This window comes from Neoarius graeffei, chromosome 9 (genome assembly GCF_027579695.1).
Source record: "Neoarius graeffei isolate fNeoGra1 chromosome 9, fNeoGra1.pri, whole genome shotgun sequence".
Taxonomy (NCBI): Eukaryota; Metazoa; Chordata; class Actinopteri; order Siluriformes; family Ariidae; genus Neoarius; species Neoarius graeffei.
The window spans coordinates 6,174,546-6,751,261 of NC_083577.1; the positions used below are offsets into that span (position 1 = coordinate 6,174,546).

Sequence of the window (576,716 nt, forward strand, 5' to 3'; positions counted from 1 at the left end):
TCTTGCTGCCTAATACCTGTATATCCCACCCCTTTCCTGACTAATTTAATCTCTCCACTCTGATTTGATTACAGTGAGAATTATAGTAGATTTGGATGTTTAATAGACAATATGTACATGTGGAGTGATAATCCATCTACTGGGGTTGCACAAGCCAGTGCATACTTTAGGCCCTGGTCACACTACAGCGCACGATGGGTTTGTGAATATTTGGCGATGAAAAATTGGTCGCATCGCCTCCAATTGTGCAATACAGGGTGACTGTTCTTCAAGCTTTGTGAGTTGTTTTTTGATGTGTCTCCACCTCGTGAGTGGCCAAAAATGTCGCAAAAGATTTCAGTGCATGCATTGAAATTTGGTGGTGATGTTTTCGTCAGCAAACTAAGCAGTGAATACTTGCAAATGGGTTTAGGAATATTTCCCAAAGCTCGGGGAACCTTTGTTGAGCCTCTTGAGACGTATTTGTCTCGAATCCATGTCCCCAATGTTCACGGGAACCATGGGCGATTGCTCTAAGACAACGAGGGAGGCTCAGCCTCCTCTAAAAATGACGAACATCGTGTAGGATGAATTGTGCTAGGCTTATGTTATAGCCGACCTTATAACATTGCTATTTCAGATCCAGAATCATAGAAATATATGTGCTCAACCCAACTACAGTGCGAAATCATTCCGTTATAACTTTCCCCAGTTCGTCTAATGTGTGCGTGAGTTTTTCCCCCTCGTGACAGTGCGATGCAGCCCAGCCTCAGTGGATTTCAATGGCATTTGGGAGCTCTGCGCTTTTCAATATCAAAATGCAAGACGGTTATTGGACAAATACTGCGAAAACGCCTGCCCACGGAGTCTCACGGACTCCCAGCCTCACAGTGGGAGGGACATGGCAAAGCTTTCCGCGAGGAGACTGGTGATTGGTGAAAGCGGCCAGATATTTTCTTTGATTGACAGCTCGTTTCAAATATAGACAGGCAGCGGTGAATTTCAGTTCAGTCCCATGCAGATTCGCAAGTGCTGTGGTGTATTGTAAGAGATCAGCTTACATTTCGATTTTATTCATTACATACGGTTTCTACCAGCTTTTTTAGTTTGTATATATTTTCATTGTAAATAAAGTGTAAATATAGTGTTGTCAAGTTTGCTATCTTAGTTCCAGAAATTTTGTTTATTTGAGTGACTGAACTTGAACTTGAGGGGGCTAGTCAGCTAGCAAGAAAGCTGCGCACGGATGCCAAGCATTGCTGATTTAATTTTGGCGAAGCCATTTGCCAGTCTTCCTTTCGAGGAAAAAATTAAAATTAAAGAGCAGGGTAGACCAACGCCTCAAATTGACTTGGTGAAAAAGGTAGGGAATAATACTCGTTCCTTTCAGCTCTCCTGGTACGAGAAAGTGAATTGGCTAACAGCAAGTGACCCACATCAACAACAGTAAATAGGCTACTTTAGTAATATGTCATGGATGGACCAAAAATCTCATCTCATCTCATTATCTCTAGCCGCTTTATCCTTGTACAGGGTCGCAGGCAAGCTGGAGCCTATCCCAGCTGACTACGGGCGAAAGGCGGGGTACACCCTAGACAAATCACCAGGTCATCACAGGGCTAACACATAGACATAGACAACCATTGACACTCACATTCACACCTACGGTCAATTTAGAGTCACCAGTTAACCTAACCTGCATGTCTTTGGACTGTGGGGGAAACCGGAGCACCCGGAGGAAACCCACACGGACATGGGGAGAACATGCAAACTCCGCACAGAAAGGCCCTCGCCGGCCATGGGGCTCGAACCCGGACCTTCTTATTGCGAGGTGACAGCGCTAACCACACCACCACCGTGCCGCCTGGACCAAAAATATAGAATCTATTTAAAATGTTTATGCTGAGTATATTATATTGGAATATATATTTTTCTGGATATGAATTAAACACAGCTACAATTTGGAAAACATTTTTAAACAAAAACACAGCCGAGAACATTTCACACTACAGACCTGGATTAAAAGTGAAGGGTTATCAAAATTGTCAATAAAACATTTCTCAGTCAAAATAAGTAAAATATAGGGAAAGTGTCATTGAATGAAATGTGTGGCACCCAGCTCTATGTTTGGCTCCCCAAGGTCAGTGCTTGTGCCTATTCCAGAACACTCTGCTGTTACTGCTGAGGTTCCTGACAAAGAGCTGCTTTCAATAATGATCAATTTTTAAACAACATGCCACAATTTTAAAATATAAAATGTTAAAATATACCCCCCCAACACCACCATCATGTATACTGGACAGTAGGCTAATGGGCCAAAAGAACCTGTTATTTCACAGTTTGTGACCCTGCCAACAATCAGCCAGATCAGAGGCAAGAGTATGGGCAAAATTTATGTGTTTTTTCTTTTTTCTTTTAAAATCTGGAAATATCGTAACCGACCAGCCTCCCCTGTTTGAAAGACTACCAGCCACCACTGATGGGAACCTAACCTTCGCCGAGACTTAAAAAGTGCATTTACATTCAAGGATCCTTCGGAGAGCGTTGTACATGCACTTGGGCCCCAGTCATTATGGGAAACACCTGATGCTGGTTTGAGCATAATCAGCACGCGCATATAAGGATGCTGTTTTCATAGAGACTTTGCAAAATATTCTGTGAAGTATTCTGTCAGTGCAGGAAGAGTGTTGATTAACAGGCGTGATCTTTACAAAAACAAAACGTGAGGCGAGTAACAAAACACAACCGAGAGCAAAGTCATAAACATGGCTCGAAACAATGTGATAGTGATAATACTTCGCAAAGCCTCTGTGTCCTCTTATGCGCATGCTGATTGCTCTCAAATCAGGCATGACAATCACATGTTCACCTGCTGTGTGAACACAACTTTTCGCTTGCCTGTACATAGCCATCAAAATGCCTCATTTTCACTGATAACCCACTGCAAAGCATTGTGAGCTGTAGTGTGACCGTAGCTTTAGTGCCAGTCCCAAGACTGGATAGATTGGAGAGGGTCGCATCAGGAAGGGCATCCGGTGTAAAACCTATGCCAAATCAAATATGCCTGATCATAAATTGGATTTCCATACTGTATCAGTAGGACAGGGTCAGATGGAAACGGATGATCCACTTTGGCGACCCCTAATGGCAGCAGCTGAAAGAAGAAGAAGATGATGATGATGATGATGTACGTTTGGTGTTCTGGGAAAAAAACCCCCCACATAATTCCACTAACTGAACGTTGCATTTTTCATTTGTTTATTAACTCTTATTAACTTTAATCACAAATTGTCCTTATAGGAACAGTTAAATATAATGAGGTCAATCAGTACAACATGGCCCTATCCTACATGTTGGTTTTGTACTGGAGCTATGATGAGTCTTTAAGATTTAACTGACAATAATGAAAGCTTTATAACAATTGATTGATCGTCATCATAGGGCATCAGAAGCCCCATGAGCAAATCGACCTGTGGTTAAGTACCAGTGTTGTGGACTCGAGTCACAAATTTGCTGACTTTCAACTCATCTTGACTTGACTCGACATAATCCCAGTAGTCTTGTGACTTGACTTTGACTTTGACATCAATGACTTCACTTGGACTCGACTTGGAAAGACTTGATACATTCTCAAAAGAGAGCAAAGAATAAATACGAAACATTTAACAGTGTGCACTGAATCAACTATTCATTTTCCCAACAAACAATTTATTTTCAGCAAATCAGCATCAATCTTTATTTCAAGGTCAATGTTTATGGAGAATAATAACAATGATTATAACAATTAATAATAACAATGATTATATTACCTTGGTAGTAAGAGCTCTGTTGTGTTCCTCTGACTGATTCTCACGTTCAATAATAATAATAATAATAATAATAATAATAATAATAATAATAATATGTATATTTTTCTACCAACCAAAACAACTTGATCATGTCACCTTTCCAGTCTAAATCCTCATTCCTCCTCATGCTCATATAAGAGAGAAGACCATGATTATCAGGTTATGGCCATGTCAGAAACCTCATCGGAAGCACCGGTGCCTTTACTTTTAACACACACAATGTAATTTATGGATTTATGAATGACCAATCAGACCATTCGCTTGTACACCACATTGAGGTTTGAAGTTTTTCAGCTGGTCAATGAAACCCGGATTTGGACATGACGCTGGCCTTGATGACTTCACCTGAGAAAATGCATCCTCAAATGACTGGCCTTCTCTCCACATCAGGTATCCGATGACCACGGAGACTGACCGAGACACACCAGTGTTACAGTGGACGAGCACTACACCTTGCTGTTAAGAGAACAGAATAGATTGGGGTTGGAGTGATATACAGTACACAGAGTGATAAGAACTAAAATGGAAAAAAATTGGAAGTTGTAAGCAGATGCTGTGACAAGCAAGCAGTTAGGAATGTTTTATATATATATATATATATATATATATATATATATATATATATATATATATATGTGTGTGTGTGTGTGTGTGTGTATACCTGACCTGACCATCACACATAATGTATACAGTGTCTTGCAAAAGTATTCATCCCCCTTGGTGTTTGTCCTGTTTTGTCGCATTACAAGCTGGAATTAAAGTGAATTTTTGGAGGGTTAGCACCATTTGATTTACACAACATGCCTACCACTTTAAAGGTGCACATTATTTTTTTTATTGTGACACAAACAATAATTAAGATGAAAAGACAGAAATCTGGAGTGTGCATGGGTATTCACCCCCCCAAAGTCAATACTCTGGAAAGCCACCTGTTAGGGTTTTGCTGGGATTCGAACCTGGTTTGTTGGTGTGATAATCCAGCAAACCCCCACTAGGCCACCAGGGGGATGACTCAAATGCAGAGGCGTGAGGCGGAAGTAGAAAAAGAATCAAAAGGTTTATTTAAACTATATACACTATATACAGGGCAAAACAAAAGACAAAAAAAAACCAAAGAGTATAATCCAAAAGAAAAGCAAAGTGCAAAAATACAAAAGCTAAGAAGATCAAAAAACACAGTACAAAGGAAACTGGAGATAAACATAACAGCACAAAGACTCCGTGACAAGAGGACTGAACTCAGGGGTATAAATACACAAACTAATTAAGGACACAGGTGAAGATAATTAGGACTAACACAAACACAAAACACAGGAACAGTGGCGGCCTCTAGAGGCCAAAATAAACACGACATGAAAAGGAAATAACAGCGGCCTCTAGAGGCCAAAACAGTCCTAGTCCTAACAGGACCCCCCCCCCTAGGAGCGTCTCCTGACGTTCCCAGGGCGATCCGGATGGGCCGAATGGAAGTCCCGACATAGTTCTTTATCAAGGACATCCCGAGCAGGAACCCAGCAGCGCTCCTCAGGACCATAGCCCTCCCAGTCCACCAGATATTGCAACCCGCCGCGGGCCCGGCGGGAGTCAAGCAGGCGATTCACAGTGAACACAGTCTGCCCCTGGAAGATGCGGGGGGGTGGGGGGTTCCTAGGGGCAGGGGCATACGTAGACGTCAGTACGGGCCGTAACAGGGAAACATGGAAAGTGGGGTTGATCCTCAGAGTCCGGGGCAACTGGAGCCGGTAGGAGACAGGGTTCACCCTGCGCACCACCTTGAAGGGGCCAATGTAGCGAGGAGCAAGCTTGCGGTTCTCCACCCGCAGTGGAAGGTCCTTAGTGGACAGCCAAACACGCTGCCCAGGGCGGAAAGCGTGTGCAGGTCTTCTATGGCGGTTGGCCTGAGTCTGGTTGGTTCTGGAGGTCTGTATGAGGGTCTTCCTGACCTTGCTCCAGGTCTTGCGACACCGTCTCACATATTGGTTGACCGAGGGCACCCCCGCGTCCTCCTCCTGGTCCGGGAACAGAGGTGGCTGGAACCCGAATTGGCACTGGAATGGCGACAGCTTGGTGGCCGATGACTGCAGGGTGTTGTGGGCGTACTCCGCCCATGGCAGCCAGGTGCTCCACGATGTCGGGTTATCCATAGCCAGGCCTCGCAGGGTGGTTTCCAGGTCCTGGTTGAGCCTCTCCGTCTGACCATTGGACTGTGGGTGAAACCCAGAGGAGAGGCTGGCAGTGGCTCCGATGACCTTGCAGAACCCGTGCCACACTCGGGAGGAGAACTGGGGCCCTCGGTCTGAGACGATGTCCTGTGGAAGACCAAAGACTCGGAAGACATGATTAAACAAAAGTTTCGCAGTTTCAAGAGCAGAGGGGAGTTTGCACAGTGGTATGAAGCGGCAGGCCTTGGAGAATCTGTCAACTAAGACCAAAATGACCGTGTTACCTTGTGACTCAGGGAGACCCGTGATAAAGTCGACTGCCACGTGGGACCAGGGACGCCGGGGAATGGTCAGAGGATGCAGGAGACCCTGGGGACGCTGTCGTGGGTTCTTGGTTCTGGTGCAAACCTCACAGGACAGGACAAATGACCTTACTTCCTTCTCCATGTTAGGCCACCAGAAGCGTCTTTTCAGGAAGTCCAGGGTCCTCCGAGCTCCCGGGTGGGCGGTGAGAGGGGAAGAGTGACCCCACTGGAGAACCTTGGCCCGGGCTTGATGTGGGACGTACAAGAGGCCTGGTGGCCCCGTCCCAGGACCGGGGTCCTGGCGTTGGGCTCGTCGGACAGCCTCCTCAATACCCCAGCGGACAGGGGCCACAATCCGGGACACAGGGATAATAGGCCCGACTTCATTCTCCCTGTTAGTGGCAGAGAACAGTCTGGACAGTGCGTCAGGTTTGGTGTTCTTGGAGCCGGGGCGGTATGAGAGGGTGAAGTCAAACCGACTGAAAAACAGGGCCCACCTAGCCTGTCGAGGGTTCAGTCTCTTGGCTTGCTGGAGGTACTCCAGGTTCTTGTGGTCAGTCCAAACCAGGAATGGATGTTGTGCTCCCTCCAGCCAGTGCCTCCACTCCTCAAGGGCCAGTTTGACCGCTAGCAGTTCTCGATCCCCCACATCGTACCGGGACTCAGCAGGACTCAGGCGGTGGGAGAAGTAAGCGCAGGGGTGCAGCTTTCCTTCCGAACGTTGAGAGAGCACCGCGCCGACACCACTGTCCGAGGCGTCCACCTCCACGATGAATGGTTGGGAGGTGTCCGGGAGAACCAGAATGGGTGCCGTGCAGAAGCGGTCCTTGAGGTCTTTGAACGCCTTTTCTGCCTGAGGAGACCAGCCATAAGATCCACCTGTCCCTTTGGTGAGGTCTGACATGGGTGCTGCCACAGAACTGAAGTTCCTGATGAACTTGCGGTAGAAGTTAGCGAATCCTAAGAACCGCTGAACCTCCTTAACGGACTTGGGAGTAGGCCAATCCCGGACGGCCAGGGTCTTGGCAGGGTCCATTTGGAGTTGGCCTGTCCGTACAATAAATCCCAGAAAGGAGACCTCGGGAACATGAAATTCGCATTTCTGGGCCTTGGCGAACAGCTTGTTCTGTAGCAGCCTCTGGAGAACCTGGCGGACATGGTGGCGGTGCTCCTGCACGGTCTTGGAAAAGATAAGGATGTCGTCGAGGTAGACAAAAACGTATAGGTTAATCATGTCCCTTAAGACGTCGTTGATTAGGGCCTGAAAAACAGCTGGTGCGTTGGTGAGTCCGAAGGGCATCACCTGGTATTCGTAGTGCCCAGATGGGGTGTTAAAGGCAGTCTTCCACTCGTCTCCCTGTCGGATACGGATGAGGTGGTATGCGTTCCGTAGGTCCAACTTAGTGAAGACGGTGGCGCCTTGGAGCAGGTCGAAAGCTGTGGACATCAGCGGAAGGGGATATCGGTTGCGCACAGTGATCTTATTCAGGCCCCTGTAATCAATACATGGTCGGAGCCCCCCATCCTTCTTGCCGACAAAGAAGAAGCCGGCTCCAGCAGGTGAAGTGGAGGGTCGAATAAACCCAGAGACCAGGGCATCTTTGAGGTATTCCTCCATGGCCTTGCGTTCTGGCTGAGAGAGTGAAAACAGTCTGCCACGAGGAGGGGTAGTCCCAGGGAGCAAGTTGATGGCACAGTCATAGGCCCGGTTCGGAGGAAGAACGGCGGCCCTGCTCTTGCTGAACACCTCCTTGAGATCCCAGTACTCTGTGGGAACTTGAGATAACTCGGTGAGATCAGGGGGCTCGGCAGGAGACACAGGAGAGCTAGAGAGCAGACAAGAGGCATGGCATGCAGGGCCCCATTCCACAACCTGGCTTGTTACCCAGTCTATGCGAGGGTTGTGGCGAGTAAGCCAAGGAAGGCCTAGAATAACTGGGAACTCAGGTGAAGGAATCAGGTGCAGGGATATTTCTTCCTTGTGACCTTGAGACTGGAGGAAGACTGGAGAAGTAACTTGAGTGACTCTTCCATCACCTAACGCTTGGCCATCGAGGGCAGACACAGACAGTGGGACTTCAAGAGGTGCAGTCGGAATATTGATGCTTTGGGCGAAGTGAATATCCATAAAGTTCCCAGCCGCCCCTGAGTCTATCAAAGCTTGACAAGAGTGGACAGACTCACCCCAGGAGATGGAGACCGGGATGTAGATTCCTTGGCCAGGGAGTCCGGGAGAGAGGGTAGGCCCCGTCACAACCCTCCCTCGGCTGGACGGGGCGGTCCTTTTCCCAAGAGTTCGGGACATGATGCTCGGAAGTGACCAGGCTTGCCACAGTAGATGCAGCACTTGTCCCTCCTTCTGCGCTCCCTCTCAGATGCGGAGAGGCGAGTACGACCCACTTGCATGGGTTCTGGACAGTCATTGAAGGAGGTAGACGGTCTCCAGGTAGAGGTAGGGAGGCTGGGGGGGCTCAAGGCTTGGTGGCGTTCTCTCATCCTGTTGTCCAGACGAATAGCATGTGAGATGAGGGTTTCGAGGTCACTTGGGCATCCAATAGAGGCCAGACCGTCCTTGATGGGGTCAGACAGACCATGGTGGAAGGCTGACACCAGGGCAGTCTCGTTCCATCCACTTACTGCTGCGAGTGTTCGGAACGAGATGGCGTAATCTGCGACGCTTCCTCCTTGCCGGATGGACATGAGCTTTCGGGCTGCGTCGGTACTGATGTCTGCCTGATCGAAGACCCGAAGCATCTCTTCAGAAAACAGCTGGAAATCAAAGCACTCAGGTCCCTGTCTTTGCCAGATAGCAGTAGCCCAGGCTCGCGCCTTACCAGCTAATAAGGTGATCACAAAGGCAATCTTGCGGCGATCCGTAGTGTAGGTGGTAGGCTGAAGCTCAAAGGTGAGTTGACACTGGGTAAGGAACTCTCGGCACTCACTGTGCTTGCCGTCATACCTCTGTGGTGCAGGAAGGCTGGGTTCGCGAGGTGAAGAAGGCAACATTGCAGGAGGCACTGGAGCAGGAGTGGGAGCTGGATCAGGAGCAGGAACTGGATCAGGAGCAGGAGATGCAGGCAGAGATGTCAGCTGTGCCAGGGTTTTCCCAATTTGCTGAAGCAGTTCCTCGTGGCGAGCGAGGGCCTCACGTTGGCTGGTGAGCGTACGTCCATGAGCGTCCATGGTCGCTCCGAAGCGTGTCAAAGCTGCCATAATTCCCTGAAGGTTGGCCGGGTAGACAGTTGAAGCAGCCTCTGCTGAGTCGGTCATGACGGAGTCTTTCTGTTAGGGTTTTGCTGGGATTCGAACCTGGTTTGTTGGTGTGATAATCCAGCAAACCCCCACTAGGCCACCAGGGGGATGACTCAAATGCAGAGGCGTGAGGCGGAAGTAGAAAAAGAATCAAAAGGTTTATTTAAACTATATACACTATATACAGGGCAAAACAAAAGACAAAAAAAAACCAAAGAGTATAATCCAAAAGAAAAGCAAAGTGCAAAAATACAAAAGCTAAGAAGATCAAAAAACACAGTACAAAGGAAACTGGAGATAAACATAACAGCACAAAGACTCCGTGACAAGAGGACTGAACTCAGGGGTATAAATACACAAACTAATTAAGGACACAGGTGAAGATAATTAGGACTAACACAAACACAAAACACAGGAACAGTGGCGGCCTCTAGAGGCCAAAATAAACACGACATGAAAAGGAAATAACAGCGGCCTCTAGAGGCCAAAACAGTCCTAGTCCTAACACCACCTTTTGCTGCAATTACAGCTGCAAGTCTCTTGGGGTATGTCTCTATTAGCTTAGCACATCTAGCCACTGGGATTTTCGCCCATTCCTCAAGGCAAAACTGCTCCAACTCCTTCAAGTTAGATGGGTTGCGTTGGTGTACAGCAATCTTCAAGTTATGCCACAGATTCTCAATTGGATTGAGGTCTGGGCTTTGACTCGGCCATTCCAAGACATTTAAATGTTTCCCTTTAAACCAGTCCAGTGTAGCTTTAGCAGTATGTTTAGGGTCATTGTCCTGCTGGAACATGAACCTTCATCCCAGTCTCAAACCTCTGGCCGACAGATTTTCCTCCAGAATTGTCCTGTATTTAGTGCCATCCATCTTTCCTTCAGTCCTGACCAGCTTTTCTGTCCCTGCAGATGAAAAACAACCCCACAGCATGATGCTGCCACCACCATGCTTCACTGTAGGAATGGTGTTCTCAGGGTGTTGGGTTTGTGCCACACATGGCATTTCCCATGATGGCCAAAAAGTTCACTCTTAGTCTCATCTGGCCAGAGAATCTTCTTCCATGTGTTTGGGGAGTCTGCCACATGCTCTTGGGCAAAATCCAAACGTGTTTTCTTAAGCAATGGCTTTTTTCTGGCCACTCTTCCATAAAGCCCCACTCTGTGGAGTGTACAGCTTAAAGTGGTCCTATGGACAGATACTCCCATCTCCACTGTGGATCTTTGCAGCTCCTTCAGTGTTATCTTTGGTGTTTTTGTTGCATCTCTGATTAATGCCCTCCTTGCCCGGTCTGTGAGTTTTGGTGGGCGGGGCCTTCTCTTGTCAGGTTTGTAGTGCCGCCATATTCTTTCCATTTTGCTATAATGGATTTAATGGAGCTCCGTGGGATATTCAAAGTTTGGGATTTTTTTTATAACCCAACCCTGATCTATACTTCTCCACAACTTTGTCTCTGACCTGTTTGGAGGCTCCTTGGTTTTCATGTTGCTTGCTTAGTAGTGTTGCAGAGTCAGAGTCCTTCCAGAACAGGGTGATTTATACAGACATTATGTGACAGATCATGTGACACTTTGATTGCACACAGGTGGATCTTAATCAAATAATTATGTGACTTATGAAGTGAATTGTTGGACCGGCTCTTATTTAGGGGTTTCATACAAAAGGGGGTGAATACTTATGCACACTCCAGATTTCTGGGGGGGGGGGGTAATCTTAATTATTGTTTGTGTCACAGTAAAACAACAATGTGCATCTTTAAAGTGGTCGGCATGTTGTGTAAATCAAATGGCGCTAAACCTCCAAAAATCCATTTTAATTCCATCTTGTAATGCGACAAAACAGGACAAACACCAAGGGGGATGAATACTTTTGCAAGACACTCTCATCTCATTATCTCTAGCCGCTTATATGTGTGTGTGTGTGTGTGTGTGTGTGTGTGTGTGTGTGTGTGTGTGTGTGTGTGTGTACCAGTGTACCATAATGATCATACTGGTACAGTAATGCTTATGTAATACAGATACACAGCTTTAGAGACAAAAGCTTTCATTTTATTTATTTTTGATGGATTATAATGAGAAATAAAATATATTAAGATTTTGTTTAGTGTGCAATATGTACATTTAGCATGTTACAAAAAAACCACACTTTTTTGCTGATTTTGTGGGTGACCTTTGTGCATTTTTGCTGGCTTCAGTCATTTTAATCACAGATTTCCCCTGTATGTTGAATTCAGATTGAAAATGAAATGTACACAATTTCCAAGCAGCAAAGACGAGTTTGGTGTCTGGAACTGGCTTTATTAAATGTTGTAGCTACAATTTCACTAACTAGTAATGAATGAAACTGGAGACAGCGGCACTGACAACAAGACAGGAGGCTGAACTGGAGGGAATGGAGCTGAAGATGCTGAGATTCTCACTGGGAGTGACAAAGTTGGACAGGATTAGAAATGAGTATATTAGAGGGACAGAGGGACATGAAAGCATTTCTATATAAAGCAGCATGTAAATCTATTACCTCAGCATTATTAGTATACATACTAGTCATTAATCCCAAAGTACACAGCAAAATCCCCAGTGTTGAATCAACACCCAGAGTGTTGATTTAACACCCTACTGTGTTTATATAGGTCCAATTGGACACAAATTAACTCTGAAAGTGTTAATTCAACACTGAGGAATTTGCTGTGTATGGAGACAAAGTGAGAGAGGCAAGATTGAGATTGAGATGGTTTAGACACATACTGTACAGAGGAGAGATCCAGGGTATACTGGGAAAAGAATGTTAGAGATGGAGTTGGCAGGTAGAAGGAACAGAGGAAGAGCAAAGATGAGATTTATGGATGTGGTGAAGGAGGACATGAGGACAGTTGGTGTGATAGAAGAAGATACGAAGGACAGGAGGAGATGGAGGGACATTATCCACTGTGGAGACCCCTAACAGGAACAGCCAGAAGAAGAAGAAGAAGTAACAAATGTTAATATACACTGTGTCACACTATGTGAGGAAACGTGTCAGCAAGTATACTTTGGGATTAATGACTAGTATGTATACTAATAATGCTGAGGTAATAGATTTACATGCTGCTTTATATAGAAATGCTTTCATTTTATAAAATGGATGCCTTCAATCAAGGTAATTGGTAGCTATTATATGTATATAGCTATGTGTATCTACGAACCCCATTTCCAGAAAAGTCTGGATTTTCCAAAATGCAATAAAAATAAAAATGTGATTTGTTAATTCACGGGAACCTTTATTTAACTGGCAAAAGTACAAAGAAATTATTTTCAATCATTTTACTGACCAACTTAATTGTATTTTGTAAATATAAATTAAGTTAGAATTTGGGGCGGCACGGTGGTGTAGTGGTTAGCGCTGTTGCCTCACAGCAAGAAGGTCCGGGTTTGAGCCCCGTGGCCAGCGAGGGCCTTTCTGTGTGGAGTTTGCATGTTCTCCCCGTGTCTGCGTGGGTTTCCTCCGGGTGCTCCAGTTTCCCCCACAGTCCAAAGACATGCAGGTTAGGTTAACTGGTGACTCTAAATTGAGCGTAGGTGTGAATGTGAGTGTGAATGGTTGTCTGTGTCTATGTGTCAGCCCTGTGATGACCTGGCGACTTGTCCAGGGTGTACCCCGCCTTTCGCCCATAGTCAGCTGGGATAGGTTCCAGCTTGCCTGCGACCCTGTAGAACAGGATAAAGCGGCTAGAGATAATGAGATGAGATGAGATGAGAAGTTAGAATTTGATGCCTGCAACACACTCAAAAAAAAGTTGGGACAGAGGCATTATTACCATTGTGTTCCATCACCTATCCTTTCATAACATTTTTTAATCGTACGGGATCTCAGGATACTAATTGTTACAGTTTTGCAATTGGAATTTTTGTCCATTCTTGCTTGATACAAAACTTCAGCTGCTTAACAGTCAGTGGTCACCGTTATCTGATTCTCCTCTTCATGACACCACGTACATTCTCAATAGGAGACAGAGCTGGACTGGCAGCAGATCAGTCAAGCACACGCACTCTGTGACTACAAAGCCACACTGTGTTGTAGCCCATGCAGACTGAGGCATGGCATTTTCCTGCTCAAATAAGCATGGACTTCCTGAGAAGAGATGCTGCCTTGATGGCAACAGATGTTTCTCTGAAATCCCAAAATATCAATGGTACCTTCACACACATGCAACCCGCCCATGCCGTGGGCACTGATGCCCCCCCCCATACCATCACAGATGCTGGCTTTTGTAACTTTCTCTGATAACAAATTGGATGGTCGTGTTCACCTTTGGCTCTGAGAACTCGATGTCTGGTTCTCCCAAAAACAAGCTGAAATGTGGACTCATCTGACCACAGCACAGGTTTCCACTGTCTTTCAGTCCATCTGAGATGAGTTCAAGCCCAGAGAAATCAGCAGCATTTCTGCATAGAATTGGTGAATGACTTCCTCCTTGTGTAATACAGTTTCAGGTTGCATTTCTTTATGCAGCAGTGGATTGTGTTAAGTGACAAAAGTTTTCCAAACTATTCCCGAGCCCATGTGGCTATATTTGTCACATTAGCATGATGGTTTCTCAGGCAGTGCCACCTGAGGGCTCGAAGGTCACGCACATTCAACAGCAGTTCCCAACCTCGCCCTTTACACACTGAGATGTCTCCGAATTCCCTGAATCTTTTCACAATATTATGTACTGTAGAGTTTGAAAGACCTATAATCTTGCATTGAGAAATGTTCTTTTTGAGTAGATGAACAATTCTCTCATGAATTTTGGTACAAAGCAGTGAGCCACGCCCCATCCTTGCTTGCAAAGACTGACCCTTTGGTGCTGCTGCTTTTAAACCCAATCATGTTACCAATTAACCTGCTTTTTGTGGAATCTTCCAAAATGGTGTTACTTGAATATCCTGTAAACTTTTCAGTCTTAATTTGCTGATGCCTATTTTTGGGGGGGGCGGGGGGAGTGTGTTGCAGGCATCAAATTCAAAATGTATTTATATTTACAAAATACAGTTAAGTTGGTCAGTAAACCTATTGAAAATCATTTCTTTGTACTTTTGTCAGTTAAATAAAAGTTCATGTGAATTAACAAATCATAGATTTTGTTTTTATTGCATTTCGGAAAATACCTCAATTTTCTGGAAATGAGGTTAGTAATTACAAACTTCTAAATAGTCAAAAATTATTAATGTGTGGCCACTGTTTAACTCCCTCTGCCAAGGAGGTTATGCCTTCAGGTTGTTTGTTTGCCTGTAAGCACTATTATGCAAAAACTACAGGCCCGATTTTCATGAAACTTGGTGGAAAAGTGTAGCATGGCTCAAGGAAGAACCATTTGGAATGCATCTGACTCACGGGGCGGCTCGAAGAATTGCGTTTCACTTTTGCTAACCTTGCGGCATTTGGCCTTGGCAGAGGTCTGAGTTCTCTGAGTGCCCTTACTGAAACACCCCTGGCATATGCACATACGCAGTACCCACTCTGCAACAGTTACAATGCCGTACTGTATTAAACACAAGGTGAGATATTCAGCTCATGGGATATAGAAACTGTAAGGCTCACAAACCAGCCTATGACTTTTATGAAGTTAAAAAAAAGATCCATTATGATATCGCTAACGTTAATTTACCAAAAAAAAAGAAAGAAAGAAAGAAAATTGTGCTCTGGCTAACAGGACATGAAAGTAAGGTCAAAAGTTCACTTTGGTTGAACCGGATCACCTGTATTGGCTTTATGTTTTTTAGCCTAAAAATAATCAGTTTGTTTTAGTAATGTATTTATTTATGTTTCAAATTATAAATTACAGTATTCACTCATTAAAAAAAGTAAAAGTTCTAAATAAACAACAAAAATTTCTTGGGGGTGCTAAAGGGTGCTATGGCTATCCTAGGGGTAGCTACAGCACCCCCAAGCCCCTCTCTGGCACCAGCCACGGATATTTTTATATGAAGTTTTACCTTCTTCTCATTTGTACATTATTGGATGAATCTAAACTTTATTTTTAATTGTCTCTTGACTTTATGTGGCATTCGCTTGCAAGTGACAGCACATTTCACCTACACAAGGCAATGTGCCAAGTACTGTAAGTCAAGCCTGTATACAGAGGATATTACACAGTGGTGTGAAGATATGAAGTTTATCTTCAAGTTGTGAATATTTTTCAACACGAGAAGATAAACTTCATATCTTCATGCCACCGTGTAATGTTCTTTATATTATATGGACACACCCACAAAAAAATACGCATATTATACATACAGGATGCTTTTTTGATGGAATAAAAACGTGTTCTATTCCTTTCTAGCAGGTTTCATTCATTTGGTTTGATAGCATTCAATATTGTTAGCATATCGCTTATCCTACATTTATTATGCCACTCTACCCAATGGAGAATGAGCATTGAATATGGTTTACGATATTGCATGGTTGTCAAGACAGCATGACATCACACATCGGAGATGTAAAACTTCTGCACTAGCGAGCGAGTGGGACAATTTGTAAACAAACATGGCCACCAGGTTTGCTTCTTTAAATACGTAAGGTTTTGAGAGAATTTTGAAAGAGAAAGACGCGTTGAACACCTGAAAAGAATGTATAATAATAATAATAATAATAATAATAATAATAATAATAATATTGGCTGGCTTTTTTTTCATTGTATTCATTGTGATATATTCCATTCAGCTGCTGGACCTTGACTTGTTCAGTATCATGCTAGCTGAATGGAATATATCTGATAGACCACTCAATACCAGCCAATATTATTTAATTATTATCCATACAGGTCACTTTTTCCATGGAATAAAAACATGTATTCTATTCCCTTCTGATGGGTTTATTGATGGCATGCAATATTGTCATCATATCGCTTATCCTCCATGTATTACGCCACTCTCCCCAATGGAGAATGAGCGTTCAATATTGTTACAATATTGCACATTGTCAAGACAACACGACATCACACATCGGTGCTCATGTGAAGATCCAATGACAAAACTTTTCTGCTGCGCATGCACAGAATTATTTCTTTGTCTGCCAGGAAAGAGAGAAGACAAGGCTTATCCAGTGCTAGGATTAAGCACTAAATAAATAAACTGAAACCTGAAACCAAAGACGTGCTGAACACCCGAAAGGCTACCAACACTTCATTAGATATTCTTCACACATTTTTACAAGAGAAAAACATACTGTGGCAGCGGGGGTGTGGCCAAGCAGCAGTCTGGGAATGGAGGGCGGGGTCGGGGAAGGTAAGTGGCTAAGTCATTGCACCTGCTGCCAATTGTGTGTGTGTGTTTGTTTGTTACAGGGATGGAGCATAAAAGGAGAGAGAGAGCAGAGAAAGGGAGCTCTCTCCCCAACCATAACGCATGTGTGAGTGAGTGAGTGAGTGAGTGAGTGAGTGAGTGAGTGAGTGAGTGAGTGAGTGAGTGAGTGAGTGAGAAAGAAAGCTGAAAAGCTAAATAAAGTGGTTTGTGTAACATCAACTCTTGCCTGCCGTGCTTCTGTGCTCCACCCACATCAGGAATTGGTACAGTGGTGCTGAAACCCGGGAGCACAGAAGGGAACCACCCCATGGAGTCCTCCCCATTCGAAGAGCTCATCCTTGCCCTCGCTACCACCCAGCAGAACCAGCATCAAGCGCTGATCACCCTCCGGAAGGAGCAGGAGCAATGCTTTGAAGCTTTGATGCTGGCCCAGCAGGAAGATCGCCAGGCATTCTGGCACCTGCTCGCGTCAGCAGGGCCGTTGGCCACCGCTGCCACCACCCTCACGAAGATGGGACCGCAGGACAATCCAGAAGCATTCCTCGCTCTCTTCGAGCAAGCAGCCGACACGTGGGGGTGGCCGCAGGAGCAGTGTGTGGCGCACCTCCTCCCGTTCCTGACCGGCGAGGCGCAGCGCAGCAGCTCCCTACTGACAGCCGACTGGTCTATGCTGACCTAAGGAAAGCCATTCTGAAGTGGCTCAGCCGCTCCCCGGAGCAACATTGCCAGCGCTTCCAAACACTGGCACTGGAGGAGGTCAGCTGGCCGTTTGCATTTGGCCAGCAACTCCGGGACACCTGCCGGCAGTGGCTGAGGGCGGAAGACCGCAACGCCGATGAGATCATCAATCTGGTGGCACTGGAGCAGTTTATCTCTTGATTTCCGGAAGGAATGGCGGAATGGGTCCAGTGTCACTGCCCGGCGTCGCTGGAAAGAGCCATCAAGCTGGTGGAGGACCATCTGGAGGTGGCTCCAATGGAAGGCAGACGAGGCGTCTCCCCTCACTTCTCTTCTCTCTCTCCCTCTCTCTCTCCTGTCTCTTGTCCCCCTCTCCACCCTGTTCCCCTGACACGGAGGCAGCAGCTGGCTCCTCCCCAGCCGGCCCGTCACACCCGTGGTGTCCTCCCATTTCCCTCTTCTGTGTCTGTGTTGTCTCCCCCCCAGGTGAGTGACACCCATAACACCAGTGCAGAGGGAAAGCCTGGGCTGGTGTGCTGGTGCAGTGGGGAATTGGAGCATCTCCAGAGTCAGAGCTCTGCAAGGGAGGTGGGTGCTGTAATCCGGATCCCCAATGTGCCAGAAACCGCCCCTGATCAGGCTGGAATGTATCGCATACCGGTGAGTATTCAAGGGGATACATATCATGCTTTGGTGGATTCCGGTTGAAATCAGACCTCAATTCACCAACGCCTGGTGCAAGGTGAGGCATTGGGGAGAGCACAAGCGGTAAAAGTGTTGTGTGTGCACGGGGATGTTCACCATTACCCTCTAGTTTCTGTCCATATTCTATTCCGGGGCCAAATGCATAGAATAAAGGCAGCGGTTAGTCCTCGTCTCACCCACTCATTGATTTTGGGTACTAATTAGCCGGGATTTAAAAAACTAATGGAATATTTAACACATAGTGGGTCCTGCCCTAGTAGGTCATGGGAAGATCCCGGTGTGGCATTGACTGGAGAAGCTGTCACAGAGCTGTCTACGTCAACACCGTGTCAGAGTGAGGAGCAGCCCGCTCCTCCTCTGTCTCTCGGGGATTCCCTTGGGGATTTCCCGTTAGAGCAGTCGCGAGATAAGACTCTGCGGCATGCGTTTGACCAAGTGAGAGTAATCGATGGTCAAACTCTTCAGCCAAGCGTGGCACTGACCTTCCCCTATTTTGGCATTATTAAAGATAGATTGTACCGAGTGAGGCGGCACGGTGGTGTAGTGGTTAGCGCTGTCGCCTCACAGCAAGAAGGTCCTGGGTTCGAGCCCCGGGTCCGGCGAGGGCCTTTCTGTGTGGAGTTTGCATGTTCTCCCCGTGTCCGCGTGGGTTTCCTCCGGGTACTCCGGTTTCCCCCACAGTCCAAAGACATGCAGGTTAGGTTAAGTGGTGACTCTAAATTGACCATAGGTGTGAATGTGAGTGTGAATGATTGTCTGTGTCTATGTGTCAGCCCTGTGATGACCTGGCGACTTGTCCAGGGTGTACCCCGCCTTTCGCCCGTAGTCAGCTGGGATAGGCTCCAGCTTGCCTGCGACCCTGTAGAAGGATAAAGCGGCTAGAGATAATGAGATGAGATGAGATGTACCGAGTGATGCAGGACACTCAAACTAAGGAACGAATAACCCAGTTGTTAATCCCAAAGAGTCATAGGAAACTCATATTCCATGTGGCTTACTTTAATCCCATGGCTGGACACTTGGGGCCCGAATAATGGCCCAGTTCTATTGGCCAAGGATTCGTGGGGATGTCTGTCAGTGGTGTGCGGCATGCCGTGAATGCCAATTAGTAAATCCCGCAGCCACTCAAAAAGCGCAGTTGTGCCCTCTTCCTCTAATAGAGACCCCATTTGAGCGAATTGGGATGGATCTCGTCGGGCCATTAGATCGGTCAGCATGGGGATATCACTTTATTTTAGTTCTAGTGGACTATGCAACGCGATATCCAGAAGCAGTGCCTCTCCGCAATATCTCAGCATGCAGTATTGTGGAAGCGCTCTTCTGCTTTATCTCCTGGGTCGGGATTCCGAAAGAAATCCTGACAGACCAAGGCATTTTGTTTATGTCATGCACACTGCGCGAGCTGTATGGGTTACTGGGGATTAAGCCTATCCGCACCAGTGTCTATCACCCACAAATGGATGGCTTAGTAGAGCGATTTAACCAAACACTCAAAAACATAATCCGGAAATTCGTAAGTGAAGATGCGCATAATTGGGATAAGTGGCTCGAGCCCCTGTTATTCGCAGTAGGAGAGGCCCCGCAAGCCTCCACGGGGTTTTCTCCCTTTGAATTATTATATGGGCATAAGCCACATGGCATTCTGGATGTGCTGTGGGAAAATTGGGAGGAGGGACCTTCACCTAGTAAAAATGAAATCCAGTACGTTCTTGACCTGCACGCAAAACTCCACACCCTCACGCACCTAACCCAGGAGAATTTGCTGCAGGCACAAGAACGTCAAAGCCAGCTGTATGACAGGGGCACGCGCCTTAGAGAGTTCACGCCAGGAGACAAAGTGTTCGTATTATTGCCCATGTCAAGTTCTAAATTAGTCGCCAAGTGGCAAGAGCCCTTCGAGGTCACACGGCGAGTCAGGGATGTTGACTATGAGGTGAAGTGAACAGATAGGGGCAGGGCACTGCAAGTCTACCACCTCAACCTTTTAAAACGCTGGAATGAGGGGGTCCCCATGGCGTTGGTATCGGTAGCCCCAGAGAAGGCGGAGCTGAGGCCGGAGGTAAAAAAGATAACATCTCGGACCACTCTGGTCCCTTGTGGAGACCACCTCTTGCTGGCCCAACTCACAGAGGTAGCCAAGGTGCAGAAGGAATTTTCCGATGTGTTCTCGTCCCTTCCTGGTCATACCCACCTCATAGAACATTACATCGAAATGCCCCAGGGGGTGGTAGTGCGTAGCCGCCCTTACCACTTGCCCAAACACAAGAAAAAGGTGGTTCGGGACGAACTCAAGGCCATGCTCGAAATGGGCATAATCGAGGAGTCCCACGGTGACTGGAGCAGCCCAGTGGTCCTGGTTCCCAAGACTGACGGGTCGGTCCGGTTCTGTGTGGACTATAGAAAGGTCAATGCTGTGTCTAAATTTGATGCATACCCAATGCCTCGCATTGATGAGTTGCTTGATAGGTTCGGCGCTGCTCGCTTTTATTCGACACTGGATCTAACAAAGGGATATTGGCAGATCCCCTTGACTCTTCTATCCTGAGAGAAAACAGCCTTTTCCACACCATTTGGTTTACACCAATTTGTCACGCTCCCTTTTGGGTTGTTTGGGGCGCTCGCTATGTTCCAGCAGCTTATGGACAGGGCCCTCCGCCCTCACGCTGCCTATGCGGCCACCTATCTAGATGACATTATAATCTATAGTCATGATTGGCCACGGCACTTGGAACACCTGAGGGCTGTTCTAAAGTCGCTGAGGCAAGCAGGCCTCACAGCTAACCTGAAAAAGTGTGCAATTGGGCGGGTGGAAGTACGGTATCTGGGGTTCCACTTGGGTCATGGGCAGGTGCGTGCCCAAATTAACAAGACTGCAGCAATTGTGGCCTGCCCAAGGCCCAAGACCAAAAAGGAGGTGAGATGGTTCTTGGGGCTGGCTGGCTATTATCGTAGGTTTCTACCTAATTATTCAGACGTCACCAGCCCGCTAACCGACCTCACTAAAAAGGGGGCTCCAGATCCGGTCCAGTGGACGGAGCAGTGCCAACAGGCCTTCTCTGAGGTAAAAGCTGCACTGTGTGGGGGGCCATTTTACACTCCCCTGACTTCTCTCTCCCCTTTATTTTGCAGTCTGATGCATCGGACAGAGGGCTGGGAGCCATTTTGTCCCAGGAGGTGGAGGGCGAGGAGTGCCCTGTGCTGTACATCAACCGAAAGCTGTCAATGCATGAAAGCAAGTACAGCACAATTGAAAAGGAGTGTCTTGTCATCAAGTGGGCGGTCCTCGCCCTCTGATACTACCTGCTGGGGCGCCCTTTCACTCTCTGTTTGGACTACTCGCCCCTCCAGTGGCTCCACCACATGAAGGATGCCAATGCGCGGATCACCCATTGGTATCTCGCTCTCCAGCCATTTAAGTTCGAGGTGATCCACAGGCCGGGGGCGCAGATGGTGGTGGCAGACTTCCTGTCCCGTCGGGGGGGAGTCAGCTTCAGGCCGGACGGCTACCCGGCCTGAGTCGGGCAGTGGGGGTATGTAGCAGCAGGGACATGACCAAGCAGCAGTCTGGAAATGGAGGGCGGGGTCGGGGAAGGTAAGTGGCTAAGTCATTCCACCTGTTGTCAATTGTGTGTGTGTGTGTGTGTGTGTGTGTGTGTGTGTGTGTGTGTGTGTGTGTGTGTTTGTTTGTTTGTTACAAGAATGGAGCATAAAAGGAGAGAGAGAGAGCAGAGAAAGGGAGCTCTCTCCCCGACCACAACGCATGTGTGAGTGAGTGAGTGAGAGAGAGAGAGAGAGAGAGAAAGAAAGAAAGAAAGAAAGAAAGAAAGAAAGAAAGCTGAAAAGCTAAATAAAGTGGTTTGTGTAACATCAACTCTCGCCTGCCGTGCTTCTGTGCTCCACCCACATCAGGAATTGTTACACATACCAACAGACATAAAAAACCTGGAAAAGAGACGCATCAGAGATGTATAACTTCTGTGCTAGCGAGTGACTGTGACAATTTGTAAACAAACATGGCTGCGAGGTTTGCTTCATTAAAAGCAGAAGATTTTTAGAGAATTTTGGCTGCCAGGTTGCTACATTGTGTGCCGTTGTCGATGTTGATTTTAAAAGTAACTCAGTAAATTACACAGGAAAAATAATAATAATATTTGGCTTGACTGCGCTAGCATTGGCCTTTGCTAAAGCTACACCGGCTGGAAGGTAACTGGACTGCCACACTAACAGCACTGAGTCACGGGTAAGCTAGCGTTGGCTGTTGAGAATGATGATATGAAGAGTGTGTATGTATGTATAATAATAATAATAATAATAATAATAATAATAATAATGGCTTTTTCATGGTATATCAGACATATTCCATTCAGCTCCTCGTCTTCAACTCGTTCAGTATCATGCTAGCTGAATGGAATATATCTGATAGACCACTCAACGCCAGACAATATTATTTAAATATGCCACTCAGATCCGTGATGTATTTCATATGAAAAATGCAAGTTTTTCAACACAAGAAGATAAACTTCATATCTTCAAGCTAACGTGTGATTTTCTTTTTATTATTTTGACACATTCACAAACAAAAAGTCCCCAAATTTATCAAAACAATTCATTGATTTCCTCATGAGTGACATATAGAGATTTATGTCCCGGTTTCGGTTCTCCATGTCCCGGATGGAGCTCGTATGAAAAATACGAGTGGTGTATTTCCAGTAAAACACTCGTGTCCATTTAATATACTAAGATACACTATGTATCTAACCTGTATGCTAAAATCAAGCCTGTATACTAATTTATTCTTAATCTACTAACATTATGTTGTTTCGCATAATTCAGGGAAATAAATTTTTGTCTGCTTTGTAACGGTTATAATTCTGCTGCACGTAATATATTTTCTAAGGTCTTCTTGGGCATTTGATATCACACTAAATTCCCTCTCTGACTTAACAAATAAAGTCATCAACTTTAAATACGGTCCAATGTGTGGATGTGGATAGATTAGATTAGATTAGATTAGATTAGATTAGATTAGATTAGATTAGATTAGATTAGATTAGATTAGATTAGATAAAACTTTATTGATCCCTTTGGGCGGGTTCCCTCAGGGAAATTAAGATTCCAGCAGCATCATTACAGATAAACAGAGAAAAGAAATAGAGAAAACTTCTAGATAAATTAAAATAAATTAAGTATTTACATATACAAATATAAAAAGAATAAGATATGGGGAAGAGAGGAAGGGGGAGGGGGGAAGGAGGGGGAAGGGGGGAGAAGGGGGGGCGGCGGTAGGAGAGATATTGCACATTATATTGCACATTGTCCGGTATTGCTTATTGTTAGGCTAGGCTACTGCTCCTTCCCATCCTCTGTCCTCCTGTTACCCCTCCTCCCCACCCCCCCCACCCCCCCCAGAGAGGAGTTGTACAGTCTGATGGCGTGAGGGACAAAGGAGTTTTTACAGTTAGGTCCATAAATATTTGGACAGAGAGAACATTTTTCTAATTTTGGTTCTGTACATTACCACAATGAATTTTGAACAAAACAATTCAGATGCAGTTGAAGTTCAGACTTTCAGCTTTAATTCAGTGGGTTGAACAAAATGATTGCATAAAAATGTGAGGAACTAAAGCATTTTTTATACACAATCCCTTCATTTCAGGGTCTCAAAAGTAATTGGACAAATTAAATAATTGTAAATAAAATGTTCATTTCTAATACTTGGTTGAAAACCCTTTGTTGGCAATGACTGCCTGAAGTCTTGAACTCATGGACATCACCAGACGCTGTGTTTCCTCCTTTTTAATGCTCTGCCAGGCCTTTACTGCAGCGGTTTCAGTTGTTGTTTGTTTGTTTGTTTGTTTGTTTGTTTGTTTGTGGGCTTTTCTGTCTGAAGTTTAGTCTTTAACAAGTGAAATGCATGCTCAATTGGGTTGAGATCAGGTGACTGACTTGGCCATTCAAGAATATTCCACTTCTTTGCTTTAATAAACTCCTGGGTTGCTTTGGCTTTATGTTTTGGGTCATTGTCCATCTGTATTATGAACAGTGTTGGGCACGTTACTTTCAAAAAGTAATTAGTTATAGTTACTAGTTACTTTTCCCAAAAAGTAACTGAGTTAGTAACGGAGTTACTTTGTCATGAAAGTAACTAATTAACAGGGAAAGTAATTATTCCGTTACATTTTGTTCCCCCTCAAAAAAAATCAAATTCAATTAGTGTAATCATAATAAAAGTGAATGTTAAATGTGTTTAATGACTGAAATGGACACTTAACAGAACCAATTAGTAATGTTATCTACACTATATTAATATTTTTGTGGGACAATGTGAGATAAGACATCTATCAAATGTAATATATTTTTGTAGTTATTAAAATTATGTTACTAATTACTGGCCACTGACGAGGACAAACGCTTTGTTCCTCGACATAATGTGCATTGCATGTAAACACTCTTGCCTTTTATTTCAAGTAATGAAAAGTCCTGGCTGTATTTCCAGTGTGAAAGCGCAGTGCTGGGCTGACCGCTCGCCATCGCTGGGTCTTCCGATTGAAAGACCACGCAGTAGTGCAGTAGGCGTGGCCTACCTACGTATGTTGTCCAAATCTACTCTGATTGGCTTACTGTGCCGTTGTCTCGTGTCTCCCCGCCCCACACGAAAGCAGAGTAAAGAAAGGCTGAACGAGCAGCATGCCAGATGAGAACAGCTTTAATAAAGTAACGCGGAGTATTTTATTGTAAGTAACGGGAACGGCGTTCTAACGATGTAAAAAGTAATTAGTTAGATTACTCGTTACTAAAAAAAGTAACGCCGTTAGTAACGCCGTTATTTCTAACGCCGTTATTCCCATCACTGATTATGAAACGCCAATCAATCAGTTTGGCTGCATTTGGCTGGATTTGAGCACACAGTATGTCTCTGAATACCTCAGAATTCATCCGGCTGCTTCTGTCCTGTGTCACATCATCAATAAACACTAGTGACCCAGTGCCACTGGCAGCCATGCATGCCCAAGCCATCACACTGCCTCCGCCGTGTTTTTCAGATGATGTGGTATGCTTTGGATCATGAGCTGTACCATGCCTTCGCCATACTTTTTTCTTGCCATCATTCTGGTAGAGGTTGATCTTGGTTTCGTCTGTCCAAAGAATGTTCTTCCAGAACTGTGCTGGCTTTTTTAGATGCTTTTTTAGCAAAGCCCAATCTAGCCTTTTTATTCTTGAGGCTTATGAGTGGCTTGCACTGTGCAGTGAACCCTCTGTATTTACTTTCATGCAGTCTTCTCTTTATGGTGGATTTGGATATTGATAGGCCTACCTCCTGGAGAGTGTTGTTCACTTGGTTGGCTGTTGTGAAGGGGTTTCTCTTCACCATGGAAATTATTCTGCGATCATCCACCACTGTTGTCTCCTGTGGGCGTCCAGGTCTTTTTGCATTGATGAGTTCACCAGTGCTTTCTTTCTTTCTCAGGATGTACCAAACTGTAGATTTTGCCACTCCTAATATTGTAGCAATTTCTCGGATGGTTTTTTTCTGTTTTCGCAGCTTAAGGATGGCTTGTTTCACCTGCATGAAGAGCTCCTTTGACTGCATGTTTTCTTCACAGCAAAATCTTCCAAATGCAAGCACCACACTTCAAATCGACTCCAGGTCTTTTATCTGCTTAATTGAGAATGACATAATGAAGGAATTGCCCACACCTGCCCATGAAATAGCCTTTGAGTCAATTGTCCAATTACTTTTGGTCCCTTTAAAAACGGGGTGGCACATGTTAAGGAGCTGAAACTCCTAAATCCTTCATCCAATTTTAATGTGGATACCCTCAAATGAAAGCTGAAAGTCTGGACTTTATGTCCATGTCTATTATATAACTATAACTTGAATATGTTTCAGTAAACAGGTAAAAAAACAATTTGTGTCAGTGTCCAAATATATATGGACCTAACTGTAAATCTGTTCATCCTGCACTTGGGAAGGAGCATTCTGTCACTGAACAGGCTCCTCTGGTTGCTGATGACGGTGTGCAGAGGGTGACTGGCATTGTCCATGATGTTCAATAGTTTGTCCATAGACCTCTTCTCTGCCACCATCACCAGAGAGTCCAGCTTCATGCCAACCACAGAGCTGGCCCGCCTGATCAGTTTGTCCAGCCTGGATGTGTCCTTCTTGGATGTGCTGCCCCCCCCCAGCACACCACTGTGTAAAAGTAGGACACTGGCAACCACAGACTGATAGAACATCCACAGGAGTTTCTTGCAGATGTTAAAGGACTGCAGCCTCCTAAGGAAGTATAGCCTGCTCTGTCCCTTCCTGTATAAGTGTTTGGTGTTGCAAGTCCAGTCCAGCTTGCTGTCCAGCCACAGCCCGAGGTACTTGTAGGAATCCACAGCCTCCACCTCGACTCCCTCGATCAGAACTGGTCGTGACCTTGGTCTGGACCTCCCAAAGTCAATGACCAGCTCCTTGGTCTTCAAGGTGTTGAGCTGCAGATGGTTCCTGTTGCACCACACAGGAACCATCTGGCTCCTGGATATGAAGAACACATAAAGCTGAGCCTCGGCGCTTATCTTTCCTGTGTCCAGGGATATCACTAACACATTATAATTTGCTTTACCATGCTTCCTGTAACAAATACCAGACTAATCATTCCTCATGGCAAAATTACAAGGTGTAAGATGAAAGAATGAAAGTTCAACAGTCTAATGGGAACACAGCTTGATTAACGTGGCTGTTTTGTGGGTTACATACTCATTTTACAGAGGATTGGAAACCTATTTCCAGTGGCCATTGTAATCACAAACCCTTTCACGAATTTTGCCTCATGTGGCAGTGTCAGGTTAAGGGTGACTGGCGCTACTCTTTGGTAAAGAGGTTGTATGGCAAACAGCGGCCCTGGCAGCGATATGATCTTTCTACAACGGTGTCAATAATGCATGGCAAAAACTCAACATGTATTATTCAGGCAGCTGTTGGTGAGGATCAGAGCACTGCACCATTGGACTGGCTGTCCAGTATCAGATAGTCTGTCCAATCAACACTCAGGAAATTACTTTAGGAAAATTAAATATCCCAATTACATGCAGGCTTTTGTTATGTGCTGAGTGTTATGTCCTCCTCAGCCATAAAGCTGACATGGATGATATGTGTGTGGAAATTAGTCAGTGAGTTAAAGCACTTACCTCTGCCTTGGCCTGGTCTATGAACTGTGCACACTCATGTAGGTGTGATATGATGTCAGTATCAGGCAGATCCAGTATGCTTAGGGTTTTATAGATGAAGAGATCCGGGAAAGCGTTTTCCACGCCATACGCCACATTCAGTATGTGAGTGACCTGGAATAAAACGCTTTATGAAAGCTTGAACATCAACACCAATGGGGATAAAGGATGTCTAAAATAATAGCCATTCATCTAAAGTGGTGACACTAAATTAATAATACTGAAAGAAATGTGTTACCTTGTGTTTCTTTAAAGTGCCAAAGTCATGAGCGGCATCCTGTGAACCTGTAAATGTTTGAATTTCAATTATAATAGTATACAGTACAAAATAAACTGAAACAGTCTTGGTTTTTTTTCTTTTAAAGTAGACTGTTATATTATTTAAAAAAAAACATCTTTGCTCTCCATTTAACTAAAAGAATTAAAACCACTGACAGGTAAAGAAGTGAATAACATTGATTATCTCATTACAGTGGCACCTCTCAAGGGGTGGGATATATGAGGTAGCAAGAGAAGAGAACAGTCAGTTCTTGAAGAAGTCAATGTGTTGGAAGCAGGAAAAATGGGCAAATGTAAGGATCTGAGCGACTTTGACAAGGGCCAAATTGTGATGGTGAGATGACTGGGTCTGAGCATCTCCAAAATGGCACATCTTGTGGGGTGTTTCCGGTATGCAGTGGTTAGTACTGAATAAAAGTGGTCCAAGGATCTGAAGGACAACCGGTGAACCGGCGACAGCGTCATTGGTGTTGAAGGCCCATTGATTCACATGGGGCACGAAGGCTAGCCCATATGGTCCAATCCCTCAGAAGAGCTACTGTAGAACAAACTGCTGGCTGGCTAAAACAGAAAGGTGTCAGCGTTAACTTTTTCAGCAGTTTGTGCTACAGGAGCTCTTCTGTGGGATTGGACCATATGGGTGAGCCTTTGTGCCCCATACAAATCAATGAGCTATTGACAACCATGACCCTGTCACCAGTTCATCCATTTTTCCTGCTTCCAACACATCAACTTCAAGAACTGACTGTTCTCTTGCTGCCTAATCCTTGACTTGCAAGTGACGTCAAAGCAAAATAGAAGAAGGAAGACAGCTGAATTTGCTGAAGCTGCATGTGGTAGCTTGCCCATGGAATTCCAAGACATTCAAGACACCACTGTTGAAGCTGAGAAATTAATACCAGGTCAGCTAATTTTAACTGAAACAAAGTAATATTATTTCAAAACTTTCATAAATTTAAGATTTCCAAACTGATCTGGGTACTCGATGGTCGGTAGAAGCGTCTTATCCTCAGAAAAATCCAACTTTTTTAAATAATATGGGTCAAAACTACACCTATCTATCTTCTCTTTGTATCAAATCTTCGCTCAAGCGTTCAAATCATGGTAATATTGAGAAAATTCAGTACTGTTTACAGACACGCTTTCAGCGGCTGCCATCCTAGTTGCTTTGTATATCCACCATCATGGCAGATGGCATGACGTAGCACATTTTGATCGCATGGTTGCAAGTCATCTACTGTATATATTCCACCCCTTGACAGGTGCCCATTGTAAATAGAGAATCAATGTAATTCACTTTATCTGTCAGTGTTTTTAATGTTATGTTAAGCAGCTGCATCACGGTCTGGTTTGGGAATTGCATCGTCTCAGATTGCAAGACCCTACAGCGGATAGTGAGGACAGCTGAGAAGATCAACGGAGTCTCTCTTCCCTCCATCAAGGACATTTACACCACACACTGCATCCAGAAAGCCAACAGCATTGTGGATGACCCCACACACCCCTCACACAATCTCTTCACCCTCCTGCCGTCTGGAAAAAGGTACCAAAACATTCAGGCCTTCACAGCCAGACTCTGTTACAGTTTCTTCCCACATGCCATCAGACTCTTCAACTCTGAGGGACCGGACTGATACACACGGACTGTTGGTCACGCCACTCCCACTGCAGTCTTTGGACAGCATACATGTCAACCTATACGGAATGTCCGTATTTTATACGGATTTGATTCAATAAACGTAGTATACGGGCGTATAAATAAAGTTATACGGATTCTTTAAAAAAAACTTCAATATTTATTTAGAGCTATAATCAATTCCCACGATGATAAACGTACTGTACACCACAGACAGCCAGTAAAGAGTCTTATGAAATCGCGCGTTATCTTGTGGTACCGAGACTTCGTTCCACTTTTGATAATGCGCACACCGCATTGCGAGAATCCCGCCAACTGGGAAGTCATATGGTGTGTTCATGTGCTATGGGAATTATGGTAAATACCAAACGCCGACATGGAAAGCACACATGAACGCCCCCTCTTGTGGTATTTTCCACTGGGCAACTCGTAGAAAATTTTGATACACGAGTTGCCGAGATGAGATGAACATGGCGGCGAGCGGTACAAGGCTAGCTTATGAACCAAGAAAGAAGTGGTTTTCACCTACGGAAAGCTGACTCTCACCTTTTAAACGAGTCATGTTATGGATATTATATTATTATAATATGTATATTATAGCCCAATACAAAATATTCTGTGGCTGTCCAAAGAACGCCAACAATGATCTAGATACTAGCTACACTCATTGTGGCTACAGCCAAATTTCCAAAAACTGTGTGGCATTCAATGTGTTAAGAAAATCTCTACTTGTCATGATCAGGAAATATTCAGCATTATTTACCTTTTGACTTTTGATAACTCATATTCCTGCTGCAGCTGATGAACAAGGCAATCTATAATTGTTTTAGCCAAATAACAGGCCTGATTCTGAATCTGGTCCACCATCTTTAATTTGTCAACAACAACAAAAGCATGTGAACACAACACACTGGTAAATACCACTTCCCAACTGGAAAATATCATCTTCCCATAGCACATGAACGCAGCAATAGACATATAAACATAGACGCCGCCTTCTGTGTAGAATCATACGTCATCCTCGCCGCCATATTGGATGGGGCAAAGTGGAGATTCTTCAGCCGTCTCTGGTATACAGTAGCCGAGAATAAAGATGCCTCATTCATGTGCTGCGTTTAACTGTACCAACAGGTTTACCGTCCAAACGAGATCACATGGGATTACCTTTCACAGGTGAGACTGGAAAAATACTTTGTATTCATTCTGAAGGTTTATTGTTATTAATATTGAATAAAAAGTAACTGGGATATATATTGCTAATTATCATTCAAATTTTAGGTAAATTATTTTAATTTGCATCTTATACGGATTTTATAAGGGAAATACGGATTTTGGAGGTTGGTTATACAGGTTTGATTGACCAAAGGTTGACATGTATGGGACAGTGAAGAACAATACACTATCACTTTTTACAATGACTATCGCACACACAGTGTTTACATCTATTTATTTCTTTTTTACATACACTACCTCATACGCACACTCAACTTTCCACACACTAGCAGGAACAGGTACTGGTTGGCACTGGACTGTCTGTTTGTGCGAGTTGTCGTTTTTACACTGTCCTTGTGGTCTGCACTTTATGTTGTTATACGTAGACTTATAGTCCTGTGATCACTATAGCACAATGGTCCTGGAGAAACGTCATTTCATTTTAATAGTGTACAGTGGTGCTTGAAAGTTCGTGAACCCTTTAGAATTTTCTATATTTCTGCATAAATATGACCTAAAACATCTTCAGATTTTCACACAAGTCCTAAAAGTAGATAAAGAGAACCCAGTTAAACAAATGAGACAAAAATATTATACTTGGTCATTTATTTATTGAGGAAAATTATCCAATATTACATATCTGTGAGTGGCAAAAGTATGTGAACCTTTGCTTTCAGTATCTGGTGTGACCCCCTTGTGCAGCAATAACTGCAACTAAACGTTTGCGGTAACTGTTGATCAGTCCTGCACACCGGCTTGGAGGAATTTTAGCCCATTCCTCTGTACAGAACAGCTTCAACTCTGGGATGTTGGTGGGTTTCCTCACATGAACTGCTCGCTTCAGGTCCTTCCACAACATTTCGATTGGATTAAGGTCAGGACTTTGACTTGGCCATTCCAAAACATCAACTTTATTCTTCTTTAACCATTCTTTGGTAGAACGACTTGTGTGCTTAGGGTCGTTGTCTTGCTGCATGACCCACCTTCTCTTGAGATTCAGTTCATGGACAGATGTCCTGACATTTTCCTTTAGAATTCGCTGGTATAATTCAGAACTCATTGCTCCATCAATGAAGGTCCTGGGTTCGAGCCCAGTGGCCGGCGAGGGCCTTTCTGTGTGGAGTTTGCATGTTCTTCCCATGTCTGTCTGGGTTTCCTCCTGGTGCTCCAGTTTAGAGCCTGTAATATTTGCCCGAGCCCGACGGGGCCCGATGTGACGCGCCGGGTTCGGGCTGGTTGCGCATATTATTTATGATTTATAGTCGGGCTCGGGTCGGGCTCGGGCTTAACCTTACTCGCGCGGGAAAATCGCCATCACGTGAGCATTTTGACCGGTACGCGATAGATTCAAAATGGACATTGCAGAAGTGAAAAGGAGATTAGCCAGTGGCGATTATGTGTTGGTTCAGCAAGCAAAAAATGCAAGGTCAGAAGTGTGGAGAAACTTTGACCATGTGCACAATGAAAATAATGATGCAGTGGGGTATGTTAAATGCAAGAAGTGCGACGCGTTGTTGAAGTATGACAGCAAGACAACCGGGAATTCGTCCCTCATCAGGCATGTTGATCGTAGCTGTAAAGGTAACATTGATCAAACACAAACCTCAATCTCTTCCTTTGTTACGGCACCAAAACCCATACCTGCGAAATTGAAAGAAACGGTGACCGAGAAGTGTGTCAGCCTCTGCTGTAAAGACATTAGACCTTTTAATGTCGTAAATGGAGAGGGATTTGCAGAGTTGGCTCAAGAGCTAATTAATGTTGGGGCTGCGTACGGGAGGGTTCCCGCAGACTCCGTTATCCCCACCCCCAAGACGATTGCGAGCCGGTGCATTGACATGGCAGAGGAGAAGAGGGATGCTTTAGTGAAGACACTTAATGATGTGCTGAACGACTCTACCGTAGCAATGACTACGGATATGTGGACAGATGATTACCGTAAAGTTAGCTACTTGACAATCACCTGCCATTTCATAACCACTGACATGGAACTGGTCAACAGAACCCTGACGACTGCGATGTTCCCGTTGGATGAGGCAAAAACGGGAGAGAACATCAGACGGGAGATACTGCGACTGCTGGTGACGAAGTTTGGCCTTAACGCCTCCGCTCTCAACAAAATTGTGTGGGTGACTGATGAGGGGGCGAATATTAAACTAGCTCTGCGGCCATATCAGAGATTGGACTGCATTGATCATGTCCTCAACACAGTACTTCTCCATGGTCTAGATATCACAGAGCTGTCAAAACCAGACGGCGCTCCAGACATAGCAGACACAATTTGTGCTGCTAAAGCATTAGTGAAGTACGTGAAACAGTCAGGCTTGGCTGCACACCTGTCCACGACGTTGCGGCAAATGGTAGACACGCGATTCAGTTCGGTGTACCTAACATTGACATCCATTCAGTCCGTTTTTCAGGAGCTCTACGAGAAGCTGGCTGAACGCGGGGAGAGCGCTCGCATTGACAACGTAGCACCTGACACATTGAGCTTTCTGATAGACTTTTTGAAGCCATTCTGTGAAGCTCAACGGGAGCTTGAGGGAGACAAATACCCGACACTTTATCGTGTGTGCCTCTGGGTCGAGAAACTTAAACGCCACTGTCAGCCCAATGCCCTCGACACCCCACAGCAAGCTGTCCTACGTAAGCGACACGGAGACTGGCTCATACGGAAAGTGTGCATACATGACATGCATAAGATCGCATTGTTCCTCTGGCCAAAATTCAATCAACTGAGAATGATGTCATCATCAGACAGAAACGCCGTGTATGCCCATGTCCGCACCCTTCTGCATTCTGCAGCTGAAGGCCCAGATGTGGAACACCCCCAGATTGAAGCCCCTCTTCCAGCGAAAAGAGCGCTTTTTGCTGAATGGGAAAATGAACCGCAAGCTGGCTGGGAAGATGACGAGGTCACGCGCTACACTGAAATGGCTGTCATGGATAACGAAGTGGAAATTCTCGACTGGTGGAAGATCAACAAAACATCATTCCCCAAACTTGCAAAGTTAGCGAGATCAGTGCTCTGCATCCCTGCCAGTAGCAGCAGCAGCGAAAGGGTTTTCAGCGCTGCTGGACGCACCATCAGTCAGCGCAGAACTGCGCTGAAGCCGTCTACTGTGGATGCAATCATCTTCCTCCACAAAAGCATGTGATCTTGGTGAGTAAATATTTTTGAAATCCAATGCTTAATTATAGTGAGCGGTCATTGTGTTGTGCAAAATGCCTGCTCGTGGGCTAATGCTATTCTTTTATTAATTTTCAGCTGCTGAACAACGTGGAGGGTTGAGGAGAGACTTCAGTTAAACAGTTTTCATTTTTCAACGAGCCGCCGCTGATTGCATCATTTTCAAATATATAAAGACATGGATAGCGTTTTTTTCTCCATATTTTCTCCATAAAAGACACGTTCTGTTTTTTTAATGGCTAGGCCTATATTTTCTTTTATGTGCGCATTTGTGTTTGTTATGCGCCCCTCTTCGATTCTGAGTAAGGTGGACATCTTAGCTATTTTGTTAAAAGTTACGATGCATTCGTTTGACCTATGAATGTTTTGAGGTAGCCTAAAAAAAGTTGACATTAAGAAAATAATAAAATAAATGAATGGATAAAAATGTGTTCTTTATTTCCGCCTGGTTTCCCTGAAAGAAACAATCGGGCTGCAACGGGTACGGGCTCTACAAAGCTGTCAATCACAACGGGCCGGGCTGGGCTCGGGTCGAGTTCTGTCGGGCCCCGGCCGGTTCGGGTCTGACTTTTCAGGCCCGTTTCATGCTATACTCCAGTTTCCCTCAAAGGCATGTAGATTAGATTAACTGGTGGCTCTAAATTGACCATAGGTGTGAGTGTGAATGGTTGTGTCTCAGCCCTGTGATGATCTGGTGACTTGTCCAGGGTGTACCCGCCTCTCACCCATCGTCAGCTGGAATAGGCTCCAGCTTGCCTGCGACCCTGTAGAACAGGATAAGCGGCTACAGATAATGGATGGATGTATTTATAAAGATAAATATATTTTAAGTGTATACTGAAAATAATATATTGAAATAGTTATATTTTAGTAGTATAGAAGAGTCTGTAGTAGCCTTTTAATATAAAACAAACAGCAAGTTTAATTTATATAGTGCGTTTCACCAACCCAAGGATGCTTTACAGAGTAATCAAAGTCAACATCCCTCCTCTACCAGGACCTGGTCTTCCCCAGCAGTCTCCCGTCCCAGTACTAACCAGATCCTGAAGGCTAGACGGCTTCAGAAAATCTGTGAAATTTAGTTCCCTCTGAAATGTGGTCATTGTGATATATGTTTATTTATGTAATATCTAAAAAAAACAGGCCATTCTGTGTCTGGGAAGTTATTTAATTTGAGGGGATTAAAGCAAATAATGTGCATGAAACTGCTCGCTTCGCGCAGTCAAGCAGACAGAGGAAGTCCGTGTGCGCATGCGCAGGTTTACCTTCTTCTTCTTCTTTTGGGTTTTACGGCAGCTGGCATCCACAGTGTTGCACTACTGCCATCTACAGGTTTACCTTTGAGCGCGCACTGACCGTTCCATCATTCTGTCGCTAAACGAACAGCTGATCACACCGAGGTGCTCGCTGAGCGCCCATATTTATTAGTTTGATCCTGCATTTCCTTTCCTTCATATATAACATAATGTCTTTTCTTCTCACTTTCTGTTACTGTAGTCGGTCTTTCACATTTCATTCGCACACTCATGTCCTCCATTTTTCTCTCCTGTTTCAAATTTGTACCCCACAATGCCTTGCGCGAATGGGGAAAGCCCACCACGTGATGCATGACGTAGTATCTTGAATTGGGTCATGGTGAAGCAGGAAAAAATACTGGAGAATTTAGGGCCACGTGGCTTTAAAGTCATTAATTGTTCTATTTTTTAAAAAAACTAATAAAATTGGAAGTCTGTGATTGAAATTCAGTATCTTTCAGTCACTAAACAAAAATAATTGAGTGTCAGGAAAATTCTTTTTCTGACCTACAATTGAAAAATCTGAAAGGCAGTCAAGCTTTAAGGCACATTGGGCGGCACCAATCTCTGTTTCTGTTACATAGTTAGGGTTACAGTGGGGGACCGGTCCTCTGGTAACTGCGAGAGTTTGACTCCCTATTCACGTTCGTATTGTGGCACCTCGCCAGATGGCAGTAGGTACCATTTTTATTATGGTCTTTGGTATGACCTGACCACAAGTAAAACTCACAATCTCCCAGTCAAGAGGCTGACATGCTAACTGCTAAACCAACTCGTGGTCTTACAGGGTAATGGCACTACCAAAAGACAAAACAGAACAACAAACAAATCAACCAAATGAGGACAAACAGATAAGAGACACAAAAAAGGACAACAAAGTCACAGTTAACATGGGCATAAAGACAGCAGACAAGCTCAAATCGTGGAAAAAGAATTTTCCAGGTGACCAGGAGAGGAGGGATAGAGGAGAGAGAAGAGAGAAGATTGAAGTTGAGTTTTGATTGTAGAGAGAGATGTATTATCACGAAAGCTCCGAGGGAGAGAATTCCACAGCTTGGGGGCTACAACCTTAAATGCCCTGGAACCCATGGTGGATCATTTCAATTTGGGGACAGACCAGAAAATGAAGATCTGAGACTGTGAATGGGTTGAAGTAGTTCCATTAGATATTGAGGAACGTAGCCATGGAGTGCTTTAAATGTAACCAGAAGAATTTTATATTGAATGTGATAAGGATCAGGGAGCCAGTGGAGAGTCTGGAGGATACAGGTGATGTGTGCCGAGCGTTTAGTGTGAGCGAGGACTCTGGCTGGAGAGATTTGAACATATTGAAGCTGAGCAATAGACTTGGCTGGAAGCCCAACAAACAAAACATTACAGTAATCTTGTTATGATGTAATAAATGCATGGATGAGTGTTTCAGCATCCTTGGTGCGGCGTGTAGGACAGAGATGTGCAATGTTGCAGAGATGAAAAAAGGCCATCTTAGACAGGGAGTTTATGTGATTTTCTAAGGACAGCACAGAATCAAAGAGACCACCGAGGTTACGTACAGTGGGGGAAGGTTTAACAACAGTGCCATCCATGACCAGATTAAAACTACTACTGGGCAGATGTCGAAGGCCTGCAGCTGATGTAAATCAGTGTGTCATCAGAATAGCAATGAAAAGTCAAACTATGACGGCGGATAATTTGGCCTAGGGGTAGCATGTAGATAATAAACAGGAAAGGATCTAAGACTGTAAGAGAACATATATACAATATATACAGAAGAATATGAAGAGCATAGACTTATGTATATAGTACAGGCAGTAAGGAGTAGTATTTTGTACTAAGTGTAGCTATACAGTATCTGGAAAATATAGACAGTATAGATTAATATTATATGGACACGAGTGTTTTACTGGGAAATACATCACTCGTATTTTTCATCTGAGCTCCACCTGGGACAAGGAGAACCAAAACCGTAATATAAATCTGTTTTGATAAATTTGGGGACTTTTTGTTTGTGAATGTGTCGATATAATAAAAAGAAAATCACATGTTGGCTTGAAGACATGAAGTTTATCGTCTCATGTTGAAAAACTTGCGTTTTTCATATGAAAAACATCACAGATCTGAGTGGCATATTTCCTGATATTTCACTCTGATGACATCACTCCCAGTGTTTTCCCACTGTGTTGTCAAAATGGCAAACCAGTTCAAAATTAAAATTCTTTTGATTAACTTGCATGTTTGTTTGTTTGTTTGTTTGTTTTGTGTGTGTGTGTGTGTGTGTGTGTGTGTGTGTGTGTGTGTGTGTGTGTGTGTGTGTGTGTCCATATAATCAGGGCCGTCGACAGGGGGGGACAACCGGGTATTTTGTCCCGGGCCCAGGCATGAGGGGGGGCCCAGAACTGGTCCCTCATGAAGATGCCATTAATCATTCTGTTTCATTTCAAAATGTGTTGATTTGGGGGAGAAAAATGTGCTATATTTGCATTCAATGAATGATTTCTGGTTCTTTTGCCTTTATTGTCTTCGAAAATAGATTCAAGAACCCACCTACCACCCCTAATGCAGAAATGGTTTGGTCTTTGATTAAGGCGCCAAATAACACGGCACTATTCCATCATAACGCTTCGACAATAAGCGTGCGAGCCCGTTTGCCAACATGCACAAGTCAGGAGCAAAGAAAAGAAAAGAGAAAAAGAGATGAAGAAGCCAAGAGCCTCAGGGGCTCACTGCATAGATATTTTAGAAAAGATTCAGATGATGCAGCTGAGCCAGGTAAGACACAGATAACTTTTTTCCAGCCCCGTAATGTAACCCCAGCACGCGCGACGCGCCATTCATAATTATAAAGTAGGGGATAGCAGGGTACACTGAGTGAACACTGAAATGCACAGGGCATTGAATTATTTCATAAACATATCGGTTTAATAACACTGTGTTGCATATATCTCAATGAAGCAAAGAATAGCACATTGGCCCGCAGTCATATCCAAATGTTTTAGGCACGCTTGCTGAGCTGCGCTGAGCTGGACTCCGGTTAGCTGAAAGCCCGTGGAACGCTGCCTCTTGTTAATTAAACCTTATTTTGTTGGAAATCATCCCGTGTAGATACGACAGCATGTGAAATTGCCAGCTAGATAGAGTTTAATGTAACGAATGGGCTATAAATGGGGTGTTTTGAGGTTAGTCTGTTGCAAAACATTAAACTTTCGCTTAGACTGGATACTCTTCAAACAATTCCCTTGCTCAAGTGAAAAATGATAGGCCTGTATGAAAAGCGCAATTAATGAAAGTAGCCTAATAAGCCCTAAATGAATAAAACAACCTCTGTTTTATTGTTGTTGCTTACACGTTAAGATTTCGAAATCTTCTCGGTCCAGTTCTATATCCAGGGAACGTTGTAATCCTTTTGGTTTATCCGTAATAAACGTGTCAGCCCCCAGGTCAGATAGGCTAATGTTACGTGGTTGGGAGGGTGTCAATTTTTTTTGTAACATTCTAAATTGAGTACGGAAAGGACGTTTATGAAAAACAAGACAAAAAAATACACTGAAAAACTCACTGTACACATCACTAGTGGTGATGCTTCTATGTTCAGATTTTGGGAAAGCCATAACTCCGTTCTCATTGAGGCCCAGTTCCATCCCGTAAACAATCATTTTGGTTTATCAACTACCTGCGCTCAAACATGTCACAGGAGAGGCTCAATGGGCTGGCTATGCTCTCTATAGAGCGCAAACTTGCAAAGAAGCTGGACTTCAATGACCTTATTGACGACTTTGCCACAGCAAAAGTCCGGCGCATTGCATTTCGCACCTGAATAGTTGCAGACTAAGGAAATGTTCAAACTGTAAATATGTTGAAATGTTGAAATAAAATGGTTGACTGTTAGAATGGGCTTGGAATACCTGTTATTTAAGGGTTGGAGTGAATGGAGACTGTGAAAAGAGGGGTTGGGTGTGGGTGGTTGCTGTGTGGCGATGTGCGTGCGTGTGTATGTGTGTGTGTGGGGGGGGGGGGGCACTCAGATTATTGGGGGGGGCCCACTCAGATTATTTTGTCCCGGGCCCAGCCAAAGCTGTCAACGGCCCTGCATATAATATAAAGAATGCTACATTGTGGCAAGAAGGTATGAAGTTTATCTTCTCATTTTGAAAAATATATCACTTGTTCACTTTGCTTACTCGTGATATATACATTCACCACTCAAAGATAAACTTCATATCTTAGTGCAACCATGTAATATCCTCTATATATAATAGCTGTAATGACTGTATATTATCATTCCTAAACACAATGACCCATAATCATACACACACACAGAGCACAGTCTTTATAGAAAGTAGTATTATGTGGCAGCAGGGGCGTGGTCAAGCATCGGTCTGTGACAGGAGGGCGGAATCAGGGAAGGTAAGTGGCAGAATCACTACACCTGTCGTTAATTAATGTGTTTGTGTGTCTTCCCAGTGACTGCGCCCTATTTAAGGAGAGAGAGCGAGAGCAGAGGGAGCTCTCTCCCAACCAGGCAACTGATGTGTGTGCGTGTGTCTGAGCGTGTGTGAGAGTGTATATGAAAGCTGAAAAGCTGAATAAAAGAGAGTTTTGTGAACTCAGTTCTGGCCTGCCGTCCTTCTGTGCTCCACCCACCTACATGAACTATCACAGTGGTGCTGAAACCCGGGAGAGCACAGAAGAAAACAGCCCCATGGAGTCCTCCCCCTTCGCCGACCTGATCTACGCCCTAACCATGGCCCAACAGAGCCAGCACCAGGCGCTGCTCGCCCTCCGAAAGGAGCAAGAACAACGGTTCGAGGCCCTGGTGCTGGCGCAACAGGAAGATCGTCAGGCGTTCCGGCACCTCCTCGCGTCGGCGGGGTCCCCATCTCCACCACCGTGGGCCCTTCCCCCCTCACCCTCACGAAGATGGGCCCGCAGGACGACCCCGAGGCCTTCCTCACGCTCTTTCACTCTGCGGTACCAGCGGGAACTGCAGAGTGGGTCCAGTGCCACCGCCTGGCGTCTCTGGATCAGGCAATCGAGCTGGCGGAGGATCGTTTGGCGGCTGTCCCGACAGCAGGACAGCAGACAACCTCTTCTCTCCTCTCTCTCTCTCTCTCTCTCTCCCCCCTCCAAATGCGCCAAATGTTTTCTATGTTGTGAAAGATCTGGACTGCAGGCTGGCCAGTTCAGTACCCAGACCCTTCTTCTACGCAGCCATGATGCTGTAATTGATGCAGTATGTGGTTTGGCATTATCATGTTGGAAAATGCAAGGTCTTCCCTGAAAGAGACGTCGTCTGGATGGGAGCATATGTTGCTCTAGAACCTGGAGATACCTTTCAGCATTGATGGTGTCTTTCCAGATGTGTAAGCTGCCCATGCCACATGCACTAATGCAACCCCATACCATTAGAGATGCAGGCTTCTGAACTGAGCGCTGATAACAACTTGGGTCGTCCTTCTCCTCTTTAGTCCGAATGACACAGCGTCCCTGATTTCCATAAAGAACTTCAAATTTTGGGCGGCACGGTGGTGTAGTGGTTAGTGCTGTCGCCTCACAGCAAGAAGGTCCTGGGTTCGAGCCCCGGGGCCGGCGAGGGCCTTTCTGTGTGGAGTTTGCATGTTCTCCCCGTGTCCGCGTGGGTTTCCTCCGGGTGCTCCGGTTTCCCCCACAGTCCAAAGACATGCAGGTTAGGTTAACTGGTGACTCTAAATTGAGCGTAGGTGTGAATGTGAGTGTGAATGGTTGTCTGTGTCTATGTGTCAGCCCTGTGATGACCTGGCGACTTGTCCAGGGTGTACCCCGCCTTTCGCCCGTAGTCAGCTGGGATAGGCTCCAGCTTGCCTGCGACCCTGTAGAAGGATAAAGCGGCTAGAGATAATGAGATGAGACTTCAAATTTTGATTCGTCTGACCACAGAACAGTTTTCCACTTTGCCACAGTCCATTTTAAATGAGCCTTGGCCCAGAGAAGACGTCTGCGCTTCTGGATCATGTTTAGATACGGCTTCTTCTTTGAACTATAGAGTTTTAGCTGGCGACGGCGGATGGCACGGTGACTTGTGTTCACAGATAATGTTCTCTGGAAATATTCCTGAGCCCATTTTGTGATTTCCAATACAGAAGCATGCCTGTATGTGATGCAGTGCCGTCTAAGGGCCTGAAGATCACGGGCACCCAGTATGGTTTTCCGGCCTTGACCCTTACGCACAGAGATTCTTCCAGATGCTCTGAATCTTTTGATGATATTATGCACTGTAGATGATGATATGTTCAAACTCTTTGCAATTTTACACTGTCGAACTCCTTTCTGATATTGCTCCACTATTTGTCGGCGCAGAATTAGGGGGATTGGTGATCCTCTTCCCATCTTTACTTCTGAGAGCCGCTGCCACTCCAAGATGCTCTTTTTATACCCAGTCATGTTAATGACCTATTGCCAATTGACCTAATGAGTTGCAATTTGGTCCTCCAGCTGTTCCTTTTTTGTACCTTTAACTTTTCCAGCCTCTTATTGCCCCTGTCCCAACTTTTTTGAGATGTGTTGCTGTCATGAAATTTCAAATGAGCCAATATTTGGCATGAAATTTCAAAATGTCTCACTTTCGACATTTGATATGTTGTCTATTGTGAATACCATATCAGTTTTTGAGATTTGTAAATTATTGCATTCCGTTTTTATTTACAATTTGTACTTTGTCCCAACTTTTTTGGAATCGGGGTTGTATATACAGTGTATACAGTGTATCATTACATAGTACTGTATATACAATTTTATAATATACTGTATACAGTATAGGAAATATCAACAATGAGGGTGTTATTATGGACTACTGAAGAAAGTATTAACATATAGAGTATCTCAAGTAGAGAGCAACATTACATATATACTATATAACAAATATAGTATATACAGCATGGTAAAATATAGGACAGTTATAATGTCTCCATATTGTTATTCCTAAACACAATAACCCATTTTCAACAACACACGCACACAGATATAATATAATGTAAACTATACACAGAGAAGAGTAGCACTGTATAGAATGTACAGTATAGAGTATTATTACATAGTATACTGTGTGCAGTACAGAGAGTATATAAGTATAAAGTGTAGCATAAAGTATTAAAGTCTAGAATAGCAAGAAAGAGCGCAATATGCGGCCAGAAGTCACATTCTATGAATATAGGAATAGAAAAGACAGGATTGGGTACCTAAAATCAACAGTCACATTGTATAGGACTGTAAATACAGAATAGATGGAAATTATGTAGCTTTAATACCCACATATTGTCATTACAATATATACAGGATTATAGCATAGATATGATATGTGATGAGTGGTATTTCATACTGCATTTCATGTACGTGCAGTATATACAGTATTTGGACTATACAATATGTAGTATTATTATATAGTATAGTATAGAGCATTAAGGTACAGATTATACACAGTACACAGAATATATATATATATATATATATATATATATATATATATATATATATATTCTGTTTATTGATTACTGTATATTACTGTATGATGCTGATTATTACTGATTATTTGTGAATTGTATTTCAGAAAACTAGACAGGCTTCTGCTTCCTCTTTTCCGCCTTGTGACTCAATTTCTTTCTTTCTTTCTTTCTTTCTTTCTTTCTTTATTCATTTTTAAATATTACATTTTAGCTCATAAATTAGTTCAGAAATTAATGAGGAGAGAAAGTTATGAAGGAGGAAAATAACCACAGCTGGACAGGAAGTGGTTAATCGAATAACTAGAAAGGGATCCTAGCTTGAATCAGCTGCCACAGAGAAAGAGAGAGAGAGAGAGAGAGAATGATCAAAACTTTTCTAGCAAATATATATATATATATATATATATATATATATATATATATATATATATATATATATATATATATGTTTGATTTAGCTTTTTTTATTTTATATACAGTCTTGTGCAAATGTCTTAGGCACGTGTAAAGAAATGCTGTCAACCAAAAATAATGAAATTAAGTGTTTCAACATTTTCCAAAAATACTATAAACAGTAATCAGTGAGCTGTAATAAATGAAACAAAGTCAATATTTGGTGTGAGACGACCCTTTGCTTTAAAAAAAAAACAAAAAAAACAATGGTAGCCTGAGATCCAGTGAGTGCAGTTTTATGTGGAAATGATCTGTAGGTTTTCCTGAGCGTCTTACAGAACCAGCCACAGTTCTTCTGGACACTTTGACTGTCATACTCACTTCTTCATTTTACACCAAAACCCAGCGGCCTTCATTATGTTTTCTTTTTTAATCTGAAAAGTGCTCTCTTATGGAATATGCTGCTCAGATACAAACTTTTTTTCTGTAATATTTAATTTTGTTCTGGAAAATGAACATTTGGTCTCTAAAATGTTTTTTGTAATGTTTTGACTCGATAATGTAGAAGTCATAAAATAAAAATCGATAACAAAGTTTGTATGAAAAAATAGGGTGTCTATCACTTTTGCACAGTACTATATACACACACACACACACACATTTCATTTACGGTACATTATCTTCAGGACTATACAGTGTGGAGTATTATTATTCAGTAGAGTACAGGGTATTAAGTTCTAAAATAGCTTTATTGTGTACAAAATATAATATGTAAAGTACTAGTAGTAGAAAAAAATGCAGTATATAATATATAATAATATACTCTAATTGTAATATATCTATGTATTGACATTTATAAAGCCCAGTGACCCATCCTCATACACACACACACACACACACACACACACACACACACACACACACACAAATACAGTATAACATATACACAGAGTAGTGTTGTATAGTATAAAGAGTACAGCGTGTCATTCTCCAGAATATGCAGTGCACCTGAGAAAAGTGAAATCAGTAACACAACACTGATGATGTTCTGTGCTATAGCCTTACCCAGTAATAGATAAGATCTAACACATCCCACTTGGAGATCCCATGTATTATCCTGAATGTATCCACATGGCGTCTCAGGTTGGACTGTGTCTTCAACAACATGGACAGTGGAGCCTTTCCATGTTTCAATAATCCGCCTCCCGCTCAGAGTTGTCACCCGAGTGCATTGCTTTCGCAGATTGGTTTTGGAGAATGATTTAATTTCTTGGGCGAGTGACTGCATCACATGTGTGGATGTGGACCTCAGCAGTGTGAAATATGACAAGCAGCAGTCGGTTAGGTAGCCTGATGTGCGGTGTGATCCCTATTAACTACTGCTCCTGTAGCTGGACTGATGGGCACCTGCTTTTCTTACCACCTGAAAGCTGAGAAGGCTCATTACCTGGATATAAATACTGTACCTGACGGACTCAAGACAATAGTGCCACCAAGAGGAGATCACCACATCAGGGGTCAGAGGTGACCAATCTGAATGAGCCTGTCTGCTCAGAAACAAACCACTGCTGATATTGTCAATTTTTTTTTTTTAAAGCCCAGATTGTCATTCAGCAGGGGAAGAAAACACTTGAATAACTGTTTTGGATAATCTTTACTTCTCTCAAGCATTATTACCACTAAATACTTGTATCTTTCTCAAGTTTTATAATTATAGAACTAAAAAAAACATACTTTATATTCATACATTTTTCATTTTGACCTTCAAAAATGAAGGGGTTTTTTACATTTTGTTTCTTTTCCTTCTGTAAAAAATGCAATATCTACTTTCAAAATTCACCATCACTTCTAAAGAAGTGTCTTAACTTTAAGTTTAGTAATTAGCTCATTAAGGTTTGGAATTTTGCTATATAAATTAGCTAACTAGTTACGTTTTGTAAATTAGCTTATTAAATTACCTAGCTCATTAAGTTGTGCAAAGTAGCTTGTTAAATTAGCTAACTCGTTCGGTTTTGTAAATTAGATTATTAATTTATCTAGCAAGTTATGTTTGTAAATTAGCTAGTTAAATTATATGTTTTGCAAAGTAGCTTGTGAAATTATCTAACTACTGTAGACTGACAGCTACAATTATCAACAGTCCATAATTATCGACACCTTTTCAGATTTACCAATAAAAAAAACAATTTTACAAAGGTGAGTTTCAGTTACAACAGTTATTATTGGTTAATTAATCAACTGGAAGACCCCTTTCGCCCTTTGACCTGAGATTTGAGGAAAACCCGGACATTATCATCGCAGGTAAGTATGGTGGAAAGATCATGGACATGTTTTTGCTGATCAAATTCACCGATATTTCATGATCTCCTCGTTGAAACCTACTTTGTTTCTGACTCTTTCATTTGACAGCCTCCATTTTGTATCTAAATGCATGTTTGAGAAGCCACGTGCGGTGTCGATAATAGTGATCACTTTCACCGGTGTCCATCATTATCGACACCCTGTGGAATTAAATGACATTAAAACTGCTATGGATCGATCTTTGTGTAACAATGTTGAAGTAGATGAAGTACTTTAAAAAATAATTGTTGTGATTTATAATTTTTTTCTGATTCATAACAGAATGGAATGTTTATAGCGTATTTCGAATCCAATTGCAATAAATAGAATTAGACGAGAATTAAATTCCTCGCATATAAAAAAATTACACACTTGAAATATTCAGATTTTTCCATTCCATTCAGAAAATATTTTTTTTACTGTTTGTTGTAAATATTTACCACATATTACAATATCAGGAGACATTTTATATTTTGGTTTGAGGAATGACATGCGACCTTTGACCTGGATTTCCATGTGGTTACAATGTCAATTGCCTGTTGATATTTATCGGTAAACTACAAAACTAGAAATTAATACAAACAACAACGAATGATTAACAAAATGTCATCTACAAAAATACTTAGAAAGCGGGTAGAAAGTGGAACAAAACAATTTTCTGACAGATTAAACATTATCAGTTCATTTGTTTACAAACATTAGAATTACTTCCTCATTTACATAAACACCGACATCCATATATTTATATAAAAGATATTTTGTCCTAAATATAAGTCTATGTAAAACAAATTTTAAATAAAAACTATGTTTTGTTAACTTAATACCACATACCCTTTTTTTTTTCAAATAAATAATCATCTGGGTGTCAATAATTGTGGAACGGTGTCAATAACTGTGGACAAAGGTGTTGATAATTGTGGAATGGTGTCACGTGATCTGATACGCTAAGTAATCGGGAATCAACTCATTTTTTTCCATTTGAAGTTTAAGTAATTATTCACGCACAATTTACGTATTGAAAGTCTTTTCTACTTTTGCAACAGCCAAAAGATCGTTAAGGTGTCGATAATTGTAGCCACCACTCTAGTTACGTCTAGTTAAATTAGATTATTAAATTAGCTAAATAGTTCTGTTTGAAAATTAGCTCATTAAATTAGCTGGCTAGTTAGGTTTTGCAAAGTACCTTGGTAAATTATCTAACTAGTAATCTTTTTGTAAGTTAGCTTATTCAATTAGCTTGCTAGTAACATTTGAAAATTAGCTTGTTAAATTAGCTAACTTTTGTATATTTGATTGTTAACTTAGCCAACTAGTTAAGTTTGAAAATTAGCTTGTTATATTAGCTAACTACTTATGTTTTTTTTTTTAAATTAGCCTATTAAATTAGCTAGATAGTCACATTTGAATATTAGCTCATTAAATTAGCTAGCTACTTAGGTTATGCAAAGTAGCTGATGAAATTATCTAACTAATTATGTTTCACAGATTAGCTTGTTACATTACCTAACTAGTTAAGTTAGCTTAAAGTTAGCTTGATAAATTATTTTCTGTGTTTGTTGCTAATGTGCCTTAGCATTGTTTCCAAAAGGATCATTACGCTTAAGGCAGCTATAGTAAGCTGCATGCTGGGTTTGTCTTCATTAGCAGAACATTTTTCTTATGACTGACTGCTTAGCTGAGGCACAATCAAATTGTGGTTAGTAAAAATATTTATTTTTTATTCTTGAATACTTGACTAGGTTTAAATGTAGATGCTCTTTTTCTTTTCTTTTTCTATTTTTTTTTACTTTCACTGAAGTATATTTTTGCCTCCATACTCCGACCTTTACCTGATAAGATTTTGACAGAATACCCATACTTTTACTGCACTATACTTTTACTGTACTTTGTCCATCCCAGGTATGTATATTGATTGTGAAGCAGAGTTTCTAGAAGAAATGGAACAGAAGTGTGTCTTTCCTTTTGGCAACAAATCTATCTGTGGAAGTGGCTTTTTTATACTGCTCTATTGAATAATAAATGAATACACAGAGGGCCTGTCAGGCCTTGATTACAAGCGGATGGAGACACAAAACAGTTCCTTTCCACCAACATAAATCCGCCGACTTATCATGAACTGGTAGGAAATGATTAAAGGAAAAGTGTGTGTGGGTGGGGGGGGGGGGGGTTTATATAGAGTGGAGAGTGGCTTTAGAGAACAGAATAAAGCATGTTATATAGCATTATATTATATAGACATGGGTGTTTTACTGGGAAATACACCACTTGTATTTATCATCCGAGCTCCATCTGGGACATGGAGAACCAAAACTGTGACATAAATCTCCATCTTTCAGTCGTGAGGAAATCGATGAATGGTTTTGATAAATTTGGGGACTTTTTGTTTGTGAATGTGTCGATATAATAAAAAGAAAATCACACGTTGGCTTGAAGATATGAAGTTTATCTTCTCGTGTTGAAAAACTCACATTTTTCATACGAAATACATCACGGATCTGAGTGACATATTTAAACTAGACCGGACAATTCCCCGGGGGAAATTGTGAGAGGATGCAGTGCGCGAAGCAATTCGGTCACGCATGTTTGCTGGCCGTGAATGTGTGACCTGCAATGATGTTTCAATGCAATGATTATGTGTGTGATTGAGACAGCAGCCGTCATGAAGAAGAGCTATTCAAGAGTATAAACAAAGTGACTACAGGCGGAAATTAGCATGTACTGCTATAACCTGGGACAGACATCTGTCCTTACCACAAGGATAATGTTTAATTTGTGCACTGTCCCTTTTAAAAATAAAATAAACTCTAAACTCTAAGAAGAGTGTTTTTAGTTTGTATGTACGAACAGAAGTGTTCCTAATAAAGTGGGCGGCTAAGCTGAAGTGTCGTGCCGACCGAGGCTGTTTTTTTTTCACAAAAAAAAGAAATTCACAAAATTCTTTCACAGTGAGCGCTAGAAGGGTCTCCTGAATAGACGGATGTAATTTTTTGTTTGTAGTGTTAAAAATGAGAGACTTTTCTGTCACTTTTATAATGGGTGTCAATGAGCTAAGACACACAAGGTATGGAGTTTTGTGCTGTTTTTTATGAAGGACCAGGCCTCGAACAATGACAAATAACTCGACAACGGAAGCAGCTATTCACAAAATTCTTTCACAGTGAGCGCTAGAAGGGTCTCCTGAATAAAATGATGTATTTTTTGTCTGTAGTGTTAAAAATGACGACACTAGAACGACTTAAAAATGAGAGACTTTTCTGTCCCATTTATAATGGGAGTCAGTGAGGCCGCTCACCTGTGCTCTCCTCAGTTTGAGGCTTCTCATTCAAAAACTGTAAATCCTATCATTTAGGTAGACACATTGTGTGAATCAGGACAAGTTTTCCTACTACTTTTGAGAAAATCATGTCTGTAGAGGGAAATTTGTGGCTGAAAACACAGTTTAAGCGAGAAAGTTTGACCTTTTTTTTCAAGCTCTCTCCACTCTGACTTAACGAGCTGCACTGGTGTGTAACGCAATAGACACCCATTCAAAAGCCGGATTTTCTCCTGGAACCCACATGGCGTTTGAGCCGGGACTGATCCGAAAGTGTAGAACCTAGCAGAAAAGTTGGATGCCAGATCCACAGAGGAGAAGTTTTCCTACGTTTTAGAGTTTGAATCACGTCTCTAGGTGAAAGCATGCCAGAGCAGTGGATGTTTGAAAAAGTGCTTTTTTTTCAATTAATTCCATAGAAATGAATGGGGTTTTTTTGGGCGATTTTTTCTCGACGTAGTCGCGAAAAAATCGTATTCTGTAGAGAAAAGTAATAGCATAGCGAGTCCGATCGAGCCGCACGATTTGATATATTGTTTGTCTGTGTGCGACGTACGGTTATTGAGTTATTTGAAATCGAAATTTGCGTAGGAGGAAGAAGAATACGGAAGAAGAAGAAGAAGAAGAAGAAGAAGAAGAAACATGGAGAAGAACAATAGTTGCAGTGCTTTGCACTCCCCTAGGGGAGCCCATAGGTTGCTGTGCTGCAGCACTGCATCCTGATAATATTGTCTGGTGTTAAGTGGTCTATCAGATATATTCCATTCAGCTAGCATGATACTGAATGAGTCAAAGACGAGTAGCTGAATGGAATATATCTGATAGACCATGAAAAAAAGCCAGACAATATTATTATTATTATTATTATTATTATTATTATTATTATTATTATTATACATACACATCTGATGGAACAATTATAGATTTTACTAAAAGTTAAGAACAGGGTGGTAACTTACAAATACTGAATGCTGATTCTGATCGAATGTAATTCAATGTTCTGTCAATCCAATGTACTGTACAAAGTCAAAGTTCTAACAATAAAAATGGTACAAGTCCAAAAAGCCTGAACAAGAACCCAACTTATATACAAGCTATATACAGGTAAACGATTCAAGTTCAGCAGAGATGGACAAAGAACCCAACTTCATTACTTAAGTCAAAGTACAGATCCCGCTGGTCAAATGTGACTCTGATACAAGTGAAAGTTGTGCAGTCAAATTTTTACTCAAGTTAAAGTACTGAAGTACTTGCTTTTAAAAATACTTAAGTATTAAAAGTAAATTTTCTATCAACGCATCGTTGTATTATTGCCACAATGCTTACAAAACCTAATGCCTCTGAAGCAACCAACTGGATTTACTGACTAGCTTGTAGAACCTGTAGAATAAACACCTTTAAACACAGATAAACACAGATGTCTACATTCTGTTTATTTGGCAAGACTATGCTAAAACAGATTTCTGAAAGGACTTCAGATAAATTAACGTTATTCATGTTAGCATAACTCCGCAGGGCTGCCAACTTTTCAAAATTCCTTGGAGTGAGATTTTTTTTTTTTTTTTTTTGGGGGGGGGGGGGGGGGGGGTCGACGGCAAAATTTTTCCGCACACCACGCAGTAAGTGGGAATTTTGTATTCAGTTTGATATTCACTTGTCCCCCTGCATTCTGGTGTTTTGTTTGTGGGTCGTCCAGCTGGAGATGGACAATGGGGGGGGGGGTTTGAGATTTTGGATTTAGTAGATGTTCCTGCATTCTGGTGGATTTTTGGAGTGGCCTGCTGTGCCATACCTACATTCTTACACACCCTGACTTGCCAGGCCTTCAGCTTGTGGCCAACAAAAGCACCAAGTTTTGGCTTAAAAGCCCCGACACTAGAAAACTACAGATGACTGCCAATGTTCCTGTAGCCCTATAGACCTGCTCTTCTGTCTGCCCTGTTTGTTGCTCTTCTGTCTGTTGTTCTGTCTGTCCTGTCTGCCTTTTCTGGCTTGGCTGGACTGTCAAAATAAAATATTCCACTTTTGTCCTGCCAGTGGTCTTACCATTCGGGACATCTTACCTTTGAAAGAATTCAAATAGTCATGTTGATTTAATAAATCTACACAGTCACAACAACATGCCTTTTCCTGGAGGACAAGTTTCTTGTATTTATTCCGAATCTTACCTGCTCTGAGTGGTAGGCAGGCCTACAGCAAAATGGTCAAGTTCTTTGATATTACAGGTGACCATGCTTTATTTACTTTAACTGAGCAATTACATACATCATAAATAATTAAAAATAAATACCCTGTAAATAAACAATAGGTATGGTGGCTAATGGCTCTTCTTGCATTTGTAATATTATCTCTTACTTGCTTTATTTTATGACATTTCTAGTATGGCTTCAAATAAAGTCATAAAGTATGATAACATACAGTAAACAAACCAAAAACGCGCCTTAATAACCGTGTGCTAAGGAGGTGCTCTCCCGTGCTACTTGTTGGGGAAGATAGAGGCTGTGGCACGGCAGTAGGCCTATAATGATTTAGCATGCCTAGTACACAGCTCTCGATATGGCATTAAATATTCTCACAACACTTATAGGCTAAAACGATTCAGAAACTTTATATAAGTTCATAATTACGCCAGTAACGCCACACATTGGCATGCATATGTACAAACCTGTCTGAGACACTCATCTTCAACTCGGATACCTTCTTCTCCCTCCTTTTCCTCTAAATTGACGGTAGGCAATTATCCAACTTCTGGCGAGTGCAGCATCATTAGATGCGCCACCTACCATAGGGGAGTGTGTACAGAAGGGAACGCCTCTCTGCCTGTTTAGCCGTGCGTAAGGCATAATTGATCAATTGCAAGTGGTTGGCGCGACGCAATAGGTAGCCTAGATCAAATAGATAAACTAGATTTTTTTCTAGCTTGAGAAATCGAAGGTATGGCGTGTGAGCGTGTGAAGACAGTCAAATGCGTGTGTCTCACGCTCATTGCGTGAGAGTTGGCAGCCCAGTGCTAACTGTGTCCAAGTTAACTAGCTATGTGTTAATGTGAGCCGTGGACAAGGCTATGGCAACTTGGCGGGCAAATCCATAGAAAGTCATTTGACTAACCAGACTGCATAGCTATTGCAACATTATCGCTAGCTCTAAAGTACAGACAACTTCATTGCAAGCTTTCTCTTGGAATAAAACGTTTACATACCTCAATATGCTTCCACAGGTTGGACGGCAAGTTTTTGTAGGCTGTGATATGGTTCGTTTTAGGCAAACAAAACAAACAATTAAAACAAAACGAATCTTTATTCCTTTCAGAAAACTGAAACATGGGTTCTAGGTATGGCCATGGGTGCATGCATTCCCCAGAAGTACTGCCTCCTTCCATTCTGCCATCAACTGATCGTGTTCAAATAATGCTGTGGAGAAATCAATGATCTTGATTTTATACAGTCTATGGACAAGACTTGACCCTAGTGATTACTGATTGTTTTTTTTGCAGGTGACACTGAGAAAGCCTATCACGTTTTAGAAAAGAAAAAACATCCACTTTCAAAGCTGCTTCATAGTAACGAGTAATGAGGACCTTGGTAGAAATGTAGTGATGTGAAAAGTACGATATTTGTCTTTCAAATGTAATGAAGTTATAAGTCATAAGTTTCCAAAAAAAATACTCAAGTAAAGTACAGATATTCAAAAAGTGTACTCAAGTACAGTACTCAAGTAAATGTACTTCGTTACTGTCCACCTCTGAAGTTCAGTTACTTTGGGTTGTAGTTAATTGTTACAGTGCAGTTGTTGAAAACAAAAGGGCTTTGCTGAATGAAGTCTACGAGTGAAGTCCTCTTGCAAAAGTCTCCGTCACTTTTCCTCACCTCCAAGTAGATCTTTGACAATATTTCTGCTATTGCTCATTACATTGAAGTTTTTGTAGCCTTTCGGGTGTTCAGCGCGTCTCTCTCTTTAAATCTACTGCTTTTAACGAAGCAAACCTGGTGGCCATGTTTGTTTACAAACTGTCAGTCACTCGCTAGCGCTGAAATTTTACATCTCTGACATGTCTCTTTTGCAGTTTTTCGATGTCTGTTGGTATGTTTTTCTTTTGTAAATATGTGTGAAGAATATCTAATGAAGTGTTGGTAGCCTTTCAGATGTTCAACGCGTCTTTAATTTCAATTTTCAGTTTATTTATTTAGTGCTTAATTTGAGCACTGAATTAACCCCGTCTTTTCTCTCTCCTGGCCGACAAAGAAATGATTGTGCGCATTTGCAGCAGAAAAGTTTTGTCATTGGATCTTCACATGAACTCTGATGTGTTATGTCGTGTTGTCTTGACAACGTGCAATATTATAACAATATTACATGCTCATTCTTCATTTGGGAGAGCGGCGTAATACATGGAGGATAAGGGATATGATAACAATATTGCATGCCATCAATAAACCCACTAGAAGGGAATAGAACATGTTTTTATTCCATGGAAAAAGTGGCCCGGATGTATAATACTTCTTGATATTTCACTCTGATGATGTCACTCCCAGTGTTTTCCCACTGACTAGACACACGTTGTCAAAATGGCAAACTAGTTCAAAATTAAAATTCTTTTGATTAACTTGTGTATTTTGTTGTGTGTGTGGATGCGTCCATATAATATAAAGAACATTACACAGTGGTGTGAAGACACAAAGTTTATCTTCTCATGTTGAAAATATTTTGTTCACGACTTGAAGATAAACATCATATCTTCATGAGTGATGCGGATGCTAAACCAGTCTGTTGTGGTAAAGAGAGAGCTGAGCCAAAAGGCAAAGCTCTCAGTTTACTGGTTCATCTATGTTCCCACTCTCACCTATGGTCGCGAGCTATGGGTAGTGACCGAAAGAATGAGATTGTGGATACAAGCGGTAAAAATTAGTTTTCTCCGCAGGGTGGCTGGGCTCTCCCTTTGACACAGGGTGAGAAGCTTGGCCATTTGGGAGAGACTCAAAGTAGAACTGCTGCTCCTCCACATTGAAAGGAGTCAGTTGCACTAAAGTTTCCATCAATGAAGAGTTTATAACATCAACGAAACTGACTTCTTGTTAAAACTGTTAATATTATAGTCATGCTGTCTGTTGTTGCCCAAATGAGGATGGGTTCCCTTTTGAGTCTGGTTCCTCTCGAGGTTTCTTCCTCATGTCGTCTGAGGGAGTTTTTCCTTGCCACCGTTGCCACAGGCTTGCTCATTGGGGATAGATTAGGGATAAAATTAGCTCATGTTTTAAGTCGTTCAAATTCTGTAAAGCTGCTTTGCGACAATGTTTATTGTTAAAAGCGCTATACAAATAAACTTGACTTGACTTGAGTTGAGGTGGTTCGGGCACCTTGTTAGGATGCCCCCTGGACGCCTCCCAAGGGAGGTTTTCTGGGCATGCCCCACTGGGAGGAGACCCCAGGGCAGAACCCAGGACATGCTGGAGAGATTACATCTCTCGGCTGGCCTGTGAATGCCTCGGTATTCCCCTGGAAGAGCTGGTGGAGGTGGCCGGGGAGGAGGGAAGTATGGGCTGCTCTGCTTAGGCTGCTACCCCCGTGACCTGGATCTGGATAAGTGGTAGAAGATGGATGGATAAAGCTTAGTAGTTTTTAAAGACAACAGGGCTAGACTGGGTCTCAGGATGAGCTGATCCTCCAGGTTTGAGTACTGGTATGGGAAAAGAAAAAGTGGCATCATGCTATCTCTAATAAAACAAATAGGAACAAGTAAAACAATTTAACTGGAAAATTAATTTTAAAAAAACCCAAGATGATAGTTATAAAAGTAATGAGAAAGTTTATTAATAAAAAAAATCTACGAAGAAAGGAATAGAAAACATTGTTAAACTTTAGAATGTCTTTCGGGGCGGCACGGTGGTGTAGTGGTTAGGGCTGTCGCCTCACAGCAAGAAGGTCCTGGGTTCGAGCCCCAGGGCCGGCAAGGGCCTTTCTGTGTGGAGTTTGCATGTTCTCCCTGTGTCCGCGTGGGTTTCCTCCGGGTGCTCCGGTTTCCCCCACAGTCCAAAGACATGCAGGTTAGGTTAACTGGTGACTCTAAATTGAGCGTAGGTGTGAATGTGAGTGTGAATGGTCGTCTGTGTCTATGTGTCAGCCCTGTGATGACCTGGCGACTTGTCCAGGGTGTACCCCGCCTTTCGCCCGTAGTCAGCTGGGATAGGCTCCAGCTTGCCTGCGACCCTGTAGAACAGGATAAAGCGGCTAGAGATAATGAGATGAGATGAGAATGTCTTTCAGTATGTCTTAAAAAACAAGCAAATACCTATTTAAAGATTTATTGAACTTATATATTGTTTCAGAGTGAAAAAGTAAAATCTCATCTCATCTCATTATCTCTAGCCGCTTTATCCTTCTACAGGGTCGCAGGCAAGCTGGAGCCTATCCCAGCTGACTACGGGCGAAAGGCGGGGTACACCCTGGACAAGTCGCCAGGTCGAAAAAGTAAAATATCTTTCAATATATCATTAAACAAATAAAAAACAAACACGAACAAAGAAACAAACAAAAACAAATATCCATTTAAATGTCTATTTAATTCATTATTCATGTGAGAATTGTAAATGGAAACCATGAGACTGTTAGGCCAATTCCCATTAGGTAGAGTTTTTAAAACATCAAATTCTGAAACAAACAAACAAACAAACAAACAAACACCCCTTTATATATTTTAAATAGATTATTCATGTCAAAATTGTTCATTGAAAACATGAGACTATTAGACCAATTCCCATTAGTTAGGTTTTTTGTCAGCATCTTAAACAAACAAACAAACAAACAAACAAACAAACAAACAAACACCCATTTATATATTTTTAATAGATTATTGATGTCAGAATTATTAATTGAAGACATGAGACTATTAGACCAGTTCCCATTAGGTAGGGTTTTTGTCAGCATTTTAAACAAACAAACAAACAAACAAACAAACAAACAAACAAACAAACAAACACCTATTTATTTATTTTTCATAGATTGTTCATGTAAAAATTGTTGATTGAAAACATGAGAGTATTAGACCAATTCCCATTAGGTAGAGTTTTTCAGCATCAAATCCTTAAACAAACAAACAAACAAACAAACAAACAAACAAACAAACAAACAAACAAACAAACAAACAAACAAACAAACACCCCTTTATAGCTTTTTAAATAGTTTATTCATATCAAAATTGTTCATTGAAAAGAGGAGACTATTAGACCAGTTCCCATTAGGTGAAGTTTTTGTCAGCATCTTAAACAAACCAACAAAAAAACAAATGAACAAACACCCATTTATATATTTTTAATAGATTATTGATGTCAGACTTATTAATTGAAACATGAGATTATTAGACCAGTTCCCATTAGGTAGAGTTTTTTTTCAACATCAAATCCCCAAACAAACAAACATGTAATTATATATTTGATATATTATTCATGTAAAGGCACGGTGGTGTAGCGGTTAACACTGTTACCTCACAGCAAGAAGGTCCTGGGTTCAAGCCAGCGAGGGCCTTTCTGTGCGGAGTTTGCATGTTCTCCCCGTGTCCGCGTGGGTTTCCTTCGGATGCTTCAGTTTCCCTCACAGTCCAAAGACATGCAGGTTAGGTTAACTGGTGGCTCTAAATTGACCGTAGGTGTGAATGTGAGTGTGAATGGTTGTGTGTCTCTGTATGTCAACCTGGGGACTTGTCCAGGGTGTACCCCGCCTCTCACCCATAGTCAGCTGGGATAAGCTCCAGCGACCCTGTAGAACAGGATAAGCGGCTACAGATGGTGGATGGATGGGCAGAGGGATGGATATTCATGTAAAAATTATTAATTGAAAACAGGAGACTATTAGACCAATTCCTACTAGGTAGAGTTTTTCAGCATCAAATCCTATAAGACAGATGGATCGAGTGTCTGTGGCTTTTGCTCAGGATGTGCTGAGGATGATAGATGTGTTGAGGATGTTAATGATGGATGTGTTGAGGATGTTAATGATGGATGTGTTGGGGATCTTAATGATAGATATATTGAGGATGTTAATGATGGATGTGTTGAGGATGTTAATGATAGATGTGTTGAGGATGGATGTGTTGAGGATGTTGAGGATGGATGTGTTGAGGATGTTGAGGATGTTGAGGATGGATGTGTTGAGGATGTTAATTATAGATGTGTTGGGGATGTTAATGATAGATGTGTTGAGGATGTTAATGATGGATGTGTTGGGGATGTTAATGATGGATGTGTTGAGGATGTTGAGGATGGATGTGTTGAGGATGTTGAGGATGTTGAGGATGGATGTGTTGAGGATGTTAATTATAGATGTGTTGAGGATGTTAATGATGGATGTGTTGAGGATGTTAATGATGGATGTGTTGAGGATGTTAATGATGGATGTGTTGAGGATGTTAATGATGGATGTGTTGGGGATGTTAATGATGGATGTGTTGAGGATGTTGAGGATGGATGTGTTGATGTTGAGGATGGATGTGTTGGGGATGTTAATGATAGATGTGTTGAGGATGTTAATGATGGATGTGTTGAGGATGTTAATGATGGATGTGTTGATGTTGAGGATGGATGTGTTGAGGATGTTAATGATGGATGTGTTGAGGATGTTAATGATGGATGTGTTGAGGATGTTAATGGATGTGTTGGGGATGTTAATGATGGATGTGTTGAGGATGTTAATGATGGATGTGTTGAGGATGTTAATTATAGATGTGTTGGGGATGTTAATGATAGATGTGTTGAGGATGATAGATGTGTTGAGGATGTTAATGATAGATGTGTTGAGGATGATAGATGTGTTGAGGATGTTAATGATAGATGTGTTGAGGATGATAGATGTGTTGAGGATGTTAATGATGGATGTGTTGAGGATGTTAATGATGGATGTGTTGAGGATGTTAATGGATGTGTTGGGGATGTTAATGATGGATGTGTTGAGGATGTTAATGATGGATGTGTTGAGGATGTTAATGATGGATGTGTTGAGGATGTTAATGATGGATGTGTTGAGGATGTTAATGATGGATGTGTTGAGGATGTTAATGGATGTGTTGGGGATGTTAATGATGGATGTGTTGAGGATGTTAATGATGGATGTGTTGAGGATGTTAATGATGGATGTGTTGAGGATGTTAATGGATGTGTTGGGGATGTTAATGATGGATGTGTTGAGGATGTTAATGATGGATGTGTTGATGTTGAGGATGGATGTGTTGGGGATGTTAATGATAGATGTGTTGGGGATGTTAATGATGGATGTGTTGAGGGTGTTAATGATGGATGTGTTGATGTTGAGGATGGATGTGTTGAGGATGTTAATGATGGATGTGTTGAGGATGTTAATGATGGATGTGTTGAGGATGTTAATGGATGTGTTGGGGATGTTAATGATAGATGTGTTGAGGATGTTAATGATAGATGTGTTGAGGATGTTAATGGATGTGTTGGGGATGTTAATGATGGATGTGTTGAGGATGTTGAGGATGGATGTGTTGAGGATGTTAATGATGGATGTGTTGAGGATGTTAATGATGGATGTGTTGAGGATGCTGAGGATGGATGTGTTGAGGATGTTGAGGATGGATGTGTTGAGGATGTTAATGATGGATGTGTTGAGGATGTTAATGATGGATGTGTTGAGGATGCTGAGGATGGATGTGTTGAGGATGTTGAGGATGGATGTGTTGAGGATGTTAATGATGGATGTGTTGAAGATGCTGCTCTCTCCCTCCTCGCAGCAGCAGCAGCGCATTCTCTTGTAGTGATTTGAGACACAGCCCTCGCTTTTCCAAATCCCAGGAATTCAAAATGGCGGATTGTTAGTGCAGTGCGCAGTGTGTAGTGAGCGCGGTGCGGTTCGGGACGCGGCCCTGCGTTGGTGTTGCAGGAAAAGAAACAGGCTGAGCTTTGATAGACGGGGCAACACCTAGTAAAAAAAAAAAAAAAAAGAGGGAGCGAGCGAGAGAGAGGACGAGCTCGACCAAGCCTTTTAGCCTGTAACATGGGCTTCATTTAAACAGTGCACCGCAGCTGGCTTCTTTATTTCTCTCTCTTTTCTGACACTACACAGGAACCGGGGGACATTTTCTCTTCGAGCGGGTTTTGGTTTGAATTAAAATAACAGAGAGAGAGAGAGAGAGAGTGAAAATGTCTCGGGGTGTGCTGCAGCCGAGCCAGCAGAAACTGGCCGAGAAACTGACCATCCTGAATGACCGCGGTGTCGGCATGCTCACCCGCATCTACAACATCAAGAAGGTAAAGAGCTGCGGCTTTCAGGAGCGCTGTGTGAACGCGCCTCGCTCTGAGAGAGAGAGAGAGAGAGAGGGGGTGAATGTACTGTAGCTAGCTCGCAAGGTTTACAGCCCTGACTGCCATCCTGCTGCTCGCTTCATCACGGCTCAGAGAGGCAGAAAACCCCACACTAATGAAAATATATAAACACAAACAAACACACTGCGTGTTTACCAATAACTTCATGTCGTCTCCGGATTCCGCACGCGCTAAACTGTCGTTAGCAGCTAACGCTAGCGAGGCTACGCTAATTGCTAGCACATGCTAATGCTACACAAACTTACCTCAGGAAAAGTACAAGTTGTTTTAATTAATAATTCATCAGAACATGAATGTTTGTTGCATTCTGTATTTATTTAACAGAATTTATGGACTAAATCACAATTTCGGACAGATTTCTGAACCGAATGTTGCTTAGCTGCGGGGGCTAAAGGGCTAAAGGGCTAATCCTGTGGAGCTGATGGAGGCGACATTAGTTTCACTGTACAAGTAAATATTTTATTCCAGTAAAATGTTGTGGTAACAAACCTGGACACTACTAATATTTATATTATAACATTGTTATAGGTATAATTTATATTATTTATAGCTGAGTAATTATCCTGCTTTTGACGGATTTTTGTTTACTTGTTTATTTAACATAATTACACATTACAGGAATAAGACCAGTGATGATTAAAATATTAAAATGGCTCCTATTTAATAAAATGAATACCTCGGGATAAATAGCGCTACTGTTATTGTCAGAATTTTAGTTTATCCATCTGTATATCTTTTGTTTTCTAAATCCGACATAATTACACAATTAAATACAAAATTTAAGGATGTATAATTGAAAATATTTTATATGAATAAGGATTATTTAGGAGAGTTGTATAATTATAATAATTTATTACGTGTATATAATAGATGTCTTAGTAATTTTCCATTTTTAATTAATATTTATTTATTAATTTTTCTATCTATTTTTTTCTTATTTAAAATACCTTTAAAAAGATTATTAAAATATATATTTTTTTAAATCTCCATTTTCCGTAAAGAGACAACAGGAATAAAATGACACGTCATTTTGCGTTTTTGTTCGTTTACTTGGTATTACTTTAGGGGTGTTCACACGGCAACTTTTACTCCGGTGTATCACCGGGGCTGCCCCGGTAGAGCGTTCACACGGTACAAAGTTATACCGGTGTAGCCCCTGAAAGCTGCTTAAACCGGTGCAAATCTAACCCTGCTCGGGAGGTGGTTTAAGAAATTTACTCCGGAGTAAATGCTAGTTTGCGGGGCAGCACCGATATAAAATGGGACGTCTGAACGCTACGGGGTAGACTCGCTACGCGTGAGGAGAGTTGATTACATACGGGCATTGCATAATTTGCACCCTGGTATTTTGCGCTTCCAAAATGGCGAATATCAACAACAACAGAACTGCGTGTCTTCCAGTGTTGCCAGATTTGGCAGTTTTAAGTGCATTTTGACGGATTTGAACATATTTTGGGCTGGAAAACGTCAGCAATATCTGGCAACACTGGTGTCTTCATCCACGTTGTTTTCCCGGCGCTTGGTGATGCCATGACAACCGGGAAAAAGAAGTACAGTTTCACGCATGCGCATATTTCATTTCCGCATTATTACTATCGGAAATGATAGTAATAAAAGGAAATATCAAAACTTTATTACTATCAAAGGAAATGATAGTAATAGTTTTTGCTACGGTCGCAGAAACTGCCGTGTGAACGCAAGTGGGGCTGCACCGGTGCTAACATGCTTCTCTCTAGTAAGCAGGGTTGTGACGTGTGAACGCTGCGCAAAATTTACACCGGTGTAAGATATATCGCAACAAAATACATCGGTGCAGCATCGATGCAAATATGTGCCGTGTGAACACCCTATTTGACATATTTACAGATTAGATGGATTAACAACATGTACGTTTTTTGCTATTTTACACGAGGTAATAGTTATTTGTATAGAGATATTTACCCTTTATTTAAGATTGTTAATTTCTCATTTTACACAACTAATAATTTGAGATAATGTTAATATTTTCAGAGCTTATTATTCTTTATTTCAGTTTATTGGTTAGTATAGGTAATCGTATGGGGCCGAGTAAAATTAAGGATTAATTTCATGAGTGAGTTCAAGGTTTTGAAAATCACGAGTGAAATTGATCCTTAATTTTACGAGGAACCGTACGATTACTTGTTTATAATATATCGGGCCAAATTCGTACTGCAGAAGCCATTCAAGTTCACGACATTTGTCATTATCTTGCACGTTTGAATCAGTTTCTAAAGCATTCCTTGTTTTCGCAAATCTCTCGCTTTTCCCTCAAGGACTTTTCGTGATTCTTGAAAAGTAACGTCTTTCAGGATTAATCCCGGATATTTCTCTTGTCTCAGATGCCGATCCAGTGCTGCCTGCATTAATTTAGTCTGGTTTGTAGTTTTCCCGTTTTCTTTCCTCACTTCTGCATAAAACTGCGATAGCACCTTGTCTAACTCGCAGCATTCATACGCCACTAGAGAGTCGTTTATTTGTTTTTCTGCGGCCCATTTCTTAAACACGGAGAGCCAAAAATTCATACTTTTTTTTGGTATTTTCACTTGCAGTTTTCAACTGGTTTATCATTTCTTCGTCAAATATAGCGAAACGCTAGCCTGGGCCCGCCCATCCTAAGCGTGACGCAACATGAGGGCCTGTTGCGAGCTTAGTCTGGCCAGGCAAGCTATCTACAGCTCTTCCAAGCTCCCGAAAAATCAGGAACCAATCAACTTTGAGCATCTCCAACGGCCCTGGGTAGAGGCGTGTTCAAGGCACTGACGTAGTAGAACTGCGACCGGAAGCCATAGATTGTTTACAGAATCTATGCCGGAAGCGCTTAATTCACGCTTCCGCATCTATTATGCATAGATGCTGTATTGAAAGCATTCAACGGGAAGTTCTAATTGAAAACGGAGCAAAGAGCAGCCCTGGGGGTATTTATTGAAAGGAAGGACGTTTTCGCCTTGCTCCCGACCGGCTTCGGTAAGAGTTTAATCTACCAGTTAGCCCCGTCGTGTCGCATACGTCAGAGGAAAGAGTGATGTGATTGGTTTAAGCTTCGTCACAGCCTTTTCTGGCTTCGACCAGTAGCAAACTGAGGCATTTCAGGGAGGCGGGTCAACCACGGGCTCTGGGAAATGGTTGGGCTTAATATCTTGGCCAGACCAATAGCTCGGAGAGCTTTGCAGTCGCGTTAGCCAGACTAGCGGAACGCGGCATTGCTGAGTCAGCAGAGTCAGCCATTTTGTTGACAAAATTTGCTAATTTTTCTAACCGTAACCAAGCAACGAACTAGCCAATAGCATTTCAGAAATACGGCCCTGTGTTAAGGAAAAAAAGCCCTCCTTGATTGACCAATCAGAATTGAGCAATTTGGCCCTGTGTATTATAAGACATAATTATGCAGTGCAGGAATGAGATGTTTTATAGGAATGATGGATACATCTATAAAAATTATTTTATTTATTACAGGAATAATCATTGTAGGATTTTTTTTTTTACAAAATTTTTTTAAAGAAAATAATAGAATTTAATTTATTGGGCCAAAAGTAGTTTTAATGTATTGACATTCTTGAAGACATTTCTCTTGTTGGAATTGGGCTTATATTCCTGAAAAAACCCTAATGATGTGTTATTAAATGTGAAAGGCAGAGCAGTGAAAGCCCCTCTGTCGAGTATCGTCTCTCCAGTGTGGTGTGAATGTGTGGGTCTGTGCTCCATCGTCTGTGTGTGTTCTGTGTTGTGTATAAATGTCAGTAGTGTTAATTGAGCTCTCATGTGCTGCCTGTGTGGTTCATATGAAGATTTTAGGCTTCACAGGTGTTTATTAGAGACGTTGTAGTTTGTTGGCACGGTTTCATGCAGTTCTATCGCCCCTAAACTCGTGAGTGATGTGCCATTCAGTGTATTTACGTTAATGCTGATTTCCTGTCGCTGTCCCGACTAACGCTCTTAGCACAGGACCGGACACAAAGCTGAAATGGGTGTGAAGGAGTGCGTGTTAGTCCAGGATTTCCTCCTTCTGCTCTTTATGACCCTCTAATGACACGAGGGGGGGGAGAGAGAGAGAGAGAGAGAGAGAGCATATGAGTGTTGAATATATGAAAGAGAGCAGTAGTTGAATGAGCGCGTGCGCGACCGAGGGAGGGAGTCGAAGGGGCGCGCGCGCGACCGAGGGAGGGAGTCGAAGGGGCGCGCGCGAGGGAGGGAGTCGAAGGGGCGCGCGCGCGAGGGAGGGAGTCGAAGGGGCGCGCGCGCGCGAGGGAGGGAGTCGAAGGGGCGCGCGCGCGCGCGAGGGAGGGAGTCGAAGGGGCGCGCGCGCGCGCGAGGGAGGGAGTCGAAGGGGCGCGCGCGCGCGAGGGAGGGAGTCGAAGGGGCGCGCGCGCGCGAGGGAGGGAGTCGAAGGGGCGCGCGCGCGCGAGGGAGGGAGTCGAAGGGGCGCGCGCGCGCGAGGGAGGGAGTCGAAGGGGCGCGCGCGCGCGAGGGAGGGAGTCGAAGGGGCGCGCGCGCGCGAGGGAGTCGAACGGGCACGTGCGTGAGGGGGGAGTCGAACGTGGGCGGGCGGGAGGGAGTTGAGTGCGTGCGTACGTGCGTGAGTGAAGGAGTTGAACGCGTGTGTGAGTGAAGGACTTGAATGCGTGAGAGAGGGAATTGAACGCGTGCGTGTGGGCGGGCGGGAGGGAGTTGAGTGCGTGCGTACGTGCGTGAGTGAAGGAGTTGAACGCGTGTGTGAGTGAAGGACTTGAATGCGTGAGAGAGGGAATTGAACGCGTGTGTGTGCGGGAGGGAGTCGAACGCGTGCGTGCGTGCGTGAGGTAGGGAGTCGAACGTGTGCGGGAGGGAGTTGAACGCGTGCGGGAGGGAGGGAGTTGAACGCGTGCGTGCGTGAGAGAGGGAGCTGCGTGAGGGAGGTAGTTGAACGCGTGCATGAGAGAGGGAGATGAATGCGTGCGTGAGAGAGGGAGGTGCGTGAGGGAGGGAGTTGAATGAGCGTGCGCACGCGAGGGAGGGAGTCGAACGGGCGCGCGCGTGCGAGGGAGGGAGTCGAACGCGCGTGCGAGGGAGGGAGTCGAACGCGCGTGCGAGGGAGGGAGTCGAACGCGCGTGCGAGGGAGGGAGTCGAACGCGCGTGCGAGGGAGGGAGTCGAACGGGCGTGCGAGGGAGGGAGTCGAACGGGCGTGCGAGGGAGGGAGTCGAACGGGCGTGCGAGGGAGGGAGTCGAACGGGCGTGCGAGGGAGGGAGTCGAACGGGCGTGCGAGGGAGGGAGTCGAACGGGCGTGCGAGGGAGGGAGTCAAACGGGCGTGCGAGGGAGGGAGTCGAACGGGGGCGCGCGCGCGTGCGAGGGAGGGAGTCGAACGGGGGCGCGCGAGTGAAGGACTTGAACGCGTTTGGGAGGGAGTCGAACGCGTGCGTGTGTGAGGGAGGGAGTCGAACGGGCGCGGGAGAGAGGGAGTCGAACGGGCACGTGCGTGGGGGGGAGTCGAACGCGGGTGGGCGGGGGGGAGTCGAACGCGTGCGTGAGTGAAGGAGTTGGACGCGTGCGTGAGTGAAGGACTTGAACGCGTGAGAGAGGGAATTAAACGCGTGCGTGTGTGCGTGAGGGAGTCGAACGCGTGCGTGCGTGAGGGAGGGAGTCGAACGTGTGCGGGAGGGAGTCGAACGCGTGCGGGAGGGAGTCGAACGCGTGAGGGAGGGAGTGCGGGAGGGAGGGAGTTGAACGCGTGCGTGCGTGCGGGAGGGAGGGAGTTGAACGCGTGCGTGCGTGAGAGAGGGACATGAACGCGTGCGTGAGAGAGGGAGCTGCGTGAGGGAGGTAGTTGAACGCGTGCGTGAGGGAGGGAGGGAGTTGAACATGCGTGCGTGAGGGAGGGAGTTGAACGTGCAAGCGCGAGGGAGGGAGTTGAACGAGCGCGCGCGAGGGAGGGAGTTGAACGAGCGCGCGCGAGGGAGGGAGTTGAACGAGCGCGCGCGAGGGAGGGAGTTGAACGAGCGCGCGCGAGGGAGGGAGTTGAACGAGCGCGCGCGAGGGAGGGAGTTGAACGAGCGCGCGCGAGGGAGGGAGTTGAACGAGCGCGCGCGAGGGAGGGAGTTGAACGAGCGCGCGCGAGGGAGGGAGTTGAACGAGCGCGCGCGAGGGAGGGAGTTGAACGAGCGCGCGCGAGGGAGGGAGTTGAACGAGCGCGCGCGCGAGGGAGGGAGTTGAACGAGCGCGCGCGCGAGGGAGGGAGTTGAACGCGAGCGCGCGCGCGAGGGAGGGAGTTGAACGCGAGCGCGCGCGAGGGAGGGAGTTGAACGCGAGCGCGCGCGAGGGAGGGAGTTGAACGCGAGCGCGAGGGAGGGAGGGAGTTGAACGCGTGTGTGCGTGAGAGAGGGAGGTGCGTGAGGGAGAGAGCGTGAGAGAGAGAGCGGGAGTTGAATACGTGTGAGAGGGAGAGAGCGGGAGTTGAATACGTGTGAGAGGGAGAGAGCGGGAGTTGAATACGTGTGAGAGGGAGAGAGCGGCAGTTGAATACGTGTGAGAGGGAGAGAGCGGCAGTTGAATACGTGTGAGAGAGGGAGCGAGCGGGAGTTGAATACGTGTGAGAGAGAGAGAGGGAGTTGAATACGTGTGAGAGAGAGAGGGCGTTGAATACGTGTGAGAGAGGGAGCGAGCGGGAGTTGAATACGTGTGAGAGGGAGCGAGCGGGAGTTGAATACGTGTGAGAGGGAGCGAGCGGGAGTTGAATACGTGTGAGAGAGAGAGAGAGCGAGCGGGAGTTGAATACGTGTGAGAGAGAGAGAGAGAGCGGGAGTTGAATACGTGAGAGAGAGAGAGAGAGAGAGAGAGAGCGGGAGTTGAATACATGTGAGAGAGAGAGAGAGAGAGAGCGGGAGTTGAATACGTGTGAGAGAGAGAGAGAGAGAGAGAGAGAGCGGGAGTTGAATACGTGTGAGAGAGAGAGCGAGCGGGAGTTGAATACGTGTGTGAGAGAGAGAGCGGGAGTTGAATACGTGTGTGTGAGAGAGAGAGCGGGAGTTGAATACGTGTGAGAGGGAGAGAGCGGGAGTTGAATACGTGTGAGAGGGAGAGAGCGGGAGTTGAATACGTGTGAGAGGGAGAGAGCGGCAGTTGAATACGTGTGAGAGAGAGAGAGAGCGAGCGGGAGTTGAATACGTGTGAGAGAGAGAGAGCGAGCGGGAGTTGAATACGTGTGAGAGAGCGCGAGCGGGAGTTGAATACGTGTGTGTGAGAGAGAGAGCGCGAGCGGGAGTTGAATACGTGTGTGTGAGAGAGAGAGAGCGGGAGTTGAATACGTGTGTGAGAGAGAGCGGGAGTTGAATACGTGTGAGAGAGAGAGAGAGCGGGAGTTGAATACGTGTGAGAGAGAGAGCGGGAGTTGAATACATGTGTGTGAGAGAGAGCGGGAGTTGAATACGTGTGTGAGAGAGAGAGAGCGGGAGTTGAATACGTGTGTGAGAGAGAGAGAGCGGGAGTTGAATACGTGTGTGAGAGAGAGAGAGCGGGAGTTGAATACGTGTGTGAGAGAGAGAGAGCGGGAGTTGAATACGTGTGTGAGAGAGAGAGAGCGGGAGTTGAATACGTGTGTGAGAGAGAGAGAGCGGGAGTTGAATACGTGTGTGAGAGAGAGAGAGCGGGAGTTGAATACGTGTGTGAGAGAGAGAGAGCGGGAGTTGAATACGTGTGAGAGAGAGAGAGCGGGAGTTGAATACGTGTGAGAGAGAGAGAGAGCGGGAGTTGAATACGTGTGAGAGAGAGAGAGAGCGGGAGTTGAATACGTGTGAGAGAGAGAGCGGGAGTTGAATACGTGTGAGAGAGAGAGCGGGAGTTGAATACATGTGTGTGAGAGAGAGCGGGAGTTGAATACGTGTGAGAGAGAGAGCGGGAGTTGAATACATGTGTGTGAGAGAGAGAGAGAGAGAGCGGGAGTTGAATACGTGTGTGTGAGAGAGAGAGCGGGAGTTGAATACGTGTGAGAGAGAGAGAGAGAGCGGGAGTTGAATACATGTGTGAGAGAGAGAGCGGGAGTTGAATACGCGTGAGAGAGAGAGAGAGCGGGAGTTGAATACATGTGTGAGAGAGAGAGAGAGCGGGAGTTGAATACATGTGTGTGAGAGAGAGAGAGAGAGCGGGAGTTGAATACGTGTGTGTGAGAGAGAGAGCGGGAGTTGAATACGTGAGAGAGAGAGAGAGCGGGAGTTGAATACGTGAGAGAGAGAGAGCGGGAGTTGAATACGTGTGAGAGAGAGAGAGAGAGCGGGAGTTGAATACATGTGTGAGAGAGAGAGAGCGGGAGTTGAATACGTGTGAGAGAGAGAGAGCGGGAGTTGAATACGTGTGTGAGAGAGAGAGAGAGAGAGAGAGCGGGAGTTGAATACTTGTGAGAGAGAGAGCGGGAGTTGAATACGTGTGTGAGAGAGAGCGGGAGTTGAATAAGTGTGAGAGAGAGAGAGAGAGCGGGAGTTGAATACGTGTGTGAGAGAGAGAGAGAGAGAGAGAGAGAGAGAGAGAGAGCGGGAGTTGAATACGTGTGTGTGAGAGAGAGAGAGCGGGAGTTGAATACGTGTGTGTGAGAGAGAGAGAGCGGGAGTTGAATACGTATGAGAGGAAGAGGGAGTTGAGTACATATGAGAGGAAGAGGGAGTTGAATACGTATATGAGAGGAAGAGCGAGTTGAATACGTATTTCTGAGAGAGCGAGTTGAATACGTATCTGAGAGGAAGAGGGAGTTGAATACGTATCTGAGAGGAAGAGGGAGTTGAATACGTATGAGAGGAAGAGCGAGTTGAATACGTATCTGAGAGGAAGAGCGAGTTGAATACGTATCTGAGAGGAAGAGCGAGTTGAATACGTATCTGAGAGGAAGAGCGAGTTGAATACGTATATGAGAGGAAGAGGGAGTTGAATACGTATATGAGAGGAAGAGGGAGTTGAATACGTATATGAGAGGAAGAGGGAGTTGAATACGTATATGAGAGGATGAGCGAGTTGAATACCTGTATGAGAGGAAGAGGGAGTTGAATACGTATATGAGAGGAAGAGCGAGTTGAATACGTATATGAGAGGAAGAGCGAGTTGAATACGTATATGAGAGGACTAGCGAGTTGAATACCTGTATGAGAGGAAGAGGGAGTTGAATACGTATATGAGAGGAAGAGCGAGTTGAATACGTATATGAGAGGAAGAGGGAGTTGAATACGTATATGAGAGGAAGAGGGAGTTGAATACGTATATGAGAGGACTAGCGAGTTGAATACCTGTATGAGAGGAAGAGGGAGTTGAATACGTATATGAGAGGAAGAGCGAGTTGAATACGTACATGAGGGGAAGAGCGAGTTGAATACGTACATGAGAGGAAAAGCGAGTTGAATACGTATATGAGAGGACTAGCGAGTTGAATACCTGTATGAGAGGAAGAGGGAGTTGAATACGTACATGAGAGGAAGAGCGAGTTGAATACGTACATGAGGGGAAGAGCGAGTTGAATACGTACATGAGAGGAAAAGCGAGTTGAATACGTATATGAGAGGACTAGCGAGTTGAATACCTGTATGAGAGGAAGAGGGAGTTGAATACGTATATGAGAGGAAGAGCGAGTTGAATACGTATATGAGAGGAAGAGCGAGTTGAATACCTGTATGAGAGGAAGAGGGAGTTGAATACGTACATGAGAGGAAGAGCGAGTTGAATACGTACATGAGAGGAAGAGGGAGTTGAATACGTATATGAGAGGAAGAGGGAGTTGAATACGTATATGAGAGGAAGAGCGAGTTGAATATGTATATGAGAGTAAGAGCGAGTTGAATACGTGTATGAGAGGAAGAGGGAGTTGAATATGTATATGAGAGGAAGAGGGAGTTGAATACGTATATGAGAGGAAGAGCGAGTTGAATACGTATATGAGAGGAAGAGGGAGTTGAATACGTATATGAGAGGAAGAGCGAGTTGAATACGTATATGAGAGGAAGAGGGAGTTGAATACGTATATGAGAGGAAGAGCGAGTTGAATACGTATATGAGAGGAAGAGGGAGTTGAATACGTATATGAGAGGAAGAGGGAGTTGAATACGTATATGATAGGAAGAGGGAGTTGAATACGTATATGAGAGGAAGAGCGAGTTGAATACGTATATGAGAGGAAGAGCGAGTTGAATACGTATATGAGAGGAAGAGGGAGTTGAATACGTATATGAGAGGAAGAGGGAGTTGAATACGTATATGATAGGAAGAGGGAGTTGAATACCTGTATGAGAGGAAGAGGGAGTTGAATACCTGTATGAGAGGAAGAGGGAGTTGAATAGGTATATGAGAGGAAAAGCGAGTTGAATACGTATATGAGAGGACTAGCGAGTTGAATACGTATATTAGAGGAAGAGGGAGTTGAATATGTATATGAGAGTAAGAGCGAGTTGAATATGTATATGAGAGTAAGAGCGAGTTGAATACGTGTATGAGAGGAAGAGGGAGTTGAATATGTATATCTGAGAGAGCGAGTTGAATACGTATATGAGAGGAAGAGGGAGTTGAATACGTATATGAGAGGAAGAGGGAGTTGAATACGTATATGAGAGGAAGAGGGAGTTGAATACGTATATGAGAGGAAGAGCGAGTTGAATACGTATATGAGAGGAAGAGCGAGTTGAATATGTATATGAGAGTAAGAGCGAGTTGAATACGTGTATGAGAGGAAGAGTTGAATATGTATATCTGAGAGAGCGAGTTGAATACGTATATGAGAGGAAGAGGGAGTTGAATACGTATATGAGAGGAAGAGGGAGTTGAATACGTATATGAGAGGAAGAGGGAGTTGAATACCTGTATGAGAGGAAGAGGGAGTTGAATAGGTATATGAGAGGAAAAGCGAGTTGAATACGTATATGAGAGGACTAGCGAGTTGAATACGTATATTAGAGGAAGAGGGAGTTGAATACGTATATGAGAGGAAGAGCGAGTTGAATACCTGTATGAGAGGAAGAGGGAGTTGAATACGTACATGAGAGGAAGAGCGAGTTGAATACGTACATGAGAGGAAGAGGGAGTTGAATACGTATATGAGAGGAAGAGCGAGTTGAATACGTATATGAGAGGAAGAGCGAGTTGAATATGTATATGAGAGTAAGAGCGAGTTGAATACGTGTATGAGAGGAAGAGGGAGTTGAATATGTATATCTGAGAGAGCGAGTTGAATACGTATATGAGAGGAAGAGGGAGTTGAATACGTATATGAGAGGAAGAGCGAGTTGAATACGTATATGAGAGGAAGAGGGAGTTGAATACGTATATGAGAGGAAGAGGGAGTTGAATACGTATATGAGAGGAAGAGCGAGTTGAATACGTATATGAGAGGAAGAGGGAGTTGAATACGTATATGAGAGGAAGAGGGAGTTGAATACGTATATGATAGGAAGAGGGAGTTGAATACGTATATGAGAGGAAGAGCGAGTTGAATACGTATATGAGAGGAAGAGCGAGTTGAATACGTATATGAGAGGAAGAGGGAGTTGAATACGTATATGAGAGGAAGAGGGAGTTGAATACGTATATGATAGGAAGAGGGAGTTGAATACCTGTATGAGAGGAAGAGGGAGTTGAATACCTGTATGAGAGGAAGAGGGAGTTGAATAGGTATATGAGAGGAAAAGCGAGTTGAATACGTATATGAGAGGACTAGCGAGTTGAATACGTATATTAGAGGAAGAGGGAGTTGAATATGTATATGAGAGTAAGAGCGAGTTGAATATGTATATGAGAGTAAGAGCGAGTTGAATACGTGTATGAGAGGAAGAGGGAGTTGAATATGTATATCTGAGAGAGCGAGTTGAATACGTATATGAGAGGAAGAGGGAGTTGAATACGTATATGAGAGGAAGAGGGAGTTGAATACGTATATGAGAGGAAGAGGGAGTTGAATACGTATATGAGAGGAAGAGCGAGTTGAATACGTATATGAGAGGAAGAGCGAGTTGAATATGTATATGAGAGTAAGAGCGAGTTGAATACGTGTATGAGAGGAAGAGTTGAATATGTATATCTGAGAGAGCGAGTTGAATACGTATATGAGAGGAAGAGGGAGTTGAATACGTATATGAGAGGAAGAGGGAGTTGAATACGTATATGAGAGGAAGAGGGAGTTGAATACCTGTATGAGAGGAAGAGGGAGTTGAATAGGTATATGAGAGGAAAAGCGAGTTGAATACGTATATGAGAGGACTAGCGAGTTGAATACGTATATTAGAGGAAGAGGGAGTTGAATACGTATATGAGAGGAAGAGCGAGTTGAATACCTGTATGAGAGGAAGAGGGAGTTGAATACGTACATGAGAGGAAGAGCGAGTTGAATACGTACATGAGAGGAAGAGGGAGTTGAATACGTATATGAGAGGAAGAGCGAGTTGAATACGTATATGAGAGGAAGAGCGAGTTGAATATGTATATGAGAGTAAGAGCGAGTTGAATACGTGTATGAGAGGAAGAGGGAGTTGAATATGTATATCTGAGAGAGCGAGTTGAATACGTATATGAGAGGAAGAGGGAGTTGAATACGTATATGAGAGGAAGAGGGAGTTGAATACGTATATGATAGGAAGAGGGAGTTGAATACCTGTATGAGAGGAAGAGGGAGTTGAATACCTGTATGAGAGGAAGAGGGAGTTGAATAGGTATATGAGAGGAAAAGCGAGTTGAATACGTATATGAGAGGACTAGCGAGTTGAATACGTATTTTAGAGGAAGAGGGAGTTGAATACGTATATGAGAGGAAGAGGGAGTTGAATACGTATATGAGAGGAAGAGGGAGTTGAATATGTATGAGAGGATGAGCGAGTTGAATACCTGTATGAGAGGAAGAGGGAGTTGAATAGGTATATGAGAGGAAAAGCGAGTTGAATACGTATATGAGAGGACTAGCGAGTTGAATACGTATATTAGAGGAAGAGGGAGTTGAATACGTATATGAGAGGAAGAGGGAGTTGAATATGTATGAGAGGACGAGCGAATTGAATACCTGTATGAGAGGAAGAGGGAGTTGAATAGGTATATGAGAGGAAAAGCGAGTTGAATACGTATATGAGAGGACTAGCGAGTTGAATACGTATATTAGAGGAAGAGGGAGTTGAATACGTATATGAGAGGAAGAGGGAGTTGAATATGTATGAGAGGACGAGCGAGTTGAATACCTGTATGAGAGGAAGAGGGAGTTGAATAGGTATATGAGAGGAAGAGGGAGTTGAATACGTATATGAGAGGAAGAGTTGAATATGTATATCTGAGAGAGCGAGTTGAATACGTATATGAGAGGAAGAGGGAGTTGAATACGTATATGAGAGGAAGAGGGAGTTGAATACCTGTATGAGAGGAAGAGGGAGTTGAATAGGTATATCTGAGAGAGCGAGTTGAATACGTATATGAGAGGAAGAGGGAGTTGAATACGTATATGAGAGGAAGAGGGAGTTGAATACGTATATGAGAGGAAGAGGGAGTTGAATACGTATATGAGAGGAAGAGCGAGTTGAATACGTATATGAGAGGAAGAGCGAGTTGAATATGTATATGAGAGTAAGAGCGAGTTGAATACGTGTATGAGAGGAAGAGTTGAATATGTATATCTGAGAGAGCGAGTTGAATACGTATATGAGAGGAAGAGGGAGTTGAATATGTATATGAGAGGAAGAGGGAGTTGAATACGTATATGAGAGGAAGAGGGAGTTGAATACCTGTATGAGAGGAAGAGGGAGTTGAATAGGTATATGAGAGGAAAAGCGAGTTGAATACGTATATGAGAGGACTAGCGAGTTGAATACGTATATTAGAGGAAGAGGGAGTTGAATACGTATATGAGAGGAAGAGCGAGTTGAATACCTGTATGAGAGGAAGAGGGAGTTGAATACGTACATGAGAGGAAGAGCGAGTTGAATACGTACATGAGAGGAAGAGGGAGTTGAATACGTATATGAGAGGAAGAGCGAGTTGAATACGTATATGAGAGGAAGAGCGAGTTGAATATGTATATGAGAGTAAGAGCGAGTTGAATACGTGTATGAGAGGAAGAGGGAGTTGAATATGTATATCTGAGAGAGCGAGTTGAATACGTATATGAGAGGAAGAGGGAGTTGAATACGTATATGAGAGGAAGAGCGAGTTGAATACGTATATGAGAGGAAGAGGGAGTTGAATACGTATATGAGAGGAAGAGGGAGTTGAATACGTATATGAGAGGAAGAGCGAGTTGAATACGTATATGAGAGGAAGAGGGAGTTGAATACGTATATGAGAGGAAGAGGGAGTTGAATACGTATATGATAGGAAGAGGGAGTTGAATACCTGTATGAGAGGAAGAGGGAGTTGAATACCTGTATGAGAGGAAGAGGGAGTTGAATAGGTATATGAGAGGAAAAGCGAGTTGAATACGTATATGAGAGGACTAGCGAGTTGAATACGTATATTAGAGGAAGAGGGAGTTGAATATGTATATGAGAGTAAGAGCGAGTTGAATATGTATATGAGAGTAAGAGCGAGTTGAATACGTGTATGAGAGGAAGAGGGAGTTGAATATGTATATCTGAGAGAGCGAGTTGAATACGTATATGAGAGGAAGAGGGAGTTGAATACGTATATGAGAGGAAGAGGGAGTTGAATACGTATATGAGAGGAAGAGGGAGTTGAATACGTATATGAGAGGAAGAGCGAGTTGAATATGTATATGAGAGTAAGAGCGAGTTGAATACGTGTATGAGAGGAAGAGTTGAATATGTATATCTGAGAGAGCGAGTTGAATACGTATATGAGAGGAAGAGGGAGTTGAATACGTATATGAGAGGAAGAGGGAGTTGAATACGTATATGAGAGGAAGAGGGAGTTGAATACCTGTATGAGAGGAAGAGGGAGTTGAATAGGTATATGAGAGGAAAAGCGAGTTGAATACGTATATGAGAGGACTAGCGAGTTGAATACGTATATTAGAGGAAGAGGGAGTTGAATACGTATATGAGAGGAAGAGCGAGTTGAATACCTGTATGAGAGGAAGAGGGAGTTGAATACGTACATGAGAGGAAGAGCGAGTTGAATACGTACATGAGAGGAAGAGGGAGTTGAATACGTATATGAGAGGAAGAGCGAGTTGAATACGTATATGAGAGGAAGAGCGAGTTGAATATGTATATGAGAGTAAGAGCGAGTTGAATACGTGTATGAGAGGAAGAGGGAGTTGAATATGTATATCTGAGAGAGCGAGTTGAATACGTATATGAGAGGAAGAGGGAGTTGAATACGTATATGAGAGGAAGAGGGAGTTGAATACGTATATGATAGGAAGAGGGAGTTGAATACCTGTATGAGAGGAAGAGGGAGTTGAATACCTGTATGAGAGGAAGAGGGAGTTGAATAGGTATATGAGAGGAAAAGCGAGTTGAATACGTATATGAGAGGACTAGCGAGTTGAATACGTATTTTAGAGGAAGAGGGAGTTGAATACGTATATGAGAGGAAGAGGGAGTTGAATACGTATATGAGAGGAAGAGGGAGTTGAATATGTATGAGAGGACGAGCGAGTTGAATACCTGTATGAGAGGAAGAGGGAGTTGAATAGGTATATGAGAGGAAAAGCGAGTTGAATACGTATATGAGAGGACTAGCGAGTTGAATACGTATATTAGAGGAAGAGGGAGTTGAATACGTATATGAGAGGAAGAGGGAGTTGAATATGTATGAGAGGACGAGCGAGTTGAATACCTGTATGAGAGGAAGAGGGAGTTGAATAGGTATATGAGAGGAAGAGGGAGTTGAATACGTATATGAGAGGAAGAGTTGAATATGTATATCTGAGAGAGCGAGTTGAATACGTATATGAGAGGAAGAGGGAGTTGAATACGTATATGAGAGGAAGAGGGAGTTGAATACCTGTATGAGAGGAAGAGGGAGTTGAATAGGTATATCTGAGAGAGCAAGTTGAATACGTATATGAGAGGAAGAGGGAGTTGAATACGTATATGAGAGGAAGAGGGAGTTGAATACGTATATGAGAGGAAGAGGGAGTTGAATACGTATATGAGAGGAAGAGCGAGTTGAATACGTATATGAGAGGAAGAGCGAGTTGAATATGTATATGAGAGTAAGAGCGAGTTGAATACGTGTATGAGAGGAAGAGTTGAATATGTATATCTGAGAGAGCGAGTTGAATACGTATATGAGAGGAAGAGGGAGTTGAATATGTATATGAGAGGAAGAGGGAGTTGAATACGTATATGAGAGGAAGAGGGAGTTGAATACCTGTATGAGAGGAAGAGGGAGTTGAATAGGTATATGAGAGGAAAAGCGAGTTGAATACGTATATGAGAGGACTAGCGAGTTGAATACGTATATTAGAGGAAGAGGGAGTTGAATACGTATATGAGAGGAAGAGCGAGTTGAATACCTGTATGAGAGGAAGAGGGAGTTGAATACGTACATGAGAGGAAGAGCGAGTTGAATACGTACATGAGAGGAAGAGGGAGTTGAATACGTATATGAGAGGAAGAGCGAGTTGAATACGTATATGAGAGGAAGAGCGAGTTGAATATGTATATGAGAGTAAGAGCGAGTTGAATACGTGTATGAGAGGAAGAGGGAGTTGAATATGTATATCTGAGAGAGCGAGTTGAATACGTATATGAGAGGAAGAGGGAGTTGAATACGTATATGAGAGGAAGAGCGAGTTGAATACGTATATGAGAGGAAGAGGGAGTTGAATACGTATATGAGAGGAAGAGGGAGTTGAATACGTATATGAGAGGAAGAGCGAGTTGAATACGTATATGAGAGGAAGAGGGAGTTGAATACGTATATGAGAGGAAGAGGGAGTTGAATACGTATATGATAGGAAGAGGGAGTTGAATACCTGTATGAGAGGAAGAGGGAGTTGAATACCTGTATGAGAGGAAGAGGGAGTTGAATAGGTATATGAGAGGAAAAGCGAGTTGAATACGTATATGAGAGGACTAGCGAGTTGAATACGTATATTAGAGGAAGAGGGAGTTGAATATGTATATGAGAGTAAGAGCGAGTTGAATATGTATATGAGAGTAAGAGCGAGTTGAATACGTGTATGAGAGGAAGAGGGAGTTGAATATGTATATCTGAGAGAGCGAGTTGAATACGTATATGAGAGGAAGAGGGAGTTGAATACGTATATGAGAGGAAGAGGGAGTTGAATACGTATATGAGAGGAAGAGGGAGTTGAATACGTATATGAGAGGAAGAGCGAGTTGAATACGTATATGAGAGGAAGAGCGAGTTGAATATGTATATGAGAGTAAGAGCGAGTTGAATACGTGTATGAGAGGAAGAGTTGAATATGTATATCTGAGAGAGCGAGTTGAATACGTATATGAGAGGAAGAGGGAGTTGAATACGTATATGAGAGGAAGAGGGAGTTGAATACGTATATGAGAGGAAGAGGGAGTTGAATACCTGTATGAGAGGAAGAGGGAGTTGAATAGGTATATGAGAGGAAAAGCGAGTTGAATACGTATATGAGAGGACTAGCGAGTTGAATACGTATATTAGAGGAAGAGGGAGTTGAATACGTATATGAGAGGAAGAGCGAGTTGAATACCTGTATGAGAGGAAGAGGGAGTTGAATACGTACATGAGAGGAAGAGCGAGTTGAATACGTACATGAGAGGAAGAGGGAGTTGAATACGTATATGAGAGGAAGAGCGAGTTGAATACGTATATGAGAGGAAGAGCGAGTTGAATATGTATATGAGAGTAAGAGCGAGTTGAATACGTGTATGAGAGGAAGAGGGAGTTGAATATGTATATCTGAGAGAGCGAGTTGAATACGTATATGAGAGGAAGAGGGAGTTGAATACGTATATGAGAGGAAGAGGGAGTTGAATACGTATATGATAGGAAGAGGGAGTTGAATACCTGTATGAGAGGAAGAGGGAGTTGAATACCTGTATGAGAGGAAGAGGGAGTTGAATAGGTATATGAGAGGAAAAGCGAGTTGAATACGTATATGAGAGGACTAGCGAGTTGAATACGTATTTTAGAGGAAGAGGGAGTTGAATACGTATATGAGAGGAAGAGGGAGTTGAATACGTATATGAGAGGAAGAGGGAGTTGAATATGTATGAGAGGATGAGCGAGTTGAATACCTGTATGAGAGGAAGAGGGAGTTGAATAGGTATATGAGAGGAAAAGCGAGTTGAATACGTATATGAGAGGACTAGCGAGTTGAATACGTATATTAGAGGAAGAGGGAGTTGAATACGTATATGAGAGGAAGAGGGAGTTGAATATGTATGAGAGGACGAGCGAGTTGAATACCTGTATGAGAGGAAGAGGGAGTTGAATAGGTATATGAGAGGAAAAGCGAGTTGAATACGTATATGAGAGGACTAGCGAGTTGAATACGTATATTAGAGGAAGAGGGAGTTGAATACGTATATGAGAGGAAGAGGGAGTTGAATATGTATGAGAGGACGAGCGAGTTGAATACCTGTATGAGAGGAAGAGGGAGTTGAATAGGTATATGAGAGGAAAAGCGAGTTGAATACGTATATGAGAGGACTAGCGAGTTGAATACGTATATTAGAGGAAGAGGGAGTTGAATACGTATATGACAGGAAGAGGGAGTTGAATATGTATGAGAGGACGAGCGAGTTGAATACCTGTATGAGAGGAAGAGGGAGTTGAATACGTATATGAGAGGAAAAGCGAGTTGAATACGTATATGAGAGGACTAGTGAGTTGAATACCTGTATGAGAGGAAGAGCGAGTTGAATACGTATGAGAGGAAGAGCGAGTTGAATACGTATATGAGAGGAAGAGGGAGTTGAATACGTACATGAGAGGAAGAGGGAGTTGAATACGTACATGAGAGGAAGAGGGAGTTGAATACGTACATGAGAGGAAGAGCGAGTTGAATACGTACATGAGAGGAAGAGCGAGTTGAATACGTATATGAGAGGAAGAGCGAGCTGAATACGTATATGAGAGGAAGAGGGAGTTGAATACGTATATGAGAGGAAGAGGGAGTTGAATACGTATACGAGAGGAAGAGGGAGTTGAATACGTATATGATAGGAAGAGGGAGTTGAATACCTGTATGAGAGGAAGAGGGAGTTGAATAGGTATATGAGAGGAAAAGCGAGTTGAATACGTATATGAGAGGACTAGCGAGTTGAATACGTATATGAGAGGAAGAGGGAGTTGAATACGTATATGAGAGGAAGAGCGAGTTGAATACGTATATGAGAGGAAGAGCGAGTTGAATACGTATATGAGAGGAAGAGGGAGTTGAATACGTATATGAGAGTATGAGAGGAAGAGCGAGCTGAATACGTATATCTGAGAGAGATGTGTGTGTATGTGTGTATATATATATATATATATATATATATATATATATGAGAGAGAGTTGAATATGTATATGAGAGGACTAGCGAGTTGAATATGTATATGAGAGGAAGAGGGAGTTGAATACGTATATGAGAGGAAGAGGGAGTTGAATACGTATATGAGAGGAAGAGGGAGTTGAATACCTGTATGAGAGGAAGAGGGAGTTGAATACGTATATGAGAGGAAAAGCGAGCTGAATACGTATATGAGAGGACTAGCGAGTTGAATACCTGTATGAGAGGAAGAGCGAGTTGAATACGTACATGAGAGGAAGAGGGAGTTGAATATGTATATGAGAGGAAGAGCGAGTTGAATACGTATATGAGAGGAAGAGCGAGTTGAATACGTGTATGAGAGGAAGAGCGAGTTGAATATGTATATGAGAGGAAGAGGGAGTTGAATATGTATATCTGAGAGAGCGAGTTGAATACGTATATGAGAGGACGAGCGAGCTGAATACGTATATGAGAGGAAGAGCGAGTTGAATACGTATATGAGAGGAAGAGCGAGTTGAATATGTATATGAGAGGAAGAGCGAGCTGAATACGTATATGAGAGGAAGAGGGAGTTGAATATGTATATGAGAGGAAGAGCGAGTTGAATATGTATATGAGAGGACGAGCGAGCTGAATACGTATATGAGAGGAAGAGCGAGTTGAATACGTATATGAGAGGAAGAGCGAGTTGAATATGTATATGAGAGGAAGAGCGAGCTGAATACGTATATGAGAGGAAGAGCGAGTTGAATATGTATATGAGAGGAAGAGCGAGTTGAATACGTATATGAGAGGAAGAGGGAGTTGAATACGTATATGAGAGGAAGAGCGAGTTGAATACGTATATGAGAGGAAGAGGGAGTTTAATACGTATATGAGAGGAAGAGGGAGTTGAATACGTATATGAGAGGAAGAGCGAGTTGAATACGTATATGAGAGGAAGAGGGAGTTTAATACGTATATGAGAGGAAGAGCGAGCTGAATACGTATATCTGAGAGAGATGTGTGCGTGTGTATAGAGAGAGAGAGAGAGAGTTGAATACGTATATGAGAGGAAGAGCGAGCTGAATACGTATATCTGAGAGAGGTGTGTGTGTATATATATATATTTGTGTGTGTGTGTGTATATATATATATTTGTGTGTGTGTGTGTATATATATGTGTGTGTGTGTATGTATATATATATATATATATATATATATATATATAGAGAGAGAGAGAGAGAGAGAGAGAGTTGAATACGTATATGGGAGGGAGGGAGACAGACAAACGGAGGGAGGGAGGGGGATGGATGGATAGAGAGGGAGGGAGACAGACAGTCAGACGGAGGGAGGGAGAGTGAGGGAGAGACTCCGAGACACAGACACATACACATGAATTAAATGTATGCCGTGAAGTCAAGAGGAAAATAACGAAGCAGATGTTTGTTGTTAAAGTATATTGAAGACTGAGGGAAGAACATTTAGTTAGGAAAGTGAAATTGTATCATGAAGTAAGGTTTGTGTGTGTGTGTGTGTGTGTGTGTGTGTGTGTGTGTGTGTGTGTGTGTGTGAGCGAGAGAACAGCCATCTCTGAGCTGCTTTCTTGGATTCAGTTCAGTTTGCTGTATAGAGGGAATTGTTGAACATCGAGCGTAGTCTTCTCTGTTAGACTTTCCCATTCACTTTAGGGGAATGTTTGCCCCCTGACGCGCGTACACACACACACACACACACACACACACACACACACACACACACACACACACACACACACACTTTCTCCCTCTCCATCCCTCTTGTCCCTATTCATCTTTTTATTCAAAAAAAAAAAATTTCTCAAATCCTGACTTAAAACCATGCAGTAATTGAAAGGACACTAACGAATGGTGAATTATTATTTTTTTCCCTCCCCCTGACTGTTTGAGGTGGAAGCGTGGACACAAGCATGCGCTCAGGTCCAATCCCGCCTGGGAGCAGACTGAAATTAATGATGACAGCTTTTTGATTTCAGTTTACTTCTAGAGTGCACATACAACAGGGAAAGTGTGCGAAATAAAGTAGAAATTAAACATTGAAGATTATAATCGTTATTAAAAAGCCTCTTCCTGAAGGGCTTCTTTAAAACATCCACGGAAACAGTCGTGGTTAAATATCACAGGAAGGTGAAGTTAGAAGACACTCACACACTTGGGAATCAGTTTATCAGTTGAATATGAAAATAAATCCTCTGGGTTATCCGTCTGCTGTCACCGCCTGCGTCGGGGAATAAAACGTTACACGTTTGAGTAAATGAGCAGTGTTGCCTTTATTTTAAAAAAGCATGTGTGTTTATTTATTTTCGTACTTCTGATTTGTTCATTCGTCAGAGCCAACCCTCAACTACTGCATGCTTTCAGCAGTTCTGTTGCTTAGCAACTGGCAGGCTGTGACATCAGTGCTGAGGGGAAAAAACTGCATTTTTTGTGACGTGTGTATGAGTGAGAGAAAGAGAGAGAAGCTGAAAAGGAATTCCCAAAAATCCCAGCCATATCAGAGTTTTTAACTTTTTATTTTTATGAGACAGGGTTCCTCGTCGTGTGTGAGAGAGAGATGTGGTGTGTCGAGTTTCACACTGATGGTCACTTTTTAAATGAGGAGCCACAAATCAAATAGCTGTCAGATAATCGAGTTATGATGAACCGGAGCTGAATTAGAGCTCTGCAACATGACTGTGATATCGGTATCACAATAAATTACATTACAGCACCTAAATAAATAAAATGTTAATGTACTGCTCTTTTTGACTGCAACAGAAATTTCAGAAATGGCGGCTCTTCTGTTTTTTTTTTTTTTGCCCTCCCATGCTCCAGTAATCTCAGGTTTGCACAGAATGGTGTGGAAAAACAACACATTTTCTGTGTTACGCTGCTGCGCCGTGATTGGGCCGGTTACACGGGCGTGTAAATGAGCAGGTGTTCCTATTAAAGTGGCCAGTGAGTGTATACGTGTGTGATCTTGTGCCTGTACTTCCCACCACGACTCTGATTCAGTGACTGGGTGCTGTGCAGGATCGTGTGGTGTTGAGCAGTTATGCCTCGGTCACAACCGGCCGTACGTGCTCCTACGGCCGGTCTACGTGCAAGAAACGCACGGAGGGCGCGCGTGTGCCGTGCTGATTTTCGAGCCGTAGACTGGCCGCAGAGGTTCTTTGTCATGTCAAACGAACTCTACGGGCGCTTACATTTTTTTCAGGTTGCAAGACAAACTTATGGCCAACGTGCGTCTTTCTCCACGAACAAAAAAACCGCAGCAATTTGGGAAACGCCAAAAATTGCACGGCCAAAAAATCGTACGTCCGGTTGTGACCTAGGCTTTAGACACTGCACCACAATATTCAGCACGTATTATACAGTAGTTTTATCCTGTTTAATTCTGTAGAAGTCATAACATTATAAATCACAGCAGCGTCTCCGCCAAGTTTACTACCTTGGTGCAGAGGTCTCAAAAGTAGCCGGCTGGCAGCGGCAAATCGCCATCTGTAGTAGGATTTGCCGCCATCTATTTTTCACTAAGTAACGGATGTTTTTGTTTGCATATATGTACAAGACTGAGTAGCATGCGATGTGAAACTAAGGTTTATTCAACTAAATAATGACCAGATACTAACACGTCCGTAGGAAATCGAGGCAGCCGTTATGCTGCTGTGTGCCGTAACTAAGATGTAATCTGATTGGCTGACAAGCTGGTGGTGATGTTGGTTTCGTGTGCCGTGATTGAACCGCGCTCCCACATGGCTAGAAATTGTGACTAAGAAGTGGAGCGGCGCGTTAGAGGCCTGGTTTTCAAAAAGGCCTTGAAGTCTGTAATTTTAGCCGCCACTATGATTACTGAGTGAAATACGTCTGTGTATGGGTCCACGTATAAATGCTGGTCGGCTCAATGTTAAATTATAAATATCGATCGCTATCCCATTATTGTATACGGCCTGTTTTGGGCGCATTGTGCAAATGGCAGCAGAGCAGTTCCTTTCAAAGAAAAGAAGGATAAAGGGGAAGATAGAAGGAACATGTAAAAACCTGAGTCAGGTTCAGTACCTGATCTCACTACAGACGTTGTTATAGACCTCTTGCAGTCACGTGACCGGAATGTAAACAGCCGCCATCTTGTCGGTAAAAAACACAGCCGAATACTGCTGCACTCGTGTACAAAATGGATCAATTTCAACCGACGGACTACACGGCTCATTTTTCTAATGAACAGATAACTAGATATATGTCTAAAATAAACGACCTACAGATTAGTGACCCTTATCGATTACCGGACGTAGTTTTCACGACCGTGTCAGTGGATATTGAACTGCCAGAGGTGGAATACCCAGATGTGTATAATTACCTCATTAACTTTCCCTCGCTGTTCAGTGGTGAAGCACTGCGTGCTTATAAATCTCTGGACAGTTATCTTTACAGAAATTCAGGATTTGTCAGCCGCCCTCAGATGTGGCATCTTGTAAACAAGAAAATAACAATCCTCATTGGACAGGTAAGTCCAGCTGTAATTCCAAATCGTCCGTGTTGTTTACCATGGATCTGGCGTTGGAGAGGTAGAGGCTTGGTAGTGGAGGTTTGAGTGGCTGTTTTCTGAGCTTTGTCAACAGACCGGCTCTGCAGCCTCGCTTTTGCTTCCGCTCCCGACGCCGCCTCCTTCGCTTTGCTTCCGATAACAATCCACGGAGACCCTGCTGGTCTCGCTATCTCGTCCGGAATGTTGTGCATGCGATGGAAATCGCTACAAACCGTCATTTTCTGCTGGAAACCAATGTCCAGTAAGTCTATACGGTTGTAGTGGATATTGAAGTCCGGTACAGACGAACAACACGCAAAAATACACACAAAAAAAACCACATAAAAAACGTGCACAGGTAGGGAGAGCTTGTAGCCGCAGCATCCCCATCATGCGCCGCCATATCCACTATTATGGTTGAATATTTTATATTATCAGTTAGATCAAGTATCAGTAGTCTATCACTATTACTGTATATATGGTATACCTGATAGCAGCAATCCATTTTGCACGCCTGTCAGGGTCCCGTGGCAGCCTACTGTCAAGTGTATGTGAGCATCATGGGTTTCCCACACTTGAAAGGGAAGGACTCGGACACAGGATTCCACTCGTCTTATGTTTAATTGATTTTCAGTGGTGTTGACGTTGTAGTAGAATTGTATATAGTAGGGTTTTCCAGAAGAAAAGGTAGAAGTAGAAGCAGAAGGCGGAAATATGGCATTTGACCGACAAGGTGGCGTCTGTTTACAATCTGGATCGGATGTGACGTCACATGCAAGTGCTCCATAGAAGCTTTAGGATTAGATCAGTACTCGGACTGTTCAGAAATTGAATGATGAATCAAAAAGAAATTTGACTACTGACTGACTATCCAGTTTAACGTCCGTCATCCACCAACGGCGGGTTGGACGCTGCATGGTGCGTTCGTAGGCTTCTTTTCCAGTAGACCCTGTCCAGTGCGTCCCTGAGCGTGAGGCACCACTCCCTCAAGTCCTGGGTGACCACCTCCTTCCATGTCTTGCGTGGGTGGCCCTTTTTCCTCGCTCCCGACATCTGCAAGGACACCACCTTCCCAATGCTCGATGTGCTTCGGTGGACATGACCGAACCACTGCAGGCGCTTATACCTGAGGTCAGCATCAAGCTCCCCCAGGCCTAGTCTCTGGCGAAGACTACTGGTGCTGGCCTCAGGTTTCACATTACACATCCACCTCTCTCGTTCCTCTCCAGGCACTTCATATCCTCTCTTCTCAGAGGCCAGTTCACACTAGCATATAGCATTGTGCTTCTGACACAGGAGCTGTAGATACGACCACGAGTACAGAAAGCAAGGCTCCGGCATGACAGGAGGGGTCGCAGTTCTCTAAACTTGCACCAAGCTGCTCTGGTTCTTGTGATTGTCGCAAGCTCACATCCCCCACCAGGGCATACAGTATCACCAAGATAACAGAAGGAGTCAACTGCATCTACGACATACTCACCAACAAGAACTTGGTTGTAGGGCCTGGCATCTATTGGGCGTGCTAGACCAAGGCGTCTGTCGCATCTGAAAGACGGGTCTGCGGAGAGTTTGCCTCGAATGCTTGTACACGTCTTGTGCACCCAATGTTGACAGCCAGTCCAAGGATTGAGTTGCAACCCACGCCTTTCCTACACATAGCACATGGGTATTGACCAGAGCATTCAGATTTAAGCCAGATATCATAACCTTGGTCTTATCCATGTTCGGTCTCAGTCCTTTGGATTCTAAACCATTCTTCCACAGCAGGACCTTTTCCTTGAGCTTATCTCGGGTATCAGCTATAATCACGAGTAGGCCTGCTACGATAACAAATTTTGTCGGACGATATGTTGTCTCAGAAATTATTGCGATAAACGATATTATTGTTGACGTCTTTTCAAGACAATTTTATGCCACTAGTAAAATAATGATCATGCAAATACATCCTTTCAAAGAACAGTAAACTTTTTAATTAGGTCAACTTATTCAATTCAACAGTGGAACGTAAAAATAAATATAAATACATAACCTAAAGAAATAAAACAACAATCAAACAAAACCGCTCACAACAAAAACAATAAATAAAATACAATCTATGTCGGCGGCACGGTGGTGTAGTGGTGGTGTAGCTGTCGCCTCACAGCAAGAAGGTCCGGGTTCAAACCCCGTGGCCGGCGAGGGCCTTTCTGTGCGGAGTTTGCATGTTCTCCCCGTGTCCGCGTGGGTTTCCTCCGGGTGCTCTGGTTTCCCCCACAGTCCAAAGACATGCAGGTTAGGTTAACTGGTGACTCTAAATTGACTGTAGGTGTGAATGTGAGTGTGGCTCCAGCTTGCCTGCGACCCTGTAGAACAGGATAAAGCGGCTACAGATAATGAGATGAGATGAGACAATCTATAGCTCTTAAAAATTGCACTTAAGTAAATATTAACTTGGCACAGGGTCGTAAAAAGACATTCTTTTCTTCACAGGCAACATTCTGCCAATCCAGTTTCTCAAAGATTAGCACCTAGATAAACAAAAAGTGCAAAGTAACAACGTATTGCCAGCTGTCATTTGGATAAAACTAACAACAATTAGAACGAGAGAACATGTAGGTAAGGGCGCAGGTTTGGTATTAACATTGGTGGGGACATAAACCCAATGCCAACCCCCAGTGGTGCCAACTTCAGGTCATCATTAGAGGATGACAATATTGTGTTCCACCAAAAGAGTCTCCATCATCTCTCCAAAGGCCAGACTTTTAACATTTGAAGTTCAGAACTGTAGTAATTCATGAATAATAATATGAAATCCATTTGATTAACTGCAAATCTTGCATGTTGTGGTGATGAACTCATTCTACCAATTTGCAAATGTGTTTTCCAAGCGAATAGCGCACTGACTGTCGGGAGGGTGTATGTTCCTTTCCCTCATAAATGGAAGTAAAACCCATCCGGAGTCTTAAACACTGCGTTCCATGAGGCTGGCAGGGGGAGTCGGCTCTCTTCTGTGGGATCTGTAACTGGTTTTAGAATGCCAGTTTAAGCTGATGTGTGATTGATTTAACGGTAAAACAGCACGAGGGCTCGAGAACTTTTTTGACATGACTTGGCAACAGAATGTATCTGAATTCTGATTGGTTGTTCTGATTAGTGGTTGTATCTGAATTCTGATTGGTGGTTGTATCTGAATTCTGATTAGTGGTTCTGATTAGTGGTTGTATCTGAATTCTGATTAGTGGTTGTATCTGAATTCTGATTGGTGGTTGTATCTGAATTCTGATTGGTGGTTGTATCTGAATTCTGATTAGTGGTTGTATCTGAATTCTGATTAGTGGTTCTGATTAGTGGTTGTATCTGAATTCTGATTGGTGGTTGTATCTGAATTCTGATTGGTGGTTGTATCTGAATTCTGATTAGTGGTTCTGATTAGTGGTTGTATCTGAATTCTGATTGGTGGTTGTATCTGAATTCTGATTGGTGGTTGTATCTGAATTCTGATTGGTGGTTGTATCTGAATTCTGATTAGTGGTTCTGATTAGTGGTTGTATCTGAATTCTGATTGGTGGTTGTATCTGAATTCTGATTGGTGGTTCTGATTAGTGGTTGTATCTGAATTCTGATTGGTGGTTGTATCTGAATTCTGATTGGTGGTTCTGATTAGTGGTTGTATCTGAATTCTGATTAGTGGTTGTATCTGAATTCTGATTGGTGGTTGTATCTGAATTCTGATTAGTGGTTGTATCTGAATTCTGATTAGTGGTTGTATCTGAATTCTGATTGGTGGTTGTATCTGAATTCTGATTAGTGGTTCTGATTAGTGGTTGTATCTGAATTCTGATTGGTGGTTGTATCTGAATTCTGATTGGTGGTTCTGATTAGTGGTTGTATCTGAATTCTGATTAGTGGTTGTATCTGAATTCTGATTGGTGGTTGTATCTGAATTCTGATTGGTGGTTGTATCTGAATTCTGATTGGTGGTTGTATCTGAATTCTGATTGGTGGTTGTATCTGAATTCTGATTGGTGGTGGTTATATTGTTGCCCTTTTGTTGTCGTCTTGAGCCCAGAGTGGGGGGAGGGGGGAGTGACAGGGTTCTACAGAGAAGTTTTTAGCCACCGCTTTCAAATGAACTGCCTCGAAAACCAATCAGTTCAGCGGATGTGTGGACTCGGTATGTGACGTTTTCAAAAGAGGCGGAGTCACCAAAAATTTCTGATCCAGAAGGCGGAGGCTGTTCGGCTTATTACGTGAAGATGTTTGATTTGATTAAAAGGTGTCTGGGCCTCGAACAATGTCCACATCACCATCAGGTTGTTGTTTGCATGTGTCATGCTAATTGACATGGTAGCCAGACTTGCTTGCTGTTTTCGCGACCACGCCCCCAGAGCAAATATTCATGAGCGAATTTTGTGTGGTTTTGCTCAGTGGAAACCTACAGTAACTATTTGTGTACTGTGCACGGAGCGTTATTATTATTTTTTTTCTTCGTCAATCAGAAGTATTGGTAGGAACATGCCCATACCGTCCATACCCAATTCTACGCCTATGGTCTGTACAACGGAGCAACGTCGTGTTGTCTTTTCCCCGTTCAGTGGATACTCTGGCTGGATAACTGTTGCATGCTGGGAGGCCGCGTGAGACGACAGAAAACAGCGCGGTGTTTTATTCAGGCAATGGGGCAAGCTAATACTCTGGCGACTTCCCTATGTAGATGTACAGCGCGTAAACGCCAAAATCGCATTTATAATCGAATAAAATGAGATAAATAGAATTTTGATGATGATAAATTTGCCTTCAGTTCTCCTTTAATGGGGTGCTGGGTGACGTCATTAAAACATTTAACGGTTAGTTTCTCTAAAACTGTTTGTTTTAGCACTTTTTTTGATGATTATTTTGCATGCACAGACTAATCGAAATATTTTTAGTCATGTTCTCTTCATATGGGCTGCAAACTAAAGCCAGTGCAGAGATGATGCAGCCAAGAGGAAACGCGCGCGTGAGATCCAGACAGTGCATGACGAGCCGTTTAAACATTTAATAGCCAAGTTTGACTATCCGGAATTACCATCACAGATATCAATAACGTCAGGCTGACTCGTCTATAGATGAAAGTCTTCCGGATATTTGACAACTCTTGAAAATCTCTGGTTTTCCGAATGGAGAATTTAATTTTTCGGATTTTTCGCGTTCCGTTTCATAGAAATTCAGCTTTGCGATCGCGCGGCTTGTTTACGTTCAGCGACAGGGCGCCGCTATTTTTGTAGTCTCGCAAGGCTTGCTGGTGCGTACGAGACTTTATATGCTTGTATACATAACTTGTGTCATGTGAACGAGATTTTATCGCGATATCGTGCTTTAGAAAACGCGGTCTTTCTTTTGTGTACCTTTATATTGAGCGAGACATTTGAAGAGCCTTCTCTATTGAAATGTGTTTACCGATTCAGCAATAATAACGTACAAACAAGTCAACAGGTCGGTGGATATCCGTAGCTTAGAAGGAAAGGTAAAGAACAAGTTCAAATGGTCATGGCTGGAGGAGAAAGATGCAAACGGTGACTTTTTATCGGACTATGTGAGGAAAGTGGACAGGCCAGGATATGCGTTATGCACGTGGTAAGTAATTTTTTCTTGTTCTTAATTTGTTGGACTTGAGATCCATGTTGAGATTTAGAAAATTGTGAACGAATTCTTATTGACTTGACGTGACTGATAATGACCGCAAATAAAAGTAGTTATCAGTGAGCGTGCGTGATATTGTAAACCGTATCGAAGTGTTAATGTTAGTAAAAATAAAAAATGAACCACACACTCAATATAAATATTATAATTTATTAGCATGCCATTTATTGGGATATAATTGGTTAGCTATAGTTGAGTCATTTATGAATTTGTATACCTCTAAATATTAACATCAGGGATGAGAATTTTCCGCGGATTTGCGGAATTCCGAGTTTTTCCCGCTGAAAATGTCATTTTTGTGAAACGTGTAAATCCGTTGAGAGAATTTCGGGGGGTAGGGGTCGGCGCGAGGCGAGGCTTGTGGTGGCACAAGCAGGCAGGACCGCCCGCCAGCATCTTTCAGCAGCGCTCATCGCAAAATTAGTTGCAGCTGTGATAACGGAAATCGTCATTGCTTTCTTCAGTATTTATGCTAACGACAACTCACGACGATTTCCGGCAACGTTTTGGCGCTAGTTTCATCTCACTTCTACAATTCACGGAGAAACAAGCTACACGTACACGGTTTTGATCACTTCTTAAGTTCTAGTTATTTTGGTTAGTTTTCAAAGTTACTTCGCCAATATGGCGAAAGTTTTGGACCGCAAAAATGAGGATCGTGCCAGGGAAATCGATAAATCGAACGGGGTAAAGAACCGTTTCCGATGGGCATGGCTCGATAGTAGCGTTACTGTGCAGACAGGGATACAAACTGTGACGACGTGCCTGACGGAACATATCCGAAAAGTGGCCGTGCCGGGAAAGGTTCTGTGTATTCTGTGCTCAGATATGATCAATTATGGAAACGGAGGAGCTAAAAACATCCAGGAGCACATCAAAACAAAAAAGCACAAAGGTACGTTTTACTGAAATTGTCAAAGATAGTCAGGAGGAATCTAATATATCGTTACGGTTACCTCCATTATCACTTACGAGATATATATATCTATCTCTGTAGGGATTTGTTATCTTAACCTCCTAGGGCTTAGCGGTCACATGCGTGGACAGCACTTTATGGAAATTCGGAACAAGAATCCACATATGTGGACATACTTTTTCTCTAAAAGTACATCTTATCAAAAGATGATGCTTAGTTTTTATTCTAATCAGGTTCTAATAAGCCCAAATAGCAAAGAGAAATAAAAAATGCATGTAAAAAAACAGCTTGGGCCTTAGGAGGTTAAAGTTTATAAACGTTTTAAACCATTGAATTTGAAAACATTCATATATATATATATATATATATATATATATATATATATATATATATATATGAGTGATTCCACGCTTATGGGTACTGAAATGGGGACATGAACTTATTCACCTAAAACCATTTCTTTTTTTACCATCAGGTCACAAAACATGTAATCTTTAATGAATGATATGTTAAAAGATAACTTTAACGACTTGTCCAGGGTGAACCCCGCCTTTCGCCCGTAGTCAGCTGGGATAGGCTCCAGCTTGCCTGCGATCCTGTAGAAGGATAAAGCGGCTAGAGATAATGAGATGAGATGAGATGTAATAAAAACATATTTATATGCCAAAGTCAAGCCTATGAGTTCCAAAATGATGTCTGTTACATTACTTCTGTTACGATTGTCCATCTCGCGTCTGTTACAAATTAATTACAATCTAGCTCTATACCATGTTAATCTTATTGAAAGAATGTGTATGTTTATTCTACTACACATGTTTATTAATTATATTTGCTAAAACATCACCTTCCTATGTTTCAAAAAGTAATTCTGCATTGTTAAAATTGAGAATATATATGTCCACAACACTTCTGTTACGTTCTGACTTTGGCATATAAATATGTTTTTATTACATCTCAGAAAATTAAAGTTATCTTTTAACATATCATTCATTAAAGATTACACGTTTTGTGACCTGATGGTAAAAAAAAGAAATGGTTTTAGGTGAATTTTTAAAAATAAGTTCATGTCCCCATTTCAGTACCCATAAGCGTGGAATCACTCATATATATAAAATGTGGGAAAGTTGGCAGACATTTCAGAGTTTTTTTTTAAATGTCCCATTCTCATCCCTGTAACATTTTAAGTGTGAGAGAATATATTATATTTTTTCCACACACACACACACACACACACACACACACACACACACACACACACACACACACACACACAGTTCAAACCAGTTAAGTTTTAGTGCAGTATTAATAGTTTGAAATGTTTAAAGTGGCATGATGATAAGAAAATATTCTTTTGATAATAGTTTGTGTTGAATAAGCTCAATTTTACAAGATAATGTGGCTGATTTATCTTTTCTGTTCTGAATGAGTTTACTGTTATATATATCTGTTTTGATATTGAATCAATTCAGTTTCATGAAAGTGTGAACTATTTAATATCAGTTGAATTATTATTTTCTAAACATGTACGCAGTATTGCACATAAGATGCGACAGCATCACTTTATAGAAGTTTTGACATCCGATAGTGAAAATTCTGAATTTAGAACAATGCACTCCTGAAAATTACTCATTAACTAGGGGAATTAAATTTGATATTTTTGACATGTTAATCATTAATGTACATGAAAGAAAAAGGCTTAAAAGTTATAACGTTCCCCCCCCCCCCCCCATCTTTAGTTTGATTTTCAAAAGTTCAGGATTTTTTTCTTTGCTCCACTTTCATCTCTACTCGTCATAATTTCATTGTGACTCGTACGTATTTTAATTGAAGATATCTATGACGTCATTCTGTCGAGTCAAAACTACAGTTACAGATATCTGTAATTTGTCTTTGACTCGTCACGACTGAATTACAGATATCAGCAGTGACATCACTCAAAACGACATTCGCCTCGTCACACATCCTAAGTAACAGTTGCAGATATCGCACATGTCATGATGTTTGGGCATGACGTTGCTCATCCGAGGCTCCCCGTTGGATATTGGCCCAGCAAAGCATTTATTTTGAACCAAATTTGAAGACTTTGCAGAGGCCACGGCAGTCGCAATCGTGGATAAGATGGTTAGAAAACGCCTTGAGGTAGAAAGAGCTCATCACGTGCACAGGCTGCAGCGTGAAAAACCCTGTCAGACACCCGAGCCTCTGCCGCCTCCGGCTGCTCTGACATGGCGGTATGGTTTTAATAACGAGCCGCTCCCGCCTCCTGCTTGCCGTCACGTCGATTCTGACATGACTACAGATATCTGCAGCGTCATTTGCCTAATCAGAACTCTAATTCAGGATGCCTCTCGAATTGTATTTTGACTAGGCAGAATAAGCATGAAAGATATCTGTAAATTGATCAAGATATCAATTACATTACAACTGTAATTCCAGTTTGAGATCTCTACAAGGTCATTCTGACTATCTGAGACTTGATTTCAGATATCTAAAAAGGACAGTGTACAACCCCGATTCCAAAAAAGTTGGGACAAAGTACAAATTGTAAATAAAAACGGAATGCAATGATGTGGAAGTTTCAAAATTCCATATTTTATTCTGAATAGAACGTAGATGACATTTCAAATGTTTAAACTGAGAAAATGTATCATTTAAAGAGAAAAATTAGGTGATTTTAAATTTCATGACAACAACACATCTCAAAAAAGTTGGGACAAGGCCATGTTTCCCACTGTGAGACATCCCCTTTTCTCTTTACAACAGTCTGTAAACGTCTGGGGACTGAGGAGACAAGTTGCTCAAGTTTAGGGATAGGAATGTTAACCCATTCTTGTCTAATGTAGGATTCTAGTTGCTCAACTGTCTTAGGTCTTTTTTGTCGTATCTTCCGTTTTATGATGCGCCAAATGTTTTCTATGGGTGAAAGATCTGGACTGCAGGCTGGCCAGTTCAGTACCCAGACCCTTCTTCTACGCAGCCATGATGCTGTAATTGATGCAGTATGTGGTTTGGCATTGTCATGTTGGAAAATGCAAGGTCTTCCCTGAAAGAGACGTCGTCTGGATGGGAGCATATGTTGCTCTAGAACCTGGATATACCTTTCAGCATTGATGGTGTCTTTCCAGATGTGTAAGCTGCCCATGCCACACGCACTAATGCAACCCCATACCATCAGAGATGCAGGCTTCTGAACTGAGCGCTGATAACAACTCGGGTCGTCCTTCTCCTCTTTAGTCCGAATGACACGGCGTCCCTGATTTCCATAAAGAACTTCAAATTTTGATTCGCCTGACCACAGAACAGTTTTCCACTTTGCCACAGTCCATTTTAAATGAGCCTTGGCCCAGAGAAGACGTCTGCGCTTCTGGATCATGTTTAGATACGGCTTCTTCTTTGAACTATAGAGTTTTAGCTGGCGACGGCGGATGGCACGGTGAATTGTGTTCACAGATAATGTTCTCTGGAAATATTCCTGAGCCCATTTTGTGATTTCCAATACAGAAGCATGCCTGTATGTGATGCAGTGCCGTCTAAGGGCCCGAAGATCACGGGCACCCAGTATGGTTTTCCGGCCTTGACCCTTACGCACAGAGATTCTTCCAGATTCTCTGAATCTTTTGATGATATTATGCACTGTAGATGATGATATGTTCAAACTCTTTGCAATTTTACACTGTCGAACTCCTTTCTGATATTGCTCCACTATTTGTCGGCGCAGAATTAGGGGGATTGGTGATCCTCTTCCCATCTTTACTTGTGAGAGCCGCTGCCACTCCAAGATGCTCTTTTTATACCCAGTCATGTTAATGACCTATTGCCAATTGACCTAATGAGTTGCAATTTGGTCCTCCAGCTGTTCCTTTTTTGTACCTTTAACTTTTCCAGCCTCTTATTGCCCCTGTCCCAACTTTTTTGAGATGTGTTGCTGTCATGAAATTTCAAATGAGCCAATATTTGGCATGAAATTTCAAAATATCTCACTTTCGACATTTGATATGTTGTCTATGTTCTATTGTGAATACAATATCAGTTTTTGAGATTTGTAAATGATTGCATTCAGTTTTTATTTACAATTTGTACTTTGTCCCAACTTTTTTGGAATTGGGGTTGTAGATATCTTGAACTTGAATTAGGACGAGTCAGAATTAAATTGTAGATATCTGGCAGATTCTACCGTAACTGGATCCATTAACCACTTGCCCACAAAATAAGAAATTTTTCTTGTCCTTTTTTCAGTGAGGTAATATTTTCAAGATTGAAAATGTGCTATTTGGTCTTCTAAAACAGCACGTCATTTAAAAATACACTGAGTAGATCAATAAAAGATTTTTAAAGAGTAAAGTTCTATTTCTTTGACATTTCTGACAGACATAACTCCCATTTTAAAAATCCCTTTCATTATCCCTGTTGCTATCATCAGTGAATTTCTGTCAGATGACCTGACGATAGACTCGGCCATTATGGATCTTTGGTAGTTATCGTGTGGAAGCAGGCTTTATCATTTTTGGGTGTCAACAGATAGAGTTGAAATAGATTAACAGCGAAAAAACTATTTCGTTCACGAGAGAAGCCCACAGTTATTTTTAAAAAATGCTGTCGTCAGTCTGTCAGTCAAATGCACCTGACGATAGCAAAATTCAAGCCCTCGCCACGCACATGTTGACTGACGCAAAGAGGAAATTCTACTGCGCGTGATTTTTGTGACAGCAGACATTTACTTCCGGGCAAGACTTGGAGTTCTGACAGCTAGATTTCATCAAATAAATAAAGGTAAGATTTTCAGTCAGCTGTCCTGACAATTGAAATTTTTGACGATAGAAACATTGAGAATATATTTGTGCATTCATATTTAAATTTTTCTGGAGGAAAACTATCGTAAGTCGAGATAAATCAGAGCCACTTGCGACCCTTTCAGCCGACAGGCCATTTCAATGTGTTATTTCCCCGCGAAAGTGACACAGTCGTTAGGGCTGTAACGATCCACCCAACTCACGATTCGATTCGTATCGCGATTTTTGACCCACGATTTTTTAAAAATGTTTTTTTAAAGTAGTAAATTTGACTTATTAACATTTACTTACTTACATTAACTATTTAATAACAAATAATTCAGACCACTGCAGAGAATGAGTAATATGTATGCAAAAATGAACAAATGTATATCCAAAGACTGTTTTATTTCTCAAAATAATACTGTTGAGCCGGAAGCTCTGTTTTTTTCGGTTCTGAAAAAGTCATTTTTCCAAATCGTGTAAATCCGTTAAGATTTTTTTTGGGGGGGGGGCGCTCTCTCACTGTCTCACTCTCATAGGGCCAATGATTTTCTGTGATCGCGGAAAACAGATGGAAATTACGGAATTTTTATGGTGAAACATTGCTCGCTTGTCAAAATGTAACTGCCGCAGAAGGCTTCCGCCCAAGCAGACATGCCTTCAGTGTTGCCAGATATTGCTAACGTTTTCCACCCCAAAATATGTTCAAAACTAGCCAAAAAGCACCTAAACCTGCCCAATCTGGCAACACTGCATGCCTTTCCGGTCAAGTGATTGTGATTGGCTTGTGGCACACCTAGCCAGCCAATGAGCTGCTTGTTTACAGATTCGCTCCCCGCGTCGCAACCAGAATGGCGACCGCTTAAAAGAAATGAATGCTCTGCCAGTGGCAAGTGTGGACGTTGCGTGACTTGCAGAAGATTGTCGCAGGTCGGCGAAAAAACGACTTACTAATAGATATAAAAAATAAAAGTAATTTTAGTAAGTTTAAAATGTAATTTAAATAAAAAGTAAAGTATTCATAAATTGAAGTTTGGAAGCGCCTCTGTTTTTGGGCTGAGGAGAAGTTTGAAAGGGTGTACCGCGATTCTGCCTTCTTGTATCGCGATACGGATCGTGGCTCTGCGTATCGCGATTTCGATTTCGATACGCATATTGTTACAGCCCTAACAGTCGTGTCTATTGTCACTGTTCTGACAATTATTGTTGATATTTCAATTTTGAAAATAAATTTTATCTTTATTTCAATATTTTATTTTATTATTTGGTTCTAGTGATGAGGTATTTAATATTATTACTAAATTTGTCAGATTAATAATGTAAGAAACAGTTTTGTTGCTATTGTCATCTAGAGCGTCTGTCGGAATATGATGGCAGACGTTAGTTTGTCTGTCAGGTTTTGATGATAGAAACCGATGTGTTTCTATTGTCATTTAGCACGTCTGTCATGTCAGGCTTTTATTAATTAGTTACCCGGACTACTGACCTAAAATTTACTGTGAATGTCCAAGACCCCAAATGCTACTAGAAAAACTTAATAGAATGATCAAAATAATCAGTTCAGCAATTTAAGGAGATGGGACTTAACTGGCCTCTGTTATGGTAGAATCTGCCATCTGACACTGGAATTAGAAATATTCACAATTCAGTTCCAGATATCTGCAACTGCACTGTCGATCTCGATCATGAGTAACGCCATACAGATGAAGGGCAGAATGAGTTTTGAATCTTACTGGTCAAAATCTAATTAAAGCTTTGATTAGGCAAAATGATGTTGCAGATATCAGTAATGAATACGCAGTCTAGCTATTAAACGTTTAAACAGCTTGCCATTTTGTGTGAGAGATGCCTGCCCATTTCTAGCCTGAGAGTTAATCGTCGTCTCTCCTGCATTGTGAGCCAGGTCCTCTCTGAATTTTCCTGACCAGGGATTAACCAGTGGTCAAAATAAAATGTTTACTTTGACGTGGATGACGGCCCCATAGGATTACATCATACAGCCATTTTGCGGTTGCTTTTCTAACTCAATACTGGACCGATTTTGATCGTTTTTATCCAGAGTAAAAATTTGGGTGGGAAAATGGACCCTGGGTTAAAAACCACCAGTTTCCCTTTAAAGCGTCTCCTGTATCCATTATCCTCGCAGTGGGAAACTCGACCATTCAGGGTGATTTTCTTATGAATTTCCCAGCTCGGGCAGCGACACTGTTGATTACTTGGTCCCTCATCGCTGCACTTATGCCCCTTTTCCACCAAAGCAGTTCCAGGGCTGGTTCGGGGCCAGTGCTTAGTTTGGAACCGGGTTTTCTGTTTCCACTGACAAAGAACTGGCTCTGGGGCCAGAAAAACCGGTTCCAGGCTAGCACCAACTCTCTGCTGGGCCAGAGGAAAGAACCGCTTACGTCAGCGGGGGGGCGGAGTTGTTAAAACCAACAACAATAACAAGACCGCGAAAGATCGCCATTTTTAAGCGATGAGAAGCAGCAGCTGTACAAACCCGAAGTCATCCATTATTATTATTGTTGTTGCTGCTGCTGCTTCTTCTTCCACGTTGTTTTTGCTTCGATATTCACACCAAGGTTTATGCAAACGTAGCGACGTAACTGACGTATACAGCGACGTAATGACGTGGCTTCCCTTAGCACCGCGAGCTATGGAAAAGCAAACTGGTTCTCAGCTGGCTCGCAAGTTGAACGAGTTGTGAACCAGCACCAGCACCGGCCCCGAACCAGCCCTGGAACTGATTTGGTGGAAAAGGGGCATTAGTGAACAGGGCCTCGGTTTATTTCTCCAGCGCTTTACAGTGAGGATAAACTCATAACATTTCAAATAAAATAGATGTGAATTTATATTTCTGACTGTTAAGTGATTATAGATGAGACTGGGTTGAGAGATGATGAATGAGTAGATGGCATCAGGATGGATCAGGCAGGTCCAGAGGGCAGAAGGAGTCAGGATAAGAGAGTGGGAGAACGAGAGAGAGAGAAAGACGCACGGATGGAAGGAGGGATGCACAGAGCACATTATTATTATTATTATTATTATTATTATTATTATTATTTTGTCCTGTAACGGTTTAAGGAGATGTACATTGTGTGCAGAGTTTTTAAAACTTAAAGCTAGACGGCCTTTCGATTTCATAAAATCGGTGAAATTTAGTTGCGTCTGAAATGTGGTGATTGTGATATCTGTTTATTTCTGTAATATCTCACTAAATATCAGGCCGTTCTGCGGCTGGGAAGTTATTTATTTAATTTGAGGAGATTAAAGCAAATAATGTGCATGAAATCGCTCGACAGAGGAAGTCCGTGTGCGCATGCGCAGGTTTACCACCTTTTGGGTTTTACGGCAGCTGGCATCCACAGTGTTGCATTACTGCCATCTACAGGTTTCCCTTTGAGCGTGCACTGACAGTTCCATCATTCTGTCGCTAAACGAACAGCTGATCACACCGAGGTGCTCGCTGAGCGCCCATATTTATTAGTTTGGTCCTGCGTTTCCTTTCCTTCGTATAGAACATAACGTCTTTTCTTCTCGCTTTCTTTCCGTTACTGTAGTCGGTCTTTCACGTTTCATTCGCACGCTCACGTCCTCCATTTTTCTCTCCTGCTTCACATTTGTATCCCACAATGCCTTGCGTGAACGGGGAAAGCCCACCACGGGATGTGATGCATGACGTAGTATCTTGTATTGGGTCATGGTGAAGCAGGAAAAAATAGCAGAGAATTGAGGGCCATGTAGAGATAAATTCATTAATTGTTCTGTTTAAAAAATAATAATAAATTGGAAGTCTGTGATTCGAATTCAGTAGCTTTCGGTTACGAAACAAAAAGAATTGGGTTTCGGAGAAAATTCTTTTCATGACCTATGCTTGAAAAATCTGAAAGTCAGTACAGCTTTAAAAGCAAATGCAAAACAGAAACTTTTTCATTCGTGGTTTGAGGTTTTTGGACCCCACTGGATATAGAGGTATAGATGGATGAGTGGATAAAGGGATGGCTGCAGAGGTGGATAGATTGCATTTATTCAATTTTATGCACATAAAGTTCGATACACAACACTACTGCAGATGCCACAGTGGCTTTAATGTAGCAGGAAGCGCAGAGACTCAGGAAGTCGACGCTTATCTCAGAAAACGGGTGAATCCTCAGAGGAGAGAGTTGAATTCACGCAGAAGGGTGCGTCCTACATACAACATTAACTTTCTGTCCGGCTTTCTGTCCAACAGCACTGACTTCACTTCAGATGTGTAACGAACGCTGGCCAGGGGTTTTCAGACGACGCATGCGTTTATTCTTTTTAACCCTTGTGGTGTTATCCAGCTGTTTCTCTGCAGGTGGTTTTACCGAGAAGATCACTTGCTCTGCTTTCTTTCTGAGCAGATTGCTTTAATGATCTTCCTGCTTCAGGTGGGGTTTACATTAGACCGTATCAGCGGATCATCAGATTAACGTTTTTAAAACGATTAGCGTGCACACAGCAACACCAATACACGATTCGCGTGCACACAGCAACGCCAATACACGGATACGCTCGGCTCCGCAGGCATCCTGCGCTCCAAATCACTCCGCCCTGAACAGCGAGTGCCCTCTGGAGGGTGCGCACTCCGGCCCTGCGCAGCTCACAGAGCGCGCGAGTGAAGTGCACAAGCTGTGATTTGGGACTGAGCCGCTGTGTGTGTGATCCCAGCGCATATCACTTACCACTTGCAAGTGGAAGGATGGCAAGCCTAAAGACAATCATAACTACACAATGGGCAGTATTTGCATCAGTATTTGCAGTATTTTCATACTTTTATACTCTTTAATGAAAGGTGATACAAGGCGGAAGTCCGCGCCGTTTTTCAGCAGTCGCGTCACATGACCAACGCCAGCGAATCAGGAAGGTGGATGTCACAGTGACGTTGTCCAATGACGACGCCAGCTATAGCTCAGCACAGCGTATCCGCGTATTCTCAATGTTTACACAGCACCGGACCAGACACGATCTAGATTGAATACGTGGACGCTGGCGGATTCCCGTTTCCCGGCTTTTCCAGGCGGTTTAATGTAAACGGACAGTGCATCCGCGAAGAAAACGAGACAGATACGGTCTAATGTAAACTTGGCCTCAGTGCCCTTTTGCCGAAGAATTAAAAAAAAAAAAAAAGTCTGGGCACGTTGGTTGGTTGATGTTTGTTTGTAATAAATTACAAAAACTACAACTCTTGAGGCAGATGACCTCTCTGTGCATGTGAGGTGTGTGTGTGTGTGAGAGTCACGAAATAAATGACATCTTTATTTATTCAACTTTTCCCTCACATTGTGTTTTTGTCTGTTTCAGTTTTTCAGTTCTTTTCATTATTTTTCTTCAGTTATTATAAATACGTTGGCTTTGGCCTCATGTTATTGATTTCTTTCCTCGCATGCCATCCTTCCTTTAACGAGATCAGATTCATTAATCCAGACACACCCTTGTTGATTCACATTATTATTATGATTTGTTTATTTTAATTATTATTATTATTTCTTTATTTATTTTTCTGAATGCGGATCCATAGATGTGCATGGTAGAGGATTTGGAAACGTTTCTGTGTTTTATTGTGTAATTCTCTCTGTTTTCTGTTACACTGCTTCCCCCCCAGCAAGGACAAGTTTGGAAGGTTTGCACAGCTTTTCCACCTTCCTCCCCCCCTCTAAAATCTCGTTCCCTCGCTCGCTACCTCCCTCGCTCGCTATCTCTCTCTCTCTCTCTCTCTCTGTCTCTCTGTTCTGTCTCCCTACCTCTTTTTTCCTGCTTTCCTGCCAGCCTCATGTCCCATGATCGATCTATCTCTCTATCTATCTCTCTCTCTCTCTCTCTCGTTCCGTATGCAACGCACACAGACACACACAGCTCTCTTGTTCCCAAACCGGACTACAGATAGACAGCTTTTTTTTTTCTTTTTTTTTTTCCTTTGGTTTGTTGTTTGCATGCCCATCATCTTCTCCATCTTTCACTCGTACGTTTTTTTTTTTGGCTGTTTTTTTTTCCTCCTCCCATCGCATCAAAATGTTCTATGCTGTGTATTCCAGGCATGTGCTGATAAACGCATCGAGCATTTCTTTACCTCTCAACCAATCAGTGAGCAAGCTGGTGGGTATGTGTGTTTTTTAAAAAAAAAGAGAAAATGGCAGTGAAATATTAGTCTTGGTTGTGACACGTCATTAAGATGTTGTGTCATTACAGGGATGTGTCATGTCAGTTCATATTCCAGCGTTGCAGCATCAAGTTATTCCACGAGATCGAGTCGTACGCCAGCTGATAGTCGGCTATAATCCGTGTACGGCGAGTTTGAGTGGAATAACTCTTTTGTTCTCTCCACGTTCACTGGATTTTGAGAAACGGAGCATTTTTATTTTTTGCAAATTCCGTAAATCAAAACTTTATACAAAACATCCGACAAAATCATTTCCGCTTAGATTGTAAACGAACTGTTGAAATGACAGGAGCAATTTGTGAAAAATGCGCTAATGATAATGCTTGAAAAACAAAAAGATGTTCTTCCCATCAAATACTTTTATTCCATATTTTGTTGCTTTTTGTGGTTTTTGTTTTCAAGTAGTTTTTATTTCGTCTTCGGTTGCTTCAGCAACACGCGCCGCCATTTTGTTTTTCTCTATTCACGGTATATGAGCTGATGTAGTAGTAATAGAGTAGCCAGTCAGAGCGCACGATTGCTCATATCCAATGAATGTGGATAGAATAACTAAGGGCCTCTGCATGCTCTTGCGACAAGGCTTTTGCAGATAGCTTTTCGCAGACAGTTGTAATTTATCGTTGAGCAGGGAGTAATAGGCGTGCGCAATGTTATTCACCACTACAACGCAAGGGGGCGCGAAGTCGCTAGGAGTAGTTGGTGGGTGTGGTTAGTGGAGTGTTTATCCTCCGGTTACTTATAATGACTAGAACTGGAGTCGTATAGATGTACGTACTTCCTCACTTCCTCGATCAACCGCTCTTCGTGCTGCTCCATCTTCGCTCGTGTTTTTAAAAATGGCGGTCATGAAAACAAACCAAACCGGGAAAGTAGGGAAGCGGAAGTGCGTGTACAGCGGATGTAGAGTGGACCAATCAGAGCCCTCTTGTCTGCGAGGCTTCTGCGGTAGTCACAATTTTTGGGAGGTGCGCGCAGATGGCGTCTGCGAAGGGGGGGGGGGGGGGGCTTCGCAGACGCCATCTGCGACGCCATCTGCGAGGACTGCGTTGTCAGCATAAATTGGCCTTAATACCCCTTTTCCACCAAATCAGTTCCAGGGCTGGTTCGGGGCCAGTGCTGGTGCTGGTTCACAACTCGTTCAACTTGCGAGCCAGCTGAGAACCAGTTTGCTTTTCCATAGCTCGCGGAGCTACGTCATTACGTCGCTGTATACGTCATTACGTCGCTGTATACGTCAGTTACGTCGCTGTATATGTCAGTTACGTCGCTGTATACGTCAGTTACGTCGCTGTATACGTCAGTTACGTCGCTACGTTTGCATAAACCTTGGCGTGAATATCGAAGCAAAAACAACATGGAAGTAGCAGCAGCAACAACAACAATAATAATAATGGATGACTTCGCGTTTGTGCAGCTGCTGCTTCTTGTCGCTTAAAAATGGCGATCTTTCACGGTCTTATTGTTGTTGGTCTTAACAACTCCGCCCCCCTCGCTGACGTAAGCGGTTCTTTCCTCTGGCCCAGCAGAGAGTTGGTGCTAGCCTGGAACCGGTTTTTCTGGCCCCAGAGCCAGTTCTTTGTCAGTGGAAACAGAAAACCCGGTTCCAAACTAAGTACTGGACCTGCTTTGGTGGAAAAGGGGCATCAGTGGCATATCCAGGTCCCAGGAGCAATTGGGTGCACTCAAAGCTGGACCTACTGGAATAATAATAATAATAATAATAATATAAAACATTAAGATGTGTTTGATTCCATTATAGTTATTCTTTCCACATTCACTGGATATGAGCAATTGTGCACTCTGATTGGCTACTCTACTACTAGGATATTAGCTCATATACTGTGAGTAGAGAAAAACAAAATGGCGGCGCGTGTTGCTGAACCAACCGAGGACGAAATAAAAACTACTCGAGCACAAAAAGCAACAAAATATGGAATAAAAGTATTTGATGGGAAGAACACATCTTTTATTTTTCAAGAATTATTATTATTATTACAAATTGCTCCGGTCGTTTCACCGGTTTGTTTCCATTCTAAGCGGAAATGATTTTCTTAGATGTTTTGTCTAAAGTTTTTATTTATTGAATTTGCAAAAAATAAAAAATGCTCCGTTTCTCAAAATCCAGTGAATGTGGAGAGAATAAAACGGTTATTCCACTCAATCTCGTCGTACACGGATTATAGCCGCTATCAGCTCGTGTGCGACTCGTTTTCGTGGGATATGCGTTAGTGTATTTCTCCTTTTAAAATTTTTTTATTTGTCGCTAATTTTAAGTTTTTAAATCTTTTAAGGCATGAGCCAAACGATACATCGTGATGCACATTTTGTATCGTAGAAATGCAATATGATGCTCGTCATATCCGACACCTCGATTCCATCGGTCGGTTTTTACAAGCGGCTCTAATTCGCTTGATTTTCTGCCTCCGAATCCACAGCAGGATCAGACAGACCCAGTAATCCGTAGCGAAAGTGTATACAATTATCATGAACTATAATATCAGCGCATGCTTGTGAATTTATTTATTCATCCAAAAACCCACATCTCAGATGCATGGCTTTATTTCTTGTTTTTCTTTCTTTGTCCGTGTGTCTGAATGGTTTTGGCTGAATCTGCATCAGTCTAACAGCCCACAGCTTCTTACTAAAGGCTCGGGCACGGCGGGCGCGCAGGGGTGGCAGGCCGAGGGCCGGGTGATGACGCGATTGCTGGACTGGGAGGGTCGTTAGTCTCAGCGCTTTGTTCAGTTGCGTGTGTGGCTCGGTGTGGACTGAGGGCGAGTAGCTGCATGTGAGCGCAGCCTGTGGCGTCCCGGCTCGGGGTCGGACCGCGTCGTCTTGCTCTGCGAGGGCTGTTCCATGCAAAGGCGTCTCGCCGGCTGGTGCATGTGCAGAGTCGTGCTGATCATGTGACCATAACGTACACACGCTGATCTGTTGCAGCGCTGCATGTCTGTAAGATGCTCATCACTTGCAGCGCAGCACCCTCCCAAACACCACCTCCTCTTTCTCTCTCTCTGAATTCTCATCTCTCCATCATTACTCTATCTATCTGTCTCTCACTATCTTTACTTCTCTCTCGCCATCTCAGGCTTTGTACCAACTCTGAACACTGTTCGGCAGAACTCTCTAATCTCTCCTTGAATGTCATCATAGCTCTCTGATCGATCGCTCTCTGAACCTCCTCTCCTGTTTGAAATCTCTAATCTGTCTCTCAACATCACGCTGTGTTGGAACCCTCTCGTCTCCATTTTAACTCTAATCTGGTTCTTAACTCCCGAATCGATTTTCTAACCACTTTTAAATATTGAACGTCGTTTAACTTTCAACTCTGTTCTTTAACGTACTGTTCTGTCGTTCAACTGTCTGATCTGACCTTTAAGTTTCTAATCGATCTCTTAAAGCTCTGATTTGCCTTCTGACTCTCTCGATCCTAATCTGTCTCTTAGATTTTTAATCTCACTTTCGTCTCACTGATCTTCCCTTTGCTCTCGAACTGGGCTCATGAGTCATTAGTCTGTCCCTTTTCTCTGTAATCTGCTGCTGACTCTACATGGTGTCCCGGTTTGGGCTCTGTTCTAACCTGTCCCGGACTCTGTATTCTGATCCATGCCTCTTTAAACAGCTAATTTAACCCCACCTCAGGTGTCTTTGCCACTCCCTCGAACCTGACTCCGACCCCATGTAATCTGTCCCCAGTTTCTCTGATGTGTCCGGTCTTCTTTAAACTTCTCCCCAACAATCTTTTGTCTGCGGCTCCCTCTGATCTGCGTCCGACTCCCTCGGGCCGACACTCTGTTCTGTGCCCGACACTTTCCAGTCTCTGTCTGTCTCCCTCTGATGTGTCCCAGACCTTCTCTAATAAATTCTACAATTCTGCAGTCTGTCCCTGACCCTTTCTCTGCAATCTCTCGACAGTCTCTGTATCACCTGTCCCCGCCTTTCTTTATAATCTGTCCCCAACTCATTGTCATCTATCCCGCACCCTTTCTCTGTAACCCGTCCCCCAATTCTCTCTGTCTAAAACCCGTCCCCCATCTCTCTCTCTCTCTCTCTCTGTCTAAAACCCGTCCCCCATCTCTCTGTCTAAAACCCGTCCCCCATCTCTCTCTGTCTAAAACCCATCCCTCGACACATGCTCTCGCGCTCTCTCGCTGTCTGTCTCTCTCTGTCTAAAATCTGTCCCCATCTCTCTCTCTCTCTCTCTCTCTGTCTAAAACCCGTCCCTGACACACACTCTCTCTCTCTCTCTCTCTCTCTCTCTCAAGCCCATCCCCATCACTCTCTCTAAAATCTGTCCCCATCTCTCTTTCTCTCTCTCTCTGTCTAAAACCCGTCCCCGACACACACGCTCTCTCTCTCTCTCTCTCTCTCTCTCTCTCTCTCTCTCTGTGTCTAAAGCCCATCCCCATCTCTCTCTCTCTCTGTCTAAAGCCCATCCCCATCTCTCTCTCTCTCTGTCTAAAGCCCATACCCATCTCTCTCTCTCTCTCTAAAGCCCATCCCCATCTCTCTCTTTCTCTGTCTAAAATCTGTCCCCATCTCTCTGTCTCTGTCTAAAACCTGTCCCCATCTCTCTGTCTCTGTCTAAAACCCGTCCCCGACACACGCTCTCTCTCTCTGTCTAAAGCCCATCCCCATCTCTCTCTCTGTCTAAAATCTGTCCCCATCTCTCTCTCTCTCTGTCTAAAACTTGTCTCCACACACACACACACACACACACACACACACACACACACACACACACTCTCTCTGTCGAAAACCCGTCCCCGACACACACTCTCTGTCTAAAACCCATCCCCATCTCTCTCTCTGTCTCTCTCTTTTTCTGTCTAAAACCCATCCCCATCTCTCTCTCTTCCTGTCTAAAACCCGTCCCCCGACTCGGTCTGTCTAAACCCCCCCCCACACACACGCTCTTTCTCTCTGTCTCTCTCTGTCTAAAACCCGTCCCCCGACTCAGTCTGTCTAAAAACCCGACACACACACACACACACACACACACACACACACACACACACACACACACACACACTCTTTCTGTCTCTCTCTGTCTAAAACCCATCCCCATCTCTCTCTTCCTGTCTAAAACCCGTCCCCTGACTCAGTCTGTCTAAAAACCTGACACACACACACACACACACACACACTCTCTTTGTCTCTCTGTGTCTAAAACCCGTCCCCATCTCTCTCTTTCTGTCTAAACCCCGTCCCCTGACTTGGTCTGTCTAAAAACCCGTCCCCCGACACACACACACTCTCTTTCTCTCTGTCTCTCTCTGTCTAAAATCCATCCCCCATCTCTCTCTCTCTCGTCTCGTCTCGTCTTCTTCCGCTTATCCAGGACCGGGTCGCGGAGGCAGCAGTCTAAGCATGGAAGCCCAAACTTCCCTTTCCCCAGACACCTTGGCCAGCTCCTCGGGAAGAACACCGAGGCGTTCCCAGGCCAGCCGAGAGACATAGTCCCTCCAGCGTGTCCTGGGTCTTCCCCGGGGCCTCCTCCCGGGGGGACATGCCTGGAACACCTCCCCAGGGAGGCGTCCAGGAGGCATCCGAAAAAGATGCCCGAGCCACCTCAGCTGGTTCCTCTCGATGTGGAGGAGCAGCGGCTCTACTCCGAGCTCCTCCCGAGTGACTGTGCTTCTCACCCTATCTCTAAGGGAGCGCCCAGCCACCCTGCGAAGGAAACTCATTTCAGCCGCTTGTATCCGCGATCTTGTTCTTTCTGTCATTACCCAAAACTCATGACCATAGGTGAGAGTCGGAACGTAGATCGACCGGTAAATTGAGAGCTTCGCCTTTTGGCTCAGCTCCCTCTTCACCACGACGGACCGGTAAAGCGACCGCATCACTGCGGAGGCTGCACCGATCCGCCTGTCGATCTCACGCTCCATCCTTCCCTCACTCGTGAACAAGATCCCGAGATACTTAAACTCCTCCACTTGAGGCAGGACTTCTCCACCAACCTGGAGAGGGCAAGCCACCCTTTTCCGGTCGAGAACCATGGCCTCGGACTTGGAGGTGCTGATTCTCATCCCAGCCGCTTCACACTCGACTGCAAACCGCCCCAGTGCATGCTGAAGGTCCTGGTTTGAAGAAGCCAACAGGACAACATCATCCGCAAAAAGCAGAGATGAAATCCTGTGGTTCCCAAACAGGATTCCTTCCGGCCCCTGGCTGCGCCTAGAAATTCTGTCCATAAAAATTATGAACAGAACCGGTGACAAAGGGCAGCCCTGACGGAGTCCAACATGCACTGGGAACAGGTCTGACTTACTGCCGGCAATGCGAACCAGACTCCTGCTCCGTTCATACAGGGACCGGACAGCCCTTAGCAAAGAGCCCCGAACCCCATACTCCCGAAGCACCCCCCACAGAATACCACGGGGGACACGGTCGAATGCCTTCTCCAGATCCACAAAGCACATGTGGACTGGTTGGGCAAACTCCCATGAACCCTCGAGCACCCTATGAAGGGTATAGAGCTGGTCCAGTGTTCCGCGACCAGGACGAAAACCGCATTGTTCCTCCTGGATCCGAGGTTCGACTATTGGTCGAATTCTCCTCTCCAGTACCCTGGAGTAAACTTTCCCTGGGAGGCTGAGAAGTGTGATTCCCCTATAATTGGAGCACACTCTCCGGTCCCCTTTCTTAAAAAGAGGGACCACCACCCCAGTCTGCCACTCCAGAGGCACTGTCCCCGACCGCCACGCGATGTTGCAGAGGCGTGTCAACCAAGACAGCCCCACAACATCCAGAGACTTGAGATACTCAGGGCGGATCTCATCCACCCCCGGTGCCTTGCCACCGAGGAGCTTGCAAACCACCTCAGTGACTTCGGCTTGGGTAATGGACGAGTCCACCTCTGAGTCATCAGCCTCAGTCTCCTCAGTGGAAGACATGACGGTGGGATTGAGGAGATCCTCAAAGTATTCCTTCCACCGCCCGACAATGTCCCCAGTCGAGGTCAACAGCTCCCCACCCGCACTGTAAACAGTGTTGGCAGAGTACTGCTTCCCCCTCCTGAGGCGCCGGACGGTTTGCCAGAATTTCTTCGAGGCCGACCGATAGTCCTTCTCCATGGCCTCCCCGAACTCCTCCCAGTTCCGAGTTTTTGCCTCCGCAACTGCCCGAGCTGCAGCACGCCTGGCCTGCCGATACCCGTCGGCTGCCTCAGGAGTCCCGGAGGTCAACATGGCCCGATAGGACTCCTTCTTCAGCTTGACGGCATCCCTTACTTCCGGTGTCCACCACCGGGTTCGGGGATTGCCGCCACGACAGGCACCGGAGACCTTGCGGCCACAGCTCCGAACAGCTGCGTCCACAGCTCCGAACAGCTGCGTCCACAATGGAGGTAGAGAACATGGTCCACTCAGACTCAATGTCCCCCGCCTCCCTCGGAAGCTGGGAAAAGCTCTCCCGGAGGTGGGAGTTAAAGACCTCCCCAACAGAGTGCTCGGCCAGACGTTCCCAGCAGACCCTCACCATACGTTTGGGCCTGCCAGGTCTGTCCAGCTTCCTCCTCCGCCAGCGGATCCAACTCACCATCAGGTGGTGATCAGTTGACAACTCAGCCCCTCTCTTCACCCGAGTGTCCAAGACATAGGGTCGGAGATCAGATGACACGACTACAAAGTCGATCATCGACCTCCGACCTAAGGTGTCCTGGTGCCACGTGCACTTATGGACACCCCTATGCTCGAACATGGTGTTCGTTATGGACAAACTGTGACTAGCACAGAAGTCCAATAACAAAACACCACTCGGGTTCAGATCGGGGAGGCCGTTCCTCCCAACCACGCCCCTCCAGGTGTCACTGTCATCGCCCACATGAGCATTGAAGTCCCCCAGTAGCACAATGGAGTCCCCAGTCTGAGCACCCCTCAGTACCTCTCCCAGGGACTCCAAGAAGGCCGGATACTCTATACTGCTATTTGGCCCGTAGGCACAAACAACAGCAAGAGCCCTCTCCCCAATCCGAAGGCGCAGAGAGGCGACCCTCTCGTTCACTGGGGTAAACTCCAACACATGGCGGCTGAGCTGGGGAGCTATAAGGAAGCCCACACCAGCCCGCCGCCGCTCACCACGGGCGACTCCAGAGAAGTGGAAAGTCCAGCCCCTCTCGAGGAGCTGGGTTCCAGAGCCCAAGCTGTGCATGGAGGTGAGCCCGACTATCTCTAGCCGGTACCTCTCAACCTCCCGCACAAGCTCAGGCTCCTTCCCCCCCAGCAAAGTGACATTCCATGTCCCAACAGCCAGCCGCTGTGTCCGGGGATCAGGTCGTCGAGGCCCCTGCCTTCGACTGCCACCCAATCCACACTGCACCAAACCCCTACTGCTACCTCTGTGGGTGGTGAACCCACAGGAGGTCGGGCCCACGTCACCTCTTCGGGCTGAGCCCGGCCGGGCCCCATGGGCAAAGGCCCGGCCACCAAGCGCTCGCATACGAGCCCCAACCCCGGGCCTGGCTCCAGGGTGGGGCCCCGGCTGCGTCCTACCGGGCGACGTCACGGTCCTGGATTTTTTCTCCATAGGGGTTTTTTGGTGAAAAAAACCCTCTCTCTCTCTCTCTAAAACCCGTCCCCCGACACACACACACTCACTCGCTTTCCCTGTCTCTCTTTCTGTTGAAAACCCATCCCCCGACTCTCTCTTTGTCTAAAACCCGTCCCTGACACACTCACTCTCTCTGTGTCTAAAACCCGTCACCCATCTCTCCCTCTCTCTCTCTCTCGCTCTCTAAAACCTGTCCCCCGTTTCTGTCTAAAACCCATCCCCCAATACGGTCTCTCTTTGTTGAAAACCCGTTCACCGAGACTCTGTCTAAAACCTGTCCCCCGACTCGGTCTCTCTCTCTCTGTCTAAAACCCGTCCCCCGTCTCTCTCTCTCTGTCTAAAACCCGTTCCCCGTCTCTCTCTCTCTGTCTAAAACCCGTTCCCCGTCTCTCTCTCTGTCTAAAACCCGTCCCCGTCTCTCTCAGTCTAAAACCCGTCCCCCATCTCTCTCTCTCTGTCTAAAACCCGTCCCCCATCTCTCTCTCTGTCTAAAACCCGTCCCCCGTCTCTCTCTCTGTCTAAAACCCGTTCCCCGTCTCTCTCTCTGTCTAAAACCCGTCCCCCTTCTCTCTCTCTGTCTAAAACCCGTCTCCCATATCTCTCTCTCTGTCTAAAACCCATCCCCCATCTCTCTCTCTGTCTAAAACCCATCCCCGTCTCTCTCTCTGTCTAAAATCCGTCCCCGTCTCTCTCTCTGTCTAAAACCCGTCCCCGTCTCTCTCTCTGTCTAAAACCTGTCCCCCATCTCTCTGTCTAAAACCCGTCCCCCATCTCTCTGTCTAAAACCCGTCCCCATCTCTCTCTGTCTAAAACCCGTCCCCCATCTCTCTCTGTCTAAAACCCGTCCCCGTCTCTCTCAGTCTAAAACCCGTCCCCCATCTCTCTCTGTCTAAAACCCGTCCCCATCGCTCTCTCTGTCTAAAACCCGTCCCCCATCTCTCTCTCTCTGTCTAAAACCCGTCCCCCGTCTCTCTCTCTCTCTCTCTGTCTAAAACCCGTTCCCCGTCTCTCTCTCTGTCTAAAACCCGTTCCCCGTCTCTCTCTCTGTCTAAAACCCGTCCCCGTCTCTCTGTCTAAAACCCGTCCCCCATCTCTCTCTCTGTCTAAAACCCGTCCCCATCTCTCTCTCTGTCTAAAACCCGTCCCCCATCTCTCTCTGTCTAAAACCCGTCCCCATCTCTCTCTGTCTAAAACCCGTCCCCATCTCTCTCTGTCTAAAACCCGTCCCCCATCTCTCTCTGTCTAAAACCCGTCCCCATCGCTCTCTCTGTCTAAAACCCGTCCCCATCGCTCTCTCTGTCTAAAACCCGTCCCCATCGCTCTCTCTGTCTAAAACCCGTCCCCATCTCTCTCTCTGTCTAAAACCCGTCCCCATCTCTCTCTCTGTCTAAAACCCGTCCCGTCTGTCTCTCTCTCTGTCTAAAACCCGTCCCCGTCTCTCTCTCTGTCTAAAACCCGTCCCCCGTCTCTCTCTGTGTAAAATCCGTCCCCCGTCTCTCTCTGTCTAAAATCCGTCCCCCGTCTCTCTCTCTGTCTAAAATCCGTCCCCCGTCTCTCTCTCTGTCTAAAATCCGTCCCCCGTCTCTCTCTCTGTCTAAAACCCGTTCCCCGTCTCTCTCTGTCTAAAACCTGTCCCCCGTCTCTCTCTGTCTAAAACCCGTCCCCGTCTCTCTCTCTGCCAAAAACCCGTCCTGTCTCTCTCTCTCTGTCTAAAACCCGTCCCCCGTCTCTCTCTGTCTAAAATCCGTCCCCCGTCTCTCTCTCTGTCTAAAATCCGTCCCCCGTCTCTCTCTCTGTCTAAAATCCGTCCCCGTCTCTCTCTCTGTCTAAAACTTGTCCCCCGTCTCTCTCTGTCTAAAACCCGTCCCCCGTCTCTCTCTGTCTAAAACCCGTCCCCCGTCTCTCTCTGTCTAAAACCCGTCCCCCGTCTCTCTCTGTCTAAAACCCGTCCCCCGTCTCTCTCTGTCTAAAGCCCGTCCCCGTCTCTCTCTCTGTCTAAAGCCCGTCCCCGTCTCTCTCTCTGTCTAAAACCCGTCCCCGTCTCTCTCAGTCTAAAACCCGTCCCCCATCTCTCTCTCTCTGTCTAAAACCCGTCCCCCATCTCTCTCTCTGTCTAAAACCCGTCCCCCATCTCTCTCTCTGTCTAAAACCCGTCCCCCGTCTCTCTCTCTGTCTAAAACCCGTCCCCCTTCTCTCTCTGTCTAAAACCCGTCCCCCTTCTCTCTCTCTGTCTAAAACCCATCCCCCATCTCTCTCTCTGTCTAAAACCCATCCCCGTCTCTCTCTCTGTCTAAAATCCGTCCCCGTCTCTCTCTCTGTCTAAAACCCGTCCCCGTCTCTCTCTCTGTCTAAAACCCGTCCCCCATCTCTCTGTCTAAAACCCGTCCCCCATCTCTCTGTCTAAAACCCGTCCCCATCTCTCTCTGTCTAAAACCCGTCCCCCATCTCTCTCTGTCTAAAACCCGTCCCCGTCTCTCTCAGTCTAAAACCCGTCCCCCATCTCTCTCTGTCTAAAACCCGTCCCCATCGCTCTCTCTGTCTAAAACCCGTCCCCCATCTCTCTCTCTCTGTCTAAAACCCGTCCCCCGTCTCTCTCTCTCTCTCTCTGTCTAAAACCCGTTCCCCGTCTCTCTCTCTGTCTAAAACCCGTTCCCCGTCTCTCTCTCTCTGTCTAAAACCCGTCCCCGTCTCTCTGTCTAAAACCCGTCCCCCATCTCTCTCTCTGTCTAAAACCCGTCCCCATCTCTCTCTCTGTCTAAAACCCGTCCCCCATCTCTCTCTGTCTAAAACCCGTCCCCATCTCTCTCTGTCTAAAACCCGTCCCCATCTCTCTCTGTCTAAAACCCGTCCCCCATCTCTCTCTGTCTAAAACCCGTCCCCATCGCTCTCTCTGTCTAAAACCCGTCCCCATCTCTCTCTCTGTCTAAAACCCATCCCCATCTCTCTCTCTGTCTAAAACCCGTCCCGTCTCTGTCTCTCTCTCTGTCTAAAACCCGTCCCCATCTCTCTCTCTGTCTAAAACCCGTCCCGTCTCTGTCTCTCTCTCTGTCTAAAACCCGTCCCGTCTCTGTCTCTCTCTCTGTCTAAAACCCGTCCCCGTATCTCTCTCGGTCTAAAACCCGTCCCCGTATCTCTCTCGGTCTAAAACCCGTCCCCGTCTCTCTCTCGGTCTAAAACCCGTCCCCGTCTCTCTCTCGGTCTAAAACCCGTCCCCGTCTCTCTCTCGGTCTAAAACCCGTCCCCGTCTCTCTCTCGGTCTAAAACCCGTCCCCCGTCTCTCTCTCTCGGTCTAAAACCCGTCCCCCGTCTCTCTTCCTCTGTCTAAAACCCGTCCCCCGTCTCTCTTCCTCTGTCTAAAACCCGTCCCCCGTCTCTCTCTCTGTCTAAAACCCGTCCCCATCTCTCTCTTTCTCTGTCTAAAACCTGTCCCCAGTCTCTCTCTCTCTCTCTCTCTCTCTCTCTGTCTAACACCCATCCCCCGTCTCTCTCTTTCTCTGTCTAAAACCCGTCCCCCGTCTCTCTCTCTCTGTCTAAAACCCGTCCCCTGTCTGTCTCTCTGTCTGAAACCTGTCCCCGTCTCTCTCTGTCTGTCTAAAACCCTTCCCCCGGCTCTCTCTGTCTAAACTCTGTCTCTCTTTGTTGAAAACCCGTCCCCCGACTCTCTGTCTAAAACCCGTCCCCCGACTCTCTGTCTAAAACCCGTCCCCCGACTCTCTGTCTAAAACCCGTCCCCCGACTCTCTGTCTAAAACCCGTCCCCCGACTCTCTGTCTAAAACCCGTCCCCCGACTCTCTGTCTAAAACCCGTCCCCCGACTCTGTCTAAAACCCGTCCCCCGACTCTCTGTCTAAAACCCGTCCCCCGACTCTCTGTCTAAAACCCGTCCCCCGACTCTCTGTCTAAAACCCGTCCCCCGACTCTCTGTCTAAAACCCGTCCCCCGACTCTCTCTCTCTCTCTCTGTCTAACACCCATCCCCCGTCTCTCTCTTTCTCTGTCTAAAACCCGTCCCCCGTCTCTCTCTCTCTCTCTGTCTAAAACCCGTCCCCTGTCTGTCTCTCTGTCTGAAACCTGTCCCCGTCTCTCTCTGTCTGTCTAAAACCCTTCCCCCGGCTCTCTCTATCTAAACTCTGTCTCTCTTTGTTGAAAACCCGTGCACCGAGACTGTCTAAAACCCGTCCCCCGACTCTCTGTCTAAAACCCGTCCCCCGACTCTCTGTCTAAAACCCGTCCCCCGACTCTGTCTAAAACCCGTCCCCCGACTCTCTGTCTAAAACCCGTCCCCCGACTCTCTGTCTAAAACCCGTCCCCCGACTCTCTGTCTAAAACCCGTCCCCCGACTCTCTGTCTAAAACCCGTCCCCCGACTCTCTGTCTAAAACCCGTCCCCCGACTCTCTGTCTAAAACCCGTCCCCCGACTCTCTGTCTAAAACCCGTCCCCCGACTCTCTGTCTAAAACCCGTCCCCCGACTCTCTGTCTAAAACCCGTCCCCCGACTCTCTGTCTAAAACCCGTCCCCCGACTCTCTGTCTAAAACCCGTCCCCCGACTCTCTGTCTAAAACCCGTCCCCCGACTCTCTGTCTAAAACCCGTCCCCCGACTCTCTGTCTAAAACCCGTCCCCCGACTCTCTGTCTAAAACCCGTCCCCCGACTCTCTGTCTAAAACCCGTCCCCCGACTCTCTGTCTAAAACCCGTCTCCCAACACACACACACTCTCGCGCGCGCGCGCGCTCTCTCTCTCTCTCTCTCTCTCTCTCTCTCTCTCTCTCTCTCTCTAAAACCTGTCCCCCGACTTGGTCTCTCTCTCTCTCTCTCTGTCTAAAACCTGTCCCCCGACTTGGTCTCTCTCTCTCTCTCTGTCTAAAACCTGTCCCCTGACTTGGTGTCTCTCTCTCTCCCTCTGTGTGTCTCTCTCTCTCTCTTAAAAACCCATCCCACGAGACTCTAATCTCCCTTTGATACCTCCGAGTGTCTGTTATTTGACTCTAATTGGTCTGTACCAGTCTCTTTCTATATCTAACTTTGCTGTCATCCACTGCTATTTCCCTCCTCTCCCTCCCTCCTTCCTCTGTTACATCACATTTTTAGCTGTGGCCAGATGCCTGCACTTGTGCCTCCTTGTCCTCTCACTTGTGTTAGCCGTTGTACTTGTTGCATATTTGCTCACTAGACCTCACTATCACACATTTCAACAGGAAGTGCATTTGAAACAGTAATGTTTTGAATATTTCTGTCTTCCCCTATATGTCTCTCTTTTTTTTTTTTCTAGGCATGTGGGGATCCCAAAGCCAAGCCCTCATACCTGATCGACAAAAACCTCGAGTCGGCCGTCAAGTTCATTGTGAGAAAGTTCCCGGCCGTGGAAACCCGCAACAATAACGTAAGTCTCTGAGCACTAACTCGGGCAAATCGGCTCGTCTGTTCATGAGCTGATGCTCACGAGTTGTGACCTTGTGTTGTGAGAATTGTTTTAACATCATGTGTTGGAAATGGCAGGTGGAGCTTCTCATACTTTGCTTGGATGTGGTGTGTTCTCCAGTCCAGTCTGTGTTTCAGGCCACGCTGAATTCCACTGATGCACTGAAAAATATTCAGCACAAAAATAAGAAAAAGATGACCGACTGCAGGCTTTCGTCTAAACTGGGGAACAGGGGCGCTGCGCCCTCTTACCGAAACGCCGATTGAACCCCAAGTCACACTTAGGCCATGCACTTATATGCTACTGCACAACATGCAGTCTTTCTCAAAACGATCTTTTCTCCGTGAAAACATCCCAGCAACACCACGTGACAATGTGTCTGATCATCAAATACGTTATAATTACTCCAAAAACATTCCAATCATAGTAGATACACCGCCAAACGGTGCAAAAACAATCCGAATTGGCGTTTTCCAGACTGAGGCGCCATGTTGTTTACTTGTCGCGGCTGCTCTCGCGAGATTTGACATGGGTTACATACAAGGTCAGCTGACTTGTAGAGCGAGATTTCTCGAGACTGAATGACCTTTCACCCACCGGCGCGGGAGCTTTTGACAAGTAGTTCGCGAGTTGTTTTTGTTAACACTTGGGCGTTTAAAGATGTCATCCCGCGGCACGAAACGGAAGAAAGCCAAAGACTGTCCGGGGCAGAAGAAGATTACTTCTTTCTTTTCAATGTTGACAGACAATTTGTTACAATTTCCCTCTCAGATAGCCTCAGAATGTCCCCTTGTAGCCTCAATTTTTCAAAGGCTTCACACGGCGGAGGGGGGGACGGACAACCGGCACCATCCCCCCCCCCCGCCATGGTGAGCGCCCTCATGCTAAATTTTTCTAGAAAAACCCCTGGACTGTACAACGTGTACTTAATTATTAACCTTAAATTCATTGCTTCAGCAGCTGCTTGTTATAGAAATAGTAAATTGGGTGGAAATCGTCATAAAGCAGGCATGTGTGATTATCACATCTAATTAGTGCGTTTTAGTGCATAGTCACAGTGTGTGGCTTCCTGCGAGCCTGAAGCTGGTTTACTCCACTGACTCGTGTTTGCAGGATGTAGAGAGGATCCAGGTCCTGGAGTCGAACCTTTTATCACTTGAGACTGGAGTCGGAAATTGCTTTTAGTTTCCTCAGAGTTATAGCAAACTAATTGAGTTCGTTCACTGAGAATATATTTAGATTTTCTAAACCGACCTGAGGGTTCAGAGCAATAGTAGGAAGTGGAGTCATTATTAAAAAAAAAAAGCAACACACACATATTAGTGAGTAAGGAGCAGTGACATGAGTGTGTAAAGACAGTGTTGTTCAGGAGAGCAGTTCAGTTCTACGAGCACTGAGACACACACTTCCTTTTGCCTCGCTCATCAGCTTCTACCCAGGACTCGACATCAACTCTTTAATCCACTCGGACAAGCAGCAAGATTTTCGCTCGTCCTGACCGTAACCTTTTTATTACCATGCGTTTTTTTTTTTTTTAAGATTATTTTGGGGTTTTTTTCACCTTTATTGGATAGGACAGTGTAGAGACAGGAAATGAGCGGGACAGAGAGACGGGGAGGGATTGGGAAATGACCTCGGGTCGGAATCGAACCCGGATCCCCGGATTTATGGTATGGCGCCTTATCCACCTGAGCCACGACAGATATTCAAATATTCAACTCGTCCCGTCGGACAGGCAGATTTGATTTGTCCAGACCAAACATTTGGTTGTCCCGGACAGTCAGGCTGCCGTTAATGTCGAGCCCTGCTCCCCTTTTTGAGACTCAAACTGATTAAAAAAAAAAAAAAAAAGGTTGTCTCAAGTCAAAAGTAATTTGTAAACTTTATTTTATTCTTTTTCTGACCATCTGTGCTTAAATGTTATTAGGTAAAATGCATGTTTGTTTTTGTTGCCACCTTTGATAGCAATTTGCTGCTGCTATTATTATGACTATGTGTTTAAAAAATAATAATAATAATGATGGTCTTTATCTGCGACGTTGAAGTCTGAATCAGCCCTGGCATCCCTGACAGGGCAGTGGAACGCACTCTGAGGAAAGCGCTATCCGCCTGCTTACACATACATGAGCTCACAGTTGCCCATGATTGGCTGTTGTCACTGTGATTGCCCCGCCCACTTAAGGGGTGTTCACACGGCAACTTTTACTCCGGTGTAGCACCGGGGCTGCCCCGGTAGAGCGTTCACACGGTACAAAGTTATACCAGTGTCGCCCCTGAAAGCTGCTTAAACCGGTGCAAATCTAACCCTGCTCGGGAGGCGGTTTAAGAAATTTACTCCGGAGTAAATGCTAGTTTGCGGGGCAGCACCGATATAAAATGGGCCGTCTGAACGCTACAGGGGTAGACTCGCTACGCGTGAGGAGAGTTGATTACATACGGGCATTGCATAATTTGCATCCTGGTATTTTGCGCTTCCAAAATGGCGAATATCAACAACAACAGAACTGCGTGTCTTCCAGTGTTGCCAGATTGGGCGGTTTTAAGTGCATTTTGGTAGCCTAGTAAACTAGACCCAACCGCCTAGCGGCCAAAAATATTTTTACCTAGCGAATGGGTCTAGCCTTGCACCATATAAACAAAAACACCCCGGGCATTAAATCGTGCCCACCAATCACAACGCAAGGTTTTTGTTTGGATTCTTTGGGCGGGCTTTTGCAGGAGTGATGACAAGGCTGCGCGACGCTGGAGAAAGCGCAGCAGGAAAGATGGCTACGGCTAGAGAACAGCGCGCGTTTGACTCCGCTTTGGAATCAGTTTTAGAAGAATTAGACTTTCGTTGAAGCATGAGCAGGAAGAGGCTCTCCGCTCATTCCTTTTCAAGAAGGACGTTTTCGCTGTTTTGCCGACCGGCTATGGCAAAAGTCTGATCTACCAGCTGGCTCCGCTCGTAGCCAAAAGGATGGGGCTAGTTTGTGCAGTACGAAGAATTAATAAACAGCTTTGAAACATTACTTTTTGATTGTTTCTTATTTTCCCGTTATTTTAAATTTAAGGGAAATTATTTCACCAAACACCACTAAATAAAAACTCTCAAAAACAGTTTAAGCAAACCCTTGAAAACCACTTGGAAAAAAATGAGTGTATGTGGTACAGACTCCAAACTTGTGGTCATTATCTCCAAACTTCTTAATATCTAGAACCTGTTTATTAATTAATACGCATTTTGAAAAATTATTTATTTCAAGGCCTCCCCCACTGCTTTCTGTCGCTCTGACTACGTCACAGTCACTGTTGCGCTGATTGGTCAGAGCGTTGGCCTATACGCACAGAGACAGTTTGAAAGACAGCGGGTTGTTCCTCCTACCCGCTTCGGAAATGTCTACAGATCGAGGCCAGACTAAATATTCACATTTAGTCTGGCTTGCCAGGCTAGCATTTTGGCGGATTTGAACATATTTTGGGCTGGAAAACGTCAGCGGTATCTGGCAACACTGGTGTCTTCATCCACGTTGTTTTCCTGGCGCTTGGTGATGCCATGACAACCGGGAAAAGGAAGTAGATTTTCACGCATGCGCATATTTCATTTCCGCATTATTACTATCGTATAGCACGGTCGCAAAAACTGCCGTGTGAACGCAAGTGGGGCTGCACCGGTGCTAACACGCTTCTCTCTAGTAAGCAGGTTTGTGACGTGTGAACGCTCCACACCCCTTTAGAGAGCTCAGCTGATTTGGCGCTCTCGGACTGCAGTATGATGAGTTCAGCTTTGGATTCTGGTCAATCCGATTCCAAATCAGCCTTGATAAACTATTAAAGAATATGAGTAGCTGTGTTAAACAAGTCCATCATGATGACAGAAGAGCGTTCTCGAAAGACGTAAATAATTTCGATGCCACGTGTAACATGTAATATGTGGCAGATCACAGAATCCAGGGACACATGTCGGCCCGGGGGCATTTTGAGTTATTGACAGATTCAGAAAGTACAGTTTCTAAGCTTTCCAGTGATGCCTTCCATGTGGAGATCTGACAATATTTGAAGAATGTGTGGCCTTTTGAAAGTGTATACTTCTTAAAACAGGAAAGGGAGAAAATCGCCCTCAAAGTTTTCCATCTCAGCTACTCTGGGTGTAGGGCGGGCACATAATGCTGCTCATTTGCATGACATTAAGGAAAGCCCTACCCCCTACGAGCTAGCACGATGCTACTTTCATGTAAACAAAGATCACCACGTCAATTTTCCTTCCATGCAAAGTATGCCCAACACAATTATGAAGTACAAAAATAAGTCCTAAAGTATACTTTAACGTTTTGTGGTTGAAAAATTACTCACACCGTAAGAAAGAAAGATAGCACGATGATGACACAACTAACACAACACTAGTTTCATGTAAAGCCTCGGTCACAACCGGCCGTACGGTATGTGCTCCTACGGCCGGTCTACATGCAAAAAACGCAAGAAACACACGGAGAGCGCGCATGAAACGCATGAGAGCGCGCGTATGATGTGCTGATTTTCGAGCCGCAGACCGGCCACAGAGGTTCTTTGTCATGTCAAACAAACTCTACGGGCGCTTACGTTTTTTTCAGGTTGCAAGACAAACTTACGGCCAACGCGCGTCTTTCTTCGTGAACAAAAAAAAAACGCAGCGATTTGGGAAACGCCAAAAATCACACGGCCAAAAAAATCGTATGTCCGGTTGTGACCTAGGCTTAACCAAACCACGACACTCTCCGTTACATGCAAAAATAACCACACAGCCTTAGATTAATAAACTCACCCCATCAGAAAGAGAAACGGCGCCTTGCACACACCAATGCCTCCGATGGAATGTAATCCTAGAACGGTCCGTGTATCATCCGATCATTCAAGTATTCCATTCAATCTGGAAAACGAGGTTGCATTTTTTTTTTTTTTGCTAGAAATGGTTATCTCCGATGTAAATACCGTGCGTCTGTTTGCTTTGCGGTGTTTCAGGTCCTCTGCGCTCTGTTTAGTAACTCATTCCATAGTGAAATCACACGCCTGTATGCAGTTAAGTAGCCATGAGCTCAACTCGGATCATACAGCTGATTCGCGAAAAAAAAAAAAAAAGACTTAAATCATCACGTGAATGGCCCATATGGTAATTTCCACACACCCCCCAGCAGGCTACAGTCCTGACAAAAACGAGACAATTTGCAACAAAAAATGTATGCTTTTCCAACAAAACAATCTATTATCTGAAATACTGATTGCATTCTTCAAGATCTCAACTTGCACATGATGGAAAAAAACAAAAATCTCAAATTTCGAAAAAAAAAATGCTTCTTTTGCGATTATCTCGGATTCGTTTCGGCCGACATGCGTCCCTGGATTCGGTGAGGCGTCACATATGACTAGTTTTTCAAATAAGGATCAAGTGGACGTCCAGGTTATAGGACACAGCCGACTGTAGCTGATCAGCGAAGCGTGTGTGTGGGGAAAGGAATGTGGGTGTAACGCACACCCACGCAATTCTGTCCGCTCACGGTCCAGCGGAAAGCGGTGTGTCCTCGTGGCGTGTGTGTGTGTGTTCGTCACCGTGAACTCCAGTCATGATTAACACGACACTAACAGTTTCATTCCACAACAATACAGCCAGATTTATTTTACTTCAACATTTATTCAGATTATAACGGACATTCATGGGCTCCTTTGTGTTTCGATGCTGTGTGTATTTACAGTGTGTTTTGTGTGTGTGTGTGTGTGTATTTTGTGTTTCTCTAATAACCAGTCATTGTTTTATTAAAGAGAGTTGTTATATTTTCCAGATGCTGCTCTTGTAGCTTATCTCTCTTCTGTCGTTTAATGTCCGAGATGTTTAACTGCTGAAACCAATGTCGAGCCGTGTCATGTTTACCTGTGTGTGTGTTTTTGAGTTTGCCTTTGTGTTGGTTTATACATGTCTCTTTCTTTTTGTGTGTGTGTGTGTGTGTGTGTGTGTGTGTGTGTGTCTTTTTGTGCATTTGTTTGCATGCTTAACACGGCTATTTTCTGGATTGTTCTTTTGGTAAGTTTGGAGCCCGTTTGCTTTGTTTAGAGCTCACATACATTTTTACGTCATAACCTTTCTGTTGTACTCACACATGTATCGAGTCTTACAACTCGACCAAAGGAACCTCAGAATCATCAGGGTTACTTATTTATTTGGACATTTATCATGGTGCCAGAGCTGGGACTTAATCTGAAACTGTTCCAAGTGATTCCCTGAGCTGGTTTTCTGACAAAAAAATAAAATAAAATATGTGCTGGTGTTCTGTCTAAATTCCTATCAGGTCACATTTGGAACTGACAAATGACGCGTTCCTTTATTAATCTGACATTATGTGAAGCGTCCACCCAAGTGCACGTTGCTACTACACTAGTGCGTCTCAAACAATTAGAATATCATCAAAGAGTTACATTTTCTCATAATTCACAAAGGTACATTTTCATATGTTCTAAATTCATTACACGTAAAGTGAAATATTTCAAGCCTTTTTTTGTTTTAATTTTTATGATTATGGCTTATAGCTCATGGATGCAAACGGCGCGCCTTTTGGCGGATGCCACCTTTTTCACGGCTGTCTGGGGGACTTGTGTGAATCGCGCAGATCTGATGAGTTTTTTTTTTGGGGGGGGGTTGGAGTGCCTGATTATAATTTCATCAAAGTAAATTCTGTATTAAAATTACTAAATATACTTATACTTCCTATGTTTCATGGACTGTAACGGCATTTGCTTATTTAGTAATTTTAATACAGAATTTACTTTGATGAAATTATAATCAGACACTCCAACGCCCCCCCCCCCCCCCCCCCCCCCCCCAAAAAAAAACAAAACAAACTCCTCAGATCTGCACGATTCACACAAGTCCCCCAGACAGCCATCAAAAAGGCGGCATCCACGGCTCATGAAAATCAGAAATCAAGTATCTCAAATTATTAGAATATTTCCAAAGAGCAATCAAAAAAGGATTTACAATGCAGTAATGTCCAGCTTCTGTAAAGTATGTTCATTTATACAGTCAATCAGCCTGTGGCACTGCTGAGGTGTTATTGAAGCCCAGGTTGCTTTGATAGCGGCCTTCAGCTCGTCTGTATTTTTGAGCCAGGTGTTTCTCATCTTCCTCTTGACAATCGCCCAAAGATTCTCTCTGGGGTTCAGGTCAGGTGAGTTGGCTGGCCAGTCAAACACAGTGATATAACAGTCAGCAAACCATTTGGTAGTAGTTTTGACACTGTGGGCAGGTGCTACATCCTGCTGGAAAAGGAAATCAGCATCTCCATAAAGCTTGTCAGCAGATGGAAGCATGAAGTGGTAGACGCTGCATTGACTTTTTGGACTTGATAAAACACCAGATGACGACATGGCACCCCAAATCATCACCGACTGCAGAAACTTCACACTGGACTTCAAACACATTGGATTCTGTGCCTCTCCACTCTTCCTCCAGACTCTAGGACCTTGATTTCTAAATGAAATGCAAAATTTACTGAAAAGAGGACTTTGGACCACTGACCAACAGTCCAGTTCTTTCTCTCCTTAGCCCAGGTAAGACGCTCCTGATGACGTCTGTGGTTCAAGAGTGGCTTCATATTAGGAATGCGACAGTTGTATCCCCTTTCCTGAAGACGTCTGTGCATGGTGGTTCTTGATTCACTGACACCGGCCTCAGTCCACTCCTTGTGAAGCTCTCCCAAGTTCTTGAATCGCCTTTTCTCAATGATCCTCCCAAGGCTGAGCTCATCCCTCTTGCTTGTGCACCTTTTCCAGCCAGCCTTTTCAGCAGTGACCACCTGTGGCTTACTCTCCTTGTGGAGGGCGTCGATGATTGATTGTCTTCTGGACAACTGTCAAAACAGCAGTCGTCTCCATGATTGTGGTTGCGTGGACCGAACTAGACCGAGAGATACACGGTATTTATACTGTTTTACTCAAACTCAAAATGGTCATTGATTTTTTTTTTGCACTGTAGGCCATAATTATCAAAATTAAAATGGAAAAATGCTTGAAACATTTTAGTTTGCGTGTAATGAGTTGAGAATGTATAACATTTTTCACTTTCTTAAATCAGTGATGGAAAAATATTGAACTTTTTCATGGTAGTCTAATTGTTTGAGATGCACTAGTAGACCCCTGAGTGAGACCCGTCACTCAGCCGTGATTCATGGTATCACTATAGTGATTTTTAAGAGCCATTTAAGAATTTTTTTTCTAAAATGTGTTGAAATTGAGAGGGTTCATAAACATATTAGTTTTTAGTGTGTCTCGGCTGAATAGCTATCATATCAGTGAAGCTGGCATGCTAAATTGGAATTTAACAGGTGTAGGAGTACGTCAAGAAAGCAGTGAGATATCTAGGTCACGGTCTTACTGAGGAGTTGCCATGTTTAACTAGCTAACTTAGTTCAGTTTACAAATGAGTCTTTGACATCAATATCATTAATGTTGTAATCGATAACAAACACATCAGGAGACCTTTATGTCACTCGTATGTACACTATATATACACTTAATGGCTAAAAGCATGTGGACACCTGACCATCACACCAAAATGTGGTTCTTCCCCAAACTGTTGCCCCAAAGTTGGATGCGCACACTGCAAAAAATGAAATCTTGTTAAGAGAGAATATCTTTAACATGGGTGAATTTGTCTAATATTTCTGACTGTGGTGGTGTTACGAGATGGAACACAGTCATGAGTATACAGAGAATGGAGGAATGGGCTCAGCACACGGCCTTGTGGGGCTCCTGTGCCGAGTACCAGAGTGGAGGAGCAGTAGGGGCCCATCCTGACTGAGTGTGGCCGGTTTGCCAAGAAGTCCTTTATCCACAGGCAGATGTTGTGCTGTATACCCAGGTCGGGCATCTTGGCGAACAGTCTGCTGGGTAAGATGGTATTAAATGCAGAGCTGTAGTCCACAAACAGTAGCCATGCATATGTTCCTTGTTGTTCCAAGTGGCATAGTACAGTGTGGAGATGGCATTGTCTGTTGACCTGTTAGTTCTGTATGCGAGTTGGTGGGGGTCCAAAGTGGGTGGCAGGGCAGCCTTGATGTGTTGCAGGACCAGTCTCTCCAGGCACTTCATGATTACGGGTGTCAGTGCCACGGGCCTGTAGTCATTGAGGGTTGTTAGAGCAGTCTGCTTTGGGACTGGCACTCTTGCGGAGGTTTTCAGGCAGGTGGGGACAGTGCGTTTTACCAGAGAAATGTTGAAGATATTTGTAAATACTTCACCTAATTCCGTGGCACAGTCTCTGAGGACCCTCCCTTGGACACCATCTGGGCCAGCTGCTTTCCGTGTTGATTTTACGGAGTGTATGCATCATATTAGCAGACTGGATGACGAGTGCCTGGCTGCAGTTGGCTGGAGCTGGGTTGATGGTCGACTCTGTTCTTTCTTCCTCAAAGCGGCCGAAGAACTTGTCGAGCTGCTCTGCCACTAAAGTGCTGGCGTTATACGTCACATTACCAGGATGTGACGTTATCTCCTGCCATGCCCGGCAGGGATCCGAGTTGCCAAAGTGGTCCTCTGCTTGTAGACTGCTTTAGCGTCTCTGATGCCCTTCTTCAGGTTCGTCTCGGCTGCGCTATACTGTTGTGCATCGCTGGACCGGAAAGCAGTGTCGCGAGCCCTCAGCTGGATTTGTTCATCCTTTGTCATCCACGGCTTATTGTTGGGAAACGTACAGGTCCGTTTCATGGTGGTGGCATTGTCTATGCAGCATTTTATATAAAATAGTACACAGGAGGTGTAGACGCCAATATTGTCCTCCTTAAACACAGTCCAGTCAGTGCAACTAAAGCAGTCCTGCAGTAGAGAATGTCTTTGGCTGCTCTACCATGTACTGGAACTAAGGGGTCCAAACCTGTTCAATGTTCCTGTGCACAAAACCCCATGGTGCGCCATGGGTGGAGTGGAAGAACTCGAGTGTCTTGCACAGAACCCTGACCTCAACCGGACTGAGCATCTTTGGGATGAACTGGAACACAGACTGCACCCCAGATCTCCTCATGTGACTTCACTTCCTGACTACTCGTGCTCTTGGGGCTGAATGAGCACACATCCCCAAAAATCTAATGGAAAGCCTTCCTAGAAGAGAAGAGTGGAGGTTATTATAACAGCAAAGGGAGACTACATCTGGAATGGGATGGTCAGGTGTCCAAATACTTTTGGTCACGTTGTGGTCATTGCAGACTGGACCACTGCTTAGCATCATTTAGCTATTGCAAGGATGTCAAGCTATAAGAGTCTTCTAGCGTTACACCATTTGAAAGTGTTTGTTTAGCGCTAAAAGACACTGAGGGGTATGCTATTGATAAGTGTGGACATTTTAGCAAATGTCAGTCCGGTCTCTAAACTAAATGCTTGATGGGTTCTTCAGATAACAAGTAGCATCAGGTCGGGCGTCTTTTTGCAAAAGAGCACGATTAGCTGTTCAAGGACATGCATCTAAGAGCTTTATACCGAGAACAGGAAGATTTCTGCTCTGTAATCTGTTGGTCTGGAACCGAGCAGCCAGCGACATCAGGATCGAGGGACATGGTCATTTTGTTGCCATGACGACAACTCGGGCAGCTGTAATTGTTTACATGGTTTAAAAATAGCTGAAGATTTTGCAGGATGAGCGGAATCAGCATCACAATCATGACTCAAACATGGAACAAATGCTGAAACTGTCGAAGCCCTTACCTGTCGTCTTGCAGACGGTTAGTATCCGAGTGACTTCGTCCTTCGAAAAGATCACAACAATTTTAACCATGTGCAAAAAGAGCGAATACATTCACCAGAACTGCTTTTTTTTTAATAAAGTGTCTTCACTACAGAAACGCGCACTCATTAAATCTTGGTTCTGCTCTCAAACCTGATGAAATGTCAGCGGTTTCGTTAAAAGGTTCTCTGGAGAACCGCACCAGCACAGCCCTCTTTCCACAACACACACTGTTCATACCGACGAGATCTGTGTGTTCCGAGGTTCCTTGGGTTTGTAACTGCATGAGTCTGTGCTTGCTGTAAGGGTTTTGTCTGTTCTCTCAAACCCACCGTTCAGTTCAGGGTCAGGGTGTGTACACACACAGCGAGCAACACGTTTCACGGTCAATAACAAGGATGGTTGGATTGTGGTGAAATATACAAACTGAAAAAAAATGGAAACTTTCCATTAAAGCTATCTTTTTGAAAAGATTTATATATTTTCTTTAATTTTATTCACTTAAAATGTTCTTAAATGTACAAACATATTAAATGTACTATTTTAAATAAACATTAATTGATTTTTTAAATAATTTAATTCTAATTTATTCAAGTGAAATATATGAAGAGTTTGGTTCCAAAATGCTATAAATCCACTGTTAAAAAACCTTGAGAATTTTTCTTTCCCAAAACTTGGACCATGAAATCCACTATTTTCTGTTTGAAACTTTACTTATCATTTTTGTAAAATAACATCTAAATTGTGTTCTTTATAATATAAGGCTGTAATAATATTTAAAATGCAACTCTAGAGTAAAATTTAACGTAAAATGCTATAAATCCATTACATCAAACTTTTTTTTTTTTTTTAAAAACGTGAAATATAAATATTTTGAGAACTTCTCGAAACAAGCAGTAAATTTGATCTACACATATGACCGTCTCTGAACTTGGACCATCTCTGATACTGGACCACGGATTTTCCCAAATTACGTTCATCTTGTCTCCGAGCCCCAGTCTATTTTACACACACAGCTCTGAGGAATGTTAATAAACCCAGTCAGAAGTTTATGTGGAAAAGGTTTTTTTTTTAATAATTTATTTTTTTTATTTATTATTCTAAACAATAAATTTAGCAGTGTGGACACCTTGTACAGCATGTACAGTTAAATTCATAGCAAAGCTCCATGCTAAAGAGAACATGGTGAAACATCCACCTGATTTTTGATGGCTTTTGGAATCGTAGGATAGGATAGCACATCATAAGTGCAAGGCGACGTAGCTCATAAACACTTGACCCTCGGACAACAAAATTTATATCTTTCTTTATATAAGAGAGCTGGGTTTTTATTCAGCACTTATTTTTAATTTGATTTTTAAAAAATAACCTGGGATTATTTACGAACACATTTTACACTCATCGGGAGCTCGGCTTTTAAGCAGCATATATATATATATGTATATGTGTGTGTGTATATATTAGGGCTGTAACGATATGCAAATCGAAATCGCGATACGCAGAGCCACGATCCGTATCGCGATACAAGAAGGCAGAATCGCGGTACACCCTTTCAAACTTCTCCTCAGCCCAAAAACAGAGGCGCTTCCAAACTTCAATTTATGAATACTTTACTTTTTATTTAAATTACATTTTAAACTTACTTAAATTACTTTTATTTTTTATATCTATTAGTAAGTCGTTTTTTCGCCGACCTGCGACAATCTTCTGCGAGTCACGCAACGTCCACACTCGCCACTGGCAGAGCATTCATTTCTTTTAAGCGGTCGCCATTCTGGTTGTGACGCGGGGAGCGAATCTGTAAACAAGCAGCTCATTGGCTGGCTAGGTGTGGACAAGCCAATCACAATCACTTGACCGGAAAGGCATGCAGTGTTGCCAGATTGAGCAGGTTTAGGTGCTTTTTGGCTGGTTTTGAACATATTTTGGGGTGGAAAACGTTAGCAATATCTGGCAACACTGAAGGCATGTCTGCTTGGGCGGAAGCCTTCTGCGGCAGTTACATTTTGACACGCGAGCAATGTTTCACCATAAAAATTCCGTAATTTCCATCTGTTTTCCACGATCACAGAAAATCATTGGCCCTATGAGAGTGAGACAGTGAGAGAGCGCGCCCCCCCCCCCCCCCCCCCCAAAAAAAAAAAATCTTAACGGATTTACACGATTTGGAAAAATGACTTTTTCAGAACCGAAAAAAACGGAGCTTCCGGCTCAACAGTATTATTTTGAGAAATAAAACAATCTTTGGATATACATTTGTTCATTTTTGCATACAGATTACTCATTCTCTGCAGTGGACTGAATTATTTGTTATTAAATAATTAATGTAAGTAAGTAAATGTTAAGTCAAATTTACTACTTTAAAAAAACATTTTAAAAAAATCGTGGGCGTATCGAATCGTGGGTCAAAAATTGCGATACGAATCGAATCGTGAGTTGGGTGTATCGTTACAGCCCTAGTATATATGTGTAAATATAAATAAATAAAAAAGTGGCAGCTCTAGATCTCAGGACTCATCAGGTGCTCAAAGTGGAAAACAACATTGGACCACATTCTCTACTGGAATAATAATATAAAACACTAAGATAAGAAATGTTCGATTCCATTAAAATCATTTATTTCAGTCAAAATCTCACTAAAAGACGGGGATTCTCAGTGTTGAGTCAGTGGGCGGGGCTATTACTGTTTATGGATTTGCATGGTGTGCTGTGATTGGTCGAGCGGAGATATTGCGTTCTGCTGAAACCAGTTGTGGTGTTTGTCGTGGTTTGGAAAGAAAGGGGATATGCAATGCAGAGAAACATGGCGAATATTATGTTTTACATAAAATTGATTTTGGAACTTCGAATATGAATCAAACGCCAAACTTTGACCCATAGTTACAATACAAGACAGAGAGACGACTTCATTCCCCCAATCCAAGATCGAATTATTTAAATATACAAGTATAGAACTGTGGAACTCGATCCCCCGAGACGTGCAGGACTCGGACTCCGTTAAAACATTCAAGAGGCGTCTACATGATGTAAACTTTTTTAAATAAAAAATTAATTAGTTCCTTATACCTACTACTACATATTTTAAGTCACCTATACCTGTCCTTACTAGTGCATATTTTAAGAGTCAGTATAGACCCCTTCGCATGTTTGGAAACAAACCGACCGTTGCCAGGATGCGCGCGCAGCCTGGACTCAGAAACAATGGCGCTGCCCATAGACCGGCATTATGAGCGGTCAGATTATGCCAAACAGTTGTCGTTACAAGATCGAGAACGCTACATAAATAAGTTAACTCTAACAAGTGGACATCGCCTACCGGATCCGCATTTAATTAAAGAGTGGACGGACGATGTTAGTAAGTTCCCTGGTATACAATGGCCAGATATATACTCGTACCTTATTGACAAGACTTCAGTGTACACCCACGAAACACTTCGTGCCTACAAGTCTTTAGACGCATATGATTATGTTATGTGCGGGCATGTACAACTTGATTAACAATGGGACATTCATATTCATTTTGTTTTAATCAAATTATGCCAGTGATGTGATGGCAATGTGGCTTTAGCTACAACAGCAAATACCAACACTAAACAGCAATTTGCAGGAGGTGATGGCATGAAAGGAATGATAGTGTAAAGAGTGCAGCTAAGAGAAATCAGAGCTGCGTAAAAAGCGAGAGGCAGAGAGCAGAAATGAAACTGAACGGGGCGGGAGCTAGGGTAGAGCAGTCAGCGTAAGTTGGCATTTAGAGTGAGGGCGCACAATTTTACCTTTCCATCCTTGCTTTAAAATTGTGATTTTCGGCATACACAAATAATGATGGCACAAAATCTGGACTGCTTGAGTCAAGCGAGACCTCTCCTACAAACAAAATTGCATGCAAAGCTAAGCTAACATGCTAACAATATTCATTACATTGTGTAACTATGACCCAGCTAATCAGACAAACGTTACCAAAGTATTTTGCTACATCAATAAACGAAGACTAGAAAGAATAAAAAAGAAAGATTTAATAAATAGCCTGATCTTACCTGTGATGAAGTGGGCGCTGCAAACCCGCGCATTTTTGATGGTGCTTTCATCCCAGTCTACACGTTTGATGGCTTGTAGCCATAGACGTCGGCGATTTTTTTTGGAATGGGTGAGATCCTGCTGGAATTCTGAACATTTTAACCCCATCACTGCTACGATTCTGACACCCGACAACACAACAACTAGGCATCGCTGAGTCTTTTTTGAGTCCAGGTTGCGCGCGCAATTTCCGCTTACGTATGAATGACGTTTACTGCGAAGGGGTCTATTGTGTGTTATAATCATTTGATATCGTATCGCATACTGTAAATAATTGTGATTGATTCATTCGAGTTTTTCATTTTATTTTGTATCGGGGCGCCCAGGAGAACAGCTGTGCTGGAGTGTGGCCCCTGTATAAAGAAAGTGTATATAAACAACTTTTGGCAGGAAGTTGATTTTTTTTTTTTTTTAAATGGCGCTTATCGTGTTTTGGAACCAAACTCTTCATGTTCTTTTAAATGATGTATAAATTGTATTACTTATTTATTATTATTATTATTATTATTATTTATTCTGATTTTTATTACATTTTATGAATTTACTGATAATTTTATAAATACTTATCATTTATGTAAAATGTCTACATTGCGTTCTTTGCTTATTTAAATCCTGTTCATTATACGATTTTAAACACTTTATCCCTTATACGTTGTACAATTTGAAATTTTGTATTTAATTCACATTTCTTTAATGATTGCTGCCTTTTTTTATTACAAATGATCATTTTATACAAGTCATTAAGTTCCCCTTTATTTTCACTTTATTGCAGCTTGTCACGCGTTTCTTTTTTTCATTATTATTTTAACTACAGATGATTTTCTGCGTTTGTGCTTGTTCTCTCCATCCTTGCTGTTTTCCTCGTCGTATACAGGGTCTTTAACACCATGGTTAAAATGCTGTGTGGCATTTTAATGGATTTGTTAAGAGTAACAGTGAGAAGGGTGAAGCTTGTGAAATACTAGTAAACATTCTACTGGTTAGTGGTAAAGTGTTTACTCGTATTTATTATGCATTGAGGAATGCATTAGTGGTTATGGCCGGAGAGGGTTATTTGGCCTTCGCTGTTTTTTTTCTTAATAAATTGGGGGTGTGTTTTAGAAATTTGCCTAATACTCAGTTTGCACAGTGATGTCCAGCACATCATTAATGCTGCTAATCTCAAATAAGCTTATCATAATTCATACTGCTATAAGGTTACTGTAAGTCTGTTACTAACTTGACTGTGAGCAGGTTTGCATTGCGCAAGATTAATAATAATAATACAGATAATGAACGGAGGTTTATGTTGAAGGGTGTTGGTATGATTAGTATGCCGTTCACTCGAAGGAACATTTTTGATGAGGAGGGAAGAAAACACTTGCGGGGTGTGCTGTTACAGGAAAATAATCAACAGTGGGGTCGTGGTGAGGTGCAGGTTGCTGTCGCTGACATGAAGTTGAGTATTTTCTTGTAACAGATCATCCGGAGTTGTTTGTTCTTTTTATTCCTCTTATACCACAGCGGTTTGACCCGAGTTTCGGTTTATTAAAGAACGTCATGCTTTTTAACTTACTATTTTTATTAACTCTGTTGCGCTGTAATATAACGTCTACAAACCAAGTTGCTTCCTAAAGCCGGTCGTTTCCTCACAAGCCCCCCCTCCCCTTTTTTTTTTTCTCTTGAATTTAATAAGGAAAAAACAATCAGCTTTTCATTTTACCAAGAAATCAGGAAGCACAAATTCTTGTCTTGAAAACTTGTGCTTGGTGGAAGATTTTTACAAACCACCGAAACTAGAGACTCCTTCCATAAATATTACATAAACCTCTCCATCCAGAAAACGTCACCATGTCAATGGTTATACACCGATCTTTCTTTATTAAATAACAGCACTTCCCCCCCGTACAGGTCCATGTAAAACAATAACGTATTAAACCATAAACCTGTCATTTGGTTTATAGTCAGAACTACAGTCCAAGCTGCTGTTTTAGAAAATTCATCACTTTCTGACCAAACCGATTCGAGAATTCACCAATGCTGTGGTATATTTTACCTTAAACTCGCGTGACGTCTCCAGCGTTAGGGTGTGTTTTGGTTCTTCTGCAATGCACACTTGCTGTAAAGTCACTAGTAATTGGAAAGAAGCTGAGCTTTAAGCTCGGAAGGCTTAAAGCGTGTTCAGACTCGATGCACGGTTCAGACAATCACACAGTTTGGCTTTTGAAAGCTCTACGCAAGATCTAATGCCCCTCGTGTTTTACGCATTGAAGGTTTACACTATGTTTGGACTTTCTTTCTACAGGGTATCAAAGTCAGGAACCAATGAGGGGGGAAATCCAAATATACTGAGCAAAATCCACAAAAAAATATAATTCAGTGCCTGAGAAAATGATTAAAATTAAGTATTTCATTGGTTCTTGACTTTCCAGACACCCTGGAGGTAGAAATACACACATATATATATATATAAAATAAAAGATACTGATCTGAAACTATTTTGTTAAAGGTAATTGATCGATACCTTCATTGATTGATAATTTTTAAAAATCAACTCTGCTTCACACTGCATTTTTTTTAAAGGGCAATTATGACTCATTTTAATTCACAGTTCACAATATTACCAGGGTTGTAACAATACATCATAACCTGATATATCACAATGTACAGTATCCGCATCCTGTTAATGATGCATCGAATGCTCTGTTTGAGGTCCCGATCTGTGCAACCTGTAGTTATTGAGACCCTGCATCATTCCCGAGATGGGAAACGTCTGCACTTGAAGTGACTGATAACTCGAGTGGTGCGTGTTGTATAGTTACCGTTCGGTTACGTTGCCTGAGAAAGAGGCCACAGAAATTGGGCGAGTTAGTCAACCGTGGCGCACTACATAATTAAAATGACCCCCCCCGGTTAGACTTTTTATTCACTTGATCAAATTATTTGAAGATAAGCATGTAACGATATATCATGCGACGATAAATCACAATAAAAATTTGACAATTTAATCATAAATGAATAGAATAAAAAATGAATCATTGTTATTATCAGGCTGCGTAATCTGTTTTTTTCCTAGCTATAATTACATTGTTCAGACAGTATAGGGTGCAATAATGTTTTTACAATAGCGGGAATGCACATGACTTCACCCTAGGTGAAAGTAACACAGCTCTAATGCTGTGAAAAGAAAGATCTAAAATGGGAAGGAGCTGTTGTGTGACTGTGAAATTTAGTTCCGTCTGAAATGTGGTGATTGTGATATCTGTTTATTTCTGTAATATCTTACAAAATATCAGGCCGTTCTGCGGCTGGGAAGTTATTTATTTAATTTGAGGGGATTAAAGCAAATAATGTGCATGAAATCGCTCGACAGAGGAAGTCCGTGTGCGCATGCGCAGGTTTACCGCCTTTTGGGTTTTATGGCAGCTGGCATCCACAGTGTTGCATTACTGCCATCTACAGGTTTCCCTTTGAGCGTGCACTGACAGTTCCATCATTCTGTCGCTAAACGAACAGCTGATCACACCGAGGTGCTCGCTGAGCGCCAATATTTATTAGTTTGGTCCTGCGTTTCCTTTCCTTCGTATATAACATAACGTCTTTTCTTCTCGCTTTCTTTCCGTTACTGTAGCCACTCTTTCACGTTTCATTCGCACACTCACGCCCTCCATTTTTCTCTCCTGTTTCAAATTTGTATCCCACAATGCCTTGCGCGAACGGGGAAAGCCCACCACGGGATGTGATGCATGACGTAGTATCTTGTATTGGGTCATGGTGAAGCAGGAAAAAATAGCAGAGAATTTAAGGCCATGTGGAGATAAATTCATTAATTGTTCTGTTAAAAAAATGAATAAATAAAAATAAAAACTAAAATAAAATTGGAAGTCTGTGATTCGAGTTTAGTAGCTTTCAGTCACTAAACAAAAATAATTGGGTGTCCAGGAAAATTCTTTTTATGACCTACGCTTGAAAAATCTGAAAGGCAGTCTAACTAACAGTTATTCCATGGAATCGAGTTGTACATGAGCTGATGGTCGACGAGGCGCGTAGCACCGGGTTGTTTATGAGCCATGTACGACGAGATTGAGTGGAATAATTGTTTTATTCTATCCACATTCACTGGATTTTGAGAAACTGAGCTTATTTATTTATTTTTGCAAATTCAGTAAATGAAAACTTTTATACAAAACATCCAACAAAATCATTTCCGCTCAGGCGGACTTCTTAAAAACCTATCGATGGCGGCACGAATTGACTTTAGTGTTGTTTTTTTGTAGAAAGTGTCGTCTTGCTGTCGAGGTATAGAACAGCTTTAGACAGTTATTTAATTCTTCCTTGGACATTTCAGTTCTGTAATTTTCAAACTTCTTTGGAGCTTTTGAACCAGTGCGTGTAAAAAAAAAAAAATCAGCAAATTTTAATGCTTAAAGATGAAGAATGTAAACAGGTGAAATGACAGGAGCAATTTGTGGAAAATGCAATAATAAAAAAAAATTATTGGAAAAAGAAAAAGATGCGTTCTTGCCATCAAATACTTTTATTCCATATTTTGTTGCTTTTGTATTGCTTGTGGTTTTGTTTTCGAGTAGTTTTTATTTCGTCCTCGGTTGGTTCAGCAACACGCGCCGCCATTTTGTTTTTCTCTACTCACGGTATATGAGCTGATATCCTAGTAGTAGAGTAGCCAATCAGAGCGCGTGATTACTCATATCCAGTGAATGTAGATAGAATCATGTTGGTTATTAAGAAAATTAAATGAATTTTTTTTTTTTAACATGAGTGTTTAAGTTGATAAAGAATGGGGAAATAAATGTTGCGTTTTATAGTCATAGAATTTTCTTCAAAAAATATCATAGGAAACTCATATCTTGAACCCAGTATCATAAATCAAATCATGAATTGGATGATAGGGATCGACCGATCTGTTTTTTTTTTTCAGGGTCGATACCGATACCGATTATTATGGAATTGGGATGCCGATAACCGATATGTGCAACCGATAAATGTAAACATTATAATTCACATGAAATTAAACATAGCACACACTGACAAAGACCTTCATATCCATGAAATGTATGTTTAATTGTAAAATTGAACATGAAATGTTGTGCAGGGAGATGCCAGCAGCATTTGTACAATAAAGTCAAACATTAGTTAGAATAAAATGAGAAATAAAATAAATATTCACCAATAAAAAAATAAATCACTCTCTACTCTATTACAGCTCACCATTTTCAGTGGAAAATAAATGAAAATACACTCTGGATTCTTTTACACTAAGAACTAAGTAAGACTTACCAACTTCAAGTAGTTTTTAAATAACAAATCAAGTGTAGGGAGCTGCCTGCAGCATTTTTTAAAAAGTAAAATCAAACATAAAGTCGGCTATCACTCCCTATTATGTAACAACTTAACAAGTAACCATCTACATTCTAATGCTTTTAATGCCCAAGCCTAATATTCCCAATTTAGGAGGATTATATTGTAGTGAAGGAAGCATTACATGTAGTTTCAGCGAGACTAGTTGGTTGTAGGCTAATTCAAGTGCTTCCTTCCGTAAGCTAAGTTTGCCTGGCTACACAGATGCAAATGGACAGTTTTAACGAGTAGTAGATGAAGAATGTAAACATATAATGATGTGCTTTTGCAACTTGTGTGTTTGTGACTTATTGCGGCAAAAGCAGCATGTCCTTACCTTGAAGTGGGATCTGCTTCTGCCCGAGTGCCCATACGGCCGCCTTGAAACAGTTCACAGCGTTTAGCTACGCGTTTCAATTGGCTATATCTCTTGTGCCAAACAAATCAGATGTTGTGGTGGGCGGGACCGTGTTCTTGAACTCAGAGAGGCGAGTGCAGGAAAGGACGTGCAGTGACGGTCGCGTTAGGAACGAAATGGCTGCAAAAAGGCATGTTATCGGCATATCGGTGGAAATTATGGCCGATACCGATAACCCTAAAAATGCAGAATATCGGCCAGGCCGATTATTGGTCAACCCCTATTGGATGATTTTTGTGACGCGCTTATTTGGAGAATTTGTACATTTTATTTATTATTTTGAGGACATGGTGAGCCTCGAGTGCATTTTGTTTGCAATATTAATTTGAAGAAGCATGAATCCTTCTCAGGGATGGAAATCCCATAATCCTGGATTTGGATCGGAGATTATTTAAAAAAAAATTGCTCAGGTGCTGTATTGTGACAGTGTTGTGAACTGTGATTTAAAAAGGTCTGCTTTAATAATAATGATGATGATGATGATGATGATCTAGTCGCGCTTGCCGAATGGAAGCAAGTCGTGTATTTGAGAGTACACACTGAGAACCCTGCTGACGAGTCGAACTGAATTACACCTGGCTGCATTAATTTATGAAAAATCTGTTTGTTTTTTTTCCCAACATTGTGTTCTTTCTTTTTCTTTATAATTACAGCAACAGCTTGCACAGCTCCAAAAAGAAAAGTCAGAAATACTAAAGAATCTCGCTTTATATTACTTCACATTTGTGGATGTGATGGAATTTAAGGTAGGACATTCAAACTCGCTTTGAATTTGTTTGTTTTTTTTTCCTTTTTTCCTCCTCTCTCTCACTCTGGGCATGCACTGACTCATCTCTCTGAAATCCGAGAACACGCACTGTGTTTACGTGTGCATTTTTTTTTTCTTCTCTTCCCTGCTGCAGGACCATGTGTGTGAACTGCTGAACACTATCGACGCTTGCCAAGTTTTCTTTGATATTGTAAGTTGGAAAAAGTATTCCAGGCCAGGTCATGTGACCCACAGGGCTGCTGTGAACGTGTGCACCAGTTACACAAGGAATCAAACGCAGCAGGATGTGCACTTACAGGAGAATAATCAGCTACCTGCTGGTGTGGCGTGGCGTGGCGTCGTCCAGCAGAAATCGGAGTTACTGTTATATCCCTGAAGTTGATTATTTTCCTGGAATTGCATGCCTTGAACGGCGTTTTATTCCTTTTCTACCACAGCAAATTGGTTTTAGTGATAGATTTTTTTTTAATTTATAAAGGAATGATGTGTACATTTCAGGGCTTTCCCCAGAAGAAATATCAGAGCGGTGCTACTGATGCAGAGCCCCGACCCAGACGGGTCCAAGGGCGTTCATTTTGAAATTAGGCATCCAGGGCCGGTTTAAGCACAATTCTACTTTAAAACTTGTCAGATATACAAGGGGCGAAATTAAAAGGGCAAAATCAGATTTGAAACGAAAACACTTCGTAGCCCGGCGCTTCATTTTCCGACGCCAGGAACAGGATCGAGGTCAAATCACGCAACGGCGCCATCTAGTGACCAGCACCTAGAACACAGTTTTATGTCTGGTTGCGAATGAAACCCTTTACTTTCACTTTTGGGTTGAGTACCAGAAGAGCCTCGACCTTTTATATTACAATATCTTCCTATTTCTACAGTTATTACTCGTTTTCAGAAGGGAATAGGAGATATTTAGGTGCAGAAAGTACTCTGCATTTTTCAATTTATGGTATTGCCCTTTTTTTTTTGGTGTGCAAGTGACGGCGGCGCTGACGTCACAGAGCGTGGTGGAGCGCCATGTCTCTGCGCTTTGGGGAAAGCCCTGCATTCTGCATTACATCCATTTATTACATTTAATGGAAATGCAAAGGAAATTAATGACTGACTTACCGGAGACTCCTTTCAGAAATGCGACATAAATGTTCCGGTGACGGTTCTTTCTTTAAGGCCCGGTCCCACTGGCTGATGGACACAAAACGTATGCAAAAAGGACACAGCGGACGAGCAAAATTTCAGGGGTGGCTCTATCCGTTTTCATCCGCTCCAGAAATGGACAAAATTGGCAAAAATTTGCGAAAACAGAACGGAAAAGAACGGACGTGGGTAGTATATAGCGGGGATGTTAAACGCATGTTCATAGGAAGCCTAGCGGATGAAAGCGGATGGAAGTGGATGACAGCTCCGAAGGGGTTACCGGTGATAACTGAGAAGCGGACGCATAGCAGAAAGAGCGGATGCATCACGTACGCCTAACGGAAACAAAGGGGATGTTGCGCGGATGTATATCGGATGCAGACCGTTCACTGCGCATGCGGGGGGTATGAATTGCGTCTGCTCCGCGGATATAAAGGGATGCAGCACGCACGCCGTCAGCATAAAGCGGAAAGACGTGCTGGCGGCTACATCGATACATCTCTACTACATCTCGTTTTTGAAGAAGGCTACACTGATACATCTCTACTACATCCTAAATATACGAGATACATCCCAGATATAAACGCTTTGTCCGTTTTGAATACTTTATACACGAGATGCATACGCTTACATCCTTTCTATTTCCGTGCTACTAACGATGAATAGACGTTTCATGTACCTTATCTTTCCTCCCTCTTTCCGTTTTCAGCTGCAGCGGATGTGAGTTGCGAGGATGCCCAGAGGATGCAGAGAGGATACAGCAGACGTTTAACGGATGATAACGGACATAGAACGTTTGTTGCTCGTATATGTTGCGGATTTGCATCGTACACGGCGGAAAGTTCATCCGTTCTAAAAGTTTTGTGCAGCTCAAAACTTTTTGCGCGGATGAAATCACAGTGGACGGATGCTCGATGGATAGAGCGTATGAAGCACGTATGCAATGAGTACACAACGGATGAGTAGCGTTTTCCAATGGATGGCAAAGATTTTTTTACGTTTTACATCCTCTTTGCATCCGTAAGTGCAGTGGGACCGGGCCTTTAGAAATGATAACTTATTAGAATAAGTGTGTGATATGCAGGTTGGCTGTATGGGTCTACATACTGAATATGGGGAAACTTATTTTTTTTTTCCCCCCCCTTGGGTTGACTTGTGTTTTCAGACTGTAAATTTTGACCTCACGAGGAACTACCTCGATCTTGTTGTGACGTACACTACACTGATGATGCTGCTGTCTCGGATCGAAGAGCGCAAAGCAATCATCGGCCTCTACAACTACGCACATGAGATGACGCATGGAGCGAGGTACGGCGAAACATGAGGTTTATTATTATTATGATGATGATGATGATGTAAAATGTACAGCTCTGGTCTAGTGAACAGAATTATGAGGTGTGTGAGAGAGAGATGCCGACCTCCAGAGAGCAGAGTTAATTGGAAAGCTGTTCTGGTATAGTCCAGTGTTTGGTTGTGCGCACAAATGTACTTTGTGCCTCTCGGATTTGAGGTATTGATTAGGGTGCATCAGTTGCCCCCTAAAAATGAAAAGTTCCTCCGATCATGATGCATTTTTGTTTTTATGTTCCTTTTGGTAAGAAAACACACTGGGTGAAATATTTTGACAAAATTCAAAAGTTTAATGGTGGCACCAGGAGCTCAAAGTTATGGAAAAAGCTGCTATTTTATGACTTTTAGGCAGCTGGGCCATAGAAGGTTCACGCTGCACGCTACACGCTACACGTTCACATGAAGAACCGGACCCTGGGCCATTAAACTTCATGCTTGGATGTTCACGTGTTGCGTCTGTTCTACTTTGACCGAGTAACCAACAATATGGACTCTTCGGATGACGACTAAAACAATGATATCAAAATCAAAACGATAGCCCAGTGCTTTTTGATGCCACACGCCCGAAGACTATAACACATACCTGTCGGTGATTTCACACGCTCATTCAAGTCCTCCCAAACTTGTGCCTTCTGGTCCCTGTCTTTATAATCCACCACACGCGGATCCCATAGCAGGGGCTTTTCTCGAACAAACTCGATCAACTTTTCTCGGTAGTCGTCCATTTTATCTCCCTAGACCCGTTCTGATTGGCTGGCGCAGCGGTGACCTTGGGGTCGTGCATGCATTGACTGGAATTTCCATCTTCACGCCTAGAAAAAAGTGTGCATGTTCATTTCTCGCTTCACGCATGAAGTGTGCAGCGTGCAACGTGAACGCCGTTCTATGGCCCAGAGCAAGTCATGCTACGTTTGTCCACTTTTCTTTACACGTGTGTAGCGTGCAGCATGCAGCGTGCAGCGTGAACCTTCTATGGCCCAGCTGCCTTATGACACAATTTCGATCACTTTTCATGAAGCATTATGGCACCTTATAGAGTATACCAAATATCTTGGACACACATGTTTAGTACATATTCTAAACATATTATCAAGCACAGTTTGAGTTTTAGCTGTTCATTGAATCATTGTTCAACTACTTTTAAACAATACAAATGTATTATGAATCACATTAATGCTTCTCAATCCCTTGCAAAGGTTCTTAACATCATCTCTGGCTCACAGGAAATCAATAAATGGAGTCCAACATTGTGATTCAAACCTTATGCGAAAACATACTGTAAAATAAGCATTTTTTGGCCAAAAATGAACCTCATGGTGCCACCATTAGACTTCTGAATATGGTCAAAAATTTTACAGGATGTCTTTATTGGTGAAAAGGAACACCCGAACAAACATGCATCAGATTTTATGAAAGTGAGGGCAGCTGATGCACCCTAATATTGATTTGACAGTGCTGGGATTTGAACTTGTTTTTCAGAGAGTCACACTTTTTCCAAAAAGAAAAAATTTCTGCCGAATGACTACATGGTCAAGTTTATTTGTATAGCGCTTTTAACAATAAACATTGTCGCAAAGCAGCTTTACAGAATTTGAACGACTTAAAACATGAGCTAATTTTATCCCTAATCTATCCCCAATGAGCAAGCCTGTGGCGACGGTGGCAAGGAAAAACTCCCTCAGACGACATGAGGAAGAAACCTCGAGAGGAACCAGACTCAAAAGGGAACCCATCCTCATTTGGGCAACAACAGACAACATGACTATAACATTAACGGTTTTAACATGAAAACAGTTTCGTTGATGTTATAAACTCTTCATTGATGGAAACTTGAGTGCAAAACTGTTCATGACAACTGCAGTCCTAAAGTTAGCAAGTCAACTGTAGTCCTCAGCCATAAAGGCATTACTGTAAGAGTCCAGAGCGTCTTCCAAGTGCGACTTTCAACTGTCCATATGGGGCCGTCCTCTACAGGAGCGATGTGATGAGACTCCAGCCAGACGTAGAGCATCAGGATGGATCAAGCAGGTCTGAGGAGCAGAAGAGGTTCAGCATCTCGATCCCAGGACCGACATGTAACTAATACCCCTTTTCCACCAAATCAGTTCCAGGGCTGGTTCGGGGCCGGTGCTGGTGCTGGTTCACAACTTGTTCAACTTGCGAGCCAGCTAAGAACCAGTTTGCTTTTCCATAGCTTGCGGTGCTAAGGGAAGCCACATCATTACGTCGTTGTATATGTCAGTTACGTCGCTGTGTTTGCATAAACCTTGGCGTGAATATCGAAGCAAAAACAACACGGAAGAAGCAGCAGCAACAATAATAATGGATGACTTCGCGTTTGTACAGCTGCTGCTTCTCGTTGCTTAAAAATGGCGATCTTTCGCGTTATTGTTGTTGGTCTTAACAACTCCGCCCCCCCGCTGACGTAAGCAGTTCTTTCCTCTGGCCCAGCAGAGAGTTGGTGCTAGCCTGGAACCGGTTTTTCTAGCCCTAGAGCCAGTTCTTTGTCAGTGGAAACAGAAAACCCGGTTCCAAACTAAGCACTGGCCCCGAACCAGCCCTGGAACTGCTTTGGTGGAAAAGGGGCATCAGAGGGACAGATTGGGGGGGGGGAGAAAACACATGTTAGGTATGCCCTAAAAATGACATAAGTATTAAGGCCGAATCCCATTTCACCCCTTGGACCAACCCCTTGGCCCTTCCCCTCCATTTTGCGCGTTCACGTGAAGGGGTAGGGGTATCCCAATCCCAGTTAACGCGGAGGGGTAGGGGAAGGGGTAGGGCTTCTGTACCCCTCCAAACGGAGATTTTCCTGGAGCTGACTCCGAACGAAGGGGTTTGAGTGATTTCCCACAATGCCATGCGGATTTCAGCGAGATTTCATGCGGATTTCAGAAAGATGGCGGTTCCCGCGGCGAAAGATTGTCATAAATGTATTTTCTCCATTATTTACGTGTTTTAAGTTGTTATCCAGAGGAAACACGCCGCTTGATTCGCTTTCGAGCTGAGAATGAGCAGCGATTTCTGAAATCCAAGCTGCTGCTAAAAAGCTTTGGGAGTGAGTATTGTTTTCGTTTGCTTGACTGCGTACGTTTTGTTCTGTTATTCTCGCTTTTATTGTTTACATGAGTGTTCTGACACCTCATTCTGTCGGATGTGGTGCACGAAGCGCCAAAGATATCCCATTCAGTGGTGTTAGTTAACAAATCACACCCTGCCAGCAGAGATTTCTGGTTCTGCCTCTGGCTCTGACTGTAGCGGCTGGTCGCAGCCAATGACGCATTTGGTCGCGTTTTGCTAACGTAAACGCTGACGGAGGTACGCGATGACGTATGCGATCGTTGAAGGGCTATCCCAATACGTAGGGGTTGAATTTCAAGGCCTATCCCTTGTAGCTCAGTTTCAAGGGGAAGGGCCAAGGGGAAGGGGGAGGGGTAGGGGGAGGGGTAGAAATTAGAATTGGGATTGGGCCTAAGTCTGAGTGGTAGGCTCGCAGAGACGAGAGTCTTGACATCAGGCATAACACACAACAATGGCATGTTAATACGGTTAAAAAATATCATGACCTGCTCTGTCTGGATGTTTGATTGGGTGATGGGAGCACACTCCTCAGCAATGATGGGATGCAGATGGGACCCTTAGGGCTGGCCAAGACAATTCAGTTACATTTCACCGGGTCTGGGACACGTGACAGAACATCTGACGGCCGATTCCCTGCAGGCTACGATAGCCAGTCGAGGTCTCCACCCTCTCCACCAAAAGTGTGATCACATGGTGTGATACTATATCTGTTCTGAAGGCATACATAATTTTTTTTTTCCCCCCTTTTCACAGCGATCGAGAATATCCTCGGCTTGGACAGATGATCGTGGACTATGAGAATCCTCTGAAGAAGATGATGGAGGAGTTTGTTCCTCATGGAAAGGTGACATTTCACACATTCAGATTCATTCAGGTTATTTTAATCTACTCCGTCCAGCCACTGTCCAATCCTCATCCAAATAGTTTTACCATTTCGGCAAGCGGCACACGTTTTAAACAAAACGTCGTCTAATAATAGCAATGACGGCGTGCCGCTGCGCTGATGAACCTCCCGTATGTTTGTCTGGGAGAACAGCATGTTTTCGTTTGGCCTTTAAAGATGTTTAAAAGTGTTTACATAAAACTAGTGTCAATTCAAGAATCAATAACATTTACAGAATATATTGTTAATTTAGTGTGGTGGTGTGTTTTTGTTTTTTTTTTTAAATTGAAGTGTTTTTTAATGTTGTGTGATGCAATGCACCAAACTCTCAGGCGCCGCCATCTTGGGGTTTTTAGTGATATTCATCACCAGTCCGTGTGTTTTGTTGTTGCTTCCAGCTCGCTCACTGTTGGTTCAGTCAGCTCGGGGAAAAAAAAACCTCATGATTCCCACTGTATGGTTGAATCTCTCTCTGTGACTCGATTTTCTAATAAAATCGCCCGAACACTTTGCTGTCTCGTGCGACAGATCGGATCACTGAGGAAAATTTTGTATCCTTCCTAAAAATCAATGATTTTCCTCTTTTTTTTTTTTGAGACGGTGTATAAATATCAGTGTTACTGTTTTGAAGAGAATTAATAAAAGTTTGGGCCTCGTATACACCGCGCATTCGAGCAGCACCGTCATTAGTCACGCTCAGTGTCGACAATTTAAAGTCAACATACCCAGTAAATTCTGGCTTTTATGTTGAAATACAGGGCGGCACGGTGGTGTAGTGGTTAGTGCTGTCGCCTCACAGCAAGAAGGTCCGGGTTCGAGCCCCGGGGCCGGCGAGGGCCTTTCTGTGTGGAGTTTGCATGTTCTCCCCGTGTCCGCGTGGGTTTCCTCCGGGTGCTCCGGTTTCCCCCACAGTCCAAAGACATGCAGGTTAGGTTAACTGGTGATTCTAAATTGAGCGTAGGTGTGAATGTGAGTGTGAATGGTTGTCTGTGTCTATGTGTCAGCCCTGTGATGACCTGGCGACTTGTCCAGGGTGTACCCCGCCTTTCGCCCGTAGTCAGCTGGGATAGGCTCCAGCTCGCCTGCGACCCTGTAGAAGGATAAAGCGGCTTGAGATAATGAGATGAGATGAGATGTTGAAATACAAAGGATACTGGTTTGTGACCGGGGCAACAGACAGAAATAGAAATTTTATAAAACACTGAATTTTCAGATATTCATAACTTTTGGTTCTTTAGACATATTTACAAAATTAAACATGTTTTCAATTCAGCGCTTCATACTCTTTAATTCGATATATTAAGCCTAGGTCACAACCGGACGTACGATTTTTTGGCCGTGCGATTTTTGGCGTTTCCCAAATTGCTGCGTTTTTTTTGTTCATGGAGAAAGACGCGCGTTGGCCGTAAGTTTGTCTTGCAACCTGAAAAAAACATAAGTGCCCGTAGAGTTTGTTTGACATGACAAAGAACGTCTGCGGCCGGTCTACGGCTCGAAAATCAGCACGTTTCATGCGCGCCATCCGTGCGTTTCTTGCGTTTTTTGCATGTAGACCGTCCGTAGGAGCACGTACGGCCGGTTGTGACCGAGGCTTTACACAACACTATGATGACTTAAAAAAAAAAAAAAAGGCCTGTTCTTGCTCCTAATGATGTTGATATTGCGGGTTTAACGATACACTACAATCACGATTCATCCTGATGTACAGTACTGACTTGACAATTTGATTCTCAGAATATTTTGAACAAAATGTGAGTCGTGTAATTTTTGTCTCAAAACAAATTTTAAAAAATGCTTAGAGATTTTAATATTGTAAACAAAATGTACTACAGGTTCACCAACTCTTAAAGGTCTCCTCGCATTGTTTTTTTCATTAACTGTGCGGTGGTCTCTAGTATGAGTGAATGCCCTGTGAGCCGGTTTTGGTGACAAGCATGCTGCGGTTCTCCTGTTTCAGGCTGTTCTAGTTTGCTGGAGGAGCGGGTGGCGGGAGAACGACAGGATTTCAGCTCTTACTCATTAATATTCATGACATGTAAATGTGTTACCTCTGATTGCAGGGATGAGAATTCCGAGTTTTTTCCGCTGAAAATGTCATTTTTGTGAAACGTGTAAATCCGTTGAGAAAATTTTTGGGGGAGGGGGTCGGCGCGAGGCGAGGCTTGTGGTGGCACAAGCAGGCAGGACCGACCGCCCGCCCGCCAGCTTCTTTCGGCAGCGCTTATCGCAAAATTAGTTGCAGCTGTGATAACGGAAATCGTCATTGCTTTCTTCAGTATTTATGCTAACGACAACTCGCGACGATTTCCGACAACGTTTTGGCGCTAGTTTCATCTCACTTCTACAATTCACGGAGAAACAAGCTATACGTACACGGTTTTGATCACTTCTTAAGTTCTAGTTATTTTGGTTAGTTTTCAAAGTTACTTTGCCAATATGGCGAAAGTTTTGGACCGCAAAAATGAGGATTGTGCCAGGGAAATCGATAAATCGAACGGGGTAAAGAACTGTTTCCGATGGGCATGGCTCTATAGTAGCATTACCGTGCAGATAGGGACACAAACTGTGATGACGTGCCTGACGGAACATATCCGAAAAGTGGCCGTGCCGGGAAAGGTTCTGTGTATTCTGTGCTCAGATATGATCAATTATGGAAACGGAGGAGCTAAAAACATCCAGGAGCACATCAAAACAAAAAAGCACAAAGGTACGTTTTACTGAAATTGTCAAAGATGGAGTCAGGAGGACTCTAATATATCGTTACGGTTACCTCCATTATCACTCATGATAATTAATTATATCTGTAGGGTTTTGTTATCTTAAAGTTTATAAAAGTTTTAAACCATCATTGAATTTGAAAACATTCATATATATATATATATATATATATATATATATATATATATATATATATATATATATATGTGTGTGTGTGTGTGTGTATATATATGTATGTGGGGAAAGTTGGCAGACATTTGAGTTATTTTAAATGTCCCATTCTCATCCCTGTGATTGGCTAACAGCACTGTGACGCTCCCTCCAGCGGGTCAGAACAAGCGGATGTGGGTGTCTTTGTAAAAACGGTTTTGATTGGCTATTATGGTCTCGGCGTCAATGTTTTGACCAATAACAATGTAGATAACACGAATTTTACATCACATTCAACGAGACTAAAGATGGTGACTTACAAATAATGTGTAAACATCGTTGGAGTTAATAAAGTTTGAACAGCATGAAGGAACATACCCCAACCCCCCGAAATTAATAAAAAACATTCTCAACGGATTTGGCGTAATATAAAAAGGTCGTTTTTTACTCAGAAAAAGCGGGAAACTCTCATCCCTGCCGAGCTTGTGACCGTGTCATGTATGCTAACGTGGAGAATATGAACATGCTGTTTTGTAACAAAAACCTTCGAACAAAAAGTTCATGTTTTACTGACAGCTTGTGAGCTGGTGGTCGATCGTCTTGACGGTACAAATCCAGGGATTAAAAACAACCTTGAAGGAAAACCACTACTGAAGGCACCGAAGTTTGAAAAGTCACTGTAGTTGAAATGGTCAGAACACAGTACTAACGCTGCATTACACTTCGCTGGTGGTGTTCCAAAGATAAAGTCCAACCATTTCTTCTTCAGCTCTTCTATCTTGGGCAAGAAATGCAATGTTGATGTGTTACTGCCACAAATACAGTCACACAGGCACGAACTTGTTCAGCCATGTTTTCAGCTTGCTGTTAGGTCCTCTTCGTTAGCTACTGACGAGACGGGCTCTGCTCTCTCTCCTCGCACTTAAATCCGAGCTTTCTTCCTGTGGGCGGTCGCAAGCCAAGGTGGGCGAGGCCATGAATACTAATTTTCGAAGTGACGCAAGTTCGTATGGCTTTTTCTGATCCGCTCGTTTTTCCGACTGTTTTCTTTCCTAAGCTAATACAGGGAATGGGAGTAGAATTACATTTTCGCATGCATATGCAACTCGGAGTGAACTATGGTATTTCAAAAAGAGCCAGTATTAAACGTTTTTGGTGGAAGGGCACCTTTAAAACTAAATATATTTATACATTTTTCCCCAAACATCTGACTGAATAAACAGAGTCTCTGTCTGATCCGGGAACCATGATGAGCTTTGAAGCAGCACCGGAGGCCTCGTTGAAACTGGAGATAGAGCTCCAAAGCTGCCTAAAATGGCCGTACTCACTGGACACTTTGGCCAGCGGTGCAGGGTTGGTGCCATTTAAAAGCGACTGAAAAGCTGTTTGTTCTAAGATGGCCGTGTGCGCCAGTTGTTGTGACCCAGCGCGCTCTGTATATTTTAACTCAGTGGGTTGTGCAGTTTGGGACCTCTGGTGTTCAAACAGTGCCATTGCATCAGATGCGTAATTAAAGTGCATATCCTGGACCAAATTCGTTTTTTTTTTTTTATATGAAAGTATGTCCCTTTTAGGGATGTTAACCGATGACCGTTTGACTGGTGGTTGACCGAATCAACATCAACCGGTTAAATTTTTTTTGGTTGTCGGTGAAAAAAAAAAAAATCAATCGTTTTGAAGCTGCCGATTTTGGAGCGGAGAACCTGGAATTCTGTGTTGTAAACGCTTGGGCCATGCCATGCGGTGTAAGGACGACAGCTGACAAATCAGAAACACCCATTCAGTCATCTCCCGCCCTCCCGCCCCAGTTAAAGACAGCTGACAAATCAGAAACACCCATTCAGTCATGTCCCGCCCCAGTTGAACACAGCTGCCACTCGGCGAAAGAAAAAAAGTGTAGACAGGCTTTTTAGCTTACAAATTACTATTCTGTTTTTTTTTAATTATTATTAGAAGGCACATGGAGTTTAGTCCTGCCTTGGCCAGTGCATTCTGAAAGTATGTTTCGGTCTGTAGCCAACAATGCATGTTACTGCAGATCATATCTCTCCACACAAACTAAAGGCGCAGATGCCGACTTTTTCACGGCTTTTTCATGGACTGTAACGGCATTTGCTTATGTAGTAATTTTAATACAGAATTTATTCTGATGAAATTATTCAGACACTCCAACGCCCCCCCCCCCCCCCCCCCAAAAAAAAAAAAATCGGATCTGCACGAGCCGTGAAAAAGGCGCGCCGTTTGCATCCCTGTTTAAACTCATAGGTTAACCGACTTTAACCGGCTAATGAGGCTCGGTGGTCGGTCAAGATTTTTTTTTTTAGTTTTCGCCATCCCTAGTCCCTTTACACACTCATCCAGAAGGGTAATTTCGCACAAGGCCATCTGTCTACAGCAGAAAAAAATAAAATAACAAAACGTGTCTGGAAAAATCCCAACGGAGTCTGGAGCCAGATTCGTGACGTCACCTGCGGAAGCGCCAGCAGGCTGCGAGAGCTTGCACGGTTTCAGTGCACAGCCTGTGCAGACCAAGTTTAGCAGCGAGTGATTTTGCATTGAAATATGGAATTGTCGCCTGAGCGCAATGTTACTTCACCTTTGGATGAAGAATGTAATGTCGCTACACCTTCCTGCGATACATCTGTTAACCATTTTAATAATTACACGATAACGTTGAAGAAATTTGCAGAAACCCACCAGGTCATTTTCTCATAAACAAACCAGCGCTGACGTAGGATTCAGAAGGAGGCGCCCCGCACGCGACGTCACGAAAATCAATGTTTGCCAGGAAATCCAAATGGCAAGTTTTTTCAGAGGCGGACCAATTCAACTCAAATGGCTTGATTTCAACTGATTTTTTTTGGTATTGCTCAACGTAAAAAAAAAATTGCACAAAATGAAAAAAATGTGACAGAAATTTGACCAAAGTTTAATATAAAATAGGAGAATTACACTGATCTTGCTCCTGAATTTACCCGTGATATGCACTTTAATAGAAAACTGCTTTCCACGCAGGGAATCGCACTTTGATGTTTTTGTATCGTGATGGATTGTGTCGCACCCCTAGTTGCGATTAATACATTTATATTCTGCTATTAATGAACAGTTATTGTCCAAAGGTGAAGTGAATATCGGTGAATAATAACGGAGACAAAGTGGAGGTTATCATTCACTGAGATTCACTCAGCCTGAGGCGGATCGTTTTTTTTTTTTTTTAGTAGAAATACACAGGTGATTTTATTTTAAAAAATAATTTATTTCAGTCTTCAAAAGCAGCATGTAAATGTAATAACGTTGCGGTGCAGACTTGTCACTTATCTACGCCAAGTCACATAAAATCCTTTGTTTTGAAATCGATAAAATAAATCCCGGCTCCACCTTCCCTTTGAATAGTTTTAGACCAAACTTCTTAGCGCTTTTATTTTAGGAACAACATTTTCTTTCATCATGTGTAATTCTTCCTCACTTACGGTGACGAAGCAGCTGGACGCCGTTTTGCCGAGTCGCTCGAGGTGATTATCGAGAAATAGTCCGAATCTCTCGACCAATCAGCACGCATGATTTTCTATAATCACCTCTGTGTTTATACTAATACATACAGTGGGGCAAAAAAGTATTTAGTCAGCCACCATTTGTGCAAGTTCTCCCACTTAAAAAGATGAGAGAGGTCTGTAATTTTCATCATAGGTATACCTCAACTATGAGAGACAGAATGGGGGAAAGAATCCAGGAAATCACATTGTAGGATTTTTAATGAATTAATTGGTAAATTCCTCGGTAAAATAAGTATTTGGTCACCTACAAACAAGCAAGATTTCTGGCTCTCACAGACCTGTAACTTCTTCTTTAAGAGGCTCCTCTGTTCTCCACTCGTTACCTGTATTAATGGCACCTGTTTGAACTCATTATCAGTATGAAAGACACCTGTCCACAACCTCAAACAGTCACACTCCAAACTCCACTATGGCCAAGACCAAAGAGCTGTCAAAGGACACCAGAAACAAAATTGTAGACCTGCACCAGGCTGGGAAGACTGAATCTGCAATAGGTAAGCAGCTTGGTGTGAAGAAATCAACTGTGGGAGCAATTATTAGAAAATGGAAGACATACAAGACCACTGATAATCTCCCTCGATCTGGGGCTCCACGCAAGATCTCACCCCGTGGGGTCAAAATGATCACAAGAACGGTGAGCAAAAATCCCGGAACCACACGGGGACCTAGTGAATGACCTGCAGAGAGCTGGGACCAAAGTAACAAAGGCTACCATCAGTAACACACTACACCGCCAGGGACTCAAATCCTGCAGTGCCGGACGTGTCCCCCTGCTTAAGCCAGTGCATGTCCAGGCCCGTCTGAAGTTTGCTAGAGAGCATTTGGATGATCCAGAAGAGGATTGGGAGAATGTCATATGGTCAGATGAAGCCAAAATAGAACTTTTTGGTAAAAACTCAACTTGTCGTGTTTGGAGGAGGAAGAATGCTGAGTTGCATCCAAAGAACACCATACCTACTGTGAAGCATGGGGGTGGAAACATCATGCTTTGGGGCTGTTTTTCTGCAAAGGGACCAGGACGACTGATCCGTGTAAAGGAAAGAATGAATGGGGCCATGTATCGTGAGATTTTGAGTGAAAACCTCCTTCCATCAGCAAGGGCATTGAAGATGAAACGTGGCTGGGTCTTTCAGCATGACAATGATCCCAAACACACCACCCGGGCAACGAAGGAGTGGCTTTGTAAGAAGCATTTCAAGGTCCTGGAGTGGCCTAGCCAGTCTCCAGATCTCAACCCCATAGAAAATCTTTGGAGGGAGTTGAAAGTCGGTGTTGCCCAGCGACAGCCCCAAAACATCACTGCTCTAGAGGAGATCTGCATGGAGGAATGGGCCAAAATACCAGCAACAGTGTGTGAAAACCTTGTGAAGACTTATAGAAAACGTTTGACCTCTGTCATTGCCAACAAAGGGTATATAACAAAGTATTGAGATGAACTTTTGTTATTGACCAAATACTTATTTTCCACCATAATTTGCAAATAAATTCTTCAAAAATCAGACAATGTGATTTCCTGGATTCTTTCCCCCCATTCTGTCTCTCATAGTTGAAGTGTACCTATGATGAAAATTACAGGCCTCTCTCATCTTTTTAAGTGGGAGAACTTGCACAAATGGTGACTGACTAAATACTTTTTTGCCCCACTGTATTAATACATCTACTGTAAAACAATTTTAGTTTTCTAAGGTTATGGGATATTGACTCTAGTATTTTACGACAGTACTGAACCAATTCTGGTGTAAAATATTTTTAGGACTCGGTTCACGTTTATTTAAAAAAAAAAATTCAATTAAACATTTATTTCAGGGATTCATTTATTTGTGACTCACCCAGTCCCTCAAATCCTGGACTGGAAAAAAAAAAGGCCAATTTCTTACGGTTTTTATTATATTTTTGTATCCGTAACCAATGTGCCAGCTGTTACGGTGTTGCCACCTCTCAGTTCCGGAGTCTTCGATTCGTGTATACTCGGGTTGATGTCTGTGTAGAGTTTTGCACGTTCTCCCCATGCCCACCTGGATTTCCTCCGGGTTCTACGGTTTCTTCCAACCTCCCCAGTGCCAGCAGGTGGACTGATTACTCTGCAGTGCCCCATGACCAGGCTGATATCGTGTCCATGTCCATCCACCGTGACCCTGATCAGGATAAAATGCTTACTGAAGACTCTTAGAAAAAAGGTTCAATCAGACTCTGTAGGAATCGCTAAAGGAAAAGGCAACTTTTGTACAAAACCAGGTGTGTAATAGGAGAGAAACATGTACGTAATCAATTCCGTTAATTATTTCCATTATATATCGAACATGAAAAAATATTTTTAACTTTGAAATCATGAATTGACACAGAGGAGTCGAAGTTGGAGGAGGCAGCCATTTTGAGATTGTGGGCAACTATAAACCAATCAGAATCTTTCGTTAATGCGCCTCCCTCTGATCTGTGACGTCACTGGGCCCATGAAAACAGTGTTTACAAGCAGATCACTGTGATTAGGAGTCCCGGCGGGTGGCTTGTATTCAATTCGTTTATATCCCGACCTTGTCAGCTGTCAGATTTATGTTCATGGACCCGGTAAGCTGGTAAAGATTTATTTTTTTTTCTTTACCAAATTCTAACAGAAAACGAGAGCGCCCGAAAGGGAAAGCCGAGCCGAGCCGCTTCACGCATGCGCAGTAGGCTTGGTAGGACAAATCCAAATAGGAGTCATTCAGGATTCAGCCATGTTTTTGCTCCGTGTTTTTACTCAACCAAAGTTCTACAGTATTATGAGCTTTAAGTTGCATAAATAAAACCATTTGGTGAAACTTTGAAGAAGCGATTGTACTGGTTTTTTACCTTATTACCATGAAGCACTGAAGAGTTCTTTTCAGTGGCGGGCCGCATGACGTCACGCAGTAGATCAATATGGCGGAGCGCATCTTCGCTGAGCTCAGCGCAAGCCCATATTATTAAAAGTTAAAAGATACTGTTATGAGGTCTGTTCTTTCTCTATAAATTCCGTGATCGATTACTTTATATATTTATCTATCTGTTTGTGGTGATTTTGTACAAAAGTTGCCTTTTCCTTTAAGGTTTTTACGTGAAACCATCGAGAAGAGGGAAGGATCTCTTGTTGAACCCTTCAAACCCTTCAAACCGAGACTTAAATCCATCTGTCGTTTGTATATTTTAAGTGGTTACTAACTCTGTCTCCTCTGTAGTCCCTTTCAGATGCGCTGATCTCCCTGCAGATGGTTTACCCACGCCGTAATCTCTCGGCTGACCAGTGGAGAAACGCTCAGCTCCTGAGTCTCATCAGCGCCCCCAGCACCATGCTGAACCCAGCGCAGTCCGATACGGTAAGATGAAGACCCGGGTCGCTATTCAGAAAATAGAGACCCTTAATAATTCACACCCTATACTAAAACTTATAGCGTTCTAGCAACCATCACAAAGACACGTACAAAAAGCCCAGAAACTCCTCCTGACCCGGGCAAAAACGATACGGGATTTATCTCGTAGTGTCCTGAGCTCCAGATCTTGAACCCAGCCACATATAAAGAGTTGTTCTCCTCCAGGCTCTTCCAGGTTTCCATCTGTGTCCCTGTGTAGAACGATGTCTGCAGCACCAGGGAGTTTGAGATGTCGGGGAACTCAACGGATGGATGGTTTCCCAGCTCATAATGAATGAGTGAATGATTTTATTTAAACACAATAAGTTGATCAGCAGAGCTGGTGGGGTCGTGCATGTACAGATACAAATAATCTCACATACAAAAGACTAAAAATATACACAATCTTAAAAAAAAAACAAGCAAAAAAACTTGATTCTGTTAATCATCTTCAATTAATAGTATACACACAGTGGCATGCAAAAGTTTGGGCACCCTTGCTGAAAATGTCTGTTACTGTGAATAGTTAAGTGAGCGGAAGATGAACTGATCACCAAAAAGCATAAAGGTGAAGACGAGACATTTCTTTTCAGCGTTTTATACAAGATTTGTGTATTTTTGTTTTATACAATTGGAGAGTGAAAAAAGAAAAGGAACACCAGGCGAAATACATTTGAGTTCTCAGGTATCTTTTACCAAGGTTCCAGACCTTAATTAGCTTACTGAGCTGTGGCTTGTTCAAATCCTTCGTTAGGAAAGGTCAGATGATGTAGATTTCAAAGCTGTATAAATTCTCTGACTCCTCAAACTTGTCCCTAAAATCAACAGCCATGGGCTCCTCTAAGCAACTCCCTCGCATTCTGAATAATAAAATAATTGATGCTCACAAAGCAGGAGAAGGCTACAAGAACGTCGCAAAGTGTTTTGAGGTAGCTGTTTCCTCAGATCGTAATGTTATTAAGAAATGGCAGTTAACAGAAACAGTGGAGATCAAGGTGAGGTCTGGAAGATGAAGAAAACTTTCTGAAAGAACTGCTCGTTGGATTGCTAGAAAGGCAAATAAAAACCCCTGTTTGACTGCAAAAGACCTTCAGAAAGATTTAGCAGACCCTGGAGTGGTGGTGCACTGTTCTACTATGCAGCGGCACCTGAACAAATATGACCTTCATGGGAGAGTCATCAGAAGAAAACCGTTCCTGCGTCCTAGCCACAAAATTCAGCGTCTGAAGTTTGCAAATGAACATCTAAGCAAGCCTGATGCATTTTGGAAACAAGTCCTGTGGACTGATGGAATCAAAATAGAACTTTTTGACCACAATGTGCAAAGGTATGTTTGGAGAAAAAAGGGTGCCAAACTCCAGGAAAAGAACACCTCTCCAACTCTGAAGCATGGGTGTGGATCGATCATGCTTTGGGGTTGTGTTGCAGCCAGTGGCACAGGACACATTTCATTGGTCGGGGGAAGCATGGATTCGAATAAATACCAGCAAATTCTGGAAGCAAACATCACACCATCTGTAAAAAAGCTGAAGTTAAAAAGAGGATGGGTCCTACAATAAGACGATGATCCAAAACACACCTCAAAATCTGCAATGGAATCCCTCAAGAGTCACAAGCTGAAGGTTTTGCCCGGGCCCTCACAGTCCCCTGACCTAAACATCACTGAAAATCTGTGGATAGATCTCAAAAGAGCAGTGCATGCAAGACAGCCCAGGAAACGTGTAGCACTGGAAGCCTTTTGCAAGGACGAATGTGTGAAAATCCCCCAGGTAAGAACTGAGAGATTATTAACCGGCTACAAAAAGTGTTTACAAGCTGTGATACTTGCCAAAGAGGGTGTTACTAGGTACTAACCATGCAGGGTGCCCAAACTTTTGCTTCAGGTCCTTTTAATTTTTTGGTATTTTACACCTGTAAATGATGGAAATAAAAATGTAATCTTGTGGAAAATATTAAAGAAATGTGTCGTCTTCACCTTTATGCCTTTTGGTGATCAGTTCATCTTCCGCTCACTTAACTATTCACAGTAACAGACATTTTCAGCAAGGGTGCCCAAACTTTTGCATGCCACTGTACAGCATGTATACTATTAATTAACTTAAAGTGAAGATAATTAACAGATTTAAGTTTTTTTGCTTGGTTTTTTTTTTTTAGATTGTGTATATTTTTAGTCTTTTGTACTTGTAATTATCTGTACCTGCACGACCCCACCGAATACTATGTTTTTTTTTTTTTAAACCTCTCTGTCTGTCCATATTTCTGTATCTCTGTCTGTCCGAAACACCCTTTTCTTAACAACCACAAATCATAGCCACTTAATATTTGGTACCAAGCTTCAGCTTGGGGTTCTATACCGTGTGTACCGTTCTCAGGTCCGTTGCACATCGACTTCCTGTTTACCGACTGAATGTATTTACGAAACCTATAGAGTGGATTTTGATGTTTAGCAGGATGCTGTTTGAAATCCCTACTCTTTCCAGTTTTTCGAGGGGAAACCCTGAAGGACGCAACGTTTTTTTTCCAGTCCCTGCATGAAAGGATCCCGGGCCAGAGCTAGTTATGTGTTCTGAAGGGTCAAAGGATGGTTTCTGGTAGATACTGTTTTACCCACAGGCTGCATGAACTAACGTTGCTCAGTTTAGCAATGCATTAATTTGAGAGCTTACATCAGGAATAAAGCAGAGGTCCTTGAATATAACGGTGTTTTACTATAATGTAGGTTAGTAGCGGCTCAGTGGTTAAGACTCTGGGTTACTGATCAGAAGGTTGGGGGTTCAAGCCCAAGCACCACCAAGCTGCTACTGTTGGGCCCTTGAGCGAGGCCTTTAACTCTCTTTACTCCAGGGATGCTGTATCATGCCTGACTCTGCACCCTGACCCAAGCTTCCTAACATACTGGAAAAAGAATTTCACTGTGCTTTTCACGAGGCATGTAATGATTCACCTCGGTCACGATTCTGTTCTATTCACAATGGACTCTTCTGATTCAAGATCACGTGATCTGAACCGGGTAAACACAAATCCAAAATGGTGGTCGTTAATAGCTCTACTAGTGCAGACAGCGATGCAATTTGGACAAGTAGAAAATCGATAAAATGACAAGTGTCCACAATTACTATCGCAAATCATCTTTCAGAGTGTAGTGACTGAAGCTTTCAGTGCGACAGCGCACACAACTACCAAACAATGCGAATCTGTTTGTAAATTCAGGGTTCTCCACGAGGGGTTTTAGAGGTGCGGACCGCCCCCCCTTTCTGTGATTCCCGCCCCCGTTTAATTTCTGCCGCCCCTTTACAAAAGGAAGAGACGTCCCTTTGGTTTCTTTGTGACAGATAGCCTTTCTCTGTTGGAGTACCGACAACGCGACAACACCCGAGTGTGAAACTCATTTACCAGCAATTAGTTTAGTCAGTCTGATGATTATAGTCTAAGAAAAGCGTTTCACACTTCGGCGTTTTTGACACATTGTTCTTGCGCCGGGAGATAACACGCCTTTTATAATAACGTGTGAATCGACACCAGGTTCGAGATAACTGATTGTTATTGTCGGCAGAGAAACAAAGGATAAAAACAAAAAGTTCAAAATTGGTGCAGCAAACATGATATTGCCTATAAAACCGTGAGGATATAACCTGGCTGTCAGTGTTACTGTAGCTCTTGAAGTGCGTACACGCTGTCGAAATGTCTCTCGAGCGATTCGGTTTTACGCGCAAGCGTTCCGCTGTCGACATCGAAAACATTGATCCAAATTGATTTTGTATCAGTCCAATTGATTCCTCTATTCCAAATGATTACTATTTGAGAGTATTTTATGCAAATGACATATGTAAATGTATGCAAATTTGTTTCGAGGTCATCCGATTGACCCCCACCCCCCTATATTTTCAATCCGTGGAGAACCCTGAAATTTAATAATTTCTTCTCTCCTGAAGTCTTTTATCGCTGGGAAAAGAATGAAATGATGGACTACTATCAGTTGAATTGTGATTGCAGCCTTAAGCTGTGCAGTAATGTACCATTCTGAGCTCGATCTCAGATTTTCTAGTGCCGCTTTTCCACTACAAACGCGGCTGAGTCGGGCTGAGCCGTGCCGTGCTGAGTTGGGCTGAGTCGAGCTGAGTGGGGCTGTTGAAGTTGCATTTCGACTACAACCGCGCTGAACTGTGCTGGCTGGAAGTGGGTGGACACATTGGGTGGAGTTAGCGAAAGTGGGTGGACGTCACGTGATGTCGTTAAGCAGCGCAAACAGTGACATCAGTGATCTTTTAAGCGGTAGTCTCACGACCCGGATAGTAAACAATAAACATGGAGTCGTTAGTGTTGCTGGTCTTGGTGCTGTGGCTTGTTGTCACCGACAACGCCAACAGATACTGGCAAGAGCGTATAGATGAGGCGAGGCGCATAAGGCTTCAGAAATTCTCGTAATTCGTAATTCTTCTTCTTCCGGGTTTGCGGTGTTTACAGATCCCAGCGTGCTCGCGGGGCGTGTGTGGGCATGTGAGGACACTCCTCCTCACCAATCAGTGCACAGGGGAGTGTCTGCTCACGCCCCCAGCCTCACTCGGCTCGCTTTGGCTCGCTTCAGCCCCACTTCAAAACGGTGCGAGTTTTAGGGGCTAAGCAGGGCTGAAGCGAGCTGAGTTGTGCTGTTCTTTGGTAGTCGAAACGCGAGCCGTGTCGGGCTGAAGTGAGCTGAAAAAGGGTAGTGGAAAAGGGCCATAATTCATGAATACAGATAATCCATACAAACACATGAGGCGTGCAGGCGTTTGTTTACCCATTTCAAATCACCTGACCGCAGCACTCGAGTAGACCTCCTCGACACCACTGGATTGTGCCACGATATCTTTGAGGAGGAAAAGAAGAAAAATTTTATTACCAAAAAAAGGCAGCATTTATTTTCCTATTCGTTGATCAACTTTAAAGCTAGACGGCCTTTCGATTTCATCAAATCGGTGAAATTTAGTTCCGTCTGAAATGTGGTGATTGTGATCTCTGTTTATTTCTGTAATATCTCACAAAATATCAGGCCGTTCTGTGTCTGGGAAGTTATTTAATTAATTTGAGGAGATTAAAGCAAGTAATGTGCATGAAATCGCTCGACAGAGGAAGTCCGTGTGTGCATGCGCAGGTTCTTCTTCTTTTGGGTTTTACAGCAGCTGGCATCCACAGTGTTGCATTACTGCCATCTACAGGTTTCCCTTTGAGCGTGCACTGACAGTTCCATCATTCTGTCGCTAAACGAACAGCTGATCACACCGAGGTGCTCGCTGAGCGCCCATATTTATTAGTTTGGTCCTGCGTTTCCTTTCCTTCGTATAGAACATAACGTCTTTTCTTCTCGCTTTCTTTCCGTTACTGTAGTCGGTCTTTCACGTTTCATTCACACATTCACGTCCTCCGTTTTTCTCTCCTGTTTCAAATTTGTATCCCACAATGCCTTGCGTGAACGGGGAAAGCCCACCACGGGATGTGATGCATGATGTAGTATTTTGAATTGCATCATGGTGAAGCAGGAAAAAAATAGCAGAAAATTTAGGGCCACGTGGATCTAAAGTCATTTAATTGTTCTATTTAAAAAAAAAAACCTAATAAAATTGGAAGTCTGTGATTCGAGTTCAGTATCTTTCTAAACAAAAATAATTAGGTGTCGGGAAAAATTCTTTTTCTGACCTACACTTGAAAAATCTGAAAGGCAGTTGAGCTGCGAATGTTCTTTTGTTCAATTAAAAAAAAAAGCAACTTAATTTTGTTAATAACCAGCAATAATTTACCCATGTTTGTAAGTGTTGGAGTAAAATTTTCACTAAAATTATCAACTATTAACTAAAATATTCCTTTTATTAAAAATGAAAAATGTTAACGTTCTTAAACTTTTATGAGCAGTTTTACAATCTCTGGTTGCTTCTCTTTTTGACTTTCAGCAGTCTGTAAAAAGAGAGCTCTGATTTGTTGGTAAATCTGTTTGCACGGTCAAACAAACGGCCCTTTCCATTTTACATCTGGTTCTTTTTGTGTGTGTGTGTGTGTGTGTTTTCATGACATTAGAGCTGTGTTACTTCCATGATGTGTCTATTTTTACACACATTACAAATAAAGGTGGCTTCTAATGCCTGGTAATGGGAACTAATGCTTCTGATAAACAACCAAATGTGAACTCTGAACGCATTTAACACACACTGATATTTAACATTTCTCTCTCAGTTGATCTAAACGACTTCCTGTGTGCTCCTGAAACAGGCTGCCTGTGTGCCGGATCATCAAGTGCATTTCCTGTAATTAACAGAGCTGTTTCCTGTCTTCCAGATGCCGTGTGAATACCTGTCCTTGGACACTATGGAGAAGTGGATCGTGTGTAAGTAAATGTAATGCTGTAGTTGCGGTCAGACTGCATGCCTCTAAATGCTCTCCAGGTCATGCACAAGTCTGTACAAGCACTTTTTGAGTTACCGTTCTCTGCGTTTTCCCCGCACGCATTTCCTTCCTAAGGCCCCGGTCACACCGCCCGAACTTTGCTGGAGCATTCCTGGAGCGGTGAAAAAAATTCATCACCGCTCGTAACCGTTCACCACCGTTTAACAAAAGTTGGCCCCCGTTAAAGCAACGCCGTATACGCTCGGCCACCGCTGATGTTTCTCGAGGGGCCCTCCTACCGCTCCGAAAGTTTTGAGCTGCACAAAATATTGCGAGCGGTGAGGAGGGGGCAATTTTCCGCCCCGGCAAAGTTCACCCCCGCTCCACCAACGCCCAGTCAAAGTTTGGCACCGCTAGACTCAAGTTCCACTAGGTCCGCTAGGCCAACGCAGAAATCTTGAACGCTGGACCACCGCTGCTTCGCCAGCGTTGCCCGGGCGGCGATTAAACGTTGCACAAACTTCGGTGGAGCGGTTGTAAGCGTTTTACGAGCGGGCACGGGGTTGCTGGAACGGTGTCGGGCGTTGAAGCAGCTATCCATGGCGGCGATGAACTTTGGTTTGGCGTTGGTATAGAGGTGTCGGAGCGGGACCAGAATTTGGCTATAAATACGGGGAGAAATGGACCAGGAGCTCATTTGGAATCGAGCTGCCGTTGAGTTCAGACCTCATCTATATCGAATTTGCTCAAAGTTACAGTAAAACTGTATCACCATGGATGCTGAGAGACTTGCTATGATTGGTGCACTAGTCCAGCAGCAGAATCAGAACCTCCTCAGATTGCAACAAGCTGTTGACAGAAGGAGAAGAGAGAGAAGAAGGAGAGACAGAGTTGTGTGGGTCAGACAGTGGATACTGAGAAAGCCTGAACATGGACTGTATGACAAGCTGATGGTGGAGCTTCTACCAAAAATCTATCAGAACTTGTATCAAAACGATCCGTTCAGCTCCGGAGTCACAAGCGGTATGCCGCTAAACCAACTTTATACCCCCGCCGAGCCAAAGCCCGCATGCGCAGAACGCCGCTATGGACCCTTTTCACGTGACGTCACGACAAACGCGGCCGCTATTTTGGACGTGTACTACCAGTAGTTTACCACAGCCAGCATTGAGGAACGGCAGCAAAGAAAGTGTTTATTTTCAGCAAGACTTCCATCATGCCACTATATTGTTGTGCACCTGGATGTAGTAACCATCAACACACAAGGCAAGGGTTATCATTTTATCGGATCCCGGTAGATGCTGACCGACGGAGAAGACGGATAGCGGCATACCAACGCTTGTGTAGTGACCACTTTGTTGGAGGTAAGACGAATAAAATTAGCCAGAAAAGGCATTACATTGCTGTTAACATTCCATTCTAGTTTACTGTAATTATGATTTGGCAGCTATTTACACCGGATCCAGTGTAAATAGCCGCCGGAGCCAACGTCCGAGGTTCCGGAGCGCGCTCGCTCGCGGCCCGGCCGGACCTTGGCTCCGGCAGCTATTTACACTGGATCGGGTGTAAATAGCTGCCAGATCATAATTACAGTAAACTAGTAAATACAGTTTTCTGCATCTCGCTCCTTTTTCTTTTATGTTTGTCGCCTTCCTCACATTCAAACTGATTTGAGCCGAAGTCCACTACATGTCCAAAATGGCGGTCGCGTTTACGAAGGTCACGTGACTGAAAAGGGTCCATACCAACGCTCGCTACCGCTAAACCAACGCTAAAGCAACACCGGCTTCAGCGGTGCACTGCTAAGCCAACGCCCGTGTTTTCGATTTTTTTCCCATTTTGTGCGCGGTGACGAGCGTTGTCGAAATTCGGCCCCCCCTCCCTACCGTTCAAGGAACCCTCCAGCAAAGTTCGGGTGGTGTGACCGGGGCCTAAAGAAATTCTGTATTTGTGAAAGTGAGCGAGTTCGATTCCCTAAAGACTTGCTCATTTTGTTTGTGCGTAGTCGGGTTTATCCTGTGCCACGCGGCTCTAAACAGTGATGCCACTGCTCTCAGTCTGTGGAAGCTGGCCCTACAGAGCAGCTCCTGCCTCTGCCTCTTCAGAGACGAGGTCTTCCACATCCACAAAGCCGCTGAGGATCTGTTCGTCAACCTCCGCGGGTCAGCCTCATGTCTTACTCAGCGTTTTCCGATCTGTGTGTGTGGGGGGGGAATATATAAAATCATGAGTGGAAGAGATTGATTTTGCTTTTGTTCTGTTTTTCTTTTCTCTCCAACTTGTTTCTGTCGCAGCTACAACAAGCGTGTCAACGACATCCGTGAATGCAAAGAGTCAGCGCTGTCACATGCGTATGTGCATTTCAGTTCCCAAACACCAGTATCTACTCACAGAAACGCCCACACTGCCATTCTCATTCCGAACTTTACTGTTTCTGCTCTGTCCAGAGGCTCGATGCACAGGGAACGGCGTAAATTCCTGCGCTCTGCGCTGAAGGAGCTCGCCACTGTGCTCGCAGACCAGCCGGGTTTACTCGGCCCAAAGGTACCGACCTCTCAACCCTCTGCTCTTTTTGTGCAGGCCCACACACCAACACGTGCTGAACTTTTTCTGCCTTTTTTTTTAACTTTTCCTCCAGGCTCTTTTCGTCTTCATGGCGCTCTCATTCGCTCGTGATGAGATCATCTGGCTGCTCAGACATGCCGACAACATCCAAAAGAAAAGCACAGATGACTTTATTGACAAGTAAAGATACCAAACTCTCGCACACACTTTCTGTATCTGCTTTATTTACAACCCCGATTCCAAAAAAGTTGGGACAAAGTACAAATTGTAAATAAAAACGGAATGCAATGATGTGGAAGTTTCAAAATTCCATACTTTATTCAGAATAGAACATAGATGACATATCAAATGTTTAAACTGAGAAAATGTATCATTTAAAGAGAAAAATTAGGTGATTTTACATTTCATGACAACAACACATCTCAAAAAAAAGTTGGGACAAGGCCATGTTTCCCACTGTGAGACATCCCCTTTTCTCTTTACAACAGTCTGTAAACGTCTGGGGACTGAGGAGACAAGTTGCTCAAGTTTAGGGATAGGAATGTTAACCCATTCTTGTCTAATGTAGGATTCTAGTTGCTCAACTGTCTTAGGTCTTTTTTGTCGTATCTTCCGTTTTATGATGCGCCAAATGTTTTCTATGGGTGAAAGATCTGGACTGCAGGCTGGCCAGTTCAGTACCCGGACCCTTCTTCTACGCAGCCATGATGCTGTAATTGATGCAGTATGTGGTTTGGCATTGTCATGTTGGAAAATGCAAGGTCTTCCCTGAAAGAGACGTCGTCTGGATGGGAGCATATGTTGCTCTAGAACCTGGATATACCTTTCAGCATTGATGGTGTCTTTCCAGATGTGTAAGCTGCCCATGCCACACGCACTAATGCAACCCCATACCATCAGAGATGCAGGCTTCTGAACTGAGCGCCGATAACAACTCGGGTCGTCCTTCTCTCTTTAGTCCGAATGACACGGCGTCCCTGATTTCCATAAAGAACTTCAAATTTTGATTCGTCTGACCACAGAACAGTTTTCCACTTTGCCACAGTCCATTTTAAATGAGCCTTGGCCCAGAGAAGACGTCTGCGCTTCTGGATCATGTTTAGATACGGCTTCTTCTTTGAACTATAGAGTTTTAGCTGGCAACGGCGGATGGCACGGTGAATTGTGTTCACAGATAATGTTCTCTGGAAATATTCCTGAGCCCATTTTGTGATTTCCAATACAGAAGCATGCCTGTATGTGATGCAGTGCCGTCTAAGGGCCCGAAGATCACGGGCACCCAGTATGGTTTTCCGGCCTTGACCCTTACGCACAGAGATTCTTCCAGATTCTCTGAATCTTTTGATGATATTATGCACTGTAGATGATATGTTCAAACTCTTTGCAATTTTACACTGTCGAACTCCTTTCTGATATTGTTCCACTATTTGTCGGCGCAGAATTAGGGGGATTGGTGATCCTCTTCCCATCTTTACTTCTGAGAGCCGCTGCCACTCCAAGATGCTCTTTTTATACCCAGTCATGTTAATGACCTATTGCCAATTGACCTAATGAGTTGCAATTTGATCCTCCAGCTGTTCCTTTTTTGTACCTTTAACTTTTCCAGCCTCTTATTGCCCCTGTCCCAACTTTTTTGAGATGTGTTGCTGTCATGAAATTTCAAAATGTCTCACTTTCGACATTTGATATGTTGTCTATGTTCTATTGTGAATACAATATCAGTTTTTGAGATCTGTAAATTATTGCATTCCGTTTTTATTTACAGTTTGTACTTTGTCCCAACTTTTTTGGAATCGTAGTTGTATTAAATATGAAAAATGTCAATAAATCTGGTTGTTAATGTTTATTATGGTTGTTGGTTAAAAATGAAAACTTTCTACTTTAGGTTACTCCTTTTTTTTGGGGGGGGGGGGTGCTATAGTTATAGTTTAATTATTATACTATTTTAATTTCTGGCTTTATTTCCGTGTTTTTTTTTGGGGGGGGGGGTGTCACAGTGTCAACCATTTTACATGCGTGAAGCATAATATACAACCCCGAATCAGAAAATGTTGGGACAGTATGTTGAATTTAAAACTGAAGACCATAATTTGTAAATAATCTTTGACCTGTTTTGCGTCATTTTAGCTTCAGATAGTCAGGTGGGAGGTGTTTCCAAATGTCTGAAGGTTAATTTTTTTTTTTTTTAATTAAAATTTTTTTTGTGTGCTTCAGGTAATGTATTACCTGAAAGACTTCTTACCAAAAAAAAAAAAATTCACCTTGTTATCTATAATCTATCTCTGGCCGTCAGTCGTTGCCAGCTATGATTGGAGGAGTGACCATTTGGCACGTCTTGCTGCGCTTTGTCGCTCATATTTTGCTTGCCGGTTCTTGTCAGTCGTTTCCACGGCAGATTTCATGATGCCACGCCACAGTCCGTTGCTGACTAACTGCTCACCTGTACGCTTGATGTTTGCTTTCAGCGTGTGTCATATCGCAGCTTTGGCCCTCTGATTGGGCGTGTTCTGGCTCTGAGCTCACTCTAGAAGACATTTCGTGGGAGTCGTTCAGTCAGCATGTGGAGGACGTGACCGGTCCAGCATAGTCGTAACTGTGCGAGGATTGATTCTGTACTTCTCATGCTGGCACGGTTTAACACTTCCGTGTTAGGAATACGCTTCCACCATTTGATGCCCATGATTCTTTGGAGATGTCACAATTCAGATGCCGGTGATGTAAGGTGTACGTTTCAGCTGAGTACAGGAGGCACGGTAGTACGAAGACATGTTATAGTTTACATTTTGTCTCCAGATTAATGCCTTTCTGTGCCCATACCCGCTTCTGCAGGGCTCCGTATGCTGCGCTGGTGTTCTGTATTCTCCGCAAGAGCTCTCCGTCGATTGATGTATATAAATAATTTTTTTTAAACATGTATACAGACAGTACATGATGATATACAGTACAGGTTAGTTCCGGTCCACCAATTTGGTCGTACAAGCAGCATTTCAGGAGTGCTGATATTTAGTAGAACATCACCTGGACGTTTAACTGTTTATCACACCACATGTTCACTATGTAATTTCAGTTCAATCAACAGTTTGTTCGCTCGTCCAGCCGCAGGCCAGGTCAGATCAGCTAATGCGATCATGCGTCGTCTGTTTTCATCGTCCGTGCACAATTTACAAAACTCGCCACTCCTCCTACAGGATTGATCAGATTTTGATCAAACTCGCATATACCGTAATGTTCCTCAGGTGGGTGTGCATCAAAGTTGTCAAGATGGTGGCGCCACCTGTCATTTATGATGTTATGGGCGTCTTGGCCGGTATGAGCTCCAGCCTCATTGAGGCTATTTTTTACAGTGAAACCATCAGTGTCCTAGTCGAGTCCATAAACCTCAAGTCATTTCAATAAAATTTCAAGTCAAGCCCGTGAACAAGACTCCAACCGCACCATTTCACGGCGGCTGTTGCTGCCTTTATGTGAAACCGTTTACGGCACGTGTGCGAGAGTCCGCTTGGTGTGCGTGCGCTGTCCGGAGCGCACCCGAGAGTCTATCTGATGCACACACCGAAGCACACAGGTGTGACACTCTTGCATGAAATTCATACAAAATTAATGTAGGTATGAATATCTTGTGCCAAATTATTATGCCATGTTCCAAAAAATAAAGAAAAAATCCGAGTCCTCGTCTCCAATTTACAAGTCCGAATGCAGTTAATGTACAAGTCCTTAAAATTAGGGCACGGGGCGGACTCGAGTACTACAAGCCTGGAAACCATTAGTATAGGTAATCGTATGGGGCCGAGTAAAATTAAGGATTAATTTCACGAGTGCGACTCGGGCAATTTCAAAACTTTGAAATCACGAGTGAAATTGATCCTTAATTTTATGAGGAACCATACGATTACTTGTTTATAATATACAGGGCCAAATTCACACTTCGGAAGCCATTCAAGTTCGCAACATTTGTCATTCACGCTTTCTGAACCAATCAGGGCGCGAGACTATCTTGCACGTTTGAATCAGTTTCTAAAGCGTCTTTCATCATGACACGGTGACACGACACGAGGATTTTGAAAGCGGTTTACAGAATTTTATTGGAACTTCTTTACAAAAGCCATTTTGTTGACAAAATTTGCTAATTTTTTTAACCGTAACCAAGCAACGAACTAGCCAATAGCATTTCAGAAATACGGCCCCGTGTTAAAGAAAAAAGCCCTCCTTGATTGACCAATCAGAATTGAGGACGGTAATTTGGCCCTATCTATTATAACTACAGTTACCACGGGCTGTCGGTCAGTCTGTGCGTTGGCATGGCAACACACTATCCAGCTGTGGCTTCTTTAGGTACTGTTTTCATTGTTGGAGTGAAAAAAGTCAACATTTGGCTGTATTGTCAGAAATGTCGTTTACTCAATATTAATTTTATATTTGTGTAAAAAAAAAAAAAGTTGGTGTCGTCGTGAATATCACAGCTGTGCCAATATTCATAACGAAATAACAAAAGCACTCTTGCTCATTTGTACGGAAGCCGCGAGAGGCCCTTCATATAATCCTTTTTTTTTATTCACCTTGTTATTCCGAGATAACGACATAATTAATTCAGGATCTCGAGAAAACAACACAACTAATTCGCGATCTCGAGAAAACAAAACCGTTATTTCATGATCTCGAGTAAACAGCTGAGAAATGGTTCATTCAGGTGCGCCAAGAGACTTGTGATATGCTGACTTTGGGGCTATTTCTCATTCTGTATCGACGCAACTTTGGTCATTAGAATGTCTGGAATAATCGATCACCTAATAAGGCGATATTTTGATCAGGGGTTGACACAGGGAGAGATTGCATTAAGTCTTTTAATAAGGGATCATTTCAAAATTAGTCCGCGGCACCTCCGCAGAAGACTGGCCCGCATCTCTCTCTCAAGGCATCGTAAAAAGCCATTTCTGCTCTGTTACATGTCCACCAATTTCTAAGTCTTCGTTGTCTGACCCACAGGGGGGTCAGAAATCTCAGCTGTTTTCTCGAGATCATGAAATAATTGTTTTGTTTTCTCGAGATCTCGAATTAGTTGTGTTGTTTTCTCGACATCCTGAATTAATTATGTCGTTATCTCGGGATAACAAGGTGAATGAAAAAAAGATTATATGAAGGGCCTCTCGCGGCTTCCGTACATTTGATCTTTGTCAAATGCATTAGTTTTATCGCTCCAGTGCAAAATAAAAGAAGCAAACTCACACCTTGTTCAAGTGCGTTTAAAGCGAAAGGGAAATTGTGTTTAGGTTTTGCTTGAAAGAAGCGTTGCTGTGAGAACTGCTTGCTGGTTTCTCTTCGTACTTCCTGAAAAAATTCAGTCAGTGTTACTCAGAATAATGCGGCATTATAGATAATTACGCACCAGAGCCGAGTTGTTTATTTCTGCTGTTTGTTAATCATGTTAGACACATCGCCGAGCTGATCTTCTACATGGAGGAGCTGCGAGCCCATGTGAGGAAGTACGGCCCCGTCATGCAGAGGTACTACGTGCAGTACCTGTCTGGCTTCGATGCGGTCGTCCTCAACGAGCTCGTCCAGGTGAGACTCGCAGATGAGATGCTGACGCTGAACCGTCTTCATATCAGAACATTACACTTCACTGACGGTTTAAACTGGTGCTAAAATTTTGCGGAGGATCTCTGGAATTGGGATCACGATGTGATCACATGACCACTAGATGGAGACAAACTCATATCATTTTGCTCTTCACTTTAACTGAAGTAAGATTTACAGCAGAACATTTTGGAGTTGGTTTTCTAACCCTCTCTTATCCCTGACGCTTTCAGAACCTCTCTGTGTGTCCAGAGGACGAGTCCATCATCATGTCTTCCTTTGTGAACACGATGACATCGCTCAGCGTTAAGCAAGGTGATTGGTCTTTCTTGCTGGAAGGGAGCTGATCAGACTGAAACTCCTTTGCTCATTGAGAGTTTTACTTTTTGCGCTCCAAACTCCAGCACACACAAGTGTGTTAGTGTCGTGTAAACAGCCTTGTTTCACCTCAGTAGCTGTGTGGCGCTCAAAATGGGTTTCCACTTGCAGTTTGGCCGTTTCTTGTTCACTGCAAAAAATGGCCTTTCAAAAATAAGAAATAAAAGATTAAAACGAAGCATATTTGCTTGAATCAGGTGAAAAAAAATCTGCCAATGGAACTAGTCAAATTTGACTTGGTAAGATTTCTTAAAGTAAGATGAAAAATCTAACCTGTTTTTAGATGAAATGATTCCAAAATAAGATTGGGGAACTTATTATGCGAGATCTGATTAACTCAAAATAGTTCTTATAACAAGATCGTACTTCTTACATTTAGCCATTCAAGTCACTTTTATTTATTTCATTTTAAGGGTATTTCACTTAAATTCATGACAAAGGCTACGTTCACACTGCAGGCTGAAGTGACTCAAAGCCAATCTTTTCGCCCATATGTGACCTGTATCCGATCTTTCATTGACAATATGAACGACACAGATCCGATTTTTTCAAATCCGACCCAGGCCGTTTGGATATGTGGTCCTAATTCCGATTCCTATCCGCTCTTTTCATATGCGACTTCAGTCTGAACCGCCAGGTCGCATTCATCCGACTTACACGTCATCAACAAGTCACTATTCTGCGCTGAAGTAGGCGGCGGGTCTCTCAAAAAAAGTTACAACAACATGGCGCATAATCACGGGCGCAGATAGAGGGGGGGACTCGTCCCACCCAGATTTAAATTCACCTCGCTCGGTCCCCCCCACTTATAGGGAGGAAAAAACGTCTGTGCTGTCTTTCTTTGCATAAGGCAAACCTCACGGAAAAATCAAAAGACTAATTACCATTTGGTTTATTGAGGTGCACAGCAGTGTATACATAGTTGCAACAACTCACATAAAACAAAACAAAGACTGATATTCGGTTGGTTGAGCTGCGCAGACTGCACAGGTTGCGAGCTCGAGCTTGGTTGCTATAGTAACCCACAACAAGTTTGACAGGCATATCGGGGTTGGGGTTGGTTTGCTGGCAGCTTTGTCCCCCCCAGTTCCAAAAACGTATCTGCGCCCCTGCGCATGACATCAATGCGAGGGACGCTTCGGGCTGTGAAGGTTCTGAATCTTCTCAATGGAAGGACGCAGAGGTTAGGGAGCTGATTTCCATTTGGGGGGGATGCAGCTATTCAAGCTAGATTGGATGGGTCATACCGCAACTGGGCGGTTTTACTTCCGTAAACACTGGCCATGCTCACTGCGTGTGACGTCGTCGTATCCTGCAATGCGCATGCGGAACACTTTTAGGTCGCTTTTCGTTCATACTGAGGATCACATACAAGTCGCATATATTTGTTAATGTGAACGACCTCACAAAAAAATCGGATTTCACAAAAAAATCGGAATTGAGCATTAAGCCTTGCAGTGTGAACGTAGCGAAAGTCTTAGCAGTAAAAACTGAATTTAAGATAAATATACTAATATTAGGATTGTTAAATTCTACAACTAAGCATTGCTAGCTTAAAAGATTCTCCTTTTGTGACCTGTAATTAGTAAAATACTCTAGATATGAGACCAGAGACTATCTTGAATCAAGTTGACGACACGTGTAGCATTGCAACAAGTTTATTTTTTTCCCATTTCAACATTCAAACATTAAAACATCTCTTAAGATTCCACTTCCCCAGGACCTCAGGCACCAAAAAAAAAAAAGTCTACGCATTTTGACTTGCAGTGCTTACACAACGCCAAAGCAACAGTGCATTTTGGGGGCACTGACTATTCATGTGTACGAGGGGTTTACAAGATCAGGCACAAAAAAACCCACTGAACTTAACTCCCAGCATTCCAAAAAGCCCTCACTAAACCGCCTCCACTCACTCATAGCCTTTTTGAAGGCACTTGTCTGGTCTAGAGTCTGTAGAGCATCTATAAGGAGCTCACTCTGAATGACTGAGAAAACAGTCGCAGTAAACTTAGGATCTGTAAGGTGGAGTTGAATTGTAATGAAAGATTCAAAGATTTCAGTAAAGTTCATTTATTCCCAAAACAAACATACTTTTTTTTTTCTTGAAACAAGATGAACTGCATTTGACAAAATGTCCAAAATGTACTTACTTGTTTTAAAAAAAACCCTTGTTTTATTTTCAAAGGTGCTCCAAATAAGACTTTTTCAAGACATTTTGTCTATACAAGATTTTCAAGATGGACTGTCTAAAAACTAGCCTTTCTAGCTAAATGAGGTTTTGCTTGTTGGGCAATTATGTCTTATAATAAGGGTGGCGAGATGTTTTGACTTGAAAATAGACAAATAAACTTCCTAAGATTTTTATTTTTTGCAGTGTTATTATGAGACGGTTTGTTTGCAATAATGACTTAATTTCTGATCTGCATGATTGTGCTTCATCTATCCATCACTACGTACTGTAGGGTTTCCATTAACACGTGCTCTGGTTTTGTTTCTTCCGAGTGTGTCGTGGCTGCTACTGCTGCTGTTTGTGGGTGTGGTTTAAGAAATTTTAATAACCAACGAAAAATATCTCGGGTGTCGTTTGATTTATTTACACTTTGCTTTGCCCCTTTTGTGTGTGTTTTTTTTTAAATATTCGTAATAAAGCTCCGCAAAAGATTTTCTTCCTGTACCATGAACTCTTACAGTGGGGCAAAAAAGTATTTAGTCAGTCACCAATTGTGCAAGTTCTCCCACTTAAAAAGATAAGAGAGGCCTGTAATTTTCATCATAGGTACACTTCAACTATGAGAGACAGAATGGGGGGAAAGAATCCAGGAAATCACATTGTAGGATTTTTAATGAATTTATTTGCAAATTATGGTGGAAAATAAGTATTTGGTCAATAACAAAAGTTCATCTCAATACTTTGTTATATACCCTTTGTTGGCAATGACAGAGGTCAAACGTTTTCTGTAAGTCTTCACAAGGTTTTCACACACTGTTGCTGGTATTTTGGCCCATTCCTCCATGCAGATCTCCTCTAGAGCAGTGATGTTTTGGGGCTGTCGCTGGGCAACACGGACTTTCAACTCCCTCCAAAGATTTTTTATGGGGTTGAGATCTGGAGACTGGCTAGGCCACTCCAGGACCTTGAAATGCTTCTTACGAAGCCACTCCTTCGTTGCCCGGGCGGTGTGTTTGGGATCATTGTCATGCTGAAAGACCCAGCCACGTTTCATCTTCAATGCCCTTGCTGATGGAAGGAGGTTTTCACTCAAAATCTCACGATACATGGCCCCATTCATTCTTTCCTTTACACGGATCAGTCGTCCTGGTCCCTTTGCAGAAAAACAGCCCCAAAGCATGATGTTTCCACCCCCATGCTTCACAGTAGGTATGGTGTTCTTTGGATGCAACTCAGCATTCTTTCTCCTCCAAACACGACAAGTTGAGTTTTTACCAAAAAGTTCTATTTTGGTTTCATCTGACCATATGACATTCTCCCAATCCTCTTCTGGATCATCCAAATGCTCTCTAGCAAACTTCAGACGGGCCTGGACATGTACTGGCTTAAGCAGGGGGACACGTCTAGCACTGCAGGATTTGAGTCCCTGGCGGCGTAGTGTGTTACTGATGGTAGCCTTTGTTACTTTGGTCCCAGCTCTCTGCAGGTCATTCACTAGGTCCCCCCGTGTGGTTCTGGGATTTTTGCTCACCGTTCTTGTGATCATTTTGACCCCACAGGGTGAGATCTTGCGTGGAGCCCCAGATCGAGGGAGATTATCAGTGGTCTTGTATGTCTTCCATTTTCTAATAATTGCTCCCACAGTTGATTTCTTCACACCAAGCTGCTTACCTATTGCAGATTCAGTCTTCCCAGCCTGGTGCAGGTCTACAATTTTGTTTCTGGTGTCCTTTGACAGCTCTTTGGTCTTGGCCATAGTGGAGTTTGGAGTGTGACTGTTTGAGGTTGTGGACAGGTGTCTTTTATACTGATAACGAGTTCAAACAGGTGCCATTAATACAGGTAACGAGTAGAGGCTCTTAAAGAAGTTGTTACAGGTCTGTGAGAGCCAGAAATCTTGCTTGTTTGTAGGTGACCAAATACTTACTTTACCGAGGAATTTACCAATTAATTCATTAAAAATCCTACAATGTGATTTCCTGGATTCTTTCCCCCCATTCTGTCTCTCATAGTTGAGGTATAGCTATGATGAAAATTACAGGCCTCTCTCATCTTTTTAAGTGGGAGAACTTGCACAAATGGTGGCTGACTAAATACTTTTTTGCCCCACTGTAAGTCTGAACTAAACGCAGGTAGGAAGTGAAATTGGGAGAGTTGAGAATTTTGGAAACGGCCAACATCACATGGCACAAGACAAACCCAAGGGGTCAGTCATTTAGAATTCTTCCTGCAGTCGCTAATTTGCATAAAGTAAAAAAAAAAAGCTAATTACAAATGTGACTTGACGCTGTAAGTGGAAGCACAGCACTGCGTGGAATGAAAAAGAACAAATGGTGACTTACTGACTATCCGGTCACTACAGAGCCCTGCTTGAAAAGGGGGAAAAAAAGTATCCTAATAATTCATGGCTATGTTTTAATAATTCGTGGCCACATTTTTACTAATTTGTTCTGAATAGCATACCCTGCTCTGTATGCGCTTGTTTCTGCAACACCTGCATCTGATGATATGCACAAAGAATTTGAGTTTTATGTTTTTGGAATGACCTACAAAGCCTGAACGGAGCCTGCATGACCACGATTTTACTGAAATGAGGGAACGAGTAAAACGAGGCCATGATTTACAGGCACTGACTGCAAAGTCATCAGAAATTTTCAAAAAAAAAAGTTTATCGTGCATGGCTTTTTCTCTGTCCCGCAAGAACTATATCATGCGGACGAGATGTGATCGCTTTGATGTCCTGAGGGTTGCTTTTCTCTATTTTGGGACTGTTTTCGTCCCTTTTGAGTTAAACAGGAAACAGCCGAACGCTTTAACTAATTAGCATAACTATGAACTGCGTCACACCAAGACGGCGACGCCACCAAGGAAACATCGTGACTCTGCATCGTCCTCGGAGAGTTTCGAGTCACAGGGATGTAATTCGTGGTTGACGATTGCGAATAGATCCATAAAACAAAAGATGAATACGTCTTTTCTCTGTTCCTGCTTTGGTGTTCTCGTTGTTCTTCCTCTGCAGGATCAATACATTATCAGAGTCATTAGTCCAAGACGAGCGCTGCAAATTCATCAGGTTTCACGCCTTCAATCGATTCCAGCAGCCAGTCTGTCCCTTCATGGAAATCCTTGCAGGCAACCTTTTGGTTTCCACCACTTTTCTAGCTAATTCGCGGTCACGTTTTCCTTTTCTTTTCCGCTAGCGGGAGAGCCAAATCCGCCATGTTTGCCCACGCCGACTTGCTTTGCTTAAAAGTAGCTCAAACGCCCCACGGTGGTCACGTGAGATTGTTGCTCACTTGTATCGACAATCTCCTGAATCGTAAAATGCGGGACACTTTTTATTTCGGCACAACCTTTACACAAAAGATGCAGTGTGTGTGTGTGTGTGTGTGTATCATTGCAACATCCTGAAACTCCAACAGCAATAGGAATGGGACATTTTTGCCCACAATTCAACTTTTCAGTCAGAACCAGGGCTTTGAACCGGTTCAAGGAACGAAAACCGGGAACTTTTTCTATTTCGCATGGAACAGAAACGAAACCAGAAACTTTATTATTTTTTATGTTCCGGAACAGAAACGCTTATTAAAAATAATGGTAACCGGTTAATACCGTTTTTTTATTTCGTTCCTCAAAGTTTCTGTAGCCTACAAATAGTCATTCTTCTCCTGCGCAAGTTTCTATGACCTGCTGGGGTTCACTTCCTGTGTGACGTTCGCTGATTGAATGGAGAGAGCGGGAAGGTGGACTACTATCACGTCTCCATTACTGAGTGTCTGAGCAAAGAAGAGCCTGAACATTGCAACCTCCCTATTGGCTGTTTGTAAAAATGTATCAATTGTTGCTCCTCCCACGGGAATCATCGCGGGCTCGAGAGACGAGACCTGATGAGTTAGTTCGTTGGTAGCAGAACAAAATGTCTGGACACAAATCGGGTTTTCAGAAAAGGAAAAAATAAACGGAGGGTCGAAAATAAAAAAAAGGAGGCAGAAAATGCAAAACGAGTTTTAAGGTAGGACAAATGGTTACTTTTCTGAGGCAGCCCGCCGTGGCTGCCTGCAGGCTTATTTATTATAGCCCATTTAGTTAAAATAGTTGATATAAAATGTTTATAGTTATAGTTATGTGATGGTTGTCCTGATTTAGACTGGTGTTTTTTTTTGGGGGGGGGGGTTGCGCGATGTTGCACCCGGGTCCAGATTAGGGCAGAACTGGTCCTGGCTACATTTCAGGTGTAGTTTGTTTTATGTATGTATGTACTTGCATAGATGTGTACTTGGTCTTCCAATATGGCGCCTAACAAAATCTTGCGGCGCGGTGACGTCATGCGGTAGCCCTCTATAGGGCCTGACTAGCCTTTGGTAACACACTAAACAAATTCTCTTTCATTTTTGGCACTTTTTCTGTTTGTGTAGATGGGAAGACATACTGAGAATCCAAATCGCCAACATTTGAAATAATAATTGTTTTGAATTATTTCTTGTCTTATTTAATGAAAGTTGTAATAGAATTAGCCTACATTTGGCTTAAGCTGGATGAGACAGAGACATAACTTTATAGCCATTTGTTAAACAGCTGACAGGGAACGTAATTAACCGTTCCGGGAACAAAATTTTTTTGTTCTAACCGGTTCGGGAACGTCTATTTAATGGTGGAACCCAAAACCGGAAACGTTAAAATTCCGTTTCTGTTCGGAACGAACCAATAGGAAAAAAATTCCGGTTCAAAGCCCTGGTCAGAACCTTTCACTAAAATGAGGGAACGGTTAGTAAAACGTTGCCAGGAGTTAGTATACATAACCTGTATACACTACTGTTCAAAAGTTTGGGGTCACTTTGAAATGTCCTTATTTTTGAAAGAAAAGCACTGTTCTTTTCACTGAAGATCACTTTAAACTAATCAGAAATACACTCTATTGACCCTTCCCACTCACGTGACCTTCGTAAACGCGACCGCCATTTTGGACATGAAGTGGACTTCAGTTTGAATCAGTTTGAATGCGAGGAAGACGACAAACGAAAAACATAAAAGAAAAAGGAGCGAGATGCAGAAAACACCTTCACTATCCAGCGACGTAGGGCATTTACAGGGCGAGCAGAGGGAGAGGTATTAGCAACGCCGTACAGAAATAACAGTTTATGGCACAGACCCTTTCGGTTCTCGCTCATCTAGCTGCTCCAATGACTGCTTAGACTGCAACAATAATACCTAACACACATTTAAGTATCCGTCGTAAAGACGTGAAACTCGTCGAGTGACGAGTGTGTTCATTGATGAGCTAACACAATCTAAAAGTAGACATCACACCATCACACTGCCCTGGCGCTGTGTACAGTTTACCTTCTATGGTTTGTGCACTCACTATTTGCCATTACTTTCTCCAACCGTTGTTACAGATTACAGGGAACGGCCTGGATTTAAGAGACAAATACATGTTCCTCTTGTTTTGAACACTTATTTGTAGGACATTACCTCTGATCTGTCCTACAGTCTACCAACAGCAAAGGAACACAACGTTAGCTAATGTCGTTAGCTAATAGCTACTACAGAAGAACAAAGAGGTTACAATGGGTTATTTTAGCCTATTTGGTTACACACTCGCCGCCACAGAATGTTAACAGCAATGTAATGCCTTTTCTGGCTAATTTTATTTGTCTTACCTCCAACAAAGTGGTCACTACACAAGCGTTGGTATGCCGAGGGCTGCCAATCTTTCCTGTTAATGGCCGCTATCCATCTTCTCCATCGGTCAGCATCTGTCGGGATCCGATAAAATGATAAATCTTGCCTTGTGTGTTGATGGTTACTACATCCAGGTGCACAACAATATAGCGGCATGATGGAAGTCTTGCTGAAAGTAAAAACTTTCTTTGATGGCTATATTCCTTTCGATGCTTCGCCGTCGTTCCTCGTTGTTGGCTGTTGTAGACTACTGGTAGTTCATGTCCAAAATGGCGGCCGCGTTTGTCGTGACGATTGCTAATGTGGTAAATGACTATTCTAGCTGCAAATGTCTGGTTTTTGGTGCAATATCTCCATAGGTGTATAGAGGCCCATTTCCAGCAACTCTCACTCCAGTGTTCTAATGGTACAATGTGTTTGCTCATTGCCTCAGAAGGCTAATGGATGATTAGAAAACCCTTGTACAATCATGTTAGCACAGCTGAAAACAGTTGAGCTCTTTAGAGAAGCTATAAAACTGACCTTCCTTTGAGCAGATTGAGTTTCTGGAGCATCACATTTGTGGGGTCGATTAAATGCTCAAAATGGCCAGAAAAATGTCTTGACTATATTTTCTATTCATGTTACAACTTATGGTGGGAAATAAAAGTGAGACTTTTCATGGAAAACACAAAATTGTCTGGGTGACCCCAAACTTTTGAACGGTAGTGTAGGTATATATATATATATTTTTTCTTTTCATGCCATGAGCGAGGCTCTGTAAGTCACTGAAATGCCACCACTTAAAGAAAAATCTCTTTTCTCTCTCTCTCTTTCAGTGGAAGACGGAGAGGTATTTGATTTCCGAGGCATGAGGCTGGACTGGTTCCGACTTCAGGTAAGCAGAGTGATCTGATCGTAACCCGATCCCCTTCAGTGCCACAGTGGAGGAGCACTGCTTTTCCAAAAGGCTCTATCAGATGGACCTCATTTAGCTCCAGAACCTAACTACTGGTGTCCGTGTGTTAGTCTGTTTCCCAGAGTCTTATCAGGTAGAACCAATCAGGCTACAGAACTAAATGGGGGGTTCTTTCTCTCACACCTGCCAGGCATAATGAATCGAGATCTGACCGTGTGCACTGCTGTTATACATCTTGTAAGACACGATTAATCAACTCCTAAACCAGTGCAGTGGAGTTTTATCCTCGGTTCTTCTTTCAGGTATTATTAAAGCTGAAAACTAACCGGATTCCTGAATTCTAGTCAATTTTAGGACTTTTTTTTTTTTTTGCTGTAATGTTTGTGTCTAAAGTGGAATAAACGTAGAGAAAATGCGTAAGTTATAAGGAACTCTTTCGTTCAACGTCAGAGTTGCTTCCCGTGGGAGCGCGCATGTGTACGTTTATTGCGAGAGCGAGCGAGCGAGTGAGTAATACGCCGTAGTCTATATAGACTATAAAAACGCTACCGATAACTTTTACCACATGCAAGAAGCCGAAAGTAAAATACTCTCAGTAACATGGAATCCAGCGGTGACGAGGAAACAGTTATCCCAGTTCAAAGTAGCGAAGCCATGGGTTTAAAAGGCTAAAAGGGGCCTCGCCTGGATCCAGCTTCTGCAACTTCGATGTCCTCAGCCTCATTTTGACTTTTCACAGTATCCTTATAGCAGTGCAGATGAATATGACGGAGTACACGTATTTATTATTCGACCCCTGCTCCGGGCGGGGGGGGTGTAAAATACTGGTTTACCTCCGTCTGTATCTCCATCCATCCGAAACACCTTTTTTTTCAGCAACTACAAATCACAACTGCTTGATATTTGGTACCGAGCTTCAGCTTGGGGTTCTATACCGTGTCTACCGTTTTCAGGTCTGTCGCACATCGACTTCCTGTTTACCGACTGAATGTATTTACGAAACACACGGTGGATTTTGATGCTATTTGAAGAAGCAAAATGCTGTTTCAAAATGACAGTTTCCCAGGATGCTGTTTGAAATCCCTGAGGAGAGACGCTGCTCTTTACTTGCTTGTTTCAGGGTTCATTATTTGTTGAAGTCAACGTTCATAATAAGCGTCCTATTCCTTCGACTGCCTGTGTTCTGATATGAGCGAGAGCAAGGGATACAGTGGGGCAAAAAAGTATTTAGTCAGCCACCAATTGTGCAAGTTCTCCCACTTAAAAAGATGAGAGAGGCCTGTAATTTTCATCATAGGTACACTTCAACTATGAGAGACAGAATGGGGGGAAAGAATCCAGGAAATCACATTGTAGGATTTTTAATGAATTAATTGGTAAATTCCTCAGTAAAATAAGTATTTGGTCACCGACAAACAAGCAAGATTTCTGGCTCTCACAGACCTGTAACTTCTTCTTTAAGAGGCTCCTCTGTCCTCCACTCGTTACCTGTATTAATGGCACCTGTTTGAACTCGTTATCAGTATAAAAGACACCTGTCCACAACCTCAAACAGTCACACTCCAAACTCCACTATGGCCAAGACCAAAGAGCTGTCAAAGGACACCAGAAACAAAATTGTAGACCTGCACCAGGCTGGGAAGACTGAATCTGCAATAGGTAAGCAGCTTGGTGTGAAGAAATCAACTGTGGGAGCAATTATTAGAAAATGGAAGACATACAAGACCACCGATAATCTCCCTCGATCTGGGGCTCCATGCAAGATCTCACCCCGTGGGGTCAAAATGATCACAAGAACGGTGAGCAAAAATCCCAGAACCACACGGGGGGACCTAGTGAATGACCTGCAGAGAGCTGGGACCAAAGTAACAAAGGCTACCATCAGCAACTCACTACGCCGCCAGGGACTCAAATCCTGCAGTGCCAGACGTGTCCCCCTGCTTAAGCCAGTACATGTCCAGGCCCGTCTGAAGTTTGCTAGAGAGCATTTGGATGATCCAGAAGAGGATTGGGAGAATATCATATGGTCAGATGAAACCAAAATAGAACTTTTTGGTAAAAACTCAACTTGTCGTGTTTGGAGGAGAAAGAATGCTGAGTTGCATCCAAAGAACACCATACCTACTGTGAAGCATGGGGGTGGAAACATCATGCTTTGGGGCTGTTTTTCTGCAAAGGGACCAGGACGACTGATCCGTGTAAAGGAAAGAATGAATGGGGCCACGTATCGTGAGATTTTGAGTGAAAACCTCCTTCCATCAGCAAGGGCATTGAAGATGAAATGTGGCTGGGTCTTTCAGCATGACAATGATCCCAAACACGCCGCCCGGGCAACGAAGGAGTGGCTTCGTAAGAAGCATTGCAAGGTCCTGGAGTGGCCTAGCCAGTCTCCAGATCTCAACCCCATAGAAAATCTTTGGAGGGAGTTGAAAGTCCGTGTTGCCCAGCGACAGCCCCAAAACATCACTGCTCTAGAGGAGATCTGCATGGAGGAATGGGCCAAAATACCAGCAACAGTGTGTGAAAACCTTGTGAAGACTTACAGAAAACGTTTGACCTCTGTCATTGCCAACAAAGGGTATATAACAAAGTATTGAGATGAACTTTTGTTATTGACCAAATACTTATTTTCCACCATAATTTGCAAATAAATTCTTTAAAAATCAGACAATGTGATTTCCTGGATTTTTTTTCTCATTCTGTCTCTCATAGTTGAAGTGTACCTATGATGAAAATTACAGGCCTCTCTCATCTTTTTAAGTGGGAGAACTTGCACAATTGGTGACTGACTAAATACTTTTTTGCCCCACTGTACGTAAGTGAGCAGTAGCTCACAATTGATCTTGTTTGACCGATGCCCGAACTTAGCCACTTTTGCATGTGAAAATCAATATCTTTTCAGAGTCACTACCTCAACTCACTGCTACTTTGAGTTACATGTCAAAGTGATTAATTACAAGTAAATTCATATTTTATGATTCATTTCCTTCAATAATTCCTTCGAGCTAACCACTGGTGGTGTAGACCTTGTCTCTTTCTCTCATATATAATTTTTCAAGCCTTAAGTGTACCAGTGCTGTATTTTCTGTCCCTCTGACTCTTGTCAGGTAGAACTAGTCTACATTCAACACTGAAAGGGTGGTGTGGTCAAATCCCGTTTCCTTCATAGGTGTAACGAATTAAGCCCTAGGTGGTATATTGCATCCTTTTTAATTGGGTAAATGGGTCTTCTTCTGACCCCTCTTGGGCACAATTAATCAAGCACTAAATCTGTGCACTGGTGTCACTTCTTGGCATAATTAGTTAGGCCATATAGCTTAGTAGTGGTCTCCTGTCGTTTTCTGTTCATCCAAGTCCTATTAGGCATAACTAATCAAGCTCGGATCGATTTTTTTTTTTGACGTTCTGATTGTCCAGAGAAAGAATGTACCGTTTGTGTAACCTGAATAATTCAGTGAGGTAAAGTGTGTGTGTGTGTGTGTGTGTGTGTTATTAATATATGCACAGGCACACACACACTTAGCCACATTATTAGCACCCCATCCTGAAGCACTTTGGTTAGATTGTTTTAGATGTGTACCACATGTGTCTGTAGTATTTATTTATTAACTGTGGTCACTCATTCCTAAAAGTCAGACTTCTGGTGAACATTCACTGGACTGTGTTCAAATTTCAAGTTTGTGTGTTGGAGGCATGATTACTCATTTCAGGGGGGTTGGATCAGGGTATACAACAACATGAAAAAAAAAGCAGTTAATAGTTGTGGGATGAAAAATGGTGAGAAACAGGGTTGCGCACTTTTAATGACCTCCATCCAGCCGCAGTAAACTGCTTTTTGTTACTTTGTAGGAGAAATCGGCAGAATTCCAGATACTCGTTGGTCAACATGTCTTTCAGATTATATTTTGTTTAGTCTTCAATTTTTTCTCTTGAGAACATGGTTATTATAAATCCTTGAGGGATTTTTTGTGTGTTTTTATTTCCTCCATATTTCTCCCACTGTACTGTGTTCTTAAGTTGGCTAAATAGATGACTGTTCATCGCTGCTGGTAGTTTTGAACTTCTTGATCATTAGGTAGGTTGGTGGGTGGGTTGATGAATTGATGGGTGGGTGTGATGGCTGGGATAAAGAAGTAGGGATGGGTGGATGTAAAGAATGGTAGATGGATGAGTAGCATAATGGATTGATTTGTGGATGGGTGGATAGTATTTTAGTGTATTTTATTTATAGTATATCTGAGGTAAAATGTACCCAGCCACTGGAGTTGCACAAGCCAGTGCGTACTTGGTGCCAGTCCCAAGCCCAGATAGCTTGGGGAGGGTTGTGTCAGGAAGAGCATCTGGTGTAAAAACTGAATCTCATATGCAGATCAGGGTGATCTGCTGTGGCGACCCCTAACAGGAGCAGCTGAAAGATGGTGGGTGTATTGTTTGGTGGGTGGATGGATGGGTGGGTGGATGGATGGGTAGGTGGATGGATAGTTGGGTGTGGGGGTAGATGGTTTGGTGGGTGGGTGAATGGTTTGGTGGGGGGGTGGGGGTGGATGGATAGTTTGGTGGGTAGATGGATGAGTATGTGGATGGGTGGATAGTTTGGTGGGTGGATGGTTTGGTGGCTGGGTGAATGGGTGGACAGTTTGGTAGGTGAATGGGTGGATGGATGGGTGGGTGGATAGTTTGGTGGGTAGATGGGTGGACAGTTTGGTGGGTGGGTGAATGGGTGGATAGTTTGGTAGGTGAATGGGTGGATGGATGGGTGGGTGGATAGTTTGGTGGGTAGATAGGTGGACAGTTTGGTGGGTGGGTGAATGGGTGGATAGTTTGATGGATGGGTGGGTGAATGAGTGGATAGTTTGGTGGATGAATGAGTGAATGGGTGGGTGGATCGTTTGGTGGGGGGTGGATGGATGGGTGGATAGTTTGGTGGGTGGATAGTTTGGTGGTGGGTGGGTGGCTGGATAGGTGGATAGTTCGGTGAATGGGTGGATGGGTGGGTGGATAGTTTTGTGAGTGGGTGGATGGATGGGTGGATAGTTTGGTGGGTAGGTGAGTGGATGGATGAATAGGGAAACAAGACTTGTCCATATTGTGTATACAACCCCGATTCCAAAAAAGTTGGGACAAAGTACAAATTGTAAATAAAAACGGAATGCAATCATTTACAAATCTCAAAAACTGATATTGTATTCACAATAGAACATAGACAACATATCAAATGTTGAAAGTGAGACATTTTGAAATTTCATGCCAAATATTGGCTCATTTGAAATTTCATGACAGCAACACATCTCAAAAAAGTTGGGACGGGGCAATAAGAGGCTGGAACAGTTAAAGGTACAAAAAAGGAACAGCTGGAGGACCAAATTGCAACTCATTAGGTCAATTGGCAATAGGTCATTAACATGACTGGGTATAAAAAGAGCATCTTGGAGTGGCAGCGGCTCTCAGAAGTAAAGATGGGAAGAGGATCACCAATCCCCCTAATTCTGCACCGACAAATAGTGGAGCAATATCAGAAAGGAGTTCGACAGTGTAAAATTGCAAAGAGTTTGAACATATCATCATCTACAGTGCATAATATCATCAAAAGATTCAGAGAATCTGGAACAATCTCTGTGCGTAAGGGTGAAGGCCGGAAAACCATACTGGGTGCCCGTGATCTTCGGGCCCTTAGACGGCACTGCATCACATACAGGCATGCTTCTGTATTGGAAATCACAAAATGGGCTCAGGAATATTTCCAGAGAACATTATCTGTGAACACAATTCACCGTGCCATCCGCCGTTGCCAGCTAAAACTCTATAGTTCAAAGAAGAAGAAGCCGTATCTAAACATGATCCAGAAGCGCAGACGTCTTCTCTGGGCCAAGGCTCATTTAAAATGGACTGTGGCAAAGTGGAAAACTGTTCTGTGGTCAGACGAATCAAAATTTGAAGTTCTTTATGGAAATCAGGGACGCCGTGTCATTCGGACTAAAGAGGAGAAGGACGACCCGAGTTGTTATCAGCGCTCAGTTCAGAAGCCTGCATCTCTGATGGTATGGGGTTGCATTAGTGCGTGTGGCATGGGCAGCTTACACATCTGGAAAGACATCAAAACATTTGGCGCATCATAAAACGGAAGATACGACAAAAAAGACCTAAGACAGTTGAGCAACTAGAATCCTACATTAGACAAGAATGGGTTAACATTCCTATCCCTAAACTTGAGCAACTTGTCTCCTCAGTCCCCAGACGTTTACAGACTGTTGTAAAGAGAAAAGGGGATGTCTCACAGTGGGAAACATGGCCTTGTCCCAACTTTTTTGAGATGTGTTGCTGTCATGAAATTTAAAATCACCTAATTTTTCTCTTTAAATGATACATTTTCTCAGTTTAAACATTTGATATGTCATCTATGTTCTATTCTGAATAAAATATGGAATTTTGAAACTTTCACATCTTTGCATTGCATTTTATTTACAATTTGTACTTTGTCCCAACTTTTTTGGAATCGGGGTTGTATATTCATTATGATACAATTGTGAAGTCATATCTTAAAGATGTTTAAAGTTCTATGTAGATGGGTTGGGTTCATCACAAAATGAATCACCGTAGTGAACGGATTGTGAGGTTTAAATGAGTTGGGCAGATTCCCGGTGCCTCTGTATGTTCAGATAGCAGCTGTATTATAATTTGTTGCACAGTATCTCTCTGGTTATGGAATGCAGAAACCGCTTTTCTTGCTCAAACTTGCTGGAGGCAGTCAAAGCTCTAACAGGATTGCCAACATATGTTATAAATAGTTGCACTGTACTTCCACTGAGCTTTACCGCATTTCATTCTTACTGGGTGGGAGGTGTGCCCAGTAAGATGCACCCGGTGGCCACGCTTCCAATTTTCACCTCTTATGTAGTCCACTTGGTGGGTGTACAGTTAGTGACTGTAGCTCATCTGTTATCTCCAGTGCATCAGTTCCCCTCTGCTCCTTCCATTAATGGAAAGGGATTGCCATAAGACCGCTTTTGGCCCAGATATTATTTGTTGGAGAATTATTTTCAGCACCACAGTCACACTTGCCAGGTGTGTGGTTCTGCTATGTGCATATCAGGTACACCAGTGTTGCTGCCGTTTAAACACCTCGATTCATTTATCTCGGACACTGCTGAAGGGTAGAGGATAGCTTACAGATGGTGCATGGAAAAAAGACACGTATAAGGTGAATCGATAAGAATACACTCGCATGAGCATGATATGTACACACAGAATGTCCATAAACTGGAAAAAGACCAGGAGACATTTTTCAAATTTCATCCGTCCTGTTTAGATGAACTCTATTGCCCTTACGGATGGATGGATAGATGTGTATGTGGTTAACTTGTTAAATCAGAAAGATTATGACGTACAGTACGGTTGAAGCTGTTATCTACATAATGAGTCATATTTCACAAACATAGACGGAAAAACTGAGCTGAAACTCGTCTGTGCTTTGTAAAGAGCTGTTTCGGTAACCCTTCTTAATCACTGTAGAGTAGACCTGCAGCATTGTGTGGTCTGTTGTGCGTAAGCATCTGCTGATCATCATTGATCCAATATATCATGATGATAACCAGTGCACACATGGTTATTCTGGACAATTCAGTTGATCATAATCTGTTTCATTTGGAACAGGGCTGTTTAGGCCTTTTTGGGCAGCGCTTGGGTTCTTGAAAGCAGCTTAAGGACAGCTGCCTGCTAATGTTCAAAGCCATTTATCTTTCTTAGAAAAACGAAGTGTGTGAGGAGGTTGTAAAATTGACCGAGTTCACTCAGTTCACTTTGTTTCTCTTGTCTTTCCAGAGCTGCGCTACTCTTTTGTGTTATGGCTGATTAAGCCAGCAGCAGCAATAAAGAAAAAATAGAGTTTTCTAAAAATAAGCCTCTGGTTTTAGAGACTTTTCCCCTTGCTGTGTCTAAGAGGCAAAGGCCACTTCTCACCCGAGGCTACGTCCACGTTAATATATTTTAGGTTTAAAATGCATCACTTTTGCTACCGTACGTTGATACCTGGCATCCATATTACTCTGGGGTTTCCATGCCCTGGACATTTGAGACTTTTGGAAATGCTGCTGGCCCCAGTATAGAGATCTTACATGTGACGTCACAGCCGATCCAGATTGTAACAGACGCCATCTTGTCGGTCAAACGCCATATTTCCGCCTTCTAGTTCTACTTCTGCTTCTACCTTTTCTTCTGGAAAACCCTACTATATACAATTCTACTACAACGGCTGCGGCTACAAGCTCTCCCTACCTGTGCACGTTTTTTGTGTGTATTTTTGCTTGTTGTTCGTCTGTACCGGACTTCAATATCCACTACAACCGTATGGACTTACTGGGCATTGGTTTCCAGCAGAAAATGACGGTTTGTAGCGATTTCCATTGCATGCACAACATTCCGGACGAGATAGCGAGACCAGCGGGGTCTCCGTGGATTGTTATCGGGTCTGGCAGGCGAAGAAGGTGGCGCCGGGAGAGGAAGCAAAAGCGAGGCTGCAGGCAGAGCCGGTCTGTTGACTAAGCTCTGAAAACAGCCACTCAAATCTCCACTGCCAAGCCTCTACCTCTCCAACACCAGATCCATGGTAAACAAGACGGACGATTTGGAATTACAGCTGGAATTACCTTATTCTATTCTATAATCGGCTGGTCAGTGCTATACTAGATACTACTGATATATGTAGTATCAGTACTAGTAATACTTAAGTGACTTACCCGTCCAATGAGGATTGTTATTTTCTTGTTTACAAGATGCCACATCTGAGGGCAGCTGACAAATCCTGAATTTCTGTAAAGATAACTGTCCAGAGATTTATAAGCACGCAGTGCTTCACCACTGAACAGCGAGGGAAAGTTAATGAGGTAATTATACACGTCTGGGTATTCCACCTCTGGCAGTTCCATATCCACTGACACGGTCGTGAAAACTACGTCCGGTAATCGATAAGGGTCACTAATCTGTAGGTCGTTTATTTTAGACATGTATCTAATTATCTGTTCGTTAGAAAAATGAGCCGTGTAGTCCGTCGGTTGAAATTGATCCGTTTTGTACGAGTGCAGCAATATTCGGCTGTGTTTTTTACTGACAAGATGACGGCTGTTTACATTCCGGTCACGTGACTGCAAGATCTCTATAGGTTGAAAAACTCTGGGGTTGTGGGTTAGGGTGCATCAGTTGCCCTCACTTTCATAAAATCTGATGCATTTTTGTTTGGGTGTTCCTTTTCACCAATAAAGACATCCTGTAAATTTTTTTGACCATATTCAGAAGTCTAATGGCGGCACCATGAGGTTCATTTTTTGCCAAAAAACGCTTATTTTATGTTTTCGCGTAAGGTTTGAATCACAATGTTGGACTCCATTTATTGATTTCTTGTGACCCAGAGATCATGTTAAGAACCTTTGCATTTAATAGGGGCTAGCATATGCATAGGCGGCAAGCTTAAAACCAGGGTTATAACATTGATAGATAATGCTAGTGACACCCTAAAATAAACCTCCAAATATTTTTAGACATTCTAGACATACTGTCTACAGTATCTAAGATATTTGGTATACTCTATAAGGTGCCATAATGCTTCATGAAAAGTGATCGAAATTTTGTCATAAAAGTCATAAAATAGCAGCTTTTTCCATAACTTTGAGCTCCTGGTGCCACCATTAAACTTTTGAATTTTGTCAAAATATTTCACCCAGTGTGTTTTCTTACCAAAAGGAACATAAAAACAAAAATGCATCATGATCGGAGGAACTTTTCATTTTTAGGGAACAACTGATGCACCCTATTGTGTGTTCCTCTGGATGGTCAGAAACCGAGACCTTTGGGGAAACACATGCCCACATTTGCTTCCTGATCGGGTCTGATCAGTTACGATGCGTCCTTGTGAATTCCCAGATTCATCACACACTCATCACGTGACCCTGTTCCAGAAGAACACAAAGCAGCAAGCACATAACCAGTATATAAGAGTGGTCACGCTATATGCGTTTTCAGTCGTGTTAATATGGACAGATGTGATGTCAGGCGGAGCTAAAATGCTCATCTGGATGGAGATCGTTTTCGTTTTAAAGTCACGTTTTGCGTATTACTGTGGCTGTAGCCGAACACCCTTTTGGAAATAAACCTCCAAATAAATAAATACAATCCCAAATCAGGGAAAAAGTTGGCAAGGTATTTTGAAATTAAAATTGAAAACAATGGTTTGTAAATAATCTGTGACCTGTACTGCACTCCAAACAGTACAACAGGACATTATTTGATGTTTTACCTCATGGATTTTGTTTTTTTCAAAATAAACATTTTAATTTTGATTCTAGCAACACATTAAAAAAAAAAAGAAGTTGGGACAGTAAAGCGTTTACTACTTTATGTTGCCATTCCTTCTCACAACACTTAAGCTGTTTAGGGACTGAAGACACCAAGTGCAAGTAAAGAAGCATTTCAGGTGTTATTTTGTCCCATTCTTCTTGCAAACTGCCCCCCCCCCCAAATTTGGGGACAGAGACCTTCTTCCACAGCCACGCCTTTGTAATGTGTGCAGAATGTGCTTTTGCATTGTGTCTTGTTGAAATATCCATAGAAAAGATGTCTTGAAGGCAGAATACGTTAATCCAAACCCCCCCCACACACACACACACGCGCACACACACGCACACAAAAGTACACTTTTCTACATTAACGCTCCATCACAGAAGTGTAAGTTACCTTTCCCAAGGGCACTGACACAACCCCATACCATGACACACCCTGGCTTTTGGACTTGTTCCTGGTAACAGTCTGAATGGTCCTTTTCGTCTTTGGTCTGGAACTCTCGGTGTCCATTTCTTCCAAAAAAAACCTGGAATACTGATTCATCAGACCACAATACATGTTTCCACTGTGTGACGGTCCATCCCAGATGCCTCTGAGCCCAGAGAAATCAACGGCGCTTCTGAACACAGTTAACATAAGGCTTCCTTTTTGCCCAGTAAAGTTTTAACCCTCTGGGGTCGAGAGCTTCTCCGCTAGGTTTAGAATGAGTAGGTCATGGATTTGGATAAATATCTTCGAGTTTATCATCATACAAGCCTGATAAACATATTGACAAACTTTATACTTTACACTTTCCTATGTACCCACTGCCAAATCATATTATAGCTTTTAAATGACCTAAATTGGATGAAACATAAAACTTGTCACCTTCCTCAGTCACACTGGAGTCGGAGCGCTGAGCGCCCACTTCCACATTCATAAAAGACTGTCTACATGCTAATGGCATGATGATCACTTTCACTCTTTAGCTTTCGATTGGTTTCTCTTTTGTAGTGGGTACATAGCCTGGCAAGCCAGACTAAATGTGAATATTTAGTCAGGCCTCGCTCGTAGACATTTCCGAAGGGGGTGGGAGGAACAACCCGCTGTCTTTCAAACTGTCTCTGTGCGTATAGGCCAACGCTCTGACCAATCAGCGCAACAGTGACTGTGACGTAGTCAGAGCGACAGAAAGCAGTGGGGGAGGCCTTGAAATAAATAATTTTTCAAAATGCGTATTAATTAATAAACAGGTTCTAGATATTAAGACGTTTGGAGATAATGACCACAGGTTTGGAGTCTGTACCACATACTTAACATACACTCTCTTTTTTTTTCAAGTGTTTTTCAAGGGTTTGCTTAAACTGGTTTTGAGAGTTTTTATTTTTATTTAGTGGTGTTTGGTGAAATAATTTCCCTTAAATTTAAAATAACGGGAAAATAAGAAACAATCAAAAAGTAATGTTTCAAAGCTGTTTATTAATTCTTCGTACTGCACAAACTAGCCCCATCCTTTTGGCTACGAGCGGAGCCAGCTGGTAGATCAGACTTTTGCCATAGCCGGTCGGCAAAACAGCGAAAACGTCCTTCTTGAAAAGGAATGAGCGGAGAGCCTCTTCCTGCTCATGTTTCAATGAAAACTCCAAATCTAATTCTTCTAAAACTGATTCCAAAGCGGAGTCAAACGCGCGCTGTTCTCTAGCCGTAGCCGTCTTTCCTGCTGTGCTTTCTCCAGCGTGGCGCAGCTTTGTCGTCACTCCTGCAAAAGCCCGCCCAAAGAATCCAAACAAAAACCTTGCGTTGTGATTGGCGGGCACGATTTAATGCCCGGGGTGTTTTGTTGATATGGTGCGAGGCTAGACCTACTCGCAGGCAAAAAATATTTTTGGCCGCTAGGCGGGTGGGTCTAGTTTACTAGGCTAGTGGGTACACCCACCGTAAACAGAATAAAATCTGTCAGACATAGTTCAGGGTATTTGGAGGTAAAACTTGTTGCGAGCTGGCACGTGGATTTTATGCGCTCCGGGTGATTCGGGACAGCGATTCAATCTTGAGAACTGCGACTGATGATGAGCGGTGCCTTTTTTTTTTTTTAAACTTCGACTCAATCCAGCCAGAGATCAACTCGAGTATTTCTTCCGTTTCTGATGAGCAGATGGGTTGACATGCATGCGCTGTAGTGCATACACAGGAAAAATGACTAAGCAGTTGTTGTTTTTTCCAGAGTTAAAAGTATTTTCCTCAAAAATAATTAATTTTGCTTGATTTCGAGTTAAGAGAGTAGAATTTGGAGTTGGAGCAAAATTACAGAGTAATTGTGTAACAGAGTTGGTTGTGGCTCTGAACTGAGTAAAATAGTACAAAAGTTCATTTCAAGACACACTGAATAGAATCAAGTACCAAAATAGTCAAATACCAGATAAATGAAGGTGTTGTAAAAAGCAGTTTCAGAACTGTGTTGGAATGTGTGAAAAAAACATGACCTTACCCATTGGGACTTGACCTGATGGGATTAAGAGTTGGCAGTGAGAGGGGTTTTCACTCTTCTCATTGAATGGAATGGAAATTTTTTACACTTCGCATTGAATACCCCTCCCACTGCCAACCCTTTATCCCAAAACAATAGGACATACATTTTTTTGATGGCCAGTTAAAATCAGTGGAGCAGATCCATTCCTAAGGCTGAACAGATTCACCTCAAGTGACCAAAACGGTTTGACACAATGGGTAAGGTCATGTTTGTTTGTTTTTTCCACACATTCCAACACAGTTCTAAAACTGCTTTTTGCATCATTTTTTTTAAAGTACAATCATGGCATACACACTACAGAGATATTACTGTAGCTGAACTTGTGCTGAATACAAAATAAGTCATATGACTTTGAAAATACTGCTTAGATTTGTTGAAATTGACAAAATCAGAGCATACCGAGATCATTAGAGTGCCAGAAAGTACCGTCAGACCCCAGAGGTTTAAAGGTGGAGTACGAGATTTTTTTCAGGAGTATTTTTTTACCATATTGCTTGAAAAGCTCCTCACACCCATGTTGCAAGCAGTATAGTAGAAGGTTTGACCCAAAAACAAAATATTTTAATCCAGTCTGCAGTGTAAAATAAAGGAAAAACGCCATCCAATCCTATCGAGGTACCACCTCAAAATGATTGGATACTGACACGTCAATCAGACTGAAGCCCGCGACCCCAAACCCCACCCCCGCCCCTACCCTTGCGCGTACAGTATGCGCAGGGACCACTCCAGCCATTTCAAAGCAACGGATAGATAGCCTACCATACCAATGAGGCATGGGTTTTTGAAACCACCTCCTCCTCCCGTATCCACTATTCGTTCGGATTCACTCTCAGGCTCTGACCTGTAAGTACCATTATGTTCACATAAACATGGTTTTGGCAACATGCTTGGGAGGCGCGGGTAGGGAGGGGGGTGGAGACACGGGGGGGTGGGAGCATGGCGAGGGCGGGCGTGTTTCTTTTCAAAATATGGCTTGCGGGAACCGTTATTTCAAAATCTCATACTCTATCTTTAACTGGCGTTTGCGGATGTAACGCCGTATTGTAGCTTGACAAAGGTTTCCCAAAGTAATCCCGAGCCCATGTGGTTCTATCGGCTCGAGATGAATGACAGTTCTTGATGCAGTGCTGTCTGAGGGATCGGAGATCACAGGTGTTCAGATTAGGCTTGAGCCCTTGCCTTTTACGCCCCAAAACTCCTCCAGATTCCTTGAGTCATTTAATGATGATATGCACAACAGAGGGTGAAATATCCAAATCCCTTTCTATCTTTCTTTGAGGAACATTATTGTTAAACATTTCAAAAATCTTCTCAGGGCGGCACGGTGGTGTAGTGGTTAGCGCTGTCGCCTCACAGCAAGAAGGTCCTGGGTTCGAGCCCCGGGGCCGGCGAGGGCCTTTCTGTGCGGAGTTTGCATGTTCTCCCCGTGTCCGCGTGGGTTTCCTCCGGGTGCTCCGGTTTCCCCCACAGTCCAAAGACATGCAGGTTAGGTTAACTGGTGACTCTAAATTGAGCGTAGGTGTGAATGTGAGTGTGAATGGTTGTCTGTGTCTATGTGTCAGCCCTGTGATGACCTGGCGACTTGTCCAGGGTGAACCCCGCCTTTCGCCCGTAGTCAGCTGGGATAGGCTCCAGCTTGCCTGCGACCCTGTAGGACAGGATAAAGCGGCTACAGATAATGAGATGAGATGAGATGAAATCTTCTCACGCATTTGTTGACAAACTGAAGATCTTTGGCCCGTGTTTGCTCCTCAAAGACTCGGCCTTTCCCGGATACTGATTTTTGTACCAAATCATGACTACGGTCACCTGTTGACGTCACCCGTTTCAAATCACATCATTATTTGTTTTACCTCATTACTCGCCCTAAATTTCCCCATCACAACTTTTTTGGAATGCCTTTCAGCCCTGAAACACATGAACGGATGTACGGTATATTAACGAATGACCAGACAAAACCTGACGTATCTTGGGTTCATACTGTCTGTAATGAAATGCAAGTCAAAGTAAACTTAGAAATCACTGCTTTATTTTTTATTTGCATTTTCCATACCGTCTCAACTTTTTCTGATTTGAGGTTGTAAATAAACATCTCCTTATGGAAAGGACCATATCAGTGATTACACGTTTTTCTTTAAATAGAAAAAAAAATTAATCCGTTGATGTGCACGTCCACCACCGTCCTCGTCAGTGAGCAAGTTCTGTGGTCTCGGAGTCCGTTTCCTTGATCCTGGTCTGGAACAAAATGAAGGGGGGGGGACTCCAAACCTGGGAATTTTGAGCTGCGGAGTGTTGGCCAGGCGATGCTCATGTTTCTCACTTCAAAGCAACGTGTGTGAAGGCCATGCAGTGAAGCACAGCGTGTTTCTCATGGGTCTGAACCCGTGTGAGTGTGTCAGTCGATCGTCTGTGCTGTGATTCAGCAGTATCATGTTTGTGTGAATATTTCCCAGAAGTCCTGCTCAGAGCTACACGCGCAGAAAACCGCACATTCCTTTACCAAGCTCAGTTTTCCATCTGTCTCTTTTTAAAAATGTTTTTTGTGGGTTGTCAGAATGAAGAAATGACCTTGACCGTGTGTGTGTGTGTGTGTGTGTGTGTGTACACGTTGCAGGCTTACACCAGTGTATCCAAGGCGTCTCTGGGTATCGCAGACCACCGGGAGCTCGGTAAAATGATGAACACCATCATCTTCCACACCAAGATGGTGGACTCTCTAGTGGAGATGCTGGTGGAGACGTCGGACCTGTCCATTTTCTGGTACAATCCAAACACCCCCCCCACCACCACCCTTTTAAATTAAATAAACGTCCCACACAGGACTCTGTAAACATTGACATCTCGGTGGCGGTTGCCTAGGGCAACAGTGTGTTTGGTTGTTTTGCTGTGTGTGTGTCTGGACTGATTAGATATCACTTTAGCAGAAGCATGGGAAGCTCAAACTGTGTCCCCCATCTGTCTGTCTGTCTGTCTGTCTGTCTTTCTTTCTTGTGTTCTCGATCACTCTCATTCCCTTTTCCACTCATCTTTTGTTTTCTCTCTTAAACTTATTCCTTATTTTAGCCTTCCTTTTCTTCTCCATTCTTCTCTTATCTTTCTCCACTGTTATCGTCATTTGTTCACTTCCTGTTTTCCTCAGCTCCTCTGTTTCTGCTTCCTCTCTTGTCGAAGAAGAAGCAGCAGCGGCCAAGAAGCTTTTATTTGTCACACATACACTCGAGCACAGACTTAAGCACACAGTGAAATTGCTCCTCTGCAGTGAACACACACACCCAGAGCAGCGGGCAGCTATGCTACAGCGCCCGGGGAGCAGTTGTAGGTTCGGTGCCTTGCTCAAGCACACTTGAGTTAACCTAACCTGCATGTCTTTGGACTGTGGGGGAAACTGGAGCACCCGGAGGAAACCCACGCGGACACGGGGAGAACATGCAAACTCCGCACAGAAAGGCCCTCGCCGGCCACGGGGCTCGAACCCGGACCTTCTTGCTGTGAGGCGACAGCGCTAACCACTACACCACCGTGCCGCCATCACTCCTTACTTTCTCTTCTCCTTATACTTTTCCTACCTTTTTTCTTCCATCATTTTCATCTCCTGCTCTCTAACTTTCTCTTCCCCTCTTTCTTTTCTACTTTTTAATTTGCACTAGCAAATTGTTACTCTCACTCAGGATCTTTCTTTATTTTTCTTCTTACTATTATCCTAACGTGGGCGGCACGGTGGTGTAGTGGTTAGCGCTGTCGCCTCACAGCAAGAAGGTCTGGGTTCGAGCCCTGTGGCTGGCGAGGGCCTTTCTGTGCGGAGTTTGCATGTTCTCCCCGTGTCCGCGTGGGTTTCCTCCGGGTGCTCCGGTTTCCCCCACAGTCCAAAGACATGCAGGTTAGGTTAACTGGTGACTCTAAATTGAGCGTAGGTGTGAGTGTGAGTGTGAATGGTTGTCTGTGTCTATGTGTCAGCCCTGTGATGACCTGGCGACTTGTCCAGGGTGTACCCCGCCTTTCGCCCGTAGTCAGCTGGGATAGGCTCCAGCTTGCCTGCAACCCTGTAGAACAGGATAAAGTGGCTAGAGATGATGAGATTATCCTAACGTTTTTAGGACGCTACTTCTCCCTCAGTTTTCAACCAATCGTCACCAAATTTCACATAAAGAATACCTCTGGACCGAATTACGTTGGTATGGCTTGGTGCTGAACCGGGTCACTGATCCGGAATGATCCATGAAAAATGGGATTTTTTTTTTTCCTCACTAAGCGTCATTCTTTATCTCTTACCGTTCCGGATCTATAGGGTACAGTGACCAGACATCCCGGTTTGTAAGAGCTATAACAAATCACTGTGACTTTAGTCACAGTCTCTATCTTGTTGTCGTCATCCTCCTAATGTTTTTAGGACGCTATTTCTCCCTCAGTTTTCAACCAATCACCACCAAATTTCACATGAAGAATCCGTCTGGGCTGAATTGTGTCGCTGTGACTTTTGGTGCTGATCTGGATCACTGAACCAGAATGATCCATGAAAAATTGGATTTTTTTTTGCAATCACTTACAAGTCTGTCAGTTTTCACGATTCTTTTTCATCACGGTATTTTAATTTTTTTCAGGGCGCAACTTTTCCTCACTAAGCGTCGTTCTCTATCTCTTACCATTACGGGTCTATAGGGGACAGTGTTCAGACGTCCCGGTTTGTAAGAGCTAGCGCAAATTACTGTGACTTTAGTCTCAGTCTAGTTAAATTTTCTTCTTTCGTCGTTTCTCCTCCTCCTTCCTTGCCTCTTTCATTCACACTTCTCCCCCCCCCCCCCCCCCCCCCCATTTTGCTGCTTTTTCTCTCTTATTCCCACTGTCTCTTATCTTATGTACGTTTGGTCTTTCCTAACTCCATGTTGTTGTTGTTTTTTTCTTCTTGTCATTTATAAAAATTGTTTCCATGTCTTTTTTCTCTCTTTCCACACTGATGTCTTTGAATCATTTTCTCAAACCTTCGCCTTTTCTCCTTTCCTCATTCTCAGATCTCTGCTTTTCTTTCCCCCTTTATTCCTTCCTTTTCATGTCTTTATCTCTTTGTCTCCTGCTCTTTTTCCAATTCTCTGTGACTCATTCTTTTTTTTTGTCCCTTTTCCGTACCTTGCTTTGATTTTTTCTTTCTTCCTTCACCCTTTGTTTTTATGATTTCTTTTTTGCTCCACTCTGTTTTCTTATCTCAGTTTGTCTTTTCTGGTCTTGAATCCCCCCCCCCGGTCTTTTTTTCTTTCTCTTTTTTTGCCTATCCCCTTTCTCTCCTGTCTTCTTTTTTGAGGGCATCTTTTCCATTGTATTCATCATGCATTTTATCACCTCTTTCTCCACTTTCATTTCTCTTCTACCTTTTCTGTCATTTCTTTCTTTTTGTAAACTCGATCCATTTTTTTCTCTTCTCCTCTACAGTTTCTACAGCCGGGCGTTTGAGAAGATGTTCCAGCAGTGTTTGGAGTTGCCATCTCAGTCGCGTTACTCCATCTGCTTCCCTCTGCTCTGTACCCACTTCATGAGCTGCACCCATGAGCTCTGCCCTGAAGAGGTGACTCTCTCTCTCTCTCACTCACACACACACTCACACACACACACACACACACACACACACACACACACACACACAGAGGCTCTGTTTGGTCTGGGGACCACGATATATTTGACATGTTTACAGTGAACACTTGATTTGTCGATCATGGCCCACACTGTGGCAGTGTTAAGACCCAACTAATCACACACCATGGTGCTGTTAGACACACACACACGCGCGCGCTATTCCCTGATTGAATCTCCACCTTGTTTTATTATAATTGCACCCCCTGTGTAGCAGTGATTGGCTATAAATAAATGATGGCTCCAGCCTTAGTGATGATTCAAGGTCAGTTTTTACACATGGCTATTAATAAATAACACAGTCCTGGTGCTGTATGTAAATGGATCAACACGCTTTAGGAAAACATCAGCCAGTTGCACGCTTCACCTTGTGACGTATCCATTTTAATTTCCTCAGGTGGGTTATTAGTTATTTCATTGTGCGAATAAAGGCAGATCTTGCTGGCATGATTATATCTCTCAAACAAACATTAAAAAGGTGAGTGATTGGCTGATCTTATCGAATATCGTCTCTCCAGCAGGATTCCTGTCACTCAGTAACGAGGACGTACGTGTGTCCCGTATGATGCATGATTATAACGTGGATGAGGATTTATTCTCCAGCTTGTTTACAGAGGTCATCGATGTGGCTCCTGCCGCTGAAACAGGTCTTTCACTGTGCCACTGCCATGAAACCCCTAATTATCTGTTTTCACTCTATTTAATGAGCACATTTACATCTGGAGGGCAAAAATAATCAATAGTGAATTATTCAGACACTGAAACCTTAGTGCTTTATTTAGTCAGAACTCATTTGCTTAATTGGTAGACACAAGCAAAACAGTCTACCGTAAACACACACGCACAGCTAATGACCTTAATATGGCCATGATGATGCTGTTGGTTCAGACTGCTGTGGGTGGGTGAGTCAAGGGGGCTGTGTTCTCCCTAAAGAGGCATTTTATACGTCACCAAGATGTTCCCTCAGTCAGTCTGGACCATTTATATTTAAAAAAAAAAACTACTATTTTTGTATCTCTATCCATTGCTCTCTGTTTATATATAATTTTTATTTTTTTAAGTTATTCCACGGAATCGAGTCGTACATGAGCTGATAGCCGACGAGGCGCGTAGCACCAAGTTGGCTATAATCCATGTACGAAGAGATTGAGTGGAATAACTGTTTTATTCTGTCCACATTCACTGGATTTTGAGAAACGGAGCGTTTTTATTTTTTGCAAATTCAATAAATAAACTTCATGCAAAACGTCCGACAAAATCATTTCCACTTAACAAACCGGCGAAGTGACGGGAGCATTTTGTGAAAAATGCTGCTATAATAGTTCTTGAAAAATACATTCTTACCATCAAATTCTTTCATTCCACATTTTGTTGCTTTTTTGTATTTTTTAGGGTTTTGTTTTCGAGTTTTTATTTCGTCCTTGGTTCGTTCAGCAACACACTCTGCCATTTTTGTTTTTCTCTACTCACGGTATATGAGCTGATAGCCTTGTAGTAGAGTAGCCAATCAGAGTGTGCAATTGCTCATATCCAGTGAATGTGGATAGAATAATATATATATGTACATGTTATTTACCAGCCGGGAGGTCCATATGGTGAAATACCGTGACCGAGGTCTTGAAAGTACTGAGCGAGGCCCTCTGGGCCGAGGTCAGTATTCAAGGCCGAGGTCACGGTGTTTCACCATACGGACCGACCTTAAGCTGGTAAATAATTTTACTTTTTTCTTTACCAATTTCTAACAGAAAACGAGAGTGCCCGAAAGGGAAAACCGAGCTGAGCTGCCATTTTGAATCCTCATTCACGGCTGTAATGCAAATGGCTTCCTCCTCGGTATACAAGTGCACTTCCATGGCAGGAAAACACCTACATTTTGCTGCCTGTGTTGTCCCCTATTTATACAAATAGGAGTCATTCAGGATTTAGCCATGTTTTTGCTCAGCGTTAGCAACAGTTACAGGTTTTTAGCTTTCTCCTGAAATGTTTTCTTTTATTTCTTCTTCCTCAGGGGAGTAAAATTCGCTTTCGCTGTGAAGACTGCCATTATCGCTATCCATGCTGTAAAATTAATGCTATTCTCCTGAGAAATGCTGGCAAACATTTATAAGATTTTTGATAATCTTATAAAAAAAAAGATAAATGTTGACAAAATATTCTACTATGTTGTTGTGAACGAGCGATTCGCCAGAGGTCCATAACATCGCTATCTTGATGTCTTGGATGCCTGTGGTAGAGTTGAATCTGCTTTGATCAACAGAGTGCACAGTGGCTGGAAAGAATTCCACAAGTTACTGCCTCTTTTGAGTTCCTGAGCCGTATCATTGAAAATGAGGAGCAAATTGTATCAAACCTGTGGTTTGGTCAACATTGATGTATGGTTACGAATCATGGCCATTAAAAGCTGAGGATGTTCAGAGACTTAATCATAACGAAATGGCCATGGTGCGTTGGATGTGCGACTCCTCCCAGAAGGAGATGAGACCTATTGAAAACAAGGTACTATTGAAAATGAGATACAACGCTGTCGATTACATTGGTTTGGCCACGTAGCAAGATGTGATGAAAGCAACTGGTTTAAATGTGTCCGGTGCCTGGAGGTGAATGGTTCCAAGGCTCGTGGCTGCCCTCGGAAAACCTGGCGTCAAGTTGTTGATCAAGATTTATGATCCAAAGGAATATCCAGTTGCCTTGCCCAAGATCAAGTTGAATGGAAGAAAATCATCAGATGACAGTCCAACCCATGCTTGCATGGACTAATAAAGGACTATAAACATGATTGATGGATGGATGGATTGAGAACATTCAGAAAGAAATTGGAAAGACCCTCAAACTCAAGGCCATAGTGTTATTTGGTCCATATAAGCAGCAGTCTCAAAATTCCCAGCAATGTTGGTATATTGTTGACTTAAAATATGGATGTTCAAGCTAAACTAACATCTAGTTCTAACCATAGCTCTCTAGAAGGATGTCCATATGATTTCAAGAGTTGTTGGAGTTTATACCCAGTGAGCATTTGTTTTGAAATGGTACAAAAAAAAAAAGCGATTTTTCCCGTATCATGGCCTTTACGTTATACACTGTATGGCCAGACCTTAGTGGACACCTGACCATCAGATTTGCATGTGCGTGTTGAACATCGAATTCCAGATTTAGCCCCCTTCACTGTTTTAATAATCTCACCTCTTCTGCAAAAGCTTTACACTAGATTTTGGGCGTGGCTGTGTTCATTCAGCCACAAGAACCATATGTGAGGTCAGGCACTTGTGTTGGGTGAGGAGGCCAGTTTAGTGTACATTGGGGTTGAGGTCAGGGCTCATTTTCTTTCTTCCACTCCAACCTTGGCAAACCATGTCTTCATAGACCTCGTTTGTGACCTTATCATCCTGGAACAGGTTTGGGTCAGCATACAGAGACATCCTATACAATTGTGTGCTTCCAACTTTCTGGCACCAATTTGGGGAAGAACCACATATGGGTGTGTTGGTTACATGTCCACAAACTTGAAGCCATGTAGGGCACTTCAAGCAAAAATTGCAATAGCAACCATTTTGACAACCAGCCTTGGTGGTGTTGGCATATTATATGCCATCATATCCAGGCTGGTGAGTCACATGGCATTTATGCAGGAACAAACACTCAAGATGGAAAAGCCCAGAAACCATACTTGCTCATGGACAATGTACAAGTGAGCTGACTCCACTGAAATGATGATGGCTGATGCTATCAACAAAGTTCTTATAAATTCTCCTTGATGCATATTGGGTACGATGCTAACCCAATCGAAGGAACAGGCTACGCTCAAAACCAGACAACAATGTAAACATGAGCCTAGAAAACAGCAAGCTACTCGATTTGAGGAAAATATCATGGGTAAGAGTCACATGGACGTGCAGTACAGTGTGGGGGGTGTACGTAACACGATCGTTTTGAAGGCGAGTTTAGGTCTTGCTTTAGGACACTGTGCCCTGCAAGACAGATCTAAATCCTGGCATTTGAAAGTGCTATTACATACTTTCCCCAGATTATTGCTCACGCAATCGCCTCTGAATTTGCTCAAGCTCGGTTTGTTTCCACTCTTAGGGATTGGAAATATTGTAAAAATCTTCGCTCCAGGTGTTTGGAACAGCCTCAGTTCTCAATGACTGGAATAGCACCAGTTCAGGGCCATAAGCTGCCTTTGATTCTAAAGATTGTGTGTTCCTGGCTGGTCGAAGTGGTTTTTGGTTACCCTAAAATGTTTATCCATCTTGGTTAATTCCTACCTGCCAGCCAGCTCTGCCCCATCATACACCAGCTACCAGTTGTGGAGGGTGAAACTTAGCATGCGCTTCCTCTGAGACATCAGCCAACTGCATCCTTTCCTTTCCTTTCAGTGCTCAGGCTACACTCAGAGGAAAGTGCTATTGACACACTGCCACATACATGAGCTTACAGAAGCCCACGATTGATGGTGTCACTGAGATTGACAGGAAAGAGCTTATGCCATCCGTCCCACTCGGAGAGCATGGCAAATAGTGAACACATTTCTGTTGTACCCATCGAGTCTGACAGTTGGCGTTTCCTCCTGTCTGATTTATGTTGCAATGAGATTTCAGTGCGACCTTTTGATTTGACTTTTTGGAAGATACCGGGCAATGGTGGCTCAAAGGTTAAACCTCTGGGTTACTGATCAGGAGATCGCTGCCACTGTTAGGCCCTTGAGCAAGGCCCTTAACCCTGTTTGCTCCAGGGGTGCCGTATCATGGCTGACCCTGCGCTCTGACCCCAACTTCCTAACAAGCTGGGATATGCAGAGAAAAGATTTCACTGTGTTGTGTTGTATGTGACAAAGGCTGCTGCTGCTTCTGAATGCAGAGTTGAGGTGAAATAAACTAGTCTCAAGAGTCGCTTTCTACAACCCCGATTCCAAAAAAGTTGGGACAAAGTACAAATTGTAAATAAAAACGGAATGCAATGATGTGGAAGTTTCAAAATTCTGTATTTTATTCAGAATAGAACATAGATGACATATCAAATGTTTAAACTGAGAAAATGTATCATTTAAAGAGAAAAATTAGGTGATTTTAAATTTCATGACAACAACACATTCCATGTCCCAACAGCCAGCCGCTGTGTCCGGGGGTCAGGTCGTCGAGGCCCCTGCCTTCGACTGCCACCCAATCCACACTGCACCAAACCCCTACTGCTACCTCTGTGGGTGGTGAACCCACAGGAGGTCGGGCCCACGTCGCCTCTTCGGGCTGAGCCCGGCCGGGCCCCATGGGCAAAGGCCCGACCACCAAGCGCTCGCATACGAGCCCCAACCCCGGGCCTGGCTCCAGGGTGGGGCCCCGGCTGCGTCCTACCGGGCGACGTCACGGTCCTGGATTTTTTCTCCATAGGGGTTTTTTGGTGAAAATTGCAAAGAGTTTGAACATATCATCATCTCCAGTGCATAATATCATCAAAAGATTCAGAGAATCTGGACTGGGCTGGACTTTCCACTTCTCTGGAGTCGCCCATGGTGAGCGGCGGCGGGCTGGTGTGGGCTTCCTTATAGCTCCCCAGCTCAGCCGCCATGTGTTGGAGTTTACCCCAGTGAACGAGAGGGTCGCCTCTCTGCGCCTTCGGATTGGGGAGAGGGCTCTTGCTGTTGTTTGTGCCTACGGGCCAAATAGCAGTATAGAGTATCCGGCCTTCTTGGAGTCCCTGGGAGAGGTACTGAGGGGTGCTCAGACTGGGGACTCCATTGTGCTACTGGGGGACTTCAATGCTCACGTGGGCGATGACAGTGACACCTGGAGGGGCGTGGTTGGGAGGAACGGCCTCCCCGATCTGAACCCGAGTGGTGTTTTGTTATTGGACTTCTGTGCTAGTCACAGTTTGTCCATAACGAACACCATGTTCGAGCATAGGGGTGTCCATAAGTGCACGTGGCACCAGGACACCTTAGGTCGGAGGTCGATGATCGACTTTGTAGTCGTGTCATCTGATCTCCGACCCTATGTCTTGGACACTCGGGTGAAGAGAGGGGCTGAGTTGTCAACTGATCACCACCTGGTGGTGAGTTGGATCCGCTGGCGGAGGAGGAAGCTGGACAGACCTGGCAGGCCCAAACGTATGGTGAGGGTCTGCTGGGAACGTCTGGCCGAGCACTCTGTTGGGGAGGTCTTTAACTCCCACCTCCGGGAGAGCTTTTCCCAGCTTCCGAGGGAGGCGGGGGACATTGAGTCTGAGTGGACCATGTTCTCTACCTCCATTGTGGACGCAGCTGTTCGGAGCTGTGGCCGCAAGGTCTCCGGTGCCTGTCGTGGCGGCAATCCCCGAACCCGGTGGTGGACACCGGAAGTAAGGGATGCCGTCAAGCTGAAGAAGGAGTCCTATCGGGCCATGTTGACCTCCGGGACTCCTGAGGCAGCCGACGGGTATCGGCAGGCCAGGCGTGCTGCAGCTCGGGCAGTTGCGGAGGCAAAAACTCGGAACTGGGAGGAGTTCGGGGAGGCCATGGAGAAGGACTATCGGTCGGCCTCGAAGAAATTCTGGCAAACCGTCCGGCGCCTCAGGAGGGGGAAGCAGTACTCTGCCAACACTGTTTACAGTGCGGGTGGGGAGCTGTTGACCTCGACTGGGGACATTGTCGGGCGGTGGAAGGAATACTTTGAGGATCTCCTCAATCCCACCGTCATGTCTTCCACTGAGGAGACTGAGGCTGATGACTCAGAGGTGGACTCGTCCATTACCCAAGCCGAAGTCACTGAGGTGGTTTGCAAGCTCCTCGGTGGCAGGGCACCGGGGGTGGATGAGATCCGCCCTGAGTATCTCAAGTCTCTGGATGTTGTGGGGCTGTCTTGGTTGACACGCCTCTGCAACATCGCGTGGCGGTCGGGGACAGTGCCTCTGGAGTGGCAGACTGGGGTGGTGGTCCCTCTTTTTAAGAAAGGGGACCGGAGAGTGTGCTCCAATTATAGGGGAATCACACTTCTCAGCCTCCCAGGGAAAGTTTACTCCAGGGTACTGGAGAGGAGAATTCGACCGATAGTCGAACCTCGGATCCAGGAGGAACAATGCGGTTTTCGTCCTGGTCGCGGAACACTGGACCAGCTCTATACCCTTCATAGGGTGCTCGAGGGTTCATGGGAGTTTGCCCAACCAGTCCACATGTGCTTTGTGGATCTGGAGAAGGCATTCGACCGTGTCCCCCGTGGTATTCTGTGGGGGGTGCTTCGGGAGTATGGGGTTCGGGGCTCTTTGCTAAGGGCTGTCCGGTCCCTGTACGAACGGAGCAGGAGTCTGGTTCGCATTGCCGGCAGTAAGTCAGACCTGTTCCCAGTGCATGTTGGACTCCGTCAGGGCTGCCCTTTGTCACCGGTTCTGTTCATAATTTTTATGGACAGAATTTCTAGGCGCAGCCAGGGGCCGGAAGGAATCCTGTTTGGGAACCACAGGATTTCATCTCTGCTTTTTGCGGATGATGTTGTCCTGTTGGCTTCTTCAAACCAGGACCTTCAGCATGCACTGGGGCGGTTTGCAGTCGAGTGTGAAGCGGCTGGGATGAGAATCAGCACCTCCAAGTCCGAGGCCATGGTTCTCGACCGGAAAAGGGTGGCTTGCCCTCTCCAGGTTGGTGGAGAAGTCCTGCCTCAAGTGGAGGAGTTTAAGTATCTCGGGATCTTGTTCACGAGTGAGGGAAGGATGGAGCGTGAGATCGACAGGCGGATCGGTGCAGCCTCCGCAGTGATGCGGTCGCTTTACCGGTCCGTCGTGGTGAAGAAGGAGCTGAGCCAAAAGGCGAAGCTCTCAATTTACCGGTCGATCTACGTTCCGACTCTCACCTATGGTCATGAGCTTTGGGTAATGACAGAAAGAACAAGATCGCGGATACAAGCGGCTGAAATGAGTTTCCTTCGCAGGGTGGCTGGGCGCTCCCTTAGAGATAGGGTGAGAAGCACAGTCACTCGGGAGGAGCTCGGAGTAGAGCCGCTGCTCCTCCACATCGAGAGGAACCAGCTGAGGTGGCTCGGGCATCTTTTTCGGATGCCTCCTGGACGCCTCCCTGGGGAGGTGTTCCAGGCATGTCCCCCCGGGAGGAGGCCCCGGGGAAGACCCAGGACACGCTGGAGGGACTATGTCTCTCGGCTGGCCTGGGAACGCCTCGGTGTTCTTCCCGAGGAGCTGGCCGAGGTGTCTGGGGAAAGGGAAGTTTGGGCTTCCATGCTTAGACTGCTGCCTCCGCGACCCGGTCCTGGATAAGCGGAAGAAGACGAGACGAGACAACAACACATCTCAAAAAAGTTGGGACAAGGCCATGTTTCCCACTGTGAGACATCCCCTTTTCTCTTTACAACAGTCTGTAAACGTCTGGGGACTGAGGAGACAAGTTGCTCAAGTTTAGGGATAGGCATGTTAACCCATTCTTGTCTAATGTAGGATTCTAGTTGCTCAACTGTCTTAGGTCTTTTTTGTCGTATCTTCCGTTTTATGATGCGCCAAATGTTTTCTATGGGTGAAAGGTCTGGACTGCAGGCTGGCCAGTTCAGTACCCGGACCCTTCTTCTACGCAGCCATGATGCTGTAATTGATGCAGTATGTGGTTTGGCATTGTCATGTTGGAAAATGCAAGGTCTTCCCTGAAAGAGACGTCGTCTGGATGGGAGCATATGTTGCTCTAGAACCTGGATATACCTTTCAGCATTGATGGTGTCTTTCCAGATGTGTAAGCGGCCCATGCCACACGCACTAATGCAATCCCATACCATCAGAGATGCAGGCTTCTGAACTGAGCACTGATTACAACTTGGGTCGTCCTTCTCCTCTTTAGTCCGAATGACACGGCGTCCCTGATTTCCATAAAGAACTTCAAATTTTGATTCGTCTGACCACAGAACAGTTTTCCACTTTGCCACAGTCCATTTTAAATGAGCCTTGGCCCAGAGAAGACGTCTGCGCTTCTGGATCATGTTTAGATACGGCTTCTTCTTTGAACTATAGAGTTTTAGCTGGCAACGGCAGATGGCACGGTGAATTGTGTTCACAGATAATGTTCTCTGGAAATATTCCTGAGCCCATTTTGTGATTTCCAATACAGAAGCATGCCTGTATGTGATGCAGTGCCGTCTAAGGGCCCAAAGATCACGGGCACCCAGTATGGTTTTCCGGCCTTGACCCTTACGCACAGAGATTCTTCCAGATTCTCTGAATCTTTTGATGATATTATGCACTGTAGATGATATGTTCAAACTCTTTGCAATTTTACACTGTCGAACTCCTTTCTGATATTGCTCCACTATTTGTCGGCGCAGAATTAGGGGGATTGGTGATCCTCTTCCCATCTTTACTTCTGAGAGCCGCTGCCACTCCAAGATGCTCTTTTTATACCCAGTCATGTTAATGACCGATTGCCAATTGACCTAATGAGTTGCAATTTGGTCCTCCAGCTGTTCCTTTTTTGTACCTTTAACTTTTCCAGCCTCTTATTGCCCCGTCCCAACTTTTTTGAGATGTGTTGCTGTCATGAAATTTCAAATGAGCCAATATTTGGCATGAAATTTCAAAATGTCTCACTTTCGACATTTGATATGTTGTCTGTGTTCTATTGTGAATACAATATCAGTTTTTGAGATTTGTAAATTATTGCATTCCGTTTTTATTTACAATTTGTACTTTGTCCCAACTTTTTTGGAATCGGGGTTGTATATAATCTGTAGTAGGGCTGAATGATTTTAAGAAAAAATTGAATTGCGATTTTTCTGGCAGATATTGCGATTTCGATTTCAACCACGATTTTTTTTTTCTTTAAATCGAGTTTCAGTGCAAATTAATTAATACAATGAATTCCATAAAGCTAATGCAAGAATGAAAACTGAGGTCAACAGATTCCAAATGTAGGCCTGTTTATTAACATTGAGTGCCTGAGGAACAAGTTATAATAACTTAAAATAAAAAGAGAGCCATCTTTCTTAAGTAAACTTTTGCTTCTTTTACTTTTCCCATCTACAACATATCAGACATAAAAAAGGTTGATCAATGGCTCAGCAGCATCAAAATATTGCACTTTTGTAAAAGAATGTACATAAGCATTATAAATTATAATAAACAACAAAGTAGAGCAAAAACGTCTGACCTTAAAAGTAGTGCAAGAATGGCTCAAGGGAGCTAGCTTATGAACATTAACAACATCAGCAGCAGTTACAGAAATTCAACCCCTGTACTCAGAAGCCTGTGCTTCTTTTTCACACAAGGTGGCAAGAGGAAATGAAATGTAATGGTAGTAAAAATAAAACATAATAAAAAAAACGTACAAATGATCCTAAATAAACACAAGCGATATTGGGAGACTTCAAAGTTTACCCATGAAAGGGTTAATTTTTCTAGTTTTCTCACAAGCCGTTTTAAAATGCAGATGATCCACGAGTTACACATTTGTATATTGAAAACCTGTGTTCTTGAAGCATTTTGCAATAAACTTGTGTGAAATTAATGCAAAAATATTGACTATAAAGCTGCTAATGGCGATAGACAGCCTTTCTATGGCGTTTGTATTGTTAAAGTAGCCTTGCGCTAACAGTTTGTCAGCTAACGACAGCTTGACAGCAAACTTGTCAGCGTTTCGTTTTTTCCCCTCCCAAACTGTATTTCAGTGTTCCGAAACAAAGTCAAGACCTACTTCAGACAAACGAATTATGATTGTTACCGGTAAACTGACTTTAAAGGACCCATGGCATGGTGGTTTGTTGATGCTTTAAACGGGCTCGTGGAGGTTTCCGGATGTTATATCCGCAGCCTTTCTCGAAATGAACCCTCGGCACGTAGACACAGCCTCCTGGGAGAAAGCCCCATTTCAGCGCTTTTCCCAGTGCGTCGTTTTGCTAATGAGAAGCAGGAGGCGGGGAAGGGTAGAGGGTGGGGGCGGGCCATGGGGGGAGGGGCTTGACCAAGCTGCGCACACACACATACTCGCTGCTATCAGCGCCTGTAGCCACGCTGCTAAGACAAAACCCCGTTCTTCCTCGGACTCCTTTCGTAAACTCAACGTGACACAGAGAACAGAGAGTGAGAGTGTTCGGAGTGGTAGTTTACGAACGTATAATACCCTAGGCTTGAACACGCACTCCATAACCAAAGAGGATAGAAGCAGCAACTACAGCAACATATCGCTTATCCAACAGAAGACATGCATTGCGGAGCAATAGTCAAACATAAGCTCATAAGTTACAGTCAATTTCCAGACTAAACTCAGTTTAACAGAGCATGCTGCATGCTCTTTAGTTTTGTAGCGCAGATTACCTGGCTAACTGCAGGAAGCGGTTAGCTGCACAGCTAATGTAGCCATTGCTAGGCTAACGCACCGATTTTAAAACACGGCAAAACGACTTAACAGTTATACACTTACTTGTTCGGTGTTTGTGGCTGATGCGGCAGGGATGCTTGGTACGGACCCAGGCTTCAGTGGCAGTTGATGTGCAAAACCTGACCTGTACTGTCCCAAGTTGTGGAAACATTCATCAGGAAAATGCTTCCGACAAACATGCACCATCTTAGGTAGACTCGACGGCGTATTATTGGAGTAAATAAAATTAAGCCACTGCGTCTTCAGGGGCTCTCCCATCGGCAGTAAAAACAGACTCCTTTCTGTGTTGTCACATCCATGTACAGCGCAATCTCCATGTTTCGCTCGCTTAGGTGGTGCCATGTTGTTGTGTCCTCCCTGTATGGTCTCCTCACTACAGCTGGGCGGGACAATCCATACAGTGGGTGGGAATCCAGAGGGGGGGCGTGGGGATCATCTCCCTTGCTGACGTAGTAAAGGGAAGAGTTTATCAACGCGCCGTTTTGACGCGCCATTCTCAAATGTTGGGCATAGTTTGGTTTACACATTATGAAATTTCTAGCCACTGGGGTGACTTAAGAAGGTCAGAGGAACTCATTTTAACGTTAAAAAACCTCAGAAAGTGAAAATTTCATGCCATGGGACCATTAAGGGACGGAGAGGGCAGAGTAATATAGCAGAGACTAGAGGGACTCTGCGAAGATAATACGCACTCTTGATTACAAACATACACACTCGCACAAACACAGGTTCCTGTACTTACCAACTACAAGATGCAGTCTGTGTCCGAAACACTGCAGGGATCAAATCCCCTGACTCCGCTTCAGCTCCCGCTTCAGCCATGTCTGAAATTGAATGACCAGCTACACTGATTGGAGTGGATAACACGTGACCTGTCCACGCGCAGCATGCAGCTTCTTGATTGGTAGCTGACACAGTGTTTTTACACCATGCTGGGGCAATACGCAGAGCATACATGTGTGAAATTATTGACGAAACAAAACATGGGTCAGTTTAGGAGCACTGAGAAAAACCGCGGCTTTGACGATCCCAAAATCGTGTTGTCTGAGATCGCGATTTTTGGTTGAAAACGATAGATCGTTCAGCCCTAATCTGTAGATCTGTTTACATTACATGCATTTAGCAGATGCTCTTAAGCTGGGCATACACTGTGTGATTTTTGGCCCGATTTTGACACGATTTTCATTCGTGCGACTGTTTTGGAGATCGGGCCGAGTTTGGGCTCAATCGTGCGTCTCGGATCGTGTAGTATACATGGGGTAACGACAAGCGATTAACACCTCACGACCTCCTCCCGATCGATCGGATGAAAATCAAACCTGTTTGAAATCCTGAGCATCGCATCCGAGCATCGGATCGTATAGTGTGAGAACAGGAATCGTAAGCTGCGTGCTGTTTACCCCTGCGATTCATTCGTGCAGTGTGAGCAGCAGCTGAATACCGCGATTGAAAAAATCGCACAGTGTATGCCCAGCTTTATCCAGAGCGACATACAGCACATCCAGAACAGCCTGGGGAGCAGTTGGAGGTTAGGTGCCTTGCTCAAGGGCACTTCACCCATTCCTGCTGGTCTGGGGAATTGAACCAATGACCTTTTGGTCCTTCTCTAACCATTAGGCCATGGATGCGTGAAGACTGCATTGTTCTGAGATGGCCATCATAAAATATTTTAATTTTCTTCTTTTGATTTGGGTTTGGGGTTTTCATCTTGTTGAAATATCCATCTCCAGCCGGAGGGAATTGGGTTTGGCGCAAAAAATATCATGGCACTTGGCAGAATTCATAATGCCATCCATCCCATAGCACTAATTGCACTAGCAAAGCAATACCAAAGATAGTTTCCTCACCTTCATTTCCTTCCTTTCTCTTGCTGTCCTTATCGTTCTTATTTGTGATTTTATCTTTCCTGTCACGCTTCTTTTACTATCTCTAGATTTTCTTGCCTTCGTTTTCTCTCGGACATGAAATAGTACTCTTATTCTCCCTTTGATTCTTGCTCTCCATCTGCCTGACCTTTTATGAGTGTGTAGAAAGGTTGTGTGGAAAATGAATGCATACTGAAATGCTTGATTTATTCTGTCGCTAATTGAAGCGTACGCTGGCGGGGCTACCAGTGCTCCCATGGGTTTAAACATCCCTCAACACACCAAGCTCAACAGCTTCCTGTTCCACTGGCTGCACTCGGCATTGGCCAGTCTGCTCTATCCCCCAATCTGATTTGGTAAACAGGCTTGTGTTTTTCCTCCGAAAACGGGCTTAAATGAGCGTGTAAATGCGCAGTTCTACAGGCCATGCGATGACCATGGCAGGCCCAGGCAGGCCGAACTGTCCCAGAGCTCTTAGAAGAATAAAAGAGATTTATGGTGGGTTAGGTGGCTTGGGTTTCCCTTGTTCAAACATGAAACTCCCTCTCTCAGCAGCTCTGAAATGTGCCTCTTCCTATGGCCACTTCACAGCTTTGGACAGCTGCAGCCTTTGTTTATGTTGGAAAGGCATTAGAAGTTTCCAGAAATATTTCCATCCTTGCACAGGAACCTCTCTATTTTTTATTTTTTATTTTTTAAACGAGGGTCAGAGTGGCCATTGCTTTGAAATAACTCCAGTTGAACAGCATCCGTGTCTCAGGTCCTCGTTAGGTGTCCAGCTTGATGCGATTTTGTAAGCAGCAAGTGGAGGATGAAGGCAGAAGTTTCACTCTTTCATTCCTCTTTTATAGGTAATTGATTTAGTGTGTTCTTGTGCTGTGGGGAGATGAGCTGCTGAATTCCTACTAGACCTTGCAAGCTGGAGAGAAAGACAGTGAAGAGGGGGAGATGAACATGGATAAGAGGACTTTATAATGACAGGGACCAAAGAAATCTGAGTGAAGTTTGAAAAGCTAAAGACTTTTTGTTCTGTGTTTCTCTCGTGCAGAGGCACCATATTGGCGATCGCAGCCTGTCTTTGTGTAACATGTTTCTGGATGAGATGGCCAAACAGGCTCGCAACCTCATCACCGATATCTGCACAGAGCAGTGCACCCTGAGTGACCAGGTCAGTATCACTATAAACACCACCATCCTGATGCTTAACCTCTCCCTAAACACCAAGACCTGATCTTTAATCTTGACCCTCACCCAACCCCTTAACATCTAACTTACCCAAAAACACTATGATCCTTTGCTTATCCTTAATTTCCCCCTTTAATACAGTCTCTTGTACTTAATTTCTAACCTCCCCTGAACACCACAACCCCTATCCTTACCCATTAACACCATAAACAGGATGACTTTTATTTCAGAACCTCCCATAAACACTTAGTCTGGCTAACGCGACTTCAAAGCTCTGCGAGCATTTGGTCTGGCAAAGATATTAAGCCCAACCGTTTCCCAAAGGCATGGTTGACCCGCCTCCCTGAAATGCCTCAGTTTGCTACTGGTCGAAGTCAGAAAAGGCTGTGACAAAGCTTAAACCAATCACATCACTCTTTCCTCTGACGTATGTGACGCGACGGAAACTGCTTGAGTAACAGGAAGAAGATAAATACCTCCAGGGCTGCTCTTTGCTCCGTTTTCAATGAGAACTTCCCGTTGAATGCTTTCAATTAGAGCCCTGCACTCCCGCGGGAGTCCCGCGGGACTCGCGGGACCCGCCGCAAAGCAGTGCGGCGCGGGACAAATTTTGAAAGCTCATTGCGGGCGCGGGTGGGACCGGAAGTGCACATATGCGCGCGCGGGCGGGAGCGGGAGTGCACATATGCGGCGCAGGCGGGAGCGGTGATAAGCTGCAGTCCCGCTAACTAAAAACGTGTTTGAAATAAAATTTATAAATTATTAATTTATGTCTATCATATATAATTTGTGCTGGATATTTTATTTGGCATTAATAAAAACATTTTAAGATGCCTAAATTTGCAGAGAGAGTCAGATTGCCAGATTGAGTGAGGAATGGCATCTTAAATTTGCCATTGATCACCCTAACGGGAAATCCTTTGATCACTCTAATGACTCGCAGTTCACACCCCGCTAGCAAGAGAACCATGAGTGAAGTGATTTACTGCTTGCGTTAGTCTACAACTCTAATCAGAGAGACAGGTTACACAGTGACGGTAGGCTTGACTCAATGCTATCCCAGAAATCCTTCCTGTAATATGCAAATTTGGCTGTCCAATCAGAGGCGGCCAAATTTGCATATTACAGGAAGGATTTCTGGGATAGCATTGAGTCAAGCCTACCGTCACTGTGTAACCTGTCTCTCTGATTAGAGTTGTAGACTAACTCAAGCAGTAAATCAATTCACTTCTCTTACTAGCTCTGCTTTGCAATAAAAAAAAAAAAAAACCACCATTGGTACAAAGCAAGCCCATTCACTTTTTTATGCTGATCTGAGAATTACAATGGTTTCTCATGTGATAAAAATGTGCGATTCGTGATTAAATATTTTAATCGCTTGACAGCACTAATTATTATTATTAGAGACACTACATGCTGAATTCAGAAACAAGGTAAATAATAACAAATGTGAACGTGAGCTGTAGATATTTATGCTCAAATCCACTCAAAGTAGGGGGCGGGGCACCATCACGCTGTGTCAAGACAAGAACTTTACTGAGAAATAACGCGAACGTCTGCATCATGCGGGATTTGCGGGCGGGAGCGGGACAAAATATGGCGGGCGGGAGCGGGACTGAAAATCATAATTTTTTTTGTGGGCGGGAGCGGGACTGAAAATCCTAATTCTTTGCGGGCGCGGGTGGGAGCGGGACTGCACAATGCGGGCGGGAGCGGGACTGAAAAATCTGACCCGCGCAGACCTCTACTTTCAATACAGCATCTACCGCTGTGTCAAAGGCTTGCCGCTGCTCCATGTTCGTAATGTTTCTAGTGAATGAAGCGCTTCCGGCATAGATTCTGTAAACAATCTATGGCTTCCGGTCGCAGTCCTGCTACGTCACTGCCTTGAACACGCCTCTACCCAGGGCCGTTGGAGATGCTCAAAGTTGATTGGCTCCCGATTTTTCAGGAGCTTGGAAGAGCTGGAGATAGCTTGCCTTGCCAGACTAAGCTCGCAACAGGCCCTCGTGTTGCGTCACACTTAGGATGGGCGGGCCCAGGCTAATAAACACTGGGACCCCGACTCGAAACCTCCACCCAAACACCATCTGATCATTCTGACCTTTAACCTTTTTAATTTAGTCACAAATACTATAACTTCTGCCTTTAATCAGACCATGTTATTACCTCAAAAAGTATTTTACAAATTATTGGCTATAAGCTTCCTTATTTTTGAGCTGCATTAGCAGTGCAAAACCAAAGCAAACTTTAGACACCAAAAATGTCTTGGCTGATCAGCTAAATTTTGACTAAGGGAGACATTTTGTTTATTTCATTTTTGGCTGAACATCTCCTTTAATGTACTCGAACTCCCTAGGTTGTCCTTCATGCCTAATTGTTTTCTTATTTAAGTGGTATGTTACCAGATGAGGAATGTGCTGACTTATGAAGGTTTCTGCAGCCTTATGTGGAACAAATTTGCCCTTTGGCAACCTCACTTTCTTTTTTTTTTTTTTTCCCCCCCCCTTCCAAAAAATTGTAGAGCTTTAGGAAAGCAAAACTTCCCCAGATGTTCTCTCCTCAGCCAGGCGCATATATCAACCCCTCCCCTTCTCTTGAGATAATGCTTAGAGATCTCTCCATGTCTGTGTTTTTGTAATAATATAAGCAAACAGGACAAGGACTCGTAACTCTTCCACAGTATACTGCTCTTGTCTCTTTGCTTGCTCATTGGTATAAAAAGTGAAGGGGCCCTTTTTCCTGTTTCCCCCACAACCATGCAGCTACTGCCAAAACACTGCGCCAAAACCATCAGTCAGGCTGTGAACAAGAAGTCCAAGAAGCAGACAGGGAAGAAAGGAGAGCCAGAGCGAGAGAAGCCCGGAGTGGAGAGCATGAGGAAGAACAGATTGCTCGTCACCAAGTAAGCAGCACCAGTGTCTCCATGACACATGCGTGCACACACACGTGTCATCAGGGATGCATCAGTCAGTTCAATACATGCACCGATCAATCCGTAACATGAAAACCACCTGCCGAATGTTGTATAGGTCCACCTCGTGCTGCCAAAACAGCTCTGACCCATTGAGGCCTGGACTCCACAAGACCTCCGAATGTGTGCTGTAGTATCTAGCAGCAGATCCTTTAAGTCCTACAAGTTGCGAGGTGGGGCCTCCGTTGATCGGACTTGTTTGACCATCACGTCCCACAGATGCTCAGTTAGATTGAGGTCTGGGGAATTTGGAGGCCGAGTCAACACCTTGATCTTCCAGCCATCCCTGAACAATTTGGAGTGCGGCAGGGCACATTATCCTGCTGAAAGAGGTCACGTTGATTAGGGAATGCCTTTGCCACTTGCCCTGCAACAGTGTTTGCGGTGCTTGAAAGTTTATGAACCCTTTAGAGTTGTCTATATTTCTGCATACATATGACCAAAAACATCACATTTTCACAAAAGTCTAAAGGGGTGTTCACACGGCACATATTTGCATCGATGCTGCACCGATGTATTTTGTTGCGATATATCTTACACCGGTGTAAATTTTGTGGAGCGTTCACACATCACAAACCTGCTTACTAGAGAGAAGCGTGTTAGCACCGGTGCAGCCCCACTTGCGTTCGCATGGCAGTTTTTGCGACCGTGCTATACGATAGTAATAATGCGGAAATGAAATATGCGCATGCGTGAAATTGTACTTCCTTTTCCCGGTTGTCATGGCATCCAGGGTTTCCACGGAGTCTTAAGTCTAAAATTTGATAATCCTAATTTAAGGCCTTAAAAAGTCTAAAATACGAGCATATTTTGCATTGTAGGTCTTAAATGTAATTTTGTGAAGTCTTAAATCCTTACGTCCATTTACCCCATTTGCTTTTTTTTTGTGTCATATAGGCTAGGCCTACTTAGTATCAGTAGGCTACGCTGCAAACTACAAATGAGACACAGTGAAATCCGGCGTCTAGCCCGGTTGGCATGGTGATGCACAGGGCATGGCACGCGCGCATTTGGACAGTAGAGCCTAAAAGAAGCGAGGGAGATCGTCACGGTTTGTAGCAAAATGGGCAAATGCAAGTTTAACGACTGCTGGCTTGAACGTAGTGATTTCGTAGACTGGTTAAAACGTGTACCAAACAATCCGTCTGAGGCGTAAGAACACTCAAACTCGGCACCCCGGGTGTAAAGGCACCGGAATCGCACGCGAAAGCGGAGAAGCACCAGGATGCCCATAAAAGTCTGCAACAGTCGCATGCCGTCACTCAATTTTGTTCACCGTTGTCAGGTCCAAGCACGTCTCGAGACGGTGTATCAGCTAACGCCGTGCGAACTGTAACGCTACAACACGCAAACCGTACGGAATCGAACGCCTCATCCTCAAGTGATTTGCAGGATGTCTTTGGCTCCACTGCAGCTTAGTTCCTCATTAATGCAAGAGCGCACCCTAGGGATGTAATGAGTTCATTGGTGAATGATAAATTTTGTTATTTTGAAAGTAATTCAGGCTCTCCCAATTTTCTTTTTTTTTGTGTGTGCGGCATACCATAAGTCTTAAATTTAACCTGTTATGGTCTTAAAAAGTCTTAAATTGAACTTGTTCAAGCCTGCAGAAACCCTGGGCATCACCAAGCGCCGGGAAAACAACGTGGATGAAGACACCAGTGTTGCCAGATACTGCTGACGTTTTCCAGCCCAAAATATGTTCAAATCCGCCAAAATGCACTTAAAACCGCCCAATCTGGCAACACTGGAAGACACGCAGTTCTGTTGTTGTTGATATTCGCCATTTTGGAAGCGCAAAATACCAGGATGCAAATTATGCAATGCCCGTATGTAATCAACTCTCCTCACGCGTAGCGAGTCTACCCCTGTAGCGTTCAGACGTCCCATTTTATATCAGTGCTGCCCCGCAAACTAGCATTTACTCCGGAGTAAATTTCTTAAACCACCTCCCGAGCAGGATTAGATTTGCACCGGTTTAAGCAGCTTTCAGGGGCGACACCGGTATAACTTTGTACCGTGTGAACGCTCTACCGGGGCAGCCCCGGTGCTACACCGGAGTAAAAGTTGCCGTGTGAACACCCCTTAAGAAGTAGATGAAGAGAATCCAATTAACAAACAAGACAAAAATATTATACTCGATCATTTATTTATTTATTTAAGAAAATGATCAGATATTACAGATCAGCAAGTGGCAAAAGCATACGAACCTCTAGAGTTAGAAGGTGAAATTAGTCAGGTGTTTTCAATTAACGGAGTGACAATCAGGTGTGAGTGCACTACTTCTTTCGGGTGCTCACGTTAGGGGTCGCCACAGCGGATCATCCTTCCCCATTTTATGATCCGCGTATTGGCTTGGCATAGTTTTTTTTTTTTTAAATACTAGATGCCTTTCCTGATGCAAGTCTGTCCAAGGCTTGGGACAGTGAGGAGCACGGGGTATGCACTGACTCGTATGCCAGCACTAAGTATACACTGACTTGTGCAACCCCAGTGGCTGGGTATGTTTAGCTAATCTGTATGTCTTTGTCCTGTGGGAGGAAACCCATGTAGAACATGCAGACTGCACCCAGAAAAGGCTGTGAGGTTCAAACCCGGAACCTTCTTGCTGTAAGGCACAAGTCAGTGCGTTTACATGCACATCCAAATCGAGCTACTGTCGGTAATCGAGCTAAGGGTCCCAGCAGGGGTGCCAGAGAAATCCAATCCTACATGCACACAAGGAAATCGAGCTATTGTGTGAGGTACATTGTGCACCCAAGCCACAGGTAGTGCTACACGCCCCATCGTGTTGGTACACTTCCGGTTGTCGTCATGAAGAAGAGCTATTCAAGAGTATAAAGTTATCAGTTCCGTGTTCACAAGAAGAACGAGAAGTTGGTTCTCCTTGTTCCTCCTGACCTCTTCTGCCGCTCGCTACTACTACTGTTGTCATGCCGACCGAGGCTGTTGTGTTTCCCGCTTGTGGTCTCGTCACTCGTCACTTCTGGAAGGGGCAGTAGTTAGACTACGTAGCTCGATAGGGTTTACATGCACTAAGTAGCTCGGCTACAATCGCATAATCTAGGTTGCGTAGCTCGATTACGAGAAATCCAGTTCGGTTCGATTTCAGCCGAGCTAAGGTGTTTCCATGGCATTTAGAACTTCGATTTCAGTCGAGCTACGGCAGAAATTCGATTTTCTCTATGTGCATGTAAACGCACTGAGTGCTAACCACTACACCACCGTGCCGCCCAACCAGGTGTTGAATGCGCACCTTGTTTTATTTAAAGAGCAGGGATCTATCAAAGTCTGATCTTCAGATCACGTTTATGGAAGTGTATCATTACTGGAACAAAGGAGATTTCTGAGGACCTTAGTAAGAGTGGTGTTGGTGCTCTGGAAAGGGTTACGTAATCTTAGCATAAATTAGTAGCGTTATATTTGGAGAAAGGAAAAGACTGCATTCCAGCATAAGAACCTTTTCCCAGTTGTGAAACATGGTGGTGGTATCATGGTTTGAGCCTGTTTTGCTGCATCTGGGCCAAGATGGCATTCCATCATTTATGGAACAATGAATTTTGAACTGTTCCAGCAAATTCTAAGGGAAAATATCAGGACCTCTGTCTGCGAACTAAATCTTAAGAGACCGTGGGTCATGCAGCAAGGCAGTAACCCTAAGCGCACAAATTGTTCTACCAAAGAATGGTTAAAGAAGAATAAAGTTGAGGTTTTGGAATGGCCAAGTCAGAGTCCTGACCTTAATCCTAACAGAAATGTTGCGTGAGCAGTCCATGTGAGGAAACCCACCAACATCCCAGAGTTGAAGCTGTTCTGTACAGAGGAACGGGCTAAAATTCCTCCATGCTGATGTACAGAACTGATCCCGGACAGTTATCGGAAACGTTTAATTGCAGTTATTGCTGCACAAGGGGGTCACAGCAAATCCTGAAAGCAAAAGTTCACATACTTTTCCCACTCAATGATCTGTAATATTGGCTCATTTTCTTTAAAAAAGTAAATGACCACATATAATAATTTTCTCATTTGTTTAATTGGGTTCTCTTTATCTACTTTTGTGGACTTGTGACCTAAATCATCAGATTTTCACACATTTATGCAGAAATGTAGAAAATTCTGAAGGTTTCACAAACCTTCAAGCACTGCTTGTAGGTAAGTGGTACATGTAAAAACATGATCCACATGAATGCCAGGACCCAGGATTTCCCAGAAAAACATTGCTGAGAGCATCGCACTACCTCCACCGGCTTGCCTTCCGTCCATAGTGCATCCTGGTGCCATCTATTTCCCAGGCAAGGGACACGTACAAAAACCCAGCCTTCCGTATGCTGTAAAAGAAATCGTGATTCATCAGACCCTGGCCACCTTCTTCCATTGCTCCAAATGTTCTGATGCTCACGTTTCAGTGGTGGACAGGGGTCAGCGTGGGCACTCTGACTGATCTGCAGCTAAGCAGCCCCATACGCAGTAAGCTGAGATGCACTGTGTGTTCGGACACCTTTCTGTCATAGCCAGCATTAACTGGCAAAACAACTTTTGAGATTGGAGCAGACAGGCTTGCCATGTGCGTCAGTGAACCTTGGGCACCCATGACCCTGTTGCTGGTTTACCAGTCCTTACTTGGACCACTTTTGATGGGTACAGCATACCAGGAACACCCCATGAGACTTAACGTTTGAGATGCTCAGACCCAGTCGTCTAGCTGTCACACTTCGTCCCTTGTCGAAGTCGCTCAGATCCTTATGGTTGCCCATTTTTCCTGCTTCCAACACGTCAACATCAAGAACCGACTGTTCAGTTGCCGCATAATATACGCCACCCCTTGAGTAATGCCATTGTAACAAGATCTTCAAGGTTATTCATTTGGTTATTCACAGTGATTTTAATATTATAGCTGATCAGTCAGTGCGTTTACATGCACATAGAGAAAATCGAATTTCTGCCGTAACTCGACTGAAATCGAAGTTCTAAATGCCATGGAAACACCTTAGCTAGGCTGAAATTGAACCGAACTGGATTTCTCGTAATCGAGCTACGCGACCTAGATTATGCGATTGTAGCCGAGCTACTTGGTGCATGTAAACCCTATCGAGCTACATAGTCGAGCTACTTACTTCAGCACTGCCCCTTCCGGAAGTGACGAGTGACGAGACCACAAGCGGGAAACACAACAGCCTCGGTCAGCATGACAACAGTAGTAGAAACGTGCACTTCTGGAGCAATGAGGAGACAGAGTTCATGCTCATTCAGCTTAAAGGATATGGGACATGGATTTTTACCTGGGCATAATTATGTATAAAGGACATAAGAAATGCCGTCTAAATCACTGCAGGGCGTCAAAAATGTGAAAATCATCACATTATTCAAATTTTTTTATACATCAGCGTAAAACAAGGATTCGTTAATGAGCTAGGTTGTCACGTGACCCGTGACGTCACAAAAACTTTCCAAGGAGCCAGCGCTTGGGAATCTAATGTAAACAGGTTACCGAAATGGACACCATCGACAGTGACATTCCCGATGTTTCACAGAGATGTGAAGTTAGACCCTATCAATTCGAACCGATAGCTGGAAATTCACATGAACATGGATCTTGTCTTTACTCTGACGGGTCAGATGATTCTGAGAGTGAGAGTTCATTCAGTCCCCATGAAACTGAAAGCGGTCGGCTCGATAACACTTCCTGGCAAGTTCAAAACAATTCTGCTCAAAGGCTAATGATCTGTTGAAAGAAGTATTATTTTTGTATCATACATTGAAAGTTCATCATAGATCTAGCTAAAGTCCGTTGCAAGCTAGTTTTTATTTTTTGCTGATATTTTTCGAGATTGATTGAGATACAATGCTTCCAGAGTCCGAGATGAAAACATTCAAAATGGCGAAACGAGTCAGAATTATGATCATCAATAATTGATACACCCAAAATTATAATACTAATCCTTACCTCGGCTTTCAGACGCTTAGCGAATGCACCTCGTGGTGGCCGTAGCACTTCGGGTTTCACTCCGCCGTCTTGTTCCTGAATTGGGACGTTGGGAACGGCTCCATCTTTAAGTAGCCTCTTAAATTTGGCTTGGCAATTAATATCGCTCAGTACCTCAGGATTAATGTTGAAAGAATCCTCAGTGAAATGGTCCGAACACAGTTTGTGGGAAACAGTAGGTGCATTTCAACAGGTGTTCTGTAAAGTTGTCCTACTAAGCCTACTGCGCATGCGCGAAGCCTACTGCGCATTAGTGATGGGAATTTTGGCTCTTTTTCGGGAGCCGGCTCTTTTGGCTCTTCTTACTATAAGGAGCCGGCTCTTTCGGCTCCCAAACGGCTCCTGAGATTTTATTTTTGATTTAATTGCTGCAATTAACTAGTTAATTAATTACATTATTATGTGAAAGTCTCTCTCTTTCTGAGGCACCTAAGGACAAAAAACTAATTTGGCTCCCACCGAAGAGCCGGCTCCCGTCGTTCACTTCAAAGAGCTGGCTCTTTGAACCGGATCGTTCGCGACCGACACATCACTACTGCGCATGCGCAGGTGAGCCCACACTTTCCTCAGCTTCGGGTCCTTGGGGAATGCAAAAAAACTGACTCCAGGGCATTTCCCATTGGAATTATTGCAACCATAAGCAGCACAATACACCATGATGTTCAATGTACGTTAAAGACTATCAAAACAATTTTCTTGTCATCCACTTCTCCATTCATCTACCCGCTTGTGCTGTGCCCGAAAGTTTTTGTGACGTATGATCACGTGACGGCGGCTCTTCCGGTTGTAGAAAATGCATATCGGAAGTCGAGCAGAAATGCCATATAATCATCACGAATATAACGATTTTGCTGAATTTAATCGATGATTTTGTATTTGTTGATGCAATTAATTCATATTTTTAATGGAAAGAAACTGATATACTGTAGCGTGCATTTATGTTTCATGTCCCATATCCTTTAAGGAGTTGAAATATATATATATATATATATATATATATATATATATATATATATATATATATATATATATCTTGATGTTGCTGTCCTCGTCGTCGTCGTTCTTGTGAACACGGAACTGATAACTTTGTTTATACTCTTGAATAGCTCTTCATGACGACAACCAGAAGTGTACCAACACGATGGGGCGTATAGCGCCACCTGGGGCTCGGGTGCACAATGTACCTCACACAATAGCTCGATTTCCTTGTGTGCATGTAGGATTGGATTTCTCTGGCACCCCTGCTGGGACCCTTAGCTCGATTACCGACAGCAGCTCGATTTGGATGTGCATGTAAACGCACTGAGTGTAACTTGCATGACAACTGTTAAAATCAGTGCACACAAGCACAGGTAAAAAAAAAAACAACAACTTAGCATTACATGCTTCAAAAACTCTCTCCCTGTGTGCCAATATCAATTCATCTTAATCCAGCCTGCTGGTGGTCTCTGCTACTTAATCAGACCTCCCTGAAACCCACACACACAGGTTCTCCACCTAATAGAAAGAGGATAGACCTTGATCCCTGACTCAAATGTCCCACTTCCACTGAGGCATTAATATATAATGAGCTCAAAACAACATTAGCCATGCTGTCTTCAAGGCCAAGCTTCATTCTGTCTCTTTTTAATCTGAAAAAAATGAGTTTTTAATGCGAGCTGCTCTCTGACAAGGGTTTTTATGTTCCTAGCTTGGATAAGCTGCACACAGCACTGTCAGAGCTTTGCTTCTCCATCAACTACGTGCCCAACATGGTGGTCTGGGAGCACACCTTCACCCCACGCGAGTATCTGACCTCCCACCTGGAGATTCGTTTCACCAAGTGAGTCTCTCTCTCTCTCTCTCTCTCTCTTTTCCTCTTCAGTTTTAGCTTAAACTTTGCTTGCTTTATTGGCACAATTGCAACAGAGAAAAAAAAAACGGTGGTAGCTCTGTGTAACTTACACATTAGTGACGGGAAGGATGTGATTAAAAAAATCAACTCCCCCAATTGTTGTTCTTTTCTTATTAATGACTTTTCCATAAAATGTCTCAACCACAGTATTTTGTAGTTAAGCTGAGAGAGTGGTTGCCAGGAAAGGTAGTGCTGTGTATTTGATAGACATTGAGCATGATGAAGTTAAGTATGTGCTAGGAGTGGAAACCGAGCCTGCAGTGTACGTGTTTACAACAGTAGCAGACTGCACAGCTGAAATCGTTTCAGTTGATGTAGTATGGGGGGGTTTGCAAAATCCAACCTACGTTTTTGGAGAATCACAGCAGGACATGAGAGATGAGAACCACTGGAGTAAGGAACTTTACTGGGAAGAAACCATGAACAGGTGGATGGAAATGTATTTACAATTCCAGAAAAGTTGGAACACTGTGTCAACTGTAAATAAAAACAGAATGCAATAATTTGCAAATCATGGAAACTCCTATATTTCATTGAAAGTAGTCCAAAGACGACATGTCAAATGTTGAAACTGGGATATTTTTTTTTTTTTTGGAAAATATATGCTCATTTTGAATTTGATGTCAGGAACACATTTGAAAAAAGTTGGGACAGGGGCATGTTTACCACCGTGTTGCATCAACTCTGCTTTGAACAACACACTGTAAACGTTTGGGAACTGTGGAGACCAATTGCTGTAGTTCTGAAAGAGAAATGTTGTCCCATTCTTGTCTGATATACAATTTCAGTTGCTCAGTTTGGGATCTCACATCTTTGTCGTATTTTGCGCTTGATAACATGCCAAATGTTTTAAATGGGAGACAGGTCTGGACCTTAGCAGGCCAGTTTAGCACCCGGACTCTCTTACAACGCAGCCATGCAGTTTCAATATGTGCAGAAGGCGGTTTGGCATTGTCTTGCTGAAAGAAGGAAGACCTTCACTGAAAATGATTCTTTATGGCAGCATATTGCTCTGAAACGTGTATATATCATGACATTTGAGATCTTATTAATTTGTAAAGTGTTCATAGTCAACATGAACGTGACACCCATACATGGGTCTTCTCAACAAAATTGGAAACGCACAATTGTGTAGAATATCTTTGCATGCTGGAGCATCACAATTTCCTTTCGCTGGACCTGTGGTTTGCCAAGTTTGGTGTTAAAGAACTTGAGTGTCCTGCACAGAGCCCTGACTTCGACACCTTTGGGATGAGCTGGAGCCCTGACTGCACCCCAGGCTTCCTCACCCAACATCAGTGTCTGAACAAACACAAATCCCCACAGCCACACTCCAAAATCTAGCAGAAAGCCTTCCCAGAAGAATGGAGGTTATTTTTACAGCAAAGGAGGACTTTGATTTGATTATGTGATAAATATTCACAAGTAGCATATAGAAATTGCGGTTAGTGTTTTAAGTCCTTCAGAGAACATAGAGACCACACAGGTACATGCTTAACTGATGTATCACACATCTAAATAGGAATAAAGAATAAACTAAAAATAATGTAAGAATCTCCTCTGGACCAAGTCTCAGCTCAGCCTTACCTGCGTCATTAAGTAAAGCATACAGTTCTGTTGCGACAGTGAGGCTCGTTGAGTCATGTCCCTCTGTGTGCGAGCACCTCTCGTACCTCAAAAGGTCACTCATAGCAGCTAAATATAGACGCGAGTGGGCTTTTCCCTTTGTTCACAATGGTATTTTATCATGGTGAAATCAACAACTGCATCTATGTTGCATTTAAAATAATACGGTCTTGCTGATTTAGTCATATGCAATATAACCGATGCTCGTTTTTGCATCTTGACATCAACAATTTGACTTGAAAAAGCTTTTTATTTGATGATTTACTAGCACACATCCAAGTCTAGCTCATAGAAATGTGCATGCTAGCACACGCAGAGTTCTTTCGTCTATCCCAATACTCGTGTTATCCTGTTCTCACTGTTAACACCGTTTCTGTCTGTTTCTTTTCCTCACAGGGAGGTTTTACTACGTTTTCTTTCAGAGAAACATTAAGCTCGCTGTTTAATTAAACCGCGAATTGGAAAATGAGCGTAAATGGCCGTTTTGGGCTTTATTGTTCCACCTGTGATTTATTGGCGCAGCTGACAGGAGTTTGGGTTAGTTGATTTTTGACACGGCTCCAAATCCGAGCCCTGTCCAAGTACATAAACACGTGCTGAGGAATAACAGGTATTTTCCACTGCGGGGTTCAGAAACTCTGACGCGTTTAGGCTGGCCGTGTCTGTGAACCCTTCGGAATGCTCATGCTTCTCATCGACGAGGCTCTATTAGCACTGCTCCCTACTACGCCGCGTCCTCGCCTTCCTGTAGGTCACACTGGGTGAAATGATTTACTGCAAGATAGGGATCCATCTTGGGTCCATTACTGTTTTTGATTTATGTTAACGATATGCCAAGGTATCTTGAGTACGGGTCGAGCCTCGCCCTCTTTGCAGATGATAGCAAGCTTTATTGCCCTATTGAATCTGCAAGTTCCGGCGTCTCTTTGCAGAGCGACTTGAACTGTCTCCATGACTGGAGTATGGATTATGACATGCAGTTTAACATCTCTAAATGCAAGGTTTTGCACATGTCAAAGCTGAGATCACGTAAAGGGACTCCAAATAATTATCAACTAGCTTGGAAGGCATTGGAAACAGCCTCTGAAACTTTCGATCTCGGGGTGGTTGTTTCTAATAAGCTCACGTGGGCTACCCATATTGAGGAACTTTGTGCTAAGGGAAACGAAGTGTTAGGTCTTGTGAAGCGCGTTTGTGGGCGTGATATTTACGATGCATCAACTAGGCAGTTACTGTATATGACTTTATTTAGGCCAGTATTAGAATATGCATCGCCTTTGTGGTCCCCTTATACAGTTAAACATCGAAAGCTATTGGAAAACATCCAGCATTGCGCCACAAAGTTTATTCTAAACCAGTGGTGGGAAGTTATTTTTTCCATGGGGCCACATGAGAAACAGAAAATTTTGTGGAGGGCCGGACCAAAAGGCTGAACTAAATTCTGCATAATATTAATTGTATTTCTTTATATAAAGCAGTGAATAACATTGTTTTTACAAGCTGCTAAGACTGGTAAGAGTATGGAAAAAACGAGGTTGCCTTACAAAAAATGTCATTTATTCAATCAAATTTCCCAAAACAATGGTTAACAAAATGTGAACGTTTGTACCATTTTTTTTTTCAGTCACATTCACCCCAAAACACAATAAAGACATCACAATATTGTCTTTCTACTCCAAATATCAAACAAGATGCATCAGATTATAATAATGATGCCCACATTTGTAGTCTAATCACCTCATTTGGTGTTTTTCAGTTTTTCGGATCTGCTCTCCGCAAACTAAACACACGGCTTTATCTTTGACTTCAGTAAATAAATACTTAGCAGTCCATGTTTTGTTGAAAGCCCTGCATTCGGCATCTACCTTTCTTCTTTTTGCGGACATTTTGGGGGCTAAAGTCTTCTCGTGACCTGCTCGCAACAACGTCGATTCGGTCTAGGTATCAGATCTACAGATCGGCTCGGGCTCCGGCGCCTGCTGGTGACGTCACACGATGTGATTGGCTGGACCGTTTGAAGGATGACGTACAAGTTTGTGGTTGGTCTGGACAAATTACAGCAGTAGTTATCGCGGGATTAGGTTTCATGGGATTTCATGTCATGTTCATGTCGCGCGCATTGCGTTTTTGTTGAACACAACTTCAAAATAAAAGCAATGCACATTCAGTCCATGCATGAGGTAAAATTAGAAAATGCGTTTATTTTGTAATTTCTAATTAACCTTACGCGGGCCGGTCAGAATGAACCAAAGGGCCGGATGCGGCCCGCGGGCCGTAAAATGCCCAGGTCTGTTCTAAACTATCCGGCTGTAGAGTTAACATACAATGACAGGCTGTGTAAGCTAAATTTACTCCGTCTAGAATTTCGTAGGGAGATACATGACTTAGTCCTCCTATTCAAATTCAAGGTTGGGATAATAACAGCAAATTTTGTCAATTTTTTGTCACCTGCAACCAGCCATTATAGAACTCGTAACTATGATTTTAACAACTTTTGTCTTCTTACGTCGCATAAGCAAGATTATTTCACCAACTCATATTTTCCTCGAACTATAAAATTATGGAACAGTCTCCCCAGTTATATAAAGCAGTCTACGTCAGTTCCTGAGTTCAAAAAACTACTTCGTAGCCATTATAATTCAAGATTGTACTCATACCGGGCACCATGACCTATTTTTATTTAACTTGGATATTTTTGTTAGTTAGTCAATTGATAATTATTTTTTATATTTATAGTTTTTCTTGTTTTTAATCATCTAAATATGTTTTGTAATGTTTTGTATTTTGTTAGGGGTTGAATGTTAATTGGGGCTTTGCCCTGTATTATTCTCCTGCCACTTTTGTTATTTATGTATTTATTGTGGCAAATCTCAATAAAAGAAAAAGAAAAGAAGTTGATTTCCCAGATTTCAAGTGTCGGTCGTCAGCTTTTCGCAGATTTAACGCCATCGTGGTGGTGATAACGTCAGCGATGATGTGATGGTGCCAAATTATATTACAGCCATAGTTTATAAGCAATTATTTGCATGTTTCAAATGTGAGCAAAAATAGTACTAAACAGTATTAAACAAAGGTTATATAATGTCACTGATTACCTGAAGAACATGTAGTTTTGATTACTTGGTACCAATGCAGCACTGACACCCTGTTAACTAGTTTCAGTATTGAATAGTTTATATACTCATTAAAGGATATGGGACATGGATTTTTACCTGGGCATAATTATGTATAAAGGACATAAGAAATGTCATCTAAATCACTGCAGGGCGTCAAAAATGTGAAAATCATCACATTATTCAAGTTTTTTTTATACATCAGCGTAAAACAAGGATTCGTTAATGAGCTAGGTGGTCACATGACCCGTGACGTCACAAAAACTTTCCAAGGAGCCAGCGCTTGGGAATCTAATGTAAACAGGTTACCGAAATGGACACCATCGACAGTGACATTCCCGATGTTTCACAGAGATGTGAAGTTAGACCCTATCAATTCGAACCGATAGCTGGAAATTCACATGAACATGGATCTTGTCTTTACTCTGACGGGTCAGATGATTCTGAGAGTGAGAGTTCATTCAGTCCCCATGAAACTGAAAGCGGTCGGCTCGATAACACTTCCTGGCAAGTTCAAAACAATTCTGCTCAAAGGCTAATGATCTGTTGAAAGAAGTATTATTTTTGTATCATACATTGAAAGTTCATCATAGATCTAGCTAAAGTCCGTTGCAAGCTAGTTTTTTTTTGCTGATATTTTTCGAGATTGATTGAAATACAATGCTTCCAGAGTCCGAGATGAAAACATTCAAAATGGCGAAACGCCATCACACAACCAACAACACTACGCCATTTGGCGAAAGAGATGAAAATTAAGAAAAGTTAAACAAAGGCCCAATCCCAATTCTAATTTCTACCCCTACCCCTCCCCCTTCCCCTCCGCCTTCCCCTTGGCCCTTCCCCTTGAAACTGAGCTACAAGGGATAGGGCTTGAAATTCAACCCTTACGTATTGGGATAGCCCTTCAACGATCGCATACGTCATCGCGTACCTCCGTCAGCGTTTACGTTAGCAAAACGCGACCAAATGCGTCATTGGCTGCGACCAGCCGCTACAGTCAGAGCCAGAACCAGAAATCTCTGCTGGCAGGGTGTGATTTGTTAACTAACACCACTGAATGGGATATCTTTGGCGCTTCGTGCACCACATCCGACAGAATGAGGTGTCAGAACACTCATGTGAACAATAAAAGCGAGAATAACAGAACAAAACGTACGCAGTCAAGCAACCGAAAACAATACTCACTCCCAAAGCTTTTTAGCAGCAGCTTGGATTTCAGAAATCGCTGCTCATTCTCAGCTCGAAAGAGAATCAAGCGGCGTGTTTCCTCTGGATAACAACTTAAAACACGTAAATAATGGAGAAAATACATTTATGACAATCTTTCGCCGCGGGAACTTCCATCTTTCTGAAATCCGCATGAAATCTCGCTGAAATCCGCATGGCATTGTGGGAAATCACTCAAACCCCTTCGTTCGGAGTCAGCTCCAGGAAAATCTCCGTTTGGAGGGGTACAGAAGCCCTCCCCCTTCCCCTACCCCTCCGCGTTAACTGGGATTGGGATACCCCTACCCCTTCACGTGAACGCGCAAAATGGAGGGGAAGGGCCAAGGGGTTGGTCCAAGGGGTGAAATGGGATTCGGCCAAACTTACCAACATAACATTTATTTAAATGTCCATTAATGTTACAGGATTTCTTGACTGTCTCTACAGTTGTAGGAATGTTAGGCCCTGTATATTATGGCGCTATCACTGCCTCCATGAACCCGGCTATACGGCCTCTTAAATTTGGCTTGGCAATTAATATCGCTCAGTACCTGAGTATTAAAGTTGAAAGAATCCTCTGTGAAATGGTCCGAACAAAGTTTGTGGGAAACAGTAGGTGCAAAGTTTTTTCTACGGCAGTAGTGAGCCCACACTTTCCTCAGCTTCGGGTCCTTGGGGAATGCAAAAAAACTTACTCCAGGGCATTTCCCATTGGAATTATTGCAACCATAAGCAGCACAATACACCATGATGTCCAATGTACTTTAAAGACTATAAAAACAATTTTCTTGTCATTCACTTCTCCATTCATCTACCCACTTGTGCTGTGCCCAAAAGTTTTTGTGACGTATGATCACGTGACAGCGGCTCTTCCGGTTGTAAAATATGCATATCGGAGCTCGAGCAGAAATGCCATATAATCATCACGAATATAACGATTTTGCTGAATTTAATAGATGATTTTGTATTTGTTGATGCAATTAATTCATATTTTTAATGGAAAGAAACTGATATAGCGTGCATTTATGTTTCATGTCCCATATCCTTTAACAATGCTGGGTATTTCCATGCCAGTGGGCTCATCAGGGAGTTTTCTCAAGAGAGGTAACGGTGAGCAGTACGTACAGTATTAGTTCGGTTCGTTAAAAGTGCAAGTCATTTGAACTAGTGATAAATGAAAAACAATGTTGAAAGTTATGTAGAAATGATGATAAATAATAGTTTAAGCCATCATCTCAGAACAAGTGTGTTATGAAACTGAAAAAAAAATCAGTTTGGAAGCTTGCCTTCTTGTCCGAAATATGTTTCTATTTGGATCGGGCGTTTGTCAGTCATTTTATAGACACTCCCCCAATGTCTTTTCGCATCTTCATAAATCATTATGAGGAGTTGCGTCTTTCAAGCAGTTGAATGTCTGAGTGCACTTGCAAAGTGGCAGCACGTGAAAGTGATGTCATGACGGTCCTTGCTAACGGTAGCGCTAGTTACCATGTTACCACTAAGTTTTTGGCAGCAGAGCTTTGTGTACATGGGGACAAGCTCAGTGACTTAAATCCATTCAAATCTTATTCAGCTCCACCCATTTAACTGTTAAAGACTTTTTTTCTGCAAATTTTAGCTAATGCATAATTCAGACAAATAATCTGTTAATAAGGATAACGACCTGTAAATACGTTTAAACTGGAGACAGCGGTTTGAGGAAAAGGAATGCGTTTTAAAGAATGGTCCAGCACTGCCTTCCTGCCGATCCAGAGAGAGACTTAAGATAATCCGCTCAACAGATGCTAGTGAGCTTACTTACTAAATAAGATTGTCTGTGATTAGATGGTTACTATTTACACTACCAGTCAAAAGTTTGGACACGCCTTCTAAATTCAATGTTGTTGTTGTTTTTTTTTTCTTTATTTTAACTATTTTCTACATTGTAGATCAATATGGAAGACCTCAAACTATGAAATAAGACATGGAATTACAGTGGTGCTTGAAAGTTTGCGAACCCTTTAGAATTTTCTATATTTCTGCATAAATATGACCTAAAACATCATCAGATTTTCACACAAGTCCTAAAAGTAGATAAAGAGAACCCAGTTAAACAAATGAGACAAAAATATTATACTTGGTCATTTATTTATTGAGTAAAATGATCCAATATTACATATTTGTGAGTGGCAAAAGTATGTGAACCTCTAGGATTAGCAGTTAAAATTAGAAGGTGAAATGAGAGTCAGGTGTTTTCAATCAATGGGATGACAATCAGGTGTGAGTGGGCACCCTGTTTTATTTAAAGAACAGGGATCTATCAAAGTCTGATCTTCACAACACATGTTTGTGGAAGTGTATCATGGCACGAACAAAGGAGATTTCTGAGGACCTCAGAAAAAGCGTTGTTGATGCTCATCAGTCTGGTAAAGGTTACAAAACCATCTCTAAAGAGTTTGGACTCCACCAATCCACAGTCAGACAGATTGTGTACAAATGGAGGAAATTCAAGACCATTGTTACCCTCCCCAGGAGTGGTCGACCAACAAAGATCACTCCAAGAGCAAGGCGTGTAATAGTCGGCAAGGTCACAAAGGACCCCAGGGTAACTTCTAAGCAACTGAGGCCTCTCTCACATTGGCTAATGTTAATGTTCATGAGTCCACCATCAGGAGAACACTGAACAACAATGGTGTACATGGCAGGGTTGCAAGGAGAAAGCCACTGCTTTCCAAAAAGAACATTGCTGCTCATCTGCAGTTTGCTAAAGATCACGTGGACAAGCCAGAAGGCTATCGGAAAAATATTTTGTGGACGGATGAGACCAAAATAGAACTTTTTGGTTTAAATGAGAAGCGTTATGTTTGGAGGAAGGAAAACACTGCATTCCAGCATAAGAACCTTATCCCATCTGTGAAACATGGTGGTGGCAGTATCATGGTTTGGGCTTGTTTTGCTGCATCTGGGCCAGGACGGCTTGCCATCATTGATGGAACCATGAATTCTGAATTATGCCAGCGAATTCTAAAGGAAAATGTCAGGACATCTGTTCATGAACTGAATCTCAAGATAAGCCGGGTCATGCAGCAAGATAATGAACCTAAGCACACAAGTCGTTCTACCAAAGAATGGTTAAAGAAGAATAAAGTGAATGTTTTGGAATGGCCAAGTCAAAGTCCTGACCTTAATCCAATCGAAATGTTGTGGAAGGACCTGAAATGAGCAGTTCATGTGAGGAAACCCACCAACATCCCAGAGTTGAAGCTGTTCTGTACGGAGGAACGGGCTAAAATTCCTCCAAGCCGGTGTGCAGGACTGATCAACAGTTACCGCAAACGTTTAGTTGCAGTTATTGCTGCACAAGGGGGTCACACCAGATACTGAAAGCAAAGGTTCACATACTTTTGCCACTCACAGATATGTAATATTGGATCATTTCCCTCAATAAATAAATGACCGAGTATAATATTTTTGTCTCATTTGTTTAACTGGGTTCTCTTTATCTACTTTTAGGACTTGTGTGAAAATCTAATGATGTTTTAGGTCATATTTATGCAGAAATATAGAAAATTCTAAAGGGTTCACAAACTTTCAAGCACCACTGTATATGGTAAAGTTTAAAAAAAAAAATTCATATTTTAGATTCTTCAAAGTGGTCACATTACATTAATAGCATTTAGCAGATGTTCTTATCCAGAGTGACGTACAAACATGTACCCGGAGCAGTAGGGGGTTTGGTGCCAAGGGCACTTTAGCCATTCTTGCTGGTTCAGGGCATCAGACCGGCGACATTTTGGTCCCAAAGCTGCTTCTCTAACTTCTCGGCCATGGCTTCCCCATGTCCCGTTTTTGTCCCCAAGTTTACCTTGACAGCTTTGCACACTATTAGCATTATCTTAACCAGCTTCATGAGGTAGTCATCTGGAATGCTTTTCAATTAACAGGTGTGCCTCGTCAGAAGTTAATTAGTGGAATGTCTTGCCTTCTTGACGCATTTGAGACCATCGGTTGTGTTGTGTTGAGGTAGTGTTGGTGTACAGTAAATAGCCCTATTCCACAACTGTAGTATTCCATAGTACGTCAAGAACCGCTCAGCTAAGTGAAGAGAAACGACATCCATCATTACTTGAAGTCATGAAAGTCAATTCAGAAAATGGCAATAATGTACCTTCAAGTGCAGTTGAAAAAAAAAAACATCAAACACACTGAAACTGGCTCCCCTGAGGACTGTCCCAAGAAAGGAATACCAAGACTTATCTCTACTGCAGAGGATAAGTTCATTAGAGTTACCAGCCTCAAAAATTGCCAATTAACAGCACCTCAAATTAGAAGCTACATGAATGCTCCAGAGAGTTCAAGTAGCAGACACATCTCAACATCAACTGTTCTGAGGAGACTGCATGAATCAGGCCTTCACGGTTGAACTGCTGCAAAGAAATCACTGCTGAGGGAGGCCAGTAAGAAGAAGACAGTTGCTTGGGCCAAGAAACACAAAGAATGGACGTTAGACCAGTGGAGACTGTACTCGAGTCCAAATTTGAGGTCTTTGGTTCCCACCGCTGTGTCTGTGTAAGATGCAGAAGAGGAGAGCTGAGGATATCTGCATGTGCGGTTCACACTGTTAAGCATGGAGGACATGGTGTGGGGAGATGCTTTGCTGGTGACACTAAAGTTATTCAAAATTGAAGGCACGCTTAACCAGCATCACTACCACAGCATTCGTCAGCGACATGCCGTCCCATCTGTTTCCCCACTTAGTGGGACCGTGATTTGTTTTTCAACAGGACAAGGACCCAGAACACACATCCAGGTTTTGTAAGGGCTATTTAACCCAGAAGGAGAGCTGCGTCAGATGACCCAGCCTCCACAATCACCCGACCTAAACCCACTGGAGATGGTTTGGGATGAATTGGACCACAGAGTGAAAGAAAAGCAGTCAACAAGTGCTCAACATATGTGGGAACTCCTTCCAGACTGTTGGAACAGCATTCCAGGTGACTGTCATGAAGCTGGTTAAGACGATGCCAATAGTGTGCAAAGCGTCGTCAAAGCAAAAAGTGACAATAAAACATTTTGCTTTGCTTACACTTTTTTTTGGCCATGCTACATAATTGCATGTTATTTCATAGTTTTGCTGCATTTAGCATCGTTCTAAAATGTAGAAAATAATAAAAATAAAGAAAAAACATTGAATTAAGGTGTGGCCAAACTTTTGAGTGGTACTGTATGAGTGCATATTTATAAAAATCCATTTATAGCTGGTTGTGAAAGGCAAACATGTTTGGCATCATTGATGATGACTGGTATTATCTAATTTTGAGGAATGTAACTTGACCAAATTTACTGCTCACATTTGTACATTTAAATTTGTATGCACTCTTGTGCACAGTGCGTGCTAATGATCTTTTATTACTCAAATAATCTCATCCTGGTCCTTTCAGGTCCATAGTCGGAATGACCATGTATAATCAGGCCACGCAGGAGATTGCGAAACCGTCTGAGCTCCTGACCAGCGTGAGAGCCTACATGACCGTGCTGCAGTCCATCGAGAACTATGTCCAGATTGATATAACCAGAGTGTTTAACAACGTGCTGTTGCAGCAGACACAACATCTGGACAGCCATGGAGAGCCAACCATCACCAGCCTTTACACTAACTGGTGAGACAAACATACACACGCACACTAACTATGCTTTTATTGCTAAAACACTCCAAATCTAAGCCCTTATTTGTAGTATAGATCCTTAAGACTAAAGCACTGAGATCAGCTAAAGTGTGGTCCTAACTACAACCCCGATTCCAAAAAAGTTGGGACAAAGTACAAATTGTAAATAAAAACGGAATGCAATGATGTGGAAGTTTCAAAATTCCATATTTTATTCAGAATAGAACATAGATGACATATCAAATGTTTAAACTGAGAAAATGTATCATTTAAAGAGAAAAATTAGGTGATTTTAAATTTCATGACAACAACACATCTCAAAAAAAAAGTTGGGACAAGGCCATGTTTCCCACTGTGAGACATCCCCTTTTCTCTTTACAACAGTCTGTAAACGTCTGGGGACTGAGGAGACAAGTTGCTCAAGTTTAGGGATAGGAATGTTAACCCATTCTTGTCTAATGTAGGATTCTAGTTGCTCAACTGTCTTAGGTCTTTTTTGTCGTATCTTCCGTTTTATGATGCGCCAAATGTTTTCTATGGGTGAAAGATCTGGACTGCAGGCTGGCCAGTTCAGTACCCGGACCCTTCTTCTACGCAGCCATGATGCTGTAATTGATGCAGTATGTGGTTTGGCATTGTCATGTTGGAAAATGCAAGGTCTTCCCTGAAAGAGACGTCGTCTGGATGGGAGCATATGTTGCTCTAGAACCTGGATATACCTTTCAGCATTGATGGTGTCTTTCCAGATGCATACGCTGCCCATGCCACACGCACTAATGCAACCCCATACCATCAGAGATGCAGGCTTCTGAACTGAGCGCTGATAACAACTTGGGTCGTCCTTCTCCTCTTTAGTCCGAATGACACGGTGTCCCTGATTTCCATAAAGAACTTCAAATTTTGATTCGTCTGACCACAGAACAGTTTTCCACTTTGCCACAGTCCATTTTAAATGAGCCTTGGCCCAGAGAAGACGTCTGCGCTTCTAGATCATGTTTAGATACGGCTTCTTCTTTGAACTATAGAGTTTTAGCTGGCAACGGCGGATGGCACGGTAAATTGTGTTCACAGATAATGTTCTCTGGAAATATTCCCGAGTCCATTTTGTGATTTCCAATACAGAAGCATGCCTGTATGTGATGCAGTGGCGTCTAAGGGCCCGAAGATCACGGGCACCCAGTATGGTTTTCCCGCCTTGACCCTTACGCACAGAGATTCTTCCAGATTCTCTGAATCTTTTGATGATGATATGCACTGTAGATGATGATATGTTCAAACTCTTTGCAATTTTACACTGTCAAACTCCTTTCTGATATTGCTCCACTATTTGTCGGCGCAGAATTAGGGGGATTGGTGATCCTCTTCCCATCTTTACTTCTGAGAGCCGCTGCCACTCCAAGATGCTCTTTTTATACCCAGTCATGTTAATGACCTATTGCCAATTGACCTAATGAGTTGCAATTTGGTCCTCCAGCTGTTCCTTTTTTGTACCTTTAACTTTTCCAGCCTCTTATTGCCCCGTCCCAACTTTTTTGAGATGTGTTGCTGTCATGAAATTTCAAATGAGCCAATATTTGGCATGAAATTTCAAAATGTCTCACTTTCGACATTTGATATGTTGTCTATGTTCTATTGTGAATACAATATCAGTTTTTGAGATTTGTAAATTATTGCATTCCGTTTTTATTTACAATTTGTACTTTGTCCCAACTTTTTTGGAATCGGGGTTGTACTTCATACACATTGCTTTAGAACTGTACCGTGTTGAAGGTGTGCTGACTCTCTTCACCACAGGTATCTGGAGACTTTGCTTCGGCAGGTGAGCAACGGCCACATAGCTTACTTCCCTGCCATGAAAGCGTTCGTCAATCTTCCGACTGAGAACGAGCTCACCTTCAATGCCGAGGAGTATTCCGACATTTCCGGTAACCTCTCCAAAACGGTTCACCCAACACTGCTAACGTTTCCTAATAATCTTAGAGAAATTAATAAAGACAAATTCTTAATTAGGACTGTTTGCTTTTTGTAATCTTATCTTATTTTGGAGTTCCTTTTCAGGATGGTTGTGTAACTTGAGTGTTCTGCTCTCATGTTTTTCATGAATCGAGCGCCATGAGGTGTCATTTTGGTGCTTTGCTTTCTGGCGATGGAATAAAATCTGTCTTCTGTCTCTACTTCAGAAATGCGGTCACTTTCGGAGCTTCTGGGTCCATATGGAATGAAGTTCCTCAGTGAGAGCCTGATGTGGCACATCTCCTCCCAGGTGGCTGAGCTCAAGGTGAGGTGGTCATCAATGGAGATTTTACAAGTGCCTTGGTTATTAATGTGTAGCAAGGTGGAGTCCCGAAGTCATATTTAAGTGTTGTCAGGTCATGAAAATGCTTCAGTCTGCTAAGAACAATGCTGCAGTCGAGGTCCCCAGGTGAAATTATTAGGTCATGTTGAAGGGTCCATAGGTTATGCTTAGGTGTCTCTGGGTATTAAAGAATATTGTAGGTCATGGTGTACCGTACTGTCCAGGTATGAAGGGGAATGGGCAGGTGTTCCCAGGTTTTGGAGGTTATGGCCAAGTTTCTTCTGGTGATAAAGGGTCAGGTGGGTCCAAGATATTAAAGGTCATGGTTGTATGTCCTCAGATTTTAATGGTAATGGTCAGGTATCCCCAAGATATTAATGGTCATGCCCATGTGTCCAAGTTTTAAAGGTAAGGGTCAGGTGTTTTCACGTATAAAAGCAATCAAGGACAGTGACTACAGTGATTTTAAAGATGTTTATGTGGAGACCTCAGGTTATATTTCAGTGTTTTCATGTCTTAAACCTCATGGTAACATTTTCTGAGGTTTCGAAGTGAGGTGTCAAGATATTGAAGATAATGATGTGTCTCCATGTAACAAAGGTCATGATGATGTATTGAGGATGTTATAAAGATCACGGTGAGCTTCCTCCAGGTATTGATTGTTCAGGAAGATCTGGAGAAACCCAGCACTCCTTGGGCTGCTTCTGTCTGTTGGCTTCTCCAGCTGCTGAAAGCATTCTTCATCTGCCTGAGAACAATTAAAAGCTCTCCTTGTTATTCTATAATGACGTGATTCCCAGAGCCAGAAGGCCTGGTGTACCTGGAACTCTATTTGGTACTATATTTCTCCTTTGCTCCTTGGGTAACACATGAGAACTGTCAAACAGTGGATGAACACGAAACACACCCTTTATACCGTAATCCTTCTATTCATCAGTAAAGTAATCCTGTTCTAAAGATTAACATGCAGTATAGTGTATTGTAATGGGTTCTTTGTAGTAAACCCTGTTTTAGTTTAAAAAAAAAAAAAGTGGGGGAAAGGGTGCAGTGAGATGGACGGTAAATCTGTCACATACAAACATGCTGAAAGATGGAGTCTGTGGTTCTGGAGAAACATTATAGATACTGGAACTGAACAGCCAAACAAATACACACATTCAATGGTCCTTCAGAGCCTCCTGGAAACTTGTTAGTAAACTTGTGTTTTTAGGTCTTTGTGGCTATAAAACCCTTCACAAACATTTTATGGACAAATACCGTGATATAGAGTGAACAATGACGAAGCAATTAATGTTCGCTAGGTTGTGAGTTAAACTTGCTACAGTTGCTGCTGCAAGGCTAACATGCACAGATGTTTTCCCAGAGCCAGCACGCCAGTTCCAGACAGCAATACTAACAACTTTCCTGCTACTATAGTGAACATCATATCTTGGCAAACTAGAAAGTAAGCTGAATGTCCATGGGGAAATAATTTAATGTTAGCAGTCACACAAATGTGACACAGGTGCTTGTTTGCTTGATAACCAGATGGGATGAGCGATCACAAACATTAGTGAACAGGACAAAACAATTCTGGCCTATTCCTTCTGTGAAACGGCAATCCAGCCTCTGGGGTTGCACAAGCCAGTGCATTCTTCATGCCTGTCCCAAGCCTGGATAGGTTGGGGAGGGATGTGGTGTAAAACCTATGCCAAATCAAGTATGCAGATCATAAATTGGATTTCCATACCAGGTTGGTTGAGGCTCGGGTTCCCAATGACCACCACCAGGACTGTGGGCTAGCTATATGCTACTGCTGCATGAAGGAAAGGGGGAAGGTGTGTCCAGAGGCAGCGGGAGAGGAGGAAGGGTGTGAGTGTGGAGGCATGAGTCAGAGCATTGAATGTTGGCATAATGGGAAGAGAGCTGGTGGATATGATGAAAAGAAGGAAGGTGGATATACTGTACATGCAAGAAACCAGGGGGAAGAGGAGCAAGGCCAGAAACATCAGAGGTGGGTTCAAACTGTTCTGCCATGGTGTGATCGGGAGGAGAAATGGGGTAGGTGTTATCCTGAAAGAATCAAAGTCAAAGTCCCTTCCCACACTATGTGGCGCATAGGGCGGCGCTGATCTCCGTTTCCGTAGCCCTCGGCCTCTCGCCTATTACATAGCTAGGGTTACAGTGGGGAGCTAGTACTCTGGTAACCGCGAGAGTTTGACTCCCCACTCGCATCTGTATTGCAGTGTGCCTTGCCATTTTTATGATGATCTTTGGTATGACCCGACTGTGAATAGAACTCACGAGCTCCCAATTGAGAGGCGGACACACTAACCACTAGGCCAGCTCGCGGTTATCCTGAAAGAAGAGTACATCAAAAGTCTTTTGGATGTAAAGTGTGTGTCGGACAGGGTGAGTATGAAGCTGGAAATTGAAGGTGTGATGAATGTCAGTGTGTATGCCCCACAAGTTGTGTGAGAGATGGAAGAAAAAATTTCTGAAGCGAGTTGGATGAGGTAGTGGATAAGTGTACCCAAGGATGCTCCTTTTCCACCAAATCAGTTCCAGAGCTGGTTCAGGGCCAGTGCTTAGTTTGGAACCGGGTTTTCTGTTTCCACTGACAAAAAACTGGCTCTGGGGCCAGAAAAACCGGTTCCAGGCTAGCACCAGCTCTTTGCTGGGCCAGAGGAAAGAACCGCTTACGTCAGTGGGGGGGGCGGAGTTGTTAAGACCAACAACAATCGCAAGACCGCGAAAGGTCGCCATTTTTAAGCGCCAAGAAGCAGCAGCTGTACAAACACGAAGTCATCCATTATTGTTGTTGCTGCTGCTTCTTCTTCTCCGTGTTGTTGCTTCGATATTCGCGCCAAGGTTTATGCAAATGCAGCGACGTAACTGACGTATACAGCGACGTAATGACATGGCTCCCCTTAGCACCACGAGCTATGGAAAAGCAAACTGGTTCTCAGCTGGCTCGCAAGTTGAACGAGTTGTGAACCAGCACTGGCCCCGAACCAGCCCTGGAACTGATTTGGTGGAAAAGGGGTAGGAGAGAGAGTGGTGATTGGAGCAGACATCAATGGGTACGTTGGTGATGGGAACAAAGAAGGTGATGGGTAGGTCTGGTGTCAAGGAGAGGAATGTGGAAGGACAGGTGGTGGTGGACCTTGCAAAAAAGGTGGAAATGTCTATGGTGAATACATATTTCAAGAAGAGGGAGGAACACGGGGTGATATGAGTGGAGGAAGGTGGACACAGGTGGGCTTTTCCTCTGCAGGAGGTCTAATTTGAAAGATTGGGGATTGCAAGGTGGTGGCAGGGGAGAATGTAACTAGGCAGCATTGGATGGTGGTCTGCAGGATGATCTTAGAGAATAAGAAGAGGAAGTGAGTGAAGACTGAGCCAAGGAGTAAAGGGTGGACATTGAAAAAAGAAAGACTGTAGGGTGGAGTTCAGGGAGGAGTTGAGGCAAACACTGGGTGATGGGGAAGAATTGCCAGATGGCTGGGCAATTACTGTAGAAGTGGTTAACATGAAAAAGACAAAGATCTTGATATCTGGTCAGGGTCTGAACAAACTGGAGGACACTGGCTCTTTTCTGTGTGCTGTATGCTGCTCCGGCGTTGGTGTTAACTCGATCCAGTGCACTGAGTGTGGGTTCTGGGTCCACAAGAAATGCTGCGGCATAAGAGGTGGCTTGCTGACCGTGCAGAACTACATCTGTCCAAGGTGTCGAGGAGAAGCCAGACCACTTGACGGTCGCCCTATGACACAAGTCACAGTGGACGAGGTGGTGCTGAGCATGGAAGCCAGCTTCTGCTACCTCAGGGACATGCTCTGTGCTGGCGGTGGGTGTCCGCTTGCTGCCATTACCAGATGCTGCGTTGCCTGGGGAAAGTTTAAGAAGCTCCTACCCATCCTAACCTCCAGGCACTTACCCTTCAAAACCTGTGGCAAGGTGTTTAACTCCTGCAAGCCATGCTCCATGGGAGTGAAACTTGGGCCCCTACCGCCTCAGATCTCCAGCGATTGCGCCGCAACGACAGATCCATGATTAGATGGATCTGCGGCGTCAAACCCCAGGATGAGACACCTTCAGCAACCCTACGTGCTAGACTGTGGAGGACATCACCTCAGTGCTGCGGTTGCGCCGACTCCGGTGGTATGGACACGTTGAACAAACTAGTGGCTGCATCAACACCATCACCAAGTTGCAGTTGCCAGGCAACAGAGGTCGTGGTAGACCAAGGAAATCTTGGATGGAGTGTGTCAAGAAGAACATCAAAGTGTGTGGCCTCACCAATGTGGACCCGCTGGACAGAGCTGCCTGGAAATGTGGTGTGAAGACTAGCCGACTGCTGCTTACCCCTGTGTCAGGGACCCCCGCAGCAGTATAAACAAATACTGGATAACTACTACTGGTGAGGGAGACAGCCAAGAAGGTACTTGGTGTGTCATCTGGACAAAGGCAAGATGACGAAGAGAGTTGGTGGTGGACTGATGAAGTACAGGAAGGCATATGGGGGAAGAAGTGTGATAGAGAGGCAAAGAGAGGTGGCAAAGGAAAGGGCATATGGTGAGTTGTATGAGAAGTTGGCCATGAAGAAAGGATAAAAGTACTTGTACCTATTGGCTAGGCAATGGAACCGAGCTGGGAAAATGTGCAGCAGGTTCGGGTGATGAAGGATAAAGATGGAAATGTATTGACAAGTGAGAAGAGTGTGTTGAGAAGATGGAAGGAGTACTTTGAGGGGCTGATGAATGACGAAGGGGGGGAGTGGATGGTGTGGGGAATGCGAATCAAAATTTAGGGATTGTGAATCAGGAAGTGCAGTGGATTAGCAAGGATGAAGTGAGGACAGCTATGAAGAGGATGGAAAAAATGGAAAGGCAGTTAGTCTAGATGGCATGGAGATATTTTGAAGAGATGGCAGTGGAGTTTTTGACTAGATTGTGTTAAACAGTTTTGTAAAGTGATAGGACGCCTGAGGAGTGGAGAAGTCCACTGGTAGCGATTTTCAAGAATAAGGGTGGTGCGCAGCACTGTAGTAACTACAGAGGTATGAAATTGATCAGCCACACCATGAAGTTATGGTAAGGATTAGTAGAATCTATTTTAAGAAGAGAGGTGTTGATTACCAAGCAGCAGCATGGTTTCATGCCAGGAAAGAACATTACAGATGCCATGCTTGCTTTGAGAATATTGATGCAGAAGTATAGAGAAGGTCAGGAGGAGTTACACTGTGTCTTTGTGGACTTAAAGCATATGACAGGGTGGCAAGAGCGGAGGTGTGGTATTGTATGAGGAAGTCAGGAGTGGCAGAGAAGTATGTAAGAGTGGTGCAGGACAGTGGGTGAGGTGTGCGGTAGGAGTGATGGATGGGTTCAGGGTGGGGGTGGGATTACATCAAGGATTGGCTCTGAGCCCTTTCTTGTTTGCAGTGGTGATGCACCAGTTGACGGACAAGATCGGGCAGGAATCTCCATGGATGATTATGTTCGCAGATGACCTTGTGATCTATAGGGAGCAGATTGAGGAGAGCCTGGAGAGGTGTAGGTAGCACTGGAGAGAAGAGGAATGAAAGTCTCTAGGAACAAAACAGAATACATGTGTGAGTGAGACGGATGATGGTGGAATGGTGAGGATGCAAGGAGTAGAGGTGGCAAAAGTGGTTGAGTTTAAATACTTTGGGGTTAACTGTTCGCAGGGATTGTGGAAGAGAGGTGAATAAAAGAGTTCAGGCAGGGTGGAATGGGAGGAGAAGAGTGTCCGGAGTGATTTGCAGCAGAAGGGCACCAGCAGGCGTTAAAGGGAAAGTGTACAAGATGGTAGTGAGACCAGCCATGTTGTATAGGTTGAAGACTGTGGCACTGACAGAAAGACAGGAGACAGAGTTCAAGAGGCTAAGATTTGCGTTGGGAGTGACGAGGATGGACAGGATTAGGAACGAGTAGAGGGACAGCCCAGGTTGGATGGTTTAGAGACAAAGCAAGAGAGTTGAGATTGAGTTGGTTTGGACATGTGCAAAGAAGAAATGTTGAAGATGGAGCTGCCAGGCAAGAGGAAAAGAGGAAGACCAAAGAGGAGGTTTATGGATGTGGTGAGAGAAGACATGCAGGTGGTTGGCATGACAGAGGAAAGACTGGAAGAGATGGACACGGATGATCCGCTGTGGCGACCCCTAATGGGAGCAGCCGAAAGAAAAAGAAACTTTTGTGAAACGGCAAACTTACGGTTACCCACCTGTCAAGCGGAAATGGCGCAACCTCCATATCCATCTTCATGTCTTTTAACTCTGAAGTCTCTCCACCATTGGAAAGCCTCACTGACTACGTTTACATGCACATCCAAATCGAGCTACTGTCGGTAATCGAGCTAAGGGTCCCAGCAGGGGTGCCAGAGAAATCCAATCCTACATGCACACAAGGAAATCGAGCTATCGTGTGAGGTGCATTGTGCACCCGAGCCACAGGTGGCGCTACACGCCCCATCGTGTTGGTACACTTCCGGTTGTCGTCATGAAGAAGAGCTATTCAAGAGTATAAACAAAGTTATCAGCAGTGTTGCCAGATACTGCTGACGTTTTCCAGCCCAAAACATGTTCAAATCCGCCAAAATGCACTTAAAACCGCCCAATCTGGCAACACTGGCAGTTCTGTGTTCACAAGTTCCGTGCTCAAGCTGTTAGGCTTGCTCTAACAGACTGTATGGCTACAAACTGTCCTGCGCAGACCACTGTTTTGTAAGACAACTTATTTTGCACAATTGTATATTTTTCTAAAGTCCATTTTTTTGCTTACAATTTAACTTGTGTCTTAATAAACACACAAAAAGTTCAATTGTTTTGTTTTTATTGACATTCTTCAGATGTTGGACATCTATATACACACACACACAAATACAGTGACTTGTTTATGTACACAATTCACAGCTATGCAACAGCTGTACAGATGTATTTGGTGATACAGTAAGTGAGCTAAATTTTAACAGTGCAAACAATGCCACAAAAAGAAAAGATTCATGCCGTTGTCATGCCGACCGAGGCTGTTGTGTTTCCCGCTTGTGGTCTCGTCACTTCCGGAAGGGGCAGTGCTGAAGTAAGTAGCTCGAATACGTAGCTCGATAGGGTTTACATGCACTAAGTAGCTCGGCAGAAATCGCATAATCTAGGTCGTGTAGCTCGATTCCGAGAAATCAAGTTCGGTTCAATTTCAGCCGAATTAAGGTGTATACATGGCATTTTGAACTTCGATTTCAGTTGAGCAACGGCAGAAATTCGATTTTCTCTATGTGCATGTAAACGCACTGACTGATGTTAATCTGGCTCTTCGGCCTTGCCTGATCATCGTACTGCTTTTTCAGTTTTAGTTGTTCTGACCTTCTCCCCTTTCACTCTTTCTTGGCCCTTTACCCTTCCCTACAATACGATTGTTGTGGCTTCAGCATGGTAATATTTTAGCAAAAAGTTTACTGGATTAGAATCACTGACTGCACCTTAAATTGTTTTTTGAAAGTCAACATACTGAAAGAATTTGAAACCCAGCCCAATATTATAATTATATATTCTCCCTCTGGACTATGGAAATGTGTCAGAGATTTATGCTTTTCTAACATGCAAGCCTTTCTCCCCACCTGAAAATAATTTGCTGTTGGAAAGGATAGTTTTGCCTATCTGATTTTTTTTTTCTTTTCTTTTGTTCATGGTCTCACTCCTAACACCATGCTGTGTTTGCTTAATGTGAAACATATTTGAACGCAAGCTCTCTGTTCATGGGTGATAGTGTAAACAATGGAGAGATACGCAAGCTGGATACTTGATCATATTTATTGTTTCTTCTGTTTTATTTTAAACATACAATAAGGACATATTGCTGCATAAATATGACCTAAAATTTCATCAGATTTTCACACAAGTCCTAAAACTAAGCAGAGAACCCAATTAAACAAATGACAAAATTTTATACGTGGCCATTTATTTATTAATAAATGTATTTATCAAGGAAGTATTGCCCATCAGTATCTGTTGTGACGCCTTGTGCAGCAATAACTGCGACTAAATGTCTCCAGTAACCGTTGATCAGTCCTGGACATCAGGTTGCCCAGTCCTCTGTACAGGACAGCTTCAACTCTGGGGTATTGATGGGTTTCCTCACATGAACTGCTCACACAATGTTTCTATTGGATTAAGGTTAGGACTTGGCCTTGCAAAGGGTCATTTAATCAAATATTAGGAATTTTATAGTATATAAATAATAAAATTTCAGTTCACACAATCAGGGGTTTACCTCATTATTAGAGTAGTTTAGGTTCTTATTCAGGGAGATGGCAAGATGTCCAGCGAGGAGAGACTTTGTTTTGCCTCATTTTGCCAATCCTGCATTTTGTTCTCCAGAAACTGGTGGTGGAGAATGTGGAGGTTCTGACCCAGATGAGGACCAGCTTTGACAAACCTGATCACATGGCAGCACTCTTTAAGAGACTCACATGTGAGTATTTGCTGAATCACTGCCTGGGATACATGGAAGGGTGTGGCGCTGCTACAAGGTGCTAATACTTGGCATGGTGTCATAACGTTGGAACTTCAGCACCTCGTTTACTGTTTTACACACAGAGCATTTGGGATAGAATTCTGAACTCGGTAACGATTTGTAAATGTTTGCTCCATGGGCCAATCCAAACAGCTTTCTCTGCAACTGCATGGCTTTCTAAGTCATTATCGTTTCAGAAGAGCGCAGGTCCAGTTCCCTGGAACTCAGGCGTTTGTTTTGAAAGAGAAGGCTTATTTGGATCAGGACCGCTTGCTGTTTAGCTGTTAATGTCGGATTTCTTTTGTTTCCTTTAGCTGTGGACAGTGTGCTCAAGAGGATGACCATCATTGGAGTCATTCTGTCCTTCCGCTCGCTGGCACAGGAGGCACTCCGAGATGTAAGTCTGACTCCACACCCAAACCCTCATCACAGGACACGACTAAATTTAAGAAAATGAACCAGCATCTTGTTGATTAGGGCCACTTTACTATACGAAACGTATCTCCGCTGCTGTTTACAACAGACCAGCGCTCGAAACTAACGGTGTCCCGATGTCCCGGGGACCATAAAAAATGTCATCGGGACACAAAATTATCATATCTGGGACAATCCCGGGACAATGGAAAAAAATAGATCTAGAAAAAAAGTTCTACATTAATATTATTTACAAAGCCGTAACACATACGTAGACATTCACCTAATTTGTCAATTTTAATTTTAAAACGTTAACAGCGAAAAATACATAGTAGCTACACTTTCGATGCACCTGCATCAGTAGGCTACAGAGCAGCGCATTCTGTTCTAGAATCTTCGGCCGGAGTCCGCGTTATATGGACTTGGAATGGAATTGCTACCGCACACGCTGCGCCGACTCTTGCCAGAACAAAAATGCTGAAGTGGTTGAAGCGGACCGACCGCGGGGAAGAAACTGAAAGCCCAGACATAACGTCTCCGGGACCTTCAGGATCCAAAGTGTCATCGCCTGGTCTGCAGGCAACGCTAGCAACTGAACGAACTTAATGAACACTGTTAGACACGTTATAAAATACAACAGGAAGGGGGGCGTCGTGGCTCAGGTGGTTAAGGCGCCATACCATGAATGCGGGCGACCCGGGTTCGATTCCGGCCTGAGGTCATTTCCCGATCCCTTCCCGTCTCTCTCTCTCCCGCTCATTTCCTGTCTCTACACTGTCCTATCCAATAAAGGTGCAAAAAGCCCAAAAAAATATCTTTAAAAAAAAAAAAAAAAAAAAATACAACAGGAGTGATGTGGATGATATTGACGGAAGATACCGTTCAACAGAATAAGTGAGTTTTCTTGGTGTCTTTCTAGTTCAGAAAGTTTAGTCAGTCAGCAGCACAACTAGGCTCGGACCTGGCAGGTCCGTGTATCACCGTTTTCCAGATTGAATGGAATACTTGAATGATCGGATGATACACGGACCCTGGCACTATGCTGATGTTGCTAACATTTGCACCCGGCAGCGAAAGTTCATAAAATGGATAACGGAAAGTTCATAAAAATGGATAACGGAAAGTTCATAAAAATGGATAACGGTAATGGATAACGGAAAGTTCATAAAATGGATAACGGTAATGGTGAAAATTATAAGTTGGCCTTATAAGTGCCAACAGATATTCAAGGTATAAGTAGATGAAATGAACATAAAAGGGGTCTTATTTTCAACTAAAGTGTACTGCAGATGTAGGGAGTTGAAACATTTTCTGAATGAGCTAGTTGGCCCCTTTAAATAAACGGGTATCTATTCATACAGTGAGATCGCCAAAGTTTAATAAACTGAAAATGCAATAACTGTAATTTTGAAGTAGATGATGTATTGGACATGTGTCGCTTGTGTCTTGTGACTTATTGTAAAAATGATATAAAGGGTTCAAAATCGCATAGTTACAAATATAATAGTAACTTCATATGATAATATTAACCACTGGTTATTTCAGAGAGGAAAAAAATGGGGACACTATTGCTTCCATTCGGGACAATACAACACAGAATTCGGGACCACTGGGGGACACAAAGAAAAAAAGTTAATTTCGAGCCCTGCAACAGACTACGTGCACACAGTTTATATAATTTACTCATTAGGTTTATTTACAGTCCCAATGACAGTTTTGCAGGAATTACTAACCTTGTTATCAGGTTTAAAGAAATGGACTAAATGCCCATGCCAGTGACTAGCACCTATAGTGGATTTGCAAAGAGCTTCTGGCATTTTTTGCTGTACTGTTATGTGCACTGCAACCCCACTCGAACAAACTCTCTTACTATGAAATTTTACATATTACAAACGAAGTTCATGTACCGGGGCGGCACGGTGGTGTAGTGGTTAGCGCTGTCGCCTCACAGCAAGAAGGTCCGGGTTTGAGCCCCGTGGCCGACGAGGGCCTTTCTGTGTGGAGTTTGCATGTTCTCCTCGTGTCCGCGTGGGTTTCCTCCGGGTGCTCCGGTTTCCCCCACAGTCCAAAGACATGCAGGTTAGGTTAACTGGTGACTCTAAATTGAGCGTAGGTGTGAATGTGAGTGTGAATGGTTGTGTGTCTATGTGTCAGCCCTGTGATGACCTGGCGACTTGTCCAGGGTGTACCCCGCCTTTCGTCCGTAGTCAGCTGGGATAGGCTCCAGCTTGTCATGTACCCCGCCTTTAACGGCAATCAGTCAGAGCCTTCAAAAAAACATCACTGTGTTATGTCTACGCAGTCAGAGCCCACAGCACCATTAGGACTAATTACAGTACCATGCACCTGTTCCGGATTAGAGCACAGTCACGGCACGCGCTTATAAGGATTCTCTAAACACACAGACTTGCCGAAGTATACGTGCTCTACCCAGTGCCTCACATTACCAAGCCTTATATCTGTGTATTACCTTTCTGGTTTTGGCTTTTTGTGTACTTGGACTCTGCCTTTTGTCGTTGTTTCTGCCTCACATGACCATTACCCATTTCACGACCCTGCCTTTGTCTTTCATTTTTGAGCTGTTTGCCTGCCTGTTTGTAAATAAACACTCTTCCTGAAATTCCATCCGTCCATTCATCTGCTTACATGACACACTGAGCCATGCGTTCCTCTTCCCACCAGAGACAAACAATAAGTAATCAAGTTAACAGTATGTGTTAATGCCATAAAACAATGGCCTTAACGAGCCTCGCTTAGGTGTGCATCACTAACGGTTATCGAGGTGATTAAAGGATCGATAAAAGTACGAAATGACTGCTGATACCACTAAACCTTAACACGTAATTAAAGTGCACCGACAGTGTTTTTATACCTTTGTGGCGTGACATAAATGACCTCATCTGTGATTTACAACACATGAATGAACTGAATGATTTAGAAAACAGCAAGTCAGTACACCAGTAACTTCCATCATTCCCATAACAGACGAAGAAATTATCACCTCTGTTCATGATCCTTTAACTGAGTCCGTGAACTGCGATAGTGACTCAGAAGGAGAAATCTGTGATGATGAGAATGTGCCTGAAATTTTGCATATAACGTGAGTGTTTGGTGTGACAAGTGTCATTTCAGTCTTCCGAACTTTTCGGCATAACAAACTATTTGGACGTCCTCCAAGGAGTTCATTATAGCAGGGTTAGAGTGTATTTCTGGTCACACCTCCTCTTTTTTTCCCCACAAGTCTGGAGTGGTGGCACCTTTTGAATGTGATTATTGTGAAACCAAATTTTTTATTTTTTTAAGACTGAGACATTCTGATGTGTGTGTCTGTCCTCTGAAGGTTCTCTCCTGCCACATTCCTTTCTTGGTCAGCTCTGTGGAGGATTTTAAGGATCATATTCCCCGTGAAACAGACATGAAGGTAACAACCTGCTTCTCACCACCGTGCACACACACACACACACACACACACACACACACACACACACACACACACACACACACACACTCAGTGACTGTTACAGAAAAGGTGACATTCTGTGTCTTGTTCTCAGGTGGCCATGAATGTGTATGAGCTGTCCTCAGCAGCAGGTTTGCCCTGTGAGATTGATCCCGCTCTTGTCGTGGCTCTGTCCTCCCAGAAGTCTGGTGAGCAGTAATAAAAGCAGCACTGTTTCTTGCATTAGCATACGTGGGATTCCAGCGAATACTCTACGCTTCTTGTTTTCGAAAAGAAAGCTTAGAATCTGCGTAGAAACAAGTGGAACTTTTTCAAGAAATAGAAAGTGGATTTACTTGGACTTTCGGCTAATAATGTGCAACATTCATCTAAATCCATAAAGATTCCCAGATTTCTGTGTTAGTCCACAGAGTTCCAACCAGTGCTAGAGTTCTATGGAGTCGAACACATTTCTATTGAAATGTATGGAACATCAAAGGAATTACTAACCCCATTTCCAGAAAAGTTGGGATATTTTCCAAAATGCAATAAAAATCTGTGATTTTGTTAATTCACACTAACCTTTATTTAACTGAGAAAAGTGCAAAGAAATGATTTTCAGTAGTTTTACTGACCAACTTAACTGTATTTTGTACATATAAATGAAGTTAGAATTTGATACCACAGGGCAACAATCTCAAAAAAAAAAAAAAATTTGTTGGGACAGAGACAAACAGGGTTCCCGCGGGGTCTTAAAAAGCCTTAAAAGCATTGAATTTAAGAATTTGGAAATAATACCTTAAAAAGCCTTGAATTTTAATGTGCAGGTCTTAAAATCTGTACACAGTATGTAACTTCTCCGTATAGAATTTCTCATTATTTTTTAATATCTTAACCGCCATTATTTTGGTAAATAATGTACCGGCAGCCTAAGTAAGTAAATAAGTGGCGGAACTGGAGCTGTGGACGGAACCATGCTATCGCACGCACACCCCGAGGGCAAAATTCTTCAAACACACATCCCTGAACTTGTTTGCCGTGCGGTAAAAGGAAAGTCTGGAGAATTAAGTCTAAAAGTATAAACGAAAAGTCTATAGCCTACATATAGGCCTATCTATGGAAAAATGGGCAAATGTAAGTTTAACGAGGCATGGAGGCATCATATTTCATTTCGTGAGTGGGTAAAACCTGTCGATGGCAATGTATTCGAGGCGTTTTGCTGTGTGTGTAAAAGGGCGTTTAAACTCGGCACAATGGGCGTGAAGGCGCTAGAATCGCACGCGAATTCATCAAAACACATAGCATGTATGAAAGAGAAACAGCGAACGCCTTCCATCGCCAGTGTTTTTCGGCCAGCCGAAGCGGCAGTCAACGTTAGCCAACTACCTAGCATGGCTAATGCCAGCCAGCCCGTTGCTAGTGTAGTCCCTCATGTAACGACTGCAAGAGTAGATCTGCGCACAACATTTGGGTCTACACAAACAATGAAAGCGGAGGTGTTGTAGACTCTACACACAATTGCGTAACATCAGTCCTATAATTCGAACGAGGGTATCTCGGAGTTGTTAAGGTGTATGTTCCCGGACTCCGATATTGAGAAACAAGTAAACACAACTTTGAGATGTTTCTTTGCCGGTGAAATCAGCTGCGAAATTAGGTCTTGAATTTGTGCATAAATGGTCTTAAAAAGCCTTGAATTTCACTTGTAGGAACCCTGGACAAAATATTCAAGTAACACCATTTTGAAAGATTCCCCAATAAGCAGGTTAATTAGTAACATGATTGGCTATAAAAGGAGCAGCACCAAAGGCTCAGTCTTTGCAAGCAAGGATGGGGCGTGGCTCACTGCTTTGTGCCAAAACTCATGAGAGAATTGTTCGTCAATTCAAAAAGAACATTTCTCAATGCAAGATTTTGGGTCTTTCACAATCTACAGTACATAATATTGTGAAAAGATTCAGAGATATCTCGGTGTGTAAAAGGGCGAGGTTGGGAACCGCTGTTGAATGGGCGTGACCTTCGAGCCCTCAGGTGGCACTGCCTGAGAAACCGTCATGCTAATGTGACAAATATAGCCACATGGGCTCGGGAATACTTTCGGAAAACTGTCATCGCTTAACACAGTCCACCACTGCATCCATAAATGCAACCTGAAACTGTATTACACAAGGAGGAAGTCATTCATTAATTCTATGCAGAAATGCCTCCGATTTCTCTGGGCCTGAACTCATCTCGGATGGACCGAAAGACAGTGGAAACATGTTCTGTGGTCAGATGAGTCACATTTCAGCTCGTTTTCAGGAAAACTGGGTGTCAAGTTCTCAGTGCCAAAAGTGAACACGACCATCCAGTTTATCAGAGAAAGGTGCAAAAGCCAACATCTGTGATGGCATGGGGGTCATCAGTGCCCACAGCATGGGCGAGTTGCATGTGTGTTAAGGTACCATTGATATCTATAACACAGTGTGGCTTTGTAGACAGAGTGCATGTGCTTGACTGGCCTGCTGCCAGTCCAGATCTGTCTCCTATTGCGAATGTACGGCGCATCTTGAAGAGGAGAATCGGACAACGGCGACCACAGACTGTTGAGAAGCTGAAGTTTTGTATCAAGCAAGAATGGACAATTGCAAAACTGCAACAGTTAGTATCCTGAGATCCCGTGTTATTAAAGGAAAGGTGATGTAATACAATGGTAATAATGCCTCTGTCTCAACTTCTTTTTTTTTTTTTTGAGTGAATTGCAGGCATTAAATTCTAACTTCGTTTATATTTACAAAATACAATTAAGCTCATCAGTAAAACTGTTGAAAATAATTTCTTTGTCCTTTTGTCAGTTAAATAAAGGTTCGTGTGAAATACATCAAGCAATAAAAGATTTTCATTCAACTTTGTCTTGTGCCGTAAAACTCTCTAGAGAAACATCGTTGTAGAACTCAAGTGTCAACACTGTTTCACTCTGTAGATCTCTCTAATGATGATTATTATTATTATTATTATTATTCTGTCGATTCTCTGAGGAAATGGAAGAATATTTTTGACTTGGCCTGTTTGAGTCTCATCATTGTAAGACAGATCTCCACTGTTTACTGTCATAACAACGCATCGAAGCCAAACTCCACATCACCAGCTTGCTCCCAGAGGCTTGTTCTAACACAAATACAAGTTAATTGTTGGACATTAGCAGCATTTTTCTTGGCGCCTCCCACTCAGGGCCTGCTGAGAGAGAACGTTTTCTCCTAGTGGTTTCTGCTGTGTCATTTTCCGAGCCAAAATAAAGGTGTGCTGCAAAGGATTGGTGGGGTCACTCTCCCTTTCTCTGTGATAACAGAAAACATCAGCCCCGAGGAGGAGTACAAGATTGCCTGCCTGCTGATGGTGTTTGTGGCCGTCTCCCTGCCGACCCTGGCGAGCAACGTCATGTCTCAGTACAGCCCTGCCATCGAAGGTATCCATGATGGAAAGAATGATTATTATTAAGCAGTACATTATCAGTTGAATACTTTTACGAGTAATGACATAAATACGGTTGTTGGTAATGATCTAGTACGCCATATTAATGTGTGTGAGGTCCATTTCAGGACCCATAGTGAACTACTTTTCATGTAAATGAATTCAGCCAATCTTTTAACATATTTTAGGGCACTGTAACAACATCCACTGCCTGGCGAAGGCGATTAACCAGATTGCTGCTGCTCTCTTCACCATCCATAAGGGCAGCATTGAGGACCGCCTGAAGGAATTCCTTGCTGTGAGTTCACCACGTCTACACATTCATCAACTTCAACAAGTTCCTTTACATCAGTACGATGTAAACTGGTTTCAGTTATTTGTTGCAGCTGTTATTAGCCTTGGCACTGAACTGGAACAAACTCGAATCAGTTTGACAGGCGTGCAGTCGTGCTTGTGTCAAACGATGTGTGTTTGACAGAAGAGGGAAAACTAAGAAGCTCTCAAGGACCATACCAGTGGCCTGCCCCTCTCTCTCTCCCCCTTCCTTTTTCTATAAATCCAACACTACCTCATTTTCCCTTTTCTCCCGTGCCTTTTTTCGCCCCTCACTGCTCTCTCTTTCCATAAACCTAATTCTGCATTCAAGGCAAAGTTGCAACTTGTAATTCCCTGCCTCCATCTGGGAAAACCACTAAAAACACGCTCAACTTATAAAATCAAACAAAACCCAAAAAATAAGCTCCTTTATACTGATAGATCCATACAAGACATGTTTGAATGTTCATTTGTTCCTGTATACTGTGTACAGAATGTGTTTTTCTTTTAAAATAAAATGTCCCTGGGTGCTGCCACCTTACTGTCTCCAAAGTTCAAAGATCATCACACGCTGAGTACAAATGCGTGAGAGAATCCGAATCCGAGATTGTGGCGTTACTTGTACGCTACGTGACTTTCTGAGACTGAGATCTAGTGGATACATTGCTTCTAAAGTGGTGTAAACAACCCGTGTCAAGCATTTGGCTGTAAAAATAAATAAATAAAATAAGCCCGATCACTGAAGCAGTGAACACACAAGGAAGCAGTGAGCAGACACACACCCAGCCTTTGGGAAGCTAACACCAGCTACTTTCAGTGGATTTTTTTTTAAATTTTTTTATTTTTATGTGACCATGCTTTTGCTTATTTTTTTTATTCCCTGAGAAAAGCGATTTTTTTTTTTTTAGACAGCAAGAATCATGTTGCTATGACAACAGCCCTTGTTTATTAGTATCCGTGTCAGTACTGCGTATCCGTTATCTAACCGAGTGAGATTTAAACGTCATAAAAGTGAAGTCTGTTGATGTGTGGATTTTGTTGCCAGTAAAAATCACATGGTTACAGAAAATTTCTGATTAGATATTTAGAATTAGAAACCTTTGTCACATGTACATGACAGCACAGTGAGGTTCTTTCTCTGCCTTTAACTGATCTGAAGCAGTGACGCACAGAAAGAGAGCGAGAGAGCGAACACAGTGGTGCCTGGGGATTTTTTTTGGGGGAGAATAATACCCTGTCCACACTAGGGATTTTGTACCAATACGAAACTACTTTCGTACCGCAACACCTGTCCACACTAGCAACTATACCAGTACTGTAGCGGTATAACTGTATCGGTACGAAACCCACAAATGTATGGGTTTCGTACCAGTACAGTATCGGTACTGTAGCGCTTCACCGTAGTGTGGACAGATGAAGCGGCTCTGTATCGGTACAAATATAATGCGCATGCGCAAAGTCACACACCTCAATCGATGTCTTCGCTGAATAAAATAGTGAAGAACGGAGATTCGTTTTTTTTTTCTCAACTGCCTCGTGCGTTTTATATGATTCGACTGAATAAATGACCACCAGAAATACAGACTGTACATTGACACCAAAAAGCACACACACGTTGTTTCATCCGTACGGAAGCCGAGAGAGGCCCTTCATATAATCCTTTTTTTTTTTTATTCACCTTGTTATCCCGAGATAACGACATAATTAATTCAGGATCTCGAGAAAACAACGCAACTAATTCGAGATCTCGAGAAAACAAAACAATTATTTCATGATCTCGAGTAAACAGCTGAGAAATGGTTCATTCAGGTGCGCCAAGAGACTTGTGATATGCTGACTTTGGGGCTATTTCTCATTCTGTATAGACGCAACTTTGGTCATTAGAATGTCTGGAATAATCGATCACCTAATAAGGCAATATTTTGATCAGGGGTTGATACAGGGAGAGATTGCATTAAGTCTTTTAATAAGGGATCATTTCAAAATTAGTCCACGGCACCTCCGCAGAAGACTGGCCCGGCTTCGTCTCTACCGACGGAGATACAGTGATCCAGCTGAGATCATGAAATAATTGTTTTGTTTTCTCGAGATCTTGAAATAACGGATGCCATATATTCTCGGAAGGAAGTTACTCGGTAACCACGGAAACATTTCGCGCATGCGCATTTCAACTACCGTGAAAGAAAACCGCAAACATTTCTCGCTAGTGTGGACAGATGCACTAAACTGTACCGGTATACTTTGTATCGATACAGCTATACCACTTTCGTACCGGTATAAGTGTGAACACAGCATTAGAAGCCTTTATTTGATGGCTCTGTGCTACGAAGGAAAACGGTGTACTAGTTGAACCGGTTACGTCACAAGCACACATCCAGTTTCAGTGCAAATGCCTGCACCCGTGTAAGCCTATTTTTAGCAAGATCATAGCTTGTAAAATGGATGCTGCTCATCAGGTCACTTGCTGTCATCAGCAAACGGTGTTTATTTTTTGGGTTTTGTTTGGCTTTAACTCAACTTGGGGAAATCTTCTCAACGACCTGTTCCTTCCTTCTTTACAGAGTGTCGTCATATCAGCATGGCTGCTCACACTGTGAAGAACGTAAATTAATTTCAGGGATGTGATTTTTCCGCGAATTCTCGGAATTCCGGTTTTTTCACCTCAAAATTTGAAAAAAAAAATTTTTCCGATTTTTCGCTCAAAAATCCGTATTCATATCCTATTCGTTCTGACTTTCAGTACTTCCGTCATTGAGATGAAACAAGGTACGTGATTGGCCCATCGCTCTGTAACAACCAATGAACGCGCTTGTTAGATAGCTGTACGTAAGCTCGCTTCAAACAAGGAGTTGAAAGATGGCAGCCTCCGTGATCGAGCGTAAAGATGCAAATCGAGTTAAAGAAATCGACAGAATAGTGAAAAACAAGTTCCGCTGGGAATGGTTGGAGAAAGAGGTTGCTACAGACGTTGGACATAAGACTGTGAGACATTTGTTCAGCGATTTCATTCTTTGGGGAGAGGGCAGAGGTCTCTGGCTGTCAAGTTTGGGGATGCTGGGACCTCCCCTGCCCGAGCTACGAGCGTGCAAAGTCAGGCTGGAGCCCGGGATAGAAACGAAACCTAAGCGGAGCGCCGCGGCTCGCCTCGGGGCGAATTACGTCCCGAGGCACGGGGCTAGCGCGCCCTGCCCACGCTGGTTCTTTGGGGTGTGAGTGTGTGAGAGAGAGAGAGAGAGAGAGTGTGAGAGTGTGAGTGAGAGTGAGAGTGTGAGTGAGAGTGTGAGTGAGAGTGTGAGTGAGAGTGTGAGTGAGAGTGTGAGTGAGAGTGAGAGTGTGAGTGAGAGTGTGAGTGAGAGTGTGAGTGAGAGTGAGAGTGTGTGAGTGTGTGTGTGTGAGTGTGTGTGTGTCAGAGTTGCATGTTGACCATTAAATTGGCTTGAATTTGTTAATCATGACAAGTTTTTTCTTGTGTTTGCGCTTGCCATTTTAGTACAATTTTTAAGTCAGAAAACCCCAGAACCCGGGGGCTTCGCCCCCCTTGTCCCCCCACCAGGGCACTGCCCTGGACCAGCTGGGGGCCTGCGGCCCCCAGACCCCCGGCTAAAATTTTTAGATAATTTCACCAGCCCCAAATCACATCCCTGTAATTTCAAATGGGTTTGCATCGGCTTTAGATCAGTTAACATGCAGACACGGGACTTGGTTAAATCTGTAACATTCTCGTCACGGTCGTCATCACCAGGACTGTTAATGATGACTCGCATTATCCTGCTATTGTTGCTGTGCTGCAATTCAAGTCCAGAATGTTGCATGAATGTTTAAAGTTCACTACAGTGGAGCAGAACTAATGGCCACTCAGGCCTGTAACTAACCCTGAATATATCAGCGGTTATTAGCGCGAGAAGAGATCAGTCAAGTGAAGAGGAGCCGAGGACGAGGCTCGTGTTTTAATTGCCGTGACTTTTCGCTCGGGTACTGAGACGGAGACTGATGCGGATGATGCTGATATGACAAATCATTCCCTGACGTAAACTTCTGATTCTTTTATGCATTGTTATAAATGTAGGTGGAAAGTTTTTCAGTGGAGTCAGAGTTAAACCTTTAAGAGCGTCAGCTTTCAGAATGCTAGAACTTCTAGGAGAGATACCTAAAAGAGAAACATGTTCAATCCTCTGTGCTTTTCTCAGCTCGCCTCCTCCAGCTTGCTGAAGATCGGTCAGGAGACGGACAAGACGACCACCAGGAATCGCGAGTCTGTTTATCTTCTCCTCGACATGGTGAGAGCATCTGGCCTACTGCTCTGTTACTCTTTTTTTTTTTTTTTAATAATTATTTTTAATCACCTGACCGGCTTGAGCTCATTGCAACACTAGTGTCTTGAACCTTCACACAAACTTTGCGTCATCTTTGGAAATAGGAGCTGAAGCATCGCAGCAGTGTGTAGTTTTATTTAAAAAACGCACACATTAATGGGATTTATGTTTGATCAGCCAGCTGCAGTCATGCAATCCGTATCTGTCATCTTGTGATCAGAGAGGAGCTTGTGTGGGATTTGTCTGAAGGATTAGCAGCTCTTTGAAGTGTAATCTAAGGGCAGCTTGGCTCTGGTGGGTAATGGAAAGTGACGAGCGTCTTGATTAGACCGAAGACGTGTTCGTGTGTGTCCTCCACTCAGGACCAGAGCTGGCTGACTCTCTCTCACACACACACAGCACCGTGGCGGGCTGGCAAGCCCACCACTAAGCCCTGAAATCTGTTCTCACACGTGTGTGTGTGTGTGTGTGTGTTCTAGATTGTTCAGGAGTCTCCGTTCCTCACCATGGACCTGTTGGAGTCATGTTTTCCGTATGTGCTGCTCCGGAACGCCTACCACGCGGTCTACAAGCAGTCAGTATCTGCTTCTGCGTGAGAGCTGACCGGTCACATTCCACACACACACACACACACACACACACACACACACACACACACACACAATTCCTCTCTATCTATTCTCAGTCTTACCGGCGCAACCGTACGGGATCAAATCATCTTTAAAACTTTAAAAAAAAAAAAAAGAAAAGCCGTTATTGACCACGTAGAAGACACCTACAAGTTTTGTTCGTCAAAGACTAGTAACACTAAATATAATTTTTGATGTTTTCCTTGTTTTCATTTGTTTTATTCTTTTTTTCTAGAGTGGGATGTGGAAAGGGAATTTGCAATGGTTAAAAAAAAAAAAGAGGAAAAACATTAAACACAGTATTTGGTTGTGTGTGTGTGTGTGTTGTGAGGGTGGGCTGGGTGTGAAGTAATAAAATACTACATTCTGGTGAAACACTATGAAAAGAAACAGTGATTATCTCGGTGTTGTCCTAGCTCTAATCTGTGTGGGTTAAATGCGCGCATTCCTTCTCTAAAATCTTTTATTATTATTATTATTATTATAATATTCTTTTGACACATTTTGCCAAAATAATGACACACAGCATCTCATTTGATTAAGCAGAAATGTGGGTAACTACGTGTTCTAAAAGAAGCCTATGGTGGTGTTTGTATAAAGCATATTATAATTTTTTAACTAACTTTCACGATGCCTTGCGGCATTCCGAGACTCCATTGTAACTTTGTGTGGTTATGATAAACATTCGTACATTTATTGAATGTTTATAAGTTGCTCTCGCCCCTCCCTTCCCCGTTTCCCTTTTACCAATTTTATATGTTTTTGATTTTTATTGGAAATGATCATGTATCTTCCATAACACTAAATAAACATTGGGTCATATGCACTCGACCCGTATGCTGTCCTCCTGCTTCAAGGTTTTTCACTACTCGATATGGGTCAAAGATGAAACGTTTTTAAACGGCCATACAGGATAAGAGTAGCATTTAGGATTAAAATAAACCTGACTCAAACATATGAACATGGCCATGGGAAAAATAAATGCTAAATACTAAATTGAGCACTAACTGAGCATTTTTAATGTTAATAGATGTAATGAAATTGGCTGTGACACACCTCTCCCAGAGCGCTCCATGGCCACGTCTTTAGAGGAGACCAAAAATGTTAGCTTGTAAAATTGTCTTCCTTTGTGAACTCATCATGGAAACTTTGAATGCATGTATAAAATAAAGTTATATCAGAATGCATGCAAGATGTTGTCGTATGCCATGGCAAAGATAAACTAAATTGCATGATAAAATAAAATAAATAAATCTTTTCCTGCAATTTCCAGGGCTCTGTACAAATCTGTGCAGTATTTGAAATAAATGTCTTTACAAGATGCTCTTACAGATAAACGGTAGAAATGCATACCTGTTTTTTTTCCCCATCTTTTATGAACAATTGTGATTTTGAATGCTGTTTCAATGGGCTGAATTTCTGTTCATTTCAGTTAAAGCGAGACGGCCTTTCGATTTCATAAAATTGGTGAAATTTAGTTCCGTCTGAAATGTGGTGATTGTGATATCTGTTTATTTCTGTAATATCTCACAAAATATCAGGCCATTCTGTTGTGTGGCTGGGAAGTTATTTAATTTGAGGGGATTAAAGCAAATAATGTGCATGAAATCACTCGACAGAGGAAGTCCGTGTGCTCATGCGCAGGTTTACCTCCTTCTTTTGGGTTTTACGGCAGCTGGCATCCACAGTGTTGCGTTACTGCCATCTACAGGTTTCCCTTTGAGCGTGCACTGACAGTTCCATCATTCTGTCGCTAAACGAACAGCTGATCACACCGAGGTGCTCGCTGAGCGCCGATATTTATTAGTTTGGTCCTGCGTTTCCTTTCCTTCGTAGAGAACATAACGTCTTCTTGCTTTCTTTCCGTTACTGTAGTCGGTCTTTCACGTTTCATTCGCACACTCGCATCCTCCATTTTTCTCTCCTGTTTCAAATTTGTATCCCACAGTGCCTTGCGTGAACAGGGAAAGCCCACCACGTGATGTGATGCATGACGTAGTATCTTGTATTGGGTCATGGTGAAGCAGGAAAAAATAGCAGAGAATTGAGGGCCATGTGGAGAGAAATTCATTAATTGTTCTATTTAAAAAATAATAATAAATTGGAAGTCTGTGATTCAAATTCAGTCGCTTTCGGTCCATTAAACAAAAATAATTGGGTGTCGGGGAAATTCCTTTTATGACGTGCACTTGAAAAATCTGAAAGGCAGTCGAGCTTTAAATGCATTATAGAAATGATTGATTAAAATTTTTATCGGAAATGTCTCATTGTCTAGGATAAAGCTGTTAAATTAATTCATGGGCATGTTGTTATTTTTTTCCCCCCTTGTGTTTGTCTTTGACCCATATACTAAGGGTTGTTGCACCAGTATGGAGAATGTGTTGGTCCCCATGCCAGCTGATCCGTCCTGATGACATGCGCCAATCAGCCGTAACATTAAAACTACTGACAGGTAATGGCACCTGTCAAGGGGTGGGATATATGAGATAGCAAGAGAAGAGAACAGTCAGCTCTTGAAGAAGTCGATGTGTTGGAAGCAGGAAAAATGGGCAAGCGTAAGGATCTGAGCGACTTTGATAAATTGTGATGGTGAGATGATTGGGTCTGACTGAGCATCTCCAAAGTGGCACATCTTGTATGGTGTTCCCGGTATGCAGTGATTAGTACCGAACAAAAGTGGTCCAAGGATCCAAAGGACAACCGGTGAACCGGCCAATGGGGGTCAAAGGCTCATTGATTCACATGGGGTATGAAGGCTCGCCCATATGGTCCAATCCCACAGAAGAGCTCCTGTAGAACAAACTGCTGAAAAAGTTAATGCTGGCTAAAGCAGAAAGGTTTCACTGACTGTTCTGTTCTCTTACTGCTTTAATATACCCCACCCCCTGACAGGTGCCATCGTAAAGAGATAATCAACGTTATTCACTTCTTCATCTGTCAGTGGTCAGAATGTTATGGCTGATTGATGTCTATAGATACTGTTCTATTTGATGGAATCAGCCACAGGGTTACTCATGTGGCTTCCATGAAGGTCAGGATGTGTCGTGTGTGTGTATATATTATGTATGTGACCAAAAGTTTGTGGACACCTGACTATTTCACCTATGTCTGGTTCTTCCCCAAACTGTTGCCACAAAGTTGAAAGCACAGAATGTCTTTGTATGCTGTAGAGTTACGATTTCCCTTCACTGGAACTAAACCTGTTCCTGTATGACAATGCTGCTGTGCACAAAGCGAGATCCATGAAGACATGGTTTGTTAAGGTTGGAGTGGAAGTACTTGAGTGGCCCGCACAGAGTCCTGACTCACCTCAACCCTTTTTGGATGAACTGGAAGACCGAGCACAGCTACACTCCTCCATAATCTAATGGAAAGCCTTTGTGGAAGAGTGGAGGTTATTATAGCATATATACCAGTAAAGGGGAACAGAGTAAATGGGATCTTCAACAAGGGATAAGGTGTACACAAACATTTGGTTATATCGTACAGAATTCGAGGAGGCTTTTTAACTAAAACGGAGGATCCTACATGAACTTGCTATGAAGTTGTCACTGGAGTGTGTCTAGTATTTTTTGCTAAAGAGAAATAATGAGTTCAAAATCATAAGCGGTTCTATGCAGGTCTCTAATCAGCCGATCCCTTGACAGCAGCACGATGCATCAAATCACGCAGATACAAATCAAGATGTTCACAGTGTTCAAACATCAGAATGGGAAAAACTGTGATCTCAATTTTTGTGTGACTTACTTTCACTGTGGCATGGGTGTTGGTTTGATCCAGATGGGCTACTGATCTCCTCCTGGGGTTTTCACACACAAGTCTCTAGAGTTTACACTGAATGGTGCAGAAAACAAAAAACATAGTGAGTGAGCGACAGTTCTGTGGGCGGAAACAAATGCCAGAGGGTCAGAGGAAAATGGACAGATTGGTTCGAGCTTTTTTGCCAGGAAGGATATAGTAACTCATAATCACTCTACAACCGTGGTGAGCAGAAAAACACATTGGGCTCCACTCCTGCAGCCAAGAACAGGGATCTTAGAATCAACAAGAAGTTCCTATTAAAGTGGCCACTGAGTGTATATACAGTGGTGCTTGAAAGTTTGTGAACCCTTTAGAATTTTCTCTATTTCTGCATAAATATGACCTAAAACAACATCAGATTTTCACACAAGTCCTAAAAGTAGATAAAGAGAACCCAGTTAAACAAATGAGACAAAAATATTATACTTGGTCATTTATTTATTGAGGAAAATGATCCAATATTACATATCTGTGAGTGGCAAAAGTATGTGAACCTCTAGGATTAGCAGTTAATTTGAAGGTGAAATTAGAGTCAGGTGTTTTCAATCAACGGGATGACAATCAGGTGTGAGTGGGCGCCCTGTTTTATTTAAAGAACGGGGATCTATCAAAGTCTGATCTTCACAACACGTTTGTGGAAGTGTGTCATGGCATGAACAAAGGAGATTTCTGAGGACCTCAGAAAAAAGCGTTGTTGATGCTCATCAGGCTGGAAAAGGTTACAAAACCATCTCTAAAGAGTTTGGACTCCACCAATCCACAGTCAGACAGGTTGTGTACAAATGGAGGAAATTCAAGACCATTGTTACCCTCCCCAGGAGTGGTCGACCAACAAAGATCACTCCAAGAGCAAGGCGTGTAATAGTCGGCAAGGTCACAAAGGACCCCAGGGTAACTTCTAAGCAACTGAAGGCCTCTCTCACATTGGCTAATGTTAATGAGTCCACCATCAGGAGAACACTGAACAACAATGGTGTGCATGGCAGGGTTGCAAGGAGAAAGCCACTGCTCTCCAAAAAGAACATTGCTGCTCGTCTGCAGTTTGCAAAAGATCACGTGGACAAGCCAGAAGGCTATTGGAAAAATGTTTTGTGGACGGATGAGACCAAAAGAGAACTTTTTGGTTTAAACGAGAAGCATTATGTTTGGAGAAAGGAAAACACTGCATTCCAGCACAAGAACCTCATCCCATCTGTGAAACATGGTGGTGGTAGTATCATGGTTTGGGCCTGTTTTGCTGCATCTGGGCCAGGACGGCTTGCCATCATTGATGGAACAATGAATTCTGAATTATACCAGCGAATTCTAAAGGAAAATGTCAGGACATCTGTCCATGAACTGAATCTCAAGAGAAGGTGGGTCATGCAGCAAGACAACGACCCTAAGCACACAAGTCGTTCTACCAGAGAATGGTTAAAGAAGAATAAAGTTAATGTTTTGGAATGGCCAAGTCAAAGTCCTGACCTTAATCCAATGGAAATGTTGTGGAAGGACCTGAAGCGAGCAGTTCATGTGAGGAAACCCACCAACATCCCAGAGTTGAAGCTGTTCTGTACGGAGGAACGGGCTAAAATTCCTCCAAGCCGGTGTGCAGGACTGATCAACAGTTACCGCGAACGTTTAGTTGCAGTTATTGCTGCACAAGGGGGTCACACCAGATACTGAAAGCAAAGGTTCACATACTTTTGCCACTCACATATGTAATATTGGATCATTTTCCTCAATAAATAAATGACCAAGTATAATATTTTTGTCTCATTTGTTTAACTGGGTTCTCTTTATCTACTTTTAGGACTTGTGTGAAAATCTGATGATGTTTTAGGTCATATTTATGCAGAAATAGAGAAAATTCTAAAGGGTTCACGAACTTTCAAGCACCACTGTATCACTGCAGTACTTGATGTTATGAGATGGTTTATTTTGCGCTTTTTGATTGATAACCCAAAGAAGCTTAGCCTGAACTAAGCGCAAATGACCACCAAGGGAGATGATTTTCTATAACAGTGAGTGAGTGTGGAGAAAGTATAGAATGAAAGAAGACAGGGGGAATTACTTCAACACTAACTTTGGAGACCTCAGGAATCCTTTCTAAGGATGATGGTAAGGATGAAACGTCTCATTCTCCACAACGTGAAATGGAAATCTGAAATAGTTACAAAATTAATGTTAATGATAAACCACTAACAGCATCCCTTTGTTTAAAGGGCTTGTCAGGCTTTCACATTACAGCAGAGTGTAAATGGATTATGGAGCTTTCAGTTCAAATGTACAGACAATAACTAAAAGAATGAAGCGATACTCTCCCATCACTCATACAGTAGCTACAGTGGTTGTGTCTGTTATCTGACTTGATCATCTTCCATCCTTTCTGTTGTGTATGTTAACATGGGGATAATCGTACAAAACAAGAATTTCACAACATTATTTCCCAACTAAAAACCATCCTCCATATTTTTTTACTGCACAGCATACAGTTGAGGCCCAACATTTTACATATTCCAGTGCTAAAGATATTCAATCTCAATTTTTCACAACTCCACACATTTCAGGTTACTGTTCCATTTCTTATGTTGTCAGTTGGTGCATCTGTTCTTCACAGCAGAGGTCATTTTAAAACTATTGTCAGAAACAGATTTATTTCAGATTTTAATCAATATCAGAATTGAAAAGTGTAAATACGCCATGTTGACTCTCTCTAAACAGGCTTGAAGAAGATAGAAATTGATGGAATGACTTTTAGACGATTCTCATTGGCCAGATGTTATTAGAAGTTAATTATGAGCACAGCTGTGGCTGGATTTGGAGCCAGTTCCTTTTTGCCCTTTACACCATGGGATTAACTTAGCAACTCAGCTGAGAGAGAATGAAAGGGAGGAAGAGAGAAAGGAAAAGGGAGGATGGAAAAGAAAGGGAGGAAGGAAAGGAGAAAGTGAGAAAGAAAGGGAGGAAGGAAAAGAGAAAGGGAGAGAGAAAGGGAGGAAGGAAAAGAGCAATTGATAGAGAGAGAAAGGGACGGAGGGAGAGAGAAAGGGATGGAGGAAGGAAGGAGAAGAGGAAGGAAAAGAAAAATTGAGAGAAATCGAGGAAAGAAAAGAGGAAGGAAGGAAAAGAGAAAATGAGAGAGAGAGGGAGGAAGGAAAAGGAAAATACGTAAAGAAAGAGGACCACCACAAGTCAGTTTCTCCTTGGAATATTCTCCAATTTCCAGTCAACTGAAGGTACCACAGGCATCTATACAAATCTATACAAATAAAAAAAAAATGTTGGAACTACACAAACACTGCATCATTCAGGAAGGAGGCACAAACTCCCAGGATAAATACACTTTGGTCCAAACTGAGCTCCAAGACCAAAACAAAAGAACTGATGAAGGAGTTTGGAGGCATCAGGGACCAACGTTTGTACATCTACCGTGAAGTGAGTACAACAGGGCCATGGCCTGAAAGGCTGTTGTTCCAGGAAGAAGCCCCTACTGCAAGACCGGCATTTAAAAAAAAAAAAAACAGGTGATCACCAGCATTTTGGAGGTGTTCTCTTGTCAAGAGGAACCACAAATTGGACTGTTTGGCCTTAATGACGTGTGTAGGAAAAAGGGTGAGGCTTTTAATCTTAACACTATCCCAATTATTGAAGCATGGGGGTGGCAGCATCGTGCTTTGGGGGTCTTCACTGGAAACAGGACTTGAGGAAGGAGGAAGATCTAGAAATACTGACGCAACACCTCAAGATATGAGCCAGAAAGTTAAAACCACCTCACAACTGGGTTTTCTAACAGGACAATGATCTTAAGTACCGTACAACCCCAATTCCAAAAAAGTTGGGACAAAGTACAAATTGTAAATAAAAACGGAATGCAATGATGTGGAAGTTTCAAAATTCCATGTTTTATTCAGAATAGAACATAGATGACATATCAAATGTTTAAACTGAGAAAATGTATCATTTAAAGAGAAAAATTAGGTGATTTTAAATTTCATGACAACAACACATCTCAAAAAAAAAGTTGGGACAAGGCCATGTTTCCCACTGTGAGACATCCCCTTTTCTCTTTACAACAGTCTGTAAACGTCTGGGGACTGAGGAGACAAGTTGCTCAAGTTTAGGGATAGGAATGTTAACCCGTTCTTGTCTAATGTAGGATTCTAGTTGCTCAACTGTCTTAGGTCTTTTTTGTCGTATCTTCCGTTTTATGATGCGCCAAATGTTTTCTATGGGTGAAAGATCTGGACTGCAGGCTGGCCAGTTCAGTACCCGGACCCTTCTTCTACGCAGCCATGATGCTGTAATTGATGCAGTATGTGGTTTGGCATTGTCATGTTGGAAAATGCAAGGTCTTCCCTGAAAGAGACGCCGTCTGGATGGGAGCATATGTTGCTCTAGAACCTGGATATACTTTTCAGCATTGATGGTGTCTTTCCAGATGTGTAAGCTGCCCATGCCACACACACTAATGCAACCCCATACCATCAGAGATGCAGGCTTCTGAACTGAGCGCTGATAACAACTCGGGTCGTCCTTCTCCTCTTTAGTCCGAATGACACGGCGTCCCTGATTTCCATAAAGAACTTCAAATTTTGATTCGTCTGACCACAGAACAGTTTTCCACTTTGCCGCAGTCCATTTTAAATGAGCCTTGGCCCAGAGAAGACGTCTGCGCTTCTGGATCATGTTTAGATACGGCTGCTTCTTTGAACTACAGAGTTTTAGCTGGCAATGGCGGATGGCACGGTGAATTGTGTTCACAGATAATGTTCTCTGGAAATATTCCTGAGCCCATTTTGTGATTTCCAATACAGAAGCATGCCTGTATGTGATGCAGTGCCGTCTAAGGGCCCGAAGATCACGGGCACCCGGTATGGTTTTCCGGCCTTGACCCTTACGCACAGAGATTCTTCCAGATTCTCTGAATCTTTTGATGATATTATGCACTGTAGATGATGATATGTTCAAACTCTTTGCAATTTTACACTGTCGAACTCCTTTCTGATATTGCTCCACTATTTGTCGGCGCAGAATTAGGGGGATTGGTGATCCTCTTCCCATCTTTACTTCTGAGAGCCGCTGCCACTCCAAGATGCTCTTTTTATACCCAGTCATGTTAATGACCTATTGCCAATTGACCTAATGAGTTGCAATTTGGTCCTCCAGCTGTTCCTTTTTTCTACCTTTAACTTTTCCAGCCTCTTATTGCCCCTGTCCCAACTTTTTTGAGATGTGTTGCTGTCATGAAATTTCAAATGAGCCAATATTTGGCATGAAATTTCAAAATGTCTCACTTTCGACATTTGATATGTTGTCTATGTTCTACTGTGAATACAATATCAGTTTTTGAGATTTGTAAATTATTGTATTCTGTTTTTATTTACAATTTGTCCCAACTTTTTTGGAATCGGGGTTGTATACCTCCAAAGTTGGAGCAGAATGGCTTAAAGACAACAAAGGGAAAATACTGGAGTGGCCATCAGCTTAGCCACAGAAAATTCAAGGAGTGAGCTGAGAAATCACATCGGAGCAACCTGACGGAGTTGAATGAGTTCTGTTGGAAGGTGTTGTGAGAAGAAGCTTGTGAAAGTCTGCACCAAGTGTTTAAGGACTTGAAAGGTAATGTTACTAAATACAAATGAAGTGTCTATCATTACAACTACAACTGGCATTGGGGAAGTCATGGCCTAATGGTTAGACAGGCAGCTTTGGGACCAAAAGGTTGCTGGTTTGATTCCCTAGACCAGCAGGAATGGCTTGAACAAGGCATCTAACCCATAATGTTCTATCTAGGAAGATGGAGTAAATAAATGTTTTCATAGCTATTACTTTGAAAATGGCTCTTATGAAAACAAGTACATACTGTATTTGACTTTGAATGTGTGTGTAAACTTTTGGCCTCAATTTGGTACATCTCAGTATGAACATATGATAAATAATTCCATAATCGAATTGTTTATTACTGTATAGTTTGAGACGTGGTTGATTTGAGATGATGCTGGAATAAACTGTAAGGTACCGTACAAACGTTGTCGTCCTCCTTTTTTTTTTCTCTGTCGGTCTGGATTTTGGTTTTATCTTTATTCAATCATCATTGTGCCAGCCAGTCTGCGCGTTTGTTTGCTATTTACACTGAGATTCATTAGGTCAAATCCCTTTCTCACCACCTCACAGATGTGAACAGTTAACACCCTGTTAAAACACCTCCTGCACTAATTGACAGTAATTGGAGCAGCTGGTGTGGATATAGACTTGTGGATGTTGACTTAACACGTTCTTTGGCTTGCAGTGGTGTTGACCTGGTGTTTTTAACCTCAAACGTCGAAGGAACTGATGAGCTGTATAGATCGGGTGTGGTCTTCGAGGTAAAATGTTTCCTCTGGAGTTTAAACACTTCCCCATCATGGTTTGGAGATTTGTGCCAAGAACTGAGTGGGTATGATTTATAAATGCAAGTCAGCATACGTGGGGTGTAGTGGGCATGAAAATAATAAATATTTATTTGACATCCAAGTCAATCAGAGCGCCTGTCCTCAGCATGTTGATTTTGGGTTGAAATGCAACGATTTTATTTTAATGTACGTTAAATTAACCTCTTAATTAAATGGAACTGAATAGTGGCTTAGTTATTGCCTCTTAAAAGCTCATTATGTTTATACGTTTTGCACGTGTATAACTGGTGAACGTCCAAGTACACTGCAAAAAAAGGCCTTTCAAAAATAAGAAATAAAAGATTCAAACAAAGCATATTTGCTTGAATCAGGTGAAAAAAATCTGCCAATGGAACTAGTCAAATTTGACTTGGTAAGATTTCTTAAAGTAAGATGAAAAATCTAACCTGTTTTTAGATGAAATGATTCCAAAATAAGATTGGGGAACTTATTATGCGAGATCTGATTAACTCAAAATAATCCTTATAACAAGCTCGTACTTCTTACATTTAGCCATTCAAGTCATTTTTATTTATTTCATTTTAATGGTATTTCACTTAAATTCATGACAAAGTCTTAGCAGTAAAAACTGAATTTAAGATAAATATACTAATATTAGGATTGTTAAATTCTACAACTAAGCATTGCTAGCTTAAAAGATTCTCCTTTTGTGACCTGTAATTAATAAAATACTCTAGATATGAGACCAGAGACTATCTTGAATCAAGTTGACGACACGTGTAGCATTGCAACAAGTTTATTTTTTTTCCCATTTCAACATTCAAACATTAAAACATCTCTTAAGATTCCACTTCCCCAGGACCTCAGGCACCAAAAAAAAAAAAAAAGTCTACGCATTTTGACTTACAGTGCTTACACAACGCCAAAGCAACAGTGCATTTTGGGGGCACTGACTATTCATGTGTACGAGGGGTTTACAAGATCAGGCACAAAAAACCCCACTGAACTTAACTCACAGCGTTCCAAAAAGCCCTCACTAAACCGCCTCCACTCACTCATAGCCTTTTTGAAGGCACTTGTCTGGTCTAGAGTCTGTAGAGCATCTATAAGGAGCTCACTCTGAATGACTGAGAAAACAGTCGCAGTAAACTTAGGATCTGTAAGGTGGAGTTGAATTGTAATGAAAGATTCAAAGATTTCAGTAAAGTTCATTTATTCCCAAAACAGCATACTTTTTTTTTTCTTGAAACAAGATGAACCGCATTTGACAAAATGTCCAAAATGTACTTACTTGTTTTAAAAAAAAAACTTGTTTTATTTTCAAAGGTGCTCCAAATAAGACTTTTTCAAGACATTTTGTCTATACAAGATTTTCAAGTTGGACTGTCTAAAAACTAGCCTTTCTAGCTAAATGAGGTTTTGCTTGTTGGGCAATTATGTCTTATAATAATAGTGGCGAGATGTTTTGACTTGAAAATAGACAAATAAACTTCCTAAGATTTTTATTTTTTGCAGTGTATGATTCATGCAGTTGGTCCACAGTGTCCCATATCAGCACAGTCTCAGAACAAAATGGCTTCCTCGACATGTCTTGGGATTCCTCAAGTAAGCATTGAAGAATGCTTGGTTCAAAGAAAGGTGTGCTGTGATACTACTAAACTTTTTTTATCGAGCAGAGTAGATACATGTTTTGTATATTTTCATTCGATATACTGTACTTTACACTGAAACCGTGTATTTCCTGTCTTGTTAAATCACAATTGACCCGAGGTTAGTGGCAGCTCTGACACCGACCGAAGGGGAAAAAAGAAAAAACCTGAAGTAATTCATATTTGTTTCTGGATTCTGCAAAATAAATGTAAACAAATAAGTGCATTAAATAAGGTACAACAACAACAGACTGTGATCCGACCCAATGCAAAGTGGATTCATTTCACATAATGGCATGATCTCAAGTGTGTTATTCTTCTTGCACTACAGCAAGTAGTCCTCAGTGTGACTTTAAACTGCAACCGGTGGTGAGTCTCAGGTCTGAGAGGACTTGAGTATTGGGGAACGTGGAGTTACCCCTTAATGACCATTGCTCCCAGGTCCGCTCTGACCCGGAGTGGTAGCACCTGCCTAGGTTCCAGCTATGGGTTAAATCATAGGTACGTCACCAATAAGGCGCTGGCAGCAGGGCGCTTTTCAGTGCAATATGGCAGATGAACCCAACAGGGTCAGTGGCGCACCACCAGATGGCCAATGGATGGCATCACTTGGCAAGTCAGTTGTCACTGCAGGGCGACTTCATTACATGTCAGCTCTGTGGCACTTTTGTGCACCGCTTGGCATCAGGTCTGGAGGTCCAGAGAGACAACACGATGGGGACACGACATCGTTTGTCATACCTTACTGTGCAAGGTGCTTCACTAGGAGGGGAGAATAGTATGCAAGAGCTCACAAGACCAGGCCGTTCATGCTGCCAGTGCAGGCCTCGCGGCCCATCTGCATTTCTGCACATCCTAACGAAGCAGTCATCATCGTTAGCTATGGACAGCCGACAACACCCCAGCAAGAATGCAACATTTACGAAGTTTTATTTAGTAATTAATGAAATATTACACTTTTTAACTGTTTATATTTACACGTCTGTGAATATTCTCATTCATCCAGATCGTAGTTACCTCAAGGAAATCGAATCGAACACACCTGGACTTGGTTTTAAGTCTTTGAAGACGTTTGACCTCTCATCCAAGAGGCTTCTTCAGCTTGTCTGACCAGACTGGGCTACTCTGACCACTCGATTCGATTTCCTTGAGGTGTTTATAGTTACATTTCATGTTCTGTGAAGGTCTGCGAAACAAGTTAGTTCCTGTTTTTGCTTTAACTGGTTTTGTTTTTTTAAATTGCAGCTTGTCATGGACGTCAGAACCCAGGAGGCACAAACTCTTCTTTACTGTTCCAGAAAACTTACTGTTATAAAGTACTGACACTGGAGACTCCTTTCATTAATGTTACATTTTTAAGTTATTTACCGAAGGTGAGGCGAATGTCTGACTGTGAATAATGACGGAGACGAAGTCGAGGTTATTCACCGAGATTCACTGAGCCTGAGGCAGATAAGTGTTTTAGTATAAATACACGGGTGATTTATTTTTTAAAAAGTTATTTCAAACTTCAAAAGCGGCATGTAAATGTAATAACTTTGCAGTGCAGATTTCTCACTTATCTACGCCGAGTCACATAAAATACTTTGATATCGATAAAATAAATCCCAATTCCACCTTCTCTTTGAATAGTTTTAGACCAAACTTTGTAGCATCTTTAGTGCTTTTAGGAACAGCGTTTTCTTTCATCATTTGTAATTCTTCCTTACTTACGGTGACGAAGTGATCGGCCGCCGTTTTGCCGAGTCGCTCGAGGTGATTATCGAGGAATAGTCTGAATCTCTCGACCAATCAGCGCACACGATTTCTTATTAATCACCTGTATATTTATCCTAAAAACATCTATAAACAGAAAGTTTCACCACATCAATGATATGTTTTACAGCTTTTTAAAAAATGTCTTTATTAGTAGTTTTGGTTTATATGGAGCACTCGCCACACAATAATAACAATAACATAGAACACGTGCGTTAATATTTCTATTAATCTGCTTAATGCGCAGTTTGAAAAGTGAGCTAAAAAAAACTAACTGAAATGTGAATTTCGAAAAAACAAACTACCGCGAAAAAATTTGTGCTCACATGAGGTGGTCTTTCAGATGATTCGATAATTTTGCAAACTTGAAATAGAAACACTTTTTTTTTTTGCATTTGAGTCACATGTATGACATGAAGAGCAAATGGAAATGCTACCTTGCTGAAAAAAGAGTGCTATCACGAGAGGAGAAAGCCCAGCTTTAATCGCGTAACATCACTTCATGGAAGGAAGGTACAGACTATTCGCAATTGTGTTTTAAGTCAAAAAATTTTAAATCTTCGTCATATTGTGTGCAAGGCTGCAGTGGAAACCCAGTTATTTACAGTTTACATGAGGTCTGATGACGATGATGATGATCTTTCAGCTCCTCCCATTGGGCGTCGCCACAGCGGCTCATCCAGATCCACATATTTGATTTGGCATAGGTTTTACACCGGACACCCTGACTGACATGACCCTCCTCAATCTCTGTGACGAATCTCAGTCATCCAGGTACATAGTAATCTGTGGTTGGTTGAAGAGAGCAACTGGACTTGCTTGAAGATTCTTGAAGACGTTTCGCCTCTCATCCGAAAGGCTTCCTCAGTTCTGTCTGACTAAAGGGAGTATCCAGTATTTATCCTCTCATGGATCATCATAGAATCCGAATCAGAATGCTGATGGCTGCATTGTAGGTGGCTGATAAAAGATGTCATAGACACCGACCTCTGTTCAATGATGGTCGTTCCAGGTTGACAAAAATGAACGATCCTCTCTGGCTAAGATGTCTGCCAGTTTTCTGGAAGTCCTCTCATACTCCCGCACCAGTCGAAGGGATCTCATCCCAAAGTGCGTAGAAACATATCTGTGAAGCATCAGCATTCTGATTCGGATTCTATGATGATCCATGAGAGGATAAATACTGGATACTCCCTATTAGTCAGAACTGAGGAAGCCTTTCGGATGAGAGGCGAAACGTTTTCAAGAATCTTCAAGCAAGTCCAGTTGCTCTCTTCAACCAACCACAGACCCTCCTCAATCTCTCCAGGCTTGGGACCAGCACTAAGTGTGCACTGGGTTGTGCAAATTGATCTAATCTGCATGTCTTTGAATTGTAGGAGGAAACCAGAGCACCCGGAGGAAACCCACACAGACCCGGGGAAAGGATACTGGTCATTTCGTCCAATGACCATTTCATCCAATGCCTTTTTGTCCAATATTTAAGACATTTCATTGAAAGCCTTTTTCATACGCGCTGTCAATTATTTTGTATTTCAGGTATTTGTTTATTCAAAAAAAGGAGCAATTCTTAATGGAATTTGACCGAAGCAAAACACATTTTTGCAGTGTGTAGTTTAACCACTCGCCAAATGCGAGTTGGGAAATCTAACAGCGAGCAGATATCACCCCAGACTCGCCTTTCTCAGCAAGTGTGGTCAAAACGATGGGTTCCTATCTAGTATTCATGTAAAATCCAAGAAATATTCAACAAGAACTCCTTCCTCGTGCATGTTGGGGGCCGCCATTGCAAAATGAAAATGAAACTGGAAGTGATCGGAATCAGCGAGCGTCAACTTCGGGCGCATTCGGTTGGGGCTGCTTGTGTGGAGAGAGATTGTTTTTATTAGACCAAATTACATAAAAAATCTACACTCGCGCTTGCCTGATATCCTTTTTTGGGGGCCCCAACTATTATGTGGGGGTCAGTCCTGTGCTCTTTGGCGCGCGCTCTTGAAGGACTCTTGGGTGCGCTCCACACTGTGCGTGCACTGAGCGGACTCTCGGACGTGCGCTGTTGATGAGGCTCACCTGCAAGTGATCAAGAGGCATCAGCGTGCAAAATGTTTTATTTCCAAAATTTTATGTTTTGTTTTTATATCTTAATCTTGTCGCACACATTGTCACCACATATAAAATAATTGCTAGCGCGTATGAAAAAGGCTTTGGACGAAATGTCTTGATCCCGCAAACTCCACACAGAAAGACCCCCGTTGGCTGTGAAGCGACAGTGCTAACCACTGATGATAATAGTAATAATACGCCAGACCTTCTGACCAATCAGATTTGAGAATTCAGCCATGCTGTTTTATAATTTGCCCTAAAAGTCTACAGTTGATTTAAAGGAGAACTGAAGTCTTTTTAAACTTGCTTTATTTCTTAATTAACATGTTATTCAATTACGTTTTCGGTTTTAGTAACCTTATATTGTGACTCGTATTGGCAACTAATTGCAATTAAGTATTATACTTATCGGCCTATTTGGTTTTTATCCATGTTGAATTTAGTTCGTTTGGTCCACGGCAGGCGGCGCTTATCCGCGCAATCTTCACGAGACTTGTGCGAGACTTTGAAACGTGACGTGTCAGCCAGGTGTCAGTGCCGCCATTTTGAAAACTGTTTTCCAAACGAAGTATTGCACAAAAACGAGTTTAAATGACGATTACTTCCTACTTTTTTTAAACTTTCCTGATCACTATCAAAACAAACAAAACTTCTGGCTTGATTACATCAGCATTTGAAAGAGGGCGCACGAGTCTTTTGACAACATTGGCAGATGTCGGTCACGTTGATTTCTGCTGTACGTTTTACTGCATTCCTACAATGTCTCGCACAGGTCTCGACGAATCTCGTTTACGGCCATTGCTTTGACATATGGACTGATATATTACAGAGCATATTTCAAACACTCATAACTTGCTATTGCAGCGATCAAAAATGCATTCCGATATTTAATAAAATGAGAGAAATAGAATTTTGATGATAAAAAATTTGCCTTCAGTTCTCCTTTAAGCACACAGTTTCCATGAAGCTATAAGCTTCCATCACTTGGACACTCCGTTAGCCTTGTAATCTTCAAACACCAAACATGTCTTGGTTGATTAACTACATTTGGGGTAAAATGAAAACTTTTCATTTTTGGCTGCAGTCCTTTCGAAAAAATCCACTCCATTAGCTCATGCAAATCTTTTTCTCATTTATAAAGCCGGTCACACAAATATGTGTGTAAGTTCGCTGGAAGACTGTTAAATGAGTCAGCGTACTGCAGATGTTTCTTATGGAGGTTCCAGAGGCAGCTCGGTAACACTGACTCAGACTCTGTCCTTAAAGACAACTGCACAATTGTTTGTTAACAAGCTGTTTTATAATAAAAAAAACCCCAGCTTTGTAATAAAAGGTTAAGATGGGTTTTGATCTGTCTGTACCGAAGGATCGAATTGACAAAGTATGATCCAGGAACGTAGAGCTCGGCCAAACAGGAGATTCTGCCTCACGGATCGATCCAGGAGCAAACTAACTAACACAGACACACACAGCTGCTCAGAGATGTTTCTCAGTTTATTGTAGGACAAACATGAGGATATATTCACATTCAACAGTGAGGTGGAGCTCTGTGATTGGATAATGATGATGATGATGATGATTTAATAAGCTGAGTTGTGTGAGACAGAGTAACGTTAATGGGTGATGAAGCATTATGTCACTGCTCAGAATAACCTTATGAAAGCAGAGAGCAGATGTGCGAGTGAAGATAAATCTCAAGGATTTAACTCGACAAAACAAGAAGCAATCAGAACAGCCTGTTCCAGTTTTGAGCATGCCAAACAAATATCTCCATCAGTAGTAAATACAGCCTCGGATTCATTGCATTACTTGTGCTGCGGGTCACTAGAGGACAGTTTTAACATTGTAGAGTGAGCTCAGGTCACTGCAGCGTGGAAGTATCTGACCTAACAGTGTGTGTGTGTGTGTGTGTGGGACTAGACTAGAACCCCTATCTAGTCTGTCTTTAGACATTTCCATAAATGACAATGAATCACGACGAAAGATGAACTTTTGTGTGTGTGTGATTCCTGATGTATCTCATCTCATTATCTCTAGCCGCTTTATCCTGTTCTACAGGGTCGCAGGCAAGCTGGAGCCTATCCCAGCTGACTACGGGTGAAAGGCGGGGTACACCCTGGACAAGTCGCCAGGTCATCACAGGGCTGACACATAGACACAGACAACCATTCACATTCACACCTACGCTCAATTTAGAGTCACCAGTTAACCTAACCTGCATGTCTTTGGACTGTGGGGGAAACCGGAGCACCCGGAGGAAACCCACGCGGACACGGGGAGAACATGCAAACTCCGCACAGAAAGGCCCTCGCCGGCCACGGGGCTCGAACCCGGACCTTCTTGCTGTGAGGTGACAGCGCTAACCACCACACCACTGTGCTGCCTCCTGACGTAGCTGTTTTCTCAATTTCACACTCGTTCATGGATCTTAAAACGTGACTTTGATGGAGTGTTGTAGTAGCTTCGATGTCGAGCGATACGTTGACATATTTTGTATTTATTTAACAGCTTTACTAACCTTCAAACAACAAAACTACAACTTTACAAGACATGCAAATGAAACAAAACAATGGAAGCAAAAAAAGGGGAAGTCTAAAAGGGTAGGCACAGGCAGGACCTTGAGTCCCATACAAGGCCCCTTCCGACTAACACGTTAAAATCTCGAAGGACCTAGAAAAAAGAAAAACGCAAATAAAATCTATTGTTGCCAATGGTAACCACACTTACCACAGAGGCTCCATGAGCAAGGCCTATCGGTATCAAAAACATTCATTAACTAACTAAATTATAAAGTCACAGGCAAGCTGGAGCCTATCCCAGCTGACTACGGGCGAAAGGCGGGGTACACCCTGGACAAGTCGCCAGGTCATCACAGGGCTGACACATAGACACAGACAACCATTCACACTCACATGCGGACACGGGGAGAACATGCAAACCACACAGAAAGGCCCTCGCCGGCCCCGAACCCAGACCTCCTTGCTGTGAGGCGACAGCGCTAACCACTACACCACCGTGCCTCCCTGCAAAACAGTTTTTAAAAAAAAATTCCAAATGAAATGTTTGTACATATATAATGTGTATATTTAATGACATTTTATGTCATTTGCATGTTTTATACATTTTACATTACATTACTTTAATGGCATTTAGCAGACGCTCTTATCCAGTGACGTACAACACACCCAGAGCAGCCTCGACTCTACTTCAGCCATTCCTGCTGGTCCAGGGAATCAAACCAGCACCCTTTTGGTCCCAAAGCTGCCTCTGTAACCATTTTTTTTTAATATAATATTGTTCAACAAACCATCTTGTATTTATAAATGTATGCTTGTAACAGGTTAAGTTTCATTTTGATGTGGTTGGGGGGGATAGGACAAGCCTTTAGGGTGGGGTACCTGACCTTAAAATCTTTTAGGAATTTAAAGTATCCTAATTGCACTATAGGTTACCCTACAGGGCAGAGCTGTCACACTCCAGACCTGGAGAGAGAGAGAGAGAGTTCTGTTTTCTCTTTGTAACTCACTGGTAATGAGCTGAATCATGTTTCTCAAAGGTAAACAAAGGATGGATGGGTAGATCGGCTACATACATATAGTGTGTATAGCATATTCATTGTGTTAGTGAAGTAAGGAGATAGAACAAATGTTTGATGAAACAGAAACCTGTTTAAAGCTAGACGGCCTTTCGATTTCATAAAATCAGTGAAATTTAATTCCGTCTGAAATGTGGTGATTGTGATCTCTGTTTATTTCTGTCATATCTCACAAAATATCAGGCCGTTCTGTGGCTGGGAAGTTATTTAATTTGAAGGGATTAAAGCAAATAATGTGCATGAAATCACTCAACAGGAAGTCCGTGTGCACATGCGCAGGTTTACCTTCTTCTTTTGGGTTTTACGGCAGCTGGCATCCACAGTGTTGCATTACTGCCATCTACAGGTTTCCCTTTGAGTGTGCACTGACAGTTCCATCATTCTGTCGCTAAACGAACAGCTGATCACACCGAGGTGCTCGCTGAGCGCCCATATTTATTAGTTTGATATTTCGTGCGTATAGAACATAACGTCTTTTCTTCTCGCGGTCTTTCACGCTTCGTTCGCACGCTCACGCACGACATTTTTCTCCCGTTTCAAATTTGTATCCCACAACGCCTTGCGTGAACGGTGAAAGCCCACGACATGATGTGATGCGTGACGTAGTATATCTTGTATCGGGTCATAATTGAAAAACGCTTAATTGACAATAAACCGGGTGGCACAGTGGTGTAGTGGTTAGCGCTGTCGCCTCACAGCAAGAAGGTCCGGGTTCGAGCCCCGTGGCCGGCGAGGGCCTTTCTGTGCGGAGTTTGCATGTTCTCCCCGTGTCTGCGTGGGTTTCCTCCGGGTGCTCCGGTTTCCCCCACAGTCCAAAGGCATGCAGGTTAGGTTAACTGGTGACTTGCCTGTGACCATGTAGAACAGGATAAAGCGGCTCGAGATAATGAGATAAGATGAGTAGTGAAACATTCGGGGTACTGGTTGCTTGGTGGTGTGGTGTGGTGTTGGAGTGGAAGGGAGGAGTTTTTCTTTCTTTTTCACGTCAGAATGACCCAGGTCCTGCCCAGTGACGTCATTTGGGGGGACAACACCTGCGCGCACTGGCGCAGCGCACTCGGGTGTGTGGTGCGGAGCGCAGCGCAGCGCAGTGCGCCATCAGCGTTGAGGGTGTTTGCGGAGCTCTTTCTCTCTTCTGCATTCTCGGAAAGCTATGAGTTTTGTGCACACACTCAGGCAGACGCGAGGAGTTTGAAAACTTTTGTTCAGCCCCAGAGATCAGGAGATCAGCTGTTGCTTGAGCTGTAGAGCCTGTTGGAGCTGACCGAGATGATGTGGCGTGTCCTCCTGCCTGAGCTGGTGTGTGCGCTGTCCGCGGTGGTGTGCCTGCTGCTGCTGTGCTGTCCGGGTGGGGCGGCTCTGGCCGGCTCGTGTGAGATGGTGCGCATTCCGCTGTGCCACCCCATGCCATGGAACATGACCAAGATGCCCAACCACCTGCACCACAGCACGCAGGCCAACGCCGTGCTCGCCATCGAGCAGTACGAGGCGCTGCTGGATACCGGCTGCAGCTCGGACCTGCTCTTCTTCCTGTGCGCCATGTACGCGCCCATCTGCACCATCAGCTTCCAGCGCGACCCCATCAAGCCGTGCAAGTCGGTGTGCGAGCGCGCCAAGGCCGGCTGTGAACCCGTGCTCAAGAAGTACAACCACACGTGGCCCGAGAGCCTGGCGTGCAGCGACCTGCCCGTGTACGACCGCGCCGTGTGCATCTCACCTGAAGCCATCGTCAAAGCAGATCCGTCAGGTACACACTCCGACTCCTCCTTTCTGCTCACCTTCCTCTTCCCTAGTGCGCTCCTAACCCTTTATTAACATTGCGCTGTGACTTACATCTGCACTCTTTCATCTAGAATAATTATTCACACACTCACACTTGCATCCTGCATCCAAGGAACAATCAAAGAGAAGGGGGTCTACTGTACCTGGTCTCCATACCCTCCATTCCAGGGTTCTGCTCCAGGCCCGAGCAATGCCATGCCAATATTTTGGGCTTTTACTGAATGAACTGTTCCCCACTTGCTGCTGACACCAGGAATATTCTGCTCTGCATATTCTAAGTATTGGGGGTTTTGTGGTGCAAACAAAATGGTTCCAGAACTATCAAGCAGAAGAACTTTTACTTAAGGTTCTCCTACAGAATTGCTCTTAAAAGCAAGACCTTTATTGATACGGTATTTTGCTGCTTTTTAAAATTATTATTATTATCAGCCTAATACTATTATTATCATTGTTGTTGTTGCTGTTGTTATTACTACAACTGTTTTCTATTTCTTCCTTAAAGATAATTCTTTCTTTCAAGACGCGTCAAAATGCAGCCCTGGTAAGACAGCGTGTTTTTGTTGTTTTGTGTTTTGTTTTTTGTCACATTTTAATTTCACTTCTCAGGTGTTATTTTAGCTTCAATGTCCTAAAATAAAAGAAAATTAAAATTGATTTTAGGTTCAAAGTTGTCCACTTTAAAGCTGTTACAGAAAGGGTTCATTTCAGTTTGTCTCTGGAGCACAGTTGGTTTTTCTGAAGCAGCTTTACAGGAAGCTCATTATAAACCCCAAACGGTTGTACAGGTGACGTTTTGTTTGTCAAGACGAGTCACAGTCTGATTACATAATCAGAAGCACAACAGTCGTCCTCAAGGCAATTACTGTACGTAGCTTAAATACACTCTATTACACACACACACACACACACACACACACACACACACCTATGGAAAAGATACTGCGTAAATACTTTATAGTGATACTATACTGTGTATATACTGAAAAGTTCATTTTAATACAGCACCTCTTTTTCAGAGGGTGGAGGTGAACAAAAGTGCAGTGTTGAGGAAAAAACTGGAAAGCGTTAGGAAGAAACGTTGAGCGGAAGCGATATTCAAAACACATCATCGTCTGGTCGACGCAGAACAGGGGACGTACAGTACGGAGAGTGAATTAACAGAAGGACTCTGCTCAGAGTCAAAATCCCAGACATGCGACAAAGGGCTGCTACTAGAAGTCACAAAACTGCCCCCCCCCCCAAAAAAAAAAAAAACAAACAAACATTGTATTAGTGTTTATTATTATTATTATTATTATTATTATTATTATTAAGGAAAACCTGATGAACACCAGTCTGATTTTCAGATCGGCCTTGTGTCAACAACAGAACCAAAAAATATATTAATGAGAAATTAGAAGTATAAGCAGTGCTAAATAAATAAATATCTAAGAAATTCATAATTAAAAGGAAACAAAACCTACAACCACAACATCAAAATCAGCAGCATATAAAACAGACCACAAAGAATAAATTTGCATTAAAATTGCAAAATTAAAATTGAAATCAAATAAATACAGGCGATAACTGATTGATTGATTGATTTATAATATTGAAAGATAAGCAAAAATCATAAACAAGTACACCTGTAACTAACTGAGAATTTTAGGTGTATTTTGTAGATCATTTCCACTGACAAGGCAGAAGAGAGCCAGAAAAGATGTAAATGTCATGCAGGGACTGATCATTTGAGCTGATTAGCTAAATACAAATCATAGCATAGAAGTTTTAGAAAGCTAGTGATAATTTCACTATAATGTGTTCAGGCATCTGGGAGCATCTCGCTCACGCACACACACACACACACACACGGGAACTGTCTGAGTGGGATGCGGGATTCTGCAGCTCGACGTGTTCCGATTGGTTGAGCTGTCTTTGCCTCTTCATCTTGACACACTGTTACACACTGTTAAAACTGTCAGACATCGTTCCCTGTTTTATTCTGATGGGTTTTAGAGACCAAGCAAAATTTAGTCTCAAATAATTTTTCTGATATTAATTGTTGTCTTGTTGCAGGATACATTGACATTTCATTTTTATTCTATTTCTTTGGAGAGAAATTGTAAAATAGTAGTCCAGTAAAACAGCAGTACATTTTCTAACCAGAACACATGGGGGAGATGACGAAACTTTTCACTTACAAGTGGTGGGGTGGATGGGTTGGTTTAAAGCAAGAGCTCAGGCTAATGGTAGGCAAAAGATAAAATTTAAACTATGTTAAAGATCTGAGTAAAATCTCAGGTCTATGAGGGGTAAAATCTCAGGCTTGCGCAGGGTAAAACCTCAGGTCTGTGAGGGGTAAAACCTCAGGTCTGTGAGGGGTAAAACCTCAGGCTTGCGCAGGGTAAAACCTCAGGTCTGTGAAGGGTAAAATCTCAGGTCTGTGAAGGGTAAAATCTCAGGTCTGTGAAGGGTAAAACCTCAGGTCTGTGAAGGGTAAAACCTCAGGTCTGTGAAGGGTAAAACCTCAGGTCTGTGAAGGGTAAAACCTCAGGTCTGTGAAGGGTAAAACCTCAGGTCTGTGAAGGGTAAAATCTCAGGTCTGTGAGGGGTAAAACCTCAGGCTTGTGCAGGGTAAAACCTCAGGTCTGTGAAGGGTAAAATCTCAGGTCTGTGAGGGGTAAAACCTCAGGCTTGCGCAGGGTAAAACCTCAGGTCTGTGAAGGGTAAAATCTCAGGTCTGTGAGGGGTAAAACCTCAGGCTTGCGCAGGGTAAAACCTCAGGTCTGTGAAGGGTAAAATCTCAGGTCTGTGAGGGGTAAAACCTCAGGCTTGCGCAGGGTAAAACCTCAGGTCTGTGAAGGGTAAAATCTCAGGTCTGTGAGGGGTAAAATCTCAGGCTTACGCCGGGTAGAATCTCAGGTCTATGAGGGGTAAAACCTCAAGCTTATGCTGGCTAAAATCTCAGGTCTGTGAGGGGTAAAACCTCAGGCTTACACCGGGTAGAATCTCAGGTCTATGAGGGGTAAAACCTTGGGTCTATAAGGGGTAAAATCTCAGGTTTATGAGGGGTAAAATCTCAGGCTTATGAGGGGTAAAATCTCAGATCTATGAGGGGTAAAATCTCAAGCTTACGTTGGGTAGAATCTCAGTTTCTGTGAGGGGTAGAATCTTTGGCTTATGCCGGGTAAAATCTCAGGTCTATGAGGGGTAAAACCTCAAGCTTATGCTGGCTAAAATCTCAGGTCTGTGAGGGGTAGAATCTCAGGCTTACACCGGGTAGAATCTCACGTCTGTGAGGGGTAGAATCTCAGGCTTATGCTGGGTAAAATCTCAGGCTTACACCGGGTAGAATCTCAGGTTTATGCTGGTTAAAATCTCGGGCTTACACCGGGTAGAATCTCAGGCTTATGCTAGGTAAAATCTTGGGCTTACACTGGGTAGAATCTCAGGTCTGTGAGGGGTAGAATCTCAGGTCTGTGAGGGGTAGAATCTCAGGCTTACGCCGGCTAAAATCTCAGGTCTGTGAGGGGTAGAATCTCAGGCTTATGCTGGGTAAAACCTCAGGTGTACGAGGGGCAAAATGTCAGGTGTATTGGGGCAAAATCTCAGGCTTACGAGGGGTAAAACCTCGGGTCTGTGAGGGGTAAAACCTCGGGTCTGTGAGGGGTAAAACCTCAGGTCTGTGAGGGGTAAAACCTCAGGCTTGTACTGGGTATGATCTTAGGTTTATGCTGGGGGAAAAAGCTCACTGTTTCTCTTCATTGTAGAAATGAACCCTGACTTCGAGACAGAAGTGAACAATGGCAACTGTAAAGGAGTCAGTGGTACTTTGCACAGTTTTTTCTCTTCATCACTTTTGCATGCGCATTTGATAACTGCCGCAGTTTTAGATCCTGTATGTATTACATGGTGTCTGTGGGTCCTTAAAAACTCTTCTCTGAAATTCCTTTGATGACGTGTAGGCCTAAAGTACTAACTTACTTTAAATTTGAACTTACATGCTCTGAGATTTTGAGCTATGGACATTCTGGTGTTGCACTCAGTGTTTGTCACGCGTTTGTTGTAACTTCAGTGCTGGGGGGGGTGTGGGGGTGTGGATCTCATAAAATCCTCATTGGCTTGTTGATGTATATGGTTTAACATCCATTTCAGTTCACACCAGCTGCATTAGAGGCACATAAAATCACACAGTCACGGTTTGAACTTCTGTTTGGCACAGGCAACATGGAGAACCAAGAGCTTATAAGTGTCAGCCCTCCCCCTTGCAGTAACAGGTCCAAACAGCTAAAAAAATAAAAATGCCAGTGAGTAACAAACCGCTTCAAGCACTAAGTATCTTCAACCAAAAGTGGCGCTGGACAACACCAAAAACTCACCGGTTAAAATCTGTCCATCACCACGTCTGAATCTCAGATTGATTGTGCAAGTTTTTTTTATGAATATTCCTGGATTTCGTGCATAATAGCTGCAAATTTGGTCTTATTATGCTTTAAAAATATATAAAATATAATTTAACACCTGCAGACACTCTGTATTACATTACTGACATTAATATCATGAATGATGCAGCTGATGCTTTACTGACTCAAAGGCAAAAGAGAACATTTTATATTTACTCCATGGCATGGGCCACTTGTGGCAAAAACAGACAGACTAACACTGAAAGTTCTGTGTTTATTGACCTGTTTAGTTATAAAGATCACATACTTATCCTTTTTAAGATCTAAAATAATATTGAAGCATGTTGGATCCATAGCTCGCTGAGTGGTTTATTCGTTGGCATTATTAGCTATTTATTGTAATTAATTCTATATACTATAGAGACGTAAACATCTTATGAGTGTTGGTGTGGGTCATTTGCGTAATCCGTGTTTAGGGTTTTTTGTTTTTTACAGCACATATGTTTGCTGTTTCAGATCGGTGCAAGTGCAAGTCTGTGAAACTCGGCCAAAGGACCTATGCAAGGAACAATTACAATTATGGTGAGTCTTAGATACAAGCAGGTTGTTAGTTACAATACGTGAACGTTTTAAAATATTAAATGCGCTATCCTTTGGCAGTAATACGTGCGCGGGTGAAGGAGATAAAAAGCCGCAGTCATGACCTCAGCGCTGTTGTGGAAGTGAAGGATGTGCTGAAGTCGTCTCTGGTTCACATTCCTCGTGACACCGTGACGCTGCACTACAGTTCGGGGTGTCTGTGTCCCCCACTTACACCCAATGAAGAGTACATCATCATGGGCTACGAGAACGAGGAACGATCACGGTACTGTTTCTTTCTCTGAGTTGTTATTTATAGAGTTTGGCACTGGACCCACTGTAGTAGTAGTAGTAATAATGATGATGATGATGATAATATTTATTGGGTGTTTAGGAGGAGGAATAACACAACTGAAAGATGATAAAGAACTGTTCGATGACGAAAATGTAATAGAAAAACTCTGCAATGAAGTGCAGAAGAAAGTAATATGGGAAAGTGAAACGATAATTAGAAAGATGATATCTGGCCTGATCGAGTGAAAATATTAGAGTTTCGCACATGGCTACCAAATCTTGTTAGCTATTGGCCTTTCCTTAAATTTCCAGGTTATCTCCCATTTTTTTAGGGAAAAAGTATTGGCCAAATGAACGATAGCTTATAATAATAATAATAATAATAATAGCAAGAACAGGAGTAGGAGTAAAATGTATTATTCTTATTTCATCTTTTCATATTCAGATTGCTGCTCATTGATGGCTCCATCGCACAGAAGTGGAAAGACCGGGTGGGACGCAAAGTGAAGGTATTGCAAAAATAATACTGCTTCAATACTACTGTTGAATACCTGAATCTGATTGGTCAGGTGGCGTTGATGAGTTTTTCTATAATTGTAGTACTGGCGGTTACGTTTGCTCCATTTCAAATCCCAGTTGAGTTCATTTCTGATTTAAAATATTCAAATATGTTATTATCTGCATAATAACAACTTGCTCAAAGGGACTTGTAGAGGGAACGCTCGTACAATTTACAGGGTTCATACGGGTCATGGGATTTCTGGAATATCGTGGAATTTTAAAGTCTATTCCAGACATGGAATGTAAGGGGATTTGATCCTATTTTGGGCCAAGTCATGCAAATTTTGCTTGTAGCATGTTTAAATTTTAGTTGCCATTTTGGCAAAATGGTAATATTTTCCATGCAGCATTTCACTCGGTTTAAGCAGCGAACACTGATTTTTGTCCTGAAAATATCTGTGAATGAATAAATAACGCTCACAGGGGTTTAAAATACTGTGGCTGGTTTTTTTTTTTAATTAAATCTGCTCGGCGTAAAGGCGGCCTGTTTTTCTGTTCATTACAGTCTGTGAAAGTCAGGGGAAGTCGGTGAACTTGACATTTGAAACTGTATAAAATGTGTGTTATTTAACAAAGAGAAGCTAGTTTTTATAAGTTAGAATAATAGACTAATAGTTGTTCTACAACATAAACATTACAGGCATTTAGCAGACGCTCTTATCCACAGCGACGTATGACACATCCAGAGCAGCCATTGGGGGCTAGGTGCCTTGCTCAAGGGCACTTCAGCCATTCCTGCTGGTCTAGGGACTCAAACCAGCAACCTTCTGGTCCCAAAGCTGCTTCTCTAACCATTAGACTATGGCTTCCCATGTTATGGCTGCAACATAAATTATACCCATGAAATTGGAAAATGATTTCCAATGATTGCATCCACACTGTCATCTCGGCTGCTCGTTCAAGGCACTTGAAATCTTCCTCTGGGGCTGGAGTAAATAATCAGATACCACTAGCTCGGGTATTTTTAGTCATCTTTCCCACCTGCTGCTGCATGGATATACGTAGTGTGTACAGGCTATATTAGATTGGAAATAAATAGCCTGGACTATCCGCTAAAGTGTCCAGCTGTGAAGTACCAAAGCCGTCCCACGCATTTTATTTGTGCAAATACTTGAACATACAGGCAACATTTCTTAAATGAATAAACATAGTTCATGTTTGATCCTATTTTAGAGATAACTGCAGGGTTTTAGCTGGAACTAGGCTCAACATGAGTTAACTTCCAGTAGCAAACATTTTCCATCTATTCAAAATAAAGTGTATGTTCACACTTGTGCTGCACACTTTAATATGTAAAGGGCATGCTGTTATAGGAAAATAATCAAACCTCCAATAAACTGGTTTGCAAGAACCGTCGCAAACAAGAAGGATGAAAAAATCTGTCATTCGGTCACACAAGAACAAACAGATTTAAAGCACAAAGTTGCAAAATCGCAAAAGGTATCGCTGATGTGTGATGCCTTTGTTTTTTCTAATCCAACATGCACGTTAGTAAATACTGCGTGCCAAAATGCAAGAGCCTTTATTGTAAGAGCGAGTAGAATCTGGAACACGCTGGCTGATGAATTAGATTTAAGAACGGACAAACTGAAGGGCTTTCAGAAAGTTCAACTCTTTTACGATACTGACTCTTAAAAACCACTTATGATGTTAACAACCCTAGAGCTTTCAAAGCTATCTGTTTGAAATGTAATTTATCACACAGGCTTATTTATCCTATCACTTGTTTTTAGTTTTTACACTTCTAGAACAGAGCGGCATGGTGGTGTAGTGGTTAGCGCTGTCGCCTCACAGCAAGAAGGTTCTGGGTTCGAGTCCAGTGGCTGACGAGGGCCTTTCTGTGTGGAGTTTGCATGTTCTCCCCGTGTCTGTGTGGGTTTCCTCCGGGTGATCCGAAGACATGCAGGTTAGGTTAACTGGCTACTCTAAATTGTCCACGTGTGCGCGCAGAAAGGAACTGGCCACCCTACTGCTGCAATTCTGGCAAAGTGAACCAAGCATGATGCGCTTCAAGCCCAGATTGGGTTTGGCAGTGACAACAATGACTTCTAGAACACTAACTTTTTTTTTTAATAACTCGCTGCCTATTAAGATATTTACTATTGTCAATTCCATCCATCCATCCATCTATCCATCCATTATCTGTAACCATGTGCAGGGTCGTGGGTCGTGACTACGGGCGAGAGGTGAGGTACACCCTGGACAAATCGCCAGGTCATCACAGGGCTCTATTGTCAATTAGCTTCTATTGTTGTTATTATTACAGTCACTATTTTTATTTTACATTATGGCGAAGCTAATCAAACAAAAATCATCTCCATGAAACATGATGAAAGATTTTAACCATCAAGTAAGCCCTTAAAGATATTTAACAGTTATTCCACGAAATCAAGTCGTACATGAGCTGATAGCCAACGAGGCGCGTAGCCCCGAGATTAAGTGGAATAGCTGTTTTATTCTATCCACATTCACTGGATTTTGAGAAACGGGGCATTTTTATTTTTACTTTTTTTGGAAATTTGATCAATAGAAACTTTATACAAAATGTCAGACAAAATAATTTCTGCTTAGAATGTAAACAAACCGGTGAAATGACAGGAGCAATTTGTGAAAAAATATTTTTTGGGGTTTTGTTTCCGAGTAGTGTTTTTACTTCGTCCTCGGTTGGTTCAGCGACATGCTCCGCCATTTTGTTTTTCTCGACTCACGGTATATGAGCTGATATCCTAGTAGTAGAGTAGCCAATCAGAGCACGCGATCGCTCATATCCAGTGAATGTGGATAGAATAATTAGTTTTAACTCTGGACCGCAGTAATTGGCTATGCTGTTGTGGCCACCCAGCCATTTTCTTTTATATTTATTATAATCATTATATTCACTGTATTTTTGTTCCATTATGGTGACGCTAATAAAATAAAAATCATCTCCATGAAACATGATGAATGATTTGAACCACCAAATAATCTCTTAGAGATGATGTCCAATACATCATTCATTCTCAGATGGGTTGTTATTCATTAAGGCCTACATTTTCTCATAGGACCCCCATTGATGTTGCAGACATTTTTTACAGCCTACAAAGGACTCGGATCTCCCACAGCTAGTCGCCTTTTTTTTTTTCCTACTCGGATAATAATGGCGTCTTCTCTGTTTGGGAACACAGTGATGGATGAAAAACTAAAATGTCTGTCAGGGAAAGCTTTGTGGTGAAGTGTGAAGTGAAGCATAATTGGTTTGCTGTCTTCATACACAGCAGGATTTAGCCCTTGAGAAACCAGAATGAGAATAGACAGAGAAAAACGAGTGTGTATTGAGTGAGTGAGTGTGTTGATGGTGGGGTGGGGGTACATTCTGATCTGTGATGATGTATACGCTGATGGTCTGCTGTGCAAACACAAAAAGCCTGCTGTATTCAGGACTGCAGGAGAATGAAGTGGCAGTGTGTGTTCTGCATGTGTGAGTGACATGACTTTGTGGTCATTATTCTTTTTTTTTTTCCAGCGCTGGGATCAGGTCATCAGCAAAGGAAAGAAACCAGAAAACGACAGACGCGCTCGTCCCTGACCTCACTCTGACATGGACCAAACTCGACCACACAGAAGTATCTGAGAAAACTGAAAAAAATTGCACTAATGTATGTTCTTCTTGATGTGTAAGGAGCTGTAGCAGAGATGTTTTTAGTTGTTGCTTTGTAAAATACTTTTTTTTTTAAGCAGTATCTTTTTTTTTTAAATTTGCCTTTGCACGAACAAAATGTTCATATCAACATTGCTGCATATGGGTGTGTGCGTGTGTATGCGTGGACTTACTTTTTTGGGGTGGGCTCGGAGACTTGATTCATGATTTGTTGGAAGGGAAAGATGATGGGGATTCAGTGGTGCATGAGGGAGCGTATACAAGAGCAGATCACTGTTTAATAGCAGCAGCAGAAAAATGAGAAACAGTGTTTGGACACAACGCAGCACACCCTCGAGCCTTCTACAGTGGTGCTTGAAAGTTTGTGGACCCTTGAGAATTTTCTATATTTCTGCGTAAATATGACCTAAAACATCATCAGATTTTCACACAAGTCCTAAAAGTAGATAAAGAGAACCCAGTTAAACAAATGAGACAAAAATATTATACTCAATATTTATTGAGGAAAATGATCCAATATTACATATCTATGAGTGGCAAAAGTATGTGAACCTTTGCTTTCAGTATCTGGTGTGACCCCCTTGTGCAGCAATAACTGCAACTAAACGTTTGCGGTAACTGTTGATCAGTCCTGCACACCGGCTTGGAGGAATTTTAGCCCGTTCCTCCGTACAGAACAGCTTCAACTCTGGGATGGTGGTGGGTTTCCTCACATGAACTGCTCGCTTCAGGTCCTTCCACAACATTTCCATTGGATTAAGGTCAGGACTTTGACTTGGTCATTCCAAAACATTCACTTTATTCTTCTTTAACCATTCTTTGGTAGAACAACTTGCGTGCTTACGCTCATTGTCTTGCTGCATGACCCACCTTCTCTTGAGATTCAGTTCATGGACAGATGTCCTGACATTTTCCTTTAGAATTCGCTGGTATAATTCAGAATTCATTGTTCCATCAATGATGGCAAGCCGTCCTGGCCCAGATGCAGCAAAACAGGCCCAAACCATGATACTACCACCACCATGTTTCACAGATGGGATAAGGTTCTTATGCTGGAATGCAGTGTTTTCCTTTCTCCAAACATAACGCTTCTCATTTAAACCAAAAAGTTCTATTTTGGTCTCATCCGTCCACAAAACATTTTTCCAATAGCCTTCTGGCTTGTCCACGTGATCTTTAGCAAACTGCAGACGAGCAGCAATGTTCTTTTTGGAGAGCAGTGGCTTTCTCCTTGCAACCCTGCCATGCACACCATTGTTGTTCAGTGTTCTCCTGATGGTGGACTCATGAACATTAACATTAGCCAATGTGAGAGAGGCCTTCAGTTGCTTAGAAGTTACCCTGAGGTCCTTTGTGACCTCGCCGACTATTACACGCCTTGCTCTTGGAGTGATCTTTGTTGGTCGACCACTCCTGGGGAGGGTAACAATGGTCTTGAATTTCCTCCATTTGTACACAATCTGTCTGACTGTGGATTGGTGGAGTCCAAACTCTTTAGAGATGGTTTTGTAACCTTTTCCAGCCTGATGAGCATCAACAACGCTTTTTCTGAGGTTCTCAGAAATCTCCTTTGTTCGTGCCATGATACACTTCCACAAACATGTGTTGTGAAGATCAGACTTTGATAGATCCCTGTTCTTTAAATAAAACAGGGTGCCCACTCACACCTGATTGTCATCCCATTGATTGAAAACACCTGACTCTAATTTCACCTTCAAATTAACTGCTAATCCTAGAGGTTCACATACTTTTGCCACTCACAGATATGTAATATTGGATCATTTTCCTCAATAAATAAATGGCCAAGTATAATATTTTTGTCTCATTTGTTTAACTGGGTTCTCTTTATCTACTTTTAGGACTTGTGTGAAAATCTGATGATGTTTTAGGTCGTATTTATGCAGAAATATAGAAAATTCTAAAGGGTTCACAAACTTTCAAGCACCACTGTACGTGTTCATGCAGCCATGCCGAAGTCTCGCCATCACTGGATTAAAAGGAAACGGAGGGAGGAGGAGGCGTCGAGACACGAATATGAAATCCTGAACTTAAATATCAGTAATGTAAATGAAATGTTAAGCATTACTGAATTACATTCATTTAAAAGGAACCTTTTTGCATCATATCGCTGTAGTTCTGGTTTCGTAACTCTTCAGCGGAAAGATTTTCTCGATCATTAGGACGCCGTTTTTGAACGACTGCATAACACATAGCATGAACGTAGCGTGGTTCATTAAAGACAGCTGTTTTTATATTGGAATGATTGATACAAGCTGGTTCAGCATTGCTCAACCCATTACTCATCCTGCCTGTTATCACATTTATTACATCCACTATTAAACATATCTGACTGGTGAACTGACTTACATGTTCAATTTTACAAACCTGCCGTGTGAAGTTTGGTTATTTAATTTTACACTATGTGGCCAAAAGTATGTGGACACCTCAACATCACACCTATACAGTATGTGTTTGTTGAACATTCCATTTCGGGTTAATTCCTCTTATAATGGTCTCCACTCTTCTGGGGAAGGGTTCTGAGGATTTGTCTTCCAGTTCAGGAACACTGTGCAGGACTCTTGAGTTCTTCCACTCCAACCTTAACACACCGAGTCTTCGTGGTCATCCTGGGCTTCTTAGTTCCTGTGAAGGGAAACTGTAATGCTACATTTGAGCAGTTTTATGGCAAAATTCTGGGGAAGGCTTACGCATGGGTGTGACGGCAAAGCGTCCACAAACTTTTGACCATGATCTACATCTAGTACTGTGCAAAAGTCTTAGGCACGTGTAAAGAAATGCTGTCGACCAAAAATAATGAAATGAAGTGTTTCAACATTTAAAAAAATACTTTAAACAGTAATCAGTGAGCTGTAATAAATGAAACAAAGTCAATATTTGGTCTCAGACGACGCTTTGCTTTTTTAAAAAAAAGAATAGTCTGAGGTCCAGTGAGGTCAGTTTTATGCGGAAATGATCTGTAGGTTTTCCTGAGCATCTTACAGAACCAGCCGCAGTTCTTCTGGACACTTTGACTGTCACACTCACTTCTTCATTTTGCACCAAAACCCAGCAGCCTTCATTACGTTTTCTTTTTTAATCTGAAAAGTGCTCTCTTATGGAATATGCTGCTCAGATATGAACTTTTTTTTCTGTGACATTTAATTTTGTGCTGGGGGAAAAAATGAACGTTTGGAACTCTAAAATGTTTTTGTGATGTTTTGACTCGATAATGTAGAAATCATAAAATGGAAATCTATAACGAAGTTTGTATGAAAAAAAAAAATACGGTGCTTAAGACTTTTGCACAGTAGTGTACGTTATTTCCAGCTTTTCTGTACAATTTTCCCAGAAAGCTTTTAGAGATTGCCGTGTGATTAGTAAACCCACCTGGTTAGCTCAGTGGAAAGAAATTAAAGAAGAAAATTCCACGTACTCTCTGGTTAATTAACCGTGCTTGAAGAAAGGAGTAAATCATATACATTTTTTTGACTAATTATTCTTTTAAGAATAATTCTTTTAAAAGAGTGCGTATGTATTTGTATATCTTATGACTGGGATTGATTAATATCAGTTTTTGCTAAACCACTAGTGTAATTTCGAAATGCACCAATAGCTCTTTTTCTCTCCAGACCTGCAGTGAAGGCTGAAAGCTCATTGTGTGCAGAATATTTCTAGTCGTGTGTGTGTGTGTGTGTGTGTGTGTGTGTGTGTGTGTGTGTGTGTGTCCAGCACAGTAAGTCTTGTTCAAATTCTCTCATGGGGGTTTTTACATAAACACGTCCTGAGTACCTCCTCCTGCTCCCTTCACACGAAAGAGAAGGCCATTTATGGTTGTATCAGTTACTTTTCCATATGAACCTTGCTCAAGAACCTTACGTACACGCTGTCTTTAAAAAACAGCATCATAAAACAGTGATAAAACATCGTAAACCAAAAAAACCTGGACATGAATCAGCTTCCATGATCTGAATTATTTTTTCCCTGCTTTCATTTGTTTCCCTAAGACATGCGTTTCCCACGGCCTGTGTTGACCGTGGAAATGGAGCTGCGGTTTATGCTCTGTATTTATCCGTCCGGAGAGATGGCTCGGAAATTATACCCCACCTGATTTATGTGGTGAGGGAGTCGGCCAGTGCAATCATTTACTACAGGGTTTATGGGAGAATTAACACGAAATGGAGGATTTACGGCGTTTAACTGGCCGTCCTGCCTCGCTTGATGGCTCCCCTGGTAAGTGATCACCTCAATCAGACTGTTTTTCTCCACCGGGCCTTACTGGCGAAGAGCCTCCACCATCAATCTGTTTAACGCGCTGAAATTACGCAGCATGTGGGAAGTGAGCGAAAGGCCGCAGTGGAAGTGTATACACCTCCCTGTCTTGAAAAGGAGGAAGATTCATCTCTCTCTTCTTTATCATCAGCATCCTGAAGTGTATTATGACTCGCTAAAGTCTTATACCAAGTTTGTGTCAAAATAACCCATTTAGAAAGGTGAAAGATAAGGTAAGATCAGATATATTGATCAAGTAATAAAGAGTAATATTGCACATGATATTGATATTATTGTTCTCAGTGTCTGAGGTTTCATCTGTCCTTCTGACAAAAGGGGGAGGAATTAAAAAGATTGATGGCCACTGGTAGAAAAGACCTCCTGTGATGTTCTGTGGTGCATAGATAGATAGATAGATAGATAGATAGATAGATAGATAGATAGATAGATAGATAGATAGATAGATAGATAGATAGATAGATTTACTTTATTGATCCAAAGCTGGGAAATTGTTTTGTTGCAGCAGCAGGTTATCAGACAAGCGAAAAGAAAGACACACTGTACAACATAAAATAGAATTTAAAAAAAAAAGATTCCAAGAACAAGCCGACTATACAGTGGTGCTTGAAAGTTTGTGAACCCTTTAGAATTTTCTATATTTCTGCATAAATATGACCTAAAACATCATCAGATTTTCACACAAGTCCTAAAAGTAGATAAAGAGAACCCAGTTAAACAAATGAGACAAAAATATTATACTTGGTCATTTATTTATTGAGGAAAATGATCCAATATTACATATCTGTGAGTGGCAAAAGTATGTGAACCTTTGCTTTCAGTATCTGGTGTGACCCCCTTGTGCAGCAATAACTGCAACTAAACGTTTGCGGTAACTGTTGATCGGTCCTGCACACCGGCTTGGAGGAATTTTAGCCCGTTCCTCCGTACAGAACAGCTTCAACTCTGGGATGTTGGTGGGTTTCCTCACATGAACTGCTCGCTTCAGGTCCTTCCACAACATTTCCATTGGATTAAGGTCAGGATTTTGACTTGGCCATTCCAAAACATTAACTTTATTCTTCTTTAACCATTCTTTGGTAGAACCACTTGTGTGCTTAGGGTTGTTGTCTTGCTGCATGACCCATCTTCTCTTGAGATTCAGTTCATGGACAGATGTCCTGACATTTTCCTTTAGAATTCGCTGGTATAATTCAGAATTCATTGTTCCATCAATGATGGCAAGCCGTCCTGGCCCAGATGCAGCAAAACAGGCCCAAACCATGATACTACCACCACCATGTTTCACAGATGGGATAAGGTTCTTATGCTGGAATGCAGTGTTTTCCTTTCTCCAAACATAACGCTTCTCATTTAAACCAAAAAGTTCTATTTTGGTCTCATCCATCCCAAAACATTTTTCCAATAGCCTTCTGGCTTGTCCACATGATCTTTAGCAAACTGCAGACGAGCAGCAATGTTCTTTTTGGAGAGCAGTGGCTTACTCCTTGCAACCCTGCCATGCACACCATTGTTGTTCAGTGTTCTCCTGATGGTGGACTCAGGAACATTAGCATTAGCCAATGTGAGAGAGGCCTTCAGTTGCTTAGACGTTACCCTGGGGTCCTTTGTGACCTTGCCGACTATTACATGCCTTGCTCTTGGGATGATCTTTGTTGGTCAACCAATCCTGAGGAGGGTAACAATGGTCTTGAATTTCCTCCATTTGTATACAATCTGTCTGACTGTGGATTGGTGGAGTCCAAACTCTTTAGAGATGGTTTTGTAACCTTTTCCAGCCTGATGAGCATCAACAACACTTTTTCTGAGGTCCTCAGAAATCTCCTTTGTTCGTGCCATGATACACTTCCACAAACATGTGTTGTGAAGATCAGACTTTGATAGATCCCTGTTCTTTAAATAAAACAGGGTGCCCACTCACACCTGATTGTCATCCCATTGATTGAAAACACCTGACTCTAATTTCACCTTCAAATTAACTGCTAATCCTAGAGGTTCACATACTTTTGCCACTCACAGATATGTAATATTGGATCATTTTCCTCAATAAATAAATGACCAAGTATAATATTTTTGTCTCATTTGTTTAACTGGGTTCTCTTTATCTACTGTTAGGACTTGTGTGAAAATCTGATGATGTTTTAGGTCATATTTATGTGGAAATCTAGAAAATTCTAAAGGGTTCACAAACTTTCAAGCACCACTGTACAATATACAGATAAAAACAATAAAAATATATCTATATATGTGCTTTGTACATGTGAATGTGCATTAGTAGTGCTAAAAACAAGAAATGTGATAAATGAAGATTAAAAACTATGCAAAAGTGGCAGTATCGAACAGAAGATAAATAAATATCCATCCATCCATCCATCCATCCATCCATCCATCCATTTTCTTCCGCTTATCCAAAGTCAGGTCGCGGTGGCAGCAGACTAAGCAGGGTATTTCAGGCGTCCATCTCCCCAGCAATGCTTTCTAGTTCCTTCTGGGGGATCCCAAGGTGCTCCCAGGCCAGATGAGAAATATAATCTCTCCAGCGTGTTCTGGGTCTACCCCAAGGTCTCCTCCCAGTTGGACGTGCCCGGAAAACCTCCACCCAGGAGGCATCCTAATCAGATGCCTGAACCACCTCAGTTGACTCGTTTCAAAATGAAGGAGCAGTGGCTCTACCCTGAGATCCCTCCAAATGTCTGAGCTCCTCACCCTATCTCTAAGGGTGAGCCCAGCCACTTGTATCTGCGATCTTATCCTTTCGGTCACTACCCAAAGCTCATGACCATAGGTGAGGGTTGGAATGTAGATTGATTGGTAAATTGAAAGCTTTGCCTTCCGGTTCAGCTCTGATGGACTGGTACAACACCTGCATTACTGCTGACACCGCCCCAATCTGCCTGTCCATCTCACGCTCCATTTTACCATCACTTCTGAACAAGACCCTGAGATACTTGAACTTTTTCACTTGGGGTAGCAACTCACTCCCAAGATAAATAAAAACAAATAAACTCTAATGGTGTAAAGTGACTAATGACAGTAAACAAATAAGCTCTGGCAGTGCAAAAGTTCCAGGAGGACCAGGGTTATAAACAAGACTATACAGCAGAGTGGTCAGAGGTTTCTCTGTGAGTTACTGTACAGGATGATGGCTTGGGATAGGAAAGATTTTCTGTATCGGTCCCTACAACAGCAAAGCTCTAACAGTCTGTTGGAGAAGGTACTCCTCTGTCTGTCCAGTGTGGTGGAGAGGGTGGTCGGATTATCCATGATGGATAACAGTTTGTTCAGAGTCCTCCCCTCCACCACAGCCTCAAAAGTGTCCTATTTGCAGCCAATTATGGAGCCAGCCTTCTTTATCAGTTTATTGAGTGTGTTGGTGTCACTGGCTCAATGCTGCTCCCAACAAACCAGCGCAAAGATAAGCACACTGGCCACAACAGACTGATGAAAGATCTCCAACATCTTGCTGCACACATTGAAGGATCTCAGCTTCCTTGGGAAGTAGAGTCTGCTCATCCCCTTCTTGTATACAGATTCCATGTTGGAATTCCAGTCCAGTCTGTTGTTGACGGTAACATCTCAGTGGTCTCAGTCTACTAAGGTGAACAAGTGGTGAATCATAGATCAATACCTGCAAACGTAGAGTTCTTCTCAAATAAGAGAATGTGGCATGAGATGTGCATTTTTATTTTTTTTTGGTGATGCTTTCAGTGCAAGTACTTGCAACACAAGGATGAGCTAATTGCACTATTTTTGCTCCAGTCCTATTAAAGCCTGTTTTTGTTAATAACAACAACCATGATAACCCCTTCCCCAGCGTCAAAAAAGCAGAAAAGTCCTTCCCATGCCACATCGGGCAGCGTCGATCTCCATTTCTCTAGTCCTCGGCCTTTCACCTATTACATAGCTAGGGTTACAGTGTATTGCAGTGCCTCACCAGATGGCAGTAGGTACCATTTTTATAATGGTCTTTGGTATGACCCAACCACAAATGGAACTCACAATCTCCTGGTCAAGAAGCAGACACGCTAACCACTAGGCCAACTCACGCTATCAAAAAACGCAGAAGCATTAAGTAAAGTGACAAACTGAACCAAACGTTCATGGGCATGTGCTGCCTGGCCACAGTTGCACAGCTTCGTTGATACGAACCCCAGACCACTGTTTTCAAGAGGACCAAGGATCAGATCTCTGGATCACTCCAAGACTGAAAACCAGCTTTTAAACTTCACCAAGCTTACAGAGCTCACAACTGAAAAGCCTAGATGTCCAGAAAAAAGTGCAATTGTGAAAACAACCTAACATGAACTGGGTATTTGAAATAAATAAGCCTACTGTTACTCACGTTATTTACACTATATGGACAAATGTGTGGGGACACCTGACCATCACACCTATATGTGCTTGTTTAATGTCCTATTTCAAAACCATGACCATTAATATGCTGTTAGCCCACTTTCCCCTTATAATAACTTCAGTTCTTCTGGGAAGGTGTTCTACAAGATTATGAAGTGTGGCTGTGGGGATTTTTCCATTCAGTCACCAGAGCATTAGTGATATCAGGCACTGCTGTTGGGTTAGCTGGTCTTGGGTGCAGGTCATCCCAAAGGTCTTCAGTGGGGTTGAGGTCAGGGCTCTGTGCAGGACACTCGAGTACTTCCACTCCAACTTTGGCAAACCATGTCTTCATGGATCTTGCTTTGTGCACAGGAGCATTGTCATGCTGGAACAGGTTTGGGCCTCTTAGTTCCAGTGAATGGAAACTGTAACTTTACAACATACAAAGACATTCTATACAATTGTGCAATTGTGTGCATCTAACTTTGTGCCAACAGTTTGGTGAAGAACCAGATATAGGTGTGATGGTCAGGTGTCCATATACTTTCAGCCATATAGTAGTGTTGTAGTCATGACCAAGAACAGATTGTATTGAGACCGAGTCAAGACCAGGACCAGACCAGTGTGTATGAAGGAGGTGGGGGAGGGGTGACAGCCATTAACAGTAATGAAAATTTTGAATTAGCAGTGAGTCACATTATTGGTTGCATTTAAAGCAGGAAGTTTTACATCCAATCACAGTAACGGTGTTAACAAATAAATCCGACAATGCACAGGCAGTTTAGTCAAATCCCCATAGGTGTGGTCTTGACCTGTCTTGAAATCAAATCCAGAGTCTTCTCTGTCCAAGGCCGAGGCAAGATGGAGTGAAACTGCAGTCGATTCCAAGACGAACAGAGACCTTCAAAAAGTGGTCTTGAGTCCGGTCTCGAGGTCTACAACACAATCATATCGTGTACTACTGGTGGTCAAAGGAACAGAACAGGAGGGTTAAAATGAAAGCACAGAGTCCACTCATCAGCGCATGACCAACTGTAGTTCATGTGTTCAAGCAGGAGAACATCAAACAGGACTATAAATACAAGAGAACCACACCTATGCAAACCTGCTAAAGATACTTCAAAATCACAACCGAAATAGGCGTTACTGGCTGCCTAAGACACATTTACAAGGAAATGTATTCGTCAGTTGCTCAGATCACAGAAACTAGAATTGTCCTTGGTTTCTTTATTGAAAACACACTTGATCCTATAGCTTATATTTACCAGAGCTTTCGTGGCATTTAAACTTGGCATGTCCAGTGTTTACATGTATTGCTAGTTTGATAGTAATTTACTCCAAGCCTGCGGTAATTTAGTATTTTTGTGTAAAACCTGAGGTCACATATGCATAGACATATGGGGAAAATAAAACCATTCAAATATTACATTGAAATTAAGGGAAAATTCAGTGACTCTATTATGCTGGCATGGTTTCTGCTCACTTATCCCTTATTCACTTATTCTCTTGTGGTTGTTTGTGATGGCCCAAGATCTTATTAAGGCGCTAATATATCATTGTTGTTTTCACCTTCAACATGTCACTTCTTTGTCACTGTTGTACCAGAGGTCTAAACAAGAGGAAGGGGCTTTGATTTAAAACAAACAAACAAACAAACAAACAAAAAAAAACCAGGGTGAATAGGAAATCATTTACTAAGAATGCAGAGGAAAGATTAAAAAAATACATACACTGCAACCCTGCTATAATGAACTCTTACTATTAACTTTTGCATATAACAAACTATGTTTGTGTCCTCCACCTGTAGTGATGATGAGTCAGTCTTCAAAAAATAAAAAATCACTGTATTACATCCATGGGCGTTGGCACTTGGAGCACACAGTGCCATTAGGACTAATTACAGTACCATGCACCTGTTCCAGATTAGAGTGCAATCACAGCATGCACTTATAATGACACTCTAAACACACATACTTGAAGTATACGTGCTGTACCCAGTGTCTCACATTACCAAGCCTTGTATCTGTGTATTGCCTTTCTGGTTTTGACTTTGTTTTGCGTATTTGGACTCTGCTTTTCACCTTTGCGTCCCCCATTTTCTTTGTGCCTCACGTGACCATTGCCTGTTTCATGACCCTGCCTATGTCTTATGTTTTTGAACCATTTGCCTGCCTGTTTGTAAATAAACACACTTCCTGCAATTACATCCGTCATTCTCCTGCTCACATGACACACTGAGCCATGCGTTCTTCTTCCCACCAGGGACAAACAATAAGTAATCAAGTATAGTCAAGTTAACAATATGTGTTAATGCCATCAAACGGGATTAACAAGCCTTGCTTAGGTGTCAATCGCTAGCAATTATCGAGAACGGTGATCAAAGGATCGATAAAAGGACGAAATGACTGCTAATACTGCTAAATGTACCACCTGGTTAAAGCGTACCAGCAGTGTTTTTATACCCCTGCCCCACCCAGCCCTGCGGTGTGACATAAATGACATTGGTGATTTGCAACACATGAATGAACTGAATGGTGAAGATTTAGAAAACACAGCAAGTCAGTGGATGGACACTAACAATGATACACCGGTAACTTCCGTCTTTTCCATAACATGAAGAAATTATTGCCTCCATTCATGATCCTTGAACTCAATCAATGGACTGCGATAGTGGCTTGGAAGGAGAAATTTGTGATGATGAGAATGTGCCTAAAATTTCACATATAATGTGAGTGTTTGGTGTGACAAGTGGGTCCATTTCAGCCTGATGAACTTTTCAGTAAAATGAACTATTTGGACGTCCCACAAGGAGCTTTTTTAATTGTGGGGATGCAGTATATTGAAAAGTCAAATTAAGGATTTATATGCTTAATTTTAGCACTAGATAGATGTCATTAGGAAGGTTTTTTAATGCATAAAAAGTTACGTACATCTCTCTGATTCCAATCACTATAGACAGGCTTGTAGTACTCGAGTCCAGGACTCGGACTCGAGTCCGACTCGTGCCCTAATTTTAAGGACTCGTGACTCGACTTGAACACTGATGGCTCGGACTTGGACTCGTGCATTAACTGCATTCGGACTTGTAAATTGGAGACAAGGACTCTGATTTTTTATTTATTTTTTGTAACATGCCATAATAATTTGGCATAATATATTTATATCTATGGTGGTGTAGTGGTTAGCGCTGCTGCCTCACAGCAAGAAGGTCTGGGTTCGAGCCCCGTGGCCGGCGAGGGCCTTTCTGTGCGGAGTTTGCATGTTCTCCCCGTGTCCACGTGGGTTTCCTCCGGGTGCTCCGGTTTCCCCCACAGTCCAAAGACATGCAGGTTAGGTTAACTGGTGACTCTAAATTGACCGTAGGTGTGAATGTGAATGGTTGTCTGTGTCTATATGTCAGCCCTGTGATGACCTGGCGACTTGTCCAGGGTGTACCCCGCCTTTCGCCTGTAGTCAGCTGGGATAGGCTCCAGCTTGCCTGTGACCCTGTAGAACAGGATAAAGCGGCTAGAGATAATGAGATGAGATGAGATATTTATATCTACATTAATTTTGTACTAATTTCATACAAGATTGTCACACCTGCGTGCCTTGGCGCATGCATCAGTTAGACTCTCAGACGTGCTCCGGACAGCACATGTGCCAACCGGACTCTCATGCATGCCGTAAACGACTCGCGCCTGCACAGGATTAAGGCACAATCAATGCGCCTATATAAAAAATGTGAAAATGCACTTACTTTGCGAAGTATTGAGTTGCGTTGCTGACACATTACTGAGCCTTATTTCCTTGTTTGGTTTCCTGATCCCTGATTTCCTGTTTCTTGTCTTTGATTCTGCCGAGTCTACGATAGCCTGTTTGTGCCTCGCGCGACCTGTCGCCTGTTTCATGGTTTTATGATTTTGCCTGCCGTTCTAGATTGTGTACGTGTCTTCACTTGTATTAATAAACACACCTTCTGCACTTAGATCCGTCTCCCAACCGTCTCTGACAGAATACTTCACACTCCCTGATAAAGAGAAGCACATTCACCTGTTCATCCGCCATGTTCAAGAGCAAACTAATGCTAATGGCGCTGAAACAGACACCGTCACATGGTGCAGTTGGAGTCTTGTTCTCAGACTCGACTTGGATCAATAGTGGACTCGACTCGAAATTTTTTTAATGGCTTGGACTTGAACACTGGGGACTCAACGTCGAGGTTTAGTGACTCGACTACAATACTGGCTATAGACTACACATGTAAAATATTCACACAGCAAGTATATAAACACCTTACTCGCCCAAAACCTCAACCCTTTTCCAAGGTTTCATTTTGGCACTCTAGGACCCAATCATAACACACCTGACCTTTCTATAGGTAACTATATACACATAGATTAATTCAGCCCTTAAAGAGCTGCTGCCATTCTGTGTTTCAGTTTCTGTGGTTTCATGAGCACGTAACCACAATCAGAAACATATGCTGAAATGTGTCGGAGTCACGGGCCCAGATTTGAGGTGCGTACTGAAGTCCAAACCTTTAATTTCATGATGATCATATATCGAGTGTAGGTTGTTTGAGTAAATCTCATGTTTCAAGTCCGAATGCTTCCTTGAAATGTTGTTTTTTGGGTAAAAGGAGAACAAGTTACTCAATGTTCTATGCTTATCTTCGATCAAATAACATATACACAGCAAATTTCATTAGCGTTGCTTTAAGGTTAGATTTCTCTATAATAAGTTTCAATTTTTTTGTGTGTGATGTATAAAAATCTGTGCTTGCTCTATACCAGAGTAGTCATGAATCTTGATAAAATTCTGTACGCTCGGTTGTTTTCTAAAACATCTCATTGACCCCAAGGTCATGATCATTATTCTGCAGTTATTTCAAACTGCTCTGGCACATAGAATCGGCATGTTGTGGTTCAGTTCTCAGTGTGAACTAATCTGTTTCTTCACAGATATTCCCAGAACTACTAATTAAGCTTTGCACGCAAAGGCCTGCAGGAAGTGAAGTAAAGCCAACAGTTACTTTAAAAGAACTAGCATGACTCGATTTCATTTTTCCATCTAATAGTGCTATTATATTTACGCACAAACAACGTGTTTACAGGACAACAGAACCTGTAAGGAGTTTTAAAGATATGACGTTCTTCCACAGGTTTGCTCCAAGTCCATCCTGTGTGCATTAGAGACAGTTTATAAAACAGACTTGGGTTATTATTCTCCATAAATTATTCTACCTTGCAATGCTCTGGCTCAGAGTTTCCTTGTTCTACAGTAACTGAGACTTTTCAGTCTTTGAATACATTCTAAAAGTCACCATTTGGATTTAAATAAGCAAATATTTGACAGCCTTTGACTTGATAATTACTGCAGTGATTAATTCTTTTCACCCTAACTGATGCAGTGAGTAGCTTCTCATATCTTTAACAAACATGTCGGAAGATGTATCCCGTGCTCATGGAAAAGATGTTACTGTGTTTCAGGAGGTCAAATCATTGGCCTGGATCAAGCCAAGAAAACAACTAAGGAGATTTGAGCTGAGATGACTGGAATTGGATTAAGAACTGTCCAATGCATTATTAACACCTGGAAGGATAGTGGTGAACCATCAACTTCATGGAAAAAATGTGGTTGGAAAAAGATCCTGACTGACCATGATCAGAGATCACTGAAATGCTTGGTGAAGTCAAATCGTAAAAAAACCCCGACAGTAGAACTCACAGCTATGTTTAATAGTGAAATTAAGAGCATTTCCACATGCACAATGTGATGAGAACGCAAAGGATTGGGACTAAACCGCTGTGTGTCCATAAGAAAACCACTTGTTAGTGAGACTAATCAGGAGAAAAGGCTTCAGTTTGTTAGGGAGAATAAAGACTGGACTCTGGAGCAATGCAGAAAGGTCATATGGTCTGATGAGTCCAGGCTGACCCTATTCCAGAGTGATGGGCATGTCAGGGTAAGAAGGGAAGCTCATGAAGCAATGCATCCATCATGCATCATGGCCACTGTACAAGCTTCTGGAGGCAGGGTTATGATCAGTTGCTTCAGTTGGTCAGGTCGAGGCTCAGTGACATTATGGGGCAATAAAATGAAGTCAGCTGATGACCTGAATGTACTGAATGACCAGGTTATCACATTAATGGATTTTTTCTTCCCTGAAAAAATCCATTAATTTTATGCACACGCATAAAATCAGGGCTCAAATAGCGAAACAGTGGTTCATGAGCATGAGGAATAATTTTCACACATGAATTGGCCACCACAGAGTCCCGACCTTAACCCCATTAAGAATCTTTGGGATGCTGGAGAAGACATTAAGGAGTGGTTCAACTCTCCCATCCTCAACACAAGAGCTCAGTGAAAAATTAATACAACTCTGGACTGAAATAAATATGACATTGCATAAGTTTATTGAAACAATGCCATGGCAAATGTATGCCGTCATCAAAGCTGAAGGCCAGCCAACCAAATATTAGAACGTGCAACTTTTTTTTTGGGGGGGGCTGGGCGGTGTATTAATATTAGTTAATTAATATTAACTCGTCACTTCAAATGAAAAGTACGCAAGACTAATATTTGACTGATCCGAGGGTCAAGACTGGACTCCATATGGTGATATTTCATTTTGAAACAGGAAGTCACTCATAAAAGATAATTTGAATATCTATCAAAATAAATGTTCATGATGTTTAATAGCAGTTAACATTTACATATGAAAAATTGTGAAAGAATTTCAAGGTTCATGTCCCATGCTGACTTCCTATTTTGGGATAACGATGGTAGCTACTGCCTCAGACTCAAAAATTCTAAGCTGTAAATGATGTTATGTAAAATGGCATGATATAACAGAGATTTGCTAGTTCATAAAGATCAAACCTAACTCTAAAGACTAAGAATATACAAAACATAGTCACATTTGAGCTAGAGTTGAGAGACCTCAGCTTAAAGCATTTAAACTCAATTGTTTATAACTCCACATGTTACCGTTCACGTTGCCGTACATTTCTTTTGGCAAGCCAATAAGGGCACCTACTTTGCTCACATTAGAGGTAATTTTAAAGCAATTAATTAGTGACTGTCTCTAAACAGTATGGAAGTTTCCAGAAATTGATGGAATGACTTTTAGCCCGGCAGCATAGTGGTGCAGTGGTGCACTATTACCTCACACCAAGAAGGTTCTGGTTTTAAACCTCGTGGCTGACTGGGACCTTTCTGTGTGGAGTTTGCATGTTTTCCACGTGCCTGTGGGTTTCCTCTGGGTGCACTGGTTACCTCCCACAGTCCAAAGACATGTAGATTAAGTCAACTGGCTTCTCTAAATTGCCCATAGGTATGAATGTGAGTGTGAATGGTTGTTCATCTCTGTGTTATCCCTGCGATTGATTGATGACCTGCCCAGGGTGTACCCCACCTCTCACCTGAAGTCAACCAGGATTAGCTCCAGCTCTCCTTGCAACCCTGATGAATAAGCAGGATTAGCTCCAGCTGTCCTTGCAACCCTGATGAATAAGCAGTGATGAATAAGCAATGACTTTTAGCCAATCATCAAACTCAGGAGTTAATCAGTTGCCTGTTTGCCCTTGAAACCATGCGAAAATCCAAGCAACTCAGCCAAGAAAAAATTAATTGCTTCCACAAGTCCAGTTCCTCCTAAGGAGCAATTTCCAAACTGAAGGTACCATAAGCCATCTGTACAAACAAATATATGCAAATATAAAAACTGTTCAGGAAAGAGACCCAAATGAACTCCCAGGGATAAACAAACTTTAGTCTGAAAGGTTCAACTGAACCCCAAGACAACAACAAAAGAATTGATGAAGGAGTTGGAGGCACCAGGGACCAAAGTGCAGTTAGGTCCATATATATTTGGACACTGACACAAATTTTGTTTTTTTTACCTGTTTACTGAAACATATTCAAGTTATAGTTATATAATGGACATGGACATAAAGTCCAGACTTTCAGCTTTCATTTGAGGGTATTCACATTAAAATTGGATGAAGGGTTTAGGAGTTTCAGCTCCTTAACATGTGCCACCCTGTTTTTAAAGGGACCAAAAGTAATTGGACAATTGACTCAAAGGCTATTTCATGGGCAGGTGTGGGCAATTCCTTCGTTATGTCATTCTCAATTAAGCAGATAAAAGGCCTGGAGTTGATTTGAGGTGTGGTGCTTGCATTTGGAAGATTTTGCTGTGAAGAAAACATGCGGTCAAAGGAGCTCTCCATGCAGGTGAAACAAGCCATCCTTAAGCTGCAAAAACAGAAAAAACCCATCTGAGAAATTGCCACAATATTAGGAGTGGCAAAATCTACAGTTTGGTACATCCTGAGAAAGAAAGAAAGCACTGGTGAACTCATCAATGCAAAAAGACCTGGATGCCCACAGAAGACAACAGTGGTGGATGATCGCAGAATAATTTCCACGGTGAAGAGAAACCCCTTCACAACAGCCAACCAAGTGAACAACACTCTCCAGGAGGTAGGCGTATCAATATCCAAATCTACCATAAAGAGAAGACTGCATGAAAGTAAATACAGAGGGTTCACTGCACAGTGCAAGCCACTCATAAGCCTCAAGAATAAAAAGGCTAGATTGGACTTTGCTAAAAAACATCTAAAAAAGCCAGCACAGTTCTGGAAGAACATTCTTTGGACAGATGAAACCAAGATCAACCTCTACCAGAATGATGGAAAGAAAAAAGTATGGCGAAGGCATGGTACAGCTCATGATCCAAAGCATACCACATCATCTGTAAAACACGGTGGAGGCAGTGTGATGACTTGGGCATGCATGGCTGCCAGTGGCACTGGGTCACTAGTGTTTATTGATGATGTGACACAGGACAGAAGCAGCCGGATGAATTCTGAGGTATTCAGAGACGTACTGTGTGCTCAAATCCAGCCAAATGCAGCCAAACTGATTGGTTGGCGTTTCATAATACAGATGGACAATGACCCAAAACATAAAGCCAAAGCAACCCAAGAGTTTATTAAAGCAAAGAAGTGGAATATTCTTGAATGGCCAAGTCAGTCACCTGATCTCAACCCAATTGAGCATGCATTTCACTTGTTAAAGACTAAACTTCAGACAGAAAGGCCCACAAACAAACAGCAACTGAAAACCGCTGCAGTAAAGGCCTGGCAGAGCATTAAAAAGGAGGAAACACAGCGTCTGGTGATGTCCATGAGTTCAAGACTTCAGGCAGTCATTGCCAACAAAGGGTTTTCAACCAAGTATTAGAAATGAACATTTTATTTACAATTATTAAATTTTTCCAATTACTTTTGAGCCCCTGAAATGAAGGGATTGTGTTTAAAAAATGCTTTAGTTCCTCACATTTTTATGCAATCATTTTTGTTCAGCCCACTGAATTAAAGCTGAAAGTCTGAACTTCAACTGCATCTGAATTGTTTTGTTCAAAATCCATTGTGGTAATGTACAGAACCAAAATTAGAAAAATGTTGCCTCTGTCCAAATATTTATGGACCTAACTGTATGTACCAGTAAGAAAGTACAGAACTACAGCGCCATGGCCTGAAAGGCTGGTGTGCAAGGAAGAAACCCGTACTGCAAGACCGGAACAAAAAAGTCAGACTGGAGTTTGCAAGTGCTCACCAGGACAAAGACCCAGCCACTTGCAGAGTGCTATCTGGTCAGATGAAACAAAAACTGATTTTTTTTTTCATGATGATCAGTGCTATGTTTGGTGGAAAGAGGGTGACAAAGAATCCATTCCCAACTGTGAAGCATGGTGGTGGTAGCATCATGTTGTGGGTGTGTTTGCTGTAAAAGAGACTGGTTCACTTCAGAAAATAGATGGCATCATGAGGAAGGAGAAGGAACTAGAAATACTGAAGCAACATCTCCTAACATCAGCCAGAAAGTTCATACTTGGTTGAAAATGGTTCCTCCAGTAGGACAAGTGTATCTCCTTACTTGTAACAAAATGGCTTAAAGACGTATTGGAGTGACCGTTACAAAGACCTGACCTGAAAAAATAAGCAGACTGAATAAGAAAAGCATGTCTGAGCAAGGAGGCCCTCAACCCTGTCTGAATTATACCAGTTCTGTCAGGAGAAATGAGCAAAAAATTCCAGCAAAGTACTGAAGGTTGTGGAAAGCAACCCCAAGTGGTTTTCTCAAGTTAAGCAATTAAAAGTCAGTACCACCAAATATGAACAATTTAAAAAAAATTGTGACTCACTGAAAATCTGATATAGGAAATAAGGGCCCGGTCCCACAACACCGATTACTGTAACTATACCTATAACTATAACTGTCCTTCTGCCTGAATTTAGTTCCAGTCTGGAGCAGAAACACCACAACTATAATCCCAACTATAATATCGCTTGGTCCTGACACTCAGGGAAATAAAAACATGCAACTAAGGAATAGTAATGGAAGTTTTTTCCAAGTAGTAGCACATTATTCCGGGTCGTACCATACAGCTTGGACTTCAAAACAACCCATGCACACACTCCGATGGTTGATATAATATGGATAGATCATGGATTATGGAAATATAATAAAAAAGGATACAAAATACGGAGTGGTTATGGATTTTAATACGGATGCTAATAATTTACGGATTGGTCACGGACATTTCAGTATATTACAGATTGGTTACCGATTTCATATGGATGATGCATCAGAGATAAAAAATTAAGAAGTCTAAAATAAAATGTTTGGACTGCTGAAGTTCATAATTAAAATATCTTACCTGCATTTATATGTTTACTTTATGAATTCACTATTGATATTTCACAGAAAATAATCACATATCTGTAAATAAAAGATCCGTGCTTTGTATTATATTTTTTTATTTTCCATGTATCTGTACTCTGTGACTTCATAATGCAATAAGGATGCACAAAGATGCCTGGGGAAAAATAACACGTACTCAGACAACGTCACATGTAAACAGTTAGCTGACTGGTCAGATGTTTTATCGGATCAGGTCCAGGCCTGGAAAAATGGCTCAAGAAGCAATCTCAGCGATACGGATAAAACCAGGCCTGGGCTGTAGGTATCATTATCAGCCTGGTGTGAGCACAGATCACATAAACTACAGATTTACACTACCGTTCAAAAGTTTGGGGTCACCCAGACAATTTTGTGTTTTCCATGAAAAGTCACACTTTTATTTACCACCATAAGTTGTAAAATGAATAGAAAATATAGTCAAGACATTTTTCTGGCCATTTTGAGCATTTAATCGACCCCACAAATGTGATGCTCCAGAAACTCAATCTGCTCAAAGGAAGGTCAGTTTTATAGCTTCTCTAAAGAGCTCAACTGTTTTCAGCTGTGTTAACATGATTGTACAAGGGTTTTCTAATCATCCATTAGCCTTCTGAGGCAATGAGCAAACACATTGTACCATTAGAACACTGGAGTGAGAGTTGCTGGAAATGGGCCTCTATACACCTATGGAGATATTGCACCAAAAACCAGACATTTGCAGCTAGAATAGTCATTTACCACATTAGCAATGTATAGAGTGGATTTCTGATTAGTTTAAAGCAGTGGCGGCTGCTGGTTTTTAAAACAGGGGAAGCCCATTTTACGCATTCATCGTAAAACCTGTAGGCCGGATATCAAAGCATAGAAAGGTGTGCCCCATTAGCATAGTGACTAGACAACCCTACCTAGTGGCAGAAAGTATTTTTGCTTGTACATTTCATGTTATAGTCTGGCTTGCCAGGCTAGTGCCTCATATCCTTAATCAAAAATATCAAACATCCAAAAATCACTGGCTATTCAACGAAGAGCCTTGAACATCATACCCTGATATGCAACACAGAGTCTTTAACACAACACCCAGCTGTGCAACACATCCTTGAACATCTTCTGCAACACAGTCTGGAAATTCATAACCAGGTAGGCTATGCAACACACAGAACCTTGAATATTATACCCAGGTATAACCTATAACACAGAGCCCACCATTCTCTTAACATTACTGAACAATATACACACTTCAGATTCATGAACATGAACACTATTTATACACACATTCTGCCCTCCACTCCTTTTCCAGAAAATGGTCTGTGACCCTGTCATACCAGCTGGTTGTGCTTTCCAGAGACTTCACCAATTTCTGTTAGCAGCTAGCACTGCAGATCCCAATAAGGCTCAAGCTAGCCTACAACCAGATTGAACTACAAATGAAATAAACGAGTGAATTCGCGAATGATCAAACTGATAGAATGGATGAAAGTTAACGGAGCACAACGAGTAATATTTACATTTATTTACAGAGTAATGTACAGAGACATCAATGAGAAGAAATGTTTATATGAAAAGAAAGTCGGACAGCACTTTGGCACACGACTACACTTTCTCGACATCCGCTGGGGACTGACTGATCATACTTCCGTGTTCCTCGCCGACGCCGAAGTACAGAGCCCACCCTCCTCATGTCTTTCAAACACTACCTCCAATAATCCTTCATCAGCCCGGCTTCTTGTCCCTCCCACTGTCTCGTTTAGTCCCAGAGAAGCCCGGCTTCCCTGGAAGTGATGATTTTGTCGATTTTAACCAATAACAACTAGCCGAAATTGGCTGTTCAGAGCCGTCTCATAGACTGCAACGGATACCCGGCTGCCAGCCATAGAGCCCATTGAAATAAGAAAGGTTACAGCCAGTGTTGCCAGATTGGGCGGTTTTAAGTGCATTTTGGCGGATTTTGAACATATTTTGGCTGGAAAACGTCAGCAGTATCTGGCAACGCTGGTTACAGCCTGGCAGCAAAGGTGATTCTCGTAGCGAACTGCAAGTTCGTCAGACATCACTCAAATAAGTTACAGGATAGTCTCATCTCATTATCTCTAGCCGCTTTATCCTTCTACAGGGCAAGCTGGAGCCTATCCCAGCTGACTACGGGCGAAAGGCGGGGTACACCCTGGACAAGTCGCCAGGTCATCACAGGGCTGACACATAGACACAGACAACCATTCACACTCACATTCACACCTACGCTCAATTTAGAGTCACCAGTTAACCTAACCTGCATGTCTTTGGACTGTGGGGGAAACCGGAGCACCCGGAGGAAACCCACGCGGACACGGGGAGAACATGCAAACTCCACACAGAAAGGCCCTCGCCGGCCCCGGGGCTCGAACCCAGGACCTTCTTGCTGTGAGGCGACAGCGCTAACCACTACACCACCGTGCCGCCAAGTTACAGGATAGTTATGAACGTAAATACAATCTTGGGCATATATTATATTATGCAAGGTATTGTTTTAATGAGAATTCAACGTCGTAGATGCAGCAGTTTGGGGAGAGAATTTTAGGGGAAGCTCGGCTTCCCTTGTTGTCTCTGAGAAATCGCCCCTGGTTTAAAGTGATCTTCAGTGAAAAGAACAGTGCTTTTCTTTCAAAAATAAGGACATTTCAAAGTGACCCCAAATTTTTTGAATGGTAGTGTATTTATCGTTATTTTTATAGTTGTAGTTCTAGTTATCGATATTGTAGGACCAGGCTTTAAATGCTGAAGTAAATCTGTCTATTGTTTGGAAATGACCTTTTATGGACATAAAGTAAATACTGTCATTAAACTATCACAGAAAATGTATGTAACATGAAATGTGTGGAGTTGCTTAAAAATGTTGTTTGGATGTCTTTAGCCTAGGTGCCGAGGTTAACTTTTGGCCTCAACTGTATATACGCATTGAAGACAGACTAATACTGTAGTGACCAATTTTAGGGTTTGATACCGGGTATTGAAATCTATAGATAATAAATCACGGTTAGATTATGATTTCAGGGGTTTAGATTATCAATGCATAGAAACCTAATCGCCATTTTATTCTAGAAACTGGAGTTTAGCCAGTGCACAGGACTTGGAGGCAAGTCAATTAAAACAGTACTGGAACACAGGATGTAAAGGGGGGGGGGGGGGGGGGGGATTAATCACAGAGCAAAAGCCATGAGTGTCCAGCAATGTCACACTAAGCCCTTTCCTCAGAGTTAGCTGTAATCTGTGCACTAACCTGAACAAATTATTCAGGAAGGATGATGAAATCCAGAATTTCTTTTCTGTACAAAGTTTCACATTTGTTCAGCATGCCAGTGTCCTTAACTGCAGATGACTGCTGAGTGTGTGTGTGTGTGCGCGCGTGTGCATGCATATGCAGGTGTGTTATAACAGATGTTGAAATCTGCATCAATGCTTCACTGTTTCACCTCCTGCCAGGAAAATAAACAACTTTACCCTGAGATGAAGACCGAGCCAAAAGCACTTAGCAATGTAGTGTCCCTTCACCCCAGGCTGTCTCTTTAGATTTAATAGAAACGCAGTTGTAAACTTTTTTTTTTTTTTAATGCAGAATACTGTGGCACTTCTCTTCATTTTAATGTTGGTCAGTACAAACAATCCTGATGGAAATGTAGGCACAAAGTCCCGTTCCCCTGCTCATGAGTCTGCTTTATTGCAAGCGTGTGTGTGTGAAATGATGCATTAAAAATAAAAAGTAGTTGCAGGCAAATATTTAGACACTAAACATCCAATTTAACACAAACCCTTATCAAAAAGAAGTATACTTCAAGTTCATTTTATTAAATATACTTAAGTAAAGTTAAAGTATACTTTTGTGTACCAAGTATACTGATATCAATGTACTTACAGTATACTTGTAAGTAAACTAATCTAATACTTCTTGGGACTAAATTGGCCCACTTTTAGTTTATAAAAAGTATATTTTAAGTCTAAGAGAAGTAAACTTTGCATATACAACTAGTATTTATTATTTTGTACTGCAAGTATAAATCAAGTAAACTTTTTACTAATAGTTTACTAGTTCTATACTTGTAGTCCACTCTTTAGTTTACAAAAACATACTTCATAGTGTACTGGAAAAGTTTACTTGTTTTATACTTCTAGTCCACTTTTTAGTTTACTAAAGTATACTTTATAGCATATTGGAAATATACTATTAGTTACTGGTTATATACATCTAGTCCACTTCTTAGTTTTGAAGTTTACTGCAATTACCCTTCTAGGTATACTATTAGTTTTCTAGCCCTAACCCTTACCTCATGCACACTACCAGTAGATAACTTAAGTGTTTTGTACCTAAAGTTACAATGAAGTTATAAAGGTAAGAATTCACAAAACAACAACAGATACTCAGGATTAAGAACATATTCATTTTCTTTAAAAATCAAAATTTAAAGCAACATTTTTTTAAATGCCAAAGTATAAAAACATGGCAGTGACAACTGAAATTGACACCCAAGCTCTAAAGAAAAAGAAATAAGTCTGTCACAATGTTCTCACCTTTGTTTTCAAATTAAAATAAGAGAAATGTTTATATGTCTCTTTGTGGGTTAATAACATTATGTACATAAAAGATAAGTTTAAGTTCCAACACCGTTTACTCTTAAGCTATTCCACCCCAGAGCCGACCACAAACTTATTGTACACGTGGGTTTAAAAGATGGGATTTAAAACACGCTGCTGTATATCACAAAGAAGCCGATATGCGTGAAAAAGAAGTATTTTATAGGCTACTATTAAAAGGATAAGCACAACTACAGGGCAAGTACACTTAAACATAAGGCACAAATATTTTATTACACTTTTGTTAAGTATATCTTGATCAAAAGTTTAAGTATAAGCTTAATATACTTAGACTTTTCTATATACTTTTCAGTATAAGCCAAGTATACTTATGTATAACTTTATTAAGTATATCTCTGATAAGTAGATAAAAAGTAAACTGAAAGCATACTCTTATTTTTAGTTTAAAAGAAGTATACTAGAAGCACACTTAAATAAACTTCTTTTTTGTAAGGACACACATACACACAGAGTGTCCTTGTGATTATGATGTGCTGTATGTTCCTTACATGATTCATATCCATTTTATAAATAAAGATGTACACTCTTACAAGTAGAGTTACAACATTATTTTCAAGCACTGTCCAACTGCCCCCTTCGGTAAAAATGAATCTTATTTAATTGAAGTCCTTTGTGTCCAGACCTTTCCTGCTGACTGGGAGGCTGTGTCTGTTTGCCATCAGTCTGTCTGAGCTCCCTTCTGTCTGGGACTCATGACAGTTTAGCTGAAATCAGGCTTTCAGGGAAAATCCTCTACGGATTATGAGTGGCACCTGGCCGTGAACCTTTGTGTATTGTGTATTGTTGAGGAATTAGCTGGTTGGATAAACAGGCGTGGTGGGGGTTCTGCAGATTCACTCAGGGGAATCAGTGAGCTAATGTGGCTGTTTACTTAACACTAATGCTGCTGGTCTCTGCTCGGGTTTGCTGAGAAATACGTTTGACTTCTAAATCACTTACTCAGACGTTTTACTAAACGGATTAATTAGCATTTTTAAAAGTTGACTATTAGATTAACTTGTGATTGTAGTTAGAGTGTTTTAAATACTCAGGACTACCACCATCACCAGCACAAACACTACCGTATCAGTGCCAGAGCTGTGCAAAGAATGAGCCACCACCCAAATATCTGCTCATCACTGGTCCAGAGCATGTTCCAGTGGATACCAGGGCTATGTGCTCAGTCCACTGCTGTTCATGTTGCTGAATCAGGACAGTGCTGGCGAAGCCATGGTTAAAGAAGCAGATTTGGGACCAAAAGGTCGCCGGTTTGGTTCCCTGGACCAGCAGGAATAGCTGAAGTGCCCTTGAGCAAGGGACTTAACCCCAACTGCTCCTCAGGCTGCTCTGGTCTGTTGTACATCACTCTGGATAAGAAAGTCTGCTAAATGCCTTTAATGTAATGCACAGCACAGTACAAAAATCACATCAAATTCTCTACTTGTGGGACTCATCAGCAACAAATGAGCATGAGAGAATGAGGTTGTGTGGTCTTTGTCCAATCATGCAATCAAATGTGTAGTTTCAGTGTAACCTCAGATTCATAGAGCTCGACATGGTCTTCTGCTCTTGTAGCCCATTGACCACAAGGTCCGATATGTTGTGCATTCTGAGATGCTTTTCAGCTCACCATGGTTGTAAAGAATAGTTAGTTCAAACCAGACTGGCACTAAGATCCAGTTTGGCCATTATCCTCCAACCTCTCTCATCAACAAGGCATTTCCACCTGCAGAACTTCCACACACTGGATGTTTTTTTTTTTTTGTACCATTCTGTGCAAAAATCTAGTGAGTGTCATGAACATCTCAGGAGATCTGTCATGCTCCACCCCATACCTTCACCCACCCTAACAAGATCAGCACTTTCTGAAATATTCTAACCAATCTGTTTGGCACCAACCACCACGCTATGGTAAAACTCACCGAGATCACATCTTGACCTGTATCTGCATCATTTTATGCATTTGCTGCTGCCACATGATTAGACAATTGGATAACTGCATGAATGAACAGCGGTACAAGGAAATATTCAATTGAACATGTAATTTGTAAACATATTGTTGGCTTCATTTCTATGCTGAAGGTACACAATTATTCAGCAGCACAGCCTGTGCAAAAGGCATACCGGTAAATGCTTGGATGAATTGAAATGTCCTTCTAAAACCTGACCTAACAGTAGTACTGTCGTTACATTACATTAATGGCATTTAGCAGACACTCTTATCCAGAAAGACATACAACACACCCAGAGCAGTTAGGGGTTAGGTGCCTTGCTCAAGGACATTCCTGCTGGTCCATGGAATCAAACCAGCAACCTTTTTGTCCCAAAGCTGCTTCTCAAACCATTAGGCCATGGCTTCCTGCAACAAAACAGTTGTGGAAATGTAGTGGAAAGCATAGCTCAATGATGATGAAACATCTGATAACAAATGTGCTTTGGGTCATTTCTGGTCCTTTATGACCTGCCACGCCTACTTAGATCAAAAGGTGCAGGCTACCTGCTGGTACCTCATATAGTGAAGGCTACATCAGGGGGCCGAGCCTTTTCTTACAAAGCTGCACAGTTATGGAACAGCCTTCCAAGTAGTGTTCAGGACTCAGACACAGTCTCAGTGTTTAAGTCTAGGCTGAAAACATATCTGTTTAGTCAAGCCTTTTGTTAATAGTTTTATTAGGTAAAGGAGTAGATCTGGAGGGTCCTCAGACATAGTGTTTTGGTAAACTGGGATGTATGGATGCTGTCAGTCCCCCACTCGCTTGCTCACTCGGGTTTGTTAATGGTGTAGTGGCTGCTGCTTTATGCCTGTGTTACCTTCTGGCTCTCTCCTTTTAGTTATGCTGTCATAGTTAGTCTTGCCGGAGTCCCTGCTTGTACTCAGCACAAAATGTATACTGTACCTACTTATTCAGGTGACATTGGGCATACCTAACAACCTGTATTTTCTCTCCCTTGCCCACCACTCTGTCTGTCCCTCTGAGTTACATGTCAATCCTGAGATTGAGATGCTGACCACTTCTGCTCCTCAGACCTGCCTGATCCAGCCTGATGCCCTACGTCTGACTGGAGTCTCATCACATTGCTCCTGTGGAGGACGGCCCCATATGGACAGTCGAAAGTCACACTTGGAAGATACTCTGGACACTTACAGTAATGCTTTTATGGCTGAGGACTACAGTTAACTTGCTAACTTTAGGACTGCAGTTGTCATGAACAGTTTTGCACTCAAGTTTCATCAACAAAACAGATTTTGTGTTAAAACCATAATGAATTTCCTGGTTTCACAGTTATATTTTGTGACTATATAGGACAGTTATAGAAGCAAGTTATTTATAATCATGTTATCTGTTATCACCCAAATGAGGATGGGTCCCCTTTTGAGTCTGGTTCCTCTTGAGGTTTCTTCCTCATGTCATCTGACGGAGTTTTTCCTTGCCACCGTCGCCATAGGTTTGCTCATTGGGGATAGATTATGGATAAAATTAGTTCATGTTTAAAGTCTTTAAATTTCTGTAAGGCTGCTTTGCGACAATGTCTATTGTTAAAAGCGCTATAAAAATAAACTTGACTCATTCTTGAGTGCTGTGTCTGCACACAGTAGGCTAAGATTGTTGATTTTACCCTTGAGCTTCACAAGTAGTCTATGAAACCAAATGCTACAGTTCAGGACCATTGTGAAAGTCTAGATTCTGGTTTATACCTTGAATCCCATGTGACTAACATTCTAAAAGTGTTTATTATTTGAGAACCACAGCAAAAATAGGAAATTTGCGAGCCCAACATGACCCCAGTTTTATTCAGACCACACTGGATACATTCTGCATTGACTACAAAGTCCTGCTCATGACATTTGAAAGTCTAAAATTCCTGATTTGCTGATTTCCTGAAGCCCATCCTGGGCCCTTAGTTTGAGTGAGGCAGGCCTACTAAACTACAGATCTTCAGCTTAGTCCTTGGTAGATATTTCTTATATCCCCCAAACCTTGGGAAGTATAAGCTAGAGAACACTAACTCAATAACTTTTACTGTTAAATATTTAACCAAGCCCTGTGATGACCTGGCGACTTGTCCAGGGTGTACCCCGCCTTTCGCCCGTAGTCAGCTGGGATAGGCTCCAGCTTGCCTGCGACCCTGTAGAACAGGATAAAGCGGCTAGAGATAATGAGATGAGATGAGATGTTTGAAATAAACAAGTCTTTTCTTCTTTAGTTTTAGTCAACTTCAGCCCAAACCTTTCCCAGAAATATTGGCTTCAAGTCACATCCAGTTCTTCATGATGTCATACACACAGACATAGGGTGTGTTCAAAATGGGGGAAATGCTTCCTCAGGAGGAGTCTAACAATACAGTGAGGCATCAAGGACTGTTTGAAACTGATCGAACTCTCATTTCTGGTCTTCTAAGATGCTTTCAAACTGCCCCAAGTTGAAGGCAACACTGATGTATCCTCAGTGCTGCCTATTACCCATACCGGTACATCTGTGTGGTAGTTACCTCAAGCAATGGAAGAAAAAAAAGATGGTGGACCAAACTTCATCTCATCTCATCTCATTATCTCTAGCCGCTTTATCCTTCTACAGGGTCGCAGGCAAGCTGGAGCCTATCCCAGCTGACTACGGGCGAAAGGCGGGGTACACCCTGGACAAGTCGCCAGGTCATCGCAGGGCTGACACATAGACACAGACAACCATTCACACTCACATTCACACCTACGGTCAATTTAGAGTCACCAGTTAACCTAACCTGCATGTCTTTGGACTGTGGGGGAAACCGGAGCACCCGGAGGAAACCCACGCGGACACGGGGAGAACATGCAAACTCCACACAGAAAGGCCCTCGCCGGCCCCGGGGCTCGAACCCAGGACCTTCTTGCTGTGAGGCGACAGCGCTAACCACTACACCACCGTGCCGCCCCACCAAACTTCATATAAAAGTGATTTTGTATACAGATGTAAGTTTTTGATCTTTTTTTTCTGCCAAGAAATAAGCATTGTACTATCTTATAAGCCTGTGACTGTAACCGAATACATTTGTTTCATATGATTTGTGAGGTATCTGTTAGCCAACTAGCTCAGTCTTTGGTGAGCTTTTGGCTTTTAAAAAAGTTGTTTGAAATTGAACATCTTTAGAAGATGCCTTCAGTCGAAAGTCTTGCCTTATGAGAATCCTGTCTAGTACAGAAGCAAAGCAATAAGGCAGCAACCTTCTGTTTCAAAGACAACCATATTGTGACATACTATAATCTACACTCACTGGCTACTTTAATAGGAATCTGTTCTTGATTCTAAGACTCCTGTTCTTGGCTGCAGGAGTGGAACCCAGTGTGGTCTTCTGTTCTGCTGTTGTATGCCGAGATGCTTTTCTGCTCACCACGGTTGTAAAGAGTGATTATATGAGTTACTATATCCTTCCTGGCAGCTCAAACTACTCAATCTGTCCATTTTCCTCTGACATCTCTTATCAACAAGGCGTTTGTTTCCACCCACAGAACTGTCACTCACTCACTCACTCACTCGATGTTTTTTGTTTTTTTGCACCATTCTGTCTGTGTAAACTCTAGAGACTGTTGTGTGTGAAACCCGCAGGAGATCAGCAGTTTCTGAAATACTCAAACCAGTCCATCTGACTCAAACCAGCACCCATGCCACAGTGAAAGAAAGTCACACTTTGAGATCACAATTTTTCCCATTCTCATGTTTGAACATTGTGAACATTAACTGAAGCTCTTGATTTGTATCTGCATGATTTGATGCATCAAGGGATCGGCTGATTAGAGAGCTGCATAAAATAAAACAGCAAGTGGATGTAGGGGTGTTCCTAGTAAAGTGGCTGGTGAGTGTATAAACGTGAATAGATCATCAATGCATAGTTCAGCACTGTAACGTTATGGTGGCAGACATATTGGGCAACTGTACTAATTTCTTTCTCTTAGTGCAGTTTGGTATCTTTCCATCATCTTCACCATCAAGTTTAAAGGTGGAATTGTAGTGGAAAGCATAGCTTAATGACAATGATGAAATGTTCGATAACAAACGTGTCTTGGGTCACTTGGAATTGTTTACGTTTGATTTGTCGCAGAAATATTCCATAGCACTGTCTGGGTAAAAGAAGGCAACCTGAAGCTGCTGTTCATGATGAATTTTACAACTCCAAAAAAAAAAAAAAAGACTCTGAAGTTATGCGAAAAGAAATTACAGCTAAAGTAGCTTTACAGCCTTTTAAAACTGACGTTACAAGTCATGCATCTGTCAAAGGAAAATAATTAGGTGTGGTTGAAGGCACTCAGGGATGAGGGAATGAAACTCATAAACAAGAGGAGTTGAAGCTGCCTGGGCTGTTTCCCCCACCGTTCTTCACCTCTTTCCTGGCTCCTTTCATGTGAACTGCTCATTTTCCACTCCCAGCAGCAAAATCACAGTCCAAATGAAATGATTTGTAACTTGAGAACTTGTAAAAAGAAAACCTGGTATTCCTTTGATGCAATGTAAGAGTATAAGACATTAATTACAGTATAAATGCCAAAAGATGTGTTTTAAATGACGCAAGATTTGAAAAGAATCTGTTTTAAATGCATGTTTCTGGTCAAAAGAATTCCTTCCTCATGGAAAATAAAGCAAAACACAGTTGTTACAAGGTGCTACAAACCACCGATGCCAGATCTCACAGCTTTACTGTTAATCAAGAAAAATAAATACGCAGGAATCTCTCGGAATTGCAGGATTGCCTATTACAGGGAAACACACACACACACACACAGAGCTCAGATTCTCATACATAAGTCATACGGCTCAATTTTCTCACCCACCCACCCACACACACATACACACCATATACTCTGCCTAATGCCTTTCCAAGGCTCTCCACTGGTCTAAACGAGCCCTAACAGTTCCTGGCAAAGGCTGCAATGATCTGGAGTGTGTTGCCCTCCCTGTGGGCCTGAATTCAAGTGGCCAGAGCCTCTGGATTCTAACAGCCACTGTGGTACAGGTTTTCACCCAAGTTTGTGTGCGTATGTGTCTGTGTGTGCGTGAGTATTGCGTGTGTGTGTGTAAACAGTTATACTCCGTTGATCTCATCCTGACTAAGCAGTACGTACTTTTCAGCACAGCGGCCATGGGGCATGTCCAATTCCAGTGTATGGGCCAGGACACGCACTGAGCAAGGGACGAAAAGAGAAGGGTCTTTGATGTGTTGCCATACTGCACTCAACCCCATCTCCTGTTCTTCTCCAACATCTGGGAGAGCTCTGAAAACCCATCACATCACCACCTCCTCTGCAGAGACAGAATTCTTGGCTGCCCAGAGAGAGGATTATGTGCTCACTTTAAGAACATTGGGACTGAGGTGCACTTTCTTTTTCACTATGAGCAGTTTAATTATGGAAATTAGCTCAACAAATGATTGACAATAAACATGCCAATTTAACTCCAATTAATGGGAATTACCATTCTGTTTCTGCTGCAAGGGGGTAGTCCATTTAAGACTGTCCATCACATGCATGATGGCTGACTGGCACTGAACTTGACCCCTACCCTTCATCTTGGAGGTGGTGAGCCCAAAAATTGGCTTCATCACCAGACGCTTACTTGTGTACACCACCCTAGACTTGATTTGAGGGTCAGGTTCTGGTTACCCTAATCTGGCTAGGGTACACAGATTTCTCGGTGTTTTTCATGGTGGTCAGTAGCATTGCTATTTGTCTGATCTCTTTCGCCAAACATGACAATACTGCAAGCATTAAGTAGCTCAGTCACGCATGCCAATATACTCTATATGGCCAAACATACTGTATGTAGACACCTGACCTGACCATCACACCTAATGTATACAGTGTCTTGCAAAAATATTCATCCCCCTTTGTGTTTGTCTTGTTTTGTCGCATTACAAACTGGAATTAAAATGGATTTTTGGAGCGTTAGCACCATTTGATTTATACAATATGCCTACAACTTTAAAGGCACTTATTGTTGTTTTATTGTGACACAAACAATAATTGAGATGAAAAAACAGAAATCTGGAGTGTGCATACAGTAGGTATTCACCCCCCAAAGTCAATACTTTGTAGAGCCACCTTTTGCTGCAATTACAGCTGCAAGTCGTTTGTGGTATGTCTCTATTAACTTAGCACATCTAGCTACTGGGATTTTTGCCCATTCCTCAAGGCAAAACTGTTCCAACTCCTTCAAGTTAGATGAGTTGTGTTGGTGTACAGCAATCTTCAAGTTATGCCACAGATTCTCTATTGGATTGAGGTCTGGGCTTTGATTAGGCCATTCCAAGACATTTAAATGTTTCCCTTTAAACCACTCCAGTGTAGCTTTAGCAGTATGTTTAGGGTCATTTTCCTGCTGGAACATGAACCTTCGTCCCAGTCTCAAACCTCTGGCTGACTCAAACAGGTTTTCCTCCAGAATTGCCCTGTATTTAGTGCCATCCATTTTTCCTTCAGTCCTGACCAGCTTTCCTGTCCCTGCAGATGAAAAACATCCTCACAGCATGATGCTGCCACCACCATGCTTCACTGTAGGAATGGTGTTCTCAGGGTGTTGGGTTTGCACCACACATGGCGTTTCTCATGATGGCCAAAAAGATCAATTTTAGTCTCATTTGACCAGAGAATCTTCTTCCATGTGTTTGGGGAGTCTGCCACATGCTGTTGGGCAAACGCCAAACATGTTTTCTTAAGCAATGGCTTTTTTCTGGCCACTCTTCCATAAAGCCCCGCCCACTCTGTGGAGTGTACGGCTTAAAGTGGTCCTATGGACAGATACTTCCATCTCCACTGTGGATCTTTGCAGCTCCTTCAGTTTTATCTTTGGTGTCTTTGTTGAATCTCTGATTAATGCCCTCCTTGCCCGGTCTGTGAGTTTTGGTGGATGGGGCCCTTCTCTTGTCAGGTTTGTAATGGTGCCATATTCTTTCCATTTTGCTATAATGGATTTAATGGTGCTCCGTGGGATATTCAAAGTCTGGGATATTTTTTATAACCCAACCCTGATCTATACTTCTCCACAACTTTGTCTCTGACCTGTTTGGAGGCTCCTTGGTTCTCATGTTGCTTGCTTAGTGTCAGTAAACCTGCTGAGAATGCTCTGACTACTAACATGGACACCTCGACCTACAATCCCCAAGATTCACAGCGCCCTCTGTCTCCCGATTACTGATTACAGCTGACCCGCATCTTCCTAATCACCACTCTCCCTACTTAAGCCACTTTCCCACAAAACTCCAGTGCCAAATATCATTCTGCTCTCTCAGTACATACCAAGCCTTGTTATTTCTGATTGCCTCTCGATTTCTGACTCTTTGCTATCTCTTTCACGTTTTCGATCTTTGTTTTCCCTCTACTACATTGTTCGCCGATCGCCTGACCCTTGCTAGTTCACCAACCATGATTCCAGTCTCTCATTTTGGCTTTGTTGACAGTTTGCATCCCACCTTCATCTGTACATACATCCGTAAGTGCCTGCACTCTGACACTTACGCTACGTTCACACTGCAAGGCTTAATGCTCAATTCCGATTTTTTTGTGAGGTCATTCACATTAACAAATATATGCGACTTGTATGTGATCCTCAGTATGAACGAAAAGCGACCTAAAAGTCTTCCGCATGCGCATTGCATGATACGACGACGTCACACGCAGTGAGCATGGCCAGTGTTTATGGAAGTAAAACCGCCCGGTTCCGGTATGACCCATCCAATCTAGCTTGAATAGCTGTATCCCCCCAAATGGAAATCAGCTCCCTAACCTTTGCGTCCTTCCATTGAGAAGATTCAGAACCTTCACAGCCCGAAGCGTCCCTCGCATTGATGTCATGCGCAGGGGCGCAGATACGTTTTTGGAACTGGGGGGGACAAAGCTGCCAGCAAACCAACCCCAACCCCGATATGCCTGTCAAACTTGTTGTTAGTAACCATAGCAACCAAGCTCGAGCTCGCAACCTGTGCAGTCTGCGCAGCTCAACCAACCGAATATCAGTCTTTGTTTTGTTTTATGTGAGTTGTTGCAACTATGTATGTACTGCTGTGCACCTCAATAAACCGAATGGTAATTAGTCTTTTGATTTTTCCGTGAGGTTTGCCTTATGCAAAGAAAGACAGCATAGACGTTTTTTCCTCCCTATAAGTGTGTGGGGGGGACCGAACGAGGTGAATTTAAATCTGGGTGGGACGAGTCCCCCCCTCTATCTGCGCCCGTGGTCATGCGCCATGTTGTTGTAACTTTTTTTGAGAGACCCGCCGCCTACTTCAGCGCAGAATAGTGATCTTTGTGGCTTGTTGATGACGTGCAAGTCGGATGAATGCAACCTGGCGGTTCAGACTGAAGTCGCATATGAAAAGATCGGATAGGAATCGTAATTAGGACCACATATCCAAACGGCCTGGGTCGGATTTGAAAAAATCGGATCTGTGTCGTTAATATTGTCAATAAAAGATCGGATACAGGTCACATATGGGCGAAAAGATCGGATTTGAGTCACTTCAGCCTGCAGTGTGAACGTAGCCTTAGTAGTGTTGCAGAGTCAGGGTCCTTCCAGAACAGGTTGATTTATACAGACATCATGTGACAGATCATGTGACACTTTGATTGTACACAGGTGGATCTTAATCAACTAATTATGTGACTTATGAAGTGAATTGGTTGGACCAGCTCTTATTTAGGGGTTTCATACGAAAATGGGTGAATACCTATGCACACTCCAGATTTCTGTTTTTTCATCTTAATTATTTTTTGTGTCACAATAAAACAACAAATTTCACGTTTAAAGTGGTAGGCATGTTGTGTAAATTAAATTGTGCTATTTTAATTTCATTCCATTTTAATTACAACTTGTAATGTGACAAAACGGGACAAACAGCAAGTGGGATGAATACTTTTGCAAGACACTGTATGTGGGCCTTCCACAAAAAATAGTCTATAATGTCTTTGTTTTCTGTAGAATTAATTCATCCTAGCAGCACTGGTGCGAATTGTTACTCTCACTCAGGATCTTTCTACTTTATTAATCTTATTATTATTATTCGCTTAATGATTTTAGGATGCTATTTCTCTCTCACTTTTCAACCAAGCATCACCAAATTTCACATGAAGAATACCTCTGGACTGAATTACATTGCTATGACTTTTAGTGCTGATCCGGATCACTGATCCGGAATGATCCATGAAAAACGGGATTTTTTTTCAATCACTTAGAACTCTGTCAATTTTCATGATTTTTTCAGTCAGTTTTTTTTTAATTTTGTTCAGGGCAGCAGGGTGCAACTTTTCCTCACTAAGCGCCGTTCTCTATCTCTTACCGTTCTGGATCTATAGGGTATGGTGACCTGACGTCCCAGTTTGTAACAGCTCGCGCAAATTCCTGTGACTTTAGTCACAGTCTATCTGGTTAAGATTTCCCTTCACTGGAACTAAGAGGCCCAAACCTGTTCCAGCGTGACAATGATCCTATGCACAAAGTGAGATTCATGAAGACATGGTGTGCCAAGGTTGGAGTGGAAGAACTTGAGTGTCCTGCACAGAGCGCTGATTTCAACCTCACTGGACATGTTTGGGATGAACTGACATGCCAACTGGACTCCAGGCCTCCTCGTTTGTCAGTGCTCGACCTCACAAATGCTCTTCTGGCAGAAATCTTGTAAAAGGGACTAACTCCATATTAATGCCTGTGGTTTTGGAATGGGTTATTCAACAAACACATACAGTCAGGTGTCTACATACTTTTGACCATACAGTGCTGTGCAAAAGTTTTGGCAACCTTTTTTTCACACAAACTTTGTTATAGATTTCTATTTTATGACTTCTACATTATCAAGTCAGTACAAAAACATTTTAGAGTTCCAAACATTCTTTTTCCAGCACAAAATTAAACATTACAGGGAAAAAAATGCTTGTATGCGGTACTGTATAAATATAACTTCAACTTATTCTTCTATTTTTATTATAATTTTATTATTACTGTATTATTTATTGAATTCTATATTCTTACTTGCACAGTCATAGTGTCAACCATGAATTTATAAAACCTGGGTATGTGCCAAAAAAATTAACCCTTGAATCCTTGAACAGCTCATACTGCTAGTAACTGTAATACATATATTCTGTATTTTAAATCCATTTACATTTGTATTGCTAGGACATTAAAAATGAAGGTCTAGGTTAAAGGAGTATCCATGGGTAAATAGAAAAAAAAGAGGATTAAACTGTACTGAATTTATTCATAAGGAAATTCCAGGTTGATTGTGTTACCTTGCCCTCTTGTGGTGATCAATAAAACTGCCCACCTCCATACACATGGGTTCATTGATGCCTGAAAGTGGCTAGTGCTAATCTGTTAGGGAGGAAAGAAAAAACATGTATTCTATTCAATTTATTTCTAGAGCATATTTAAAACAGCTGAAGCTGAGCAAAGTGCTGTACAGCAGAGAGGAATTCAGATTAAAAAGACACATCAACTTCACAGTACAAGACAGAGTAACACAAAACACACACACACACACACACTACAAGATAATAAAATGTACAAACAGTGTTGTAGTCAAGTCACTAAATCTCGAGTCCGAGCCCAGTCTCAAATTCCCAGTGTTCAAGTCTGAGTCAAGTCCAAGTCTCATCTCATCTCACTATCTGTAGCCACTTTATCCTGTTCTACAGGGTTGCAGGCAAGCTGGAGCCTATCCCAGCTGACTACAGGCAAAAGGCAGGGTACACCCTGGACAAGTCGCCAGGTCATCACAGGGCTGACACATAGACACAGACAACCATTCACGTCACCAGTTAACCTAACCTGCATGTCTTTGGACTGTGGGGGAAACCGAAGTACCCGGAGGAAACCCACACAGACACAGAGAGAACATGCAAACGCCGCACAGAAAGGCCCTCGCCAGCCACGGGGCTCGAACCCAGACCTTCTTGCTGTGAGGCGACAGCACTAACCACTACACCACCGTGCTGCCTCAAGTCCAAGTCATTCAAGAAAATTTAGAGTTGAGTCAGAGTTGAGTCCGAGAACAAGACTCCAACCACACCATTTGATGGTGGCTGTTTCAGCGCCATTAACATTAGTTTGTTCCTGAACATGGCGTATGAACAGATGAATGTGCTTCTCTTTATCAGGGAGTGTAAAGTATTCTGTCAGAGATGGTTGGGAGACGGATGGAAGTGCAGAAGGTGTGTTTATTTATACAAGTGAAGACGGTAAACAATCCAGCACGGCAGGCGAAATTGTAAAACAGTGAAACAGGTGATAGGTCGAACGAGACACAAACAGGCTATCGCAGACTCGGCAGAATCAAAGATGAGAAACAGGAAATCAGGGATCAGGAAACTGTCAGTAAACCCATTGAGAACAACCAAACTACAAACATGGACTCTTCGAACTACAACTCCCAAGAAGATGTCTGTGAAGATTCTCAGTCATCCAGGTCATGGTAAACTGTGGGTGGTAAAAGAGAGCAACTGGACTTGCTTGAAGATTCTTGAAGACATTTCACCTCTCATCCGAAAGGCTTCTTCAGTTCTGTCTGACTGGTAGGGAGCATCAGGTATTTATCCTCTCATGGATGAAAAGCTCATCTAAGGTGTCATTGAGTCATCCTGTTGGTGTGGGTCACTGGGGGCTGGTTGTGAACGGCCTCGAGAGTCATTAGGATGATCAATGGATTGCCCGTTAGGGTGATCAATGGAATGCTGATTCTCTCTGTCCTCCTGTGAGTCACTGAAAACAGCTGGGTTTTGGTGTGCATTCAGTTGTCTGGGAAGTGTGCCAAGGACTGCATTGTAGGTGGCTGATAATTAGACCCCCACCTCTGTTCAGTGATGGCCATTCCAGGTTGACAAAAATGGCTTCTTTAACTCCTCGCTCATACCAACGATCCTCTCTGGCTAAAATGCATATGTTGCAATCCTGAAATGAGTGTCCTTTGTTTTTAACTCCAATGTTCCATGTACTTCTCTACTATGCCTAATCTCTCAGATGAGCACAAGATCTCTAATGCCGCTTTTCCACTACCAACGCGGCTGAGTTGGGCTGAGCCGTGCTGAGTCAAGCTGAGTGGGGCTGTTGGAGTTGCATTTCGACTACAACCGCGCTGAACCATGCTGGCTGGAAGTGGGTGGACACATTGGGTGGAGTTAGTGAAAGTGGGTGGATGTCAGGTGATGTCATTAGGTGGCGCAAACAGTGACATCAGTGATCTTTTAAGCGGTTGTCTCGCGACCCGGAGAGTAAACAATAAACATGGAGGACATGGTGTCGTTAGTGTTGCTGGTCTTGGTGCTGTGGCTTGTTGTCACCGACAACGCCAACAGATACTGGCAAGAGCGTATAGATGAGGCGAGGCGCATAAGGCTTCGTAATTCTCGTAATTCGTAATTCTCCTTCTTCCGGGTTTACGGTGTTTACAGATCCCAACGTGCTCGCAGGGCGTGTATGGGCATGTGAGGACACTCCTCCTCACCAATCAGTGCACAGGGGAGTGTCTCCCCATGCCCCCAGCCTCACTCAGCTCGGTTTGGCTCGCTTCAGCCCCACTCCAAAACCGTGCGAGTTTTGGGTGCTAAGCAGGGCTGAAGCGAGCTGAGTCGTGCTGTTCTTAGATAGTCGAAACGCGAGCCGTGTCGGGCTGAAGTGAGCTAAAAAAGGGTAGTGGAAAAGGGCCATAAGTTTCCGTCCTTCCTCACTGGCAAGGTGCTACGATGGGCAAGCGCCATTTGGAACAAGGGCGGTCAGCAGACAACATCATATGAACGATTCCTCACATTGTTCAAGAGAGTGTTTGATCATGAACCTAAGGGGCTTGAGGTCACTGAAAGTTTGCTTACCATCTCTCAAGCTTCCAGCCCTGCGATGACCTAGTGACTTGTCCAGAGTGTACCCCGCCTCTCACCCATAGTCAGCTGGGATAGGCTCCAGCTTGCCTGCGACCCTGTAGAACAGGATAAGCAGCTACAGATAATAGATGGATGGATCTCAAGCTTCCAGAGGAGTTGTTGAATATACCCTGGACTTCAGAATGTTAGCGGCGGCCAGCAGATGGAATGATCCTGCCTTGAAAGCCATCTTCCACCAAGGTCTTTGTCCCGAGATCCTTAGTGAATTGGCTTGTTGGGATGAACAATTCACACTTGACTCGCTCATTGACCTGGTGATCCATCTAGACCATTTGTTAACACATCGGCCCGCTTTACAAGAAAGTACCAAACCTGTTCAACCATCCGAGGACAACACACCTATGGAAGTGTCCCACACCCGTTTGACACGTATTGAGCTTGAGAGAAGGAGGAAACAGGGTCTGTGTTTCTACTGCGGGAGCTCTGAACATCAAATCAGCCACTGTCCCATCCACCCATCCCGTGCAGCTCCGGCTGCAAACACAACTTATACAGTGAGTCCAGTAAGAATTTAATTCAAAATCCTTTAAAGTGCCAGTGTTATTAAAGATGGCATCCTCCACACACGTTCTATCTGCTTTTGTCGATTCGGGGGCAGAGGGGAACTTTATCAACAGTTTCATCCAGAGGTTCAACCTGCCTACAACCCCTCTGCAAAGTGCAATCAGCATTAGAACCATCAATGGAGGACCCATAGGTGATGGTTTTGTTACCACTTGCACTGCTCCCATTCAGGTACTGTACAAGTGGGAGCATTACACTCGGAACTCATCTCCCTCTATGTGACTAGTACCGTAGACCATGACATCATTCTCAGTTACCTCTGGCCACAGCTTCATGACCCCTTGACCTCTTGGCAGAATAAAGAAATTCTCCAATGATCACCCACCTGCTTTCAGAGTCGTCTCACTCGTCCCCAAGTCAGTCTTTCTTCCACCTCAGTGAGAGTCCACAGCCAGACTCTAGGGAGACTGTTCCTGAGTGCTATATGGACCTTAAGGAGGTTTTTAGCAAGGGGAAGGCTTGTGGGCTACCACCACACCGACCTTATGACTATCAACCTACTGCCTGGCATGTCACTGCTGCGTGGTCGTATCGATCACCTATCTCAAAAGGAACACACCACCATGGAGGAATATATCCAAGAGGCTCTCAGACAAGGGTACATCCACCCTTCCAAGTCCCCCATGTCAGCTGGCTTCTTCTTCATGGAGAAACAAGGTGGTGGACTTTGGCCATGTATCAATTACAGGGGATTAAACCAAGTCTCCGTCAAGTATCCCTATCCTCTTCCCCTTGTTCCTGCAGCCCTAGAACAACTCTAATCTGCCAAGATCTTTTTAAAGTTTGACGTACATAGTGCTTATAACCTCATCAGGATAAAGAGGGTGAAGAATGGACAACTGCCTTCAGCACTACCGCCGGCCATTTTGAGTACTGAGTAATGCCATATGGCCTTTCTTTGGCTCCTAGCATGTTCCAGTGCCTTATTAATGATGTGCTACAGGACATGCTAAGCAGATACACCATCACCTACATAGACAATATCCTGATTTACTCCCCTGATGAGAAAAGTCATCAGGAGCATGTCAGAGCAGTTCTCAAACACCTCCTGGAGAATCACCTGTATGTAAAAGCAGAAAAATGTGAGTTCTTTCAGGATCAAATCTCCTTTCTGGGATATATCATCAGTGCAGAAGAAGTCAGCATGGACTCATCAAAGGTTTCTGCTGTCATGTCCTGGCCAACGCCCACGTCCATAGGGGACCTTCAGTGTTTCTTAGGCTTTGCTAACTTTTATTGCCATTTTATTAGGGGGTTTAGCACGATTGCCGCTCCCCTAACAGCTCTGTTCAAGAAGGTACCAAAGTGCCTCCAGTGGAATCCTTTGTCAGAAGAAGAATTTAACCGACTCAAGCACACCTTTACCTCTGCCCTGTTTTACAGCATCCTGACCCTAAAGACATTCTAGACCCTTTGCTCAAACAATAATTCCATGCTCAACATCCTGACAAACCAGCAAAGAGAGGAAGAGGTCACCCAACAAAGGATGTAGCTCCCAGAGGGAGCTCCTTGGGGTGTTTCTGTCAGTAAACCCATTGAGAACAACCAAACTACAAACATGGACTCTTTGAACTACAACTCCCAAGAACCACAGTGCCCCCTGTCACCGGCCTATTGATTGCAGCTGCCACTCATTCCACTAATTACTTGTCACACTATTTAAGCTCCTCACTCACTCCACTCCAATGCAAAGTATTGTTCTGTGTTTCTCCAGTTCATGCCAAGCCTTGTATTCTCTGTCTGCCTCTTGTTATTCTGACCTCTGCTTACTCTCTACATTCACGTTATCTGTCTTTTTATATTGGCACACTGATTGCACCTTAATCCTGTGCAGGTGCGAGTCATTTACAGCATGCGCTTGAGAGTCCGCTTGGTGCGCGGATTGTCCAGAGCACACCCAAGAGTCTACCTGATGCACACGCCAAGGAGCGCAGGTGTGACACTCTTGCATGAAATTAGTATAAAAATTAATGTAGATATCTTATGCCAAATTATTATGGCATGTTACAAAAAATAAAGAAAAAATTTGAGTCCTCGTCTCCAGATGCCATGGCTTGTCAAATACTGTCTCTCATTCTTGTACTAGTAAGACATCTGGTGGTGGTATTTTGGACAATTTTCAAACAGGCAAGCGAAGACTAACACCCATGTAAAGGGAATTGCAATAATTAAGGCATGATGTAATAAAAGTATACAGTGCTATCTCCAGATCCTTAAAAGTGAGAATAGATTTCAATTTGTCACTGAATCTTAGCTGATAGAATCTACTCTTTACAACAGAGCTTATTTGACTGCCGAATTTGAGGGTTCAATAAAAAATGACCCCAAGGTTGTTGTTGTCGTTTTGTACAGTTAGACAGGTTTGAGAAAAACAGCCTCACCAGTAATTTGAGTGCTCTCAGAAGGACCAAAAATGACTACATCAGACTTAGTCTTCTTTAGCTGGAGGAAGTTTTTTTTTTTTGCTAGCCATGACTTGACGTCTTTAATCCAATCAACGAGAGTATTTAAAGAATGGATATCCCCAGGTTTCACAGGTAGGAACTACTGAGTATCTTTTGCGTAACAATGATATGAAATTCCATATTTTTGGAAGAACTTACCCAGTGGGAGCAAATATCAAGAAAACAAAACAGGGCCCAAAATAGAGCCTTGTGGTAAACCATAGCAAGTGTTGAAGATGATATACAGTACTGTGCAAAAAATCTTAGGCACCCTATTTTTTTCATACAAACTTTTTTACAGATTTCTATTTTATGGCTTCTATATTATCGAGTCAAAACATTACAAAAACATTTTAGAGTTGCAAATGTTTGTTTCATTTTCCAGCACAAAATTAAATGTTACAGAAATAAAATGTTTGTATCTGAGCAGCATATTCCATAAGAGAGCACTTTTCAGTTTAAAAAAGAAAACATAATGAAGGCTACTGGGTTTTGGCGCAAAATAAAGAGGTGAGTGCAACATTCAAAGTGTCCAGAAGAACTGTGGCTGGTTCTGTAAGATGCTCAGTAAAACCTACAGCTCATTTCCGCATAAAACTGCACTCGTTGGACCTCAGACTACTATTTTTTTTTACAGCAAAGGGACGTCTCACACCAAATATTGATTTTGTTTCATTTATTATGGCTTACTGATTACAGTTTATAGTATTTTTTTTAATGTTGAAACATTTCATTTCATTATTTTTTTTGGTCTACAGCATTTCTTTACATGTGCCTAAGACTTTTGCACAGTACTGTATGTATACCGATGTAAATGGCAAATGTACACTTATTTAGGTAGAAGAAAACCAGCCTCGGGCAGCATGGTGGTGTAGTGGTTAGCGCTGTCGCCTCACAGCAAGAAGGTCCGGGTTCGAGCCCTATGGCCGGTGAGGGCCTTTCTGTGCGGAGTTTGCATGTTCTCCCCGTGTCCGCGTGGGTTTCCTCCGGGTGCTCCGGTTTCCCCCACAGTCCAAAGACATGCAGGTTAGGTTAACTGGTGACTCTAAATTGACCGTAGGTGTGAATGTGAGTGTGAATGGTTGTCTGTGTCTATGTGTCAGCCCTGTGATGACCTGGCGACTTGTCCAGGGTGTACCCCGCCTTTCGCCCGCAGTCAGCTGGGATAGGCTCCAGCTTGCCTGCGACCCTGTAGGACAGGATAAAGCGGCTAGAGATAATGAGATGAGATGAGATGAGATGAGATGAGATGAGAAAACCAGCCTCATGCTTTACCCTGAATCCCTGCTGCTAGATTCAGACACTCTAGAAGGATGTTGGAGTTAAGTGGGTCAAACGCAGATGTGAGGTCAAAATGGCACAATAGCTAGAGTTAAGCGAACATAATAAGTCATTAGTTTTAGAAGATCCAAATCTGTGCTATGATGCATCCGAATACCTGACTGACTGAAACTTGTCCAGAATGTCATTTCCACAGAAGTGTGAAGACAGCTTGGAATAGACCACTTTCTCTAAGACTTTTGATAGAAACGGCAATTTCGAGATTGGTCTGTAATTATTTAAAAAGGTCTGATCCAGATTGGGCTTTTTGATAATCACAATGTTTAAAACAAGTACCCCATTCCCACTCACAGTGAAAACCATATATTTTCCTTATTATGCTGTAGAAATGGGAACAAAATGGAAAAATCAGGTCAGGCGTCCACATATTTATGGCCATCTAATGTACCAACACTGGCGCTGGCTGATTCAATTTGCAAAAGAAACTATTAGTACAGATCAGGTATTGATCCACTCACTTCTATCTGTCACAGTATCAAAAATGCTCAGCACATGTCTGCATATCTTTCTGTCTCAGTGAATTTCTCAATTCTTGGAGCATATCTGTGAAGATACTCAGTCGTCCAGGTACATAGTAATCTGTGGTTGGTAGAAGAGAGCAACTGGACTTGCTTGAAAAGTCTTGAAGACGTTTCGCCTCTCGTCCGAAAGGCATCATCAGTTCTGTCTGTCTAATAGGGAGTATCAAGTATTTATCCTCTCATGGATCATAATAGAATCCAAATCAGAATGCTGATGGCTGCATTGAAGGTGGCTGATAGATGTCATAGACCCCCACCTCTGTTCAGTGATGGTCGTTCCAGGCTGACAAAATTGAACGATCCTCTCTGGCTAAGATGTCCGCCAGTTCTCTGGAAGTCCTCTCATACTCCCGCCCCAGTCGAAGGGAACTCATCCCAAAGTGTGTAGAAACATATCTGTGAAGATACTCAGTCGTCCAGGTACATAGTAATCTGTGGTTGGTAGAAGAGAGCAACTGGACTTGCTTGAAAAGTCTTGAAGACTTTTCAATTCTTGGAGACATTCTAAAACTTGTAAACAAGAAAAATTAAAAACAGAATGATGACTTTTGGGCCAACTTTGTCACCCTCACATGATCCAGATTTCGCTTGGTTCAAAGCAAAACAGAAATAACTTTCTGAGGATGGAAAAAGTGAACATACAGTACGTAACCTAATATTTATTCCAAATGTATATCTGTTACCTGGATCACATCAGAAATGCAGCAAAGAGGCAGAGAAAAAAAGGCTGAGTCGATAAAATGGGAATTTTATAATTCTATCTCAGGATAAACAACTAGCAAGGGCCAGTACAACATTCTTACTGCGTTCAGAGAAAATAAAAGCGATTTCAGAATGCTTATTTCTCTCAGACTGAGACAGCAAGGAAATGGCCCAGGCCAGCATTTCGGTTGATCAGAATGGGTTTAACTGTCCAGTCGCTCTTCATTTCCTGAAGGATCCAGTGACTATTAACTGTGGCCATAGCTTATGTATGGTGTTTATTAATGGTTACTGGATTCAAGAATCTACAGCTGTCCTCAATGTAGTGAGAAGCCCTAAGAAAACAGCTTCTTCTTTCTGCTCAACATTTTGCTGGACCTAAAGATGTGGAATGTGATTATTACACTAGAAGAAAACAAAAAGTGCTGTCTGAAGCATGTGCATGGTACAACCCCATTTCCAGAAAAGTTGGGATACTTGGGATAAAATGCAATAAAAACAAAAAAATCTGTGATGTTAATTCATGTGAACCTTTATTTAACTGACAAAGAAATGATTTTCAATAGTTTTACTGACCAACTTAATTGCATTTTGTAAATATAAAAAGTTAGAATTTGATGCCTGTAACACACTCAAAAAAAAAAAAGTTGGGACAGAGGCATTATTACCACTGTATTACATCACCTTTCCTTTAATAACACTTTTTAATCGTATGGGATCTTAGGATATTAATTATTGCAGTTTTGCAATTAGAATTTTTGTCCATTCTTGCTTGATACAAGACTTCAGCTGCTCAAGTGTTCGTGGTCGCCGTTGTCTGATTCTCCTCTTCATGATGTCCCATACATTCTCAATAAGAGACAGATCTGGTCTGGCAGCAGGCCAGTCAAGCACATGCACTCTGTGTCTGTGAAGCCACACTCACTACGTTTACATGCACATAGAGAGAATCGAATTTCTGCCGTTGCTCGACTGAAATCGAAGTTCAAAATGCCATGTATACACCTTAATTCGGCTGAAATTGAACCGAACTTGATTTCTCGGAATCGAGCTACACGACCTAGTTTATGCGATTTCTGCCGAACTACTTTGTGCATGTATACCCTATCGAGCTAGTTGTCGAGCTACTTCCGGAAGTGACGAGTGACGAGACCACAAGCGGGAAACACAACAGCCTCGGTCAGCATGACAACGAATCATGACAACGGCATGAATCTTTTCTTTTTGTGACATTGTTTGCACTGTTAAAATTTAGCTCACTTACTGTATCACCAAATACATCTGTACAGCTGTTGCATAGCTGTGAATTGTGTACATAAACAAGTCACTGTATTTGTGTGTGTGTGTGTATATATATATATATGTCCAACATCTGAAGAATGTCAATAAAAACAAAACAATTGAACTTTTTGTGTGTTTATTAAGACATAAGTTAAATTGTAAGCAAAAAAAAAAAATATATATATATATTTTTTTTTGTAAGCAAAAAATGGACTTTAGAAAATATTATTGTGCAAAATAAGTTGTCTTACAAAACAGTGGTCTGCGCCGGACAGTTTGTAGCCATAGTCTGTTAGAGCAAGCCTAACAGCTTGAACACGTTCTTCATGACGACAACCGGAAGTGTACCAACATGATGGGGCGTGTAGTGCCACGTGTGGCTCGGGTGCACAGTGCACCTTGCACAATAGCCCGATTTCACTTGTGCATGTAGGATTGGATTTCTCTGGCACCCCTGCTGGGACCCTTTGCTCGATTACCAACAGCAGCTCGATTTGGACGTGCATGTAAACGTAGTCACTGTTGTAGCCAGTGCAGAATGAGGCCTGGCATTGTCCTGCTCCAATATATCAGCGGTACCTTCATACACATGCAACTCGCCCATGCCGTGAGCACCGATGCCTTCATACCATAACAAATGCTGGCTTTTGCACCTTTCTCTGATAACAAACTAGATGGTCATGTTCAACTTTGGCACTGAGAACTTGATGTTCGGTTTTCCCAAAAACAAGCTGAAATGTGACTCATCTGACCATAGCACATGTTTTCACTGTCTTTCGGTCCATCTGAGATGAGTTCAGGCCTAGAGAAATCGGCATTGTTTCTGTATAGAATTGACTAATGGCTTGCTCCTTGTGTAATACAGTTTCAGGTTACATTTCTGGATGCAGCGACAGACTGTGTTAAGTGACAACAGTTTTCCGCAGTGCTCCCTAGCCCATGTGGCTATATTTGTCACATTCGGATGATGGTTTCTCAGGCAGCACTGCCTGATGGCTCAAAGGTCACACACATTCAACAGCAGTTCCCAACCTCGCCCTATACACACGGAGATGTCTCTGAATCTTTTCAAAATATTTTGTGCTGTAGATTTTGAAAGACCTATAATATTGCGTTGAGATGGTTTTTTTTTTTTTGAATTGACGAAAAATTATCTTATGAATTTTGGCACAAAGCAGTGAGCCATGCCCCGTCCTTGCTTGCAAAGACTGAGCCTTTGGTGCCGCTCCTTTTATAGCCAATCATGTTACCAATTAACCTGCTTATTGGGGAATCTTCTAAAATGGTGGTACTTGAATATCCTGTAAACTTTTCAGTCTTATTTTGTCTCTGTCCCAACATTTTTGAGCATGTTGCTTGCAGGCATCAAATTTGTTTATATTTACAAAATGCAATTAAGCTGGTCAGTAAAACTACTGAAAATCAATATACTTTTGTCAGTTAAATAAAAGTTCACACAGATTAACAAATCACATTTTTGTTTTTATTGCATTTTGGAAAATATCCCAACTTTTCTGGAAATGGGGTTGTTTCTCTTACTGAAACTAATCTTAAACCTTATCTGGAACATCCTGACCTAAAAATTTCACAGTGTGGGCCGAATTACGAGAAAGGATCTATGGTCAACATGACAAAGCAACAGTCATCTTGTTTCAAATTGGCCCAAGATGTGTGTCACTTGTGTTCAGTGCATGAAAACAAAGGTCTCAGTTGCAGCAGAAAGAACTCAAAAACATGGGGAGATGTAGAGAGCGTTCAGAAACAAAAATCTGTTTCCAATAGAGAATCAGCTGCTCGAGTCAGTGCTTACACAGACAAACTGATATTTAATTTCTTCAGCTGTTGAATCATGGAAATGCTTTTTGACATATCCCAATAAAATGCTAAGGCCTGATTTTTAAACATGTTCTTACTCATTCCCTGCTAAATGGCAAACATCTGACCAGACACTATGTGCCTTCCAACCAATCTAACCATCAAAGATTAGTAGAGCAAGGGTGAATTTTAAGACTTGGCTGTCAAGCAGACATAGTATATCTAGATGACATAGTTCATGGGTTCTCTGATGCAATCAGTATAATAAATTTAATAATGTTAAGGAATTTTCACCACTGTAACAAAAACAAACAAAAAACCACAGACACCCCCAGCTAAGCTTGACAGACCCTTCTGGACCCCTGGTGCTGGTAAATTATCAATACTTAATTGTTCCTTAGATGCCAACATTGACCTGAAGGATTAGCACTCTGACATTATGAAGTATTGATTTTGTCAAATTAATAACCCAGCAAGATGTACTACTTTGGATTAGCTGCTATGGTTTAATATTGCCGCTTTTTCACTACCAACGCGGCTGAGTTGGGCTGAATCGTGCTGAGTGGGGCTGTTGGAGTTGCATTTCGACTACAACCGCGCTGAACCGTGCTGGCTGGAAGTGGGTGGACACATTGGGTGGAGTTAGCGAAAGTGGGTGGACGTCACGTGATGTCGTTAGGCGGCGCAAACAGTGACATCAGTGACCTTTTAAGCGATAGTCTCACGACCCGGATAGTAAACAATAAACATGGAGTCGTTAGTGTTGCTGGTCTTGGTGCTGTGGCTTGTTGTCACCAACAACGCGGACAGATACTGGCAAGAGCGTATAGATGAGGCGAGGCGCATAAGGCTTCAGAAATTCTCGTAATTCGTAATTCTTCTTCTTCCGGGTTTACGGTGTTTACAGATCCCAGCGTGCTCACGGGGCATGTGTGGGCATGTGAGGACACTCCTCCTCACCAATCAGTGCACAGGGGAGTGTCTCCTCATGCCCCTAGCCCCACTCGGCTCAGTTTGGCTCGCTTCAGCCCCACTCCAAAACCGTGCGAGTTTTGGGTGCTGAGTAGGGCTGAAGCGAGCTGAGTCGTGCTGTTCTGAGGTAGTCGAAACGCAAGCCGTGTCGGGCTGAAGTGAGCTGAAGTGAGCTGAAAAAGGGTAGTGGAAAAGGGCCATATGTGGGGTGGCACTGTGGTGCACTGTTTAGCACTGTTGCCTCACAGCAAAAAGGTTCTGGGTTCAAACCTCATGGTCAATGGGGGCCTTTCTGTGTGGAGTTTGCATGTTTTCCCCATGTGTGCTCCAGTTTCCCCCATAGTCCAAAGACATGCAGTTAGGTTAACTGGCTACTCTAAATTGCCCATAGGTCTGAATGGCTGTTTGTCTGGGGAAGCTGTGACAAGCCTACCAAGCTGGTGGTAGATGAAGTGTGCTCAAGATAGATGCAGATGGCCTCATAAGAGGCTGGCAACTGACAGACCAATTGGTTTAATATGGCAAGCTGGAAACTGAGCTGATAGAAAATTGCCATCAGTAACTGTACCACAGGGGCGTGATGGAATGACAAGATTCTCTGTCTTTGAGTTGGAGGTGGTCATCTTCATGAAGGTTTAGATCTCTGTAAAGCAAATGTTTTCACAGACAAAGGCATTCTTTAGACGGAAGGACATCTCCATGTGAGTATCATCGGCATAGAAGTGGAATAGGAAGAGACTGGATGACCCAAGGAGGTTGTGTACAGTGAGAAGATGAGAAGAGATACATAGATCATTGAGCTACATCAGTCAAAAAGCTACAGATATATCCAGCAGTATAAGAACTCAGAGCTGTAAGACGTTGCAGTTTGCAGAGTGTTGACAGAGAAAAGGCAGTCAACACTGGTGGAATGGAGATCTGATTCAAGTTAGACTGGATAAGCTCCAGGAGTCATTCGGTGAGTGGAAAAATGTTGCTTGGCTGTAGACAGCATGAATGTTTTTGTTACAAATGGCAAAACTGAGACTTGTGATGTATTAGCATTTAGAAACATCAGTCCTGGTGGAGGCAGGATATCAAACAGCTCTGTGCTGTTTGTAGGAGGCTGGGTGGGTATACCGTATGTGTCAAAGAACCACCTGCTGTCAACGACTGGCATGGTCTCTGGCAATCAGGAATGTTGAAAAAAAGAAAAACAGCATCATGTTACAATGGAAAGAAACATAGGAAAAGAAAATTGTCCAGCACCGACGTTCTGAGTTGAACCAGATATGTGATTTAATATAATTTAGAGTAAGATAAGGAAAATGAATATGGACTACTAGCTAAGGTGTCAGTGTTGGAACACTTTTGAATCTTACAGGGATACACATACTAACCATTATTCATCCAAGTGGTCTCGAAATTATTGCAGATTTGAGCGAATGTAATAATGTACATCAAGGATATTACATGGTTGTGCGAAGATATGAAGTTTATCTTCGAGTGGTGACTGTATATATATCACAAGTGAGCAAAGTGAATGAGTGATATATTTTCAGTACAAGAAGATAAACTTCATGTCTTCACACCACCATGTAATGTTCTTTATATCATATGGAAACATCCACACAAAAAAAAATACACAAGTTAACGAAAATTTCAATTTTGAACCTGTTCACTATTTTGACAATGCATGTCTAGTCAGTGGGAAAATGCTGGGAGTGACATCATCAGAGTGAAATATCGGGAATTATTATACTGTACATACACTTTTTCGAGGGAATAAAAACATGTGTTCTATTCCCTTCTAGTGGGTTTCATTCATTTGGTTTGACAACATGTAACATTGTTCGCATATCGCTTATCCTACGTGTATTATGTCAATCTACCCAATGGAGAATGAGTGTTGAATATGGTTTACAATATTGCATGGTTGTCAAGACAACATGACGTCACATGTTGGAGACGTAAAACTTCCACACTAGTGAGTGACTGTGACAATTTGTAAACAAACATGGCTGCCAGGTTTGCTTCATTAAATACAGAAGAGTTTGCGAGAATTTTGAAAGAGAACGATGCGTTGAACACCTGAAAGGAATGTGTATGTATTATAATAATAATAATAATAATAATAATAATAATGGCTTTTTTCATGATATATTCCATTCAGCTACTCGTCTTCGACTCGTTCAGTATCATGCTAGCTGAATGGAATATATCTGATATACCACTCAACACCAACCAATATTATGTAAATATGTCACTCAGAGTTCATATGAAAAATAAGTTTTTCAATATGAGAAGATAAACTTCATATCTTCAAGCCACTGTGTGATTTTCTTTTTATTATATCGACACATTCACAAACAAAAAGTACCAAAATTTATCAAAACCATTCATTGATTTCCTCACAAGTGTCAGATAGAGATTTGTCATGGTTTTTGTTCTCCATGTCCTGGATGTAGCTCATATGAAAAATACCAGTGGCATACAGTGCCTTGCAAAAATATTCATACCCCTTGAACTTTTTCACATTTTTCCACCTTACAACCACGAACTTAAGTTTTTTATTGAGATTTTATGTGATGGACCAACACAGAGTAGCACATAATTGTGAAGTGAAACGAAAATGATAAATGGTCTTCAAAATTTTAAACAAATAAAAATCTGAAAAATGTGATGTGCATTAGTATTCAGCCCCCCTGCGTCAATACTTTGTAGAGCCACCTTTTGCTGCAATTACAGCTGCAAGTCTTTTGTGGTTCGTCTCTACCAGCTTTGCACATCTAGACACTGAAATTTTTGCCCATTCTTCTTTGCAAAATAGCTCAAGCTCAGCCAGATTGGATGGAGAGCGTCTGTGAACAGCAATTTTCAAGTCTTGCCACAGATGCTCAATGGGATTTAGGTCTGGACTTCGACTGGGCCATTCTAACACATGAATATTCTTTGATCTAAACCATTCCATTGTAGCTCTGGCTGTATGTTTAGGGTCATTGTCTTGCTGGAAGGTGAATCTCCTTCCCAGTCTCAAGTCTTTTGCAGCCTCCAACAGGTTTTCTTCCAGGATTGCCCTGTATTTAGCTCCATCCATCTTCCCATCAACTCTGACCAGCTTCCCTGTCCCTGCTGAAGAAAAGCATCCCCATAGCATGATGCTGCCACCACCATGTTTCACAGTGGGGATGGTGTGTGCAGGGTGATGAGCAGTGTTAGTTTTCCGCCACACGTAGCGCTTTGCATTTGGGCCAAAAAGTTCAACTTTGGTCTCATCTGACCAAAGCACCTTCTTCCACATGTTTGCTGTGTCCCCTACATGGCTTCTTATGTCTGTCTTTCAACAATGGCTTTCTTCTTGCCACTCTTCCAAAAAGGCCAGATTTGTGGAGTGTACGACTTATAGTTGTCCTGTGCACAGATTCTCCCACCTGAGCTGTGGATTTCTGCAGCTCCTCCAGAGTGATCATGGGCCTCTTGGCTGCTTCTCTGACCAGTGCTCTCCTTGCTCGCTCTGTCAGTTTAGGTGGATGGCCACGTCTTGGTAGGTTTGCAGTTGTGCCATACTTTTTCCATTTTTGAATGATGGATTGAACAGTGCTTCTTGAGATGTTCAGAGCTTAGGATATTTTTTTATAACCTAACCCTGCTTTAAACTTCTCCAGAACTTTATCCCTGACCTGTCTGGTGAGTTCTTTGGTCTTCATGATGCTGTTTGTTCTTCAGTGTTCTCTAACGAACCACTGAGGCCTTCACAGAACAAGTGTATTTATGCTGAGAGTAAATTACACACAGTAGGACTCTATTAACTAATTAGACGACTTCTGAAGGCAACTGATTGCACTGGATTGTATTTAGAGGTATCAGAGTACAGGGGGCTGAATACTAATGCACACCACATTTTTCAGATTTTTATTTGTTTATAATTTTGAAGACCATTTATCATTTTTGTTTCACTTCACAATTATGTGCTACTCTGTGTTGGTCTATCACATAAAATCTCAATAAAAAACTTTTAAGTTTGTGGTTGTAAGGTGGAAAAATGTGAAAAAGTTCAAGGGGTATGAATACTTTTGCAAGGCACTGTATTTCCCAGTAAAACACTCGTGTCCATATAATATAAACAAATCTGCATCTGGTGCATGAGACTATCATGGTACACAACACGAAAACAAGCAGTGATTTCAGGCTCAGTTGCATCAAACCAGCTCTCTCCCAATATTTACATGTTGTATGGATAAAACACGTCCCAGTTTACACTGTCAGAAATAGGGGTACAGGAGGAGTCCATTTCTGTACCCCAAGGTACAATCTATATTAATATACTCTCTAGGGCTCATTTATTGGGCCTTGGGGAAAGTATGTGTACCTTTTCAGGGCCAAAAAGGTACTTATATGTTCCCAAGCAGTATATAAATGATACAAAAAGGTACTAAAGAGGGTACTGCCTCAGTGACAAGCTGTTGTACTCCTAAAGGTACAATAATGTACTTTATTTTCTCAGAGTATATCCTCGGATAGGGCGGCACGGTGGTGTAATGGTTAGCGCTGTTGTCTCACAGCAAGAAGGTCTGGGTTCGAGCCCCGTGGCCGGCGAGGGCCTTTCTGTGCGGAGTTTGCATGTTCTCCCCGTGTCTACGTGGGTTTCCTCCGGGTGCTCCGGTTTCCCCCACAGTCCAAAGACATGCAGGTTAGGTTAACTGGTGACTCTAAATTGAGCGTAGGTGTGAATGTGAGTGTGAATGGTTGTCTGTGTCTATGTGTCAGCCCTGTGATGACCTGGCGACTTGTCCAGGGTGTACCCCGCCTTTCGCCCGTAGTCAGCTGGGATAGGCTCCAGCTTGCCTGCAACCCTGTAGAACAGGATAAAGTGGCTAGAGATAATGAGATGAGATATCCTCGGATATGAAGGTGAGTCATAGATGTTTTTGTTCGAGGTTGCTGCAAAAAAAAAAAAGTCATGGAAGTGTGCTGTGTTTATTTTAAAGCTGTTTAAGGTCAATATCAAGTCAAAAAATTGCTGTTTTCCAAAGGTAGGTCGTTAGGTGGACTAAATTTACATCTACATTTTTTACTCAAGTTTACTGTTAGGTGAAGGATAGGCACAAGGACTGATCATGTCCATATCCTGTTTGACCACTAGAGGGGGCCAACTCGAGGACCCCGCTAGAGTCTTGTGTTCGAGATTAGGATTTAGGGCCTAAAGCCTGTATATGGGTCATTCTAGAATTTGGGTATTATTTTCCACAAAAGAAATCTTTACTGAATCAATTTTGAATAATAATGCAAATTATGACAAACTTTCACCAATAATGATGCTTAATGTACATTTTAGACCCAATTTATCCAAAAAACATTAACTAAATGACTCCCACCTCTCCCCTCCCCCCACATTATTGGCTGTCTTTGACTCCCGATTTATCCATTCAACTCCAATAAACAGGAAGTGATTCAGTCTAACAGTCTGTTTTTTGGGGGGCTTATTCTATTCACTGTTATAAACTCAATTGTATAAAAAGTCTATTTTCTGTATTCTGTGAAATTTCAGGAATAAAAAGAAAAGATTTTTTTATCCATCCCAATGTTCTTGTCAACTCTGTTAACTCTGCTATAAAACTGCATAAAATCCACAGACTTTTAATAATATGCATGACACCTGCACTGAGTGACTGCGGGTGGTAAAAGAGAGCAACTGGACTTGCTTGAAGATTCTTGAAGATGTTTCACCTCTCATCCGAAAGGCTTCTTCAGTTCTGTCTGACTAGTAGGGAGTATCAGGTATTTATCCTCTCATGGATGAAAAGCTCATCTAAGGTGTCGTTGAGTCATCCTGTTGGTGTGGGTCACTGGGGGCTGGATGTGAACGGCCTCGAGAGTCGTTAGGGTGATCAATGGATTGCCCGTTAAGGTGATCAATGGAATGCTGATTCTCTCTGTCCTCTTGTGAGTCACTGAAAACAGCTGGGTTTTGGTGTGCATTCAGTTGCTTGGGAAGTGTGCTAAGGACTGCATTGTAGGTGGCTGATAAATGATGCCTTAGGCTCCATCCACACGACAACGGCAACGAGATGTTATTTAAAAATATATCGTGTCCAAATGGGCAACAATCAGTAAAATATCAGGTCCATATGGCAACGCAACGCTTGCTGAAAACGATGCAATACACATGCCACACCTCTAGGGGCGCTGTAAGACGGTCCCTTCGGAGACACCAGAACAATAGAAGAAGTAAGGACGCATGCGCATAAACTATTATGCGCGAGACTTCATATTAGCCACAAAGTCAGGAAAATCTGTTTGTAAAATTACATTATAATGACCAAATACAATGAAAAGTATTTTTCCAGTCTCACCTGTGAAAGGTAATCCCATGTGATCTCGTTTGGACAGCAAACCTGTTGGTAAAGTTAAACGCAGCTAATCTTTATTCTCCGCTTTGACCTATCCAAAATGGCGGCGAGGATGACACATGATTCTACGCGGAAGGCAGCGTCTTTAATGGTCCGGAATAAATTGAATGATACATGTTGATGGATTAATTTGCTGTTTCTCACCTGTGAAAGGTAATCCCATATGATCTCGTTTGGACGGTAAACCTGTTGGTACAGTTAAACGCAGCTAATCTTTATTCTCCGCTTTGACCTCTCCAATATGGCGGCGAGGATGACGTATGATTCTACGCGGAAGGCCGCGTCTTTAATGGTCCGGAATAAATTGGATTAATTTGCTCCTCTACGCCCTTTTTGAGGAATGTATTGTCGGACTTAAATCAACATCTGAAGAGGTGAGATCGCTCCTTTTTTCCCCTATTTTTGCTGGCGGGATTGCACCATTACACAATAAATATTCACAGTGAAAATATTTTGTAAGCGCGTTTCATGAACCAAGTTATAGGATTTGTTGACAACTCGCATCGCAATGAGAAGATCATTGGCACTACTGGTGTTAAGAATCAGACCATTTCATAAATGAATATTTTGCTGTAGAGCTGCAGTGTTTGTACAGTTGCATGTTTTTGCTTCACTATTACTGTCACTATTCTGCTTCTTGCATTACTACTGTGAACTAACACTGAACATAATAATAATAATAATAATAATAATAATAATAATAATAATATCCAGGCTCATGTTTCACTCTGACTAGTGCTCTGTAAGGCTTTTTCCTGGTGATATTCGTTACACTTCTACCCGGCGTGAAGCACTCACAGTCATGTGGTTGTGACGTCATCGTAAACAAATCCGTTCTACTCATCCAGACGACTTCACAATGGCAACGTTGCCAGATCTTTCCACTCTGGAACCCGTTCTCAAAAAGATTGCGTTTTGGGCACCCAAAACGCCGGTGCCGTGTGGACGCCAAGCCTAAACGATAAGCAATTGTATCGGAGTCACCTGAATCCGTTGCCGTGTGGACAGGGCCTTAGACCCCCACCTCTGTTCAGTGATGGCCGTTCCAGGTTGACAAAAATGGCTTCTTTAACTCCTCGCTCATACCAACGATCCTCTCTGGCTAAAATGTGTACGTTGCAATCCTGAAATGAGTGTCCTTTGTTGTTAAGATGAAGGAAGACAGCAGAGTCCTGGCCTGAGGAACTGGCTCTCCTGTGTTGAGCCATACACCTGTGGAGCGGTTGTTTAGTTTCCCCAATAGATAGTTTTCACTGACGTCACGGCATTCCGGGGAACGCCCTCCAGCCGCCATCTTGCGGGGCTAACAAAACGGACCATCGCTATTACCGGCTACGTTATCTCGGATGAATTTATAAAGTTATATAGTCAGTTTTCTAAAATAAAGATCAATGTCGGCAAAATCAAGCAAACGGAAGTATATGGATACATTGGACGACATCTCACGACAACGGTATGCAGCCAAACTGGCCTTGATTGGGGGAATTGACCCCTACAAAGTGGACAAAGATGCATTTTCAAGTGACTATGCAGGGCTGCCATCCATATCGTACCCTGATATTGTGAACTATTTCGTGAATAGTAAAAGTGTCTACACACTTGACGACCTCAAAGCATACAAGTCGCTGGAGTCATACAATTATTTTGTCTGTGGCTGGGTCCGTGAAGTCCACCATATAAAACCAAGTGACAGTTTACCACCCACACCTGGATGACTGAGAATCTTCACAGACCTGCACTGAGTGATGTCACTTCCTCCAGCAGGAAACTTCAGAAAGGCAGTGAGGGAGAGAGTGTTGTGTTTCTTCTCTCATTAATTTTAACAAAATGTTGAGGATTTTACACCAACAGTAGATTAATTATTCGTCAAATCTGTTACTGTGATATTGGAGTGAATCTCTCACTCATTTTTAAAAAAACAATAATATGATTTAAATCCATAAAATTCTGTTTTTATACATGCCATGTGGTAGCCAGTTTGAGGTTAGCATGCGGAGTTAAGACACAAAATGGTGGGAAATGTCAACTCTGTTAGCAACAATTCTGTTAATGGATTGCCCAGTTTGATGATAACAGAGTTGACAGTGACTAATTTTTTGTTTGTTTGTTTTTCAACACTTGAAATGTGCCCGCGAGTATAGAACGGGCTGTATATTATGTACAATCATTGCTAGGAATCCATTTGCTAAACACCCCACTCCATATTTTGAATAATGTCAGTAATGGCGTTGACAACGATAGCTCTAACCAAACTGCAAACATGGCTTCTCAGAACTACAACGCCTAAGGTGGGGTTTACATTAGACCGTATCAGCGGATCATCAGATTAACATTTTTAAAACGATTAGCGTGCACACAGCAACGCCAATACACGATTCGCGTGCACACAGCAATGCCAATACACAGATACGCTCGGCTCCGCAGGCATCCTGCGCTCCAAATCACTCCGCCCTGAACAGCGAGTGCCCTCTGGAGGGTGCGCACTCCGGCCCTGCGCAGCTCACAGAGCGCGCGAGTGAAGCGCACGAGCAGTGATTCGGGACTGAGCCGCTGTGTGTGTGATCCCAGCGCATATCACTTACCACTTGCAAGTGGAAGGATGGCAAGCCTAAAGACAATCATAACTACACAATGGGCAGTATTTACATCAGTATTTGCAGTATTTTCATACTTTTATACTCTTTAATGAAAGGTGATACAAGGCGGAAGTCCGCGCCGTTTTTCAGCAGTCGCGTCACATGACCAACGCCAGCGAATCAGGAAGGTGGATGTCACAGTGACGTTGTCCAATGACGACGCCAGCTAGAGCTCAGCACAGCGTATCCGCGTATCTCAATGTTTACACAGCACCGGACCAGACACGATCTGGATTGAATATGTGGACCCTGGCGGATTCCCGTTTCCCGGCGTTTCCAGGCGTTTTAATGTAAACGGACAGTGCATCCGCGAAGAAAACGAGACAGATACGGTCTAATGTAAACTTGGCCTAAGAAGCACAGCGCCCCCGTCACCGGCTTATTGAAGTCAGCTGTCTCTCATTTCACGTCTAACCAGCCACGCTACTTAAACCCCTCTCTCACACACTCTCACTGCGAAGTATCGGTCTGAGTTTACCCAGTCATACCAAGCCTTATCTGTTCTGCTTACTTTTCTGTTTCTTTGACCCTCGCTATTGCTATTTCCCAGCATGTCTCTAGTCTGCTCTATATTGCTCTGTTTACCGATCGACCAACCCTTGCCTGCCTTTGACTACAATTCTAGCTTTGCGATTTGGCTACGTCTTCAGTTTGTTTTCCTGCTCTCCCCTGCACATACATCTATAAGTGACTGCACTCTGACAAATACCAAGGAAAAGTGCAATTCAAAGCAAGAAAAAATTATTTATATAGCACATTCATACACAAGACAGTTCAAGATGCTCTACAATTAAAATGAACAACTATAAAACAAACAAAAGTCAAGTCAAGTGGGTCTGCTATTTAATATAATTTGAATGCATTGGAACAAAGGGTCATTTCTCCAAGACCGTGATACAACACATATCACAGTACGTAAAGTGCAAATACAAACCAGTGTAAGATGAGTGCATAAATACAACAGACAATGTGTATAAATACACAGGACAGTGCAGGTTTACTAGACAGGGCAAAGTCTTATTGGAAGATCATTCTCCTTCCTCTGAGTTCACTGAATGGGGTGGGGAAGGAAGAAATCTGAATAATTCATCCTTCAGCCAATAGTGTGACAGCATATTCAGGACGTCACACCAGCTCATTTCAGAGAAAACGAAAGTGATACTTGGAGTTCAACTTCTCACTCTGACAGTGCAGGAAAATGGCAGAGGCCAATATTTCAGTCGATCAAGAGGAGTTTACATGTTCAATCTGTTTGAAAATTTTGAAGGATCCTGTGACTATCAACTGTGGACACAGTTTCTGTATGGAGTGTATTAACACCTACTGGAATGCCAGTGATCACAGAGGAATCTACAGTTGCCCTCAATGCAGAGAGACTTACTCTCCAAGACCTATTCTACGCAAGAACAACATAATTGCTGAAGTGGTGGAGAAACTCAAGAGAACAGCTTCCTCTGTTCCCCAATACGCTGGACCTGGAGATGTGGCATGTGATTATTGCACTGGCAGAAAACAAAAAGCTATCAAGTCCTGTCTTATGTGCATGGTTTCCCTTTGCAAAACTCATCTTAAACCTCATCATGAAGTTCCAGCTTTGATAAACCACAAGTTGGTTAAAGCTTGCACAGACTTACAAGAAAGGCTCTGCAGTCGCCATGACAAACTGTTGGATATCTACTGTCAAACCGACCAGACATGTATATGTTATTTGTGTATGGTGGATGAACACAGAGGTCATGATACTGCCTCAGTTTCAGCAAAAAGAACTGAAAAACAGGTGAGAACTAAAATAGTTTGGAATCTAGAGTCCGTGTATCATCCAGTCAATCTGGCAAACGAAAAACAAGTCAATGTTTTGTGCTTTTTTACGAGGCTGAAGTTGGCTACACACCTGACTGTAATGACGCTATTGCACCTGTAGGGAGGCTCATTTACCGAGGCTACATTTGGCTTTCGATTTGCAGTAACAGTAAGGGTCTGGTCCCACAACACCGATAACTATACCTACTGTATAACTACAACTCTGACTATCCCTCTGCCTGAATTTAGTTTCAGTCTGGAGCAGTCATCCCACAACTATAATCCCCACTGCAATATCGGTCGGTCCTGCCACTCAGGGAAATCCATGCTTTGTATTGTATTTTTTTATTTTCTGTGAATCCATATTCCATGATGTCATGATGCAACGAGGATGTACAAAGATGCCTGAGGAAAATAGCATGTGCTCAGACAATGTCACATGGAAACAATTACCTGATTGGTCAGATGTTTTATCGGATCACGTCCAGGCCTGGAAAAATCACTCCAGAAGCAATCTCACCGATACGGATAAACCCAGGCCTGGGCTATAGGTATCGTTATTGGTCTGGTGTGAGCACCAACTACATAAACTGCAGGGGACCCATTTATTTATAGTTATCGTTATAGTTGTAGTTCTAGTTGTTGGTATTGTGGGACCAGGCCTTAACATGACTTCAAGGCAGGAGATTAATGGCTTAAACAATTTGGGCCACTGAAAACTCACTTCAGCAACTGTTTAATTTTTTTTCCATAACGCTAATAATCAGCAAAATTTTGTTTGTGACTTAAGGCAACACGCCCACTTATGAGACCAGAACTGTTCCACTTTTGCTCCCATTGAGATGATCGATGTATTCTAATGTTGTGTTCAGATTCACTCTCTCACTCACTACATGAGTGAGATGAATGGCCTGGCTGAGCCACCACAGAATGTCTAGCCTTGTGAGCTCTCGTATACTATTCTCCTTTCCTAACGAAGTGCCTTGCACAGTAAGGTAAGACAAACGATGTTGTGCCTCCATCATGTTGTCTCGCTGGACCTCCAGACCTGATGCCAAGTGATGCATAAAAAAGCCACAAACCTGACAGGTATGGAAGTTGGCCCACAGTGACAACTGACTTGCTGAGTGATGCCATCCGTTTGAGTGGCTCTTCTGCATGTCATCTGGTGGTGTGCCATTGACCCTGTTGGGTTCATCTGCCACATTGGCAGCAGGGCGCTTTTTGGTGCAGTGCCTTATTGGTGATGCACTATTTAACCCATAGTTGGAACCCAGGCAGGTGCTACCACTCTGGGTCAGCCCGGACCTGGGAGCAATGGTCATTAAGGGGTACCTCCACTTTCCCCAGTACTCAAGTCCTCCCGGACCTGAGACTCACCACCGGTTGCAGTTTAAAGTCACACCCAGGACAATGGTCAGGTGTCTACATACATTTTTACCCCCATATTTTTTTAAGTGTGCACTTCCAGTATTAGAAAAGGGCTTGTCTATAAAAACCACATATGTGATCATAACAATTATTTGGTTTCAAAGCCACACTATGGGAATCAATGGCACAATGTTGTTTAGCTATATATCATATCGTCAAAAGGTACAAAAAAAGCTGAGTAACATTTATTTTTCCTCAGAGTCAGGTGGAGGACATGCTGAAGGAATGCCAACAGAGAATCTATAAGAAGCAGAGGAAGGTGCAGAAGCTGCTACAGACTGTGGACATGCTTAAGGTGAGTATTTGATGGGGCACAGATTTCAGAGCTCAGTCAAAGCTTCTACACATACAGTACATCATGTGAATTAGATGTGTTACAGGGTCACAGAAATAATACGATTCCTTAATAGCGCTACAAATATACATTCAGCTTTACTCCATGTCTCGTAACAGAGCGCTGCACAGGGAGCTGTGGAGGACAGTGAGAAGATCTTCAGTGAGCTCATCAGCTCACTGAAGAAAAAGTGCTCAGAGGTGACAGAGCGTATCCGAGCTCAGGAGAAGGCTGAATTGAGTCGAGCTACGCAAATCCTGGGGAAACTGGAGCAGGAGATTGATAATCTTAAAAGGAAAGATGCTGAACTGTTGGAGCTTTCACACACAGAGGATCATGTCCATTTCCTCCAGGTAATAATGAGTAACTGGTATGCAGAGGGAAGTGTCCTCTGAAAATGATCCAAGGCTGAAATTAATACACACTTCTGATATCACGTGGATTTGTTCTTAAAATTCTCTCTCTCTCTCTCTCTCTCTCTCTTTAGAATTTTAAGTCTCTCTGTATCTCTTCTGAAACTGAGGACTCCTCCAGCATTGCTCTTAATCAAAGTTTTGTATTTCATGGGGTGAAAAAATCTCTTTCTGAATTGAAAAGGCAAGTTGGTGACTTTGTCAAGGAACCTGTCCAGGACCAAGCGATTTATGAGAAAACAACCCCGAAGCAAGGTAAGATGAGCTGTGATGCTGAGAGGCATAATACCGGTAGGGGGGAAATGTAGGTCTCCAGTTTCATTTCTGAGGGCCATACTCTAACTCTACATCAGGGTTCCTCAAGTGTTCTTTGAAGAGTTAAGATTATTTTAGGCCTGGCTTATACTAGCCTGACCACGAGTTGGCCTAGTGGTTAGCGTGTCTGCTTCTCAACCAGTAGATTGTGAGTTTTGCTTGCGATCGGGTTATACCAAAGACCATCATAAAAATGGTACCTACTGCTATCTGGTGAGGCATGCCACAATATGGATGTGAGCAGGGAGTCAAACTTTCACGGTTAACAGTGGACCAGACCCCCACTGTAATCTTAGCTATGTAATAGGCGAGAGGCCTAGGACTACTGAAATGGAGATCAGTGCTGCCCGATGTGCCTTGTGGCATGGGAAGGACTTTTTTTTTATTTTTATACTTGATTACACATCTGTATTCAGAAGCAGCAGCAACACATGCAGCATTGTTCACACACTTGTCCATGTACCTTTGTACTTCTGGAAGATTCAAAGTGATAGATAGATAGATAGATAGATAGATAGATAGATAGATAGATAGATAGATAGATCGATCGATCGATCGATCTTTATTGATCCCTTTGGGAGGGTTCCCTCAGGGAAATTAAAATTCCAGCAGCATCATTACAGGATAAACAGAGAATAGAAAATAGAGAAAACTTCTAGATAAATTAAGTATTTACATATACAAATACAACCCTGATTCCAAAAAAGTTGGGACAAAGGACAAATTGTAAATAAAAATGGAATGCAATGATGTGGAAGTTTCAAAATTCCATGTTTTATTCAGAATAGAACATAGATGACATATCAAATGTTTAAACTGAGAAAATGTATCATTTAAAGAGAAAAATTAGGTGATTTTAAATTTCATGACAACAACACATCTCAAAAAAGTTGGGACAAGGCCATGTTTACCACTGTGAGACATCCCCTTTTCTCTTTACAACAGTCTGTAAACGTCTGGGGACTGAGGAGACAAGTTGCTCAAGTTTAGGGATAGGAATGTTAACCCATTCTTGTCTAATGTAGGATTCTAGTTGCTCAACTGTCTTAGGTCTTTTTTGTCGTATCTTCCGTTTTATGATGCGGCAAATGCTTTCTATGGGTGAAAGATCTGGACTGCAGGCTGGCCAGTTCAGTACCCGGACCCTTCTTCTACGCAGCCATGATGCTGTAATTGATGCAGTATGTGGTTTGGCATTGTCATGTTGGAAAATGCAAGGTCTTCCCTGAAAGAGACGTCGTCTGGATGGGAGCATATGTTGCTCTAGAACCTGGATATACCTTTCAGCATTGATGGTGTTTTTCCAGATGTGTAAGCTGCCCATGCCACACGCACTAATGCAACCCCATACCATCAGAGATGCAGACTTCTGAACTGAGCGCTGATAACAACTTGGGTTGTCCTTCTCCTCTTTAGTCCGAATGACACGGCGTCCCTGATTTCCATAAAGAACTTCCAATTTTTATTCGTCTGACCACAGAACAGTTTTCCACTTTGCCACAGTCCATTTTAAATGAGCCTTGGCCCAGAGAAGACGTCTGCGCTTCTGGATCATGTTTAGATATGGCTTCTTCTTTGAACTATAGAGTTTTAGCTGGCAACGGCGGATGGCACGGTGAATTGTGTTCACAGATAATGTTCTCTGGAAATATTCCTGAGCCCATTTTGTGATTTCCAATACAGAAGCATGCCTGTATGTGATGCAGTGCCGTCTAAGGGCCCGAAGATCACGGGCACCCAGTATGGTTTTCCGGCCTTGACCCTTACGTACAGAGATTCTTCCAGATTCTCTGAATCTTTTGATGATATTATGCACTGTAGATGATGATATGTTCAAACTCTTTGCAATTTTACACTGTCGAACTCCTTTCTGATATTGCTCCACTATTTGTCGACGCAGAATTAGGGGGATTGGTGATCTTCTTCCCATCTTTACTTCTGAGAGCCGCTGCCACTCCAAGATGCTCTTTTTATACCCAGTCATGTTAATGACCTATTGCCAATTGACCTAATGAGTTGAAATTTGGTCCTCCAGCTGTTCCTTTTTTGTACCTTTAACTTTTCCAGCCTCTTATTGCCCCTGTCCCAACTTTTTTGAGATGTGTTGCTGTCATGAAATTTCAAATGAGCCAATATTTGGCATGAAATTTCAAAATGTCTTGCTTTTGACATTTGATATGTTGTCTATGTTCTATTGTGAATATAATATCAGTTTTTGAGATTTGTAAATTATTGCATTCCATTTTTATTTACAATTTGTACTTTGTCCCAACTTTTTTGGAATCGGGGTTGTATAAAAAAGAACAAGGTATGGGAAAAGAAGAAAGAAAAAGAAAAAAAGTCCAGCAGGAGAGGTATTGCACATTATATTGCACATTATATATGTATAATAATATTGCACATAATATTGCACATTGTCCAGTATTGCTTTTTGTCAGGCTAGGCTAGGCTAATGCTCCTTCCTGTCCTCTGTCCTCCTGTTACCCCTCCTCCCACCCAGAGAGGAGTTGTACAGTCTGATGGCGTGAGGGACAAATGAGTTTTTATGTCTATTAGTCCTGCACTTGGGAAGGAGCATTCTGTCACTGAACAGGCTCCTCTGGTTGCTGATGATGGTGTGCAGAGGGTGATGAACATCCATGATGTTCAGTAGTTTGTCCATAGTCCTCTTCTCTGCCACCATCACCAGAGAGTCCAGCTTCATGCCGACCACAGAGCCGGCCAGCCTGATCAGTTTGTCCAGCCTGGATGTGTCCTTCTTGGATGTGCTGCCCCCCAGCACACTACGGTGTAAAACAGGACACTGGTGACCATGGACTGATAGAACATCCACAGGAGTTTCCTGCAGATGTTAAAGGACTGCAACCTCCTCAGGAAGTATAGCCTGCTCTGTCCCTTCTGTACAAGTGGTTGGTGTTGCAAGTCCAGTCCAGCTTGCTGTCCAGCCACAGCCCAAGGTACTTGTAGGAATCCACAGCCTCCACCTCGACTCCCTCAATCAGAACTGGTCGTGACCTTGGTCTGGACCTCCCAAAGTCAATGACCAGCTCCTTGGTCTCCACTCTTGATATCCACTAGATACTATGTCAGAGTTGAAACATTCCCGTTTAGCAGTTTGCCACATCGACTAATTGTATGAATGTATTCTGGGACACACATTTGTCACTGTACAGCATTACATTATATTACATTAATGACATTTAGCAGGGGCGGCACGGTGGTGTAGTGGTTAGCGCTGTCGTCTCACAGCAAGAAGGTCCGGGTTCGAGCCCCGTGGCCGGCGAGGGCCTTTCTGTGCGGAGTTTGCATGTTCTCCCCGTGTCCACGTGGGTTTCCTCCAGGTGCTCCGGTTAACTGGTGACTCTAAATTGACCGTAGGTGTGAATGTGAGTGTGAATGGTTGCCCGTGTCTATGTGTCAGCCCTGTGATGACCTGGCGACTTGTCCAGGGTGTACCCCGCCTTTCGCCCGTAGTCAGCTGGGATAGGCTCCATCTTGCCTGCGACCCTGTAGAACAGGATAAAGCGGCTAGAGATAATGAGATGAGATGAGACATTTAGCAGACGCTCTTATCCAGAGCGACGTACAACACACTGGAGAGCAGTTGGGGGTTTGGCACCTTGCTCAAGGGCATTTCAGCTTTTCCTGCTGATCCAGAGAATCAAACTGGCAGTCTTTTAGTCCCAAAGTTGCTTCTCTAACCATTAGGTCATGGCTTTCCCAGCAGTATAGAGACTTTAAACACATATAAATTGCTTTCTCTTTGAAACTGTCTGACATCATTGCAATTGTCATGAGCTGTGTCTCAAATCAAAAACTACTGTGTGATTTCTAATCCCCAAGTGTCACGCCCAGCGTGGCCATGCTGGGGGTGCGCACTGCCCCTTTTGAATAGTAAACTTGAACTTGGCCGTTTCTCTCCCTCCAGTCTGAAGGGGGAGCTGTCTAGTACTGCAACACCTGTGCTAGACAAGGCCAGGAAGTTCAAATACGGGCCCAAAATTGGCATTCGGGAGCTGGCTGCTGGCTTTGGGGTTTGGTTGTGTTTGTTGTCCTGCTACGTGGAGGCCCTGCACGGGCCGACGGGAGCAGGTTTCTTTCTTTTTATTCTTTTTATTTATCCCTAGAATTTATATATTAATAAAGTACGGGTTAACCTGAACAAACAGTGTGGTCTCCTTTTATGTTGTGCCTGCTTTGAGCTAAGTGGTCATGACATATGGGGGCTTGTGCCAAAACCTTATTTGATTGGAAGTGGCTTATCACCTTTCGGTGGTAATACTGTGTGTAATTGTTGGGGATTTGCATCGTTTTGAGAATTCAGGTTAAATTGTCTTAGGATAATTGGAATTTGGTATTGTTTTTCTTTTGAGTATATTTTTGGATAATACATTGTTTTAAATTTGGGAGCATTTTTGTTTATTTCTTTGATTATTAATTTGGAGTGGCGAGGTGCGTTGTGCTTGCGCTTCTGGATGACATATTGCGGAGTTATCCATTTCCCCAATTAGAACGCGTTGGCGTTTGGGTTAGCTGCTGTGTCACTGAAGCCTGAGCAAGGGCACCGCCTTGGAAATCCGTCTGGAGTGGCGTTTTGTCAGGACGGCACGGATCCAACGGTATCGGTGAGTAAATGATCCTTGCTCTTGGGCTTAGTGTGAAGACAGGTTAGTTAGTGGGGGGTAAATGTTTAGGGTGAAACTCCATTGTCATCCTGTGGTGCGAGTGGCAGTTCGCTTCGCCCAGTAAACGTTTCAGTTGTCTTAATTGTTAATTGGGTAAGTAGTTTACTTTTGTTTGGAATTAGTTTTATTTGTTTGGGAGCCAGCTTTGGTATTTGTTTAAGCCAGTTGCATTAGAGTAGTTGTGGCCGTGTGGTCATTTGTGTATTGGTATTCGATTGTGGATTATTGCGAGAAGATGAGCACTCTCGAAAAGTTTTTGGAATCTCCTTCTGAGATTTTGTTTGTGGCGCTGACCAAAGATCAGTTGAATAGTGTGGCCCATCACTATGACGTTCAATTATCAAAGGCAGCGTTAAAAAAGGAAGATTTAGTTCGGGAGGTCCGTGCTGGGTTAGTAGAGATGCAGGTGCTTCCTGACAGGCCCAGGGGACACCCGAAAATGAGCGACTCCGGCTCTAGTGAGCAGACTCCGCCTATGGCAAGTTTGTCTTTGTCGTATGACCAGCAAGTCCAAATTTTACAACTGCAGCATGATTTTAAGATGAAGCAAATGAAATTGGAGGCTGAAATTATGCGAGACAAACTTGACCAAGAGCTTGAGAGTAGACGTTTGGAGAAAGAAAAGGAACGCGAGTTTGAGATGGAGAGGCTTATGGTGATGATACACGGGGCAACTTTTTGGGCAATGTTGCCGAGCAATGTTGTTGGGCAATTGCGTTTTGACTCTTTTCTATTGAGATTGGGCAACATTGTTTTTTTCTGAATGGTTTTGATAATCTCTGGCAACTTTTTGAGATAAGCCAATCAGAACGCGAGTATTGAGTCATGTGACCTCCGGTGAGGTTCGGATCAGAAATTTCAAACAAATATGGCGGCCGCTCAGTGTCAGTGGAGTGAAGAGATGGAGAGACTCCTCATCTGTTTTTACGCCGGTAAGTTGTTATTTTAATATTCTATATGGAGGAATTTACCTCACCAAAGCTCTAAAAAACAACAGACAGCTTGATTAAATGGTCACAGCAAAAATTAAGACGTCGATTTTTTTTTTTTAGCTAACTGTAAACTGCCGTTGCTAACTGTTGTTGCCCATTGTTAGTTGCCCTGAAAAGTTGCCCTGTGTCTCACCTAGTTGCCCGTTGCCAGCAACATTGCTCGGCAACATTGCCCAAAAAGTTGCCCCGTGTATCATCACCTTTAGGCAGCTGGGCCATAGAAGGTTCACGCTGCATGCTGCACACTACACGCTACACGCGTGTAAAGAAAAGTGGACAAACGTAGCATGACTTGCTCTGGGCCATAGAACGGCGTTCACGTTGCACGCTGCACACTTCACGCGTGAAGCGTGAAATGAACATGCACACTTTTTTCTAGGCGTGAAGATGGAAATTCCAGTCAATGCATGCGGTCACCGCCGCGCCAGCCAATCAGAACAGGTCTAGGGAGATAACTCTATGCTTTCAGGGGAAAACTTCAGAAAAAATATAATTGAATGGTATAATTGAAAAATAGTTCTTCATCGGGATTGTCAAGCAGATTATAGAATGTTCGGTGAAATTCACCACGGGTTTCTCTCAGAAGGAAGTGTTCTCGGCTCCAAATTCTGTTCCTTTTTCTCTTCCTCTGTCTCAGTAAAAGCAGAATGAGGCAATCGTCGTCATCCGAAGAGTCCATATTGTTGGTTACTCGGTCAAAGTAGAACAGACGCAACACGTGAACATCCAAGCATGAAGTTTAATGGCCCAGGGTCCAGTTCTTCACGTGAACGTGTAGCGTGCAGCGTGAACCTTCTATGGCCCAGCTGCCTTAGGCTTGAGCGCATGAGACTGCAGCTGGTAGCAGAGGGCAAACTCGGCAATGCTGCGCCCGCTCCTCAGTCGTTGGCCAGCATGATAAAGTTTCTCCCTAAGTTTAATGAGCGTGATCCCGATGATTTTTTTCCTTATTTGAAAACATCGCCTCTGAACAAAGATGGAGTGACAATGATAAAACCTTATTGTTGCAGACTTTGTTGATTGGCCGTGGGCAACAGTCATTTGTTGCCTTGCCTGTATCAGAGAGAAAAGTGTACCAGTCTGTTAAGAAGGCCGTGTTGAAATCTTACGAGCTCATACCTGAGGCGTACAGACAGCGTTTTCGATCTTGGAAAAAATCTGACAAGCAGACTTATTCAGAGTGGGTCGGAGACTTGTCTAGTTTTTTCCACCGTTGGCTTACGGCCTCATCTCATCTCAATATCTGTAGCCGCTTTATCCTTCTACAGGGTCGCAGGCAAGCTGGAGCCTATCCCAGCTGACTACGGGCGAAAGGCGGGGTACACCCTGGACAAGTCACCAGGTCATCACAGGGCTGACACATAGACACAGACAACCATTCACACTCACATTCACACCTACGCTCAATTTAGAGTCACCAGTTAACCTAACCTGCATGTCTTTGGACTGTGGGGGAAACCGGAGCACCCGGAGGAAACCCACGCGGACACGAGGAGAACATGCAAACTCCGCACAGAAAGGCCCTCGCCGGCCCCGGGGCTCGAACCCAGGACCTTCTTGCTGTGAGGCGACAGCGCTAACCACTACACCACCGTGCCGCCTGGCTTACGGCCGAAAATGTGAATTCATTTGAAGAGCTCTGTAATTTGATAATATTGGAACAGTTTAAAAATACTTTGCCTGACAGAATTACAACTTATCTTAACGAAAATAAGGCTAACATTCCATCTGAAGCTGCAATTCTAGCAGATAATTTCTCTCTCACGCATAAAATTCCATCTCGTGTTTTTAGTTCTGACACAAATCGCAGGGGGGTGCGTCCTACCGGTGTTAGTGGATGCCAATAGCAATGTAGTGTTACCTAGGAAGCTACCTGGGTTTGATCCTAAAAAGGACTGTAATTATTGTTTTGGTCAGGGTCATTGGAAGTTGAATTGCCCTGTTTTGTTAGACCGTGATAAAGGGAAAAATGATGCGGGCAAGGTCGGTCTCTGTGCCGCGTCTGTACCTGCACGGTCTAAGCGGAGTTCAAGAAGAGCGCCCGTGAAAAAATTTGATCGGGGTCAGTGCACAGCCTCAATTGATACGTCAGTGACTACATCTGATTTTGTTGTACCTAGTTTAGTTGAATATACACCTTTTGTCTCTGATGGATTCGTTTCACTGGTGGGTGATTCCCAACGTATTCCAGTGAAAATCCTGCGCGATACAGGCGCTTCAGAGAGTTTTGTTTGTCAGTCTGTGTTGCCATTCTCCTCTGTATCGGACACGGGGAATGTTGTATTAGTGAAAGGAATTAGTTTGCAGTCTATTCCCGTGCCATTGCATAAAATTCAACTTTTTTCTGGTTTTGTGGATGGTGAAGTAGTCATTGCTGTTCGTCCTTCGTTGCCTATAGAGGGAATACATGTAATTATAGGGAATAATTTGGCACGTGACTGTGTTTTCCCTAAACAGGTTTCACCTTCACGAGTAGTTATGACTAAGGCTGTCCAATCTGGTGAAGTGGACAGTAGTCAAAAAGATTTCCCTGATGTGTTCACGGCTTGTGCGGTGACGCGTGCCATGGCGCGCGCACGTGATGCCAAGCCATCTGATGTATCTAAGGTCTTGCCTGCTCATGTGTTTGTTCCAAAATTACCAGCCCCTTTGTTGCAGTCTGACATTGTTGAAGCTCAGAGAGAGGATGCAGGCTTAAACAAATATTTTGATTTGGTTGAACGTGATGTTGATGATTTGGACCGCAGTTATTTTGTTAAAAATGGCTTATTGCTGAGACGGTGGTCACCTAGGGGAGATTCTGTTGTGAGAGAACAGATCTTTCAGGTGGTGATGCCGGAAAAGTTTAGAGAGCTTGTGCTACGTGCAGCTCATGGGGAAGCAGCAGGTCATTTTGGAGTAAGGAAAACCTATAATCACCTGCTGCAGCATTTTTATTGGCCCCGGATAAAGAAAGATGTAGCTAAGTTTGTTCAGGCCTGTCATGTTTGTCAGGTTGCTGGCAAACCAAATGTTGTTTTTAAGCCTGTGCCTTTGAAGCCAATTCCCTCTCTTTGTACACCTTTTCAGCATCTGATTATTGATCGTGTAGGCCCGTTGCCTCAGTCTAAGTCTGGATGTATTTATTTGTTTACAGTAATGTGTCAAGCCACTTGATACCCTGCTGTATATGCATTAAGATCTATAACTACAAAGTTGATTTTTAAATCTCTATCTCAGTTTATTTCTGTGTTTGGCCTTCCTAATGTCATTCAAAGTGACTGTGGCTCAAATTTCACGTCGAAGACCTTTGTAGCAGCCTTGAAACAGCTCCACATACAACATAATTTGAGCAGTGCATATCATGCACAAAGCCAAGGAGCTTTGGAACGTTTCCATGCTACCTTGAAGTCTCTGCTGCGTGCGTACTGTGTGGAGATGGGTCGGGATTGGGAAGATGGACTACCTTGGCTATTGCTGGCAGCTAGAGCAGGAGAGCACTGGTTTTAGTCCTAACGAGTTAGTTTTTGGTCATCAAGTTCGAACCCCTTTGTCTGTTTTGTCCAGTGATTTTGATCCTTCAGAATTGCCAAAGTCCTTGTCTGATTATGTGTGTGGTTTTCGACGCAGGTTGCTTTTGGCCTGTAAAATGGCCAATGATAATTGGACTGCAGCTCAGATAAAAATGAAAAAGTATTATGATCGTAAGGCTCAAACTCGTGTTTTCAGCCCAGGCGATCAGGTTCTCCTTTTGCTGCCAAGTTTTCTGGACCGTACAATGTAGTTCGACAGGTCTCTGAAACGAATTATTTGGTTGCCACGCCCGAACGTAGGCGTGCAACACAATTGTCACGTTAACCTCCTCAAGCCATATTATGCATCTGTTCATTCAGCTGGTACCGCAACAGAGGTGTCTGTTGGTGTAGTTGGGTCTGCAATGGTTTCTGAGGTAGATGGGCCCTGATGATGAAGTATTACATGCTCGTTTAAATAATTCTGAGATGTTGGCTCAGTTGGATGTGGTCCTGGGTCATATAGAGCCTCAACAAAGAGATCAGTTAAAGACCTTAATTTTAGAGTTTTCTTCTTTTTCAGATGTTCCCTCCTGTATGTCATGGGTTACACATGACTTACAGGTTGGTGATGCAGAGCCGGTTCGTCAGAGGTTTTATCGTGTTGGCCCTGACAAACGTAAGTGCCTAGATGATAGTGTGCAATATCTTCTAGATAATGGTCTGGCTGTTCCGTCTAGTTCCAGTTGGTCGTCTCCGTGTCTGCTGGTTAAGAAACCCGACAGCACATACAGGTTTTGTACGGATTACAGAAAGGTTAATGTGGTTACAAAACCTGATTCGTATCCTTTACCCCGTATTGAAGACTGTGTTGATCAGGTGGGTGCAGCTCGATACGTTAGTAAATTTGACCTTCTTAAAGGTTACTATCAGGTGCCTCTCACTCCCAGAGCTCAGGAGATCTCTGCGTTTGTGACACCGAATGGGTTATATTCTTATACCCGAATGCCTTTTGGGTTGCGCAACGCCCCCTCCACTTTCCAACGCCTCATGAATCAGGTGGTGGGGGGACTGGAGGGGTGCGCTGTGTATCTCGATGATGTGTGTTATTCAGAGACGTGGGAAGATCATCTCCTCCGAGTTCGTTTGCTGTTTGAGCGGTTTGTGGCAGCCACTCTCACAGGTAATTTAGCCAAGTGTGAATTTGCGCAGGCTACAGTAGTCTATCTTGGCCGAGTGGTGGGTCAGGGTGAAGTCGGGCCTATAAGGGCAAAAGTACTGGCCATTGATGGTTTTCCTCGTCCTGCGACGAAAAGAGTTAATGCGGTTTTTGGGCATGATAGGCTATTATAGGAACTTTTGCCAGAATTTCTCTTCTGTTGTTGCACCACTGACTGATTTGTTAAAAAGTTCAGTGCAGTTTGTTTGGACATCTGATTGTCAACGTGCATTTGACAATGCTAAATTGCTTTTGACTTCTGCTCCTGTCCTGTCTGCACCTAGGTTAGAGGACCCTTTCCAGCTTCAGGTCGATGCTAGCCAGGTAGGGGCTGGAGCAGTCCTCCTCCAAAAGGATGAGACTGGGATAGATAGACCTGTTTGTTATTTTTATAAAAAATTTAACTGTCACCAACTTAATTACTCTACTACTGAAAAGGAGGCCCTGGCTCTAATATGGGCGCTCCAACATTTTGATGTTTATGTTGGTGGTGGAGTGCATCCGGTGGTGGTCTTCTCTGACCACAATCCTCTTACCTTTTTGTCCTCCCTGCAGAATGCTAACCAGCGCCTAATGCGTTGGGCTCTATTTCTGCAGCCTTATAACCTGTCAATACGGCACATTAAGGGGTCTGACAATGTGATCGCTGACGCGCTGTCTCGGGCTCCTGATGCCTGTTGGTAGGGTAGTCTCTTCTCCGTAATCTTCTCTTTGCTCCTCTGTTTTTTGCCCTTAAATCGCTGTCCAGGCGCCGGGACGTGCTGGGTGGAAAGCATGTGTGGGGCAGGGTTTTCGATTTTAGGGGGGGAGGTCACTACTTTTGATGTGTTTGTGTTGGGGTGGGTGTAAAAATAAATAAATAAAAAAAAGTGGTAATGGTAAAACAAAATTGTGAAAAGAAATGGTTAAAAATGGTTAAGAGTAAATGGTAACTGGTAATTCCTTTGTTTTTTGTTTTTGGTAGATTTGGCTTTAGTTATAGTTAATGCTGTAGTTGTAGGGTGAACAGAGTCCCTTATATGGGTCTCTGTCTTTTGGGGGGAGTGATGTCACGCCCAGTGTGGCCATGCTGGGGGTGCGCACTGCCCCTTTTGAATAGTAAACTTGAACTTGGCCGTTTCTCTCCCTCCAGTCTGAAGGGGGAGCTGTCTAGTATTGCAACACCTGTGCTAGACAAGGCCAGGAAGTTCAAATACAGGCCCAAAATTGGCATTCGGGAGCTGGCTGCTGGCTTTGGGGTTTGGTTGTGTTTGTTGTCCTGCTACGTGGAGGCCCTGCACGGGCCGACGGGAGCAGGTTTCTTTCTTTTATTCTTTTTTATTTACCCCTAGAATTTATATATTAATAAAGTATGTGTCAAGTGTATGTGAGCATCAGGGTTTCCCACACTTGAAAGGGAAGGACTTGGACACAGGATTCCACTCTTCTTGTATTTTATTGGTTTTCAGTGGAACTGACGTTAGAATCAGAAGTAGAATCAGAAGTAGAATCAGAAGTAGAAGCTAGAAGCTTGGAGCTTGAAGCCGAAGTTAGAAGGTGAAAAACCTTTAAACATACAAACATAAAATAAATGTATGAATAAATGCCTGTATTTCTACAACAAAGCATGTGCGAATAAATGCTTGTTTTTCTATAACTAAGCCCAAGTTAATTAGGCAACAATATATAAATATTTATGTATAAGGTAAATTAAGTATATTTTACCATTTTTAATCATTCAGGTAATATGTTGCTGAACGAAATAAATGAACAGAAAACCAGTTTTAAACTAAGAACTGTTTTAACCATTAGCCCTTTCACAGACAGTTTAACTGAAGATATTTTACTACACGCCACTGATAAAGAAAGTTTAAATCATTTAACCAATCACAGGTAAGGAACAAACATTTCTCATGCCCATGGATTACTGCGTTTGCATATAAAAAGTTCAGTGGGTTTACCGGTAGCCTTTTTTTGTCCTTTTTCCCTGATGTGCTGTAAAGTTTGTGTTAGTAGCGAATTCTCTTTGCAGCTGCTGCGCTGCTGCTTCGTTACAAACTGAATGTCAATTCTGCCTAGCGTTCTAGAACGACCGCTGCCCTGCTATTGGCTGCCCTGCTAACTAGCGTTGTGATTGGCTGCCTGTTCAGCGCAGCGTGCGCGTGCTGGTAGCGCAGCGATTCAGCGTAGCAGGAAGTGGCGGAGGCAGCTGTCAATCATGTGAGCCTGCGTTCAGGCACTCCTTGTGGCAGGTCGCCGCAACACCTCCCACTCGATCTTGGTGTGGCGCGACACGGGAAGATCGCACCCATCAGGCGAGCTGGTCTCTGCTGACTTGTTCCTCCACTGGGAGGAGGACAATGAGGCGTCGCACATCCCGATGCAGTGTGGTACCCTGTGGGTCCCAGGACTTTTCGGTTGGCTTTGGAGTCTTCACCTGAGCACGTCCACCTAGGGGGACTTTCACATGGACATCCCGGACAATGCCTTTGGAGTCTGCATTCACGCTGACCACTCTTGCAGGCTTGAATTGCCCCCTCAGTGCGTTTTGGTCGCAGAGCCACACTATGTCTCCAACGGCAACATTCCTTTTTGCAGTGTGCCACTTGCTGCGGATGAACAGGTTCGGACCTGCAAGTTGGCTCCAGGACCTCCAGAAGTGGCTAACTTGTGTTTGCATTTCTCGCAGTCTCTTGAAGGGGTAGGTGGTGTAGTCTACTGTTTTGAAGTCTCCAGTTTGTGTGGCTCGGCCAAGCAACAGTGTGTTTGGGGTTACGTAGTTGATGCGGTCCTCTTTGAAGGCCTGTATCCGCCCTCCACACATCAGGATTCCAGTTACTTGATCTTTGTATACAAGAAGCCTGTCAGTAGTTGTATTTGGGAAGTTCACACCTTCTTGCGCTGCCAGACATAGTTTCAGGAACACGTTTTTCCTTCCGCTGACAGTGATGACGCCAGATGAGGGTATTGCCTCCCACTTTGCTTCATCTCCCCTCTTGGCATGCAAGAACTTCTTAGCCGCCCTCCAAATCCATGCAACCGTCCCGACCAGCCGTCTTAGACTGCTGAAGCGCCTTTCGTCCAATAGATTTTGGACTGCTGCTACTGTTGGTGGCGGGTTTCTGGACTTGGATTGTGCTTCGTCCTGGACTGCAATTGGGCTTTGTGTCTTCAGCTGACTTCGGGTGAGTACAGCAGTGAATGTTTTCTTCTGCATTTTTATGACGTTGTCTCTTGCCTGTGCAGCAACATCTTTCGCTGACTTTTTTGGCCACTCACTCTCAGGAAGCTGAAGGAACTGCGGACCTGACTGCCACTTGGATTTCTCGATTAGGTCATCAGGACTGGCCCCTCGGGTGATAATATCTGCAATGTTCTCGGCACCTGGAATCCACTACCAATCTCGGATGTCAGTGCTGCTCTGGATCTCACCAACTCTGTTTGCGTAGAAGGTTTGGTATCCATAACTTTCACGCTGTATGGCACCCAAGATGGTCTGGCTGTCGACTAGATGATACCACCTCTTGACCTCGATTCGGCAGTGCTTTTGGAAGTAATTCTTCAGCCGTGCTGCAAAGACTGCTCCGCACATTTCTGCTTTCACAGGGTCACCTTTATGGTCAAGGGGGGTCAGCTTAGCCTTGGCCTCAACTAGCCTTACTACGACACCATGGCTGCAGCTCCAACGCAGGTACAGCACGGCACCATATGCACACTCACTGCCATCAGAGAAGGTGATTGCACATGGTCTTTCAGCTGGATCTGGCGGTGTGAGAGCTCTGGGAAATCTAACTTGGCTCAGCTCAGCATACTCTTCGAGGAGCTTTATGGCATCGTCTCTGAGCTCTCTGGACAAGGCAGCATCCCAGGTGTCTTCTACGCAGTACATGACTTTTGCCTCTTGGAAGGCCCTGCGGATCAGGATGGCTCCCTTCTGTTTTGCTGGGGCCACAAGGCCGAGAGGGTCATAGAGACCAGAGACTTGGCTTAACAGCTCTCTTCTGGTTAGTGGGTCAGGGGTTTGTTCTCTCACTTGTTCTTTCAACAGGTCCTGGCCGAGGCGCATTTTCTTCTTCTTCTTGGAGAAGTTCACTGCAACCATGACATGTAACTTGTCATCGTCGACGGTGTAGCCGAGGCCCAGGGCTTTGTTATCCTCTTCGGTGAGTTGGTTTGGCAGGATCATGGTGTTTGACTCGATCTTCTCACCTCTCGACTCGCTCCTCCCACTTTGATCCGAGTAGATCCAGGGCTTCATGAAGAACCCTCCTGCTTGAAGGATCTGCTCAATGTTGGATGTAAGGCGTTTCAGGTGGTCGAGGTTGGTGTGGGAAGTCAATATGTCATCGACATAGGCATCCTCTTCGAGGACACGTCTCTCCTCTTTGAAGTGGTTGAGTGAAGGCAGGCTGGCAGTCTCTCGCATGGCAACTTGGGCTATGCAACCAGCAGGTTTGTCTCCAATGACAGCTGCAGTGCGCATGGATCTTGCGAAGTGAGTCTTGGAGGTGTGGGCCGTTAAGGCGACTTCCTCAAAGAGGTCTGGGTGTGTGCCTCCGATGGTTTTGCCAAGCGGGCCATCCCAGAGCACCAGGTCACCGACGGAACGAACCTTCTGGGGTACCAGCTGCCCTTCTTTGTGGCTGATGAGGAGTTGGATCTCCTTTGGTCTTGCCAGATCTTCCAGGGAGATGTCTGAGAAGATTTTCTGCAGTTTTTTCGCTGGGACATGTCTGTGGACTTCTGCTATTTTGTCAAGTCCATAGCAGATGAGTTGGTGTGCTTTGAGTGTCCCTCTTGGGGTGCTGACTCGTATCTTCAGCAAATAGCGCTTGGTTGCAACAGACACCTTCATCCCTCCAACGCCATGAACCTCCAGCGTAACGTCTTCACTTCTCAGGTTCAACTTGCTTGCAGCTTTGTGCGTTATGTAGTTTGTGTCTGATGCCAGGTCGATGAGGGTCCCGACACTCTGTCCGTCATTAGCAGTGACATTGAGGAGCATTAGGATGACTGGGTACTCGGTGAGGCAGTGTTCATCTAGAAGACCTCTCTCAGCAGCACTGGAGTTGAATGCCCTGGACGCTATGTTGCAGAAGGCATCTCGACACTGTTGTGCCAGCTCTGGTGTGAGTTTGGAGAGGAACTGCTCCTGGGTTTCAGTGAGTCTTCTGCCCTTAGCCCTCACTGGACTGAACTTGGGTGTTCTTTGGGACTGGGGTCTGGTAACTGGACAGAGGAGGAAGTGGTGTTGATCTTTGCATTCTGGATTCCCGCACAGGTAAGTGGTTTTCTTGCAGCTTTCACCAGTGTGGACTTCGAGGCATCTTTTGCAGGCACCGAGTTGTTGTGCTGCATCCCTCTTCTCCGATGGCTTTAGGTTGGTTCTAAACTTTCTGCAGAAGTACAGTTTTCTTCTGTGCTTTGGGTCACCACAGACGATGCAGCCTGCTGCGTCACTGTTGGATGACACTGCCGGACTGTTGGTTGCTTTTGTTCTGGCTTGCTTCAGGAACTTGGTCTTGTCCTTGGCAGGTTCAACGCCATCTTTCAGTTGGTCAAGTTGCTCATATATGGCTTCCTGTGACTTTAGGTAAGCCAGCAGCTTGTCAAAGCGGTTGTGATGGTCCACAGCGTTACTCACATCAGCAGTATAGGTGAGCCAGTCTTTCTTTAAAGTTTCTGGAAGCTTGCCCTCAATGGATTTGGTCACAATAGGGTTCTTTATGGTCTCGGCATTGTCCAGTTCATTTAAGTCATAGAGAGCTTTTTCCACTGTTTGGATGAGCTCGATGACTCTTCTTGGCTGGCCGGCTTTGACTGCAGGAGTTGCTTGTAGATCTTCAATGATCTCGAGAGCAATGTTGGCTTGGTTCCCAAACCGGTTATCCAGGACTCTGAAGATTTCGTTTGAGGAGCTGTAGGTCGACAGGTGTAGGTTTTCGGCCACCTTTTCATCGATGCTGTCGAGCAGCTGGAATTTCTTGACCTCTCTAGACCCTGTCGGTTCACCCTGCTTCTGTAGAGCTTCCCACTCCTTCTTCCACCTGTAGTAACTTCGCTGGTTGCCAGCAAACTTTGGAAGGGCTGTGGCTTTCAGCTTTATTGCTGGCACTGGAGCTGTACGGTGGACAGTGGGCTCTTCAGATTCTGTCTTGATTTTTGCAGCTCTGATGAAGGCGGCCTTGCGTGACACCAGCTGGGGAAGTTGCACTTCGAGCTCTGTCATGCGGTGATCAAAGTCTCTTTGCTCTGCAGCGGGAGCCCAGCGGTTCCAGTCACGGTGCGCTTCTTTGGCCTTCAGCACCAACGTCTCAAAGTGCTTCAGCATGAACTCATATGCCTCCAGAGTCACGTCGAGCTGGGCAGAGGAGACATTCTTGCAGTCAGCTTCAGCGATGTATAGAGCAAGGGGCAGCTCTTTCTCCCCATATGATTCCCAGAGTGTTTGTTGAATTAGGAGCTTTGCTTCTTTAGTCCTCTGCTTACAGTATGCCTCTATCTTCTCCAGGTCGGCTTTCTTCTCGGCGCCCAGGTCCTCTACAGCGGCTGCGGCTGCTTCTGCCATGTAGGCGGCCTCAATCTCTTCGTTTGCCTCCATGAGTCTCGAGCTTTCTGCTGTAAGCTTGTTGAAGTTTTGCTTTAGCTCCTCCACAGTCATCTCTGAGTGTGTTCTTGCAATGCAGTTAGCAAGACGGGAGAAAAGTCTTTTGGCTGTGGATCGCTCTGTTTTCAGTTCTTCTAATGACTTCGCCATTTCGTTTCTTTTTTCCAGATGACTTCAAGCTTTATCCTCCAGGCCCCCAGGTGAAGTGTCTTCCCTCTCTGTTGGGTTGTGGCACGAGTGGAGTCTTGCTTCTTGGTCACTGGTTTTGGTTTGATGCACTGGTGCAGCCGTGATTCACTGGCAGTTGTCTGGCAGTCGTCAGTTTCCACTGGTGCATCGGTTTTTCACTGTCAAGTGTATGTGAGCATCAGGGTTTCCCACACTTGAAAGGGAAGGACTTGGACACAGGATTCCACTCTTCTTGTATTTTATTGGTTTTCAGTGGAACTGACGTTAGAATCAGAAGTAGAATCAGAAGTAGAATCAGAAGTAGAAGCTAGAAGCTTGGAGCTTGAAGCCGAAGTTAGAAGGTGAAAAACCTTTAAACATACAAACATAAAATAAATGTATGAATAAATGCCTGTATTTCTACAACAAAGCATGTGCGAATAAATGCTTGTTTTTCTATAACTAAGCCCAAGTTAATTAGGCAACAATATATAAATATTTATGTATAAGGTAAATTAAGTATATTTTACCATTTTTAATCATTCAGGTAATATGTTGCTGAACGAAATAAATGAACAGAAAACCAGTTTTAAACTAAGAACTGTTTTAACCATTAGCCCTTTCACAGACAGTTTAACTGAAGATATTTTACTACACGCCACTGATAAAGAAAGTTTAAATCATTTAACCAATCACAGGTAAGGAACAAACATTTCTCATGCCCATGGATTACTGCGTTTGCATATAAAAAGTTCAGTGGGTTTACCGGTAGCCTTTTTTTGTCCTTTTTCCCTGATGTGCTGTAAAGTTTGTGTTAGTAGCGAATTCTCTTTGCAGCTGCTGCGCTGCTGCTTCGTTACAAACTGAATGTCAATTCTGCCTAGCATTCTAGAACGACCGCTGCCCTGCTATTGGCTGCCCTGCTAACTAGCGTTGTGATTGGCTGCCTGTTCAGCGCAGCGTGCGCGCGCTGGTAGCGCAGCGATTCAGCGTAGCAGGAAGTGGCGGAGGCAGCTGTCAATCATGTGAGCCTGCGTTCAGGCACTCCTTGTGGCAGGTCGCCGCAACAGTATGGGTTAACCTGAACAAACGGTGTGGTCTCCTTTTATGTTGTGCCTGCTTTGAGCTAAGTGGTCATGACACCAAGTTACACCTGTCCCAGTGTTTGGGGTCTCAAAATATTTCCCCAACCAGCTTTTCTGCAGTGGCCAGGCTGGCCCATAGTGTGTTTGCAGTTATCCTTCTCACAGGGGTGCCACAATAGGGCATCTGTGTTGGCATGCAGTTGCCCTGACTGGTTGTGTATAGAGAACCTGTAGTCTTGGAACAGACCCACATAGTGTTGTAGTCAAGTCCGCTTAAACCGAGACCAAGTCAAGACCAAAGTGTATCGAGACCAAGACTTTGAGGGGTTGAGATCAAGTCAAGACCAAGGTCAAGGCAGGGTGAGCCCAAGTCAAGACCAGGACCAGACCAGTGTGTGTGAATATGGGTGGGGGAGGGGTGACAGCCGTTAACAGGAAGAAACTTTTCAAATTAGCAATGAGTCATGTTATTGGTCACATTTGAAGCAGGGAATTTTACGTCCAATCACAGTAACAATGTTTACAAATAAATCGGACAATACTCAGGCAATTTAGTGAAATCATCACAATTGTGGTCCGGTCTTAAAATAAAATCCTGAGGCCGAGACAAGACCGAGTAAAAATATGGTTGATTCTGAGACGACCGTGGCCTTCAAAAAAGTGGTCCTGAGATCAGTCTCAAGAACTGCAACATTACTATCTGCCCCTTTGGCTCTTACATGGTTACACAGTAGTTTCTCTCTGCTTTTTGAGATGGCATATAATAAGCAATGAGGAATTGGCAGTGCTGGACTGTAGGAGCAGATGCTTGACTGTAATCCCAGCATGTGGCTGTTTTTAGTGCTGATAGGGTGTACTGATCCTCAAGGAACATGTCAAGCAGTCAATGCAGAGCTTTAACCTCTAATGCTAACCCCAACTGCATCACTGAAGAAGAAGTAGTCTTTGTCACATGCACACTCAAGCACAGTGAAATTAATCCTCTGCATTTAACCCATCTGAAGCAGTGAACGCACACACAAGTGAGCAATGAGCACACACACATACCCCAGGGAGCAGTTGGGGGTTAGGTGCCTTGCTCGAAGGCACTTCAGCCCAAGGCCGCCCTATGTAAACCTAACCACATGTCTTTGAACTGTGAGGGAAGCCCACACAGACACAGGGAGAACATGTAAACTCCACACAGAAAGGCTCCCATCGGTCACTGGACTCAAACCCAGAACCTTTTTGCTGTAAGGTGACAGTGTACACCACTGTACCACCCATGCCTGTTGCTTCATCCAAACACCTACAGAAGTTTACCACCATCTGATTCAGAGCCTCATTCATACAGGCCCATGGCCACCCATGGATTTCTTTCCGGGGCTCTGTTTTCCTTCCACAGTCCAAAGAGATGCAGCTTACATCAGCTGGCTACTCTAAATTGTCCATAGGTGTGAATGTGAGTGTGACTGGCTGTCTGTGTCTCTGTGTTAGCTCTGTGACGGATTAGCGACTTGTTCACGGTGTACCCCGCCCCTCATCCAATGTCAGCTGGGATTGGCTCCAGCTCACCTGCGACCTGCAATGGGTGAATAGTATAGAAAATGAATGAATGAATATATTCTACTATTCTGCTCTATCAGTGGCTGGATTGAAAACAAGACAAATTTGATTTAGACACGACCCACAATGGGTTGATCTAACCTAACAAGATGGGTTTCACATGTTCCCTCAGTGTTTCCATGGGTTTCCTCCAGGCTCTCCAGTTTCCTAACCTCTAAAACATCCAGATAGGCAGATTGGCTACACTAGATTGCCCCTGGGTATGAATGAATGCCTTGCAATGGACTGGCATCTCATCCAGGGTGAGTTCTCCCGCCTCATGCACCCCGTGTTGCCAAGATTGGCTACAGATTCCCCACAACCAGGATAAACCAATAATGCATGCAGTGATATTTTGACTTTAAACACTACTTTTGAAATTACTGCCACCCTTCATGAGTAATATTTTCTATAGAATAGCATATGGAAGTATTTCACAGAACACAGTTAGTCAGAAGTTTACATACACTCATCATGGACCTTCTTCGATGTAAAAAGTTATTAATGCTAATATAACGCGGCACGGTGGTGTAGTGGTTAGCGCTGTCGCCTCACAGCAAGAAGGTCCTGGGTTCGAGCCCGGCGAGGGCCTTTCTGTGTGGAGTTTGCATGTTGTCCGCGTGGGTTTCCTCCGGGTGCTCCGGTTTCCCCCACAGTCCAAAGACATGCAGGTTAGGTTAACTGGTGACTCTAAATTGACCGTAGGTGTGAATGTGAATGGTTGTCTGTGTCTATGTGTCAGCCCTGTGATGACCTGGCGACTTGTCCAGGGTGTACCCCGCCTTTCGCCCGTAGTCAGCTGGGATAGGCTCCAGCTTGCCTGTGACCCTGTAGAACAGGATAAAGCGGCTACAGATAATGAAATGAATAGGTGGAAGAAATAATACAAAGGCAAAATAAAAGCAAAATAATAATAATAATAATAAAAACAGTATAGTACGAAATAAAGGTAAATGTAGTGCAAAATAGGCAGTGTAATACAAAAATAAGGCAATGATCGGACGTAGCAGCAAAAAGGGCAGTAATGTGCAAACAATGTAAACAGATGTAAACAGTCAAGGAAACAGCAGCAAAAAAGGGCAGTAATGTGCAAACAAATGTAAACAGTCAAAGACAGTTTGCAGGGAGGTAGTCCATGGTTATAGACTCCTGTCAGCTGTTCAGGAGTCTGATGGCGGAGGGAAAGAAAGGGTTCTTTAGTCTGACAGTCTTACATTTCACACTTCTGTACCTCCGGCCTGAGGGTAGACGTGTGAACAGTCCATGCTGGGGGTGGGTGGGGTCTTTGAGGATGGAGGCGGCTTTCCTGTGGACTCTGCGGTGGTAGATGCTCTGTAGAGAGGGCAGTGGAGTTTTGGTGATCCTCTCAGCAGTCTTCACCACCCTCTGCAGGCATTTGCGGTCCATAGCTGTAGTGCTGCCGTGCTACACAGTGATGCAGTTGGTCAGGATGCTCTCAATCACGCAGCTATAGAAGTTGCTGAGGATCTTGGGCGACATACCAAACTTCCTCAGCCTCCTCAGAAAGTACAGTCGCTGTTGAGACTTCCTAACCAGCTGTGTGGTGTTAGGTGTCCATGTGAGGCCCTCACTGATTTGAAGCTGCTCACCCTCTCCACCTCAAGCTCCCGGATGAACAGTGGCTGATGAGGTCTATAGTGTCTTCCAGAAGGCAGCAGCATAAACAGGCTGTTTCTTGGGTGAGAACAGTCCTTAATGATGTTTTCTGCATGGCGCAAGCATCTGGTGTTATACCGTATATGTCCGTCGGTGAGGACAGCTGTGTCCATATAATGTCCTATGCCGACTTCCTGACTCTCTCCAGAGCCTTTTTGTCAGCCATGGTGCAGCTCTTAAACCACACCAAGATGTCGTGGGTGATGACGCTTTCCACAGAATATTTATAAAAGGACAACAGCAGTTTCTGGGACAGGTTGACTTTTCTCAGTGGCCTCAAAAAGTACAGTCTCTGCTGTGCTTTTTTCACAAGAGCAGCAGTGTTAATAGTCCATGTGGGGTCCTGAGAGATATGTGTTCCCAAGAATCTGAAGTCGCTGACCCTCTCCACAATGTCCCCTTTGATGTAAAGAGGGGCAGGTTCCTCCCTCTTCCTCCGAAAATCTATCACCAGCTCCTTTTGTTTTAGAGGAGTTGAGTACCAGGTTGTTGTCAGAACACCAAGCAGTGAGTTTCTGGACTTCAGCCCTGTAGGCAGTCTTGTCATTATTATGTATCAGTCCTACCACAGTAGTGTTGTCCGCGAACTTAATAATGATGTTGCTGTCATGGACAGGTGTACAGTCATGGGTGTATCGGGTGTATAACAAAGGACTCAGTACACAGCCCTGGGGGGCACCAGTGCTGACGGCCAGGACTGAAGAGTGGTGGAACCCCAGCCTAACTGACTGTGTGGATGGTCTATTAGAAAGTCCTTGATCCATCTGCAGATGTGATGGCTAACACCCAGACTGTAAAGTTTGGACATCATTCTGCAGGGCATGATATTATTAAAAGCAGAACTAAAGTCCACGAACAACACTCTTGCATATGAGCCAGGTCGTTCCACATGCGTCAACATGCTGTGGAGGGCTGTGTTGATGGCATCTCCTATTGACCTCTGTATTGACCTCTCCTATTGGCTCTGTATGCAAATTGATGCTGATCCAAACTGGGAGGGAGAGAGGCTTTGATGTGTTCTAGCACCAGCCTTTCAAAGCATTTCATAACTGTTGAGGTAAGAGCCACAGGTCTGTAGTCAGACAGGCTGCTGACAGATGGTTTCTTAGGGATGGGTACAACAGTGGCAGATTTGAAGCATTTGGGGACAGTACAGGAGGACAGAGAGAGGTTGAAGATAGAAGTGAATACCTCAGTCAGCTGGTCCGTGCAGCTCTTCCTGGGATACCGTCGGGACTGGCAGCCTTCCTGGGGTTCACACCATGGAGCACTCTCCTGACCTCCTCCATACTCACTGTGAGTGCCAGGTCGCTCGTGGGTGATAACAGTGTGGACCTAGTCTCTGCCTCAGTCACCTCAAAACGTGCGAAGAAATGGTTAAGCTCCTCGGTGAGGTTCCTACTGGTACTGGTGTTTGAATCTGTGGAGCCCTTAAAGTTTGTGAGGTGCTGGATTCCCTGCCAGATGTGCCGGGGGGTCCCCCTTGCTGAAGTGTCCCTCGATTTTCCTCCTGTAAGCTGCTTTTGCCTCTTAGATGCCTCTTTTTAGGTTGGATCTGGCAATGCTGTACACTTCCATGTTGCCAGACCTAAAGGCTGTGTCACGGTCCCTCAGCAGCTGCTTGTCATCTCTTGTCATCCACGGTTTGTTGTTTTGATAACATTGTATCTGTTTCTCAACAGTGACATTTTCAATACAGGTATGAATGTAAAACAAAACCATGGATTTATAGTCCTCTAAATCCTGTTGTGCAAAAAGGTCCCAATTGGGGCACTCAAAGCAGTCCTACAGTTGTGGAATTGCGTTCTCAGGCCAAATCCTCATGTGTCTCACTCTAGGCATAATTTTCTGAATGAGAGGTCTATACGTTGGGGTAAGAAAGAGGGATAAGTGGTCAGACTGGCCTAAGTGAGGATGGGCAGAGACTTTATATCCTTTCTTAATGTTGCTGTATACATGGTCCAGTGTGTTTTGACCTCTCGTTGGACATGTAACATGCTGGTAGAATTTAGGGAGGACGGTCCATAGGTTTACATGATTAAAGTCCCCAGCCACAATAAAAAAGCACGCGGCAAATACAAATAATACAAGCAATCTCTATAAACATGATAATTAACCATTTTTAGTTTTCTGGGAGGGCGGCACGGTGGTGTAGTGGTTAGCACTGTCGCCTCACAGCAAGAAGGTCCTGGGTTCGAGCCCCGTGGCTGGTGAGGGCCTTTCTGTGCGGAGTTTGCATGTTCTCCCCGTGTCCGCGTGGGTTTCCTCCGGGTGCTCCGGTTTCCCCCACAGTCCAAAGACATGCAGGTTATGTTAACTGGTGACTCTAAATTGACCGTAGGTGTGAATGTGAGTGTGAATGGTTGTCTGTGTCTATGTGTCAGCCCTGTGATGACCTGGCGACTTGTCCAGGGTGTACCCCGCCTTTCACCCGTAGTCAGCTGGGATAGGCTCCAGCTTGCCTGCAACCCTGTAGAACAGGATAAAGCAGCTAGAGATAATGAGATGAGATGAGATGAGTTTTCTGGGAATTGAGCATTTGCTTTCTCATTCATCGAAACATGACCTAACATTTTGTTTTTGTGCCCCAGCTACAGTAAGGCCAACAGCTTTAGATTCCTCCCTAGAAGTGGACCCTTTAACAAGGTATTTATGAAACACACATCATTTTCAACTTAACAATATGCATGATGTAACATCTAAAATATTAAATATATAATGAATCAATGAATTAATCAACATTCAGATAAATAAGCACATTCTGTAAAAGAAAAATGCTTTTTCTTTTTTCCAGACAGATTTTCCGTCACCTCAAAGGAAGCACAGAATGATGTTATGTTCTGCTACTTTGTTGTTTATTGCTTGTTTGTGCAAGCTGTAAACAGGTAAACGTTTCAGCCCACACCTTCTGTAGCGTCACCCTGCCAATCTGCTCCAGGTTCCAATGATAGCCCTACAGCTGATGCAGCAGTTTAAGTTCATGAACTTCTTGTGTGTGATTTTTGCTCATTGCTGTTTACTCAGCAGAAATAATTTTAATATTTTGAGAAGTTTGATGTAAGCTTGACTTGAACATTCACATTAACGTTCTGCATTTGAAGATTGTGGGGATTTGATTTAATGTCTTGAACTAGAAAATTTACACGGGTGCACCAGTATGGAATCAATTTTGTGCCAAAATGTTCATACAATACTTTTGAAATATCAAACAAAAACGACAAATCAAAATACAAAAAAACAAAAGTCAATTTTTTTAGACTGGCAAACAAATTATTCGTGTAATCGTGCAAAATATCAGTCTATTACTCTTCAGAAACCTTTTATTTTTGTTCCGCGTCTTTCTCAGTTTTGTTTGACGTAATTTATTTTGGTTGCGATTCCAGCTGTCTCGTTTGCGCTCCCTGACTTTTTGCTTGCAGTTTTGGCACAAACTTGACGTGTGGGTGGGCTGTCCAGGAATGCATTCCCATTGGCTAATTTGTGTTTGACTGACAGCTACGCTCAGCCATTCCCCCGGAAGCTGTTGCGGTCACTGTTTGACGAGTGACCGATCCATTGACGGTAAACAAGGATCGAGTGGACTTCAGTGGCGACTATGATACTGAATTAATTCAACAAAGTGTAAATTCAATATCATAGTCGCCACTGAAGTCCACTCCATCCTTGTTTACCGTCAATGGATCGGTCACTCGTCAAACAGTCCGCCAGAATCCGAGTAGGGAATGGCTGAGCGGAGCTGTCAGTCAAACACAAGTTAGCCAATGGGAATGCGTTCCTGGACAGCCCACCCACACGTGACGTTTGTGCCAAAACTGCAAGCAAAAAGTCAGGGAGCGCAAACGAGAAAGCTGGAATCGCAACCAAAATAAATTACGGCAAACAAAACTGAGAAAGACGCGGAACAAAAATAAAAGGTTTCTGAAGAGTAATAGACTGATATTTTGCACGATTACATGAATAATTTGTTTGCCAGTCTAAAAAAATTGACTTTTTTTTGTTTTTTTGTATTTTGATTTGTCGTTTTTGTTTGATATTTCAAAAGTATTGTATGAACATTTTGGCACAAAATTGATTCCATACACCAGCAGTTCTTTACTGCGAAATACTTGTTGTTTTTAATCCAAAACTGATATTTAGAGGGAATTTGAAAAAATATGCAGTATGTAACAATAATGACAATTGCAGTCTGTGTTAACAAGTCAGATTATTTCCTAAACCTGTACATCAACTAGTTAATTAACAATAATTTGCTGAAGGTGAAGTGAATATCGGTGAATAATAACTGAAACGAAGTCGAGGTATTTTACGTATATTATCATATGAATTGATTCAGCACGTGCCATGGCAATGAATATGTTTGAAGTGATTGTTATAGAAATAGTCTAGAACATAACTTTATATCTGGTCCCAGCTGGGCATGAATTGACAATATTAGTTAATATTTAGTTTATAACCAGTTGGTGTAACAGTCTTGAACACTCATGCTTTTCTCTGACTGTTGACAATACGATAGTTTCTTCTTCCTCTCAGGTTAGGAGTTTGGATGTCATCCTTGACAGTATACTTTGAAGCCCATATTATTTTTTTTTTGACATATATGTTTATTGATTTCACATATAAAAAGTACAATTGACATTGAAAGCTTCATTTTCCATTTTTTTTCCCTTCAAATAAACCCTTTCATTCCTCACCCTCTCCTACCCTCCTCACTACATACAATACAATGTGCATATAACAATGTAGCTAAACAAGCTACCTTCAGAGATGCATATAGGTATGTCCTTTTATCAATTAACATGTAATTATCTCATCTCATCTCATTATCTCTAGCCGCTTTATCCTTCTACAGGGTCGCAGGCAAGCTGGAGCCTATCCCAGCTGACTACGGGCGAAAGGCGGGGTACACCCTGGACAAGTCGCCAGGTCATCACAGGGCTGACACATAGACACAGACAACCATTCACACTCACATTCACACCTACGCTCAATTTAGAGTCACCAGTTAACCTAACCTGCATGTCTTTGGACTGTGGGGGAAACCGGAGCACCCGGAGGAAACCCACGCGGACACGGGGAGAACATGCAAACTCCACACAGAAAGGCCCTCGCCGGCCACGGGGCTCGAACCCAGACCTTCTTGCTGTGAGGCGACAGCGCTAACCACTACACCACCACATGTAATTATGAAGAGAAAAAAACCCAACATATATACATTATTTAACTGAGCACACATGAAAATTATAGAACAACAACACCAAAAAACAAAACAGAAGTCGGTTAGGGAGTAAGATAGCAGGGTCAAATTCTGCTTTAGCAATGCTTAAAGATCTTCAAGTGTTTTTAATTTATTTATGTATTCTAGTGCTGAGTTCCAGGTTAACTCAAATTTCTCAGGAGCCCCTCTTAAATTGTATTTGATTTTTTCCAGACTAAGAAACATCATGAGGTCTTTAAGCCATGTGGATGCTGTAGGGGCAAGCGGTGATTTCCAGCCCAGTAATATTCTTCTCCTCGCAAGTAGGGATGTAAAAGCAATGACGTTCTTTGCCCACTTTGTGACCTTCTCATGATTTGGTATTATCCCAAAGACACCAATTTCTACACTTGGTAGCAATGTGAGATTGAGAAATTTGGACATATGATGGAAAATATTAGTCCAATAATCATGGAGACAAGGACAAGGCCAAAACATGTGTAAGCCCATATTATTAATATAACTCAGTCTGCATATTTTCATCTACACAATATTTACGTCCATCTCTTACACATAAGAAGCACTGCTTTTCTTATACATGCCTTAGTTATGTCTCGCGTTGATTATTGTAACTCTATCCTGTCTGGTCTTCCTCAAAAACTTCTTCATAAAGTTCAGCTGGTTCAGAACTCAGCTGCCTGCATCATTACCAGAACCCCTCCGGTAGAACATATCACTCCTGTCCTCCAGCAGCTTCACGATTCTTCATAACCTCCATATCTCTCTGACTTACTTCACATTTGCACACCTTCTCGTACTCTCAGATCGTCTTCCGTCAATCTCGTTATACCTCGAGCTCATTTGAAAACATGGGGTTTAGAGTCTTCAGTCGTGTCTCTCCTCATCTCTGGAGTTCTCTTCCAGCCTTTAAATCCCGCCTTGAAACACACCTTTTCAAACTTGCCTATTCTGTCTGACTTCAGCGCTTAATGACTTTTATAGTTGTATTTTTATTGTGTATTGTAAGGTGTCCTTGAGTGCCTTGAAAGACACTTACAAATAAAATGCATTATTATTATTATCTCATCTCATTATCTCTAGCCGCTTTATCCTGTTCTACAGGGTCGCAGGCAAGCTGGAGCCTATCCCAGCTGACTACGGGTGAAAGGCGGGGTACACCCTGGACAAGTCGCCAGGTCATCACAGGGCTGACACATAGACACAGACAACCATTCACACTCACATTCACACCTACGGTCAATTTAGAGTCACCAGTTAACCTAACTTGCATGTCTTTGGACTGTGGGGGAAACCGGAGCACCCGGAGGAAACCCACGCGGACACGGGGAGAACATGCAAACTCCACACAGAAAGGCCCTCGCCGGCCACGGGGCTCGAACCTGGATCTTCTTGCTGCGAGGCGACAGCGCTAACCACTACACCACCGTGTCGCCCCCTCTTGTACCATAGTTTGAAAAAAGATCTCGGTTATAATTACGGGAAATAAGTAACGCTTGGTAGGTCGCGGGTTTGTTGTGTCGTATCATGAAGTAAATTTTCTGTTTTCTCTTTAATAATGATCCAAGCAAGCACAATCTTTGAGGAGAGAAAAGACGTTTTATTGAAGCTTCAGGTTCATACACAGGTGTTGTCCTCTCCGAGATCAAGTTCACCGCTCACTCTCACTTCTTCCAGGCTTCTCCACACAACACACACTTTCTCAAAACATTTATACTTCGGTTCTTCACCCTGATGTTATCGTGGGCCTTTGAAGCATCAAAAGCACACACACACCATCCTGTCTGTTCTATGTGATAGGTTTTACCCCTTATTCTGTGACCTGAGCTCACAAATACCTGTTTTAGGGCTGTGGTTTGAACACAAATCGCTGGTCCAGAAACACCTTCTCCATCAGACAGAAAATTGCACCATGTCTAAAATAATGCAGGTTGAAGTAAAACCCTCTTAACCATTCTTTGGTTGGTGAACCGGTGACAAAGTCATGGGCATCGAAGGCTCATTGATTCGCATGGGACATAAAGCTTGCCCAAATGGTCCAATCCCACAGAAGAGCGCAAAAAGTTAATGTTGACACCTTTCTGTTCTGTAGCTCTTCTGTGGGATTGGACCATATGGGCTAGCCTTCGTGCACCATGCAAATCAGTGACCCTTTGACACCCATGATCCTGCCACCGGTTCACCAGTTGTCCTTTGGATCCTTGGAGCACTTTTGTTAGGCATTAAACACTGCATACCAGGAACATCCCACATTTTGGAGATGTTCAGACCCAGTCATCTCACCATCACAATTTGGCCCTTGTCAAAGTCGCTCAGATCTTTACGCTTGCCCATTTTTCCTGCTTCCAACACATCAACTTCTTCAAGAACTGCCTGTTCTCTTCTCTTGCTGCCTCATATATCTCACCCCTTGACAGGTGCCATTGTAATGAGATAATCAATGTTCCTCACCTGTCAGTGGTCAGAATGTTCTGGCTGATCGGTGTACAATCAGCTGAGCTTTATATTTGGTAAGTTAACCCATGAATAAACATTTGGACGGCTGTAACATGCTTCAGGTTGAATGTAGTGTCTTTGAAAAGAGAGATTAGTGAACTGTGATGGTCACTGGTTCTCCAAATTAAACAAGAAGACATGGTCATCACTATCCCCCGCCACAAGCATTTTATGAAGGTCTCTGAACACTTACGCCCTTATAAGCCCATTGCTTTAATATTGACTTATGTCATAAGTGCTAGGACACCTTCATAAAACGCTACCCAGCTTTTTTCAGTAGTACGAGTACGCAAAGTTTCATTGATGTAGCTGATGTACAGTTGTGGTCAGAAGTTTGCATACAGTGACCTGAATGTCATCGTGGATATGAATGTCATGGCAATATTTGGGCTTTCAGTAATTTCTTTGAACTGTTCTTTTCCTGTGGTAGAATGTACAGCATACAGCTTTAATAAAATAAAACACTAGAATTTGGTGCACAAGTTTAATTTTTCTTTGGGTTTTCTGAAATCAACACAGGGTCTAAATTATACATACAGGATCAAAAATATACATACAGCACACCTAATACTTGGGTAAAATGTCTCTTCACAAGCTTCTCCTTGACCAAACATTTTTGTTTACCATGAACAAGCTTCTGGTAGAATTCTGGTTGCATATTTCATGACTCTTCATGGTAGAATTGGTAGAGTTCAATTCATTTTTTTTTCTTGCCATAAGCACGGTCCATATATTTTCAATAGGGTTGAAGTCAGGACTTGTTTTAAGCTTAATGTTAGCCTGCTTTATCCTCCACAACCAGCTCTGATGCGTGTTTGGGTTCATTGTCCTGTTGTAACTCCCAAGTCGTGTTCAAGTTTCTGATGGTTTATGCTGAAGAACTCTGAGGTCATCCTCCTTCTTCATTATTCCATCCACTTTGTGCAATGAACCAGTTCCACTGGCAGCAAAACAGCCCCAGAGCATGATGATCCTACCACCACCACCAGCTGGTACAGTGTCCCTCTGTACATTGGTGGTCAAACAACTCAATCTTTGTCTCATCTGACCAAACAACTTTCCTCCAGAAGGCTTTTTCTTTGTCCGTGTGGTCAGCTTCAAACTTTAGTTGGGGGGGGGGGGGTATTTCTTGGATAGCAGCCTCTTAGTCCATGGTGATCTGAACTGTAGACAGTGATCCATCAGCTTCCAGTTCATGGCAGGGCTGTGCCATGGTGGTTCCCAGGTTGTTCCTGACCATCCAAACCAATTTCCTTTCAGCTGAGGGTGACAGTTTGGGTTTTCTTGCAGCAAAGTGGCTTGGCAAAGTGACTACACCTAACAATAACTTGGATACACAATTGGTTGAACTGATCTTGGAATTTGCAGTTGTTTAGAAACGGCTCCAAGAGACATTCCGGAGTTGTGTACATCTGTGATCCTCTTTCTCAGCTCTGCACTGAGCTCCTTGGACTTTCCCATTGTATTGTGTGTTGGTCAAGCCAGTGAGTGCTGTAAACAAACCCTTTTTATGAAGGCACAGAGAAGCTACCTGCTGTAGTCAATCATGATCACTAACAGGAAGTTAAGAGACCTCGGCCTTGGCAAGATAAGAGACATTTTGGAAGTTTCAGCACCTCTAAATTAACAATCTAAGTGAGTGTATGTATATTTTGACCCTGTATGCATAATTTTGACCCTGTGTTGATTTCAGAAAACCCAAAGAAAATGAAGACTTGTGCACCAAATTCTAGTGCTTTTTATTTTATTAAAGCTGTATGCTGTACAATCATTCTGCCACAGAAAAGAGCAGTTCAAAGAAATGACTGAAAGCCCAAATATTGCCATGACATTCATATCCACGATGACATTCATGCAAACTTCTGACCACAACTGTAGTTTCTGAGAAATCTTGTCCAGATTGAAATGGACGGAAGGACGGACAGACAGACTCCATTCTTATATCCCCTGCTCACTTCATGGCGGGGATAAAAAATAAATCAATACAGAACATCATATATAAAAAAGAGAAATACCCTTTATTCTACACCATGTATCTGTACAAAGCAGCAGTACATGACCATGACGTGGACAAGAGAATAAATAAGAATACATTATTCATTTTCCTGACTACAGAATGGCCAATCCCAACACTACAGGACAATTATTGCTTTGCAGTCCAGTAATTCTTTGCTCAAGAAGAGAATAGTCTCGATACTGTTGATAATCTTCAATTCAAAGTAAGGCGATATTACAAAATGTAATAACCATCGAAAACCAAACTGCATGAATGATTACAGTGCGTGAGTAGAAATACAGGTGAAACAAAACCTTTCATTATACATACACTGTCCCTGAAAGCCGCATTAAATAAAAACATTTTATACTATCATGCTCTCACACTCTGTAACACAACACTGGGATAAAAATAATAACCAACGCAGAGAAGAAAACTGTCTGGATTCATGATGACGCTGAGAGAAACATCATGTACATGAGACACAGTCGACATAATTCGGGTCAGAAACCTCGCCTCGTTTCGGTAACCATCATATTGGTGGTGCTTAGAAGAACTGCAGAGTTGTTCTTGTTGTGATGTCTCGTCGTGCACACTGAGGTACAAATACTTTCTTTCACACACTTTCTCTGGTGCTATACAGCTCAATAAAAGTCTTAACATCCCGGGAGTGTGTAAAGTACAGTCCATTCTGCCACAGGTCAAAGATTCAGTGGATAAAAGTAAAAAAGTAGATTTTTATAGCTCATCCTGAAAGAAAAAAAAGACAAAATTAATCTCAGATTTTAATAAATGACATATTTAACCCCTTGGCTGCCACCCATAATTAATTGTAATGTGCCGGGCATATAGGACAAAAATAAGTCAAAATTGGGATATTTTGATAATCTTTCTCTAACTTGTTCAGAACTTTATATTTTTAATATATTCGTCTAGAAAAATCACAAAAAAACAAACACTGTTGTAGAGTAAAAATAACTTTAGTAATCAAAAACAACTTCAAAAATATCCAAGACAACGAGTCTGGTCAATGAGAACCCGTCCATAAACATGAATTACTAGTACTTGAAAACACAATGTATACCAAGGGCCCATGTATTCCAAGTAACTGGGTACCATTTTTATGATGGTCTTTGGTATGATCCAACCATGAACAGAACTCACGATCTCCCGATCGAGAGGCGGACATGCTAACCACTAGGCCAACTCGCGGTATGTGCCGCAGGTAAGGTACATAAAAGGAGGTGTTTATGACGAGTAGCGTACGTCATAAGGCACAGCGGTAAGAGAGTTCATGACGTACGTGAAGGGGTTAATGTTTAAACAGGTCACATGTTAATAACGCATCTTATTTTTTTCGTGGTGCGGTTTCCATCAAATCCTGCGCTCTGATTGGCTGGCGAGCGGGTCCGTACCCTACAGTATGGACCCCAGTTACGGACCTCTGGCGACTCGCTCGTTCACAACAACAACAAATATAGTAGCATTTTTTTGTCAACACTTATCTTTTTTTTTTAATAAGATTTATTTATAAGATTATCGGAAGTCTTATACATTTTTGCCAGCATTTCTCAGGAGAATAGCATTAATTTTACAGCATGGATAGCGATAACGACAGTGTTCACAGCGAAAGCGAGTTTTACTACCCTGAGGAAGAAGAAATAAAAGAATAGCTTTCTCCTGAAATGTTAAAACCTGTAACTGTTGCTAACGTCGAGCAAAAACATGGCTGAAACCTGAATGACTCCTATTTGTATAAATAGGGGACTTCATAGGTGGCAAAATGTAGTTTTTTTCCTGCCATGGAAGTGCACTTGTATACAGAGGAGGAAGCCATTTGCATTACAGCCGTGAATGAGGATTCAAAATGGCGGCTCGGCTCGGTTTTCCCTTTCGGGTGCTCTTGTTTTCTGTTAGAATTTGGTAAAGAAAAAAATTTATATATTATTTACCAGCTTAAGATCGGTCCGTATGGTGAAATACCGTGACCTCGGCCTTGAATACTGACCTCGGCCCAGAGGGCCTCGCTCAGTACTTTCAAGACCTCGGTCACGGTATTTCACCATACGGACCTCCCAGCTGGTAAATAACACATATATATATATATATATATATATATATATATATATATATATATATATATAAATAAAACTGCAGACAGATCTAAGACAGTTTGACCCAGAACAAACAAACCAAAAAGCACCTCAATACCTCATAAAAATAACGTTTAAAATTGGTACAAACATTCAGTGGGAGATTACTATGTTGCACTAAAATAAATAAATAAAACAAAACACACTTTAAATCCAGTTTTACCATTTTAAAAGGAAACCAATGCAAATCAACCACAACCCCTTTATACGCCTGGATGAGTTGTACTTCCTGGTAATGACGTCCAGGCCTGTTTGTTTCACATTAAGACATTCTGAAATCTCAGTCCCTCTGAGTGCTCCATGACAACTTCGTTCTGTATTACGTATTACAGCTAGACTACCTGTGTATCCCAGAGGATTACTGAATCCCATGAATGTGGATTGTGATATGGAACAGGCTTGTAGTACTCAAGTCCGACTCGTGCCCTAATTTTAAGGATTTGTGACTTGACTTGTATTCGGACTCGTAAATTGAAGACGAGGACTCTGATTTTTTTTTCTTTAGGTTTTGTAACATGCCATAATAATTTGGCGTAAGATATTTATATCTACATTAATTTTTATACAAATTTTGTGCAAGAGAAGCATATTCACCTGTTCATACGTCATGTTCAGGAACAAACTAACGTTAATGGCGCTAAAATGCCTGGAGAGAACGCCGCTAGGATTGTCCGCTTTCTCGTACAGTGGGGGGAAAAAAAATGCACTGCTGTGTGTTCCATATGTAGAAGAACTATCGAGCAACGAACGAGCTAGTGTTAACCCTCTTTCATGTTATTTGCCCTATTGATAGTGGGCGGGGCTTGCTGGGTGATGAACACTTTTTTTTTTTAATCTGTAGCCTGTTAACTAAAATGGAGCAGTTGAGCAGGAACATTAGTCCAACACAGTAGCAGAGACGCTTTCACATAAAGGCAGCAACAGACACCGTCAAATGGTGCCGTTGGAGTCTTGTTCTTGGACTCGACTCGAAATTTCTTTAATGACTTGGACTTGAACGCTGGGGACTCGAGACTAGACTTGGACTCTGAGTTTAGTGACTCGACTCCAACATTGATATGGAGTCATCGTATTTCTACATTAAGTTTTGTCACTACTGAACTTTACTGCCATCTACTGGATTTGAAGATGTATGGCATTGTTGAGTGCAGACTTCCAACAAAGCCAAATGCCATATCTAGCAATGTGTTCGTGAAAGAGAAATTAAATTCGTGGATCTGCCCCCAAACCGAATTCCACCAAGTTTCATGGAAATCCGGTCAGTAGATTTTGAGCAATCATGCTTAAAGTCAGACAAACAAATAAAAATAAACTGCACCAAAACCAGAACCACCTTTGCAGAGGTTTGGGGGGAAAAAAAAAAAACAGCTGAATGCAATGTCTTAAAAAGTACATCTCTGTCTACAATTTTACTCAAGCACGATTAAAAAGGAATCCATGTTGGAAAGAAACACCATTGCTTCAGGCTTTTCATTTAAAAGCTGTGAGTCAGATCATCTTGTGAAGAACTATAAATGTGCCTCCACTTTTCCTCAAAATTGGTTGAACAGGACTCATCTTTTTCATTCTAACAGTCAATGAAAGCACTTTCATACTCCGAACAGGAGTGTATTTTGCACTTAATGAAATCACACACAAACATCTTCAGTGTAAGACAATATTGCACGTATGTACAAGAAATAAGGCGGCACGGTGGTGTAGTGGTTTGCACTGTCACCTCACAGCAAGAAGGTTCTGGGTTCGAGCCCAGTGGCCGACGGGGGCCTTTCTGTGTGGAGTTTGCATGTTCTCCCCATGTCTGCATGACTTTCCTCTGGTTTCCCCCACCGTCCAAAGACACGCAGGTTAGGCTAACTGGCTACTTTAAAAATTGTCCAAGAGGAGTGGCTAGCCAGCTTAGCCAAGAAACCTTAGGAAAAGGGACCCAACCCAGAACACACTGGACAGGTGAAGAAGAAGAAAAAGACAAGAAATAAACGACACAGTAAGTGTTGATGCTAGGACTGGACGCGATACCATATTCTGATGACCATTCTCTGAAGACTCGTTCTTTTTGCGGCTGCGATTCTATAACAATTGCTGCCTCCAGGGTTCCTGGTCCAATCCTCAGCTCGGGATACCACCTGTATGGAGTTTCACATGTTCTCTCTATACCCACGCTGGTTTCCTTTGGGTTCTTCAGTCTCTTGCCACTTCCAAAAACATGATGGTTGGTGGATTGATTACAAACAGCTGTTTTTAGGTGTGTGTGTGGGTATTTCTGCATCCCACCCAGTGTTCCTGGGCAGTGGCGGCTCCTGAAATTTTTTTCGGGGGGGGCGCAATTTTCCCCCATTATGTCTACACGGACCATAAATGTCCATAGGACTGAAGTAAATTGACCTAGGTAGCAAGTCAACTGTTCTACAGAATGTTCTGTAAATGGATTTTGTACTTCAAACTCCATGACCAGCAAGAATTTTACAGACTGTACAACTTAAGGACAAACAGGAAAGTGCACTTACTGTAACAAAACAGTGTAAATATTTGGCTAACATAACAATAGCAGTTGAATAAATAGATGAGTGGATCTTTAGATCTTGCAATTACTGGTATTTACCAAGGATATTACCAAAGTGCTAACTCTCAGAGCAAAGTGTGGCAAATATAAAAATGCACATTGAAAACATCAAAAGTGAACGGATTTTGTGACTGTGTGTGTGTGTGTGTGTGTGTGTGTGTGTGTGTGTCACGAAGTCAACCAAACCCAGAAAAACACCACGGTGACTGGAGCCCTCAGTTTCATCTTTGCCTCGTAGAGCTAACTCGAACACTCCACAAAATTTCACGCGTTGGATGAGCCGGTTTAATATGTGCCTATTCTTGCTCACCTCATCGTTGTGGCGGCGAACTGCTAGCCTGTAGCCCTCATCCAGCTGTGTAGTGATGTTCACTCTCCCAAAAGCCGAAAATTTCAGGCAGCTGCCCATGTGAATCTTTGATGACTCATGTTTTTTTATTTTCTCCGACAAATGATGCATGTCCGAAACTCCAGTGACCATCCAAGCAGTGTTGTCCGTGGAGCCCCTCCAGGGTGGGAAAGTAAGCAGGGGGAGCGGAAAACCGCTGAGGCGTCCTCGCAGCCAGCTCGCCAGGATTTGCGCTGGGACCATGTTGAAGTAAAACCTCGAGTATATGATTTCCCCCCCCTTTGTCGAAATTTGTTTTATGTTTAGGTTTGGTCGAGGGGGGTCCAGCTTGTTTTGTTGCCAATTTAGCTCGATTTGATCGCTGACTAAATGGAACTTCTTTAAGGACCGCACTGAATTGCTTTCCGCATCCATCTCACCTCAGAAACTGAGTGGATCGAACGCAACTTTGCCGCACTTCGCAGTGACATAAGCACGTTAGGGCACACCCCCCCGGAACCCATAGAGATTGCATTGAAGTGTCCGTCAGGAGAAAAAAATATATATTAACATGGGACTCCATCAGTGAACTCTTGGGCGATTTTCAGCGTGACTGAAATCGCCCCAAAAGGGGCGGTACTCTAGAAGCAAGACCACCCTGATTGGACAATGATACCCAGAGACAGATTAAAACGGCCTCAAGCAGCGCTGGTGAAAGTTTGTTTTAAAAAAAGAAAAAAAAACTTTTTTTTTTTTTGTTTTGGCAGTGCGTCGCCCAATCGCCCTTATGCACCAGCCGCCCTTGTTCCTGGGACATGCTCTGGAGCCACTGTGACCTTGACCATGATAAAGGACTCACTGGAGATGAACACATTTATGAATTTATGAATGCGAACACCGTTGGGCACTAGGGGGTGCTAGTCATGCATGGGAATACGGAACGCTCAGAGCTTCCAGACCGTGAATTCTAAATCTGTACAGAAAGTTGTCTATATCCTGTCTGAGAGTTCAGTGAGCGAGGTGTTTTCCCCTCCAGTTTCGAGTTTACGCTTGCCTTCATTAGTTCAAATGTTTTTTTGTTTTGTTTTTTTAAAACTATATCTCAAAAATGACCACCTTATAAAAGTACAGTGCTGTGAAAAAGTATTTGCCCCTTCCTGATTTGTTCTATTTTTGTATATTTGTCACACTTAAATGTTTCATGTCACCAGACTAATTTTAATATTAGACAAAAGATAGCCCAAGTAAACACAAAATGCAGTTTTCAAATGCTGATTTCATTTATTGATGGAAAAAAAAAAAAAAAGTTGCCCAACCCTACCTGGCCCTATGTGAAAAAGTACAAACAGACAATTAACCAAATTTAATTGATAACTGGGTTCAATTTCACGAGCCACACCCAGGCATGATTACTGCTGGACCTGTTCAATCGAAATGTCACATAAATAGAACCAGGCTGGCAATGTGAAGTAGGCTAATAGATCTTAAAAAGATGCCACGGAGTAAAGAGTTACAGGAACAGATGTGCAACAAAATAATTGAAATCTATCAGTCTGGAAAAGGTTACAAAGCTATTGCCAAGGCTCTGGAACTCCAGCGAACCACGGTGAGAGCCGTTATATACAAATGGAAAAAAAAAACCGGCTTAGAACAGTGACGAACCTTCCCAGGAGTGGCCGGCCTTCCAAAATTCAACCAAGAGCGCTTTAACGGCTGATCCAGGAGGTCACAAAAGAACCCTGATGAACATCTAAAGAACTGCAGGTCTCACTTGCCTCAGTTAAGGTCAGTGTTCATGATTCTCCAATAGGGAAGGCACTGAGCAAAAATGGCATCCATGGGAGAGTTGCAAGGCGCAAACCAACCATTGCTGACCAAAAAGAACGCAAAGGCTCATCTCACATTTGCCAAAAAGCATCTTGATGACCCCCAAGACCTTTGGGATAATATTCTGTGGACTGAGGAGTCAAAAATAGAACTTTTTGGAAGACATGGGTCCTGGTACATCTGGTGTAAGGCTAACACAGCATTCCAAAATAAGAACATCATACCAACAGTGAAACACAGTGGTGGTAGTGTGATGATCTGGGGCTGCTTTTCTGCTTCAGGACCTGGACGACTTGCCATAATTGATGGAACCATGAATTCTGCTTTCTACCAGAAAATCCTGAAGGAGACTGTCTGCCCATCAGTTTGTGACCTAAAGCTCAAGCGCAGCTGGATTATGCTGCAGGACAATGATCTGAAGCACACAAGCAAGTCCACCTCTGAATGGCTCAAAAGAAATAAAATTAAGGTTTTGGACTGGTGTCCTGACTTGAATCCAATTGAGATGCTGTGGCAAGACCTTAAATGGGCGGTTCATGCTCGAAAACCCTCCGAATTGAAACAATTTTGCAAAGAAGAGTGGACAAAAATTCCTCCACAGACTCACTGTAAGTTATCGCTAACGTTTATTCGCAGTTGTTGCTGCCAAGGGTGGGCCAGCCAGTTATTAGGTTTAAGGGGCAAATACTTTTTCACATGGGTGATACAGGTTTTGATTAACCCTTTACTTTCAATAAATAGCGTCATCATTTAAAAGCTGCATTTTGTGTTTACTTGCATCGACTTTATCTTATATTAGAGTTAGCCGGATGACCGAAAACATTTAAATGTGACAAATAAGCAAAAATGGAAGAAATCCGCAGGGGGGCACAAATACTTTTTCACAGCACTGTAGTTACATTTTGCAATGCTGCATTGTTCTACTTTAAGTCTCTTGTGTGTGCCACACCATCCTGGCTGTTTAAGTGTCTCTTAAACAAATCTGGTCAGAGTTACATGTGGTGTGAAACCAGTACACGATCGGTTTCGAATCCGTTGCCTCATTTCCTTACAGGAAGACTTATTTATTTATTTTTTTTAATCCACGTTGTCAAGAGCAGATTAAAAACATTATGGAGGAGATATTTTTTTATTGTTAATTTCAACTGGAAATTCTGTTCAGGCTGACCCGCGTTCTAGATTTATCATACAGTTAGGTCCATAAATATTTGGACAGAGGCAACATTTTTCTAATTTTGGTTCTGTACATTACCACAATGAATTTTGAACAAAACAATTCAGATGCAGTTGAAGTTCAGACTTTCAGCTTTAATTCAGTGGGTTGAACAAAATGATTGCATAAAAATGTGAGGAACTAAAGCATTTTTTTAAACACAATCCCTTCATTTCAGGGGCTCAAAAGTAATTGGACAAATTAAATAATTGTAAATAAAATGTTCATTTCTAATACTTGGTTGAAAACCCTTTGTTGGCAATGACTGCCTGAAGTCTTGAACTCATGGACATCACCAGACGCTGTGTTTCCTCCTTTTTAATGCTCTGCCAGGCCTTTACTGCAGCGGTTTTCAGTTGCTGTTTGTTTGTGGGCCTTTCTGTCTGAAGTTTAGTCTTTAACAAGTGAAATGCTGCTCAATTGGGTTGAGATCAGGTGACTGACTTGGCCATTCAAGAATATTCCACTTCTTTGCTTTAATAAACTCCTGGGTTGCTTTGGCTTTATGTTTTGGGTCATTGTCCATCTGTGTTATGAAACGCCGACCAATCGGTTTGGCTGGATTTGAGCACACAGTATGTCTCTGAATACCTCAGAATTCATCCGGCTGCTTCTGTCCTGTCTCACATCATCAATAAACACTAGTGACCCAGTGCCACTAGCAGCCATGCATGCCCAAGCCATCACACTGCCTCCGCCGTGTTTTACAGATGATGTGGTATGCTTTGGATCATGAGCTGTACCACGCCTTCGCCATATTTTTTCTTCCCATCATTCTGGTAGAAGTTGATCTTGGTTTCATCTGTCCAAAGAATGTTCTTCCAGAACTGTGCTGGCATTTTTAGATGTTTTTTTAGCAAAGTCCAATCTAGCCTTTGTATTCTTGAGGCTTATGAGTGGCTTGCACCGTGCAGTGAACCCTCTGTATTCACTTTCATGCAGTCTTCTCTTTATGGTAGATTTGGATATTGATACGCCTACCTCCTGGAGAGTGTTGTTCACTTGGTTGGCTGTTGTGAAGGGGTTTCTCTTCACCATGGAAATTATTCTGCGATCATCCACCACTGTTGTCTTCTGTGGGCGTCCAGGTCTTTTTGCATTGATGAGTTCACCAGTGCTTTCTTTCTTTCTCAGGATGTACCAAACTGTAGATTTTGCCACTCCTAATATTGTAGCAATTTCTCGGATGGGTTTTTTTCGGTTTTCGCAGCTTAAGGATGGCTTGTTTCACCTGCATGGAGAGCTCCTTTGACCGCATGTCTTCTTCATAGCAAAATCTTCCAAATGCAAGCACCACACCTCAAATCAACTCCAGGCCTTTTATCTGCTTAATTGAGAATGACATAACGAAGGAATTGCCCACACCTGCCCATGAAATAGCCTTTGAGTCAATTGTCCAATTACTTTTGGTCCCTTTAAAAACAGGGTGGCACATGTTAAGGAGCTGAAACTCCTAAACCCTTCATCCAATTTTAATGTGGATACCCTCAAATGAAAGCTGAAAGTCTGGACTTTATGTCCATGTCCATTATATAACTATAACTTGAATATGTTTCAGTAAACAGGTAAAAAACAAAATTTGTGTCAGTGTCCAAATATATATGGACCTAACTGTACGTACACTCAAGCACAGAGCAATTCCTCCACATGCATGCACACACAAGTGAGTAATGAGCGCGCACACACACTGTAGTATAGCAGTGGGCGTCTATGCTACAGTGCCTGGGGAGCAGTTGGGGGTTAAGTGCTTTGCTCAAGAGGGAAAGCGCTGTTCATCATCCGCTCAACTCCCCTCACATTTTTCCTGCTGGTCCTGGGAATTGAACCAGCGACCCTTTGGGCCCAAGGCTGCTTCTCTAACCTTCAGGCCATATGCACATGAAGGAATTTTACATTACATTACAGGTATTTAGCAGATGATCTTATGCAGAGCGACGTACAACATACCCAGAGCCGCCTGGGGAGCAGTAGAGGGTTCGGTGCCTTGCTCAAAGGCACTTCAGCCATTCCTGCTGGTCCAGGGAATCAACCTGGCAACCTTTTGGTCCCAAAGCTACTTCTCATGCTTCCCAGATTTTTGTATTCGTAACTGAACGACTAGTTGGATCATTAACAGTTGATTAAGATGCCTGTAAATCTGGGATGCACTTACAGTACATCAGTACTGGCTGATGTTCGCCTTCTGGACTGCTATCGGCAAATAAGACAGCAGCAACTGATGTTTATCTGTTGTGTCGCTGCCTAATAACCATAAAGGTTGCATTGGTTACTTACGGTCTGACTCAGACAACCGATCCTAATCAGTAGAACTAGAATTCCACCCATAACAGCCACTGGCTCGACATGATGGCATGACGCAAGAGGGCACGTGTGGTTTGAGTTCAAGTAAAAGTGAAAGAAACTATCGGTTATGGAAGTGCGTTTCACCATCTCAGAGAAAGATCAGCAACAAGACACGTTCTTGTGACATTTCAAGAGGACGTATGACAAGTGATCGGAAACTTTAACCCGTCAAAAAGAATGCCGCGGGAAAGAAGGTTATATTAAAGGTAGTTTCGTGAATTTGTGCTCTTTCAAATCTATATAGTGTGATGAAGGCCTGAAGGACTAAAACAGTTGAGGTTTTTTTTTAATGATGATTTGTGTTTCCTTGGCACAAAAGGGAGGATTAATAAGAACAAGTGTTGCCAGGCAAAACAAACCTCGCCTGGTAGCACTTATGATGAATATGAAGGAAGATATTGTAAAAGAATGGGTACATGTGACTACTGCTTATAAATAAAATTGAACTGTTTATGAAATTTACCTTAATTAAGCATTTCTTAAGGTAAATTTTCATAAATAAACACCACTTACTTGATATCGAAATCAGTAGCCTTGGTAAACCACGAGGTGAATTTCGTTTATCTTTTTATCTGCTGATCATCTTCCGATATTATAACAAGGTTTCTCTTATTTCTGGTTCTGATTGGTTCCGAAGTTTATTAAGAAATAGAACGGGTAATCGAACTTGATCAGGATAAGTGCCGATTGGTTAAAAACGCTGTGTCCGAAATCACTCACTCGTTCACTACACCCTACTCACTATATAGCGAGCTCATTGATTAAATGATAAAACTACTTCTTTGCCGCGGCACTGCTTTCCGTGATGCATTGTGAGATACTCCGAGTGCACTACAGTATATAGGGTGAAATAATGCTCACTATACGTTCAGACAGCACTACAAAACGGCAACCTGACTATATAGTCCACTATGTAGTGAGTAGGGAGTGATTTGGGACACAGGGGAACGCTTGCTATTGTTACACTCTTTCTTACAACACGATGATAATGCGAGACCAACTGTTCATATCGTGAGATCACGATTCACCGTTCTGGTGATGCGCATACGCAATGCACAACTGTTACACTCTTACAGCACAATGACACGCTGTATATGAGGCAGCAGCCACAAAAACCTTGACCTTAACAGGACGACCCTCAAAATGTTGGAGGTTCTATTTGAGACCAATGCCCATCTATCCTGAAAGTTTCACAAAGATTGGTCCTACTGTTTTCCCGTAATAAAAACCCGAACATAAACAATACCTCGCCCCCTGGTGGACTCCGTCCCGGGGTGAGGTACGGTAATAACCAGAACGTCAAGGGCGTAGTAGCTCATCTGGCCTGCCATCAAAACCACCACGAAAACATCAAACAGAACTGAAATGCGACGATGTGAGAGAGAACCAACCTCCACGACAAACTGTTTACAACAGGAACATCAACAAAAGGACTAAATTTTGTTCCCCGAGGAAAGATCGACCCAAAACACCGATCAGAACTGAATTCGCATGATCAATTACTAATTTGTTAGCAATAAATTGACAATGCAGTGACCGAGTGCTGTGCAGAAGGTCGACTTCTTTCAAATAAAACAACCAGAACCGAAATCCATCGAGAACTGAAGGAGGGAGGAGACACGATTTAACTGAAAATAAACTGAGATGTAAACAAATTGTTTACAACAAGAAAATAAAAAAAACAAACAAACGACCAAGTTTTGTTCCTCGATGGAAGATCGACCCAAAACGCCGATCAGAACTGGAATCGGGTGAGAAATGAGACAGGAGATATAATTCTAATGAGAAGTCCCAAAACTCGTTACGGTGACCTAATTAGCAGTTCGTTCGCAAAATTTGACAATACAATGACTGAGGGAGGAGATACGATTTAACTGAAAATAAGCAAAGCTGTAAACAAATTGTTTACAACAGGAAAATCAACAAACAAATGACGGAAGATTGACCCAAAACATCGATCAGAACTGGAATGGGATGAGAAATCAGAGAGGCCTGGAAAAGTCATTAATTAGTAACTTGTTAGCAAAAAAAAAAAAAAACTGACAAAACGACCAAGTTTTGTGCAGCATGATGAGTTCTTTCAAACAAAACAATCGGAATGGAAATCCGTGGAGAAGTGATGAAGGAGATACGATTTAACAGAATTGTGGACGACAGATGCCACGCCACGGCAACAGCTCTTCGGTGTTATGGACAGATGAGTTTAAAAAAAAAAAACGCATCGGTATTAGCATGGTACGGCAGAGCAATAGGGCCAGGGTTTTATATTTTATTTGGAAACTTCTGAGAAAAAACTCAATTTTTGAGATTAAAGTCAAAATTTTCGAGGAAAAAAGTCAAAAGTTTCAAGAAAAAAGTCGAAATTTTCGAGAAAAAAAAAAGTCAGAACTTTCGAGAAAAAAGTCAAAATTTTCAAGAAAAAAAAAAAAAGTCAGAAATCTGTAGAAGGCGGGCTTCCATACGGAAGTGACACTCACTCGCGGCTGGTAGACATGAATGGCTGAGACCAGAGCCATGGAATTCAGAGTTGTGACAACCGGGGTACAGGAAGTCGGTTGGTGATGTGATTCACGTAGATTCAAATACTTCTAGGCAGCGGCTTTCTGTTTGCTAGAGACTAACACAGAACCACTACATAACAAGCAAAGATTAAAGTAGAAACGAATTACATGTGATTCTGTGCCAAGACTGCAAGGATCTCTTTGTTATTAAACCCAATCCCGAAATAACATTTGATCAAGTCGTCCATTTCAGCAGCACTAAACACAGTAGTAGCAGACTAAGTCTCCATCAGCTCTGAATGACCTGGTACTTCCTGGTAGCCTAAATTTGTGACTTTTTTTCTCGAAAATTTCGAGTTTATTTTCTCAAAACTTTTGACGAAAATTGTGACTTTTTTTCTTGAAAATTTCGACTTTTTCCTCAAAAATTGACTTTTTTCCTCAAAAATTTCGACTTTTTTTCCCTCAAAAATTTCGACTTTTTTCCTCAAAAATTTCGACTTTTTTTCCTCAAAAATTTCGACTTTTTTCCCTCAAAAATTTCGACTTTTTTCCCTCAAAAATTTCGACTTTTTTTCCCTCAAAAATTTCGACTTTTTTTCCTCAATAATTTCGACTTTTTTTCCTCAATAATTTCGACTTTTTTTCTCAAAAATTTCGCCTTTTTTTTCTCAAAAATTTCGCCTTTTTTCTCAAAAATTTCGCCTTTTTCCTCAAAAATTTCACCTTTTTTCTCTCAAATTTCGCCTTTTTTCTCAAAAATTTTGCCTTTTTTCTCAAAAATTTCGACTTTTTTTCTCAAATTTTGACTTTTTTTCTCAAAAGTTTTGAGATTGTTTCTCGAAATTTTTGACTTCAATCTCGAAAATTCTGAGGTTTTTTCTCAGAAATTAAAAAAAAATATATATGTATTTCTTAGTGGAACTATCGCTCTTCCGTAGCATGGGCTATGGAGCACACTGTTCTTTTAATCCTCAGATTTTCACCCCTAATATAAACATGGCTACTGATGATGGTGATCAGTTCTGTACCTTGAATTTGGGTTTCTTCTGTTTGCTGAACTGCTGGAGTCGCTGCTGGATGATGTCCGAGATGACGTTGGCGTTTTGGCTGTTGATGGACTCTCCTCCCTGCTCTCGCTGTGCAGGAGAAGCGCGCATGAGTAAGAGGAGACACAGCGCAGGTGTGTGTGTGTAATAAAGACGTGTGAGCAAGAGCAAGTGAAAAAGAACGAGACACAAACGCGCAAAGCCGACACTCACCCGCGCAGTGCCGAGGTACGGGTAAAAGCGGACAGTGGGGTAGGACCGGACACCCACACGCTGACACATATCATAGTGCGCCTGGCAGTCCACCTTCCCTGCCCGCACTGTGCCCCTCAGCATCTGTTGATCACATGATACACATGTATTAGGTGTACTGTAAAGCACCCGTGAGGAATAAAACACAAAAGGACACAAAGTGAAGCTGATGAGTTTCCTCTAACAGCAGGTCCCAAAGTGTTTTATTCCTCATACACAACAGTAATCGATCACAGATTACACCTCTCATTTATTAAAGAACTGATGCTTTTTAACTGTTGAACTGTCTCATGTTCATTAAAAAAAATTAGTTCCTGTTATTGTTTACATTATAGCAGCTACAGTCATTGCCTTACAGCGCCCCCTCTGTCTTCAAGTTAACAAGACAAAAAAAATGCAGTTTGTTATGATCCTAAGAAAAAGTGCAAAGCCGTCTGCCGTGAAGAGGCGGTCTTCCTGCAGCGGAAAACCTGCTGACTGTTAAAAGCTCTGACTCGGGTGACTCCTTCCATCAATGTCTCTCACACACACACACACACACACACACACACACACACACACACACACACACCATCTCATTTAAGAAAATTACATCTCATTTACACGTTTTTCTTTTTTAATGTATTTTTGATTAGCCTTACTTTGTATGGAGATACTACTGTACATCTCCATGTAAATAAGTTGTTACTATAGAAACAATAACATATTACAGGATGTCTGAAAAATCAGGAACCAATGAGAGCAGCAGGAAGCACCAAGACGCATTAACGCTACACTTTCAGCCAGTGTTAATGGATGGATGGATGGATGGAAGAAAAGAAGAATGGATGGAAGGAAGGGTGGATGCAAGGAAAGAAGGAATAATGAAGGAAGGATGGATGGAAGGAATAATGAAGGATGGGTGGATGATGGACGGAAGGAATAATGAAGGAAGGAAGGAAGGAAGGAAGGAAGGAAGGAAGGAAGGAAGGAATAATGAAGGAAGGAATAATGAAGGATGGATGGATGGATGGATGGAATAATGAAGGAAGGAAGGAATGAATAATGAAGGAAGGAAGGAAGGAAGGAAGGAATAATGAAGGAAGGAAGGAAGGAAGGAAGGAAGGAAGGAATAATAATGAAGGATGGAAGGAAGGAAGGAAGGAAGGAAGGAAGGAAGGAAGGAAGGAAGAATGAAGGCAGGAATAATGAAGGAAGGAAGGAAGGAATAATGAAGGAAGGAAGGAAGGAAGGAATAATGAAGGAAGAAAGGAAGGAAGGAAGGAAGGAATAAGGAAGGAAGGAAGGAAGGAAGGAAGGAAGGAAGGAAGGAAGGAAGGAATAATGAAGGAAGGATGGAAGGAATAATGAAGGAAGGAATAATGAAGGAAGGAAGGAAGGAATAATGAAGGAAGGAAGGAATAAGGAAGGAAGGAAGGAAGGAAGGAAGGAAGGAAGGAAGGAATAATGAATGAATGAAGGAAGGAAGGATGGATGGATGGAAGGAGAAAATGAGTGCATGTATTGTAACCCCCTGTTGGTTCCTGACTTTTCAGACACCCTGTAGAAGAAAACCTGCACCGCAGCTGAACTGAACTGAACCATTGTCAGATATAAACCACAAAATCATGACAGTTCCTGTGTTTCTAAATGTCAAAGGTCATTCTGGGTTCACTGCCTGTCAGGCCATTTACTGTCACACTCTTGTCCAATCGATCTCTGTGGTGTGAGCTAACAGTAAGCTTGATAAAGATCTGGTGGTCATGTAGAAAAACCCGTAATGCTGCACAGTGTGTGGGAAACATCGGATCTCGTTTGGCTTGAGAACGCGGTCACGTTCACATTATTACTCAATCCACAGGAACAAAGCAGTGGACAGAATCAAATCCTGACCTTTCAGTTACGATTAGCTGATGCTGCCCATCATTAAAAGGTCACCTATTAAATATCACTTCAATTAAGAAACTGGGGATTCCCTCAAGGGGGAAGTGACACGAGGCTTAAAGAGAGCAGTGTGGTGGTGAATTTAACGACCGTACCCGAGCGAGGATCTCGAACTCCGGGGCGAAATGCTGGCACGGGCCACACCACGGGGCGTAGAAGTCCAGCACCCAGTGTTCCTTCCCTTCCAGAACCTTCCTTTTAAAATCCTCAGGCGATAAGTCGACTGAGGCACGGGGCAGGGAGCTGCAGGAGAACAGCAGCATTAGTGTTCGATGAACATCCTTTGTGATTATGCTTCAAGTTAACCTGAAATTGAGCATAATTACTCAATAAATAATGAAGTAATTAAGGAAGGGATAATGTAGAGCGAGTTGAGCATTATTTAAAAAATAAAGCCAGAGAAGATGATGCAGTCGTGAATCACCATGAAGGGGTTTATTTCGCAATATTGACATGATCTCGCTTATCACATGGATACTTACTAAAGAAAAGAATAATTTGACGCTAAAAACAAGCAAACAAACAAATAAAAAAGTCAGACTATTAGACAACCTCATAGGGGCAATTTAGTGTTATAATTCATGTGAAACTGCACGTTAAAATAAATACGATAAAAATCTTCCATGGTGTTCTCATTGAGTAACACTTTTTTTTTTTTTTTTTGGTCAACGTCGTAAATTTGCTTATTAAATCAGCAAAACTTACTGGACTTCTTTCTACAGATTGATATGATTAGTACGGAAGCCGAGAGAGGCCCTTCATATAATCCTTTTTTTAAATTTACCTTGTTATTCCGAGATAACGACATAATTAATTCAGGATCTCGAGAAAACAACACAACTAATTCGAGATCTCGAGAAAACAAAACAATTATTTCATGATCTCGAGTCAACCCCTGATCAAAATATTGCCTTATTAGGTGATCGATTATTCCAGACATTCTAATGACCAAAGTTGCGTCTATACAGAATGAGAAATAGCCCCAAAGTCAGCATATCACAAGTCTCTTGGCGCACCTGAATGAACCATTTCTCAGCTGTTTACTCGAGATCATGAAATAATTTTGTTTTCTCGAGATCGCGAATTAGTTGTGTTGTTTTCTCGAGACCCTGAATTAATTATGTCGTTATCTCGGGATAACAAGGTGAATTAAAAAAAAAAAAGGATTATATGAAGGGCCTCTCTCGGCTTCCGTAGATTAGACATTAGAGCTGTGCAATATATCGTATTTTTATCACGATATCGATATTGGTGTCAAACGATATCAAAATTCATAATATCGATATGAAACGATTTTTTGTCATTTGTCGAAAGGGACGTGCACAATATTTCTACAATGGCAATAAAACAACAATAACATTGACGTGACAGTCCCCTAAGGCACACCGTAGCCTTGCATACGTCATCCATTCTACTCCCGCGATATCTCCGCAACAGTAAAAATCAGTTCTTCTGTTTTCATACATGTCGGGTGATTTGATATATTGATTTCTTAATATGTTGTTTGATTTGCTTGCTAATAGTTATAATAATACAATTAACATATATTTACGTCATATTTTTGGATGTGGGACTGGGTAATGTAAAAATGGCATCTACGGAAGAAAACAAGCACAACAATATTAGCACATATCCAGCTTGCTAGCTGTGTTAGATGTGTTAAACCGTGTGGATTTAAGTGGAATAATTGCGAGTCGTCCTGTGGTCAAGGCAGCGTTTTAAGGTAAGGCGATTTGGTTATTAATGTTGCCCGCCGCGGCATGTTTACTTGGGTTCATTTGATTTTGACTTGTGCATCTGCAGCTAGCATCATGCTTTGAAGTAGGTTCTGCTAAGGACGGGTTTATTGCGCGATGTAGACGGACTCAGATGTAATTACATTGTTTTTAAAATTCCGTGCGCTTAAAATGGTGTCCCCCTGCTAATCATGTAGCCCTAATCATGTGTTGCTTTTACTTTTCTTAATGGCGAGTGAAATATCTCTGCAAATGGTATTTCAATGCTGACATGCCAAAAAGATAGCGGAGTCCACATTTGGAAGATGAAGGAAGAGAAGCCTATTTTCATGTATGCTAATTCTTAAGGACTTGTCTCTATATTGTGCGTGTTTAATGTTGGTGTCTTAACAACACACAAGCTTACGTTGTAGTGTGTGTGTGTGTGTGTGAGAGAGAGATTTTATCCTTGGCTGGCTACGAGCCAGTGTGGACGTTACGCAGTAATCACTGGTAATAGCAGCGCTGGCTCCATCCTCTGTGATCGGAAATGTTGAGTGAGGAGAACGTGAGCCTTGTGCAGGCTATAGGACCTATGCAAAGTACGCGCTTGCACAGTAAATAGTTTAAGTAAAAGGCGTTTCAGGGTACAACGGGAAGGGTTGACAGGTAGCCTATGAGGCCTGTACTATAAAAATGTGGCCCGGTGCCTCAGGTGTTGATGATCAGGGCTTTAAAAAAAGGTGTATAAATATCGTTTTAAAAATCGCGATATCGATATTTACTGAAAAAAATCGTGATATTGATTTTTTCCAATATCGAGCAGCCCTATTAGACATATTCCTCCACAGTCTATAATCAGAACTGTGTCCATAGCAACGGTCTGCTACTCGGAAATAACAGACTGTCGAATGGCATAACTGACCAATCAGAATCGAGTATTCAGCAAAGCCATGTAATAATGCCTTTTATTCTTTCCACGTTCACTGGACATGAGAAATCACGCGCTCTGATTGGCTACTCTACTACTCAGCTATCAGCTCATACCGTGAGCAGAGAAAAACAAAATGGCGGCGCGTGTTGCTGAACCAACCGAGGACGAAATAATAACTACTCGAAAACAAAACCCCAAAAAGCAACAAAAAAATATGGAATGAAAGTATTTGATGGTAAGAACGCATCTTTTCTCTTTTTCTTCAAGAATTATCACATTTTTCACAAATTGCTCCGGTCATTTCGCCGGTTTGTTCACATTCTAAACGGAAATGATTTTGTCGGACGTTTTGTATGAAGCTTTTATTTATCGAATTTACAAAACAAAAATAAAAACGCTCCGTTTCTCAAAATCCAGTGAATGTGGAGAGAATAAAACAGTGATTCCACTCAATCTCGTCGTACACGGATTACAGCATTCGTCGTACATGGATTATGTACGACTCAATTTTGTGGAATAACTTAAGCTGGTATCTCACTGGGCTGCGACAAATTGCGAAAGTCATTTGCGAGAGAGTTTCAAAAAAGTGTCTTGAAACATTCGCGGGGCTTCTCGATTTCTTCGCACGAGTCGCTAAGTGTCGCTCCTTCGTCGCTGAAATTTTGAACATGTTCAAAAAAACTTGCACGACAAAATTTCTCTCAAAATAGCCGCAAATGCGTCGCAAAGCTGTCGCGAACCCTTCTCGAGTCAGTTTCCGTGAAGCTTCCTCTACTTCCCTGCCTGCCGAGGGAAAGTCGGACTGCGACAGCCTGCGACTAGTTGGAGACACAACAATTGCGGTAAAATATGCGAATATCAATTCAGTATGATTCCAAGTGAAAATTGTCGCTAATTCGCATATTTTATCGCAATTCTTGTGTCTCCAACTAGTCGCGGGCTGTCGCTCAGTCAGATACTACCCTGAAATATCTAATGTTTAGCATGCAAATTTGATAAAACCGCATTTGTTTCAAAACCAGTTTAGCGTGCTTAGCTAAGGTGGAAATTTCAACCCTCTTCAGGATTATTAGCATAAGCGTAGTTCAGAAAACGCACCGCAGCCTGCCTTCTTGCTGAAATCTCAGTTTTCGCAAAACGATTTTGTGCAAGAATACAAGTCTTGCACTTAGCAGGTGACTTTAGTTGAGAAATACACGTTTTAAAACACTTACGTGAGTGCCCAGGTCTTGAGGGAGTGGGCATCTCTGTGCCAGCCATTATAGCTACTGTGCGATCAAAAAAAAAAAAAAAAAAAAAAAACACTCGTTAATACATACATTATCAAGCATACCTCAACCTCTCCTAACCGAGTATCATAACTGTCTGCTTTTACCTGCAATATTTATTTATTAAACCACCTTTTATACAAAGTTTGCAGGATGCATTACAAAAAACAACAGTTAATAATAATAATAATAATAATAATAATGTAAAATAATATTATAATTCATTTATGGATGCATACACTGGCCTCTGAGGTTCAGAGGAAAAAACAACCAGGCTTTTAAAATATATGTTTTGAAATGCTTGCACTCGTTTCAGGTCATTCAGGTCAGTGCTACGTGAAAGAGGAACCAAAAAAAAATGTAGTAATCCTTCTCCGAATGCTCATGAACCTCAGTGATACTTGAAAGGAGCACAGTGAAGTATTTTAATGCGTTGATGGATGTTCATACTGGTCTCTGAGGTTCAGTGTTATGTGAAGTGCTGTGAATAATCTCGACTTACACTACCGTTCAAAAGTTTGGGGTCACTTTGAAATGTCCTTATTTTTGAAAGAAAAGCACTGTTCTTTTCAATGAAGATCACTTTAAACTAATCAGAAATCCACTCTATACATTGCTAATGTGGTAAATGACTATTCTAGCTGCAAGGCCCAATCCCAATTCTAATTTCTACCCCTACCCCTCCCCCTTCCCCTCCGCCTTCCCCTTGGCCCTTCCCCTTGAAACTGAGCTACAAGGGATAGGGCTTGAAATTCAACCCTTACGTATTGGGATAGCCCTTCAACGATCGCATACGTCATCGCGTACCTCCGTCAGCGTTTACGTTAGCAAAACGTGACCAAATGCGTCATTGGCTGCGACCAGCCGCTACAGTCAGAGCCAGAGATCTCTGCTGGCAGGGTGTGATTTGTGTTAACTAACACCACTGAATGGGATATCTTTGGCGCTTCGTGCACCACATCCGACAGAATGAGGTGTCAGAACACTCATGTAAACAATAAAAGCGAGAATAACAGAACAAAACGTACGCAGTCAAGCAACCGAAAACAATACTCACTCCCAAAGCTTTTTAGCAGCAGCTTGGATTTCAGAAATCGCTGCTCATTCTCAGCTCGAAAGCGAATCAAGCGGCGCGTTTCCTCTGGATAACAACTTAAAACACGTAAATAATGGAGAAAATACATTTATGACAATCTTTCGCCGCGGGAACCGCCATCTTTCTGAAATCCGCATGAAATCTCGCTGAAATCCGCATGGCATTGTGGGAAATCACTCAAACCCCTTCGTTTGGAGTCAGCTCCAGGAAAATCTCCGTTTGGAGGGGTACAGAAGCCCTACCCCTTCCCCTACCCCTCCGCGTTAACTGGGATTGGGATACCCCTACCCCTTCACGTGAACGCGCAAAATGGAGGGGAAGGGCCAAGGGGTTGGTCCAAGGGGTGAAATGGGATTCGGCCCAAATGTCTGGTTTTTGGTGCAATATCTCCATAGGTGTATAGAGGCCCATTTCCAGCAACTATCACTCCAGTGTTCTAATTAGAGATGCACCGATACCACATTTGTGAAAACCGATACGAGTATGAGTACTATCATTTCAGTACTTGCCGATACCGAGTACTACCGATACCGATACTATTGATGTTATTAAAATATAATTTTTCAAAAATTGCAGCATTTGAATATTTAATAGGCCTACTTTATCTATTTCCCGTGAATGTTGTTTTCTAACTGGAGTGATCATGCACACGGGTTCACATTGACAATCTCCGCTGCTCCAGAAGCGCAGAGTAGCCTTGAGTCCAGCCAGACAGCGCCTCTTCACGGTAGCGCTTATCTTTTGCAACATTGTTACAATAATGTTGCAAAACCTAAGCGCTGCTGCACTAGGCCTACATAACAATGTTGCAAAAGAAGCGCTACCGTGAAATGAAGAGGCGCTGTCTGCTGGCAGTGTAACGTGGACTACAAGGCTATCTGCGCTTCCGTGTGCAACCTCTCTCGATTGTCGCGCAACATTCACTCCCAGAAAACTACACTCATTGCAAATAGCCTACACAAAGAATTAAATATTTAGCTGCTGCAATTTCTGAAAAAGGCTGCTATTTATTTGGATTAGATTACAATGTCCAACTTTCGAAGTCAAGAAAGACTTGCACTCTTGCAACATGTAAGACCGATTGTTGATGAAGGGAGGAGAGAGCAGCGAGTTACCACATGCAGCGTGATCATTTCACTCCGCTGGTCACTTACCCCCTCTATCACCGGCCTTCCGCAACATTGCGGTCTTGGTTGACTTAAAGGGATAGTTCGGGATTTTTGACATGAATCTGTATGGCAGGGCTATTCAATTAGTTTTCCTTCTGGGCCACATTTTGAATCCAAGAGCTTGAGCTGGGCCACAAGTTCTCCGAGGTCACTAACAAGTGGCACAGCCGATTATCTATCTATTTATTATTATTATTATTATTGTTATTATTATTATTATTGTTATTATTATTATTATTATTATTATTAAGCTATACTATAAGTATAAGCTATTATTAAGCTATTACTATAAGTAAGCCGAGCAGCTCCTCTCGAAAGATTGTGCCATCATAAAAGCGCACATATATGCACAATTGTGCTGTATCACTTTGATCTGTTGACTCGTCTACAGCTACAGACATCACGTCAGCTTTTTTCAGATCATTTAGCAGCGAGTCAAATGCTTGGGTAGCAAGTATTTCTACTCTACGACTGTTAGAGGTGTCTGACAAGGGGACGTTTTTGAGAGCTGACACCACATTTGTTTTTATTTTTTCGTCACTTATGACCTCCTCCACCATGGCCAACGCACATTCTTTCACTGTTTCGGAGACGGTGAATGGCATTTTCTTTTTAGCCAAAATCCAAGCTACCCTCAGAGATGCTGATGTAGCTCTTTCTTGAGAGGTGCAAGCTCTTACCATGGTTGTCGTGCTCCGAGAGTAAGACGCGATCAGGCTCTGTACTTTAGCAGCCCTCTCTGCAGATCCCTCCGGGAAGTTCACGCGGAATGTTGGGTGTTTTTCCAGGTGGTGTCTCAGAATATTGTAATCTTTTAGCACAGAAATGCATTCGTTGCATATCAAACACATTGGTTTGGCGTTGGCAGTCGGCAAAATAAACAAATATTTCTCAGTCCATGCTGGGTTGAATCGACGATTCTCGTCCTCAATTTTTCGCTTACATGTAGAGAGAGACATGTTTGTTTCTTTCTTTTTTTAAACAGTGCCTAGCTTAAAATACAGCACGTCTTTGTATGCAGCATGTTGCTAGGGACGCATATGTTGCTAGTGTCGCTAGTTCCGCTCTTCCACACATACCACTCTTCCGCTTTTCCGCGCACTTGATAGAGTATGCATAGGCTATTTGTTGTTTCCATTTGAACATACTGAGTTAACAGTAGCTGGGAAATAACAAACGTGCAAAATAATTATTACAATATTATCTATTTATTTTTATCAGGTAATGAAAATGCATGTACTAAGTTTTGGAGACTCGTGGTATTGGCCTATACGGAATTAGTGACGCATCACGTCAGCCGCGTCCGAGCCGCATCTGGGTCGCGTGTGGGCCGCATGTGGCCCGCGGGCCGCCATTTGAATAGGCCTGCTGTATGGCATCCCCATCAATAGTGTCGTGCAAACACACTGACTTACCCCCGACAGCATCCTGTGAGTCCAGTTCTTGTCCAGTTTTGGTCCAGACGAAAGTAGTCCGGCAAGTTTGTTGGGGTCACGAAAGTAAAACGTTTTTCGTCTCAAAACAGTATGTGTTCAAAAGAGTGATATATTTGCATCACAAAACCGTTGCCAAATAAAAAGTCAGACCTCGAAATCGCTTGGCACTATTTTCTCTCCCTTCTTATCACTGCGCGCTGCCGCCAGGTGACAGCGAAACGCAGACCCGCTAAGCTGGTGGGAGACCAAGGCTGCACTCTATCCACGGCTTACACACGTGACGGCACGGAGGATGTGTATAGTGGCAGCATCTGTCCCCCCAGAGAGGATCTTTTCAAAAGCAGGACAGATTATAACTGAGAGGAGAAATAGAATCAGAATTAACTAGCTAATTGCAGCAATTAAAGGAATAGGTAGGAAAAGGAAGGCGCAAAGACACCGCGCAGCGCCTGAAAACGGGTTTTCAGGCGCTGCGCACCCGTTTTCAGGCGCTGCGCGGTGTCTTTGCGCCTGCAGCGGTGCTTTGCCTGTGCTGTGGCTGAAAATAGTTCCAGATATAAATTGGTCTAGTAAATCCCTTCGTGTTAATTTGCATTGATATGTGTACTCGATGTGACTGTACAAGTCATGAGAAATAATTATAAACAATCTTGAGTTATTTAATTTACTTTTGTAACGACAATGCTAGCTGGACACGCCTGATTACAGTGACTAAGCTAAGCTAAGCTAACCGGGGCGTTTATAGATCAGGACAATGGCTGGGTCGGTTACAAAACGCTTTGGCTCACTCATCCAACTCTAGGGACTGCAGGGACTGACTCAATTTCATCTGGGGGTGGCGTATTCCTTTAAATCAAAAATAAAATCTCAGGAGCCGAAAGAGCCGGTTCCTTATAGTAAGAAGAGCCAAAAGAGCCGGCTCCCGAAAAAGAGCCAAAATTCCCATCACTAGTAAACAATGAATGAAACAGCCGTGGCTGTCACCTGGCGGCAGCGCGCAGTGATAAGAAGGGAGAGAAAATAGTACCAAGCGATTTCGAGGTCTGACTTTTTATTTGACAACGGTTTTGTGATGCAAATATATCACTCTTTTGAACACGTACTGTTTTGAGACGAAAAACGTTTTACTTTCGTGACCCCAACAAACTTGCCGGACTACTTTCGTCTGGACCAAAACTGGACAAGAACTGGACTCGCAGGATGCTGTCAGGGGTAAGTCAGTGTGTTTGCACGACACTATTGATGGGGATGCCATACAGATTCATGTCAAAAATCCCGAACTATCCTTTTAAGGGTTGTTCTGGTGGTGCGCTTAAACTACTCCAATTACATTTAGCAACAAGACAAGGGCGTGAAAGGGAGGAGCAGTGACCATCGCAACATCACAGAGAGCGCACAAGATAACAGTGGCGGCCGGTGACGATGTATTATTTAATTTCCATCGCCAGTAATGCAGACTAAAATATGCCCCCCCCCCCCACTCATGTGCATGTGCGCACATCCTGCTGTGTGCTGCAGGAGAGTTGAATGCCTCGAGCACGCTCTTGTTCAGTCGCAGAACTTGTTAGGCAGACGCTGTTGCTGTCCATTCGCAACATCGCGTCCCGTGCTCGTGGAGCTCCATACCTGTAGATGGGACGTCAATTTCCTTGGTCTTAGCGTTGCCCTCAACTGAAACAAGTTGGAAAACTCAATCAGCCATTTCTTAAAGCTCTCTCTCTCTCACTCTTCACTCTTAAACTCTCCCAGCTGGACTCGTACTTAAAAACTCTGCCGGTTGGATTCACCTATACAAAAATCCGATTTTCATTTGTTTGTTAGTGAGTAGCCTGTCCTACAAAACCCTTACCTAGGCGAACAGCCAACATTAAAAAAGGACAACGTTGGGGATCTTAGCGTAGGCCTATCTGCGTATGGCAGCGAAAGGGAGTGGAGTGTGGAGAGATGTTTAAAATGACAGTGTTGGGGAAAGATGTTGTGACGGCACTGTTTCATGACTACGCAAACACATCTTCGTCATGGAAAAATGGGTTGTTGTCGAACAATTTTTTTTGTCTTCTGACGAAATTAGCCTACGCTCAATGCTTGAGATTTACAATTTTTTTCCTGGGAGAGGCTTTTTTTCCTCGAACGGACGCTGGCAAAAGGCGCTTCACGGAACACTGTCGGCGCATGGTATAGCCTATCATATTATGCTCAAGCCTGAGCTCAACAATGCTTCAGTTTTTTTTTTCTCTCTCTCGAATGGAACAAAAAGCGCTGCGGGGAACATTGGTATCGGCGCATGGGATCGGCACTGGTATCGGTTCATGGTATCGGCAACTGTTTGACAAGTACGAGTATATTAGTGGAGTATCGGGGCCGATGCCGATGCCAGTATCGGTGCATGCTTAGTTCTAATGGTACAATGTGTTTGCTCATTGCCTCAGAAGGCTAATGGATGATTAGAAAACCCTTGTACAATCATGTTAGCACAGCTGAAAACAGTTGAGCTCTTTAGAGAAGCTATAAAACTGACCTTCCTTTGAGCAGATTGAGTTTCTGGAGCATCACATTTGTGGGGTCGATTAAATGCTCAAAATGACCAGAAAAATGTCTCGACTATATTTTCTATTCATTTTACAACTTATGGTGGGAAATAAAAGTGTGACTTTTCATGGAAAACACAAAATTGTCTGGGTGACCCCAAACTTTTGAACGGTAGTGTAATTGTGCCAACAGTAAGAAATATCATGAAAATAAGGTTGAAGAATACTCGTGCATGGTGTGTTATGATGCTTTTCTCTGTGTTCGTACTGGTATTGGTCCCGGCGGTTGCTGTTTTGTGGGTAGAGACGGATCTCGGGGTAGGCGCGCACGTTCTCGCTCTGGCAAAATGAGTGGTACTTCTTACAGTCCACTGATCCCACGCTAATCATCCCACTCAGCATCTACACACACACACAGGGAGAGAGAGAACTACTGAGAAAAATGTTCATCTAGATCTCACAAGCATCTGTATTACAAATAATTAAACGTCATCTAATCTGCAACGCTTAGTCTGTTTCTGATCTCCGTCTAGAACAGCAGTTTCATGCTAGTATTTAGAGAAGCAGGATTATATATTTACAGACGTGGACATATTTGTTGGTACCCTTCCACAAAAAAAAACAAAAACAATTGATTCAACTGAATATTTTACCCAACAAAACAAATGAAAATGGAATGACAAACACGATCAGACCCTTAACTTAAAGCTACGGCCTTTCGATTTAATCAAATCGGTGAAATTTAGTTCCGTCTGAAATGTGGTCGTTGTGATACATGTTTATTTCTGTAATATCTCACAAAATATCAGGCCATTCTGTGGCTGGGAAGCTATTTAATTTGAAGGGATTAAAGCAAATAATGTGCATGAAATCGCTCGACAGAGGAAGTCCGTGTGTGCATGCGCAGGTTTTTCTTCTTCTTTTGGGTTTTACGGCAGCTGGCATCCACAGTGTTGCATTACTGCCATCTACAGGTTTCCCTTTGAGCGTGCACTGACAGTTCCATCATTCTGTCGCTAAACGAACAGCTGATCACACCGAGGTGCTCGCTGAGCGCCGGTATTTATTAGTTTGGTCCTGCGTTTCCTTTCCTTCGTATATAACATAACGTCTTTTCTTCTCGCTTTCTTTCCATTACTGTCGTCGGTCTTTCACGTTTCATTTGCACACTCACGTCCTCCAAATTTGTATCCCACAATGCCTTGCGCGAGCGGGGAAAGCCCACCACGTGATGTGATGCATGACGTAGTATCTTGAATCGGGTCATGGTGAAGCAGGAAAAAATAGCGGAGAATTTAGGGACACGTGGAGATAAATTCATTAATTGTTCCATTTAAAAAAAAAAACACTCATAAAATTGGAAGTCTGTGATTCAAATCCAGTATCTTTCGGTCCACTAAACAAAAATAATTGGGTGTCGGGGAAAATTCTTTTTATGACCTACACTTGAAAAATCTGAAGGGCAGTTGAGCTTTAATATTTTATTGCACAACCTTCAATGGCAATCTCTGTGGCTCTCAGTGAGACTTCTACATCCGCCAACAGGTAGTCTGGCCCACTCTTCCTGAGCTCTAGCCGTCTCAGGTTTGAAGGGTTCCTTCTCCACACTGCATGTTTCAGCTCTTTCTAGAGACGTTGGACAGGATTCAGATCAGGGCTCATAGAAGGCCCCTTCAGAATAGTCCAGTGTTTTGTTGTTTGCGTTTCTTGGGTGCTTTTAGTTGTGTTTTTTTGTCCTTTATCCTGTTGGAGGACCCTGAGACAGAGCTTTCTGACACCGGGTTGTACGTTTCGCTCCAGAATGCCTTGATAATCTTGAGATTTCATTGTTCCCTGCACAGACTCCAGGCACCCCGTGCCAGACGTACCAAAGCAGCTCCAAATCATAGCCGAGCCTCTTCCATGTTTCACGGTAGGTATGGTGTTCTTTTCTTTGAAAGCATCATTTTTTTTTCTTCTGATATGACTTGTCTATGGCGGCACGGTGGTGTAGTGGTTAGCGCTGTCGCCTCACAGCAAGAAGGTCCGGGTTCAAGCCCCGTGGCCGGCGAGGGCCTTTCTGCATGGAGTTTGCATGTCCTCCCCGTGTCCACGTGGGTTTCCTCCGGGTGCTCCGGTTTCCCCCACAGTCCAAAGACATGCAGGTTAGGTTAACTGGTGACTCTAAATTGAGCGTAGGTGTGAATGTGAGTGTGAATGGTTGTCTGTGTCTATGTGTCAGCCCTGTGATGACCTGGCGACTTGTCCAGGGTGTACCCCGCCTTTCGCCCGTAGTCAGCTGGGATAGGCTCCAGCTTGCCTGCGACCCTGTAGAACAGGATAAAGCGGCTAGAGATAATGAGATGAGATGACTTGCCAATAAGCTTGAGTTTTGTCTCATCTGTCCAAAGGACATGCTCCCAGAAGCCTTCTGGCTTGTCAATATGCATTTCAGCAAATTCCAGTCTGCCTGTTTTAAAATTTTTCTTTCAACAGTGGAGTCCTCCTGGATCTTTACCTCACCCGTGACGGAGTAAGCGGGGCGAGGTATTGTAATCAGTGCGGTTTGTTTGTGTGTCTGTCTGTTAACAATCTAGCGTCTAGACGGTTGCACTGATTGACTTCAAATTTTCAGGGTAGCTTACCTGATCAAGGTGAAGGTCAAGGTCAACCTTTCGGTCAAGATAACATTTTCCATTATAACTCAAAAACATTTGCCGACAGACAGATGTTTACTATTATGACAGGCATGCCATTGGGGATATCTTAAAAAAAGTGAATGCCAAGCCAGGAGGTGTGGGGGCAGGCGATGCCCCCACTGGGGTACAGGGGGCCAGGACCTTTTCACAGAATTCATAGCACATATTTTAAAATTTGAGAAACTTTTAGAATAAAACGCATGCAAACTTTCAAATTACAAGAACATAATTTTTCACACTTTCAAGAAATCTCATGACCACTGAGGGGTATTTCATCTGACTGGCTCCGCTCCTCTGACTAGTGGAGGGCTACTAAAACTGATCAAACGTCATTACCATTTTTAATAAGTTTATTTTCAGTAAACATGACTGAAACAGGATAGCATTTTTGAAAATTAGTTCATACAAAAACAATGTACATTATTTCATAGCTCATAACTTTATTATATTGCTGAAAAATTACACATCCTAAATTGGCGGCATGCTTTTTCTTTTGCTTGGGTGGAACAGTCTTTCAAAGTTCTCCCCGGGCCATGAATCAGCTTGTAAGCTGCACTACTTCTTGCCATGTGAAGTGCATCCAAGGCTTTTTTTTTTTATCTTTAGCTACTTCTTTACACAAGGCTACAAGATCTTCTACATCACTCATGGCCAGAGTTTTCTCCGCAGCAAAAGCTAAGATTAAAGCCTGGAAAAAAAAAAGTTTTAAAAGAAGTTAAAGTCACAGTACATATCTGCTAATATCAACATGTACAATATTTAAATTCGAGAAGCATTAAACCACAACATTAACAGTTTCATGCAAAAGCATACAGGCCTATAGCCTATTCCAGGGCTTTTCAAAGTGTGGGGCGCGCCTCCCCTAGGGGGAGCCAGAGTTCTTCAGGGGGGGCGCAACGTGAGGAAAAATAAACCAGAATAAGTTACTATTGCGGACATTTAGAGAACTTCAGCTAGCCTTTGCCAGAGACAAAATGGATCGATTTTTAGTACCTAAAGCTACAGTGAGTGAGGAGACAGAGTCTGGGCCAAGCAAAAAAAGAAGGAAGTATGACCACGATTATTTAAAAAGTTTGCATTTTCATGGACTGGATCTGAAGATGCTTCACTGCCACAGTGTGTTGTCTGCCAAGAGATGCTAGCTAACGATGCTATGAGGTGTTTAAAATGTGTAAAACAAGATGTTTAAAAAAAAAAAGCACAGATGTTTAAAAAGTGTAAAAAAAAGATGTTTTAAAAAAGCACAGATGTTTAAAATGTGTAAAAAAGATGTTTTAAAAAGCACAGATTTTTTACACATTTTAAACATCTGTGCTTTTTAAAACATCTTTTTTACACATTTTAAACAAGATGTTTTAAAAAGCACAGATGTTTAAAATGTGTAAAAAAGATGTTTTAAAAAGCACAGATGTTTAAAATGTGTAAAAAAGATGTTTTAAAAAGCACAGACATTTAAAATGTGCAAAAAAAGATGTTTTAAAAAGCACAGATGTTTTAAATGTGTAAAAAAAGATTTTTCAAAAAGCATAGATGTTTAAAATGTGTAAAAAAAAGATGTTTTAAAAAAGCTCATATGTTTAAAATGTGTAAAAAAGATGTTTTAAAAGGCACAGATTTTTTTACACATTTTAAACATCTGCTTTTTAAAACATCTTTTTTACACATTTTAAACAAGATGTTTTAAAAAGCACAGATGTTTTAAATGTGTAAAAAAAGATTTTTCAAAAAGCACAGATGTTTAAAATGTGTAAAAAAAAAAGATGTTTTAAAAAAGCTCATATGTTTAAAATGTGTAAAAAAGATGTTTTAAAAAGCACAGATTTTTTACACATTTTAAACAAGATGTTTTAAAAAGCACAGATGTTTAAAATGTGTAAAAAAGATGTTTTAAAAAGCACAGATGTTTAAAATGTGTAAAAAAGATGTTTTAAAAAGCACAGATGTTTAAAATGTGTAAAAAAGATGTTTTAAAAAGCACAGACATTTAAAATGTGTAAAAAAATGTTTTAAAAAGCACAGATGTTTTAAATGTGTAAAAAAAAAGATGTTTTAAAAAAGCTCATATGTTTAAAATGTGTAAAAAAGATGTTTTAAAAAGCACAGATGTTTAAAATGTGTAAAAAAGATGTTTTAAAAAGCACAGATGTTTAAAATGTGTGAAAAAGATGTTTTAAAAAGCACAGACATTTAAAATGTGTAAAAAAAGATGTTTTTAAAAGCACAGATGTTTTAAATGTGTAAAAAAGATTTTTCAAAAAGCACAGATGTTTAAAATGTGTAAAAAAGATGTTTTAAAAAGCACAGATGTTTAAAATGTGTAAAAAATATGTTTTAAAAAGCACAGATTTTTTACACATTTTAAACATCCGTGCTTTTTAAAACATCTTGTTTAAAATGTGTAAAAAAGATGTTTTAAAAAGCACAGATGTTTAAAATGTGTAAAAAAGATGTTTTAAAAAGCACAGATGTTTAAAATGTGTAAAAAGATGTTTTAAAAAGCACAGATGTTTAAAATGTGTAAAAAAAGATGTTTTAAAAAGCACAGATGTTTAAAATGTGTAAAAAAGATGTTTTAAAAAGCACAGATGTTTAAAATGTGTAAAAAAGATGTTTTAAAAAGCACAGACATTTAAAATGTGCAAAAAAAGATGTTTTAAAAAGCACAGATGTTTTAAATGTGTAAAAAAAGATTTTTCAAAAAGCATAGATGTTTAAAATGTGTAAAAAAAAGATGTTTTAAAAAAGCTCATATGTTTAAAATGTGTAAAAAAGATGTTTTAAAAGGCACAGATTTTTTTACACATTTTAAACATCTGCTTTTTAAAACATCTTTTTTACACATTTTAAACAAGATGTTTTAAAAAGCACAGATGTTTTAAATGTGTAAAAAAAGATTTTTCAAAAAGCACAGATGTTTAAAATGTGTAAAAAAAAAAGATGTTTTAAAAAAGCTCATATGTTTAAAATGTGTAAAAAAGATGTTTTAAAAAGCACAGATTTTTTACACATTTTAAACAAGATGTTTTAAAAAGCACAGATGTTTAAAATGTGTAAAAAAGATGTTTTAAAAAGCACAGATGTTTAAAATGTGTAAAAAAGATGTTTTAAAAAGCACAGATGTTTAAAATGTGTAAAAAAGATGTTTTAAAAAGCACAGACATTTAAAATGTGTAAAAAAAAGATGTTTTAAAAAGCACAGATGTTTTAAATGTGTAAAAAAAAAGATGTTTTAAAAAAGCTCATATGTTTAAAATGTGTAAAAAAGATGTTTTAAAAAGCACAGATGTTTAAAATGTGTAAAAAAGATGTTTTAAAAAGCACAGATGTTTAAAATGTGTGAAAAAGATGTTTTAAAAAGCACAGACATTTAAAATGTGTAAAAAAGATGTTTTTAAAAGCACAGATGTTTTAAATGTGTAAAAAAGATTTTTCAAAAAGCACAGATGTTTAAAATGTGTAAAAAAGATGTTTTAAAAAGCACAGATGTTTAAAATGTGTAAAAAATGTTTTAAAAAGCACAGATTTTTTACACATTTTAAACATCCGTGCTTTTTAAAACATCTTGTTTAAAATGTGTAAAAAAGATGTTTTAAAAAGCACAGATGTTTAAAATGTGTAAAAAAGATGTTTTAAAAAGCACAGATGTTTAAAATGTGTAAAAAGATGTTTTAAAAAGCACAGATGTTTAAAATGTGTAAAAAAAGATGTTTTAAAAAGCACAGATGTTTAAAATGTGTAAAAAAGATGTTTTAAAAAGCACAGATGTTTAAAATGTGTACAAAATATGTTTTAAAAAGCACAGATTTTTTACACATTTTAAACATCTGTGCTTTTTAAAACATCTTTTTTACACATTTTAAACATCTGTGCTTTTTAAAACATCTTGTTTAAAATGTGTAAAAAATGTTTTAAAAAGCACAGATGTTTAAAATGTGTAAAAAAAGACGTTTTAAAAAGCACAGACATTTAAAATGTGTAAAAAAAAAAGATGTTTTAAAAAGCACAGATGTTTTCAATGTGTAAAAAAAGATTTTTCAAAAAGCACAGATGTTTTAAATGTGTAAAAAAAAGATTTAAAAAGCACAGATGTTCAAAATGTGTAAAAAAAGATTTTTCAAAAAGCACAGATGTTTAAAATGTGTAAAAAAGATGTTTTAAAAAGCACAGACATTTAAAATGTGTAAAAAAAGATGTTTTAAAAAGCACAGATGTTTTCAATGTGTAAAAAAAGATTGTTCAAAAAGCACAGATGTTTAAAATGTGTAAAAAAGATGTTTTAAAAAGCACAGATGTTTAAAATGTGTAAAAAAAGATGTTTTAAAAAGCACAGATGTTTAAAATGTGTAAAAAAGATGTTTTAAAAAGCACAGATGTTTAAAATGTGTAAAAAAGATGTTTTAAAAAGCACAGATGTTTAAAACGTGTGAAAAAGATGTTTTAAAAAGCACAGACATTTAAAATGTGTAAAAAAAGATGTTTTTAAAAGCACAGATGTTTTAAATGTGTAAAAAAAGATTTTTCAAAAAGCACAGATGTTTAAAATGTGTAAAAAAAGATTTTTCAAAAAGCACAGATGTTTAAAATGTGTAAAAAAAGATGTTTTAAAAAGCACAGATGTTTAAAATGTGTAAAAAATATGTTTTAAAAAGCACAGATTTTTTACACATTTTAAACATCTGTGCTTTTTAAAACATCTTGTTTAAAATGTGTAAAAAAGATGTTTTAAAAAGCACAGATGTTTAAAATGTGTAAAAAAGATGTTTTAAAAAGCACAGATGTTTAAAATGTGTAAAAAAAGATGTTTTAAAAAGCACAGATGTTTAAAATGTGTAAAAAAAAAAGACGTTTTAAAAAGCACAGACATTTAAAATGTGTAAAAAAAAGATGTTTTAAAAAGCACAGATGTTTTCAATGTGTAAAAAAAGATTTTTCAAAAAGCACAGATGTTTTCAATGTGTAAAAAAAAGATTTTTCAAAAAGCACAGATGTTTAAAATGTGCAAAAAAGATGTTTTAAAAAGCACAGACATTTAAAATGTGTAAAAAAAAGATGTTTTAAAAAGCACAGATGTTTTCAATGTGTAAAAAAAGATTGTTCAAAAAGCACAGATGTTAAAAATGTGTAAAAAGGATGTTTTAAAAAGCACAGATGTTTAAAATGTGTAAAAAAAGATGTTTTAAAAAGCACAGATGTTTAAAATGTGTAAAAAAAGATATTTTAATAAAGCTCATATGTTTTAAATGTGTAAAAAAAGATGTTTCAAAAAGCACAGATGTTTAAAATGTGTAAAAAAGATGTTTTAAAAAGCACAGATGTTTTCAATGTGTAAAAAAAGATTTTTCAAAAAGCACAGATGTTTTCAATGTGTAAAAAAAAGATTTTTCAAAAAGCACAGATGTTTAAAATGTGCAAAAAAGATGTTTTAAAAAGCACAGACATTTAAAATGTGTAAAAAAAAGATGTTTTAAAAAGCACAGATGTTTTCAATGTGTAAAAAAAGATTGTTCAAAAAGCACAGATGTTTAAAATGTGTAAAAAGGATGTTTTAAAAAGCACAGATGTTTAAAATGTGTAAAAAAAGATGTTTTAAAAAGCACAGATGTTTAAAATGTGTAAAAAAAGATATTTTAATAAAGCTCATATGTTTTAAATGTGTAAAAAAAGATGTTTCAAAAAGCACAGATGTTTAAAATGTGTAAAAAAGATGTTTTAAAAAAGCACAGATGTTTAAAACGTCTAACTAGCAGAGGAGGAGGCGTTGCGGTTATTTATAACAATTATCTAGGTGTAACACAAAAACCTGGTTATAAATTTAATACATTTGAAGTTCTTCATACTCATATAATGTATGGAGCCTCGAAAAATAAGTCTACCCAGTTAATTCCGTTACTTATTATTTACAGCCCCCCGGGGCCATATTCTGAGTTTCTTTCTGAATTTGCAGATTTTATCTCAGATCTGGTTATTTCCTTAGACAAAGCTTTAGTTGTCGGAGATTTTAATATTCACGTCGATAACCCAGAAGACCCTTTAAAAACAGCGTTTGTGTCCATTTTAGATTCAGTAGGGATTAATCAGAATGTCATAGAACCGACCCATAATGGTGGTCACACCCTCGATCTAATACTAACATTCGGGTTAAACGTAGAAAATATAGTCATACTTCCACAGTCTGAAGTTATCTCAGATCATTATCTCATTCAAACTATGTCTGAGTAATAATATATGCACCTCACCACGCTACTGTATTAAACGTACTTTCACGTCAACTACTGCACAGGGCTTTATAAATGATCTCCCAGAGTTGTCAACTTTGATTGGGTCACTGTCGGCCCCTGCAGAACTTGATCAGGCAACTGAATGCTTAGAGTCAACATTCCGCCATACCTTAGATAACGTAGCTCCTCTAAAAAGGAAAATGGTCAGAGACAAAAAATTAGCACCCTGGTATAATGATGACACTCGCACATTAAAACAGACCACTCAAAAATTGGAACGTAAATGGCGTCAAACAAAATTGGTAGCGTTCAAATTAGCATGGAAGGAGAGCTTCCTGATGTACGGAAAAGCTTAGTGCTGCGAGATCAACATAAGCTCCTCCCTAATAGAAGATAACAAAAATAATCCTAGATTCCTATTTAATACTGTAGCAAAATTAACCAGGAATAAGTCCACTATAGATACATGCACACCTGCAGTATGTAGTAGCAACGACTTCATGAATTTTTTTAATGACAAAATTGAGAATATCCGACAAAAACTCATCTCATCTCATTATCTGTAGCCGCTTTATCCTGTTCTACAGGGTCGCAGGCAAGCTGAAGCCTATCCCAGCTGGCTACGGGCGAAAGGCGGGGTACACCCTGGACAAGTCGCCAGGTCATCACAGGGCTGACACATAGACACAGACAACCATTCACACTCACATTCACACCTACGCTCAATTTAGAGTCACCAGTTAACCTAACCTGCATGTCTTTGGACTGTGGGGGAAACTGGAGCACCCGGAGGAAACCCACGCGGACACGGGGAGAACATGCAAACTCCGCACAGAAAGGCCCTCGCCGGCCACGGGGCTCGAACCCGGACCTTCTTGCTGTGAGGCGACAGCACTAACCACTACATCACCGTGCTGCCGACAAAAACTCAAACTACTAATTTAAAGTCAGACAATGAAAGTGACCCTGTAGTTAACAATACAACTGTATCAGATCATCAGTTAGAATGTCATACTCCCCTAAAAGAAACTGAATTACTTTCATTAATCTCTACGTCAAAAGCCCCAACTTGTGTATTAGATCCCTTACCTACACATCTATTCAAACAGATAATACCTGAAGTAATTGAACCGCTTCTAAAAATAATAAATTCTTCTCTTACGATCGGCTATGTACCCAAATCCTTTAAACTAGCAGTTATCAAACTCCTGATTAAAAAACCTGACCTTGATCCTTGTCAGCTGTCCAATTATCGGCCAATATCAAACCTCCCCTTTATCTCCAAGATCCTTGAAAAAGCTGTGGCACAGCAGTTATGCTCATATTTACATAGGGATAACATCCATGAAATGTATCAGTCAGGATTTAGACCTCATCATAGTACAGAGACAGCTCTGGTTAAAGTAGTAAATGACCTACTGTTGGCGTCTGATCAGGACTGTGTCTCGCTGCTTGTGTTGCTTGACCTTAGTCAGCATTTGATACCATTGATCATTCCAATCTTCTGGATAGACTAGAAAATGTTGTGGGAGTTAAGGGAACGGCCCTCTCCTGGCTCAGCTCTTATTTAACTGATCGCTATCAATATGTTGATATAAATGGTGATATTTCTAGACGTACTGAGGTAAAGTTTGGTGTTCCACAAGGTTCTGTCTTGGGTCCACTGCTTTCTTCTTTATACATGTTCCCTCTGGGTGATATTATTTGTAAACATTGTATTAGTTTCCACTGTTATGCTGATGACACACAGTTGTATGTTTCTGCAAAACCTGATGAGAGACACCAGCTTAATAGAATTGAGGAATGTGTGAAGGACATTAGACACCGGATGCTTATTAACTTCCTTCTGCTTAACTCTGACAAGACTGAAGTACTTGTACTCGGACCACATGCAGCTAGAAGTAAGTTTTCTGATTACACAGCAACTCTGGATGGCCTTTCTGTTTCTTCACGTGCAGCAGTAAAAGACCTCGGAGTAATTATTGACCCCAGTCTTTCATTCGAAACTCACATTGATACCATCACCCGGATAGCTTTCTTTCATCTCAGAAATATTGCTAAGATAAGAAATTTAATGTCACTACACGACGCAGAAAAACTAGTTCACGCTTTCGTTACCTCCAGGTTGGATTACTGTAATGCCTTACTGTCTGGATGTTCCAATAAGTGCATAAACAAGCTCCAGTTAGTTCGAAATGCAGCACCATGAGTCCTTACTAGAACTAGAAAATATGACCACATCACCCCTGTCTTATCGACACTGCATTGGCTCCCAATCAATGTCGTATTGATTATAAAATACTACTATTGACCTTTAAAGCACTGAATGGTCTCGCACCACAGTACCTGAGTGAACTTCTGCTCCTCTATGACCCGCCACGCCTACTTAGATCAAAAGTTGCAGGCTATCTGCTGGTACCTTGTATAGTGAAGGCTACATCAGGGGGTGGAGCCTTTTCTTACAAAGCCCCACAGTTATGGAACAGCCTTCCAAGTAGTGTTCGGGAATCAGACACAGTCTCAGCGTTTAAGTCTCGGCTGAAAACATATCTGTTTAGTCAAGCCTTTTGTTAATGGTGTTTATGAGGTAAAGGTGTAGATCTGGAGGATCCTCAGACAGAGTGTTTTGGTAAACTGGGATGTATGGATGCTGTCAGTCCCCACTCGCTTGCTCACTTGAGTTTGTTGATGGTGTAGTGGCTGCTGCTTTATGTCCCAGGGCTCCCTCATGCCTGTGTTACCTTCTGGCTCTCCCCTTTTAATTATGCTGTCATAGTTAGTTGCCGGAGTCCCTGCTTGTACTCAGTGCAATATGTATACTGTTCCTACTTATTCAGGTGACATTGGGCATACCTAACAACCTGTGTTTTCTCCCCCACCCCCGAAAAAAATATCCATCCCTCTGAGTTACATGTCGGTCCTGGGATCGAGATGCTGAACCTCTTCTGCTCCTCGGACTTGCCTGATCCATCCTGGTGCCCTGTGTCTGGTTGGACTCTCATTGCATCGCTCCTGTGGAGGACAGCCCCATGTGGACAGTTGGGGGTCGTGCCTGGAGGACACTCTGGACTCTTGCAGTGCTGCTTTTGTGGCTGGGGACTGCAGTTGACTTGCTGACTTGACTCTAGGACTGCAGTTGACTTGCTGACTTTGGGACTACGGTTGTCGTGAACCCTTTTGCACTTGGGTTTCCGTCGGTGGGGGGTTTATAGCATCAACGAAGCTGACTTTATATCAGGACTGTTAATGTTATAGTCATGTTGTCTGTTGTTGCTCGAATGGGGATGGGTTCCCTTTTGAGTCTGGTTCCTCTCGAGGTTTCTTCCTCATGTCGTCTGAGGGAGTTTTTCCTTGCCACTGTCGCCACAGGCTTGCTCATTGGGGACAGATTAGGGATAAAATTAGCTCATATTTTAAGTCGTTCAAATTCTGTAAAGCTGCTTTGCGACAATGTTTATTGTTAAAAGCGCTATACAAATAAACTTGACTTGACTTGTCTTCCATTGAGTCTGGTGTCACTCAAAAAGCGACAGATGGTGCAATCAGACACTGATGTACCTTGACCCTGGAGTTCAACGTTTAGCTCATTGGAAGTTGTCCTTGGTTCTTTGTCTACCACTGGCACCATCCTTCTGTTCAATCTGTGATGGATTTTCCTCTTGCAGCCACTTTCGGGAAGGTTGGCTACAGTCCCATGGGACTTAACTTCATAATGTTCACAACTGTACAGGACCATCACAGGAACATCAAGCTGCTTGGAGATGGTCTTATAGCCTTTGCCGTTAACATGCTTATCTATAATTTTATTTCTGCTCTCCTCAAACAACTCTCTCTGGTCCATGATCAATGCGGTGCACACGACGATACCAAACTGGTGACGACTTTTCTCCATTTAAATCGACTGAATGACTGACTCCAAGATTGAAGACACCTGTGACACTAATTAAGGTTAAACAGTTACACTGAAATATCACTCTAATCCAATTATTTATAATCTTTTCTAGGGGTGCCAGCAAATCTGTCCAGGCTATTTTAGAATATCTTTGCAAAATGATTTCTTTTCAGACTTTTATTGCTTTACTCTATGACCTACCAAAGGCATGCAAGTACCATATTTTTCGGACTATAAGTCGCACTTTTTTTCATGGTTTGGCTGGCCATGCGACTTATACTCCGGTGCGACGTATATATGTTTTTTTTTTTTCACCGCGGAATAACTGGAGCTGATGCTGAGTCTGACGACAGCCACGCAGAAGAAGAGGAAACAGGGCAAAGGGCGCGTTATCACTGCTCAGCTGTTCGGTTATTAAATAAACAATGCAGTCGCGCAGTAACCACGCGCCGCTTATCAGATACAATCACAGATTCTATGGATAGAATAACCCTTCAAAAAAGTGCGACTTATATATGTTTTTTTCGTCTTCATAATGCATTTTTTGGCTGATGCGACTTAAACTCCGGAGCGACGTATAGTCCGGAAAATACGGTATACAAAAGAAAACTACTTTTAATTTCATTACTTTTCAGGAGGAATAAAGCATCGTTTCAATGAACTGTAAGGGTACCAACAAATTTGTCCACGTCTGTAGATGTACACTGGATAAAAAGTCTATACACCCTTGCAGTTTTTTCTGTGATGTACCCGTACAAAAATGAAACCAAGATAATTCATGGAAGATCTTTCTCCATCTTCAATGCGATATTGACACAACACAATTCGAGTGAAAAGCAAAAGCAAAATAGTACAATAACCTGTTTGCAAAAGCCTTAACCACAGGTTTTGATTGATAATCTTCTTGTCAAGCCGTTCCATTGTTGACTTGGGCTTGCGCTTTGGGTCATTATCGCGCTGGAAGGTGAACTTTTTCCTTTATCTTCAGCTGTCTAACAGAGGCCTGCAGGTTTTGTGCCAAAACAGACTGGTATTTGAAGATGACGCTACCATCACCATGCTTCACCGTGGATATGGTATTCGTTCTGTGATGAACTGACATTTTAAAATCATGTCCAAACCTTGCTCTCATGAGACCATAACACATTGTGTCATATGAGTTTGGGTGATTTAGGCAGGCTTGGATGGGTGTGGGTTTTTTTTTTTGTGATAAAGGGTTTCCATCTAGCCACCCTACCCCATAGCCCAGACATATGAAGAATACGAGAGATTGTTGTCCTTTAAGCTCTTTAAACTCCTACAGCTTCTGTAATGCTACTGTAGGTCTCTTGGCAAGCTCTCTGAAAATTTTTGTGGCTACTGCCTCATAGAGGCGGCGCGAGGTAGTAGCCACTATGTCATCGTGTTCTAAGAATGAGTGTAACAATAGCGAAACTTCGTAACCAGTCAGCACTTATCCTGATCAAGTTTGATTACCTGTTCTCTAAAGTCCTTTCCCACACCATAGGGTGGCGCTGATCTCCATTTCTGTAGCCCTCGGTCTCTCGCCTATTACATAGCTAGGGTTACAGTGGGGGGGCTAGTCCTCTGGTAACCGCGAGAGTTTGACTCCCCACTCTACTCCCCGTTCTACTTCTTGATAAATTTTGGAACCAATCAGAACCAGAAACGAACTAAGAGAAACCTCGTTATAACTTCGTAGTATCGGAAGATAATCGGCAGATAAAAAGATAAACTAAATAAACCTCGTGGTTTGCCAAGGCTACTGATTCGATATCAAGTAAATGGTGTTTATTTTAAGACCATTTACCTTTTGATCATCGCAGCTTTTGTTCGGTCCTTCTGAAAGGTCAAATGAAAGGTTTTGTAAGTTTTTTTTTTTTGAGATTTTTGGCAGATATATTGAGAAGCCAATGTCAAACTTCTGCTAATCGCTTTAATTTTTTTTTAAATTTTGTCGTCTTTACACTATACTTGTGAAACAAAACGTGTTCATTAATAATAAATAATGCTTCTAAAGATAATTCATGAAGTGCTTTCTTACTATTCTGAAAATAGATCTAGTTCACAGCACTGTATTTTGTATCACTGATCACATGGATATATGCGATATTTACTGTATGGACATGGGATCAGAAAACTATTTCATTTATAAGCAGTAGCCACATGTACTCATAGGGTACCTATTTTCCATCTATCTTAGAGGGACATCCTTTTCAGGGTAACGTCACAGCATTATATCAAATGTTTTGGAAATCCTTTTTTTTTTTTTTTAAATACCTTACCTTTGGACAGTAACACTGCGTATAAACTTTTTGAGGACCATGGCTTCTGCAGTCGGACGAAACCAAGATGATATGAAGAAAATCCTACAGAAATAGCTCACCTTTACTGTATGGTGTATGATAAATACTTTGGAAGAGGAGTTTGAAAGCGATTGGTTAATTCTAAGCCCAGTCACATGCCGCATTATAAAAGATTGTGCACAATTATGCAACCAGGTTATTCTAAGTTTTTTTTTTCTTGTTCTTTTCTTTTACCTAAAAGCTTCTTTTTGTTTTTACCCGTCATGATAGATGCTGATTTATCTTTTTTCGTTACATTCAAAAAACACCCTGCAATTTTAACAGAGGTGTGTCGACTTTTAATATCCACCGTATATTTATTTAAATCAGGTACCCGAGCCATCCTCCTCCACTCAGGGAGCAAAGCCTGGCATGGGCCACACCACGGCGCGTAGAAGTCCACCATCCATGTTTCTGTATGTTTCCTCTTCTTCACCAACTGCTGGAAAGAGTCGGGGTCCAGAGTCACCACCGCGGGATTGACCAGGTCCTGAAATGCACCCCGCAAAAGCAACATGTTTAATATTGCCATTTCCTGTTAAACAAACTGCACCGACATTTCATTATAAACTTGAAGAGAAATAGCAGAAACACAGATGTTCAAAGATTTCTCAAAACACTTCAGTAATACTTGGCTGGATTTTCATTCAAATGTTTTACAACTGGATAGCAAATTTACAACAAGAGTGCTCTGAGAGCACAATATCCCCCTCTGGCAATTATGCCATAACTCTGGTAAAATGCGACTGAATTGAACGAAATTGCAATGTGTGTATTACCGACAAGAATTCTGCCAAGTTTCGTCAAATTCCTCCAAAAATCGAGAGAGGAATTGATTTCAGAAGGGGAGTACCCTTCCCGGGACGGATGGACGGACATCACCACGACATAATCCCCCTTCGGGCCTTTCGGCCAGCGGGGGATAACAAAAATTGTGAGGGAAGTTGATTTCAGAAAGCAAGCACACCTTGATGAAATGGCTAAAGTACAAGTTTGTTAATAATCAAGGGCATAACTCTGGGAAAATTTGTCCAAATTAAACGAAATTTCAATCTGCGTATAACTGTCACATAACAAAGCCTTTTGCCAAGTTTGGGGAAATTCCTCCACAAATAGAGAGAGGAGTTGATTTCAGAAGAACGTACACCCTCATGAAATTGTCAAAGTACAAGTTATTTAATCAAGAGTCAAAACTCTGGGAAAATTTTCACAAACGAAATTAAATTGTAATCTGCGTATTACCGTCATACAACAAGACCTTTTGCCAAGCTTCGAGAAATTTGTCCAAAAATTGATAGAGGAGTTGATTTCAGAAGGAAAATACACCTTCGTAAAATTGCCAAAGTATAATTTTGTTAATCAAGGGTTGTAACTCTGGTAAAACGTGACCCAATTTAACGAAATTACAATATGCGTATTACCGACATATAACAAAGAATCCTGCCAAGTTTCATGAAATTCCTCCAAAAATGGTGAGAGGAGTTGACTTCAGAAGGTGAGCACCCTTCCCGGGACGGATGGATGGACGGACATCGCCGCGACATAATCCCCCCTTTGGGCGTTCCGGCCAGTGAGGGATAAAAATGGTGGTAAAAGAAAATACACAGTATAGGAAGTGCACAGCAGTTTTTTGATTGTGCAAAGAAAAGCACGCCAAAACAGCAGCAATTAAAAAACAGCATCTTCCTTCTTACATTTAATTGGACAACCTGCTTTACTTCCATCTCTTTTTTTTTTTTTTGCATCTTGTTTTACCAACAGACCGACTCGGTGAAATCTGATATTTTAAATTATTTATTTTCATGGATTTCTTATACTTATCGATTCACATTTTCAAAAATTCCACAACAGCAGCAGAAAACTGCGTATTCAACCCGAAATGAAAGGTACACAACGTTCCACTTTGCCCACATGATTATACCACACAGCTACTTGGGTCACATGGTGCTCAATTGCTCAGATTTCACACAGACTTCCTTATGTGGTTTCTGACACTGTGGCACACGATGTTCAGTAAAAAAAACAATAACCAGAAGATTACAGTTCATGAGAGAACTTTGATTTTTCACGGTCACTGACGGAAAAACAGTTAAGCGACTAAAAGGTTATAAATGGTTAAAGGTTCAAATGAGAAACATGTTTAAAGGTTCAAACGTTGAAACATGTAGTTAGCCTTGGGTGATGTGTAATGCCAGGTAGTTGACTAGACGCACACTCGATGATGAACAGTGTGTCATGAACAGGCTGTGCAGGTTGTATGATGCTAAACTGGCAACCTTGAGCTTCCACTGCTTGTCATCTTCATTAGCGTAATTAGCTCTGGTGTCCAACTAAAGCAGTAAACTTCAGAGACCAGACATACAGTAAAAACCCGCGTCCAAGAATCTGGATTTTTCCTAGTTAGCCTAAACAGGTTCTTATATAAATGGCATTTACTATGAAATTAGGCTATTTAGATTCTTAAATGGGTTCTTATTTTCTTAAGAGCTACTCATTGCCATTAGGTGTGGTCTATCATTTACCGTATGCATATAAATTATGCATACATTTTCTCCAAATGACTGCAATCTAAGCAAATACAAATAAAACAAGATCAACTGTGAGCTACTGCTCACTTACAGTGGTGCTTGAAAGTTTGTGAACCCTTTAGAATTTTCAATTTCTCTGCATAAATATGACCTAAAACATCATCAGATTTTCACACAAGTCCTAAAAGTAGATAAAGAGAACCCAGTTAAACAAATGAGACAAAAATATTATACTTGGTCATTTATTTATTGAGGAAAATGATCCAATATTACATACAGTGGGGCAAAAAAGTATTTAGTCAGCCACCAATTGTGCAAGTTCTCCCACTTAAAAAGATGAGAGAGGCCTGTAATTTTCATCATAGGTACACTTCAACCATGAGAGACAGAATGGGGGGAAAGAATCCAGGAAATCACATTGTAGGATTTTTAATGAATTAATTGGTAAATTCCTCGGTAAAATAAGTATTTGGTCACCTACAAACAAGCAAGATTTCTGGCTCTCGCAGACCTGGAACAAGTTCTTTAAGAGGCTCCTCTGTCCTCCACTCGTTACCTGTATTAATGGCACCTGTTTGAACTCGTTATCAGTATAAAAGACACCTGTCCACAACCTCAAACAGTCACACTCCAAACTCCACTATGGCCAAGACCAAAGAGCTGTCAAAGGACACCAGAAACAAAATTGTAGACCTGCACCAGGCTGGGAAGACTGAATCTGCAATAGGTAAGCAGCTTGGTGTGAAGAAATCAACTGTGGGAGCAATTATTAGAAAATGGAAGACATACAAGACCACTGATAATCTCCCTCGATCTGGGGCTCCACGCAAGAACTCACCCCGTGGGGTCAAAATGATCACAAGAACGGTGAGCAAAAATCCCAGAACCACACGGGGGGACCTAGTGAATGACCTGCAGAGAGCTGGGACCAAACTAATAAAGGCTACCATCAGTAACACACTACGCCGCCAGGGACTCAAATCCTGCAGTGCCAGACGTGTCCCCCTGCTTAAGCCAGTACATGTCCAGGCCTGTCTTAAGTTTGCTAGAGAGCATTTGGATGATCCAGAAGAGGATTGGGAGAATGTCATATGGTCAGATGAAACCAAAATAGAACTTTTTGGTAAAAACTCAACTTGTGTTTGGAGGAGAAAGAATGCTGAGTTCCATCCAAAGAACACCATACCTACTGTGAAGCATGGGGGTGGAAACATCATGCTTTGGGGCTGTTTTTCTGCAAAGGGACCAGGACGACTGATCCGTGTAAAGGAAAGAATGAATGGGGCCATGTATCGTGAGATTTTGAGTGAAAACCTCCTTCCATCAGCAAGGGCATTGAAAATGAAACGTGGCTGGGTCTTTCAGCATGACAATGATCCCAAACACACCACCCGGGCAACGAAGGAGTGGCTTCGTAAGAAGCATTTCAAGGTCCTGGAGTGGTCTAGCCAGTCTCCAGATCTCAACCCCATAGAAAATCTTGAGGGATTTTGAAAGTCTGTGTTGCCCAGCGACAGCCCCAAAACATCACTGCTCTAGAGATCTGCATGGAGGAATGGGACAAAATACCAGCAACAGTGTGTGAAAACCTTGTGAAGACTTACAGAAAACGTTTGACCTCTGTCATTGCCAACAAAGGGTATATAACAAAGTATTGAGATGAACTTTTGTTATTGACCAAATACTTATTTTCCACCATAATTTGCAAATAAATTATTTAAAAATCAGACAATGTGATTTTCTGGATTTTTTTTTCTCATTTTGTCTCTCATAGTTGAGGTATACCAATGATGAAAATTACAGGCCTCTCTCATCTTTTTAAGTGGGAGAACTTGCACAATTGGTGACTGACTAAATACTTTTTTGCCCCACTGTATCTGGGAGTGGCAAAAGTATGTGAACCTTTGCTTTCAGTATCTGGTGTGACCCCCTTGTGCAGCAATAACTGCAACTAAACGTTTCCGGTAACTGTTGGTCAGTCCTGCACACTGGCTTGGAGGAATTTTGAACAGCTTCAACTCTGGGATGTTGGTGGGTTTCCTCACATGAACTGCTTGCTTCAGGTCCTTCCACAGCATTTCCATTGGATTAAGGTCAGGACTTTGACTTGGCCATTCCAAAACATTAACTTTATTCTTCTTTAACCATTCTTTGGTAGAACGACTTGTGTGCTTAGGGTCGTTGTCTTGCTGCATGACCCACCTTCTCTTGAGATTCCGTTCATGGACAGATGTCCTGACGTTTTCCTTTAGAATTTGCTGGTATAATTCAGAATTCATTGTTCCATCAATGATGGCAAGCCGTCCTGGCCCAGATGCAGCAAAACAGGCCCAAACCATGATACTACCACCACCATGTTTCACAGATGGGATGAGGTTCTTATGCTGGAATGCAGTGTTTTCCTTTCTCCAAACATAACGCTTCTCGTTTAAACCAAAAAGCTCTAGTTTGGTCTCATCCGTCCACAAAACATTTTTCCAATAGCCTTCTGGCTTGTCCACGTGATCTTTAGCAAACTGCAGACGAGCAGCAATGTTCTTTTTGGAGAGCAGTGGCTTTCTCCTTGCAACCTTGCCATGCATACCATTGTTGTTCAGTGTTCTCCTGATTGTGGACTCATGAACATTAGCCAATGTGAGAGAGGCCTTCAGTTGCTTAGAAGTTACCCTGGGGTCCTTTGTGACCTCACCGACTATTACACGCCTTGCTCTTGGAGTGATCTTTGTTGGTCGACCACTCCTGGGGAGGGTAACAATGGTCTTGAATTTCCTCCATTTGTACACAATCTGTCTGACTGTGGATTGGTGGAGTCCAAACTCTTTAGAGATGGTTTTGTAACCTTTTCCAGCCTGATGAGCATCAACAACGCTTTTTCTGAGGTCCTCAGAAATCTCCTTTGGTCGTGCCATGATACACTTCCACAAACATGTGTTGTGAAGATCAGACTTTGATAGATCCCTGTTCTTTAAATAAAACAGGGTGCCCACTCACACCTGATTGTCATTGCATTGATTGAAAACACCTGACTCTAATTTCACCTTCAAATTAACTGCTAATCCTAGAGGTTCACATACTTTTGCCACTCACAGATATGTAATATTGGATCATTTTCCTCAATAAATAAATGGCCAAGTATAATATTTTTGTCTCATTTGTTATCCAGGTTCTCTTTATCTACTTTTAGGACTTGTGTGAAAATCTGATTATGTTTTAGAATTTATATTTATGCAGAAATATAGAAAATTCTATAGGGTTCACAAACTTTCAGGCACCACTGTAGATCACTGAATTTGTTGTATTGTGAATAAAATAATTAAAACCTCCTTGCTTTTTACAACTTATTCTGCAGCGAGTTACAGAACAGATGGACACATGGGGTCTTTCCTGCTAATTAAACACACAAAGGTTAATTATTTTAGATGTCTATCACAGTTTATTCTATCTACATTCACTGGATATGAGCAACTGTAAGATGGAAATACACAGATAAACCAGTATAGCCCTGCTCCGAAGGATATAATAAACATATATATATATATATATATATATATATATATATATATATATATATATATATATACACACACACTATATGTAAAATCAAAGTAACAAAACAACATATACAACTGTAGAATGTATAGCCAAGTTCCCTTTTCAGGCTCTTCAGTTATTTGGTATGGTAGTAAACTTGTTTGTAAAAGGTCAGAAAAACATGCAAACAGTGCCTTTGGGGTATTTTCAGAAACGCAGAAGTCGAAAAAGAATAGGGCTCTCGAGTCCTTGAGGTCTGATCTGATCATCATCATCAGAACCATCAGCTGTAATAAGGCAGCCGGTCTTCTGAAATAGTTTCCTAAAAAAGTGATTTGTCTGCCGAAAGCTCCTTCCAAGCATCAGCAGTCCATTTTGTCATGAGGATTCTTCTCTTCGGAGCAGGACTCCGTGTTGGAGTCGAGTCACGAAACCTCGAGTCCGAGTCCAGTCTCGAGTCCCCAGCGTTCAAGTCCGAGTCATGAAAGAAACATTTCTAGTCGAGTCCGAGAACAAGACTCCAGCTGCACCATTTGACGGTGTCTGTTGCTGCCTTTATGTGAAAGCGTCTCTGCTACTGTGTTGGACTAACGTTCCTGCTCGACTGCTCCGTTTTAGTTAACAGGCTACAGATAAAAAAAAAAAAAAAAAACACTTGTTCATCATTCAGCAAGCCCCGCCCACTATCAACAGAGCAATAAACATCGCGTGTCACTTCCTTCTCTGGGTGGAGTCTTACCAAATGACGATTGAAGTTCGAGGTTGTCCCCGTCGTCTCCTCGATAGTTCTTCTACATATGGAACACACAGCAGTGCATTTTTCCCACTGCATGAGAACTCTGTAAAAGCAAAGCGGACAATCCTAGGGGCGTCTCTCCAGGCATTTTAGCGCCGTTAACGTTAGTTTGTTCCTGAACATGACGTATGAACAGGTGAATGTGCTTCTCGTCATCAGGGAGTGCGAAATATTCTGTCAGAGACGGATGCAAGTGAAGATGGTAAACAATCCAGAACGGCTGGCAAAATCATAAAACAGGCGATAGGTCGAGCGAGACACAAACAGGCGAGACGAGAAACCGGAAATCAGGAACCCAAACAAGGAAATAAGGCTCGGTAATGTGTCAGTAAGACAACTCAGTACTTCGCAAAGTGAGTGTGTTTTCACAGTTTTTATATCGGCGTGCTGATTGCACCTTAATCGTGTGCAGGTGCGAGTCGCTTACGGTGCACGCGTGAGAGTCCGCTTGGTGCACGTGCTGTCCGGAGCGCGCCCGAGAGTCTATCTGATGCACACGCCAAGGCACGTAGGTGACACTCTTGCATGAAATTAGTACAAAATTAATGTAGATACTGCATAAATATATCTCATACCAAATTATTATGGCATGTTACACAAAAAAAAAGTCCTCGTGCCCAATTTACGAGTCCGAATGCAGTTGATGCATGAGTCAGAGTCATCAGTGCTCAAGTCCAAGTCGAGTCACGAGTCCTTAAAGTTAGGGCACGAGCCGGACTCGAGTACTACAAGTCTGAAGGGGGTCTAAGTAGAAAATCTTAGCCTATCAGGTTCTTAAACGCGGGTTTGTACTGTATAGCTGTTCGAGTATACCGTACTGATCAGGGAAAATGTGGACAGCATCTTTAAACACCTCTCTATGGTCATCTCACCTCGATGAACTCCAGAATGCCATCTGCTGAATGGTGACCTTCGTACTCATGGATGCTGGACTTGTTGAAGATCACGGTGGTTGGATAGGCGTTAATTTTGTACTGCAAAACAGGAGGGGAAAAAAACAAAATCATGAGTGGATAATCTCACCTGGATACTGAACTGCTCCTATGATCATAAAGACTATCACGCTCAAACTGAACATCCTTCCAACACTCTTCTTTCGTGTGCAGTTGGAGGACAGTAAGTGATTTATAATCGCACTCTCGCTGTGCGATGCCACTCGGGTGAGGACCGGCTCCCTTTCGTGAACCCGCTTCCTCATGTCATTTCATTGTGCCTTTTTTTTTTTTTTAAACTTCTAAAATTTCCCTCTAGCTTGCTGAGAGATACAACATTAAATCTACCCACTGGCCACTTTATTAGGAACACCCATCCACCTGCTGTTTTATTTTAAGCAGTTGTCTAATCAGCCGATCCCGTGCAGATACAAATCGAGAGCTTCAGTTGGTCAGTGTTCAAACATCAGAACGGGAAAAAACTGTGATCTCAAAGTGTGACTTTCTTTCACGGTGTTGGTTTGAGCCAGACGGACGGGTGGTTTGAGTATTTCAGAAACTGCTGATGCTGATCTCCTTCCTGGGGTTTTTCTTCACGCACACACACACACACACACACAACAGGCTCGAGAGTTTACACGGATACTGTAGAATGGTGTGAAAAACAAAAACACGTTGAGTTGAGTGAGTGAGCGACAGTTCTGTGGGTGGAAACGGACGCTGTGTTGATAAGACAGGTCAGAGGGAAACGGACTGAGCAGTTCGAGCTGCCAGGAAGGACATAGAAACTTTTATATAAAGGCAATTCTTCAGCCTTTATGAAAAACGATTAAGATAGACTGGTACCAAAATTCAAAAAAGTGCTTATTTAAGGAGTTAAAGGCATTTTTGAGACAAAGTCGGCAAACAGTCTTATTTTGTCAATTTGGGTGTGCCGAATTCAAATCTGCAATATGCCGAGCTCTATTGCCGCTTTTCCACTACAAACGCGGCTGAGTCGGGCTGAGCCGTGCCGTGCTGAGTCGGGCTGAGCGGGGCTGTTGGAGTTGCATTTCGACTACAACCGCGCTGAACCGTGCTGGCTGGAAGTGGGTGGACACATTGGGTGGAGTTAGCGAAAGTGGGTGGACGTCACGTGATGTCGTTAAGCAGCGCAAACAGTGACATCAGTGAGCTTTTAAGCGGTAGTCTCACGACCCGGATAGTAAACAATAAACATGGAGGACATGGAGTCGTTAGTGTTGCTGGTCTTGGTGCTGTGGCTTGTTGTCACCGACAACGCGGACAGATACTGGCAAGAGCGTATAGATGAGGCGAGGCGCATAAGGCTTCAGAAATTCTCGTAATTCGTAATTCTTTTTCTTCCGGGTTTACGGTGTTTACAGATCCTAGCGTGCTCGCGGGGCGTGTGTGGGCATGTGAGGACACTCCTCCTCACCAATCAGTGCACAGGGGAGTGTCTGCTCACGCCCCCAGCCTCACTCGGCTCGCTTTGGCTCGCTTCAGCCCCACTCCAAAACCGTGCGAGTTTTAGGGGCTAAGCAGGGCTGAAGCGAGCTGAGTCGTGCTGTTCTTTGGTAGTCGAAATGCGAGCCGTGTCGGGCTGAAGCGAGCTGAAGTGAGCTGAAAAAGGGTAGTGGAAAAGGGCCATATCTGACCTCCATTGACCTCTAGAGGTCATTGAACTTTGGGCCTGTAAACGTCTCAGCTGAACCCAGTTTCTCAGCTTTCTAAGGAATGAAATGTACTGAAATGATTAATGAAGTTAGCAAATGGCCTTGTTTGTTAAATGTTTGGGTGCTGAATTCATTTTTCATTTGTAAAACGACATATGACCTCTGATAACCTCAAGGTCATTAAACTTGGCCTACAGGCCTATGCATTTAACGGCATTTTTAAACTGACTTTACTCCCCCAAAAAGAATATGAACAGACAAAAAACAAATAGAAAGGAACAAATACAACATTAAATGCCAGTCCATGTCCATGTGACTTACTTTTCACAATGAGAATGCCTCGGCGATCACCTTACATAACATTGCATTACATTTAGCGGTTATTGTTTATACAAAGCTACTGAAAAAAGGGCAGATTCAGCAGCATACAAAATGTGGGGGCGTACAGGGTATACAGGTTAATCAGGGGTAGTATAAATGAGAGTTTTTTTTCTTTGTTGTTTGTTTTTTGTAAAGGCTTTACCCCGTTTAAAACAAAACAAAAAAAACAAAGAAAAAAAACTCTCATATATACTAACCCTGATTAACCTGTATACCCCCACATTTTGTATGCTGCTGAATCTGCCCTTTTTTCAGTAGCTTTGTATAAACAATAACCGCTAAATGTAATGCAATGTTATGTAAGGTGATCGCCGAGGCATTCTCATTGTGAAAAGTAAGTCACATGGACATGGACTGGCATTTAATGTTGTATTTGTTCCTTTCTATTTGTTTTTTGTCTGTTCATATTCTTTTTGGGGGAGTAAAGTCAGTTTAGGGCGGCACGGTGGTGTAGTGGTTAGCGCTGTCGCCTCACAGCAAGAAGGTCCTGGGTTCGAGCCCCGTGGCCGGCGAGGGCCTTTCTGTGTGGAGTTTGCATGTTCTCCCCGTGTCCGCGTGGGTTTCCTCCGGGTGCTCCGGTTTCCCCCACAGTCCAAAGACATGCAGGTTAGGTTCACTGGTGACTCTAAATTGACCGTAGGTGTGAATGTGAGTGTGAATGGTTGTCTGTGTCTATGTGTCAGCCCTGTGATGACCTGGCGACTTGTCCAGGGTGAACCCCGCCTTTCGCCCGTAGTCAGCTGGGATAGGCTCCAGCTTGCCTGCGACCCTGTAGAAGGATAAAGCGGCTAGAGATAATGAGATGAGATGAAAGTCAGTTTAAAAATGCCGTTAAATGCATAGGCCTATGGAGCACTTGCATGTGACGTCACAGTCGATCCAGATTGTGACAGACACCATCTTGTCGGTCAAACGCCATATTTCCGCCTTCTACTTCTGGTTCTACTTCTGCTTCTACCTTTTCTTCTGGAAAACCCTACTATATACAATTCTACTACAACGGCTGCGGCTACAAGCTCTCCCTACCTGTGCACGTTTTTATGTTTTTTGTGTGTATTTTTGCGTGTTGTTCGTCTGTACCGGACTTCAATATCCACTACAACCGTATGGACTTACTGGACATTCGTTTCCAGCAGAAAATGACGGTTTGTAGCGATTTCCATCGCATGCACAACATTCCGGACGAGATAGCGAGACCAGCGGGGTCTCCGTGGATTGTTATCGGAAGCAAAGCGAAGGAGGCGGCGCCGGGAGCGGAAGCAAAAGCGAGGCTGCAGGCAGAGCCAGCCTGTTGACTAAGCTCAGAAAACAGCCACTCAAATCTCCACTGCTAAGCCTCTACCTCTCCAACGCCAGATCCATGTTAAACAAGACGGACGATTTGGAATTACAGCTGGAATTACCTTATTATATTCTATAATCGGCTGGTCAGTGCTATACTCAATACTTAAGTGACTTACCCATCCAATGAGGATTATTTTCTTGTTTACAAGATGCCACATCTGAGTCGCTGACAAATGCTGAATTTCTGTAAAGATAACTGTCCAGAAATTTATAAGCACGCAGTGCTTCACCACTGAACAGCGAGGGAAAGTTAATGAGGTAATTATACATGTCTGGGTATTCCGCTGGCAGTTCAAAATCCACTGACACGGTCGTGAAAACTCCGTCCGGTAATCGATAAGGGTCACTAATCTGTAGATCGTTTATCTTAGACATGTATCTAGTTATCTGTTCATTAGAAAAATGAGCCGTGTAGTCCGTCGGTTGAAATTGATCCATTCTGTACACGAGTGCAGCAGTATTCAGCTGTGTTTTTTACCGACAAGATGGCGGCTGTGTATTTTCCGGTCACGTGACTGCAAGATCTCTATAGGCCAAGTTTAATGACCTTGAGGTTATCAGAGGTCATATGTCGTTTTACAAATGAAAAATGAATTCAGCACCCAAACATTTAACAAACAAGGCCATTTGCTAACTTCATTAATCATTTTAGTACATTTCATTCCTTAGAAAGCTGAGAAACTGGGTTCAGCTTTACAGGCCCAAAGTTTACAGGCCCAAAGTTCAATGACCTCTAGAGGTCAACAGAGGTCAGATAGAGCTCGGCATATTGCAGATTTGAATTCGGCACACCCAAATTGACAAAATAAGACTGTTTGCCGACTTTGTCTCAAAAATGCCTTTGGGTGTCACAATTCTGGATTTTGGTACCAGTCTAAGATTGCCTTAACTTCTCAGCTCGGTGATATTGCGAGAAGATCCAATCCAAGGCAAAATGTACTGAAAACCATATTTTAAAATCGTCACCCCAGTTATAGCAACGTCGCTTTAGAGAAATCTTGGTTTGAATTCGAAGAAATGAAAGTGCTGTTTTTTTTTTCTGATGTCATTCCATGACTGACTTTTCTTTCCTCATAAAAGATTGTGTTCAGAGTTAAGCATGCACGATGCTTTTTTTTAGGGTCAACAGACCCCATACAGTGTGAAATTTTTATTTAGTACCATTATCTTGAGCACTGCAACTTAAAAAAAAAAAAAAAAAAAAAACGTACCACATTTTGCTGTAAATATAATTCCATTACCGAACAACTGCCCATAATCACTCTTTACAACCATGGTGAGCAGAAAAGCATCTCAGCATCCAACAGCAGAACACCACATTGGGTTCCAGTCCTGCAGCCAAGAACAAGTTCCTATTAAAGTGGCCGGTGAGCGTATATCTCTCTGGATTTCTGACTCTTACTATACTAATAAAACTGAATTGAACTGAACTGACTGTTTTCAGTGAGAAAATTTCCTGTTTTGCAGAAGTATGTCTAACTTTACCACAGTGCTTTTTTCTCTGAACACCTTTTGCAGATAGTCATCTGTGATTTTGCACGGTATTAGACTCATCAGGAAGCAGCGAGGCTTGAGTCTAATTTATCTAAAACCAAGATCTGCAAGACGTGACAGAGTACTTGCTTACATCCATGTACAACATTTAAATGTGCTGTATGAAATGATGCTCAAAAATTAAAAGCAGACCAACAGACAAAAGGTAAAACGTCTTCAGACGAGTTGTGCATCAGCAAGTATGAATTATGTTCTTTTTTCTTTTTTTTTGAAAGCTTTTCATTAAGTAAACAGGCCCTGAATAAGAGATCGTCTTGAATTGTCTTCAAAAAACAAAACAAAACTAAAAAAAAAAAAAAACACCACAACCAACCAAAAGAACAAACAGGCTTTTTTTTTTTTTTAAATCCACTCCAACTTGTTATGAGTGCAGGTGTACAGCGCACACACACTATACGCGTGCGAGTGTGTGAGCACTGTGACCCTTATCAGGCAGGTTGATCAGAACGAAAGGTGGAAAATAAATCCTGGTTTCCGGTGTTTTGTGGTTTACATTTGCAACATTTAAATGAAAAATGTACAGATGTGTGGCGAATTCACAAAATCTATAAAAAAAACAGGGAAATTTCTCACAATCCTGACTCATTTAGCGTGACCTTATAACGAGATACATGAGTAAGTTCATCAACCCTAAATACTCATCCCACAACCTGCTTGAGCAACTTAGGTCTACAACTAATCCTGGAGCTTTTAGTGTTGGCTTTGCTCTCGTTCATATTTAAATACGCAACATGCTCTCTCCATTATCTTCTGTACAAGTTACAGGGGTGCTTGAAAGTTTGCAAACCCTTTAGAATTTTCTATACGGTATTTCTGCATAAATATGACCGAAAACATCATCAGATTTTCACACAAGTCCTAAAAGTAGATAAAGAGAACCCAGTTAAACAACCCAGTTGATCAGTCCTGCACACCGGCTTGGAGGAATTTTAGCCCATTCCTCCGTACAGAACAGCTTCAACTCTGGGATGTTGGTGGGTTTCCTCACATGAACTGCTCGCTTCAGGTCCTTCCACAACATTTCCATTGGATTAAGGTCAGGACTTTGACTTGGCCATTCCAAAACATTCACTTTATTCTTCTTTAATCATTCTTTGGTAGAATGACTTGTGTGCTTAGGGTCGTTGTCTTGCTGCATGACCCACCTTCTCTTGAGATTCCGTTCATGGACAGATGTCCTGACATTTTCCTTTAGAATTCGCTGGTATAATTCAGAATTCATTGTTCCATCAAATGATGGCAAGCCGTCCTGGCCCAGATGCAGCAAAACAGGCCCAAACCATGATACTACCACCACCACCATGTTTCACAGATGGGATAAGATTCTTATGCTGGAATGCAGTGTTTTCCTTTCTCCAAACATAACGCTTCTCATTTAAACCAAAAAGTTCTAGTTTGGTCTCATCCGTCCACAAAACATTTTTCCAATAGCCTTCTGGTTTGTCCATGTGATCTTTAGGAAACTGCAGACGAGCAGCAATGTTCTTTTTGGAGAGCAGTGGCTTTCTCCTTGCAACCCTGCCATGCACACCATTGTTGTTCAGTGTTCTCCTGATGGTGGACTCATGAACATTAACCAATGTGAGAGAGGCCTTCAGTTGCTTAGAAGTTACCCTGGGGTCCTTTGTGACCTCGCTGACTATTACACGCCTTGCTCTTGGAGTGATCTTTGTTGGTCGACCACTCCTGGGGAGGGTAACAATGGTCTTGAATTTCCTCCATTTGTACACAATCTGTCTGACTGTGGATTGGTGGAGTCCAAACTCTTTAGAGATGGTTTTGTAATCTTTTCCAGCCTGATGAGCATCAACAACGCTTTTTCTGAGGTCCTCAGAAATCTCCTTTGGTCGTGCCATGATACACTTCCACAAACATGTGTTGTGAAGATCAGACTTTGATAGATTCCTGTTCTTTAAATAAAACAGGGTGCCCACTCACACCTGATTGTCATCCCATTGATTGAAAACACTGGACTCTAATTTCACCTTCAAATTAACTGCTAATCCTAGAGGTTCACATACTTTTGCCACTCACAGATATGTCATATTGGATCATTTTCCTCAATAAATAAATGGCCAAGTATAATATTTTTGTCTCATTTGTTTAACTGGGTTCTCTTTATCTACTTTTAGGACTTGTGTGAAAATCTGATGTTGTTTTAGGTCATATTTATGCAGAAATATAGAAAATTCTAAAGGGTTCACAAACTTTCAAGCATCACTGTAAATCACTGAATTTGTTGTGTTGTGAATAAAATAATTAAAACCTCCTTGCTTTTTACAACTTATTCTGCAGCGAGTTACAGAACAGATGGACACATGGGGTCTTTCCTGCTCATTAAACACACAAAGGTTAATTATTTTAGATGTCTATCACAGTTTATTCGATCTCCATTCACTGGATATGAGCAACTGTAAGATGGAAATACACAGATAAACCAGTATAGCCCTGCTCCGAAGGATATAATAAATATATATATATACACTATATGTAAAATCAAAGTAACAAAACAACATATACAACTGTAGAATGTATAGCCAAGTTCCCTTTTCAGGCTCTTCAGTTATTTGGTATGGTAGTAAACTTGTTTGTAAAAGGTCAGAAAAACATGCAAACAGTGCCTTTGGGGTATTTTCAGAAACGCAGAAGTCGAAAAAGAATAGGGCTCTCGAGTCCTTGAGGTCTGATCTGATCATCATCATCAGAACCATCAGCTGTAATAAGGCAGCCGGTCTTCTGAAATAGTTTCCTAAAAAAGTGATTTGTCTGCCGAAAGCTCCTTCCAAGCATCAGCAGTCCATTTTGTCATGAGGATTCTTCTCTTCGGAGCAGGACTCCGTGTTGGAGTCGAGTCACGAAACCTCGAGTCCGAGTCCAGTCTCGAGTCCCCAGCGTTCAAGTCCGAGTCATTAAAGAAACATTTCTAGTCGAGTCCGAGAACAAGACTCCAGCTGCACCATTTGACGGTGGCTATCTCCATTCACTGGATATGAGCAACTGTGTGCTCCGATTGGCTACTCTCCTACTAGGATATGAGCTCATATAAAGTAAAGAAAAACAAAATGGCGGCACGTGTTGCTGAACCAACCAAGGATGAAATAAAAACTACTTGAAAATAAAACCCGAAAGAAAAAGCAACAAAATATGAAAGTATTTGATGGTAAGAACATTTTTTTCCCCCAAGAATGATTATCACCACGTTTTTCACAACTTTCTCCTGTCATTTCATCAGTTTGTTTACATTCTTCATCTTTAAAGGTAGACTGACTTTCAGATTTTTCAAGTGTAGGTCATAAAAAGAATTTTCCCGACACCCAATTATTTTTGTTTAGTGACCAAAAGCTACTGAATTTGAATCACAGACTTCCAATTTTAGGAGTATTTTTTTAATAGAAAATTTAATGAATTTATCTCCACGTGGCTCTAAATTCTCCGCTATGTTTTCCTGCTTCACCATGACCCAATACAAGATACTACGTCATGCATCACATCACGTGGTGGGCTTTCCCCGTTTGCGCAAGGCATTGTGGGATACACATTTGAAACAGGAGAGAAAAATGGAGGATGTGAGTGTGCGAATGAAACGTGAAAAACCGACGACAGTAACGGAAAGAAAGCGAGAAGAAAAGACGTTATGTTATATACGAAGGAAAGGAAACGCAGGACCAAACTAATAAATATTGGCGCTCAGCGAGCACCTCGGTGTGATCAGCTGTTCGTTTAGCGACAGAATGATGGAACTGTCAGTGCACGCTCAAAGGGAAACCTGTAGATGGCAGTAATGCAACACTGTGGATGCCAGTTGCCGTAAAACCCAAAAGAAGAAGAAGAAGGTAAACCTGCGCATGCGCACACGGACTTCCTCTGTCGAGCGATTTCATGCACATTATTTGCTTTAATCCCCTCAAATTAAATAACTTCCCAGCCACAGAATGGCCTGATATTTTGTGAGATATTACAGAAATAAACAGATATCACAACTACCACATTTCAGAGGGAACTAAATTTCACCGATTTGATGAAATCGAAAGGCCGTCTAGCTTTAAGCATTAAAATTTGTTGATTTTTTTAGACTGGTTCAAAAGCTCAAAAGAAGTTTGAAGATTACAGAACTGAAATGTCCGAGGAAGAATTAAGTAAATGTCTAAAGCTGTTCTATACCTCGACAGCAAGACGACACTTTCTACAAAAAAAACAACACTAAAGTCAATTCGTGCCGCCATCGATAGGGTTTTCACAAGTCCACCTGAACAGAAATGATTTTGTTGTTAAGATTGTTATCTGTGTTGATAAGAAATAGAAAAAAAAATAGAGCATATTTAACCCAGGGGGTACGGTAAACCAGTCTAGTCTCCTTCCTGTTTCAAAACAACATCAGAGTGCCCGAGCGGATATTACTTCTAGACTTTCTGTAAAGCTAGCTCTTCTGAACATTAGATCACTTTCAAACAAGTCATTTTTAATTAACGATCTTATTTGCAAACACAATCTTGATTTTTTTGCTTCTAACTGAAACATGGCTGGATCAAGCAAAGAGTGCTACCACCCTTATTGAAGCAGCTCCCCCAAATTTTAATTTTATGAGTGCTACCCGACAGGGGAAAGGTGGAGGGATCGCAAATATATTCAAAGCCTCTTTTCGATGTAAACAGTCCTCACTTGGTGATTTTACATCCTTTGAACACTTATGTGCACTTAACATGCTGTCCTAACATATTGTTATTAACTATTTACAGGCCTCCGAGACATTCAGCCAAAGTTTTTCTGGAAGAGTTTGGTGAACTGTTGTCAGTCATTTGCTTAGAGTTTGACTGTCTTATTATATGTGGGGATTTTAACTTGCATGTAGATAATCCTGAAAACACTTACGCCAGAGAACTACTTGCACTTATTGACAACTTCAACCTAGTACAACATGTAAAGGGGCCGACCCACTCTCATGGTCATACCCTTGACCTCGTCATCACAAAGGGTCTTTGGCTACGTTCACACTGCAGGCTGAAGTGACTCAAATCCGATCTTTTCGCCCATATGTGACCTGTATCCGATCTTTTATTGACAATATGAACGACGCAGATCCGATTTTTTCAAATCCGACCCAGGCCGTTTGGATATGTGGTGCTAATTCCGATTCCTATCCGCTCTTTTCATATGCGACTTCAGTCTGAACCGCCAGGTCGCATTCATCCGACTTACACGTCAACAACAAGCCACAAACGTCACTATTCTGCGCTGAAGTAGGCGGCGGGTCTCTCAAAAAAAGTTACAACAACATGGCGCATAATCACGGGCGCAGATAGAGGGTGGGACGAGTCATATTTAAATTCACCTCGTTCGGTCCCCCCTACTTATAGGGAGGAAAAAACGTCTATGCTGTCTTTCTTTGCATAAGGCAAACCTCACGGAAAAATCAAAAGACTAATTACCATTCGGTTTATTGAGGTGCACGGCAGTGTATACATAGTTGCAACAACTCACATAAAACAAAACAAAGACTGATATTCGGTTGGTTGAGCTGCGCAGACTGCACAGGTTGCGCGCTCGAGCTTGGTTGCTATGGTTACTAACAACAAGTTTGACAGGCATATTGGGGTTGGTTTGCTGGCAGCTTTGTCCCCCCCCCAGTTTTTTGTCCCCCCCAGTTCAAAAACCGTATCTGCGCCCCTGCGCATGACATCAATGCGAGGGACGCTTCGGGCTGTGAAGGTTCTGAATCTTCGCAATGGAAGGACGCAGAGGTTAGGGAGCTGATTTCCATTTGGGGGGATGCAGCTATTCAAGCTAGATTGGATGAGTCATACCGCAACCGGGCGGTTTTACTTCCGTAAACACTGGCCATGCTCACTGCGTGTGACGTCGTCGTATCCTGCAGTGCGCATGCGGAACACTTTTAGGTCGCTTTTCGTTCATACTGAGGATCACATACAAGTCGCATATATTTGTTAATGTGAACGACCTCACAAAAAAATCGGATTTCACAAAAAAATCGGAATTGAGCATTAAGCCTTGCAGTGTGAACGTAGCGTTACTGTCTCTACTACTGTTGTTGACCTGGCCTTATCTGATCATTTTTGTGTTTTCTCTGATGTTTCTATGTCTCCTCACATTCGGAACAGCTCAACGACTATGGGTAGGAGAGTCATAAACGACAACACGTGTTCTCTTTGAGCAAGCTCTCTCTCGGATCTCAACCAAAATGTCAGACTCTGTAGATGATTTACTGGAAATTTTTAATTTAAATATGACCCAAATTATGGATGATCTTGCTCCATTCAAAATCAAAAGAGTCAATGACGAGCAGAAAGCACCATGGAAGCAATACCCGGCTGTTAAAATGCTAAAGAGAGAATGTAGGAAGACTGAAAGAAAATGGCGCAAATCTAAACTTCACATCCATTATCAAATCCATAAAGAGATGCTTTGTAAATATAATTATGAAATTGGTAAAGCAAGACAGTCTTTCTTCTCCAACATCATCAGCAGGAATATGAACAATGCCCGTGTGCTATTTTCAACAGCAGAGAAGCTAACTAATGCCCCACCACAATTAGCACCTGAACTTCTCTCAGTTAATAAATGCAATGAGTTTGCATCCTTCTTCAAAGGTAAAATTGATAAAATACGGCAGAATATTGCTCATAATATATCTCAGTTGCAAATAATTGAAAAGCTGCAATCACCAGTGACACAGACAGACAATTTCAACACAATGTCAGAATTTTGTTCGATTGATTACGAGACTCTTGAAAAAAACTGTACAAAATCTCAGTTCCTCAACATCTGAATTGGACATTCTGCCCACCAACTTTTTTAAGTCTGTTCTTCACCTCATAATTACAGATGTGCTTCAGATCATAAATACATCCCTAGAGACTGGCATTTTTCCTGCGTCCCTGAAAAAAGCCGTTGTAAAGCCCCTACTTAAAAAGAATAATCTGGATGCTTCAGTATTAAACAACTACAGGCCAATATCAAATCTACCATTCATCGGGAAAATCCTTGAAAAAATTGTCTTCAATCAATTAACTGCCTTCTTGATATCAAACAGCTGTTTTGATAACTTTCAGTCAGGATTTCGTGCCAATCATAGCACTGAAACAGCGCTGATTAAAGTTATAAATGACATACGTCTTAATACTGATGCAGGCAAAACATCGGTCCTGGTGTTACTGGACCTCAGTGCAGCTTTTGATACTGTTGATCACAACATACTGCTATATCGACTTGAACACTGGGTTGGGTTGACTGGTAAAGTTATCAATTGGTTAAAATCATACTTAAAAGATAGAAGCTTCTTTGTTACAATGGGAAATTGTAACTCAACATCAATGTCCTTGACCTGTGGTGTCCCCCAGGGGTCGATTCTTGGACCATTACTATTCAACCTTTATATGCTCCCACTTGGACAAATTATCAAGAACGACTCAATTTTGTATCACTGCTATGCAGATGACACCCAAATTTATTTTGCTCTATCACCTAATGATTATGCCCCCCTTGAATGTCTCTACCAGTGTATCAACCAAATCAACAACTGGATGTCACAAAATTTTCTTCAGCTGAACACAGATAAAACAGAAGTAATTCTATTTGGGAAAAAAGATGAAAGACTCAGGATTACCACTATTCTTGACACAAAGGGGATTAAAACAAAAGATATGGTTAAAAATCTTGGTGTTTTCATTGACAGCGAGCTAAACTTTGACAGGCACATGAAAGCAATCACTAAATCGGCATTTTATCACCTAAAAAACATTTCCAAACTAAGAGGACGTATGTCAAAAAATGATATGGAAAAACTTAGGCCCTGTCCACACGGCAACAGATTCAGGTGAAACTGATAAAATTGTTTATCGTTTCGGCCTGGCGTCCACACGGCACCAGCGTTTTGGGTGCCCCAAAACGAAATCTTTTGAGAATGGGTTCCAGAGTGGAAAAATCTGGCAACAGCCCTGTTGCGAAGTCGTCTGGATGAGTAGAACTGATTTGTTTACGATGACGTCACAACCACATGACTGTCAGTGCTTCACGCCGGATAGAAGTGTAACGAACTGGATGCGAGTTGTCAACAAATCCTATAACTTGGTTCATGAAACGCGCTTACAAAATATATTTTCACTGTGAATATTTATTGTGTAATGGTGCAAAGTGAGAGAGAGAGTGAGAGAATAGCCCTTAGGGCAGAGTCTTTAGTCCGCAGTAACCAAAACCGCGCACCGCCCGTGCGCTTTCCAAAAACAAAACCAATCCCACCAGCAAAAATAGGAAAAAAAGGAGCGATCTCACCTCTTCAGATGTTGGTTTAAGTCTGACAATACATTCCTCAAAAAGGGCGTAGAAGAACAAAGTAATCCATCAACGTGTAGCATTCAATTTATTCCAGACCATTAAAGAATTCTGGAGGATATCAGAATGTTGGCGTACCGGCTTCCATCTACCCCCATTCATTCCTCTCTCTCTCTCCATCTACCCCTGTTCATTCCTCTTTCCGCGTCTTTCGTTTTACGCTACTGATTAATAATCAAAACTTTATGTGGCTAATGCTATAGAAGAATGGGTTTATGCGCATGCGTCTACTTCTTCTATTGTTCTGGTGTCTCCAATGGGACCGTCTTACAGCGCACCTAGAGGTGTGGCATGTGTATTGCATCGTTTTCAGCAAGCGTTCCGTTCCCATATGGACCTTATATTTTTCTGATCCGTTGCCCATGTGGACGCGATATTTTAAAAAAAAAATCTCGTTGCCGTTGTCGTGTGGATGTAGCCTTATACATGCCTTCATTTCTAGTAGGGTTGATTACTGCAATGGCCTTTTCACAGGCCTGCCAAAAAAGACCATCAAACGACTTCAGCTGGTTCAAAATGCAGCGGCGAGGGTTCTCACACGAACAAAAAGAACAGAGCACATTACTCCAATTCTAAGGTCCCTTCACTGGCTTCCAGTAAGCTATAGAATTGACTTTAAAGCATTGCTGCTGGTGTACAAATCTCTAAATGGTACAGGGCCCAATTACCTCTCTGATATGTTGCAGCGGCCTAACCCAATCAGATCTACCAGATCGCAGCAGCAAAATTTACTGGTAAAACCTGTTGTTAAAACAAAGTGTGGTGAAGCAGCTTTTAGCTACGATGCAGTACAGCTATTGAACCAACTGCCAGAGGACATTAAAAATGCTCCTGCTGTTGGCAGCTTCAAATCTAGACTAAAGACCAAGCTGTTTGGGGGCGTCGTGGCTCAGGTGGATGGGGCGCCGTGCCGTGGGTCCGGGGACCCGGGTTCGGTTCCGGCCCGGGGTCGTTTCCCGGTCCCTCCCCGTCTCTCTCTCCCGCTCGTTTCCTGTCTCTGCACTGTCCTATCCAATAATAAAAGGTGAAAAAAGCCCAAAAAAAATCTTAAAAAAAAAAAAAAAAAAAGACCAAGCTGTTCTCAGATGCTTTCTGCTAACTGATAAATATCATCATCTTTACGTTTTAAACTTTACTTAACTTTTATTCCATTTTATTCTGCTGTTTTTTTACTGAACTTTTACTTCATTTTATTTCTACTATTGTTTCATTCTTATATTATTTTTCCTCTCTTCTTCCCCCTTTATTTTATGTAATTTTATTTTCTATTGTTTTCTGTTTTGCCTTTACCTCTGTAAAGCACATTGAACTGCCACTGCGTATGAAATGCGCTATACAAGTAAACTTGCCTTTGTTGGACGTTTTGTACAAAAGCTTTTATTGACTAAATTTGCAAAAATAAATACAAATTTAAATAAAAAAAAATGCTCTGTTTCTCAAAATCCAGTGCACGTGGAGAGAATAAAACAGTCATTCCACTCAATCTCGTCGTACACGGCTTACAGCCACTATCAGCTCATGTACGACTCGATTTCGTGGAATAGCTGTTAAGTGTATACTGTAGGAGTTGAAGCAAAATTACAGCACACACAGTACTATGGAAAAGTCTCAGCACCCTTTTCTTTTTTTTTCTCTCTCTCGTCATGCAAACTTTTATAGATTTCTATTTTATGACTTCTACATTATCGAGTCAAAACGTTACAAAAATGTTTTAGAGTCCAAACGTTTGTTTTTTTTCCACAAGCACAAAATTAAATGTTACAGAAAAAAAAAAAAGTTTGTATCTGAGAAGTATATTCCATAAGAGAGCTCTTTTCAGATGAAAAAAGAAAACAATGAAGGCTGCTGGGTTTTGGTGGAAAATGAAGAAGTGACTGCGTTTCATTTATTACAGCTCACTGATTACTGTTTATAGTATTTTTAATGTTGAAACATTTCATTTCATTATTTTTAAGCCATTTTTGGTCGACAGCATTTCTTTACATGTGCCTAAGACTTTTGCACAGCACTGTGTACGTATATATATATATATATATATATATATATATATATATATATATATATATATATATAAAAAAACAAGACTAGTTGCACAAACTTACTCGCCATTTTGAACACTTGCTTTTAAACCCTTTGCATTAGTGACTACCTAAAGTCTGGAACCCACAGACATCAGCTGACGCTGGGTTTTTTCACTTGTGGTGCTCTACCAGGCTTTTACTGCAGCTGTCTTCACTTCCTTCCTGCTCTTGTCTTCAACAAGTGAAATGCAGCTCAACTGGATTTAGATTAAGTGACTGAGCCATTGCGGACCATTCCACTTCTTTGGGTGACTGTCCAATTGCGGTTTGAATCACTGCCCAGTGAGTTTTGAAGCATTTAGCTGAATGTGAAGAGATAATATATATATAAAGGATATTACATGATAGTGTAAAGATATGAAGAAGTTTATCTTCAAGTGGTGAACATGAGATGTAAAAAAAAAAAAAATACACAAGTTAATCAAAAGAATTTTAATTTTGAACTGGGAAAACACTGGGAGAGACATCATCGGAGTGAAATATCGGGAATTATTACACATACAGCACACGTTTTTGATGGAATAAAAACGTGTTCTAGTCCCTTCTAGCAGGTTTCATTCATTTGGTTCGATAGCATGCAATATCGTCAGCATATCACTTGCGTCACTCTACCCAATGGAGAATGAGCGGTGAATATGGTTTACGATACTGCACGGTTGTCAAGGCAACATGATGTCATGCTTCAGAGACGTAAAACTTTCGCGCTAGCGAGCGACTGACTGGGACAATTTGTAAACAAACATGGCAGCCAGGTTTGCTTCGCTAAACATGGAAAATTTTGAAAGAGAAAGATGCGTCGGACGCCCGAAAGATATAGTCCATTCAGCTACTCGTCTTCGACTTGTCCAATATCATGAATGGAATATATCTGATATACCACTCAACGCCTGACAATGTGATTTAAATACGTCACTCAGATTCGCGATGTACAGTGGGGCAAAAAAGTATTTAGTCAGCCACCAATTGTGCAAGTTCTCCCACATAAAAAGATGAGAGAGGCCTGTAATTTTCATCATAGGTACACTTCAACTATGAGAGACAGAATGGGGGGAAAGAATCCAGGAAATCACATTGTAGGATTTTTAATGAATTAATTGGTAAATTCCTCGGTAAAATAAGTATTTGGTCACCTACAAACAAGCAAGATTTCTGGCTCTCACAGACCTGTAACAACTTCTTTAAGAGGCTCCTCTGTCCTCCACTCGTTACCTGTATTAATGGCACCTGTTTGAACTCGTTATCAGTATAAAAGACACCTGTCCACAACCTCAAACAGTCACACTCCAAACTCCACTATGGCCAAGACCAAAGAGCTGTCAAAGGACACCAGAAACAAAATTGTAGACCTGCACCAGGCTGGGAAGACTGAATCTGCAATAGGTAAGCAGCTTGGTGTGAAGAAATCAACTGTGGGAGCAATTATTAGAAAATGGAAGACATACAAGACCACTGATAATCTCCCTCGATCTGGGGCTCCACGCAAGATCTCACCCCGTGGGGTCAAAATGATCACAAGAACGGTGAGCAAAAATCCCAGAACCACATGGGGGGACCTAGTGAATGACCTGCAGAGAGCTGGGACCAAAGTAACAAAGGCTACCATCAGTAACACACTACACCGCCAGGGACTCAAATCCTGCAGTGCCAGACGTGTCCCCCTGCTTAAGCCAGTACATGTCCAGGCCCGTCTGAAGTTTGCTCGAGGGCATTTGGATGATCCAGAAGAGGATTGGGAGAATGTCATATGGTCAGATGAAACCAAAATAGAACTTTTTGGTAAAAACTCAACTTGTCGTGTTTGGAGGAGAAAGAATGCTGAGTTCCATCCAAAGAACACCAAACCTACTGTGAAGCATGGGGGTGGAAACATCATGCTTTGGGGCTGTTTTTCTGCAAAGGGACCAGGACGACTGATCCGTGTAAAGGAAAGAATGAATGGGGCCATGTATCGTGAGATTTTGAGTGAAAACCTCCTTCCATCAGCAAGGGCATTGAAGATGAAATGTGGCTGGGTCTTTCAGCATAACAATGATCCCAAACACACCGCCCTGGCAACGAAGGAGTGGCTTCGTAAGAAGCATTTCAAGGTCCTGGAGTGGCCTAGCCAGTCTCCAGATCTCAACCCCATAGAAAATCTTTGGAGGGAGTTGAAAGTCGGTGTTGCCCAGCGACAGCCCCAAAACATCACTGCTCTAGAGGAGATCTGCATGGAGGAATGGGCCAAAATACCAGCAACAGTGTGTGAAAACCTTGTGAAGACTTACAGAAAACGTTTGACCTCTGTCATTGCCAACAAAGGGTATATAACAAAGTATTGAGATGAACTTTTGTTATTGACCAAATACTTATTTTCCACCATAATTTGCAAATAAATTCTTTAAAAATCAGACAATGTGATTTTCTGGATTTTTTTTTTCCTCATTCTGTCTCTCATAGTTGAAGTGTACCTACGATGAAAATTACAGGCCTCTCTCATCTTTTTAAGTGGGAGAACTTGCACAATTGGTGACTGACTAAATACTTTTTTGCCCCACTGTATTTCATATGAAAAATGAGAGTTTTTCAACACGAGAAGATAAACTTCATATCTTCAAGCCAACATGTAAACTCAACAATTCATTGATTTCCTCATGAGTGACGTATTGTCAAATGTGTCACTCAAATGACCCGGATGGGGCTCGTATGAAAAACACGAGTGGTGCATTTCCCAGTAAACCACTCGTGTCTGTATAATATAACCCTATACACTTCATCCTGCAGTCACATTATCAATAAATACAAGGGAACCAATAACAGGCGGTGCACTTCAGATCACGAGCAGCTCCTTCCCTCCGTACTCTTCTCTCCTCAACATTCTGGTAAAAGTTAATCTTTGACTCATCTGTCCACAGGATGTTGTTCCAGACTTTTACAAGCTTTTTTGTTGTTGTTTTTGACAAACAAATCCGGTCTTCCTGTTTTTGAGGCTGAACAGTGATTAGATCTTGAGTCTTTCCTCTGACGAAGGCCTCTCTTGAGTGTTGACTTTGGTGTCATCTACACTAATACTTTTGCTACTTTTATGCCTGGTGCCCACACGATTCTGGTGTTTTCGAGCACCAAAAGTAGAGACTTTTGGAAACTCTGCTAGCCTTGTTCTCTTCCTGATTGGGTTTTCCGAGTCACGATGCATCCTTCCTTAGTTCATCACGCTCCTACAGTGTTGTTTTTGGCAGCCATTTTTGATTTAGTTTGTCTTTTGGACGAAATGCTTATTAGTTTTAGTCACATTTTAGTCAATTCCATCCTTGATAGTTTTGGTCTAGTTTTAGTCGACGAAAACAAAGGGTTTTAGTCCAGTTTTAGTCAGTCATTCATTTTAGTAAAAAAATAATTACTTTAAAACATTAAATTAGGCCAATACAGAGATAGGAAACTGCAATCGAGGTTGACAGGTTGTGCATAACATACTCTCAAAACAGTGTCTCAAAACAAACTTGTTTCACTTGAACGTAAAAAGTATGTCAAATATTTGGGTTTAATAATCGATGACAATCTTTCTTGGAAGCCTCGTATTGATTTTATTTGCAACAAAATAAGCAAGGTTGTCGGCCTTTTGGCCAAGCTTACACGTTTTATTCCACTACATACCCTTATGACATTACATCGCTCTCTGATTCAACCTTATTTAACATATGGTCTTAGTTCTTGGGGACAGGCTTGTAAAACTCATATAAATAAAGTATTAATCCTACAAAAACAAGCTTTAAGATTAATCCATTTTGTTGATAATAGAGAAAGTGCCCTTCCATTGTTTTCCAAAACCAATATTTTACTAGTAAATCTTTTCTATGAATGTATTTCTAAATTAATGTATGATGTTGTTAATCAAAGTGCACCCTCAAACATTTGTAAATTATTTTCTTCTATTTCTAGAATCCATTCTTATAACACTAGGTCATCTTACTCCAAGAAATTATATACTCAGTATTCTCGTACAAATCTACAAAAGAACTCATTTTCCCGTGTTGGTGTTAGGGTATGGAACCAGATTCCAACTTCTATAAGATCTTCATCTAAATTGTCGTTCAAGAAAAAAGTCAGACACCACCTTTTTTCTGATTTAAGTAGATATGGATAGGATGTCGACATCTCCAAACTCTTTCTTTCTACATAACTTTATTTCTATATATCATTAATATATATTTTAGTTTTAACTTGAAATATTTTTTTAATACCATGCATGAATTATTATCAGTATGACAAGTATACCCCTCTCTTTATATATATATATTTTTTTTTTCAATGTTATTGAATGATATATTACTGTACCTTTAAATCGAATAACAAATATTGTCTCCTCTTTTTCTTTTTGTTACCAAATAGTTAACTTGTCAAGTATGTTTTATCTTTTTCATACATATTTAAGTATTATATTAATTCATATAAAATATTTTTTCTCTTTGTAAACGAGTCTGCTTTGATTAGCAGTGCACTATTTGCAGACTTGTGTAGTCTATTATATGTTTATATGTAATTGAAATAAAAGATTGATTGATTGATTGATTGATTGATTGATTGATTGATTGATTGATTGATTGAAGTGTGTATGCGCTCTACATAAACGCTGTCTAGTGCAGACATCCCAAGTCTCCCGGAAGTTCCGGGAGTCTCCCGCATAATGATAGTGGAAATCCGGATGCTCTTTGTCTAGCATGCGCTACATGAACAGGCACACACGCAGACTCTCTCGCTCTCCCGCGCGCACTCCGTCATATGCGCGATGCAGACATTAATGTTTCGCGTGCATGCGCTGTTGGAGGAAACGCCATGCATTTTGACAGTCCTATAGCCAACCCACTAACATTTTCGTCTCGTCTCGTCAACGAAAACAGATACGTCTCGTCATATTTTCGTGAACAAAGAGTTATGTTTAGCTCGTCACTGTCTCGTTTTAGTCATGAAAAAAAGGTGCGTTAACGAAATCATTTCGTCATCGTTAACGAAAACAACACTGCGCTCCTATCACGCGACCCTTTTCCAGAAGAAAACAAATGGCATCAGCTGTTTAAACTGGCACAGGCATGCCCAGTGTATCACACAGAGATGTGATACGCTTTATGCGACTATGGACAGAGATTATTTCTAACACGGAGCCAAGATGCTCATCTGGACATAGATCGGTTTCATTTTAAAAAGGTATTAGTGTGGGCGCAAGCCACTGATACAGATCCACCTTCCTCCTGCAGGATGTTCTTTATCTGGCAAACTGTTGAAGTGCTTTTTTTCCCCCCTTTGATCAGAGAAAGAATTCTTCCATCATCCACCACAGATGTTTTCCGTGCTCTTCTGGGCCTTCTGCAGTTCCTGAGCTCACTAGTGCATTCTTTCTAAGTAGTTAAAGAATGCAATATCTTAGGAAAAAAAATCAAGCCATTCTGTAGCTGGGAAGTGATTTAATTTGAAGGGATTAAAGTAAATAATGTGCATGAAATCGCTGGCTTCGCGCAGTCAAGCAGACAGAGGAAGTCCGTGTGTGTGCGCATGTTTCCCTTTGAGCGTGCACTGACCGTTCCATCATTCTGTCGCTAAACGAACAGCTGATCACACCGAGGTGCTCGCTGACCGCCCATATTTATTAGTTTGATATTTCCTGTGTTTCCTTTCCTTCGTATAGAACATAACGTCTTTTCTTCTCGCTTTCTTTCCGTTACTGTAGTCGGTCTTTCACGTCTCATTCTCACACTCACGTCCTCCATTTTTCTCTCCTGTTTCAAATGTGTATCACACAATGCCTTGTGCGAACGGGGAAAGCCCACCATGTGATGTAATGCATGACGTAGTATCTTGTATCGGGTCATGGTGAAGCAGGAAAAAAATAGCGGAGAATTTAGAGCCACGTGGAGATAAATTCAATTAATTGTTCTATTTTACAAAAACTAATAAAATTGGAAGTCTGTGATTCAAATTCAGTAGCTTTCGGTCACTAAACAAAAATAATTGGGTGTCGGGGGGGAAAATTCTTTTTATGACCTACACTTTGAGCTCATATTCATTATTTAATTCTAACTCCAATAGGCTCCACATCATGCGTATATGTTACAGGTCAGAATTGTAGGTCAGGTGGAATTTTTCAACCTAGGTGAGAACTTTTAACCCGGTTCATAATTTGCTCCTTGTATCTATCTCGGGTTTGGTTCAGGGTTCGGCTTTAGGAAGAGTTTGTATTTTAAGCTACTTGATGATGTAATAAGACTGTACTCATTCATAAATTCAAAATATTTAACACTCCTTCTACTGCAATCATTGTTGGTCTCATGGTTAAGGTGTTGGGTTAAGAACCAGAAGGTTCCGAGTCCAAATCCCGGTTAAGTATGAACAAGTAAGTAAGTATCCTCAGCTGGCAACTATATCTATGCTCTAAGTGCTTAATACACCCTCACGAAATTGTCCAAGTCTGGTGATCAAGGGTCGTAACTCTGGTAAAATGCGACTGAATTGAACGAAGCTGCAATACGTGTGTTACCAAAATATAAGAAAGAACCCTGTCAAGTTTCGTGAAATTCCTCCAAAAATTGTAACCTTCACGGCTCGACATTAACAGTAGCCTGGTTGCCCGGGGCAACCATTCAATAGATTCGGACAAAAAGACTCTCACAAATGCTTGCCCGATCGGGCAACTACCCAAATATGTCAACTTATGTGAAAAACGATGTTTATTCATTCATATTATGATGAAATTCCATCATGATTTGCGATTGTTTGACTCGGAAAGACCGCATCCATGTTATCATTACGGGATGTTCAACAACTAGCGGAATTCACATTTGCACATCGCGGGCTCGCAATGCAGTTTCCCATTGCTAATAATTATCGTGGAGTGCATATTCAGTGTTCTATTCAGACCCTCCAGGATTTCGCAATGTTGCGATTTGCAACTTCAACGCAAATTTAACCAATCCCCACGAATTCAGGGCGGTGTTGCAATTATATCCAATCACCGCAACTTTCCCGCAAATTTGACCAATCGTTGGCGTCGTCTTGAGGTGACGTCGACAAACTACCTTCCGCCTTACTTCCGTGTATACGTTCAAGAGAAGCAGCATGTGCGCAGTGTTGCCAGATTGGGCGTTTTTAAGTGCATTTTGGCGGGTTTTGAACATATTTTGGACTGGAAAACATCAGCAGTATCTGGCAACACTGCATGTGCGAGTCAGTGTTTATATAGGCTTAAATTCTGTTACTGAAAGTGCGTTATGTTTACAGTGAAGGACTGTGTGCACTTTACATTATTTTTTTATTTAATACAAGAAATTAATGGATGCCAACATTTTTGCCAAAATGGTATTTTATTTTCCATTGTTTAGGCAGCTTCAGCATCATACTGTGAGATTCTGTTCAAATTGTTTTTTTCTTCTATGAAGCCTGAGCCATTTATTTTATTAGTTTATAATTATTGTTTAATTTAGTCTTCAGGAGAGACTGCCTGCACACAGTACTAGTATTAATAGTTTTTTTTCTTACATGAAAGCTGAGGCATTTATATTATATTTTAAGGTAACTTCATGTTGTGCTGTGAGGTTCTCTGCACTTTAACTTTTGAGCCAACAGGTGCATTTGGATAAGTAAAGCCTATTTTTCTGCATTTTTGTAGTCCTGGTAATCTTTTATATTGGTAAAGTTGTTTATAGGACCATTTCTCAGTGTTTTTGTTTTTTTAATCAATAGTTTTTCAGTAATAACTTAATATTTAACATATCACTCAATTTTAATCACAAAAAGAGAAAATCACAACAATTTCTCACAACTTTCACTTCCTCCCGCAATGTAATCGCAACAAAAACCTAAAAAACACCGCAACTTTCATCGCAATTTTTTGGAAAAACCCCGCAACATCAGACATTTTAGCCCGCAACAATCACAAAAAAGGCCAGCGGAATCCTGGGGGACTGATTATTGGTATGTCCTTCACTACATGACTAATTACCGCATTACTCGCACGGGGCGCTAGTGTCAATGCTTGTTGATACAGACAGCGTCTGAGAAGGTTGAATAAATTAAAAAAAATAATATGTAATATTTGGGCAACCATGTTCTGAGTTTGGGCAACCAGATTTCTACAAATGGTTGCCCGAATGGGCAACCATGTCTCAAAGTTAACATAGAGCCCTGTGAGAGGAGTTGATTTCAGAACGCGAGCACCCTTCCCGGGATGGACATCGTCACGACTTCGGACCTTTCAGCCAGCGGGGGATAGAAAGAATATTTACCCAAAAAAAAAAAATGCTAATTAGGTGAATAGGTAGGCAGACAGACAAGAAGAAACACAGTAGATATAAAAAGTCTACACACCCTGTTAAAATGATCGGTTTCTCTGATGTAAAAAATTGAGACCACGATAAATAATTTCAAAATACTTTTCCCACCTTTAATGTGACCTATAAGCTGTACAATTCAACTGAAAAGTAAATCTGTTCGGGGGGAAAAACATAAAAAATAAAAAACGTACAATAAGCAGGTTGCATAAGTATGCGCACCCTTAAACTAATACTCTGTTGAAGCACCTTTTGATTTAATTACAGCATTCGGTCTTTTTGGGTCGGAGTCTATCAGCCTGCCACATCTAGACTTGGCAATATTTGCCCACTCTTCCTTGCAAAAGCGCTCCAAATCTGTCAGACTGTGAGGGCGTCTCTTGTGCGCAGCCCTCTTCAGGTCACCCCACAGAGTTTCAACTGGATTTAGGTCTGGGCTCTGGCTGGGCCGTTCCAAAACTTTTTTGGGGTCGTTGTCATGCTGAAATATGAGATTCCTCTTCATCTTCAGCTTTCTAGCAGACACCTGAAGGTTTTGGGCCAAAATTGACTGGTGTTTAGAACTGTTCATAATTCCATCCACCTTGACTAAAGCCCCTGTTCCAGCTGAAGGAAAACAACCCCAAAACATCATGCTGCCACCACCATGCTTCACCGTGGGTATGGGGTTCTTTTGGTGATGCGCAGTGGTGTTTTTGTGCCAAATATACCTTTTGGAATTGTGGCCAAAAAGTTCAACCTTGGTTTGATCAGACCATAACGTTTTCCCACATGCTTTCAGGAGAGTTGATGTATTTCTTTTTTTCGCAAAATTTAGCTGGGCCTGGATGTTTGTCTTTGACCCTACCTCATAAGGGGTGTTCACACGGCAACTTTTACTCCAGTGTGGCACCGGGGCTGCCCCGGTAGAGCGTTCACATGGTACAAAGTTATAGCGGTGTCGCCCCTGAAAGCTGCTTAAACCGGTGCAAATCTAACCCTGCTCGGGAGGTGGTTTAAGAAATTTACTCCGGAGTAAATGCTAGTTTGCGGGGCAGCACCGATATAAAATGGAACGTCTGAACGCTACAGGGGTAGACTCGCTACGCGTGAGGAGAGTTGATTACATACGGGCATTGCATAATTTGCATCCTGGTATTTTGCGCTTCCAAAATGGCGAATATCAACAACAACAGAACTGCGTGTCTTCCAGTGTTGCCAGATTTGGCAGTTTTAAGTGCATTTTGGCAGATTTGAACATATTTTGGGCTGGAAAACCTCAGCAGTATCTGGCAACACTGGTGTCTTCATCCACGTTGTTTTCCCGGCACTTGGTGATGCCATGACAACCGGGAAAAGGAAGTACATTTTCACGCATGCGTATATTTCATTTCCGCATTATTACTATCGTATAGCACGATTGCAAAAACTGCCGTGTGAACGCAAGTGGGGCTGCACCGGTGCTCACACGCTTCTCTCTAGTAAGCAGGTTTGTGACGTGTGAACGCTCCACAAAATTTACACCGGTGTAAGATATATCGCAACAAAATACATCGGTGCAGCATCGATGCAAATATGTGCCGTGTGAACACCCCTATAGTCCAGGCATATGGAGAATACGGGAGATTGTAGTCACATGTAGTACACAACCAGTACTTGCCAGAAGTTCCTGCAGCTCCTTCAGTGTTGCTGTAGGCCTCTCGGCAGCCTCCCTGACCAGTTTTCATCTTGTCTTTTCATCAATTTTGGAGGGACGTCCAGTCCTCGGTAATGTCACTATTATCCCATATTTTCTCCACTTCTTGATGACGGTCTTCACTGTGCTCCATGGTATATCTAATGCCGTGGAAACATTTTTGTACCCTTCTCCTGACTGATATCTTTCAAAAGTGAGATCCCTTTGATGCTTTGTAAGCTCACATGGCTTTTGCTGGACGATGCAACTGAATAAACGTCAGAACTTTATTTGGGGAGTCATTTTAACTGATGGCGGGTGTGAACCCAAAAGACTGAATGCTGTAATTAAATCAAAAGGTGCTTCAAGAAAGTATTAGTTTAAGGGTGTGCACAATTACGCAACCAGCTTATTGTACAGTTTGTTTTTTGTTTCCCCCGAACAGATTTTTCAATTGAATTGTACAAGGTCACATTAAAGGTGGGAAAAGTTTTGAAATTGTTTAGCACGGTCTCATTTTTTTTTTTTACATCAGAAAAACCGATCATTTTACCGGGGTGTGTACACTTTTTTATATCCACTGTACTTGGCAGGTGTTGACCGAGAGGACGTGGATGGAAGAAAAAAGAGACAAAAGAAGTGATGGACAATCCCTTTTAAGAGTCTTAGATAATCTAAAAATCAACTAGGTTGAAATTTTTTGACCTGTAGCACATACATAGAATATGAATGACCGCCGGTCCAAACACACGACAGAGTGCGTCACTGCAGCAGAAATCAAGGACCTTAAAAATGAAACGAATCAACGTGAGGATAGTCGGCAGTGAGGTCTGAGTGAAGTGCTGCCGTCCTACTCACCATGTTGCAGAGTCCCTCGTGTATGGTGCAGTCCAGAGTGCCGAACTTCATCTGGCCATGAAGCTGAACAGAGGCTTTTCTGAGTTCAGGAAGCAGGGCACGACACGGGGGACACCACTACAACACACACACACACACACACACACTTACTTATCAAGGTGCATGCTAATCCAAATGCTCATCATGGCATAGCTGTAAAGCCTGCCCAGGGTTCTCCAGAAAATCTGAAGTAGCAGGCTTAAAAAAATAAAAAGTAGGTGGCACTGGAATTTGCATAAATGTGAAATTTACATGCCTTCTGGTGCATTCTCAGCTAATGAATTACTAACCGTTTCCCTGTAAAATACTTGCAAAACACGTATGAAATTTCCCTCCAGATGTGTGTGCGCTTGGCTTTCTCAGTTCCCCGCTGTAGTACGCTGCCTGGCTCGGTAACATAACTACATGGTGAGCTTATTTGGTGCACGTGTAAATGTACTTGATGTGCTTCTGGTATGGTATTGCTATGGAATCAATTTTGTGCCAAAATGTTCATACAATACTTTTGAAATATCAAACAAAAACGACAAATCAAAATACAAAAAAAAAAAAAAAAAAGTAAATTTTTTTAGACTGGCAAACAAATTATTCGTGTAATTGTGCAAAATATCAGTCTATTACTCTTCAGAAACCTTTTATTTTTGTTCCGCGTCTTTCTCAGTTTTGTTTGACGCAATTTATTTTGGTTGCGATTCCAGCTTTCTCGTTTGCGCTCCCTGACTTTTTGCTTGCAGTTTTGGCACAAACTTGACGTGTGGGTGGGCTGTCCAGGAACGCATTCCCATTGGCTAACTTGTGTTTGACTGACAGCTACGCTCAGCCATTCCCTACTCGGATTCTGGCGGACTGTTTGACGAGTGACCGATCCATTGACGGTAAACAAGGATCGAGTGGACTTCAGTGGCGACTATGATATTGAATTCAACCGCTGAGGAAACCGCTGGTCGCCGGCACTTGTGGACGTCTCTGCCTGACATTCCACGAGTACATCAAGTAATTCTGCATCACGCAATGTCAAAAGGTGGTTTGCATTTGTACTACAGGTCTGTCGATTACATTGGAACCACTGTGCATTGTGATAACTGCATGCTACAGCTTTCATACCAGAACGTCAAGGACGTAGTAGCTCCTACGGCCAGATGAGCCAATCAATCAATAAATAGCAGTACATTTTGTGTAAGAATGATTCAGTTTAAAAGCAGCATCATTGTACTGCACGAGATCACATATTGCTTTCACGTGAAGGACTCACCGGGGCGAAGAAATCCACCAGCCAGGGCTCTTTCTCGTCCCGAGGGAAATTCTCTGGCCGCAGTGTGGTAACGTGGGCGCTCACGCTCTCTTTAGCAAACGCCACAATGTTATACAGCGCGTCTTTACCTGAGGACAAATTACGAAGACAGATACAACAAGGCTAAGCACGGAAAAAACACAGCATTGCTCGTTCCTGAATCATCACAGTGATGAAGCTTTGCATCAATTACGTTCTTGAAATGAACTGGTTTTAGAGCCTCACACACTTCTCTGACATGTGGAGACATTTCCAGAAAAAACACATGGGACCGTTAGGTCTTTGAACGCACCGTGGTGGATCTCGAAGTTGTGAATCCCGAGGCCTTTAAAAACAGCGACGCAGGGTTTCTGGATGTAGAGGGACGCGCACAGCTCCGACTCGGACACGCAGTCCACCTTCCCGACCTGTACAGATTACACAGGACAACAGGAAGCTGCGCCCATGAAATAACAGAACTACACAATCGTGATATTATACTGTACATATATGAATAGACAGGAAATCTATTATACTGGGGGGGGGGGGGGGAGTAAATACACAGTGTATATATTATATATTATATGGACACGAGTGTTTTACTGGGAAATACACCACTTGTATTTTTCATCCGAGCTCCATCCGGGACATGGAGAACCGAAACCGCAACATAAATCTCTACATGTGACTCGTGAGTTATTTTGATAAATTTGGGGACTCTTTGTTTGGGAATGTGTCGAAATAATCAAAAGAAAAAAAAAAAAAATCGCACATTGGCTTGAAGATATGAAGTTGATCTTCTTGTGTTGAAAAACTTGCATTTTTCATACCAAACACATCACGGATCTGAGGGACATATTAGAGGTCTGCGCGGGACAGAATTTTCAGTCCCGCTCCCGCCCGCTCCCACATTGTGCAGTCCCGCTCCCGCAAAGAATTATGATTTTCAGTCCCGCTCCCGCCATATTTTGTCCCGCTCCCGCCCGCAAATCCCGCATGATGCAGACATTCGCGTTATTTCTCACGAAAGTTCTTGTCATTGGCCTGGGGAATTAAACATGCTGAGCTTAGCTGAGCTCTCCACTGACCGATCCTTCACCTAGCGCACGTAGCGAGGGCGCGGGTTGCCAGGCGGCATGCGCAGCTGAGGCTTTACAGAGATACCCAACACACCTACCAAAATCTACAGTGGATATTAAGAATATTGTACATTGCACATAGCTTATATGTCACTCCTCACATTTACATTCTAGGAAACACAACTAGGCCTATAAGAAATTAATATAATTTAAGACACAGCGTGATGGTGCCCCGCCCCCTACTTTGAGTGGATTTGACTCCGCAGCAACAAAATCAACGCATTTCTCCACGATCTTTGCCTTCAACGCATCTGTCACTTTTGCGTTTTTCCCTCTGAACTCCAAAAATTGTTGTCCTTTTAAGACAGTACATGCATGGCAATTCAGGCCTGATGTACCTGATTTATGGCCGTTGTATGTCAGAACCTTTTGGCACTTATCACAACAAGCAAAGGGCAGCTGATTTCCCTCTGCATCGTACACGAGTGAGAACGACTTCCAAGGCCGAATCCCATTTCACCCCTTGGACCAACCCCTTGGCCCTTCCCCTCCATTTTGCGCGTTCACGTGAAGGGGTAGGGGTATCCCAATCCCAGTTAACGCGGAGGGGTAGGGGAAGGGGTAGGGCTTCTGTACCCCTCCAAACGGAGATTTTCCTGGAGCTGACTCCGAACGAAGGGGTTTGAGTGATTTCCCACAATGCCATGCGGATTTCAGAGAGATTTCATGCGGATTTCAGAAAGATGGCGGTTCCCGCGGCGAAAGATTGTCATAAATGTATTTTCTCCATTATTTACGTGTTTTAAGTTGTTATCCAGAGGAAACACGCCGCTTGATTCGCTTTCGAGCTGAGAATGAGCAGCGATTTCTGAAATCCAAGCTGCTGCTAAAAAGCTTTGGGAGTGAGTATTGTTTTCGGTTGCTTGACTGCGTACGTTTTGTTCTGTTATTCTCGCTTTTATTGTTTACATGAGTGTTCTGACACCTCATTCTGTCGGATGTGGTGCACGAAGCGCCAAAGATATCCCATTCAGTGGTGTTAGTTAACAAATCACACCCTGCCAGCAGAGATTTCTGGTTCTGGCTCTGACTGGAGCGGCTGGTCGCAGCCAATGACGCATTTGGTCGCGTTTTGCTAACGTAAACGCTGACGGAGGTACGCGATAACACATGCGATCGTTGAAGGGCTATCCCAATACGTAAGGGTTGAATTTCAAGCCCTATCCCTTGTAGCTCAGTTTCAAGGGGAAGGGCCAAGGGGAAGGGGGAGGGGAAGGGGGAGGGGTAGGGGTAGAAATTAGAATTGGGATTGGGCCCAAATGTCTGATTTCAGGACTCTTGACTTTTTAACAGTAAATGTACCTCTTTTTAAAGCAGCACTTACTTCTGAAGCACTGTGAGCTTCACTAGAGGAGCTCTGCTCTTCTGCCATGATCGGAGATCTCAAACACGGAAGAGCGGAAAGAAATTGGAAACGTACGCGAGATTAGACCACATCCGCAAATTTAGGCATCTTAAAATGTTTTTATTAATGCCAAATAAAATATCCAGCACAAATTATATATGATAGACATAAATTAGTAATTTATAAATTTTATTTTAAACACGTTTTTAGTTAGCGGGACTGCAGCTTATCACCTCTCCCGCCCGCTCCCGCACTGTGCACTCCCCCTCCCGCGCGTGCCCGCAATGAGCTTTCAAAATTTGTCCCGCGCCGCACTGCTTTGTGTTGGGTCCCGCGGGACTCCCGCGCTAGGACATATTAAATAATATTGGTTGGTGTTGAGTGGTCCATCAAATATATTCCGTTATATATGGGTCCGTCTCAGAAACTGGTCTCTCATTTGGGACGTTATGGCCAAAAAATAAATTTTCTAATTTTACTATTTTTTTTGCATTTACCGAACACTCAATGTTTCTTTTGTCATGTTTAATAAGAATAAAGATAGTATCTTGCTTTACCTGGCCACCACTGTGGAACATTTTTTTGATTACAATTCAAATGCTTTTGTAAAATTGATTTCCATATAAAATAACTACATCATGAAGAATTAAAGCCCCTCCTTCACAGATGAGTGAAAATATTGAATAAATTTCCTCTTTTTGGTTGCTTGGGTTAAAAATGCCAAGTTATGATGACTGAATTGATGATTCACTTAAATATGAATAATATGATACAGTTTGGGTATTTGATATGGCGAAATAGGACACAATGGAAAAATCAAGAACACACCGGAAAGATGAGAATAACGGCGGTGGTAAAAGAACAGCGACTGTACTGGCTGAAGGTCACGTGGGTCTCTGCTGCAGCGCGCGAGCAACGGGACATCACTACCGCACCGGACGGAGCGCGAGGCGGGGGCGGGGCAAAATGACTGGCCGTAGTAGATTTATTGTATCAAAAGTTCGATCTAAATTGACCATGGTTGCAAAATATTGGCCAAAAATACGCAAACACTACGAAATATGAAAGTAAGATGAAAAAGAAACATTCTGTTGCCTTATACTGCAACACTAAAACAAAATAAAACAGTCAAAACTCACCTTTTCAGTGATAACGTCCGAACAGATCACCCGCGTAACAGAAAGACCGCAAATGGAAGCACGATCAACTTCTAGCTGTTGGAGTGGAAAATTCCATTCTACACATGCAAATTGTTAATGTGTGTCCTTCTCCGCACACAAATAACACGCTACGGTAAAAAATAGACCGCAGCTCATTTTATAGCTCAGAAATTCATACAAGACCAGCTACCATCGTAACGTATTCTGTAAGAAACATATTCTATACCTAACTTTCAGCTTTCGTTTTAAAAAAACAAAATCGCAGATTTATAACTAAATTTTTATATGGCGTAGTGATTTTAAGTTACTACTTTTGGTGAGGTCGTGACCTTGACCCTGAGGTTTTCCATTTAGATCAAAACACACGATCGTATTGGTTTTGCGGAAAACGGAGTTACAACGGTGATCAAATATTTTGCATGATGTTTTATTACGGTTATGATTATTCTGTGAGCGCACCGATCCTTAGGTGTATAAAGTTACAGTTTAAAATACAATTAGTGATAGCTGTAGACTTTTCAGTGGACTACAACCTTTTTAAGGGAATGCGATGTACAGTAGTCAACCATTTATCATGTCCCAGATCAAGCCGCCATTTTTCCACAAATTTGCAGAATTTTTGCCAAATTCTGAATAGAGTATTCACATCAAAGATTTAGTTTTATCTGTATTATTTCTTTCATCATTTTATTTCAAATTAAAACCAACATCACCCCCACAGTACCCAGTTTCTGAGACAGACCCATATATATATATATATATATATATATATATATATATATATATATATATATACACACACACACACATATACATACACACACACCCCTTTCACTGACGTCACCCGAAACCGGAAGTAAACAAACCCTGCGCCATATTGGAAGACCAACAAACTCGTGATTAGGGGGAAATAACGGCAGCGTGCGGTATGTGAACCCACGAGGCACTTGGATCATCAAAAACCTACAATAGTAAACTTTTGTGCTGTGTTAGGGTTCTAACAAAGCTGATGGGAAAGGTGAAAAGAAGTCTTTCTTCAGAATACCAGCTGTGATTGAGACACAAGGGGAGCAAACCAAGGAGCTTTCTGCCAGGAGACAGCGAGAGGATTTAGCTGCTTTACGCAGAGTGGATCTGAATACTTCAAATCTACAACAGTACAGAATATGTTCAGACCATTTTGTTACTGGTAAGTCACTAGGCTAGAGTGTTGTAGAACATTTTTTTAAATGTTTACTGAATAAAAACATCCTTAATTTTATCACATTTATGTTATATATTTCATTTCTTTCTTTTGTTTTAATTTTCCTCCCTCCATCCCTCTTTGGATTTTAAATATTAGTTTTTCCCCATGTCCAAATAATTCAAATATATATATATATATATATATATATATATATATATATATATATATATATATGAGATAAGTCGTAAATTAAAAATAAATTATGAAATAAAAAAATCCATAACAGCATGAATACAGATTGCAATAGTGGTCAAGTGCTATAATTTTTTTAACATGATAGTGGAGAATTTCATTTAATCTGCACTGATTATTATATGAGATATTAATGAACAAATTCTGAACAGGTCTTTCATAGAATGGAACAACTGTTAATGTAGTAAAGAAAACACTGTTAACATGTTAATAAAAGGGGGCGTCGTGGCTCAGGTGGATAAGGCGCCATACCATAAATCCGGGGACCCGGGTTCGATTCCGACCCGAGGTCATTTCCCGATCCCTCCCTGTCTCTCTCCCACTCATTTCCTGTCTCTACACTGTCCTATCCAATAAAGGTGAAAAAAGCCCCAAAAAAATCTTAAAAAAAAAAAAAAAATGTTAATAAAAGAGAATTTGCTGCTACATTTCAGGTGTAGTTTGTTTTATGTATGCAGGTACTTGCATAGATGTGTACTTGGTCTTCCAATATGGCGCCCTAACAAAATCTCGCGGTGCGGTGACGTCACGCGAAAGCCCTTTCTCTCTCTCTCTCTCTCTCTCTCTCTCTCTCTATATATATATATATATATATATATATATATATATATATATATAAAATATCCCACGAAAAAAGCCAGCCAATATCATTATTATTATTCATACACATTCCTTTCGGGTGTTTAACACGTCTTTCTCTTTCAAAATTCTCTCAAAATCTTCCGTATTTTTTCTTTTTTAACGAAGCAAACCTGGCAGCTACACTACCGTTCAAAAGTTTGGGGTCACCCAGACAATTTTGTGTTTTCCATGAAAAGTCACACTTTTATTTACCACCATAAGTTGTAAAATGAATAGAAAATATAGTCGAGACATTTTTCTGGCCATTTTGAGCATTTAATCGACCCCACAAATGTGATGCTCCAGAAACTCAATCTGCTCAAAGGAAGGTCAGTTTTATAGCTTCTCTAAAGAGCTCAACTGTTTTCAGCTGTGCTAACATGATTGTACAAGGGTTTTCTAATCATCCATTAGCCTTCTGAGGCAATGAGCAAACACATTGTACCATTAGAACACTGGAGTGAGAGTTGCTGGAAATGGGCCTCTATACACCTATGGAGATATTGCACCAAAAACCAGACATTTGCAGCTAGAATAGTCATTTACCACATTAGCAATGTATAGAGTGGATTTCTGATTAGTTTAAAGTGATCTTCATTGAAAAGAACAGTGCTTTTCTTTCAAAAATAAGGACATTTCAAAGTGACCCCAAACCTTTGAACGGTAGTGTACATTTGTTTACAAATTGTCAGAGTCGCTCGCTAGCGCGGATGTTTTACATGTCCGACGTGTGACGTCATGTTGTCTTGACAAACATGCAATATCGTAAACCATATTCAACGCTCATTCTCCATTGGTGATTGTAGAGTGATGAGCGATATGCTAACAATACTGCATGCTATCAAACCAAATGAATGAAACCTGTTAGAAGGGTCTAGAACACGTGCTTTTCTTCCATTGAAAAAAAAAAAAAGTTCTATACGTAGAACAATTCCTGATATTTCACTCCGATGAGGTCGCTCGCAGTGTTTTCCCGCTGACTAGATGTCAAAATGGTGAACCGGTTCAAAATTAAAATTCCTTTGATTAACTTGTGGGGTTTTTTTTTTTGTGAATGTCCATATCATATAAACATCATCACACAGTGGCGTGAAGATATGAAGTTTATCTTCTCGCGTTGAAAATATTTTCGCTTCGCTCACTCGGGGATATGTTCAGCACTTGAAGATAAACTTCATGTCTTCGCGTAATCGTGTAATATCCTCCTCTAGATATGAGTGAAAGCCCTGCTTTTCAAATCACTACTGAAAATGCATTTAGGGTTTTTTTTTAATCCATATTTTCTATTTTAGTCAGAGGTGAGTGATGGCTAACACCCCCCCCCATATGGTTTTAAACTGACACAGAGCAGCTGAATCACTAGAAGACGCTTTAACCTGTATGTGGGAGTCTTTAAGCAGAGTGCTGAGCTTTTTGTACTCGTGGGTGGCCATGTTCTTCTCCCCAAAGGTGAAACTGATCAGCCAACGGTGTCGAGCCAACTTGTCCTGAAATCACGTTCAGAAAAAGGACAATTAGTGCACTTATAATCCAAGCCATCAGAAATTCTGTCTGGTCTGATCTGCTTGTAGAGTCACAGCGCATGCTATACTACAAACATGAATGTGCGTCTTATACTCCGGAATATATACGGCAACAGCAGGTTTTGATTTGGCGATGATTTAGTGATGAATCCAGTCAGTCGCCGTGACTTCTTTATGTTTGAAACAAATGTGAACTGCAATTCCACCTCATGTAAGGCTTGGTATGGATGGGCAATACGACGATATTACAACGCTGTAGTCGAGTCACTAAACCTCAAGTCTCGAGTCCGAGTCGTTAAAAAAAAATAAATTTGAGTCGAGTCCAAGACTCCAACCGCACCATGTGACGGTGTCTGTTTCAGCGCCATTAACGTTAGTTTGTTCCTGAACATGGCGTATGAACAGGTGAATGTGCTTCTCTTTATCAGGGAGTGTAAAGTATTCTGTCAGAGACGGTTGAGAGACGGATGGAAGTGCAGAAGGTGTGTTTATTAACACAAGTGAAGACGGTAAACAATCCAGAACGGCAGGCAAAATCATAAAACTGCGAAACAGGCGATAGGTCGAGCGAGGCACAAACAGGCTACCGTAGACTCGGCAGAATCAAAGACAAGAAACAGGAAATCAGGAAACCAAACAAGGCTCAGTAATGTGTCAGAAACGCAACTCAATACTTCGCAAAGTAAGTGCGTTTTCACATCAGCGTGCCGTGCTGATTGCGCCTTAGTCCTCTTGCGAGTCGTTTACTGTGCGCAAGAGAGAGAGTCCGCTTGGCGTGTGCGTTGTCTGGAGCGCGCCCGAGAGTCTACCTGCGCCAAGGCACGCAGGTGTGACAATCTTGCACAAAATTAGTATAAAAATTAATCTAGATATAAATGTCTTATGGAAATTATTATGGCATGTGACAAAAAATAAAGAAAAAAATCCAAGTCCTCGTCTCGAATTTATGAGTCCGAATGCAGTTAATGTTAAACGAGTCATCAGTGCTCAAGTCCAAGTCGAGTCACGAGTCCTTAAAATTAGGGCACGAGTTGGACTCGAGTGCTACAAGTCTGTGATATCAATATTATGATCAGAATCGGAGTCAGAATCAGGTTTATTGGCCAAGTATGTTGAGACACACAAGGGATTTGGTTCTGCTCTTGCGACGGATCATACTTCTACACCTCTTGGTCAAGACTTGGCAACTCCTTTAAACAAGCCCGTTGCGTTCCCGACAGCCTTAAACTGATTGATGTATTGCTTCCTCAAACTCAAAGTACACTTTATGGCCAAAAGTATGTAGACCTGACCCTTAATGTGGTTCTTCCCCAAACTGTTGCCACGCAAGTGTCTGTAATGTCTTTGTATGCTGGAACCAAGGAACGAGTCCAAACCTGTTCCAGCATGCTCCATGCTTGGCAAAGCTAGTGTTGAGGAATTTGAGCATCCTGCACAGAGCCCTGACCTCAGCCCTACTGGGATGAAGAGATGCAGTTGCCGCTGTTCCACAGGTGTGATAGTCAGGTGTCCACAAGCTTTAGACCATACAATGTTTCTCATGAAATTAAAAGGTGCGCTTTTTAAATGGATTTCAGATCTTAGCTCCTGGTGAAATTGCATCTTATTCTCTGAAAATATAATCCTGGCAGGGCTCTATGTTAACTTTGAGACATGGTTGCCCATTCGGGCAATCATTTGTAGAAATCTGGTTGCCCAAACTCAGAACATGGTTGCCCAAATATTACATTTTTTTTATTTATTATACAACCTTCTCAGACGCTGTCTGTATCAACAAGCATCGACACTAGCGCCCCATGCGAGTAATGCGGTAATTAGTCATGTAGTGAAGGACATACCAATATTCAGTCCCCCCAGGATTCCGTGGGCCTTTTTTGTGATTGTTGCAGGCTAAAATGTCTGATGTTGCGGGGTTTTTTTCCAAAAAATTGCGATGAAAGTTGCGGTGTTTAGGTTTTTGTTGCGATTACATTGCGGGAGGAAGTGAAAGTTGCAAGAAATTGTTGCGATTTTCTCTTTTTGTGATTAAAACTGAGTGATATATTAAATATTAAGTTATTACTGAAAAACTATTGATTAAAAAAAACAAAGACACTGAGAAATGGTCCTATAAACAACTTTACCAATATAAAAGATTACCAGGACTACAAAAATACAGAAAAATAGGCTTTACTTATCCAAATGCACCTGTTGGTTCAAAAGTTAAAGTGCATAGAACCTCACAGCACAACATGAAGTTACCTTAAAATATAATATAAATGCCTCAGCTTTCATGTAAGAAAAAAACTTAATACTAGTACTGTGTGCAGGCAGTCTCTCCTGAAGACAATAATTATAAACTAATAAAATAAATGGCTCAGGCTTCATAGAAGAAAAAAAAAAAAACAATTTGAACAGAATCTCACAGTATGATGCTGAAGCTGCCTAAACAATGGAAAATAAAATATAATTTTGGCAAAAATGTTGGCACCCATTAACTTCTTGTATTAAGTAAAAAATAATGTAAAGTGCGCACAGTCCTTCACTGTAAACATAACACACTTTCAGTAACAGAATTTAAGCCTACATAAACACTGACTCGCACATCATGCAGTGTTGCCAGATACTGCTGACGTTTTCCAGCCCAAAATATGTTCAAAACCCGCCAAAATGCACTTAAAACCACCCAATCTGGCAACACTGTGCGCATGCTGCTTCTCTTGAACGTATACACGGAAGTAAGGCGGAAGGTAGTTTGTCGACGTCACCTCAAGACGACACCAACGATTGGTCAAATTTGCAGGAAAGTTGCGGTGATTGGATATAATTGCAACACCGCCCTGAATTCGCGGGGATTGGTTGAATTTGCGTTGAAGTTGCAAATCGCAACATCGCGAAATCCTGGAGGGTCTGAATAGAACACTGAATATGCACTACGCGATAATTATTAGCAATGGGAAACTGTATTGCGAGCCCGCGATGTGCAAATGTGAATTCTGCTAGTTGAACATCCCGTAATGATAACATGGACGCGGTCTTTCCGAGTCAAACAATCGCAAATCGTGATGGAATTTCATCATAATATGAATGAATAAACATCGTTTTTCACGCAAGTTGACATATTTGGGTAGTTGCCCGATCGGGCAAGCATTTGTGAGTGTCTGGTTGTCCAAATCTATTGAATGGTTGCCCCGGGCTACTGTTAATGTCGAGCCCTGCCTGGGCTCTATCAGTACGCTGCACACCTCTGACAAATCTGACAGGAGCCAGCAACACTGCTGCCAAAACACTGACAGGAGCTGAGGAGTGGGTTTGTGCTCTGAAAACATCACCTTGTTCCCTCACATTTGTTGGTGCACTAACTGCTAACTGATGAATGCAGCATCAACATGGTCACCATGGTTGAACTTGTGGAAACACTGCTGCAACCTGGACTCTGAGAATGCGCGCAAGCCGAGTTTATCTGGTTAAACTGTAAGTAAGTTTACAAACTATCAAGCTTCTCATGAAATTAGGTGCTGGAAAAGGACCGGAGAAACACTGGCTACATTTAGCCAAAAAGACCGGAGATTCTCAGATGAGCATCTATCAGCCAAATAAGCTGCGTGTTATTTATTTGTTACCTCGAAGCTCTGCTTGGTGAGAATCTCCAGGTCGGGCATGTGCTGCAACACCTGTGTATAAATCTCTCGGGCATCCAGAGTCTTCAAAAACTGAGGGGAAAGAAACAAAACAAAACACCATTTAGACAGTGTGTGGAAATAAATGATGCATTTATCTACCTGAGAGTTAAAGGATCATCAAGAATAAGTCATTTGTTCTACCTAAGGTAATCTTTCGTATGAAATTTGTTCCAAGTCGGTAGCTAACTGCTTTGTTTATGTGCAAGAGCATTTTGGTTTGTGTGTATTTTACTTGTCATGCACGAATATGCTGAGCAGGATGTGGACTTTGGTATGTGTCTTGAAGTAGAAGGGTGCCAAGTGAGGGGGTTTCAAACTTGTATGACGGTCTCTGAAACTAGTCAATAAACTGTTGGCTTGCCATCAGTGAGTGAAGAAATACTGTGCGTGTGTGAATATTTATTTAAGAACTTCCTTTACATTTAGTAAATTCATAATAATAATAATAATAATAATCTAACTATTTAAAGCTGCACTGGCAGACCGATATAACAGGTACTTTATATTAGTAAGAAGGTACTTATTAGATACTTGTAGAAGGCAGCTGCGAAAACATCTGGCAAAAGCGTCATGTGCAAGATCAAATTATGATGATGATGCCCTTTATTGTCACTAGTCACATGTACCAGCGAAATTAGCCGTCAACCTGTCCGTACATATACAACATACAATTGACATAGGGTAGACAGGACAGGAAGACAGGAATAAAGATAAAAAAGGAAACACAACATGAGGAGTGATAAGGAAAAAAAAAAAAAAGAACACCCCCCCCACTATGCTCCGGTCAGGAGTACAGTGTGGGAACATTTAAAAAACCTTTGCATAAGCACACAACAACACAAGTACACTTTAAACACGAGACTTGAGGGGGGGAGGGGAGGAGGTAATCCAGTGCAAGCAAGCAGCCGTCCGCTCCTGCAGCCATGAAGGCGCTGGTCACGCACCCGCTTGTCACACTGGGGGTAAAAATGGCGACCGCGGAGAGTTAGAGAGGAATGCGAGGAATGAGAGCGTCTCCCGGCAGTGACCTTCAGGGGGAAATGTTTCTCAGCAACGGCCTGAACCAAGGCCGGTGCTGTCTCAGGGCGCCGAATGTCGATAAGATACGAATTGTTTGGTCTTTCCAGACGCAGTCTTTGCATGTCCACACCGCTCGTTCATGTCTGTCCATTTCGTCCATTCTATTCAAACTGATTTCCGAAAAACGTATTCCTTGCAAAGCTGAAAGCTGCTCCGAGATAACAACCATTTGTGGTTAAAGTTCTGAATGTCCACAGTCTGAGTGCCAACAGCTTTGCCCACCACTCCAATCATATCGGGCAGCTTTGTTACAATTACAGAAGCTAACTTCTAACATTTATAGTAAACGCCATTAAAAGAGCTTAGGTGTCACTGCAAGCCACGCAAGGGTGCACACACACAAACAAACAGTAATAAGCATTCTCTAGTTGGAAATTAAGCCCACTGGAAGCCTTAAAATCAAAACCTGAGAAATTTTCTGAATCCATAGTAGGGAATGAACGAATGACAACAACAACTATCATTATTATTATTATTATTATTATTATTATTATTAATAAATATTAGCTGAATACTACTACTAATAGTAGATAGAGGATACAATTTCCTCTCTTAGTATCATAGTGTTGCTCAAGCAAATTGGCTATTTACTGTATTATTACAGTGTCTTGCAAAAGTATTCATCCCCCTTGGTGTTTTGTCGCATCATAAGATGGATTTTTTGGAGGGTTAGCACCATTTGATTTACACAACATGCTGACCACTTTAAAAGGTGCAAACTGTTGTTTTATTGTGACACAAACAATAAGATGGAAAAAAAACCCACAGAAATCTGGAGTGTGCATAGGTATTCACCCTCTTTCACACGAAACCCCTAAATAAGAGCTGCTCCAACAAATTCACTTCATAAGTCACAATTAGCTGATTAAGATCCACCTGTGTGCAATCAAAGTGTCACATGATCTGTCACATGATGTCTCGATAAATTAACCTGTTCTGGAAGGACCCTGACTCTGCAGCACTACTAAGCAAGCAACATGAGAACCAAGGAGCCTCCAAACAGGTCAGAGACAAAGTTGTGGAGAAGTATAGATCAGGGTTGGGTTATAAAAATATCCCAAACTTTGAATATCCCACAGAGCTCCATTAAATCCATTATAGCAAAATGGAAAGAATATGGCACCACTACAAACCTGACAAGAGAAGGCCCCGCCCACCAAAACTCACAGACCGGGCAAGGAGGGCATTAATCAGAGATACAACAAAGACACCAAAGATAACACTGAAGGAGCTGCAAAGATCCACAGCGGAGATGGGAGTATCTGTCCATAGGACCACTTTAAGCCGTACACTCCACAGAGTGGGCGGAGCTTTTTGGAAGTGTGGCCAGAAAAAAAAAAAAAAAAAAGAGTCATTGCTTAAGAAAACCCGTTTGGAGTTTGACCAACAGCAAGTGGCAGACTCCCCAAACACATGGAAGGAGATTCTCTGGTCAAATGAGACAAAAATTGATCTTTTTGGCCATCATGGGAAATGCCATGTGTGGCACAAACCCAACACCCTGAGAACACCATTCCTACAGTGAAGCATGGTGGTGGCAGCATCATGCTGTGGGGATGTTTTTCATCTGCAGGGACAGGAAAGCTGGTCAGGACTGAAGGAAAGATGGATGGCACTAAATACAGGGCAATTCTGGAGGAAAGCCTGTTTGAGTCAGCCAGAGGTTTGAGACTGGGATGAAGGTTCATGTTCCAGCAGGACAATGACCCTAAACATACTGCTAAAGCTACACTAGAGTGGTTTAAAGAGAAACATTTAAATGTCTTGGAATGGCCTAATCAAAGCCCAGACCTCAATCCAGTTGAGAATCTGTGGCATAACTTGAAGATTGCTGTACACCAACGCAACCCATCTAACTTGGAGTTGGAGCAGTTTTGCCTTGAGGAATGGGCAAAAATCCCAGTGGCTAGATGTGCTAAGCTAAAAAAAAAAAAAAGACATACCCAAAGAGACTTGCAGCTGTAATTGTTGTAAAAGGTGGCTCTACAAAGTATTGACTTGGGGGGGATGAATACTTATGCACAACAATTTTCACCTTTAAAGCTGTAGGCATGTTGTGTAAATCAAATGGTGCTAACCCTCCAAAAATGCATTTTAATTCCAGCTTGTAATGCGACAAAACAGGACAAACACCAAGGGGGATGAATACTTTTGCAAGACACTGTATATTTAGCTTTGATATCAGGTGAAGAGCCATATTTGTGGAAACTCCGATATTAAGCCATTATTATTATTATTATTAGTTGGTAAAGTACAAGCATTACAATCTGTCACTGTTAATGCTGACTAGGTGTGGGTGATCATATCATTATACCTGCCAAGAAAACCACACTAGTGTAGTACCTTTAAAAAATAAAATTATGAATATTTGTATAATACATTGTTCTATTGAAATAAATACCATTTTATCTTGGGGAAAAAAAAAACACACTTAAAAAGAAAATTTTCAAAAAATTGTCATTTCTTTTTTACAATTAAAAATCTTTGAGATGAAGTACAAATTTCAGCCGCTTTGTCAGTTTGAAATTATTTTTTTTTAAACATTTCACAAATTTTTACTCTAAAACATTTTATTTTTTTAATATTTTAAACATCTTTTTATATATTAAAAATTTAAATATGAAACACTAATATACTAATTAAAAAATATTTAGCACTACAAAAGAGGCTTTTTTTAACATTTGAAAGCCTTTTTTTTTTTTTTTAAATGTTAAGCTGAATGATGATATCACAATATCCACGATATCCTCGAAAACCACTGTATATTGCGACAATTTTACATCATATCACCTAGCTGGAGATAAAACCTTTCAGATGGAGACAGAATGATAATGACAGCTGGAGGTGGAGAACGAGAACGAAGAGGAGGAGACAGGAGAAAAGGGGAAGAAGAAGAGATGAAAGAGGGAGCGGGAGGAGGAGGAGGAAAGAGATGAAGGAGTAGAAGAGAAAGGAAAAGAGTGAGGAAGAAGAGGAAGGAGAAGCAGCCAATGGTGAAACGAGATCTCACCAGCACACTGCCCTCCTGCGTGAGGGAGCTGCCGGGGGGGAACAGAGCCGTCGTGCTGGTCACTACGTCGAAGCTTTCGCACAGATCAGTGTGTAAGGTGCAGTCCATCCAGCCCACCTTCACTAGACCATTCTACAACACACACACACACACACACACACTTTAATGTCAACACCTACCCGTATAACAGTTCTGATCACTACAGAATAGTGAAACATTTCACCAAGCGTTGGGTCATTAAATATAAATATGATAAAAAAAGAAATACCTACCAACATTCCGGCGAGTTTCTGTCTCGTCTGAGACTCCAGACAATCTATATAGTCATAAATAAATAAAAAACACCCTTACTAAGTCATCAAATTAATACGAAGTCACTATTTCCATTGCTTTAGTTGTATATAATGAGTAAAGAATAATACACGACAGAAAATAATCCAATATGTTACCACCACCAGCCTTTACCATCCTGAAGTGGATTGTTTTTGTAGAACAGCAAGGTCTGAAGTACGTTATTCCACTTAGGTGGGGTTTACATTAAACCGTATCAGCGGATCATCAGATTAACGTTTTTAAAAACGATTAGCGTGCACACAGCAACACCAATACACGGATACGCTAATCACATGACTAATTCGGCACATAAGTTGAAATGTGTCAGTGCGGCTCATCGCTTCCTCCTCAGTGGCTGCGCTCCAAATCACTCCACCCTGAACAGCGAGTGCCCTCTGGAGGGTGCGCACTCCGGCCCTGCGCAGCTCACAGAGCGCGCGGGTGAAGTGCACGAGCAGTGATTCGGGACTGAGCCCACTGTGTGTGAGATCCTAGTGCATGTCGGGCATGCGCGTCACTTACCACTTGCAAGTGGAAGGATGGCAAGCCTAAAGACAATCATAACTACACAATGGGCAGTATTTGCATCAGTATTTGCAGTATTTTCATACTTTTATACTCTTTAATGAAAGGTGATACAAGGCGGAAGTTCGCGCCGTTTTTCAGCAGTCGCGTCACATGACCAACGCCAGCGAATCAGGAAGGTGGATGTCACAGTGACGTTGTCCAATGAGACGCCAGCTAGAGCTCAGCACAGCGTATCCGCGTATTCTCAATGTTTACACAGCACCGGACCAGACACGATCTGGATTGAATACGTGGACCCTGGCGGATTCCCGTTTCCCGGCGTTTCCAGGCGTTTTAATGTAAACGGACAGTGCATCCGCGAAGAAAACGAGACAGATACGGTCTAATGTAAACTTGGCCTTATACAGCACTGATTTTTCCAACAATTATGGTTTTAATTTATCAAGCAGCAACATTTTGTGCTTTGTAGTTGTTTACACTGTACGTATTTAATATCTAATGTTAGTTCCTGTTATCGCTTAGATTATAGCCAAATACATCCACCTAATTTTTGATGGCTTTGATTGTACGACGTTCGTACCGTACGTACGAAGAACCAGTACCAGCACAGGGAACCCGACTGTAAGTGCAAGGCGACGCATCTCAGGAAAAAAAAAAAAAAAAACTGACCAACAAAATCTGCATCTTTATTTCCATAAAACAGATTGGTTTTTATCCGGCGCTTATTTTTAATTTGCTTTTTTTTTTTTATTACGTAGGATTATTGATTTACGAACACATTTTACAGAAAATATTCACGACAGTTTCGTATAAAACTAGTTAAAACTGTTTTATTAGTCCACTCTCTTGTTAGACAGCTGACAGTTTGTATTGTGTAAAAGGGCGATAGATGGATGTAAGAGTTTCGCAGGGAGAGTTTTATTGAAAGCACGCTCGCAAACAGATCCAAAATGGAGACAAAACCAGGCAGTGGTGGAGCGAGGCACAGACAGGATATCAGAGGGAATACAATACTTCACAAACAGGGTGAAAACCAGAAAAGTGATACAAAATACAAGGCTTTCACAAAGTCTGTGTGTTACTCAGTGGGCGGTACGGTGGTGTAGTGGTTAGCACGGTCCCCTCACAGCAAGAAGGTTCTGGGTTCGAACCCAGCGGCCGGCGAGGGCCTTTCTGTGTGGAGTTTGCATGTTCTCCCCGTGTCTGCATGGGTTTCCTCCGGGTGCTCCGTTTTCCCCCACAATCCAAAGACATGCAGTTAGGGTAGACGTGGGGCAGCCTTGGGCTGAGGTGCCCTTGAGCAAGGTACCGAACCCCTGACTGCTCCCCGGGCACTCTGGTGTGGCTGCCCACTGCTCTGGGTGTGTGTGCACGTGTGTTCACTGTCTCAGATGGGTTAAATGCAGAGGGATGAATTTCACTGTGCTTGAAGTGTGCATGTGACGAATAAATAAAGGTTTCTTCTACTCAGAGTCCTTATATAAATGTCTGTGCTGTGATTGCGCTCTAATCAGGAACAGATGCATGGTAGACATCGAGAGATGTAACCAGACACATTAAATTTCATAATGGATGGTAACTATGTAGTAGTGCTATAAAATGAAAGTGCTGGTTCACTGCTGTCCCCCAGGCACCCAGCAGAGTCACACTAGGGCTGTGCTCGTTTGCCATCAGTTGCTCACGATATCGTACCAAATATATCGCGATATATCGAGTTGAACGATGTCTTTAATGTATTGTAAGCAGAGGGTGCGAATACGTTTGGCGCCAAAATTATTCAAATCAGTGAGTCTTGAGACGAGGCCATGGAGACATGGGGGACGTAATTAGCGGCTTGCAGCGTCTGTAGCAGAGCGCATTGAAACTTAATCTACTGATAACAACATACCGATTGAGCCACTTCCAGTTGATATTATCCAAGCAAACTTCAGATTTGGGTCACCAAATGTCTAAAGATGTTATCTACTTCATCATTTGTTGTGTTTCAATAACAAAAGTCGGACGATAAAGGCACAAATGACAGAGATATTGGATACTAATTAGACAACAAACAGCCATTACGGCATGCTGCTGCCTTAAGACACTGATTCTGATTGGCTAGCTTATAATACACCAGCCAATCAGAATGAGGGTTTCAAAAAGTAGTTTGGATGAAAAAAGGCTCATTTCTAGCGCGCGTGCCCTGAGTAACTGGAAGCGCCATTTGTAAATAAAAACGTTTTTGGTTGGAACAAGTTGCAAGCATGAATTTCTGTCGACTTCTGGCATGAAACATGCTTTAAATCAAGTGAAAATTGATGACAACCTGCTACAGAACCGGGAGACATGCATGAAATATGTCATATATGGGATTTTCGATTTTCAAGTGAGTAAACGATATCGTATTGTACCCCCGAAAATCGTGCATGATCGAGTATCGCGAGCTGTGAGCACAGCCCCAAGTCAGACCATAATAAATGTCATCGTGTTGTTTCTGGCGCATGGCATGATTTTGCGCCCTTGCGAATATTTTGCTCTTAAACTCATCAGGAGCTCTGCTTTTAGACACCGACTAAATATCCATATGACGTTCTCATTCCCTCGCCAGCCTCTCCTGCATTCCTTTTGTTGTACAAAGCACTGTGACTGTTAAAAAGCGCTGACACCCGAAACTCCTTCCATAACCGTTACATAAACATCTCCTACAATCTGTTAAACAACAACAATGCACTTTTTTAAATCAGTTTATTAGATTACAGTATATGGCACGTTTGCTCTACAAGTGAACAAAATGTTACTAAATAAATAGTAATGTATTAGAACAAGTGCATTAATATAAACCTGTTATTTATATTACAAATGAAACTACTGTCCGAGCCGCGTAGTTACAGGTTGTTACATCCATCCATCACCGCTTATCCTGTGCAGGGCGAGCTGGATCCTATCCCAGCTGACTATGGGTGAGAGGCGGGCGGGGTTCACCCTGGACAAGTCGCCAGATCATCGCAGGGCTGGCACACAGAGACACACAACCATTCACACTCACACCGACGGTCAATTTAGGGAAACCGGAGCACCCGGAGGAAACCCACGCAGACACGGGGAGAACATGCAAACTCCACACATGCCCCTTTTCCACCAAAGCAGTTCCAGGGCTGGTTTGGGGCCAGTGCTTAGTTTGGAACCGGGTTTTCTGTTTCCACTGACAAAGAACTGGCTCTGGGGCCAGAAAAACCGGTTCCAGGCTAGCACCAACTCTCTGCTGGGCCAGAGGAAAGAACCGCTTACGTCAGCGGGGGGGCGGAGTTGTTAAGCCCAACAACAATAGCAAGACCGCCAAAGCCAACATAACACCAGCTAATGTTAGCTCATAACAAAGGCTAACATAACCATCTCACATTCAGTGTAAGAAAGAGTCAAAACGTTATTAGGTTATTACCTGTCTCCTAGAACAGGGCTTTTCAAAGTGTGGGGCGCGCCCCCCCTGGGGGGGCGCCAGAGTTCTTCGGGGGGGCGCAACGTGAGAGACAAAATGGATCGATTTTTAGTACCTAAAGCTACAGTGAGTGAGGAGACAAAGTCTGGGCCAAGCAAAAAAACAGAGCCTCCAGGATGTTGCGATTTGCAACTTCAGCGCAAATTCAACCAATCCCCGCGAATTCAGGGCGGTGTTGCAATTATATCCAATCACCGCAACTTTCCTGCAAATTTGACCAATCATTGGCGTCGTCTTGAGGTGACGTCGACAAACTACCTTCCGCCTTACTTCCGTGTGTTCAAGAGAAGCAGCATGCGCGCAGTGTTGCCAGATTGGGAGGTTTCAAGTGCATTTTGGCGGGTTTTGAACATATTTTGGACTGGAAAACGTCAGCAGTATCTGGCAACACTGAAAGTGTGTTATGTTTACAGTGAAGGACTGTGTGCACTTTATTTATTTTTTTACTTAATACAAGAAATTAATGGATGCCAACATTTTTGCCAAAATGGTATTTTATTTTCCATTGTTTAGGCAGCTTCAGCATCATACTGTGAGATTCTGTTCAAATTGTTTTTTTTCTTCTATGAAGCCTGAGCCATTTATTTTATTAGTTTATAATTATTGTTTAATTTAGTCTTCAGGAGAGACTGCCTGCACACAGTACTAGTATTAATAGTGTTTTTTCTTACATGAAAGCTGAGGCATTTATATTATATTTGAAGGTAACTTCATGTTGTGCTGTGAGGTTCTCTGCACTTTAACTTTTGAACCAACAGGTGCATTTGGATAAGTAAAGCCTATTTTTTTGCATTTTTGTAGTCCTGGTAATCTTTTATATTGGTAAAGTTGTTTATAGGACCATTTCTCAGTGTCTTTGTTTTTTTAATCAATAGTTTTTCAATAATAACTTAATATTTAACATATCACTCAATTTTAATCACAAAAAGAGAAAATCGCAACAATTTCTCGCAACTTTCACTTCCTCCCGCAATGTAATCGCAACAAAAACCTAAAAAACACCGCAACTTTCATCGCGATTTTTTGGAAAACCCCCGCAACATCAGACATTTTAGCCCGCAACAATCACAAAAAAGGCCCGCGAAATCCTGGGGGACTGGAAAAAGAAGGAAGTATGACCACGATTATTTAAAGTTTGGATTTTCATGGACTGGATCTGAAGATGCTCCACTGCCACAGTGTGTTGTCTGCCAAGAGGTCCTAGCTAACGATGCTATGAGATGTTTAAAATGTGTAAAACAAGATGTTTTAAAAAGCACAGATGTTTAAAATGTGAAAAAGAAAAAAATGTGTACAACAACCATTTTTTAAAAATACGAATGGTACATTAAGTATAGCAACAACAAAAATTGTAAGGGGGGGCGCGGTTGTTTATTTGCTCTCCGAGGGGGGGCTGACTCTCCCACACTTTGAAAACCCCTGTCCTAGAACATAATCGCCGTCCACTCAAAACCTGTCGATCAACAAAAACATATAGGATCTGCCGAATTTGTTTCTGATCCCAGTGAAGCACCATAAAGCCAGAAGCAGCAGCTGTACAAAGGCGAAGTCATCCATTATTGTTGTTGTTGCTTCGATGTTCGCGCCAAGGTTTATGCAAATGCAGCGACATAACTGACGTATACAGTGACGTAATGACGTGGCTCCTCTTAGCATCCCGAGCTATGGAAAAGCAAACTGGTTCTCAGCTGGCTCGCAAGTTGAACGAGTTGTGAACCAGCACCAGCCCCGGCTCCGAACCAGCCCTGGAACTGATTTGGTGGAAAAGGGGTAACAGAAAAGCCCCCGTCAGGCACTGGGCTCGAACCCAGAACCTTCTTGCTGTGAGGTGACAGTGCTAACCACTATACCACCGTGACGCCCCCAGATTGTTATAATTCCTAGTATTATGTTGATGTATACTGGAGTGTTTCCTGAACAAGCTAGAAAGACAATTAGGCATAAGCTTATTCATGCATTTATACAGTACATTAGTACAGCGTCTCTTATGGTTAATAAATAAGACACTTCAGTTCCTTAAGAGCAGGTGTTATGTGGTCATATTTGCGCTGCCCAGATAGAATTCGGGCAGCAAAATTCTGGACCAGCTGTAACTTGTGAATATTTGAATTATCTGCTTAGAATTTTGCTAACAAAAGATGAACATGGAGACGTTCTTGGTTTTTGCCCATTTGTTTCTCGAACACACGGAGGTTGAAAATGACGTAATTCTAGCCTGACAATAAACAATCCTGGACAATGTGCAATATAATGTGCAATACCTCTTCCGTTGGCCCCTTTGCCCCCCCTTCCCCATATCTTATTCTTTTTTATATTTGTATCTGCAAATACCTAATTTAATTTATCTAGAAGTTTTTCTCTATTTCTATTCTCTGTTTATCCTGTAATGATGCTACTGGAATTTTAATTTCCCTGAGGGAACCCGCCCAAAAGGATCAATAAAGTTCTACTGAATCTAATCTAATTCAGAGTTCCAACTTCCTGCTTCTGAGGCAAGTTGAATGTAGCTTTAAATCCACACTTCCTGACCAATCAAATTTGAGAATTTAACAGCGCTGTCATAAATGTGAACGAATTGATTTATTCTGGATTTAGTTAATTTTATATCGTCGTCATCATCATGATCATCATCATCATTATTAAGGCTCCCTTAAAGATGCAATAGTCTTTTTTTATTTCTTCATACAAATAGCCTTGAAGATATGTTGAACATGATAATACGTGAGGGAGGGGCTTTGACTCATTAGCATAACTATGGAACTGTGTCACACCAAGATGGCGACGCCACTGAGAAAACATCGTGACTCTGCATTGACCTCGGAGAGTTTTGAGTCACAGCGATATCATTTGTGGTTGATATCCGCAAATAGATCTGTGAAACAAGAGATGGACAGATCTTTTCTCTGTTCCTGCTTTTATATGTTCTCGTTTCTTTCTCTGTAAGATTAAAACATTAGGTGTATAACTCCATACTCGCTACTGTGGAGTCGAGCCCATGCACTGTAAGGCTAAGATAGCTAAGCGCTAGCTAGAATGATTTAGTTATCTGTCCAGAAACACACACACACACACATATATATATATATACACACACACACACACCGTATTTTTCGGACTATAAGTCGCAATTTTTTTCATGGTTCGGCTGGCCATGTGACTTATACTCCGGTGCGACGTATATATGTTTTTTTTTTCACCGTGGAATAACTGGAGCTGATGCTGAGTCTGACGACAGCCACGCAGAAGAAGAGGAAACGGTGCTTCGTCTGCCGCTGGAGTTGGCAGAGTTGTTCAGAAGCGACACCGAGGATGAGGAATTCAATGGATTTGCTGATTTGGAGTGAAATCGCCAGCTTGATAAACTTGATTGACCTGTGTTTTATTATTAATGATAGGCCTATAGTTATTTAAATAAGTTATGTAATGATTTTAGGCAGTGCTTAATTTGTGAAGTGGGAGGTCCCGGAACGCAGGAGGTGGGTGGGTCCGGCGACTCAAAAAAAAAAAAAGGCGGGGGGTGGTTTACTATAACTTTACGCACACGCGCTTATTGTGTGTGTAAAAAAAATAATAATAATAACAGACATTATGATCTTCGAAAACGCTTTAGTGACGAACAGTTACAGACAGTAATATGTCGTGATAGGTTATAAAATATAATTTTTTATTAGGCTTATATATTAAATTATATATTAAATTTATCTTCTAAAATAACAGACTGTACTCATATCACAACCGGTTTATTTCACCATTGGTGAACCAATTTATTTCACCATTCGTGGCTCAGGTAGATAAGGCGCCATACCATAAATCCGGGGACCCGGGTTCGATTCCAACCTACGGTCATTTTCCGAGCCCTCCCGGTTTTTCTCCTGCTCATTAAAAGCAGTGCCAGCAAACATAAGTGCAATCAATTCAAGTAATAGTTAAGAAATAAAGGGTTTACAAAACAAGTTGGAGAATTCATTTTAAACATTTTAGTAAGCTTTCTTGTTTTTTTGCCATTTTTTCCACAGCGCAAGCTAACGGCTACAAAAAACCCGGTGTTCTATTGAGCGGAAGTATACACCCCCATGTCCCCCCCCCCCCCCTCCCCTTTCGCATAGATTTTGTGGATGTCATAAGAGAGAAATCAACAACAGATATCAAAATCAAAACCGAACACTAAAATTTTTATTTACTTATTTAATTTATTGTTTGATTTTTTTTTTCCCTTTGTGATAGTCACGGAGGTGATCTGATCCATTTAAATAGCTGCCGGAACACCGAATGAAATGAAAATAGCTGCTGGATCCGACAACGGAGGTTCCGGATCTTGTTCCGTCATGTTCCGGCTCAAATTAAGCCCTGATTTTCGGCCTATAGGCTGTTGAATAACTTGATGTTACGGTACATATTCAGCCAGTTTTTCTCTGGGCTGTTATAAATGATTTTGTTTTGCATTTTTAAAAATAACTCTCCTTCCAAGATGAACTTTATTCTTCGTCTCTGATGTTATGGTGTTAATGGTCTGAATAACGTTTAATGTTTTTATCTGATATGACGTTAACTGGCAGGCGCACTTTCTGCCTGTTTTTTTCTCTGAGCGGTTGTTGTTGTGTTTTTTTTCACTAGACGGTTGTTTTTACTACCGTACCTGTCTTTGGAGATGAAGTACCTATAGCCTACTTGACCTCTGATTTGATGAAATAAAATTCGACAAAAATGAAGAATGACACTCCTCGATGATGACTACAGCTTTAATAACACAGATGAAAGAGCCATGGGGCGATAATAAGCCCTACCGCTAAAAATATTCTAAAAGCAAACTGATTAATGCATCAGTAATAGGCTACTAATATTAGTTATAATAATAATATAGGCTATTAGTAATAACGATAGGGATAGTATTAAAGATAGTAGTAGATATTTAAAATAATCAGACTAGGCTACTTACAGGGCAAAGGGCGCGTTATCACTGCTCAGCTGTTCGTTTATTAAATAAACAATGCAGTCGCGCAGTAACCACGCGCCGCTTATCAGATACAATCACAGATTCTATGGATAGAATAACCCTTCAAAAAAGTGCGACTTATAGTCCGGTGCGACGTATATATGTTTTTTTCGTCTTCATAATGCATTTTTTGCCTGATGCGACTTAAACTCCGGAGCGACGTATAGTCCGGAAAATACGGTAGTATTTATTTTTATTTATATATATATATATATATATATATATATATATATATATATATATATACACACAGTATATATATATATATATATATATATATATATATATATATACACAGTATATATATATATATATATATATATATATATATATATAAAAAAAAAGGGCTGTAACGATACACCCAACTCACGATTCGAATCGCGATTTTTGACCCACGATTCAATACGCCCACGATTTTTTAAAAAATGTTTTTTTAAAGTAGTAAATTTGACTTATTAACATTTACTTACTTACATTAACTATTTAATAACAAATAATTCAGACCACTGCAGAGAATGAGTAATATGTATGCAAAAATGAACAAATGTATATCCAAAGATTGTTTTATTTCTCAAAATAATACTGTTGAGCCGGAAGCTCTGTTTTTTTCGGTTCTGAAAAAGTCATTTTTCCAAATCGTGTAAATCCGTTAAGATTTTTTTTGAGGGGGGGTATAGGGGTGGCTCTCTCACTGTCTCACTCTCATAGGGCCAATGATTTTCTGTGATCGCGGAAAACAGATGGAAATTACGGAATTTTTATGGTGAAACGTTGCTCGTCTGTCAAAATGTAACTGCCGCAGAAGGCTTCCGCCCAAGCAGACATGCCTTCAGTGCTGCCAGATATTGCTAACGTTTCCCACCCCAAAATATGTTCAAAACCAGCCAAAAAGCACCTAAACCCGCCCAATCTGGCAACACTGCATGCCTTTCCGGTCAAGTGATTGTGATTGGCTTGTGGCACACCTAGCCAGCCAATGAGCTGCTTGTTTACAGATTCGCTCCCCGCGTCGCAACCAGAATGGCGACCGCTTAAAAGAAATGAATGCTCTGCCAGTGGCGAGTGTGGACGTTGCGTGACTCGCAGAAGATTGTCGCAGGTCGGCGAAAAAACGACTTACTAATAGATATAAAAAATAAAAGTAATTTTAGTAAGTTTAAAATGTAATTTAAATAAAAAGTAAAGTATTCATAAATTGAAGTTTGGAAGCGCCTCTGTTTTTGGGCTGAGGAGAAGTTTGAAAGGGTGTACCGCGATTCTGCCTTCTTGTATCGCGATACGGATCGTGGCTCTGCGTATCGCGATTTCGATACGCATATCGTTACAGCCCTAATATATATATATATATATATATATATATATATATATATATATATATATATATATATAGACACACATATATAGAATGCAGAATAATAAGTTCTGCGTCTGTGACCGAAAACCCCCACGGTGCCAGAACAGCACATTTGGACTTTTTTATTATTATTATTACCTCAGCTCTGTCCTGGATTCCGTCACACGTTAAAATCACGATTTGAAGTTAAACAGCTGGAATCTTACCCCCGGTGTCGGAGCAGAAGGTTATGAGCCACCCGATTCCGGCAGCAAACGCTTGATCGAGCTCAGTGAAAACATTCCCTTTGAAGACGAGCAGAAATCAAACATTTTGGTTGGAGAACAGCGAAATGATAAGAACGTAAGAACAGTTGTATCGTGGGTGAGAAGAGAGTCATGGTACCTTGCCACAGCTCCGTCACTTTGGTCGTCACAAACTGCATTGCGAACTGGGTGAGGCTGGCCTTGGAGCGGTCGCCGTAGTATTTCTCTGGATTCTGTAAACAGGAACGCGTAAAAAAACCAAACAAACAGTCACGGACTTCAACAAGGCCCAGACAGAGCGCGTAAACGCTAGCGTCTGATATAAGCTCACTACGTGACGGGATTTGGGGCACCGTGCATCAGTACTGCATCCCTAAGACAACTGAAAACTGTGCTTTTGGAATCTATTCAGCAGATAACTCGTGAACTGGAAGTTAAAGAGGACATTTTATACAAACCTCACTTTTTCAGTGCTTGTGCACATACATTTGGGTATCTGGAGCTCATCAACCAACAAACTCTGAAATAAGACACACAGCCCCTTTCTTTTGTGCTGTCCGTTCAAATTTGTCTCCCTTTTCTACGTCACAAGTGGAGCTCATTAGCATGATCCCACCCCCTCGTCTGAGTAGCTCAACTCATGGCTTGAGAACTGCCCTTGCAAATGAATATTCATGAGAAAAGTGCTATCTGACTAGCTGGCAGAAAGAGGGGGAAGGGTGATCGAAGGCTCATTATCATTTAAAGGAACAGGCTCTCGATTCAGCCGTTTTGAACGGGGCTGTTGAGACAGAGGGAGGGGCTGGGATTTACGCTTGTGGTATTTTAATCGAAGCATATTACAGACATTTAATTAAGACCTCAAGGAACTGTGTTAACATGTGGAAAAGGGGTATAATATGTCACCTTTAAGATATCATGCTGTGTAAATAAACACAGAACAAACAGTGGCATGCAAAAGTTTGGGCACCCTTGCTGAAAATGTCTGTTACCGTGAATAGTTAAGTGAGCAGAAGATGAACTGATCACCAAAAGGCATAAAGGTAAAGATGAGACATTTCTTTTCAGCATTTTATGCGAGATTTGTGTATTATTTTTGTTTTGTACAATTGGAGAGAGAAAAAAGAAAAGGAACACCATGCAAAAGTTTGGGCACCCCAATACATTTGAGTTCTCAGTTAACTTTTACCAAGGTTCCAGACCTTAATTAGCTTATTGAGCTGTGGCTTGTTCAAATTCTTCGTTAGGAAAGGTCAGATGATGCAGATTTCAAAGCTGTATAAACAGGGGTTAAATTGGGCCGGGGCTGTCCGGGGCTGAGCCCCGGCACATAAGCTCGGAGCGGATGGCATATGATCACGCACACATCAAAAGCAACAAACCCTTTTCACAATTTTCAGTTCTGAATAATTAAATATCGTTTTATTAATCAATAAACCCATGACTTTTATGAGATAGATCATAGTTTTCCTGATAACAAGACGACCTGTCAAAGCTATTTAGAACAGAACTTGCGATCAGAGATTCTGGTTTCTGGAACACTGCGTGGGTTGCCAATTCCGCTTTTTATAAGCGACTTTGGGGTTTCTTTTTTTGTGAGCTCGCTTTAAAAAAAAATCAGAAGTCGTGGTTTGCGGGTTTTTGGGCTTGTGTTTCAGCGTTGTGACTTGTTTATAATTTTCTCCGTACACCGTCTCCCCTTTTACCTGCATACGATCCTAATCCATCAGAGGTGCTTGAACGAACTGTCTGTGCATTTGGCGAGTTCAATTTCCATAGTCCCCAGTTATCGACAGAAGTTAGCCAGGGGGAAGGGGGAGATGTCAGTTAAAGTTAGCAAAACACATACGGTCTAAAAATAAAAACACAACATATTTAGATCAGTATTATTTTTCCCCTCTTCAGTATTATTTGATATTTTGTTTTTAATAATAAAAAATATGATAATGATTATGTTCACTGGATTGTTAATATTATTAGTGTTTTATTATTTATTGTTAATATTTAATTTAATGTTAATTTATTATTATTTATTGTTAATATTATTAGTGTATTATTAGTATAATTATTATTGTTATTATGTATTCAATTATTTATTTGGCATGTGGTGCTTTTTGTATTGTCTAGAACATACATAAGATGAGCATATTATAGCAGCAAAATAGAAGCACAATCATTTGAATGCAGCAAAAGTTTTGCTGCATTCAAATGATTGTGATTCTATTTTGCTGCTATAATATGCTCATCTTATGTATGTTCTAGAGCATAGGTGGCCAACCCGCGGCTCGCGAGCCGCATGCGGCTCTTTGCCTGGTGTCATGCGGCTCTCACCTTCACGTCCAAGTTGGTGTTCGTTTGTGGTTTTATGTGCGTTTTCGCTTCACTGCAGTTAATTACGGTTATTTTATTAAAGGTGCTTCACTTGGTTTCATTATGGTATTTTCACATCATGACAAATGCGCAGGTGCGTTTGGGCGCGCAAGCCTGAGTAGTGGGTGAGTGCTCATTCAGTTTTGATGCCTTGAGTGAGAGTAGAGTATACTGTAAGTGTAAATAGTCATGAGAACACAGAACACATTGAATGAGAAGGTGTGTCCAAACTTTTGGCATGTAGTGTATATACACATTATGTATTTGTTCATTTGTTTTCCAGTTATCAATTTGTGTGCGCGCATGTGTGTTCTTCTTTCAAAAATTTGAGCATTGTATTATATTTTATCTATATTTGCACTTGCACTGATCACTGTTCCCAGTGCCTATGGAGCTTGTACTGTTTGAGGAAATTAAATTAGCACTTTGTAATTTCCATTTTCCGACTGACTGTATTTATTTGAATACTTATTTATTTGAATGCAGGTCTTGTGCAGGTCATGCAATTGAGAATTCAAGCTGAATCAAAATGGCTTTTGCATTTTCGATGTTAAACAGGTAACTCCAAAATGCACTAGAATACAGGAAATTGCATCTAAGAAATGCAAAATTTTTCGGGGGAGGCCCCCCGGAACCCCCCCAATGGGGGGAATTCCCACATGTAAACAATGTCTGCCTTTGTGCCCCACCTACAATTTTCTTCACCAGTCGCCACTGTTGAAAATGACTGGCCTGTGGTCTTGGTACTGCAGTAAATGTATCATTATCATGTTGGTGTGGGGCATTGGTTAAGTTGGAGTGTGACATCAATGTGGCTGTGTGTGTGTGTGTGTGTGTGTGTCTGCACGCGCAGAAGGAAGGGTAATATTTGTGTGCCCATGTTCATGTGCCGATGTGGCTCTTTGCCGTAACACAGTAAGAATTGTGGCTCTTGGGCTCCGACTGGTTGGCCACCCCTGTTCTAGACAATACAAAAAGCACCACATGCCAAATAAATAATTGAATACATAATAATAACAATAATAATAAATGCTTCCAATGTTATAGTGTTGTTTGTATTTGGTTGCATTCACTGCATGAATATATTTGATTGACAATTTGACTGACAGTGTTTTGGCATATTTAACATTTATCCTCCAAAATTAATCAACTGTTTTGGTTTAAGATTGTGCAAGCCTTCAAATTTTCTCACTGAACATTTCTCCTTCACATTTTTCACCTGTAGGCATGTGACAAGATTTAACATGATATTGCTCAACCTACCTCTGGAAAGTCAGCTAACAACTTATTAAAATGCACCAGAATTCAGCAAATAACATGTATGATAATAAAAAAAACTTCTGGGCGAGGACCCCCAGACCCCCCACTAATCATTTCCTTCAAACCAATGTACAACAACCTGTACAATCTGTTACATTGGCCAACCAATCTACATTCAAACTGCCATAATGTGTAGGGGGGCACTACAAGACACACATAGGCCTACAACACACAGATAAGGTGTATATCTCTGTGCAATATGATATGGTTATCAAATTAGAGGGTTATTTTCCAAAAAGTATATTGGGGCAGGGCGGCGGGGGCAGGGGCGGGTACGAGGCAGAGCCCCCCCACATAACCAATCCCAATTTAACCCCTGTGTATAAATTCTCTGACTCCTCAAACTTGTCCCTAAAATCAACAGCCATGGGCTCCTCTAAGCAACTCCCTCGCATTCTGAATAATAAAATAATTGATGCTCACAAAGCAGGAGAAGGCTACAAGAACGTCGCAAAGTGTTTTCAGGTAGCTGTTTCCTCAGATCGTAATGTTATTAAGAAATGGCAGTTAACAGAAACAGTGGAGATCAAGGTGAGGTCTGGAAGATGAAGAAAACTTTCTGAAAGAACTGCTCGTTGGGTTGCTAGAAAGGCAAATAAAAACCCCTGTTTGACTGCAAAAGACCTTCAGAAAGATTGAGCAGACCCTGGAGTGGTGGTGCACTGTTCTATGCAGTGACACCTGAACAAATATGACCTTCATGGGAGAGTCATCAGAAGAAAACCGTTCCTGCATCCTAGCCACAAAATTCAGCGTCTGAAGTTTGCAAATGAACATCTAAATAAGCCTGATGCATTTTGGAAACAAGTCCTGTGGACTGATGAAATCAAAATAGAACTTTTTGGCCACAATATGCAAAGGTATGTTTGGAGAAAAAAGGGTGCCAAATTCCAGGAAAAGAACACCTCTCCAACTCTGAAGCATGGGTGTGGATCGATCATGCTTTGGGGTTGTGTCACAGCCAGTGGCACAGGACACATTTCATTGGTCGAGGGAAGCATGGATTCGAATAAATACCAGCAAATTCTGGAAGCAAACATCACACCATCTGTAAAAAAGTTGAAGTTAAAAAGAGGACGGGTCCTACAATAAGACGATGATCCAAAACACACCTCAAAATCTACAATGGAATACCTCAAGAGGCCCAAGCTGAAGGTTTTGCCCTGGCCCTCACAGTCCCCTGACCTAAACATCATTGAAAATCTGTGGATAGATCTCAAAAGAGCAGCGCATGCGAGACAGCCCTAGAAACTTGTTGAACTGGAAGCCTTTTGCAAGGACGAATGTGTGAAAATCCCCCAGGTAAGAACTGAAAGATTATTAGCTGGCTACAAAAAGTGTTTACAAGCTGTGATACTTGCCAAAGGGGGCGTTACTAGGTACAAACCATGCAGGGTCCCCAAATTTTGCTTCGGGCCCTTTTCCTTTTTTGTCATTTTGAAAATGTAAAAGATGAAAATAAAAATTTGTTTTTGCTTAAAATATTAAGGGAATGAGTCATCTTTAACTTCATGCCTTTTGGAGATCATTTCATCTTCAACTTGCTTAACTGCTCACAGTAACAGCAATTTTGACCAGGGGTGCCCAAACTTTTGCATGCCACTGTAGATACTAAAAAAATAATAATAATAATAATAATTAATTTAAAAAAATTAAAAATCACATCTCCTCTAGTTACAGTCATGGAGGAAAAAAAGTAGACCTTCATTCAGTTCTATGGTTTTAGCTATCAGGGCCTAAATAACAATTACATGGTCCTCACCAACTGTAGTCATGGGGAAGCCATGGCCTACTGGTTAGAGAAGCAGCTTTTGGACCAAAAGGTCACCGGTTTGATTCCCTGGACCAGCAGGCATTGTTGAAGTGCCCTTGAGTAAGGTGCCTAACCCCCAACCGCTCCGGGTATGTTGTATGTTGCTCTGGATAAGTGTCCCCGCTAAATGCCTGTAATGTAATTTTTTTTTCCAAAAACGTAAACCAATATTCAGAAATCGGGTGGGGAAAAAATAGGTACACCATATAAAACATGTAGAACCACTTTTAGCAACAATAACTTTGCTAGTTTATCAATCTCCCACGTTGTTTTCATTCCAGCACCTTGACTTTTTTTCTAGCCACCCTTCCATGAAACCCATTTTGTTCGGCCTTTTATTTATTGATTGTGCTGTCATGAACGTCCATCCATCACCATCATCTCCGCTTATCCTGCTGTCATGAACATAACCAATGCATTTACAGAGGCTTGTCGGCCACGTGATGTAGCTCTTTGGTTTTTCTGGAATTAATTTGCTGGGACGCCGGCTCCTGGGAAGCCTATGAACAGTCTTGAACGCTCTCTATTTGTGAACAATCGTTCTCACTGTAAAATGGTGGATTGCAGAACGTTTGGAGATGGCCTTATAACCCTGCCCAGCTTGACGAGCGGCAACAATTGCTTCTCTGAGGTCATGGTTGATGCCCTTTCTTCTGGGCAAGATGCTCCAGAACACCAGTCTGCCAAAAACGTCTGCTTTTATAGAAGTAGTCACACTTTGATGATTAACTAATGCAGTAACACCTGACTGCTAATTACTCTGACTCCTGAAAGAGGAAGGGGTGTACAAATTTTTCCCATCTGGTTTCTAAAGGCCTCTGCATGCTCGTGCGACAAGGCTTTCGCAGATAGCTTTTCGCAGACAGTTGTAATTTATTGTTGAGCAGGGAGTAATAGGCGTGCGCGATGTTATTCACTGGCACAACGCAAGGGGGCGCGAAGTCGCCCGGAGTAGTTGGTGGGTGTGGTTAGTGGAGTGTTTATCCTCCGGTTACTTATAATGACTAGAACTGGAGTCGTATAGATGTACGTACTTCCTCAATCAACCGCTCTTCATGCTGCTCCATCTTCGCTCGTGTTTTTAAAAATGCCGGTCGTGAAAACAAACCAAACCGGGAAAGTAGGGAAGCGGAAGTGCGTGTACAGCGGATGTAGAGTGAACCAATCAGAGGCCTCTTGTCTGCGGCGCTGTCTGCGAGGCTTCTGCGGTGGTCACAATTTTTGGGAGGTGCGCGCAGAGCGTCTGCGAAGGTGGGGGGGGGCTACGCAGACACTGTCTGCGACGCTATCTGCGAGGACTGGGTTGTCAGCATAAATTGGCCTTTACTGTTGGTTTATTAACATGTCTGTTCTAATGTTTCACTGTTCCTATAGTAACAACTAACTTGTGTAATGGACACTCCACTTCAACAGATTAAAGAAAAAAAACAGTACGTAATTATTGTAGGGGTGGGACATTAACGCATTAATTAAGATTAATTAATTTCAAACAAATTAATTTGTTAAAAATATTAACGCATTTTATTGCAGTTTGCATGCCAAGCAACCCAGAACCGTTGTTGTATATTTGTCGCACCGTGTTATGGTGCGACAAATATACTGACGCACACAGTTCCAGTTCCAGCAATGGAGCTTGAAAGCACGCCGGGTCTGCTGAACGGTAAATTTATATTCAAAAAACGACCCGATGGAACTGTTGATAAAACCACAGTTTATTGCGAACTGTGCAGAAACGAGTTTGCTTATCACAGAAGCTCGTCAACTTTACGGTACTGTTTAAATGCCAAGCATGTCACCGCGATTACTGAAACAGCTGCAGCTCGAGGTAGCAGTTCTGGTCAGCAGTGCAAACTCGAAGAAATGGCTGGATTCCAGAAGAAAATGAGCAGGGCAACGTCGGAAAATTTAACGAACACGCTGGCCAAGTGGATTGCCCTGGACTGCAGACCGCTATCGGTGGTAGAAGACAAGGGTCTACGAGATGTATTGCAGATTGCGGCGTGTGATCCAGAAGGTAATAACTAAAATGGTTCGTAAAATGGCACTGAAACTTTAGTCTCTTCAATTTTGGACAGGGACCTTACTTTTGTTTACTACTGCAAAATGAAATGCAATTTATTGTTTACAGCCATTAAATGAGCTTGAATCTAAAAATCATGTCTGTGTATTATTTGAACTCTTCACATATTATTTAGTTACATAAAATAAATGTTGCTTTTGGGGCAAATACGGTAGTGCGATTAATTGAGATTAATTAATTACAAAGCCTGTAATTAATTAGATTATTTTTTTAATCTAGTCCCACCCCTAAATTATTGATATGGTGGGGGGGAAAAAATGAAAAGAAAAACCAAGATGTTTTCTCGTTTCTGGCAGGAGTCCCAGTGTAAAAGCTTCATATCAATCAGAGATAAAGCCGGAACTTTAGATTTTGCAATACACAAAATTGTTCAAGGCAATGGGCTTTGCAGTTTCCCAGTAACAAGACAAACTGTGACGTGTTCCCGACAGAGAACAGAAAAAAGGCTGGTCAGGAGGCCATTATTTATACTGTAGCTGTTGTCATAACACCACTGATGACAGGGAGCAACTGACTTCATGTGCGTCCCATGATGGTAAATATAACTATAAATGAATAATAATTAAAGATACAGCTTTAATTTACATTTAATTTGTAAATTAAATTAAATGTATATAGTAAAATTAATGGTATATAGTATATATATATATATATATATATATATATATATATATATATATATATACACACACATTTTTTGTAATTATATATTTATATAGATATTTATGAAGTGTATATGTGGTATATAGTATATATATTTTTTGTAATTATATATTTATATAGATATTTATGAAGTGTCTGTGGTATATAGTATATATATATATATATATATATATATATTTTGTAATTATATATTTATATAGATATTTATGAAGTGTCTGTGGTATATAGTATATATATATATATATATATATATATATATATATATATATATATTTTGTAATTATATATTTATATAGATATTTATGAAGTGTATATGTGGTATATAGTATATTTTTGTAATTATATATTTATATAGATATTTATGAAGTGTATGTGTGATTTTATATATATATATATATATATATATATATATATTTATGAAGTGTAAATATGGTATGTAGTATATATTTATTTTTGTAATTAAATATTTATATAGATATTTATGAAGTGTGTATATATATGTTTTTGTAATTATATATTTATATAGATATTCATGAAGTGTATATATGGTATATATTTTTATAGGTGTATTAATGTAGTTTGGATTTCGGGGTAGTTAAAAAGGGGTGGGAAATTAAAAAAGTATTGTACTTCCTCCCACTCCTTTTTCGAACAATGTGCGGTGTTTTGTAATGTCTTAGCTCTTTATGTTATTTTATTTAGTTATTTTTTGTCACTTTCTCGTTGTCTTTCTTTTCTATGTACAAATAGTTACATACATTTTTTTTTACGATCGAAATAAAATAAATTCATTAATTCATTCAATTTGCATTAATTTACATAAATAACAATTAAAGATACATCTTTAATTTACAACAAGACTGCTCCGAGAGCACAATATCCCCCGCTGGCGACTAGGCCATAACTCTGGTAAAATGCGACAGAACTGAACGAAATTGCAATATTCGTACTACCGACATATAACAAAGAATCCTGCCAAGGTTCGTGAAATTCCTCCAAAAATTGTGAGAGGAGTTGATTTCAGAAGGCAAGTACCCTTCCTGGGACAGACAGACAAAAACCACCATGACAATCAACCTTCGGGTCTTTCGGCCAGCTGGGAATAAAAATTGTGAGGGAAGTTGATTTCAGAAAGCAAGCACACCTTGATGAAATTGCCAAAGTACCAGTTTGTTAATAATCAAGGGCATAACTCTGGGAAAATTTGCCCAAATTAAACGAAATTTCAATCTGCGTATAACTGTCACATAACAAGGCCTTTTGCCAAGTTTGGTGAAATTCCTCCACAAATTGAGAGAGGAGTTGATTTCAGAAGAACGTACACCCTCATGAAATTGTCAAAGTACAAGTTATTTAATCAAGGGTCAAAACTCTGGGAAAATTTTCACAAACGAAATTAAATCACAATCTGCGTATTACCGTCATACAACAAGACCTTTTGCCAAGCTTTGAGAAATTCGTCCAAAAATTGAAAGAGTTGACATCAGAAGGAAAACACACCTTCGTGAAATTGTCAAAGTACAAGGTTGTTAATCAAGGGCCACAACTCTGGTAAAATGTGACCGAATTGAACAAAATTACAATATGCGTACTAACGACATATACAGTGCCTTGCAAAAGTATTCATACCCCTTGAACTTTTTCACATTTTTTCCACCTTACAACCACGAACTTAAAAGTTTTTTATTGAGATTTTATGTGATAGACCAACACAGAGTAGCACATAATTGTGACATGAAACGAAAATGATAAATGGTCTTCAAAATTTTAAACAAACACAAATCTGAAAAATGTGGTGTGCATTAGTATTCAGCCCCCCTGCGTCAATACTTTGTAGAGCCACCTTTTGCTGCAATTACAGCTGCAAGTCTTTTGTGGTATGCCTCTACCAGCTTTGCACATCTAGACACTGAAATTTTTGCCCATTCTTCTTTGCAAAATAGCTCAAGCTCAGCCAGATTGGATGGAGAGCGTCTGTGAACAGCAATTTTCAAGTCTTGCCACAGATGCTCAATGGGATTTAGGTCTGGACTTCGACTGGGCCATTCTAACATGAATATTCTTTGATTTAAACCATTCCATTGTAGCTCTGGCTGTATGTTTAGGGTCATTGTCTTGCTGGAAGGTGAATCTCCTTCCCAGTCTCAAGTCTTTTGCAGCCTCCAACAGGTTTTCTTCCAGGATTGCCCTGTATTTAGCTCCATCCATCTTCCCATCAACTCTGACCAGCTTCCCTGTCCCTGCTGAAGAAAAGCATCCCCACAGCATGATGCTGCCACCACCATGTTTCACAGTGGGGATGGTGTGTGCAGGGTGATGAGCAGTGTTAGTTTTCCGCCACACATAGCGCTTTGCATTTAGGCCAAAAAGTTCAACTTTGGTCTCATCTGACCAAAGCACCTTCTTCCACATGTTTGCTGTGTCCCCTACATGGCTTCCTATGCCTGTCTTTCAACAATGGCTTTCTTCTTGCCACTCTTCCAAAAAGGCCAGATTTGTGGAGTGTACGACTTATAGTTGTCCTGTGCACAGATTCTCCCACCTGAGCTGTGGATTTCTGCAGCTCCTCCAGAGTGATCATGGGCCTCTTGGCTGCTTCTCTGACCAGTGCTCTCCTTGCTTGCTCTGTCAGTTTAGGTGGACGGCCATGTCTTGGTAGGTTTGCAGTTGTGCCACACTTTTTCCATTTTTGAATGATGGATTGAACAGTGCTTCTTGAGATGTTCAGAGCTTGGGATATTTTTTATAACCTAACCCTGCTTTAAACTTCTCCAGAACTTTATCCCTGACCTGTCTGGTGAGTTCTTTGGTCTTCATGATGCTGTTTGTTCTTCAGTGTTCTCTAACAAACCACTGAGGCCTTCACAGAACAAGTGTATTTATGCTGAGAGTAAATTACACACAGTAGGACTCTATTAACTAATTAGACGACTTCTGAAGGCAATTGATTGCACTGGATTGTATTTAGAGGTATCAGTGTACAGGGGGCTGAATACTAATGCACACCACATTTTTCAGATTTGTCTTTGTTTAAAATTTTGAAGACCATTTATCATTTTCGTTTCACGTCACAATTATGTGCTACTCTGTGTTGGTCTATCACATAAAATCTCAATAAAAAACTTTCAAGTTCGTGGTTGTAAGGTGGAAACGTGAAAAAGTTCAAGGGGTATGAATACTTTTGCAAGGCACTGTATCTAACAGTATCAAAATACTCGGGTCTTGAAATAAATCCACGTTAGTCATGAACAATGGTAACTACTCTCTTCTGTGTTATTTTTGACAGAAGTAAAATTCATACATGAACAAATTTTGGCGAGTTGATTTTCTGTTTGGCGAGTTACTTTGGAAGGGAACTAGTCTGGCTGGCTGGTGGAAAAAAATATAAGAATTTCTCGGCCTGATAGGGTTAGACACCTGTGGCAGCGGGGGTGTGGTCAAGCGTCGGTCTGTGACCGGAGGGCGGAGTCAGGGAAGGTAAGTGGCAGAATCACTGCACCTGATGTTGGTTAATCTGTGTTTGTGTGTCTTCCCCAGTGACCGCGCCCTATATGAAGAGAGAGAGAGCAGAGGAAGGAAGCTCTCTCCCCAACCAGACGACTGGTGTGTGTGCGCGCGCATGCATGACTAGAGAGTAGAACGTCTGAAAAGACTAAAAATAAAGAGAGTTTGTGGAACTTAATTCTGGCCTGCAGTCTTTCTGTGCTCCACACACGCGAACTGTTACAACACCCTATAGAGATCTGTGTCCAAAATCGCTCCCTACTTAACTCACTATATAGTGAGGACGCCATTTTGTAGTGCTGCCCGACACCTTAGTGAGGATTATTTACACCCAATGGAGCACTTGCATGTGACGTCACAGCCGATCCAGATTGTGACAGATGCCATCTTGTCGGTCAAACGCCATATTTCCGCCTTCTACTTCTACTTTTACTTCTACCTTTTCTTCTGGAAAACCCTACTATATACAGTTCTACTACAACGGCTGCGGCTACAAGCTCTCCCTACCTGTGCACGTTTTTATGTTTTTTGTGTGTATTTTTGCGTGTTGTTCGTCTGTACCGGACTTCAATATCCACTACAACCGTATGGACTTACTGGACATTGGTTTCCAGCAGAAAATGACGGTTTGTAGCGATTTCCATCGCATGCACAACATTCCGGACGAGACTGCGAGACCAGCGGGGTCTCCGTGGATTGTTATCGGAAGCAAAGCGAAGGAGGCGGCGCCGGGAGCGGAAGCAAAAGCGAGGCTGCAGAGCCGGCCTGTTGACTAAGCTCAGAAAACAGCCACTCAAATCTCCACTGCTAAGCCTCTACCTCTCCAACGCCAGATCCATGGTAAACAAGACGGACGATTTGGAATTACAGCTGGAATTACCTTATTCTATTCTATAATCGGCTGGTCAGTGCTATACTCAATACTTAAGTGACTTACCCATCCAATGAGGACTGTTATTTTCTTGTTTACAAGATGCCGCATCTGAGTCGCTGACAAATCCTGAATTTCTGTAAAGATGACTGTCCAGAGATTTATAAGCACGCAGTGCTTCACCACTGAACAGCGAGGGAAAGTTAATGAGGTAATTATACACGTCTGGGTATTCCACCTCTGGCAGTTCAACATCCACTGACACGGTCGTGAAAACTACGTCCGGTAATCGATAAGGGTCACTAATCTGTAGGTCGTTTATTTTAGACATATATCTAGTTATCTGTTCATTAGAAAAATGAGCCGTGTAGTCCGTCGGTTGAAATTGATCCATCCTGTACACGAGTGCAGCAGTATTCAGCTGTGTTTTTTACCGACAAGATGGCGGCTGCGTACTTTCTAGTCACGTGACTGCAAGATCTCTATATAGTGCAAAGTATCAAAGTATCCCACAATGCATCATGAAAAGTAGTGTACAACTGATAGCAGAGATGGGACCAAGTCACACATGTGCAAGTCTCAAGTAAGTCTCAAGTCTTAACCTTCAAGTCGCAAGTAAGTCCCAAGTCTTTTTTGTCTTGGGCAAGTCAAGTCAAGTCAAGTCACCTTAGGCGTATTGGTGTAATTTTAGCAGCAGAATATGAATTTAATACATTGAAAAGGCAATACATAAGTAAATGTCAGTAAACATCCCTGGCACATGTGCCCAACCTGTTAAATATTTGCATTTTAAATACTCATGTTCTGTAAAATACATCATGGAATAAAACAAAACAGTAATAATGTCACAAAGTTATTTATTGATGGCAAAATTGATTGCAAGATTGAAAGCCAACTAAGTTTCTCACATTGTCATCAGCCAACAAGAAAAATAAACAGAATTGTCATTCTGTTATGTGCGTAGTTAAAAGAGGGTAGGACGACACCTTGGGTTAACAGGGGCATGAGCTCCTCCAATCTCTAATCACGTCAGATGAGATGATGATTATTAATAAGATACACGTGGAGAAACCTGAAGTGACTTCGATGTATGTTTGTGCCAGTAAAAAAAAAAACCCCAAAGGAGAGAGAAATGTGTCAGACATAATTTAGGTCTCAAAAAGAAGACCTGTTCGCCCGTGCAAAAGTGACATCATCTTACCCCATATGACAAGCTACAGAGGTGTGTGCTAAAGCGCTCTCTCTCTCTCCCTCTCCGAGGCTGCCTCAGCCTGTGCGGAGCGGGGACATATAGAACGACTTTGGCGCGGGAGTCTTGGTTCCCGCTATAATAGATTGTTACGAAAATAAATGTTAAATGAAATATGCATCCCGCGCATTCCTTTCCACAGGAACTTTGCTCACAACGTTTCGGTCGTGGCTAACGCACTGTCCTCCTTACCACAAGCGCAACGTTTCAGGAACAATACGGAAAGGACAGCGCGCGGGATTCAGCTTTCCTTGAACAATTACCCAGAGACTTTTTAAATTACCTCACTGGGAAATATCCAATGCACCTGTTCAGTTACAGAGTTGTGCTCTCTAAATTGTAGTCGTTCAAACCATTGTTTTGACGGCCTGGTAGCCTGATATACTAAATGTAAATTCATGGTTTGGATGACTGCACAATTTATTTTCGTAACACTGACTACGTTTACATGCACATCCAAATCGAGCTGCTGTCGGTAATCGAGCTGAAGGTCCCAGCAGGGTGCCAGAGAAATCCAATCCTACATGCACACAACTGAAATCGGGCTATTGTGTGAGGTGCATTGTGCACCCGAGCCACAGGTGGCGCAACACGCCCCATCGTGTTGGTACACTTCCGGTTGTCATCATGAAGAAGAGCTATTCAAGAGTGTAAACAAAGTTATCAGTTCCGTGTTCTCCATTGCGCGTTTTTCTCCCGTCCATGAATTTTAATATATTAAACTCCTTAAGCTGAATGAGCATGAAGTCTGTCTCCTCATTGCTCCAGAAGTGCACGTTTCTGCTTGCCTGTGGCAGTGGGGGCGTGGTCAAGCGCCGGTCTGTGACAGGAGGGCGGAGCCAGGGAAGGTGAGTGGCAGAATCACTACACCTGACGGTAATTAACCTGTTTGTGTGTTTTCCCAGTAACCGCGCCCTATTTAAGGAGGCAGAGGGAGAGCAGAGGGGACAGCTCATCCCGGGACTAGAACACAGCGCGCGCGCGTGCGTGCGTGTTTTTCTCTCAAGAATAAAAGTAGGCTGTTAAACTGAAAAGTCTGACAATAAAAAGCCTATTAGTACCAGAAGCTTTGTCCTGCCGTCCTCTGTGCTCCACCCACACTTCAGAGAGCTCTACATCGCCATTTTCTCTTCTTCGTTTGTTCCTCCTGACCTCTTCTGCTGCTCGCTACTACTGTTGTCATGCCGACCGAGGCTGTTGTGTTTCCCGCTTGTGGTCTCGTCACTCGTCACTTCCGGAAGTAGCTCGACAACTAGCTCGATAGGGTATACATGCACAAAGTAGCTCGGCAGAAATCGCATAAACTAGGTCGTGTAGCTCGATTCCGAGAAATCAAGTTCGGTTCAATTTCAGCCGAATTAAGGTGTATACATGGCATTTTGAACTTCGATTTCAGTCGAGCAACGGCAGAAATTCGATTCTCTCTATGTGCATGTAAACGTAGTGACTGTGTTACAGCAGGAACCGAGACTCCCGCGCACAGTCAGCCTATTTTGCAGAGTTCAGTATTGCTGCTAGCCTGTATTCAAACAGCGAGTGGCATGCCGGGGAATCCAAATCGTGGCGCTTTTTTCAATAGTGCATGACAGGCAGTGGGACGGAGTTTTCTTTTCTTTTTTGATCGGGTAGTGTGACGAAAAAAATGTGCAGGTTGCTGCACTGCTATTTCAAACGGCTATGATAAACTCCCCTGCCTCTATGCCCTATGGACAGTCTGGCTAATGTACACGAACACACTTACACGAGTTTGTACTGCTCATGAACGTGTCACAAGCTGACCATTAGCTTAACCCTGAAACAGAACAACAGGGTAGGAAGCTGCTTATGTTATTCAGCATCACGACTGCAAAGTGCACAATCAACTTACTACTACTGATATTGTATATCATTAAACTTGACCTAACTACATTGCTTACCAGCATTCACATAAGAATTTCACAATAATGAACTGAATCCCTAGCTGCATCTGCAACGGCTAAAATCCTCCTACCGCTCACTCTCGTGGCTAACATTGGCTAACGAGGAGTTTAGCTGCTATCACCAAATAACAACACATTAATAAACTTACTGGGCAGAATGGATCTTCAAATGCCGGACGAAATTGGAGGTCGTGGTCTGGCTGTCAGAAATCGTCACGTTGCACTGCGCCGTTCGTTGTTTACCTTCTAGGCAGTAGCCCTTGAAGCCGAAAGTGATGACTCTTGGGATGGCTGACATGATGATATGATGTGAAATCTGTGAACACATCGTGGCATGGGGCGTGCCGGTATATAGCCCGCGCAGAGAGCGTGCCTGATGGACAGGGCGGTGACAACGCAACGGCAGTGCAATCAAAATTACTGAAGTATGTGCATATTACATTTTATTTTCACAATAAAAACACGATGGAAATAACACTCAAGTCATCGTGTGTCAAGTCAAGTCCCGAGTCTTAAACTTCCAAGTCTGATTCAAGTCTCAAGTATTTTCATGTTTTGTCAAGTCAAGTCACTAGTCATGAAAACAGTGACTCAAGTCCCCAAGTCCCCACCTCTGACTGATGGTCACTAACCAAAGCGATATATCCCATCATGCATTGCGGTCGCGCTGAAAGAAATCAAATTAAAAGTCTCAAATTTGATTTAATAAAAGGCAGCGGCGAAGAAGAAAAAGTATTCGGCCTTGATTTAAAAGAACTGAAAGCTGCAGGGACTTCGTATTGATTAATGTGGGAAATGCGCTCAGTATAATATGGATTTATCACAAAAACACACACGCACGTGTTTATTATTTTGAAACCCACCAGCCGACCGATCTGGCACGTTTTAACTGTGTGACAGTAATGACGTAAACACCAGCGCGACGGACTAGTGTCCGAAAGCGTTTTTTCATTTTATCAGTGAGCTCACTGTATAGTCCTCTATACAGTAATTCCCTATATAGAGATCTTGCATGTGACGTCACAGCCGATCCAGATTGTGACAGACGCCATCGTGTCGGTCAAACGCCATATTCCGCCTTCTACTTCTGGTTCTACTTCTGCTTTTACTTCTACCTTTTCTTCTGGAGAACCCTACTATATACAATTCTACTACAACGGCTGCGGCTACAAGCTCTCCCTACCTGTGCACGGTTTTTATGTTTTTTGTGTGTATTTTTGCGTGTTGTTCGTCTGTACCGGACTTCAATATCCACTACAACCGTATGGACTTACTGGACATTGGTTTCCAGCAGAAAATGACGGTTTGTAGCGATTTCCATCGCATGCACAACATTCCGGACGAAAAAAAAAAAAAACACACATTCCGGACGAGACCAGATGGCGAGACCAGCGGGGTCTCCGTGGATTGTTATCGGAAGCAAAGCGAAGGAGGCGGCGCCGGGAGCCGAAGCAGAAGCGAGGCTACAGGCAGAGCCGGCCTGTTGACTAAGCTCAGAAAACAGCTACTCAAACCTCCACTGCCAAGCCTCTACATCTCCAACGCCAGATCCATGGTAAACAAGACGGACGATTTGGAATTACCTTATTCTATAATCGGCTGGTCAGTGCTATACTCAATACTTAAGTGACTTACCCATCCAGTGAGGATCATTTTCTTGTTTACAAGATGCCACATCTGAGTCGCTGACAAATCCTGAATTTCTATAAAGAAAACTGTCCAGAGATTTATAAGCACGCAGTGCTTCACCACTGAACAGCGAGGGAAAGTTGATGAGGTAATCATACACGTCCGGGTATTCCGCTGGCAGTTCAAAATCCGGTCGTGAAAACTCCGTCCGGAAAGCCATAAGGGTCACAAATCTGTAGATCGTTTATTTTAGACATATATCTAGTTATCTGTTCATTAGAAAAATGAGCCGTGTAGTCCGTCGGTTGAAATTGATCCATTCTGTACACGAGTGCAGCAGTATTCAGCTGTGTTTTTGACCGACATGATGGCGGTTGTGTACTTTCCGGTCACGTGACTGCAAGATCTCTATAGGGAGTAGTGAACGAGTGAGCGATTTCAGACACAGGGGAAGACTTTTGTACAGTACTGGGCAAGTCATAGAAAATCTGATATAAGGATATAGCTATGAATCAGCGGGTTGGGTTTTTTTTTTTTTAAAAAGAGCCTTCATTTTAAGTACTGTGGCAGCGGCGGTGTGGTCAAGCGGCGGTTTGTGAGCGGAGGGTGACGCGTGAAGTGGATGCCATACCCGTGTCAGCAGTGATTGTGGAGAGCTGATAAGAGGGAAGAGAGGGGAGAGGGGTGGTGAAGCCCAGCTGAATACACAGTCTACGTTGTGTGCACGTGTTGAGTATTTCGTGACTGCTGAAAAGCCGAAGCGTATATATTAAAAGAACCAGCTGACTTCCGCACGCACCCGTCTCTGTGCTTCAGTGTCCGCCCCGATCAGGGAACTGCCACAAGTACATTAACAAAGAACAATCTTCCATACAAATAAAATATTTCACAGTTATTCCACGAAATCGAGTCGTACACAAGCTGACAGCGGCTATAATCCGTGCACGGCGAGATTGAGTGGAATAACTGTTTTATTCGATCCACATTCACTGGATTTTGAGAAACAGAGCATTTTTATTTTTTGCAAATTCAATCAACAAAAACTTTATACAAAACGTCCAACAAAACCTTTTCCACTTGGAATGTAAAGAAACCGGCGAAATGACAGGAGCAATTTGTGAAAAATACAATAATAATAATAATAATAATAATAATAATAATCCTGAAAAATTAAAAAAAAAAAAAAAAAAAAAAACACGTCCTTACCATCAAATATTTTTATACCATATTTTGTTGCTTTTTTTGTGGTTTTGTTTTCAAGTAGAGTTTTTATTTCGTCCTCGGTTGGTTCAGCAACACGCTCCACCATTCTGTTTTTCTCTACTCACGGTATATGAGCTGATAGCTGAGTAGTAGAGTAGCCAATCAGAGTGCGTGATTGCTCATATCCAGTGAATGTGGAAAGAATAATTAACTTGTACCACAGCACGGCTGAATCAGAATTTTGGACATGTAGTGCAGGGATGTGAGTGACAAATTTAAAAAAAAAAGAGGAAAATTTTTAGGCTCAACAGACGACCCCGAAGTTGTCGTGGGGAGGGTATGGGAGGGTGCGCCCTCCCATTGGTGGGGGTCTGGGGGGTCTCCCCCACGAAAATTTTTGTAAAAAGGACTTAAAATGGTGACATTTTAAGCACATAAAATGTAAAATTTCTAACATAATACACCTGCAGAAAGTCAAGTTTCAAGCTGGTGTTAGGTTTGGATGTATGCTCCACCAAAAAAATTTGGAATATTTTCAGACAATTTCATTAAAGTTCTTGCATTTGTGCAGTTAAATCCATCATATTTAAGTCTTTACAATTTTCTAACAGTAACTGTTATTAATGTGATTAAGTCAATTTTGAACACCAACTTTACTCTTTGTTACAGAAATAAGTTAATTTTGAAATTTTAGAAATTCAAAATTTATTTCACTCTAAAAGATTCTCATGAAACAAATAGCAAACAACAAAGTATTTAACATAAGAAATTGCTTTGTCAGTATTTACCAATAAACTGCACTTAATGTACAATGAATCCATTTAACAAAAAAGTAACAGTGAAGGTAATGTTTTTAATACGTAGGATAAAACATTATTATTATTATTATTATTATTATTATTATTGATGCCTACCTGGCAATGCATAGTTAGGCCCAATCCCAATTCTAATTTCTACCCCTTCCCCTCCGCCTTCCCCTTGGCCCTTCCCCTTGAAACTGAGCTACAAGGGATAGGGCTTGAAATTCAACCCTTACGTATTGGGATAGCCCTTCAACGATCGCATACGTCATCGCGTACCTCCGTCAGCGTTTACGTTAGCAAAACGCGACGCGTCATTGGCTGTGACCAGCCGCTACAGTCAGAGCCAGAGGCAGAAATCTCTGCTGGCAGGGTGTGATTTGTTAACTAACACCACTGAATGGGATATCTTTGGCGCTTCGTGCACCACATCCGACAGAATGAGGTGTCAGAACACTCATGTAAACAATAAAAGCGAGAATAACAGAACAAAACGTACGCAGTAAAGCAACCGAAAACAATACTCACTCCCAAAGCTTTTTAGCAGCAGCTTGGATTTCAGAAATCGCTGCTCATTCTCAGCTCGAAAGCGAATCAAGCGGCGTTTCCTCTGGATAACAACTTAAAACACGTAAATAATGGAGAAAATACATTTATGACAATCTTTCGCCGCGGGAGCCGCCATCTTTCTGAAATCCGCATGAAATCTCGCTGAAATCCGCATGGCATTGTGGGAAATCACTCAAACCCCTTCGTTCGGAGTCAGCTCCAGGAAAATCTCCGTTTGGAGGGGTACAGAAGCCCTACCCCTTCCCCTACCCCTCCGCGTTAACTGGGATTGGGATACCCCTACCCCTTCACGTGAACGCGCAAAATGGAGGGGAAGGGCCAAGGGGTTGGTCCAAGGGGTGAAATGGGATTCGGCCTTAGTCTTCTGAATCTCAACTCGACTCCTGTGTTTTTCGCTTTTCACGTGTCCACTGAGAGTCACAAATCCACGCCGTCCGTAGTTCAGTTCACAGCAACACAATTTGCAACGTGCGATTCCTTTCTTGTTGAGTTTTTCAAAAACCAAACTAAAAACACTTCCATCGGGAGCTTTGTGCTCTAACCAGTCCCAACGCCACTTATTTTCAATGCCAGAATCTATTTTCGTGACATCGGACTTCACAGACAACGCCGCCATTTTCATTCATACTCGTAGCAGTGCATGTACAATAGCGACTCCTCTCCACACAGCGATAATGATCAGATCGCTGTAAGGAGCTTTCGTCACTTCCGCTTAGTAAAATCCGGAAAAGTTTCAGGCCAGACTTTACCGAATATATATATATTTTTTTTAATTTTAGAAAACGCGGAAAACGATTTTTTACGCGGAAAGGCAATTTGAAAAACGCGGATTTCCGCGGAAACGCGGAGATTTCACATCCGTGGTAGTGGAAGTTCATTATGTCTAACCATTAAAGCTATTTTAAGTTCGTTTCTTAAGACAAGGATTTTTTAAGATGTTACCTTGTTGACAGTTTCGGCGAGAATCTTCCGCCTTCTTCAAAACCGTAGCGTAACATCAGCTGATAAGGCACGTCACCGCCTAACATCTGGTGACTGTTTTGAAGAAGGCGGAAGATTCTCGCCGAAACCGTCAACAAGGTAACATCTTAAAAAATCCTTGTCTTAAGAAACGAACTTAAAATAGCTGGAATTTTGGACAGTTTTTCCAGCAGTAATATGGACGTCCAGTTTGTATCAGTGTGCTCGTTTGAATACGTTATTGTTTCTATAGTAATCCGTCATCTAAAACCAATAATGACCCGGGTCCGGTTGCTCAAAACATGGTTATCTTTTAGCCAATGGTGAAATCACTATTTAACCTACCGTTAAACTGTTGTTCAAAACTCCATTAAAGTTAACACGCCTCCCAGCCTCCGTTATCTTTTAACCAAGTGGTTACATAAACATCAAAATGGCGTTCGTCTTACAGGCGAACGCTGCTGGCATGTTCCCGAGTGTTAATGCACGCCATGCTAAATAATTCAGACGAGGACCAAATGAGTTACTTCAATACAGTGACGCAGAACTTTGACATCAGTACCGATTTGGTAGAGAATCTCTCCATTATATATTTGATTTGTTGTGAGAAGATCTGGAACGCCCAGCAACACGAAGAAGCCATGTATTGTCCATTGAGGAGCAGGTGCTCATTGCCCTTAGATTTTATATAGAGTGGGGCAAAAAAGTATTTAGTCAGTCAGTCACCAATTGTGCAAGTTCTCCCACTTAAAAAGATGAGAGAGGCCTGTAATTTTCATCATAGGTATACCTCAACTATGAGAGACAGAATGAGAAAAAAAAATCCAGAAAATCACATTGTCTGATTTTTAAAGAATTTATTTGCAAATTATGGTGGAAAATAAGTATTTGGTCAATAACAAAAGTTCATCTCAATACTTTGTTATATACCCTTTGTTGACAATGACAGAGGTCAAACGTTTTCTGTAAGTCTTCACAAGGTTTTCACACACTGTTGCTGGTATTTTGGCCCATTCCTCCATGCAGATCTCCTCTAGAGCAGTGATGTTTTGGGGCTGTCGCTGGGCAACACGGACTTTCAACTCCCTCTAAAGATTTTCTATGGGTAGTTGTTTTTTTTTTTCTTTTTTATCAGACATCTAATTTTTGGGTTTGTTTACCTGACATGTTTCGACGTACAACTTCCGTCTTCCTCAGAGTGTCACCGGATGTTAATTGGTGACGCATCTTTTATCAGCTGATGTTTCTGAAGGCGTGGCCTTCCTGTCTGGTTTGACAGGTCGGTCACGCCTTATACTGTCTGTTCGTCCCCTGCAAGATGTCACTCCAGGTATGGGAGAGCATGTATGCTCCCTCATCCCGGTTGATGGTCCTCGGGCTTCGCTTACGGATCTCTATGGCCTCCCTGATCCATCTGGATCAGGGAGGCCATAGAGATCCGTAAGCGAAGCCCGAGGACCATCAACCGGGATGAGGGAGCATACATGCTCTCCCATACCTGGAGTGACATCTTGCAGGGGACGAACAGACAGTATAAGGCGTGACCGACCTGTCAAACCAGACAGGAAGGCCACGCCTTCAGAAACATCAGCTGATAAAAGATGCGTCACCAATTAACATCCGGTGACACTCTGAGGAAGACGGAAGTTGTACGTCGAAACATGTCAGGTAAACAAACCCAAAAATTAGATGTCTGATAAAAAAGAAAAAAAAAAAAAAAAACTAACTATATATAAGACATAATGAACGTAATCGAAAGATTTTCTATGGGGTTGAGATCTGGAGACTGGCTAGGCCACTCCAGGACCTTGAAATGCTTCTTGCGAAGCCACTCCTTCGTTGCCCGGGCGGCGTGTTTGGGATCATTGTCATGCTGAAAGACCCAGCCACATTTCATCTTCAATGCCCTTGCTGATGGAAGGAGGTTTTCACTCAAAATCTCACGATACATGGCCCCATTCATTCTTTCCTTTACACAGATCAGTCGTCCTGGTCCCTTTGCAGAAAAACAGCCCCAAAGCATGATGTTTCCACCCCCATGCTTCACAGTAGGTATGGTGTTCTCTGGATGCAACTCAGCATTCTTTCTCCTCCAGACACAGCAAGTTGAGTTTTTACCAAAAAGTTCTGTTTTGGTTTCATCTGACCATATGACATTCTCCCAATCCTCTTCTGGATCATCCAAATGCTCTCTAGCAAACTTCAGACGGGCCTGGACATGCACTGGCTTAAGCAGGGGGACACGTCTGGCACTGCAGGATTTGAGTCCCTGGCAGTGTAGTGTGTTACTGATGGTAGCCTTTGTTACTTTGGTCCCAGCTCTCTGCAGGTCATTCACTAGGTCCCCCCGTGTGGTTCTGGGATTTTTGCTCACCGTTCTTGCGATCATTTTGACCCCACGGGGTGAGAGCTTGCATGGAGCCCCAGATCGAGGGAGATTATCAGTGGTCTTGTATGTCTTCCATTTTCTAATAATTGCTCCCACAGTTGATTTCTTCACACCAAGCTGCTTACCTATTGCAGATTCAGTCTTCCCAGCCTGGTGCAGGTCTACAGTTTTGTTCCTGGTGTCCTTTGACAGCTCTTTGGTCTTGGCCATAGTGGAGTTTGGAGTGTGACTGTTTGAGGTTGTGGACAGGTGTCTTTTATACTGATAACGAGTTCAAACAGGTGCCATTAATACAGGTAACGAGTGGAGGACAGAGGAGCCTCTTAAAGAAGTTGTTCCAGGTCTGTGAGAGCCAGAAATCTTGCTTGTTTGTAGGTGACCAAATACTTATTTTACCGAGGAATTTACCAATTAATTCATTAAAAATCCTACAATGTGATTTCCTGGATTCTTTCCCCCCATTCTGTCTCTCATAGTTGAAGTGTATCTATGATGAAAGTTACAGGCCTCTCTCATCTTATGTGGGAGAACTTGCACAATTGGTGGCTGACTAAATACTTTTTTGCTCCACTGTAAACGGCAGTTTTTTTTCCAAGTTGTCAGCGATATAATGGGCATCAAGAAAGGAACTGTTGGCAGAGTGGTTAATCAAGTGATCAATGCCCTTGTGTTCAAGTCCAATCAGTACATTCATACATACATGACGATATACAGGTGGGGCGAATTAAGGAAGGGTTTTACCTTTACGGCGGTTTTCCCAAACGTCCTTGGCTGTATAGATGGTACCCACATCTTGTTGCAGAGGTGGGCGTGGCATTGTGGGATTGATTTTGACACGATGTGACATCATAACCAACTGGTTAGGGCTAAAGCAATTGGTTTGCTAACGGTATGGTTAAATTAGCCTCAAGAAACGATTTTTAATGGATGGTTACAGGTTAACATGCCGTTAAAATAACCATGATTTGAACAACCAGACCCTGATGTTTAAAGGAGATTCGCAGAGCCATGGCCTCACTTTTTGTTTATAAATGCCTTGAGACCTCAAGAATGCCACAGGAATAGTTTTAAGTGTTAACAATAAATCTTATATGATAATTTTTACGATTCAAGTGATTTATATAGGTAGCATTCTGCGTGAATGACCTTGACATCTGTGACGTCACAGCAGGAAGTCTATCGGTCTCATCGCCATTTCCGCTATACTAAAACACAGCTGACTGCAACTCCGAGCCTCCATTTTGAGCTAATTTATCGCCATGCCACGTAGATGTGCCAGCAACACAAGTGGATTTACGTTGCATTCACGGCCCAAGAATGTTCAAACTGCAAAGATTTGGACGCGTTTTACGAGAAGTTCACAGGCACATCGGGCGCCTACGAACTGGTCTCTCCTCTGCTCTGTACATTTTGCTGAAGACTCGTACGAGACCTCTGATCTGTTGAGGAGCGTTGGCTATAAGCCCGGATTGAAAGAGGGTGCAGGACCAACAATTAAAGGAAAAGAAAACTACAAGAAAAGGAAAAAGTCAGTTCAGTTGCACCAGTTCTCCCGGAGTGTGAGCCGAGCAGTAATGGCGGAGTACTCAGTATGGAGAAAATATAGAATGGAGTGGACCAATCGTCAGATTTCTCCGCTGGATATGCTTGCCTCAGTAGCAATATCTCGCCTTTATGTGGAAGAAGCGAATGAATGAAGAACTGAAAGTCAGATTGTTCAAAACAAATCGGCCACAAGATCGGCCTTCAAGAAGCGAGGACACAGACCACAACATGCATGTTGCATAAGTTATAACACCCATCCTGTTTTAATGAGAGTCACATGAGACTGTCAGTTCAATTCCATCCAGTTCTCTAGACGGCTTTGTTCTCTGGCTTTACTTCGTAAGCTGGGGGCCTCTGTGGCCGACGTGTTGCTATCGGATTCACTTTCCGATGGTTCGAACTGATACGGTTCTACATGTATAGCAGGAGCATGTACACACACTCCAATTTCAGGACTATCACAGTCAGACACATCACTATCCGAGGAATCCGAAGAATCTCCAATAAATCCGAACGAAGAGGCCATTGCAACCGCTCTCGCCTGCCGAGTCTGGCTTTGGTCTATAGCACCGGTTCCCGCTGTGACGTCATGCACTCAGGGCTGGCTGGCTCAGCGGGGCAGCTCGAACGCCAACTTTGCGGTCGATTTTAACTCTCAAAAATATATATTTTTTAATTCCCAATTATGCACCATACAAGAGTCAAGGATGGAGATACTATCCACTCAGACACGTATTTAAAAATAAAGCTGCTTTAAAATACACCCTGTTACATAAATACATATCAGATATATTCCATTCAGCTAGCATGATACTGAACGAGTCAAATATCATGCTAGCTGAATGGAATATATCTGATATACCATGAAAAAAGCCAGCTAATATTATCATCATACAATCCTTTCGGGTGTTCAACGCGTCTTTCTCTTTCAAAATTCTCTCAAAATCTTTCGTATTTAGCCAAGCAAACCTGACGGCCATGCTTGTTGACAAAATCTCACAGTCGCTCGCCAGCGCGGAAGTTTGACATCTCTGACGTGTGATGTCATGTTGCTTTGACAACCGTGCAGTATCGTAAACCATATTAAACGCTCATTCTCCATTGGGTAGAGTGACGTAATACACGTAGGATAAGCGATATGCGAACAATATTGCATGCTATCGAACCAAATGAATGAAACCTGCTCGAACACGTTTTTATTCCATGGAAAAAGTGTCCTGTATGGATAATAATATGGTATGTTGTGAAGTGATGTGGATTTCGTGGCTCATCCCACTGAGAAGCAGGAGTGTGTGAAGAAAGGAGTAAGATATTACTCTGCACAAGTCTGATCTGTACGTGTATCAGAACGTGATTACTTTGGTATGTATAACCCAAGGTTCCTACACTAAGAATCATTTGAAAATTAATGACATTTAACGACATTTTTACACTCATTTTAATGACTTTTTAATGACAATTCTATATGAATGCTATGCTAAGTTATATTCCAATGGACCAGTACATGATGAATTTAACAGTAAATAAAGCAAAGCACAAGACATGTTGTACAATGTGAAAAAAATCTTTATTGATTTTTTTTAGAATTCTTTTTTTTTTCAAGAACTGTTCAAATCCCTGAAGGATTCTGTCTTTTCGTCCAACTCTTTTTTGGTTTCGATAAGTTCCTCCTTTTTAGACTTTCTTTTCGATCTAAGTGCGTTGGCCTGAGCAACTTTCTCTGCCATTTTCTCTTTGGATTTGGCATTTTCCGCCTCTTCAGAAAGATGATCTGCATTTGTTTCAAGAGTGTCAATGACGGACTCCAGTGTTTTGCATTTTTTTCTTAACGTATCTAATTCATCTTCCATGTCTTTTCTCTTCGTAATGTTGCTCTTATCACTTCTTCACTCAATTTTTTTCTTTGATTTTCTTCAAGGTAATTCCTGTATCTCATTCTGGCAGCTGAGGCTGACTTCAACATATCCTTTGTGATCGGTACCTGAAGTGGCCCCCCCATAATCCTGAATAGCATCATACACTATGCGCTGTGCCACTACTGTGTCCTGATGTTGGTTATCCTGCAGTACCTCTTTGTCCGAAGTGTCCACAACAGTTCTGCCTTCAGAACATCCATACTATTTGTAGCGATATCTGACACTGTCATAGTTACATTTTTCGAAGTCGTAGCAGTGGGTCTGTCGCTCCCGGTTCCTCCTTCAGTCGTTACAAATGACGTTATTTTACTCTTTTGCTGGCGCATAAGCTCTCGGTGTCGCTGACCTTCAGCGTGGGCGAACAACGCATTTTTTCCCATGTTTCCCAACGAACGCGTTTTTTTACACACACGGCAGTAGAAAGCGTATTTATCTGCATTTACCGGCATGACCCAAGCTTTGAATGGTTCGTCTTCCACCCAACCTTCGTTCAATACGCACTTCCGTGCCGGTGGCATTGTTATCGCGTGTTTACTGTGATACAGATGAATGATTAACTATAATAGCGCCATTTATCAAACACGAGGTGAAATAGGACGATTGCGCATCATCTTCTGCGCATATTGAGATATTGAGAAATTCCGCTCTGTGATAGCCGCTCCTATTTTAAAGATTTGGCCAACTACGTAATTAATGACTTTTAATACGAAATTGTGGATTTTAATGACTTTTAATGACCTTAAAAAGAGAAAATTGGAATTAATGACTTTTAATGACGCGCGGGAACCTTGTAACCACAGCTCGCTTCATTACACAGCTCTGGTTCTGCTTGTCGTTGTGATGTGGGTTTCATATCCATGTTCATGCTCCATTCTGAGACCACTCCAGACCACGCTGTGGTTATACGAAAATAATAACCCGCCCTGAAGTTGATTCGTTTCGTGTAACCACGTGGTCCTTACGTAACAACTCCTCACACTGCGAGTGTGTTTGGTGGTGATCAGGTGCGCTGTGAACCTGTTTGTGTTTCTCACCGTGCCAGCTCTGAAGACGAACAGGCTCGGGTAGCTGCTGATGCCTTTGCTGCGACACAGCCTGGTGTTGTCCCCGCAGTTTACCGCAGCGATCCGGATCACGCCGTCCATCTCTTTGGCAAACTGCCGCCACTGTACAGTTCAACCACACATCATTTCTTGATTAGAATTAAAGGGTTAAAATACAGGTTGGACTGGATCCTGACCTGCAGTCACCAGGCGTGCATTATAACAAACAGCCTCCAGGTTAGCCTTTGGACTGTATTTCTTATTACTGTTCCTGAGTCAGTGTACATGGAGTTATAATATCAGTAGTAGGACCATTATTAGTAGTTTTATTAGTCGTAAAGCAGGTGAGCCTCACCGTCGGCGCCAACTCGTGACAGTGGGAACATCGGGGATAGTAGAAATTCACGAACCAAACCTCTCCGGAGTTCACTGCTGCATCTGTGCAGAACAATATAACCAATTACTGTAGCAGTCAAAAGTTTGGACACCTTCTAATCCAATGTTTATGAATTAAAAGTCACTTCGTGTCTTAAAGTAATGATGGATGTTGTTTCTCTTTCCTTAGTTGAGCAGATCTTGATATAACATGGATTGCTACAGCTGTGGTGTTGAATAAGGCTATTTATTTTTTTCGCGGTCCAAATCCTGCGCTCTGATTGGCTGGCGAGCGGGTCCGTATCCTATGATACGGACCCCGGTTATGGACCTCTGGCGACTCGCTTGTTCACAACAACAACAACAAACATAGTAGAATTTTTTTGTCAACATTTATCTTTTTTTTTAATAAGATTATCAAAAATCTTAAAATTTTTGCCAGCATTTCTCAGGAGAATCGCATTAATTTTACAGCATGGATAGCGATAACGACAGTGTTCACAGCGAAAGCGAGTTTTACTACCCTGAGGAAGAAGAAATAAAAGAAAACATTTCAGGAGAAAGCTAAAAACCTCTAACTGTTGCTAACGCCGGACAAAAACATGGCTGAATCCTGAATGACTCCTATTTGTATAAATAGGGGACTACATAGGCGGCAAAATGTAGTTTTTTTCCTGCCATGGAAGTGCACTTGTATACCGAGGAGGAAGCCATTTGCATTACAGCCGTGAATGAGGATTCAAAATGGCGGCTCGGCTCCAAGAAAAAAATATATATATTATTTACCAGCTTAAGGTCGGTCCGTATGGTGAAATACCATGACCTCGGCCTTGAATACTGACCTCGGCTCAGAGGGCCTCGCTCACTACTTTCAAGACCTCGGTCACGGTACCGTCTTTCACCATATGGACCTCCCAGCTGGTAAATAGCATATATTTACTATTTGATCTCAAATGTATTAAGAAGGCAAGAAACTGGTGCACTAATTAACTTTTGATGAGGCACAGCTGTCAACTGAAAAGCGGTCCAGGTGAGACTCTCATGAAGCTGGTTAAGATAACGCCAGTAGAGTGCAAAGCGTCATCAAGGGAAACGATACAGAAAAACCCATGAATGAGTACAGTAGGGGTGTACAAACTTTTGACTGGTACTGTATGTCTCCCTCTCACACACATAATCTGTTCAGACATTAACAGACGGTTAGACAGACAGATGGATATACAGACTGACATATAAGGAGAGAGAAAGGGTCAGATGTGTGTTTTGAGTAAGCAGACGAAATCCAATTGAAGTTCTGCATCGAGGCTTTTATCATTTTCCAAGAATCATATGATTGATGATAAATGAAACCACTTAACTGCTCCGTTTTGCGGGTCAGAAGGTTCGAGACACTACTTTAGTTCATGGGTCGTTAGTTGGACTGGTTGAGCGTCGGGGCTTTGAAATTTTGCCGAGTCGTACCATTAGTTAAACTTTATTTTACGGTATCACAGTGACAATAATTGTGGAGCTCCATACTTAAGAGAACATGGCAATGCGGCAACTTGATTTTTGGTGGCTTTCACGACCGAACATGTACCACCGCAGGGAACCCGACCATAAGTGCAAGGCAACGTGTCTCAAACACCTGACCAGTGGGCAACAAAACTTCTCTATTTCTATAAAGATAGATGGGTGTTTATCCAGTGCTTATTTTTAATTTGATTAAAAAAAACACCACAGGGGATTATTTACTAACACATTCTATGGAAAATATTCACGACAGTTTTGTATAAAACGAGTTAAAACAGTTTTATTAGTCCACTCGCTTGTTGGGCAGTTGACAGTTTGTGTCGCGTAAGGGGTGATAGGCGGATGTAAGAGTTTCGCAGGAAGAGTTTTATTGAAAGCACACTCGCAAACAGATCCAAAACGGAGACAAAAACAGGCAGGGGTGGACTGAGGCACAGACAGGATAACAATACTCACAGTCCAAAAATACTAACAGGGTCAAAACCAGAAAAGTCATACAAAATGCAAGGCTTTCGCAAAGTCTGTGTGTTACTCAGAGTCCTTATATAAATGTCTGTACTGTGATTGCACTCTAATCAGGAACAGGTGCATGGGGATTCGTCCTAATGGCTGGCGCTCCAAGCGTGACAGATGTAACCAGACAACTGTGACATATCAAGTTTGATATTAGATGGTAACTATGTAGTAGTGATGTAAAGTGAAAGCGCTGGTTCACTGCTGTCCCTCAGGCACCCAGCAGAGTCACACCATAACAAACGTGGTGGTGTTGTTTCTGAGAAATAAACATGCATCATAACTGCGATGTGTATCTCATTATTAGTCTCACGGTCACAAAAGAATGCAGTGATTTATTGAGGTGAAAAACACGACGCGACATGACAGTTCGATGGTTCATTCATGGTGCTGTGATATTATTATTCTATTCAGGCTGATTTTGTGCACTTGTAAATATTTTGCTCATAAACTCATCAGGAGCTCCACTTTTAGACACCGACTAAATATACATTATTGATACCTATTTGTTATTTATAGCCAGACTTTAAGAAGTAAATCACTACACAGCATTGTTGGTCAATCAACCACATCAGGCTGAAAGTTGATATAACTGAAGTGTGTAGGTGTTTATACGAAGTTGCTGCGAACCACAAGATGGTGCCGTTTTCGATACTTCAAGTCTTCATTATGGGGAAAATGCTCAAAGCTTTGCGTGGACTCATCCACCTGTCTGTAACAGACAGACAGACAGACAGACAGACAAAAAGAGACAAACCCCCATTATGGCACAATGGGAAAGCATTCACTCTGTCTTCTTGAATCTGCAAGATGCTACAGCCATCCTTGGCCGAGAGCTAAGAAGCCAAATCATTTCTCTCACTCCCGTCTATCACTGCGACACCAGCTGTGAGCTCAGGTATGTGGAAGACGGCGGACAGCACTTTCCTCTACAGCAGGAGTAGTGGTTGCGTGACTCAGAGGAAGCACATACTGGAAGCTGTCATGTGATATGGAAGAGCTGTGCCAACTTGGGGGGGAGAAAGAAAGAAAGAAAGAAAGAAAGAAAGAAAGAAAGAAAGAAAGAAAGAAAGAAAGAAAGAAAGAAAGAAAGAAAGAAAAGAAAAGAAAGAAAGAAAGAAAGAAAGAAAGAAAGAAAGAAAGAAAGAAAGAAAGAAGAAGAAAGAAAGAAAGAAAGAAAGAAAGAAAGAAAGAAAGAAGAAGAAAGAAAGAAGAAGAAAGAAAGAAAGACGGATAAACAGAAAGAAAGACCAATCGATGGAAAGAAAGACTGACAGAAAGACAGACAGAAAGAAAGGCTGATAGATAGAAAGAAGGACCTATAGAAAGGCTGATAGATAGAAAGAAGGGCCGATAGAAAGAAAGAACCGACAGAAAGACTGATGGTTAGAAAGAAAGACCGACAGAAAGACTGATGGATAGAAAGAAGGCCGATAGAAGAAAAGGCCGACAGAAAGACTGATGGATAGAAAGAAAGGCCAATAGAAAGACTGATGGATAGAAGAAAAGGCCGATAGAAGAAAGACCGACAGGAAAGACTGATGGGATAGAAAGAAAGACCGACAGGAAGAAACAAAGACTGATGGATAGAAAGAAAGGCCGATAGAAAGAAAAGGCCGACAGAAAGACTGATGGATAGAAAGAAAGACCGACAGAAAGAACAAAGACTGATGGATAGAAAGAAAGACCGACAGAAAAGAACAAAGACTGACAAAGAAAGAAAGAAAGAAAGAAAGAAAGAAAGAAAGAAAGAAAGAAAGAAAGAAAGAAAAGAAAAGAAAGAAAGAAAGAAAGAAAGAAAGAAAAGCCGATAGAAAGGCCGCTAGATTAGAAGAAGGGCCGATAGAAAGGCCGCTAGATAGAAAGAGGGCTGATAGACATGGACAGACAGACAGACAGACAGACAGTGATCTCTTCACTTACCAAAGTCTCCTCTGTCCAGAGTAATCACTTCTGGATCGTCATCATAAATGCCTGTAAAACACAGATCGTTCAGTCAGAACACAGCTGTACAGAGTCGCGCGCTCTCAGCGCCCCGTCTCCGCTATGAAACTTTTCAAACAGGACACATCAGTGAATCAGTATCAGGACTCCACGGATATAGACCTGAAACACCGGATGGGTATCAGACCAGGTCAGATTTGCCTACGATCCTCCACATCTACTTTCAAACTCACCAAAATCGTATCTGTAGTAGTTCCAGCTTTCGTATCTGCCTCCTTGTTGCTCGTCTTGCAAACCCTTCTCTCCATATTTATCGTATTTCTTCCTCAGGTCTTCGTCTTTCAACACCTCGTATGCGCGGTTGATCTTCAGGAACTTCTCGTGGCCGTCTCATCGTTCTAGGTGTGCATAAGAAGAGGGGGTTTTGGCTTTGGAGCACCACTTATATCAGACACATGAGAAAAAACATCATTAATGAGTATTAGCAGACAGCGTTGATCAGTTGACCATTCCACAAAATAAATTAATTTGTGTGCGCGCACACACGTGTGTGTGTGTGTGTGTGTGTGTGTGGGGGGGGGGGGGGGGGGGGGGGTGTCCTTATTCTGGAAGCAACAAGTTTTACTACTGGTATCTCATCTCTCAGACTTCCTCTGCACTGTTCTGGATTGAGGATGTGCTTTGTCTGCCTCATACAGACACAATGACAGTGAAACTTTAAATACAACAGGACGATATTCTGATTTCAGAAGTCTGACGAGGCAATAAGTACAGACTTAAAACCCATGGGAGTTATTTTTGGGGATGGAGGTGTATTCGTCAGCTGACCCTCCAAAACAGAGTGTTTTCAGATACAGACTCTAAACGGAGATGGTAGAAGCAAATTCCCACAAATATTTGCAAGCTGAGGCAGTGGAACATGGAGACGGGGCTCAGAAGAAGCCCATACATGTAGCATCTCTTTTCAAATAATCATACAGAAAGATGTAAAATCCTTTGAATGTCTTAGATGGAAATGAATATTTAATTGGACTGTTAGAACAAACATTTCAGAAAAAATCGTTATTCATGATGCTGGTAGAACTTTGTGTAAACGACAATTTACATTAGCAGATGCTCTTATCCAGAGCGGACATACAGCATACCCGAGAACCGAAGAAGCCAAATCATTTCTCTCTGTCTATCACAGCAACACAGCTGTGAGCTCGGTATGTGGAAGCAGGAGTAGTGGTTGTGTGACTCAGAGGAAGCACATGTTGTAAGGGGAAAAGGAAGGAAGGAAGGAAGGAAGGAAGGAAGGAAGGAAGGAAGGAAAAGGGGAGGGAAGGAAGGAGGGAAAGAAAAAAGGGAGGGAGGGAAAAGGGGAGGGAAAGAAAAAGGGAGGGAGGGAGGGAGGGAGGGAGGGAGGGGGGGAGGGAAGGAAGGAAAGGAGGGAGGAGGAAAGGAAAAAGGAAGGAAGAAAGGAAGGAAGGAAAAGGGAAGGGAGGAAGGAAGGAAAAGGGAAGGGAGGAAGGAAGGAGGGAAAAAAGGGAGAGAGAGAGGGAGGGAGGGAAGGAAGGAAAGGAGGGAGGAGGAAAGAAAAAGGAAGGAAGGAAGAAAGGAAGGAAAAGGGAAGAAAGGAAGGAAAAGGAGGAAGGAAGAAAAGGGAGGGAGGGAGGAAGGAAAAGGGGAGGGAGGGAGGGAAGGAAAAGGGGAGGGAGGGAGGAAGGAAAAGGGGAGGGAGGGAAAGAAAAAGGGGAGGGGAAGGAAAAAGGGAGGGAGAGATGGAGGAAGGAAAAGGGGGGGAGGGAGGGAGGGAAAAGGGGAGGGAGGAAAGGAGGGAGGGAGGAAGGAAAAAGGAAGGAAGGAAGGAAGGAAGGAAGGAAGGAAAAGGGGAGGGAGGAAGGAAGGAAAAGGGGAGGGAGGAAGGAAAGAAAAGGGGAGGGGAGAGAGGGAGGGAGAGAGGAAAAGGAGAGGGAAAGAAAAAGGAGGGAGGGAAGGAAGGAAAAGGGGGGGAGGGAGGAAGTAAGGAAAAGGGGGAGGGAGGGAAGGGGGGAGGGAGGGAAGGGGGGAAGAAATCAGGGAGGGGAGGAAAAAGGGAGGGGAGAGATGGAGGAAGGAAAAGGGGGGGAGAGAGGGAAGGAAAAGGGGGGGAGGGGGGGAAGGAAAAGGGGGGGAGGGGGGAAGGAAAAGGGGGGGAGGGGGGGAAGGAAAAGGGGGGAGGGGGGAGGGAAAAGGGGTGGGAGGAAAGGAGGGAGGGAGGAAAGGAAAACGAAGGAAGGAAGGAAATGGGAAGGAGGAAGGAAGGAAAAGGGAATGGGAGGAAGGAAGGAAAAGGAAGGGAGGGAAGGAAGGTAAAGGGAAGGGAGGAAGGAAGGAAAAGGGGAGGGAGAAGGAAGGAAAAGGGGAGGGAGGAAGGAAGGAAAAGGGGAAGGGAGGGAGGAAGGAAAAGGGGAGGGAGGGAGGGAGGGAGGGAGGGAGGAAGGAAAAAGGGGAGGGAGGGAGGAAGGAAAAGGGGAGGGAGGAAGGAAGGAAAAGGGGAGGGAGGAAGGAAAGGGGAGGGAGGAAGGAAAAAGGGGAGGGAGGGAGGAAGGAAGGAAAAAGGGGAGGAGGGAGAGAGGGAAGGGGAGGGAGGGAAGGAAAGAAAAAGGGGGGAGGGAAGGAAGGAAAAGGGGGGGAGGGAGGGAAGGAAAAGGGAAGGAAGGAAGGAAGGAAGGAAGGAAGGAAAAAGGGTGAGGGGAGGAGGAAGGAAGGAAGGAAGGCAGCAGGAAGGAAGGAAGGAAGGAAGGAAAAGGGGAGGGGAGGAAGGAAGGAAGGAAGGAAGGAAGGAAGGAAGGAAGGAAAAGGGAGGGGAGGAAGGAAGGAAAAGGGGAGGGGGAGGAAGGAAGGAAAAGGGGAGGGAAGGGGATGATTAGATCGAGTTTGTGTGGGGTTCGGTCCGTCATGTGCTTGTCATGATGAAGAATGGAAATCATGTTGTGAAATGCAAGGTCATTTTCTCATGTTTTATTCAGATTAATATCAGTAAAAAGTAAAATAAATTTCCCATGGAAACTAGATTAAATTATTTTATGCTTATCAGCAGCAGCATGAGAATGTTCAACAAAAATAACTTCCAGTACAAAATTACCACTTCACGTTCACAATACAACCTGTCTACTGACAGGGGAAACACTGTCCTGTACGTGTGTTCACACTGCGGCTGCACACACTGCCACTTTATTTATCGAATCCTGTCCACTCCCTCTCTGTAAATACACACGCACGCACGCACAGTAACCCGAGCTCCGAACCAAACCACAACCTCTGGAGCTATGTCACAGTGATGATGCTCAGGATACTCACTGGATTCTTATCTGGGTGCATGGTAAGAGCGAGCCTCTTGAAGGCCTGTCGAATCTCCCGGGTACTGGCTTCTCTCGAAATACCCAGCATCTTATAGTAATCCTCGTCTGAGTGAATCATCACCATGAGCCATGTCAGGATGAACAGGAACAGCAGAGTTTTCATCGAAAACATCACACCGTCCTGGAATACTGGTGAACATGACCTCTGGCGTCTCATTGCTGCACGGACTCTCCCAGGATTACGACAATAAAGAATCTTTCATCTCCAAGAAGGAATCCTGTGTGCATCAAAGTGACAGAAATGTTACGGAAGCATCCTGTGATTTCCCACAAGCATACATGTTTACACAGGGTGGAGCTACTTTAAACTCTGACAGCAGTCTGAATCCTGGAGGCAACAGGAACTGAAGGATCGAAGTGACAAATACTCAGGATATCTACATAAAGAACACATTTATAATAACTGGTGTAAAGACTCACTGTTATATTGGTATATAATAATATGACAGACTAAATGTGTGTTATTTGGGTTATGGTTTTCACTATAATATAATTCACACAAAGCAATTTGGAGGTTGTTTAGACCCCCCTCTCTCTCTAGAATCTGGTTTTAAACCAGAAAAGTAAAAACAGAACACAAAATGTTACCACTTATCTGTAAACTGATACCTAGGTGTTTTTTAATCTATATATTTAATAATAATAATAAATAATTTCATCAATACCCCGCTTCCTTCACTATGATTGGTTACAAGTTTGCATTCAAGCGCGCTCCAGAGAATATTAACCAATCAGAGCCGGACGCGACTTACTACTCGCCAATCAGAACAAAGGAAGGAAGGAAGGAAGGCGGGATTTGTCGGAAAGCCAGCTAAGCTAGCTAATATAAGGAGCAGAACTGGTTAGCTTTGCTAGCTATTACGCTAGCTAATATTTTTCTTTTATTTTTAAACAAAGCACGGTTTAAGTCATAGTTTGTGCTCAATATTTGATCTATGATAAGAAAAAAAAAAGATTAAAGACACAGCTGTAGTATAAATAATGCGAGCTAGCTAATAAGTTAAGCTAACTAATATTAAACACTATGACAAAATAGATCAAAGAAGGCTTTGTGTGTATTATTAGTATTTATTGTACATTTATAATATTACTAATAAAATATTTAGTGTCGTACTGTTCGGCATCGAAACAGCTTTCAGGTTATTTTAATTAAGTTGTTGCCATGGTGATGTGATGACCTGTAACGGTAATACAGACAGGTTCACGCTCATTAAAATAATAATAATTTAAAAAAGAAACGTGTTAATTACCTTTAACTATAAAATGCTGTCGGTATTCTCAGTAACTTTTCATGTTAAATCCAACACACACCCTGCAGCTGATGCCGGTATCCTCTCTCCGCCCATACACACACGCACGCACACCGTGAGACGTAATGACGCAACTTCCGGTTGGAGACTAGTCTTCTTCTTCTGGCTGCTCTTGATTAGGGGTCTCCATTGCTCCCTGTCTTCTGCATCCTTCTCTACCACTTTCATGTCCTCTCTCACCACATCCATATGCCTTCCTCGTGTGCCTGGCAGCTCCATCCTCAACATTCTCCTTCCAACATGTTCTGCATCTCTTCTCAGGATGTGCCCATACCATCTCAGTCTCATCTCTCTTAGCTTCATTCCCAAGCTCTCCACATGTGCTGTCCCTCTGATGTGCTCGTTCCTTATCCTGTCCAACGTCCCATCGCAAACCTTAACATCCTCAACTCCGCCACCTCCAACTTTGCCTCCTGTCTCTTCGTTAAGGGTCCGGTCTCCAATCCGTACATCACAGCTGGTCTCACTACTGTCTTATACATCTTACCTTTCACTTTTGCTGGGACTTTCCTATCACAAATGACTCCTGAAATCCTTCTCTGCCTGCGCTCTCTTTCTCACCTCACTATTGCAGCCACCATTTTCCTGCACAGTTGACCCCAGGTACATGTCTGAAGATTCTCAGTCATCCAGGTCATGGTAAACTGTGGGTGGTAAAAGAGAGCAACTGGACTTGCTTGAAGATTCTTGAAGACGTTCCACCTCTCCTCCAAAAGGCTTCTTCAGTTCTGTCTGACTGGTAGGGAGCATCAGGTATTTATCCTCTCATGGATGAAAGCAGCTTAGATGAAGCACCTTAGATGAGCTTTTCATCCATGAGAGGATAAATACCTGATGCTCCCTACCAGTCAGACAGAACTGAAGAAGCCTTTTGGATGAGAGGTGGAACGTCTTCAAGAATCTTCAAGTAAGTCCAGTTGCTCTCTTTTACCACCCACAGTTGACCCCAGGTACTTGAATTCACCAACTTTCTTTAAGTCTCCCACTCCTGAAAGTTAACAGGATGTAGATGACCTGGGGACGACCTGGAGCTAGACGGACTCTAAAATGTCTTAAATTTGGGAGAAATAAGGGGCCTGATTTTGTATAGCTACAATTTATTTAAAAAATTTAGAATTAAGCAAAGAGGATAAATTATAACAATATAAATTAATAATATTAACATTTATTTGTTCTATAAAAAATATAATTTGTCAATTATATTTGACTAGGTAACTTTTTTTCACATGGACAGAAATTCAAAGAACAGATTAATTTATAGTGGTCGGTTCAGACTCTAAAGCACACGTGGTGATATGTAACTTAATGAACTATCTGATGAGTGTAGACTGTCAGGGCTTGTGGAGAAATCTGTACACTCCTGGTCAGGGGGCTAATAAAGATTAATGATAAGGATCCTCTTATGTCCAAGGGATAGTGATCAAAGAGTCATGAAAATAGAAGCCCACCAGAATAATATATCCAGGGTTGCGGGAGCCCACCAACAAATCAAAGGTGGGATCAAGGATCCCTGTTAAATTTGACTGCTGACCAAAACAAAAATGAAAGTGCTTACTTGTATGATGACAGAATGAATCCTTCTTGTTCCTGTACAGTCTTGACAAACATCGCTGTAAAAAAAAGAAAAGAAGAAACCTTTATTCATCACATGCACACTTCAAGCACAGTGAAATTCATCCTCTGCATTTAACCCATCTGAAGCAGTGAACAGCCACACCAGAGCACCCGGGGAGCAGTCAGGGGTCAGGTACCTTGCTCAAGGGCACCTCAGCCCAAGGCCACCCCACATCAACCTAACTGTATGTCTTTAGACTGTGGGGGAAACCAGAGCACCCAGAGGAAACCCAGGGAGAACGTGCAAACTCCACACAGAAAGGCCCTCACCAGCCACTGGGTTCAAACCCGGAATCTTCTTGCTGTGAGGCAACTGTGCTAACCACTACACCACCATACTGCCCAAGTAAGTTTGGTTAACCGGAACATTTCATGCTGATGAATGATCCTTGCTTCCACATTTTCACAAAAAATGCCGAATGACTTCTCATAAAGGACAGACGGTGTTTCAGGCTTGCAGCCAAAAAAATAAGCTATTCAGAAATTGCAGGATTTTTTCTACATTTAGTAAAATGATATATTATTATTGAGTATTATAATTTGAAAAGAATGCTCACAAGACAGTCCATAGTACATTCTAGCCAATACTCACTGTTTTTGTCTAGTTTTTTTTTTTTGTAGAGGAAGTAGGTGTAATTTCTGTAGCAACTTTTATGGTATTTCACTTCAAGTGCTGCACAATCCTGTCCTCTGATATGCACAAGGATGCTTTAATCAGCTTTCATTTCAGCTGCCTTTCTCAGCAAACCTAAAAACCAGTAAATTCAGTAAACAGGATAATTACAATCAGAGGAGATCTGACAAGAAGAAAAAGGGGAAAAAATGAATGCAAAAAATTCTGGCAGGGCCTATGACCATTTCCTGGTACATGTCTTCTTGTGTTCAACAAATGGCTTTAAACACAGACAAGTAGTAGTAGTAGTAGAGGAGTTTATGACTAAACTTGGTTTACAATGCAAGGAAATAAAGTTCATGTGACACCCATGAATAATCTAATCCATGAATAAAATTTATAAATCCGCCCACGAATCCACCCCCAACATAATCCATCCATCCATCCATCATCTAGAGCCGCTTATCCTGTTCTACAGGGTTGCAGGCAAGCTGGAGCCTATCCCAGCTGACTATAGACCCTTTTCAGTCACGTGACCTTCATAAACGCGACCGCCAGTTTGGACATGTAGTGGACTTCGGCTCGAATCGGTTTGAATGCGAGGAAGGCGACAAACGAAAAACATAAAAGAAAAAGGAGCGAGATGCAGAAAACACCTTCACTATCCAGCGACGTAGGGCATTTACAGGGCGAGCAGAGGGAGAGGTATTTGCAAAAATTGAGGTTAGCAGGCTTAGAGAACGACGTTTACCTGCTTCCACCAGGATTGTTCACTGACGTACGCTCTGGCTTGCTCCCCCTCAAATTAAGCAGCACGCTCCGGCTTGCTCCCCCTCAAATTAAGCAGCACGCTCCAGCTTGCTCCTGGAGTGCTCCGGCCGAGGTTCCGAAGCCAGCACCTCGGCCGGAGCACCCCGGGAGCAAGCCGGAGCGCGCTGCTTAATTTGAGGGGGAGCAAGCCGGAGCGCGCTCCGGAACCTCGGACGTTGGCTCCGGCAGCTATTTACACTGGATCCGGTGTAAATAGCTGCCGGATCATAATTACAGTAAACTAGTAAATACAGTAAAGGAAAAACTTGAGACTGAAAGGTTTTAACAGTCATCCAAATGACTGAACATAAACATTGCTACAGTAACATACTAGCTACTATGTTGTTGACATTAGCTAGTCAACAATAGCTACTACAGAAGAACAAAGAGGTTACAATGGGTTATTTTAACCTATTTGGTTACACATTCGCCGCCACAGAATGTTAACAGCAATGTAATGCCTTTTCTGGCTAATTTTATTCGTCTTACCTCCAACAAAGTGGTCACTACACAAGTTGGTATGCCAAGGGCTGCCAATCTTTCCTGTTAATGGCCGCTATCCATCTTCTCAGTCGGGATCCGATAAAATGATAAACCTTGCCTTGTTTGTTGATGGTTACTACATCCAGGTGCACAACAATATAGTGGCATGATGGAAGTCTTGCTGAAAGTAAAAACTTTCTTTGCTGCCGTTCCTCAATGTTGGCTGTGGTAAACTACTGGTAGTACATGTCCAAAATGGCGGCCGCGTTTGTCGTGACGTCATGTGAAAAGGGTCCATAGGCGAGAGGCAGGGTACACCCTGGACAAGTCGCCAGGTCATCGCAGGGCTGACACATGGAGACAAACAACCATTCATACCTACGGTCAATTTAGAGTCACCAGTTAACCTAACCTGCATGTCTTTGGACTGTGAGGGAAAACCGGAGGAAATCCACACAGACACGGGGAGAACATGCAAACTCCACACAGAAAGGCCCTTGCTGGCCGCTGGGCTCGAACCCAGGACCTTCTTGCTGTGAGACAACAGTGCACTACACCACCATGCCACCCCCTACATAATCCACCCATGGAAAATAAAGAAATACAGTTTCATACTTACCAGCATCAATGGTTTCAGCTTGAACAAGCTTATCTCTGATTCATATGCTTTTTCCTGAAGTTAAAATATCCTTCTTCTTACACACAATGCAAATAACTGGCAACATGTGCTTCACGTGAGGTAGGGCTGTATGACTGACCAGTAGGGGTTCTGCCAACCGTAATGTCCTGGTACTCATGGAAGGGGTTGGATTAACCTTTTCACATGTTGAAGATGTTGGAGTAGGAAGTGTCATACCACCTGTGGCTTCTGCACCACACTGTCCTTCCACCTGTTTATATCGTTTGGCAGCCCTAGCAATCCTTGTTTTGTTAGTGAAGTGAGAATAGCAGTTCCTGTGGTTTCCGTATGACACTTTCATTACATTGCGTGTTCCACTGAAATGTGCTTCTCTATGCAGTCCTCTGGGTCTTTCCATCTTTCTGCACATTCACATGCCTTCTTCCAACTTACAGCTGTGAAAGGCGTTACTTTGGATGTTTCTTTCTTAAATATATGCAGCAAACAAGTCAATTTTCCAGGCTTTTCCAACTCAGCCATGGCCATGCTGGGGGCAGCCATCTTGGATATTTACTTATTATAATGAGACCACACACCCTCATAGTCATAATCTGATTGGCCAAGAGGAGACAAAATAGTGCGCCCAAGCACTGTGGATATTTTACTGTATGAATTGTGCAAGTTTTGAGCATGACAACAAGTGAATTTATCTTCTATGAGCAATTACACAGCTATTTCATGAAAAATTAAGTAGTCTGTTTGATTTGGTCATGAAACTGAATGATAGACAGCCAGGGCCCACAGGCAAGAGGTGAGGTACACCCTGGACAAGTCGCCAGGTCATCACAGGGCTGATACATAGAGAAAAACAACCATTCACACTCACATTCACACCTATGGGCAATTTAGAGCCACCTGAATCCAGCCACTGGGGGTGCATAAGCGTACTCGGTGCCGGTCCCAAGCCCGGATAACTTGGAGAGGGTTGCATCAGAAAGGCATCCGGCGTAAAACTGTGCCAAATCTAACATGCAGATTGAAAAGAGAAATACCATACTGAATCAGTCAGGGCACGGGTTAACAACGGCCGCCTCTGGTACTGTTGGTCAACAGGGTGCCGGTGGAAAGTATGCTACTATTGCGCCAAAACAGAAGGAGAAAGAGAGGGGGGAGGCGTGTTAGGAGAGAGCATGAAAGATGGAAGGGAAGGAGCTTAGAATTGAAGGTAGGAACACTGATTGTGGGAACATTGACTGGCAGAGCGAAAGAGTTAGCAGGTATGATGGAAAGAAGGAAGTTGGACATTTTGTGTGTGCAGGAGACGAGGTGGAAGGGAAGCAAGGCCAAGAACACTGAAGGTGGATGCAAGTTGTTTTAATATGGAGTCAATGGAAAGAGAAATGGTGTTGGTATTGTTTTGAGGGGAGAGTTGGTCAACAGTGTGATTGATGTGAAGAGGGTGTCAGATAGAGTGATAGGCATGAAGTTGGAGATTCAAGGAGTGGTAATCAATGTTGGATGTGCGTACACCCCACAGGTTGGATGTGAGAATGAAGAGAAAGAGTCTTTCTGGGAAAAGATGGATGAAGTGGTAGAAAGTATACCGAGGGAGGAGCGCGTGCTGATAGGAGTAGATTTCAACGGAATTGTTGGCGAGGGAAACGGAGGAGATGAGGGCGTGATCGGCAGATATGGTGTAAGAGAGAGAAATGTGGAAGGGCAAATGGTGGTTGATTTTTCAAAGAGGATGAATTTGGCAATAGTCAATACATACTTTTAGAAGAAAGAGCAGCACAGGGTGACGTTTAAGAGTGGAGGAAGATCTACACAGGTGGACTACATACTCTGCAGAAGGGGTAACCTGAAGGAGATTGGAGACTGTAAAGTGATGGCAGGGGAGAGTGTAGCTAGACAACATTGAGTGGCCATGTGCAAGATGAGCTTGAAAGTGAAAAAGAGGAAGTGTGAAATAGTGGAGCCGAAGATTAAGTGGTGGAAACTAAAAGAGGTTGAACATCAGAAGGAGTTTAGGTAAGAAATGAGACGAGCATTGAATGGTAATGGAAGTCTGCCAGAAGATTGGAATACTACTGCTATACTAGTAAGAGAGGCAGCAAGGAAGGTGCGAGGGTGGTCATCAGGAAGGAGGAAGGAAGACAAGGAGACATGGTGGTGGAACAAAGAAGTGCAGGAAATTATAAAAAAGAAGAGGCTAGCAAAGAAGAATTGGGACAATCAGAGAGATGAGGAAAGCAGGCAGTTATACAGAGAGACGAGACAGAAGGCAAAAAGAGCAGTAGCGAAGGCAAAAGCAGATGCATACCAGGAGTTATACGAAAGACTGGAGACTAAAGAAGGAGAGAAAGACCTGTATAGACTAGCTAGGCAGAGAAACAGGGAAGCAAGGGATGTACAGCAGGTAAGAGTGATGAAAGATGTAAATGGAAATGTGCTGACAAACAAAGAGAGTGTATTAAGAAGGTGGAAAGAGTACTTTGAGGATTTATTAAATGAGAAGAATCCAAGAGAGAAAAGGATTCGTTGGAGACAGCAAATCAGGAAGCAGAGTTGGTTAGTAAGGATGAGGTGAGGGCAGCCATGAAAAGAACAAAGACTGGGAAAGCAGTCGGACCAGATGGTATCCCGATTGAGGCTTGGAGATGTTTGGGTGAGATGGCTGTGGAGTTCCTAACGAGACTGTTTAATAAGATCCTAGAGAATGAGAAAATGCCAAATGAATGGAGAAAGAGTGTGCTCGTCCCAATATACAAGAATAAGGGAGATGTACAGAGCTGCAATAATTACAGAGGGATAAAATTGATGAGCCACACCATGAAGCTATGGGAAAGGGTATTGGAGGTGAGATTGAGAAGAGAGGTAGCAATCTGTGAACAGCAGTACGGGTTTATGCCAAGGAAGAGTACGTCGGATGCAATTTTTGCTTCAAGAATGTTAATGGAGAAGTACAGAGAAGGCCAGAGAAAGCTACATTGTGTGTTTGTAGACCTGGAGAAGGCAAACAATAGAGTGCCGAGAGATGAGTTATGGTATTGTATGAGAAAGTGTGGAGTGAATGAGAAGTATATTAGAGTGGTGCAAGACATGTATGAAAACAGTGAAACAGCAGTGAGGTGTGCAGTTGGAATGACTGAATGGTTCAAGATGAAGGTGGGACTTCATCAAGGATCTGCTTTGAGTCCTTTCTTGTTTGCCATAGTGATGGATAGCTTGACGGACGAAGTGAAGCAAGAGTCACCATGGAACATGATGTTTGCGGATGATATTGTGATATGTGGTGAAAGTAGAAAGGAGGCTGAGCTGGGTTTGGAGAGATGGAGGTATGCATTGGAACAAAGAGGAATGCCATAGTGATGGATAGCTTGACGGTGAGCAGTAGCAAAACAGAATACATGTGCATCAATGAGAATGGGGATGAGAGTGGAGTGAAGATGCAAGGAGCAGACATAAAGAAAGTTGGTGAATTCAAGTACCTGGGGTCAACTGTGCAGGAAAATGGGGGCTGCGATAGTGAGGTGAGAAAGAGATTGCAGGCAGGGTGGAACAGTTGGAGAAGGATTTCGGGAGTCATTTGTGATAGGAAAGTAACAGCAAAATTGAAAGATGTATAAGACAGTAGTGAGACCAGCTGTGATGTATGGATTGAAGACAGTACCCTTAACGAAGAGACAGGAAGCAAAGTTGGAGGTGGTGGAGTTGAGGATGTTAAGGTTTGCAATGGGAGTGACAAGCTTGGACAGGATAAGGAACAAGCACATTAGAGGGACAGCACATGTGGAGAGCTTGGGAATTAAGCTAAGAGAGATGAGACTGAGATGGTATGGGCACATCCTGAGAAGAGATGCAGAGCATGTTGGAAGGAGAATGTTGAGGATGGAGCTGCCAGGCACACGAAAACGAGGAAGGCCAAAGAGGAGATACATGGATGTGGTGAGAGAGGACATGAAAGTGGCAGGTGTGGTAGAGAAGGATGCGGAAGACAGGGAGCAATGGAGATGAAAGATCCACTGTGGTGACCCCTAATCGAGAGCAGCAAAAAGAAGAATTAGCCTAACCTGCATGTCTTTGGACTGTGGGGGAAACCGGAGCACCCGGAGGAAACCCACACGGACAGAACATGCAAACTCCACACAGAAAGGCCCTCGCTGGCTGCGGGGATCAAACCCAGACCTTCTTGCTGTGAGGCAACAGCGCTAACCACTACACCACCCCCATATGTGGTTCTTCTCCAAACTTTTGCCATAAAATTGGAAATAGGATGGATGTTGTTGCATGCTATAGTATGATAATTTCCCTTTACTGGAACTATGAGGCCCAAACCTGTTCCATCATGACAGTGCCCCTGTGCGTAAAGCGAGCTCCATGAAGACATGGTTTGCGGAGGTTCAACCTCACTGAACCGGAATGCTGACTGCCCCCCCAGGCCTCCTCACCCAACATATCAGCGCTTGACTTCATATGTGGCTAGAGCACTGCTGCAGTGTTGCATCACCAAGAGTTTTGTCATGGAGCCTGTTTTTTAATGCATGAGGTAATCGGTACCCAGCAAAAAGACAGTGAAAAGATCTATTGGTAGTCATATTGACATCATACCAGCAACATGCATAACTGACACCTTTCATTATAGTTTCAGTGTCTGGGCTATACGTTACAGATGTGAAAAGTACAAATCCACAGTCATGCTCGAAAATTGTGGAAGTTATTACACTCACTGGTCACTTTATTAGTGACCTGCTGTTTGATGCAGTTCTCTCATCAGCCAATCCCTTGACAGGAGCACAATGCATCAAATCATGTAGATACAAATCAAGAGTTTCACTTCAAGATGTTCACTTCAAACATCAGAACGGGAAAAATTGTGATCTCAAAGTGTGACTTTCTTTCACTGTGGCATAGATGTTGGTTTGAACCAGATAGACTGCTGGTTTGAGTATTTCAGAAACTGATGATCTCCTGGGGTTTTCACACACAACAGTCTCTCGAGTTTACACAGAAAACAAGTGTGAAAAACAAGAAACTGAGTGAGTGAGCAACAGTTCTGTGGGTGGAAGCAAACGCCTTGTTGATAAGAAAGGTCAAAGGAAAATGGCCAGATTGTTTCAAGCTGCCAGGAAAGATATAGTAACTCATAGCAACTCTTTACAACCGTGGTGAACAGAAAAGCATCTCAACATGCAACAGCAGAAGAACACATTGGGTTCCACTCCTGCAGCCAAGAACAAGAATCTTAGAAGCAAGAACAAGTTCCTATTAAAGTGGCTGGTGAGTGTATACCAGTAAATGTGGAATGGGGCGTTCAAAAAGCAAATATGAATGTGATGCACATACGTTTGATATTTTGGACATAAAATGTATTACTTAAGGAATAAATCATTTGGATACATAGGAAAATAATCAGGGTGGCACAGTGGTGTAGTGGTTAGCGCTGCCGCCTCACAGCAAGAAGGTCTGGGTTTGAGCCCCGTGGCCGGCGAGGGCCTTTCTGTGTGGAGTTTACATGTTGTCCACGTGGGTTTGCTCCGGTTTCCCCCACAGTCCAAAGACATGCAGGTTAGGTTAACTGGTAACTCTAAATTGACCGTAGGTGCGAATGGTTGTCTATGTGTCAGCCCTGTGATGACCTGGCGACTTGTCCAGGGTGTACCTCACCTTTTGCCCGTAGTCAGCTGGCATAGGCTCCAGCTTGCCTGTGACCCTGTAGAACAGGATAAAGCGGCTAGAGATAATGAGGAAAATAATCAACAGTGAGGTGGTGTGGTGTGATGCAAAGCAGATTTAGGTCTGTGACATATAATCGTGACTGTTATGACTAATTTGATTTTCCAATGACACCACCAACAGAGCAAAGTGTTTTATTCCTCTTACCACACTTCACCAAAGTTAACACCTTATTTATTAAAGAAAAACGTTTAATTTCTATCCATTTAAATTTGCATGAAAGGTTGTGGAACATCCATGAAGAAAGTTAGTTCCTGTTATCACTTCATCACTTGTGCTTTATTCATGTTTTATTCCTCTTACACCACAGCAACTTGTCAACAATTACAATTTTTCACTGAATGACATATCATGATCTTTAACCCTTCATACAATATTGCCTGACTCTGCTCCAAAACAAAGGTCAGGGAAGTCCTCATACGCGAGTTGCTATTTGCAGACGATGCAGCACACAGTGAAGCTGGATTGCAGCTGTTAGTCTTATGCTTGTAAAGGGTTTGGGCTGACCTTCAGCTTGAAAAAGATAAATATCTTAGCCCAGGATACCGTAACCACACCAGAGATTACCATTGACAATACCCATCTCAAAGTAGTGGACTCGTTCACCTACCTTGGGTCTACCATCTCAAGCCCCCTTTCCTTGGATGCTGAAGTGAGCCCCAGAATCGCCAAAGCTACAGCTGTCATGGCCAGACTGGACTGAATAATCAAGTTTGGAACAATAGCCGTCTGACTGAGAAAGCTAACCTATGTGTCTACCAAGATTGTGTACTCAGTATGCTTCTATATGACAGCGAGACTTGGACAACGTTCACCAATAAAGAGAAGTGACTCAACAGCTTCCATCTCTACTGTCCCAAACGTATCCTCCAGATCAAGTGACAGGGGAAAGTGACTAACACAGAGGTCCTTAAGCGTGCTGGAATCCCTAGCTTGGTTGCACTTCTCAGCCTGAGATGCCTCAGGTGGCTTGGTCATGTTCAACGGATGGAGCCAGGTCAAATTCCAAAGGATGTACTTTACAGGAAGTTGTGCGCAGGATCTTGCTCAGTTGGGTGTCTAAAACTCGGATACAAAGATGTCTGCAAAAGGGACATGTGGCTAACCAACATCACCACTAATAACTGGGAACACATCGCAGACAGTCGTGATGAATGGAGAGCTCTAGTCAGAGATGGAGAACAAAGGACAGAGAACCACAGAAATGTCCAGCTCGCTGAGAAGAGAACCAGAAGGAATGCAAGGGCAGCCTCTATAAGAGCACCATCTACCTTTGTCTACAGACAGTGTGGAAGAGACTGTCATTCTAGAGTGGGTCTGCATAGCCACTCTGGAAGGTACTCTTCCAACTCCTAGCACTATACCATTGTCTCCCGAGATGGACGGATGTCAACAACAAGAACAACAACAACAACAACCCTTTATATTTAATGTTGTTGAAGGTCTGTGAGACAAGTTAGTTCCTGTTATCACTAATAGAAGCTATAAACAGACATTTTATCTCATATTTCTCACATGCAGTTAATAAGACAAAAAAAAATTGCCCCTTGTAATTTACAAAGATACTGGAAAAAGCAGTCACCTGCCCTAAGACTCTGCCAATGGTGGAAACTTAATGATAGAATGCACTGATGATGCACTGACACCTAAAACCTGAAATATATGTGTAGAAATAGTTTAAGGTGGGTGGAGCACAGAAGCACGGCAGGCCAGAACTGAGTTCCCTCAAACTCTTTTATTGCACTTTTCAGCATCTTATATTTCGCTCGCCCACACACACACAGACACACACACACAAGTGTCCAGGTTGGGGGACAGCTCCCTTCCTCTGCTCTCCCTCTCCTCTTATAGGGTGCGGTCACTGGGGAAGACACACAAACACAGGTTAATTCCCATCAGGTGCAGTGATTCTGCCACTTACCTTCCCTGACTCCACCCTCCATTCACAGACCGATGCTTGACCACGCTCCCGCATACCCCCACCGCATAGACTCAGGCCAGGGAGCCGTCTGGCCTGCAGCTGACTCCCCCCCCCACTTGACAGGAGAGGAAATCCGCCACGACCATCTGCGCCCCCGGCCTGTGGACCACCTCGAACTTAAACGGCTGGAGTGCCAGATACCAACGGGTGATCTGCGCGTTGGCATCCTTCATGCGGTGGAGCCACTGTAGGGGCAAGTGGTCCGAACAGAGGGTGAAAGGGTGCCCCAGCAGGTAATAGTGGAGGGCGAGGACCACCCACTTGATGGCGAGGCATTCCTTTTCTATTGTGCTGTACCTGCCCTCGCGCACCGACAGCTTCCGGCTGATGTACAGCACTGGACGGTCCTCCTCCTGGGACAGAACAGCCCCCAGCCCTCTGTCCAACGCGTCCATCTGCAAAACAAAGCGGAGAGAAAAGTTAGGGGAGCATAACAGTGGCCCCCCACACACAGTGCAGCCTTTACCTCAGAGAAAGCCCGCTGGCATTGCTCCATCCACTGGACTGGATCTGGTGCCCCCTTTTTAGTGAGATCAATCAGCGGGCTGGTGACGTCCGAATAATTAGGTATAAACCTACGATAGTAGCCAGCCAGCCCCAGGAACTGTCTCACCCCCTTTTTGGTCTTGGGCCTCGGGCAGGCCGCAATCGCTGCTGTCTTATTGATTTGGGTACGCACCTGCCCATTGCCCAAGTGGAAACCCAGATACTGTATTTCCACCCGCCTAATCGCACACTTCTTTGGGTTGGCTGTGAGACCTGCTCACCTCAGCAACCTAAGGATGGCCCTTAGGTGTTCTAAGTGCTGCGGCCAGTCATTACTATAAATAATAATATCATCCAAGTATGCGGCCGCATAGGTGGCGTGGGGGCGGAGGACCCTATCCATAAGCCGCTGGAACGTAGCGGGCGCCCCAAACAGCCCAAACGGAAGCATGATGAACTTGTGTAAGCCAAATGGTGTGGAAAAGGCCATTTTCTCTCAGGATAGCGGAGTCAAGGGGATCTGCCAATAACCCTTTGTCAAATCCAGTGTCGAATAAAAACGAGCCATGCCTAATCGATCGAGCAACTCATCAATACGAGGCATTGGGTACGCATCAAATTTAGACACCACGTTGACTTTTCTATAGTCCACACAGAACCGGACCGACCCGTCGGCCTTGGGAACCAAGACCACCGGGCTGCTCCAGTCACTGTGGGACTCCTCGACGATGCCCATTTCGAGCATGGCCTCGAGTTCTTCCCAAACCACCTTTTTTTTGTGTTCAGGCAGTCTGTAAGGGCGGCTGCACACTACTACCCCCGGGGGCGTCTCAATGTGGTGTTCTGTGAGGTGGGTGCGGCCGGGCAGGGGCGAGAACACGTCAGAAAATTCTGTCTGCAACTGGCTGACCTCTGTGAGTTGGGTCAGGGAGAGGTGGTCTCCACAGGGGACCGGAGTGGTGGGCGATGTCAGTTTTCCCTATTGAACCTCCGGCCCCAGCTCCGCCTTCTCTGGAACCACCGATACCAATGCCACGGGGACCTCCTCGTTCCAAAGTTTTAACAGATTGAGGTGGTAAATCTGTAATGCCCCACCCCTGTCCGTTTGCCTCACCTCATAGTCGATGTCCCCAACTCGCCATGTGACCTCAAAGGGTCCTTGCCACCTGGGGATCAATTTGGAGCTCGACGTGGGCAACAACACGAGTACTTTATCTTCCGGTGTGAATTCCCTAAGGCGCGTGCCCCTGTCGTACAGACGGACTTGACATTCTTGGGCCTGCCGCAAATTCTCCTGGGTTAGGTGCGTGAGTGTGTGGAGTTTGGCGGGCAGGTCGATAACGTATTGAATTTCATTTTTACTTGTTGAAGGTCCCTCCTCCCAATTTTCACGCAGCACATCTAGAATGCCATGCAGCTTACCTCCATATAATAATTCGAATGGGGAGAACCCCGTGGAGGTTTGCGGGACCTCTTGCACTGCGAATAACAGGGGCTCGAGCCATTTATCCCAGTTGCGTGCGTCCTCGCCTACAAATTTCCGAATTATGTTCTTGAGGGTGTGATTGAACCACTTGACTAAGCCATCCGTTTGTGGGTGATAAAAGCTGGTGCGGATAGGCTTAATTCCCAGTAACCCATACAGTTCGTGCAGTGTGTGTGACATAAACGTAGTGCCTTGATCAGTCAGAATCTCTTTGGGGATTCCGACTTGGGAGATGACGCGGAAGAGTGCTTCTGCAATACTACGTGCTGAGATATTGCGAAGAGGCACTGCTTCCGGATATCGCATTGCATAGTCCACCAGAACTAAAATAAAGTGATATCCTCATGTTGACCGATCTAATGGCCCGATGAGATCCATCCCAATTCTTTCGAACGGGGTCTCAATTAATGGCAGAGGGTGCAAAGGCGCTTTTGGAATGGCCGCGGGATTTACTAACTGGCATTTGCGGCACGCCGTACACCACCTACGGAAATCGCCGCGAATCCCTGGCCAATAGAACCAGGCCATTATTTGGGCTAGTGTCTTATCCTGCCCCAAGTGTCCAGCCATGGGATTAAAGTGAGTCACCTGGAATATAAATTCCCCGCAGCTCTTTGGGATTAAAAGCTGTGTTATCGGTTCCTTAGTCTGAGTGTCCTGCGTCACTCAGTATAACCTGTCCTTAATAATGGAGAAATAAGGGAAGGACGGGGTGGCGTTTGGCTGGAGCATTTGACCATCGATTACTCTCACTTGGTCAAACGCATGCCGCAGAGTTTCGTCTCGCGACTGCTCTAACGGGAAATCCGTGAGGGATTCCCCGAGAGAGGGAGGAGAGGAGACACGCTGTCCTGCCATCGGAACAGCCGCCATATGGTCGTCTGCCAGCTCGATGGCCTGATCCAGCGACGCCGGGCGATGGCACTGGACCCACTTTGCTGTTCCTTCCGGAAGTCAGGCAATGAATTGTTCCAGCGCCACCAGGTCGATGATTCCCTCAGTGTTGCGGTTGTCGGCCCTCAGCCACCGCCGGCAGGCGTCCCGGAGTTGCTGGCCAAACATGAATGGCCGGCTGACCTCCTCCAGGTGCAGCACGTGGAAGCGCTGCCATTGCTGCTCAGGGGTGCGCCCCATGCATTGGAGGACGGCCCTGCGGAGGTCGGAGTAGACCAGCCAGCTGTCGGAGGGGAGCTGTAGCACATCCAGCTGTGCCTTGCCCATTAGCAGGGGGAGGAGGCGCGCCGCGCGCTGTTCCACCGGCCAACCCCATGCCTCTGCTGCCTGCTCAAAAAGAGCGAGGAAGGCTTCGGGGTCGTCATGCGAACCCATCTTCATTAGGGTGAGGTGGGGAGGGTCTGCGGTGGTGGTGATGGTGGACCCCGCTGACACAAGCATGTGTGGGAACACCTGGCGATCTTCCTGCTATGCCAGCACCAGGGCTTCGAACCGTTGTTCCTGCTCCTTCCAGAGGGTGACCAGCGCCTGGTGCTGGCTCTGTCGGGCCATAGTGAGGGCATGGACCAGGTCCTTGAAGGGGGAGGACTCCATGAGGCTGTTCTCTTCTGTACTCCGTCATGGGTTTCGGCACCACTGTAGAAATAGTTTAAGGAGGGTGGAGCACAGAAGCACAGCAGGCCAGAACTGAGTTCTCTCAAACTCTTTTATTGCACTTTTCAGCGTCTTATATTTCGCTCGCCCACACACACACACGCACACAAGTGTCCAGGTTGGGGGAGAGCTTCCTTCCTCTGCTCTCCCTCTCCTCTTATAGGGCGTGGTCACTGGGGAAGACACACAAACACAGGTTAATTCCCATCAGGTGCAGTGATTCTGCCACTTACCTTCCCTGACTCTGTCATCCATTCACAGACCAACGCTTGACCACGCCCCCGCTGCCACAATATGTTATACAAATTTCTCTGTGGCAGTAGGGGGTTGGTTGAGAACTTGAACAAACACTAGGGTTCTACAGTCTCCTTGCAGAAAGCTTCAACATATGAACAATGATTATTACACTTTCCTTTATTAAATAACAAATATATTTATAAGCCATTTAGATTACAAGAATGGGCAACATGGTGGTGCACTGTCACCTCACAGCAAAAAGGTTCTGGGTTTGAGCCCCACAGCTGACGGGGGCCTTTCTGTGTGGAGTTTGTGTTTCCTCTGGGTGCTCCAGTTTCCTCCACAGTTCAAAGACTTGCAGATTAGGTAAAATACCCAGCTACTGGGCTTGTGCCAGTGCATACTTGGTGCTGGTCCCAAGCCTGAATAGATTTTAGAGGGTTGCATCAGGAAGGGCATCTGGTGTAAAAACTATGCTAAATCAAATATGCGGAACAGATCCGCTGTGGTGACCCCTAACGGGAGAAGCCAAAAGAAGAAGAAGATTTAGATCACAAGACTTTCCTCTATATCCTCATGAGTCTTGGAATTCATGGCACTGGTTTGCTTCCCACCTGAAGGGATGGCCATATCAGGTAACATTGAGGGGATCCAAATCTCCTTCATCAGACTCTGCACTGGTGTCCCACAAGGCTCTGTCCTTGGTTCTCCTTGTTCTCCATTGATACCCGGTCTCTCAGTGAGACATATCCCCTCATGGGTTAACATACCACTGCTATGCCAATGACACCCAACTTATCCTCTCCTTTCCTTCCTAACATGAATTTCTAACAATCCATAATTTAAACCCGCAGTCCACTTGAACCACTGTGTGTGCCAAATGAACTGACACCTTAGTATATAATAGTGTTTATGTCTTAACTCTCTAACGCATTACCTAACAGACATTTAGCAGATGCTCTTATCCAGAGGGATGTACATTGAGCGCTTAAACACATACCCAGCACTTTGGGAGCAGAGAGGGGTTAGGTGCCTTGCTCAAGGACACGTCAGCCATGGATTTTTCCTGCCAGTCCAGGGAATCAAATCAGCAACCCTTTGGGCCCAAGGCTACTTCTTGAACCTTTAGGCCATGGGCTGCCAAGAGTCATTCATCAGCATTTATACAGTTTCTGTAACAGGAGCTCTGACGATAATTCTGGCTGCAAATGACATTTATATTAATGTGCTCATTCAATACCTTATTGTTTCTTGTCTGAAATGTACACAGGCTCTTGTACGGCAGGTGTGCCACACAGATACCGGTATTTAAAAATCTGTAGTTGTTGGTGTGGTGAGATTTTCTGTGAAGAGATGTTCATTTAGCATTTTTGGAAGGAGTCTCCAGTGTCAGCAGTTTGTTTGTTGTTGTTTTTTTTTTTTTTCCAGGACAGAAAAGCAGAGGTGGACAGTAACAAAGTACATTTACTCAAGTACTATACTTAAGTACACTTTTTGAGTATCTGTACTTTAATTGAGTATTTTTTATTTTTGGAAACTTCTGACTTTAACTTCACTACATTTGAAAGGCAAATATCATACTTTTCACTCCACTACATTTCTATCAAGGTCCTCGTTACTTGTGCAGCTTTGAAGGTGGATGTTTTTTTCTTCTCTTTTCTATAATGTGATTGGGGTTTTTTTTGCAGGTCTGAGACAGTCTATCAGTAATCACTAGGGTCATATCTCATCCATAGACTGTATAAAATCAAGATAAATGATTTCTCAGTAGCATTATTTAAGACGATCAGTTGATGGCAGAATGGAAGGAGGCGATTCTTCTGGGGAATGCACGCACTCATGACTTTACCTAGAACCCATGTTTCAGTTTTCTGAAAGGAATTGAGATTCGTTTTGTTTTAAATGTTTGCTTTGTTTGCCAAAAACAAACCACATCATGGCCTACAAAAACTCGCCGTCCGACCTGCGGAAGCATATTGAGGTCTATAAACATTTTATTCCAAGAGAAAGTTTGCAACAAAGTTGTCTGTGCTTTTAGAGCTAACGATAACATTGCAATAGCTATGCAGTCTGGTTAGTCAAATGACTTTCTATGGATTTGCGCACCAAGTTGCCATCGCCTAACGTTAACACATAGCTAGTTAACTTGGACACTGTTAGTTAGCATGTAAAAATGGAGTTACGCTAACATGAATAACGTTAATTTATCTGAAGTCCTTTCAGAAATATGTTTTAGCATAATCTTGCCAAATAAACAGAATATAGAAATCTTTCTTTTCTAGTAGCATTAGCTACCCAATATGATTTCAAGTTTGAAAAGAGTTTCCTAGCATGTCAGGTGGAGCCTCACTGACTAGCTAGCTTAACATTAAACCACCATGACAGCACAGCATGCGTTCATTTTGTGAATTCACATTTCTGTCTTTGGTAGCACCATTAGGATTTATAAGCATTGTGGCAATAATACAACCAGGGCTGCCAACTTTTCAAAATTTCTTGGAGTGAGATTTTTTTTTTGGGGGGGGGGAGGTCGACAGCAAAAGTTTTCCGCACACCACGCAGTAAGTGGGAATTTTGTATTCAGTTTGATATTCACTTGCCCCCCCTGCATTCTGGTGTTTTGTTTGTGGGTGTCACGGAACAAACAGGAGAGGAAATCAATTGCACTCAAACCAAGTTTATTAATAAGAGGGAGTTGGGAGAATGTGTGTGGGTGAAGTCTAGTGGCAGGAGAGGCTGGAGGTGACATCTGAGGTCTCCCATCCAATTACTGACTAGGCCCAACCCTGCTTAGCAGCTAAGATGTGACAGGACCTGGTGTAGTCAGAGAGCTGTGGTGGTAGGCTGACGGTGCTTGGGTTTCAGGTGGTCTCCCAGTGAGCAGTCCCTCAGTAGGCAAGCGTTAGAGAGCCAAACCAGGCAGATGGAGAGGCAGGCTAGCAGCAGGGCTGAGCGAGCTGGAGATCAGGCGAAGGTACAAGAGGGGCAGGCAAGAGGCAGAGTCAACGGGACAGAAGGCAGGTTGGGTTACCGGGGCTGGAGAGCAGACAGAGTCAAACTGGAACAGAACAATATCAGGAGTCAGAGTAGTAGGAACACAGAGCAGGTTATCAGGCTGAGAGTTGCAGATGATCTGACACTGAGGCTTGGGGGGACTGCAGCTTAAATACACACAGGGGGGAAGCAGGTGATCGGCAACAGCCAATGACAGTCACTGAAAGTTAATAAGAGGAAGTGAGTGCGGGCGTGGCCAGTAATGCTGAGTGGAGATGTTACCTGAAGAGAGAAACCACCAGGTAGGATCATGACAGTGGGTCATCCAGCTGGAGATGGACAATGGGGGGTGTGTTTGAGATTTTGGATTTAGTAGATGTTCCTGCATTCTGGTGGATTTTTTGGAATGGCCTGCTGTGTCATACCTACATTCTTACACACCCTGACTTGCCAGGCCTTCAGCTTGTGGCCAACAAAAGCACCAAGTTTTGGCTTAAAAGCCCCCACACTAGAAAACTACAGATGACTGCCAATGTTCCTGTAGCCCTATAGACCTGCTCTTCTGTCTGCCCTGTTTGTTGCTCTTCTGTCTGTTGTTCTGTCTGTCCTGTCTGCCTTTTCTGGCTTGGCTGGACTGTCAAAATAAAATATTCCACTTTTGTCCTGCCAGTGGTCTTACCCTTCGGGACATCTTACCTTTGAAAGAATTCAAATAGTCATGTTGGTTTAATAAATCTACGCAGTCACAACAACATGCCTTTTCCTGGAGGACAAGTTTCTTGTGTTTATTCTGAATCTTACCTGCTCTGAGTGGTAGGCAGGCCTACAGCAAAATGGTCAAGTTCTTTGATATTACAGGTGACCATGCTTTATTTACTTTAACTGAGCAATTACATACATCATAAATAATTAAAAATAAATACCCTGTAAATAAATAATAGGTATGGTGGCTAATGGCTCTTCTTGCATTTGTAATATTATCTCTTACTTGCTTTATTTTACAACATTTCCAGTATGGCTTCAAATAAAGTCATAAAGTATGATAACATACAGTAAACAAACTAAAAATGCGCCTTAATAAATGTGTGCTAAGGAGGTGCTCTCCCGTGCTGCTTGTTGGGGAAGATAGAGGCTGTGGCACGGCAGTAGGCCTATAATGATTTATCATGCCTAGTACACAGCTCTCGATATGGCATTAAATATTCTCACAACACTTATAGGCTAAAATGATTAAGAAACTTTATATAAGTTCATAATTACGCCAGTAACGCCACACATTGGCGTGCATATGTACAAACCTGTCTGAGACACTCGTCTTCAACTCGGATACCTTCTTCTCCCTCCTCTTCCTCTAAATTGACGGTAGGCAATTATCCAACTTCCGGCGAGTGCAGCATCATTAGATGCGCCACCTACCATAGGGGAGTGTGTACAGAAGGGAACACCTCTCTGCCTGTTTAGCCGTGCATAAGGCATAATTGATCGATTGCAAGTGGTTGGCGCGACGCAATGGGTAGCCTAGATCAGATAGATAAACTAGATTTTTTTCTAGTGTGAGAAATCGGAGGTATGGCGTGTGAGCGTGTGAAGACAGTCAAATGCGTGTGTCTCACGCTCATTGCGTGAGAGTTGGCAGCCCAGATACAACAATTCGTTGAAAGAAAATGTAGTTTTAATGAAGTTGGGTACTTTGTTCACCTCTGCAGAAAAGTCTTTAGGATGGAGTTTGCAGTGTCTCTGTAACACAACAGCCCTATGTCTAGCTGGAGTCTCATCACATCGCTCCTGTGGAGGACGGTCGCATATGGACAGTCTCAAAGCACACTTAGAAAATGGTTTTGGACACTTACAGTTTTGCTACGATGGTTTAGGACTATAATTGTCATGATAACTCTCGGACTGCGGTTGTCATGAACAGTTTTGCACTCAAGTCTTCATCAATGATCAGTTTATAACTTCAACAAAATAGACTTCATATTAAAACTGTAATGATTTTCCTGGATACCAGGGCTTTGAACCGGTTCAAGGAACGAAAACGAAAACCGGGAACTTTTTCTATTTCACATGGAACAGAAACGAAACCAGAAACTTTATTATTTTTTATGTTCCGGAACAGAAACGCTTATTAAAAATAATGGTAACCGGTTAATACCGGTTTTTATTTCGTTCCTCAAAGTTTCCGTAGCCTACAAATAAAAAAGCCATTCTTCTCCTGCGCAAGTTTCTATGACCCGCTGGGGTTCACTTCCTGTGTGACGTTCGCTGACTGAATGGAGAGAGCGGGAGGGTGGACTGCTATCACGTCTCCATTACTGAGTGTCTGAGCAAAGAAGAGCCTGAACGATGCAACCTCCCTATTGGCTGTTTGTAAAAATGTATCAGTTGTTGCCCTTCCCACGGGAATTATCGCGGGCTCGAGAGACGAGACCTGACGAGTTAGTTCGTTGGTAGCAGAACAAAATGTCTGGACACAAATCGGGTTTTCAGAAAAGGAAAGAAAATAAACGGAGGGTCGAAAATACAAAAAAGGAGGCAGAAAATGCAAAACGAGTTTTAAGGTAGGACAAATGGTTACTTTTCTGAGGCAGCCCGCCGTGGCTGCCTGCAGGCTTATTTATTATAGCCCATTTAGTTAAAATAGTTGATATAAAATGTTTATAGTTATGTGATGGTTGTCCTGATTTAGACTGGTGTTTTTTTTTTTTTGGGGGGGGGGGGGGGGGGGTTGCGCGATGTTGCACCCGGGTCCAGATTAGGGTAGAACCGGCCCTGGCTACATTTCAGGTGTAGTTTGTTTTATGTATGTATGTACTTGCATAGATGTGTACTTGGTCTTCCAATATGGCGCCTAACAAAATCTCGCGGCGCGGTGACGTCATGCGGTAGCCCTCTATAGGGCCTGACTAGCCTTTGGTAACACACTAAACGAATTATCTTTCATTTTTGGCACTTTTTCTGTTTGTGTAGATGGGAAGACATACTGAGAATCCAAATCGCCAACATTTGAAATAATAATTGCTTTGAATTATTTCTTGTCTTATTTAATGAAGGTTGTAATAGAATTAGCCTACATTTGGCTTAAGCTGGATGAGACAGAGACATAACTTTATAGCCATTTGTTAAACAGCTGACAGGGAACATAATTAACCGTTCCGGGAACGAAATTTTTTTTGTTCTAACCGGTTCGGGAACGTCTATTTAATGGTGGAACCCAAAACCAGAAATGTTAAAATTCCGTTTCTGTTCGGAACGAACCAATAGGAAAAAAATTCTGGTTCAAAGCCCTGCTGGATACTCAGTTGCATTTTGTGACTCTGTAGGACACAGTTATGGAAGCAAGTTATTTATAATCACTTTATAAAGTTATTAGTCAAATAAGGATGGGTTCCCTTTTGAGTCTGGTTCCTCTCAAGGTTTCTTCCTCATGTCATCGCCACTATCGCCACAGGCTTGCTCATCAGGGATAAATAAATTTATCGGGGACAAAATTAGCTTATATGTTTAAAGTCTTTAATTTTCTACAACAGCATGTGTTGTTGTTTCTTATATACTTCAAGAAAAAGAAAACAAAAGACATGAAAATCAAGACTGAGTATATTTTATTTGCAACAGTACTTCCACGAACACATGCTTGCTGCAAATGAGATCTTTTGCAAAAATCTCTTCTCAGAATAGTTGAAATATTTTGAATTCTGCAGATTGTTATCAATGAGATTTCCCCCAGCACCTGTCTTTTGTGACTCATTTATGAATTACAGTTTATAGAAAAACAACATTACAAACTTGAGTCTTTGCAACTATATGAATTATACAAAGCAAGAAAAAGCATTTTAGCCTGGAAAATAAATAAACATTTGTTGTTTGTTTGAATGTTAATGTGTGTTGTATTATTTATTCAAGTTCTTATAAGGTTGAAACATCAAATATGAAATGTTCATAAATGTAGATTAAACGAAACCATTAATTTATAAAACCATATTTCATGTTTTAGGATTCGGTGGATCTATTTAAAACCCTCCCAGGAGTATTTTTCTGTTGCTACAGAACTTCCTTCTGTAAAGTAAGATAAGGGTGTTTTTTTTCCTTTCACTTCATGCCCCTTGGGTGTAGGTAAAGTGAGAAATATGAAACAAATGCAAAAAGGACAGATTTATTTTATTATGCAACTCATTTATGTTGCCAACAAGAAAGACAGAAATGCAAGAAAAAACATTCAATTTTTTTTTCCTCAGAAATGTATTTTTGTACATTTTTTCAGCTCCACTTTTTATCTCTTTTATAAACTATATACTTGACTACAGTCTCTCTAGTTAACACTTAGGCTTGTGCGATGCATTATCTTATCTTTTTACCACAAAAATAGGCAACATGGAGTCCAAAAAGCCCTTCCTGGGAAATCTTTCTGAAGACTGGTATGCGTTTAGGTGGATGTGGCAGCGTCGGCGTGGTCGAGCGTCGGCTGTGAACGGTGAGGAGGCAGGTTGAACCAGCAGCAGGCAACATGTGATGATGTGGACCTGTGTCATTTTACTGGCTGTCTATTAACCTGTGTCTCTGTGTGTATTTCAGACAGTCAGGAACGAGAGAGAGAGAGAGAGAGAGAGAGCAGCATCACCTCACGTGGGTGCCCGTGTATGTGTTAAGCTGACACTGAAAAGTGTATTAAATAAAAGAACTCACCTGTTCTGAAGCCTGTTTCCAGTTCCTCTGTTTCGGGTTGCGGCACCAGTGCGACGACTCTCAAACTTATGGGGAAACAGGGGAACTGGAAACAGGCTTCAGAACAGGTGAGTTCTTTTATTTAATACACTTTGATGCCTGCAACACACTCAAAAAAAGTTGGGACAGAGGCATTATTACCATTGTATTACATCACCTTTCCTTTAATAACACTTTTTAATCGTACGGGATCTCAGGATACTAATTGTTGCAGTTTTGCAATTGGAATTTTTGTCCATTCTTCCTTGATACAAGACTTCAGCTGCTCAACAGTCCGTGGTCACCGTTGTCTGATTCTCCTCTTCATGATGCCACATACATTCTTAATAGGAGACAGAGCTGGACTGGCAGCAGGCCAGTCAAGCACATGCACTCTGTGTCTACAAAGCCACACTGTATTGAAGCCCGTGCACTATGAAGCCTGGCATTGTCCTGCTCAAATAAGCATGGACTTCTCAGGAAGAAACGCTGCCTTGATGGCAACATGTGTCTCTCTAAAATCCTAATATATGCCTCTGCATTAATGATACCTTCACACACATGCAACTCGCCCATACCATGGGCACTGATGCCCCCCATGCCATCACAGATGCCAAACTTTTACAGGACCATCCAGTTTGTTATCCAAGTTTGTTATCATTTGCACCTTTCTCTGATAACAAACTGGATGGTTGTGTTCACCTTTGGCACTGAGAACTCAACGTCTGGTTTTCTTCATAATGAGCCGAAATGCAGACTCATCTGACCACAGCACCTTTCCACTGTCTTTCAGGCCCAGCGAAATCGGCAGCGTTTCTGCATAGAATTGACTAATGGCTTTCTCCTTGTGTAATACAGTTTCAGGTTACATTTCTGGACGCAGCAGTGGACTGTGTTAAGTGACAACAGTTTCTGAAGTCCTTCCGAGCCCATGTGGCTATCTTTGTCACATTAGCATGACGGTTTCTCAGGCAGTGCTGCTTGCAGTCTCGAAGGTCACGCACATTCAACAGCAGTTCCCAACCTCGGCCTTTACACACTGAAGGCCAATTTATGCTGACAACCCAGTCCTCGCAGACGGTGTCGCAGACAGTGTCTGCGTAGCCCCCCCACCTTCGCAGACGCTCTGCGCGCACCTCCCAAAAATTGTGACCACCGCAGAAGCCTCGCAGACAGCGCCACAGACAAGAGGGCTCTGATTGGTCCACTCTACCCGCTGTACACGCACTTCCGCTTCCCTACTTTCCCCGTTTGTTTTGTTTTCACGACCGACATTTTTAAAAACACGAGCAAAGATGGAGCAGCATGAAGAACAGTTGATTGAGGAAGTGAGGAAGTATGTACATCTATACGACTCCAGTTCTAGTCATTATAAAAAAAAAAGTTCTAGTCATTATAAGTAACCGGAGGATAAACACTCCACTAACCACACCCACCAACTACTCCTAGCGACTTCGCGCCCCCTTGCGTTGTGCCGGTGAATAACATCGCGCACGCCTATTCCCCCGCTCAACAATAAATTACAACTGTCTGCGAAAAGCTATCTGCGAAAGCCTTGTCGCAAGAGCATGCAGAGGCCTTAAGATGTCTCTGAATCTTTACACAATATGATGTACTAAGGATTTTGAAAGACCTAAATCTTGCATTGAGATGTTCTTTTTGAATTGACCAACAATTCTCATGAATTTTGGCAGAAAGCAGTGAGCTACGCCCCGTCCTTGCTTGCAAAGACTGACCCTTTGGTGCTCCTTTTAAACCCAATCATGTTACCGATTAACCTGCTTATTGTGGAATCTTCCAAAATGGAGGTACTTGAATATCCTGTAAACTTTTCAGTCTTGTTTTGCCTCTGTCCATTTTTTGGGAGCGTGTTGCAGGCATCAAATTCTAACTTCATTTATATTTACAAAATACAGTTAAGTTGTTCAGTAAAACTATTGAAAATCTCTTTGTCCTTTTGTCAATTAAATAAAAGTTCTTGTGAATTAACAAATCACAGGTTTTTGTTTTTATTGCATTTTGGAAGATATCCCAACTTTTCTGGAAATGAAGTTTGTACATGGTTACACACTATCCATGATTTCGGCTATGTGCGTTAGATCTTGGAACGTAGCCCCCACAAATAAGGCGGTTCTACTGTATAACTTTAGATGTTATAGATGCAGTATTAACAGTGAGTTTATGAATAATTGTGAATATGACATCCTCTCACAGTGTGTCAATGTAGCCGATGTTAACTAGCTGGCCAACAAACGATGTGAAAATGCAAGAGCATGAACGACAATAACATCCTTTCTTGACTACTTAACTTCCTTACTTGAACTATTTAACATCTCAAAGACCAACCCACATTCCAATTTATGGTCTTTAGGGCCCATACAGAGTTGCTCTCAGGTCCATATAGGGTCTCCATGATGCCCATATTTTCATAGCTGAACTTATGTTGTTTGTGATCTGCAGAAAATCCTGACTGAAGTTAGCACATAATATTTCATGTTGGAAATCTTCTACTTTTAGCATTTAAAAAAAAAAGGCATAAAGGTGAGTGGAAGAGCTACAGTGTAACGGAAGTGTGTCTGGTGCTGCCTGAGCTGTACACTGAGCCAGCACGGTAGCGCATGAGCACTTCCCTGGCCACAAGTCCCTTTTTGAAGAGCAAAGACAGCAAATGGTTCCTGAACTTCTTGCCAACAAAGGCGTAGAGGATGGGATTGATGGCACAGTGCATAAAAGCCAAAGCCTGAGTGGAATACATGACCACTGCCAGATTATCTCGATTCTGGCATGTGTCTTCAATAAGTCCACCTCGCATCAGCGTGTCCACGAACTCAGCCACATTATTAGGTAGCCAGCAGATGACAAAAGCCAGCACCACACACAAGATCACTCTCATTGCTTTGTGTTTTTGGCTATTACGTGAGCGAAAAAGGGTTCCAACCGTGTAGCCATAGCAGAACAGCATGACTAAAAGAGGAAAGAAAAAGCCAAGGACGTGATGGACAATTCGCAATCCCAAACGCCAACTATCCACTATCTCTGCAGTGTTGTTCTCGTAGCAAAACATAAAGCCGTTTATTTGCAGTGCTTCTCGCTGAATGATGATGGGAATGGACAGCACAGTGGCCCCTAGCCACACTGAAAAACACACTATCCTCACCACATGGTGCTGCTTCGAGAGGAATTGAGTGGCTTTGACGATGGCCATGTAGCGGTCGATGCTAATGCATGCCAGCAGGAAGACGCAGCTGTAGAATGCCACCTCCTGGACACCTGAGAGCAATTTGCACAGAAAAGTACCAAAAATCCAATTCGATTCATGGATGTAGACAGCCCAGAAGGGCAGCGTGAGCGAGAACAGCAGGTCAGCGATTGCCAGGTGCATCAGGTAGATGTCAGTCGATGTCCTGTGCGTCTTCATGGTCCACACAGCAATCATCACCACACTATTCCCCATGAGACCAAAGAAGAACACCACGATGTAGCCAAGCACAATCCCAGTGCTGTTTACAACATCCAGAGAACTTTTACATGGTGAGGCGGGCAAAAATGAAGTAGTGTAGTTCTCATAATCATAGACTTCCGAGCTTGACATGTTGGACTGGAAAATAAGACAAGCAGTCACTTTAACCAAATAAAATAAAATAAAATAAAATAAAATAATTGTACACAATTTTCTTCTTACCCTAAATGTAGTGTTTGCTTTTTAACGGCAGATATATACTTGAGATAACCATTTAGCATAACCAATAACTAACAAAAGCCTATCTTACATAGTACATTTCTGAAAAACCGTATCTAGCTCTTCAGTGATGTTACTAAGAGTTACTGATGTGGTTTAGGATGCAGCGTGTACCTATAAGCATGACCAACACTTCACTGTGTAACTTGGCACTTATATTATAGAGGGAGGGCAATCGTATCTTTCAGCACTTTATATGCAGATGATAATGCAGTTTTACTTCGAACTGAAAGTTGGAATTATGAACTTTTTTCAAATCCCAAAAATTTAACAAAATTTTTAAAAATTATTTAAAAATCTACATCAACAGAGCATATAGATTTAGACATTTATTTGTGGAATATATATTTGGGAAAGGTATAATACTTCCATTACTTTACATTATCAACCACGCAGCATACATCTGGGTTAAACAGAAAAACGAAAAATCATTTTTGCCTCGTTCATCCGTTAAGACAAGGATTTGTCTGTACATGCTTCACAGGAAACAAAGCGTGAAATAAGGCAACATGTAAAGTAATAAAGTTAAATTATGTTCAAAAGTGCACAATGGATAAGCAGGAATTGAAACATTTAATATTTTCATTCTCAGAAAGGAAATGAAACTTTTATCCTATGATAACAACTATTAAATCTCAGTAAGCTCCTATTTTATTAATAATGATGCACTTTCTTACCAATCTGCTGGGTTTTTTCACCCCCGGCTGGAGAAGATGAATCTACTCAGTTTCAGCAAACAAGCAGCTGCTTATACGTGCAAAACACCTTTGCTGTCACTAGTGGAATAGACTCAGATTTCACTAAAACAGAAAAACAGATGACCAGGTTCTTCCTGTGTGTGACATGTACTCAACACACACACACACACACACACAGATATAATCAGCAAGCTTCACAACAGAAGAGGGGATGATAAATGTGGTTTGTGGTGTTTAATCATCACACTTGCCCAAATGTACTATACATTCATGTCTACACAAAAAAGGAAAAAAGTAGAATACTGTAGATATATGATTGCACAGCATACATCTTTAATTTAAAAAAAAAACAACTAGAATTTGGTGCACAAGGTTTAATTTTCTTTGGGTTTTCTGAAATCAACACAGGGTCAAAATTATACATACAGGGTCAAAAATATACATATGCTCACTTAGATTATTAATTCAGAGGTACTGAAACTTCCAAAATGTCTCTTATCTTGCCAAGGCTGAGGTCTCTTAACTTCCTGTTAGTGATCATGATTGACTACAGCTGGTAGCTTCTGTGTGCCTTCATAAAAAGGGTTTGATTACAGCACTCATTAGACTGACCAACACACAGTAAAATGGAAAGTCCAAGGAGCTCAGTGCAGATCCGAGAAAGAGGATCGCAGATATACACAACTCCAGAAAGTTTCTTGGAGCCATTTCTAAACTGCAAATTCCAAGATCAGTTCAACCAATTGTATCCAAGTTATTGTGAGGTGTAGTCACTTTGCCAAGCCATTTTGCTGCAAGAAAACCCAAACTGTCACCCTCAGCTGAAAGGAAATTGGTTTGGATGGTCAGGAACAACCTGGGGACCACCATGGCACAGCCCTGCCATGAACTGGAAGCTGATGGATCACTGTCTACAGTTCAGATCACCATGGACTAAGAGGCTGCTATCCAAGAAATAACCCCCTGCTCCAAAATTGACACCTTCAAGCTTAACTAAATTTTGAAGCTGACCACATGAACAAAGAAAAAGCCTTCTGGAGGAAAGCTGTGTGGTCAGATGAGACAAAGATTGAGTTGTTTGGCCACAATGATCACCATGTACAGAGGGACACTGTACCAACTGGTGGTGGTGGTAGGATCATCATGCTCTGGGGCTGTTTTGCTGCCAGTGGAACTGGTTCATTGTACAAAGTGGATGGAATAATGAAGAAGGAGGTCTACCTCAGAATTCTTCAGCATAAACCATCAGAAACTTGAACAGGACTTGAGACATGGGAGTTACAACAGGACAATGAACCCAAACATGCATCAGAGCTGGTTGTGGAGGATAAAGCAGGTGAACATTAAGCTTAAAACAAGTCCTGACTTCAACCCTATTGGAAATATATGGACCGTGCTTATAAGTTGAGTCCATGCCAAGAAAAAAAAATTAAATGAACTCTACCAATTCTACCACAAAGAGTCATGAAATATCCAACCAAAATTCTGCCAGAAGCTTGTTCATGGTAACCAAAAATGTTTGGTCAAGGTGAATCTTGCGAAGAGACATTTTACCCAAACATTAGGTGTGCTGTATGTATAATTTTGATCCTGTGTTGATTTCAGAAAATCCAAAGAAAATTAAAACTTGTGCACCAAATTCTAGTGTTTTTTTTAATTAAAGGTGTATGCTGTACAATCATTCTGCCACAGAAAAGAACAGTTCAAAGTAATTACTGAAAGCCCAAATATTGCCATGACATTCATACCCAAGATGACATTCATGTCACTGTATGTAAACTTCTGACCACAACTGGATGTCATGTCGAAGTCAACAACGCGTGGATGCATGTGTGGGCGGTGAGGCCGGCAGCCAAAGCACAGGGTCTTGGACATACAGTATATACAACCCCGATTCCAAAAAAGTTGGGACAAAGTACAAATTGTAAATAAAAACGGAATGCAATAATTTACAAATCTCAAAAACTGATATTGTATTCACAATAGAACATAGACAACATATCAAATGTCGAAAGTGAGACATTTTGAAATTTCATGCCAAATATTGGCTCATTTGAAATTTCATGACAGCAACACATCTCAAAAAAGTTGGGACAGGGGCAATAAGAGGCTGGAAAAGTTAAAGGTACAAAAATGGAACAGCTGGAGGACCAAATTGCAACTTATTAGGTCAATTGGCAATAGGTCATTAACATGACTGGGTATAAAAAGAGCATCTTGGAGTGGCAGCGGCTCTCAGAAGTAAAGATGGGAAGAGGATCACCAATCCCCCTAATTCTGCACCGACAAATAGTGGAGCAATATCAGAAAGGAGTTCGACAGTGTAAAATTGCAAAGAGTTTGAACATATCATCATCTACAGTGCATAATATCATCAAAAGATTCAGAGAATCTGGAAGAATCTCTGTGTGTAAGGGTCAAGGCTGGAAAACCATACTGGGTGCCCGTGATCTTCGGGCCCTTAGACGGCATTGCATCACATACAGGCATGCTTCTGTATTGGAAATCACAAAATGGGCTCAGGAATATTTCCAGAGAACATTATCTGTGAACACAATTCACCGTGCCATCCACCGTTGCCAGCTAAAACGCTATAGTTCAAAGAAGAAGCCATATCTAAACATGATCCAGAAGCGCAGACGTCTTCTCTGGGCCAAGGCTCATTTAAAATGGAAAGTGGAAAGTGGAAGTGGAAAACTGTTCTGTGGTCAGACGAATCAAAATTTGAAGTTCTTTATGGAAATCAGGGACGCCGTGTCCTTCGGACTAAAGAGGAGAAGGACGACCCAAGTTGTTATCAGCACTCAGTTCAGAAGCCTGCATCTCTGATGGTATGGGGTTGCATTAGTGCGTGTGGCATGGGCAGCTTACACATCTGGAAAGACACCATCAATGCTGAAAGGTATATCCAGGTTCTAGAGTGACGTATCCTCCCATCCAGACAACGCCTCTTTCAGGGAAGACCTTGCATTTTCCAACATGACAATGCCAAACCACATACTGCATCAATTACAGCATCATGGCTGCGAAGAAGAAGGGTCCGGGTACTGAACTGGCTGTCATGGTCCTACCTGTGGGCTTCTCTCTTCAGGTAACATCTCCACTCAGCATTACCGGCCACGCCCGCACTCACTTCCTCTTATTATCTTTCAGTGACTGTCATTGACTGTTGCCGATCACCTGCTTTCCCCCTGTGTGTATTTCAGCTGCAGTCCTCCCAAGCTTCTGTGTCAGATCGTCTGCAACTCTCAGCCTGATAACCTGCTCTGTGTTCCTACTACTCTGACTCCTGAAAATATCCTGTTCCGTCTGACTCTGTCTGCTCTCCAGCCCCGGTAACCTGATCTGCCTTCCGTTCTGTCGACTCTGCCTCTTGCCTGCCTCTCCTGAACCTTCGCCTGATCTCCAGCTCGCTCAGCCCTGCTGCTTGCCTGCCTCTCCATCTGCCTGGTGTGAGCAGCCCTGCCTGGAGCCCTACTCTTCAGCCCTGGTAACCTGATCCTGCATTTCTGTCCCCTATCTTGCTACCTGATTTGTGACTCTGTGTTCCAGTCTGCTCTCTAACTCCTGCCTGCTGAGGGTCTGCTTGCTGGGAGACTGCCTGAAACCCAAGTACTGTTAACCTCCAGCCACACCTCTCTGACAATGCCTGATCCCATCAGATCTCAGCTGCTAAGCAGGGTTGGGCCTGGTCAGTACTTGGATGGGAGACCTCAGACGTCACCACCAGCCATCCCTGTCTCTCGGTTCTCCTGCCACTGGACTTCACCCACACACATTCTCCCAACTCCCTTTTCCCCTGTTATTAATAAACTGTAGTTTGAGCACTTTTGGTCCCTGACACTGGCCAGCCTGCAGTCCAGATCTTTCACCTGTAGAAAACATTTGGCGCATCATAAAATGGAAGATACAACAAAAAAGACCTAAGACAGTTGAGCAACTAGAATCCTACATTAGACAAGAATGGGTTAACATTCCTATCCCTAAACTTGAGCAACTTGTCTCCTCAGTCCCCAGACGTTTACAGACTGTTGTAAAGAGAAAAGGGGATGTCTCACAGTGGGAAACATGGCCTTGTCCCAACTTTTTTGAGATCTGTTGTCATGAAATTTAAAATCACCTAATTTTTCTCTTTAAATGATGCATTTTCTCAGTTTAAACATTTGATATGTCATCTATGTTCTATTCTGAATAAAATATGGAATTTTGAAACTTCCACATCATTGCATTACATTTTTATTTACAATTTGTACTTTGTCCCAACTTTTTTGGAATCGGGGTTGTACACAGAGAGAGAGAGAGAGAGAGAGAGAGTGTGTAATAGACATGCCATATGACCAGTGCATTGTTTGTACTTGTTGTTTTTATTGCAGCTTAAATTACATAACTCTGTTACAACAACAACCACATTGCTGTACTTCCTGAATTATTATACATTGCAGTGGTCACATTTCCGTAAAGCTATCCACAAAGCTTTCATAATTATTAGGAAGTGATATACGAGTGCCTCTCAAACAATTATTATATCACAGTAGTTCATTTTTTTCATAATTTAATTCAAAATAGTCAACTTTCATATATTTTATAGTCATTATATGTAAAGTGAAATATTTCAAGCCTTTTTTGTTTTAATTTTTATGATTATGGCTTATAGCTCATGAAAATCAGAAATCCAGTATCTTAAATTATTAGCGTATTTCCAAAGATCAATCAAAAAATGATTTACAAAACAGAAATGTCCAATTTCTGTAAAGTATGTTCATTTATACAGTCAATCAGCCTGTGGCACTGCTGAGGTGTTATTGAAGCCCAGGTTGCTTTGATAGCGGCCTTCAGCTCGTCTGTATTTTTGAGCCAGGTGTTTCTCATCTTCCTCTTGGCAATTGCCCAGAGATTCTGTTAGGGTTTTGCACCTGGTTCGTTGGTGTGATAATCCAGCAAACCCCCACTAGGCCACCAGGGGGATGACTCAAATGCAGAGGCGTGAGGCAGAAGTAGAAAAAGAATCAAAAGGTTTATTTATACTATATACACTATATACAGGGCAAAACAAAAAACAAAGAGTATAATCCAAAAAACACAGTCACTACTAAATCCAAAAGAAAAGCAAAGTGCAAAACAAAGAACACAGTACAGAGGAAACTGGAGATAAACATAACAGCACAAAGACTCCGTGACAAGAGGACTAAACTCAGGGGTATAAATACACAAACTAATTAAGGACACAGGTGAAGATAATTAGGACTAAACAGGCAATTAACAAAAACACAAAACACAGGAACAGTGGCGGCCTCTAGAGGCCAAAATAAACATGACACGAAAAGGAAATAACAGCGGCCTCTAGAGGCCAAAACAGTCCTAGTCCTAACAGATTCTCTCTGGGGTTCAGGTCAGGTGAGTTGGCTGGCCAATCAAACACAGTGATATCATGGCCAGTAAACTATTTGGTAGTAGTTTTGGCACTGTGGGCAAGTGCTACGTCGTATTGGAAAAGGAAATCAGCATCTCCATAAAGCTTGTTAGCAGATGAAGTGGTTTAAAATCTCTTGGTAGATGCTGTGTTGACTTTGGACGTGATAAAACACAGTGGATCAACACCAGTAGATGACATGGCAGCCCGAATCATCACTGACTGCAGAAATTTCACACTGGACTTCAAACACATTGGATTCTGTGCCTCTCCACTCTTCCTCCAGACTCTAGGACCTTGTTTTCCAAATGAAATGCAAAATTTACTGAAAAGAGGACTTTGGACCACTGAGCAACAGTCCAGTTCTTCCTCTCCTTAGCCTAGGTAAGACGTTTCTGATGTTATCTCTGGTTCAGGAGTGGCTTGATATCAGGAATGCAACAGTTGTAGCCCCTTTCCTGAAGACGTCTGTGTGTGGTGTCTTTTGATACACTGACACCAGCCTCAGTCCACTCCTTGTGAAGCTCTCCCAAGTTCTTGAATCAACTTTTCTTAATGATCCTCTCAAGGCTGCACTCATCCCTGTTGCTTGTGCACCTTTTCCAGCCAGCCTTTTCAGCAATGACCTTCTGTGACTTACCCTCCTTGTGGAGGGTGTCAATGATCATCTTCTGGACAACTGTCAAGTCAGCAGTCTTCCCCATGATTGTAATTGCGTGGCCTGAACTAGACCGAAAGATACACGGTATCTTTACTGTTTTACGCAAACATTTTTGTGTTTGTTTCTTTTGCTGTTTGTTTTTGTTACTGTAAAGTGACCTTGGGTGTGAGAAAGGCACTATAATAATTACATTTATTATTATTATTATTATTACACCGCTCAAGTAGGGTGACACGGTGGTGTAGTGGTTAGCACAGTTGCCTCACAGCAAGAAGGTTCTGGGTTTGAGTCCAGTGGCTGTTGGGGGCCTTTCTGTGTGGAGTTTGCATGTTCTCCCTGTGTCTGTGTGGGTTTCCTCTCGGTGATCCGGTTTCCCCCACAGTCCAAAGACATGCATTTAGGTTAACTGACTACTCTAAATTGTCCATAGGTGTGAATGGTTGTTTCCCAAACCCAGAAATGGGAGGGTTGCGGCAGGAAAGGCATCCGGTGTCAAATTAACACGACATGTGGATCAGTAGGGTCCACATGGACCCCAACCTGGCAACAGTGCTGGAGAAGATGATGAAGAAAAAGAGCTCTGAACAATGATGCATAAAGAGAAATAAAGGAAATAAAGTGCTATAACTGGATGTTGCAGTGCTGGTTTAAATCCACCACAGAGTTTTCAAGTGAATAATGAGTGTCCTCTACAGGCTCAGTGTTGCATCTGCAGCTATTTAAGGTGGACGGTGAACTCCAGTAAGGTGATGTGAATGAGAAACGGACTTCAGCCTCCTGAGAGATATCACAGTCAGTCAAGTATAATCAAGAAAAATAAAGATAAATAAGGATAGATGTGGTTTTATAAGGTAAGATGTACCACCCCTCCTTATTACTCCCATGTTATTTTAATCATTTTCAGTGGAATTGTCATAAACATATTTTATTATGGGCCAAGATGTCTTCGTTTTCTGCTAAGGTTTTTTTTTTCTTCAAGAGATGTGAACTTATTCAGTGGGTCAGCAAAATAGAGTGGCAAACATCTACATACTCTTTTTACATGTTATTCTTAATCAGGACAGAACAATAATAAATAATACATCACAAACAGTAGAAATGCTTTACACTGTAATGTTTACCGCTTGTCATTGTAGTATAACAGAAAAATAAGTCACAGTACGATCTAATATCTATATATTTATTTCGGCAGTGCCTAAAAGCAGAGCTCCTCATGAGTTTATGAGCAAAATATTTGCAAGGACACAAAATCGACCTGAATAGAATAATAATATTACAGCACCATGAATGAACCATCGAATTGTGTCGTGTCGTGTTTTTCACCTCAGTAAATCACTGTATTGTCTTGTGACAGTAAGACCAATAATGAGATACACATCGCAGTTACGATACGTATTTATTCCTTTCTTTGACATGCTCCAGAAAAACCACCACGACATTTATTATGGTGTGACTCTGCTGGGTGCCTGGTGGACAGCAGTGAACCAGTGCTTTCACTTTACATCATTACTACAGAGTTACGATCAAATATCAAACTTGATATGTCAAATAGTGGTCTAGTTACATTTGTCATGTCCACACGGGTGCAGAACCATCTCATCTCATTATCTCTAGCCGCTTTATCCTGTTCTACAGGGTCGCAGGCAAGCTGGAGCCTATCCCAGCTGACTACGGGCGAAAGGCGGGGTAAACCCTGGACAAGTCACCAGGTCATCACAGGGCTGACACATAGACACAGACAACCATTCACACTCACATTCACATTCACACCTACGCTCAATTTAGAGTCACCAGTTAACCTAACCTGCATGTCTTTGGACTGTGGGGGAAACCGGAGCACCCAGAGGAAACCTACGCGGACACGGGGAGAACATGCAAACTCCGTACAGAAAGGCCCTTGCCGGCCATGGGGCTCGAACCCGGACCTTCTTGATGTGAGGCGACAGCGCTAACCACTACACCACCGTGCCGCCGGGTGCAGCACCAGTAGGACTAATTACCATGCACCTGTTCCTGATTAGAGCGCAATCACAGTGCATAAGTATAAGGACTCTGAGTAACACACAGACTTTGTGAAGTATACGCTCTGTATCCTGCATCTGACGTCACCAAGCCTTGTATATTGTATTGCTTTTCTGGTTTTGACCCTGTTTGTGTTTTTGGACTGTGAGTGTTATATTCCCTCTGATATCCTGTCTGTGCCTCACTCCACCCCTGCCTGTTTTTGTCTCTGTTTTGGATCGGTTTGCTCGCGTGCTTTCAGTAAAACTCTTCCTGCGAAACTCTTACATCCACCTATCACCCCTTACATGACACAAACTGTCAACTGTCCAACAAGCGAGTGGACTAATAAACCTGTTTTAACTAGTTTCATATGAAACTAGTCAAGTCAAGTTTATTGTCAAATATGCTATACATGCTCAACATACAGCACAGATGAAATATCAGTCCTCTCTGACCCACGGTGCAAACTGGCAATGCAATAAATAAAAATAGAATAATTGAAAAAAACAAACAATATAAACAGTATAAACACTCTAGATAGGAACTAGACAGACTAAACACTCAAACAATATAAACAGAATAAATAAACAGTATAAACACTAGATAAGAACAAGACAGACTAAACACTCAGACAATATAAACAGTATAAAACACTCTAGATATGAACTAGACTAAACACTCAAACAATATAAACAGTATAAATAAAGAGTATAAACACTAGATAACAACAAGACAGACTAAACACTCAAACAGACAATATAAACAGTATAAACACTCTAGATATTAACTAGACTAAACACACACACACACACACACATAAATTGGTACAAATAACCAAACAGTCAAGGGCACTTGAAGTATAGCAGGTAAACATGAAATAAGCAGAATAAACAAACTAGCAGCTGTTAAGGTGAGGTAGTGCGGAATAGTGCAAATGAGCGAGGTAAAGTGAGATGTGCGGTCCCTGAGTTCAGTGTGTTAATGAACGATGAGATGTATGTGTGTGTGTGTGTGTTGGGGGGGGAACTGTGAGGATGACATGTCAGATGCTGAAGGGGGGTGTGCGAGCAGAATCTGTGGCAGGGGGCAGAGGGGGGAGGAGGGGCAGAACAGGGAGGGAGTTGAGCCTCCTGACCGCCTGGTGAAAGAAACTGTCCTTGAGCCTGCTGGTTTTGGCCCGGAGACTCCGCAGTCTCCTCCCCGACGGCAACAGGCTGAAGAGGCTGTGAGATGGGTGGGTGGGGTCACCTGCAATCCTGATGGCTTTGCGGGTGAGGCGGGAGTTATAGATATCCATAAGAGAAGGGAGAGAGACACCAATGATCTTCTCAGCTGCTCTCACAATGCGCTGCAGAGTCTTGCAGCAGGACACGGTGCAGGCGCTGTACCACATGGTGATGCAGCTGGTCAGGATGTTCTCGATGGTGCCTCTGTAGAATGTGTGCATGATGGGGGCCGGGGCTCTTGCTCTCCTCAGTTTGCGGAGGAAGTACAGACGCTGTTGGGCTTTTTTGGCCAGTGATGCGGTGTTGTTGTTCCAGGACAGGTCTTCAGAGATGTGCACACCCAGAAACTTGGTGCTGCTCACCCTCTCCACTGCAGCACCGTCGATAGATAGTGGAGCATGCTGGGTGTGCTCTCTCCTGAAGTCCACAACAATCTCCTTCGTCTTCTCCACGTTCAGACGGAGATTGTTGTCCTTGCACCACATGGCCAAGCGGCTCACCTCACTCCTGTAGATTGTCTCATCGCCGTTGTTGATGAGACCCACCACAGTCGTGTCATCCACAAACTTAATGAAGATATTTGAGCTGGATGTTGGTGTGCAGTCGTGGGTCAGCAAAGTGAAGAGGAGGGGGCTTAGCACACATCCTTGGGGGGCCCCCGTGTTTAGTGTGATGGTGCTGGAGGAGTTGCTGCCGACCCATACAGTCTGTGATCTCTCCATCAGGAAGTCCAGCAGCCAGTTGCACAGGGAGGTGTTGAGTCCCAGCTGGTCCAGTTTGTGAATGAGCTGCTGAGGAATGATTGTGTTGAATGCTGAGCTAAAGTCTATGAACAGCATTCTGACATACGAGTCTTTTGTCTCCAGGTGGGTGAGGGCTGAGTGTAGGGCAGTAGAGATGGCGTCATCGGTCGAACGGTTGGATTGATATGCAAACTGGAAAGGATCCAGGGCAGGGGGGAGGGCAGACTTGATATGCCTCATGACTAGCCGCTCGAAGAACTTCATGAGGATGGGAGTGAGTGCGACAGGGCGGTAGTCATTGAAGCAGGAGGGAGACTGCTTCTTCCAGACTGGGATGATGGTGGTGGCTTTGAGGCATGTGGGGACAACAGCCTGGCTCAACGAGATGTTGAAGATGTCTGTAAAGACATCTGTGAGCTCCTCGGCACAGTCTCTCAGGACACGACCAGGAATGTTATCAGGACCCGGGGCTTTTCGTACATTTGTCATCCTGAGAGCTCTCCTCACGCTGTCTGGGGACAGCGTCAACACCTGGTTGCCAGGAGGTGGTGGGGTCTTCTTTGCTGTGGTGCTGTTGTCTGCCTCAAAGCGAGCGAAGAAGTCGTTCAACTGATTCAGCAGAGACGTGGAGTTGTCACAGGTCTGTGGCGAGGGCTTGTAGTCTGTGATGGTCTGAATCCCCTGCCACAGGTTCCTGGTGTCTCTGCTGTCGTTGAAATGGTCAGCAATGTGCCTGGAATACTGTCTCTTGGCCACCCTGATGCCTCGTGACAGATTGGCCCTAGCTGTCCTCAGGCCCACCTCGTCCCCAGCTCTGAAGGCAGCGTTCCAAGCCCACAGGAGCCTATAGACTTCCCCTGTCAGCCATGGCTTCTGATTGGCCCGAATGGAGATGGTTCTGGTGACCGTAACATCGTCCATGCACTTCCTCATGTAGGCAGTGACGGTCTCCGTGTATTCCTGGAGATCTGTGGTGGTGTTGTAGGTGGCCGCCTGTCTGAACATGCTCCAGTCAGTGGTGGAAAAACAGTCCTGGAATGCCTCTGAGGACCCCTCTGGCCACACACGTATCTGCTTTTTAGCTGGTTTGGTGACTTTAACCAGGGGCCTGTATGCTTGCATTAGCATAACAGTGGAGTGATCTGAGGCCCCAAGGTGGGGGAGGAGTAGGGCTTTGTAGGCATCTTTATGCATGGTGTAAACATTGTCCAGAGTATTGTTTCCACGTGTGGGAAAGTTGATATGTCCATAGAGTTTTGGAAATACGCTTTTGGGGTTTGCATGGTTGAAATCCCCAGCCAGGATGAGGAAAACATCTGGGTGGGCTGTCTGCTGCTCACTGATGTGCTGATAGAGTTCATTCAATGCTTCACTCCTGTTGTTATTGGAGCCAGGAGGGATGTATAATGCTACCAGCAGTATGGCTGTAAATTCCCTCGGCAGATAGAATGGCTGGCACTTAATAATCATAAACTCCACCAGTAGGGGCGGAGCTACAGGGGTGGCTGGGGGGGCACTAGCCTCCCCTGGAATCTGATTGGCTACCCCAGGTGCCCCCCCAGATGATTGACATGTTACGGCACCGCACGAGAAAAGCCAGTTGCATTGAAGTCTGTGACTGCTAGGTTCCTCCTGTACAGTAGATGGCGCAATGCAAGCTACCACAAGGCGTTGCAATCCAATTTACAATAGAAGACATGGGAAAGAAGAAGAAGGAACCATTGAACAGAAAAGGCAGCTGCTCCTCAGCCAGATGGATTTTAAGACTGACCTATATCAGTGAGTACATGACCGCAGTTTATCCCAAAATAAATTCACAAGTTCAATAAGATCAGTCAGTGGATCTTCTGGCCAATCAATTTTCGTTTCATAAATCAGAATGATTTGGCAATTCTTCTATTTGGCAGTAGAAAAGGTGAAAAGCAGATGTAGTCAAAACTAGGTGTGTGATGTGAAGTGACCTTTAGCAGTATGAACAATGTTCAGAATTAAGTAAATCATGGTGTATTTTGAAGACTAGACCCTCTTTTGAAGGAAGTACAGGGAGTGTGTTTATTACCGTGGCACTCAACCTTCTTGTTGTAAGTGCAAAAAACACCCGTTCTGCTAGGGAAAGAGTGTACGGAGCACTGTGCTACTGCTAGAAGCTAGATTTGTAGAGGCTAGCCACGGATTACAGAGAGACGGTAGATATCTGTGTGATGATTTGGGTTCTTAGTTTATTGACTTTAAGTTGGACCTACTCAGCATTGCTGGTATGGTAGCTTATGGTCACGCATTAAGGGGGTGTGGAGTTGGCGGACAGAAAAGATGTAGGCAGTGAGTGTAATTTTAACCCTTATAATGTAATATCTATGTTGGACATGAAAATATTGCATTTTGTTTTCATAAGGGAAGTCATGCTAGGAATAACAAAGACAGTTTTTTTGAAATTCACATGAACATACAGTAGATCTTGTCTTTACTCTGACGGGTCAGATGATTCTGAGAGTTCATTCAGTCCCCATGAAACTGAAAGCGGTCGGCTGGATAACACTTCCTGGTAAGTTCAAAACAATTCTGCTCAAAGGCTAATGATCTGTTGAAAGAAGTATTATTTTTGTATCATACATTGAAAGTTCATCATAGATCTAGCTAAAGTCCGTTGCAAGCTAGTTTTTTTTTTGCTGATATTTTTCGAGATTGATTGAGATACAATGCTTCCAGAGTCCGAGATGAAAACATTCAAAATGGCGAAACGAGTCAGAATTATGATAATCAATAATTGATACACCCAAAATTATAATACTAATCCTTACCTCGGCTTTCAGACGCTTAGCGCAGAGGTCTTCAACAGGGGGGTCGCGAAATCGCACCGGATCACTCATATCAACAAAAATATTCCTGCCCTGTCCCCTGGCCTCCGTGCAGGGATGCAAACAGCGCGCCTTTCGGCGGATGCAGCCTTTTTCACGGCTGAATCGCGCAGATCCGATTTAAAAAAAAAAAATAGCGAAATTAATTCATGAAACATGAAGTATAAGGATGAGAAAAAAACAGTTTAAATCGGGAAGCTGCGCACATTTGTGCAGCCTGGCGCAAATGTGCGCAGCTTCCCGATTTAAACTGTTTTTTTTTCTCACCCTTATACTTCCTGTTTCATGAATTAATATCGCTCAGTACCTGAGTATTAATGTTGAAAGAATCCTCAGTGAAATGGTCCGAACACAGTTTGTGGGAAACAGTAGGTGCAAAGTTTTTTCAACAGGTGTTCTGTAAAGTTATCCTACCTCTTGGATTTGTCCTACCAAGCCTACTGTGCATGCGCGAAGCCTACTGCGCATGCGCAGGTGAGCCCACACTTTCCTCAGCTTCGGGTCCTTGGGGAATGCAAAAAAACTGACTCCAGGGCATTTCCCATTGGAATTATTGCAACCATAAGCAGCACAATACACCATGATGTCCAATGTATGATGTCCAATGTACTTTAAAAACTATAAAAACAATTTTCTTGTCATCCACTTCTCCATTCATCTACCCGCTTGTGCTGTGCCCAAAAGTTTTTGTGACGTATGATCACGTGACAGCGGCTCTTCCAGTTGCAAAAAATGCATATCGGAAGTCGAGCAGAAATGTCATATAATCATCATGAATATAACGATTTTGCTGAATTTAATAGATGATTTTGTGTTTGTTGATGCAATTAATTCATATTTTTAATGGAAAGAAACTGATATAGCGTGCATTTATGTTTCATGTCCCATATCCTTTAAGAGAAACAAATCAGGCTCAGAGCAGATCAGCAGCACTGGCAGCCCTCATCCTGGGACTAGTCAGGAGAGTCAGGCACAATCCAGCCCGCCATCACCACCAGGTTTGAACATATACAGAAGCAGTCACATGTTCACTTCAGTCATTTTAAGTTATCTCATCTCATCTCATTATCTCTAGCCGCTTTATCCTTCTACAGGGTCGCAGGCAAGCTGGAGCCTATCCCAGCTGACTACGGGCGAAAGGCGGGGTACACCCTGGACAAGTCGCCAGGTCATCACAGGGCTGACACATAGACACAGACAACCATTCACACTCACATTCACACCTACGCTCAATTTAGAGTCACCAGTTAACCTAACCTGCATGTCTTTGGACTGTGGGGGAAACCGGAGCACCCGGAGGAAACCCATGCGGACACGGGGAGAACATGCAAACTCCACACAGAAAGGCCCTCGCCGGCCCCGGGGCTCGAACCCAGGACCTTCTTGCTGTGAGGCGACAGCGCTAACCACTACACCACCGTGCCGCCCCATTTTAAGTTATGTTTAACATTATTTTGAAGTGTTTATGTTTATTTTTAGATAATGATTGCATTTTTTTATCATATTATTATACAAATATTTTTGTACAATGTAGGTTCATCGAGAGAGGACAGAGAAAATGTAGATGGCAGGTCCCAACCTGGAAAGTTTTGAAAGTCTTGTTTATAAGTTTATTTATTTAAGAAGGATCAATGTGTATTAATTAACATGTAAATGCACTAGAAATAATCACTGACTAGTTTTCTTTCATCTGTAGTCCCTGGAATTTTAATGTTGAAAGAAAGTTAGGTGCGTATGTATATATAACAAAAAGACAAAAATAATTAGAAATCATGGCCAAGAACACAAGACAAGAACAGGTGCAACACCATGTAAGAATAAATAATAATAACAATAATGCATAATTTAAACACATAAGATAAAAAACAGATATACAGCACACAATCGCTAACATTAATCGTGAGTGCTCGTGCATATTTGTGTGTGTAGTAGTAGGAACCATTGACCCCCCTGAAATAGTCCTGGCCACCCCCTTGCCCCCCCAAGGAAAAAAGTCTAGTTCCGCCACTGTCCACCAGTGGTGAACAGTGTTTGCAGACTACAACAGCATCACGGCACCAGGCATCACTGATGTAAACACAGAGTCCTCCGCCGCGAGTCTTCCCCCCCCTCGACTAGCGCTCTGTCTGACCGGTAGCATGTTAGCCGGGCTAGCTGAATGGCACAGTCCGGGACGCTGTCGTTAAGCCATGTTTCCACAAATACAAGGACACAACACTCACTCACAGACTTAAAAGATGAGCAGAGCAGGCGGACATAATCCAGCTTGTTGTCCAGCGAGCGTACGTTGGCCAGAGTGATGGTAGGGATAGCTGGCCTGTGAGGGTTAGCCGCTAGCCTAGCTCGAATACCTCCGCGTTTACCTCTCTTCTGCTTCCATACGTTCCGCCTGTGGCGCTTCCACTGCGGGCTGGATGCAGGAGTGGGGGTCGGTGCTTGAGCAGGCCTCCGGAGCAAACCGTAGCCACGTAGCACTTCTTCTTCTATTGATTTATTGGCGGTTAACAATCGATGTGTATTACCGCCATCTACCAGACTGAGGTGTGATCTCAAGGGATATTAATCGTTGCAAATGCCTGCATGAGAATAAATCAAAACTGAGCCTGTAGTAAGACCTTGAGCAGGTCATGTCCTGATAGAATGTTCAAAAGATATCTATATTATGTCTCGAGCAATGTGTCATCACAACAGTACAGTACACAGTGAGACACAAGGTCACCGAAGAATTCTAGCCTTCTAGCTGAAATAGTAAAATAGAATGGAGTAGAATATTAACAATATTAAGAGATGTATGCTTGAGTCAATCCTTGCTCTTCTTGACGTGTATTGGTGCTCAGAGGGCGGGCATGCCCTATCAGCCCTCGTCCCACCTCACCGGAGCTTAGAGAAACTCCGGCCAAATTGTCTAGAATTTGTGTAACCAAACAAAAATCTTCCCGAAAACCAATTACGAGGATAACCAAACAAAATCTTCCCGTAAACCAATTATGAGGGTAACCAAACAAACTCTTCCCGTAAACCAATTACGAGGATAACCAAACAAAAGCTTCCTGTAAACCAATTACGAGGATAACCAAACAAAATCTTCCCGTAAACCAATTACAAGGGTAACCAAACAAAATCTTCCCGTAAACCAATTACAAGGGTAACCAAACAAAATCTTCCCGTAAACCAATTACGAGGATAACCAAACAAAAATCTTCCCGTAAACCAATTACGAGGATAACCAAACAAAATCTTCCTGTAAACCAATTACGAGGATAACCAAACAAAATCTTCCTGTAAACCAATTACGAGGATAACCAAACAAAAATCTTCCCGTAAACCAATTACGAGGATAACCAAACAAAATCTTCCCGTAAACCAATTATGAGGATAACCAAACAAAATCTTCCCGTAAACCAATTACGAGGATAACCAAACAAAATCTTCCCGTAAACCAATTACGAGGATAACCAAACAAAAATCTTCCCGTAAACCAATTACGAGGATAACCAAACAAAATCTTCCCGTAAACCAATTACGAGGGTAACCAAACAAAAATCTTCCCGTAAACCAATTACGAGGATAACCAAACAAAATCTTCCCGTAAACCAGTTACGAGGATAACCAAACAAAATCTTCCCGTAAACCAATTACGAGGATAACCAAACAAAAATCTTCCCGTAAACCAATTACGAGGATAACCAAACAAAATCTTCCCGTAAACCAATTACGAGGATAACCAAACAAAATCTTCCCGTAAACCAATTACGAGGATAACCAAACAAAAATCTTCCCGTAAACCAATTACGAGGATAACCAAACAAAATCTTCCCGTAAACCAATTACGAGGGTAACCAAACAAAAATCTTCCCGTAAACCAGTTACGAGGATAACCAAACAAAATCTTCCCGTAAACCAGTTACGAGGATAACCAAACAAAATCTTCCCGTAAACCAATTACGAGGATAACCAAACAAAAATCTTCCCGTAAACCAATTACGAGGATAACCAAACAAAATCTTCCCGTAAACCAATTACGAGGATAACCAAACAAAAATCTTCCCGTAAACCAATTACGAGGATAACCAAACAAAATCTTCCCGTAAACCAATTACGAGGGTAACCAAACAAAAATCTTCCCGTAAACCAATTACGAGGATAACCAAACAAAAATCTTCCCGTAAACCAATTACGAGGATAACCAAACAAAATCTTCCCGTAAACCAATTACGAGGGTAACCAAACAAAAATCTTCCCGTAAACCAATTACGAGGATAACCAAACAAAAATCTTCCCGTAAACCAATTACGAGGATAACCAAACAAAATCTTCCCATAAACCAATTACGAGGATAACCAAACAAAAATCTTCCCGTAAACCAATTACGAGGATAACCAAACAAAATCTTCCCGTAAACCAGTTACGAGGATAACCAAACAAAATCTTCCCGTAAACCAATTACGAGGATAACCAAACAAAAATCTTCCCGTAAACCAATTACGAGGATAACCAAACAAAATCTTCCCGTAAACCAATTACGAGGATAACCAAACAAAATCTTCCCGTAAACCAATTACGAGGATAACCAAACAAAATCTTCCCGTAAACCAATTACGAGGATAACCAAACAAAATCTTCCCGTAAACCAATTACGAGGGTAACCAAACAAAAATCTTCCCGTAAACCAGTTACGAGGATAACCAAACAAAATCTTCCCGTAAACCAGTTACGAGGATAACCAAACAAAATCTTCCCGTAAACCAGTTACGAGGATAACCAAACAAAATCTTCCCGTAAACCAATTACGAGGATAACCAAACAAAAATCTTCCCGTAAACCAATTACGAGGATAACCAAACAAAATCTTCCCGTAAACCAATTACGAGGGTAACCAAACAAAAATCTTCCCGTAAACCAATTACGAGGATAACCAAACAAAAATCTTCCCGTAAACCAATTACGAGGATAACCAAACAAAATCTTCCCGTAAACCAATTACGAGGGTAACCAAACAAAAATCTTCCCGTAAACCAATTACGAGGATAACCAAACAAAAATCTTCCCGTAAACCAATTACGAGGATAACCAAACAAAATCTTCCCGTAAACCAATTACGAGGATAACCAAACAAAAATCTTCCCGTAAACCAATTACGAGGATAACCAAACAAAATCTTCCCGTAAACCAATTATGAGGATAACCAAACAAAATCTTCCCGTAAACCAATTACGAGGATAACCAAACAAAAATCTTCCTGTAAACCAATTACGAGGATAACCAAACAAAATCTTCCCGTAAACCAATTACGAGGATAACCAAACAAAATCTTCCCGTAAACCAATTACGAGGATAACCAAACAAAAATCTAACCGTAAACCAATTACGAGGATACGAGGATCTTCCTGTGAAACCCTTCACGAGGATAAACAAATAAACAAGTCATTGCAGACTGATTATAAAAAAAAAAATTCTATTTGCTAGTTGAGTGTCCTTTAAATACTGTGTTAGAGCTGTTATTGCTGATTGTGTGAATGGCTGACTTAATAAGTTGTCTATAGTTACAGATTTTCTTAATGTTCTCCCCATCTTCTCTCTTTCACTGGAATACTGTGTACAGTGTATAAGAACATGCTCAACCTTTTCTACTTCTCCACAGTGTGCACAGGCCCCAGAATGATGTTTCCCTATTGTATACAACCCACTATTTAGACTTGTGTGTCCTATCCTCAGCCTCGTAAACCAAACCTCCTCCTGTCGTTTCAGTTCACCACCCCTTCTAAACACCACCTCCTTTTGTAAATTATATAGATGCCTTCCTTTCTCCTCTGTATTCCATCTCTCCTGCCACATTTTGTTGATGCTATCTTTAATTATTACTTTAATTTCTGCCTTGCTTAATGGGACTTCTAACTCAACCTCATTTGCCTTGATGGCCTCTTTGGCCATTTTATCCACTTTCTCATTACCCTCAACCCCCTTATGAGCTGGAACCCATGTGAACTGAATAAAAGTTTTATGTTGATTAATCTTAAATACGAGATGGTTAATTTCATCTAAGAGATCTTGTCGGCATGTAGATTTTCCACTCTGGATACTATTTAAGGAAGACATAGAATCTGAGCAAATAACTGCTTTACTAGGCTTCACCTCCTCCACCCACTGCAGGGCCAGTATAATAGCCATCATTTCTGCTGAAAAAATTGACAAGTGATCTGACGTCCTTTTCCCAATACTTATATTGTAGCTGGGGATGAATACTGCTGCTCCTGTCTTACCAGTTTCGTCTTTAGAAGCATCTGTATATATCTGTGTCGTGTCATCATACATTACTTCTAAATACTGCTGTACAGTACATTCTGGTTTGCCATCTCCTTAGTTTTCAAATTTACAATAGGGAAATAAAATAACCAGGGGGGAATGACTGACCTTGTAATTGTTTTGCAAAGAGGAATGTCACTGATCCCCAATTGATCTGCCTGCTGATTACCATCCCACCCAAAACTGCGTACGGGTCGACCATACTCCCAGCATTCCCTTAGTACCTGTTTGGTTGGGTGATTGTCTTCATGACCCTGAAGGTTTAGCCAATATGATACTGATAATTTCAGTCGCCTGAGGTCCAGTGGCATCTCCCCTACTTCCACCTGAAGTGCTGGGACTGGAGAGGTCCTGAAGGCACCACAGCATATACGGAGGGCTTTGGCTTGTATCTTGTTCAACTCTAACAAGGATGTCTTGGCTGCTGAACTATATGCTATACATCCATAATCCAACACTGGTCGGATTAGGGCACTATAAATTCTTTTCAAGGATGTGCTTGATGCCCCCCAGTCATTCCCTGCTAAGCATTTCAGAATATTAATTCCCTTTTTACATTTGTCTATAACCTTTTGAATATGATTTTTAAAAGACAGTTTGTTATCGAACCATACACCAAGGTATCTTAAATTATCCGTTTGCTTGAGTGGCTGCCCATACAACCTGAGGTCCACTGTAGGGTTAACCCTTTTTTTTGAGAAACATATAACTTGTGTCTTTTCAACAGATAAATGAAACCCCCACTCATGTGACCATCTTTCAACCTCGTTTATAGCTATTTGCATTCTGTTCCTTAGACTATCAGAATTTCGGCCTCTCACCCACAGTGCTCCATCATCTGCATAAAGTGCTCTACTGATTCTGGAATCAATATTGTTAAAAACATCATTAATCATTATATTAAATAGAATTGGGCTGCAGACGCTACCCTGTGGGGTACCATTTTCTATAGCGTAGATTTTTGAATGGCTCGCTCCAACTCTTACCTCTATGGTTCTATTCCTTAAAAAATCTCTAATCCAATTGAACATTTTGCCTTCTATTCCCATTTTATTCAATTTAAGTAAAAGACCCTCTTTCCAGAGCATATCATATGCTTTTTCAATATCAAAGAATGTTGCCAAGACTGACTCCTTATTTGCTTGAGCTTTCCTAATTTCATTTTCTAGGCAGATTATTGGATCCACAGTAGTACGGCCATTTCTAAACCCACTTTGATGTGGAGAGAAAAGACTTCTTTTTTCAATCTCGTAGACTAACCTCTTAGTTATCATCCTTTCCATTAACTTACAAAGATTAGATGTTAGTGCTATAGGCCTATAGCTTTTGACCTCTGCTTTATCCTTACCTGGTTTAGCTATAGGTACCACTACTGAATGTTTCCAGCTAGAGGGCAGCTTACCTTGCTCCCAAATTTTATTATATAACTTTAAAATCACACTTTTAGCCACATCAGATAATTGTTCAATCATTTTGTAACAAATTCTATCTTTACCTGGAGATGTATTTTTAACAGGGCGGCACGGTGGTGTAGTGGTTAGCGCTGTCGCCTCACAGCAAGAAGGTCCTGGGTTCGAGCCCCGGGGCTGGCGAGGGCCTTTCTGTGTGGAGTTTGCATGTTCTCCCCGTGTCCGCGTGGGTTTCCTCCGGGTGCTCCGGTTTCCCCCACAGTCCAAAGACATGCAGGTTAGGTTAACTGGTGACTCTAAATTGACCGTAGGTGTGAATGTGAGTGTGAATGGTTGTCTGTGTCTATGTGTCAGCCCTGTGATGACCTGGCGACTTGTCCAGGGTGTACCCCGCCTTTCGCCCGTAGTCAGCTGGGATAGGCTCCAGCTTGCCTGTGACCCTGTAGAAGGATAAAGCGGCTAGAGATAATGAGATGAGATGTATTTTTAACACCCACTAATGCTCTTTTCAGTTCAAATAATGTAAAATTATCAAGTGCGCCCTCACTTATATCTTTCTTTCCTAATATGTTTCCATTATCTTCAATCATTTTTGTTCTCCATAATAACTCTTCATTTGTTAAGTTTTTAGAGCTATGCACTTTAATAAAGGCCCTAGCGAGCATCTCTGCTTTTTCATCATTATTTACTGCTTCACCATCACTATCTTTAATTACTGGTAAAGAGAAATCCCTTCTTATTCCTCCCATCTTTCTGATCATTCCCCATATCTCGGAGACCTTGACTTCTGATCCAATATTATTACAGAAACTCCTCCAGTAATTCCTCTTAGTTTCCCTTATTACTCTTTTAGCTTGAGACTGTGCCTTTTTATATAGTATTAAATTATTGAAGGAATGATTAGATTTCACCATTCTAAATGCTTTATTTCTGTCTTTGACCGCTTTTTTACATTCATCTGACCACCATGGCACCATTTTCTTTTCCCTTATCCCAGAAGACTCACCCAGAACCTCCTTTGCTGACTCATATAATATATTTGTGATTATGGAATTTACTAATTCAACATCATCACTTAAGTTTGACATGTTCTCCATAAGTTTGCCACTTGCCTTCATGCTATATAGCCCCCAATTAGCCTCTCTCATTTTCCAACTTGGGTACCAGTTTTCTTCCAAATTAACATTCTGCTCTTGTATCTTGGTCCAAATTGGGTAATGATCACTTCCTAATGGGTTATTGTTAAGAACTTCCCACTGACTGACTCCTGCTAATCGTTCTGAAAGTAAGGTAAGGTCAAGTGCTATATTCTGTTCCATGTACTAGATCAAACCTAGTGCCTGTTCCATCATTTAAACAGACTATATTGTGGTCATCCATAAACTCAACAGTACTCCCATTATCATCTGTTCTTTTGCTTCCCCATAATGTGTTATAAGCATTGAAGTCTCCACATAAAATATTTCTACAATTTCCCTCCACACAAAAACTATCTAAAAAATCTCTTCTAATCTTTTGACAAGGGTTATAGAAGTTAATTATTTTAAACTTAGTTCTACCCACCCATACTTCCACTGATATTACTTCAATTTCTTCATTTATACTTTGTGCTTTGTAATTAAGTCCCTGTTGAATAAATGTGGCTACTCCCCCACCTGTTCCTAGGCTTCTATCTTTGCGTACTGCTACATATCCATAGATTATAAAGTCAAGTGATGGCTTTAACCATGTTTCTTGAATACAAATGATATTAGGTTTAACCTGCTGTTCTTCAATAAAATGTTTAAATTCTTGCCCATTCGCAATTAAACTCCTGGCATTCCACTGTACAACCCCGATTCCAAAAAAGTTGGGACAAAGCACAAATTGTAAATAAAAACGGAATGCAATAATTTACAAATCTCAAAAATTGATATTGTATTCACAATAGAACATAGACAACATATCAAATGTCGAAAGTGAGACATTTTGAAATTTCATGCCAAATATTGGCTCATTTGAAATTTCATGACAGCAACACATCTCAAAAAAGTTGGACAGGGGCAATAAGAGGCTGGAAAAGTTAAAGGTACAAAAAAGGAACAGCTGGAGGACCAAATTGCAACTCATTAGGTCAATTGGCAATAGGTCATTAACATGACTGGGTATAAAAAGACCATCTTGGAGTGGCAGCGGCTCTCAGAAGTAAAGATGGGAAGAGGATCACCATTCCCCCTAATTCTGCACCGACAAATAGTGGAGCAATATCAGAAAGGAGTTCGACAGTGTAAAATTGCAAAGAGTTTGAACATATCATCATCTACAGTGCATAATATCATCAAAAGATTCAGAGAACCTGGAAGAACCTCTGTGTGTAAGGGTCAAGGCCGGAAAACCATACTGGGTGCCCGTGATCTTCAGGCACTTAGACAGCACTGCATCACATACAGGCATGCTTCTGTATTGGAAATCACAAAATGGGCTCAGGAATATTTCCAGAGAACATTATCTGTGAACACAATTCACCGTGCCATCCGCCGTTGCCAGCTAAAACTCTATAGTTCAAAGAAGAAGCCGTATCTAAACATGATCCAGAAGCGCAGACGTCTTCTCTGGGCCAAGGCTCATTTAAAATGGACTGTGGCAAAGTGGAAAACTGTTCTGTGGTCAGACGAATCAAAATTTGAAGTTCTTTATGGAAATCAGGGACGCCGTGTCATTCGGACTAAAGAGGAGAAGGACGACCCAAGTTGTTATCAGCGCTCAGTTCAGAAGCCTGCATCTCTGATGGTATGGGGTTGCATTAGTGCGTGTGGCATGGGCAGCTTACACATCTGGAAAGACACCATCAATGCTGAAAGGTATATCCAGGTTCTAGAGCGACATATGCTCCCATCCAGACAACGTCTCTTTCAGGGAAGACCTTGCATTTTCCAACATGACAATGCCAAACCACATACTGCATCAATGACAGCATCATGGCTGTGTAGAAGAAGGGTCCGGGTACTGAACTGGCCAGCCTGCAGTCCAGATCTTTCACCCATAGAAAACATTCGGCGCATCATAAAGTGGAAGATACAACAAAAAAGACCTAAGACAGTTGAGCAACTAGAATCCTACATTAGACAAGAATGGGTTAACATTCCTATCCCTAAACTTGAGCAACTTGTCTCCTCAGTCCCCAGACGTTTACAGACTGTTGTAAAGAGAAAAGGGGATGTCTCACAGTGGTAAACATGGCCTTGTCCCAACTTTTTTGAGATGTGTTGTTGTCATGAAAGTTAAAATCACCTAATTTTTCTCTTTAAATGATACATTTTCTCAGTTTAAACATTTGATATGTCATCTATGTTCTATTCTGAATAAAATATGGAATTTTGAAACTTCCACATAATTGCATTCTGTTTTTATTTACAATTTGTACTTTGTCCCAACTTTTTGGGAATCGGGGTTGTAATATGGACAGTACCATTATAAAACACCACCACATGACTACTGACTTTCAGACACTCTGGTCGCTAATACTGCATTTACAGACTCAACGGATAATTCCCCTATATCCAGGTACTTTTCTGCTGCTCTTGCGATAATCTTTATTCTCTCTGTTCTGCTGTCTGTCTGAGCTGAGCAACTGATAACTTCCACTATGAAGGCAACAAACTTTTTCTTCTCCACAATCAAAGTGTCTTCAGAAACTTTATAATTCAAAGGTTGTGCAACTCTTTGAGTATGAGGTTGAGACACAGGTTGAGACACAGACACTGCTTTAGCATCAGATCGTACTTTGCTATCTATCTTTTTGATTGCATCAGCATAGGTAAGTTTCTCCTTCACCCTTATGTTTTGAATCCGTACTGCTCTTTTATGGGCCTCACATCCTTTATAAGCAGCGCTGTGCTCCCCTCCACAGTTACAACACTTTATTTTAGTTCCTACAGCACACTTGCCATATTCATGTCCCCCCCACACTTGGCACACCTGGCTTTAGCTCTACAGGCTGCAGCAATATGCCCAAACCTTTGGCATTTAAAACACCTTGTTGGTGGAGGAATGTATGCTCATACTGCATAACTGACATACCCAATCTTGACTCTTTCCGGTAATCGCTCTTCGTCCAGAGCTATCATAACTGACAAACTAGGACTTGTAACTCCATCTCTTGTAATAGGCAAACCATAGATTTACATAGAAGACTAGATTCCTCACTGCGTACTCCAGAACGTCCGCACAGGGCGGCCATCTTACCACAGACAAGGGGTATGAAGACTTACGCAAGCACAGCACAGCACTCACATTATGATTTACAGGAAATCAAAGTACTGACTTTGATGACAAGATGATGTGTGTGTCTGTGTGTGTTTTAATTGTAGATGTTTATATCAGTATGTTTAGTTTTATTTTAACTGCACATTGGAGCCTAGTCAAATGAAATTTTAATCTTCTGTGCTAACATATATTGACTTTGACATGATAATCAGCTTTGAATGCCATCTCATCTCATTATCTCTAGCCGCTTTATTCTTCTACAGGGTCGCAGGAGCCTATCCCAGCTGACTACGGGCGAAAGGCGGGGTACACCCTGGACAAGTCGCCAGGTCATCACAGGGCTGACACATAGACACAGACAACCATTCACACTCACATTCACACCTACGGTCAATTTAGAGTCACCAGTTAACCTAACCTGCATGTCTTTGGACTGTGGGGGAAACCGGAGCACCCGGAGGAAACCCACGCAGACACGGGGAGAACATGCAAACTCCACACAGAAAGGCCCTCGCCGGCCACGGGGCTCGAACCCGGACCTTCTTGCTGTGAGGCGACAGCGCTAACCACTACACCACCGTGCCGCCCCAGCTTTGAATGTTCTTTTGTAAATGTAAAGATATCTTTTTATCCTTGGAAGTATAACCACATGTGATTAATGAAATGCTTTTTTTGTCACAAACTACCGTGAGTCGCTGTCACTGTTTTATACTATTACTTACTCGGGCAGTGCATTTGTTATTATGCTATGATGTGAGTTTACATTTGTTATTATGCTATGATGTGAGTGCATTAGGTTTTTGAGGTGGATGAAGTATTTCTGAAGTTTCAGAAGTGAGTAAGCTGTTTATTTAACTTTAGCTTCCCCTACGGCCCTATCACATGTAAAAATATTTTCACTAAAAATTGGAAATAAATTGTATGGTTATTTGTCCTAAGGCCGCAGTTATCCGTAAGTATGCAGTGTTAGGCTTCTCACAGCATAGGAATTTCAGCATGCATCCTGTCTTACAGTCTGTAGTATACTGAAATATTTTCGCCAAGCTATGCGTATTTTTTTAAAACATAAAATGATTATTCATCATTAATATCATAAATACATACTTCTGTTTGTTTTTTTATATAACAAACCAAACCGTTTGAATATCGATTGAAATTTGAGGAAGTTATGGTCATCTGAAAAGTACATATCGCTACCAACACAATGTAATGGGTAAGCCAGCTGTCTGAGGTAAGATGGCCGCCATGTGCGGACGTTCGACTTCGTTGACGGGCAACGGGGACGAGGCATCTAGTCTTCTATGTAAATCTATGAGGCAAACGTTTCACCTTGGTTACTTAACCCCTTTCATGTTAACTCGGATCTGTTCCTCTGTCAACTCAGTAGATACTCCAGATATCACACCCATACACTTGCCCTTTTCCTCCCACACTTGCGGCTTTATCGCTTCATTAACCCCTGCTGCTGGTCTCTATCTCTACACACAATCATCAAATTGCCATCTCTTAAAGTTTTGACCTTTTGTACTTCACCTACTAGCTTGTATACTGCCTCACGAACTTTTAAAGGATTTAAAGTACACAGGGATTGGAATCTAAGGATAACTTTAATTTCATTTCTTTTACCTTCCTCTCTCCTCTCTTCATCGGGTTCTAGTTCTTTCCTTTTCTTACTTCCTCGATTGACCCTCTGCCATTCTCCTGAGTATATATTTCTCTCATTGTAGTCGCTTCAGGCTAGATCACCACCTTCATCTGCCTCCTCAATCCCCTCCATCTCACTCACTTCCTGCAAATCCCGGATCACACCTCCAGCCCCCCAAAACTCCACTCAGCCGAAATCTCGAAGATTTAAATTGGAAGAAGTTCCGTTCAGGGCGGCACGGTGGTGTAGTGGTTAGCGCTGTCGCCTCACAGCAAGAAGGCCTGGGTTCGAGCCCCATGGCCGGCGAGGGCCTTTCTGTGCGGAGTTTGCATGTTCTCCCCGTGTCCGCGTGGGTTTCCTCCGGGTGCTCCGGTTTCCCCCACAGTCCAAAGACATGCAGGTTAGGTTAACTGGTGACTCTAAATTGAGCGTAGGTGTGAATGTGAGTGTGAATGGTTGTCTGTGTCTATGTGTCAGCCCTGTGATGACCTGGCGACTTGTCCAGGGTGTACCCCGCCTTTCGCCCGTAGTCAGCTGGGATAGGCTCCAGCTTGCCTGCGACCCTGTAGAACAGGATAAAGCGGCTAGAGATAATGAGATGAGATGAGAGAAGTTCCGTTCAATCACTGTTGAAGCAAGAACCTCTCCCCGTTCTTTCTCCTCCACCCGCGTAGCACTTCCGCGTCCGTTGGATTTATATCCGTGAATAAAGTTCTGCGGATGTCGAGCAGAAACTCACGGGAGTATGTGCGCCTTGAGACTAATGGACGTGACAAAGACGAACAGATACACACTGTTTTAAAACACAAAAACCACGAAAACACTGTTCTGTCGGGACAGAGAGGAGCTGCTGCGTGTGTGCGCGCCGCCATCTTAGTACTTCTGTGAATATTTTCCGTAAAATGTGTTAGTAAATAAATAATCCTATGTTATTTTTTAAAAAGCAAATAAAAAATAAGCACTGGATAAAAACCCATCTATCTTTGGTAAATCAAGTTACAAATTTTGTTGTCCAGTGAGCAAGTGTTTATGAGATACATTACCTTGCACTTACGGTTGGATTCTCGGTGATGGTACACGTACGTCGTTCGTACAGATGTTGTACAGTCAAAGCCAACACAAATCAGGTCAATGCATTACCATATTCTCTTAAGTATGGGCACGAGGAGCTCTACTACTACATCGCAAACAGGAACAATTGTTCTACACTGTAATATTTACCACTTGTCATTGTATTTTAACAGAAAAATCAGTTCCAAAAAGATCTCCAGGAGGTTTACTGTAGGACAAAAAGAAGGATACATCTGGTGTTATAAGATGTTGTTTCTACCCTATAATTTACACTTGTTCTTTTAAAGGTAGTCTGCCTTTCAGATTTTTCAAGTGTAGGTCATAAAAAGAATTTGTGCAGGAAAATGGGGGCTGCGATAGTGAGGTGAGAAAGAGAGCGCAGGCAGAGAAGGATTTCAGGAGTCATTTGTGATAGGAAAGTCCCAGCAAAAGTGAAAGGTAAGATGTATAAGACAGTAGTGAGACCAGCTGTGATGTACGGATTGGAGACCGGACCCTTAACGAAGAGACAGGAGGCAAAGTTGGAGGTGGTGGAGTTGAGGATGTTAAGGTTTGCGATGGGAGGTTGGACAGGATAAGGAACGAGCACATCAGAGGGACAGCACATGTGGAGAGCTTGGGAATGAAGCTAAGAGAGATGAGACTGAGATGGTATGGGCACATCCTGAGAAGAGATGGAGAGCATGTGGGAAGGAGAATGTTGAGGATAGAGCTGCCAGGCAAACGAAAACGAGGAAGGCCAAAGAGGAGATGCATGGATGTGGTGAGAGAGGACATGAAAGTGGCAGGCGTGGTAGAGAAGGATGCGGAAGACAGGGAGCGATGGAGACGAAAGATCCGCTGTGGCGACCCCTAATCGGGAGCAGCCAGAAGAAGAAGGTCATAAAAAGAATTTTCCCCCGACACCCAAGTATTTTTGTTTAGTGGGCTGAAAGATACTGAATTTGAATCAGACTTCCAATTTCATTAGTTTTTAAATAGAACAATTATTGACTTTAAAGCCATGTGGCCCTAAATTCTCCACTAATTTTTTCCTGCTTCACCATGACCCGATTCAAGATACTACATCATGCATGACATGGTGGGCTTTCCCCGTTTGCACAAGGCATTGTGGGATACAAATTTGAAACAGGAGAGAAAAATGGAGGACGTGAGTGTGCGAATGAAATGTGAAAGAGCGACTACAGTAACGGAAAGAAAGCAAGAAGAAAAGACGTTATGTTCTCTACGAAGGAAAGGAAACGCAGGACCAAACTAATAAATATGGGCGCTCAGCGAGCACCTCGGTGTGATCAGCTGTTCGTTTACCGACAGAATGATAGAACTGTCAGTGCACTCTCAAAGGGAAACCTGTAGATGGCAGTAATGCAACACTGTGGATGCCAGCTGCCGTAAAACCCAAAAGAAGAAGAAGAAGAAGGTAAACCTGTGCATGCGCACACACACGGACTTCCTCTGTCGAGCGATTTCATGCACATTATTTGCTTTAATCCCCTCAGATTAAATAACTTCCCAGCCACAGAATGGCCTGATATTTTGTGAGATATTACAGAAATAAACAGATATCACAATCACCACATTTCAGACAGAACTAAATTTCACCGATTTTATGAAATTGAAAGGCCGTCTCGCTTTAATCGTTTTCTCTGGAACTGTCAGAAAAAGAAATCAGCTATTTTGTGACAGTGTTATTGTTATGGAAAGACTGGATGATGGTAGATCATGCCAAAATATAAATCTGTACCAACACCGCTCCTGAAATCCACCTAATAGTGCATCGGACTTAACAATATAATTGTACAGATTTTATTTTGTATATTTCTTCACACATCAGGATCCCGATACCAAATTCTGAGAAATAGGTAAAATATTTAAGTAAAATAATTAACTTTAAAAAATCAGGTTATTTATTTGAGTCTGAGAAAATACAGTGAGGCAAGTTTAGACATACAGTAGTGGATTCCAGAAATTTAAACAAGAGATAAAATGAAATATAAAAAAAACGGCATTTGTTTTTATTCCCATAAAATGCTTACAAGTTCAAATACAAAATAGCAAAATAGTACAAACAGTAAAACTGTCACAAAACAATTATTTTTTCACCAATAAATTCCTTCCACATAATGGTAAGATAAATATGGTAAGATTTTTAGCTTTCTGTGGCATCAATAAAGGTTAAAGACCCATCAATCAGGAAATTAAAAAAAAAAAGTTATATGCCATTACTCTGATGAACCTTCTACGTAGGTTAATGAATAAATATTATTGACCAAGCAAATATTAATCCAGGATTAAACTCTGTTGAAGTGTATTTCAACTTCTGGAAGCTTTGTTACATGAATGGCATTTAGCAGACGCTCTTATCCAGAGTGACATACAGCATACCCAGAGCAGCCTGGGGAGCAGTTGGGGGTTAGGTGCCTTGCTCAAGGGCACTTCAGCCATTCCTGCTGGTCCAGGGAATTGAATCAGCAACCGTTTGGTCCCAAAGCTGCTTCTCTAACCATTAGGCCATGCCCTACCCCCTTTGTGCATCTACTATACCAGCTGTTCAACAAAAGTTCATCTTCATAAAGACCTCATTCACAACTCCAGGTATAAATCTCTCTTTTGAATGATCAACACTTTAAAAAAATGTTATTTTATAGATAGTACATTGATTTGCTCACTTTTCTAGATGTTGTGCAATCACAGGGCAGGATGCCTACTGCCCCATTTATCGTCACCATTATCACCTAGTGGCCAAAATGGGAACTGCAACAAACACTGACAGAGACCCATTGGGGCAGGAATCACGTTGCTCCACAATAGATGACTTGCAACCATGTGATCAAAATGTGCTACGTCATGAGCATCCGCCATGATGGTGGATATACAAAGTAACTCGGATGGCAGCCCCTGAAAGCGTGTCTGTAAACAATGCTGAATTTTCTCAGTATTACCACAATTTGAACAGCCGAGCGAAGGTTCGATCCAAAGAGAAGATAGATATGTGTGGTTTTGACCCATATTATTTAAAAACATCAGACTTTTCTGAAGATAAGACGCTTCTACGATATCGCGTTCTATCTGGTTTGGCTGCCGAAGAATCAAGTCCGACCTTGGACGAAACATAGCCCATTTTCTGAGTGGGTGCCCAGTCTGGATTGTTTCTATCGTATAATTTTGCTGGTGCTCCTAGAAGCAAAATGGTAATACACGTGTTAAAATGATAACAATGACCGAGTGAACCATGGCAAGAGAACGCTCATTTTATACAGTAGCAACATTCTAGCAACACGAAATAAAATTCTTCCATGATATTATCAAGAACGCTTTTGAATCTCACCTGAGATAAAATGATTACTGTAAACACGAGCTGTTTTGGTTTGAGCATCTGTTAGATCAGCCCTGCTGATGTTGTTCGGCCGTGCTCATCTGCTCTCCGTACTAAGCCTCAGAGTTCCCTCGCCCTCTTTCCGAATCACAGATGGAATTCTAAAAAATCGGAACGTGCGATGGTCACAAGTACTGTTGTGACCACAACAGCACACATGCAGTACAAAGATATGGCGGAGCTAAAAGAACGCTTAAAGAAGTGGAAAAACAAAGAGAGTTGTGCACGCGTGAATATGTTTTGTATGGAATGTTGCTTAACCCCGCATTTGTATCTCCACCAACATGGCCGACATCTGGGCTCCTATTATGCTTTGACGTCACTTGCAAGTCAAGGATAGATGCAGGCACAGCAGACAGAACAGTTAATGATGGGGTTGCCAGATTGGGCTAGTTTAAATGTACTTAGCGGCCACTGAAATTTTCTATTATGTTATTATGCAGATACTCTGAAAATTATAGTAACCTATGGTAAAAGTCAAGCATGATAGCCTCTCAACTTTGTCTGAGGCTTTGTCATTACTGATGTTGTCCTGCTCCACCAAAATCTATAGTCATGAGCCACTCTAGCACTTACATCAAGCATTAATCAGGTATCCTATTGCACATACATTGGCACTGGCATCTCTTTCCTTATAATAATACATTTATTCGACAGTGAGTTCCATGCTGTGACACTTTGCAAGAGATGTTACTCAGAGGAAGTGGGATACACCCTCTGAAGTTTGCGAGGTGGACCTGGTGGACCTCGACAGCATGCCACGCCCTTTCGGCTGTGTCTTTTGGATCATGTGGAAGAACCTCGTCCTGAACTTCTCTCCCACAAAAGCATACAGCACTGGGTTGATACAGCAGTGCAGCAGTGCCAGGCTTT

General features: G+C 42.6%; 7 protein-coding genes across 10 annotated transcripts in view; 3 read left to right on the top strand and 4 right to left on the bottom strand.

Annotated features, from left to right (window-relative positions):
* Positions 1 to 4,061: 4,061 nt before the first annotated feature.
* On the bottom strand, positions 4,062 to 44,174 carry dusp19a (dual specificity phosphatase 19a). The gene is made up of 4 exons (XM_060928585.1): positions 43,952 to 44,174; positions 27,645 to 27,691; positions 27,368 to 27,520; positions 4,062 to 4,283 (listed from the first exon to the last, which is right to left on the bottom strand). Exons 1-4 carry the CDS (start codon positions 44,172 to 44,174, stop codon positions 4,062 to 4,064), a joined length of 645 nt encoding a protein of 214 aa, XP_060784568.1.
* Positions 44,175 to 58,408: 14,234 nt separating this feature from the next.
* nckap1 (NCK-associated protein 1) lies at positions 58,409 to 254,923 on the top strand. 3 transcript variants are annotated; one of them, XM_060928976.1, is made up of 31 exons: positions 58,409 to 58,795; positions 114,121 to 114,231; positions 135,470 to 135,562; positions 135,719 to 135,775; positions 137,885 to 138,027; positions 141,904 to 141,994; positions 151,650 to 151,787; positions 158,127 to 158,175; positions 160,180 to 160,336; positions 160,469 to 160,525; positions 160,622 to 160,718; positions 160,813 to 160,919; positions 166,166 to 166,298; positions 166,547 to 166,628; positions 175,362 to 175,420; positions 190,894 to 191,039; positions 193,701 to 193,833; positions 208,138 to 208,257; positions 211,040 to 211,179; positions 218,922 to 219,053; positions 230,491 to 230,709; positions 232,510 to 232,640; positions 232,896 to 232,993; positions 241,384 to 241,477; positions 241,834 to 241,916; positions 245,274 to 245,354; positions 245,488 to 245,581; positions 248,701 to 248,817; positions 249,011 to 249,120; positions 253,325 to 253,414; positions 253,930 to 254,923. In XM_060928976.1, the coding sequence occupies exons 1-31, from the start codon at positions 58,688 to 58,690 to the stop codon at positions 254,044 to 254,046; spliced, it is 3,387 nt and encodes a 1,128-aa protein (XP_060784959.1). In that variant the 5' UTR covers positions 58,409 to 58,687; the 3' UTR covers positions 254,047 to 254,923. The 3 variants fall into 3 exon arrangements, with proteins under 3 accessions (XP_060784959.1, XP_060784960.1, XP_060784961.1); XM_060928977.1 differs by having other exon boundaries at positions 58,410 to 58,795; positions 135,476 to 135,562; XM_060928978.1 differs by lacking the exons at positions 58,409 to 58,795; positions 114,121 to 114,231 and adding an exon at positions 120,251 to 120,301.
* Positions 254,924 to 274,400: 19,477 nt separating this feature from the next.
* Positions 274,401 to 284,993, top strand: frzb (frizzled related protein). 2 transcript variants are annotated; one of them, XM_060928984.1, is made up of 7 exons: positions 274,401 to 275,103; positions 275,641 to 275,679; positions 278,888 to 278,944; positions 280,037 to 280,102; positions 280,181 to 280,385; positions 280,839 to 280,902; positions 284,457 to 284,993. In XM_060928984.1, the coding sequence occupies exons 1-7, from the start codon at positions 274,626 to 274,628 to the stop codon at positions 284,517 to 284,519; spliced, it is 972 nt and encodes a 323-aa protein (XP_060784967.1). In that variant the 5' UTR covers positions 274,401 to 274,625; the 3' UTR covers positions 284,520 to 284,993. The 2 variants fall into 2 exon arrangements, with proteins under 2 accessions (XP_060784967.1, XP_060784968.1); XM_060928985.1 differs by lacking the exons at positions 275,641 to 275,679; positions 278,888 to 278,944.
* Positions 284,994 to 343,285: 58,292 nt separating this feature from the next.
* LOC132891124 (E3 ubiquitin/ISG15 ligase TRIM25-like) lies at positions 343,286 to 371,058 on the top strand. The gene is made up of 6 exons (XM_060928586.1): positions 343,286 to 343,884; positions 345,538 to 345,633; positions 345,792 to 346,025; positions 346,160 to 346,340; positions 370,479 to 370,533; positions 370,682 to 371,058. Exons 1-6 carry the CDS (start codon positions 343,306 to 343,308, stop codon positions 370,716 to 370,718), a joined length of 1,182 nt encoding a protein of 393 aa, XP_060784569.1. The 5' UTR covers positions 343,286 to 343,305; the 3' UTR covers positions 370,719 to 371,058.
* Positions 371,059 to 377,592: 6,534 nt separating this feature from the next.
* On the bottom strand, positions 377,593 to 517,134 carry dnajc10 (DnaJ (Hsp40) homolog, subfamily C, member 10). The gene is given in 24 exon segments (XM_060928986.1): positions 377,593 to 378,341; positions 391,548 to 391,655; positions 391,779 to 391,901; positions 393,836 to 393,983; positions 397,604 to 397,657; positions 404,155 to 404,288; positions 419,354 to 419,509; positions 426,747 to 426,848; positions 452,995 to 453,111; positions 454,286 to 454,413; positions 454,617 to 454,731; positions 461,383 to 461,493; positions 465,132 to 465,221; positions 469,282 to 469,413; positions 469,554 to 469,597; positions 480,171 to 480,248; positions 480,349 to 480,442; positions 508,045 to 508,176; positions 508,409 to 508,491; positions 512,377 to 512,427; positions 512,631 to 512,783; positions 512,786 to 512,795; positions 515,722 to 516,001; positions 517,034 to 517,134. Coding segments are annotated over 23 exon segments (2,394 nt in total). The 5' UTR covers positions 515,941 to 516,001; positions 517,034 to 517,134; the 3' UTR covers positions 377,593 to 378,329.
* A 22,208-nt stretch (positions 517,135 to 539,342) lies between these two features.
* cxcr2 (chemokine (C-X-C motif) receptor 2) lies at positions 539,343 to 545,028 on the bottom strand. Its single transcript, XM_060928987.1, has 2 exons — positions 544,875 to 545,028; positions 539,343 to 544,056 (listed from the first exon to the last, which is right to left on the bottom strand). The coding sequence occupies exon 2, from the start codon at positions 544,048 to 544,050 to the stop codon at positions 543,013 to 543,015; it is 1,038 nt and encodes a 345-aa protein (XP_060784970.1). The 5' UTR covers positions 544,051 to 544,056; positions 544,875 to 545,028; the 3' UTR covers positions 539,343 to 543,012.
* A 29,505-nt stretch (positions 545,029 to 574,533) lies between these two features.
* LOC132891125 (C-X-C chemokine receptor type 1) overlaps positions 574,534 to 576,716 on the bottom strand; it is an 11,970-nt gene continuing 9,787 nt past the window's right edge. The window contains exon 2 of the mRNA XM_060928587.1: positions 574,534 to 576,716. This exon is cut by the window's right edge and continues 906 nt beyond it. Within this exon, the coding sequence (XP_060784570.1) occupies positions 576,538 to 576,716 (179 nt within the window). The 3' untranslated portion in view covers positions 574,534 to 576,537.

Coding starts and splice junctions, on each gene's coding strand:
- dusp19a (XM_060928585.1), bottom strand. CDS start 44,174: ATGCAGTCACTCGCCCAAGAAATTAAATCATTCTCCAAAACCAATCTG. Junction 27,692..43,951: donor TAGATCTTATCTATTACTGG/GTAAGGCTATAG, acceptor AAACATTTACAG/GTTCACAGGATGCCGCTCAT. Junction 4,284..27,367: donor TAGACCAGGCCAAGGCAGAG/GTAAGTGCTTTA, acceptor TTCTCTTAACAG/CAAGGTGTAGTGCTCGTCCA.
- nckap1 (XM_060928976.1), top strand. CDS start 58,688: ATGTCTCGGGGTGTGCTGCAGCCGAGCCAGCAGAAACTGGCCGAGAAA. Junction 160,337..160,468: donor CTGTTCGTCAACCTCCGCGG/GTCAGCCTCATG, acceptor TTTCTGTCGCAG/CTACAACAAGCGTGTCAACG. Junction 232,994..241,383: donor CCCAGGTGGCTGAGCTCAAG/GTGAGGTGGTCA, acceptor TTTGTTCTCCAG/AAACTGGTGGTGGAGAATGT.
- frzb (XM_060928984.1), top strand. CDS start 274,626: ATGATGTGGCGTGTCCTCCTGCCTGAGCTGGTGTGTGCGCTGTCCGCG. Junction 280,103..280,180: donor AAGGAACAATTACAATTATG/GTGAGTCTTAGA, acceptor ATCCTTTGGCAG/TAATACGTGCGCGGGTGAAG. Junction 280,386..280,838: donor GAGAACGAGGAACGATCACG/GTACTGTTTCTT, acceptor TTTCATATTCAG/ATTGCTGCTCATTGATGGCT.
- LOC132891124 (XM_060928586.1), top strand. CDS start 343,306: ATGGCAGAGGCCAATATTTCAGTCGATCAAGAGGAGTTTACATGTTCA. Junction 345,634..345,791: donor AGACTGTGGACATGCTTAAG/GTGAGTATTTGA, acceptor GTCTCGTAACAG/AGCGCTGCACAGGGAGCTGT. Junction 370,534..370,681: donor GAAGTGGACCCTTTAACAAG/GTATTTATGAAA, acceptor TCTTTTTTCCAG/ACAGATTTTCCGTCACCTCA.
- cxcr2 (XM_060928987.1), bottom strand. CDS start 544,050: ATGTCAAGCTCGGAAGTCTATGATTATGAGAACTACACTACTTCATTT.